Source organism: Leopardus geoffroyi, chromosome A2 (assembly GCF_018350155.1).
Source record: "Leopardus geoffroyi isolate Oge1 chromosome A2, O.geoffroyi_Oge1_pat1.0, whole genome shotgun sequence".
NCBI classification, from domain to species: Eukaryota; Metazoa; Chordata; class Mammalia; order Carnivora; family Felidae; genus Leopardus; species Leopardus geoffroyi.
Genome location: NC_059331.1, coordinates 148,369,082 through 148,945,797, shown reverse-complemented (window position 1 = coordinate 148,945,797; position 576,716 = coordinate 148,369,082). Strand labels below are relative to the sequence as shown.

The following is a 576,716-nucleotide window of genomic DNA, read 5'->3' as shown; positions in this document are numbered from 1 at the left end:
TTGTGCTCTGTCTCTCTCTCTCTCTCAAAAATAAATGAACATTAAAAACAACAACTAGGGAATGACAAACAGAGGCCACAAGAATTAGAGAATAACCAGAATCTGAAAGAGACAGACCAAGATAAATACACTGAACCCAGTGGAAATTGAATTAATTCAGAAAAAAAATCTTATTTATACACTCAGATTCAAGGATACATTTATACCCATTGAAGCAAGATAAGTCACAATAAAAAAGGAGCAGAAAGCAAATGAGACAGTTGTTAGAGATTATAAAATCTTGATTATCAAAATAAATTCAAAACAAGTTTGGGGTATAAAGTCAAGGGGATCTTTCAAAATGCAGACCAGAAATATTAAGAGAAGAGAAATATTGGAGCAAAGACAAGAAACATGAGAACTCATCCTGAGGTCAAACATAAAAGGAAAAAGAATTACAGAAAGAGAGAATAGAGAAGATAGAAGTTAGCAAAGAGATAGTAAAAGGAAATTTCTCAGGGCTGAAGAGGACTTTAATTTTAAAGGGCTCAGAATATCCAGCAAAATAAATGCAATGCAAGGAACAATAGCATAACAACCCAACACTTAGATTCTTCTTTTGCAAAATCCTAAACCACCAAGGATAATTGGTAGATCCTAAAATCTCCCCAAGAGGTCAATAGGTCACCTCAATGGAATGCAACTGACTCTTCATCTGTAACTCTCAGTGCTAGAAGACAATGATGCCTTCAAAGAAGGCAGAAGACATAACCTATTTTTTTTTTTTTTTTACCCATTCCCAAATTATCAAGTATCAGGGCAAAATAGGACATTTAGTTTTCATATGCCCTTTCTTAGGAAATTATTTGAGGATATATCCCAGCAGCATGGGGAAGTAAACAAAGGAAGAGAAAGACATGGGATCTGGGAGACAGGAGAACAGCCCAATCAAGGAGAATAATTACAGTTAAGAGAATCCCAAAGTAACAACTAGGCAGCAAGTCTTCAGGACAACCAATCTCGAGGATAACCATCCAGACGGGAGCAGAAGAATGGAGTGCTCGGCCAGGAAGAGTGTCTGACCAAAAAGGCAGCTCCTTGGATAGATGGTATCCTTGGGAGAATGCAAAATGCTGAAGATCTGAAAAATGCCCATTGTTCGTGGAAAAAAAGAAGGTATTTGGGAACTCCTAGAAAAACAAGAATCTGTACCAGAGAGTCATTATCCAGGTGGCAAGAAAAATGTATCATGATTTTAAGGAGTTGATGGAATATCAGAAAAAAAATTCATTAAATTTTATGCTGAGCATTCTTCCTTCAGTGGCCTGGGGATTGTAATCTCAGATTTTTAGAAGAGGAATTGATTCAGGAGCCTTACTGAATTTGGGCAGTGAGCAATATGTCTATAGTGATACTAATGTAAACACTATTTAAAAAAAGAAAAAATTTGGAGTAACACTGTAGAAGCTTAGAATGTGGGTTTGTGCTTGTGGAATGTAAATGTTAGCCTTTTCAATTCAATATAAAAATATATCTGAGAGGGGTGCCTAGGTGACTCAGTTGGTTGAGCCTCTGACCGCTGATTTTGGCTCAGGTCATGATCTCACAGTCATGAGATCAAGCCCTGCATCATTTTCAGCACAGAGTGCAGAGCCTACTTGGGATTCTCTCTCTCTATCCCCCACTCTCTGCCCCATCCTACTCATTCTCTCTCTCTCAAAATAAATAAATTAATTTAAAATTTATGTATCTGAGAGTAGGTTAAAGATTGAAGGGAGAAGAAAGTGTAGGGGCACAAATGTTACCATCTTTACGTGAAAGAGAATCAAAATACTGACTCGAATTGATGGCATAATGAATGGAAACACAGTATACATGTGCCAAATATATTTGTAAAAAATAATAAGAAACCACAAACTTTGAGCTAGGTCTTAAAGGAAGGCAGTTTAAAAGGGTTTAAATCCTTACATTTTTACAGAGGGAAATCAAAGGGTATTGTTTAAAGTTGACAAACCAAGAGGTGGAGTTCTACGTGCCATTTAGATACATACCATTTAGTTGAAGGCATACAATTTAGATTAAGATTGAGCGGAATTATACATACCATTTAGATTAAGATATATACGATTTAGATTGACTCCATTAGTGGAATTATACAAACAATTAAGATTAAGACCATTTAGATTAAGTGTACTGGTAGGACATTACCTTGATTGTCTGGGTTTGCTGTGGGGCCACATGGGTAGCTGAGCTCGAGGCTAGCCTATGGCTGCTGTTGGCTCTTTCCATTTGCCCAGATGTACTGTGTAAGTAATATCACTTTCTTTATTTCTTTTTTTTTTTCATATTTTTAATATTTACTTTTGAGAGAGAGTCAGAGTGTGAGCGGGGGGAGAGGCAGAGAGAAAGGTAGACACAGAATCTGAGGCAGGCTCCAGGCTCCGAGCTGTCAGCACAGAGTCCCACGCAGGGCTCAAACCCACAAACTGAGAGATCATGACCTGAGCGGAAGTTGGACGCTTAACTTGACTGAGCCACCCAGATGCCCAGTAATATTGCTTTCTGTTTGTGCACTCATCAGAGCAAAGTTAGGGAGCCTTGTTTTATAGAAGCTGGCATGCCTTGCTCTTTCCCATCTCAACTGATGGTCTGTCTTGGCTGCTGGCCCACTGTTTGCATTACAGATGCAGCTCTCCACAGGTCATATGTGGTCAGTTGTGGCCTACAGGATTCTGGCAGTCCGAGGCAGACCTGCACTGCCCTTGGGAGCCACGCAGGGCCTGCTGAGTGCCACAGAAATGTCCTCCCACCTAGTCCTGGAGCTGCTGTGCAGTGTTCCGGCAACATCTGTGTGCTCAAGACCGGCCCAGGGCTCTGTGGGTTTCCCTGAGAGATCCTAGTGTGTCCTGCAATGGTGGTTTTCATAGTAAAGAGCCAGCATACTTTAAGGATGGAAGAAGAGGAAGAGCTAGCCAAAGTGCTTTCTGCCCCTGTGAGAGTGTATTGAAGAGCCAGTGGGTAGACTGGGCTAATGACAAGCCTGTGAACCCTCCAGTTGCCTGTGGTGGGGCCAGTCCTTTGCAGCTACAGATGCTGTGTTTGGCAGCACTTAATAAAATGCAGAACTGGACTTCACTTGAGGACACAGTAGACTTTCTTGGAAAAGGACAGAAAAGAGAGGCCTCTAGCTGGTGTAGTGACTCACCCAGGCTAGCGGTGTGCTCGCAATGTTCAGAGGGGCTCAGTGTGCTTCCAGAAGAAAGGGGAAAATAGCTGCTGGTGAGATAACAGAACCCGCTGCACAGTGTCACTTTCCTGAGAACAGAATTCAGAACTGATGGCTAAAAGGGAAGCCGCACCAGCCTCCCAACTAATGCAAGATTCTCTTCTACACTAACCCAGCTTCCACCTGCTTGCAGTTCAAGCTGGGAAACTCACTCCTCCCTCAGTCGACCCGTCGTGCGCTAATCATTTAAAAAATAAATTTGCTTCCCTGTTATCAAAAAGAAAAAAAAAAGTGAGCCCTCTCAACTTGACTTCACGGACTGAGGACAGCTCACCTTCAAAGATGGACGCGGCCACTCGAAGATGCACCAAAGTCCCTCCCAACCCCAAGTGGCTGAAGCAAAAACAAAAAGGAAAACACACCTTAAAAGCATCTCACAACAGTGCAGAAGAGCTTCAGAAGAACATAACGGATGGCTTGAATGAAAACACTAATCTTTGGGAGAGTCTAGAAACCGAGGGATGGAAGCAAAGGATATGAAGGAGCAGAAAGAAGGGTTGGAAACCCAAACGCATGGATGAAACAAGTCATGGGTGAAAAACTGAGCCGGCTGCAGTCTCGGGCTGACACCATGATGAGCATCAGAGGTTCGTCTGCTGTCTCTGTGGAGAACATCTCTACATGGATGGTGGCCACTTGCAATTAGAGGAAAGAGGGCAGAGGACAGTGGAGGCCACCCAGTGCCGCAGTCCAGATTGATTTGAAGGGAATCAGGGGCCTATTCGTTTAGATGTGGAGAAAACCAAAATAGATCCGAAAAATGATGTGAAGAAAATGGAACGAAGAGCTTACAAATAAAATAAAATAAAATAAAATAAAATAAAATAAAATAAAATAAAAAGCCTCCAAACTGAGCAAGTATCTCTGCAGCCTGAGGTTCCGGCTTGAACATGAGGTTGAAAGTGAGATTCGGAAGCCCCAGCCGAATCTTGAAGTCCATCAAGAACATGTAATGCAAATTCAGGGGCAACGTGTTGAAAATGAACCAGCCCGCTCAGAAATAGAGATGAATGACTGGTCCCACAGACATGGACACATGAACCACACACATCAGAAGAGCAACCTCTATGGGAAGGTGGCTGAAGACCCAGACAGAGAATTGGAAAGAACCATTTCCTTTTATCAAAAAACCAGATTCTCTTCTATGAGAAAGTGCTCCAGGAAGTTGGACGATAGCTCTGTCCATAGACAGAAAGCTGTGGGCTGGGAAGACACAATGCTCACAGCCAGTAGTGAATAACATCGAGTTTCAGTTCCAGCCTTTCCCAAATGGCCCTTTGCTCCTGTTTCTCCCCATGCAGCCCACAGGGTCCCCGGTGTCACAAGTTCCCCCCTGGGTCATCAGGTCCCAGAGGAGAAAGGAGATTCAAGTCATGGGGGCTAGGGGATCTGGGTCCTGAGGCAGATTTGCTTCAACTGACCACAGCAAGACATTTGCCCGTGTTTCCTCTTTATAGAAGTAATTTTGATTGATCTCTTTTTAGTTTAACTGGTGTTATTTAATTGATGCCACAATTGCTCTTATTAAAGTTTGAGAGCATTTAAAAAAAAAAAAGATAATGGTCATCAGAAGAGCTAGAAATGCATCCGTTTTAGAAATTGTCTCTGGGAGGGGAGATGAGGATGAATGGAAGGTCAGGTCATCAAATGTGAATGGCCCTGGAGCTCATTCCCGCCCCAGGAGCGTAGAGTCTAGCCAGCCCCAGAGCTGACCACCTCTTTGTGGATGATGGGAACCCAGGGGACTGTGCACTCTGCTACTGCTCAGACTTGTGAATGTTCCCTCAGTAACCCTTGTGTTATGGTCACAGCACCTAGCATTAGCTGTTCATGTCTTCACACCCCCTTTTCACATAAGAGCACTCCTGCAAGATTTGATTTGTTATTGTCTGCATGTTATTTTGAGAAAAGTGAAAACTATAAAACCCTTTATTGAGAGCTCCATGAAGCTCTGTGTTTCATGGAGCTTAACTAACATGAAATCTGTGAATTTGACAGAAACAGCTGCCTGCCCCCTGCACTCGCACCCTTTGCCCTGCTGTGGAGAGAGTTCTTTGCTCAGGACACAGAGTGAGGGCTTCTAACATGACCAAACTTTCCATTTAGGCACATCTTTGATGAGCCTTAAGGAGGTCCTGAAAATGGCCATAGATGTGAGGTAATCTGAGGTTCAAGGTGACAGTTTGTAAGGGTTGAAAGAGGGACATGCAAATTGGTACCTTTTGTATCTGAATGGCTTGCTGTCCCTGTAAGCTTGAACACCCTTTTCAAAACAAAACCAAAACCAAAATAAACAAATACAATCCCAACCATTTTTGTTCTGGAATGGTTGAGTTGGTTGGGGTCAGTGTGGCCAACATGATAAATTTGCCCCCTGTGTTCTGTGTCTGGACGTTAGTCAGTTTCCTAGAGGGCAAGGACTTGACGTTATTTATTCTTGAACCCTTTGTACTGAGGATAGTGCCAAACACATAGTAAGTGCTCAAAAAATTGTTAAATGAAAAGTAGTTTTTACTATATACTAAAACAAAAGTTGCCAACAAATCATTCACTAATAAATTTATCTCTCAGTTATAAGATTTGGTCCCGAATCCATAAAACATGTGGCCCATCCCCTCCCCTCCCCCAAAAGCTGAGTGAATGAATGGATAGAAGAATGGACGCCCTTGTTCTGAAGTGGAAGTTTGCTGTGACAGTGCACAGTTATAGCTCGAAGTCCTCTCTGCTGTGCGTAAAACTACAGAGGAGTTGAGACACCATATACATAGGATTATACATTGGTTTTTTTTTTTTTTTTTCTGTATTTTAATGGTCTAACGTAGTGCCTGGGACACCACATAAATAGTAGTTTTCTTCCTTCTCATTTTTTTCTTTTTGTTTTTTCAATAAGCCACTGATCAAATGTCTTACTCCATATTGCCCTTTATTTCTCCCCCACGCCTCCCCACCTCCCCATCTTAATTTTATTAGGCAGGGAGCTGGCATGAACCAAAGCAAAGAACACTCTCTCTCAGCCCCAGGCATAGGGCAAAAGTGTTTCAGGGTCACTCATGGCCAGCTCCAAAGTATCTGCCACTGATAGGACCTGGTCCTGAGTTGTCAGAGAGAGGAGGGGGGAGAGTCAAGCAGCCCATGCATCAGGGTGAGACTGCAGGCTCAGAAAGGGCTTTGGGTGGGAGAGAGAGCCCAGCTCTTGTCCTCCTGACTTGCGTGCAGCTGTCACCATGAAGTGATGCAGTTCTCTGCTCAGGGTCTCCTGCTCTGATCCTACCCACCAAGTTGTAGAGAGGCATGGGCAATATTTTATTTTAGTTGAAGATGAAGAGTTTTTGGGTTTTTTTTTTTTTTTTTGCCCTCGTGGGCTGGAGGAAAAGATCTACCCTCTGGGTCCTCTGTTTTCTTTCCCATCTATAAAATGGAACTCCTAGTATGTGCTTGCAGAGAAAGGCAAGAGGTGTTCTGGCAAACACCAGCCTAATGAAACTGATCTCATTATCCACTATGCAAAGAAACTAAAAGCCACAGGCAAGGCTGGCTTCCCTCCTGACAGAGATCTGAGCCCCTCGGGAAGGAGCTGCTTCCTGCTCAAAGGAGAGCCCTTCAGAGGGATGTTTTATGGGCATTGCCGAAAACATAGGGGATACAGTAAAACACAAAGACACAAGAGCATTGAGCGGGAGTTGTCATCCATTCTGCTTGACAGACATAAATTACTGACCAGACACAGGCATTTCCCCTCTTGGTCATCACCCGACGAAGGGGAGAGCTTTTATTTTCCAAATGATATATTGATCCGATAAAATTATTATTACATCATCTCTATTGCCCATCACCACGCACAATGGGAGAGCATTATAGGGAAAATGAATGCTCCCACTGGAATAGGATATAGAAATGTGTGTGTGTGTGTGTGTGTGTGTGTGTGTGTGTGTGTGTGTGTGTGTAAGAGAGAGAGAGAGAGAGGGAATGAAAGTGTGAGTGTCCATGTGTGTAAAGATTTCTGACAGAGGAAGATAGGGAGTTTCATTAATATTAGTTGATGGCATTCCAGCACTCACATGCCAAACCAAGCATGTCTCCCCAGGCCTTCCTCAGGGGTCATGGTGGAAATTAGATGCTGTTAGGGAAAGGCCTTCAGGGCTTAAGAAGGGGACTAAAGGGCTTTTGTCAGACTCAATATGTCTTCCTTAAAGTAGGGAGGAAGGGAGGGAGGATCTACAAAGTAGAACTTCAGACATCTGGGTACGCCATGCAGGGGAAAGGGGTGGCTGAGGAATGGGGTGACTTAGTGCAGGCTGTCAGACTCTTAAAGCACCCTTTATGGCAATCTTGGGGGGAGAGCCTCCTTCGCTTAAGAACTAAGGTAGCTCCAAAGATCATGGGAATGTATTTCCTCCTAGGAAAGTTGTTGGTTGGTGGGTTAATGACCTTAAGTCAAGTTGTCTGAGAGGAGCTTGGTCCTCTGTATTGACAGAGGGCTAGGAAGGGACAGAGTGGTGGTGTTGTGAGTGCGACCCCAAACCAGGACTAGCTTTAACCACCTGACCCCTGAAGGCTGAGCCCTCCATTACTTCTCTGGTCTTAGAAAGCTGAGGATATGATTTCTTCTTTAATTTCTGTGGGTCTCAGGCAACAGCTACATCTGGGGAATGTTTCTCTCTTGAGTAAATGGACTGGTTGCCAAAGTGTCACAACAATCTATAGGAAATACAGCCACATAGCCAAGCCTCAGCTTCGGGGGGACAGCTTTTGGTCCTGGGTAATCCCTAAGGCTAAGTATGTGCACAAATATGTGCATGGCCATGTACACACACACACACACACACACACACACACACACACAGACTCTTCCAAAAGATGTGGGTATTTGATAAAGTGGCTATCCTGGAAAAATATCTGAACTGGGTTGGGCTTTCTTTTCCTTATGGTTTAGTTCTATTTTAATTTTGAGTTATATAAGAGGGGGTTCAGAGTGTTTTTATTGTTGGGGGCCTGGACCAATTTGGATGCTTTGTACCTGGAGTTCTCTGAGTGGGGGGTGGGGATAGGGGTGGGGCATCCTCTTAGGGGACCCTTGGGCCTGGTAGACTCGAGTGCAGCTTGATGAGCCATAGCCCTTATGGAGATTTTGGGGGTCTCTTCTCTCCTAAATTCTCATTAGCTGTATATTCTTTTTTTTTTTTTAACATATGAAGTTTATTGTCAAATTGGTTTCCAACATTAGCTGTATATTCAAGTTCATCCTTTTGGAATACAACTTGGTGGAGAAAGACATAGCAATACCAGTTGAGATGGGTAAACCAAGGGCACTCGACTCCTCCTCTAGGTCAGTTCAACTTTGTGAGACTTACACCACCATCAGGTCCACATGGCTTTCCCACTTCAGGACACTTCCTGCCCCTTAGAGGGGAGCCAACAAACCAGGAACCGCTGACCTTCAAGGATGTGTTTCTCTAGGAAGAATGGGGGCCAACAGGCCCTGTTAGGAGGACTCTGTATAAAGACAGGATGGTGGGGGCACCTGGGAGCCTCAGTTGGTTAAGCGTTTGACTCTTGATTTCCACTCAGGTCATGATCTTGCAGTTTGTGAGTTCAAGCCCCGTGTTGGGCTCTGCACTGATAGCATGGAGTCTACTTGGGGTTTTTTCTCTCCTTCTTTCTCTGTTCTTCCCCTCTCCCTCAAAATAAACAAATAAACTAAAAAAAAAAAAAAAAAAAAAAAAAAAGGGATGGTGGAGAGTTTGTCCCAGGGAGTATCAACTTTCCAAACTGGAGAGAATGTTGCTAGACTTCTGTCCATAGGTTATTAGCAAATATATCCTCCTCCATAGCAGAGTTGTCTTATCAACCTTGTTCCAGAAAACCTATGTTAATGCCCTCCTTCAGGCCACAGACATGGGAACTCAACTTTCGAGGTCTTATACCCTCTCAACACGTCTTACCCACTCAGTGAGGTTGGTCTCTTTACCCCCTCCAACTCCAGCTCCGTTCCTTTAGAGACAGTCTCTTTAGGGTTCCTATATATGGTGGACTCAGTTCCAGAGTTGGAGCGTGTTCTACAGCAGCTCCACTGCTTATGGCTAGTCCTCCTTCAGCCTCAGCTTTCCTTCCGATAAAGTGGATACAATAATGGTACCCACGTCTTTAGCCTACACTTATGCACCTGGCCAATGTCCACGGCTATACTACATACACTATAACAAATGTCAGTCGGTTGAAGAATCCCACGCTGCAGGATGAGTCTAATGAGTTTTGATCATGATTCTGGAAAAGAGTGCAGGTTCTGGAGTCCACCACAAATGCCTAATGAAAGAAAACCACCTGAATTTTGAGGGTGTTGTGCTGTACCAACAGTCTCAGTAACATTGCTAACATTGTATACCCTGGCTGTCTATTTTGTGTTGACCTTAATCCATCTTATTTTCACAAACCCAAGCATGTTTCAAAAATGGTCTTTGTAGCTATCTTGAGAAAGAGCGATGTGGTTATCTGTTAGCCGAACAGTGCAGTGGCCTTTACTGACATTGCTTTGTCTTTTTAGAGTCATCTTAAAAGCTTTCCAGAGATGGTAGGGAAGGATGGGACCCCCCAAAAAAGAAGGGAAACCAAGAGGGAACTGAAGACCATCAAAGCAAGAGCTCTAGAGACCCATTATCTATGAACATTATCTTGGAAGTCAAGACTTGGAGATCAGATGATAAGTTGTTCCCCTCCACAATGGATGATTACTTTATAGTTGATTTGTGTGATTGTAGGGGTTTATTTGAAAGAAAAAAATGGAAAAAAAGAGCTGTAGCTCTAAACATTGGATGTCACTGGATGAATTCTGTCCTTTGATGTTATTTGTAGCACATCAGTTTCACAGAAAGCAGATCAGACACTTCCAGATTAGACTACCCAAGCCTTCGTGTGACCCCGCCCTCACATGTGAGGGTACCATCAGGGCTGATCTTGTCAAGTCTAGAAAACTCTAGCACCCTCCTGCCAGGATGCCAGAGCCCTTGTGTTCTTTTTCACTTCCCCTATTAACAACTGTGGTCAGGCTGGTTCTAAAGAGTCTGTTAAGCCCATTCACATTTAGGAGTCTGTGATTATCAGTAATTTAAGATTACCCTCTTCCAACTATGGGTGCTCCTGAAAGTTCAGGCAGTGCCTTCACCTGAAGGAATGCGTCTGTAGTGGCAGAATTCCAGGCCTCAGGTGCATGCTGTGATTGTGAAAAGGCCCTGAGGAATGGGTGATTTGGGGCGAGGCTCTTCTCACAGTCTCTCCAAATTACACCCCACAAGTGCCCTTTACTCTACCAGTGGTTTAAGGATATAGCAGCAATTATGGTCTGTAGAAAGCCTGGTACCTAAAGGAAAAAGGAGGTTTGGAAAATATGGTGGAATCCTGTTTGTTGCTGTATATGTAATGTATATGTAATGTTGCTGTAATGTATATGAGGACCCCTGACATTCTTCAAGGAGATGGCCTCTCACCTTAGTGAACTACCAAGTTTGAGAGTGATACTGAGTTCTGTGACTCCTACCCCTGCAAGGCAGTACAGTATAACTGAAAAATCTCCTGCCTCTTTTAGGTCCATGATGATTCTATAAAAATGGAACTTGACTAATTTATAAAGCTACTTTCTGGCCTAGACCATCACATGATGAGACCCCTTTCCTCCCCCATTCTAGCAACCACCTTCCTCTTCAGACACACTTTCCCACAAAGCAGCATAGGCTTTATCACCTCCTACGTGTTCCTGCCTATGGATGACAAATGGAGGAGAACAAAGCCACAGCCAAGTGCTCTGTCCATGCACCAGGCTCAGAGTGCATGATTCAAGTTTGTGCCTTGGCAAAATGACTAATGGCTACACATCACATGTCATAAATTATGGGATCATTCATGAATAGTTAAAACCATGAAGGCTAAGTCCTTGAATGCCAAGGGCCTCCTGGGTTGATATCATGGAAATGACTTTAACACGTGAGCCTGAGGCTGAGAAACATGATGCCCTGTCCCAGGGCAGCCCAAGGGAAAGACATTCTGCCCTTTGTATTGTCCACAGTCACCTTGGTCTACTGACCTTTGTATTAGTTTCTTAGGGCTGTCCTAACAAAGTACTACAAACTGGGTGGCTTAGAACAACTGAAATATATTGTCTCATGGTTCTGGAGGCCAGTATGAAATCAAAGTATCAGCATCTGGGATGTGTTCTCTCTGAAGGGGCCAGGGAAACACCTCTGGTCCAGGCCTCTCCTAGTCTGGTACCCTTGGAGGCTGCCTGTTTTATAGATGATGTTTGCTCCCTCTGTGTGTCTCTCTCCTCACATGGCATTCTTTTCTATAAGGACACCAGTCATATCGGATTAGGGCCCAGCTCACTACAGTATGACCTCACCTTAACTAATTACATCTGTAGCGACCCTATTTCCAGATAAGGTCAGGTTCTGAGGTGCTGGCAATGAAGACATGAACGTATGAATTTGGGGAGGACATTTTGGTCCAATCCATAACAATCTCATAAACTTCTTTTAAACCTCTGCTAATGTTTGTGAGGAGGCCACTTTCAATTTTTTTTTTTTTTTTAATGTTTATTTTTGTGAGAGAGAGAGAGAGAGAGGGTGAGCATGAGCGGGGCAGGGGCAGAGGAAGAGGGACACACAGAATCCAAAACAGGTTCCAGGCTCTGAGCTGTGAGCACAGAGCCCTACATGGGGCTTGAACTCATGAACCGTGAGATCATGATCTGAGCCGAAGTCAGATGCTTAACTGACTGAGCCACCCAGATGCCCCTGGGAGGCCACTTTCAGAGGGTGACAAACACCTGGGCATTTTAACATTCAAAAGAGTGATGAACACCACTCTACCTTGTTCTTACCCATCTCTTCACACATGTACACACACATTCTCACACCCACATTCACACATATCACACCTGGCTGCTTTTAAAGAAGACTTAGCATCTCACACCCATCAGGGTGGCAGAAAGCTGTGTTGGAGAGCATGTGGGAGCCCCAAGCTGGGCACTGAGGGGTTAAATGTGGAGGCTGGAATCTCCCTTCAAAGACCAGTATTCACAGCCTGAGGCCTTTGGGGAGATTGGAGACAAGTCCTTTTGCCCTCTTTACCTCTGCTGGGGCTTGTTGTGAGGCTGTGTCCCTTGAGAGGAGGAACCTGATCACCCCAAAGAATGACCAAGTGCCACAGACCACGGGGAAACAGGAAACCTCTGCAGTGCAGACAGCCCCTCCCACCTCTGCATTCTGGCGGGAGGAGTGAGCAAGCTTCTAGGTAAGTCTATCCCTGGTCTTTTTTTTTTTGTCTCTGAGGCCGAGAGGACATGAGCGCTTCTCAGGGCATCCCGTCTAGAGCTGTTCTCCAGAGCTGCAGGGCTGGGCCCTCCTCCAAGGTGCTGAAGCTTAGCCATTCTCTGGGTCCCGAGAATGTAGATGAGAGATTGCTGGGCGTAGTCAATCTACCCGTGCGCTTGGTGGTTCGTGTTCCTCCTTGGCCTCAACACTCCATCTGCCCAGACTCCTTGGTCTGTCCCTCTGAACCCTTTTCCTTTCATTTCTGTTTTCCTACTATTCACAGACCTGCTACCAACAAGCTAGGAACCAAAACGGCCCCCAAGCCTGAGACCAGCACCTTCTTCAAAGGGAGTCAGGGTCACTGAAGTCTCTTTTCTTTAGAGGAGCCCTTGTCAGGGAGGACTATAAGCCAAGCTGGAGCCCGTCATGAACCCAGGGCCAGTTAACAGGTACTCCCCAAAGGCTTTGGCTGAGGATGCCATTTCCCCATGCAAAGCCAGTATGACTGTTGAAAGGCCATCGGCGCTCACTGAGCTACCTGTCTAGTCGGGAGGCTGGCAACAGGGATGGGTCTGCACGCTTGCCCAAGCCCGCCTGTCTAGAAGGCAGGGAGCCACGGACAGGAGCCAATCTAATGTGCTGGGTGGGGGGTGGGGTGTCAGACCCAGTGTCAAGAGCTGCCTTGGTGATACAGTCACAGACTTCAGAGCAGGAAGGAGGGCTCCTTTGATGGCGCACCCCTATGTGCAACGATGGCATCAGGTGTGGTCACAGATGCAGTCTCACTTACTCCTCACAACAGTCCTGTGCAGCAGGTCTGGTCAGTCGTCATGTTTACAGAGGAGGTAAACAAGGCACAAGAATCACTCAGGGGAGCCTTAAAATGTTCACTGCACAAGACAATGTTAAATTTTATTTTTATTTTATTTTATTTTATTTTATTTTATTTTATTTTATTTTATTTTATTAATGTGTATTTATTCTTGAGACAGAGACAGAGCATGAACAGGGGAGGGGCAGAGAAAGAGGGAGACACAGAATCTGAAACAGGCTCCAGGCTCTGAGCTGTCAGCATAGAGCCCGATGCGGGGCTCGAACCCACGAACTGTGAGATCATGACCTGAGCCGAAGTTGGACGCTTAACCAACTGAGCCACCCACGCACCCCAACAATGTTAAACTTTAAACAACAACAACAACAACAACAACAACAACAACAACAACAACACTATTTTGGGAATCACCATAACAGAGAATTTCTCCTGAAACAAACTCTAATCAGGCTTCTCTGAGCTCTCTTTTCAACTAGACCCTGACTTTTAAGCTTCCGCGTCTGTCCCTGCATTGTCCAAATTTAAGAAAGAATCCAGCTAAGTCAGTTTAGCCAGAACCACCGCCCCAATGTCTGATCACCCTAAAATCTGAACGGATTTCTCATCCCCCACCATCTCCCCCATGTTTTCTTTTTTTTTTTTTTTAATTTTTTTTTTTTAACGTTTATTTATTTTTGAGACAGAGAGAGACAGAGCATGAACGGGAGAGGGGCAGAGAGAGAGGGAGACACAGAATCGGAAGTAGGCTCCAGGCTCTGAGGGGTCAGCCCAGAGCCCGACGCGGGGCTCGAACTCACGGACCGCGAGATCGTGACCCGAGTTGAAGTCGGCCGCTCAACCGACTGAGCCACCCAGGCGCCCCTCCCCCACGTTTTCAACAACATCCTATGTTCACTTTGGCCAGAAGCACTCCTTAGCCCCTGATGTTTCCTCTCAGTAATTTTCCATCCACTGACCCCACTCTGTTCCTGGCTATGAATTCCCACTTTTCCGTATTGTATTTGGAGTTGAACCCAACCTTTCTCCTCCACTGCAACACCCCCCCTCCCCAACTTTCAGTGGTCCCTATGCATATCATATTGTGATAGTTGACCTTACTATTTGTTAAGTAGCGTCATAAACAATTCTTTCTTGAACAACCCCAAGGGAATTACATACCAGTACCTTTAAGGATAGGAGAGGGGGAGGCACCTATAGTCCAGGAAGCCAATTCCAGCATTTATGATCTCCTTGGCCAGTAGGACCTTCCGTAAATCTTCAGCCAGCAGGCCCATCACTGCCATTAGGACCACAGAGAGAAGGGAGGCATTTTCTGACCAATTCAAAGCAGCAGTAGCTTTTGTGGACAAATGGAAGGGTAGGTATAAAGCCACAAGGAGACTCCTGGGTGTTTTTTGTGAGGGTGACCTAGGGCCACAAAGAGAGGAAGGAGGAAACAGAGCAATTAGATGACATACTGCTCACCTCTCTTCTTCTACACATCCTTGAATACCCAGTTGGAAAAAGAGATCTAATATTATTTAGACAAGCAAAGAAAAGCAATCTGGGCTTTTGTGACTATTTTTCTCCTTTCCTGAGAGCTTGTGGAGTGGCTGCTGGGGGAAAAAAATCACCCAAAGCTCTAAAAAAAAAAAAAACCAAAAAACAAAAACAAAGCACCAAAAAAACCAATGACCCAATGATTGCTCTGGTACCTGCTCCAAGTCTGTCAGGCCAGGGTCTCTTGTAATAAGTCACCTCCGCGGCAACACCAATAGCCAAGGGTGTGTACCAAAGCTCTGGCGAAATGTGGTAGTGGTGACCCCTGTTTCCTGGTCCTCTTGGATCTGGGTACCAAGGTGCAGGAGTCAAAGAGCAGAATGGAAAGGCATAAGCCAAAGAAGCGTGAGGCAAGCAGAGGGCAAGGAGGAGCACATACATTAAAACCTCCATATGCTTAGAATCCAAAATGTTTACAAGGCTGGCTAACAGCAGGAATTGGCAAACTATAGCCCCATGGGCTAAGCATGGTTTCTATATTTTTAAATAGTTGAGAAAAAAAGAGTATTTTGTGACAAGTGAAAATGATATGAAATTCTGATTTTAGTGTTCATAAATAAAGTTTTATTGGAACGCAGCTGGTTGGTCTACATACTGGCTATGGATGCTTTTGCACCGTAATAGCAGAGTTGAGTGGTGGAAACAGACTGTATGACCCACAAACCCTAAAATATTTATTATCTGGCCCTTCACAGAAAGGTTTTGTTGGCTCCCGGCTAAGCAGGGTTTAAATCCCAGCTATAACACTTACAGATTGTTTGACCTCGGGCTGGTTCTCTAGCCTTTGTAAGCCACAGGTTTCTCATCTATAAAATGGAAATACTAGTAACACCTGCACCTTGGGATTCCTAGGAGGATTTCCCAAGACAGCAGATGTAAAGAAAGTACTTAGCAAAAGACCTGGTGCAGAATGAATGCTTAGTAAGGGTTTGCTATTGTTATTCTGTTTGTTAACCTTCTCAATGAAAAGGGTTTGGACCCTGTGATGGAGATTGCTGGTTTGCCAACCCTATGGATCCTCCCAATATGCTTCTTCAGGAGCTACAGAGGCTAAATGTTTGCTTTTTCAGGCTCCTTTCCATCCAGGAATGGCCACATGATACAATTTGGCCAAAAAGACATAAATGGAAATTTGTTCTGAGTATTCTGGGAAAGCTTTTGCTTTCCTAATAAAAGGGAAGGCATGGTTGAACACTGTCACGTCTCCACCTTCCTGCTTTGACTATAGATGTGATATCTGGAGCTGCGGCAGCCATTTTGGGCCCATGAAAGCAATAGTTAATAGAATTACAGAGACCACTTGTCCTGGATCATTAAGCTGCTGAGTCAACTTTCTGTTGTTTGAGAAACATAGACCCTGATTTGTTTAAACCATTGTGGGTCAGGTTTTCCATGACATGTAATTGAAGATATCTCTAGTTGTTCTATCCTTTTGAAAGTTGAGTGGAATGCAGAAGAACCATTTGTCAGAAGGGAGAGCTTCTGAGTAAGGAAATCTGAATTAACCAGTAGATACAGGGATATAAGCATGTACCTTTTGAGAAATCCGGTTTAGAGACAAAAGACCCACAAAAGAGAGACAGGATTTCAGATCTCTGATCAAGTTCAGCCTTGGTAAAGAGAAATGTCATTGCCAAGGGATAGCAAGGATGTTAAGGAAGATTGTTGCTTTTTTTCAGTAGAGCTGATACGGAAGAACAGGGCCTGTGAGCATTCTTGAAACTGTTAAGAGGGCAAGGAAACTAATTAAAATATATGCAATACATTTAATTAAAATTTATAAACCTCTAGAAAACACAAATATATTATATTCCTCCTTAGAGTAAGTTATCAGTCTGAAGAAAGTCTACACATTGTATCTAAGGAACTCAAAATCAGGACAGCCCCTGGAGGCACATCGGTTAGAAGTATAGACTAGTGCAGGGAGGGGCAATCTTTCTCTGAGCTGGCCTTCACCCCCTTAGATCTCTTTCTTTCTTTTTTTGGGGGTGGTATATATGCATATGTTCTTTTAATTTAAATTTTAACTAGTTAGTAGACAGTGCAATACTGGTTTCAGAAGTAGGATTCAGTGATTCATCATTTACATATAACACCCATTGCTCATCACAAGTGGCCTCCTTAAATACCCATCACCCATCCACCAAAAACAATAAGATACCTAGGAATAAACCCAACTAAAGAGGTAAAAGATTTGTGCTCTGACAACTATAGAAGACTTAAGAAAGAAATTGAAGAAGACACAAAGAAATGGAAAGACATTCCATGCTCAAATGTATATACTACCCACAGCAATCTACACATTTAATGCAATCCCTATCAAAATACCACCAGAATTCTTCACAGAGCTAGATCAAATAATCCCAAACTTTGTGTGGAACCGGGAAAGACCCATAATTGCCAAAGCAATCCTGAAAAAGAAAAACGAAACTGTGGAGGCATCATGATTCTGGACTTCAAGCTGTGTCACGAAGCTGTAATCACCAAGACAGCATGGTACTGGCTCAAAAACAGACACATAGATCAATGGAACAGAATAGAAAACCCAGAAATGGACCCACATCTATATGGTCAGCTCATCTCTGACAAAGCAGGAAAGAACATCCAATGGGAAAAAGACAGTCTCTTTGACAAATGGTGCTGGGAAAATTGGACGTCGGCATGCAGAAGAATGAAACTGGACCGCTCTCTAACACCACACACAGAAATAAATTCAAAACGGATGAAACACCCTCTTAGATTTCTAAGAGTGTAAATTGTTTGTGGGAGGGGAGTGTAAGAGAAATGCCTTGATGGAAAGGGAAATAACGAATTCCAGCAATCTTTGCAAGTTGTTGGTTCTCCCTGGGCCAGTCTAGGAAGGCTTTGCCAAGGAGAGGTAATGTGTGTTTGTTATAGAACATTCAAATGATACAGAGAAGTATAAAAAAAGGAAAATCACTCTGAAATCCCCACCTCCATCCCAGGCTGCCACAGTTTCCACGCCTCCCTCTGGGCACATATAGACTTGTAATTACAAGTGTTACGTAAATGAAGTCCCATTATGCTGAACATGCTTTCTTTGAGTTTTCTTCTCTCCCTCCCCACCCCCCTCTCTTTTGCATTCTGTTTTTTATGTGTTGGATTTTTCTTGTTGTCGACTGCAGACATGCATCATCCTTTGTGTTGTCCACATCATATTTATTTGAATGGCTCCCTTGGGGATGGAATTATTTGAATAGTGGGAAGGAGTGATCTGGAAGTTGCATGGCTGGAGTTGAAGCATCAGGATGGTGTAGATTAAGTTCTCAATGGGGTTTCCAGTGAAGATGGAGGTTGAGTTGGAGACAAAGAGGCAGGTAAGAAAAAGGTAGAAGTAGTTGATCTGGAAAGAACTGTATAATCTCCCCATCCCCTGTCCCCTCCTTCCCTAGCATAGGGGGAACCCATCTCATTTCTCTCCTCTATGAGCTATTAAGGTACCCACTGGCTGGCTGCGTGCCCACCTGCACCTTGGGACAGTCTGGTTCCTGTTCTGTTGGTCCGGTGCCCTGATGGTTATCTGGTTCTATCTGGTCAGAAGTGGGCCACATGCTTCAGTCCCCTGAAAGCCCCAGGAGGCTGCACTGCCAACCAGGAAATGAAGTGGGTAAATGATCCTGGCTGGAGAACCAGCTAAGTGGTTTGCTCCAGGAATACCTCCCCAAGTAAATAGGTCCTTTCAGAAAACCAAATGGTAGCTTAGAAGCTTATTTTATGGACACAGAACCAGAGCCAAAGGTATTACAAAATAATTTCTAGATTCTGTGCTGATTTGACACTTGGATATTCCACCTGACTGGTCTTTGAATTTGTTTTAATTGTTCTTTCTTACTTGTCCTTCAGTCACCTTTTACTCCTTACTGTAATGGTCATCAAAATGGCAGAATGTATTACTCTGCAAGAGTATGGGGTCCGGAGTCTGCCTGGCTACACATCCTGGCTCCATTACCTACCAGCTGTGTGACCTTGGAACAGTTATTTGACTTCTCTGAGCATCCACTTCTTTATCTGTAAAATGAGGCTATCAGTGTTAGTGTACCACACAGGTGCTTTGAGCATGCCTTTATTTTCATGGCCCCCATTCATACTCAAAGGGAGTGTGCATCAGCCTGGTTTCCTACCATCATCATCATCAGCACCACTTTTCAGACTCAGGCAATGTGCAATCATGGCTCGGCCTTCCTCTGTGTAACTGTGCTTCTGGTACTTCTGGTTTAAGGAGCTCAACGCAGTGCTTTGGTTTAAATGCTGCCCTACAGGCATCATAGGGGACAGAAGAGAACACAATGTAGTGATTCAGGTCACTTCAGGACTTCATCCCTAGCTCTGCTTAAATATGTTAATGAGAACCAGAAATAAAATTTCAAAACTGGAAGGAGGAGATAGCAAGCAATAGTTAGGGCCAATGAGAGAAGGAACCGCAAGCAGATGTGGGTGGGAAAGGAGAGAGACGTCTCCGGAGCACCAGGGGTGGGGGGACGGGGAAGGCGCCGTCCTCCGTCTCTCCAGGTGCCCCACAGAGGCCATACCAAGCATCAGTCCAGCTGAAAAAGTGAATTCCCAGCCTCGCTGGGTGGGTGATTGAGCTGCTTCCTCCTTTCAAAACTGAATGCTGCAGGAAAATGCCCCAGCACCACAGCTCAGGTCCCAGGACCCCGGGACTGGCTGAGGCCTTGGGTTCTGTAGCTCTTTCTCTTCCCCTCGCATGTTCTGGTGGCCTGACCCAGAGAGCCAAAGGGACTCCGGGTGTGCATGCAGAAAGAACAGGCAGAGAATCAAAGCTGGCAGACCCTCTGCCACTCAGCAGCCAGATTTTGACCAAGCGTGGCTTCCTGCCACCCCCGGATGCTTGTTGTGCTCCTAGCTGCCTTCCTTCACTGACTTCCTCTCTCTCTCCTCTTTCCTAAACTGTTTCCTACCCTTGGAGGGAAAAAGGAAAAGCTTCACTTGGAAAAAGGAAAAAAAAAAAAAAAAAAAAAAAAGCCCCAGTGAATAGGAGTTTTAAGGGACAGATTCAGCTCCTGTAAACTTTGAGAAGGAAGGACTCTACCAAATTCGGAGGCTGAGAGAAGATCCCCCTGCCCCTCCACTCTGTGGCTTCAGCTCATGCTTTGCCTGGTGGCTTGGGGGAGGGGGAGCACGGAGATGCCCTTCTTTTCCCTCTTGCTCCCCACTTCTCCATGCCACCCACAGCCAGACCTCAGGTGTGGCCTGTGCTGGGCCTGAGAACTGGGCAATCTGAACCTCCTCCGGCAGAGCTCACAAAACAGTCTGGCAAAAAGGAACACGAGAGATGCTTCTGCCGAGACTCCTCTCCCATGATCTCGTGAGAAACACACTCAGCCGATTTCTGTGCCAAGAACACCATTCAGACATCATGGATGCTGCAAAGATCTGGCATATTTTAGGGACAGGGTCCCAAGTACGGTGATGGGGGATGAATGGGGCCGAGCCACTGTTTTCCCAGGTGACAGGAACAGCCTGGCCATTCACCACCAGTAGCTTGTCTACAAAATGAACTTGTCTAGCTTGTTACAAAATGAACTTAATCCACCTCAGAATAGAAAACAAGCATTAAACACAACACTTTATATCCCTCCACACTCTTGTCCATGATTTGTCAATAATTGTATACTTTCTTATACAGTTGTAATCAGTGTGTACACAGTATTTTATGATGCTTTTCCATTTAACACGATTCAGAATGCGCGTTTTCCATGCATCGATGGCCATTTAGGTAGCTGTATGACATCCCATTAAACGGATACCCTTTCGTTTATTTAGCCAAGCTATGTTGCTGGACATTTGGGTTGTTTCCAGTTTGCCACCATTGTAAGTAGAACCCGCAGCAATGTTTTACGTTGGAACAATGATGATAGAGAGCTGCAACGTTGCTGACTTTATTTTCACTGGCAACCAAATTTAGAGAGAGCCTCAATATTGCTCCTCTCAAATGTGGGAGTAATTAAACAGCTGCCTTGAAGGATGGCTGGATGATTTATAGGCAGCTAGATGTGTTCAGTGGGTTTGTCAGTATCCTGCGGCATTAAGGATACGCTTGTTAATTATCTGTGGTTAATATGATAATTTAGGAAAAACAACACCTATTAAGAGTTCTTCATTAGGCAAAAGGCTTCTCATTTTTGAACAAACAAAGCCTCCAAAATTAATGATCTTCACCTCTGATCTGTCACCGGGCAGGGACAGCAAAGAGTCCCGTTTCTTTTTAACATTCCCACAGTGCCCTCGGTAAATGAGGCTCCCTCTTGGAAAACCCTTCTAGGCCCTGCCGTCTTTATGGTTACCTCTTCTTAGAAGCACCAAATTAACCGTCTTGGGACTAATTAGTTTTTTCCAGGTGTCTCCATAAACTTTTGCTCTTATCAGCTCAATTGAGAAACTTTTGCCTGCTAATTCCCTGGGACTTAAATGGAGCAAGAAGGAATACTCTTATTTTGTAGATGAGGACGCTGAGGTCCGGGGATGGTGAGTGGCTTGCCCGGAGTCCCAGAGCCAGGTAGAAGATGGGCAAGGGGAGCCGGGGCTCCCGCCTCCCCACCGAAGTCCTACCCCAGCCTCTACCCTTTCCCTGTGGTGTGCTCTCCCTCAGCCGGTTCCATCAGATCAGGGCTAAGGAGCTTCTTATTTGTAGGGAAGCATCAAACTTGCTTCAGTCCCTGAGGGTGGGGGCAGTGAGCAGAGAAAAAGGGCATCGCATAATGTGATGCCGGAGATAATATCTGGAAGACCCGAGGAGAAATAACCCATCGGCGCATAACCTCATCTTTATACTTCAATAAGTATTGAATGTAACTCATGGGCGGTATTCAATCACCGCTCCCTGGTGTTACCCAGTCACCCTCCGCTGCCCCATCTTCATATTTCATTTTGGCCCGGACAGTGCAAACTCCATTGTAGCCATCAAGAATAATTTTTATATATGGGGCCTCTGCTGAGCCAGCATCTTGCTGCATACACATTCCCCGTTATCCTATTTGGTGGTGGTGGCAGGGGGGTCAGAAGCCATGGGGTAAATGGGGAGAAAACTTTTCTGAGCAAGAGGCCCCTGTGCAAATCAGCATGGTCCAGCATAGAGGCTCCCTGGCTCTTTCCTTCAGGGTAACACCAGCCCCGGTTTTAGGCAAACACCAAGACAGCTCCCATTGTGTTCCTCTGGAAGAGTCAGGAGGGAAGGGGCATACCACTAATCTCTAGGTATGGGATTTTCATTCATTAGCACGTTCACTCTTCAGGATAAACTCAAGAGGCCTATGTTCTAATACTTGTCTAACAGATGGAGTAAGTGATCCTGGAAGAAGTTCAATCCTTGGTTGAGGTCACACCGGGATTAAGTTGCAGACTGGCGGATTTATACTTAGATGCCACTTTCCCGTGGGAGTCTTCCCTCACCCCACACCCTTGCTGACCCTGACATTGTTTGGGATCTCAAGCAGGGGGCGGCGGACAGGACAGGGCAGGTGTCACAGCACAAGCCACCATGCAGTTAGGCAACTCAGGGTGTATGGAGAGGCGTCGGTACCCCACCAGCACTCGGGGGCTGAGCCCACGGGCTGTCAGGGACAGTGCTAGTTGGGGCCTTTGAGGACAAACGGGATACTCTTTATAAAATTGCCTCCATCTGTGTGTGAGTGCCCACTTCGCCGCCTGGGGAGGTCCCTGGGGAAGTCAGAAGAGAGACGGACTGGTTCTGGGTTCAAGTCCCCATTGCTATTTAGCTAAACACGTGGCCCCAGGCAACTACTTAACTTCTTCCAGAGCCTGCTTCCTCTTTGCAGGACTGAGAAGATGAACATGTTTGGGCTACCGTCTTTGGGTGGCTGGCAAGATCAAGTCAGATGAGCCAGAAAGTGACTTGGAAACAGAAGCATCATCATTATTACAATCAAATAATGCGAGTGCTGAGTGAGACAAATGATTAAATATTGTCTTGCACTCCCTTTTTCTTCCTGACAAGTTTGCCTTCTGCGATTGCAGTAAATAATACTCTTGCCAGGGTTTTCCAAAGTGCAGCCCAGAGATGACCACAGGGAGAGTTGGCCGGAAATGCAGATGGCTGGAGCTACCCCCACACCTGCTGACCCGAAACCTGGGGAGCCAGGAGCCTGGGGAACCTGTGTTTCCAGCTTGCTCCCTGGATGGGATGGTTCTTACACCCAGGTTTTTGCAGTTCTTTTGACTACTTGCAGAGCTTTGTTCCTCTTCTTTGGAACTTGGGGAAGAAAGAGGGAAAGGAACATGTGGGCGTTTGTGTTCATTTGTCTGGTTGTGCAGGTGGCTAGCCAATGTCGAAGGCTTAATTCTGGCCTGGCTCCCTGTTCTACGGAGGTAACAATCCCTTGACCTCTGACTTTTCAGTTTGACAAATCAAAAATGTCAGCCCCAGCTTGGTTCCCCTTTTTAAGTCTGCTAAGCCTCTTCCTGGGGGTTGGAACGCTGACTTGGGAAAGGCTGATGGGGCCCAGAGGCTTGCTGTGTGATGTTGCCCAGTCCCCTGAGCTCTCTGTTCCTTGGGGCCTCGCCTGCCCCCAGTCAGGAGAGGGACGTGATCCATCAAGTGAGGCTCGGCTGGTTTTGTCTGTAGGGCCTCCTCTCCTGGGCTGCAATGTTAGTTTTCATCACATTTGTACCTTTCTCCTAAAGGTAAAGCTGTATAGCTTGAGGGAGCCCTGTCGTGGGTCAGAAGGCCCTCTCCCAGAATGTGGGGATGGATGAGACTTGCCACTTTCTGAATAGTATCTGCCCCAAAGTGGACAGTTTGCTGCATCTGGCTTCCTTGCAGTAGGATTCTGCATGACAGAGGGCCTGTTCTCAGATGCGGGCAGTGAGGGTGCAGGGGCAGAGGGCAGGAGGGGCGAGGGTGGAGGTTTGCATTACTAAAGAATCAGCAGGACCTCATTCCAAGGCCAGAGTGATGTGTATATGTGTATACTTCTGTGTGGGCATAGACCACAGGGAAGTGGCTGGTTGTGCACTGGGTTTTTGATCTAGTGCTTGAACCCAGGACTCAAGGAGGCAAGTACTATGTCAGAGGAAGGAAACAGTGTGGCTGAGAGAGGCCTAGCAGAGGATGAAGGCTGACCCTGCCCCATCCTGGCTGGTGGAGAAAAGAATGGCTCATCCACCCAGCTAAGTTTAAGCCCTTAGTCTCCAGGCGCCCCCCCCCCCCCCACTCCTTCCAGAAAGTCCTCATCCCCTGCAGACCGTACTCTGTGTGCTGGCTGCACACAGGCAGCCGTCCCCACTGCCACCCACCCCTCTGCCACGCATCCTCCCCTCCATCTGCAGGCGTTGGGCATGTTTCAAGGCTGCCCTGCAAACTGTGGTCAAAGGAGGGTTGATTTCAGACCTTGCTTCTTTCATCTTCCTCCATGGTTCTATGCCTGTTTCGTCACTCACAATTCTCTTTTCACCCTTGACTGATCAGGCCCTCTCTCTTAATTCTAAAATCTATTTTTTCCTCTCTCCATCCCCCCAGTCTGCCACTGAACTGCATCAGCATTACTGTCTATTTCTAGATTTCTTTTGCAATTGAGCCTTTTCTTCCTGTCACAGCCTTTCAGGCCTGGTGCCTGGGCCTGTGAATGGTGGCGATTGTCGGTGCCATTCCTTCTCTTGCTTAGACACACCCAGATGGAAGTCCACCTCTAAGAGGCAATGTGGCCTGAGACCCTTGATTTCTTGAGTCTTGGGTTCATCATATGTAAAATTAGATGACCTGATCATCTCTAAGCTCCCCTGTTGCTTTAATATTGGTCAGTTCAGTGGTTCAGGGGACCAGGCTGATGATCAGGCTGATGGTGAATATTCACTCTATCTTGACACATAGGAAGATGTATGTTGTGGTGGCTCCCTCAGGCATTTAACCACCATCCAGTCAATGTGGGCTTAGGAGGTATAAAATATTGGTCTAAACCTGAGAGAAGGCCAAGACAGCAATGACCAAAGACCCAACTGCTGAGGGCGTTAAGTGATTCTTTGATTTATGATCCAAGTGTGTGCTCCCCTACCCTTTGGGGCACTCTTGAATCTCAGAAGTAGACCAACTTGCCCAAGCTGATGTAGCTTGTTCACTGCAGAGTGGGGACTGGAACTCAGGCCTCAGGTCTGCGAGAATGCTAGTGAGGCACAGCTGGGCCCTGTGCTGTTGGCAGGCTGGACCCATTCGGGGGTTCTTGCTGGCCAATTTGATGGTTTTGAGCAAATTAGAAGAAGCTGTCCCCTTTGAATTGCCCCACCCGTTGTTCACGGCTTGACAAGTCTACATGATGGCCTTGTACAGGATGTCTGCCCAGACCCAGGGCCATCTGCCATTTTATCACTGCCTGAGACAGTCGAGTTCTCTTAATTCCCAGACACCCAGTAGGCCTGAGCTTGCTGTTACCCATGGGATTGTCAGATGGCTCTATGTATTGTAGAAAGTCTCCCTTCCATGAAGACTTCCAGTTGCTCTTTTTCTGGAGCTCAGCCTTTTATATTCCTTTTTGGAAATTGGTGGGGGTATAAAAACATACATTTGTCAAACGTGCCATGCAGAACCCATACCAGCCGTTATGCTAGTTGACACATGACTTAGGGTTGCAGGCTTGTTTCTTCCTTGAGTCTTAACTCTCCTGTTAGTGAAGTGCCTCGAGGGACCATATTTCCCACTTAAAAAAAAACAACTTCTCAAAATGGTTAGCCCAGAGCTCAACTTCCCAAATGTATTTAACAAATGCTGTTGAATTTGGTTGAGTTCAAGATGATCATCGTCAGAGGAAAGGAGGAAGGATGGCCCAGACTTGGCTCTAACTCAAACATCCAAGACCCCACCATTGCCAGGAGAAGATATCTTCCTTCTCCTGCGGGTAATCCTGTGTCTCCCCCTCCTCCTCCCCCCACCCTGGCTCCAACAGTGGTTCTGAATGTCTTCTGGGGAAACAGTTCTTGGTCTTACTGTCAGTGAAAGCAGATAATGTGCTAAAAATTAACGTCTCCAATGTCTGGCCGACTGCTTTCAGGTTTGAAGACATTTTCCTGACAGAAAAGAAGGGAGGTGAACAAAGAGGTGGTTTTTCCCTGAAAGTGCTCAGACAGCAATTGGAAACCACTGGGACTTTCTTTCCTTCTTTGTCCTTTATCTCTACAAACCACTGCAGAATGCTTTTGGTGGGGAGAAGGGGATGAGCGGATGGCCTCCAGGGCTAGTGGAGAAAGGTGGGGTGGGTCGAGGTGTCTCTGTGTGAGTTATGACCAGACCCTTCCTCCTCACCCCTGCTCCGAGGATGTGGGGCACCCTGGTCCCAGGCGGCTCATGGGCTGGCTATAGCGGTACTCCACTTTAGCTGCAGCTTGGAATCCCTGGGAGACGGTGGTGGGCTGGAGCCAGTCCTTACGCTATTGGTTGCCTGATCTAGGCCCCAGCGAGAGTATTTACACCATGGAAATTGGCAGACGCTACAAATGAGAACTTCTCCATTTGGAGAGCTGGTTTACCAGCACACCACTGGGTAGAGAAATGGAAATAATTGCATGTCCAGACTGCACACCCAGAACAATTCAACTACAGTCTTTGTATACAGAGCTGAGACATGGAGCTTTCTAAAGCCTCCCAGGTGATTCCAATGTGCAGCCAAAGTTGGAACCACTATCCCAATCTAACATTCCTCTTTTACACAGGACTTGGGATCAAAGAGGTAGCAACTCCTTGCTCTATCCCAACAGCTTACAGGACTCAGTAGCAATTCCTGGACTTTAGAAAAAGCAACTGTTCCTGTGGCGAGAAAAAGGAACTCCAGGTGGCAGAGACTCACCTCTGTGTCATTTGCCCTCTCTTTTGCTGTTCTTTCTTTCACATTGCTGTTTTTCTGCCCCTTCCTGCCAGGGACTGAGATATGCTCCCGAGAAACTGACACTTAAGGTTGTCCTCAGAGTTAGGTCTCTGAGGAGACAAGGCCCCTAAAACAGGTAGGAGATGGTAGAGACAGTCTATGATTGTGTCTCCCCCCCCCTCCCCCCATGTGAGAGGTGCAGAATTTCCCATAGGACAGAGTGGCCCAGGACTGAGCAGAGCTGTCACTAGAGAAAGACCGGATCTTCACTGCAGAGGATCTCAATATCATTTCCATTCTGCAAAGTCAGAAAAAACATTGGCCTGGGATTTCTCAAGGTTAGGCCTGGGGCCTGCCCTTGAAGACTTGCTGTTTCCTCTGTTGCTGGGCAGCCCCCTTACCACTGGAGAAGACATGGGGGTCCCGCCCCCAAGAGGGAATGAGTAATAAAAATAGTTTGGGAGTGCTTTCACATGCATGATCTCATTTGAGTTGATGACCTGGGGCTCTTGAATGGAGAGGGAAGTGGGAGACTTGGGAATTCAAATTGCAGCCCCATTGTCTTGGGAAACCCTTTCCGGCAAATAGGAGCCAGCAAATCCCCACCTTGCCGTCCCTCCTTCTCAGGCCAGGAGCATTTAGAACTAATTGAATCACTAGATTAGCTAATGCAGCCTCCATTAAGGCAGGAAGATCCCAGAGGAGAGGCCATTGAAGAGAAGCAGAAAGATCCACACCCAGCCTGACCATTCTCCCAGCCCCCAACACCACCGCCTTAGTCTCAGTAGTCTGAGGAGAGCCCCGTGGACTCCATGGCTGACCCCTTTAGACTTCCTGCGGCTCTAGGATTTATGCCCTCTGCTGATGCCAGTTCTTTATCCTAAGGAGCAAGAAGTTTGTAATAGATGATGATGTGTTATTTCATCCCTGGGTTTTCCTTTAGGGTAAACTCTTCTGGTTTGGGGAAATTGAATCCCAAGGTAAATAGCTGGCCTCCCAAAGTCATGAGGTGGATTGCGGGATGCTCAGGGCCAAACACTCAGGTCTACTAAGTTTCTTTCCATCCAGTGCAGCAACCTGTTCTGGTACAAGGTGGATGGTGGTGGGATTTGCTCAGTGATTCATTGCATTTACCGGATGTCTACCAGTCCCTGTGCTAACAGCTGGTGGGGAGAAAAGAGTAAGAGAGGCCTTCCTTCAAGGTCCCCGAAGTTGAGGGTTTACTGCGCGCTGACTGCAAAAGGGATACTCGATTCAAACTTGTGGAATTAACGAACAAAGACAAATAGTTCTTTTCTCAATGCTCCAAGTGAACGGCAGTCTCCCCAAAACGGGATGGCGATGGATGTTGTTTAATGCTGTGTGTGAACACTAAGATCTTGCCTATTCCCTCTAGAGCCCTTCAGCCTCTTCTTATTCAAGCCTGCAGCCTTTCTGCCCTCAAGGCCTCATGTCACACAGCTGGTGCACACGCCCCGGCCCCATACAATAAGTAGGTCCCCATCTCTTCTCCCAGCCCCTCCCCCGCGCCAGTGCATCTGTGTGTCCAAGCGCTCGGTCTGGCTTTTCAGTCTTCTCTTTCTCCGTTTTCACCTTTCCTGTCTCCTCTGCCCTGGCTCCCCTGTGCTGCTGGGTTTCCAGGAAGAGACAAGCTTGCGGGCAGGAATGGAGTTTTTCCGGGTTTCAGCTCACGATGAATTCCTCTAAAGAGGCCTGATCTTTCTTTTTAAAAGAATAATGCTTTTGTCTCTTTCCACAATAACATTTTGTTATGGAAAAAAATTGTAAAACACGGAAAGTGCACACAAAATGGAAATATTATCTGCTGTTGTCCAAGAATGCTGTTAACATTTGGTGAATTTCTCTCCAAACTTCTCAACACACACACACACACACACACACACACACACACATGCACACACACACAACACGTGTTTGTTAATATATATCTATATACATACATCTATGTATGTGTTTGTGTATATGTTGTATACATTAACAAAAGCAAAAAAAAAAGGAGGTCGAACACTGAGAGGTTTTGCTTTCAAAGAAAAGGGTTCAAGAGACAACCACTGCCCAGCGGGTGTTCTCTGTGGTCAAGGTGCCTCTTCCTGAGCCAGATGATATTCCAGCTCCCAGGCATGGGACAGGTCTGTCCTGGCCAACTCAGTGAAGGCCTGCAGCACCAAGGACCATCGTCATGATGGGCAGCCTGGATGGGTGACCCGTCTAGCCCAAGTTAGGCAGACGTAGCCTCAGTTTCCTCATCTGTAAAATGGGGGCATTCATAGCACCCACCTCAAAAGGTTTGTGTTTATATCTGAAAACAGTGCCTGAGACAAACAGCTGGGTGCTGGTAGTTTCTTTGGGATCCCAGAAAGAAGGAGGAGGCAGCAGAGAGAAGGCAGGCCATGGGGTTGGTTCTATGCTGCTGGGGCCTCCTGAGCAGCTTAGTGAAGACTCCCAGAATTGGGAGATTGGGGCCTTTCCTGCCAGCTCCTGTCCCACTGTTTGAGACTTGCCCCCGGGGTGCATAAGCTGCCCTGGGCTCTAGGCTGCTTCCCCTTACTTGCAGATCAAACCCTGTGTGTTCCTGATAGGATACTGTCAGTAGTGGGGTGGGAGAGTCGGAGCTGAATCTGATTGTTCCACGGCAGCTGAGGCTGAAGTCAGGGGGCCAAGCGTGTGACACGGGCATCCCTTCAGGGCCTAGCATGAGGGGAGGAGAGAAGAGACACAGGCTCTAAGATACTCACACAAAGCCTCAGGAGACAGGTTTGAAGGCAGTGATTTTCTGAGGTCTCTGACTAGAAGAGAGAAAAGAGCCAGGTGGGAAGGAAAAGGAGAAAGTCTTCACAGGCCGTTCAGCCTCCAGAACTAAAATCAGATTGCACTGGAAAGAAGAGCTCTCCTTCCCTGCTGCCTCCAGAAGCAGCTGGCCCGCCCCCACCCCACACCTCTCTCCCCAGCCTCTCCAAGGAGAAGGCTCACATCAAACATGGCGTGTGGGCCATGGGTGGAGAAGAGGCCCCAGCTCTGGCCTGTGCTCGACTCCTGGCTTTCAGGCAGCAGGTCTTTCCACATAAGAGAGACCCAGCATTCTTGGCATTCCATGGCTTATTGTTGGGGGCAGAGGCATGATTAGTCTCAGACCTATTCAGGGCCTCCGTTTGTTCAGTTCTAAAATGGGCACAAATTCAGAACAAGACCATGACTTGCTAGCCCCGGTATGGTTGAGCCTGCTCACAGCCTCAGAGCATCTGCGTTTGGTGACATCTTGAACTTGGCACAGTGGGAGTATTCATACCAGGTAAACGGGCAAATGCTACAAATCAGGGCTGTTTTATTTGGAGCACCAGAGGTTCCGGAGTCCCCAGCATGTCACTGTGCTCCGGGTACTTTGTCCATCCCTCGAGGAACTGGTGGCACTTGACCTCCGCATTCTCTCTTCGGCAGCCCCTGAGGAAGGAAATGGGTAAAGGACCCCCCCCCTCCTCACCTTTGTGTTAAGGGGCAGAGGTGAAGCTTGGTGAGTCACTGAGGAATCAGGAAATGGAGTCAAGCTGGGGCCCACTCTTGTGCTTTTATGGTAATTTTCACTGTATCTTGAGCCCTGCACTCTCTCAGCCACCAGGACCTCTGCACCCATTTCAGGCATCCGCACGGGAGCCTCAGTTTTGCGTCTGTGAGACAGGGTAATGACATCCTCACTTGTCAGTCTGACAGTTTGTTGGGGCTCAACATAAAAGCGAGACAACGTAGGAAAGCATGTTGTGGATGGTGACATCCATTCATGGGCGTGGGGCGATGAGTATTTTGACTGCGGAGCGCTGCCCATCACGGACACAGAAGACACCACGGGGAAATCTCTCTGGATGGAGCCCCTCAGACACTCCGGCGGTTCTGTCTGTTCTCTCTGCACTTTAAATGTATGATTCCCAAACACTTAGCTGCCTTTTACAGACACAGGCTGAAATGCCCCCTTGGTCCTTCCCCATCCCTGCAGCCCCCCACCCTCCCTGCCAGGAGCCTGCCTGCCACCAAACTGCCATGCCAGCAATTTTCTCAGCCGCTTAAAAGGCCATCAAGACGGCATCAAACTGCCTGTACATGCTAAACCCAAATGCTTATGGAGCAGAGCCCAGAGTGGGATGCTAAATTGGATTCTATCAAATCAACATCAGCTGCGTGCGAGCCGCTGCTAATGAAAGGCTTCTAATGATGGCGTTCATCGCTGTAAGGAGATGACTAAGCTGGGCATGGGTGGCTGCTGGCCCGGGCCTGGGTGGGAGAGGCCATGGTGTGGGACTGCCCCTGGGTGGATGCTGGCTGGAGGAAGGAGGCAAGGAGCCATGTCCTCCATTCCTAGAATGGGGATGGATGTAGGAAAGGCATTCATAGTCTCCTGCCTATTGTACACACAAAAACCTCAGAAACACTGATATCGTGAAGGTTGGTCCAGCCTAGAAATGGAAATAAATTGTACATTCTGATCTGGGAACTACTTTCCCATTGCTCCCTGCCCCCACACTTTTTTGAGCTCCTCAAGCCTGGTGGGGATTACTTAAAGAAGAGAGGAGGGGAGAAGAGCTAGTCTAGGAAGTTGGGACCTATGGTTTTCTATTCATGCCTCTACCTTCACTGCAGGTCACACGAGCTGCTTCTTCCATATTCCTCTTGGCATGAGTACGAGATCCCTAGTGCTGCTCTAACAGATCACCGCACACTTAGCGGCTTCCAATGACACAAATGTGTTGCCTTATGTTTTTTAAGTGACAAGTCTGACATGGGGCTTGCCAGGCTGAGATCACGGTGTAGGCAGGGCTGCATTCATAACTGGAGACTCTAGAGGAAGATCTGCTCCTTTGCCTTTTCCTACTTGTAGAGGCAGCCTGCCTGCTTTGCTCGGCTCTCGGCCCTTCTTCCATCTTCCAAGCCAACATTCTCGCTTTCTCTGACTGTAGCCAGGAATGGTTCTCTACCTTTAAGTCTTCAATGGTTAGATCAGGTCCACCTGGGTGATCTAGGATAATCTCCTCATCTCAAGGACCTTTAACCTGAATCACATCTACAAAGTCTCTTTCTCCATGTAAGGTGATATATTCACAGGCTCTGGTGGCCAGCACATGGTCATCATTGGGAGAAAGGCATCATTTTTGCCTACCCTAGCAGGTGTAAATTGAAGCCTTGTTCCCCAAATTCCTTTCATTTGGCTGAAATGCCTGTTGACCAGGATGGAGCCAGATGCAATCTGCATTCACAGCCTTAGGCGCCGTGGCCATGAGCAGACAACGCTGTAGAACCCCCGTCTGTGAGCATCACTGCCAAGGTCTGTACCAGATGGGATGGGGGAGAGAGAGGCCTGTGCAATGGGGGCTGCCTTGAGTCTCTGTCCTCAAAATAGTAAGCCAGCGATAGTGCTGCACATTTGTATAGTACTCAGTGGTTTTCAAAATGCTCTCAAAGATATGTCGAAACTGGGTGGTGTGCAGCTGGTTGGACTGGTGGAAATTAGACCCATGTTGCAGAATGAAACACTGGGATGCAAGGTAAGTCAGTGATTCCCCCAACGTCATTGATGACTTCATGACCAGGATCCAGGACTTTCCATTTGTAGTTCAGGGCTCTGTTCAGCTGGAGGGAGCACCAAGAGATGGTGATGATGACTCAGCTTGGACAAGAGCTTAGTAGGACAGCCAAAGGGCTGCGTGAAAGAGCAGGGAATAGGGAACAGCATTAGCCACAAGCTTCCATTACACTTCTCTGCATTCTGTGCTTCTGGGCACTACCCCAAGATGGGTTTCAATTGCTCCCTTATAGAGAAGGTTCACGTACCCCAGTCACATTGTCTTGCTGGGTCCTGCATACTGAAATGACCCACATGTGTTTTCAGCCCACTGGGTAGTTGAGTTTCTAAGGGCTTGTGTTGTGACTGGCCTGGGAGCTGAATCTGGGATCTCAGGCTCATCTTCACTCTCCCCTAAGCAGCTGACTCTTGACCAGCGCTCAAAGGACAGCGTCCTGCGCATGGCAGAGGGGACCTTTGTGAACAGGCACAACCTTGCCACTGAGAACCTTCCTGGTTGGGTCACACTGACCCAGAATTCTTCTGGTAATCATGGAAGTGTGCAGGATCACCGGGAAGAAAAGCGTTACTCCTGGCATCTCCTCCAGTGAGGAACCAGCCCCAGCTCTGGTATTACATCTGCAGGATTTTTTTCACAGGTGCACTTGTATTTTAGTTTGTAAGTGTGTACGAGCGCACGTGACTTGCTCACATTTTGGGCACCCTGCCTACATATATCCCGTCCTCTAGCTATCTTGTACCCCAGACTTACCCTCTGCCCGAGAGTGCAGCTGCTCATAGCTAAATGGTCCCAAGGAGCTGTCGGGAGAAGCGGAGAGGAAATTGGCTCTGGAGTCTGGCTGCAGTGGTCTTGAACAAGTTACTTTGCTTGTTTGAGTCCTCATTATTTCAACTGTAAAATGGGGCAATAATAGTTGCAACTATTTACTGAGTGCTTATTATATATCATGAACTGGTTTAACTGAAGTTGTATGTAGCTTTTAGACATGGCTCATTTAACTCTTACAGTGTCATTGTGATGGTCAATTTTATGTGTCAACTTGGCTAGGCTATGGTGCCCAGTTGTTTGTGAAGGCCAGTCCTACTATTGTCAGTGAAGGTATTTTTAGATGAGATTAACATGTAAATCAGTAGACTGTGAGAAAAGCAGATTATCCTCCATAATATGGGTGGACCTCATCCATTCAGTTGAAGGTTTAACCTTAGAGAAAAGACTGAGATCCACAAAGAGGAGGGTATTCTGCCCCTAGAAAGCCCTGGGACTCAAGTCTGTGACATCAGTTCCTGACAGAATTTCCAGCCTGCCAGCCTGCCCAGCAGATTTCAGATTTGCCAATCCCGTAGTCACATGAGCAGTTCTTTAAAGTATCTCTGTCTACATATCTCTATCTATCTGTATCTGTATCTGAGAACTTTGACTAATACGGACATAATGAAGCAGGAAATATTGTCATGTCAATGACATAGATGAGTAAATAGGTCAGACTCTTTGCTACCTGTAACATGCTCCTTGACATTTCCCAGCCTCCTGTACATTGAGACTGGTCATGTGACTAGTTATGGCCAATAGTATGTGGGCAGAAGGAAGAATGTCAGAACTGTAACTGCTTTGGAATTCCCCACCCTGTCTTTGCACTTTGGTTGGCCAAATGGAGAAGATCCATTAGAGCCCTCTGAAGAAGAACCACAAGATGTCAGGAGCCTGGTCAGGAGCCTCCAAACCATCCTGTGGAAGACTACCCATGAGACCGGATGGGGCATGAGCAAAAAAATAAACTTTTTTGGTATTAAACCACTGAGATTTTGGAGGAATTCATTGTAACAGATGGCCCCATGCTGACTAATCCACTGTCCAAGATCGCCTGGCCAGCAGGGGCAAAGTCAGGACTCAAAGCCAGGCAGCCTGGCTCGCTTAGCCACTACCCTACCCTGCACAGAAGGTACCTTGTGGCATTGTTGTGAGGGTAAAACGAGGTGGTGTGCTATAGGCTCAGAACTGGGTAGGCCCTGCATACGATGGTTCTAAATATAGCAGGAGTTTTATTTGAGTTAGGGATTTGACGGTGCCTCTTGTAGTTTCATTGTGAACAAAACGGAGTAATGTGGTAAATGGTGGTTTTCTTACTGGTTGAACAATTGTCCACAAGACGTGTCGACTAATGAACCGATGTCAACCGGAAAGTCCTCAGTGCTGAGTCATGGTAGGCTCATCTGCTTCCCTAAAGAACCATACAATGTGTCTGTCTTCTTTGACATTTTATCCTCAGATACATGAAGACATAGGAGGCATGTTTAACAAATTGATAGATGGAGCACAGCTAGATGGGAGAGCTAATATGTTAGATGACAGAGTGAAGATTCAGGAAAAGATCTGGGCAGGCCAGAACAATGGACTGAATCTAACAAGCCAAAAAGCGTAGGAGGGATAAATCAAGTCTTGCCTTTAGTTCAAAAAGGAACTGAAAGGGGCACCTGGGTGACTCAGTCAGTTAAGCATCCGACTTCTGCTCAGGTCATGATCTCATGGTCCATGAGTTTGAGCCCCATGTCGGGCTCTGTGCTGATGGCTTAGAGTCTGGAGCCTGCTTTGGATTCTGTGTCTTCCTCTTTCTCGGCCCCTCCCCCGCTCATGCGCACGCTCTCTCTCTCTCTCTCTCTCTCTCATAAGTAAATAAACATTAACAAAAATAAAAAATGAACAGATGGGAGACAGGATGAAGGAGGCTTGACAAAGAAGTGGCTCATGTGGTCCTGGGGTTCGCATTGTCTGTTAGCCTGACATGAGTCAAACGAATGATACAGACTCTTTAAAATGGAGAACACATTAGGCTGCATTACTAGATGCATCCTGCCCAGACTTCAGTCACTCATGCAACCAGCATATATAGAGTGCTTACTGTATGCTGGGCGTTGTGCTGGGTGCTGGAGATTGAGGGGTGAACCAGACAGATGGATGCTGCCCTCCTGCAGCGGACATTTAGGGATGTAGTTATCCTGAGCTCTCTGCTAATTGCCTTTGACACCTTCCTTCACTTCCTGTATGCAACCACATGGGATAGGGCTTAGAAACCATGCCATGTGAGGAATGGTCCCGAGGAACTAGGCATGATGAGATTGAGGGAAGCTTAAATAGTATTAAGGGTTGTCCTTGCGAATGAATGCTACGTGTTTCAGAGGGAGAGAGGACCAATGGCCGAGAAAAGATGTGTGATGTTTGTTGAGCTCTGGGCAAGGCACTGCATGCTCCTTTCATTTCATCCTCCCAGCAGCTCTGTAAGGTAAATAGTATCTCCTCATTTCATAGATGAGGAAACAAAGGCTCAGAGGGGTTCATGTGACCTGGATGTGCTCATAATGCTGGCAAGTGGTTAAGATAGGATCTGAACCCCTCTGTCTGAATTCAAAACCCTGCGCTCTTTCCCGTTCAGCACCCAGATGCAGATTTCACCTTAATTTAAGGTGGATAATTTTGGCAATTATTTTGAAGCCCTGGGAATAGCCCACACCCACTGGGTTTTCCATCATGCCTCTGTTTCAGCATGAAGCCGGGCCTGGGACTGGGCTGGGTGTGTTCAGCGCAGGTGGTACTGTGTGGCAACAGGGCAGAAGGGAGCACAAGTGGCCACTGGCCCCAGCCCTGCAGCCTTCCCTACGGCAAGCTGATGGCCATGGAACTAGACCTGGCTGAGCAGAGCTGGTGAGAGGCCCAGGGATCTCACAAGTATCTGGGCCCCTTTGTAGGTTCTGGGCTATCCAGCACGTTTCCCTTTTCTCACAGCATCCCCCAGGCCCTGGCCCTTTGGATGTGAGGGTGCAGTTCATTCCTCTGTATGTCCTTGGCTTGACTTTCTGCGCAGCGGGCAGCAGGGAGAGAAGGGGGTTAACCATGGGGCTGGGATGCTGGGGAACGGAGAGTGATGTCAGCCAAGCTGCCCAGCAGAGACAAAAGCCTCTAATTGCTCTTTTCCTTCTTGTGAGAAGGCTGACTCCATAGTTACTGTAATAAAGGCTTGTGGACGGGGAGGAGGCCAACTAATAAGGGAGCCATTGTCCAGTGATGAGGAGAAGTGGGAGATGAGGAACAGCCCAGGGGCCGGGAGAAAGTCCACCAGGTCACCTGATCTGGGCTGGTAAGGAACAGTCAGCAGGGCACCTGTGGTCAAATTGCATGTGAAATGCCTTCAGTGTGGGAGCGGCTGGTCCCCCCACCCTGCCAGTGAGGTGACACTTTCACAGAGGATGCTCTGAGGAACGAAACTGGGCATTGATGGTTTTGTTAATAAGCCGGGATGACTTCCTTCAGGAGACAGATTTTGAGAAGCAATTTGGTTTGCAGGGAATTGCTCTGGATGCTCGGTCACTGTCTTCTCTTTGAATGTGTCATAATTGCTTTTAATTCAGCAGTTCTTCCTGAAACTGCCTTAGAATCAGAGACTCCCAAGAGCAGGAAGATTTGTCCCTCTATCCACAAGAGTTGGGTGTTTTTGTTTTGGCATAATTCACAGAAATGGTTGTCTTTGCCAGGCTACCGTTCCCGAGGCAAGGGGACTCCACCACCCCCTCACTCCCCAGTGGGCCCAAGATCTTGTGGACACAATTACACACCTGTGCACAAGCAACCCTCTCAACCAGCTCACCTGCACACACTCCACATGGAACCCCCACTGAGCCATCTGGCTTCCCCACCCTCACCTTTACCTCCACATCCATTGTTACACCCTCTCTTCTGCCCCTTTAAACCTCACCTCTCGCCCTCTTCAAGAAGGCTTCTTCACCACTCTCTCTGCCCTGAGCCCCCTTCTTCTGGCCCCCAGGCCCCCGATTTTAGCGCCTACTCAAACACTGCCTTGACATCAGAGCTACCAGTTTTGGTTTGGAGCCTGGTCCTGTTTCCCCTGGATTACAGTCAAGCCAGTGACTCTGCTTCTGTGATTGTCTTACATCTACCACAGTGTTATGGACTTGGACTCCAGAAAGGACTTGCTGCCTTGAAGGAAATTGGGTTCTGGTTGGAATCCTCACCAGAAAACTACACTTTTCACTTGGAGTCCTTGAGTGTGTGACAAAACAGGTCGAAATGACTTAAGTCCTTATTAAGGCCCGTGGCACTCCAGGACTCAGAGCCATCATAGCAGAGGCAAATGGGGTGTCGGTTCAGGAGGGGAAGCCACCTGAAGACAGAGGAGAGGAGTGTCAGGACATGGGTTCCGGCTGTGTCTCCCAGGGTGAGGTCTGTGAGACAGGGTTCTGTGGCCAGGTGGCTTTGGGCAACAGTGTAAGCCCAGGTCAACAGGTTTGTCCACAGTGGGGCTTCTCAGATCCTTTAAAATATGAGTGTGTCTATGGATCTGCAAGCGGCCCATGTAGCACATGCTGCTTTCCACCCTTATGTCACCCTGCAGTCTCCTTTGGGGGAATCGTCTCCTGGGAGCTGGCTCACTGTTGGGGAGCCCCTTATGTGGCTCCACTTAGGGGAAGGAAGGGTCCACACTCTCACATTAGGTCCAGGCCCTGGAAGACTGAGTGTCTTGGGTACACCCTGTCCCTCCACTGGCCTCCCTGGGTCTCCTCTGGTCATCCTGTCCTGGCTCACACTGGGGTGGACTGTGGGCTCTGCTCCCTTTTGGGTCTGCCTTGTATTCCTGCTCCCCCAGCCTGAAGCCCCTTCCACCTGAAATCTCTTTATCATGTCTCTGGGCTTCTCCAGGCCCTTTTGCCCCCACTCTGGCCTGGGTGCTTTAATTTACTCAAACCTCCACATCTCCACATGCGCCTCTCTATTGCTGGTTCCATCCATGTCAGTCTTGCATTATATAAATCTACAAAATGTCTTGGGCTTGAAACAAAGAGGGAGACACCCATTACTCCCTCTGAGTGAGTGCACACATTACTATAGGCCTTATGTATTTTTTTCTAACTCTTTGCAACTACAGAGAGCGTTGCAACCATTATCCCAATGGCTCTTTCTTCATTTGGAAGAAGAGAGACCCACAGAAGGCCCAATGGGCTGAGGTAGGGAGGCCTTGGCTGTGATGTTACCAAAGATACCGCCCGTGCTGTCGTTTCAGAAGATGCCAGCGAAGGTCAGATGATCTGGGTGCTGATCCTAGCTTTGCTGCCAACTACCTGTGTTCTTCCAGTGAGTCCCTTTCTCTCTCTGGCTGTGGCCTCCTCATCTGTGAAGTGAAGGCATTAGACCATGTGGCTCTGAGGTCCCTCTCAGTGCACATGTGCTGTGATATGCCTCCTTATCCCTCCATGACACCAAAAGGGAAAAGAGTTAAAGGCAAGCCAACACACTTGTCAATTTGCATAGCTTTCAAACATATTTTAAAAGTCATGAGGAGCAGATCTATTATACAATGAGTTCATTGTTTGAAATTGTTTTGCCATAATAGGAAACCTTAGGATGCCCAACGCAGAGACTGTTTAAATTCCTTACATTTATATAACAGCTTTATTTCTAATGTGCTGGGGGTACCTTTTCATGTTTGGTCTTCACAGTCTATTTCCAGAAGGTGAGTTGAGGAAAGGTAGAATTCCAGTTTACAAAAAGGGAAATGGAGGCACAGAGAGGCTAACTTCTTTCCCCTAAGTGACCAGTCTGCAAGGTGACAGAGAACGGGAACTTAGACATTATGTTTGCTGAGAATTTCTCTACTAGGATACCCCCCGCCCCCGCCAAGCCATTAGGCCTCACATGGTCAAATGGAACCCATCCTGTTCTCTCCCCAGTCTTTTCTTCCTGTTGGCCACTCTCCCGACTCCAGTGTCATCCAGGCCAGAAGTCTGATAACCATCCTTGTTTCTGTACTGCATCATGACCTGCATCCAGACAAACACCAGCTTACTCCTCTGGGAATTTTCCAAATCTTTCTCCTCTCTCCCTTAAAGGCTGCTGCCCTGGGTCAGACCTCTACCATGTCTCATCCAGACTGGACTTTCCCCATAGCTTCCTAACTGGTGTCTTTGCCCCTGGTCTTCCTCAAATTAATTCTGCAAAAGTTTAAACCTGGCTACATCCCACCTTCCTCCCCCCACCCCCATACAGAGTTTGAAACCCTTTAGTGGCACTGATTATTTATTAGGTAAAATCTATGTTTCCTAGCATACTGTCTGAGAGCTGCTGACTTCATCTTGGACATTTATCTGCACCATACCTTATGTTTTAATAATACTGGGTCAATGGTAATTCTCCAATTGAGCCACACAATTTTTTACCTCAATGATTTTGCTCATGCTGTTTTCTCTGCCTAGAGCAATGAATGCAGTCCTGTTCTTTTCTTGGCTATTTCCTGCCCCTTGTCTTTCAAGACTTAGTTGACATGACACAATGACACCGTTACACACCCCATGGCTGGATTAGGTGCCACTCTTCTTTGTTCACATAATATCCCCTACCTTTTTCCAACATGATGTTTGCGTACCTATCTCCATTAGAAGATTTAAAATTTTTTGAGAGCAGGGACCACGTCTTTTTCACTTTTATAGCTTCAGTCCTGCTACTACAAAGCAGAAAAGAGTGTGTGTGGTGGGGGTTTTAGAGAAAACACGATGTTTGCTTTTATTCTCAGAAATTGATGGGAAGCAAAATGTTGAAAGAGGTAGGGTAACCTCATGAAGATGGAATGCTTCTTTGTGCTGATCCCAGGGGTCTTTCCCTAAATGCTTTACTGAGATGCAGATGCTCTGTCAAGGTCAACTAGGTCTGCTCAAGAGTTTCTCTGGTTCTGAGTTCAAGGTTGTGGACTCCACTCCCCAAAGGAGATGTTTACTTGGCTTAGTAAAAATGTCTTTCCCAAAGCCACAAATATTTCCACGACACTGGACAGCCATCTTGGAAATCTGTGTCCTTGACCATGAGAAAAAGCTGGTGAAAGATGATGGAGACATCAAACCCATCCTTTCTACAGTGGAGGACACATATAAAATTCAGTGTCACTGTCTGTTTCCCAGTAATGGTGATGGAGGAAGGGAGACAGAGAGTAAGTACCATTTCAGGGAAGTGTGTGTGTGTGTGTGTGTGTGTGTGTGTGTGTGTGTGTGTGTGACACACTTGTTTTCCCTGCTGCTCAGGGAGAATGAATCAGTGTTGGGACAGAGTCCAACAGCAGACAAGGTCTACCAGGAGCAGCAATTGGCTTTCCCTCCCACGAGGATACTTCATCTCTGTATATCCATGGGCCTAACAAAGCAATCACTGCCTCCCACTGTTTCAATCTTTTACTCAATCACTTAATTATTTCTCAGGTCTGGGTGGCATGGCCACCACCCCAGTATTAACCCAGGGTATAATTACCCATCCTATTCCTCACCACTGCACCTCCTGTTTAGAGCTCTTAACTGGGCCCATTTTCACCCGTCGTCTTGCTGTGGGCATAAAAAGGCCTGGGGCCTTGGAGCAGCCAGCCATAAACTGCAATATCTGCTCATTTATTCCTCTTCATTCAATTGGCTCCAAATTGCTCTGAATGAATTCTTGGGCTGTAGAAGAAGCTGTGCAGGCTTATTTTCATTAGTGTGGACACTGAGCAGGGAGCGAGGGAGAGAAGAGGAAAAAAGGAGAGAAGACTCTTGCTAGAGTTTTCTCCACCCCTGCTCCCATCTCCCCCCACCCCCCACAACGCCAGCTCCTCCACACACAAATCCTCCCTTCTGTGTAGGAAACAGGCCGCTCTGCAGTGCCTGACCTTCTGCTGAGGCCCTGGATCTTATTGGCATAGACCCCTCACTCCCATTACATTTGTGACTTAAGTCTGTGATGGGAAGGATATCCTATACCTGTGCTCCTTTCCAGCAAAGTCATGCGTGAAGGAGGAGATGCTTTATCTGTGTTTTTATCTCAGAGAAGAGATAGAGGACTTGGTCAGGGGAGACATGGCCCAGTGTGGTCATCTGAGCAGGACTACAGGGTCAACTGCATGATGAGCCTAAAACAGTAATCATTTACTTCCCTCCTACCATCGACACTGTCCCCATAGGACCAACTCATCTCAGTACCCTTCGGCTGAAAGAAAGTCTCTGAGGCCAAGGCAACTGGTATCTCTGTCCTGTGTTCTTTTCTTGACTTCCTGACTTAACTCTTTTTACAGTCTGGAAGTTCTCAGCGATGTCTGATCAGGATCTTCCTTATATAAGAGAACCCTGTTTCTCTTTTGTTCATCCTTGCCTGGTTGTCTCTGTCTGTAATTCTTTAAACTTGAAGGCAGTTGTGAAAGTCTTATTTCACTTTCCTTGGTCTTTTATCTAGGCCAAATTGTCCTAATCCCAAGAGTCATAGCATCATGTAACTGAAGAGCCAGACAGATTTCCTTTACTCAGCTCACCTCCGCTTGACTTTACTGCCCTTTATTTATGCATTTGAGGGACTTCCTTTAGATGCTGTCCAATTTCTGTGTAAGACTTTTAAAATGTGGATGGTCAACCTTCTATTTATAATAGCCCACGCAGTTCTGGGGGCTGGGCTGAACACTTAAAGAATGGTTCTTGTTCTCTAAAGCTTTACTTCTAGAGTTGGAGGATGGGCAAACATTCTTTATGGTTTATTTATTTTTTTCTTTTCTTAAGGGCAGGGCAGAGGGATATAGCCTTGGTGGCTCTACAGATTTTCAGAAGCCAGTTCTCCCATCTTAGCTTCATGAAAGAGGGCTTTCCAGAGGAGGTGGGGCTGTGGAAAAGAATACTGGGTTTGTATTCAGGATGCTTGGGTTCTAGGTCCAGTTCTCTTAGGTCTAGTTGGGACAAGTCACTCTACCCTCTAGATCACATGTTTCTGTCCAAGGACTTGGCTCATCTTGCAGATAATAAAAACTAACCAGCTCCAAGCCAGCCTTCCCTAACCAAAAGATCCAACAACCAATATTTTCTACTGCCTTTTCTCTCCTAATGTTATATAGATGGTGCATGTAGATATAGGAGCTGGAGTGATTTGAAAAAGGGCCAAGACCCTATTTTCTGTGTCTGTAAAAACACTTTCCCATCACCTTCTTTGACATGGTTGGTTGGATGCTTTAATATCTTGGACCTTGATGAGCAGAGTGTCCACTGTGGTAGGCTCATCTCTCTGCCTCCTGTCTCTCCTGGGCTCAGCCCAAAGCCTTCAACTCACAGAGAAAATGCAGCTTTTTTTTCCCCTAGTGATGGAGGCTGAAGCAGGCTTGGAGCCCTGCAGCTTGCCAGATAGCACCAGACAGTGCTGCAAATCTGAAACCTACTCTAGGGGCAAAGGCAGAAGAGACAACAGGTTGACTCATGGCTGTTTCCCAGAGCTATAGATTTCCTAGCAGCTGAGCCAAATCTGTGGTAAGTCAGGAGAAAGGGCTGGCCAGAGAGCTGAGGGTGGTTTTCCTGTTCTTCACTCCAGTGGAATGTTCTGGGCATAATGGTTCAGTATTCTTAGGGCAAACTTCTTTGTCTGTGTCACCAATTTGATTTGCCTTCCTTTTCCTTTTCCCTTGGAACTTGCTGCCATCTGCCAGCTCCCCACCTCATGGTTGATATTACTAGTGCCAACTTACTTATTGCTTTATGTACCTGATTGCTTCTCTATTAGATGGTCATTATTATTATCCCATCTAACCGAAGAGGATACTGAAGATCAGGAAATGTTAAGTCATTTGACCCAGGTTTCAAAGAGAGCAAATAGCAGAGATAGGACTCAAACTCTAGTTGGTCTGATGCCAACACCACAGCTTTGCCACCACAGTGTAGCAAAGATGGGAACCTACATTGCAAGAGACCAAGGATAAATATCCATCCGTCTGTAGGTTCCTGGTATCTAGACTTTGGGCACTCATTGCTTAGCTCAGCCCATACTCAGCCTCTCAAAGATGGCTTTCCTTTTAAAGATGTATCCCCATCCTTTCTAGCAAGGCCAAGTGGTCTCTGGGAAAGAATTGGAACCACAGATTCTAGAGACCTTGTGTCTAGTTCTGGTTTCAGTGAAACTCACACAATTTGTGACCTTTGACAAGTCAGTTGATCCTTGTCTTTCTACAAAATGGGAATAACATCTCTCCTCTGGCTATAGACTGCATCCCCTTTCTGCATGGCGTAGCATAAAGGATCATGGACCTGGAATCAGGCAGGGGGGTTCCAGTTTCAGCTCTGCGACATAACCACCTTGTGACCCTGGGTATCATTTTTAACATTGATAAGATTCAATGTATTCATCTGTAACATGGGTTTAATAATATTTGCCATGACAATAGGGTTTTGTTTGAATCAAATGAGATAATAGTGCTTTGGAAGAGGAAAAGTCCCACACAAAGGCAAAGTAGGGCTAATGGCCTAGGCATGCATAGGAAATTTCATGTGAAAGGCTTTGGGTTCTTTATCATAAAGGATGTATATAAGGTTGTTATCAGAAGCTCCGTGTTTAGCAAGGAAGTGAACATTTTAGGCCTTCCATGGTGCTCAGGGCTCTGTGCTATCATTATCATCCCCTTCAATGTCTACTGGCATCTGGGAATCAGTGAATCATTAGGACTACCCAAACCCTTATCTAGTTCTTCACCAAGCCATCGTGATAGAGGACTTTTGGGGCAGGACAGAAGAGAGGAGAATAAAGTGAAGAGGATAGGAGCCCTCCAAGCTACTCGTTCTTGGAGATCACATCCCCACCCCTGGTGATCTTCTGAATTCACCAGAAGCAGGCCAAAAACTACAGTGGGAGGACATACTTTATAAAAGGCTTGTTTCCGGGCTGGGTCCTGAATACTGGCTCCTGGGTCCTAACTGAGTTATGGGAATCATGGAGACTTTGCACTAGGATTGACCAACTCTGAGCTAATTCACTGAAGAAAATTTACATGTTGTGGATATTTTATATGGACAAAGAACCAGGCTGAGGACCTGTGCATGGACAGAGTTGCTTTTTAGGCCATTACTAGCGTTATGAAGGCCGTGTTGGTACTTGCCTGTGCCTTTGCATTCAGGTGTGTCTAGGCCTGACATAGGTCACATGGATAGATATCTAGGCTATCCCTTAAAATCTTCTGGGAGAGGAGAGTCCAAAATTTCCATAGGCAAGACATACAAGTATTATCTAAATCCTGGATTCTTTCTCATATTTAAGAGATATTCTTGGGTGTGCCTGGGTGGCTCAGTTGGTTAAGCATCTGACTCTTGATTTAAACTCAGGTCATGATCTCACAGTTCCTGAGATCGAACCCTGTGTTAGGCTCTGTGCTGATAGCATAGAGCCTGCTTGGGATTCTCTTTCTCCCTTTCTCTGTGTTCCTCTCCCACTCACATGCATGTGCATGCTCTCTCTCTTGCTCTCTCTCTCTCTCTCTCTCTCTCTCTCAATAAATAAATAAACATTTTTTAAAAAGATATTCTTGGATTCTCAAGAAGGGGAAAATAGTTTGTTGAACTCTCCTTGAAGATACACTATTCTTGGATTGAAACTTGTTCTCAAGCCTATTAATGTGGAATTTGAGAAACACAACAGATAACATAGGGGAAGGGAAGGAACAATAAAGATAAAATCAGAGAGGGAGACAAACCATAAGAGACTCTTAAATACAGAGAACAAACTGAGGGTTGCTGGAGGGGAGGTGGGGGAGATGGGGTAAATGGGTAATGGGCATTAAGGAGGGCACTTTTGGGGATGAGCACTGGTTGTAATATGTAAGAGATGAATCACTGGGTTTTACTCCTGAAGCCAAAACTACACTGTATGTTAACTGATTTGAATAAAAAAACAGAAACAAAGCAAAAATGGTGGAGAGCCTGTAGAGATTTTACCCTACTTGCAACCTAGTAAATTAACCTGTTATTGTTTCAAGTTGGCAGAAGACATGAGATTCCTAGACGAAAGATGAAAGATGTTATTACAGCAAAAGCAGTAGCTGCTTTGTCAACATATTTTTGTTGGCCCTGAGCCCCATTTCCCACAGGGTGGGAATGAAGGTGTCCAGATGACACCTGTACACACAGGAAGTTCCATGGTAGGGGAGGAACCATGAGTTTAGAGAACCCAAATCTTTTATAACAGATAGTAAACATGCCTGCCCTTTGCTCTGGAGTGAGACCCTATCTCTCTATCTTCTAGGGCTGTTTGCTATGTAAATATTCTTGAAAAGGTGGTCTGGAACAAAGGGCACTCTTCACTCTGCTTTTAAGACATGCAAAAATATGAGAGTCCAATGGAGAATTGTCTTCCCAAATTTATCAGTTTTATTTTGTTTAGGTGAGCAAATTCCAGTTTCTTTAACCTTTTGGCTTGGGTTCTGTCTCCCAACCCCTTCATTTGTCACATTCATTCCTACTCAGGCTCTTACTATCTTTGAATTCTGTGGTTTTCTACCCTCCCGGACAGCCCCGTCTAGACAGACCTGTTACTCTGCTGTAGGGGACTCCCTGGGGACTTCCATGAAGGAAATGTACCTCCTTGTTTAGGGGGGCCCAAGGAAACTGCACCTGGAAGACACATTGCCATCATCTCTTTAGTTCTTCAGTTCCAGAAAGATGAAGACAAATTGCAGGCAATTGAGAGACAAGTAACTTAGGTGATTAGGGGTGATGTCAGGGCGAAAGATGAAAAGAAGTGCATATGCAAGCGTCTGCTCAGAGTGTGCTGAAGAAATTAGAGGAAAGTGTGGGAGAAACATCCAGTGCCCTGCTCTGCAAGGCTAAGCATGTCTTTCTAGATACAGACCTCTAAGTCGGTTCCTCCCTAGCCTGACCTCTCTATGCACCAGTCTCCTCTTTTTATAAGGCTAGAATGAAAATGGTATATTCTTGTTGGGGATTAAGGGACACAGTTCATGTTAATCACCTAGAGAAGTGCCTGTCACATGGAAGGAGTTTGAGCAATATATACCATTAAAAAAAAAGTTATTTATTTATTTTGAGAGATAGAGCATGTGTGAGTGAGTGGGGGAGGGGAAGAGAGAGAGAGAGAGAGAGAGAGAGAGAGAGAATCCCCAGCAGGCTCCATGCTTTCATTGTGGGGCTTCATCTGCAAACTGTGAGATCATGACCTGAGCCGAAATCAAGAGTTGGACGCTTAACTGACTGAGCCACCCAGGCGGCCCTGTGTGCCATTTTAATAACAGAAAACTTGAGCGGGAATCTTAGAGAACCTCATACTGAGCATCACAGTCTACAGAGGAGGAAGCTGAAGCTCAGAGGGAAAGGTGACTGATCCATGGGTACAAATCTAGTCACTGGAAGAATAGGGCTAACTATAAGCCAGGTCTCCTGACATCCAAATTGGTGCTATGGGGAGATCAGCTAGTTTTTTGTTGATTAGTTTCTCAAGCAAAGGTGTGATTTTCTAGACAAAAATTCACCAGAATATTTAAGGTTACTTGTTATATTAGGGTTACTTGCTATTTTAATGTGTTTTAATTGTTAATGTCCACACACTGAGAAAAAGTAATCCCAAGTCTATTTGGTTTCAAGTTTTCCTCTGGAGTTCCTTAAAAGAAGGTAAATGCTTTTATGACAGGTTTTCTGAGACACCACATGGCGTCTTCTTTCAAAAGCCTCCTGGTGAATTTGTCTTTTTTTCTCACTTTGAATGTTGACATCTATAGCTAAGTGTATATGGGCTTTTATTGTGTGGGCCAACTAGGGGCAGCCACAAATTCCTTATTTTACAAAGTTCTCTTTTAGGGATGGGTGAGAAAATTTATCCCAACTTCCCCAAAATAAATTAAGCTTCCTCTGACAACATAGGTTAAGAGTGCCAATGCTGTTGGTTTCTAAGGAATCACATAGTTTTTTTCTTTTTTTCAAGCAAGTTACATTGATGAAGGAATGATTATTATCTATCTTACAGTTATCAGTATTAACTGCCAACCAGAGCTCCTGACCTATATAAGACCATGGCTGTCCCACTGTGTTAAACTAATTCTAGGTCATAAGTTGAAACATGTTTTGTTTTTTGTTTTTTTGTTTTTTTTTTAGTGTGTCTGGCGAGGCTTATCTTCAAAAAAAATTTCTGTTGCATTCTTGCAAACACTGAAAATAGTCTAAAGATGTCTAATACTATTTTCAAGCAACACGAAGGCCCACCACCACTAACTATGGGATAAAGAAGCAGAAGAGCTCTTAGGAATAATAGAGTCCAACTTCTAGCTTTATAGAAGGAACTGAGGCCCAAAGGTTTGATCACTTGTCCAAAGACCCTGGCAGAGACCTGTGGTGGTGGCTCCCAGCCCCATTGATGTCCCTCTTTTCTGGGAATGGCTGAAGTCTAGAGGGAAGCCCCAGGGCCATGTCTGAGCTGTTGTTCTATTCTGGTGGATCCCTCCTGTTAGACCTCAGAGACAGGTGGCTCTCAATCCTGGCCTAACACTGGGCTTATCTGTCTCTTTTTAAGAGTATGGCTTTCAAAACAGGGTCTAAAAGGTTTTTGAGGTCAAGTCCATGAAGGGAAGCATGGGTGGAAGGAATTCCGTATTCTCCTGATGCTGCATGACTGTAGCCACTCTTGTGCCTTCTCTTTATGTGTCTTGTTCAGCTTTTTCTTCTGTTTCATGAGATACCCCAATGCCCTTCCAGTGACTTCTTCCTAAAAAAAAAAAAAAGATTATTTAAAATTGATTTCTGTTGCTGGCAACCAAAAGAACCTTAATTACAAGAGACACAGGATTAGTAGATAGCAACATTGGTGTTAGAACCCAGATCTCAGGGCTTTTATTCTAATGCTCTTTCTTGTATAGCATGTTGCCACTCAATATTCTATAAATCCTTGGTATAACTCCTGCTTTGTCCAATAATACTTATTGGACAGTGGAAGTTCTAGGAAAAAAAGAGACTTTTCTGGGAATCCTTACTGAAAGCTCGTTTGGGAAAAAAAATTATGAGTTAGAGAAAATCAAAATCACACATATACCTAAATACTCTATTGCATTAAACTAGAATAATGGATTCAGTTTACTTTAAAATGAGATATAATTATAACACAATCTCTAGATTTACCAAAGCATTAATATACAAAATAGAGAGACATTCTCTGAATTTTGAAATATCTTTCACTGGCATGTTTAATAATACCACTTTGTTTTCTGAGTTCCTGGAGGGATGCAAATCAATGCTCTATAGACAAATGAAGATGTTTCTCTTCAAGGTTGCAAGGAAAAAAAAATAAAATTTCTATTTTACTACTGTCCCTGTTTTATCAATAGAGAAACCAAAGCACTGAGCACAGTTAATTGCTCGAGATCTGCTGAGGGGAGGCAGAGGCGGGGTCAAGGGATGCAGCAGAATGGAAAGTCATGTGTTTTCTGGTCTCAAAGCTTGGGCTTAGCTTGTGAAATGTATTTTGAACGAGAGGAGAAAGGAGGTTTAGTTTGTGTATTATTTATCTTTATTCTCCCAGGGCCTAGCACATGAACAGGTGCCTAATAAGTATCAAAGGGAAGGAAAGAAGAATGGAGGGAGTGAAGGAGGGGAAGATAGGGGGAGGGAGGAGGGAAGAAAGTCTGCATGCTGCCTCATTGGGGGCCATGAAAGGAGTGCTCTGTTGCAAACTGTCCTATGAAGTCCTTGGGATACATGCGCAGGTGTATTGATGAGCACAAGTTGACAACCCTGTTACCACTGTGGCTGAAATGGGGTCTAATCTGCAGGGAGTGGAGAAGAGATACAGGGCGGGACACACAAAGAGGGAAAAGAGAAATCAAACTAAACCCAAAGAAAAGTAGAGATTGATCTTTACTCTGGAGAAATAGTGGTGCAGCATGGGGAGCAAGTGTTGTGGCGCTGCTGGGCTCCTTCCATCCGACTTGCCTTTCAGCCTCCCTCCTTGTCCAGGGCGCCGAGTACTCTCCTGTTCTAGATCAAAACCAGCCTCCTGGCGGAGACACTTCCAAAACCGAATAAAACACCAATGCCTTTTTAAAGGGTTACCAAACCCTTTGTGTCTTAACAGTTTTAAACCTTGGCCTACAGGACTGACTTTGTAGTGATGGAACTAAGATCGTCAGCCAGAGGATTGGCGAGGTTTTGTTTGGCGCCTTGAAATGAATCTCACAGAATGACTCTCACTGGCTTCTTCCTGCTTTTCCCCCAGACATCCGTCCCCTTCCTACTTCTTGACTCAGCCCTCCTCCAGACACCTGGGCGTGCCTTGTCATCCATCTGTCCAGTTTCCTGCTGCTTACCACCTGACTGCTGAGCCAGGCTTGAAGGAGTTTTAGAAGCAAGTGCGCGCGCGCACACACACACACACACACACACACACACACACATGGGATTGTTTGCTCCATTCAAAGGGGGTGTGTACTGTTCATGCAGCGTATAAGGGGCTCCTCTCAGAGTCAGCTGGGCCTGCTCTTGGGATAAGTGGATGGTGCTTAGGGCCCAGTGGGGCATGGCCTCCTTTCTTGAGACATAACTAGTATTTATCAGTGTCAGAGACTCACGGCACAATAGAAAACTTTAGGGAAAAAGAATTAAGAAGAGCAGCCTGGGGATGGACTGAGGTGGATAGAAGAAGAAGAAAGAGAGGAAAGTGAACAGGATCAGGATGGGGCCATCTGGCCAAAGTGGTTAGATGTCAACAGACACTTGCAGGTGTCCACGAGGGGCGAGGCCACCTAGAAAGGTTCCTATTTTGGTGTTCCGGGAGCAGGCAATTGGGACCCAATGGGAAAACTTTGAATTCCACCGAATATGATGATGGTTGGGGGCAAGCAGTGTAGTTTAAGAGTATGAATAAACCGTGTGTGTGTGTGTGTGTGTGTGTGTGTGTTTTCCAAACTGATGGGAGGCTAGCCATTGAGACTTTGTTAAAGAGCCCACTATATCAAGAAGCTATTATGTTTTTAATAAATCCGTATCAACTTCTGTTCCAGCCATGCCAAATGCTCCTGTAGGACTCTGAAATCAGACACTTTAAAGGCATGTCAGACCAATACTTTCATCTCTTAGTACCTTAGTTTCTCTTCCAGATGAGTATTTTATGGTGGCACCCTCAAGTTTGCTTAGCCATATCATCTATGTAGCACAAACAATTCAAACTCCTGCCTCAATAAAATTGTACATCACATTGGATGATGGACTTCCTGGGTCAAAATAGTGAAGGTTAAACCTGTAAATGCCAAGGTTCTGTCTACAGTATGGAAGAGCTTTGGTGGTGGTAGTGTGGGGGGTGGTGGTTCCCACTAGACTCGGATCCATTTAAAGCTCTGAGCTAATCTGTTCTGAGATGAAGCGAAGGAGGTTCTTCACAGAGTCGTGAATCTATCTGAAAATTCTCCTTTCTTTAGGCTCTGGGGTGCACGATCCAGGCTGGCGAGCCAGCTGCTGTGTAGTTCCCTGTCCTTCTGGGACAGGGTAGTTTGGCTGCAGCATGAGTCTCCCTGGCTCTGAGAGGGATCCTGGCATGGGGACCTGAGCAGGGGGGAAGCAGCAGACAGGGGGAGCCCAGCAGGCGAGCCAAGCCTGGAAAAGGCAGTAGCATCTGCCAAGTTGATAAAGAGCACTGTCACTGATCTTGAAATCTAGTGTGGAAGGAGGGAGGGAGCAGAGGGGGAGGGGAGGGCTGGGGTCCCAACAGGGGAGTCAGAGTACTTCCTTTCTGCTGTGATTCCAGGTCTGCCTAGCAGACGGAATCATTTGGAGAAAGGAATTGGGGAGGGGGGAAGAAAATCAATTGTTTTTCATTTGTATTGATTGCCTTCAATGAATCTCTGTGGTAATGTAGCGGGAGGGGAACGGAGGAGGAAGGGTCAGCCTCCAAGGGTGAGTGTGTGGCCATCCAGTGTGGCAGCGGGAGGGCCATGAGGCCACAGAGGTCCCTAGGACTGCAACCTGCCCACAGTGTCGCCCAGAGGATGCAGAGGGGACTTCACTGAAGTCTATATATCAGGGGTTAGGAGAAAAACCAGAAGATGCTTGTCTCAATGTTTGGGGTTGGAGTCCTTTCCAGGTGGATTAGATTTTTACCCCCTATTGTAGAAAATGATACACATTAAAACAAAAACAAAAATGGCTACAGGAATGAGAAATATGGTAGAAAAATGCCTAATTGCACCGGAGTATTGTAACCATTTCAGTCCTATCTCTATACATGGTTTATACAGTTGTGGTAGAACTACATGTACTTTAATGTATTTTGCTTTTTTTTTTCTTTGCTTCTCTGTAAAGTGCATTTTCCACATTATTAAAAGCTCTTTTTTTTTTTTAAATTAAGTCTATTAATTTATTTTGAGAGGGACAGTGCTCAGGGCGGAGATGCAGAGAGAGGGAAAGAGAGAATCCCAAGAAGGGTTGGTGCTGTCAGTGCAGAGTAGGATGACATAGGGCTTGATCCCACAAATCGTGAGATCATGACCTGAGCCGAATTCAAGAGTCCGGTGCTTAACCTACTGAGCCACCCAGGTGCCCCAAAAAGCTCCTTCTTTTTAAAATGTTTATTTTTGAGAGAGAGGATGCACATGTGTGCACAGGCATGGGTGTACATGTGGGGGGGGGGCAGAGACAGAGGGGGATGGAAGATCCCAAGTGGGCTCTACGCTGATAGTGACAAGGGGCTCAAACTCATGAACTGTGAGATCATGACTTGAGCCGAAGCTGGACGCTTAACCAACTGAACCACCCAGGTGCCCCTTAAAAGCTCTTTAAAGGATGCTTTGAGAAAGACTTTTTTGAGCATAAAATAACAAATGGCCATTATAGAAATTTGGAAACATTTTTAAAAATATGAAAAAGAAAGTAATGACACTCATAATTTCACTGCCCAGAAATGATTCCTCTTGATATTTTAGTATATTTCATTTTAAGCGTTTTTTCCATGCATATAAAGTGTATTTTCCTCCACGATCTTTTGATCATGAAGTATGTGCAGTTTTTTATGTTCTACTTTTTCATTGGTGTGATTACAATTTTTTGAATCATGATTTTTAATGTTTGCATAATATTCCATGGTATATGTGTGCACCAGTCTTTGTTCAACAGATCTGCTACTATTTCCAACGTTTTGAACATGGTGATTGCTATCTTTACATCTGTCCTTAATCTGTCTCTTGGTACCTAGAGAAGAAGATTATTTCTTCTTAGGTGGGCCTGGATTTTTCCCTCAGCTTCAGTTAGGAGCTCCCATTCTCAACCCAGTGAGGCTCTGCCTGTACAAAGCTCCTGATCTGGGTTCAGAACCTGGTGGAAACCTCCTATGGCAGTGGTGGGTCTCCTTCCAACAATCCTCATCTTTTTAAATCAAAAAAAAATTTTTTTTAATGTTATTTATTCTTGACACAGAGAGAGAGAGAAACAGAGAGCATGAGGGTGGGAGGGGCAGAGAGAGAGGGAGGCACAGAATCCGAAGCAGGCTCCAGGCTCTGAGCTGTCAGCACAGAGCCCGACACGGGGCTCGAACTCACGAACCATGAGATCCTGACCTGAACCGAAGTTAATCGGCTGACACTTAATCGACTGAGCCACCCAGCCCCTCCCCCCCCAATTTTTTTAATTTAAGTGTTATTCTAGAGCTTTGCTGTCTAATGTATTAATACATAGCCACTAGCTATATGTGGCTCTTCAAATTTAAATTCATTAAAATCAAATAAAACTATAAATTCTGTTTCTTGGTCACACCAGCTACATTTCAAGTGCTCAAGAGACACATGGGATGCATGGCTACCATATTGAATAGTAAAGATATAGAACGCTGTCATGGAAAGTTCTATAGGACAGCACCAGGGAAACCATTATCCTGAGACTCCGGCAGCAATGGCAAAGCAGGGGCTGCAAGGCTGATGCATCCAGGGAGACCAGGTATTTAGGGGTGAGTGGCTTAAACACACCAGGTAATTGGGAAGGAAAGGGCTTGGAACACAAGATACACACCAACACTCGTGGGGAAAAAAAAAAAAAGCTACAGCTCCAAGCCATTTACACTCACATTTCAACTGCAGTGCCAGCATCCAAATTCAAACTGCTGCCTTCCCAGCCCATGGTGTCAGTCAGCTTTATAGAAAGGCCTCCAGGCTTTCGTTACTTTGGAGACAGGCTTGTGGCCACAGAAAATCTTGTTTCAAGCTATGAGTTGTTTGGGAGGCAGATGCTGGACCCCACAGGAGATAGTGTTTAAAGATCCTTCCCAAGCCAGGTCCTTATTTCTTGTCCACTGTAAGACATTAGCTCTGTGGGGAAGACAATGGAGGCATCTCCACACTCTAGGCTGCAGACTGGCCACCAGACTGTAAGTTCCAGAAGGGCAAGAGCAAGGACCAAGCTTGTCTTGTTCAGTGTAGGCGCTCTCTAACGTTTGTTGAAGGAGTGAACAAGCAGCGATTTGACAGCTCCAATTCATCTGCTCTTGATCGGTCTCAACATGTTCCCAAAGGACAAATGAATGTATTTTAGGGGAGATTATGAGATTTGGGACTGTTGTTTTTCCTCATATTCTTTCCTAATATTAAATTTTTTATTATATAGTATTGAATACATACAGAAATATATGTGGTATCCATGTAATAAAGTAATACGTATAGCATGGTAATAAAACACATAATGGTGAATTTACCACCCAAATTATGAAGCAGAGTTTTACTGACACGCTGGATGCTACCTGCATTCTCTCCCCATCCCCGCCCCCGGATTGCTCAGCCCCGGGGCCCCACAAAGGTAACACTGTTTTCAATTTTATGTTTACCATTCCCTGGACATTTCTTTTCTTTCTTTTTTAAAATTTATTTATTTGGGGGGCAAAAAGGGGCAGAGAGAGAGGGTGAGAGGGAATCCCAAGCAGTGGGGCATGGGGCTCAGTCCCACAAACTGTGAGATCATGACCTGAGCTGAAACCCGGAGTCAGACACTTAACCAGCTGAGCCTCCCGGTTGCCCCTGGACTTTTCAAACATAGTCACACCTCCTCGTTTGTGTGAATCATTGGACAATATGTTTCATTTTGCTTGCTTTTGAATTTAAAAGACATATTGATTATAGTCCTTGGAGACTTGCTTTTTATGTTACATTTTGTTTTTAAGATTAAACTTGTGGCTATGGGTAGATGTATGACCTTCATTTTTCACTGCTACTTAATATTCCATGTATTCACTCTCTTGCTAATGGACATTTAGGCTATTTCAGGCTTTTGATTTTAACATCATACTTCCAAACATGTTGTCCTTTCCTGACACGTGTATGAAAGAATTTCTCTAGGTTGTATACAATCCCCTGCTGATGGGAAGTGCACTTTTAACTTTTAAGATGTTTTCATATTGTGTCCCCAAAATGAATGCTTTGACTTTTCCTCCCCCAAACAGAATTCCCCTTGTTTCACATCCTTACCATCACTTGCTGTTCTCAGGTTTTTTATTTTTTGCCAGTCTGGTTTTATATGGTATTTATCATGCGCCTAATTTGTATTCTCCTGATGACTAATGAGGTTGATCATCTTTTCATACGTGCTTGTTTTTTTGTGTTTCCTCTTTGGTGACATTTTTATTCCTTTCTTTCTCTGTTGGGTTATTGTCTTTTCCTAAATTGACTTGTAAGTATTATATCTGTGTTCTGAATACGAATCCTTCGCTGATTAAATATATTTCAGATGTTTTCTCCCACTTGCCATTTACTTATTTAATGGTATCTTTTGATAACTAAAACTTCTTTCGTATTTATGAACTGAAGTCCTTGATTTTAGAGTAGTCAGTATTTATCAATCCCTTCTTTTTGTTTAAGAAACTTTTTTATCTTGACTTTATAAAAAGACTCACCTATATTATCTTCTTTTTTTTAAGTTTATTTATTTGTTTTTGAGAGAGAGAGGAAAGAAGGAGGAGGAGGAGGAGGAGCAGAGAGAGGGGGGGAGAGAGAGGATCCCAAGTAAGATCTGTACTGTCAGCACAGAGCCCGATGTGGGGCTTGAACTCATGAACTATGAGATCGTGACCTGAGCCGAAATCAAGAGTCAGGTACTTAACTGACTGAGCCACCCGGAGGCCCCTCTACCTATATTATCTTCTAAATGTTTTAATGTTTGCCCTTTGTATGTAAATTTTCAGCCCACCCAGAATTGATTTTTATGTGAGATGAGAGTAGGAATTTATGTATTTACCTTCTTTGCTTCCTTCCCTTGGATATCCACTTGTCTCGGTACATTTTATTGTACGTCCCTCCTCTCCCCAGTGACCTGAAATGCCAGTTCTATATCAAGGGCATGGATCTGTATGAGAAATCTTGAAAGCTGGTGAAGTGAGTCCCTCGACTTCACTAGTCTTCCCAGGGAGTGCCTTTCTCTCATTCTCAATGATCTGAGGAAAGGTGGTGCCTGTGCCCTAGGTCATAAACACCAGGGACTTGGAATGCAGACAATTTGTGTGTGAAACTTGCTTGTGAAGGCTGCACCGAGTAGACGAAACCAAAAACGTGTGTCTGTGAGGTCCTCTTTTCAAGGTAGGACATTTTGAAAGTCTTTTAGCTTTGGGCTGTACTTACAAGATCCTTCTAAGTCTTGAATTCCTAAGACAGATGAGCCATCTGAGTGTTAGAGTTTACTCAAGGACAGGAAAAATATCATCGTTTGGCTTGTAAACCAGATGCACTGGATGTGAATGTCTCAGGAGGGGAGCAGCATGGTCTTAGGATGGCTCGTAGACCGTGATGCTGTGCTGTCATGCGTTGGGAGGAGAAAATGAAGCAGAAATACCCTGTCTGAGATACTCTGAGCAAAGCCTTTTCCTCCATGCCTTTGTTTCTTGGCAAACAGATTCTAAGATGTATCTCCGGACTGTCCCTCATGTAGAAAAATCCAAGGTCAGAGACACATCAAGGGAGGGAAGAATCTATTCACTTATCCATGCAATAACTATTTCTTGAGATTGATAACTATTGAGAACCTACTGTGTTCCAGGCACTATTCCAGGCACTGGAGATAGGGGCCTGAACAAGACAGCCAAGGTGGGGGGAGGCAGGCAGTAAATGAAAAACAAAGAAGATAGATGTGGATAACATGTATTTAGAAATGAAAATTGCATGACGCTCAGGGAATTTTTCTTTGAGAAAATATGAATGGCAGGAAGGGGCAGCCATGGGAAGGTCAGGGGGCCCATGCTCTAGTCCTGGACCAGCTGGTGATGCGGTGCTGTTTGGGGGACGTGGAGAGAGACTGGAGAGTGAATAGAAGGAGGACGTGGTATAAGATGAAGGCAAAAGACAGAGAGTGGCCAGATCCTATGAGGACTTGCTTGCCATGGTCAGGAGTTTGGATTTTATTTTAACTGAATGGGAAGCCACTGGAGGGTTTTACAAAGAGAGTGTATGTTTAAGGCTATGGCTTAGAATCACTTAGAAAGTGATTACCTTCCTCAAAAGATGAGGAAACAGATTTGGGGGACCTCAGGAGACTAAACTGAGACCACTCAGCTAAAAAGCAGCAGAAGCTGTGGAGTGGGGGTCCTAGGCCACACCATCTTGAAACATGGCGCTGCCTCCAGCATCATTCCCTGCCTGTAGGTCTGTCTCCCTGTGAGGCTGGATGCTCATAGTAGGAAGCCCTGAGGGGTTGCCGACCTGTCTGCCAGGAGGGTCTCAAGGCCACAGGAACAGAGCAATTCAAGCTTCAGTGGGTGTGGGTTTTGAATGCCTGTGTATATTACACCATTCCTGTCTTTGAGGGTCTGCTTGGATCAGTTGGAATATTTATCAGGAAATCATTCAGTTTTCTGTAGAATTTGGAGTGTGGTTCTCCCAGGTCTGCCTGTCTCTGATTCTCCTATTAGAGCATGCGGGTCGTCCTCCCACGGCCTCTGATTTTCCCTGAAAATCCAGCCATCGATGTTTTCCCTTTTCTCTTTGCTGAGATAATACCATAGCCAATAACTTTGTGCCTTAACAGAAGCCTATCGGTGCAGCAGCTGGGCTGAACCGCCAGCACCTCTGCTCCCTTGTCCTGGGGAGGCTAGCATGGGCTCCCATGCTCACAGGCGGGCCTTCACTCACCAGGGGCCTCACCATCAGATACCCTGCTGCTGACTATGAGGACCTCCTCAGGAAGCCGTCTGCCCAACTTTCCCTCTTCAGAGCTGTCCATTCTGTTCTTCCGGATGCCCCATCTGTATGAACCATGGAACCATGTGCTCTTGGCCACCTCACTCAGCTTGGCCTTCCCTGTTTTGCTGTCATGCTCTGGGCTCTCTGTGGATTCAGGGTTCTGTCACTGGGCCTATTAACCTCGTCCAGGACAGGAAGCCAGGAGACTTGGGTTCTCATTCCAACTTGCTGTGTGACCCTGCGTAAGCCTGTCGGGATGCACATCCATAAAATCCAAGGATTGTCCCAGTGATTCTCAAACTCTTCTTTGGGAGGGAGGAGCGTCTCCCTGTCTGTAGAAGCAATTTGAATAATATTAAAAAACTATTTTTATAGCTGTAATAGAAAAACACAATGCCAAAATGCATTATATGCCAAATATAACATGTTAATTCGACCAACCAACATGTTAATTCATTTTTGCACATGAATTAACATGTAAGTCTCACAGATTTGTTTAAAATGCAGGCCTGGGCATGGCCACACTCAGGAAACAGGACCAGTGGGTACACTACTGCAGCACATATCCTCCATCCATCCATGAGGAGCTCACCAGGCAAGGCTCAGACACGTGTGTTCTAGAAATGCCCCTTATCATACGTAACCTTGTCAGTTATGTGTGGCCGAGTGAACACGTAACACAATGCTTTGTGGTAATGGAGGCTGGGACCGTGTTTTCCTTACGAAACGTTTTGTTTTAGAATGATTTTAGATTTGCAGAGAAGTTGCCAAGGTAGCACAGAGAGTTCCCGTGTACCTCTCACCCAGCTTCTTGTCATGTTACCCTCCTACATACCCATAGTGCATTGCCAGAACGGGGAAATGAACATTGCTACAAGACTGTTAACCAAATTAGCCTTTATGCAGATTGTACTGGTTCTTCCTCTATAGTCCTTTTTTGTTCTCGGAGCTGGTCCAGGATTCCACATTACATTTGGTTGTCGTGTCTCCTTAGTCTCCAATCTGTGGTAAATTTTCAGTCTTATTTTTCATGCTCTTGACACTTTAGAAGAGTATTATAAGTCTTTTTTTTTTCTTTTAAAGAATCTTCCTCAGTTTGGGTCTGTCTGATGTTTTCTCATGATTAGACCGAGGATTTGGGAAGCAAAACCATTTTAATGCACAGGAGTCTTATCCACTAGTAGCCAGATTATTACTTCCTCTTCTTGAGCAGGATTGAGGAAGGACAGACATAGAGGCTGAGAGCGTGAGTGATTCTGCTTTAATTCCCCAAAAGATAGGAAAAGGATTGTGTGGAGGAGGCCCCTCATTAGGAATCTGTGGGAGTATTGTGCAATGTCACTGTGGAGAGTGTGAAGGCAGAGGCAAGCCTGAGAAACAGCTCTTGGTAATGTCCCTGGGACCTTGGCCGTGGCCCCATGGGAAACTGCCAAATTCTATATTTTATGTCACTGAAAACGTGGTGATAGTTGGATACGGGGAAGGATCTCTGTATAACTCATCTCAATAATTAGGAATTATTTGATATTGTTGGAAATGGAAAGCAAGTCTGATCAGAAGGACGGTCATGATATGTGTGTGTGAAAGTACGTGAGAGCATGTGTATGTGTGTGTGTCGGCAGGTTTATGTGTGAGACAGTGAGAGTGTGAGAGAGTGTGTGTACCTGTGAGTGTGTGTACATGAGTGTAAATGTGTATGTATGATTGTAGGGCTGGCAGTAGGTTGGAAATTGGGGTTGGGAATTGGGTTCTTATCCTATTTTCATTTTATTCGGTAACTACGTCTCACTGTCCTCTATCCGTAAGATGAGGGTAGAAATACCTGCCCCCACCAACCATTCAGAGTTACTACAAGGAGGAAGTAAGCACGAACCATGGGGAAATAAGTAGTTGGGGCGGGGGGGGGGATGTAGCATACTGCGCACCTGTAGGGATGGTATTATCATCAGGGGAGTAAAGGAGTAGGACCTGCCATTATTAGTCAGAGAGGTGAGAACAGGAAGTGAAAGGAGAGTGAGTCTCTAGAAACACAGGCTTGGTTAGACAGTCAAGTCTTAGGTTTTGTACCTGAGTCAGTGTGGTGAATTCCGAGGTCAGGAAAGCATTCTGTGTAGACCTGAGGGGCCACGGACTTTTGCATTCTTGCTCCTTGTATTCCCAATTGCTGGCCAGATTTCCATTTCTAACTGGCACTTGCTGCTGAGGTACAGTATATTATAGACTAATTAAGGCTGTTAATGATAATGGCAATCCAGTAAGTAATCTGTGGTATTACTCTGATCTATCTCTGTCACCCTCCTTTCATCAGGCCATTAAGGTGACAAGCTTCATAGAACACAGTAATCGCCCCTCTGTCAGTCCCGTCTGTACTTTTCTCCATGGAAGAGCCATGGACTGACTCTCTGGGGCTGGAGCATATGAAGATATCACTAATGGGCCAGACTGACCAGGCTCCTTCTCCATCCAGTGTGTTCCATTCATGAGACTTGGGCACAAGGGAAATCTCTTTTTTATGTTCCCCTCTCCTCCCCTAGTAGTCTTGCAGAGACTGGGACAATGAAATGAGTGCAAAGGAAGCAGATAGCTAAGATCTAGTGCCTGCTCATGGTGTGGACCCTTCATGGCATCCTTGGCAACAGGCAGGTGACACTCAGCTCTGCAAGCTAAGAAACACATAACCGAGAGGGCATCCCAGTCCTCACTGGCCCACAGGCATCAGGGGTGGCCCTAACTCAACAGATGCATCTACTGGCTTTTCTGCATCTCAGGCTCTTAGCTGCTCTGCCCATCTGTTCTTAGTTGCGCCTCAGGTGAGCACACTCGGTTGGAGGCTGGTTTGGGAAGTGTGAGAGAGGGAAGCAGGCTTTGGGATTTTACCAGAGGAGGTGACTCAGAACAAACCCTCCCCATTGTTCAAAGGCTGAAACTGGGAGCCACAGAAAGGAAGCCTTATCATTAAAAGCCCTCGTATAAAGCACTTCCTTTCATTTTTGGACATTGATTCACTGACAGCTAATTTTGGATGGGGACATGTGTATCATATATTCTTTCAAACCACAAATCACTGCTATCTTTTTCTTCATCATCTTCCTCTTTAAATCTACCATGAAGGAATCACAGTGACTGGGGACCATCTATTTCCCTGGCACTGAGGCTGTAAGGGGGCCAGGATAACAAATGACCTCTTGGAGCCAAGTAACGTTCTCCGCTGAATTGAGACGCGCTTTTCCAGTGACCCAACCCTTTGATGGTTCAGAGGCAGGAAGCTGCCTGGGTGGTTGAGGGTGGAAGCTGAGGAGGAGCTGCTAGTCTGGAGCATTTTCAGGTGACCAGGAAGGTGGTGCTTCCTCAGAACGCAGGCCACCTCACACTCCCATCTCAGCCCGGATCACAGCCAAGTCTGTGGTCTGCTGGTGGGCCAGGAAGGCTCGACAAGATGAAAAGAGTATATCTTGGTGGCAATAATAACATTCTTAAATGATAATAATTTCTGAATTTTGACCATTGCACTAAGAATCTTATAGTAATCTCACGATACTAATGGATTGTGTATCCTTAGTTTGTAGACCCTTCCTCTCGGTGCCCGTGAGAGTATTTAAAAAAAATTTTTTTTAATGTTTATTTTTGAGAGAGAGAGTGTGAGTTGGAGATGGGCAGAGAGAGAGGGAGACACAGAATCCAAAGCAGGCTCCAGGCTCTGAGCTGTCAGCACAGAGCCTGATGCGGGGCTGGAACTTGTGAACTGTGAGATCATGACCTGAGCTGAAGTTGGATGCTTAACCGACTGAAGCCCCCCCGGGCGCCCCACCCATGAGAGCATTTTTAACCACAAAAGAATAATTCCAATAAGGGCACGTTTTTTCCCTGACCCTGAGACCAGGCAGCCGTGAGGAGAAGAGAAACTTCTCAGCTTGTTTACAGTGCATTTGGGTCGGGGTAGACTCTTAGCCAAGGCCATTTTGTGGGGTGAGAGAGGAGCCAGCAAATCCGGCAACTGGAGTCGAAACACCCTTGGCTGTGTCTAGCATGGTGTTAGGCACTGTGGGGATGCTAAATCTGCACATTAGAGTTCCTGCCTTTGGGGAGTTTTTACTCTTTTCTCAGAGAACATTGCCATGTGAAAGGACCGCAAAACAATACCAGACTGATAGAATCCTGGAGAAACCTGAAGGAACCTGAAGGACTTTCGTCATTGTTTGCTCATGCAAAAGCCTTTCCAAAACAGAGTCCCTAATGAACTGCCCTGATACTTAGAACATCTTTCTTCTTCCTCATCTTCTTCCTCTTCTAGTCTCCTCCTCTTCATCCCTAATAGCTGCTACATTTATGAGATTCAAGACTTAAAGGATCCCAAAGGGTAGACCACTATAATTCTACATCCCATCTCTATCTTTGGACACCTAATGCCCTTCTCTGGAGGTAACCAACATTTCTAGCTTCTTGTGTATCTTCCCCAGAATAGTCTAGCCCCTATAAGCAAGTGTAAATTACTTTTTCTTTTTTAAAACACAAATTATACTCACTGTTTTGCATCTAGCACTTAATATGTCTTGGAGATCATGGCATATCGATGGATAAAGAGTTACATCTTTTTTTTTTTTTTTTTTTGTAACTCTAGCAATTTTTGTTTGGGTGGACCATAATTTATTTCACCCCTCATTGATGAAGCATTGAGATTATTTCTAATTATTGCCATGATAAAAATTGAAGCAACAAATGACTGGTGTATACTCGGTTATGTGTCCATGAGACCCAGTGGGCATCTGCCTACATCTCCATCCTGTGGTCCCGCGTGCCGCCCCTTCCCTGGGCTCTCAGCTCCGAGTCTGTCAGCCAGCTTCGCAGTCCCTCTCTCCAGCCCTGAGGCTTCTGTATATGCTGCTCCTCCTTCTTGGAATACACCCTTCTCTCCTGCGGACACCGGCTCACCTGCCAGGGCTCAACTTAGGAAGTATTTTCTCAGGGAAGCTCTGTTTATCATCAGAACACTCTGTAATCAATCACTTGATACTGAACAAGGTAGCTCTAAAGTCCTTACATAGTTTGGGAATTTTAATAAATTTACTCCTGTATGTGATATAAACAATCTCTGCACGATGAACCAAGGAGGGAATTTAATCATAATTTACTATATTTAATTACAAAAATGTTGGCTTTCAACATATCTAACATCATTTTAGATACATTTGGATGTAACCATTCCATATAGCGTAGGCTTTATTACCTAGAAAATTAAAGAAGGAAATTAGAACAAATGACTCATTAAAAATTTTATTGAAATCTGAAGTAAATTCCTTCTTGGTTGCATTTTGCAGCTTATTTATATAGTATATAGAAGTTACTTTATTAAAAACTCAAGCTGCACAAGAACTTTATGGATATCCTAATTAAATTTGTTTTACCATATTTCCTCTAACATATACACACTTTTGTCCATATTTAACATTTCTGAAGTTGGGATATGTCTTACTATGAATACTGTCTTGCAGTGACGTGGGTCAGGCAACAGTCCTGATGCTGTTATTGTCTGAGGAAGCACAGGCTAGGTCATGGTTGTTTATAACATCATCACTTCAATTGAGCTAGGAGCATTATTGACATTACATGGTTTGAGTTTAATTTACATTTAAAATATCTTCAAAAAGATCACACTCTGATTTGGCTCCGAAACAAACCGTGTATGTATAAAGGCAAGGAAACAGAACTGCAGGTTGTCAATTTGATATTAGCAAAGCAAATTTTTATCAATGGGAAGGTCGTATTCATTTAATATATGTTTGCGATGTAACAATCAAATGCTTTACAAGACCGTTATGGGCTTAATTGTGTCCCTCCAATATTCGTATGTTGAAGCTTTACTCCAATAAGACTGCTGTCCTTATGAGAAAAGGAAGAGATACCAGCAGTGTGTACATAGAGGAAAGGCCGTGTGAGGACACAGCAAGAAGATGGTTATCTGCAAGCCAAGGAGAGAGGGCTCAGTAGAAACCCACTTTGCTATACCTTGATCTTGGACCTGTAGTCTCCAGAATTGTGAGGAAAATAAATTTCTGTTGCTTAAGCCCTTCCGTCCATGGTATTTTGTTAAGGCAGCCCTAGCAAACTAATACAAGGCCCTAAGAAAGACTCTCATTAGTAGATGAAACTATGTTACATTGTTACGTTAGTGTTGAAGAATTGTCTATCGGGGCAAGCACGAAAGCTCAACATCCATCTTGCATAATGGGTGTCAATGGCTTGGAAAAGTCTTGGAGACATTAGTGGAGCCTACTTTTAAGAAATGCTGCCTCATCCATCATCCATCCATGGTGCCGTTTTCTACTCTGAGATGAAAAGTGATTCAGGGGAGTTACTCGGAATAATAAGTTTTAGGAATTCTGTAACCACTTTCTTTTGCTTGTATTTCCCTTTTTGGCTGCCTTAAGCACCAAAAAAATTTGTCTAAATGATTCTAAGAGAGTCTTACGTTAAGTATAAATGTTTCAAGTGATAATAAAGTATTATGCTTAATTGGCAGGGTTTCTTTTTCTTTTCTTTCTTTTTTTAGTAGTACATTAAATAATGGCGTGTCACAAAGTCAGTGATATCCTGGATTTGATGTGATATGTTGTATGTCTCTATGGGCCGCCATAACAAAATACCACAGACTGGGTGGCTTCAACAACAGAGATTTGTTTTTTCACAGCTCTGGAGGCTAGAAGTTCATGATCTAGGTTTTAGAAAATTCATTTTCTGGTGAGGCCCCTTTTCCAGGCTTGCAGATGGCTACCTTCTTGCTGTGTCCTCATGTGCCCTTTCCTCTATGCATGAGCAGAGAGAGAAAGCTCTATCTCTCTTCCTCTTCTTTAAGGCTTCAACATATGAATTTGCGGGGAGGTGGGCACAATTTGTCTACTACATATGGTGATATATATTTATTTTTGTGTAAGTCTTCCCTATCAATTGAAAGATCTCTGAGGCCCAAAGCTTCTTTGACTCGTTAGTTCTATAGTGACCACGTCTTCTTTGATCATCATTGTTCTCCAACACCTAGCATGTCGTCTGGCCCTCAGCAAACGCTCCACAGAAGTTTGTTATCTCACTGACAACTTTTTACGATTCTCTCTAAGAACTGAGCATGTTTCCGCTTTGGGAAAGAATGCCAGAGATCTGCCATAGATGCTTCAGACACTGCATCGAGACCCCTGTCGGTCGTAATCACTGATCATGAAAGAAAGACAGTGAAGTGCTGGCTCATCAGAGCTTGGCAATCCTTAGAAATTCAGCCAAATCCTTTTAAATCACAGATGAGGAAACTGAGCAAAATCCTTACCCAAAGCTAATTAGAGGTAGAGTGGGGGCTGGAGCCATGGCTCCTCCGTAGTACCCTTTCCACTCCACGACTCCGGTCATCAGTCTGGAAATTCACAAATGTCATACAAAACTGGGTGCCCTGGCCCTCAGGCTTTTGCAATGCGATGCACGGAAATTTGTCATTTGAAAAATTGCATGCAGTTTTTGTTTCTGTTTTTTTTCTAGCTGGAGATGAAAACTTTAATAGTGTTTTTGAGAAGATTAGTCCTTTGTTCTGCAAGACCTCCTGAATGATTCCTTCCCTAGTGTGGTGTAGCACCTATCCGTGCTGGGAAACTAGCAGGGGTGGGGGAGCATTGACTCAGTGTCAATGTAAAGCCTGAAAAGATAGACATTCATTTAAGGAACATTTTACTGTTGGTGATTGGGGTAGGGGATTTGGGGAACAGTAGGGATTAAGGAAGAGGCTGAAGGGTGAGCCTTTTATTTTGTTTTCCCTAAGTCTTGCTTTTTCTTCTGCAAGTAAATGAGGTTATTGTACACGTGTGGTCATGATGATGAGGAGGTGGGGGAGGCTGGGAGTTGTTTTCAAGAAAATGGGACTGGAGAGGCAAAGACCCAAGAGCATGAGGCTTGATCTTCACTTGGGGGTGGAAATGGAAACTGAGGCACAGGCTACCCTGCCACAGGAAGCAAGCACAAAAGGCCTAAGAATAGGAGGAAGCATCACTGCCCTTTCAGAAGCGGAGTCCTGCTCTGGGCGCCCAGCATTGGAGGTTGGATCTCAGCACAGAGGTGCGTTGCTGGTTTCACCATTCCTGGGATAATGTGCAGGGTCCCTAGGACTGGGTTGTGTGCTGCATTCAGTTCTGGCCTCATCATCCCCAGAGTGAACTTTGATAAGGACCATGTGCAGCAAAGTTGCTGCCTGGGGACGCCAACCCCGTAGAACACAGAGGAGGGGCGCCTACCAGAACTGGAAAGTGCAGGACACATAGACTCCATTCCGGAGACCTTAGGAATACTTGGCGACTTGGTAAAGATGAGATGTCTTGCTAGTCAAGCAGGCAGATGTAGAGCTATTGCTATTTGCGGGCTGAATGTCAATGAGCATTAGTCTCCGGGGCTGAGACATTCCAGGAACACACACACCAGAGCATCCCTTGTTCCCTTTTAGCTCACAATGCTTCCCTAACATCATTCCTTTATTTATTTCCCTTTCACATTCTCAGGGCAAAAGAGAGAGGAGCCGTGATTGCTCAGTAACCATGGGTACTAATGCCCAGTGTAATCTTTTGTATGAGCTTTATCCAGATAGTCTTATTTAGTCCTAGGCCTAGGCTTGCCATGACAAATGTGATCTGCTCATGACACCTTGGGGCAGGCAGGGAGGTGGACTGGGCTGTGCCTGGCCTGATGCAAGGGCCTGAAAGGGGGGGGGGGGGGAGACTCAGATGCAGTCTAGGTCCAGGTTAGGCCCTGGCCACTCAGGAAGTGTTGCTGTGGATGACAGTTGAGTCCAGCTGACTGTGGGGCTCCTGGCAGACTTCAGGACTGAAGGAGGCCAAGGGAACCCCTGCTCCGTATCCTTTTTTGGATTTAGGAGTAGAGATCAAAGTGGAAAACATTATGGGTGGGGCGCAAAGAGACTGAGCCACCTGTCAGCTTCCCATCCCCATCAGGATTGGTTTAGGATCTGAGCAGAGGCTGGGGCAGGGTCAGCAGGTGGGAAGCCCCAGTACTCAGTTTATAGCAGAGGGGAAAGCAGGGGCAGAGGATATGCAGGAAGGTCTGGAACTCATGGTTTTGGGAAGTCCTTTCACTATTTCTATTTATTTGCTTGTTTATGTATTTGCTGCCAGAGTAACTACAATAGAGTGGGGGTGAGGAAACGGAGGTACAAGACAAACCAATGGCCATCCTGCCAACGGTTTCTTACAGACTGGGAAGACAAGCCGGGCCTCTGTCAGCCTTCCAGAATCTTCTTGGGCAGAAGCAGGGGCAGAGGACGAGGGGAAGCTGAAAGTAAATCTGGGGGCATCTGTACTAACTTTTTACTCCCGGTTAAAGGGCCCTTCCAGTGTCTCAGAACTTGGTGCAGCCTTCCCCTTGTGCAGAGGGTGGAAAATTGCTTCTTGTGCGCCCAAGGCAGCCGAGGAGAGCCTGGTTTGCGTGCAGGGGCCCTGTTCGTGTCCCTTTGTCAATTCCTCCGTGACAGCTGCAGACTCAGAGACCACACTTCAATTATGTACCCAGCAGGTGAGGGGTGCTTGGACAGGGGCCATCACGTTGAGATCAAGGAGGTAATTCATCCGTTTTACACTCAAGGGGCCAGAGGAAGGATTGTGCATACAGATTGTAGCCTTGGCCTGAGAGCAGGGGAGAGGAGAGGGAAACAGGGGAGGGAGAGAGAGGAATGGAGAGAGAGGAGGAAGGGAGGAAGGGAGGGGGAGGGAGATGAGGGCAAGGGGAGCTACGAGCTGAGAGACTGAAGAATGATCAGAAGGCTCTCTGGGAATGAACTTGTAGAACCATCTATCTCTGCATTCTCTCTCACCCATCCCTGTCATTCTGGGCATTTCTGCAAAGGACTGTTTCTGTGTCACACAATACCAAGAAGACTTGAGGCAGAGGCTGCCTGGGAGGGAGTTGGTGTGTGCCTGCGGGCTGCTGGATGGGGCAGAATTTTTCTCACCTCACCACCTCCTGTACCCTTTGGGTTCAGCCAGCCGTGCTTCTGGCAACCTTATTCAAATACGAAAGGTGAGGGCAGGCCTGAATGATTGGGTGCTGGAGGTCAGTTGCTTTTGGGAACGGAATGCATCCAAAGCAGCTGCTTAGCCGAGAAGACTCTGCTCTGTTCAAAGAAGGCCGCCTTCCTGGGGTGCAGGACAGGGAGGATAGGGTGGCCTTCACATAGAGCCTGACCCACTCAGGCTTTAAGTGAGCCAAGGGCGCAGCAGCCAGAGCAGGATTTTTGGCAGGGGAGCTGCTGCCCCTGAGCCTGGAATGGCCTTGCTTGAAGCCCAGGTGCACCAGGGGCTTGGGCACTTGCACAGTGACCATGGGTTGGAGGTGAGGGTGTGGGACAAAAGCCACTGGCTGCAAATTTCTATCTCCCTGAGTGACCCCTTGGGAGGATCTCTAAAGTGCACACATTCCTGGAAAACCCATTCCCCAGAAGCCCCATGCCTAGAGCATTGGACTGTAAGGGGATCTTTTCCACCCCATGGACCTGGGATTCCTGGTTGCCCAGCTCCTCAGCTCCCCTCCTGGACTTTGAGAGACCCCTTTTCTCCTCTGCAGTGGCCCTGCTTCTCCTGGTCCCCCAACTCCTTGGCCCCTGCACTCACAGAACCCTCTTGGCTCACAGTTTTAGGAGAATGTTTCTGAAGAGCTGTCCCAGCTTTATGGCTGTGAAGCCCCAGTTTGCTTGGGGTTCTCGTGCAAAGTTGAGCCAACCTGGGTCTTAGATCTGAGGCTTTGCACGGTAGAGGTTTGCAGCTCCCATTCTCTGTCCTTATTGCAAGAGAGGGTGGCTGCCCTTCCTCACACCCCAGTGCACATCAGGGCTCTTTAAAGGGGATGCCTACTCCCCAAGCTCAGTACTCTGAGTTCTGGTGAAGGACTGCTTCTAACAGAACCTTGGAGACCTCTCCTTTATCCCCCAGCCTCCTGGCGGAGTTGCATCCCATCCTCGATGCCTGCAGATAAATACATGCCGTTCTTCTCTTTAAAAGTTGCCAGAAACAGTCATTCAAAGATACTCATTTTCCTATCTCAAGTTCAATAACTTGGCACTCAGAACATTCTTGTGCTGTCAGATGGAAATGCTGGAGGCTTCTAATGCTGCTGCTGTTCGGAATTCTCCTGAGCTGGTGGAGTATTTGGGGCCAGCCTGGCAGAGACCTGGGACAAGGTGCAGCACAGTGGGTACAAAGAGCCAGTCCAGGGGGCTGAGGAATTGTCTAGGTAGTCCTTCTCTGTTGTCCGTGGAAGCTTTCTTAGCGATGACAGCTCACACTGTTTTCTTCTTTTTCCATTGCTGGGAACACATTGTGCCATGTGTTCTAGCTCTTAGTTATCTTGAATCCAGCACTCTGTCTTGTCTTCATACCTGAGGGCATATCATCTCTCCAGCTAACTTACCAGCTCCTGGGACAGGGACCATCTGGCTCTCTGCACACAAATGTACGGTTCAAAGAGCCTATTTGAAGTTCCTCCTCCTCATCATGCACTGTGTTGGCATTGAAAATGCAAAGACCAGTGTGATATGACCTTAGCCCCTAAGGGACAAGCAATGGAAAACATAATTTCAGTGTAGTGCAGTGACCACCATGATCAATGCACGAACGCATATCCATGCGACCCAGCCTGGGTGTGAGGGCAGTGGCCAGGGGAGGATCCCAGCATGGCTCCCTGAGAAGCAGAGACCTCCATGAGCCCTTAAATGGTAAAGAGGATTACATGGAAAAGCGGGAGGACCATGTAGAAAGAACAGCCTGTGCAAAGTCCCAGAGTTACTTGTCCTGTGATGTAGAGAGAAGTCTACATTTCTGGAGGATTGAGTATAAGGTAGGTTGTGCTGTGGGATGGCATGGATGAGTGGGTTCTGTGTGTGTGTGTGTGTGTGTGTGTGTGTGTGTGTGTGTCTGTGCCTCTCTGTGTCTGTCTGTTGCCATGGTCAACTAAAGAGATGACAAGGCTTGAGCCAGGGCAGAAGCTGGGGAAACATGAAAAATATCTAGGAGGTAAAATTCTCAGGACCCGAAGTTCCCCTTTACCAGTTCAGTTGCTGAACGAATACTTGATGGCAGTCTCAAATGGAGGAAGAAATAATAAGTACAAGACTGAGAATACCAAGCTCCACTGTTTCTGAATCATCTTGAGCAAATCGTGCTTGTTCCCCTCTGTCCTAGGCAATTAACTGCCTGTTTCATTTTTATACTTTTCATGTCCACAGGCCCCTCAGAACACCAGCCTCACTGATTTGGTTTCTTGCCATCTCCTCACCCGCCTGCCCCACATACTGGCTGCTTTTGGCCCAGGAGTACTTTGGGTTGAAGGGAGCATGGCAGGTCTGGTTAGGATGGAGGGACCCTCGAATAGGACCAGACACAGGCCTTCCTTCCTTGTAATGTCCCCAGGATTGAAGCTGAGAGTCTGTGTCCGTCCGCAATCTACCACACCAAGAGGACTAGAGACCCTGCTCTGAGTCCCAAGAAAATGCACCAGGTGAGCTGATCCCTGGCTCCAAATGCTGTAATAGGGACACTGAGGTCCCCATCAGTTTTGACTTGTCTTCAGCAAAATGGAGAAAACAGGGCAGATGTACTGTTTTGCACAAATCTAAATTTATTTAGTTTACATGTCTGCTTTTATCCTGAGATTATCTACTTCCCATTTTGTGGTGCTAACAAGTCATTTTAAAAATGATCTGATAGTGATCATAGGAGTTATTTTTAATGTGCTTATTTGGCAAAACATAAAGTTGGCAACCCTGTGTCAATCTACCCTTCCCCATATTATCTTGAAATTTTCTTGGCACGTGAAAAGTCAGAGCCTGGGAGCTCTTGACATAGATGTACATTTCTACTTTAGGAGGTAGTGTAATGGGTAAGAGCCTTATGGGGTTTAGGACACACCACCCCGAAATGTGGTGCCTTGGCATCCTGAATACTCATTTCAAACTAAAGAAATTTGAGGAATGGCAGGAAGGACTCTGACCTTCCCCTGAAGCAGGTCATGGACCTTCATGTGAGAAATGCCCTCCTTATATCTGGAGGAAAAGGAGATCTTTATCTCCAAAGACCAAGGGACACTGAGAAGAATTTGAAGGGACAGGCCTTGTTAACTTCTCTCCAGTTTACTACCCATAGCTCTTAGCCCTTTTGTCCTATCACGTTTTCCTACGACTTCCCACTCTTCATTGAACCTAGTGTAAAAGCCCTCAGCTATGATGCTTCTTTGGGTCTCCACTTCCTTATGAAGGCTGCTGTGTCACGTAAAATTTATATAAAGTAAACTCGTATGCTTTTCTCTTGTTAATCTGTCTTGTTACAGAGACAGCTGTGGTCCTAAGACGGGTAGAGGCACAAAAGATATACTTTTTCCCGCCCACCAGCCTAACTGTGGAACCAGACAGTCTAGGTTCACACGTGGCTCCAGCATTTACTAGCTGCGTGACTTCTGAGGTTCAGCTTCCTGATCTGTGAAATGGGAAAAATGGAGCACCAACCTTCCAGGGTTGTAAGGATGGAATGAGCTAATATGTGTTCTCTATTATTATTATTACTTCTAAAGATTTCCATTAAATGTGACTTCCTTCACTACCAAGGGCTTTCATTCCAGAAATTCTACCCAAGAAACTTGGGATGTTTTCCCCCAGCAGATTAGTCTTATTCCTTTGCCAGTTAGGGCTTTGATGAGAGGCAGGAGTAGAAAGGAGAAGGTGAGAAGATGCTCTGGAGCTTTTTGCATTTAAAATTACAAGGCCAAAATAGAAGGCTCAGAGAAGAGAACCGAAAGGACTGCAAATAGCTGCCTTATCTTCCTAGAAGCTGGTTAACTTTTTTTGTTTTCTTTTTTTTGTACCACTAGACCTGCCTTTGGCCTTTGGCTACATTGGAAAGTTGAAAAGGTCTGTACTTACCCCAGTAGGAATTTCTCTCTCCTTGTGGTCCTCTTACTCCTAAGAGATAGGCAACTGCTTTTCTACCTATTCACTCTGGGATATTAAAGACTTTCTGTGGCACCCCTCCAGGGCCCTTTGCACAGTGAGAGGACAGTGATTCGAGGGAAGAATTTCTGACTTCAATGGGAGATTCGCTTAGATGAGGGGATTGTCCCTGCAGTGCTCAAAGTTGAAGCCTCTGTGTTTCTCGATGTAAGGCCAGCCTTGCTTCCGAGATGGCGCTTCTGGGATTGGCTTGGACATGTAACACAGATTTGATCTTGCCAGGAGCTCTAATGAGGGGTGAGTGAGAAGCAGGTCCGAGCATGGCCAGGGGGAGGTTCAAAGGTTAAATGCAGAGTAAAGAAACCTCAGTAACAATGCTTATCCAGGGACACAGATACCCTTGGATCTCAGGGAAAATATCAAACGTAAGAACATTTGGAAAAGCTCCCAGCCTGTGGTACCACCCAGAACATACTCAGTATGTTCATTCCTCCCTCTAGAACTTGGCTTAGCTAAATGGTCTACTTGATCTGCCATATGCCCCCCTCCCCACTCCCCATCCAAACAAGACCCACCCTTCAAGATCATCCAGTTCAGTTCATTCATCAAGCACATGTTAAGTATCTTCTAAGAGCCAAATACTGTGCTCAGTATTGGGGGCACAATAAGAATAAGGGCCGGGCCTCTTAAATTGAGGTATATGTCTTATGGAAACTCAAAGCAGTGAGATAAGCATGAAGTCTTTCCCAAAGCATCAGTTTTACTTGAAGATTGGGGAAGGAAAGTAAAGGAAAGCAATTTAAGTGCCAATAATTAAAAATAATACTCATATTAAAATAAACAGATCTATTATGGAAGAGAGATAAAATTTGAATATATTTAAAAAATAAAACATGAGATTTCAAAGAAATTGCATGCAAGTGGTTGACTTCTTTGGACTGTAGCCCAGAAGTTTGGTAGTACACATGTTAATTCCCTTCTTCTGCTATGAGAAAATCCTGACTGCATGTCATGAGGAGAAATTGAAGGGGTTTAGTTAGGGAAGAGTCATAATAAAGGTTGCAGTTCAGATATATCACTCTCAAGGAATACCTGGTAAGCTTCCAGACCAAACACTTGCATTTCCTTCTACTCCCTCTCTAAAACCCACTACAATAACTATGAAGAGTTAGGGGAAAAAAAAGGACAAAGTACAGGAGAGGGAGTGACAAAAGGCAGAAGTCTACAAAGTTGTGGAAGCTGAAAAGCAGTGGCAAATGACTTACCAGCACGGAGAAAGCAAAGTGCTATGGGAAGAAACCAAGAAGAAGCAAACTGGTTTGCAGAAAGAACCAGGAATCTGACATAATGGTTTCCTTTGAGGTCCTCTGGTATCGACTGGGACTGTGTGCTATTGAATTGTGTCCCCACCCCTCACCCCCAGATTCACAGGTTGAAGCCCAACCCCCAGTATGAATGTATTTGGACACAGGGCCTTTAGCAGGTAATTAAAGTTAAGTGAGGTCAGAAGGGTGAGGCCCTACTCTGATAAGACTAGAATCCTTATAAGAAGAGACACTGAAGAGAGCTCAGACTCTCCCCACCACTCCTAACCTCACAGCTCTCATGCACACAGAAGGAAGGACATGTGAGGACACAGTAAGAAGGTGGCCGTCCACAAGCCAGGAAGAAAGGTCTCACCAGAAACCTTGATCTTGGATTTCCAGCCTTCAGAATTATAAGAAGATATTTTTATTGTGAGAAAATATTTTTGTTGTTTTTTTAAATGTTTATTTTTGAGAGAGAGAGAGAGAGAGAGCTGGGGAGGGTCAGAGAAAGAAGGAGACACAGAATCTGAAGTAGGCTCCAGGCTTCAAGCTTTCAGCACAGAGCCCAACAGGGGGCTCGAACTCATGAACCATGAGATTGTGACCTGAGCTAAAGTCGGATGCTTAACCAACTGAGCCACCCAGGTGCCCCACATTTTTAGTGTTTAAGCCACCAAGTCTATGGTACTTTTTATGGCAACTTGAACTAAGATACCCTGTGGTACATCATGAATTTTCAAAATGCTATAGACAAAGAGCTTAAAAGCTGAGAGACACAGAGGGAGAGAAAGGAGGGATGAGGGAGGATGGTATATAAAACAGCAGGAGTCAACATGGTGTGGGTCATCTCATCAACATTAGAAGTTAGAGGACTACAGAGCCATGACTTCAGAATTTTGAGGGAAATTGTTTTTGAACCTAGAATTCCATACCCTGCCAAACTACGTCTATGTATGAGGTATAAAGTATGAGGATACATGATAGTTCATTTTATGTGTCAACTTGAGTGGGCTAAGGGATGCCCAGATAGCTGGCAAGGCATTGTTTCTGGGTGTGTCTGTGAAGGTGTTTCAGATGAGGTTAACATTTGAATCCATAGACTGAGTATAGAAGATGTCCCTCACTAATGCTGGTGGGCATTATTCAATCTATTGAGGGCCTGAACAGAACAAAAAGTGCAAGAAGGCTGAATTTTCTCTCTTGAGCTGAGACATCCATATTATGCACCAGGACATCTGCAATCTTAGTTCTTGGGCCTTCTGGTCTGGATTGGAATTATGTTACCAGCTTCACTGGACTTCCTGCTTGCTGATGGCAGATCATGGGATTTCTCAATCTTCCTTGTATGAGCCAATCTCGCATAATTAACAACCAAATAGAGTCCTATTGACTCTATTTTCATGGGGGACACTCACATAAGATAGAATAAATTTTCAGAAATACAAGACTTAAAAAAATCATCTCCTATATACACTTTATTGGGAAGCTACTAGAAAATGTATTCCACAAGGATGAGGATAATTGAGCAGGATTAGAGAGCTTCAGTCCATGTTGGAAAAAGGAGGAGGAGTTTCATTAGAGAAGTCTCCAAGAAGAAAAATATTGAGTGGATTGATTACCAGATGTGTTTAAACATATTGAAAAGAGATATTCTGGTGGAAAGTTTGGAGAGGAAATAGTGTGGGGTACATAAAAAACAAGCAAATAAGAAAACATGGCAATTATTTATTCCAGGGAAAACAAAAACCTGTACAGGGAAAGAAATGTAATCAGTACACTACATGGATCATCTGTGAAAGATACTATAAAGTCAAAACAACAAAACAATGAAAATTGTGATATTACAATCTTGGGAAAATGAGGAGGGGGAAGTGTGTGTGTGTGTGTGTGTGTGTGTGTGTGTGCGTGTGTGTGTAAAAGACCTAACCCTCATCTTCCATGGTAGGATGTCAATACATATCTAACAATCAAAAGCATCAACAAATAGAAACATAAGTAGGTTATTCAGAAATATAAAAGTAAATGCCAGAAGATGATCTGTGATGGGTGGGGAAGGGAATGCCATTCTTCATTGTAAGTCTTAAGTAACATTTGATTTCATAAACTTTGTAGGACTTTGATAAAAGTACAAGTTAAATTTTAAAAAATCATAAATGTCACTTTTGTAGATATTCAGAGATGGAATTGGTGAAGCAATAAATGAAAGCAGAGAAGGAAGTAGAAGCCACTGCAATTATCTGGGTATCACAGGTTGGGTTCCAGCATGCAGGCTGTTTATCAAAGAGGGTCCTTGGTATTGACACCTGTGGAAGGGAAGGGACAGAAGTGGGAGTGGGCAGAGAAATATGCCATGCTGCAACAACAGCCTCTGTGGTTCCATGGGGAGCTCTGGGGCTAGAACAGCCCTTCAGAGTTATTCTGGGTTAGGCTGAGATAGATGAGCCTTAGGTAAGACAGCTCTCTGCAGCTGAAGCAACTCCTGAGGGAGTTAATGGCCGAAGCCTGGGCACCCGCAGTATTCCGAGGCAACAAGGCCTTCCTGGAAGGGGAATCTGGACTTTGCATGACAGTGTCCACTACTTACCTTCCTACCGAAGGTAAGACATGATGAAGTCTCGAACTAGGTTGTAGCAGTGGGAATATGAAGGAGGGAACAGATTTTGGAGGCAATTAGATAATATCTCTCTGACATGCTGATTGATTGCCTACAGTGAGTGAAAGGAAGAAGTGCATTAGGACCATCTGGTATGTCTCCAGGTTTCTTGCTCGTAAGCCTGGGTGGATAGGGATGGTGACTGGGTTCACAGAAAGAGAGTCACTGATATTGGAAAAGGGGTGATGAATTCAGTTTGGGGTAAGCTGAATAGAGTCCTGTGGGGAAGGAGGCCTACAAGAAGCTTCTACCTCAGATCTCTTAATTACAGATGACTTTTATTTTCTGACCTCCACAGTCAAACCCAGAATTATATTTCCTACTATAAGGTAAACTCCATGAGAGCGGGGATTTTTGTCTATATCCCAATACCTAGAGCAAACCCTGGTGGTACTGAGTATATAACACATGTATATATTTTCTATTGATGCAATGTACTGTTCCTATTATTTTGGTATCTGGCCTCTTCATTGAGAGTGCAAGTTTTTTGCTGCCTGATATGACAAATCATTTTACATTCCACAGCACCTAGCATAGTGCTGAGCATAAAGCACACACATACCTATTGCAACTGATTTATGAGTAGCCAGGGGAATCTCAGGTCTCTAACTGACAAGACTTCACACACCCCACTCTGCCTCCAACCTGTTTCTACCTTCCGTGATGTTCTTTCTGGTGCTTGGATGCAGTAGATGCTTTTCAAGATCCATGAAAATAGAATGAAAAGATGGTGCCCAGAGAAAGGGGAAAAACACTGAAATATTGCAGAATTAGCCAGTTTTATTGGAGATCAGCTCAGATTATGTGCATTAGCAGGGATATGGTTTGATTTAAGGCCACAAAAACCAGAAAAGCAGAATTAGGTATCCCCTGACCACCACACTCTGCTCCTTCAAGCGTTGTGCTGGGATAGGGGGTGTTTCTTATTATGTGGTTGTATAATCCTCAATCTAGGGAGGCTTAATTCAGCACCCCCCCCCACACCTGTCCTGGGCTTAAATCATTGGTCTTTACTCCATCAGGGGTGTTTAGGTTCTTGCAAATTACCTAGCACTCATTTTTGAGATGGAAAAAGCAAGTAGAGGAGGAATTTGAAGAAGGAAAGAAAAGGAAAGACCTTAAAGACCAAATATACTGCTTTATTGTTAGGGTTCAGTTTTCTGCATTTGAAAATGCACTCATAGCATTGGCTATTCACAGAAAGGAGTTATTTTACCTATATTATACAAGGAGAATAAATTGGACAACATAGAAGTAGAGTCCCCTGACTTGGGTTCTTTGTTCTCTTTTACAATGGCTTCTCTATACACATGCTCATTTCTTATGGTTGCTCATGGACTGACTTAGAGGTAGGTGAATTTCTAAGGGTTTATGGTGAAGGTGACTCTAAGAGAAGGTGGTATGTTATGGTGAATCTAAATAGGGTAGCCCTTGACAATTTGCTAAAGGGGACTGGTGTTTAACTTTTAGGTCACTAAACACTGAACAAGCCACCTGTGAGTTGTGGACCAAATTCATGACCTATACCAGGACCGAGGAATTTTAGTTTCCAAGACTGAATAATTCCTGGATGTAACTTCCCATGTGAAATAGGACTTGGAGTTTGTGTTGGTTTCCAGATCATGAAACTAACTTTTCATCCCATACTTTTCATGCCCCTGGAGTTCCCTGGCATGAATATTTAGGATGACTGTTTGATATAGAGTATAATCTGTCCTCATAGAACAACGATTGTCCTCCTCAGTGTAAAGAGATAGAATCTGCAGCCACGAGAGCTAATCAGAAGGGTTGTGCTTATGGTCAGAGACTGTAGTCTTTATATGCTTTGCATATTGCTGTGATCCTACTAAATATTATACTACCATCCCCACCAATGGTTACGGCCATTAAGGTAGGAGAATCTAAGAATGTCAGTGGTGAGGACAGTAGAAGCATCATGGGCACTTGGAGCCAAAGATATGGTTCCAGTCCTGCAACTTCCCTTGACTAGTTGTGTGACATTAAACATGTTACCTAACCTCTCTGAAATTGTTTCCATCAAAAGGATGATAATCACTGTCTTGACTATATCACAGTGGGTTCTGAAAGTGCTTTGTAAACTGTAAAATGCTATGTGGCTAATATGCTGTAACTGCTGCTGATTGCAATGTGAAGACCAAACTTCCTTTCTTCTCTCATTTCTTGGATAGTAAATGCCTAGTATGTGCTCCATGCTAAGCCAGGTACTGGGAATACGCCAGGCAAAATGCAACCAAGTCTCTGCCCTCATGTCTTTATGGACCATTAAGATTCCTACCTCCAAGAAATGCTATCACCTTTGGAGGGCTGCTGCATGCTTTGGGGGTTGCTTCCCATTGGACCTTTGGATGGTCCACCTGGAGGGGCCTGTAGAGAAGTGCTTTTCAAACTGTGCTCTGGGAGCCCAAGGGTCCCAGGGAGAAATTCACATGGCTGAGGGGCAGAGCAAGGAGGAAGGACTCTAGGTCTCCCTCCCTGCCTTCATCCAGTTTTGCTTCTCTTTTCCTGCTTTATTTGATTGTTTGAACACTGCTGCTTTGGTGGAAGGAGATGGACAGTCCAGTTTCTTGACCTTTTCTAACTTTTACATTTGACTCACGAGTGAGCCTCTCTCTGAGTCTCTTTCCTTCCCTCCCAGTACTGCCTTTATTAAATGTAACCAGGATATGAATACTTTAATCTCAGTTCTTATGTAGAATGGGGGAGGGGCTGGATGGGTGACAAGTTGCCTGGAGGGATGGGTCAATTTCCTTTCATAGCCTTAGGACAACAACCTGCTCAAATAGCTTTGATAGCCACCCTGTTGAGATGGCTTTGCTTCACAGGAAATGCCTAGTGGGACTCTATGTAAGGCAATTTCTCTTTTCTCAGTAGACTGTCAACCTCAACAGGGAACCTGGTAAGCCATGTGGTAGCCTCACCCCTGTCCCCAATCGCATGGATATCATTCTGATAGCAAATGGCATTCTGGGTAGTCTTTGACCACAGATGAAATTATTCTAGACTAGTGTCTAGTGTCTAGACTCTAGTAATTGACCCTGGTGGCTGACAGAGAGTTTCCAAGTGAACAGAGTTCCCCAGGCCAAGTGCTGACCAACACCCAGAGTCTCTCCAGTAAGTGGTACTTCAGGCCACTGCGGGAACCAGAAAATGGGTGAAATCCCTTTGCTAGCCACATTGGGAAACATTCAGGATTTGCTGTCTTCAGCTAGCTCCTAATTATTTCGAGATTTTCCAAGATGGAGTGTTCCACCCTGGGAGATATCCCTAAATATCTGCGAGGGAACTGTTCCCTGATTTTTTTAACACCCGGCGGTCATTTTAATGAGTTAATCCTCACTGCATTGTATTAGCATACTTGATGGCTGTTGTAATAAACCCCAAAATGCTCAGTCATACTAGAAGTTTGTTTCTTGTTCACACTAAATCTGAACCAAGTCTTTGGATTGGTGGATATCTCTTTTCCAAGTAGTTATTAAGGACCCAGGCATCTTTCCTCTTGCAGTTCTGGCATCTTCAACGTGTGGCTTCTAGGCTCACCATGCTTATCTGCATCAAGCCCGTGTAGAGGAAAAGAGCATGGAAGGTAGCACGTGGAAAAGTTTTATAGGCCAGCTGGGAAGTGGGACACATCCCCACACTTAGGTTTTCATGTCTAGAACACGGTAACAAGACTGTATCTAACTGCAGAGAGGTCTGGAAATGTAGTCTAACTGTATGTCTTGAAGAAGAGAGTTGGTGGATAGCTAGCCATGTCCGCCACTGCCATCTGCTTAGGTTGTGTCTCCCTCATTAGCAGGGGGCAAGACGTAAAGCAAAGTGAAGACAACTGTAGCAGCCACGAAGCTGACCTCCTACATTCAAAACACGGTGGGGCAAAATAAGGCAACGGTGGGAAACTGTTTTCACTCATCCGGTAGGCCATCATCTTAAAGTTTGATGACGGTGGCAGGCATTTAGGGAGGTGGGTTCTCTCATATAGTGCTTATGGGAAAGTAATCTGATGCAGTCATTTTGGAGAGTTATTTGTCAGTGTTTATGCCCCGTGACCCAGCAATACCATTTCTCACTATCTTTCCGGAGTAACCCTCTCATATGTAAACAGTAAAGCATAAATAAGATGCCAATTGCAGGCAGTGTACATAAACTGAAAGATTACAGACCATCTAAATGTCCAGGAGTAAGGAACTAGATAAGTAAGCTATGGTACACTTGTATTGTGGAATATACCATGAATGATGAAAAAAACAAGGTAGATTTATGTGGACAAACCTGGTAAAGACTTTTTAAGACCTATTCCAAAAGAAAAAAGCAAGTCATAGAGCAAAAGATCCCATAGTATACCATTTATAGAAATAAAAACAAGAACAAGATAAAACTATAAATGTCACTGTGTACATATACATTTATATGTTAAAGTATAAAGAAAAATCTGGAAGGATGCAAACCAGGGAAAAGTTTCCTTGCAGGAGAGGACTGGGTGTGAGGCGATAATCAAGGGGACTTTAGTTTTTATTGTTTGGATTTTAATCTTCATAAAGCATTATTAATGTGCTACTTCTGTAATTAAAAATAAATTAATTAAAATAAAGAAATAAAGTCAGTAAAATAAAATAAGAAAAATAAAAAACCCAAGTATATTGGATTTTGCAAATACAAATAGCAATGTTATTTGTTATGTTTTATTGTTATCTCGGTGTTTTAAGATCATAAACAAAGAAACAAAAACTAAACAAAACAACAAGGACCCCCTGGAGGACCCAAATTCTACTCAGAAGCAGGCTACTTATTCAGGGTCACTTCCAAAATCACAGGAGTTCTTGGGATTAGGACGTCATGCATGCTGAGTGTGTCACTCAATCTTTCAGGACCCCCGTGAGCTAATGTGCCTTTGAGCATGTTTATCCAGAAAAAGAGAATCTCGAGAAAAACCACAAGGGGTGTTGCTGTTGTCCAATAATTTTCTTTTTTTTTTTTTTAATGTTTAAAATTAAGTTTATTTATTTATTTTGAGAGGGAGAGAGCACAAGCAGGGGAGGGGCAGAGGGGGAAAGACAGAATCCCAAGCAGGCTCCGCACCATCAGTGCAGAGCCCAGTGCGGGGCTTGAACTCATGAACTGTGAGATCATGACTTGGGCTGAGATCAAGAGTCGGACGCTTAACCAACTACGCCACCCAGGCACCCCTGTTGTCCAGTAATTTTCAAATCATGTGCCCGTTGCAGCAACAGGTTCCATAGCTAAAATGCCAGAGTTGCTCACACATACCCCTAGAATGTCAGACGCTGGTGGTGCCTGGGTGGCTCAGTTGGTTAAGCATCAGACTTTGACTCAGGTCATGATCTCACAGTTTGTGGGTTTGAGCCTGGCGTCGGGCTCTGTGCTGATAGCTCAGAGCCTGGAGCCTGCTTCGGATTCTGTGTCTCCCTTTCTCTCTCCATCCCTTATCTGCTTACTCTCTGTCTCTCAAAAATGAATAAATGTTAAAAAAATTAAAAAAAAAAAAAAAAGAATGTCAGACACTGGATAAGAACTGAAACAGAGCAGTGAGTAAGACAGACAGTCATTGCCACTTCCTGTGTGGAACTTACAGTCTAGAGCTACTCTCCTCACTTACAGAAACTATGTAGTTAATGCATAGAATTTGCTCCATTTTCAGTTTTTTCCCATATGCTTTTCCTTTAATTTTTGATATTGCTTGTATATCAGCAAGCACAGACAATGGCCATAAAGATAAACCAGTGGCAAATGGGGATGAACAGAAAAATTCTGTGAATGTTTCATTTGTCAACTAATCTTTTAGGACATGTGTGCCCGGTTGTAATATCATATGACAGTATACATGGTATATTATACTGCATATACTGTCTACCAAAATTGTTGTTTTATGAAATGGAATTAAAAATAAAAACATAAATATCTCATGGAGCTCTACAGAGGACATCATGATTTCGAGGCTGGGAAAGTACCTGAAAACATTTGAAAACCACTGCCATATTCTTCAGGCTTTTGTAGGGCCGTTTATTTTTGCCAGGATTCAAAGCAGAATCCTTGTTAAGAAGGTGTTCTGGGATGTATGCTTCCCTGACATTTTCCCGGCGTTCTGAGTCATCCTCACGCTGAGCCACAGCTTGCCTAGTCACAAGGCAGAGTCTGGGTCACAGAAACATCGCCTAACAAATTTCATTTTCCAAATAATTTGTGTCCTCTTCCCTGCATTTCTTATCCTGCCATGATGTCTGCAGTGATGCTTCTAAAATCTACTTTTCTTTCCTCGCCGCTTCTCTCACGCATGCGGTTACTCCAGCACTGTCCCTCCAACTTCAGCCTTCTGCTCCTTTTCTCTCCTCCTCCTCTTTTCCTCACCACTGTGCATCACAGAAAGCCCAAAGCAGCAAAGAGTGAGCCTAGCCTAGAGAGGACTGAAAGAGAGAGACCGGGAAGACCGCGGGGCAGGCAAAGGTAGGCAAAGCCAGAGGGCAGTAGGGAGGGACAGACAGAGGAGGGTTAATAATCACTGTCCTTTCGCATAATTGGCAGTTCGTCCACTTAGTCAATAAATATTTACTAAGCACCTACTAAGTGCCAGAGCGTGGGGGTACCAGTGTAAACAGAAGGAAGTCAACCTGTGTGTTTGTAAGCTTCAACTGGTGGAACACAGAGAAGAGAAAGTAGGCATTTATGGTGCCCTGGACGAGCGCTGTGACCAGCAGTGCAGGACCAATATGGGAGCCCATGGGCCAGGGTGGGGATAGGAGGAGAGGCTTCCAGAAGATGGCTGCATCACACACTAGGGAACCAGAGCTGCTGGTTGTCTGCTCATACCTTTCCTCCTTGTCTGCCTTTAATAATAGCATGTTCAAAATATAGCCGGCACCGTGGCTGCCCAGGTAGAGACTGTATTTTTCCAGCCTTCCTGGCAGCTAAGTTTAGCCATGTGTATGTCTGGTCATACAATTGGAGCACAAGTAATGTGTGTATCTTCTGGTAATGCCCCTGAGATGAAGGGTGTGCTCTCCTTCTCCTATTCCTATTGTGTGGAAAGTGGGCCTGGCGGTGGTACCTGGAGCAGCCAGCTTAGACCATGGAGTAGAAGCCCAATGGGAACAGTAGCAGAGGAGAAAGGCAGAATGAACGGGAAACAGTACTGTGCGGCAGAGTTGCCTGGCCAGCCCAAGACCTGCAGAAAAAGAAAAATTCTGTCCAGTATAAGTTACTGTTACTTCGTCTCAGTTAGGGTTGCTGGACCGATCTATTAAGCCATATGTCTGGTTTAAAAAAGGATTCCGAGTTCCTAATCTCCTCTCCTTAACCACTTGAGATCCCACGCTGTAATTCAGTAGTGGTCCTTGCATCAGCCAATGCGGGAGGCATGGGGGAAATGGGCTGTAAATGTTTTAGATTCGATGGGGAGGTAGCTTCAGTGAAATAGGTACTCTTCCAATTCAATTCCCCTGAAAATTTCTTAAAAGACTGAGATCCACTGCCTTAGGAGCCAAAAGAGTAGCCTAAAGGAGGAGGATTTATGTATTTGGTCTGAAATCGAACTCTTTTCTATTAGGAAGATACAGGGCATGCAGAAACCAGGGCTACAGCGTCATTTTTTACTCTCTGGCTTGGAGGTCTTCAGCCTAGAGTTCAGGGATGGCTTTTGGATGAGGGTGGAAAGTGCCCGTCAACTCCTGCCCAAGGCTGCCCAGGTGGTGCCTACCTGGTCCCCCTACCTGGTCCCCCTTGTTCCCTGCTTTTCCCACCCGCCCTGCCCCACGGCACTCTGGCTACTGTCAATGCCAAGGAGTGCCCTTTTGGCAGTGTGAGTTGGGAGAGACCAGCCCTCGGAGACAAACCCATGACCATGATGGCATCTGGTTCTTCACAAAAGGTGTCAGTCAAGATAAATCAGTTTGTGCCGTAGTAAGAAACAATTGACCGACCTCAAATCCAACATGGCTCGGCAGTGTCTCCTCATCGTAGCCACTTGAGGGACCCTGGATGACCATCTTATGACACCACATTTGAACATGAGGCTTCAGGCTTGGTTGTGGAAGAGAGGGGAGGGCATGGAGAATCATGGTTCTTCGTGCTCCCAAGTGGAAGTGACCATTTATTGGATACGCAGGTCACATCGCCACTCTTACCTTCAAGGACTGGGCCATGCAATCCTCTTGTGCATCTGGAAGGGAAAGGGGCCTGGAACGTTGCTGAGCAGCAGCAATGCTGGCCACAGAGATCACACTGTGAGAACACTGATGGGTGAGCTCAGTGAGTCTTCAAAGCGGTGTGTGCCCAGGGGAAGCACAAGAGGAGCCACGGGGTGTGGGAAGGATATGGTGGAACTTCCAGCTATATTTACTCTTATCTTCCGCTTTGTAAATTTCTATTTTTTGAGTATGTCTATTATATCTATTATAATGAGTATGTCTATTTATAAGGTGCATAATGTATATGTAGTTTTACATGATTATAATTTATAAGTAAATAAATATGCATATGCTGGGGGTGGATGCTCAAAAAAATTTTATAAATGGGACGAGCAATCAAAAATGTTTGAGGACTTGGGGCGCCTGGGTGGCTCAGTCGGTTGAGCATCCGACTTCAGCTCAGGTCACGATCTCGCGGTCCGTGAGTTCGAGCCCCGCGTTGGGCTCTGGGCCGATGGCTCGGAGCCTGGAGCCTGCTTCCGATTCTGTGTCTCCCTCTCTCTCTGCCCCTCCCCCGTTCATGCTCTGTCTCAAAAATAAATAAACGTAAAAAAAAATTAAAAAAAAAATGTTTGAGGACCACTGAACCAGATAATAGGACCCAGAGATCCTTAGGTTGTGGGTGTTGAAGGCTCTTTGAAAATAGGGCCTAGAGCCCTTAAGCCTGAGGTGACTCAGTTTCCTTGGCTGTGACATTTCTACCGTGATTCCCTTTTCAGAAGCTTCCAGGATTGATCCGCCAAAGATCCGTGGAGAGCAGAGGCCCAGACAGGGTAGGGTCAGGTCGAGTGCTTTTTTTCCTCTCTTTCCAGTAGCCAGCAAATGCAAGAGCAGTCATGGTGCTTTGCAGGACTGCCAAGAGGCCATGTGCATTCATGACTGGGGTGCACGGTGTGCAGTGTGGGTACCCTGGGGGTGCAGTGGCAGTCCGTGGCAGTCGAGAATGCTGCCTCAGTCTGGAGAACCAAGGGAACCTCTGTGTTATCTGCCATTGCTTTCCCTGGAATGGCTGAAAACCTGTGAAAGGTTCACTCCGGGGGAAGAGTGTTCCAAAATCCACCTGGGGTAAAGAGAAAAAGAGTGAGAAAGAGAGAGAGAATAAATGCATGTGCATATCTGCACACATCGCTAGAAGCTGATATGGACGGAGCGTGTCAGTTTTTCTTCCTGTGGCTAAAATAGGGTCTCCTATCTGTGGGACATGAAAAGAAGGGAAGAAAAACCACAGAGGGGGAGACTGGCCCAGGGAGTAAGGGCACAGGTACCAGTGGGAGAGGTGTGGAGAGAAAGTGTCAGAAGACAGACCTGAAAGTCAACACCAGAAATGACTGTTGTATCCCAAACTATTAGCAGACGAGGAGACGAAAGCCTGTGATCCGGAGTCCTTGTGGGACTGTCCAGACCAGAGAACTCTGAGGATGGGCAGGAGCAGCCCCAGCCACCGTGTTTCACACTCAGCCACGGGCACCGGTGGCCCCATGTCTCCACAGTCCCAGCTAGGGCAGAGAGGCCAGGAACTCATGTCTATACATAATGCAGCATCATTTTCCCTTAGAGACCTGCCCCGCTTCCCCCTCCCTCCCATCTGTGTGAAGGACACCATCAGTTTCCCAGTCATCCAGGCTCAAACCCTCAGCCATCTCCCTAATACCCGCTTCCCATTCAAACAGTTGTCAGATCATGGCAAGCTCACCTCTCACGTGGATCCCTTTCACTCCCTCCCTATGCTTCTCCGCAGGTTAGGAGGAAAAACAAACAAACAAAAACCCAACAACAACACCACACTGCATGTTATAAAGCTCTGTACTAATAATATTTCTTAGGACTTCTAAATCTTTAGTTGCATGGAACAGAAACCAGCATTCTAGAAGAAAAGAAAGGGAGGGAGGGGGAGAGAGAGAGAGAGAGAGAGAGAGAGTTTAGTTTAAAAGTAAAGGATGTCCCAAGGGCAGTATTTCAGGGGAGGCTCAGAAGAGTCTGGAAAGCTGGAACTTGGAAGCCAGAGGGCCATGGGCACCTTCTCGTAGCCACCAGAACTTGGTCTCTCTCTGCACACCTGCTTCCTTTCTCTGCAGCTCCTCAGTGGGTGGGTGGAAGTCTCTCTCTAGTACCTTAGCACTGCATCTCCCTAGTATTGGTGTCTCCTCCATCGAGGAGACTTGAATAAACTGAACTAGTCTCACGTCCCTTGGAATTTACTTCTTTAGCCGATTTGGTGTGGCCAGGCATACAGGTCATTATGTGCGGTCGTGGCTTCTGGAGACACATACCTGTGTCCTCCAGCCTTGCCTCGGGGCTGTCATTGTGGGGCTCACAGTCATAACCTGTGCTTTTGACCACGCTCCGGCAGTCTTCTGCCTTTGAGCTTTGTTTCGGTAACTTACGGTATGAGAACGGTACTACGCGTGCCTCTTTGAACTTCACCCTCTGTCTACCACGTTCTGTTATTTTCCCAGGGTAAGCCTGCCAAGTCCACAGTGCCTAAGTGCACTGGGCCTGTGGCCACATGTGACGACTGAGCACTTGAAGCGTGACCAGTGCAAATTGAGATGAGCAGAGTCAAATACACACCTGATTCTTAACACCCAGGAAAAAAGAATGTAAATGGCTCCTTAATAATTGTTTATATTGATCATATGTCGGAATGGTAGTATTTGGATATATCAAATTAGATAATATATATATTAAAGTTAATTTCACCTGCTTCTTTTCACTTTTTTAAATGTGGTTATCAGAAAATTTAACACTACCTGTGTGACCCACATTTCATTTCTGCTGGACAGTGCTGGACTGAAATACCTCTCAGGAAAAACCTGGAAGTTCTTACTCACTGCCTTTATTCAAGCTGTTTCTCCCTCCAGGAAGGTTTTTCCATCTCCCCCCCCCCCCCACCCAACTCCTACCCATCCTGCAAAACCCCCCTTCAATGCTGTCCTGTGAAGCTCCATGCCCACAGACAGAAGTCTGTCCACCTTCAGAACTGTTGAAATCTTTTTTTCTTTTGCTTTTTTACTTTTTTTTTTTTGTATTTTAAAATATACTTTTGGCACATTGTATCTTTACTATAATTATTAGTATGTGTGTGTGTTCTGTATTATATTGTAGGTCCTGTGGCCTACAATGCTTTATTTATTTGTCTCCTCCAGGTTTAGATACTTAATAAGTGCTGATAATGGGCTGGAAATACTAAGTATGTGAAAGAAAATCCTTCCTTGGTTGTTGCGTGCTCCAGTGAGGCTTTTGTTCTGATCTGTGTTCCAGTTCTCTCCATTATTCCTTTACCCACTCCCTCACACCCCCTGCACATACACACTCTCTCACCTCCATTACCATATTCATTCATTCATTCATTCATTCATTCATTCATTCATTCATCAAATATTTAATGGCACTTTATCGTGCCAGGTACTGGTGAATACAGGTGAATGAAGAGATATGGTCCCTGCCTCCATTTAGGTTACAGTGTAATGGGGAGAGTGATAACAAAAGTGAATAGATTAGTATATGCTTAAGGAACCGTGAGATGGAGAATTCAGAAGAGGAACCCGTCAGTGGGAGGGCAGGGTGACTTAGATTCTTGGTCAAGTTGAGGCAATGCCATTTAAGCAAAGCCTCAGCAGAGAGCGGAGGAGTCAGCTGTGTGCTGAGTGGGAGGAGGGCCCAGGCAGATGGAATCTGGTGTGGAAAGATTCCTGCGGGGGGAAGAGGAGAGATACCTGAGGCCAGAGGATATTATCTCTGGCCTCAAGAGATATTATCTCTGGCCTCCAAGCTCTGGATGGGCGAGAGGAATCTCTAGGAGGGCAATTTCCTCTCTGTGTTGTGACTTTACTCTTTGGAACCTCGTGAGCATCAGAGGGTACACATTGGCTCTTCAAATCTCTCCAGATGCTTTTCAATAAAGCATAAATACTAATTCCATTTCTTATCATAATGTCACCCTTAGGTGAACATGTGTAAAATTCATACTCTTTCTGTATGAAAATCATGTGTCTAATCTCATTGTAATGCCCTTTTGATATACATCAGTGGTTCTCAGCCGGGCGTGATTTCTGTCCCCCAGGGGACATTTGGCAATGTATGGAGATATTTTTGGATGTCTCAACTTTAGGGGGCTGATGGTGGTGCTATTGGCATCTAGTCGAGAGAGGCCAGAGAGGCTGCAAAACACCTTATAATACACAGGGCAGCAACTTCCCCCACCCCCCACAAAAGAATTATCTGGTTCAAAATATCAATAGTGCCAAGGCTGAGATATCTTGATATATAGTCAGGGTAGACATTCTTTTGATGGATGGAAAGCTGAATCTCTGTGACAGAGACTGCTAGTTGTCCCCTCATATCCAGTGTTTCCTCAGTCCTTAGTGGATGATTCCCAGGGTTTCTGAAGACCACAATGCACCCAGCCAAAGGGCACTATTTCCCAGTGTCCCATGCAGTTGGGTTTGGCCATGTGACTAAATCCTGGCCACTAAGGTGTCAGCAGAAATGCCTTTGGGGAAAGTTGCTATGAAATGGAGCTGCCATTTCTGTGGCCTGCAATGGTGTCATGGGGACATTTTGCTCTTCTCTTCCTCCTTGCTACCTAGCGTATAGTGTGATGGCAGGAGCTCAAACAGCCATTTAGAATACCAATGATCTAGGGACGCCTGGGTGGCTCAGTCGGTTGAGCGTCTGACTTTGGATCAGGTCATGATCTCGCGGTCCATGAGTTCGAGCCCTGCATCGGGCTCTGGTGTTGACAGCTCGGAGCCTGGAGCCTGCTTCGGATTCTGTGTCCCCCTTTCTCTCTGCCCCACCCCTGCTTGTGCTCTGTCTCTCTCTGTCTTTCAAAAATGAATAAACATAAAATTTTTAGGATACCAATGATCTTGAAGATAGAAGTCACGAAGTGACCTTGAGGTGACCTTGAAGATGATAGCGCACAAAGACAGGAGCCTTGGTCTTGGCTTCATGGAGCCCCTGACTGCCTTCCTGCAGACATCTTTTACATGAACAAGTGAACCTGTGTGTTAAAGTCTCTGCTAGTTTGGGTTACCCGTAATATACCTCTGAATTTACTTCCAGCTGAGAGACCGTCACTGAGGAGCCTGAGGTCCACAGCTCTTTCGACCGGGTCTTGGGGACCTCTTTCTCACCCCAGGCACCTGCACTTCTCTATTGGTACTGGTCTCCTCGCATGCTACATTGTCAGCCAGCCTCAGATGCAAGTTCACAATTTTTCAAGTTCTGGACCAGGCTCTGCATAAGGGGGGATGAGCGTGTGGCTCGTGTTTCAGGATTGTGCCCTGAGATAATGAATTCCCCACCTTCGGGTGTATGTTACCGTGTGGATTTAGTACAGTAGCCTCCCTGCCCGGGGGTCGTTCAAGGAGCCCTTCAGAAGTTGCGAGCAAGTGGGTGCTTAGGCCTGTGCGTGTGCTGTCACTTTAGAAGCCTGAATTCAGTTCTGTGCCGGAGCTTGGATTTGGAAGCACGAAGACATGTTTGCCAAAGGCTGGAGTTTTGATGTGGAGTGGAGGAATAGCTGTTACTTTGTGGGGGAGAAAAACACCTTTCGTTTCTTTAGGGAAAGATAAGTACTGCAACTTTGTGGTTTCTCACTTCTGATCTTCTGGAGAGCAGATGTTCCTTGAGGAATGGCTGGTCCAGAGGCGACATATTTAAGTTCGCAAACACCACACATTTAGATGTTAGACATTTCAGTGTTGCTAAAGAAAACCACCAGATTAAACAGCCAACTTTCCCTCTTGGTTTTTGTCAAAGAGATTTTTTTAAAATTAACTTGGCTGCCGGCAGTGGGATTGGCTCATTTGCCAGTCTCGGGGATAGGGAACAGGGTAGATGTGTGATTGGGGTCGGGGAGAGGAGTCACGGGAGGAGGTGGGCTGTGGGGTGCCTTGCCTGGAGGGAGAGGGACACTCCTGTGGGCCATGCATACTCAGTCTCCCCCGCCTCCCAAGAGGCAAGCCTCTGCTCCTCCAGGAGGCCATGTCATCATACTGAAGGGCAAAAACACCCCTTTGCCATAAGGGCAGTTGCCTCCTGAGAGATGCGCCCTCCAGGGCAGGGCAGGGGTGGGGGGGGCGGAACTGGCAGGAGAAGACAGCCTTAGGTAAATGAGCGGAAAGTATTTATTTGGATCAGAATGAAAGCTGCCCGGGGTTTAAATGGTGCGCTGTGGGCTGGGTAAATTGCTTCTCTTAGCCTCGTGACCCTCTTATCACTTGTGCAAGCTTTAGTTCTTAAAACGTGGGAGGGGCTGGATGTTGGGGGAGGTTGTTGCAGAGAGCCAGGAAGTGGAACTTCACGCAGCTGTATCCTAGCTGTGGTATGGATACGATGAAATACAGCTTTTTATTTTTAGCAGGGGTGGGGAAGCAGGGAGAGTCTTCGGTGTGGGGTTTAAAGAGCTTCTTCTGGAGGATGAAGATGTCAAGGTTAGGGACATTCCCTCCAAACGCCCACCGAAAGCACCACAGGAATCACCAGCAGCGGGGGCGGGCCTGCCACGCGGATAGAAAAGTGCCATCTCCTCTTCTTGGGAGCTCCAAACATCAGTGCCCTGGTGGAGAAACTGAGGCCCTGAGAGTTGCAGTGATTTGTCTGTCATCTCCCAGCAATTCCCTGGGCGGAGCGAGGCCGGCCCGGGTCCTCTGGCACCTAGTTTAAGGGTTTTGTCTGTGTGATTGCTTTGGCTTCATAATATCACTTTCTACTCTGGTACTTGGACATGTTCCATAAGTGCCCTGCTATGTGAAGCTCTTTCTTAAAATAGGAAAAGGATAAACTCATCGGAAGGGCTGGAAGGACCTTGTGAAGAGAGCCGGGCATGATTACAATTCACCCTGGTTCCACTAGTTCAAGCAGACAGATGGTGGATAGAACTGAAGCCAGACAATTTGCACTTACCGAATTAGCACCCGTCTGTTAGTCTGCAGAAATGGGGGAAAAATGGGCATCTTTCTTCTCGCCATATAAGGTAAATAACAACCAGTGCTCATGGAGCGTTGCCCCTACAGGATTGCAGAGGCAGTGTTATCCAAGCTGCCCCCCTATTGGCCACTCACGGGAGGCAGCTCAGAGTGATAGAAAGAACCCAGACTGTGGACCCCGGGAGTCACAGGTTCAAATCCAGGCTGTGGTACTTACTTAGCACGGCTAGCGTGGCCTTGGGCAACTTAACCCCAGAGAGGCTGTTTGCTGACCTATCAAATAGGAATAATAGCTATTAATCTGATGAAGTAAATAAATAAAAGTAATAAGTAAATGAAGTAAATAAATAAAAGTAAATGGACAGTACCCAGTAGGTCTGCTACAGTGAGAACTCATCAGTGGTGGCTGTCAGCCATACTCCGACCCTGTCTAGCCTTCACCTGCATGGGACAGTGGCCACAAGAATGGTGGTAGAAGGGACCAAGGAGTGTGGCTGGCCTAGAGCAAATTCCCACTTGCTCCAGGACATGCGTCACAAACCATGTGTTTGTATTCAGCCTCGAGTAAAGGAAGGATGGGGGTTTTATGCTGCAGGGCTTACAGTCGCATAATGGAATCTCACTTACGTACTTTGAGGGGAGCCACTGGCTTTGGAACAGGCAGTTTGTCACTCACCGTTTCTTTTGCCAACCATTGCTGAGTCCATTCAAGCCATGTTAGTCCTGACCCGGCGCTCGGGAGACTGGCCCTGCCCTCGAGGAAGTCAGAGTCTGGGAGGGAAGATAGTTAGTCAAACAAACAATTATGACAAACTTTAAAAACGCTCTAATCATTGTGGTGAATCCTACCTGGCATGAGAAGGAAGGTGTTGGGAGATCCCTCATGTGGACTCTGAGCCGGACCTTTCGGGAGGACGGGGATTTCTGCAGATTGCCAGTGGGGCCGAAGGACAACGTGTGAGCAGGGCCTCCGGGTGTGGCGGTGCCAGGCTTCCCCGGGAGCAATGAGCACCACAGGGGTGACAAGTGTCAGGCCCACCTGAGTGTCAGGTGTGGGCTGCTGATCACGGCCGGGTCCCACCCTGACCCGGAGGGGCTTTCGTCAGGGGAGTGAGTGGCTCCTTCAGGTTTGCATTTTGGGAGGATCCGTTTGGCTGCACTGGGCATAAAGGATCATGAGAGGCAAGAGTGGGGGCAGGAAGACTGGTTTTGGCTATTCTAGGAGGGCCTGAACCAAGGCAGTGGCCGAGGGACAGATTTGCGTCACTGTGAGAAGGGAGACGGGGCAGGCCTGGTGATGAACTGGACGTGAGGGATGGACGACAGAAGGCTGTGGATGATTACCTTATTGCTCTCTGGGGCAATTAGAATCTTAGGCCAACTTTCTCTCACGGCACTTTATGTTCTAATACTTACGGTTAGTTTCTCCTTTGCTGTTAGGCTGAGTGTTCCTTGAGTGTGGGGACTTAGGTTTTATTCATTCCACCTGTACCCTTCATGGTACTACAGAATAGGAACCAATTAATGCTATTAGCATTAACATTTTGATAAAAGAATGAATGAATATTCTTTCTGCCTTGTACTGCACGTCTCTGGGGACCAGAGCTGGGGAGAGTGTCTGTCCGACTTGTTACAGCTCCCAGCATGAGGTGTCATAGATGCCTGTCAAACCCCATGGGATGATGGTGGTGGTAGTGGTGGTGATAATAATGATGGATAGTGATGATGGTGATAAAGCCATACCGCTCACCTTCCCCTTTCCAGAACACAGTGCTTCTGAGCTTCCTCGGGGAGTGCAGGAGGCCACTTTCATTAACGGGAGCAAAGTCTCCTGATTGGAACTTCTTGGCCAGAAGAAGGCGTGGGCTCAGAGAACATTTCCATTCCAGTGATCGTTGCTCTCACAGCGTGTGAGGGGGCCCGTGAAGGCTCTTCTGTCAAAGGAAGATAAAACTGCAGTCCCCTTAGCCTGGTTACTACACTTCAGAACTATCCGTCTCTCCTTCTAGAAAATTTCCCCTTGATTCCTCATCTGCTCAGTGCAGATTTCCAGCTGCTATTCTGCTGTGCTTGCTGTTATTCCTGGGAAGGTGAGGGGAGCCCCCAGGGGAAGCAGGAGGAGGTCAAGAACTGCTGGAGGGGGGCAGAGAGGCAGTTTCACCCTAGACGATTTGAACCATCAGAGCAACGTCTCCAGAATTTTGAACTGTGATATATCTTACATGCTCAGAGGGCATGTATCCTGTGGGCATATGCGGGCAGCCTCTGGGAATTGGAAAGCTTGGGGCATAGGAGTTTTTGGCAAACTGAGAATTACCAAAATTCTTGTTTGGGTTAGCCTTGTTAAACTTCTTTTTCAAAGGCCTCGGTCCATTTCCCTTCCTTAAGCTGTCTGAACACTAACTACCATTTATTCTTGATTTCCTGATTCAGAAAGCATTTAGGATCATGATTCAGAATCCCATTCTGAAATGCCAATTTTTATTACACGTATGCACAGGTGTGGAAGGCTAGGGGAACTGGGTGAATCTCTTTCCGGGACTCATTCTTGATTTTATTTGGCTAATTTCCACATATCAGCTTGTTTCTTGTGATTTGCTTCTTCTAAAAATTGAAGACAGATAATTCCAAATATACGAGGATTCAAGTTACTTACTGCTTAATGAAAGTTTTACTACCTATCAGATGCTCCCTCCTCCCTATCTTTTCTCAGGCTAAAAGTGAAAATTGTCCGTGTGAAAAAGGAGTTCGTAGCATAAACTATGCCTAGCTGGGTTGCTAACTCCCTATGTGAATTTGGATATACAGTCAGTTCTGCTATTAACGCTTGTTTTGGAAATGCAAATTTTTTTCCAGTGCAATTCAATTGATGCCTTAGGGAACAATTTAACCATAACACGAATTTCACATTTCTTTATGTGCCATTTACCATGTGAGAAGCACTAGGTGAGTGCAGAAAGCTGCACACTGCTGAACCAGGAAACCTAACAATGTATAGAACACACGCGCCTATGCCTTAGACATCTCCCGGCTCCCGCAGTTCACCAAGTGTGCTGGGAGCCATTCCCATCCACACCTGTGTTTCCAACTCTCTGTTGACTCCATGTCCCAAAAACACAGCTGTAACCTTTCCAGTGCCCATTTCCACAAGCAAACACCAAGAGTTTGTCAGGGTAAAGTGCCATTTTTATTGTAGTATTTATTAACTATTTTACGTGTATAAAATTGTGCTACTATTTTTATCAGATTCTTCTTTTTAAAAAAAAAATGTGTCATTGATGGAGTTTTTGAGTGTTGTGCTTCTAACCCCATTTTCCCCCATAAGCTCTGTGGGTTTTATCATGTGATTTTGCACATGATGGTGATTTTTAGGAACATATATGTTGTGTTACAGCAAAACTGGCCATAACTTGGGGGGCGGGGGTCCCTGAGCTTCACTGTAACCTGCTAGGAAAGGAAGATGGTATTTATGTTGAAGAGAAGGGACTTTACCAGTTATACAAGTAATATTTGATCTCTTTACTACTTTGATTACTCACCAAAGATACATAACTTATAAAGAACATTTTTAGAAGACTGAGTATATCTTCAGTTAAAAGAAATGGAAAACCGAACAAAAGTTTAAAATAGATATGTAAGGTGGTATCACTTCAACTTTACTTATGGGGCACCCAAAGCATAGAACACATGTCCTCTCTGTTACGCATAAGATTTCTTTGTGAAATATAGGGAGTATTCAGGGACATACAAGGGACAGCTTTGGCACCTACTAAGTCCTTCCTATGGAGAATAAATGCATTATACTCACCATCTCACATAATCTTAATATCACATCGTTCCCATATTCTTCAAGTGCTTGTTGAACCCCTGCCATGTGTCGGGTGCTGATCTGGACATGGGGTTATATCAGTGAGGAGAATACGTTGCTTATTCCAGGAGCTGAACTTCCAGTGGAGTGAGGTAGGCAGTAAGCCAACAAACCAACGTACTCTTGGCTCTAATGTGATAAGTGGAGGCTTACCATGTGTGGCTATGGAGAAAGATAGGACAGAGAAAGGAGTGTTTGGGGCAGAGGGAACAGAAAGGACAACAGAGGGGGCACCGAGCAGGGAACAGACAGCACTGTCATCCTCATTTCTATGGATGAAGAAACTGAGGTAAAGAAGGGTCAAGTTGCTCAGAGCTTTCAGTGGGCCAATTGGGAGGAAGGGGGAGGGAAGGAAGAAAAGGTGGAATTTGTACCTTGGTCTGTAGGGAGAGATAGAAAGTAGAGTGAGGACTGTGCTAAATCTAATTTTACTTCAAAGTCTGTTTTCTTTCTATGCCTTTGAGCAGTTTCTACTTTTTGAGCTTGATCTTCCAAAAATATGGCTTCCCTCTCATTACCTCAGTCTTGCTCAAGGACCTGGGAGGTTTCTCTGATGATGACTACATTAGTTTTCTAGAGCTGTGTCTAGCAAATGCTCAATGTGCTTTCCTTTACTCTCACACTACCCTTTTCGTCTGACACTGGATGTGTGGATCTTCCACACATGTGTGTGCTTCTCTCTTGGCCTCCAGTGGTGGTCACCAATCCTTGGTTTTCCTTGGCTTGTAACTGTATCACTCCAATCTGCCTCCCTTTCTTTACATGGTGTTCTTTCTGTGTGTCTCTCTGTGCCAAATTTCCCTTTTCTTGTAAGGATACCAGTCATGTTGGAATAGGACCCACCCTCATCTTAACTTGATTCCATCTGAAAACACCTTATTTCCAAATAAGGTCACATTCACAAGTGAGTGCTAGGGTGTTAGGACTTCAACATATCTTTTGGGGTAGACACAATTCAACCTATTGGCCAAACTAAGTCCCGACTCTCTGCCTGGCTTCCTCTGTCTCCAGAACGTGCTCGGATCTACCAATGTCACCTGCCTACTTCCCAAAAAGCCCTCCACACGTGGTCACACCTCTGGGCCTTTGGCCTTTCCACCATCTGTCATGTCCCCTACCTATTCTCCAGGGCCAAGGGCCAAGGGCCAGGGCCACGGTCCTGTTCACAAATCCTCTCTGATGATACTGTCACTCCATACTGATACTTAGTCATCTAAGCATCATCTGTGTAGCACACACACACACACACAATCAAAGCCTAGCTTGAAGGGTCCTCTTTTAGTGCAGTTAAGAGGTAAAGCACATGGACCTTGGCATGTCACAGCACAGATTTGGGTTTAGCTCTGCCACTTCCTGCGTGACCTTCAATAAATGTTATCCTCTCTGTGCCTCAGCTTTTTCATCAGTAAGATGTGGATAATAGTGGTGCCAATCTCATAGATTGTTATGGGAATTAAATGAGATGATTCCTGTGGAGTGCTCAGTGTGGGGACCACACATTAGCTATTTTTATTGTGAGTACCTGGGGAGTTTGCCTTTTAAAAGCACCCCTTTCTCGGTTGGTGCTGAGGCTGGGCTGCTCTACACCACCAGCTAATGAAGGAAAGGCCATCAAGGGCTGGGATAGGAGGAAAGTCCAGGACCATGTAGGCCTGGTCCCAAGAAGTGGCTGCAGCCACTCTGGAAAACAGTGAGGAGGTTCCTCAGAAAATTAAAAATAGACCTACCCTATGACCCAGCAATAGCACTGCTAGGAATTTACCCAAGGGATACAGGAGTACTGATGCATAGGGGCACTTGTACCCCAATGTTTATAGCAGCACTGTCAACAATAGCCAAATTATGGAAAGAGCCTAAATGTCCATCAACTGATGAATGGATAAAGAAATTGTGGTTTATATACACAATGGAGTACTACGTGGCAATGAGAAAGAATGAAATATGGCCCTTTGTAGCAACATGGATGGAACTGGAGAGTGTGATGCTAAGTGAAATAAGCCATACATAGAAAGACAGATACCATATGTGTTCACTCTTAGGTGGATCCTGAGAAACTTAATAGAAACCCATGGGGGAGGGGAAGGGAATAAAAAAAAAAGAGGTTAGAGTGGGAGAGAGCCAAAGCATAAGAGACTCTTAAAAACTGAGAACAAACTGAGGGCTGATGGGGGGTGGGAGGGAGGGGACCTTGAGGAGGGCACCTTTTGGGATGAGCACTGGGTGTTGTATGGAAACCAATTTGACAATAAATTTCATATATTGAAAAAAAAAAAAAAAAAGAAGTGGCTGCAGCCAGGCACAGAGTCTGGTGTAAGCAAGTCATGTCCAGGGGACATGGATGAGAGATGTGGACATCTGCACATGGAAATAGAGGTCTATCATGGTCCCTGCCCTTTGTCCTTGCCATTTGTTCAAATGAACAAATTACTGAATAATGATAAGTTTGGATCAGAATTGTAGGAGGAGACATGTATATGGTGGGGCTCCCAGTAAATAAATATTTCACATAAGGGACTGGGAGAGTGGGGGCAGAATCTGACATCACTCAGCCAGTTCTGTCATTTTATATAACGGTGTAAAGTTTTTAGTGTGTAAAGATATAAACGGTTTACTGTCTATTGAATAAGCAACTGTTTGCTAGATTATTAAGACTCTTCTCTATCATACGTGAGAACCAGCCTGAGCTAACTTTGACAAAAAGAAACCAACCGCCAAAAAACCCAAACACCTTATTTCGAAGCACAGGGGTGTGAGTTTCATGTAACCCAAGGGCAGAGATGATCTAGGGGATTGGAATGTCATCTGCATTGTCTCTTTCTTCCTCTTCTGTCTTTCCATTTGAACACTGGTCTCTCCAGCTGCTCTGCCTGGCAGAACACAGAGTCCCCATCAGCTCCTGGACTCATGGGAATGCAGGGTCCTCTATCCAGAGGGAGGCCCATCTCTCTCAGCACACATCCAATGCCAGGTATTCGGGGAAGGGACTCATATTGGCCTGCCTTGGGTTAGGGACGCACCCTGGACCACAGAGAGGTAGGGGAGTCTGTATGCTGGGACTGACCACTGGGATCATGCAGACTGGAGACAAAAGGGGGACTTCTCATAAGAGGGTGGTACACAGTGATGGGCACAGCTGGGCAGATGACTCAATCAGAGCCTAATAGAACCAGATAGTCCGCTATGTACTTTATATGTATAATCTTTTAAATCCTCATTACCACCTTGCAAAGTATGCGTTAACCTTCCCAGTACTGGTGTAGAAACTGAGGCTCAGAGTGATCATGTAATTTGCTCAGGGTCATCATTAATATGTAGTGGATTCAGAGTTTTAATTTAGATCTGTGTGAAACCAAGCCTCACAGTTAAGTGATTTGCCCAAGGCCAGAATTAATTGATATCCAGAGATGGACTAATCTGTGTGATACACTCTAGAAAACACAAAACCACACCCAAGGAAAATGTATCAACAGACACCAGCCTCACAGCTGGTGGTCTAGTATATTTGATGCCAGTTAGAGATCCCATCTCCCAAGTCCTAATGTAGGCCCTGCCCTCCTACATGCTGGATGAGTTGGGCCCTGGGACACGGGGTCTCTCTCCCTAGCAGAGACTATACTTTCAGCAGTGCTTCCCTAGCCAAGATGTTTACCTGCAAAGCTGAATCCTGTCCTGAAGGTGGTCACAGAATTGGCACATACTGGGGCTGGGCTCCCCAGCTTCTTCCTGCAGCCAAAGCTGGTACCAGAATCCTCTTAGGGAAGGTCAGTGAAGCTTCTACTTGGAAACCCAGACACAATCACCGTCTGGATTATCTGCAACACAAGGCTGCAGAGTAGCTGGGCAGAAGTGTTTTATGGGGGAATAATTCCCAACAAGGGATTCTGGTGACCTTATAAACCAAGAGACTGAAGCAGCTTGGCTTCTGTCTTCCCAGGATGGGATTAATTCCACCTAACTCTCTATAATCCATTTGGTGTTTTTATTTTTCAAGAAAAAGAATACAGATCCCAGGGGTCTGTGCTGTTTCTTTGAGACATTTAAACTACCAATCACATCAGTGTGGGAGCTACCTGAAGGAAGATTGAAACCAGCAAATTCACTACGTGAAGAATAAAAACATGGCGTAGAAAGGAATGAAAAAAATAATTCATTCATTCATTTCAAGGCTAAGAGCTCTTTTCTGGGCCCTTGTGGGGTTTCTTTTATTTCTTATTGATTCATTATAAGTGGTTGATGGGATACACACTGGGAGTTTTTGGTTATGGTGGGAGAGATTCTCTTGCTCCATGTTTTTTCTGGTTCATAGAATTGTACCAACACTTCTTGATAAGTTCCGGAAGAAGCTTCTTTCTACTTCTCACTGGCTCCTCCAAGGGTGGAGGGGGATTCCACTGACAGGGGAGATGGTGAGAGTCTGACATTCTTTGTCCATATGTCCCCATGAGGCAGGATCTGCATCAGAGAATGATTTTTTTTTTTTTTTTTTTTTTTTGTCTCTGGTCTCTTTTGTACTTTCTTCCCTGGCTACGATGGGAGACAGGTCCTTGTTCTGTAGATCCAAACCTCCCCTATGTGTGATCATGAGGATTGGGACTTGGGAAGAAAGAGTTGGAAGTTTGTCTTGGTCTTGCATCTAAACCGTGTCCTCTGCTCTTACCAGTAAAAATAACTCAATATTTTTATTCCTGTTTAACTTTATATCTCAGCTGATTTTGTCATCAGAGAGGGGACGGCTATCATCAACGGTACATTTTCATTGAGTGCCACAACCACTAGCCATATTAGTGACCCTGATATTAAGTACTTTTTGTTATAAGGAGTACTAAATTGTGTTTGGAACAATCATCCAGGGAAAGGTTGGCTTTCTGGAAAATGGCTGGAGCAAAGATCAAGGAGGCTGGAGTTAGATGAACTTGGGTTTGAATCCACCTTCCTCCACTTATTAGCAGTTGACCTTGGAAAGTTATTTTAAGTCTCTGACTCTTATATCCCATAGCTTCAAAAGGGGCATGATAAAACCCATTTCAAGGTGTCATTGTGATGATTAATGATAATAGCCAGCAAGCAGTTATTGAGATCTTACGATGTGACCCGCACTGTTCTAAATACCTTGATCATATCAACCTTATGAGGTAAGAACTACTTTACCTCTTTTTTACATGAATCTCAGAGAAATTAGTAATTCACCCTAGATCATATAGTTAGTAACTGTGCCTAACCTTTGCATTATACTGCCTTTTAACCGAACAAGAGATTCAGTAATAAATGTATGTGAATATGCCTGCTACAGCTCATGGCACATATAAAGCTCATAGTAAATATCATTTTTTTTCTTTTCTTCTCTACTGGTGAGATGACGGGGTCAGAGTCCACTCACTTTTAAGAGCACAAGGCTATTCATACTCCTTTGAACTCCCCTCTTCCGTACCAATCCCCAAAGGCAGAGTTTAGCTGGGACTTTGGATTCTTTGCATTATATATCCTGGCTCTGGTATCCAGGAGACATAAGCCCTTTTTTTGGACCTAGAAGTGCCTATTTCTTTCCTGTAGGATTCTGGGGTCAATCCAGAGCTGATGTTGATGGTGCCCATTGATAATGATGCCACATAAGAAAAAACACTCTTAGAAGCCTTCAGTAATAGCAAAGAGACTGTAAGGAGATAGAGAAGCTGATAGCAAGACAGAGGAAACATGGCCATTTGATTTTATAGATTATAGAGCATGTAGGTGTTATCTATGAAGCTTGCTCTAAAGTGTGGAAAGCCATGCTGAGTGTGGACCCTAAACCACAACTCGTGTGGGAACAGGTAGAGCAGTACTTTGAGAGTCAAGGTCATCAGCTGTGTAGTGGACAAAGTTTTCATCATTTAATTAAAAAAGTTTTTTAATGTTTATTTATCCTTGAGAAGTGGGAAGGGGCAGAGAGAGAGAGAGGGAGATAGAGGATACGAAACAGGCTGGGCACTGACAGCAGCGAGCCCAGTGCGGGGCTCGAACCCATGAACCGTGAGATCATGACCTGAGCGAGCCAAAGGCAGACACTCAACTGACTGAGCCACCCAGATACCCCTTTCATAGTTTAATGTAATTGTGTTTGATCTTCTTGAAAAGAACTGGGAACCTGATTACCTAGTTAGCCAGAGTCAAGCCTGAGAAAAATCATACCAGAGTCTAAAAATTTGAGGTTTACCTGGAATATTCCCAGACAATTACTGCACATTACTGGGGCTGCACATTACTGGGAGTTCACATGGGAAAACTTAAGATTTTCCTGTGTTAAGAACCTTTGGGAGCAGACTTTTTCTAAAGAGGTAAATTTGGTCAGCAAATTGGGATCTGAGTGAGAATGAGAGATGAGTCTTAGTCTCGGCTACCTCACTGATTTTCCCATGTGTGAAATGAGGACTTTATCATCACCTTCTTTCTTAGGTCTTTGTTGTGTGAGGAAGGACATAGAAAAGGATCAACATGTGACCAGTGAATCAGTTACTAATTTGATTATATTATCATCAGTTAATATGTTCAGCTACATATGATAGAAGTTCCATCCACCCCAAGAAAAGACCCCAAATAAATTATTGACAAGATGAGAATTTGTTTTCTTGTTCAAAAGCATTCATCTGGGGCTGCCATAGAGGCTTCCTGGTGCAAGAAACCCAGACTTTTTATCTTATTCCTTTGTCATGTGGGTTCCATTTCCAAGGTCATTTCCTGATCTATTATAACTAACTGAAACTCCAACCATTGTGTCCACATTCCAGAAAGCAAGATGAAAAAAGGGGAAGAAGAAAGGCACATCTCCTCCCTTGAAGTACACTTTCTCAAGTTGACCCCACCATTTTCACTTGTATCCCATTGGCTAGAACTTAATCACTTGGTCTTTATTCCAAATGGTTTTGTGCCTAGCTAAGATTAGTAGTTCTATCACAGGAGAAGAAGAAAAGAATAGGGGATCACTAGTATTACCAATGGTTTCTACAACACTATCAGAAATGTCTTTTTTTTTTTTAATCACAAGTGTCAATTAGATGAGTTCTGGAAGTTCCTTTAGGACGGAGTATGTATATTTCTTTATATTAACTATTCCCTCAGTAAATATTCTCTCAGTCTTTACTGAGGCCTCTTATTTATTAGGTAGTATAGTAAGTTCTTTAAGGACTCTGAAGTTGGATAAGACATATTATCTGATCTCAAGGTGTTTATAGTTGATTCATTTATTCAATAGACGTTTGAGAAAAAGCTTCTGTGTACTAAGCATGTACTCAGCTCTGGAGATAGAAAGTAAAAAAAGAAGTATGGATCTAACCCAAAGAAAGAAGAATGGATGAAATAATAAGTATAATAAAAAACTTTTTAAAAATTGAGTACAAAAAAACATAATAGAAAAGATTAACAAAACCACAAGCTGATTCTTTGATATCGTTAGTAAAACAGCTATACCTCTGAAAACACTGATCAAAACAAAAGAGAGAAGACAAAATAAATAAAATGGAATGAAAAAAAGAAGTAACTATAAACAAAGCAGAGATGAGAATAATAATCATATTATGAATAGTACTAGATGTAATAATAGATGTAATGGATACATTTTTAGGAAATATAAAATTCCAAAATTAGTGTAAGAAAAAAATTTGAGAATAGAATTAGAGCAGTAAGTATTAAAGAAATTGGAATGGTAACCAAAGACCCCTTACCGCCGCCCCCCAAAATCCAAGCTCAGTTAGTTTTAAGGTTTCACTCTACTGCATTTATAAGGAACAGCATATTTCTACTTATATATATATACAATTCTAGAAACATATATATAATTCTAGAAATATATACAATTATATATATGCTAGAAAACATCATGAACATGTGACATTATCTATTTATGTAAATAAAAATTCCATGTGCATAAAGATATATATATACACACACTTTATAAGAATACATATAAACAAAAGAGCCTCATTAACTTCATTATAATGGTAGCCAATGATCAAGGTAACAAGATTGGGACAGGGGAACAAAGGGAATAAATGAATACAAGAATGAGTGAATGAATGGAGAGAGATCATGCAGGGATAAATGTGTCATGAACTAGGAGTGTGGCTGACTCAATTCTCTGACCTGCGGTCTAGTAGTATAGAAAAGAAGGGATCGAATTGCTGTCATTAGGGCTTACAATTTGGTAAAAGTAGATAGACCTATGTCATTTAAAAAGTGGAATAAAATGATTTAGGTATTTTGGAATAATTCTGGTCATGGTAGGGTGGGGACACAAATCATGGTATAGTGACCTCTCTGGATGAGCTTGTAGAGACCACACACCAGTAGAAGAGACCAATGTGGAATAAGGAATGTGATTCAAAGGGGGATAGAGAAAAAAAATAAAAGTGAGTACTAAAAATAAGTCCAATGGGAATGCAAAGGCAAGGAATGAAAACCCAGTCTAGGGCGTAGAAAATGGCCTCTTAATACCTCAGCTGAGCCCGCAGAACTGGGCAAATGACCCAGACAGCCAGCCCGCCAGGGCCGTGTCTAGGTGCAGAATTGGATGCTGATTTGGGTTCCAGACTATCCGCGGAGCCCATGTTAAAACTCTGCACAATCATGCACCGCACAGAGTGTGGCCTGTGAGCCAATCAAATGATTAGTAATAAAGCATAAACTTTTATCCTGTTTCTTCAACTAGGAGGTGAATTCCTTTAAACCACTTCCCAGTGCTGGTTGTTTGTTGTTGTTTTTTTTCCCATGACCATGGCATTTAGATTTTGCCTTCGAATTGCAGATATAATGAGATGATTTATCATGGAAAATTATTGCATGATCATCAAAAAGTAATGAAAACTGTCACAGCCTCTCTTCTTAATGGTATTTCTCACTGACCTCCTTCCCCCTACCCTGAAAATGAGCTCTAGGAGTCTCACATGGAGCCAACCCAGGGCTCTGACACTGTTTAATTCACTCAGGCAGTCAACCATAAACACAGTTTTCCGAAGTAAAGACAACTTCTGTAACTTTCTAATTAAAGCATAAAAGCCCGTAATTAAAGAGACATAAATCACCTTTACATCTTCGGAATCTTTTGCGGCGTTGCACGCATGTTTCCAGCTGTGTTCACTCGGACCTCAGAGGCAATCTGGTCCAGAGAGGGAGGGGACGGCGCTGCTTTCCGGTGGTCCTGGAGCAGTGGCTCGCCAGGACCAAACATTTAGTGGCAGTGCCCTGGTGGAGATGCTGGCACGGAGCCTGCACTTGATGGTGGGGACATGAGAGGACCTCAAACAGGAGTATTCAGTACTGTTTCTCCCTTAACTAAGTCCACTTTCAGTGTTTGGTGGGTCAGGATGGCAGCTGCCTCCAGAGAATAGAGGGACAAGTCAACACCATGAGGAGAAACAATCACATGGTTTGAGACTATAAAACATTCTATGAAACCATCAGCCTGGTTCCTCAAAAAGTCAGTGTCATGGCAGAAAGGAGTTGGAGGACTAGAGTGGATTAAAGGAGTTCAAACAGACGCCAAAACCAAATGCAGCATGTGAACTGTGATTGCATCCTGATTAGAAATAAACACCCAAACTATGAAAAACCTTCCTTCCTTGGGATGATGGATAAAACTGAGTGTAGACTTGACGTTAGATGATATTATGGAATTATTAATTAATTTTAGGTTGTGTGATCACGGTACTGCAGTTAAGTAAGCTAATGTTTTATTCTCAGGTATGCTGAAGGATCTAGAAGTGAAATTTCATGATGTCTACAAATGTGTTGGAATGGCAATTATTGGGCATAGGCGGAGGGCATCCATTGGTTCGTGTTAGTAGTTTTAAAACTGTTTATGCATGTATGAAACAATTTGTACAAAACTTGGGGAAAGAAAGAATGGAAGTTTCTTTTACTTGGTCTCTTAGAGACCTCCCCCCACACGTGGGTCATACATCTGACATGGGAGCAGAATCAGGTTGGACAAGTATAACTGGACAGGTCTTCCTCTCTGCTGTCTGGATGTTGCGAATGCGTTTCTTTACAGCTTTTAAAATAACATAGCCAAAACAAAAACGAAAGCAAACACATGAGCTTTGGGAAGGAAGTAGCTCTAGGAGGTAGGTAACAGAATCTTTCGACTGGCTGGATCCACTGGGGAACTCAAGGTGATGATGAAGGTCTGGAATGGGACTGAGTCTGCAGGACCCAAGCCCAGCAAAGATACAAGTATCTGAGTGGAAATGCCACTGGGCTAGACCAAGAAATCTGCAGACTTTCTAGCCACTGGTAAAGTGGTCTCATCCTCCTGGGGCTCAGTGGCTGATGAAGCATGGCAGATGTGTGTGGTATGGAGATGTGTATGGGGCCAGTTAAGGGACTGGCCTATCCTCATAGCTAGACAAGTAAATGTCCTTGGAATGTCCTTTTCAAAAGTCTCAAACATTCCTCTGTGAAAACTGAAAAGGGCTTTAATTTAGAGAGAGGTGGACCTTGGAGATCTCCTGGCCTCATGGTTTTCAATTTGTGCTGCCAAGAACTTCTAGGACTCCGGGGACTTTCCAATTTAAGTCAAGACTCAGTCTGAAAGTCACAAACCTGGTCCAGAGCACTTCAGAAGCAGAAGCGATGTGTCAGCTTCCTCTGAAGGTGCTAGAGGAAGGTCTGCTCCAGGCCTCTTTCTTAGCTTTGGTAGTTCCTTGACTTGTGGCAGCATGGCTCCGACTGTGGAGCATTTTCCCTGTGTGTGTGTGTCTATGCCCAAATTTCTCCTGTAAGGTCACCAGTCATTCTGGAAGAGGGAACCACCCTATTCCAGTGTAACTTCGCCTTAACGAATGACATCTGCAATGGCCCTCTTTCCAATTAAGTTTACATTCAGAGGTATTGGTGGTCAGAACTTTAACATGAATTTTAGAGGGGCACAACTCGACCCATTGCAGTGAGCTAGAGGCTCAATAGTCTTGCCTGGTGTGGGCACCCACATCTAGGTCTGGGACTCCTGATTCATTCCTCGAGAGCTCTTTTCATTATTGTAAGCCATCTCCTACGGGGTACCCAGACTAAACAAGGCATCCCCAGCATGCTTTGCTTAGCCCTATTGTGTGAGTCATTTGCCACTTTTGGGGTGCCCATCATTCAACCTCTTTGTATTAGCACCTGATCTTCCTCGTGGGAAGTTTCCTACAGTGTGACACTTTCTGGACAGAGAGTGCTTGTTTCTCACTCCCAGAACTGAAAGGGCAGAGCCTCTTCCTATCTGCAGTGAGCCCGGATGGATGCACGCCTTGGGTTCAATCTGTCAGTCCCATTCTCCTGGGCCTCATCCCTGGCATGAGCGATACCATGAGGTGGGGGCAACACCCAGACTACCCTGTTCCAGTAGAGTGGCCTTACTGGGCTTCCTCCTGGTCATCTCCAGAACACCCTGGCATCCCATTCCTGTGAGTCCCTGATGCTTTTCTAGGAAGTCCCATTTTCGTTTAAGAGAGGCAGAATCCATGTCTGTTATGTACAGACATAAGCTGACCAATACACGTGTCGTCACCGGTTACCTGGAGAGGTGTGACTAAATTCATTTTATTTAAAAAAAATTTTTTTTTAACGTTTATTTATTTTTGAGACAGAGAGAGACAGAGCATGAATGGGGGAGGGTCAGAGAGAGAGGGAGACACAGAATCTGAAACAGGCTCCAGGCTCTGAGCCATCAGCACAGAGCCCGACGCGGGGCTTGAACTCACGAACCACGGGATCATGACCTGAGCCGAAGTCGGACACAACCGACTGAGCCACCCAGGCGCCCCAATTCATTTTAATTTAAAATGAATCGAAGCACATCCTGAGACCCAGAAGATGACAAAGTATCATTATGTGGATTTGGTTTGGGATCCAGGTCTGAGCTAGGACCTCCGGCATGTGCTCCGTGGGCCTCACTAACCCAACCTGGGTGGAGCCGGGGTGAGCAGGGCAAGGAGGCGACCGCCAGCCAGCCGCCACATGCTAATCCATATTCCATGACAGCCCGCGTTGCGTGTCAAGTGTGTGGAAAACAGCTTCGCCAGTAGCAGATCACAGGGCCTGACGATTTTATCTTGTTAAAATCGAGCCTACACAAAATAGATAAGCGCTCTATCATCTTCCGGAATTAATCCACATACAGTTTATCTTCTGAGAGGTTTGCCATGGTGGCCGCGGTGCCACTGTAAACATAGGTTGGGTGGGTCACTTATTTATTTAATTTGCTTTCAGATGTGTGTGTGCGGGACCTCCCTACACCAAATCGTTTGGGATAATAGCGGCATAAAAGCGAGTGAAATAATATACATGGTAAACCAAGATCTAAAGTTTTTGTGTTTTTTTTTTCTTTTTTCCTGAAGGAAAAAAAAAAAGGACATGTATGGCATATATTTATATTTTTTTATTAAATGCCTTAGCCTTGCTTTGGTATTTATCTTCCTGTGGCAGCCCCTGATCCGGTCACAATGTGTAATTCCATTAGCATTATCTCTCAATTCACTGGAGGGGGCTTCAGCCCGGACAAGAGCGGCAGAAAAGGCCGCACTGTTCAGGAGGCTTCTTTCTTGTTTCTTCAGCAAGTTTATGCCTTTATCGGCAGCTCGTTTAAAGGGAACTAAAGGGGAGCCGGTCAAATCATTAAGTGAGAATTTAACACGGGTTTTTAAAGGCAAACGCAGAAGCTTTTTGAGGGGTGAAAAATGGTGAAAGTAAATAAATGAACGATGCCCGCACTGCTAGCGTAGCTGTTGGCAAAGGATACTATTGAAAGGCCTTGTATTTGTAAAGAAGGTTTTATCTTTGTACGTTTAATGAGAAAAGTGATTTTGATCAGATGTCAGGGCTCCTGGGTGTATTCCAGCTGAGCCACTGAGTGACTCTGTGACTGTGTCCCCACTTGCGCCCCACTCCCATCTTTGTCTCTTGCCCACCACAGAGGGAAAGCTGGGAAGAAGAAAGAGATGATCTTCTTCCCAAAGCTCCTCGAGCACCTGTAGAGAAGGATGAAGGCAGATGGGAAGGAGATACGGGTACTTCTTGTTTGTCCGTGTGAACGGCAGGTGGGGTTCACAGGGAGAAATGAATTGCACAGAAAATCCCCACACCCCATTGGTGTTTTAACCCTCCCCTCTCAGGGGGACCTTTCACTTCGTGTGCCAGCCATGTCCCCTCCCTGGCTTTGCTTCCCTTCTCCCCCGTGTTCACCGTTCACAGAAGTGCCCACCAGCTCTATTCAAAAGATAGACAGCAGGTGGAAAGAGAAGAAGATGCCAGGGGTTGGGGAAGCTGCATAATAGCGACTCCTGGGAGCTGCTTGTACAGCATGGTGCTTGTAATCCTGTTTTCTGGGAGAGGGATTTGAGGTGCCAAAAAAGCACATGGTGTGCGGCATTTTGACAGTGGAGTTGGGAGCCCCTGGGACAGATGCCTGTCCTTGCCATTAAAAATTGCAAACCTAAAACATCTGAAAGGCAGCCCAGGAGTGAGCCTTTTTCGAGGGTTCAAAGTACATCCAATCTTGTGCTAAGGGCTTCATATACATTATGTTCTTTAAAAAGTGTTTCCAAGCTGTTTTTTTTTTCCTTAAAAATTGGAACCCTTATCTGTAAATGTTTTGAGCAATCCCAATATCTGTACATTTATTTATTTATTTATAAGTTATATATATATATATATATATACACACACACATATATATACGCACATATATATACACACATATATGCAATTGTTGTGATGTATTATGCATATTATGATACATGAACAACTGTGTGTATTTTTGAAGAATGAGAAAAAAGAAATAGAAATAAAAGTTACAATGCTTTCTCCTTGAATCTCCACAGAGTCTTGGGGATACGCTGGGTACTCGCACCCACTCTGACAATTTCTGCTCCTCACAGCCTGCCTGACACGTAGGTGTTGTCACTTCTGTTTTATAGATGAAGAAACCGCGGCTGAGACTGTTTTAGTAATTTGCTCAGGGCTGGGATTGTAACTCATGTCTTCTGATTCCAGATGCAAGATCTTTCCATGACACCGCATCCCTCCCTTCTCTCCTCCTGTCTTCTTGTGGGCCCTAATGAATAGCCCTGCATTCCTATCACCCACTATTCCCTCCTTTTTCTGTTCCAAGGCTCTCCATGTTGATTGAATCTGCAGGGGATGACTCTGAATCTTGACCAGTCCAAATCAGTGCCAGTGATCCCATTCCCCTTTGCCAGACACTCATTTTCCCAGCTTCCCTTGCAGCTTGGAGTGGCCATGTGACCCAGTTCTGGCCAATCAGACATGCGCAAGTGTTCTGAGAGATTTCACCTGCTGTTAAAAGGGAGAGCCACTATAGAAGAGCGCCCTCCACCCCCCAGCACTTCTTTTCTTCTCTTGGGTCTTAAATATGATTACGTGAAGGGATGCTTGGAGCTGATTTGGGCCATGGGGAAATGAGTCTCAGGACAAAAAGCCAGCTTGCTAAGGATGAGACACAGACAAGACAGAAAGAGACTGGCTCCCTGATAACCTCACTGAGTCCCTGCACTATACCAGGAACCACTTACCTCCAGGCTGCTCATGTGAGATATTAAATGTCTTCACTGCTTAAACAGCTAGATGGACATTTTGTTACTTGCAGACAAAGCCTTGATAACCGATGTAGTCTCTGTTCCACAGTTTTGGTTAGCATTTTCCATCCTCAATTCGCCATTTTGTCAGTTCCTTCTGCTCCTCGGTCTACATGTTAACCTTTATGGAACCAGGCTTGATTCATATGGTCCAAGAAGTCACATGACCTAAAGATCTTCAAAGACTAAGCACTATTTTCCTGACTCTTCACTGTTTTGTTTTTCCAATTGTATTACTATGTGTGTGTTTGTGTGTTTATAATGGCTTATTCTAGTTCTTTGCCTGGGACAGTTCTGCCCACATTGGCCCTTTCATGGGTCCCAGAGCTTGCCTTCTTTGGAAGTATTATTCTTTTGCTATGACCCACTCCAGGGCCCTTGTACTGGCTGCTTCCACTCCCCACATCTTCACTTACTTGGTTTCTTCTTGTCCTTCCATCCTCAGCTCAGATATTAACACCTCAGAGAAGTCTTTCCTAACCTGTGTGCCTTCACCCCTTACAATACTATGTTCCTTAATCTTCTTCATAAAACTAACCACTACCTTAGATTATCTTGTTCATTCATTCAACTGGTTCATTCTTGCCTCCGTCCTCAGTGCATACTGCCCAAGAGCAGAGACCTCATCTGTGTGGAGTTCCGCTTTATCCCTAGATCCTAGAAGTTGGCACATAGTAGGAGATCAGAATATATTCGTATAACAAATGAATAAAAGAAAGTATGAATGGGAAGCTCCTTTTTATCTATTAGGTTGGATGCTGCTTAATTCATGAATCGCTGAAGAAAGCCAGTAAGATCTTTAAAATTAAAAAAAAGAAAAAAGGAAAGAATGAATGGGTATGAGGTACCTGCTCATCCCAATTCTTAGTTTTGTTCCCCAGGGGAATATTTCAGTATTTATGAAACAGGGGTATTTGAAGCGATCAGCCACTCTATGCAAGTGCTATATAAATACTGTACCGTCATGAACTTTCTACAGCTTAAAATCCTAACTTAGAAGACCATATATTAGTGTTGTTATTATTTCCCATTTCCCTTATTTTAAAAATGTTGAACCAGCAGAGACACTTCCAATAAAAGAAGGAATAGTTGTAATTATAATGTGGTGCTATGATCAGAATTAAGAATAATTGCTTTCTGAATTGAGTGACACTCTCTCCCTTACAATTCCACACTACCTGGTGAACACTTTTATCTTAGCATTAATAACATATTAGTGCACTTATTTGTTGATGGTGTTGTTCTCCATTCACCCGAAAACCCCTAAGGGTAGGGACTGTGCCTGAAACAGCTTTGATCCGCAGCGCAGTGACATATGGTAGGCATAAATGCTTTTTGAATGGATAATTTTAAACATGATATGAGTTACACAAAGTATCCCCTTGGCACATTTCACTCTCCAATTACAGTGAAATTAAAAAAAAAAAAAAAACCTTTATAGTTCCACAAAAATCTGTAATATCTGTTTTGATCTTTGGAAGATATCCTTATCATTGTTACCATTGTCATTTCACCCTTTTTCTCTTAAGATGTATTCTCTCTTTCTGTAGTATTTATGCCTGAATAAGCGTGAAGAGTCAGGAAGGGACGTTATGACCACACCCAAAAGGTGTTGATGAAATCACTGGAGGGAAAAAGATAGGATGCTTTCATTTTCTTTGCAGAAGAAAATGATGTGAGTATCAATGATACTGATCATAATATGGGAGGAAGCATATTAGGAAAGGCAAAGAGACATTTAGGCTGGAAGTTTGGAAGTCCTGCAGAAGGAGCAAACACATTCCTTCACAGAGAGGTGCATTTGATGATGGAATAATTTCCCCCGAGAGAGAGAAGAATGCCGTTGTTCAGGTCATTTAAGACAAACAAGAGGATAAAAGAACAGTCATTATTTATAGTTTGTCCAGTGTCCACAGTATAGGTGGATGTAGGACAAAAGCCTGTTTGGCCCCCAGGTGTGCAGTCTATGGGACAAGATGCCATGAATTGACATGGAGCCTGTTACCTGCAGTATCTCTGAGACACAGGGACCCCTGGCCTGGTTTTTAGGCCTGTAATGGCTGTAGGAAGTTCTTGAGGCTAAGAGGTAGGGATAGAACAAAGGACAGAACCCCCCTCAGAGAAGTAGAGGCTGCCTAGTTGAGGAAGGACGAAAGCAATCTGAGCACACAAAAGGAATGACTGAGGAGACTCAGGGGAGTAAGGATTCGGGGGAAAAAGAGAAAGGGAAAGAATGAAAATTCAGAAAGGTCAATCATATGAGCCTCCACTGGACAGATGATATGGTTCCATATAGGCCCGCACTGGGCAAAGGACAGTATATCTGGTGAATGGGGTACGCAGTACAGAGCAGGGAAGAGACAGTGTTTAATGTAGCTCTGCGTCTGCTCATTCCCTTCATCCCACTCACTGACTTGACCATATTTCTGACTTCATCCTTGACTTCTCTCCCTGGTGTTGGTCTTGAGTGGGACATAAGTTGGCTTCCCTAGATATTTCCCCCAAAGCATTGAAGTTCAATTCAGTAAACATTGACTGAGTCCATGCAAAGCACATGGTGTGGAGGATACAACAACAAACACGTGACAATTAAACTATCAGACCCTTGAAGACATCAGAGATCATTTCATCCAAACTCCTGTCTTCACCTAAGGATCACCTAGTTCTCCAAGTGACAGAGAACTTACTACCATCCAAGGAAATCTATTCTGTCTTTAGAGAGCTCTATTAGAAAGGTATTCTTTATATTGGACCAAAATATCTCTACATAAGATAAATTTTACTAATTGATCCCACTTTGCTATCTTGAAGTTATATAGAGCTAACGCAGCAACTCTTCCCCTTGACAACCCTTCAAATATTTGGAGGTGTCCTATTTCTTTGAGTTTTACTTTCCTGAAGCTGAACATCACCAGTTTCTTTGAATGTTCCAAATATAATAGGGTTTTAAGTCCCTTTGAGGCTTGGCCACTCCGTCTTAAATGTGGTTCAATTTTTCTTAAAGCACAGGGCCTGGAACTGTGTACAAAAGTCTGGGTATGGTTGGCTATCGCAAAGCAGAGCAGGGCTATCACTGCGTTCTTTGGGACTCTGTTCTTTATTAATAAATACAGCGTGTAATTTCATTGACTTCGGCAGCATCTCACACTGGTAACTTATTGCCAACTTTAGCTCATACTTAAAAAAAATGTGGTCACATTTCCTTGATCCGGTATTTACAAAGTTATTTCTATACCCATATATAGGACCTTGTTTGTATTCATATTACATTTCATTTTGTTGAAATTTCCCCATAATTTTAGCACAAAAAATTACTTTTGAATACAGACCGTATATTCTATGTTGCTAAGCTTTGATCATATACTTGTAGCCTGAATAAAACAGGTTCTTCTTGATTCTGCGTTCAGATCCATGGCACCTTGATAATATATCCAAAATAAATGCAAAATCGACCCTTTCAAAGCATAGAAAAATTACAAAGTTCTATACTGATGGTCTTTTGAGCAGGCATCAAAAGAAGGAATTACGTCATACCCTCTGAAAGCCTTTCTAGAAACCCCTCTTTTTGTGACTGATGCTCACGTACCTCAGTCTTCACCATCATCATAGCCTTCCTTATACCTGGCAGCTCTCGTCCTGACCCCCCACTTCCCTCCCAGGCTGCTGCTTTACTTTTCTGTCATTACCACATCCTTTTTCTTTCTGGAGTATTCCACACATTTTCTTTTTTTCTTTCTCCCTCCCTCCTTCCCTCTTTACTTCCTTCCTTCCCTCTTTCCTTCCTTCCTTCTTTCCTTCCTTCCTTCCTTCCTTCCTTCCTTCCTTCCTTCCTTCCTCCCTTCCTCCCTCTCTGTTTCTTTCTTTCTTTCTTTCTTTCTTTCTTTCTTTCTTCCTTCCTTCCTTCCTTCCTTCCTTCCTTCTTTCTTTCCTTCTTTCTTTCAATTTTATTTTTAAGTAATCTCCACACTCAACGTAGGGCTTGAACTCACAACCCTGAGATCAAGAGTCGCATGCTCCACTGACTGAGCCAGGCAGGCACCCCTTGTTCCATGTATTTTCTTTTTTTTTTTTTTTTTAATTTTTTTTTTCAACGATTTTTGGAACAGAGAGAGACAGAGCATGAACGGGGGAGGGGCAGAGAGAGAGGGAGACACAGAATCGGAAACAGGCTCCAGGCTCTGAGCCATCAGCCCAGAGCCTGACGCGGGGCTCGAACTCACGGACCGCGAGATCGTGACCTGGCTGAAGTCGGACGCTTAACCGACTGCGCCACCCAGGCGCCCCTCCATGTATTTTCAAATGTTAATCAGCTAAACTTTCCCACCTCTTCCATTCCTCAGCGTAGTGCCCCAAGTCAACACCAAAATGCCTTACTAAAGCACCAAAAATGCCCAATATAAAGCAAAAGTATCGTTCTCCTTTAGAAAGGAGGAAGATTGTAAATGTATATTTATATTTAATATTCTTCTTTTATTGCATTCATAGACAAATTTGATGGCCATGTCTCCTATGTCTTTACCCGAGTTGTTAGTAAATCTGTTAAACAGGTTAGTTTGAGAACAGAGCTCTGAGACAGATCCCAAAAAAAATCTTCCTGCAGATTGTCTTGATGCATTAATGAGCATCTTTGGGGGTTAACCATTCAGTCAGCTAATCCATTCAGCCTGCATTGCCCCGTGTTATAAGGATTCTATTAAAGAGTCTACTGAGCTCCTTGGTACGATTCAGATATTTTCTTGTGTTTCCTCGATCTAAAAACCTCACTATCTGCTGATTTAGGGAACAAGAATAGCCTGACAGAGTTTGTTCTTCAAGATCGCAGACTGATTCCTAGTGATCATTGTGTCACATTCTAAATAATCACGTCTACCTTTTACTGAATGAGTGGTCAACATCTGGGCCAAGCTCATTTGTTTATATTTTTCAGAACTTACAATATTTTCACCTTTCACAAAACTGGAATGTTATTTGCCTGTTAACCCTTCTTTGTCTCCCCCTGCATAGTTCCTGGGAAGATTAATAACTCACTAGGGAACGTTTACCTGTTAATATCTAAATCATGGCATCGTGGTAACTTTAGCCTGGACCATCTCTGGGTGTTAGCTTCCAGGAGTTTACTGATCCCACTGTAGAAGAATATGGCCTTTGACTTGACCTAAAGCTGCTTGTTTATCCAGAAAGGATGTTCTGGATCATTCCTGGAATCTCTCTGAGCAATTAGGGCCAAATAGAAGTCCCTAGGCCAAGAAGGGCACTGGGTGGTCTTTAGAAAATGAGAGCGGAGGACTCAACCTGTGGGATGTGTACCCCATCATGCCTGGCAGACAGGATGCCGTGTGACCTTCAAGGCGGCCCACAAAAGAGGAGCAAGATGGCACCGATAGTCGGAAACTGGAACAAAGGCAAGCTTGACTGTGATACAGATGGGGTGGAGGAGTGGCTGGCTGGATTCAAGAAGAGAGAGCGTAGAGGACTAGAGGCGTGATGAAGATGCTTTTAGCAGCAGTGTTTTTTGTTCCTTTTAAAGTAGCTTTTCTAAAAAATGGGGAATGAAATACTTGCACATGGTAAAATGTCAAAAAGAACAAAGGATGTACAGTAAAACAATGAAATATATATCGCTCTAGCTCCCGCTCTGAGGTTTCTGCTGGTAACTTACAAAATGTTCTATGTACATTTAAGCCTATATAGGTATATGCATACTATTCTGTAGGTTAACAAATATGCAAATATGTATACAAATACTCTGCGCTTGTTTTTTCAGAGCATAGATAACATAGATTTACTTCATTTGTTTAAGGTTAACACTGGTTCTACTGCATGACTGTACCCTGATTTTAACAGCAGTGCTTTGAGGGAACGAAAATAGAATTGTTGCCAAACACAGAGTGTTAATCTTAAATTTGAAGCCGAGGCAGTAAATGACAGGTGTGAACAAGTTTACAATTTGGATACCTATGTAATCTGAGATATATCACTTCAATGACCCTTGCCTCAGTTTACCTAGCAGGGAAGGGAAATCACTTTCCTTCTTGATTCTGGTGTTAGAAAATATGAGTCAAATCCCCTTAAATATAGATAGGACTTGGGAAAAACAGCTACTGGAAAGGGTATATATTAATTTTTTCTTACTATCGAGAGGTGGGGTATTGGCAGAAGGCAGCCCTTACTCTGATTACAGCTACACTAAATTGAGCTGACATTGGTGGTGCGTTTTCTGGGTGTCTGTGAATAGTCAGCTGAGTAATGAAGCAGGACTGATCTGGGCTGACCCACCTTATTCTTGGCGTATTGCTGGTCCTGGGGTGCACTGGGAAATGTTTAACAACTGGCTGTCCACGAAAACAAAGGCCCCGGTGTGTGGTTTGATTCCCATGGTGTAAATGTTTCCAGCTGATTGCTGGCTATCAGTGCACCATCACTGAATGCACACTTGGGGAGAGAGGCACACAGTTGGCTCTCCCCCCAGCTCTTCAGCAGCTGTACACCGCGGTGGCCTTGGGGCTCACAAGAACCTCACAAGGACCTCACAAGGGACACTCAGCATTTGTAAAGACTGCAGTCAGCGGAGGTGCACTGGGAGGAAGCCCTTTAAAAACAGGGGAAAGAGAATGGGGCCAGAGGGAGAATGGAGTCAGGTTTCAGAGTCCTGGAGGGAGATGTTAAAGAGGAAGGAGGTCATGACAGGCCCTTGCACCGTCTCTGGAAACTCCCAGAGGCCGTCCACGGCTCTCTTTCTACTCTGAGTTAGTATGGTCATCTCTGTCCTTCTTATTCTTCTCTATTGCTACTTTCTTCCTTCCCCCTTTCTTCCTCGTGCATGCCTTGGCCTCACTGCCAACCCATAGGCTCTGCTTAGTTTTCCAGAAGCTGCTCAGGGTTGAGGAGATCCTCTGAAGCCCGAGAGAAGATGATGTGACCCAGTCCTCATGGGGCCCTGTGTGGACGGAAAACTGCAGTGTCAGCTTCCAGCCACTTCTTATTTCCAGTCTCTTCTTGCTGTGACAAGAAGAGTCCCTGGACTTCCCTCCTCCCCTGCAGTACAGTAAAGGTCAGGGTCAGGACTAGGGAACTCTCTTAGCACCATAGGGTCTGGTGCTCACACTGAAGTCCCACACAGTCTGACCTCCGAGAGGATCCTGGGAAGGCAGGTGCCAGGCAGCCAGTTCAAGAGAGCCGGATCCAGTACCACTTCACTGCTGTGTGTCCCCGACACTGACTCTCTGGAACTGACTCCCCCCTGGGACTTCAGGTGAGTGCTTGACTTGAGCGTTCCGTGGGCTGATGGTTTCCAGTGACCTGGCTGGGTTTTCTCATTTTTACTTAACACGTTGGGATATTCTAAGATGCTTGATGCAAAGAGCTCTGAAGGGAGTCCCTGGCAGGGCACATTTTGGTGCCCAGCCCTGCCCAGTATGGTCACTATCATGCACCAAGCATGGCCTCCTCTGCCCTTCTTCTAAAGCCAAGTGGGCTCAAATAATAAGAGTAAGAGGCTAATGAGGCCAAGGTCAGGGGAAGGATTCCCTCTCTGTAAGTCACTGTATTAGTTATCTATTGCTTCAAAACAGAGCACCTCCAATAACATCTAGTCACTGCTCCACAATGTCCAGGACCTCAGTCGGAAGACTGAAAGCTGGGATCATCTGAATCCTCTAGACAGGCTAGAGAATCCTCTTCCAAGGGCTCACTCATGGGATGTCAAGTTTTGCCAGGAGTTGTCTGGGAACCTCAGTTCCTTTCTACAAGGCTGCTCAAGGGTCCTCACCACAGGGCAGCTCCCTTGCCCCAATGTGAGTGATGCAAAAGCCCAGGCTGGAAGCTGCCATGTCTCTTGTGACCTAGCTTGGAAATCACATGTGGTCACTCCTGCAGTAAAGTCTTCTTAGTCACTTTACTCCAATTCAGCTCCAATTCAGTGTGGGAGGGGACTGCGTGAGGGCATGAGTACCAGATGGCAAGGATCTTTAGGGCCATTTTGGAGGCTGGCTGTCACAGTTATTTAGGAGGTTATACTTAGGCCACCTGGCAATCATCTTGGAAATGTATGTTACCAGACAAGACTGTTCAACCTATCAGCACAAACCCACCTTCATTGCAAAGGAAAGTGACTTCGGGCCTTTCTGTTCTTTGTATCCTAGTCAGAGGGGCCAAGTGACTCACTTAAGCTACTTGGCAAGTGCTGGGAAGAGGCAAGATGGAGCCTTCATGTGGGAGCCATGAATTGCATTCGGTCCGTGAATTCAGGCACACTGTAGGACCTCGTGCCTTCTGGGACTGAAGTGTTTACCTTTTCTTGTTGAGCAAGATAAAGAACTGGCCAGAGCTGGGACTCTGCTATTTTCTGGCAAACGAGGTTAGGTCACATCCCCTCCCCCGCCACCTCACCCTCCATCCTGCTTCTGCATCCTCTAATTTCTGGTTCCTGCAGTTGAAAATACAAATTTGTGTGTTAGCCGAGAGAGAAGGAAGAATTGTGGAGAGGGTGTGGTGGATGAAGGGGTCTGGGGAGGTAGGGGAGGAAGACTTGGACCACGGGAGCTGCTTCAGGGCCCGGATCACCAATACCTGCACAATGTGTGAGTGGGGGTGGGGGAGGCACCCTCCCTACCCTGGTACCAGCTCCCCTGCCCCCGCCCCTGCCGTGTAGCCTGGGAAACCACAACAGAGCAGCATGGCCAGTTGTGTCCAGCAGTATAGGTGGGCAGGGGCGATGGGAGTGATGTCCTTCCATCAAATGGCTTACGTAGGCGGTAGACTTTTGTGATGGACCCTATGGAGAAAAACATGATCAGACTGGTTCCTAAGCACAACCACCATGGTTGTGCGTGGGGGAGGGGGTCCTGTGACATAATGAGGGGAGACAGGGAGGGAGTTGTCAGCAGAGGCCAGGTCTGTGTGAGCAGGGGCAGGCTGGGAGCTGCGATTCAGGTGTTAACATCTCTGTATCTTTGCTAGCACCCACAGGCTAGAGAAGCCTGGGACGGTGTGGGTCTACTGACCGTACCTAGCTACCAAGTTCAAGCCACAATTCGGGACTGTGGTGACCCAGGGAGACTCCTCCCTCAGTTCCAAGGGCAGCCATTTCTCTGTCCTTTTTTACTGTTCTATGGCCTGGAGTGTCAAAAATAGAACCGTTGGGTTAGAAGCTTAACCCCTTAGGCATCAGAGGAAAGAATAAGTTTGTTTCAATGGACTGAGAATCTTGAGAACAGCTGTCCTACATCGAAGTGTCAGCTTTCAAGGACGCAGAATTGAAGGTCGCTGGAATGTACAGTGGACATCTGGTGACACATCCAGGAAGCAGGGGGCAGTGGGGAGTTGGGGGCCCTTCCTACTGTCTGCATCGCATCCAGGGAGGTGTCACCTGGGAAGGCTCTCCCTTCCCTCCCAGTCTCTGCGCAGTTCGGATAATGTTGATATTTCTACTCTCCTGCAGGTGGCGCCACAATTTAGGTTTTTAAGCTGCTGCCTTCCTGTGGTTTTCATCTAGTGCACTGGGTGCTGTATAAAACCCAGCCATGGGGCCAGCTCTTGGGGGAAAAAATTTCTCTATAGCACCACCAGGCTCTGGTGATTTATTTAACAAGCAAATCTGGCTTTTATCAACTTAAATAGCGGTTCTGTTCCTAGGCTAATAAAATGGTGGTAGCTAAGTGAAGGAAAACTTAAGGATTTCTTCTCCTCTCTCCTATTAAATCTGGCCCTTTTACTCAGCTGTGAGTGATGGGCCAATACTTTTCTCCTCAAGCCCCTCAATAAACCACAACCAAATTGCCACAAAAAATCGCCTCCTTGGAAGATAGGACGTTATGAAGCAATATGACATTTCACTTCTCCCTCTTGTGGCCATGGGGCCAGGCAATGACGACTGGGTTTCCTCACCGGCCTGGGATAGAAGGGGTGACTTACAGATCCGATGTCAGTTGGAGAAAGTTTGGGTTCCTCTTTGCCCCTCACCAGCTGGCAGGGGCTGCAGGAGGTATGAGAGGGAGAAGGGTTTGTAACTCATGCAGAAACCCATTTTGAGCTGTTCTAGAGCTTGCCCTTCCCAGTGTGTCTATTCATAGAGAAGGGTCAAGACAACAGAGGACTTTCCTGCCCCCCCTGTACTGTGCCATTAAAAAAAGGGGGGATATGTTCTTCTGCAAAGCAGTGCTAATTCCTTGGATGTGTATTGCACGTATTCGAGAGTTTCCAAGTGCATGAGTAGGTAGCATTTCCTTTGAGTGTCACTATCTTTAAGGGGTAAGTGGGGCAGATGAGAACGTGAGATCTCCAAATCATAGCATTCGTGGGTGGCGGTGCCTAGGTCTAGGACCAAGAATTCTTGCTTACAGTGTAGAGTCCTACCCATCCTACCCCATCTCACTCTCCAGCTTTGAAAGAAGAAATCCAAGAGGCCATAATAATAATAATAATATCAAGCCCCACACTGCTGCTAATTTGACCCTTCCTGTTCTCCCTTACAATGGTATTATATAACCACCCATGCAACATAGCTTCCTCCGTGTTACTAACTGGAGGGGAAGGAGGGAGAACATGGTTGGCCATATGGCCCTGTTAATGATGAGAGGCTCAGCTGGGGCCACTCACCGTCCCGTGGTTGGGCCAACTTTTTGCCTCCCTTCTTTTCTGTCATTTGGTTCTGTTATTACTCTTCAGGCACCACATGACATCCGTTTTTCTGAATGAAAATAAGTGACACCACACACTAGGCAGAAGATAAAGAATAATAAATATGTTTTATTTGCCACCTGTAAAAAAGGTGTTTGACTTACCATCCATCCATCCATCAGAAATTGACCCTGGGGCTCACCAGCAATATTCACACACACACACACACACACACACACACACACAGTGCACAAAGAGGCTACAGGAGGGAAAATCAGTTATATTAAAAATACATGTTAGGGGTGCCTGGGTGGCTCAGTCGGTTGAGTGTCTGACTTCGGATCAGGTTATGATCTCACGGTTCGTGGGTTCGAGCCCCGCGTCAGGCTCCGTGCTTATAGCTCAGAGCCTGGAGCCTGCTTCAGATTCTGTGTCTCCCTCTCTCTCTGCTCCTCCCCTGCTCGCACTCTGTCTCTGTCTCTTTCTCAAAATAAATAAACATAATTAAAAAATACATGTTAGAATGGCTGAGAATGGAGGCAAAGATGTTTTCTTGCTTCCTCTCGCTTTCAGCATTTTTATGACATACCCTGAAAGCCGAGTGGAAACACATTTGAAAGGCTCGCCTCCTCCCTCACAACCCCACTCTGCCTTTATTGAGCCATATTCCTTAAGTAGCCCATTATGGTTTTCCATGGGGTTATCTATCTGTGCTGTCACCTCTGGGAAAGGCTTGTGATGATCCTGTGCAGAAATTTTAGAGCAGAAACCTTAGAGTGGGACCAGGGCCGGTGCGAGGCCAGCCTTACAGGACCCTGAGCCTGAGCACCTCCTTAAATTTTGCATCCTGGGTGCCTCACCCTAGTCTCAGTCCTTCCTAGAGAGACATTTGGCCCTGGGCTTCCTCAGCCTGGATGGAGGTCCAAGGAACAGTGGCATTGAGTTATTTTGTTATGTGTTTCTCCGGACTTCCTAAACTAACCTGATATTGCGGGCTTTATCTAGAGTCTGGGATCCAGGGTTTCTGAGAGGACAGGAGCCAGATCAATGTATTAAGGCACACTAATGAGATAACTCCTTGCTGCTTTCTGGGCCATGCAGTGCTCAGCAGAGAACAAGAGGCCACAAGGGCTCCACGCTGTCTCCTGGAACAACCTCTAACCAAACAAGCAAATGTCTGGTGTCCTCCTCGCCCCGGCTCTGGCTTGGCTCATCTTTTCATTGAGGCCCCCACCTTTGAGAGCAAAGCTTCAACAAGGTGCTGTCTGGACGGACCAGCCTGACCTGACTATGTTGCCTGCCTTGGGGCTGGTAGAGCTGGTCAGCTCCCAGCGCCTTTCAAAGACTCGCCAGTTTACAACTTGGATTTCTGTGAAAGTATAACCCCTACAGGAAGGTGTCAGGATTTATGCTGTCGTCCATCACGTCCACCTAATGGGAAGATTCTCAAGAGATGTTTTGATGGGAGGGACAGTAAGGGACAGGAAGTTGGGCGCCTATAGGAAAAGGAAAGTTGAGTCCTGAGAGAGGAGGCCAACAACTCTGGCTCCTTTGGATGGTCCTCAGCGACTGCTGCCCACGTGAGGAGGCACTTAGTGACACAACTGATGGTTCCCTGGGACTATGTTGGGGGTGGGGGGTAGGGCCTTGTGCAGAGCTGGTACCTGAGTGTGGGAATCTTTTAGGCTTCTCCTGGTGGGAGGGGGGCACACCCCCAGGAGGATCTAGGCAGAGGTTTCAGAGGTGGTGCTACCCACTTCCTTTCCGCATATTTCCTCTCTGCCAGATGGCTGTTGAAACCACAGCAACGTGATTTCTTTCTTCGGACTTCCGAAACTGCCCTGATGTTGGCATTGTCTGTTCTGTGGTCGAGGTTTCTGAGAACAGGAGCCAGGTCAGCCCCTCAATATAAACATGAATAGACGCGTCAGGTTACTGAGTAAGCTCCAGGGCACTCAGCCATTCATGCTCTCTCGCCCGGGCCTCCGTCCTTGGGTGCCGCGGAGGGGTGCTGGGGTTCTGATTAGGGGTAGGTGCGTGCGCCTGTGTCAGCTCTGCGCACCTGAGGGTCCCTCCGACCGGCAGCGCCCGCATCCCGAGGAGGCTGAGCGTGCCTCCTTCCGAGTGGGCGCCCCGCGCCCGTGTCACCGCGTACCCGTCCCTCTCTGCCCCACATCGCCACAGGCAGGGTCGTTGGGCGCGGGCCGAGGGGACGAGGGATGTGTCCGCCAACGTCCGTGCGGGGGGGAGCGCCGGCGGGGCGGGCGGCCGCGGGCGCGGAGTGGGGGAGGCGCCCCCTGCCCCCTCTGCCGGCCGCCCTCCGTCGGTCTAGATGTCAGCCGCGAGCTCCGAGCCAGCCCGAGCGAGCCAGAGAGGGAGCGGCGGCGGGCGGCGGGCGGCAGGGGAGGGGAGGAGGCGAGGCGAGGGAGGGAGGCAGGGAAGCAGGGAGGGCGGGAGGGAGGAGAGGAGGACCCAGAGAGCGCCAGGCAGCTGGAGTTTTTGCAGCGCTTGGCCGGGCTTCAATGCACAGCAGCAGCGAGCCGCGGCGGCAGCAGGCAGCCCGGGAGCTCCGGCGGCGGCCGAGCCAGCGGCGGCCCCGCTCCCTGCCCCCTGCAAACTTTGCGAGCAGCCCGCCCGGGGGGCCGGGGGCGCGCCCGGGAGGCCCGGCTCCGCCCGCGGCCGCGCTCTCCGCCGCCGCAGCGCCAGGCGCCGCCGCCGCCACCGCCGCAGCCCCGCGCCTCCCCGGGGAGCAGCCGGCGGCTCCCGCGGCCCCCCAGCCCCGGGCCCTCTGCACCGCCCGGCCGGTCCCCCGGCGGGGGCGGGGGCAGGGGCGGGGGCGGCAGCTGCGCGGCCGGTCGCGGACTGCCGGGGGGCGGCCGCCGCTGCCCAGGGAGGCGCGCAGAGGCGCCGAGAGCGCTCCCCGGCGGGTCCCCCGCGCACTCGCCGCGCCCGGGCAGCGGCCCGACCGGGCGAGCATGGGCGGCGCGGAGTGACGCCGCCGTGCCCGCTTGGCATCAAGGACATTCAGCCCGCGGGGGTGGGGACGAAGGGGGGCAGCCCCGCGTCGCCACCGCAGCCCCAGAGAGCCGCCGCCGCAGCCGCCGCCGCCGCCGCTCCGGCTCCGGGCTAGGTGGAGGAAAGGGGTGCTTGGATTCGATCCACATTCTCCGACCTTTTTGTTGGACATTCCGCCCACCTCGGACGCCGCCGGAGGAGCTGTCAAGCCCCGCAGGCTGTGATTTCGCCCTCCGTTTCCCTTGCCTCCTCCCGGGTTCTCGGTGCCTCGGCGGAGTATTTGCGTTCGGGGCTGGGGCTGGAGGAGGCAGCCACACGCGCGCACACGCACACGTTCAGAGGAGGACGAGAGGCAGCGGCACAGGCACCATCTGCAGTGTCAATGCGGCGCTCCCGCTGAAGGAGGCAAGAGCGGCGCTTCCAGGTAAGGAGCCGGCGGGAGGGCGAGGGCAGCGCGGGCGGAGGTACCCGGCTCGGTCCGGGAGTCCTCGGCTGCCCTGGAGCCAGCCCGCTGCACGCACGCACACACACACACACACTCGCGCGCGCGCGCATACACACACACACACACACACACACACACACACACACACACACACTGACACACGCCGCGCACACGCACCTGCCCACGTCCCACCTGGACACCCGCGTAGGTGCGGCGCGGCCAGAGGAGCAGGTATTTCCCCCTGTTCTTTCTCCTCTGACGATCCGGACTCACACTTCTCTTACCTAGGACTTTCAGGGTGGGATTCTGCGTATGCCTGCCTCTCCCTCCCACCGGGGTAGGCTGAGGGAGCGATTTTTCAGTTCCCGGCCCCTGGTATTTCTAGCTGGTTTTCAAAACGGGAGAAGTAATGGGAGGTTTGGGGAGACCCGCCCAGCGTCATCTCCGCTCCATGGCCTTTGGACACCCTGGGATTTTGAAGGGAGACAGACCCACAGATAGATATTCTGACAGATATTTGGAGAGCGTGGTGGCCCAGCGTGCAGGGAGGAGGCCACATAGGCAGATGGGGCTGCAGTTCTGTAGGGCGGTGCATATGGAACAGGCACTGCGTTTCCCCAGTAAGAGGCAGCACAAACGCCTTTCTGAAGCATTGCACTGCTTCCCCGGGAATGCGCCGGGATTCCAGGCAGGAAGGGGCTTCCGCATGGCATTGGGTGTGTGGCTGGTCTAGGGAGAGCATATGGGGGTCAGAGCCTCCATAAGAGGTACGACCTATTCACATCTCCAATCTCTCGGCAACAGCAAGCCGCCAGGGCTTAGGGACACAGGTCTTGGGTATCCCTTTCACCTCTCTACTCTTCCCTCTACGCTGTGTGGGAAAGCATGGGGCTGTTTTGCTGTGCCTCTGGCTAACACCTGTCACATGCCTTTGGAGGTGTGTGTCTGAGAAATAGAACTGAAAGGGGGCGGAGGAGGGTGTTGTAGGGAAGGGAGGAAAGTCCCCTCTCTCACGACCACCTCAGCAGTGCCCCCCTGTAAGGAGGCCAGGCATTCTTGGCCAGTGTTCCCCAAAGCCAGGTTGCTTTTGACTGTGCGGAACGACTCTCCAGAAGCCTGTGGTTCAAGGTTGTATTTCCCTAAAGCCTTTCCTTTCCTTTTCTGCCCAGCTGGAGTTTCACAGGCTGCTCATTTTCAAACTTTTTCTGGAGGAGGTAGGAGGTGGTTGGGGCTCCAAAAGGGCTTTTTTGCAGTTTCCATTGGGGGGTCAAAGAGCAGTTCATTCGGGCTCGGTTGTTGTAGGGAGAAGAATGTGAGGTCCAAGTAAAACATGATTTTGGAGTTGCACGTAAATATAGCAGGGCCCCGAGTTTCTCTAGCTGTCCCTTTTGGGGTAGCTTGTGGGGCAGCCTGGCAAGAAATGGGGTGAACTTGTACCCTTTATATAAGATCATGTGTTCAGAGTGTCCTACAAACTCACCAGTGGGAAAAATATGTTGGGAGTCTTCCAGAGTGCTAGGGGAAAGGAGTCAACATTCTTTGGAACAAGGGGCCTCAGTGTTGGGCACAGGATTCGGTTGATTCTGTAAATCCTGAAGATGGGTGCTGAAATAAAGGGCCCTCTGCGCACCCCCATCTCTGCTATGTTCAAACTTTTTTCGGCTCCTGCAAAGGTCTCTCAGCTAGGCTGGGGAGGAGAGGAGCAGACGCCCCTGGGGGGGGGGGGGGAGATTGTATTCCTGCCGTGTGCTGTGTGTAACCGCCCTTTGACTGATTGGAAAGGGTAGCTGGACTAAAGCAAAGCTCTCACAATGGGGAGAACCCAGTAGGGGGAAGAAACATTATTTTCTTTTTGAGAATGGTGTGTGTGTGCACACCCAGATACACGCGTGCTTTCTCAAATGGTCAGTTCAACGCGATCCGCTCGTCCAGAGTGTGATGGCGGGACCCACCTCTGTCCTCCAGGCTGTGGAAGAACTGGAACGTTTCCACACACATACCCTATGAGTGCGTGGACAGGGAGGTCCCACGTATGCGTCGAGGAACACATGGTTTTCAGAAGAAATAGCCCCAGCAAGAGTGGATGGCTCCCGGATAAACATTCTCTCACTGGACCTTGATGGGGCTGAAGCATGGTGTACCGAGCTTCCGGAAATGTCTGTGTGTCTTCCACACAGACTTCTGCTCCCTTCCTCGCTTCCCTCTCTATCTTTCCTTCCTCCTGTATTTGCAGCCTTAGGATCCGTCACGTTCATGCAAAGCCAGCAGTCATGCTAGTTATAAGCTAAACATTTTTAAACATGGGTTCAAAAAATCCCCACACTTTTTGCACTTAGAATTAGGTACCGATTTGGTTTCTAGGGCAAAGCAGGCATTAATTAACATCTGTGTAAAGCTGAGTGTACATCATCTAATTTTTTCCTGGCTCTCTCGCTGAGCCCTGGAGCATGGCACGTTGCCTCTCTCAATCTCTCTCTCTCTCTCTCTCTCTCTCTCTCTCTCCCACCCCTCTGTGGACTTCCTTCTAAGTTCTCTAGGGTCTTTGCACTCGCAAGGGAGTCATACTAGAAAAACCCCAATCACGAGTGCTTCTTTTCAGCGGACCCTGGCTGCTGCTAGGCTGTGCCCTAGGGGCTCCTCCGTGAGCGTGGGTTGCCTGCGAGTGCTGTTCCTTCTTGCCCAATCTGGGACTCCCTTGTGGGCTCGCCTCTGTCCTCCCAAGACTTCATCCTGGATGCCCACTGATGCCTGCAAACATTTCCAGAGGCATCTGAGGCCACCAACTTGTTTCCTTTCTCCTCTGCTCCTCTCCATGGCTTCTGCTGCTGCTGTGCCCTGCAGACAGGGAGATCTGCACGGCACAGTCTGCCTGCACTTGGCCTCCGCATCCTTTTAATCACAATGAGGGCTGCTGGGAATTGAGGGGGGGTGCCTTCTAGGGAGGCAGTGGTCCTGAGGTGGGGAGAGAGCTGAGGGGGCGGGGAGATTAACCGCTCTTAGCTCCTAGTTATCACTAGGCTTTGATGCAAAGAAACTGCAGCCAATCTCTCTCCTCCTAGCCAGCTAGGGGGCATTTCTTAGCCGCTTCTCCCCATCCTCACTAGGAGAAGGCACTACACAGACAATGCCACCTCAGAGACCTGTTGGAGTGGCTCCGTGATGGGCGGGGATGGGCGGCAGCCCTACGGAAAACCGGCTCGAGATCCACGCTGGGATTAGTCTGTGTGACAGATGTACCATTCTTTTTTAGGCTCTCCCCTCCTCTTCTCATTTGTGTCGATGTGAAGCTCGGTGGACCCTGGGGTAGTAGAACAGCGCTCATTTCCTTCCCCTGACACCCCATTCCTCCTTCTGCATCACTCCCTTCCCCGCCCCCCCCAACTTGCTAATTCACCTCTTAGCTTTGTGCGCACATCCGACAGCCCATTCGCCCTCAAATTTGTGGCACTCCAAGAAATCAATATGACATGAATTTAACGACAGCTGGATGATTAAGTGTTATTTATATTTAAGAGCGGCATTTTAAAAAGACGTCGCGCTAATAAATCAAACGGCTGTTTGGGAGATGCACATGATTAGGGTAATTGCCCTACAGGCCCCATTGTGCAATGCCTGGCCCGTGCAGAGCCCTGCGGACAGTATCTCTTTGGAAGCTACCGGCCCTGCTGCTGCCTACCCTGACCTCCCACATGATCCCCTCCATCCAGACTTACTCTCTCTCGTGCCTCTCTCCTCACTGCGGGCCCGCAGGCTTCTTTGGCAGGAAGGTGGAGTCAGTGGGAACACCGAAGGGGGCTCTGCTGCTAAGTGGTAGGAGATGGGTCTTTTTTTTTTTTTCAACGTTTATTTATTTTTGGGACAGAGAGAGACAAAGCATGAACGGGGGAGGGGCAGAGAGAGAGGGAGACACAGAATCGGAAACAGGCTCCAGGCTCTGAGCCATCAGCCCAGAGCCCGACGCGGGGCTCGAACTCACGGACCGCGAGATCGTGACCTGGCTGAAGTCGGACGCTTAACCGACTGCGCCACCCAGGCGCCCCATGGAGATGGGTCTTAAAAGCGAAGGCAGGCAGGAGGTCCTCATTGGCAGAGCAGAGGCCTTGTTCTGCAAGGAGGAGGCTGCTTCTCTGCTTCCTATGAAGCAGCTTGGGAGAAAGGCTGCCTGAGTCCCCGCGAGAGTCTGGGCCGGCTCCCAGACCCTTGTCCTGACGATCACGCGGCATCAGCCTCCCCAGGGAAGAGGCTGTGTGGACATGAGTGTTTGCCCTTGTGAAAGCTAGCAGAATGGAAAGGAATAATAATCAATGGTGATGGTGGTGGCTAATATCTATTCAGCGCGGACTTGGATGGGGCATCATTTTAGTGGTTTACGCAGGTTGGCCCTTATCCTTCATGTAACTACCCAGAGAGCCAGTTACTGTTATTATTCCCATTTCCTGCATGAGGAAGCTGAAAGGCCTGAGGCCAAAGACTTTGTCCAGGATCATACAGTTGGTGGGTGGTGGGGCCACATCTCAAGCCTGAGCAAACTGACCTCCTTCCTTATCACTGCGCTGTCTGCCTCCTTAGGTCTGTAAGGAGCATGTTGTCACCTGGGGAGGTTTGTGGGACAGTGTGCAGAGGGAGCAGAGGGCATGTAGCTCCTCCCTCGGACATGTCTGTGACCCCAGGTGAATCTGTTTGTTCTTGGAGGCTCGAGTTCCCCGTGCATCAAGTGGGGCTGCTTTGTCCTTGACTGTTGGTGGGCTGTGAAATTGCATGGGTCGTTGTAACAGAGTGCTCAGTTCCTGAGGGTGACTCTTGCCTCTTTTGGTAGCTCCCATCTCTCCCTGGGAGAAAGTAAGGAGGAGTGAATGAGTGCAGATCTCATCTCTTCTTTTGATTCTGTGAGGCCCTGAGTCTTGTGCTGGTCGGAATCTAGCTCTCTCCAGCAACGGCTTCAAATTTGCTGGCATTGTGGAAATACCACTCTCTCATTTAACCCTTCAAACCATCCAGCAAGGGAGGGGGGCACTGTTTATTCCCATCTTGATGCTGTAGGGACTGAGGCCCAATGCCCAAGGCTCTAGGACACTACATAGCGGATGGTCTTTTCACTCTTGGGGAAGGATGCTTACAATAGGGACTTGTTGGTTCATTCATTCATTAGCCCTCGGGTTCATTAGCCCCAAAGATTCCCCAGGGAATCTTTGAAAGCCAGGAAAGGAGTCTTTGCCTGTGGGTGTCATGCAACGCTGGACGCCTGGCACATGTAATTGTGGGAGCAGAAGTTCACTGGAGGTTGGTGCCAACGGCTGCGTGTGTGGAAGGTCATCCTGTGCAGTCAGTGTGAGTGGAGCACTTGATTAGGAATGACATCCGGATCCTGAGCGGTGGACGCTTGGAAGTCCTGAAGGAACCTGTAGACCTGGCCGGGGGCTGCTGTCCCATCCCAGAGCCAGGCCTCAGCTGCCTGACTTGGTCTCTCTGGCCTCAGCATTTTAGGGAATAGCCACAGGTGATACTCTTGTGGTTAGTGGTTTGTTCTTTTTTTCCCTCCAAAGACAAACTTTTATTCTGCACTTCCTTTGGCTTCTCTATGCTGTAAGGTGAGCAGAAGTTTCTGCCAAACTCGAGGTGGCTCCCAAGGGTGCATTTCGTCACCTCCCCTCTGGCGCAACAGTGGGAGTGGCCGAAACTGGTGGATGCGGGGTCCTGCTCAGACGTGCAGCAACAGGTGCATGCGAGGTGTTCGGCACCCTCTCTTTGCCGGCCAAGCTTGGCTAGCCCCTCCCGCTCCACAGTGCCTTCTCCATGAACCAGGATTCGCAGCAGCAAATTGGATTTTGGAATGTTTTGTCACTCCAGCACAAAACAGATCACTAGCTAAGAGGATATCACCTCTGCAGTCGATGCACTGAACGTAGACTAGCGGAATCAATTCCGAGGTCTTACGGGGAAGAGTATTTTCATCAGGAAGCATGAGGAGAGGAGCAGTAGAGGAAGAGAGCCCTGGGACTGTAGGAAAGGAAAACCATAGCATTTCAAGGGCTTTCCTGGTCTTCGCTCAAGATCAGCTTTACATCTGACATACTCATTGAACTTGCCTTTTACGAGCACAGCTGGATTTCCCTCATGGTGAGTGGGGTCTAGAGCTAGAGGCTCAACAAACCATTCCTTGGCTTTGGCCCAGAGGGCGAGGAGAAGGAGAGTAAGCAAAGCAGACTTGGCTGATTGTTTCCTTCTCATGGCAGGAGTAGACAGTGAGAGGAGGGCATGTCAGGTCAGCAGCCATCGGGACGTATAATTGAACCAGCCTACGTAGAACGTCAGCTAACCTTGCAGACATAGTTAGGGTTTATTTCCTCCCTCTCCATCTCAGGCTTGCTTCCTGAAGGCAAATTTAAAATACAGCAGAATTTCCCCAAGTTCATTCTGTGGGAGTGAATGGGTGTTACATACATAAAATGTTCTCATGGCCACAGTTGGAGAAACCCTTAGTGTAAAGAAAAGCTAGGGTTCCTTGTTGCAGAACTTCTCAGAGCCTTCAAACACAACTAACTTGGATTGTGAAACCCCAATAAGGAGATGTACTGTGTGGTGGCCCTGGGAATCCACTGAGAAAGGCTGGCCCAAGACAAGCACTTCATTTTTCTATTCTTGACCGAATAAAGGATGGATTCTATGAGGACAGTTTCAGCAGAGCATTCATTCTATATACACAAAGTACAGGGTTCTAGTGATTAAGTAGATATGAGGGTTTCAAGCAGAATTTTGCCAGATGGGCAGGCAGTCTGACTCCAGGCTCGGTGTTTGCCCCTTGTCCTTCCTAGGCAACAGGGAGGTTCTCAGGCAGGAGTGAGGTCCAGGCAGGTGTATATTTTCTCAGGTTCCTAGACAATTCTGGTGTGTTCCCCCTGGTTAAAAAGCAGTGGTGTTGTGGGGAAAGCTGTGTTTTGGGGAAAAATATGTGTAGACTATCCCAGATCTGTCACTTACAGCCAAGGGGGCTTGGGAAAAATCCCCTTATGTTTCAGTATCACCACTGATAAAATGAAAGGGTTGGTCTAGCTCAGTGATTTTAAACATTTTAATTTTTTTTAATGTTTATTTATTTATTTTTTTATTTAAAAAAAATTTTTTTTTCAACGTTTATTTATTTTTGGGACAGAGAGAGACAGAGCATGAACGGGGGAGGGGCAGAGAGAGAGGGAGACACAGAATCGGAAACAGGCTCCAGGCTCTGAGCCATCAGCCCAGAGCCTGACGCGGGGCTCGAACTCACGGACTGTGAGATCGTGACCTGGCTGAAGTCGGACGCTTAACTGACTGCACCACCCAGGCGCCCCGAATGTTTATTTATTTTTAAGAGAGAGAGAGAGAGAGCATGCTCAAGTGCACAAGCGGGGGATGGGCAGAGAGAGAGGGGGACACATAATCTGAAGCAGGCTCCATGCTGTAAGCTGTCAGCACACAGCCCAATGTGGGCCTCGAACTCATGAACCTCGAGACCATGATCTGAGCCGAAGTGGGATGCTTAACCGACTGAGCCACCCGGGCACCCCAAAACACATTTTAATATGGATGGGGTGGAGCTCTTTATTCAAATGAAGTTCTATATGGGATTCTGACCCACAGCACAGGTGGGAGAAGGACTGTTCTGGTCAGAGCTGTGGAGGAGCCCAAAGCCTTGTACTTTCCGTCTGTCTGCCCCTCACCCGCAGTTTTGGCCTGGGCTCTCTAGCAAGCAGAGCCTGAGGCAAAAGCTGACGTGGGAACACTTTCTTGAGAGGTGGAAGCCCAGAGCAGCAAGAGTGAAGGAAAAAGGGGGAGAAGTAGGGAAGGAACAGAAACACCAAATGTACAAAGAATCCAAAGAATGTGTTGCCCAGCCAGCCAGAGCTTCCTGAGGAAGCACAGCTGGTGGTTCATTACCTAGACAAGCCTGATGGGAGCATAGCCTCAGAAGAGTCTGGAGGGCAGGCACAGCCAGCATCTGTGCTGGGACCTTGTTGTGAGCTGTGGTTCCTTGGGCACCATTCGCCCCAGGAGGCAGGAACTCCCCCTCACTTTGAGGTTGTGAAATTAGCTCAAACCAGAGCCTGTGTGGTCAGGCCCCTCGGCTGGGGCTTCAGTGGCTCCCCCCACAGTGGACCTGCTGCGCTTGGCCTTTGCCCTGAAGGAAGAAAGTCTTCGAGAACTTTAAGAATAATGCGAGGCATGCCAGGGGCCCGTGGCAAGTGGCTGAAGGCCAGAATTGGGGGTGAGAGTGGGACTCAGGAAAGATCTGAGCAGGTACAGAAATTGGGGGTCTGGGATAATGGGTTCTGCATAAGACGCATGGTTCTTCAGAATAGAATCAGATAGTGAGCCAGAGCAAGCTGCTCCAGGAAGGTATCATTCAGCCCCCAAAATTCTTGACTCCATGGCCACAATGGCCAACCACACTGTGGGTTACCTAGTTAAGCCACATTAAGAATGGGTTCCAGTTAGGGAGTCTAGGTGGCTCAGTGGGTTAAGCGTCCAACTCTTGGTTTCCACTCACGTCATGATCGCACGGCTTCGTGGGTTCAAGTTCCACATCAGGCTCTGTGCTGGGAACGAAGAGCCTGCTTGGGATTCTCTCCCTCCCTCTCTTGCTGCCCCTCCCCCACTCATGCTGTCTCTCTCTCTCTCTCTCTCTCTCAAAATAAATACATAAATTGAAAAACATTAAAATAAAGAGAATGGGTTCCAGTTAGGCTTCAAGAGGCTTTTCCTAATTTTTAGGCTTTTTAAGCCAAAGGAGTGCCTGCCTTCCACATGATGGTGTATGGATATCTCAGACACTTCTGTCTGCAACGGCTGAGGGGCATGGCTGCTTGGAAGCTGGGGTCAGAGGCAAATGCCCTCTGCCTTTCTCCTGGTTTTAAGAAATATTGTAAGCACTGAAATATAAAACAAAAGAGGGCATTTTTGCATAAAATACTTCCCATAAGTCATGCCTCCAGCCAGCGTCCTTTCCATTTTACATCTCTTGGGCATTGAAGCCCCTCCCCGGTCAGGCGGAGCAAAGGAGTGATGCTTGCCCTATGCTTGTGACCCCTTTCCCCGCTCTCTTCACCATTAGATACTGACCCCCACCTTTCTTCCCAAAATGCACTTGCCTTTAACTGCTGATTGATGTGAGCAACTCGCTGACTTGGAGACATGTGTCTGCATTAGCATGTCTGCCTGAGATTTCCGGCTCCTGCGGGTCAGGACCAGCCGCTGGTTGAAGTGTGTCTTGTGTGATCAGAACTTAATTCATACTTTGTAATAAAGGTGAGGAAGCTGATGCTGGTGGTAGCGATGATGACCATAGCATTTTATTTTCTTATGTCGGTAGATGAGAGAGACCATTTCTTACTTCTCTTGTGTACTTGTGCCCAGATTAGGGCCTATCATACTGGAAGCAGTCAATAAATATTTGCTGAGTAAATAGAATTAATAAATGGAGCAGGAGAAAGTGGAGATGAATGGCCTGTAAAGGACAGAAGTAGGGGCATGCGAATCAGCTGCTATGGCAAGCGCTTGCTCTCCGGCAGGAGCAGGGTTGGAGCCACATCAAGGAAGGTGGCTCTTTGAGAGGATAAGATGAACAAAGATGAGTGCAGGCTGAACCCAGCCGTCACCTTAGAGTGTCCTGGGTGATAGCGGTTTGGGGGCAGGTGGTCTGTTGACACTGACCCACATGGAGTTGAGCTCCTGCTTTCCATATAAAACTAAGTGTGGGTTTGGGTGCTGGGAGATCGGGTGGAATAAGCAGATTGCATTTCCCAAAGCATTCCAAAGACAAGTCCCTTCATGGAAGAAGCATCCGTGGCCAAGTAAGCCTTGCAAACACCTTATGCTCTGTCTTCCTCTTGGAGATTCAAGACTTACGTTAAAGGCATAGGACGGGCACCTGGGTGGCTCAGTTGGTTAAGTATCCGACTCTTGATTTCGGCTCAGGTCGCGATCTCACAGTTGTGAGATGGAACCCGACACCGGGCTGTGCACTGTCAATCTGGAACTTGCTTGGGATTCTCTCTCTCCCTCTCTCTATGCCCGCCCCAGCTCGTGCACACCCTGTCTGTCTCTCTTACTCTGTCTCTCTCTCTCAAATAAATAAATAAACATTAAAAAAGGCATAGGAATCCCACTGTAGAGACACTTGTTTAATTATTCTTAGCCAGCCATTTTTCAGCTTGCTTGGTGGTGTGTGTTTAAACCAATCAACAGCTCCTGGAACAAGTGTTGGACAGAAGACATTTTGGTGAAATCGTTTCAAGTGAAAGCTTTCAGGTTTGAGTTTGGTCCGGAGGAGAAGAAACCGGAGAATGAATGTACTGAACTGTTACACAGGGGAACATGTGGGCTCCAACTGCCTTCTTCTGGTCCTTGTCACTTGCCTTTGAGACTCTCAGAAATGGCTGTGAATTGTTATGAGATATTGACAACCATGGTGTCTTCCCATGTACCTTCTCTAAAAGGACCATTTTAAGGAGTGTGATTGTGGCTCCAACAGGTTTGTGGAAATGTCTCCAACACGTAGCACCATTTGGTTGCATGTAATAGATCAGGATGAATGTTTGTAAAGTATGTGAGTAATGACATTCACCTTCTCGATATTGTTTTTTTCAGCTACATTTATCCAATAAGAGGTTTCAATAGAACTGGCAAACATACACATTCTCATTAACAAAGAGGGCTTGAGTTATTAAGACATACCTTCCTAGATTTTGGGTAGTTGAAACAAAGGATTTTCTCTTGGGAAGGAAACTTTGCTACCCCAGAGAGGCTAAAGTTTTATAATTAGACAAGAAATCCATGGTTTCCATCATTGGGTACTGACCCGGAGAGTGGAGTTAGACATTTCCCATGGGCAGCATTTCAGTGCCCAGTACTCATCTTACATAGGTAATGATGTGTGTGTGTGTGTGTGTGTGTGTGTGTGTGTGTGTGTGAGAGAGAGAGAGAGAGAGAGAGAGAGATAGAGAGAGTTGGGGTGGGGGTGGGCTAACACCCCAGTGGTATTTGGATTTGGTTCACATGGGGACACAGGCTAGTGACTCACATGCCCAATTATAAGCCCTCGGCCATGCTTTGCCCAAGCACCATGCTCCTTTCCAAAGTGAATAACAGTTGCTAACACACACTTACTAGCAAAATTCCCCTGATGCCCATTCATGAAGCATTGCACTGGTGATTCTATCAGCATTAAACTGTTTGGTGACGGAGTTTAGAATTATAGGAATCGGAGAAATGAATTAGCAGTAAATCAAGTCCCAGCTGAGTTCGAACCCAACTGCAGTGAGTTTTAAATTAAAAATATCTTGCTATGATGAAGCAGTTGTAAGTCAAGAACCGGAGCTCTGTCACTCTTGACTTTGGAGAACTGTAGCAGTCACCCTTTGAAAGAAAAACCCTGGCAATGGCTTGTATTGATTCCCAGCCATGCTGGGAAATTGCCACTTCATTTCTTCTTCATAAACTGTTGGCTTTCATTTTTTTTTTTTTTTTTAAAGGAATCCTATTTGCAGGGACCTGGCAGAGCTCTGAGAACAGGGCAGGTGGGAGAGGGCTCCGGCCCAGGGGGCTCATTCATTGCATTCTCTTTGGTCCTTCTCAGGAGGAGCCATGCAGAAGGGGAAGCTAGGTCTGCGGGTGTTGTGCGATTTGTTTTCCTGCTCGGACCATATTTGATTCTTCTTTCTGGGGGATCTGTACAGAAAAACAACAAAGAGAACACTTCAAGGAGGCTGCAAGACTGTCATGTTGCAGTGACAATTGCAGTGTAATAGGAAATCATTTATGTAAGTTACGGTGCCCTCTGAATGGAGCTTGTCGGAAATGTGGCTACAGCTTCTCAAGGCCTATTTTTTTTTCTCCTGCAAAATAATCCCAAGATTTTCATTTTCAGAGCAATTGAAGAAGTATTATGTGCCGACCAGGGAATAGGGAGACCCAGCTTCTAATCCTAGGCCTGCTGAATGTCTTTCAGCAAGTTCCCTCTCTGGGATAGGCCTCAATTTCTCTTCCTTTAAAGCTGGAATAAGCCCTTGCTGTTCCTGACCTGAAGCCCAGGAGGTGAGGATGAACGTGGCCATGCATATTAAAGGACCAGGTGAGCAGCAGAAGATTGTATTTACATGCAAGGTCAGAGAAAATCAAGAAGGAGAGAATGAAGTCTAAGCTCAGGCCTCTCGCCGTTACACTTGTACGAGTTCCTGTGTGCTTGCGGATCTGGTGAAGAGCTGTAATGATGAAAGCAACCTGCAGAGTTCGAAAGGAGAGTGTATGTGGGAGAGCAGGAGACCAGGGGAGGGGATGGTGAGTACAGGAAGACGGAGGCCTAGGTAAGAGGAGAGACCTGATCCTGGCACTGGTGGGAAAGGGGTCATGATTTCCCTGGAGTCCTACCTTTCACTTTGCTCCATACAGATATATTTACATATTATAGTTAGAGAAGTAGAGGTGAGGTTAAAGAATATTTAACCAACAAATTGATTGGTCAGTTAAGTCAATTCAGTCAATATGTATTGAGTGCTTACTATGTGCTAGGCACCATGTAAGAGCTTGGTTGTACCGAGATGAGATGGTTCCTGCCATTAGGGAGCTCACAGCTTGGCGTGGTCACAGCACCCACATCTATAGATAATTTAAACCCAACGTGGTAAGAAGTGAGATCTGTGTGCACAAAGCCATCCTGAGAATACGTAAGAAGGGGCATCCGTCCACAAAGAAAGGCAGGACGTGGAGAAGGTCTTCTGGAGAAAGATGAGGGTGTTTTGAGGGGTGTGTGGGATTGGAACCTATGAGGAAGAGGTACCCGGTGGGGGAAGCAGCACAGACCAGACAGGGAGGCGAGCTCACTAGCACCAGCTGCCTGCCGTAGTGCAAGTCAGGCTGGGAAATAGCACAAGATGGAAACGCAGGTGGATGCCGGGTCAGGACCAGTGTGCTGCAGGCGGTGGCCAGGCCTTGGGGATTTCCAAGTAAGAGATCAAGATTTGCCTTGTAGAAAGATCACTGTGTTGGCAGTGTGAGAAAGGGTTGGAAGTGGGGGGCTATGATAGTAATTCAGAAGGCATGAGAGAGGGTTAATCAAAGGTAGTGGCAGAGGAGGAAAGGACAGATCTGAGAGGCACATAAGAGTTTGAGTTGACAAACTCAAGAGTTTGAGTGGGCTTATGGCAGTGAAGGAGGTAGGGAGCAAGCAGAGGGGGTGTTGGGAGGCCTCATAGGTGGAAGGTGACACATTCACTGAGCTAGAAATTTCTAGGCTGAGACTTGGTTGAGGGGAAGTAGTGAGGAAGGGGGATGTGTTTGTTCTGGACATGATGAATTGGGGTGCATATGGGATTTCAGGTTGAAGGGAGCAGGAGGCCAGCAGACATATGGCCCTGTGTCCCTGGCAGTTTCATCTAAGTGCTCACCATGCTGAGCCCTTCTCATCTCAGATGTACACTTAGTTCACACGTGTGCACTTAGTTCCCATGTGGGCACTTAATTCCCAGGTGTGCACTTAGTTTCCATGTGTGCACTTAGTTCTCACGTGTGCACTTAGTTCCCAGGTGTGCACTTAGATCCCACGTATGCATGTAGTTCCATGGTGCGCACATAGTTCCCAGGTGTGCACATAGTTCCTAGGTGTGAACTTAGTTCCCAGGTGCGCACATAGTTCCTAGGTGTGAACTTAGTTCCCATGTGTGCACTCGGTTCCCAGGTACACACTTAGTTCCTACATGTGCATGTAGTTCCATGGTGTGCACATAGTTCCCAGGTGTGCACATAGTGTCCAGGTGTGCACATGGTTCCCAGGTGTACACTTAGTTCGCACGTGTGCACTTAGTTCCCATGTGGGCACTTAATTCCCAGGTGTGCACTTAGTTTCCATGTATGCACTTAGTTCCCACATGTGCATTTAGTTCCCAGGTGTGCACTTAGTTCCCACATGCGCACTTAGTTCCCAGGTGTGCACATAGTTCCCGGGTGTGCATGTAGTTCCATGGTGCACACGTACTTCCCAGGTGTGCACATAGTTCTTAGGTGTGCACTTAGTTCCCAGGTGCGCACATAGTTCCCAGGTGTGCACTTAGGTCCCATGTGTGCACTTAGTTCCCACGTGTGCACTTAGTTCCTAGGGGCACACTTAGTTCCCAGGTGTGCACTTAGGTCCCACATGTGCACTCAGTTCCCAGGTGCACACTTAGTTCCTATGTGTGCATGTAGTTCCATGGTGCGCACATAGTTCCCAGGTGTGCACATAGTTCCCAGGTGCGCACTTAGTTCCCAGGTGCACACGTAGTTCCCAGGTGTACACTTAGTTCCCAGGTATGCACTTAGTTCCCACGTGTGCACTTAGTTCCCACGTGTGCACATAGTTCCCAGGTGTGCACATAGTTCCCGGGTGTGCATGTAGTTCCATGGTGCACACGTACTTCCCAGGTGTGCACATAGTTCCCAGGTGTGCACTTAGTTCCCACGTGTGCACTTAATTCCCAGGTGTGCACTTAGTTCCCAGGTGTGCACATAGTTCCCAGGTGTGCACTTAGGTCCCACATGTGCACTTAGTTCCTAGGTTTGCATATAGTTCCCAGGTGTGTACTTAGTTCCCAGGTGCACACTTAGTTCCCACGTGTGCACATAGTTCCAAGATGTGCACTTAGGTCCCACGTGTGCACTTAGTTCCTAGGGGCACACTTAGTTCCTAGGTGTATACTTAATTCACTTTGGGATCTGGTAGAAGTTTGGTAAGGAAGCAAGAAGACCCACATATATAGAGAGTTTGGCATTCTTCAGGTGGTTTACTTTTCAAATTAAACATACTATCTTGAACCTTTTGCTTGAGAGTGTTCTGAAAACACCCAGATATCCACTTTGCCATGGGAGATCCCCACTATTTTCCAATGGGAAAACAGTGGTACCTGGAGGTTGAGTCCTACACAGAAGATGACTGAGCCAGCTCAGGATAAAGGCAGAGTTTCCATAATAGAGAAACATCAGGCCTTTGTCCTGGACATGAGCTGGTTCCCTTTTTTGGCATGTGCACCCCATTTTCAATGTGCACACACTCAAAGCAGCATGGTCTGCTGAAATGCGCTCTACCAGGAGCAGAGAGGTAGTGATGAAAATTTTGACCCTGCCCTTTCAAAGTCATGTTTTGTTTTCTAGGTGTAGGAGCCAGTCTGCACATGTCTGGCCTGCAGGTGGGATCTGGCCACTACATAGGTTTTGCTTGGCTTAAAGAATGTTCAAGAAACATTTGTCTTATTTGAATGCTGTTAGGTGTGGCCATCCCTCTCTGGGGAGCCATGGTTTCTACTCCGCGTAGTCACACCTTTGCTTCACACATTTGTGGAGAAGGTAGTTGGATTAAAATACCAGCGGCCTAGTACCTGGTAGATGCTCCAGCAGTGTCCCTTGCCCCTCCTTCCAATACGTGGGGGAGAAATGAGTTAACATATTAGCGTGGAGTGCTTTGCATTCTGCAGGGAAGCTTTGTAATTTAGTAACCCTTATTAATCCCAGCAGATGTAGAAGTGGCTGGTGGCAAATCTTGTAGTCTCCCCATGCTAGTGTGTTCATACTATGGAAACTTTAGAAAACGGGCCATTGAGTGTGAGCAGTGAGTGGAGAGAGAAGTATGGAACTCCTTCAAGTCTATGCAGACCTTTCAATCCCTGGTTCCTCTGCGCTGCTGTGGAAAGTCTCCAGGCTTATGGGGAAGCGGGGGTAGAAGTCCTTAGACAGGGTGAGGTGTCCAACTAGCATGGGCACAGTTTCAATAGGTCCTCCAGAATGAGGAACTCTGAGCGTCCAGCCCCAAAGAGTGTCTTAAACTGCAAATTTGCAGGGCATTTTCAAGTGAAGCAATGCGTCTACTCTCTTCTCTGGATTGCTCCTGGGTATCACGGAGCTAATAAAAATGGCTTGTGGACTCTCTTATGGAGTGGAAGCAGGGACCCCGGGTGGGTATTTTGGAGTTCTAGCCTTTCAAGAGCCCCAAAGAGGTGGTAGGGTTTCTGTACTTCCCTCCGTCATGTCTGTGCACCCAGCCCTCGTGCATTTGGTCAGCTGCACTCAGTATATAATATTTTGACGTGGCTACACTTTCTGTCTCGGGGAACTCAGCAGTTTTTCCCAGTTTATCTGGTGGCAACTTGTTTCCCAGGAGGGGACAGAGAGCAGGGCCTGGGGTCCTAAGAAGGGAAGTGATCTAACCACAGTGATCTGTGGTTAGGACCAAAATAGTGTTGTTGACACTACTCTGTGGCGTGCCCCGTGCATGACTCTGCTGGGGGTGATGTCCAGGACTGGGGAGCTGAGTCCTCTCAAAGGCTGCCTCAGAGTCTGGCACAAAGGTAGGGAACCCATGCTGTTTTCTGATGCACTGCCCTCTTGTATTTCATTGTAGAGACTTCCCACTGACCCACAGGTTATCAGATGTCCTCCAAGGGGCTTCTGGTTCTGTGCTCAGATGAGAAGATCTAAGACAGGTACAGATACTCAAGGTGCTGACCATGTGCATGGTGTCTAATTGGCTGTTGATGGCCTGGGGCTGGGTGGTCGGGGTGGTAGGAGAGAGTAAACTTTGCTAAACCCAGGACTGACTTCATGAAGAAGTAGCTGTGACTCATTCTCACCTCTGTTCCTTCTTCCAGGAGTTGAGGCTAGCAAGATTCACTGCTTCTCGACAAATACTTAAAGATTAAATATTCTGTAAAAACCCGTCTTTGTATTTATGGTTGTTGTTGTTATTGAGTAAAATGGTATGTTCTTTGCCTGTAGGATTTGAGATGTGGCAGAAGCCCTCTGGCTTTACTTTGGTGATGGCCATGCTTGGCTTGTTGATGAGAGCTCGCATCAAAAGCTTGAGGGATACCGCATGCCAAATAGAGAAACGTAACTTCTAAAAGTGTCAAGCAACATCTCCTCAGCTCATATTGTTTTGAAAGAATGGCATTTTCATCCCCAGCTTTGTATTTGCAAGTTAAAAAAAAAAATCTTTAGGCCTGGAAGAGTTTTTACCAGCTGACACATTTTGCAAGCAGCCTTGTTCACCTTCCAGATGTTAGCTAGATCTGAGTATTTTTGTATCAAGACAGTGGCATACCTAGAGACTCTGCAAATTCAGGCTGCCAAGAATTTATTTGTAATATGCGATTTATTGACTTCTATTTGAAGCATTTATATCTCATGTTCCCACTTAATTGCAAGCACCTTGAAAGCAGGCACCTGTCTTAGACACATATGCAGTTCCCTTTGGACCCAATATTAGGGTGGTTTGATTTTCTTCTCATGATCCCCACATTAAACTTGGTTTTCTAGGGGCATCTGGGTGGCTCAGTTGGTTGAGTGTCCGACTTCGGCTCAGGTCATGGTCTCGCGGTCTGTGAGTTTGAGCCCTGCGTCAGGCTCTGTGCTGAGAGCTCAGGGCCTGGAGCCTGCTTCAGATTCTGTGTTTCCCTCTCTCTCCAACCCTCCCCCATTCATGCTCTGTCTCTCTCTGTCTCAAAAACAAGTAAACATTAAAAAAATTTAAAAAAAACTTGGTTTTCTAAGCTTAAAACAGAAGTGTTCTAGAATGGCCAGACAGTAGAGGGTATCACACATACTGAAACCACTAAAAATCCACAGGAAGCAGGAAGTAGCTTCATGGGAAAGTCTGCACGCAGTGATGGCTGCATGCAGGCAGATAGTCTTTTATTTAATTGTCATTGCCTATGATTGCAAATGAGCATCTACTGAGTTGGAGTCTTGACCACAGACTTACCATATCGCCTGGGAGGCACATAGGAGCAGCTCTTACTTCCTTTCCAAAATGAAAACTTGGCTGACTTCTTGTTGTCTTTGGCCAGAAGGTTCTGAGGTTTTGTAAAGGTGAAAAAATAAAAGTGATAACATCAAAGTGCAATTCAAGGAAAGAAAGATTTTTATTGAGAAGCACAAATGGTTGTCCCTTGGTAGTTGATTGACTGCTTTTAAGTCTCCTGTCCCCCTGGGCCCCCACTCCTTTCATCTTCTATGAAGAAAATCTTACCATTTCAGGCTTTTTATCAATTCTCCTTCCACCTCTTGTCTCTGAGCCACACATCTGGGCTTTCCTGGCAAGTTGGGCATCTTTAGAAGGCATGGGAACCACCTCGTTTGGGGAGCAATGATGGAGGGCTTTCTCTCTTCATTACTTTCCACATCGATTGAAAGCTCATTGCTGCTCATGGCACATCTAGACCTGCCTCCACATCTGACTTTGGGGTGGTGTGTGGAGAAGGTCAGAGTCTGGAGGAGGTAGGGCAATGAAGCTCAGGGTCGGTTCCTGTGTGTGTCAAGGTTATTGGGCACAGGCTCCCTTAAGCACTCGGGCCAGCCCTGTCCCACGGCTGGTTCATCACTGTTGGGTTTCTACACTCCCAGGCTCACTTCATGTGTATTTTACATGAACTTATGCCATCTGGAATTTTATTCATTATTACCTTTTTGAAACTTATATTTTGAACATGTTTACCACATTAAATTTCATTTTGGGGTCCAATTTGGACCCTCTTATAGCCTGCTCAGATAGTTTTGAACTATCATCAATGGATAAAGACTTACAATAATACAGCATGACTTCTCTCATACTATCTCATTTGACCTTCACAAATCTTGGAATTTGTCATCTGCTAATTTGATAAGTGTGACTCTAATCTTTACTCAAATTACTGATAAAAATGTGAAACAACATAGCACCAAGGACAGAACCCTTTATTTTTATTTTTTTATTATTTTTTTTTGTTTGTTTTTTAACGTTTATTTATTTTTGAGACAGAGACAGAGCATGAATGGGGGAGGATCAGAGAGAGAAGGAGACACAGAATCTGAAACAGGCTCCAAGCTCTGAGCTGTCAGCACAGAGCCCAACGTGGGGCTCGAACTCACGGACCGCGAGATCATGACCTGAGCCACAGCCGGACGCTCAACCTACTGAGCCACCCAGGCGCCCCAGGACAGAACCCTTTAGCATGGCATTTCCTGGAGAGCTTCCCTCATTGGTTACACACACACACACACACACACACACACACACACACACACACACACAATTTGATTAATCTACTTTGGGCCCAAGAAGCAGTGGGGCATCCAGGACCCAGCATAGACACTGGAGGCACACAGACCTGGCATCGTAACCTGGCCTACACCAACTTGGCCATTCCCAGTGATCAGATTATTTGGGGCTCAGTTTCTAATGATTACAGGTAGTGAGAGCTATAGGCCTCTCCTCCACAGGCTTCCAAACAAATCAGGTGTCAGACTCAGTTCTACCATATATCAACCTTTGCTCATAAGCAGACACAGGAGCAGTCACACTACCTGTTCTTGAAGTTCAGTGAAGACCCCACCTTCTGTTTTGGCTAATGTGTCAGGGCTAGTGAGTGCCCTCACACCTGAGGGTAGAGCCCCTGGGCCAGCCCTCTCTGGCCCCAGGGTATAGTACAAATATCATCTTCTGCGTGTTCCAGGGAGTAAGAAAGTTTGGGAAGCTCTGACATGATGACTGTCTTAGTCAGTTTAGGTTGCTGTAACAGAATACATTAGACAGGGCAGCTTAAACAACAAACATTATTTCTCCCAGTTATGGAGACTGGGAGTCCAAGATCAGGGTGCAGCATGGTTAGGTTCTTGGTAAAGACCCACTTCCTGGGGCGCCTGGGTGGCTTAGTCGGTTAAGCCTCTGATTCTCGATTTGGGCTCAGGTCATGGTCTCACGGTTGGTGAGTTAGAACCCCATGTCAGACTCCATGTTGCACGGAGCCTGCACGGATTCTGTCTCTCTCCCCCCACCCCTCTCGAAATGTAGAAATAAACTTAAAAAAAATAGACCCTCTTCCTTGTTTACAAACAACTGACTGTCTTCTCGTATCTGAGAGAGAGAGAGGAAGAGAGGGATACCTAGTCTCTGTCTCTTTATAAGGACACCAATCCCTTTTCAAGAAGGCTCCACCTGCATGACCTGATTCCTTTCCAAGGGCCCCATCTCCTAATACCATTATACTGGGCGTGAATTCGGTTGGACATAAACCTTCAGTCCATTTCAATTACTCTGAAATCACTTGTGTTTATTTGCAAGAAGGTTTATTTTAAGAAGCTGCAACAATAATTTGGTTTTAGGTTTCAGTTCACCTTCTAGTGGTATTGGAGTTCAGAATCTTTGGAAAGATGAAACATAGACCCAATGGGAGCCCTAGACCAAGAGCAGAGCCAAAAATGCTCTGGGCTTGCCAGATTTTTGTGCCCACAGGGCAGAGATTCCTGGACAGCATTTCTAGCCAACAATTCTATCTTTGACACCACTTAATTTCCCACTGAAAAATTATTTCTAACATCTCTTATGCTCTTTAATAAACCTAGGAGTGCTGATGAAGATAGTAGAGGTGAAACACTGGGGTGAACTATAATGTGAGTCTATCAAAAGCCGGCTCACCAACCCTGGAGTATACCTTTTTGATGACAGCACTTCAGATGTTGATTAACCATCCTTGGGTGCAAATTAAAACTAACTTACACCCATTCTACCACAAGTATTTTAGGTAAATTACAGACATCATCAAACCCTGGCTTCTTAGCTGTATGACCTTGGGCATGACCTACCTTCTCTGATGTTCCATTTCCTTATCATTAAAAAGGTAAGAGAATACATGACGGGGTTACTATCACAATTAAGTGACATAATGCACACTGCTTGGCACATACTAAATGCTCAATAAATGGAGGCATAATATCATTTAAAATTATGGTCTACTCTTCAGATACCTAAAACTTGGTAGTTACGCTTCTTACCACTGTGCATTAGATTAAAGCTCTTCAATTTTCTTGGTTTATAAATAGTCACATCTGTTTCTAACACTGGGCTTCTGTGGGACTATTGCTTTGAGGTTCTAGAAACAAATGGCAAGACAAGAAGGGAAGGGGCTGGCTTTTTCTCTAAGGATGACTTTTTTAAAAAGATTTAAAAATATATATGGCGGGTGCCTGGATGGCTCAGTTGGTTAAGCATCTGACTCTTGATTTCAGCTCAGGTCACGATCTCACGGTTCGTGAGATTGTGCCCCACATTGGGCTCTGCACTCTGATAAGACAAGCTGAGCCTGCTTGGGATTCTCATTCTCCTTCTCTCTGCCCCTCCCCTGCTCACACTCTCTCTCACTCTCAAAATAAATAAACTTTGGGAAAAAAAGAATTGCTTAACTTCTGCCACAAAACCACATACACACACCCACACACACGCATACACACACCCACACCCACACACCATTAAAATATATACACATATGTATAGGGATTCCTTCATTTCTGGAAGATCCAGCACTTGCCTGGAGTTTAGACTTAACAGCTGTATTTATATATCTAATCTGTGCATAATACAGCCATCCTTTTTACCACTGCACACATGTAAACATACATTGTTTTTATAGGACCTCCACCTATAGCTTAGATAATGTATTTTTCTTGTCAGGCAATGGTGATAGTTGGGTTTTTTTTTTTTTTTTTTTTTTCTGGTTTACTACCCAGGACCCTGGATTTGTTTTAAGAGGGGAGCAAGTAGAAAGTTCTTGGCTTTAACTCAAGGCAATGACTAACCATTAGCTGGTAGTTATTGCCTGATACCTACTTGATTATTATGTCAAGCTTTGCCGGATGAAGCATTTGCTAATGTTTGCCTGTGACAAAGTCATAAAGCTGACATGGTGTCCACTGGACAACAGAAGAAGGGGTCATGTATGCGTGGCATTGACTACCTGGATATGCTCACCTGCTTCCAGTGGGATATTTATGAAGACAGCCCATCTCGCCTGTCTTCAGTCCCAGGCCTCTGTTTCCTGGCAAGATAGACTTAAACGAGATGGTAAGGGCCTCTGGGATTTTCTCGTAGTTTACACTGTGTGTGTCCCACAATCCAATCAGAGTCCTTTGCCCTGAGGCACTGTGGTTATCAGAACCGGCCCAATTCTTCGAGGCCCTGAACTCAGTAAAATCTCTGCATGCATGATGACCAACTGTTAAGCTTGAGGCATTGCATTATTCCCAACAGCACTCTGGCTGAGAAAGGAAGGAACCAGTGGTTGGCTGTGGAGAAGGGTGATTAGCTACCATGGAGGGAACTGGATGCTTGGGGAGTCTGGGAACTTCTGGTGCGTCGGTGTATTTTGGTGATGATGGGGCCTCGGTGAACAGACTTCAGACCAGCTCTGAATGAGATGGTCCTTCTGCTGCAGGCACAACCACGGAAAGACTTGCTGCTTCTCCCTTGTCTCCTGAAGGAAGGGAGGCTTCTCGCTGGCACACTGTCACCCAAGATCCTTGTCACGGCCATCCTCTGTTCTTCAGCCCATCTGCAGTGACCATAGGCTCTGGAGTTAGAATAGCCTTCACTTCAGATATTCCATGCCATTGACAGACCATGTGTCCTGATATTTTTGGTTAGAAAATAGTTGTTTTATATATATAATAACATATAAATATATAATATAATAATATAGTAATACATAATTTTATATATAATATAAATGTGTATTTATATATGTATACATAGATATACATATATACATCTATCTATCTACCCAATTTCCAAAGGGCATCCTTGGACAAAATTGGAAAGTAGTTGGGTTTTTCCTAAACACTCCATTCAGAATGAAGGTACTTCCTTTCTGTCTTTCCTTTTCCTTCCTGAGGTAGGGTCTCCAGTTCTATCCACTGTGGTTTGTGTGCCCGTGACCCAGGGGCGAGTGAGAACTGGCATTCAGCCCATGCTCTGTTGGCCAAGCCCTGCTGCATCTTTTGCTGGGGACAGGGTTGCCTTTTCTTCCACCAAGATACCTTCTGCCCACCAAGCTTGGCAGGCAAGAGATAACGGCTTCCCCTAATTTTCACCAAGTAGCCTTCTAGACCAGTAGGGACCCTGCTGTTTGTCCCCTCTTGCTGCTTCTGCTTACTACTGTCCTCAGCGTCCCCTTGGCCACAGGGAAGGGGAGGTGATGGAGCAGTTGCACTAAGAAGGGGGTTGTTGGAGGAGAGAGTGTAATGCTTGACCCAGAGAAACAGGATCCAGTGGTAGCATTTCAGGCATTCGGTGGAGGTGGTGAGATGTTGATTGGCACAGGGAGACTTTTCTAGAACCTCTCAAAGCAGACAGAGAGGCCCCTGAATACCAGCTCTGTGTGTCTGTGGTTTGGATTAGGACTGGGGACAGGTATCTCTGGCCCTGCCTTCTGCATTCAATTTTGTGGATCTGTCAGGAAGCCCTCCCCAAGCCAATGGCTGTCACCCTTTGGCTTTTCTGATGGGTCTGGGGAGGTCTGGGGGAACATGGAGATCCTTCCAGCAGTGTTATGGGTCTCCCGGGGCAAAACATCATCAGTATTAATGTGGAAAATAGCTCAAAGGTGGTGGGAGCCGCTGTTCCCCCTGTCCCCACACTTCCTTTCATCTGCCTTCTCTCTGTCATTCCAGGAAACGCTGACCTCAGGGTGAACAGATCACAGGCCACACCTGGGGCTGGCAGAAACAGACCTCAGGATGCAAACTCTGCTTCTAGATCATCCGGGTGTGGATGTAGGTGCCAGAGATAGGTATTCAGAGTAGCAGGGTTTCTGTCTGTGAAGTCTACCCAGAGACACTTGCTTGTCCAGGAATTACAATTAAAGAGAACCTCGTTTCCATGGCGTGGGGGCCCTAACGTGCCCCAGAGCACAGGCAGAGCACTCCATCCAGGGCTAACAAGCCAGTCCCCTCACTCCTGGCAAGACCACCCTCAGGCAGCTTATGGTAGGCTGTGCCAGACCCAGGGCAAGATTTCTGGCTTCTGCTGGTGTCTTAGCTGGCATTGGGGAAGGCACTCAGGCTGTTACTCCGGATGTTAATCTCCAGGGAAATGAAGCCCCAGGTTCCCCTAGTTCTGTGTTTCTGGGCCCAGGACTGTGTGTCTCCAGGTGGGGGTATCTTGGTATATGGGTGCTGACCTGAGCTCCAGCAGCTGGGGTGGTAGGGGGTGGGGGAGGGGCGGGGTGGGGGTTGCACGTAATCAGATCACCACTTCAGCTGGAAACCTCATACCTGCAAAAGAATTTCTTCTTCTCACCTTCCAGAGCCTTTCTGCTCTGAAATGTGCCACAGGAAAGGGGGAGCTGATGGAGGAGTGGGCTCGCCCCCTTCCCATCCCCACGGTGGTCTCTAGAGCATCCAGGCCCTTGGCTCCCCAGCGCCCCATCTCCTGGGGCAAAGGTGCTTGTAACTACTCTTGATGGACTGGGATTTCTGAAGGGGAGTGAACCTCAAACAGACAACTCCCCTTGTGGCTTCTCTCTTAGAGCAAGTATTTGCTGAGAACTACAACAACCCCCCTGGCTTGTTCTTTTCCAGGATTTTAAATAAAGGTCTAGTAGTTAGATCTCCAGCACCAAGGTCCTGGGTAAGTTTGCCAGCTGTGACCTGGACACACAGTCTCTGAATGTTTTTTTCCAGCCCCGATTAATATTGTCTCTGCTTGTCACATCAACCCTCACAGGGAGCTTTCCTGTCCAAGACTGGGAGGCGGGACCAGCACTCAGCTTTACCTGCTCTGTCAACGCATCTTGGTTGCATGTGGGGCATTGATTTTACATGTCCCTCGTCAGCAGACCCGCTAATAAGATTCTTTTCCCTCTCTCTCCTCCCCCACACCCCCTTCAACCTGGCTCGACTCCTGGTCAGACCTTGATTACATGTCTCATTGATTCCATTCAGCTATTTATTAATACGCTAATTAGTATGTTCATTTAAAGGAGAGTGACACCGCTTTTTAAAAATAAATGTACAGAGGTGCAGGTTAATGGAAATTTCTGTTTATTTAACATTGATGTCTGGTGTGAGAGGATTAGTTTTGGATGTTAAAAGGACATAAGGGTTTTTCCAGGGTTTAAATCACTTTCGCTGACAGTCACTAACACTCTTTGAAAGGTGACGCCTAGAATCGTATTGCACTTTCCTTCAGTGATCACAGGCACTCAGCGTTTTGGGAAGGGAAACTGTGGGGGAGGAGGGGTCGACCGAGGGGGTGTGGGGCTGGCTGTACACAGTCTTTCACAGACGGCTTGGATCCATGCGAGGATGGCTGACTGTCATGGTCGAAACGAGTCAGGCACACTCACTATTCTGCCTGTAGGACTGTCTGGAGTTTTGTAATTAAAAGTCTATGATTGGATGAATGTTACTTTTCTATTATAGTCTCATTCTGTTTGTTCTTGAGTTGCTTGGGAGTGGTGTTTTAATCAGAGTAGGCGAATTCTATCATGGACAACCCCCAAATGTCAGTGGGTTCACACATTGCAGAGTAATATCAGTTAGTATGTGGGGGGAGTTTGTTCCATGCAGTCATCTAGGAAACTCAGTTTCCTACTGACACTTCCGCATCTGGTCAGGAGAGGAAGAAAGAGAAAGTTATGTAGCTGGTGTGGGGATCAAGATGCACCCGGGCCCACTGCCTTCCAGCCCAGCAGTACTGGGACTGGTCACTGAGTCTCTCTTTATGTACAGGAGCCAAGGGCACCTGCAGACCAGCTCAGAGGCAAAACGGCCCTGAGAAAGCCCACAGGGCACTGCCAATCCAGGAGAGAGAGCATGTAATGCTACCTACCTTAGATCAAGGAAGACTTTCCTTAACAGGTAATTTCTAAACTTTGTGGACAACAAAAAAGATCTGTAAGTTGAAAAGGAAAAAAAAAAATAAAGCAAGTAGAAGAGAAATTCGTAAGATCCCAAAGGGAATAGATTTGTGTTTCAGAAGTCTCTGGGGGAACATTTTCCCTTTAGTTGGCTAGGTGCTGGGCTCCTTGCATAGGGACTGAATGGTATCTTTGTTACAGAGAGGAAGACAGTGTAATGTGTCTGGGATGCTGGGAGCTGCTGGTTAATCATGTTATTATGGGATGCATTGGTTTGGAAAGAGGAGTTTTGAGAAGATTCAGCATTATCTATCTCTCATTGCCCCCAATGTTAACAAGAGTGAGTCTTAGCCAAGGGCACCGTTATGGTACCTTCTGCTTTTCTCCATTGACCTTGCCCTTCTACCTTTTCCCCAAAGCCCATGGCAGCTTAGTGTATAGTTCTGGCATCCTTCATCTCACTTCTGGGTCAGACCACACACACACACTCTGGCATCCCAGTGATATCCTCTCTTAGTAAGAGGAGGTGCCTACGAGACTACCGTATGGGTTAAGTCCACTTAGAAGGTGGCACTGATTGTGAGTTAACTGGGCCCACGTGAAGAAGGCAACAAAAAAGCACATAGCAGTTTGGCAACGTCTAATAAAATGGTAATTCCTGTTCCCAAGGATATAGTTCATGGAAATAGCAGTACTAATATGCGAGGATATATGTGCAAGGATGTTTATATGGAATCAGTTTTTGCACCAAAAAGAGGAGGGGGCAGGCTAAAGAGAATGCCCATTGACAGGGGAATGGCTGAATAAATTAGGGTACATCCATGCCATAGATTATTATATAGCCATCCTCAAATAAAGTCATAGCTAAACCAGGTGATTTGGAGGGTTTCCATGAGGTATTGTTGAGGGAGAAAAGCATGTGTAATATGACTTTATGTGTGTGTTTGATTCTATGAGTGTGGAGAAACTCGTGGAAAATACTCAGATGTCAACAGTCTCCTGGAGAAGGGAGGTGAATGGGGGACGGATGGGAGAAAGGCAAAATAAAATATGAGTTTAGATTTCTTTTATGCTGTAGGATGTGGGTACCTATAGAAGGGGGTTGGCAAGTGAAGTAACCTAATTTCATTTACTTTTTAGAAAGATCCCAGTCTTGGGGGTGTGGTGGGTGGTGTGGCAGAGGATGACCCTGACTGAGTCAGGGAGTCCGTAAGGAGGCTAACACTGCAGTCTGTGAGGAGGTGAAGGCATTGGAGTGAGGGAAGGAGAGGAAGGGTCCAGAAGTGGGTCAGATGGTGATGAACAGGTCTTGATGGTAATTAGATGAGGGGCTTGAAGACCCTGTGGGTGATGCTACACCAACAAAAGGAGGGAGCACAGAAGGAGCAGGTGTAGAAGCGGAGAGGCTGGGTTTTGATGAGCTGCGTTTGAAGTGCCTGTGGGATGTTGACCAGACACGTGCAGGATGTGGTGTGTGAGTGGCTGGAGAGGGGAGAGGGGACTGAGGGCTAAACTGGAGATGGGATGAGGGGCTTTAGGCAGAGATGTGGTCATTGTAGCCTGATGGGAGTGTGTGATTTATCCGAGCCCTGGGCCAAGGTGGGTTTTGGGGGTTGTGGTGGGCAGAGGAACTGGACTGTCTCCCCCCTCTTCCCAGTAGGTCTCTCCGACAGAAACCTTGGGGGCAAAAGGAGGTGATTGTGTACAGCAGGCCTCAGTGCCTTGTGAATACAAAACAAAATCGTATTTTGGTTAAAATCTAAATTATGATGATTTTTTTAAACCAGCAAGCTGTACTCAGAACTGCTTTAAGTGTTCAGTAATTGCCTCCTGCAGCTCAAGAAGTGCTGACTGACTCCCTGATGTTGTGCTCCCCATGAATCTAAGCTCCCACATCCCTCTCAGCAAGAGGGCAGGCTGTAACTCTGAATTAACTTTACCAATGGGTCCAGGTTAAGGAAGGGAACAGGAGAGTGACATAGAGGGTTACTTAGCCTGATTCACAATGCAAGGGCAAGCCCCTGACTTAAGAGGTGACTCATTCCTCATTTCTGGGCATCTGGAAAGGGGGGGGGGTGCTCATTCTCATGCTCTGGGCTGGGGGTACTGTAAACTCCAGTTGAACCCCCACGTTCCAGCCCTGACTTTCATCTCAGGGAATGTCTGCTCCTTCAGGGGATGCCTCCCTATTGGATACAGGGGTGGAGTATGGCCTTAAGGCACCAAGAGAGAAACAAGAGAAGAGCAAGATTGTCTAGCACTAGTGTGATTCCCCAAGTCTGGGTCATTGCCCCAAGCTACACCTGGACCTGGGTTCAGCCTCTCCTCCTGGTAACGGGAGGACCCACTCACCTGTTCTGTCTTCTCCTGCTCCTCCTTTTTGTACCTCATGCTCAAACTGTAACTCACATGTCCCTCCTCAAAAATGAGTGAAGCATTTGAAAATCATTTTAGGAAAAAAATAAATCCCAGCCCCCTCCCCCCACTGCTCAATAAACAATCAAACAAACCTCAAACCAGGGAATATTAAATATGTGGTGGTAACTTAACCCAAATAGCAGTTTGCATAACTGCTGAGGACATCTCTCTGCAGTCAACGTACTTTACCATTTTCTAGAACACCAAAGTGGGTAGTGGTTGAGGCAAATGGCTCCCCCAGAATCAAGAAATCTACCCGCTGGGGTATTTGGTGTCCACTCACTTTTAAAATTTTTCCAGCATCTGTGGTTCCAGGTTTCAAAAATCTTAGGAGAGACCAAGTATAATGAAGTCACTGGGGCTGGGGCCCAGGCATCACGTTTTATAAAGCTCCTCAGGTAATTCTCATGTCCAACCAAGTTCAGAGCCATTTCTAGTGGTTGAACTACACAGCTGTCTGTCTCTGCCTGAGACATCTAGGAGGGAGGGAGTCATTAATACATGGTTTGTGCATGGGGTGATTAGGTTGCATGGGATTCTCCTTTCCTTGGATGTGATGGAGATAGGAGTGAAATTTTATTCATATCAGTTAGGAAAAACGCATTATTGATTCGGGCCCCATTTCTAGCTTTGGAAAGAGCTAGGTTGGGTATTTATTGGAAAGCACGATAGAATGTTTGGTCTTCATCTTCGGCGAGAACATGCCCAACTCTGAGTCAGAAGAGGTTTTTCTGGGATAAGAGGTGGGAACAGAACCCAGACTGCCTGGTGTCCATCCAGCTGCAGGCTCTCTCACTGTTCTCAGTATCTCCAGATCGGCGCCCCTTTTCCTGGACACTCCCTGCCAAGTAAAACCCTCAAAGGCATACAAAATGATGGGACATTAAATAAATAAATAAATAAATAAATAAATAAATAAATAAATAAAACCTTACATGTGCTTGATATTGCCCTGGGCTCATCGGCTTATCATAAAAATCCTTTCTCAGTCATCTCGAAGTTAGAATTAAACCCTACTCTGAATTAATTTTGCATTAGGATTTAATTTGATTAAAGACAGGGCTGGGTGAGTCTAGAGCTCCACTTCCTACTATGACAACTAAGGGCTGTTCAATGTGCAGGGCTCTCCAAGCCCCTCACAAACCCCACCGGATTTGGGACGTGGCATTCCTAGAAACTCCTTTGAGTCTTTCCAAAGCGAGGCTTTGTCTCTCTTCACTCTGTCCCCATCCGCGGCCCTGGAGTGAAGCCACCAATTCAAAGGGCTCTGTTTGGCTGTGTGTTTTCTTCGGTTTCACGTTTTGTTCGACAGCATTAGATGTGCTCACGCTCAGACTCCCCGGGGCCCGTGTGTGCGTCAATGATGTCTTTCCATCCTAATTTGGTCATGGTGATCTTGGGATCTGTAGTTGTGGCTACAAAGAGAGGTGCTCTCTGGTTTCTTGCCATCCCAGGGCTCATTTGCAAGCTGCTGCCTCAGCCTGAAATAGAGATCAGTCCAAAGAATAGAAATCCAGGCTACCAACAAACTCTCTTGTTATCTGCACCCCTGATCTGATTCTCTTGGCAGGTGTCTGTGGGGTCCTGATGGCTTTTACTCCTTCCCTATCTTCTCTGTGGATCTGGAATGCCTGCCCTTTGGCTCTTGTGCACGGTAGACAAATGAGTCAGAATCTCTGGAACAGCTCTGTCCTTACCAGCTGATTCCAGGAGGAGCCCTATGTAGCTCCCAGGCTCTTCTCTTGACTTCTATCCCCCGCTGCATCCTCAACCATTCATGGAAACCCTGGCAAAGGCACAGAAGGAACTACATCGGCATGGAGGAGATGTTTGTTAAGTGACCTTCAAAGACCCAGAAACTTAAACAGAGATGTAGACATCGGAAGGTTTAAGGAAGCAACATGCTGCAGGCTTAAAGGTAAAGGCTCTGGGATCAGATCTAGAGGCAATTCACATCCTAGGATGTCCTACTTAGGCAAGTTACTGAAGTCTCCCTGAGGCTACTTCTTTATCTATAGAATGGGATGATGATACTTTCCTTACAGGGTTAAGTGAGATGACATATGTCGAGTGCTCAGCACAAATTCCTGGCCCACGACAAACATTGTTAAAGAACGGGCCCTACTACGTCTTCCTTTTGGGAAGAATTTCAGCTTCAAATTATCTCTGCGAGCAGGAATCAGGGAAAATATCAGTGTGGAGCTAGCCTCTTATAATTCAGTTTAATATGTCAGGAGAGGAAGTATTTGAAAAATAAATGTATTTTTCAGGCCACTTGTAACAGATTGGCATACTTTTGGCCTTCCTTTCCTTGAATAGTGAAACCAGATGGGCTAGTTTGGCATTTGACTTACGTATTTTCATTTTGTGGATCTCATGGGTTGAACTCATGGTTCCCAAGCCCTGCTTATCCTAGGATCAACGAAGGAGTTTCTGAGAAAGTACAGATTCTCTGGCCTGATCCCAGGCTGCTTGAATCGGAATCTCCAAGAGTGTTGGGAGTGGAGGTGGAGATGGAGAACCTTCTGGAAAAGGTTTCGAGGGGGATCTGGTGATCAGTCAGTTTAGGAAGTCCAAGGAAAGATCACTGTTACTGGTGTCGGTTCACAGGTGGGGGATGAGCTGCAGCCATTCGCACTGATGGTGTTTCTTCCCCGCTCAGATCTCCAGTGTATCATTAAAAAATCTCAGTACTCGAGGGATTATCAACACCTGACCCCTTCTGTTCCTGAATCTAAATGACTGCGTCTGGCCCTGAATTAACGGTGGCCCTTTTTGGCCACAGTGACACTACATTGTGGAGATCTTCTCACAAATAGCTTTCGTTGAAATTCTCCTTTCATTTAGGCTTTTCCACTTGATACACCCATTGGATTCCTTCTCTTTTACTTCCTCCACCCTGCAGTGCAACATGCTGAACCCACTAGGATGGGCAAAGGAGATTTTAAGGTCAAAACCACCTTGTGCAAATCCATGTCAGTGCAGCACCCTCTCTCTCTTCCCTTCCCCTTTCTTGTCTTCAAACCTTCTTGTGAGGACTCTCCCCTGCTGTGACCCTGGGGAGGTGTGATGGAAGAGAAGGGAAGCATGAGACTGTGTGCTTGTGGGTGTCCTTCCTTGACCCTTTCTTGCTGCTTGGGTGGAAAGTAGTAACACTCAGGACATGATGCTCAGTGGCTCCTGCTAAAGTTTGAGCAATGGCTCTCTGCTGATCCTATCAGCATGCTTCTATGCGTGTTCTATGCATGTTCCTATGCAGAACATGCTTCTGGAGGGTTTCACTGATGTCTGTTAGATCCACTGCAGGGAGAACAGACTTTAGGAGATACAGAGTTATTTCTTCCTCTTTTTTTTTCTTCTCAAGGACAAGTTTTAGATGTTGTGAATGATCATGTTTTAGAATCATCTCAGTTTTGTTTCTTCTATAGATTATGGGCAAGGGAGGCTCAAGTCTATGAGTTTCTAAGGATCTTCAAGGACTTTGACATATGAATTAGGACATCGGTGAGGCATATCCCCTTCTCAGCAGCAAATACCCCGAGCCAGCAGTGGGTGCGCTTGTGATAGGGGTTGTGGAGTCCGCCCCTGGCCTGACAGTGGGATAGTGAGACTGGATCACCTTGAATGATGATCTTAAGAATGGGATCTTCCTCCCCTTCCCTTGGAGGAGCCAGAGGGCTACCTTAGAGCAGACGACGAGGCCACTGGCTCCTTTTGCATCAGAGGGTTGGCCAATGTTATCCGAGGAGAGGAAGGAGAGAGTCTTTCTAGGCATGGTTGAGAAGCATCCTCCCAAAATTTAGTGATTCTCAAATTGGCCCTAAACCAGTGGTTCTCAAGTATGACTATTAACTGGAAACCCACAGGCCAAATCACAATTGTGTTTCATTTAGGCCCATGGAATGTTTTGCTGTTTGACAGATGAAAATAGAGTGGATTCTGACTTCAGGGCTCAGAGATTGGAGGAGCAAGAGAATAAGCCCCACCAAGGGGATGTCTAATACTTGTCCCCTCCTGGATACTAGATTTCATGTGGTCCTGGAAACATCCATTTCCACATATCCACGTTCAAAACTTTTCTGTAAGTGCCACCATTGTTTTTCATTCCAAAAATTAGCTTTGGGAGTAGGCATGGTCCTGTTCCTGAAGCTGTCACTAGAGGACAAGGCCCCAGGTCTGGGGGTGTGGGGTGACTAGAACATCACAGAGGGAAACTAGACCTATGTCTGGCTCAGACAGGTGCACCCTTCTGGAGCACCTTGTCCGTTGGGGCAGTTGTTAAAGCAACTGTTGGACTAGCTAGTTAGCAAAGATGACTGACCATTCAGTACTATTCAGTTTCCAGGGTCAGTGGGTTACTGGTGGTCCCCTCCCCTGCTCTGACCTCCGTTCTAAATATGTAACATTGTTTCATCAGTCAACAGGAATAGTCTGCGAGGCCCAGACCCACAGGTGTTGGGGAGCTTTGTGGCAGATGATGTCAGCCTATCAGCCAGACCTTTCTCTACCTGTTACACTTCTTAACACCTTCACCCCAATGGATCTTATCCTCATCCTCCTTCTTTGCTTACATAAAACACGGCAAAGTCATATAATATAGCCCTCCCTTTCTGAGGAGTCTGGAAAGGTACCCTCCTTGGGACTGTGTAATGAAAGAGTGAGAAAAACATCAGGTCAATCCATTGCCCTGCTCCCAGGTGGCAAAACGTTTAAGAATTATTTGAAGAGAAGTGATGCCTGGCTTGCTTTCCTCATCCCAGGATCTCAGTTCAACAGCTGCAGTATTGATGCTGGATGATGCCTTCTTTATGCCGGGGACAGTGCCAGGAGCTGGGGTTTGGTGGTGAACTGGCAAACACTGCCATACCCTCCGGGGGCTTGTGGACTATCCCTGGGCCATTGTTGTTTTGGTGGCCTCACTCTGCATCAGTACCCATACCTACTGTCTAGCTTTCATTGGGTTAAACTAAAGCCGCCCACAGGAGCCTAAGAAGGGATGGCAGGAGGTGGAGTTCTTTTGGGAGAACTACTAGGAACTTTTTGACCCCAGAGGATACTGGGAGAGTGGCTGGCCCACTCTTGAATTCAGGTCTGAGGTGGGAGAGAGAGGAGTCCTAGGATAGGACAGGAAGAAGAAAGTGCATTTGTTTCCTTCAGATCTTATGGATTCCGTACAGACAATTAATAAAAAAGGCAGGAGCAGACAGGTTATGCATGTGTGGTGAGCCTTGCTCGATGTGGCTTGCTGCTCTCCATCTGTAGCACACGTTCAGCTCAGATCAATGCCAAGGGCGGTAACTTATTTATGAAATTATATAGCCCTTCCTCAAGTAACATTTTACTTTTATCTTATTTCATCTCCCAGATCCCCACAGTGAGAGCAGAAGTTATTTCCTCACAGGTAGCTACCTTTTGACACTCATTCATATAAATGGAGGGGAGGGGATGGGGAAAAATATCTGTAGTACGTGGCAGACATCTGGGCTGAGAAAGACGTGATTATAGTTTAAAGGTTTACATTTCCATTGGATTCAGTCTTTACCTAGAAACCTGGGAAGTTAACCCTAGTGGGCACCTTCTCATCACTCAATGGAACCGATAATGACAGACCTAGGAGTCCCCCAGGATCATCTGTCACATAGTGATGGGATGTGCACCTCTCACCCTCTGCACACTTGAGTCTGTTTCTGTGAGCTGTGTATTTTCATGAAACCTCCTGGCTGTGTTCTGATGCCCCAGGATCTCTAGTTATTAACAAGGGGACCTGGGAGCTTTCCTCTTGCCCCAAGCAAGAATTGTGCTGTCAGCCAATGTCACTTATGGGATCTCTGATATCACAAAATGGGGTGACCTCCTTACCCCCCAAGAGGCTGTTCCACCTGCTTGTCCACGTGCCACTGAGAGTGGATGTGTTCCAGGGGCAGGCTCTTTAGTCTCACATGCCGTTCTCTCTCCTCTGGGACGTTTCTGGGCTGCAGAGTGACCACTGTCACTAACTTCCAACTGAATTCTTGTCTTGGAGCTATTTCATGACTAAAAGGAGGATGGGTATGGTGTGGTGTAGACTCCTTCTTCTCTTTCCCCAAACCCAAACTTTAATTCCCATCTTTGAGTTTTTCCTGTTCAAAACCTCAGTGTCATCTTTGGCTCTTCCCTCTCCTTCCCTCCACCCCCCACTGTCACTCTCCATAACTGACTAATCGAATCATTCTACTTTTCTCCTAATTCTGTTCATCGGGTTTTGTCCCCTGGGCCAATTCCTGTCGCTGGCCCCTGGTTTGTGTCCTCACTCACATGATGCCCCTGTGTTTCCCATCTGCCTCTCTTTTGGGTCTCGCCGCTATTCCCCCAGTTCCTGTGTGTTTACCTTTTCTCTAAAAGCTTGATAAAGCCTGATAGCTCTCCTTCCTGATTTTGATCTCGTGCCCCTCCAATGTATTAAGCATGTGCAGCCCAATTCATTTTCCTCAAGGCTAGCTCTCAGGTAACCCCTCCCTTGCTCAAGAATCTTCAATGGCTCCCAATAGATGATTGAACACCGTTCCTTTTTTAGCCTAGGTTATGAAGTTAGAAATATTTTAGAATCAGCCTATATTTGGCTTTCTCTTTTACTTCCTCCCTAATATAAATCCAATGTTCGAGTCATGTCATGTATTATTTGCGGGACATTTGTTTCGGAGAATGGCAGACTAGCTAATCCAGACGGACCCACCTATTGAGAAACATTCAGCGAGTGGGAAAGATATTTTCAGAAGTGTGCTTGAAAACATGTAAAAGCTAGCAAGGTGGTGAGGATTTACAGGGCCAGATTTTGGAAGAAGATGGAAATCAAGAAATAAGTTACCAGAGGAGTGAGACTTTTTTGCTGGTTTCTAAAGAGGCAGATGAAGGTCTAAGAATTGCATTTCACAGCTTTCTGGTGGGTAGGGGACAAAAAAGCTGCAATTCAGAGCCTATCAAGGTTATAGCATTTGGGGCTGAAACTATAAGTAAATCAGTTCTTGCAAGTTTTGAAGTCCAACTTTGAGCAGCTGAGAGAAATCTCTGTCCCTGAAGTATAATTAATGTTATGCCATATTGTAAGTCAGTCACCTGGCGGAAGCATTAGAACACTTTCTGGAAGAATGTAGTAACATTATCTTAGTCATCAGATTATTCCCACAAACAAATCTTTGAATACAATGTCAAAGCACACGAGCAAACAACTAAACATGAATAAGAACCAAAAATAGACCTGCAAGTTTTTTGGATACTGCAGGGATCAGGCACTGGCTTTAAAATAACGATGCTCACCATTTTCAAGTAGAAATAAGACAAGATTACAAAACCCGGCAGCAAACTAGAAACTATAAACATGACATAGCAGATTTGAAATGTGGACCAAAAAGAAATTCTAGAACTTAAAATATAGCAACTGAAATTAAGAACTCACTGGAGGTATTTTGCAAGAATTTATACACAGCTGAAGAGATAATTAATGAAGTGGGGGACAGGGCAAAACAATCCGTGTGAAATGAAGGATAAAAAATACAAAAAAGGGGGGGGGTAAGAGACATAGAGGATATCATGAGAAGGTCTTTACCTATTTAATTGGATTTCTACAAAGAAGGAGAGAGAATGGGGAATAAATATTATTTGAGGAAGTAATGGCCGTGAATTTTCCAAAACTGAAGAAAAATATCAATACACAGATTCAAGGAGGCCTACAAACTCTAAGCAGGATAGATGAAAAGAAACCTACATCCAGACATGTTGTAATACAAATGCAGAAAGTCAAGCAAGTCCCCAATTTCTTTGCATCTGTACCTTCGTGTATACACATTCCCGACTTCTTCAGCTTCACCTGAATAGATGTTACCTATCATCTATCAGGCTTTATCCAATAATCTTCCTGTTTTTACCTTCAACCAGATTTATGATTAAAATTATCAATAATAATTTAATGTCAACAATATTAATCTTACTTTTTGGACTCCTGCTACCATTATGGAACACGTATTTAGTTCTGGCCATTGTTCTTGGCATTCATCATACATGATTTCATTTCATCCTCATAAAACTCAGCAGGAGTTTTTACACAAGAAAAAAAAAACTGAGGCCACCCGCCTCTCCTATGAACTTAAATGGGAGCATTTTACCTATTTTGTGCCATTTATACCATTTTTTCTTGAACCACTGTATTTTGTATACAAAGCCCATCTCATCTAGAAGATGAACTTCATTTTCCTTTTGTGTCTCCTGCTATGCCTAGGACCTTAGCTTTGCACGTGCATAGGAGGTGTCCCTTCATTTGTTGAGTAAGTCTTGCATGTGACATGTCCCTGAGATGCCTTAAATGCCTGTGGATCTGTTAAAAGTCTGAGCAGACGCACCAACGGAAGTTGTGAGCCTGTCCCCACACCTTATCATTTCTGCCTGCCTCAGCGGCTCCCATTCACACGTTAAATTGAAAGCAGCGACCGATGCTCTATTTAAAGTGTCCTCGAAAATGGTACTCAAGTGTGGAACACAGCTATTTCACTGACGTGGGCAAGGTATTTATGGAGAGGTTGTTTTTCCTTTGGATAGGGGGGTTTGGAACCAGGAGCCATTATATGACACCTGTGTGGATGTCAAAAGGAAAACAATGAGAAAAAAAAAACCAAAAATCTCCTCTACCAGTTACCTCCATCTCTATCAAGACATAATCTCCCCGGTTATTTTCTACATCAAGCCATGTCTCTTCCATCAGCATCCAAAGATCACAGAGTATGACCTCGGGGCAGCAAAGTCGAAGCAGGAATTGTCCAGAGCAGAGAAAATAATCACAGTGGTCGCCATTAGCATTCCAGCAACAGCTCTCTCTGGATTTGTTCTCTACCTCAGCTTGACAGCTTAATGGTTTGCGGAGAAGGAATATTTTAGCACGACCAGTCTCTACCTGTTGTGGGGAGGGGGTACCTGGTGAAAGTACTAGGTGAAATCTCTAGAGGAAGGGGGCTGCTATGGGAAAAGAGGTGTTAAGTTAGGGGAAATGGCCAATTTCATCATAGCTGCATGCCATCCCTGCCTCCAGCAAACCCATGATTTGAGTGTGCTTCCATGTCCGTGGCTAATCTTTCCCTCCCCAGCTCTCTGTCTGGGCACCTTTTCACTTGGGCATCCTTCCAAATAAATCTTTATTGATTTTACTGATTAAATCCACTGCTTGCATTTTTGACAGCCAGGATTTTTTACTTTCTGAACAGCACCTCCCTCACCTGCCCTTAGCAACCAATAATGAATAGCACAAAGTTTTTAAGGCAAGTTCACACTTCTCCTTCTACTGTCTGGACCCAATGTCCATTTCCTGTAAGAGCTTTTGGAGAATATGGGGGAATCCCTAATACCAAAGTGCTGGAAAATGTTTGCCTGGGTCATGGAGGTGCAGACCTAGTGTAGGTTTGTTAGGGAGTGGTTGAAGCTACAGGCTTTAGGCAATTGCATTTGAAGGTGAGGACAGAATGTCTAGACTAATAACTAGCCCTCAAAATATCTAAAGTAGGAGTTCTGGGGACTCCGGCAACAAATATGTCCCATGAAACTTCCGGTACTGCAATGCAATTGCTGTGATTTGATTGATGGACTCTCCAGGCAGCCTCTGACATGGTATCCTACTGGATATCTCTGTGCCTCTGGGGCAGTGTTTTTCTTTTTTTTTTTTTCTTTTTTTTTTAATTTTTTTAACGTTTATTTATTTTTGAGACAGAGAGAGACAGAGCATGAACAGGAGAGGGGCAGAGAGAGAGGGAGACACAGAATCGGAAACAGGCTCCAGGCTCTGAGCCATCAGCCCAGAGCCTGACGCGGGGCTCGAACACCCGGACTGAGAGATCGTGACCTGGCTGAAGTCGGACGCTTAACCGACTGCGCCACCCAGGCGCCCCTGGGGCAGTGTTTTTCAATGACATGTTGGGCAGGACAGTTCTTCTGTATGAGGACCATCTTGCACATTGCAAGATGAGCATCCATGACCCTCTGGGTGTTGAACACCAGGAGCACTCAATCAAAAAAAAAAAAAAAAAGGGGGCTCTAGACAGTTCTAGATCCCCATGGGAAGAAACTGCCCAGATGAGAGCTTCTGCAGGTCTGAGAAGAAGTTTATGGTTGATACCTGTGCTTCTTCCTGAGGAGGGGCACTGTTGAGATATCTTTGACAGCTGAGTGGCCTTGGACAAGTCACTTCACAAGCTCTCTCAGCCTTCAAGTTTCTTACGCGTTGAATGGTGATAGTAGTAGAACCCATCCCTAAGGTTTGGTAGGAGGATTGATATTAGTGAAACTTTATGAGTGTATACAATGTCCTAGGCAATTTGCTAAGCACATTATATGTGTGGTCTCATCCTTATTTTTGCAGCCAACCACCCAATGAAGTAGGATCCATTATCATTCCCATTTTACAGATGATGAAACTGTTTTTAGCCCCATCTCATGGATGCAAAGACTCGAGGTTATGCAGGTAGTTGAACTATAACTTTGGTCAGTTGTTCTCAAACTTCAGCATGTTTCAGAAACTCCTGGAGGGCTTGTTAGAAACCACACATTGCTGAGATCCACTTCCAGAGTTTCTGTTTCAGTAATTATGGGACAGGCCTGAGGATTTGCATTTCTATAAGTTCCTGGGAGCTCTGGTGCTACAATTCTGGGGACCTCATGTTGAGAGCCACTGACCTAAGTCTTCCAATTTATAACTCCTAATAATCTGCAGTGTGTTATAAGTTGTAAGTAGGCAGGTGGAAAGTATGTCCCCTTCCTCCATGCACACACAGTGCACATCAAGGGATTTTTGTATGTCCTGTGTGGCCTTGGACAGTGCTCAGTGTCTGGGGCAGGGGACAGAGTATTACTTGGATTCTACCTTCGCTGTCAATCTGTGGAGGTTTCATGTGTCCCTTAGCCCTGGATGAAGAGGCAGGTCCTAAGTAGGCACTAATGATGTCCTTGAGCCTTGTAGAATGGAGAGAGAAGGGCAGAATGGGTGACAGGGTGGCAGCCGCCACAGGGAGACAGACAGGGGCAAGGAGCTTGGGAAGTGCTGTAAGATGTGAATTATAATAGGTTCAGAGACCTGTACACAGAAAATGTGAATTTTTTTTATTGTGCCTGTGTTTTCTGTGACTATCAGATTTTTATTCTCATCTGACAATGTCAACTTGTGCAAAGAGGAAATAAGGAAAGAGATTTTTCTTTCCTCCATACTTGGGCCAGGGTGTTGGGTGGGGGGAGCAATGGCTCTGTGTGGTTGGTCATGGTAGTAACAAAGTGTGAGAATCCCAAAGAAAGGTAGACATGGGGTGGGGCAGCCACCAACAGCATCCAGGCTTGCTTGGTCCAGCTGCCCTCCCCATCTGGAGAGCCTTCCAATAACAGTATTGTAACCACCACCCTGTTTATTGATTGATTACTTTGTGCCAGGGCTTATGCTGAGCACTTTAAAATAGTTGTGGGGATGAATCCTATTTCCAACGCCATTTTCTAGATAAAGAAAGTAATTTTGGAGATTCAGAAATTTGCTCAGGTTCATGCTGTGAGCAAGTGACAGAGTAAGACCTGGAGCCCAGGGCTGCCTGGAGTAAAGCCCATCACCTTAGCCACTTTGCACCAATGCTCAGTTCCAATGTTGGCTCTTGGGTTGTCAGAATTTGGAAAGACTCTTCCCTCACTGCACAGAGGCCATAGTTCCACTCTTCCTGCCCAGAAGGAGGTACCCCCTAAGACTTATGGAGCTGCTCATGTCCCAGGCGTCAGACCAGCCTCTGCCTACGACCCTGCCCATGAACATGAGTTGGTCAGACAACCTCACAGAGTCTGAGTGTCGCCTCTTTGTGAGCACCAAGGCCCCTCTCCTCTCCTGCGGCATTGCCGTGTGGATGGCCAAGTCCAGGCTCCTGGGAGTAGGTGGTAGTGGTGTCCTCCACCACAGGGGCTGTCACAAGGAGCCTTGGCTCTAGCTGCCACCCCTGGTGTTTGTGAGCCTGTCCACGTGCCTCCTCTTCTGCGTAGGTGGCTGCACTGGGAGTGCTGAGGAAGGGGAAAGTAGGGGATGGGGCTGTCTTGATGTCTTTTCTAGGAGGAATTGAAATGCAAGCAGGTCCAGGGTCAGAGCAGGATCAGTGATGCTCAGCATGCTGTAGGGGAGTTGCTGTGTGCTGGGGATTTTCCCCTCTGCTGGTTTGAGAAATGATCCAGGGCTTAGGTGTCCAGGCCCAGCATGTGGGTCATGGTGGCCCCCACTGCCCATGCACTTCCCTGTGAAATTGACAGCTGAAGCTCCTGGCTTGAAGGGCTTGATCCAGATAATGACCCCATTTTTAAACTTTTTAAATTTATTATTTATTATTACTTTTTTAAAATTTCATTTCTATTCTTACCAGAGGTTTCCTGCCATTGTGGATTTGACACCTCACTCTCAGAGGGAGTTTGGCTTCTGTTTCACTCTTCCTTTCTGTGCCCCCTCCTCCCCATCCCTCTTTCCTGTGCAGCACTAGCTGTAGATGGTACTGGGTGAAGGGCCCTGCCCTCTGTGGAGGCACATGACCCTCGGTCCCGGGATACCCTGAAGTCCTGTCTCAGGATGTCTGTCCCAAGCTGGGAAATCCCAGCAAAAGCCCTTTAAACAGGTTTTAACTTTTTTTGGAATAGTACTTTGGATGCTGAAAATGATCTCATCCAGGCAGTGAGTAGACCTAGAAGATTAAGACCCCTTCCCAAAAGGCTGGCTGGCTTACTTTTGGCTACAAAAGAACCACAAAAGTCTCATCACTAGATCAATAATGACCATAAAAGCACTCAGGTGTTGAGTTGTGAGTAGGTGATTCATGCTGCTAAGTGCTTCTGTAGGCATCACCTGGTCCAACTTCCTGCCCCACATGGGACTCTATGCATAGCATCGCTGCCAGACAGATGCTTGACCTTGGACTGGGCAGCCTCTCCCACAGCTGGGCTGGCCCCATGGACTCAGGCAGGATGGGAATCTCTGCCCTATGATCTCCACTCACAGGCCCTATTTCTGCCCTTTGGAGTGCTCTAGAAAGGTCACTCTCTCCTCCAGGTGGCAGCCCCCAAGTTTAGTTTAGACATCTCGTCCCTTCAAGATGACCTGGCCCTCCATAGTTGTTTCTTTTCATCTTTTTAATCAGCTTGATGCCTCTGCAGGTAAGGCCAAGGTGGTAGCCTTTCTTTGCAGAAAGCAGAGTCTGAGACACAGAGTGGAGACTCAGTAGTTCATTCTCAAAAGATATGTTTTTCTTCTGAAATACCCCTCTCATGAATATCTCTTTTCCCCCTAACTTCTTGGAAGTAGGACTTTCGACTAGGCCAAGCCAGCCGTCTGTATAAGGCTGCTTCTCCACATTTTGGGTAATGGTCTAGGAGTCCTGGCTGGAAGAGGCAGCTCCTTGCGCTGGCTCTGAGATTACAGCCCCCAGCCTCTCTCAGCAGCTGCCTCCTGCTGGGGTCCTCTGGGCTGATTTGCCCAAGGACTGGATGCCTAATTAGTCTCCAGGCATCTGCAGCCTCAGTGGAGCAGGCTATATTGGGCAGGCCTACTCGGAGCCATAGGCTGCCTGTGCCAGGTGGGGGCCCCACAGGGGCTGTGGGAGGCCTTGTCCGGGAGCCTTCTCCATCTTTCTTCAGCTCTATTCACGTCCTGGGCCATTTGCTGAGCCCTGGACATGGCAGTGGGGTGTGTGCCGCAACAAAGGTGGAGGCAGGGAGGGTAGTTTAGTCTCTCCCTTCTGAGATCTGCAGCTTCTCCCCAGGCCTGGAGCAAGAGTCAGGATTGGGATAAAATGATAAGGATTAGTCTCTCATAGGGAACAAAAGGAGGAGACACTGAGCTTACCGGAGAGAGCAATATAACATGAGAAGGACTGCGGCAATGATGGCTAACACTGATAGAACAGCTATTTGTGCCCAGCACTGTTGGAAGCATTTACACCTATTAACTCACTTAATCCTCACAAAAGCCCCATGGGATATGTGCTATTTAACTCCATTTTATACACAGGGAGCCTGGGGTTCAGAGAGTAACTTGTCCAAGGTCATAATACAGATGCATGCTTTTCTCCAAGTTCGGCACTCCCAATCTCAATGAGGAGCAGAAGAGAGGTGGGGAGCAAAGGTTCTGAGCCTGGGATAGAGTCTGGGCTCTGGCCCTGAAAATTGCCTACACTCTGTAAACTCCAGTTTCCTCCTCTGTCAAAGGGTAGTAGTAAGAGCTCCCTTGTGGTGTTGTGGTGAGGGGTGGTGGTGTAGTAAGATGATGGGGTCAAGTGTATAACTCAGTGCTGGGCATGTGGCAAGGTCTCAGTAATCTGAGAAGGGGAGGAGCCTCGATTCTCAATCGCAGAGAAAATATCCTGATGGTGGGGCCTGTGGAGAGGGTCTTGGTCAAGGAATAAAGTAGAGTCTGGGAATGAAGAGACCTGGGCGCTCATTATCTGTGGTATATTTTCCTCTTGACTCCCTTGGGTGAATTGGTGGGACAGTGGGTCGTGGCCTACAGGGTGGCTGCCATGGAGGCAAATGAGATGAATAAAGTGCTTGGATAGGAAGAAACCCCTTCCCCTTCCCTCTGGGGCCCCAAGTCTGCAGCTGACGTGAGGTACGGGGTAGGAGGAATGGTGAGTCCCATTAGATGGGCTCAGCCACAAGCGCCTTTACTAGAAGCTGGATCTTGAGATTCCTGAGAGTGTAATGCCACTTCTTATTCTCCTAGCCAGAGCACCGTCCCTCCCCTGCACAGTGAGCCCAGCGCAGCCCTTGAAAAAGAGAGGCAATGGGTATAGTCTGCCATGTTGTCGGTATGCATTGCCATCCATTGGGCAATATCTCAAAGTAAATCAGTGCTTAAGAGAAGGTTCATTATTAATGATGGTGACAATAATAAATCAAGATATGAAAACAGTCTTCCTAATAATTTTGTTTTGGAGAAGAAAGTGATGAGTTGGTGTGGTTGGTTAGTTGGTCCTGTAGCTTCTAATGTAGATGATGAAGAGTTTGTGCTGGCAGGATCACCTCTTCATTTTCATATTGACCACTGGTTCCTGCATTATCTGTATTATTTTCTATCCATACTCTCCTTATAGGTATCCTTTTTCAGTTTATTTATTTATTTATTTATTTATTTATTTATTTATTTTTAAGACAGCATGAGCAGGGGAGGGGCAGAGAGAGAGGAAGGGAGAGAAAGACCCAAGCAGGCTCCACGCTGCCAACTGTGGAGCCCAATGTGGAGCTCGAACCCATGAACCAAGAGACCATGACCTGAGCTGAAACCAAGAGTCAGTTGCCCAATCAACTGAGCCACCTAGGAGCCCCTATCCTTACAGGTATCTTTTAAGGTCACTTACTAATTTTTAAACACACTGGATTATTAAAGTGAAATAATGCAATAAATAATAAATCCCCTTGGTTGGCACAGATATGCAATAATACCTTGCAAATGCTGATGGGAAGCTAAGGTATGAGGGGATCACGTCAGCCTTTCAGCATCATGAGAACCCTTTGCTGCCCTCAGGACACCGCTGTGCCCTGTCGGACATAGGCCTGTCAGCAGAGCAACCTGTGGGCAGGCCAGTTCTATATATAGGATATTAGTAGAGCTGTTTTCTTTTATATATATATATATATATATATATATATATATATATATATATATATATATATGTAACTAGAAAAATACTAGAAAAACATATATATATATATATATATATATATATGTTTTTCTAGTATTTTCTTCCCATATCTCCTGAGATTGGAGACCACAAAGTAAAAGACCTTCTGTGCCAGCCAACCCAGTATCTGTCCACTTGCTCTAAGTCCTAGCTGTTCTTACTCTGGAGACTCCATCCTCCTCCCTTTGCTCTCTTCATGTCCCCTTCCCCCACTGCTGTATCTCCACACACTTGCACACTTGTGTGTGTCTCCATGAGCATGTCCCTAGTAGCCAGGCTTTTGTCTGTGCACTAGGTGTAAATGTGTGGACACTAGGGTAGGGAAGTCTGAGACAGGAGGATCCCCAGGCCATGCTTCTTTCTCCTGGAAGATGAGATGCTCCTCCTTCACTGAGACTCCTACAGCAAGGAGTGAGTCCAATGATAGAGTTAGGAAGACAGGTGGCCCTATAGCAAGTTAGTTGGAGACCCTGGATTAGGATCAGGGAAGAACTGGAATTGCTGGGGGATCTTACTAGGTATCCCTGTTATAGCCAAGAAGCAGAGAGAAGAAGTATTATATCCTTTCTTCATCTATGCTGGCCCATTTTCCATTTCTGTATGAGCTCCTTCTTCCCACTCCTCTTTACCCCTACACGCACGCATCAAGCTGTGGCTTCCTCTTTACTGGCTTTCTCTTGGGGAGCTTGGGTGGCTCAGTTGGTTGGTGGCTGACTTCGGCTTAGGTCATGATCTCACGGTTCATGAGTTCAAGCCCTGTGTCAGGATCTGTGCTGACACCTCGGAGCCTGGAACCTGCTTCAGATTCTGTGTCTCCCTCTCTGTCTGCCCCTCCCCTGCTTGTGCTCTGTCTCTCTGTCTCTCAAGAATAAATAAGCATTAAAAAAATTTATTGGCCTTTTCTTCTAAATAGTGTTAGCCCTGGGAGTCGTCACAGAATGGCCATTTTTGTTTCCCAGCCTCCCTTCAACCTTCTCCTCTCCTATCAAAGGAATGTCTCCAGTCTCAATGCATTGCCTGGTGAGTTGCCAAAACAACAAACAAACAAACACTCTTCTCTTTGGAACAACTCCACAGGGGTCTAGTTCTGTAGGCCATGGGCTCAAACCAGACTTCTGGGCCCCCAAGATGAGGACGTGTCCAAGGAGATGGGTTGGTATTGGGTGATGGCACTGAGGCACGCGGGAGCAGAGGAAAGGCGAGATGATGAGGGCAGGTGAGGAAGGGAGCGCAGAGCCTGCTGGGCCTGCACCCTGTGTGTGGGAGAAGCCCGAGGACTCCACTGAGTCAGAACTCCCCAACGTGGGTAGGCAGCTGCAGCCTCACAGACTAGCAGAGCAAAAGGAGAACAGAGGCCCACAAGCATCAAATGAGAGAAAAATGGTTTTCTTGTGGAGCCAAGGTTTTTTGTTTTAAGTATGCACAAGGGACTCCTGATGTGGAAGGGAATCTTTGAATTATTGGAAAATGCTTTGGGGATGGAAAACTGGGCTGAGGCTGGTCTCTGTGGATTTGGGGGAACTCTTTGAACAGGGGGTATCTGGAGACCCTTCTCCAAAGCTCAGCGGCTGGTTCACAGGACAACTTAAATCTTTTCATGTTGGAGGCCTTGCACCCATCCAATTCCTGAACTAATATCCTACTCAAGGATTTGGCTAACTTTGATGGGGACTTAGAGCAGTGTGAGGGATGCTGTAGGGTCTGTTTAGGGTCATATGAGACTGATCGTTTCTTCTTCCAAGTCCTATTGGGCACTTACGCTGTGCAGAGTACTGTGCACTGAACTATAAATAAGGAGCATATTTTCAAGTCAGGAGGGTTTATTTAGCAGCAAAGTGAATACAGATGTAAACATTATGGCAAATGCAAAGTAGAAAGTGATCCGCTCTGACATTTGCACACATTGTTTTGGAAAGTTAGGGAAGGAGAGAGATTCCTTTGGCTTGGAGGTTAGGAGGGGTTTGTGATGGTGGTTAAAATGGATTTCCTCATTTATTCCTCACCACCACCTAGAAGGCAGGTCCTATTGTCATTCCCATTTTATAGTTGAGCAAACTGGAGCCTAAAGGGAATAGGTCATTCGTCCAAGGTCAAATTTTCAAGTGTAGAGATAGGGAAGCAAGAAGGAGAAAGGAATCTCAAGCAAATGGAACAACTAGGTGAAGCCATGAAAGCAGGAAAGCACAGGACATGTATGGGCAGTGAAGAGTAGTTCTATTTGAGTGGAAATGATGAAAGCTAGGTGGAGGAGGTCTTTGAGTATAAGGCTAAGTCTGTCCTCCATTCTGTAGGCAATAGTGGGAGAGTGGCATGATCAGATCAGACAAGTGGTTTGGAAAGAGGAGAATCAGAGATGTATAAAGCATTAAGTGGTGACTGTAACAGAACATGTAGGAAGTAATGCACTGTGCCCAGAGGACGTTATAAAGAACTCTTGTCTTGGACAATGCAGGGGAGAAAATTTCTCTTCATTTTGGTAAGAGGCAGCTGATTTCATAGGAATGATGAAAAGTAGTTCATATTCCAATTCCTTCCAACTCCATCTACCCATTTATACATATTCTCCTAACCACTAAACTAGAGCCTACTCATTACTGCTCCACCCTTTTTCTTTCTGCTTACTGGATTTCTTTACAGAAATGCAGTCACTCTAACACCAGTTCATTGGAATGAATTAAACATTCTTTTTAAAAAATGTTTATTTATTTTTTGAGAGAGAGACAGAGTGTGGGCAGGTGAGGGGCAGAGAGAGAGAGAGGGAGACACAGAATCTGAAATAGGCTCCAGGTACTGAACTGTCAGCACAGAGCCCAATGTGGGGCTCGAACTCACTCACCGCAAGATCATGACCTGAGCCCAGGCTGATGGGCTCTGCAAGATCATAGTTTAATCAACTGAGCCACCCAGGCACTCCTAAACATCTTTTTTTTTTTTAAGTTTGTTTGTTTGTTTATTGAGAGAGCAATCACGAGTGGGGGAGGAGGGACAGAGAGAGAGAGGAGAGAAAGAATCCCAAGCAGGTTCCACATTGTCAGCATGGAGCCCGATGTGGGGCTCGATCCCATGAACCATGAGATCATGACCTGAGTAGAAACCAAGAGTCGAACACTTAACCAACTGAGTCACCCAGGTGCCTCTGAATTAAACATCTTTATGTCTTCAGACATTTATTGGCTTTGAGCCACCCAGGTACCCCTGAATTAAACATCTCTTATGGCTTTGGACATTTGTTGGCCTTGAAGGAGGTGGTATGTGAGTGCAAAGTTGGAATATGGAAGCATCTAGATCACTGGGGTACAGGTATGGTACTGTAGTGAAGAGCACTGAACTCAGGTTCTACATAGAGATGACAACTCCTTTGGTGGTGCTAGGATGTGTGATCTTGGATTTTGAGTTCTATACCTGCAAGATGGGGATAAGAATACCTATACTAGTGATGGACATTTGGGCTCTTTCCATACTTTGGCTATTGTTGATAGTGCTGCTATAAATATGGGGGTGCATGTGTCCCTTCGAAACAGCACAACTGTATCCCATGGATAAATGCCTAGTAGTGCAATTTCTGGGTCATAGGGTAGTTCTATTCTTAGTTTTTTGAGGAACGTCCATACTATTTTCCAGAGTGGCTGCACCAGCTTGCATTCCCACCAACAATGCAAAAGAGATCCTCTTTCTCCTTGCCAACATCTGTTGTCACCTGAGTTGTTCATGTTAGCCATTCTGACAGGTGTAAGGTGATATCTCATTGTGGTTTTGATTTGTATTTCCCTGATGATGAGTGATGTTGAGCATTTTTTCATGTGTCGGTTGGGCATCTGGATGTCTTCTTTGGAGAAGTGTCTATTCATGTCTTTTGCCCATTTCTTCACTGGATTATGGATGAATGGATAAAAAAGATGTATATATATACAATGGAGTATTACTCGGCAATCAAAAAGAATGAAATCTTGCCATTTGCATCTACGTGGATGGAACTGGAGGGTATGCTGCTAAGTGAAATTAGTCATAGAAAGACAAAAATCATATGACTTCACTCATATGAGGACTTTAAGAGACAAAACAGATGAACATAAGGGAAGGGAAACAAAAATAATATAAAAACAGGGAGGCGAACAAAACAGAAGAGACTCACAAATATGGAGAACAAACTGAGGATTGCTGGAGGGGGTGTGGGAGGGGGGATGGGCTAAATGGGTAAGGGGCACTAAGGAATCTACTCCTGAAATCATTGTTGCACTATTTGCTAACTAATTTGGATGTAAATTTAAAAAAATAAAAAATAAGACAAGTTAAAAAAAGTACCTATGCTAGTGAGAAGAATGAGATGGTGGTAAGATAAATGAATGTGTATGTCAGTAGTGCTCCCAAGTGTGGTCAGGCCAGCATCATCAGTGTCACCTGAGAACTTGTTAGAAATGAAAGTGACCAAGTCATGCTCTAGAACCACTGAGCCAGAAACTCAGGGTGGGCTTTCCAGGTGCTTCAGTGCTGCATGGTCAAATTTGGGACCCAGCATTCAGGCTCATATGTGAACTCTACCTTGGTCTGTAACAGGAGTTCTCAAACCTGATTTTTCTCACAAGCACCTGGAGGCTTTGTTTAAACACAGGTCCCTTAGGTCTGGTGTGGGGCTTGAGAATTTGCATTCTAGAAGTTTCCTAGGTGAAAACCCCTGCTCTGTTACATGCTGACTTCTGTGGCTTTGAACATAAATCTGGCTGTAACTCAGTTTCCTCACCTGTAAAATAAGGATCATAATAGTTTCTACCTAATAGGCTGTTATGAAAAATAAATGAGGTAATTCATACAGAGTGCTTAGCCATTGTACCTCCCTAAACATTCTCCTCGTTATTAATGAATTTGTACATGCTTTACAGACAGAGAGGATCGTTGTGAAAGCTGGATCAGAGGACTACAGTGGGCCTACTTAAAAATTTCTTTGTTGTAGTAAAATATATAAAACATAAAATTTGCCATTTTAAGTGTACAATTCAGTGGTATTAATTACATTCACAGTGTTGTGCAACCATCACCATCATTCATCTCCAGAACTTCGTCATCTTCCCAAACTGAAACTCTACCCATTAAGCAATAACTGGCCCCTTCTCCCTCCTACCAGCCCCTGGTAACTGCCTAATCTACCTTCTGTTTCTCTGAATTTGCATATTCTAGATATTTCACAGGAGTGGAATCATAGGACATTTGTCCTTTGATGTCTGGCTTCATTCACTTAGCCTAATATTTTGAGGTTCATCCATATTGTAGCATGTATCAAAACTTTCTTTTTTTAAATCAATGAGTCATATTCCATTGTATTGATACACCACATTTTGTTCATCCATTCATCTGTTAATGGATACTTGGGTTGTTTTCACCCATTGGCTCTTGACCACTGGCTAAATGAACATTGGTATACACATATGTGTTTAAGTCCCTGTTTTCAATTCTTTTGGGTATATACCTAGGAGTGTAATTTCCAGATTGTATGGGAATTCTATTTTTAGCTTTTTGAGGAACCACTGAACTGTTTTCCACAGCAACTGCACCATTTTACATTTTCACCAGCAATATTCAGGGGTTCCAATTTCTCCACATCGTTGAAATCATTTGTTATTTTTCATTTAACTATAGCCATCATGGTAAACATGAAGTGGTATCTCATTGTAGTTGTGATTTGCATTTCCATAATGACATCTTGTCGTGTGCTTATTGGTCATTTGTCATTGGTCATCTTCTTCAGAGAAATGTCATTGACCATTGGTCATTGGTCATCTCCTTTGGAGAAATGTCTCATCAAGTCATTTGCCCAATTTTATATTGGGTTCTTTGTTTTTTTGTTGTTGGATTGCAGGACTTCTTTCTGTATTCTAGATACTAGACCCATACTAGATGTGTGATTTGCAAATATTTTATTCCATTCTATAGGTTGTGTTTTTTAGTCTGTTTTTTAAAATACAGGTTCATTGAGATATAATTGATACACCATATATTACATCTTTAAAGTGTATAATTTAATGAGGTTTGACATATGGAAACAGCTGTGAGACCATCGCCACAATCAAGATAACGAACAAACCTATCACCCCCCAAATTTCCTCATAACCCTTTGTAATTCCTCCTTCCTGCCCTTCCTCTATATGCCTGTTAATAATAATGCTCTAAATACCCTGCAGTTGACACTGAAGTATGATGGGAAGATACCTAATCTGGGACTCAGGAGACCAGACTCCTGGTGCTCTTGCTCTGTTGTTAGTGGATGCAGATTTTCAAACAGCCTGTCCACTTCCCTGGGCTTGCTGTCTAACCTGCACATGACAGGATCCTGCTATCAGTGGTTCTCATCCACCCTGGCTGCATATTAAAATAATCACTTGGGAGACAAATAACCATTGCTTTTTTTTAAAAAAAGCAATGTTTTAATAATTATTTTATAGTTAATTTTTAAAAATTACTGATTTTTGAAAAATACTGATGTCTATCCCCCATCTTTTGAGTGAGAGTTTTTGGGGGTGGGATCTTGGTGTCTATGCTTTTTTTTCCCCCCCAGTTTATTTATTTCTTTTGAGAGAGTGTGTGTGTGTGTGTGTGCAAGCAGGGTGGGGCAGAGAAAGAGAGAGAGAGAGAGAGAGAGAGAGAGAGAGGAGAGAGAATCCCAAGTAGGCTCCATGCTGTAAGCGGGAGCCCAGCGTGGGGCTCAGATCCCTCGACTGTGAGATCATGACCTGAGCACAAATCAAGAGTCATACATTTAACTGACTGAGCCACCCACCTCCCCCTCTGTACTTTTTAAAAACCTCCCCCAGTGATTCTGATGTACAATAAGTTGAGATGATTTTCTTCTTATTCAAAATTCCATGGTTTGTATAGCACTTTGTATTTTTCATATTGATTTCCTTTCATGCTCCCCAAAACACCATAAGATAGGTAAGCAAGATATGGCATTTTTAGAGACAAGGACACATATCTAGACAGTGGGTAATGGACTCGAGTAGATAGATGTAAGGTAAAGACTGCAAGATAGCACGTGTTTTCTGTTATTCCCCTCTATTGCTGTTAAATGAGATTATACCAGCATGCAAGTGTTTGACTTTGCCATTGTATCCAGAGATGACCAGATTCTCGAGACTAAATCTCTCTAATTCCTTAGGACATTGATATTTAAGGTAAAATGTCACCTTATTCTTTGCAATCGAGTCTGTTTTTATTTGGTTGATGAAAGAATGGTGATTGCTCTCCTAGACGCCCTTCATGGCCTTCACAGTAGCAAGGTATCTAGAGAACACACCTGTAACCTGAAGGTGTACTGGGTGAGTCAGTGAGATGTGTTCAGATGCTTTCAGCTGTTGGTACTTTCTTCTCTGCTCAGCCATGGTGGGCATATCGACAATGTCTCCCCTCTTTGTCAGGAGAAGTCTGCAACAGTTGACGTCACTATGAGTGGTGGGCAAGTAAGGACAAGGGGTGCTCTCCTTAACATGAAGTCCCCAGCAGGCTTCTGGTCCAGTGGCCAGGTTTGAGTCTTGTGAATGGTCAAAAATGTATTACTGGCAGAAGGGAAGGAGACCATGACGACTGGTTTAATCCAGTCTCGATTGATCACTGGGGCTGGTAATCACTGCCTGATTCTAATCATGACTGACTCCCTTCTGAGGTAGGGCCCCAGGTGGAGGATGAAGCCCTGAATAAATTGGGGAATATACCAGTAGGAAAGAATCAGTGGGGTCAGTTGCCTCACTGGGGGAGCATATAATGGGGACCAGGAGGCTGGTGTTTTTGAGAACCATGTCATCTCTTCTTGGAGTGCACTTCCTGTGGAGCCACATAGTCATGTCTCGAGGCTATAACAGCTCTCTCTCTCTCTCTCTCTCTCTCTCTCTCTCTCTCTCTCTCTCTCTGGTTGGTATGAGATTAAAAGCCAACAGTTCTTTGCTGTTTTGCTTTGTACTCCAGGCTGACCATCCCGAGTTGGTTAACACCTTCTTTACTCAGACTCTTTAGATTACAGCCTTCTTGAGTTACATGTTTGTCAGAGGAAGAAACTGTGTCACCTGAGTGGGCTTCAATTCCCTGTTCTTTCAGCAGTGATCTAGGGACAACTTGCCCCTGTAAGGTGGCTTCTGCAGATATCTAGCGCTTTGTGCAGATGTCTTGTTACTAAATTAACTCTCAGAAGGTCACCTTATCTCCTTGTTCCAGGGACTTCTTTCTATAGCCTCTGTGTTCAGACTCCATCAGCTACCTCTCAGCTCTGTTTGAAGATGTTGATTAGGTCAGGTGGGCGCCTGGATGGAGGTTGAATCTGGCACCTGGGCAGTGTGCTGGCAGGTGGCATGGGGAGTCGGTTTGGGCATATACAAACATGACTGTGATGTGGTCGGGTGTCAATTCAGGTGGGAATGCGGGTCATTGGTTGGTTGCTGCATCGATCTTTCCAGGCTGAGCATTCTGCCTCATTGATTTTCACTGCCGACTGACTCTTGTTCATCTGTTCACTTGGAGATTACTTCATTTCTTTTCAGTTCATTTTTCTGTGCCCATTTGACATTCGGCCACATTGTATTGCCCTTACTTGCTGTAGGTGCTGATCACCCCTTTCCTAGGACAATCTCTGTGACCTTGGCAAAGGCCTCAGTTTCCTTATCTAGATAACTCCTGCCTAAAGAATCTAGAAGCTGGGGAGGAAACTGGGTATCTGAGAGAGTAACCCCTGAGAGGTGGTGGTAAGACTCGATTGTTAGGGAACTATGGCCTTGCTCAGACTTGGCATGGAGGGAGAACCCCCACTTGAGGAGGGTCACAGAGATCCCATGGCCCCAACTCTTAATTCTGCTGCCATTGCCTATAGCTCCAGCCATGCTGGCTCCCAAGAATGGGCTGTGTCTTCCTTGTAACCTCAGCCCAAGTATGGATTTATAACTGTCCATTAATATCTAATAGCACAGCTGACATAAGGCTGGACATTTTAACAGGACTTTACTAAGGGTCTGGGGGTAATAAAAGGGAAATGAATAGAGTTACTATAACAAGTCAATAGAGTTACTATAACAATAACAAGTTATGGTTTATTTTGCTTCATCAGTGGATGAAACCCCAGTTTAACACCTATTGTGCCGCCATGGAGCACTGTCCATTTTTGACCCTTAGCTAGAGCCAATAGATCCCATAATGTTTAGGCATAAAGACTGAGGCCCAAAGGATGGGCGTTCCCTCTCCTACCTGCAAAAAATGTGCCATCAGACCTAGTGACCATCTTACCTGGATGACTTACATCATGAATGTTCACTCTTCATGAGCCTAGCCTTACATGACAGATCAGGACAGAAGAGTCATTGTCCCTAAATAAAACAGCAGCCCCACACGGGCACCAGGAACACCTGCATTATAGGCAGTAAAGAAGTGAGGCATCCAGACAAGGTGCTTAGAATTGAACCAGCCCTTTGTGTGCGGGGGTGACAGGGCCTTTGGGTCTGGGAATAAGTTAGGAATGGATGAAGCAGAAAACCATACTTTGTTTGGATAGACTCATTTTATGCTTCTTCCTTTCTCTGTGTTTATTTTGTTTTCCCGTCGATTTCATGTAATCACAGAGAAAATTATGGCCAGCCTCTCTCAGCTGTACTAAGAGGAACCAGGGGGAGAGGGTTGTAACAGGTGTGCAGTGTTCTGCCAGGAGGTTAAAGGGAGGAGTGCAATGTACCCATGGGGCTCTGGTGATGGTGAACACCGTATGTTTGACAGTGGACCTTCAACAGAAAAGGGAAATCAGGGGACAGGGTCTCAATCACTTGTTCTAGCTGCTTCTCCTAACCTAGAGATTTTCTTAGCAGACCTACATCTTGAAAGCATTTTTTCCTTTTTCACTAAGTGAAGCAAATTAACTTAAATTTCTCAATCTACTTGACAGAAGTTTTATAAAGACTAAGTGAGAAAATAGATGTAAAAGTGTTTTCAGGCAGAGAAGCCAGCATACCAGCATTTCTCAAAGTATGTACCATGGAACAGTGTTCCTAGGGATAGTAATAGGGGTTAATCAATAAAGGATTCCTTAGTCAAACACATTTGAGAAATCCTGGTTAACAATCCTACAACAGGTATCTTTATCAAAGGACTTCTTGGGATATTTATGTATGTATGTATGTATGTATGTATGTATGTATGTATGTATGTATTTATAATTTTTATTTGTTTTTGAGACAGCAAGCATGGGGGAGGGCCAGAGAGAGATATTTGAAATCCAGAAAATTATTTTTTGAAGGGGAATCCTTTTTTTTTTTTTAGTTAAAAACTGTCTTACCGCACATGCTAGAGTGTGGGTGAAACTTGAAGACATTTTACTAAGTGAACTAAGCCAGACACACAAAGACAAGTACTGTATGACTCTACTTAGATGAGGTCCCTAAAGTAGTCCAATTCATAGAGACAGAAAGCAGAAGGGTGGTTGTCAGGGGCTGCAGGGAGGGAGGTTTGGGAAGTTTGCAATTGATGGGGACAGGGTTTCAGCTGGGGAAGATGAAAAGTTCTGGAGATGGATGGTGGGGATGGTTGCACAATAATGTGAATGTAATTAATGCCAATGAAGTATACACTTAAAATGGTTAAAATAGTAAATTTTATGTAGCATACATATTACCGAATTTTTTTTAAAAGTTGATATTACAAAAAATCTTGTCCTCAGTCTGAGTTCTTTTTTTATTTTTTGTTTTTTAATTTATTTTTTTAAATTTACATCCAAGTTAGTTAACATATAGTGTAATAGTAATTTCAGGAATAGAATTTAGTGATTCATCACTTACGTATAACACCCAGTGCTCATCCCAACAGATGTCCTCCTTAATGCCCCTTACCCATTTAGCCTATACCCCCACACAAAACCCCTCCAGCAATCCTTAGTTTATTCTCTGTATGTAAGAGTCTCTTATGGTTTGTCTCCCTCCCTGTTTTTATATTATTTTTTCTTCCCTTCCTTTATGTTCATCTGTTTTGTGTCTTAAATTCCACATATGAGTGAAGTCAGATGATACTTGTCTTTCTCTTATTTCGCTTACATTAATACGCTCTAGTATTGATGCAACATCCATGTTGTTGCAAATGGCAAAATTTCATTCTTTTTGATCACCGAGTAATACATTGTTTATATATACCACATCTTCTTTATCCATTCATCAGTCGATGGACATTTGGGCTCTTTCCATGCTTTGACTATTGTTGATAGCGCTGCTATAAACATCCGGGTGCATGTGCCGCTTTAAAACAGCACACCTGTGTCCTTTGGATAAATACCTAGTAGCACAATTGCTGGGTCATAGGGTAGTTCTATTTATTTTTTGAGGAATCTCCATACTGTTTTCCAGAGTGGCTTCACCAGTTTGCATTCCCACCCGCAATGCAAAAAGATTCCTCTTTCTCTGCATCCTCACCAACATCTGTTGTTGCTTGAGTTGTTAATTTTAGCCATTCTCACAGGTATGAGGTGGTATCTCATTGTAGTTTTAATTTGTATTTCCCCAATGATGAGTGATGTTGAGCATTCTTTCATGTGTCTATTAGCCATCTGGATGTCTTTTCTTAGAAAAGTGTCTGTTCATATCTTTTGCCCATTTCTTCACTGGATTTTTTTTTTGGGGGGGGGTGTTGAGTTTGCTAAATTCTTGATAGATTTTGGATACTAACCCTTTATCTGATATGTCATTTGCAAATATATCCTCCCATTCCACTGGTTGCCTTTTAGTTTTATTGATTGTTTCCTTTGCTATGCAGAAGCTTTTTATCTTGTTGAGATCCCAATAGTTCATTTTTGCTTTTGTTTCCCTTGCCTCTGGAGACAAGTCAAGTAAGAAGTTGCTGCAGCCGAGGTCAAAGAGGTTGTTGCCTGTTTTCTTCTCTGTTGCCTGTTTTCTTCTTTCTGTCTTATGTTTAGGTCTTTCATCCATGTTGAATTTATTTTTATTTATTATTTTTGTTTTATTTTGTAAGAAAGTGGTCCAGATTCATTCTTCTGCATATCCCTGTCCAGTTTTGCCAACACCATTTGCTAAAGAGACTGTAGAATCTATAGATCTGTAATCTGTAGAATCTTCAGAATTTTCCATTGGATATTCTTTCCTGCTTTGTCAAAGATTAGTTGTCCATACATTTGTGGGCCCATTTCTGGGTTCTCTGTTCTGTTCCATTGATCTATATGTATGTTTTTGTGCCAGTACCATACTATCTTGATTACAGCTTTGTAATACAGCTTGAAGTCTGGAATTGTGATGCCTCTGGCTTTGGTTTTCTTTTTCAGGATTGCTTTGACTATTTAGGGTCTTTTCTGGTTCCATACAAATTTTAGGATTGTTTTTTCTAGCTCTGTGAAGAATGCCAGTCTGAGTTCTTTTGATTCAGACTCTGGCCTTTAGACCTTCGCTCGTTTGCGTAACTGAGTGCCCAGGATGCTCTTTATAACTTGAGTGAAGAGAGAGCTCTTTGCTAAGAAATATGTGACTGATGCCAATTATCCCTTGCGAGTTTTACTCTTTTCATATTATTAATTTTCATTGGAAATTTATGAAGTTTACAAATTAGCTTGTACTTCATAAACATTTGTAAGTTTCCTTCAGTAAAAGAGAAAGTTTGATGTGACAGTTCTATCACAAAAAGTAACTGTAAAATGCCAGCCCCTTAAGTGAAATATGTTTTATTTTTTATTGGCATCAACTTCTTCCAGTTGAGGTCATTGATACACCATCTGCATCACCAGGGAACTGTCAGAGCAGAGGGTCCTGATGACTAAGGGCCTTTCTGTAGGTCTAGGTTCAGGTCTTAGCCTCATTTTATATTTCATTATGAAGAATCAGTTTCTCATCTAGGAAATAAGGATACCATTACCATCTTTTTGGGAGTGTTTAAATAAGGTGCCTTGTGCAGACCACACAACTGGGTTCTGTGTCAACCACTCCTCTCCATGATTCCCTTTCACATCAACCTGGGCAGGACTGGCTCTGCAGATGATCTTGCCCTTTATGTCCCAAACAGAACTCTTGATTTCTTTGCTCCCCTGCAAAGTTTTCCCATAACAGTAACATGGCACTACTACCCACCCAGTTCAGTTGCTCAAGCCCAAATCAAGGAGGTGTTATACATTTCCCTTCCTCCCTCCCCTCTCATTTCCATACTCACCAGCAATGCTGTTGGAGCAGGTTCTCTGTTTTCAACACTGGCACCTGAGCCTGGCCACTATCACCCCTCAGTGAACTACAGGTCTTCTGTTCCACCCACAAACCATTCTCCATCTAGCAGCCAGACTGAGTTTGTCAGTGATAAACCTGACCTTGCTTAAAACCTTTTCATGTGAAATTCACATTTCTTCCCATAGCTTTTATTTTTTTAATGTTTATTTATTTTGAGAGAGAGATTGAGTGCAAGCAGGGGAGGGACAGCGAGAGAGGAAGAGAGAGAATCCCAAGCAGGCTTCGCACTGTCAGCACAGAGCTCAACATGGGGCTGAAACTCACAAACCAGGAGATCATGACCTGAGCTGAAACCAAGAGTCAGTCACTTAACCGACTGAGTTACCCAGGTGCCCCTCCCAGAGTTTTAGATGTCCTCTGCCATTTACCCCCTGCCTTCCTCTCTGACCCCATTACTCACACTTCTCTGCTCATCAGTGCCTTCCAGACCCTCAGTCTTCTGCCTTTTTCTTGCTAAGCCTGCCCCTCCTCAGAATTTTTCCCTTCACTTTCCTTTGGCCTAGAATGCCCTTTCCCCTAATCTTGGCATAGCTGACTCCTCTTTGTTATTTATTTAGCTCCTTTGTAAGCATTACCTCAGGGAGACCTCCACTGGTCACTCCAGTTGGGGACTCTGCCCCCTACCCCACAGCTACTCTGTATCAAATGGCCATGCCTTCTATTTTTTAAAGTCTTAACACTATCTGAAAATAATTATGTTTTCTTATTCATTGTTTGTATTCTCCCTATTAAGTGTAAGCTCTGACATCAAAGACTTTTGTCTTACTCATTGTGTACTCTTAGTACCTGGGTTCCTGGTAGGAGCCAAGTAAGTGTTGTTGAACAAATGCACAAATGGACTTGGGTCATCTTCCCTGCTTGGCCATTTCATATCATCCTTTGGCCACCCAGGCCTTGTCCACTTGTGTCATTTCCGTGGGATGAAGGAAAGGGGTCTCGTCTCTCCTTCACATGCAAGATATCAAGGCCTATCAAGATGATGGCACTCCAAAACAGTTCAGTTTTTATATTCCAATAGGCTAGAAGGACTTCCTTCCCTCCCATTTAACAACCACACATCGGTCAGAGGCCTCCTAGACTCACCTGCCCTCCTACTTTTGATATAGAAACGTCAGTGATGACCTCTGATGGGTGACTTTGTGGTTTACAGAGAAGTATTGGATCTGTCAGAAGACTTGAGTTGTAGACATAGGAAGAGCATGGCTTTGGGCAAATTAATGATATTCTCTGAGTCTCTGTGTCCCCATCTGGACATTAACAATCATTGGATAGGGATGGATATATATTTTTGGAGTCCTGAGTGTTTATTTCATATGAAGGAGCTTATGGAAGGCAAGGTTTACACACAAATGAGAGGTAGTGGGGGTGGAATCTCAGGCCATGTAAGAGGAGGAGGTGGGTGGAGCTGGCAGGCATTTTCCTCTCTGTGGAGCACTTCATGTTTCCGTTCACTGGGCAATGTGCAGAACAGACTCATAAAAGCTATGAGTCTACTTAAAGGCCTCCTGGGTTTTGCAGTGGATTCAACCCTGTATCACACCTTGGATCCATCTCCTGGCCTCTTGTGCCACCAGTGATACAGCTTCTGAGCAGGTCCTGAAAGTGGGTGTCAGCAGTATCCAACATGAATCTTCCTCTGCCTGGCCTTGCCGTGGGCCCTCCACCAATATGCCCCACCTGTATTCTTTCACCTGGAGGAGAAGGGCACAACTAATTCACAGGGGTGCTCTGGGAGGGAACCAGTCCTGTCAGGAGTGAGGGCAAGAGAGCCTGGCATTGATGTTGGGGCAGAGGTTGACTTGTTGAGGACCGTGTTCTGTTGCTACTTTATGGTGATGGACACCTTGGAGAATGACATCTGAGGGTCTTCACCATTCTGTGACTTGCTTGTGAAAGGGTGGTGGGATGGGGGTAAAGATTTCCTACTCCTTGCCTCATATGTTTCTGGTATAAATACAGAAGTAGGGTGAGGTCTCAGCAGAGTGGGACAGGCAGGGGAGAAGGAGTTGGGAGATGGGAATGTGTTCATTACTTTAGAATTGTTGCCAGAAAGCACACATGTCTCCTTAGTCATTTGATTCATAGGTGTGTTCCCAGCAGGTAGGAGGAACAGTATGACTTGGTGGCACAAATCCCCACTGTTGGGGACCCAATACCGTAAAGCACACAGGAATAAGCAGTAGGTGAGCCAAGAACAAGCATCTTAATAGGAATAGCATACTATACTAACATTACTTGATCAATACTAAATACTTCAAAAATTCAGTGTTGTCATGGTGATGGGAATTATTTCCAAACTTGAAGATATAAGACCTATTCTGCTACCTCCTTGCTTACTTCCAGGTAGCGGTGTCTGGCCCCAGAACTTTGTTGCAATCATTCTGAACACTTTTTTTTTTTTTTTAAGGAGCGAATATAGCTCTGTTCAGCTTCCGGCTGCAGGGGAGATTTCTGCCAAGATTTGCGGCACGCAGCTGAAATATGTTTTGTATTTTATGAGCTTTGGCTCATCGTGGAATTAAATAGCACTAATTACATGAATATAGACCAGCAAGGGAGACAACTGTTCACTTCCTGATTTTTCCTGGAATTGAAAAAGAAAGGGAGGAGGTAGAAGGACAATGATGGGACTGGGAAGAGAACCCTCCTACTAGACATTAGATGACAACAGAAGTACTGTCATTTGGCCCAAATGTGCCCCAAATAGGCTGCTCCTTCACAGTGCCACTCTTTGGTGGAAATACTGGCTTCCTTATATGAAGATTGTGTGGGCAGGAAGGGTGGTGGCCCTGATGCGGGCAGCAGTCACAGGGCCTGGGGTCGGTGGGGGGACATTTGGGGAACCAGGTGCTAACTGGGGGAGATGCTGAGGCCCAAGGATCTGAGAGCAATGGGCTCCCAGCTGGGATCCCCCAGCACCCTGTATTTAGCATCCTTTGCAAACCTCTTAACCTTTTTCGGCTAGAAAAGTCGAGTTAGAGAGTTCACACTTGTCTAAGGAAGGGAATTTTCATTCCTTGTTAACATTTATTTTCTTACTAGTGAAAGGGAAGGAAATGGGCAAAATCACTCTATCACAGATGTAAGTTAAACCCTTGGGTTGGGGTTGGGGGGGGGTGCTTCAGAGTCTAGAGGACTCCTGCTGACTTTTCACTCAACTGTTGTGGGTGGGGATCCCCAGAGGCCAGAAGAAGTGAAGGCCCCTCCCTGAAGGGCTAGTTTGCTCACTTGGACCTGGCTCTGTGAGATGGGCCAGAACCTGAGCTGACAAAGTATGCCCCGCTCCAGCCTTCCTTATTACAAGAGAGAAAATGGCTCAAGGCGGGTGATTTAGGGCCACTTGACAGATGAGTGCTCCGCATTCTCGAAGGGCAGGCAGTGCAATCCGACCGTGGCAGGCTCTCCCAAGGCGCTCCACAATTTAGATTTAGGCCGCTAGAAAGTCAGTTTAAGCAAAGACGCAAACAGCCTCAAGAGAGAAACTTCAATGCCAGCCTTTTGTTTTCCAGTCAACACCCTCCCACCCCCTACCCTGTGTGTTGTAATTGTCACCATTATGTGGTTCTGTGGCACGTGCCATCTGTGGAACCTTCCCAACACAAGTGATGGCCTGTATCCCAGGAGGCCTAAATGCCTTACTCTCACTTCGAAATGTAGCCCAAGAAGGAACTTAGTGATCTCTCTTGCCTTATCACCCTATTTCCCGAAACACTATTTTACAGATGGAGAAACTAAGGCATTAAGAAAGAAGGGCAGCCACTGAGCAGGACTGTGACCAGTTGGGATTACCATTCCTGACTTCTGTAGCATCCTTGCCATGGTGACTCAGAGAAAGGAGGCTTTTGTGGGTGACTTTGGGTGACACATTAACCACGACCCACTGTGGGCTAAGAAGATCCTCCTTCTTCCCTTGACCATGAGAGGAGAGGAGGGTATGGAGAGGAGGAGCTCATTGGGGTGAAGCCATGTGATATGGTTTTGCTTGCTGCTGCCACACTGGGAGTCCAGGCAGAGGAGATGTCAGGGCTGAGGGAAACGTGGCTGGAAGAGCTGTAGTGAGCCTTGTCTCCAGATGAAAATCAGTCAGCTAAGCAAGCCTTCAATCTGCTTCCCCCCAGGCCACATGTATGTGAATGGCTGCATGGAGTATTGACTGTCCCCAGCCTGTGATGGACCCCCAGCCCCATCTCTGTGATCTGAGTGTCCACCCAGATCTTGGAGCAGCAAAAGTGACTGCAAATGCCCTTTTGCTATAGCTTTCGGGTGTCATGAGCACCTTTGCATGATGTCCCTCCATTTCTATACATCCAGAGGGAATAGGCACCCTCAGAATACTGGGAGCCAGCCCCCTGGGTAGGGCATTCCTCATGGGCTGGGCCCAGGGTTGGGGTGGGAGAGAGTGACCACATTGATGCCAAGTCCAGCTGGGGCATCTGACCCTGAATTCCTGGCCAGCCTGTTTCTTTAAATGAGACACTGGAAAGTTTATGATTCTGTCCTCCCAGCCCAGACTGCTATTGAGAATGTTGTGTTTTTAAAGCCTCACAGCCAGACTTGGAGTAAAGAGAGTCATTGCTTAGCGACTCCCCCACCCGGAGCACAGTGCCTGGAATATAAAAGGCTGCTGCGATGTAATAATAAGAGTTCCATCTTGAGCTGCCTGGGCTCGCTGAAGCTCCCACTCAGCTCTGCTGGGAACGGCAGACTTGGCCAGAGAAAGGTGGTTTTGTCCCTGGGGGGCTCCCTCAAGGCCAAGGGCAAGGAGGCCTGGGGGAGGGGAAACCATAGATGGGGACCTCAGGGGTCCAGAGACGACCTAATCTCTGAATGGGGGCGGCTCACAGACTCACCCTCCTGCAGAGGCTTCTTCCAGGCTGGTTCCAAAGGCTCTGTCCATGGTAATCACATTTCGCCAGCCCCCTTCAATAAACTGGGAAGTAAGGATTAAGAGAGCCCTGAGCAGCTTGAGCTTGGTGCTGAATTTCCTGGGGACCAGGGCTGGTTGCCTGGAGGCACAGGGACTCTAGGTCTGTGCCTGGCTCCCCATTCCTCTCTCTTCCCCGCCCCTGATGGGGCCTCCAGCCCTTCCCCCAACCACCAATGTCACATTTCTCCTTGTTCAAAAGAACAGAAGCAGAGCAGAGGGAAAACAGACTGGAGGGATTGACTCCTGGGCTCCTGACCTGCCCTAGCTGTTGTTGCATTCTGGTTTTTGCTGGGTTATGGCCACGCTGAACTTTCAGAGTCCTGCATGCACATATGACTGTCTGATGACAGTGCTGTGACCTTCTCTTGGAACGACAGTTGCTTTGACTTGATTTTTCCCCCTAGCGGTAGTAATGGATTGCACTGCAGCATTCACACCCTCAGGCACTTTTCCATTTATGAATGTGGCACTCATTTCTGAGATGGCGATGGGGAGGGGGGCAATGAACACATGCTGCACGCACATCACAGGCTTTGGGGGCAGCCATTGCATGACTAGACTACAGATGTCACATGTAAATGATTCTTGAGAAAAATAAAATAACAATTCATGGCTCCCACTTAGAGAAACTAAGAGTTTAATGTGAGAAAAGCAGACACACACAAAAATACTTACTGAGGATGTTCTTCTGAGCACATAGATTATAAACTAGAGTAGGAATCTAATAAAGGCATTTGTCCATTTTGCTAATTTGGATCAATGGATGTCTAGTGTTTCTTGAATTAAATAGAAAGGAGACCTGTGCTGTGTCCCCAGCCCTCTCTCTGCCCTCAGCTGCACACACATAATGCCTCCCTAGTTCCCAAACTTTGGGAGGGCCACTGAGGAACATGAAGATTTTTCTTCCTTGTAGACATTGGCATGGTCATCTTGTACCCATCTAGGCACAGATACTTGAAATCTGGCTTTAGGAACAAGGAGGGGGCTGCTGGCATTTAAAGCCCCTCTCCCCCCCCCCCCCCCCGCCAGGGGCAGCCTTATGTGCTACAAGAATCAGAGCCCCTACAGCACCCAGGCTGGGGTTTGAATCATGGCTCTGATATGCTGGCTCTTTCTGCCTGTGTTAGTCAGGGTTGTGCCTACAGCTGTCACACAGAAATCCACCATTTCAGAGCCTTGTTCCAGTAAAGGTTTCTTTCCTGCCTTGGTGGATGGGTCCTTCTACCTCTAGGCTCCATAATCCTGTAGAGCCTCAGAATCCTCTTTTTCCAACTGGTGAAAGGCTCTGTAGGGAAGACATATCTATTTCTTAACTGCTTTGGTGCAGAGGTGGAACCGTGACAATTCTTCACTATTCACAGGGTCACACCTGGATACTGTGTGAAAATGTAGAGGCTGAGAGAGGTGGCTGGTGGCCCCCTCTTACCAACAACTTCACACAGTCAGCCGCATGGATGGAGAAGCACACATTTTTGGTGGATCATTAGCTTTCTGTCCTCCAGCCTTGTCTCGACAAGAGATGAATTACATAAAGTGGGGCACTGTAGAGGAGGCTAAGGGAAATGAGTTTCCTGGTTCCTAGCAGGGGCTGGTCAATGGAGCTCTGCAGAACTTACTAGTGACTGGAGATGACCTCAAAGGGGGACAGCTAGAGGGTCCTGTAGGAGACCCTCAGCCACCTGAGGACAGGGGTACTGTCTTCTGCTTTGGAGCGTCTGTACCCCTTGCAGCCAGCTCAGAATGCCTCTCATGGTACATGCTCAATCAACATTCGTTGGCTGAATGAAAGAATGGGTGCTGATTCTAGCAACTATGTCTCCTGCCTCATCTAATTTTTCCTTGATGCAAGTTTGTCTTAAGGCCCAGCTCCTTCTCCTCAACAGGGTCTGTGCTAATTTTCTCAGCTGAGTAAGTGGTGGTTCTCAAAGTCTAGTTCGTGGACACAGGGCAACTTGTTATGATATTCCAGCTGGTGGACTGACAGTTCTCATTGTAAATCATATACGAAAGATGTAGTTTTCCTGATGCATTTGAAGTCATGCTTTAAGCAGACAAAACTGAGTATTATAAGTGGTTCTAAGCCCTAGATTAGAGCAAGGGAAACCCAACATTTTGCATTTGGTCACTGTTTGAGCTAAGTGGCCCAGCACCAAGATTCATTTTGAACTTCAGCTGTAGGTGATCCCAGCTGCCACTTCATACATACTGCTGTGGAGTAGTCATTCATTCATTCATTCATTCACTCAGCATTCATTTATTTATCCATTCATTCATGTGTTCTCAAACATGGATTACATACCTACCATGTATTAGGTTCTAGTCTTGGACCTGGAGAGGATAGTGGTGAAAAATACATAATTTCTGACTTCTAGGAGCTCATATTTTTGGAGAGAGGACAGCATATATGGGCAAATACAACATAATTTGTAAAGTGTGAGACTCTGGTGGGAACTGATTCCTGTTTTAACATATCACAGGGGCATCCTATGCATTGCCAGGGTCAGAGCTGGCTTCTTTGAAGATGAGATCCTAGGCAAGGGGGGTTGAAGGGTGGGGATTCGGGGAGTATAAACCACCTATGAAGAAGACACAGAGGCATGGCCAGGTGGAGAACACCCCAAGAGGCCTGCCGGCACAGCCCTCTAAGCAAACACCCAGCAGAGAGGGGAGCATTGTGTTTGAATACAAAAGTCAGCACACACATACATGCACACAAACCTTCCCACACCCAAATCTTACCTGAGATAAAGCCCCACTATTTGCAAAATTCTAGATTATCTCTGTGGCCAGTGGGACATGGAGATATCTTTGGCATGCTTTCCTTTTCCTGTGAAAGAATAGTCTATTAGAGAGGATGTGGTAAGAGACACTGTCGTCTTTTGGCTGGAAGGTTGGATTTTTCTGTATATGGGTTAGGATTCTTTCATTAACAAATTCCAGAACCCACACTGGCTTGTGCAAAAGGGAAATTTTGGCTCGTGCAACTGGAAAGTGTAAGCATAGAGCTGGCTTCAGCATGCTTGATGTAGACATCTGTGTGATGTCACCAGGCCCCGAGATCCAGTAGTTTCCAGTGGCTCAGCTCTGCTCTTCTCCGTGCTTTGGCTTCATTCTCTTCAGGCTCCCCTTCCCATCTTTCACCCCCATGGTTATAAGATGGTGCCCGCAGTTCTCAGGCTCACACCTCTCCAAGGTCACATCCATGGAGACCTAGAACTTTTCCCTCAGGCCGTGATCTCTCAGAGATTCTGATCGGACCAGGTAGCCATGCCTGAACCAATCACTGAGACTCCCTGCCCTGCCCTGCCCTGCCCTGCCCTGCCCTGCCCCCTGCCAGCAGCTCTGTGCTGATTGGCTTGGGCCCAAGTCATGTGTTCCCCCTTGAACCAGGGGTGGTGACCACTCCCCCAGAAGCTTTTGGGCTGAAAGAGGGTGAAGAGGTGGGTCCCTAGGGGGTAAGTGAATAGGAGCAAAATAACAGATATCCACTATCTCTAACAGTGTCTTTCAAAACTCTTTTTGATCATGACTGCATTAGTCAGGGTTCTTCAAAGAAACAGAATCTGTGTGTGTGTGTGTGTGTGTGTGTGTGTGTGTGTGTGTGTGTGTGGAGAGAGAGAGAGAGAGAGAGAGAGAGAGAGAGAGAGAGAGAGATTTTAAGGAATCCTACAATTATAGAGTCTCCAAGTCTAAAATCTACAGGGGTAGGCCTGCAAACTGGAGACACAGAGGAGAGCCACATAAGCCCACAGACTAGAGACTCAGCAGAAAGCCAAACGCTATCTGCTGGCAGAATTCCCTCTTGCTCAGAGAGGCCAGTCTTCAACTAAATAGATGCCCACTTTATAGGGGGGAGTGTGTATCACCCCAAGTCCCCTGATTTAAATACTAATTTCATCAACAGGGACGCCTGGGTGGCTCAGTTGGTTAGGCGTCTGGCTTCAGCTCAGGTCATGATCTCACAGTTCGTGAGTTTCGAGCCTGGAGTTGGGCTCTGTGATGACAGCTGGAGCCTGGAGTCTGCTTTGGATTCTGTGTCTCCCTCTCTCTGCCCCTCCCCCGTTTGCTCTCTGTCTGTCTCTCAAAAATAAACATTAAAAAATTTTTAAATATTAATTTCATCTGAAAACATCCTCACAGAGACATCCAGAATAATGTTTTCCTGTGTACCTGGGTACCGTAGCCCAGCCAAGTTGACCTATAAAATTAACCATCTCAGTGACTAACAGGAAGAAATACATTCACATCACATTCAATGCATACATATATATGGCTGAAACAAGAGTCTCACTAAATAGTGGCTACCCTTCCTAAAAGTGGCATAGTCTTATTTTTCTCTTCTACTTTATTTCATAAAAAAGCTCGTGTGACTCACTCAATTGGTTTCTGGGTTCACGGTATGTTGTAGAGATGGTCTTTTGAAACATCATCCTAGAATATGTCTTCAGAATGTTCTGTTATCCCATTGCAAAGGTCCTGTGGACAACTGAAGAGCTGTCCAAACCCCAGCGTGACTTTGTGTTGCCTCAGCCCAGACCTGACTTGTATCTGTTCATGCCTCAGTTTCCTTATTTATAAAGGAGGCAGACTTACAAATACCTCTTCTACCTAACAGTGAACAATAAATCCAGAACAAGGTAATGTATATGAAAACATTTTGTAAACTCTAAAGTAATTTCGTGAAGTAATTGCTATTTTAAACTAGTCTGTAATAACTTTCCTCTCTTCTACTCAGGAATCTGAGAGGAGGGTGCTATTTCATGAAAATTAGTTTGAGCTCTTCAACACTTGCCACATAAAACAAAGACAGCCCCAATTTCTTTAATCAAAATGATGATCAGCTTCTAAAAATGAGTCCCATCTCCCCTGAGATCATTCAGAATTAAAATCTGATTTCAAAGAAGGGAAATGTGCAGTGTGTTTGGGTTTGATCCAGAGCCTTTTTGGTCCCCAGCTTTCCACTCATTACCCATTCTGCTGGTTCAGTGAGGTCTTTGGGGTGATCTTGGGGTGACCCAGTCACATCACTTGCCTTTAAGAATCAGAGTTGGGATGAATGCTCCCTCCAATACTTTGAAAAGCGGCTAATTGATGACCGAGAGAGAAATGATGTGGGTAGGACGTGCCACTGGGGGCAGGGGTTCCTAGGTTGGGTCACCACTTATCAGGACAGATGTCCTGGAATGGAGCCACCCTGGAGACAGAGCAGCCTCAGGCAGTCCTAGGGAGCAGGGGACTGGCAGCTCTGCCTACTTGTGGGCCTGGAGCTTGGGGGGGTGCCCTGTGTTTGGGTCACCCCTGCAGTGGTGGTGCCCAGCAGGGTCTCCAGTGAGGCAAGCCAGAGCCCGCACCCTTGCTTGTTCCTTCTCTCTTCCACTTCCCTGTTACTTGTTTTCTAATCAGTCCTTTCGTGGTGTGTAAAAAGGGAGGCTGGTTATTCCCATCATATGTTATTGTTTTCTGTGGGTTCCCCTCTCTCCAGGCACAGTAATTTCACTATCCCTAGATGAGGGTGATAAGTGTTTGAGATGCATAACTGTGTCTCATTTCAGTGTCTAATAGAAGATGGAGAGAGAGCCCTGGCACCTTTCTGCTCAGTAAATTCATAATTACAGGCTTCCTTGCCTCGCTTCTCGCAAACTAGAGAACTGTTGATTGGCGTGTGGGCCCATGAGTGTGTACAGTAAGGCAGGGGGTGTGGCAGGCACACTTCCCTGGTTCCTGGCAGGTTCCAATATGGGAACTGCTGAAAGTTCCCTCCAGAGAGTTGGTGGCTGAGTCCTGACTGGCACCTGCCTGTCTGGAGTGAGGATTACCAGCCTTGCTGGAATTTCATTGTTGCCAGTAATGTTCTGAGAGCTGTGTTAGCCAGGCATATGGCACCCAAGACAAAGGCCAGGGAGCAGGTGCTGAGGTGGGTTCAGACAAAGCTGGAAGACAGGCTGCAGGTGGTAGAAAGGGGACTGGGCTGGGAGTCTGGAGACCTGAGCTCAGTGCCATCCCCACCTTCAACTCACTACGTGAACTTCTACAAATCACCTCACCTCTCTGGATCGCAGCTTCCTTGTCTTTAAAATCGGGGATCGGAAATCATTAAACTGGATTATCTCTTTCAGATGAAAAGCTTCTAGATTCTTCTCTGATGTTTAGATTTGCACAGGCAGTTCAAGATGAACCATCCTGAGTCCTCATCACTCTAACTGAGATGGTGCCATCACGTACTATCTCGTTATCATAATCCTAACCCTTTTCATCTCATTTCTTCTTGTCGACAAGAAGAACAACTATCATTTAATAAGTAAAATACCGTGTGCCAGGCCAAAGGCCCTGTGCCAGGCACTTTCTGTCATTATCACTTTTTAGAGGTGAATAGTGGTGCCTGCCTGATGGATGTTATCTGCCAGGTTATGCCCTGTGGGTCCCAGGGGCTAGGTTTCCTCCTACAGAGCAGGTGGGGAGATGTTCCTGGGTGATGTCCTGGGGCTTTTCTGTCTGGGGACTTACATGGATTAGAAAGGGCTTCCAAGCGCTCTATATTCTGGACTCTGGAATTGTGTGTCTCTAGGAACAGTATGGGTTTTGTAGGGGTGCAAACCTGGGTTTCAGCCCCAACTCTGCCATTTATTAGCCCCATGCCCTTGCAGACCCTAAGTTTCCTCATCTGAAAAGCAGATGGAACAACCCCAAGCAGAGCAGACAGCTGTACTGATTGGGTGAGGTAGGCAGTGTGCAAGCATGTGCATGGGGCCTGGGTACGGCCTATGACCCACACATACTGACATTCCTCCTGGCTTCCAGCCCCTCTCTCTGCCGGTCAGAAAGTAAGTCTTGAGTTTCTGCTGGACGTCGGGCATGAGCCCGGCACTCTGGACTCACCAGTGAACTCGGTGGGCCTCCTTGCCCCCACGGAGCCCACAGCCCTCAACCCCAAAGTCAAGTCCTTCTGCAGAGGCTAAATTGAAGCATGGGACCCTTCTCTGGGAGCATGTGCTCTCTTCCTTTAAGTGTCTCTCCTCAATACCATGAAGTTTTGTCTCCCCCTCGCAGGGATGTCCTGACAAGGCTTGGGGCTCCTCTTTTCGCCCTGTCTCCTACCAGACCCTGTTCTCCAGACAAACATTCCCTGGTGAATATGCCATTTGACATGTTCAGACTTTTGCTACACTGACCCCTCCCCTTCTCTTCTGGCCCCACGTGTCCTCCCTTAGTTCATGGCCAGGCCCAGATGCCATCCCACAGCCTTGTCCTTGCTCTCTTACCCTAAGGTAGAAGTCAGCGTTCCTCATGGGAGCTGCCGTCACATAACCTTTCACTATCTGAATCAGTTAGATTCTGGTGGCATCTACTGGGACCTGACCCCAGCCTCGGCTGTCCTTGGATCCTGCAGCATTTGGCAAATTCTGTGTGTGCCCTGAGCAGACATTTCCCACATGGGGGTGTGAATGAAGGTACTGGACTCACAAGACTGTTCTGGGCTGTGGGTGTGCAAACCATTCTCCTCTCTGATGTTCACTCGAGAAGACGTGTGGCTTTGGTTGGGATCTTAGCTGACGACGTCATGTCTTTGCTTTCTTCTTTCTTCTCTTGGTCTTTGTGTAACCTCGCACTCTCCCTGTGGGGTGTTCTCTTGCTTCCTGGTCTATCTCTTCCCACTGCTCCATTACTGAGGATTTGGGTGAGAGAAATTCCACAAAGCTGAGATGCCCCCAAGTAAGATGCAGGCCATTCCTGCCCTGCTTTCTCTCAAACTGGAAGAAATATGAAGCCGTCCTCTTGAATAGAAATGAATAAGACCATTAGGACCAAGAGCTATTTTGTTCCATGGGGAGTTATTTATTTATTTATTGGACCACTTCTTAAACCATTTGTTCTCTCCTTTTAATGAAAACCTCTCAGAGGAGGCCCCAATATGGGAGGCAGCCAAGATCTGCCTCATTAAAATGACATCAGGGCTCTGAGCCGGGCAGTGTACCCGGAGGACTTGGTGGCTGTCATGGTGCAAAGGGATCCAGGATGTGGTTTTGAAGTTTTGACCTCATGCACTATCTGGCAGTGGGGAGGTGCGAAGGAGAAGTGTCCGCTGCATAAGTGTAGACCTAGAAGACTGGGGCTGTGACCAATGGACCCCAATAAAGGGTTGTTTGGACTATTCTGCTGCAGATAAACAGTAGCTGGTGCACATCCCCATCTGTTCCAGGTTGGGGTAAACTGAGATGGATTAGCAGTTAAGAATGAGAATTCACTGGGGGTGCCTGGGTGGCTCAGTCGGTTAAGCCTCTGATTTCAGCCCAGCTCACAATCTCACGATTTTGTGAGTTTGAGCTCCGTGTCAGGCTCTGTGCTGACAGTGCAGAGTCTGCTTGGGATTCTCTCTCTCTCCCTCTCTCTCTGCCCCTCCCCTGCTCATGCTGTCTCTGTCTCTCTCAAAATAAATAAACTTAAAAAAATTAAAAATGAGAACCCACTGTAGACTTGCACACCCAGGTTTGAATCCACTTCTGCTTATAGCTATGCAAGTTGTATAACTTCCCTAAGCTGCAACACGAGGATAAAAGCACTACTTACTTCAAGGGGACTATGAATCAGGGTCCCAGCAGGAGATAGTGCGTCCAAATTCAGTTGTTTGTGCAAAGGTCAATATGGGAGCTCTTCACAAAGGTATGGCTCCCTAAGAGCAGAGCAGTATTTGGGGGTAGGAAGAGTGAGGCCCGTTACCTCCTCTAGGACCAAGTGGGGTCAGGCGGGAGGTGGTTCACAGCACCTGGAGACAGAGAGGCAGTGTGGAGAGGCACGCCTGGAGCCACTGAGACCTGTGGGTGAGCGTGGAGGCCCATCCCCATCCCCTGTCCCCTCCCCCTCCTGCCAGCCTTCTGCTGATGCTCCCATCTGGCTGTACCTAACCAGGCCTGAAGGCAGGCAGCCCACAGATATAGCGTCCATACAGGCTAGCCTCTGAGGCACAGAGAAGGGTGGGGAATGGATCTGGAGGGGAAGGTAGAAGATACCCAACTCTGAAGGGTTTGTAAGATGAAATGAGATAGTCTCTGGAAGGTGCTGGACAGTGACTGCTATGAAGCCAGGCGCTAGATAGCCAATGGCCGTGCTTCATCATCCTCATCATCGCTATTATCATTACTATTAGCATTGTTGTTATTGTTGAAGTTGCCCTCCCGGCCCTGCTGTCACCCAGACCTGGGTGACCCACACATGCATGGGGGCCGAGTCCCATAGCCTCCAGCTTTTCCAGTGCAGTTCTTGGTCTCAGCATGTGCAGAGGGCTTTGAGGGGCCAGCCACACAAGCCCTGTACCATTATTACCCAGTATCACATCCTTCCTTTCCCCCACAGGGAGCCTCCACTCCTGAGTCCTGGCCCTCCGAGGAGGCCCCTGTGCCAAGTGCTACCGTGCCGCGAGGACCCGTTTCTGAAATGAAAGCCATGCCGTGGAATTGGACTTGCCTGCTCTCCCATCTCCTGATGGTGGGGATGGGCTCCTCCACTCTGCTCCCCCGGCAGCCACCCCCAGTGTCCCAGAAGCGGTCTTTTGTTACGTTCCGCGGGGAGCCAGCTGAGGGTTTCAATCACTTGGTGGTGGACGAGAGGACAGGGCACATTTATTTGGGGGCCGTCAACCGGATCTACAAGCTCTCCAGTGACCTGAAGGTCTTGGTGACCCACCAGACAGGGCCGGACGAGGACAACCCCAAGTGTTACCCACCCCGCATCGTCCAGACGTGCAATGAGCCCCTGACCACCACCAACAATGTCAACAAGATGCTCCTGATAGACTACAAGGAGAATAGGCTGATTGCCTGTGGGAGCCTGTATCAAGGCATCTGCAAGCTTCTCAGGCTGGAGGACCTCTTCAAGCTGGGGGAGCCTTTTCACAAAAAGGAACACTACCTGTCTGGAGTCAACGAGAGCGGCTCTGTCTTTGGAGTGATCGTCTCCTACAGCAACCTAGATGACAAGCTCTTCATCGCCACAGCAGTGGATGGGAAGCCAGAGTACTTCCCTACCATCTCCAGCCGGAAGCTGACCAAGAACTCAGAGGCGGACGGCATGTTCGCTTACGTCTTCCACGATGAGTTTGTGGCCTCGATGATTAAGATCCCTTCAGACACCTTCACTGTCATCCCTGACTTTGATATCTACTATGTCTATGGCTTCAGCAGTGGCAATTTTGTCTACTTTTTGACGCTTCAGCCTGAGATGGTGTCTCCACCAGGCTCCACCACAAAGGAGCAGGTCTATACATCCAAGCTTGTGAGGCTTTGCAAGGAGGACACCGCCTTCAACTCCTACGTGGAGGTGCCCATTGGCTGTGAGCGCAGCGGGGTGGAGTACCGCTTGCTGCAGGCCGCCTACCTGTCCAAAGCCGGGGCTGTGCTCGCCCGGACCCTCGGAGTCCGTCCGGAGGACGACCTCCTGTTCACTGTCTTCTCCAAGGGCCAGAAACGGAAAATGAAATCTCTGGATGAGTCGGCCCTGTGCATCTTCATCTTGAAGCAGATCAACGATCGCATTAAGGAGCGACTGCAGTCCTGCTACCGGGGCGAGGGCACGCTGGACCTGGCCTGGCTTAAGGTGAAGGACATTCCCTGCAGCAGTGCGGTGAGTCAGGGGAGAGCCTGTGGGCTGGGATGGCGTGGCGTGGCAGGGGGACACTAGCCTGTGGTTTCCATGGGATGTGAATCACCCATCCCATTTTGCCAATGGGACAAACACATCTCTGGGTCTCACTGGACTCAGATCAGCACCAGCTCAAACATGCTATGGCTATGGCGCTGAGCTTATGACAGCTGGAGCTAGAGCTGCAAGGTAGATTTCCTATTTGATGCTTTTCTCTATTCTGTATTAGCTCATGGCTCTAGGAGGGCATGCTCGAAATAGGTGGGGATTGTGTCATACAGATGTCACATACACCGGGCATTGTTAAGACAAGATTATTGTGTCCTGTGGTATAAGACACATATCCATCTTTCTTACTGACCATGCCAAAAATCACTTTCCTGGGAACTTAGAATAAAACCATTACTGGGAGTAATGGAGCCAGTCATTCTATACTTGGGATAGATCTAGGGCTTCAGGAGCATCATGTTTTTGTCCCTTGAGGATCCTTAGGAAATGGCTAAATGAGAGCAGTGGTATGGTGGGAGTCCAGGGAACACAGAGGTGAAAACAGAGCTTGCTGAGAAAACTGCATTTATGGGGCACCTGGATGGCTCAGTCGATTAAGTCTCTGACTCTTGGTTTTGGCTCAGGCCATGATCTCATGGTTTGTGAGATCGAGCCCCATGTCAGACTCCATGCTGACAGTGCAGAGCCTGTTTGGGATTCTCTCTCTCTCTCTCTCTGCCCTTCCCCTGCTCACTCTCTCTCTCAAAATAAATAAACTTAAAAAAACTGCATGTATTAAGCGTCTTCTGTGTGCACTGTTCCGTGGAAGAGATATGGCAAGCAGCCTCGGAACCCTACTGAGTGACAGAAGTGCTGAAGGAAACCAGAGAAAGGGGAGAATGAAGGGCTAGTTTAGAAGACCTTTCCAGGGACACATGCAACAGGTGACCCATCCTCCTGCCTCTCGCAACCTAACTCACTCGTGACCCAGCTTGCTATGGCTTGACATCTGTTCATCTTTAAAATGGTCCATTTTTTTCTCATTGTTCCAGTGACTTAGAAGTCTGATTTATGAGCATCTTCTATGCCCTGTGTCCCTCTCCTTCTCCCTCCTTTTTTTTTTCATTCACTTAAAAACCTAGTTTGAGGAAAGTCTATCCTAGAGAGAAGAAAGGAGAATTCACACACAAGTGGAACATGTGTTTGCACGGATGTGATTCTTGACTGCTAGCCCAACTTTGGTGGGATTCCACATTAGTGAAATGTATTTTGATTGATTTAAAAAGTCTAAGTTTCCCTTCATGAAATATGGCTACTTGCCAAACCCATCTCAGAGGGTGCTGGCACCCAGGCAGTTTGTGGGGGAGGGGCTGTTCTTGTGGGCTCTGGGACTTTGAGGTAGGGGTTGGGGAGATGGAGAAGAAGGAAGGGACTTGGCAAGGTTTGCCTTTGGTGCCCTAACATTTAGGCTCATGCTGTTTTCCACTGGTGGGTTTTCTAGGTAGTTGGGCTGAAACTAAAAGATGCCATTTATTTCAGATATCCTGAGAAGCCTAGTGTCACAAAGGAAATGAGAGAGGCCAGAGAAGGAAGCAACAAGTTGACATTCTTAGCCAGGCCAGAGAGTGGAGGGGACTCCACTGTACCTGCTGAGACTTAGTGGGTGGCATATCTTTGGGAGCCTTTGGTTTAAGGCAATGGCAGATTCACTCAATAGAGTCAATGAAACAAGACAGGTTTATGACCTGGGGGCCATGGACTTCTCCCAAATGCAGGCTATAAAGGCCAGGTGCTGTACTGTATGTACATATATTACAGCCTCAAGCACAGCTCCCTGGGGAGACGCAGTAGGGAAGCCGGCATGGAGAAGGAAGGCCCTTAGAGACCCTCTGATCTGTACCTTCATTCCGAGGCCCAACAAGGTGAATGAATTGCCCAAAGTCACATAGTTTGGGAAGGAATGGCAGACACAGCACTCGAGGAAAATTTCCTTTGCCTCTTGAGGAAAATCACACTTTCACACATGCATGCACACACATGCACACCTACACATGCATGTGTGCACACGTACAATAAATACCCCCACGAGCATGCACACAAGTATGCACACCCTACGTTTGAAAGTGCAAGTCTATGCGGTGGGCTTACCAAACAGCTAGTTCTTTTGAGATCAGATGGGTTGGCTATTTTTTCCATAGATGCTTTTCTGTAGAAAACTGGCTCAGATTCTGTCTTTTCGGGTGATGCTTTTGGGAGTAGACTCAGCTGCAGGGATCAGCCTGGCTGCCCATGGGCAGGTGTTTGCCCCGCCCTTGCTCCCTGCCACAACACAAAAAGCAAAGTTCATCATGGAAGTCTGCAGAGCTGCGGGTCCTGAGACCGCATGGTGGCCTTGGAGAGAACAGAGGGACGACAGCTTTGCAAGACAGGCTAATGCCAGGGCTGGGAGTCATGGAGCCAGATAACAAGCTTTTGATTTTTCTTTGGGCTTTAATTAGCCCTTTCAAGTTCGAGGCAAGTTCAGGGCTGAGAGCAGAAAGGAGGAGGCCAGAAACTCCACACCAGGCTGGGCTGTCTCCCCAGCCAGTATAAAAGGGCACACCAGCTTGTAATGTCAAGTATCAGTTTCCTTTGATTCGGCCGACGCTCGGATTACTTTGCTCCAGTCCTCAGGTGCTTGGCTACAATTCATTTGGCCCCAGCTCAGACCACACATGCGCCCCGTGCCATCAGCCAGGCCAGGCTCCTGGGCCTCCCCAGGGAGGAGTCCTCGTGGGCACACCACTTGCAAACCCAGCTTGTCCTCCACCCATTCATGTGGCTGTTGGGTTCCTTTCCTCTCTCCCTTTCCTGCCTTGAGGCAATGATGGACTAGATGAATCTAGAGTTCTCTTTTGCCTGTGAGTCCAAGATTCCCTTGAGGCCTGCGAGGTGGGATGGAATCTCGATGGCCTCTGTCCTGCAGCCTGCCCTTTGTAAGACCACGGTGGAGGGAAGCGTAGGCCCAAGAGATTGACTTTTAAGACTTGTGGTTTGTAGGCTAAGGGATTCCCTTAGCTTCATCGTAATTACAATCCATAGAGCTTGAAAAGGTATGATTAGTGGTTCATTTTTTCAATTGAGACATAATTGACATACAACATCATGTTGGTTTCAGATGTACAACATGACAATTGAGTATTTGTATGTATTGCAAAGTGATTGCCACATGACGTCCAGTTATCTACACACAGTTACATGGTTTTTTTTTTTCTTGTGGTGCCACCTTTTAAGATCTATTCTCTCAGCCACTTTCAAATATACAATGCAGCATATCAACTATAGTCAATCATGCAGTACATTACATCCCCAGGACTTATTTATTTTATAGCTGGAAGTTTGTACCTCTTGACCAGTGACTCATTTTTATTGTGTTCCTGTTTTCCTAATTCCCTAAGGTAGACCACTCATCCCATGGTATTCTTCAGGGTTTTCCGGCCCTTCCCATTTCTTGGGATCCACATTCCTTCCCCTGAACTCAGGCCTCCCGAACTCAGAGCAGGAAGCAATATAAGCCCTGGGGCCTCTGGCCCCTTTATTATGTCCCAGCTGGTCTTTTGCCTGTGTGCAGGGAAGGCCAGGTAGAGTGGGAAGAAGACATCTGTGTGACTCAGCCTGCCATTCCATGGGGCATTCGTGGTGGGCCACAGCCTGGTGAGCAGAGGGGGAAGGGCTGTATGTGAGGAGGGTTCTCAGTCTGCAGGTCCCCAGAGAGCTCCCCATTGTTTTGATTTTATTCCAGGTGAATCAGGGAAGGGTGGCGGAGTCCACATCAGAGATAAGGGCTGGCAGGCTCGGAGTGGCCTCCTCACGGGGATGTAAATGCATGTCGCAAACACGAATCTCTGAGTGGGTGTTGGGCGTAGAGGCTGGCGAAGCAGCCCAGGTGTTTTCGGGTGCTTGTGGGAGATGGAAGCAGCTTCCCCCTTTGCCTTCTAGGCCATTCTTTTCCTGTGTCCTGGCTTTCCCAGCCTGAATGGAAAGAGATATCCAAGACCAAATGATCTGTTGTCTGAAAATTGCTTTACAGGTCTCAGGAGGGCACAGGCAGAAGGAGGGTCCTAGAGACATCAGCTGGGGGTCCCATTCTATCTTGGGACTCAGCAGACTGAAGACCGACCTGAGTCCCTTTGCTTCTGAGCGTTCAGGAGGGTTAATGCTAATGATGTAATCTCTGTTTCTGCTACTTAGCACGGGATGGTCTCTGTCTTTCCCTTTTGAAGACTGTCATGTCACCCAGGCTCCCCAAACCCTCTGTCTACAGAGCACAAGATGACTGGCATGAGAAGCCCATTGTCTCTGGCTTCTGTCATGTGCCATGGCCCTAAGCAGGCCAAGGTGACAGTTCCCAGCCTTTTCCTGGGAGCCCTGACACTCCTGACCCAGAGTGGGGCAATGAGGCTGGGGAGTGTGCTGTTGTGGGCCAAAGCTCTTGTGTTCACATGGGCCGAGTGGCCTGGCCTCCCAGATCCCCCAAGCAAGCTATCTATGCCTCCTCAACCTTTCTTCAGCCTTCTAGGGTAACTTCATGGAGCACTAGCCCTTCCACCTTCGAATTAATTAATGAATCGATGAAACATTTGTCAGGCCCTTGGCTACGTGCTCCCTCCTGGTGGGTGCCAATCATGAAACGACATCGGTCTCCAGGGGCCCAGGATCCCAGGAGGGAGCTGCGCCCCAGCAGGTGATTATGGCCTGTGTGATGGGAACAATGGCTGTGGTCATGGGACAGGTCATTACTCATGCCACTAAGTCTTCCCTGAGTTTGGATCCAATTGAGAAGTGGACATAGGAGTCAGGCAGTGTCAGCTTTAGTACTGATAAGGCCATACGGGGCAAAAATCAGCTTTTTAATCTTCCCCTTAAAACTTGAACTTCAAGTGACCTTCCAATACAAAAATGTAGGTGCTCAGGACAGAAACTATTATCCAGAATCATTGCCTCCCACCAGTCACGTCTCAGTAGTGGGAACAGAGAGTGGTGGCCTCTGGGCTGCCTCAGGAGTTCATCTTGTGCCTGACAGTTTACAGAGGGGTTCATCACCTCCTTTTCTTCTCCCAACAGTGCAGTAGGATAATAGAAAAGGCAGGCATCGCCTCCAGTTGAGGAGCTGGAGGAACAGAAAAGTCAAGTAGATCCCTCAAGGTCTTATGATTGGTGGACTAGAACCTACATCCTAATTCTCAGCCCAGTGCTCTCCCCACTTGTGCTCAGTGGTGTGCCAGTGGCATCCAGTGTGGGGCAATATGGTGCAGGCACTGTCCGGGCATTGCAGGGCATTTATGATCCTGGGATCTCAGGCTCTAGAACACTGAGTGCCAACGGGACCCTCATTCACTGCAAGAACTAGAAAAGCCTCTCACATTTCCAGAAGTCCCTGCTTGAGAACCATTGCTAAACCACACCTCTTTATGACTCGGGGTTTACCTGCCAGTCCTGCTCCATCCCGCAACATTCACAGGGGCACAGGGACTGAGCTTTTGATTTTTAACCCCAAGCTTCGCTTCATGTCTGACAGTGAGGAATAGTGAAGGAGAACCCCGTTCACAGGTGCCCTTGCTTTGACTTGTGTATGCATTGGTTTAGCAGGCACGGCAGCCCTGGGAGGAGACAGGGTCACCCCCCGGCCCTGGACATGGGCTGGCCTCCCATCCCAGCCTGGATGGTTACTCAGGTTCGTCTGGCGCCTGGGATCCTGAAAGTCCATGCGAGTGAGCATCCGGCATGGTCAGGAGGCCGTCCCAGGCTCCGGGTGCTGGTTTCTGCTAGTCTGCTTAGGGTGTTTTCTTTTCCCAGTCAGCAGGAAGTGCCGCTCTGGCTGGATGGGGTGTATCCTGTTGTTCATGGTGCTAGGCAGCTTTCTCTTGCTGCTCAGACATAGTCCCTGCTCAGACCAGGAACTCCTCCTCTTGCCTGCCCCATGCCTCCTTCCTCACCTCCACTCTATCTCTCTCTCTCTCTCTCTCTCTCTCTCTCTCTCTCTCTCACACACACACACACACACACACACACACACACACACACACTGGGCCCATCAGACATGCTCACCGCACACCACACTCTCACCCAGTGAGAGCTCACATCACACTAATTTCTCATTGGTCCAGGTACCCACCCCTCATGGCCCTTTGACCCAGTACTCCAGACTTCAAATTTGGGATTTGGGAATCTGCCATATTGCAACTGCCACATTGCAAACGTTATAGAATCAAGTTTTCCCTCCCTCCCCTTGACATGGCTTCTGTTCCAGGTATGCAGGTGAGAAGGCCACCCACCTTCCTCTTTTTGGCCAACGGGGTTTGCAGTCAAAGTCATATCCCAGCTAAGTACACACGGTCCTTTGGGATACAGGATGGTGGCTGAGCCTTGGGTGGTGTGCTGGGCCAGGTGAAGGGACCTGTCCTCCCAGAATGCTCTGGAACCTCTCGAATCGGCAGGGAGAGTGACAGGACCCAGGAGTCCCACACACAGAATTTTAACAAAGACAGCTGCCGGGAGACCTGAGGAGGCCTTCATCCCTGTCTCTGCTGCTCTCTCTGCTGTGTCCTGCTATCTCACTTGTGCTCATCCTCCGGGGCCCTCTTCCCCCTCCTTCTGTGACACATTCTCCCTCCACCCACACACTACGCAGAGCAGCTAATGCGGCAAGATCTCTCTCACGTGCACACACATGCACACACATGTGCCCCATACGGTGTGTTAGTAGCCCAGCCGAAATGGGCATCCGGGTCTCTTGTTCAGTGAGCACGCAGACCAGCCAGGCTCCACGGTCCGCGTCTGCATTCTGGGCCTTTCCTTCAACTCCTGTCATCCTCACAGGGTGGTGTCTTGGCTGGGATTCTGAGAATTTGGACCTCTGGGTCTCAGCCAGTCCTCGCTCGTGAGATACCACTGGGCTGGTGATGAAGCTTCCTTTTTGCTTTGAACTATGTATCTCATCTTCACAAAGGAGGTGAGGAAAATAATATCCCTTTCATAAAGTGTGTTGAGACTCCTAAGGAAAGGGAAATACGTAGACATTAATAAATAATGAGAGTCGTAGAACACTTTGTGTTTGTAAGATGCTTAAAACCTCCACGGCCCCACCTGTATATTCTCCTTTGGTTATAATAACCACCCGATGGGACAGGAAGTAACTTAGTGACATTACTAGGATTTCATACTTGTATTTTTTCTTCACCAGGATCTGTTTCTGAGAGATTTGGGCTCTGCCTAACCCAGATGTCATGTTCCATATCCCAGGCCTGGTGTGTACCCTGTTCGTCTTCCCCTGCATCTGGCACATGTTATGAATGCTCAGTTAAGGCATTTGAAAGAGAGGCTACATTCCAAGCCAGACTCTCCCTGCTGTTCCCTTCAGGTGTCCCTCAGCTTTTGCAAGGCAGAGGGGAATGACCACACCTCCGTGCGGGGCGCTTGCTTCTTTTCGTTAACAAACTTAGTGGAGAGAAGGGGAAAAGACAACTAAGAGAGTTTTTCACTCAGCCTCTCCATTTACATTCTTTTTTCCCCTGTGGATTGGGCCCCCCATGCTGTCCACGTAGATGGAACGGGATCAGCGGGAAAAGAAAGCCCACATCTTTTCCCGGTCTCGGTGTCATTACTGTGTCTCTGTCAGTGTTCCAAAGTATAATGGGATTTGTTTGGCTGATTTATCCCGCATGCAGGCAACATTATCCAGACTCACTCACGAGCCCGAGGAGCAAGAGGGGAAGATGCACGGCAACAAGAGTGGGGCTAATAGAATTTATTCCCACTAACAAGGGAATGACCTACCCCATAATTCAGCCTGGCCAGCGGGGCCGCTGCTTCCCGGCGCCCGCCAGAAAACACACAAACTTAATCACTGTGGCGCGCCCCGCTCCAATTACAGCCCTCGTGGCGCGGGGGCTGTCTGCTGCGTTCTGGAAGGGGGTGGGAAGGTGGGATTGATAAGCTTCTTTGCCCTTGACAGGTAGCCACTGGGGACCTCTGAAGTTAAGGTACAAATGGAGAGAAGCGGCACCCAACAAGGCTGTGCTTGGTACCATTCCCAACGCTAGGAAGCCTTCCCTGGTATTTCCCACAGGTCCAGTTTGGACTACTGGGCTAGCCCCAGCATGGTGGCCATCTGCAGAGCTGGGCCAGTGGGGTCCTGATTCTCTTGCTTGGCTGGACTATAGCTCTGGCCATGGTATCATGAGCCTGTCTGCTTATCAGGGGATGGAACCCAGGGCTCTCAGCAGCTGAGCTAATGAGGAGAAGGTCATGGGTTCAACCCCCGGGATCCGATCCCTTGTTGGAGCTACTCTTTGCTGGCTGTGCTCAGCAATTCCTAGGAGGGGTATGTTGCTACAGCTCACTGTTGGTTACAGCGAGGCCTACAGAGAGTGTGCTTGGCTTAATGCCTCTCTCCTGGGAAAACAGCTCAAGATACTGGCATTAGTTTCCTATCAGAAGGATAGCTTATTATGATGATGAGGGAAAGACCACTCAGATACCTGGTGCGATAGGGCACAGACGATCTCAAGCACATGCAGAAATATTAAAATGAGTACGAAAATGAGCATTGCTTTTAGCAAATTATTCCCATTGATCCATAGATAGTTAAGTGCTTTCATGATTGTTTGCATTGGAAGCCACAAATACACACATAACTCCTAAAACACAATGACCTCTGTCCTCTATTTTAGTACCCACCCTTTTTAGATGCTTAGAAATCTGGCACTTGACTCTTGGGATCCTTGGTGTGATTTGTTGGGTTGTCCTTCCAAGCCCGAGATACTTCTCATGAAGCCCCTTCAGTAACAGTCTTGTCTAACCAGGTTGTTGTGACTGTGGTTTGCTGGCTTCCCCTCTCTCGGTCTCCGTATACATTCATTGTCCCTACAATCTCATTGGAAAAGACAATACGGGAATCATTCTGAGATAGCACTTAGTAATGAGGTGGATGGGGCCTCATTCCCTCTTTCCGCTTCCGATGTCTGTGCTCACAGCCAGGGTGAGAGGGCCGGCCTTCACTTGCTGCAAGGCTTTCTCTGGCTCTCAAGAGAGTTCAACCCATGGGGTCAGCATGGGCCACAGGCAGACTTTCAGGGGAGGAGAGGTTAGAACGAAAAGAGAAAGGAAATTTTATGCAGAACTGTAAAGGAATCAGTGGGTCAGAGTCCAACTTGGGGGATTTTTCCTTGTCACAGAAATGAGCACTCGGGCACATGGGACTATTTTATGGAGTAAGAAGCTTTCTGATAAGTAAATCTAAAACCTACCAGAGCTACCTCAAGATGTTTCCACCTCCCCGAGGATTCTCTTTGCTTACCTTCTCCCCCTGCCGTCAAAGTCAGAGTCATCTCAAGGGATAGATGCACTGTGGGCATCAGACGCTATTGCATTTATTAACCCCTTAGGGGTCAGTGGTCATATTTGAGCTATGGCCCCCAATAAGTGGGTGATTATTACCTTCCTATACTGCAGGGCTTTACAACTGGAGTCTGTATTTAGACATGAGCTACTTCAGCTTATCTGATCAATATCTCCCTTTAAAAAGAAATCCCACCTGCGTAATTCACTGATTCCCTATTTCCAGTGGAAGTCTGCTATGGTCAGCTTTCAGGATGTGTGTGTGTGTGTGTGTGTGTGTGTGTGTGTGTGTGTGTGTGTGTGTGTAATTAACAGGAAGAATTTAGGGCTGCTGAGCATGAGGAATCTAAAGACCTTTTCTTTTCCACATTAGCAAGGACCTCATGGGCCTTTGATCCTCTTTTTTTCCTAACTTCTATTTCTTTTCAAAACTTCAGCCCTCACTTTCTTTGGGACCAATAGACCCAGGAAAGGAGGAAGCCCTTTTCTGATGACTGGCCAAGGGCCTCCTTCATAGGGGAGAGTTAGTTGCTTCCACAGGTCCCAGAAAGGCAGAGCACATATCCTGCATGACAGGAGAAGTGGAGGCAGGGGCTCTTCCCTGAGTAGTCTTTGGCCCTGGAATAAGTTCCTTTGGGGTCACCCTATAGCAACCCTGCAGGAAACCCCTACGTAAGATCAGTTTTTGTCCCTCTGGACTGAGGATTTGGAGTTCTGGTACCATTTTCCCATCAACTTACTAGGTCACCAGTGGTGGGGACATTGTCATTGGACGCTATAGGCCTCAATTTCCCCTTCTGCAAAATGAGGCTGTTGGATTCTAAAATCTTGAGTTATTTTCCTTTTCTGAAATAGCTGATATGTGGAAGAGTGGCCATGCCCTGTGCTGGATGGAGCTCTCTGAACTGAGCCCAGATGTCAGCCCTCCTGCACAACCCTGCTGCTGCCCCAGGTCATTGGTCACCATGCCCGCTGTACTTCCAGCGCTGGGTACAAAACTGAGGCAGGGCATGTGTTGCCTTGTCTCGTTGTAGCCCAGGTCTGTCTGTCTCCACTGGGAAAGGGGCAGGGACAGATGAAATGTTTCCATCTTTATATAGTTGGGTCCTCACCTAGGCTTTTATTTAATTGTTCCTTCTTACACGTTCTTAAGCATATTAATAAGTGAAGATCAGTAAGTAGTGTTGTCCTCACTCACTGCCTCAGTTTCCCCTAACAGAAACAGGAGCTCCAATAGCCTACGATACCAAAAGTTTGACGGAAAATGGCCCAACACAAGGCTCTTCAGAGGGTAAGCCTGGGCAAGTCTCTGGCACCTTCTCTCCCTGTGTGATGGTCTGGCTTTCCAGCTCTGTGGCGGGGAGCCCGGGGTGCTCAGAACTCCTCTGCATGAGGTTGAGTGCTACTTTTGCATTCAGGAAGGGCAGGAGAGCTGGTGTGCTCCCACATGGAAGGACTCCTCTCTTTGCTGGACCAGGAGCTGCCCACGGAGCAAGGGAGGACCAGGTCTGACTTTGTATTTCCACGCCGACCCAGAGCAGCTGGGTCCCTGTTTGGGAGACTTGGCTGTATCTGTCCCTCCCTGCTGGCTCACCTGGTCAGCCTCTTTTGGATCAATTTGGGATATTTGTAAACAGTCGATGCCCGGGGTAAGGGGGGCAGCCTGTGGCTATGGAACAGGCTGTGTCCTAGAGCTGAGCTAATTGGCCCACAGGGGGATGGACCTGGTGACCTTTACCTCATTAGCACCACATTTGGATCACTGAGCTCTGGCCTAGTTCTGACCTTTCCATAATAAGGACTCAATGTGGGGTTTCTGCAAAGGCGGGGCAACCGAGGGCGGGGCCACGACTGTTCCACTTGACTGGGGAGCTGCCAGCAGGAACCAGACTAAGGGCCACGCTAGCAAGGGTGAGAAGTGGTTTCAGGACCAGATCGTGTCCCACCTCATCACCCATGGCCTTCAAAGTGGTTTGGCACACGTATCGGGTGACAGTGGTTCTTTATGAATGTGTCACCAGGGCGTGGGGCTTGGGGGCAATGCCAATGAACTCCTGAGGAGATGCCCCCACTGTGTCCCAGCCCTGACGTCTTCCTCAGCCCTCCTCAGAGTCTCCTCAGAGTCTCCCCACTGGGGTTCGCCAGCGACCGCTTTGGAGCTCCGGCCCCCGGAGCCTGGGGAGGCTGTTGCAGGAAGGATGCCGGCAGAATAACACCCCCTTTCCATGGAGATGATAGAGCTTTTCAGAGTGCCAGTCTCTCTACAGAGTGGGAGCAATTTCCCTGTAATTGGTAAAGTAACCGTAACTGCTCTGTCATTTGTATGTAGCGACACATAATTGCACGGTAACCTTTGCGGCTGTGCGCGAGGGAAGCGCAGGAAGCTATTAGATTGTAATTTGGAGTGTCAGCTCTGGCTCTCCACACCACCTCCGCCACCACCGCTGGGGAGGCTGCCGTGGGGCCTCTGCATCCGGGGCCAGTAGGGCCTGCTAGAGTGGCTATGCTTTCTCTCCCCGGGCCTGGTCTGTGGCGCCCCCGGCAAGGAAGGGGACCTCCATGGTGATGATGCAGGTCCCTGAGTCTCACTTCCAGGGGTCCCGATCCAATAGATCTGGAGGCCATGCAAGAATTTGTGTTTCTTTCTTTCCTTTTTTTTTTTTAAAGACACAGAAAGAGTACGTGCACATGTGCAAACAAGGGAGGGGCGGAGGGAGGGAGAGAGGGAGAGAACCCCAAGCAGATTCCACACCTGGCTGGGAGCTGAGCTGGGGCTACATCTCACCAGCCATGAGATCATGACCTGAGATGAAATCAAGAGTCAGACGCTCAACCAACTGAGCCGCCCCAGTGCCCCAAGAATTTGCATTTCTGGTGAATAACGCTAAATGTTATGGATCTTACACTATTCCTCTGTTCCTTCCTACAGCCTCATAGGCCTCATAGATCTTTAGGAAGCACGACTTTTGAAATTTCATCTTGATAACATTAGTCTCCTTAGTTGTGATAACACCTCTCTGAGGTAGATACCATGAATTTCCCTAAAAACATGAGCCTCCCAAAGCTTGTCTGAATTGTCTAAGGATGACAAACGATATGAGCTAACATTCCCATAGCACTTAGGAAGCGTCAGACAGTGTTCTACGTGCATTAAATCATGTAATCCTTACCACAGCACTAGGAAGTATATACTCATATTATTATCCCCATTATACCAATGATAAGCTGAGACACAGGGTAAGTGACTTGCCCAAGGTCACACAGCGCTAAGTGGTGGAGCTGGGATTCAAATCTAGACATTCTGATTCTAGTTCCTCAGTGTTAACCGCTGTGAAACTCAGGCTTTTATTTGCTCATCCGTCCATCCGTCCATCCATCCATCCATCCATCCATCCATCCATCCATTTAACATCCATCTTAACCTTCTATGAAGCTAAGGCCACAAAGACACATAAAACATGGTCCTGTGTTTGAGCTCATGGGCCCTGGAGTCCTGTGGATCACAGGTCTTAATTTATAAGCCATGTACCCGTGAGGACATTTGTGGAAAGCGAATTTGAGACTTCCTGTTTGGGGCAGAAGGGTGTGGGCCCTGGCCTGTTCACAGGGTTGCCCAAAGAGACACCACATATATTTTCATGGAACAGATCCTTGTTTTTGCCTTGATAAGAATGAAGCTGCTCTCTAATAAATAAACATTATACCAATGGCCAAAGCTCATTTGTGGGCATTTGTGGAGCAGCTGAGGGAGAGGTGTGGCTGGGCTCCTGATTACAGTGGGGTCCAGTCCACTCCTGGCTCCTCTGGCTGCCACTCTAATCTTGCTGTTAATGGGGCCCAGGGGAGGCTCGGCCAGGGCAAGAGCAGACACTCTCCTCCCCCACTGCCCAGGGTGTTCTGGAATCCACACCAGTCCTCACCTGTCGAAGGCTTTCACCAATTAGCCTTTTCTTCCAAGGCCCACACGGCCCTGGCATCTGCTCCTTACACCTCAGCCTCCCGGGTCTGTGGGCCCTGTGGGGTCCTCCCTCCTCCTCCCCCTGGTGCTCTAATTACCCTGTGGCTGCTCAGACCCAGCATGGTGGTGTCCTTAGAGAGCCTGCTCTGGTCAGGAGCCATGCTAGGGGCACTCCCTGCAGCCATTCTGTCCCTGTTCTGGGCCAGATTTCCATTAAAAAAAAAACTACTATGAAATATCACCTTGAATTGACAAAGTGCTTTCCAGTTTACCCAGTGTCTTCACTCCCGTTTTCTCACCTGGCCCTCATGACAGTCCTGTCTTGCTGTATTACAGTCAAGGGGAAGTGAGGCTCAGAGAACAGAAATGCTAAGTTGTATAGTTAGGAAGCAAGCTGCCGTGTGAACCCGAGTCATGTGTTGTTTTTTTTTTTTTTTCTGTTATTTTAGTGTTAAAAACCCCCTTTCCATTGCCCCTGCTTTGAGGAAACAAAGAGCAAGGACCCCTTGTGCCATAGCATCCATGCAGACCTGGGCTGCACCTGGTCAAAGGCCTTGCTCACATCTCTATCACCTGGGGCCCTAGGTAGAGGGAGAAACCGATGCAAGGTGGGGGCGTGGGAGAAAGCCATCATTGTCCCTGGAATCCCAATGTCACATTGGGAACTCCAGCTGCAGCCTTGGCCTTCTTGGAGCCTGATGACGACACCCTGAGGTAGGCAGAGTCAGGCACAGGTGAGCTGACCAGCTGCCTCCCTCTCAGGGAGCTGTCACGAGCCGAAGACAGGCAGAGCCCTGGCCACCAGGCTTCCAGGCTGGGCTGTCCTTGCTTCTTCCCAATGAAAACATTTCTCCCTGGACCCCTTGCTGCTCAAGGTGCCAGAGTGGCAGAGACTTGCTGCCTCTGAGCAAGCAATGATTTAATGCTGCAATTGGCCAACTCTTTTTGTAGGTGGTTGTTTATTTATTTGCTTGTGTTTTGCTCAGCCAAGGGGAAGAATGGTATTCAGTTACTGACCACTCAGAAATGTAATTCTGGGGGCTGAGGAGCCTAAGTCTCCCAGGTCAGTGAGGCACGCGTTTGTGCCAAGGGTGGTGGGAGACTGTCAGACATGGCCTGCCTTGCTCCCTGCCTTAGTTTCTCCTTGTGTGGCGTGGCCAACCATTTAGCCTTATCTACTTGGTAAATGGTTCTTAATGGGCAAGATATGTTTGCTAATGGCAGAAGTCTCTGTGGCACAGCTTAGAGCCAAGAAACTTGGGGACAAGGGCTCCTTATAAAGCAGAGGCAGGAACATGCAAGGCCATGAGGATTCCCAGCATGCCTTAAGCCTCCCCTGACATGCCTTTCTGGCAGGTCACCCTACCATTATGTCCGGCAGGGAGAAGACACCATCCTCCCTTTATCTGGATTTTTCTTTCTTTGTTTCTTTCTATCCCTTTTACCCTCCACCACCTGTCTCCTCCCCCATTTTCTCATTTTAGGAAAGAACCATAAAGATGAGACTAGACCTTGAAAGCTTGCTCCTAACTTTGACTTCTTATATTGTTTTTTAGCGGGGAGGAGCTGAGGGTCGTGTTTGGCCTGGGCTATTTGACCAGACCAAGAAAGAAAGGCCAGGGGGGATCAAAAGCGTGGAGCAGACATCTGCTCTGCACGTGGCTTGCCCAGGCCTCCCCCTGCTCTCTCCAGCCCTACCCTGACTGCCCCCATGATAAGAAGTAGGGGAGAGGTCAGGGAGAGGTTTTAGATGCTCAGCGTGTTGTCTTTCCTGAGATGGACAATCTTGCTCCCTCCATTCTAGGAGGGAGCCAAGGGGTCCCCCAAGTCTCCGGAAAGCTCAGAGTTGGCCACTTTCACATAGCTTTGCTGGCAAGAGCCTGCCTGCTGGTTCTCCAGATGCCTTTTCCTTTGGCTGGATTGAAGCCTTTAAAAAAGTGACACCTTGTATTTTATTTCACTCCTTTTTCTGCAAAGTCCAAAGACGTTTACAGGCATGAGCTCTATAGGCTTTATGGAAACCCATCAAAAAGCAGGGGTTGTTTCCTTCATCTTTATAGAGTGGAAAATAAAAGCACAGGAAGACAGAATAGCTCTTCTAAGGCCACACAGTTCTTCTTAGAAGGAGAGAAAAATCGGCGTAGGTTCCTAGAGCCTCGGAGAGGTCTGTGCCAGACCAGAGCTGTTCGGTGGTGGTGCTGGGGGCCCCTTGCCAGCCACGGCAAGGTCTTCTCCACTTCCCAGTAGGACAGAACCCAACTGTGACCCTGTGCTCATGTGGGGATCTGGGAGCCTGGAATAAAACAGGGCGAGATTCAGCCAAAATGGGCCAAAGGTTTTTCCTGTTGGTTCTCTGGCTCCTGAAACTGTCTGGGATTCAGGAGCAAGAATTGGATCCATGAGTCTCACAGAGTATCTAGGGGATATTCTCTTTAAGGAATGCTAACAGGTGTCCCAGTCATTTTTAGGGAATATAATGTTTGGGAAAGGCTAAAGGAATGTTAAACATATTTCTTCTTAAAAAGACTTTTCAGACCTTTCCTATAATTGTTATGAGTCTCCTACATAGTGTTAGAATGTACTATGTTTCAGTACAAAATAATTTGCCCAAGGAGCCCTGTTTTCGTAGAGCATCTTGGGGGGCTTGGCTTCCACAGAAGACACTTTGGCAAATGCTGGTGTAGGTATGACAAGGCCAGGGTTGTCCACCTTCACTGTGGTTTTGAAAAAGGCAGGGCACTTCAGATGGGGCATCATGAGGTACCACTGTGGTTTGTTGAGTTGTTTGTGAGTCTTCCACCTCTCCTATTTCTCTTTCCCCAACTGATTGTCTACACATGCTTCTGTCATGATATTGTCATTCACATGTTAATGTTTCTAGTTCTCTATTCTACACTCTTGAGTCTTCCTCTGTGGTCTGTTCAATAGGAAGGGTAGATGTGGAGGCCATGTTCCCTCTTATTCCTAAGCAGAGCTGCCTGGAGCCCATGCTCATGGGTGCTGGCCCAGTGCCTTCCGATGTGACAGTGATGATGGGCCATCTAAGTTACCAAGATGGCGCCCGGAGGGGTTGGAGGGGGGGCAGAGAGACCATGGAGGCCAAGAGAGGAAAGAGACTCTAGGGATCTGTATTTTTTTGCCATGGTCCTACCACCTACTTAGGTTGACTGTTAACAGGTCACCTAGTTTCCCTGGAGCTGAGTTTTTCTTGTATAAAAGGATTCTTCTAGCCCTGTAGTTCCCTGACTCAGTATTTCTGCTTATTGCCCTGATGTTTCCTCCTAATTTTTCATTTCTTTCTTTTTTTTTTTAATTTTCAGCTCTTAACCATTGATGATAATTTCTGTGGCCTGGATATGAATGCCCCCCTGGGCGTGTCTGAGATGGTGCGTGGCATTCCCGTCTTCACGGAGGACAGGGACCGCATGACTTCTGTCATTGCCTACGTCTACAAGAATCACTCTCTGGCCTTCGTGGGCACCAAAAGTGGCAAGCTGAAGAAGGTAGGAATGAGATGCCGTCGTTTTGGTTATTGTGAAGGCAATCTATCCCCTCCGGGATAGACATTATCTCATGCTTTCTTACTACTTTGGGCCTGGTGGGCAAGTGATACAAGTTTGAGCTAAGGAGATATGTTGCTCTTGAAGTCATGAATGACAACCTGCCCCTTCTCTGCCTCTGGGTGGAGAGTTATCGTGGGCATCACAGTGGGTGAATGTGCAGACTTACTCCTTCCCTAGGGCTGGTATGCATGTGGAGGAGTTACCCTGGCCTCACTAGGCCATCCTAAATGGTGTGCTCTGTCCACCTTGGGTTCATGCACTAATGCAAAGGCTTTCTAAGGGCTGGGTGACTGGGGAAGGTGGGCAGGGGCGAGGAAGGTACCTTTTCCTCTCGCCTCAGCCCTTTTGACTGGTGCATCCATCTGGAATCCATGCAGGGAAATAGATGGGGGGAAATTCAGGACCTGCTAGAGTTGGCGACAGGGCTAAGAGCCAGATCATGGGGTGAAGAAACCGTGGATATTATTGGAGCATAGAAATTGTTTGAGGTGGAGTAGAATGGTGTGATCTGAGACATGAGCCTTTCCTCCTCGTCCTCCGGAAGCTTGCTCACCTCAGGTGCTGGCTGATGTTGGCCCATCAGCAGTTTGGGGGCACCTTTCTATCCAGGACTCTTCTCTCACCTGTTCTCCTTCTCAGGCTTCTCATCTCAACGAGTTAGAGCTGGTGCCCTCAAGAGCCCCCTTGATTGAATCAAAAGCCTTCCTAAGACTAAGCAGTGTGTCCTGTTTTATGTTGACTGGTAATTGCACTTCAGTCTTGTCCCAGGGAAATATTGGTGAACCCACGTGGAGCTCCTGCTTGTTTTATTTAATAGGCTTCCCTTGGAATTCTCTGGATATTGTGTGATTTACATCGAGAGAGTGGCACTGCCAGACCTGAGACAGCCTTGAGCTCTGCTTTCTCTTTGCCGGGTTCCTGGGTATTAGCTGGACACGGTCAAGGGGAAGTGCTTTTGGCAAATCTAGAAGACTTTGCCGACTCTCCCATCCTACTGTGTAATGGCCTGGCAATAATTTCTTTCTTTAAATTCTACAACTCTTGGAACAGGCAGCGGGGCTGGTGTGTGAGAGTACGGAGGGGGAGAGCCAGGGGGAGGTGTGTGTGCGTTGGGAGATGTGTGGGGAGTAGTTGCATGGGTAGTATCTGGAAGAGGAAGCCTGTGTTGGTGAAATGCCATAATGCTCCACAAGGATGATGCAGGCGGTGTGCTACCGTCTGGTACTGCCCAAAGAGGTAACCAGGAAATTGTAGTGTATGGCCTTATGCGTCTAAACAATGACTAATTCAACCATCATCTACATAGCTTTAAGCACTATATTTCATAGTTCCCTGCCTCTCTGTGAAGAATGTATTAAACACAGTTGAACGTTTTGTTGCTACCTTGGCCTCCTTGTTGTGATTACTGCTCACACATCGAAATGAAGCTGGTGGACGCCCAAGAAGATGCCGCGTGCAAGGCGTAGATGCGTTGTCCTGGCACGACTCCCGTGTCTTGTTGTCGCTGCCTCCTGCCTCTTCCTTTAGTGCACATCGTCGCTCGTCACCTCCAGCTGCTGTCAGGAACCCTGGGCGACTCCGGTCTTTCTTCTTCCCTTCATCTGTGGCTTCCAGCTTTCCGTGAGCTGAGTGTCCAGTATCCAAACTTGCTGAAATTGTGTCCGCTAAGCCTCAGTATAAACCGAGGAGGGAAGCACCCGAGCTTTGGAGCAGGGGCCTCGAGGGTGTTTCTGTTGGATGCTCAGATGGTTTCATTCTTTATTATGATTCAGTGAGTTTGGTTTGCTAGAAAAGTGAGTTGTAAATACCAAAGGCATTCCCATATGCAGTTCATACAATGAAATGTCTGTTGACCTGCTCCGCCTGGCCCGATGGGTGAATAAGCACTATTGAGAGTAAAAAATAAGCAAGACAATTTGGGCTGCCTTAACTCTTCTCTCTAGTGAGCCCTGTCTCTGTGCAATGGAGAAGTAACTTACCTCAGTATGCTAAAAGATTCCTGTCCATTGACCTTCCTACTCGGTGCAGCAAGATCCTTTACTTTCTGGCAAGACTGAATAGATCCTGGAGGAGGCTTTTTTTTTTTTTTTTTTTTGGTCATTGAGCTGGTCGGAATATGGTGTCCATGAAATAAACATTGATTGAGAGTTCAGTGCACATAACAGAACAGTTATTCTCTCTCGGGGGAGAAAAAGGGACATGCTCCCTGGCCATGGCTGCATTGTAAACCCAAGACAGTCAACTTGCAAATATGTGCTGTTGGTCAGTGGGTGGATGGAGGTCAGTGGGGGCTGGCTCTCCGGTGCCCGTGGAAGCCTGGCCCCTGATGGGGAGGTCAGAGTGCAGCAGATCCCCATGACGGTGGCTGAGGATGCCTCTAGGAGTCTGGGCACACAGAGCGCACAGGGACAATCCTTGTGGGGTAGGCTGTAGGCAGATCCTTGCCTTCAGGTGTTCCGGGAGGTCGGCCCAGCCAGCAACGACAGGCACCTGACCAGGAGGCTCGAGGCTTTATAAACCTCCGCCGGCATTTCCCATTTTTTACTTTGGGGAGTTTATATAAGAACAGTTCTGTTTCAGCCACCTGGGATGTTCCATTTAATTTCCCGAGCAGTGGTGGGATTGGTGAAGCATAAACATTTGGGAGGTAAAGAGCAGAGAGGGTCATGTGGGGGGAATGAGCCAGCGGTCCTCCTGGGGAAAGCTGGGCCATCGGGGCAGCCAAACTTTCTGCTCCATGAGCTCAGAGTGGCAGACTTTTTAATAGTTTTGCTGGAGCTCAGCTACTGCCGCTGCAGACTCAGCACAGCCGGCCCAGGGGACAGTCGGAGTTGGGAAAGGAAGGCTGGGCCGCCGAGTCTGTTGTTTGAAATAACAAAAAGCAAAACTGGCCAGTTTATTTATTTTTTCTGAACAATAGAATTTCCCACCACCCCTGCTCACTGAGCACTAACCACTCCCCTTTCCTTGCCATGACTCTGTATTGCTTTTCCCAGAGGTTATCAGACCACATTTACCTTTTGGGCAGAGGCCCAGCCATGAAATGCTTTGGGGCTACAGGAGGATTTTGCGGGAAGTTTTGTGAGCTACTGCAACCAGGGGGTGAGAATAATGGAGATCACACTGTAGCCGTAATTACAGAGTTGTCTTCTCCGAGCCCTGTAATAATCTCCTGTGTGTATCAAGGGCTTCGCAGGGTTCTTTGCAATATGACAAGGGACTCGAGTGGGGAGGGTGGGTGGGAGGGCTTGGGGGTTTGCTGTGGGTTTCAGGGTCTGGGAGCTAGACTGTAGCTATCCATAGGCTGCCCTCAAAATTACTGACTTTTCCTTTTGTTTGAAAGGTGTGGGTCCCCATCATTTTCAACCTTGCCTCTGATGACCATAATTTCACTCTTTTAGCGCACACATCACATGAGGCAGAGGGAAAGGAGGTGAGGAAAGTGCCAATTTGGATGTCTTTTATGTTTTCCGGTATGTGAGTGTGTGTGTGTGCGCGCGTGTGTGTGTGTATGCTATGGCTAGTATTGGCAGCTTTTTCATGGTGAGCATTACAGGCAAGTGCTGGTAAGCAATGTGACATATAAATGCTGACATATAAATAGACACCAGGAGGTACCTAGGAACTTAGAAATAACCCACAGACTGTTAAAATTTCACCTGCAGGTAAAAAATCTTAAGGCAAACACCATCCCGATCTGCTTTAGGGTGTCTGTATAAACCTGACAATCTTTGTCCCAAATGGGGTAATGAGGTCAGTGTGACAAAAATCTCTTTGCTTAAATACTTGGGCTGGAACCCTCTTTCCTTGCCTCTTGCATTCCTACCACTAAGTGATCCTATTTTATGGCTGCTGTTCAGCAGTGAATTACTGCCTGACATTAGTGGGAGAGACTAGTGTTCATTGTGAGCCAAAACATCGTAAACTTCCACTTGACGTGTGATTGCTCCTTTCATTTGGTGAATGCATCATTCCTGAGTGTTTCGCTAGGTTAAACTATTCACACCTAAGGGGCGGAGTACTTTGTGGATACTGGTTAAGCAGAAGTCTGGCTGGCCCAGCCACTGGCTTGTAGTATGATATGTACCCAGGTGTGTGACATACCAAGCCTTACCAGCCTCTCGTGATAGGAATTGAGTGTGTGTCTGCATGGAACGTCAATAGGAGTCGATGTCACAAAATAATCATTCTCATTGGGAATTATTATGCACATTAATTTAATCTGCCGAATTTTTTTTTTTCTTGACCCTGTTTTGAAATCAGTTTGCTTGTGTTCCATATCCCCTGGTCATGGATCAAGAAGGGCAAATAAACAGAAGTAGAGTGGGGTAGAGGGAGACCCACCTGGGTCTGTGTCATTCTGACCATAAGTTCTCAGCAATGGATGCTGTGTGTGTGTGTGTGTGTGTGTGTGTGTGTGCGCGCGCACACACGCGATGCTCACATCAAAGAGCAATATCAGATTAGAGACGTATAGCCCCTGCTTTGCAACTTCCTGAATGTGTCTGAGAATTCTTAACATTCACCTGGAAATCTGAATCAACTTTAAAAGTAAATTCATGCCATAGAAAGGACTCCCAAGTGGGTGAAGACATCACGAAATCAGATGGAGAGGTAGTGTTGGAACTCAAACTTGCCTGGGGACCCTGAGATTAGAGCACAGGTGCAGGTATCTGGTAAAGGACTTGGTCAGTGAGCTCTGCAGAGCTGCTGGCTAGTTTGCGTGTGCTTAGGCACTCAAGCAGAAGGGAAAAGAAATATGGAAGAATCAATGCTGGACAATTTCCATTATGGAAAAAGACCATCAAAGCATTTTTGTCTGATTGTTTTGTCATGTTGTTTTTGCACTTCCCACTGCTGGCTTTGCAAGTATTAAGCCTGTATAGATCTTAAGCCATGGGTTAAGTGCAGAGGAGCTGAGGTTGAAGGAGCTGCAGACAAAAGAGCACCACAGATATTCCAGGAACTATCATGCTCCTTCCACTGATGTCAGTCACGTCTAAGAGATGGCTGTTCTGTCATTAGTTCTTTAAGCCTGGGGACCAACCTCACCTCATGTCATCTGCCCCCCTCTAATCCACCTCTCACCTTTTGCAGTCTCCCCTGCTGGGTCTTAAGTCTTTTTGTGCATGCTGTAGCCAGTAGGTGTGGACAGCAGCTGAGCTGGTCGATGTCCTCTTGGGCGTGTCTTACATTCTTGAGCAATATTAAGTTTTCGCCCAACCATCCATTCTACATAAGTGTATCCCACTGGCACTCATTTCTTACTCCTTCCTACTTACACTAGTCTGCCCTTGGGCCCACCCACTGTCTCTGCATGGCCTGGGTGGGGCGGGGGGTTGGGTCTCAAGTGATCGCTCAGAGCAGACCTGAGCAGGCATGGGGGAGGTGTCCTCGTGACGGAGTTTCGGTCTCACCCACTCTCAGAGCAGCTTGACATCTTAAGCTGGGGAAAAGCCTCCCTCTTCTCCTGGCATCCTCTTGAAACACACTTTGAGATCCCCAGAAAATACTACCTCAGGAACATTTGTCATTTTATTTTCCAAATGATCATTAGTAGTGCACATGATTTAAGGAGAGAGTCTCAAATGAGCTTTGCCAATTCAAGACTTATTGATACACGTGTGCCACTTTTTTGAATCATATGTGTGTGTATATATATACATTTGTGTAGAATGATCCTGATCATAAATTAAAATGCAAACACGTTAAAATTGAAGAGAGTGCTACAGAAACACCCCAAATCATAGAGCACACTCAGTCAGCTGATGCTCAAATGCCAGACACGCTGGAGGAATTTATCCAGTGACACATGCAATTGAAGTAAAATATTGTGCTTTACAAGAACATATCATTAAAATGAAAACTAGCAGCATATCAGGAGTCTGGCCATGTAACCAAGACAACAAAAATGGAAGAGTATGAAGGACACGATGTACCAGAGCGAGAGGGGGGAGCAGGGGCGAGAAGAGGAAGGGGCCCCCAGCTGGAAAGGGCCCCTTACTGCTGGGCTCGCATCGGACAGATTCTGCACCAGAGGAGAATAGAACCTTTCTGTCAATACCGATGAGGGCTCTCAGTGAGGGGCAGGACCAGGGAAAATCACTGCACTTCCCCAGCCACTTCGATGGGTGGACCGACTCAGGACCCGCCAGTCGGAGCTCTGACTGGGAGGTCTGCTTAGAGTCCCTACTTGTTCACAAGTGACTTCTGTGAATGTGGCCACGTGCCTGGCCTCTTGGGAGTGTCACGGTGTTTTTCCCAGCAGCTTCGGCTTCTCATAGAGGCATGCGTGGGACTTTTAAAATAGTTCCCTCAAGCCTGCTGTATTCACTCCACACCTTCTACCCTGCCCCAGGTGACCAAGGGGTATTAGTTAATTGCGGTGTTAACAGATTACCCAAAACAGAGAGGCTTAAACAAAACACGTGTTGTCTCAGTTTCTGTGGTCAGGACCCTGCAGTCATGGCGTAGCCGGATGGTTCTGGTTCGGGGTTACTGACAGACGACAGTCAAGGTGTCGGCTGGGGCTGGAGGGGGAGGGCTGGGGGGGAGGACCCACTTCTCAGGTCATTCACGTGGCTGTGGGCAGGTCTCAGGTCCTCACTGGACACAGCACACACCACGTGGGCCTCTCCATGAAGGCTACTAACCCAACATGGCAGCTGAGAGAGAGACAGGAGAGGGTGAGCAACATGAAAGCCCAGGTCTCTTTGAAACCTAATTTCAGAAGCAGCATCCTGTCGCCTTTGCTGTATTCCGTTCCTTAGAGCTACCAGTCATGTGGTCCAGCCCACCCTCAAAAGGAAGGGCTTCCAGCTTCCACAAGGACGTGGATATCAGGAGGCAGGGGCCACGGGGACCCTTTTCGAGGCCGCTTACCACACGAGGGCTCTGTGTCAGAGCCTTGGGGGGCACCTGAGCCAATACTTTTAAACTGTGAGTGATGTGAGAAGGGACACAGCCTGGCTCAGGGACAGCTGTGGCCCGGGCCCTGAGTCCTGCTTCTGGCTCCCTAGGGTTTGATTGTACAGATGTGTTCAAGAGTCCGGAGGATGAACAGGAAGAGGCCATGTGGCCTGCCGTGCCCAGGGCCAGAGGGTGAGGGACTGTCCTCAGCAGGAGGCCTGGGAGCTCAGAGAGGCAGTCCCAGGCACTCTACTAATCTTAGGGCAACAGCGATGGTTTAGGATGGTGGGTGAGTGATGTGTCAGGTCTGAGAGCTCTGCATGGCCTTAGAGAATCTGTGCCTCCTGGCTTTGCTAGGAATCACCTACTTCCTTTTTCTTTTTTAAAGTTTTACGTATGTATGTATGTATGTATGTATGTATGTATGTATGTATGTATTTAGAGAATGCACAAGCAGGGGAGGGGTAGAGAGAAGAAGAGACAGAATCCCAAGCAGGCCCCTCACCATCAGCGCAGAGCCAGACTCACGAACTGAGAGATCGTGACCTGAGCTGAGGTCAAGAGTTGGATGCTTAACCAACTGTGCCGTGCCCCCCCCCCAGACAACCCGGGAACCACCCTTCTTTAGGAAAGGGGTCACGTTTGAGGGATGGAGCTGGCAGGAAAGGGGATGGGAAGGGAACCTGAGTGCTTTGCACGGGGGCAGAAGTCCCAGGCACTGTTCTAGGTGATCCACATGCACAATCCTCAGCATTTCCTTTGGGGTACATTCTATGACCTCCATTTTACACAGGATGCAAGAGATTGAAGAATGCCCCAGAGGTCACATGTTTTGATCTAAGATCTGCCCTTTGATCCATTTATATAGTAATATCATGGACTCTACTGGGGTTGTGCTGTCCTGGGTAAACCTCACCTCCACAACCATGAGTGAAAGTGGTCACCTGGCCTCCTGCACCCGGCCAGCGTGCCTGGTGGCCAGAAACTTCTTTCATTCCCTCTGCCACTACCCTGGCTCAGGGCCCTGTGCTCAAGCCTGAGTGGCTGTAACTGATTTCCCATCTCTAGGTCCCTCCCCTCTGTTAATTCTCCTATAAATGGTGCCAGATTCATCTATCCAAAACAACTCCAATCCCGTGTGTTTCCTAGTTAAAAAAAAAAAAAAGAAAAAGAAAAAGAAGAATCACCTCATCCAAGCTTCTGTGGCCCCGGGGCTGTTGCCCTGCATGTAAATGGCCTGACCACCCTGTCCTGCAGTTCAGCCCTTCAGCCTTGGCCCCTCATGTTTTGAGTCCTCGAATGCCCCGGCTAAATTTAAATACCAAGGAAGAGGCTCCCACCTGAGAAACAATGGGGCTCCCACCTACATGGAAGCTCTCTCTCCTCCATGACTTCCCTCTGGAGGAGCAGTTATGCCGGGCCCCGTCCTGCAGCAGAGTGGGCGGTGGCCTTGGGGGAGGGCCGGAGCTTTCTGGGAAGCAGACAGGCTGTGCTTTTCCACTTGCGCTGACCTGCCACCCAGGACACACTCGGGTGTTCCTTTGTCTTTCTTTAGCTTCCCACCAGAATGCTCTCTCCCAACAGCCTGGAGGACAGGGTGTAGTGGTTCTAGAGGATTTTTCCCATTACGTACAGGTCATCCAGGGTCCCTGTCTTTACTCATTTGGAGGATGGCTGCTTCTACATAGATCCCAGAACTGCTTTGCAAGCCCTGTGGAGCTTAGGACCTAATTATACCGTCTCCTTACCACTCCTGGTCATTTGACCACCTCCCCCAACCAGTCCATCCCAGGCTTCTTTTTCTCCCTAAATGCCCATCCCTCCAACCCAAAATTCTTGGCCGTGCCCTCAGCCCTCTCTCCACTGCCCCCTCTCAGCTCTTGCCCATTTCTCCCTGTCGTTATGTAGTATTGTACTTCTGCCAAACAAACATCCACTCACAAACATTTTCTTGTCCAATTCACCCAGGACAACTAGTGAGGCCTGGGACAGCTCAGCCTCCACAGTTCCTTTCTAGATTTGGTGACCTGGAGGACAGTGACTTGAGGGGCACCCTTTACCCCCAAGCCACCCCTTGATGCTCATCACCAGGTGGCATTATCTCCATTGTTCATTGGAGAGCCCAAGGTTCAGGACGGTGAGGAGTGGGAGCCAATCTTCATCATATCCCGTGTTGCCGGCATAGCTGGATGGGGACCCAGGTCTACTCTGTTGACCTGCTTTGCTCCCACTCGGAAAACAGGGCCAAGGAGTGGGTCTGAGAGCAGTGAGTGTTGGCTCAGGGGTCTCCCCCACCCCATAGGCTCTCCCTTCCTTGAGGCCACTCTCAGGCTACTGAAACACTGGCATCCCCAGTGCCTCCCCTGGTCCCGGTTTTTCTGCTTTCCAGAAGACTCTTTCAGAAGCCCCCTCCCCTCCCCTCCACCCAAGGCTCCTGAAGCCTTGGAGGCAAGGAGGGTGGAAGGGAAAGAGAACAGGAAGGAGAAGACTCTCCCTCCTGTTCTTGCCAGGAGGATGGATCGTCTTTCTGCTCAACTACTCCCATCTCCCCACCAAGATGTGAGCATGCTGGGGTGGGGGCAGCTGAATCAGAGTGTGCCCCCGTGGTTGGACTTGAGAGGCCAGATGATGCTGAAGCCACTGTACGACTTGCTCTCATCACAGCATCTGAAATTTCACCCAAGTGCTACTGCTTTTCAAGTCTTCCCAGTGGGAGGCCCCGATGCCAGTGGGTTTTCAGGTAGAATTATACCCAAGATCCTATGTTTTTGATAGTACGTCTCATGTACTTTATGTTTTCGATAACAGTGAAGATGGTTAGAGAGCTTTGGTTTATTCTTTAAGATCTGTAAGTTTATAAATTCTTTAACTCAGTCTCTCTGCCGGCTCACCAACATTTCCTCCAGTGATCATTCAGCTCTTTCCATTTTCTTCAGCCTACTTCAAAAGATCATAAACATGATTTTCTACCAGAAACAGGACTCCTCTATGGGGACTCCTCACAATGCGTGAGTAGGTTTTTTGAAAACTTGTGTGTAATTATATTTTAAATGCTTCAGATTAGCATACATAGATGATCTTTGTTAATCTTTATGTTCACAGTTGTTTTGGGGCCTTCCCTCAGACATACTGGATGTGGAAGAAGAAAAGATATTTTATACCTCACTTCCAGGGTGAATTTCTTTTAGATCCTATGAGGTTTTTCAGGCAGAATCAGCTTAGGCCTTGGGTAAACCAGAACTTGCACATCGTTGACCTTAAGTGCCACCATGGCAATATTATGCCCAGAATTCGTGATCCCCAAAGACCACCAGGGAGCCGAGTCCAATGCAAAAGCAAAAGAGCCTTTATTCGAGCTAGCTCGAGCTCAGTCCCCTACCTGCACCGAGGCAGCGGTGAGATACCAGGGAGAGAGAGAGAGTTTCAAAAGCACAAAGGTTTTATAGGGGTCTAGGGGCAGCCGATTGGCTGGGGAAGGGGCGTGGCCTCAGCCAATTGGCTGGGGAAGGGTCAGAGTCCTGTTACGCAGGTCGCTGGGCTGTTTTGATCAGGAAGTTTGAATGGGTGAGCAGGAGGTTACTCAAGGGGAGGAGGCGTGGTCTAGGTGAAGGACACAGAACAAGATGGAGTCGGCCGGCGTAGGCCCGCCCTTTCAGCAGCTGGGGACACTAGATCCCACCATGATCTGGGCAGCATCAGGCCGCATGGATTCCAGCAGTGCTATTTCATTGCATCCAATGGAAAGATCGTGGGCTTTGGAGGAAGAGATATGAGCTCATTGAAGGAAACCAATGAATACTTTTCCAAACGAAAGATCCTTTTCCAAAATGGATACATAATATATCCATTTTATCAATTTGAGCTGTTATTCAGTGCTGTTTTGATGATGTAGAAATTGCAGACAATCAGAGATTTCAAAATCTGTAGTCGAGAACGTCTTCTGAAGGCAGTTTGCTTATTTTCTTCACGTAAAAAAACAGTTTATTAATATCACTGGATCTTTGTCCTGGTGTGTCTAAACCTTCCCACTTAGACTTCAGGTGCCCCATGCAGTGCTGTCTGAAGGTAACAAATGTATCTGAAGACCGACTGTTGAGGCTTACAGCACATGGATGTGTGAGGAAGTGTATCAGCTAGCTTAGGCTCAGTTATGCTGTGGTAACAAATGGCCCCCGAATTTAAGTAGCTTACCCCAGTAAAGGTTATTTCCAGCTCACGTTCACGTGCACCCTGGTTGGGTGGCAGCTGTACTTCACGTGATTTATTTGGGACAGAGACTGAAGAGCATCCCTTCTGTCTGGAACATGCCAATCTTCCATCAGAAGGAAAACAGAGATGGTAGAGCTACCTGATGGCTATTCAAGCTGTCTCTTGGAAATAGTACTCATTATTGCCACTCATATTTTATTTTATAAAACCAAAATGAGTGGTGTGGGAAATATAACCATGCCACAGGAAGAGACCTGGTGTGTACATGTGTAGGGAGGAGGCCGGGAGGGACAGAGAACATTTTGTCAATAACACAGTTTACCATAAAGACTATTCATGTGAATGTAAACATTGAGTCAAAGGAAATATCAGCTTGGTCATCTGTAATGCGCAGGATGTTTCTTGACTTACAGAGTTATGGTCTCTTCTGGCTTAATATTGGAGAAAATGTGTGAGAAATATAGGATATGGCTGATTTCATATCATCACCCCCAGACATGGTGTTGGAGATTTTTTAAGAACTAAATTGTCCATAAGCTGTTTTGTGTGTGTGTGTGTGTGTGTGTGTGTGTGTGTGTGTGTGATTTGCTTTTTCTCCAAAAACCAAAACTAGAGTTGTTCAGTTCCTTCTATTAGGCTCTGCATGCTTATATTTCCCTGGATTCAGTTTTCCATAAGACTGAGGGCACTTTTCTACTTAAATACAAAGATCAGATTGTGCTCAGCAGTTATCTCTGGGAGGTCATTAAATTGTCCAAATTTATTAGATCATTTCTCTTACCTACTATTAAATGGAGCCTCCCAAATTAATTTTCCCTGAGTAACTTAACCCCCAAAGATCCCCCCACTTTCTCCTCTAAACTCTGCTTTTCTAATTGTGAATTCTGAAATTCATTCTGGATACAGGCAGGACCGCTGGCCCCTAAATTTCATTCCTCTGTGCAATGAATCCCATCTGGGCATTCTGGCTCCAAAGCTAGCTCCCTACTCACAGCTACCTCATGGACCTCCTTATCAGGGCTCCCTACCATCCACTGCCCTCTGGAAAAGGCAGAAGTGCAGAGCTGGAATCCTGAGGGGAGGAAGCCATCCTGAAGACTGGTTTGAAAAACATTGATTTTTAGTTCTCAAACTTATTTTGTAGCCTGCCAATTTTTTGGCTGACATGTCTTAAACTTGCATCATATTGATGATGCATGAGAGTCATTGAGCATCCATAACTGAGGAAAATGATATGTATTTTCATGGCTGAGCTGGTGGCAGTGATTGTGAGGGCCTTGGCAATCACAGAAAGCTGATGGAGGAGTTGCCTTTTTGCAAATATACTGGGAGGGGGGTCCTCATATCCCTTCTAAGCTGTCCACCTTCTATTTCCAGGTAGGTAAGACATATACCCACATATGCATGTTTCTGCACGCCCTCCCATATATATACACACATTCATGTCATAAACATGTGCATGCACCTAATCCCCATGTGTACCTGTGCGCACCGTGCATGCTCACTTAGGAGCCAGACCCTTCTCTTTGCACTGAAGCCCGGGGCTGGTCCTCCCGTGTGCCGCCCTCTCTGACTGGGCCCCACCTCCCTCGTGTTCTCTCTGGGAAATTAGCAGCACAGCATCTAATCAGTTTACCTCTGACTCTCCCACTTTGGCTTCAAGATGATGACAGAGTGGAGCTATTTAGCTGTCAAATGTGCTGACTATTGCCCAGATGGACAGCATCTCAAACATCAGAGTGGGTTCTTTCTCCTCTGTGTGTGTGTGTGTGTGTGTGTGTGTGTGTGTGTGGTGGGGGTGGGGTGGGGTGGGGTAATGAGTCTCCCAGTTGCTTTTTTAAGTGCTTCTTGCATCTGCCTTTCATTTTAATGCCTCCTGCCTGCTGACCTCGCTTCCCAGCAGCCAGCCTAAGTGTGATTCCCATAATTAGCTTAGTGATAATTTAATCTCTCTGCTTTAAATTTGATTGTTTTTGAGAAGCTTGGGTCTGGGGACAGAGGAAAGGGGACCTTTGTGCCTCCCTGGACCTTTGCTTTTGTCTGGACTTTCTCTGTCAGGGGGCAGGAGCCGAGAGGAGTCACTGGGTTGGGGTGGGGGTGGGGATAGTGAGAGAGAGGCCCATGGCATTGTGGGTAGATACTGAACAGGAAGCCAAAAGCTCTCCTTTCACTCCTCCTCTTGTAAAGGGGTTCCCTTTATTTGTCCCCAAACCCCTTCGGAGTATGAAGGCATGTGGGTGTGGATATACAAAGCCCTTTAAGATGCTTAGGTGAGGAGCAGCTCAAAAATGGGAAAACAGTATACTTCTTCCATGGTCATGGCAGCCATTTTCTTAAGCCAGAGAATGGCAAGGAACAAAAGGAGCCACTGAATGCCACCCTGTTGCTTCCCACACTCATTCCTCAGCATCACCACAGTCTTCATGCCCAAGAGTGTGTATCTGTGGGTTGCCCGTGCCTCTCCATGGTTAGGAACCAGACCTGCATGTTACATGAAGAGTTGGAACTGACATCCAGGAAGGCTCAACTTTGTTGCTGGCCCCACATTTTGGGCAAATTGTTTATCCATATTAAATTTCACCTTCTGAGCATTGAGCATATTGATATATGCACTCTCCATCTCTCTTATGAAGAGCTGAGGATAATAGGACTTCAGATCTGGAGAGCACTCTTTGATTCACCAGAAGGAAAAAAATAATAAAAATTAAGAAGATGGTGAGGATCATATGACTTTCTGTGCTTAGTAAACTTCTAAGAATAGTCTTCAAAATCCATGGATGTAAACAGCCCCGTGAACCCAGGCAAGGAGTGTGAAAAGGTCTCCAGAGATGGGAGTCTCTAGGGGAAACCTCAGATGCTCCAAATAGATGCACTAACCAGTCCTTGTGGGGTTTCACTGTGTGTATGTGTGTGTACCTACACACTCAAGATCTCTTTGGCAGAAGTTCAGACGCCCAATGAGGAAGGTGAAAGGTAAAACTCAGCTGAGTCACCCTGAGCTACTCACTGAGCTGCTGTGACATGTGAGATGCTGTAATGGGTGAATAACCTGGGCGAAGAGGGGGCACAGGCAGGGTACCACTCAGCTCTGAAAAGCTTGGGTTCCCTCCTACCATCTTCTGCAGCCTGGAAACAAGGTCTTTGATTTATGAGCTGACTTTTAATTAAAAGAACAGCAGAAAAGAAATCTCATTTTGCCGCGACAGGATAAATGGTTCACAATCTGAACTAATTTTGTTTCTTCTCCAGATGTCCCAGCACTGCAAGTGTGTGTGTGTGTGTGTGTGTGTGTGTGTGTGTGTGTGTGTGTGTGATGGGACGCTGGCCCAGTGCTCTGGGTCTGACCCCTCTAATGCTTCTTTGCTCTCAGCACTGACCTTGCCTCCACATTTTGGGTCCTGCTGTGCAGCCCTAACGCCCACCTCCAGGTATACATCCTTTCCCTGAGTCACGATGTCTCTTCGCAGCTTTCCCCAGCATCTCTCCTTGAAGAGACGCTGTCAGTTCTGTTTTAAGTTGCTTGTAGAACTTTCTTTCCTTCCTTCTTTCAACCATGTTGATGCTTATGTGCTCTTTGTCAGAAGAGATGTTATTTTGGTGGTCACCCCAAATTCTCAGGATGTTTTTATTTCACTGACAGCCCCTCATGATGCACTTCCCAGGGTGGAATTTACCAGACTTGCAGCCCCTGTTCTCCGGGAGGCAATCTGCACTAATATGACTGAAACTGACATGGGAGTAACCCCCACCCCCACCCCATGTGTTTGGATGCAAACTTGGCCTTTCTTATGTGACAACATTTATTTACCATCGCTATCCATCACCTTTAGCAATATGATATGGGCTGCTCTTTTCTGCAGTCCCTATGTTCTAGAAATATCGATATTTGCTATTTAGAAGTATATTTCCTTCTATCTGAGAAGGTATCATGTCTATTCTTAGTATCTTTATCCTTCCCTCTACCAGCGAGGTTTGTCAGGCCCTGTCCACTGGCTGAGGAAGCAGAAACCAAGGGTCCTTATCCCAACCAAAGGACCCTCCTGGTACTACCCTGCTGTGACTTTTGGGCACTATTAGAGAAGCCACCGTGGATGCTTTGTTCAAGAGAATAAGAGATAATCTGCCCACGGAACATACCGAAAAACCTCAGGGGACCTGGGCAGCAAAAACCACCAGCTAAGATAAGCCAGAAAAACAACTGCAGAGCCATGGAGAGGGGTCTTGAGCCAATGGCAAGAATTTGGGTTTGCACTTGGTGACAGACTCTCATCCTTCTCTGCTGCTGACTCACTGTGAGGGACAAGGGACAATCCCCCCCCCACCCCGCCTTTGCAGGGTCTCAGTCTTATTTGCAGTAAACAACAGAGGGAATGAGCTCTAGTCCTCCCCCACCTTCTGTCTGCTGTTGCATTTATAAATACTCAGTCACATAATGTCCTGGTGTCAGCACGGGGGAGGTTCACAGGGACATAAGCCACCACTTCACAGTTAGAATGTTTGCCTGCCACTCACATCAGACGAAGCATGGGTATCTGTGAACTCCCTTAAAGCACCAGCTCATGCAGCCTGATGCCCGCTACCAAGCCCGGCCATCACCTGCACCTGCTTCTCTTTCGTGCGTGGAGGGAAGGACCCCTATGCCCTCCACCTGTGTTATGGGACCAGTAGTGACGTCCACTTTCCAACCTGTCGAAGTGATGCTTCCCAGAGCCCTGTGAGGCCCTGGGGGCTGTTCTGCCTGATGAGGTCACTGGTGTTAAACTTGTCTTTGCTGACAGCCTGGAACCGGGTTCCAGGGTTCCTGGCAGGCTTGGGAGGTAGTCAGCTCAGGGGGGGGTAGTCCCACAGATGCCCCAGCTCCTGCCACCATGGCTGTCTGTTGAGAGGGACTTCCTTCTCCTCTGACAGTTCTCTCCTCCCCTTTTGGCTTGCCAGCTTCTCTGTTCTGAAGATGCGGTTCTGGGGCACCTCCGTGGCTCAATTGGCTAAGCATCCAACTCTTGATTTCTGCTCAGGTCAGGATCTCATGGTTTGTGGGTTTGAGCCCCACGTCAGGCTCTGTGCTGATGGCATGGAGCCTGCTTGGGATTCTCTCTCTCTCTCTGCCCTCCCCTGCTCATGCTCTCTCTGTCTTTCAAAATAAATAAAGAAAACTCAAAATCAAAACAAATGAATAAAGTATTTCTGTGCCCGCCACCCTGCCCTGATCCTGGTGGCTTAAAGTGCTAGGTATAAAGCAAGGTTGGAGAACGCACATGGCATGGGTGAGAAGTGACATGTCACTTCCCTGTTCCTGCATGTGGACGGTTGTCTTGCATCACAAGCACTGGGGTTTTGTGTTGTGCAACTCTGCCTCCAGGTAGGGGCTGAAGGTGGGTACTGGAGCCTGAAAGAGCTCCTCTCCTCCTCACGCTCCTGTATGTCTGTGGTCTGGCATTCTGACAAATGAGTTTGGGGCTCGAAGGGTCCCAGAAATTTAGAACAAGACTTGGGAATCCATCATCAGGAACCAGGGCCATTTGAAATGGAAGGAGAGGGCTCTCCTGGCAAGGGAGCTGGGCCAGGGAGCCCCCCACAGAAGCAACAGGTGAGGTAGATGAGCTTCCCTGCTGGGAGGACTCCACCGGGAGCACCATCAGGGAAGTCAGCTGTGGAGGGGTGAGGGGAGCGAGCACCAGGCACCTCTCCAGAGACCAGTAGTGGGTGTATTAGTCTCCTATTGCTGACGTAACAGATTATCACAAACTGACCGACTTAAAACAGCACCGATGATTCTCTTACAGTTCAGTAGGTCAGAAGTCTGAGATGGGTCTCACCGGGCTAAAATCAAGGTATCCAGCAGCTGTATTCCTTTCTGGACGTTCTCAGGGAGAATCTGTTTCCTTGCCTTTCCAGCTTCCAGAGGTTCATTCCTGGTTCAGGGCCCTCTCCCTCCATTTGTTGAAGGTCAAAATCACTACTTCATCAGTCAAGGCTGGGGAAGGGAAGAGAGGAAGGTGAGAGAAAAGTGAGCAGCTACTATGTGCTGGGCCCTCTGCTACCCAGCCCTTACATGTGAAAGTCTAGGGCTCTCACGGCAGCCCCACGTGGTAAATGTGTTTGCTACAGTTTTTCCCCACAAGGACACTGAGATCCAGACCCCAGAACCCACATCCTTGTATTATATTATGTTCCCTCTCCTTTTATGGACATAAAAGATTTTGTATGTGTGTGCCCGTGTGCATTTTAGAGTTAGATTTCGTTTCTTCACCCAAAATCCAGCTTTGTGTAGGGGTGAGGCTGGGCATGTGGAGAGTTTGAGGCTCCAGAGACGAAACCCTTGGTACTAGCATCTTGGGCAGCTTCTGAGCATTCCAGGGCCCGTGCTCTGACCTCAGAGAGCGTGGGCCTTTTCTCTTGCTGCTTGTTGAAATCCCACATCCCTGGACTCTCACCACAAGCTTCTATACTAACAGGACTGATCTCAATTGGGCTTGTGAAAAGGAACAGCTGATGTGTTATATAATTCCCTTTCAAATGTGTGTGTAACAGTAGGTGCATAAATATAGTGTGTGTATGTGTGTGTGTGTGTGGGGGGGGGGTTGTTCCTGGAAAAGCTGAGGAGGACCTGTTTGCCATTTTTGATGACTTCTTCTAAAGCATTCCTTTGCCTGTCTTCTCATTCCGTTCTCCGTCTCCGACTTTTGAGGGAAGAGGGAGAGAAGTCACAGGGCACAACAGCCATAGAAAGGGACATTGGGAACATTGTATGGGGTTCTGACCGCCTCTTCCACTTTGTCACCATAAGGCAAAGTCCTCTCCATCTGACCTCGGCTCTTTGGATTGTTGAGATGAGCAATTTTGCCTTCAGGCTTCACTGGGATAGAATGTGCAAACAAATAATACGATTAGGAAAAGTTATTTGTGTAGAATATGTATGGTGTGTGTATAAACATCAGTTTACAAATAATAAATGGGGACAGTTTCCAAACAGAATCTTCTAAAGATGAATTATATTTTAAATTTTCAACAATCCCGTGTGTGTGTGTGTGTGTGTGTGTGTGTGTGTGTGTGTGAGTTAAAACATTGACAGTGTGAATGTTCCTATGTCCATTGTAATTACTTTAAACTTAACTTAGGCCCATTTGATTCCAGACTAGAGTTTTGTGTGACAGTTTTCCAGAGAATTGAAAACTGGGAGGAGCTCTTCCAGCTGATTGTCACCAGGATTGATCAGGGAGCACACCCAGGTCTATACCCAGGGAACCAGCCAATGAGCCAGCTGGAGTCTGGGTGTGTAAGTGTGTGTGTGAATATGTGAAAGCTGTGTGTAATTACTTCTGATGGTACCTTCTGCATTAGGGGGACAGGTGTTTCATTAAGTTTGAGAGATTTGGAACATGTCAACCATGCCGTGGTGGGATCTTGGCATTCCAAAGTGAGCAAGCAAGGATCCCACTGCCAAGAAGCTGGTTTTCTCAGCAGTGCGGTTATCCAAGGATAGCATATTTCACCACTTGGACACCACTGTCCTGAATGGCGAGGTTATTTAAAGTATTAGAAAAACTGAAACAGTGTGCTGCCACACCGTCTGTGGGCATGCTCTTTTGGGCATGGTTCGCTGGGTCCCTGGTTCACTGCTTTTTCATTTTGTGATCTTGGGCAGTTACCTTGCCCTCCCTGTGTGTTAATTTCCCCACTGTCTACTGCAGACCAGAAAATGTGCCAAGGAGCAGCCTTGGCGAGAGCAGCCTGGGAGTGGCTTTCAGAGCCTAGGATCGGTGGCCAAGTTGGCTGAAGTAAGACTGTAACAAGGCCAAGGTCTCTCACGTGCCTTCCCCCCTCCCCAGCAGGGGGACAGCAAGTGACTCTGGCCACTGGCCTCAGGCAGAACCCTGAGCTCTTGCCTCATGGGTCACCTTGGCCTCAAGAGTGTGTGACTGATTCAGCTCTGGAAAAATAATGCAAACTCCATGCACTCCCCATTATAGGTCAGTGAGCCTCACACCTCTTTTGGCCCCAAGACAAGCCACTCTGCAAAGCTGTGGGGATGACTCCAGGCGGGGGGCGGCGGGGGGGTGGGGGTGGTGAGAACTCCTTCTCTTGTTTGGTTGCTTGATGAATTTCAAGGAGAAGAGCGGGCAGGCAGGAAAATCAGGGCCTGTGGGACCTCAACCCCCTTCCCCACCAATAACTTCTCAGCCTGTCTTCCAGCTTCTCCATGTGTGAAACGAGTCGTGGGCAGGTTTACCTGACAGAGCTGCTTAGAGAATTGCTAATGATTCTGATGGCCAGCTAAGAGGCGGTGACAAGGCATATTTCTCTAAGAAGCTGAGACGCATATTAGCCAGGTGACTTCCCCCAACAGAAGTCTCCCGCTAGCTGCCCAGAAAGCCAAGAATCTGTGAACAGGCACCTACATCTATGGTCATACTTATTTGGACTTCTTGATAAATGGTTTGGCAACTCAACTTTACTAAAAGAGCACACAGGTAAACTTAGAAATGTTTTAACACTAAAGAGGAGGGAAATGGAGGGATCAGGGAAAGGGAAAGATGGGGATTCCGAGGTGGAGCGAATGCCCCCAGGGGAGAGGCTACACCTAGAGAAGATGGCAGTTGGGGAGCTGTTCACGTCCTGCTGCTACTTTGACCCACACCCACGCGGTTGGAGGAGCTGAATCTGGTGGGGTGCACTGCCAGGGGGGCTTAACCATGACCTCTCTGGCCAACATTTATCTCATGCTTGCTGAGTGCAGGCACTGCTTGGGTGATAGGCCTCTATTAATTCAGTCCTCCGAACTGCCCTGCAAAGTAGATATGCTTGTGATTGCCAAGAACAGTTGAGGAAACTGAGGCCCAGAGGAGTTAAATAGCTGGTTCAAGACTATGTGATTAAAGGCAGTACAGGGTCTGGGTCTAAGCCCATGCTTGTTGATCTCAGGCTGAGTGTGGTCCCCTGCAATGCCCAAGGGAGGCCTGCAACCTCCCAGAGATGTCAGACCCCAGCCTCTCTTTCGTATCTGTCCCTTGGACTAAAGCAGGTCCCCCAACTTGCATTCTCCTTGCCTTAAGATCTTTGGTGGCCAGGCAGTGATGGATGGCTCTTCCCTGCCTGTCTGGCTGATGGCTTCTTTCTCCCAGCGGGAGACCTGGGTTGCTTACCTCCTGAGTTTCCTGGGTTGAGACCAGGCCCCCTGGTCCATATGGATACCTAGATTGGCCTGGTGTTGCTCATGAGTTTCTACTCCCTTAGAAGGGGATACTGTCTGCCTCTAAACTGGTATCTCTGCTTCCCTAGCCTTCTCCTCTTTTTCCAAAAATGTGCATTTCAAAAGAAGCAGATGGGCTTATGGGTGCTCTTCTGGCCTCTCGCTCCTCCCTCTCCACAGGGAGAGGTTTTCTTCTCTTGGTCTTTTTGTTTTCCTTCCTTCCCCTCAAACCTTCTGCCCAACAGCCCTGCCAAATATGTGGTCACACTTTGCTCATTTGGGCCCATGTAGCCTGGGCTGACATGCCTGGTCCCCATGGCCTTGAGAGGAAGAAGGGCTTTTCTGTGCAATAGGACAACCCCTTGCAGGGACAGCAGCCACAAGTCCAGAGAAATTCTGGGTGGTGTTACTGTTGAACTGCATTTTCCCCGTAATGAAAACATTACCATTATTTGGGTGGGGAAGAGACCTTTAGATGGCTTCACTCCAGTCCAGGGACCAAGGTCCTCTTTCCCTAGACTTCAGTCGTGGTTCTTCAGAGCCTCTAGGGCAAAGATTTTGAAGCTTTTTAGACAGAGAAGTCATTCTCAAATAAAATCCTTACATGGGAGCCAAACATAAAACTGATACAAAGCAAGTCAGATTGAGGTTGATGGATGGGGCGGGTGGGGGGGTGGGGGGGAGTGTGGGGTGGGGAAGTGGTTTCAGAGCTTCCCTTTCTATCTTCCTAATGTCTCCCCAAGACCCTAGGGTACCCCATGGAGCTCAGGGAGCCCTATGGAGCACAACTGCTACACATTTGCCTTGTGGGTGGTCTAGACTTAGTCATGACATCATCCCAGTGTATGGACTGTGTGTCCTGTGTTGCTGGGGTGAGGTCTGGGGAATGCGGGGTAGTGTGTATGTAAAGGAATGGAAAGAGGGAGGGGACCTTCCACTGCTTCTCCTTTGCACTCTTACCATAGATGGCCCCTGGGCCTCCTGGGACTGCTTCAGGCCTGGCATGATGGTCCTTAAGTTTTTTCTTTCTTTCTCTTTCTTTCTTTTCTTTCTTTCTTTCTTTCTTTCTTTCTTTCTTTCTTTCTTTCTTTCTTTCTCTCTCTCTCTTTCTTTTTCTTTCTTTCTTTCTTTCTTTCTTTCTTTCTTTCTTTCTTTTTTTTTCTTTCTTTCTTTCTTTCTTTCTGTCTTTCTTTCTTCTTTTTTAGGGAGAGAGAAACAGAGAGAGCATGTGAGCAGGGGAAAGGGGCAGAGGGAGAGAAAGAGAATCTTAAGCAGGCTCCATGCTCAGTGCAGGACCTGACGTGGGGCTTGATCCCACAAACCTGGGATCATGACCTGAGCTGAAATCAAGAGTCGGACGCTCAACCAACTGAACCAGCCAGGTGCCCCTGGCGTGATTGTCCTTAGAGGGAAGCCAGCCCTCAGGGAATGTGCTGAGTATGATTGTGCATCTTCTCTCTTAGCCAAAAAGCTCAGAGCTATGAAGAAAACAGCTTCTGGCCAGGCCACCTGTGTCTTTAGGACGAGATGTTTCCATCGGAGAAATATCCGTGAAGGTAGCTTCCAGCCCGTGTGCCTGGGTTACGAACGGTGTCTCCTGGGCTCGTGCAGGAGAACACCTGTGGGACCGGCGTGTTCCTTTAACCGGCTGAACGGGGTGGGGGCCGACTCGGGGCGATTTTCATTTTGGTAATCCGTGATGGCTGTGGTGGCAAAGGTCACCTGCATCACCACCGCCACCAGATACTCAGAGATCTCCTCTAACATTTGAATCACACGTTGCCAATTTGCAAAGCCCTTTCACAGGCTGCCACATTTACATGGCACACCCGCCTGCCAGGTAGGGGCCTTGATCCTCAATGATTCTCCGTTTTATAGATAAGGAATCAGCTTGGAGGGGTTATCTGACTCGAGCAAGGTCACAAAACTAGTTCGTGGCAGGGTGGGCACGTTCCCACCTGACAGTCAAGTCTCTGATTCTGAGTCCAATGCCATCTTTGCTTTCCCACAGGTGCTTTCAGCTGTCAGATGTAGCAACTCTGGCTGGGAGAGGAGCAAGGTGCAGGAAGGCCCTTAATTCTAGCGGGTTCTCTGCAGCCCCTTCTAAATCTCCCATGATGCTGCCTGCCCACCCCTCCCTCCTTCCCAGGCTAGGTAGATTGGGGCTCTTCCAGAGCACATTCCCATTGTTATTTTTTGCGCTTCAGCTCCACGTGTACAGCTATTTTTATCCTGTACTAGAAACTATTAAGAGGGGGAGAAACGCTCATTGGTATTATTACAGCAAACTGGGTCCTAGTAACATTGCAATTCAGAGGTAAGCTCTCCGCTCCCCTCCCCCGCCTTTTAGGCGAAGGTAGGGATTTTATTCATTTGGCTGCCAGCCAGCACAGGTTTCCTTGGCTGGTGCGGGGCCCGTGGGGAGAAGTATTCAGGACTCTGACATATATTGGACAGGCCGCTGGGCCTGCACTCCACGGTTAGTTTATGAGGGAAGGATGTGGGGGCGGGTGAGCTGTGATGAAATTGGTTCTGTTTGATCCACCGAAGCTAGACTGGAAGGGATAGTGTGTCTGCTCAGGAAGCTCTCCTGGGGTGCAGCTTGCAGGGTCTTTGTGAGAGAATCTGGGGCATTTGTATTCATGGCCCAGCTGAAAGCAAGAGATAGCAGCGCTCACAGTTGTGTCCTCCTAAGCCAGAGTGAAGAATGAACAGATTAGAAAATAATAGCAATGAAGTCAGACAAGTTTCGCTTAACTTCCAGGAGGAGGAAAAGAAATGGGATTCAACGAACAGGCTGTCTGCTGGCTATCTGGGTTCGGATCCTGGCAGTTTCCCTTCCCCACCGTGTGACGTCAAGCAAATCTCCCATCCTCTCTGACCTCAGTTTGCTCATCTGTAAAATGGGGCTGGTATATTTGCCTCTTGGGGCTGTCGTGAGGATTCAAGCATGTTGCACACAGCGTATAGTAAGGATTCTGAAAAGTGAAGCTTTTCTGGTGAGATTTTGCTCATGTGTCTGGAAACTCCTGAGGGAGGCAGCAGGAGATGGAAAATCCAGATTCCAGCCTAGTGGGGTCTGCTGACCGCTTGGACCCAACCCACGGCCCATGATATCTTCCAAAGCCTCTCAGTGCCCTCTTCTCTCCCTTTTCTCAGTTTGATTTTGTGGGACCCTAAAACTTTTATTTTTTTTGTAATGCTTATCGCTTTTTAAAAATTATTGTAGCGATATATATTGTGTGTGGAAAACATAGAAAAAGAATAAATAAGAAAATGACAATCACCTGAAGTCCTATCACTTTCAGAAAATTATGATTGATACTTGAGTGTATTCCATTTCTCTGTCTTTTTTTCTATAGACATGTACTTTAAATATATACAAAGTGAGATAATATAACATATAACATATATATATATATATTTTATATCATGTCTTCTTTTTATTGTGAACATATTCCCATGTGATTAAATATCCTTCAGGCTCGATTTCTAAAGACAGCCTAGTGTTTCATAATGTAATCTTTGCTCTTCTGTTCTTTATCTTTAAGGTTTCTGGTTTTCTTTCTCAATGCTTTTTCCTTCCTGTTTCTTTTTTACCTGTTAATTTTTACTTTATGGATTGGATTTGCTCTGCTTTCCCTCCTTCTGGTGATTTGGGGAGTATTCATCCTATTTAAACTTAATAATGATTACCCTTAGGTTTTTGAAAGAATATTTAAACCCATAAGCATCAAAGTTAAGAATTAAACAGTATGGTTTTATGTCCTTCCCTTCCCCATTTTCCCATTTTTGCTACTATGCTTTAGGTTTTAAGACCCATGCTAATAATTTTTACATTCTGGTCACTTCAATTTCCCTTCGTTCCTTTCAAAGATTGTTTGATATTTCTACCCTTCTACCACTGAAATTATTCTAAGTAGTTAGACACCTCAACCAGCTTATCATTGTTCATGTATCTCTTACCCTTCACATTACCCACTGCGGGTTCTTGATTTTGCTTTGTCTCTTGGTGGATCAGCATTCGCCTTTAAAACTTTTTTTTTTTTTTTTGGCCAAGAAGGAAATATTTGTAACGTAATTTATTTAGCCCTTGAGTTTCCGAGAGTGTCATTCTGTTGACTTTACATGTAAATGACAACCTGGGTGAGTATTTTTCTTTCCTCAAAGTTGTTGAAATTTCTCCATTGTCTCTGAGCAATGAATGTAGGAGAAAAGCCTGAGACCCATTGGATTTTGATTACTTTTTTTTAAGAGAGTCTGAGAGAGAGAGGGAGAGAGAGAGCTGGGGAGAGGGGCAGAGGGAGGGAGAGAGAATCTTAAGCAGGTTCCACGACTGAGCGGGGCTCGATCCCATGACCCGGGGTTCATGACCTGAGCCGAAATCAAGAGTTCGCCCTCAACTGACTGAGCCACCCAGGCGCCCCTGGATTTTGATTCTTTTACAGGTTTTCTTTTCTTTTCACCTGTTTGAAGGTTCTAGTATTTTCTCTAGATATTAAAAAAGTTTATCAGGATATGTGTCCATGTTGATTTAATTTCTTTTGCATTGCATTTAAATATGCTCTTTTAATCTGCAGCCTCAAGTTTTCAACTCTGAAAGGATGGTGATGATGATGATGGTGACTATGATCATGATGGTCTCTGCTCTGGGCTGTTCTCTTCTTGAAGGATTCCTTCTATGCATGGATCAGTCCCCTGGTTTTGTTGTCCAGGCCTCTCTCTTTTCCTCACTGTCATGCAAGTCTTGGGAAAGCTTTCCAAGTGTATCTTTCCATCTTGAACTTAATTTTTTGCAGGACGCTTTTGCTGCTGACTGCTTTCCGTGAGGTTTTAACTTCAACCTTTCACGTAAAGTTCCATGACTCCACATCCTTCCTTTTAGATGAGCTGTGGCGGGCAAGCTAGGGCTGAAGTCTGTGTCTGGTCCCAGCCATTCTTTACATATTGTCTGCTGCTTTGGGGAGCCCAGCTGAGGAGTTGCAGAAGAGACCATGTGGCCATCAAAGCAGTTAATATTTACTATCTGGTCTTTCTTTCTTTTTTGTTTAATTTATTTTTGTTTTATTAATGTTTATTTATTTTTGAAAGAGAGAGACAGAATGGGGGAGGGGCAGAGAGAGAGGGAGACACAGAGTCTGAAGCAGGCTCCAGGCTCTGAGCTGTCAACACAGAGCCCGATGCGGGGCTTGAACTCATGAACTGCTAGATCATGACCTGAGCCGAAGTCAGACGTTTAACCCACTGAGCCACCCATGTGCCCCACTACCTGGTCTTTTAAAGGAAAAGTTCATTGACTCTTGCTGTAGATACTATTTAGTTTGATTTTTTTTTCCCCAGCAAAAGTCCTCTTGAATCTTACTGAAAAACGAGTAAGAAAAATTTCCAAATATTCCCTTTCTCTTTTTCATTATGTTAAATCTATCTCATAGGATGATATTTCTTGTGATTCTTTCATCTTTTTATTTTCTGGACCTGTAATATCCCTTTTGCATATTTTTTTCTGTTTGTTCAGCCCTCTGTGGAGAGGTTGTATGGGGAGGTGAGATGGGTGTACCAGAAATCAGTGTGGGCTCCATTCTGAAACATTTAGATTTCCAATACCTTTCTCTCTCTGCCTCTTTTTGTATGTGCGTTTGTGTTTCACTGAAAAGTCAAAGTCACCCTCATAGTGAGTGATATGTGAGATTAGCAGAAGGTGAGATTCATTCTTCCCACTTTATGCAGTAAAAGAAGGAAAGAGAGACACAGAAAGGCTGTGATGAAAGGATCAGAGTTTTGAGTTTAAACCCCGCCTTCTTGCTTTGAAGTCCCCAGTCCCACTTCCCAGCTGATAGCCCCACCTCCAGCTGTCCTGACCTGTCCTGACCTGGTTTCCGTGTGGCAAAACCTTCCCCAGAGTTCTTTGGCAGCTGAGGCTCGGGGAAGGCTGCAACTCTGTCGTTCCAGGGATGAACTGGATGGACCCCCAGGAGGGAGGGGGAGCCACACGGCCAATGTTTTCCATGCAGCTATTTTTGAAAACATTTGGAGAATTTATGATTTGAATTCTTGTTGTGTTGTACCTGAATACACCCGTGACCATAAGCGTTCTTGCCATTGGCTTCCATCTGGTAATTCCCACACCTGGACTTTCAGAAGCAGAAGGTGAGAATGTCTACCTGCACGAAGCCCGGTATATTTGCTGTGCTTCTGAGGAAACATAAAATATTGTTTGGATGTGGTTCCCCTTCACTACATATGTTCTCACAGGCTAGCAGGGTGCGTGTGTGTTAAGTGTGCTTGTCCAAGGGGAGAAGGGAAGAGAAGGGGCAGGGCCTGGGCGTGTTTCTTTGCACAAAGGTGAATTTGCAAATCAGGCATTTTCACAGTTTGGTCAACCCCAATTGTCTGCACTTCTGGAAAGGAGATGTGAGGCAGATCATTGAAACCAGCAGATAACTTAACGAATTATTTCTACTTTGTTTTGGGATACTTGGTATTACGTGCAGAGGAGACTGTCAATTCACACTGGCCTGCCAGCCCTCGCCCCTCACAGATTTCCCCTCTGGTCTGGTGTTAAAGCAAGCCCAGATTCTCTGACATGCTGACCGTAGGTCTGAATGTCGTTGGGGCAGGGGTGTGGGAATATGAATTGAAAATGCCCAAGGGGGTGAAGCCTGGGTGGCTCAGTTGGTTAAGCGTCTAACTTCAGCTCAGGTCATGATCTCACCGTTCGTGAGTTCCAGCCCCGCTGACAGCTCAGAGCCTGGAGCCTGCTTCGGATTCTGTCTCCCTCTCTCCCTGCCCCTCCCCTGCTCACACTCTGTCTCTCTCTCTCTCTCTCTCTCAAAAATAAATAAAAAAATACCCGAGGAGGATAAGCTCCGCATAAAACCTCAGGACTGGACCCCCACCCATCTTCTTCTCAGGGCGTCGCTAACACCGTTTTGTGCTTCCCCTGAAAGAATCTCACAAAATCAATTTCCTCCAGCCCACTTACTGCTTTTCAGCCTGTCCCAGGTTCTTCTCCGTACGGCCAAGGATATATGATCATCCCATTTCACATTTACTGCCATTCAATTTGCTCCCAGCTTCTCTTGAAGGATAGATTATGACCACAGAGGTTGAATTTCAAATAATAAAGGAAGGTGGGAAAATCTCTTCCCAAACAAAAAATCTTATTGGTGTTGAAAACAACGCCAACGTTATTTAAGTTCTCACCCTGTGCTTCTTCATGCAGTTTTTAAATTATGGGCTCTGTCCCAGAAAACTGTTTGCTCAGGAGAACTTGTCCTCCGAGTCGCTGTCTTTGTTCAGACAGGCAGCCCAGAGGGTCCGAAAGCTTCATGGCCGCGTGGCAGGAGGTAGGCGGCAGCCGTGACGAGCTCTCTGATTTGGTCACGCCGTGTAAATTACATGCCTCACCTGGACTCACGTAGATGTGTGTATTGACACTTACTAAGTTGCATATTTCAGGGTTGTAATTGCACCCCGTGTCCCCACATTAGAGACGTGAAGGGAAAATGAGAGCTTCACATGTCCCTAGAGATGTGATTATGGTAACAGGCGGACCCTGTCTGCTGTGCTTGTCCCGTTCGACATTTAGCCCGGCTCTCTGTCGCGGGCAGCGTCATGAGTGGATGCGATTGGCGGTGGCATTGCTTCCCACCTTGGGTTGCTTGGGTAACTTTGAGCTGAACTTTCATATTCACATGGGATAGCGTGTTCACCGTTAAGTGTGCACCTTAGTGACTTTTCACCTGCAACCTGTACCCAAGTCAAGAAATGGAACGTTGCCCGTTTCCAGAATACCCCCCGGTGCCCGCTTCGAGTTTCTACTGCCGCCTTCCCAAGGACGGCTACCCTCCTGACTTCTCACGGCGTAGATGAGGTTCTCCAGTTTTTCCATAAGTGGGATCATGCGGCACACACCCTCTTGTGTCTCATTTCTTTTGCTCTGCTTTATGTTTAGGAGACGGATCCCTCTCACCGAAGTAGGTATCGTTTGTTCATGCTTATGGTTGCATAGCATTCCGTTGTGTGACTCTACTAAAATTTGTTCTCCTGTTTTATTGTTGATGAGCATTTGAATGGTTTCCAATCTGTGCCTTTTATGAACGGCGCTATTCTTAATACTCTTGTGTATGTCTTCTGGAGACCACAGATTCATATTGCTACTGCGAACATACCTAGGAGTGAAATTGCGAGGCCGTTGCGTGCTTTCAGCTTTAGGAGATACTGCCAAATATAGACTATAGATGTTTTTAAAGTGCTTTTTAGTTGTGGGAGGCTGGCTGATATCCTCAGCAGAAAATAACAGGAAGAGGGGGAGCTTTTCTTTTTTCAGACAGGCCAGCGTTGTGGATTTCAGAGGGAGATAGACCTGGCATACTAGTTCAGCAAGTGTTTGTTGAGTGTCCACTGTTTTAAGTGGCGGCTATAACAGATTACCACATAGTTGGTGGCTTAAGACAGCACGAACTTATTCTCCTGCAGCTCTGGAGGTCCACAGGCTCTGGAGGGACATCCATTTCCTTTCCTTTTCCACCTTCTAGAGCTGCACTGGCTCACGCCTCCTCCCTCCATCTTTAAGGCCAGTAATGTAGCATCTTTCAAACCCTCTCTGCCCTGTCTCTGCCTTGCTCTCTCCTCTGTGTAGTAAAGTCTCCCTCCACCACCCTCATACAAGGACACTTGTGATTGCATCTAGGACCCACCCACATTATCCAGGATAATTATCCCATCTCAGCATCCTTAACTTAATCACATCTGTAAAGTCTCTCTTGCTATGTAAGGTAACGCACAGGCTCCAGGGATTAGGGCCCGGATCTCTTTTGGAGCCATTACGCAGCCTACTGTATGGGGAGATATCATCCTCTCTAGATTTATACCATGTCATCTACAGAACCTGTCTTCATGGAACATCAGCTTCCTACGTCACAAAATTGCCCAGCTGTTCTGCTATTCCTGATGATTTTTATTGCATCGTGGGGAAAGGTTGATGGAAGGGACCAGAGTAGTGTATTTAAAGGATAGAAGACAAGATTTGTTTCATCAAATTGTAATTTATTTCCAGTGATAATAAAGACTCTTAAGCAGGTAAGAAGAAAACATACCAAAATACAAGACACCATAAGTGCAATGTGGGATCTCAGATTGGATCCTGGAACAGAAAATGGACATGAGTGGAAAAATTGGTGAAGTCCAAATGTAAGTTTATAGTCTAATTAATTTTGTTTTCGGAATTGTGCCATGGTTAGGCAGGATATTGCCATTAGGGGAAACTTGGTAAAGAATATGTAGGAGCTCTCTGTATTATCTTTGCAATTCTTCGATAAATCTAAAATTACTCCAAAATAGAAAGTTTTAAAAAATTCAAGGCATCCACTCAGGTATAGTAGAAAAGCTCAAATTCTCCTTGTTCATGTGGTTTAGGAGACAGGGTCCAATGTTGGCAGAATGAATTTCAAAGATCCAAATGGTAAGGATGCGGCTTACCAAATACATAACCATTGAAGTATAAATGGAGATGGGTGGGTGTGAGGCCAATAAGATGATGCATGTTATCTTGGCGGGAACATATGGGTCCTCAGTACCACCCGAGCCCCCCTCCCCACCTCCACCCCACTCCCCCTGCAGGGAAGCTGGAGCTGGGGGCTAAGGGTGCTGCTTGGGTGTGAATGGAGAGAGGCTGGCCTTCAGTCTCTGATTGATTCATCAACTCCTCCTGCCCTCCCCCTCCTCCCTTCCTGGCCCATTGAAGTGCTCAGTGTGTTAAGGGCTCCCCGGTGGCCAGCCAGCTCACAGCTGAGTTGTTATCTTCCCGCACACACTTATCTGGGCACGGTTAGAGCTTCCTAATAAAATTTGTCACTGAATTTAATCCCATCACTGTCCAGACCCGGTGATTAGTCCCTCTGGTTGTTTTGGCTTTTGCTGTGTACCTGCAGCCTCTACGAGGAAATTGGTAGAGATAGGAGCTCACAGAAAGCTCCTGGCCCTATAGAAAGAGAACACAGAAGAAGCAAGCCAGGACCACGAATCATGCTACAATAATTAGATACAAATGGCTTCGTCTCCCTCCTGCCCTCTAGTCAGCCCCATTTCAGGCCCATGAGGCACAGAAGCAGGAGAGGGGGGCTGTCTTCTCTGGTCTGTGCTGTGAGCTGCAGAGGCTGGTCTGATCCCCACACTCTGGGCAACTCCACGTGCCCCCCGTGTTCCTCCTTGGTCTCCTGAGATGGGGAGGGGGTGATGGACGGGTCTGGGCAGGGGAGAGGAGGCTTTTAGTCAGCTCACCTGGAGCTGTGCACCCACACCCCGAAACTGGGTGTGGAATTTCTGGGCCTCATTTCCCCTCCCCTCTGCCAGGCCCTGTGGAATGTCCTGGCAGGCTTCTGTGGTTGTATAACTCTCCGTGCAGCTGCATACTTGATGCACAATTTTGAAGCCCAGAAAGAGAGTGAGTGTGGAGAATGCAAACGGGAATTCTCTAAGGGGTGCGTTTACTCAGCAGATATACTATGGGTGCTCCCCACCAGACACGTAGACTGTATCTGGTGTGTGTGTGCATTAGTGCACTGAGAATCGCTGTGTCTCCAGGTGTGAATGCAAATATCCCCCCACTGTGTGTGTGTGTGTGGGGGGGGGGGGTATGTACAAGGGCACACTTTTCCCTGTGCTAATTCTGCTGTGCCACACAGCTGCTACCTGCCTCCCTCTCGTTCCCTCTGCGCCATCCTGAGAGTCAGATGCCCCTCCCACTTCCTGAAGGTAAACCTGTTCTCTGTAAATCTGCGTGTTGTCTCAGCTCTGTAGTTCTCCTTTCTCAGCCATTGGGGCTTCATGCTCTGTCTTTGGGCACCTGCCAGAAAGGAGGCAAACACCGGAACGGCAGGAGCAGCGGGTACCTGCCATGCGTGTGCAGACAGAGCCCATGTGAGACTGGAGGCAGCCGGCCCCAAGGCAGACAGCCAGGACTGCCTCTCAGAACTGCCTGTCTCTGAGGTCCTGCTCTCAGTGCAGCTAGGAGGTGGCATCTTTGTCATCTCCAGCCCCTGCCCAGGGCCAAGAGGCACAGAATCTCTGCTGCCGGCTAGAATGAGACCCTGTGGGGGCACCACAGGAGCTGTGGGAGGGTGGACAGCTCACACTGCGGACAGGAAGAGGTCAGTCATAAGAAAGCATCACAGACCAGGTGGCTCAAACAACAGAAATGTATCTATTGTCTCATAGTTCTGGAGGCTGTAGGAGATCAAGGTGTAGGCAGGGTCGGTTCCTTCCGAGGCCTCTCTCGTTGACTCGCAGGTGGCTTTCTTCTCCCTGTGTCTTCACGTGGCCTTCCCTCTGCCTGTTTCTGGGTCCAAATTACCTCTTCTTATAAAGACTTCAGCCATATTGGATTAGGGCCACCTCAATGACCTCATTTTAACTTAATTACCTCTTTAAAGATCCTATTTCCAAATACAGTCACATTCTGAGCTGGGGTTAGGATTTCAACACATGAATTTTAGGGACACAGTTCAATGCATAACAAGGATGTCTCTGGCTCCTCTCTGTAGGGGCCATTTCCTAGCTGGCTTCGGGTTAGAGCCAGTGAGCCCCCTCCCCAACCCACAGAACCCTAGCTCTTTCTGCTTCATGAGTGATAAGCCAGTTTTTGGTGTGGTGGCTTCCAAATTAACTGCAAAGAAAATGGAGTGGTTTGGGGGGCTATTCTTTGAATAATTTTGGATTATTCAAAATGTAGTAGCACATACAGGAACTTTGTGACCCAAGACAGTAGTTGTGTGGCCTTGACCAAATTATTTCAACCTCCCTGAACCGGTCTTTTTTTTTTAATTTATTTTAAATGTTTTATTTATTTGTGGGAGAGAAAGAGACAGAGTGTGAGCAAGGGTGGGGCAGAGAGAGAAGGAGACACAGAATCCAAAGCATGATCCAGGCTCTGAGCTGTCAGCGCAGAGCCTGATGCGGGGCTCGAACCCACGAACTGTGAGGTCATGACCTGAGCTGCAGTCGGGCACTCAACCGACTGAGCCACGCAGGCGCCCCTGAACCAGGCGCCCCTGAATTTTATTTTTTTTTAAATTTACATCCAAATTAGTTAGCATATAGTGAAGCAATGATTTCAGGAGTAGATCCTGTCATTTAAATCTGTGCAATGAGGCTATTGTTGAGGCTTGAGATAATGTGTATGAAATGCTCAAAACTTCTTTGCTTCCTTTACTGTAAGTTATGTTACTGGTGCTCCCACCATTTCTGCATATAGGAAAGTGTGACAGACGCTGAACCCAATGGGCTACTGGCAAATACCTGCTGTCCACACAAAGGAGCTGGAACAACGGATGCTGAGTACGTGGTGCAGACCTAATTCTGCTGTTTCCGAGTGAACCACACTCAAATGTCATTTCTGCTGATGGTGGGTCAAAGACAAAACCTCTGTGCAGAAATGGTTATTTTTCATTGAAAGCAATGCCTGGTCTCAAGGGGGAACTTTGAACACAAAATTTGAAAAAACTCATGCGGGCAAAGGCTGGAAACAAAAAAGGATGGAGTCCCTTTTCCCTACAGGGGCGGCTCTCAGACTTGAACGTGAACCAGACCCAGCTGGGAGGGCTTGTTAAAACACAGATTGCCGGGCACCACCCCCCGGGTTTCTGCTTCAGCAGACTCAGGGTGGGGCCTGAGAAGTTGCATTTCTAGAAAGTTCTCAGGAGATGCTGCTGCTGCTGCTGCTGGTCCAGGTACCACACTTGGAGAAGCCCTCCTGCACAGGATTAGTCCTGGTTTAGGGTCTGCAGTCTGTTCCTCCAGTCTGTTCTGTCTCTGCTGTTGTCCTGGCTGCCTGATCTGATTTCTCAGCCTTCACTGGGGGGGTGGGGGCAGGTTTGTTGTAACTTCTCCATCCTTTCCCTGATTTACACAGGATTTTCACCTGTTAAGAGACAACTGTTCCTTTGGCCCCTATTCTCTCCTTTTCTCTTTTTTTACCCCTTTTTCCTATTTGGGCCTCCATATATGAAGAGTAGGCCACGGTGTAAAGCTTCCTCACTGATGCCAGCACTGACCCCAATTAGGAGGAGGCAGATGCAAAAACAGCATCTTTCCCATCACTACCCTCATCTTCTGTGCTCCATGTGCCTGTACCCCAACACATCAATTCCCTGGCCCCAATTCCCTAATCACTTTGCCAGAGTAAATAATTGCTGGTGTGTGATGACCCAAGGTCATCGCCAATGGAGGAATGTAATTAGGGCCTTCATTTCCGACCATTTTGGGAGCTGTCTTCCAGCTGACACTTGTTCCTCTGATCTCTTGTGCTAATGTTCATGTCTTCCCTCATCCCCGGCTTTGGAGACCGGAGAGCTTGGGCTGGAATGGAACCGCTCGTGCGCAGAGTCTTTCCCCACAGAAGGGAGAGGGCAGAACATCGTGTTCCAGGGACTGGGAGCATGGGCCTCCCACCTTTCACGCGCACCTCATAGCGTGTGAGTGCTCTCTCATGACTATTTCCGGGAGGGACGTGGGACTAGAAACTTGCCCCGTGCCACATCTTTTTGGACTGTCCAGCACCTCATGGGGCCACCACTGCTTTTTTCAGTGTTAGACCGTCTTCCTTTTTCCTTGCCTTTGGAGCCCTGCTTGATTTGTGCTTGGGAGAGATGGGCACGCTCTAAGCGTTCTGGGCTGGGAAGGCCCGCCGAGTACCTCGAAATGTGTTACAGTGGGTGGGGTCCTTCAGTGGGAGGCAGAAGCCTTGCCTTTTATTCCTGCCTATTCCATCTCTTGCTGCTGGTGCCACGATGCCTTGCTGGGAGAGATGATGAAAGATAACTGCATTCCAGGTTCTTCTGGAGATGCTTCTCCTGGTCAAAGCAAGGGAGGAAAACATCTTCTTGCCTTTACTCTAACTCCCAGAGCTAAGGCAAGACTTGAGACAAACTCCATGAGAAGAAAGGGCCAAGACTCTCTTGTGTGTCCTTCCAGCATGCCTTTTGGATGGGCAGGGGGCTGTCCAGAAAGGAAGAGGGCAGTGAGTGATGCCATGTTTTGGTATCTGGTTCTTTCAGCCTCAGTTTGGAAGAATGTCAATTTGAAGACTAAGAGAAACAGATTTAAGAAAAGGAGGCCCATTGGCTGTCATCTCTAGGAAGATCATTGCTACAATAAATTTGCAGGGCCCCACATCCCCGTGCCCATGTGCAGGTCCCAGCCTGGTGAGCTCGGTCAGTTCTGCTAAGGCAGCTAAAGGGTGTGAGCCTATTGTTGCTGTCTCTTAAAAGGGCCTGGCCTGGCCTCCCCTTCCTGGAGCCCCCTGGGTCCAGGAACCACGCTGTCCCCTACCTTCTTCTCTTAGAAAACTTTCCACAGACAAGGATGTGTCCTTGATTGCTTGCCCCACTGTTCCCTCCCCACTGGGCACCTCAAGCACAGAAAACAACAAAATATAAGCCTTTTTTCAGGGGTGCCTGGGTGGCTCAGTCAGTTAAGTGTCTGACTCTTGATTTCAGCTTAGGTCATGATCTTGTGGTTCGTGGGATTGAGCCTCACATCAGGCTCTGTGCTGATAGCGCAGAAACTACTTGGGATTCTCTCTCTTCCCTCTCCTGATCTCTGTTTCTCTCAAAATAAATGAATAAACTGTAAAAAAAAAAAAGTAAATAAAAAGGTTTTTTGTTTTTTTTTTTTTTTTCCTTGCTGGAGATCAGTGCAAGAGAGCCCTCTTTGAAACTTTGGTTTGGGAATAGGCTTCTGTGTTGCTTAATATTTGTTCTCTCCATGCGTATTCCCACGTATTCTAAATTTCCCCGACTGTCTGAGGGCTGGAACTGTCGGTCCTTTTAGACTTTCTGCCACAAACACCTCCTAAGCTGCTCAGCACATCAGTTATTGTTGGGGGATGTGATGCGGACTGGGAAAACAATGGCCGCTGCCTCCAGCTCCATTCCCGTGGTAACCCCCAGGGACCTCAAGGAAGGACAGCGAAAAGGGAGCCCAGAGTAACAGCTCAGCCTGAAGGACCTGAAAGTGGAATCGAGCTGTCCCCTGACTGCTCCCTGGGGAAAGACTTCCAGATCTGCATCGATAGGCCTCAGCCGTGAAGGGTGAGCCCTCATCCACCTGCTCCCACTTGCCTTTCTTACCCATGGTCTCCTGAAGGTTTAGACATTCGCCATTGAAAAAGACAAGGGGCGGGTGGGTGTTGGTGAGTCGGGACCTACCCTGAGTTAGCAATGAGGACCTTTAGGTGTGTACCACCCATACCTGAAGCATGTGGACACAGAAGGGAATGTAACCTGAGAATTTTCTTCAGGCTTGAGTCATCTCATTTCTGAGGCCTCTAAGCCTTGGGTGGTAGAGTGCCCAAAGATGGGGTCCCTGCCTGGCTTCCTGAGCCCATGAAGTGAGAGACCCAGGATCAGACTTACTCACCTGGGCCTCTCTGGTTTTCCAGCTTTCCCAGAGAAGCCCCAGGCCAGAGTGGAACAGAGTCCTTACTCACAGACATGCAGAGATCATCCTGGAATCTCAGAGAGAGAGCTGAGAGGCTGAGAGGTTATGAGTCCAAGGGGACAGCACGTCTGCCTCCTTGGCTGTTGGCTCTGGGGCAGGCTGAGCCGGTCCCTTCAGCTCCATCAGTGCTGCACTGAGGGGAGAACTGGCCTCTCTGGTCCCCCAATTATCCCTGGTCCCTGCAGCCACCTTGTGAGGACAACTCCTCAGCAACCAGGTGATGGAAGAGTCGGGGAGGGGGAGTGAAGTGAACATGATCACTTGCTGCTGATAGAACAGTAATGAAATTACCGGGCAGTTAGAGCTGCCCCATTAACAGTGGAGTCAGTGTGTCAGAGACACTTAGGATATCAGCGCTCCAGATGTCATCCCGGGACAGACGTAGAGCTGCTCACGTGTCCTACCTGCCTTTGTGGGAAGACCCACCTGCTCTGCAGGAGGAGCACTCCCTTCCCTTTCGAAACCTTGCTGTGTACCCCTAGCTGAGGAGACATAGAAGGCCAGGGTTTTGCTCGGGTGCTTTCTGAGGCCTATGAAAGCTGATGATGTAGAAGCATTATGTAGAAGCTTCTTTGAGTGCCAGAGAGAACCACAGCCTCCTGGACCTGCATTCTAGTCTCATCTCTCGTAGTCACTTACTGTGTGAGCCTGATCTACTTACACGGCCTCTATGGATGCCAATTTGTTCATCTGTAATGTGGAGGGATCCTATGGAACAGTCCTCTTCCTTCCAGGAGGAGGGAAGGGATTCGAGATGCAAAATAGGAGCGAGTGTCCAGGAAGGAAATGGACAATGATGTGACTGAGAAGCATTTCATCTGGTGTCCTTAATCTGGAGTCATTTGGCCTGCACCCCCCCCCCCCCACGCTGGGGTTTTGGAGAATGATGAACTCTGTGAAATTGTTCATAAAAACAATGGATGAAGGAGCATTTTCCAGAACTTTTGAGAAGATTCTCAGAGAGGTCTTGGCCCTTACCAGGTGAACACCCACTGGCATCTTTTTGTGGGAGCAGCCTGGACCTCAGCCACTAGATTGGAAGACAGGCTTCCCCTTAGAAGTGGCACCCCACTCAGCAAACTTGGCCTTTCATCCAGCAGATGGAGAGAGGCTTGCTTCTGATTCTAAATGAAGCTGTCAGGGAAGATGGAGAAGCATGACAAGTGGAGGCAGTCACATGTGACAGGGGAGACAGAGAAGGAGAGATTTCTGAAGGAGCTGTGTTTGCCTCCTCACCCCTTTATAGGAGCAGAGCTGGGACCATGAAGAACAGGATGTAATTTCCCTGGGCGCTGGTTTTCCCTGAAGTGGATCAATTGTGGATTGAAGTAGATCCGAAACACTGATCAGGCAGAAGTTTCGGAGAGATGGCTCCTCCTAGCTTCTAAACCCCATTGAATGTGAACCTGGCAACAATTCTTGGCCTGGATGGACTTTGGGTTGCCCTTATTTGCGGGTGCTCCAGGTGCAAGATTGAACATTGTCAGGGATCAAGTTGCCAGGTTAACTAAGACTCGCAGTATCAAACCACATGGCTCCAAATAAGGGGCCAGAAGCCTGGGAAACTGTGGAGAAGGAAAACAGTCAACTGGACAAAGTGGGAATGAGGTAGAGAGCCATAAGCACAAGCCCAGGTGAAGTTCTAAGGTCAAGCTTATGCCTGAGTGTCTATCCATCTGGCAGCTGATTTTCAGCTCATTGGCAAAAAGGGATTTGTAAAGCTTGACCTCTGGTAATAAGCCAGTGGTCTGCCACCAATTCAATTCCATTTAAAGCAATTCAATGAGCAAACCAAATATTTGTGAATTACCTTTTGTGTCTTCAGTACCTTACCAGGTACTATCAAAGATGTCTAAGAAATAAAAGGCATTATCTCTGCTTTGATGAGCTCATCAGTTAGCTGGGGAGAATAAATGTGTATAGAAGGAATAGCTAGAGAGAACCATGGCTGGGCTATGTGTAAATGTCCATCAAGAATTCAGTGTCTGGTTAAGAGTTCTTTGCTATTTTTATACCTCCAGTTCACGGCTTCTAAGAAATGATAGAATCCAGAGTCCCTTGTGTCTCTTCACCTTTTTCCATTCCAGGCCTGAAAACATGACCAGTGATTGTTTTCCTCAGGGGATAAATAACATATAGGTGCTGAGGGAATGAGGTTGTGCCTGATTAGGAGATGAGGAGGTGTGGCTGTTCGATTAGAGGTTGCTCTTTCCAAGAGATCAAAGAATGTGGTTTCCTTGACTTCCCTCCATCTCTTCCACCTTGCCCATCCTTCCTATGCCTTCTGCCTCTGTCTAAGCTGACCATAGGACTGGCCACCCTCTTCAGTAAACCCCTCGTTCTCCAGAGGGGGAAAAAAAGCCCTGACTTATAGCATATGCCAATCTCTGTGGTGTAAATAGTCCCATTGTGGTGAGCTCACGCTGATTTAACAACCAGATCACAAAATTCCTAAAAATGTAATAATTAGCTGTCCTGAGGTGGCAACAAGCTGGTTGCAGCCCACCACTATTGGCTCCAGATCACCCTGTTGATCTGAACATCACTGACCACTTCATGGAGCACCGGGTCCAGATCTTACTGGAAGAGTAGTGGCTTCCATAAAATATGAGCTTAAGCACTCACCGGGCAGTATCCAGTGGGAATATGAAGTTCAGGGAAGAAAATGTAGCTCCATTTAGTACCTCATAATCCAACATAATTATCAGAGACAGAAACTGAACATTGAGAGAGAGGGATGGGGGGGGGGTGGTCTGTGTGCTTGTTTGGGTTCTTAAACTTAGGAGAAAAGCCTATCTTTTTGAAATATGCTGTGTGACCTGGACAGAAAAAACTGGTTTAGATGACCTCTGAGGATTATTAGAAAACTTTTTTATTAGAAAACTTTCCATTTTTAGAAAACTTATAATTACGTGAAGTCTTCTGATGAATTAAGGGGTTAGGGCCCCTCTGTTTGCAAGATGGTAGCCTGGTCACCTTCCAGTCTCTTTCACTGAGCCCATCTTCATCATACCTTCCAGTCTATTTTGCTCCAGGGTAATCCCCTTCCTCATCCACAAGAAGTCAAATTACCCCTAGTCCCACTTCACAGGGCTACCTATTTCCTCCAGTTTCCCCTTCCCTCCCCTCCAAGTTGACGGCCCTGAAGGATTGAGGAGAGCCTACCCATCAACTGGATAACAGGGACTGAGTCTAGGGGATTATGAGCACCTGCAAACAGGGAAAGAGGGGAAGAGTCCAGTTCAGCTTCTCCAGGTGATGAGCTACCCCATCCTGGGCCCCAGTGGGAGCCTGGCCAGCCAGCTGAAGGTCTCTGAGGGGAAATCAACCAGAAATGTCAGTCAGGCAGTGGAGCGGGACCAGAAAAATCAATGCTGAATTCCAGATGCCAGGAGGGCAGGGGAGGGAGGATGGAAGGATGAAATGAGAGCATTTGTTTGCAATTCTAATATAACAAATCAACAGATCACCAGGCAAAGATGCCTAATGAAAATGCACATGAAGGACGCGGGTGGGTGGAGAGAGGAAGGGAGGGAAGGAAAGCCCAGGCACAGGCCTACTGAGGAATTCAGAGGCGTCTGTGTCCACTGTGACCCTGCTCCCAAGAGCAAGGGCACCCAGACCAGCTAGCCTGAGGCGGGAGCCCCAAATCTGCCCCTGACCATCATGTGGCCTTGCCCCAGTTACCTTACCTTCCTGCTTCTTCATTTCCTTCTCTGCAAAGGGGGGCCGTTAGGAACACCCACCAGATAGGGTTTTCATGAGGATAAAATGAGGTAACTGGGATAGCCAATGCCTGTTGTATGGGAACAGCTATTATTTATTTTCTTGTTTAAAACCCTCATCAGGGTGCCTGGTGCATAAAGTTAATGCCCTTCCCCTCCTCGGAGCAAATTGAAGGCTAAAGAAGATGGAGAGGTTGGAGCCCAGATATCACCATCCAGGCCACGTCAAGGCCTTCACCAGGTTTCCTCTCTGGGCCCCTCAAATAAAACCAACAGATCCAGTCTTCTCTAATTCTGCTTTCAAATCACCTTCTATACAACACGGGATAGGTATTTAATAGCACAGGGTCTGGATTTCCTCGTGTGTGACGTCATGGTAACGGTGCCTAGCTTAGCAGGCTATTGCAGGGGTGAAACACAAGGTATTCTGGGAAGGTTTTTTGTTCTTAGCTCACCTTTACTGGTGTGTATGAAGTGTAGTCTCTGGTGTGAGTGGGCTATGTGCATTATCTCATTTAACCGTTAACAACCGCAAGGAGTTTGTACTGTTGTTCATTTATGACTCGGGGAGAGTTAGTCTGACTAGTTATGCCCAAGGCCATACCTGCCCGTCTTAGCCTCAGCCTGGCGGTCGCCCTGCCCTGAGGCCTTCTCTTCCTCCATCTGAGCTGGTGTGCTTTTCTCAGCATGGCACAGAGCTGAGTTGGACCTATTAGGGGGATAGCTCGGTTTTCAGAGCTGGGAGAACAATCCCCTTCATCGAGAAGTACCTGTGAGTTTTTCCCCTGTAATTGTGGCCTTGATTTTGACCAGCTTATCATGTGAGCATGAGAGACTGTGTCAACCACATCAGAAGGCAGAATCTCTGAGGGAGGACATAAGGAGAGCCCAGCAGGGTTCCCAGTGACAAGGAGAACTTCCTGACATTCTTCGGTACCACCCAGAGCACTCCATCCCGCTGGAGGGGGTGAACAGAATCTCTGAGGAGATCCACAGAATTTTGTTTTCATGCTTCTCTCTTTCTTTCCTTATAGACAGAAAAGTGAGGTACTTAAATGGTCTGACCATGAAATTGGGCAAGGTTTTCCAAACCGTATACTTGCCCTCTTTTCACAACCGGGCACATTTCAGAGCATTTTGGGTGTGAAAGATACCATTATCTACCCAGGAGTGAGTATCACAGTTTTGCAGGGGTGACGTGTGCTATAGAATAAAAGTTTGTGTCCCCCCTCAAAATTCATAAGTTGAAAACCAATCCCTGATGTGATGGTATGTGGACAAGGAGATTTGGGGGAGGTGATTAGGTCATGAGAGTAGAGTGCCCTTATAAAACAGGCCCCACTGAGCTCTCTGGCCCCTTCTGCCTTATGAGGACGCAGCACGGAGAGGGCTGTCTATGACCCAGGAGGTGGGCTCTCACCAGTGAATCTGCCGACACCTTGACCTTGGACTTCTCAGCATCCAGAACAGTGAGAGGGAAAGTTCTATTGTTTATGAGCCATTCATTCTATGGTATTTTGTTATAGTAGCCCAAATGGACTAAGAATGCAATAATTGCTGATTCATCCCCTGGAGATAGGTCATTTGTATACTCTCACCCATGGCAATAGGCAACTAGACGTGTCTGTGTATCTGTGACGTGTGTTCCTTGGACATGCCCCACAGGGGCTCTGTTGAGGGCACATGAGTGGATACTGAGGCAGGCATGCCCACTCAACTATTGTGAAGAAAGGGCTCCAAAAGCTTAAGAGAGAAAAATCAGATGGTTTGGGATGTGAGTTACTCCAGAAAAAAAAAAAAACAAAAAAAACAAAAAAAAACTCTTGTCATCTGCTTCAGAAATAACAGAAGGAGCAGGGGGCAGATTTGGAATAATTCAGATTAGATGTGGCGAGGTGATTTGGTTGGCCAGATCGGGAATTTAATGAGAACCAAGCTTAAGGAGAAGCCCTTCAATGGGCCTGATGGCGCCAGTGTTCGCTGTGTGGGAGCAGGGATGGTGACTGTCAGGTTCTTCTGCACTTCTAGAAAAATGAACTCGCATGAACACTCTACAGGTGGTGGGTAGCACAGCTCTCAAATGTGGGGAAGGCGGAGAACGTGTGTGGTTTAATGGACTTGGTGCCTACCCACTGGTAGTCATACCCTCACTCAAACCTGACCATCCCTCCCACCCCACACCAGCACGAACCTTCACAAGATGCACACCAGGCTGCCTGGGGTTCCTAGAACATGTATCCCTTGCCACCTGCCGCTCAGGGTGCTCAAAATGCAGCATATGGTCCTCGTTGTCCACAAGGGAGTTAATTCCTGAAAATATATCTGAGTAAAAGGGCATTGCTAAGGAGGGTGAGGTAAGTGTTTGGTTCAATTTCCAAATTGAAGAAGTAAAGTATGTGTGGGAGAGAATTTCAAAATAAAAGTTTCAGGTTCTAGACAAAAAAAATAATAACGAGGGCTAAAATTGAGCAAGAGAATGCTCTTAAGTTCACCGAAATGTTTTGGATCTGGCTCAGTTTGTAAGCCGCGCTTTTGGGGAGAAGGGACCGCGTAAGGGGGGTCCCCTGGAATTCACAGAGGGAATGTGTGGCCAGTCGATGCCGGCTTGAGTACACAGAACGATGATAATTGAATGGGTTCATGGTCCTCTCTGCTCATTGATAGGATCAGCCTATTATTGTGTTTCCTGGAATGGAAGCACACATTTTTAAAAAGAAGGGATGCCAGACTCATTTTAATTTGAGAGAAGTGCCAATTTAGAAAATGAAGGGGAACCCTGGAGATGCTACATGTTGGTCTTCGGAAATTTTCTCTGCTGAATCCTCCAGTGACAATATTTTCCCTTCAATGTAATGAAGAAAAGATACAGACGTGAGGTTAATTAAGAGGGATGTATCTAAAGGAAGGCTGAGTAGGGAGCAATCCAGGGGGACGTGGCCATGACCACCAGCAGCGGCATCGTCACCACCCTTGATTCCTATCGACTGAGCACGTGCAGGGAAACAGATCATGGGCCCACTGGCAGCTAGAAATCGACACTAGAAACAGCGGGCTGAGAGGGCCTGGAAGTCACAGTCATGAAGCCATCAGTCTGTCTGACCATTCAGAGGGAAAAAAATAATATACAGAGTGTCAGTAGAATTGGGCCCTGGGAAGAAAATTGCCCAGCTGATTTGAACTTCAGGTAGCAAGACTCCTCTTTCTGAAGGCTTGGGACTTGACAATGTGCTCACAAGCAGCCCAGGAGATGGGAATGCTCCCCCAAAGAGAATAAGGTGTAAAACAGATGATGCCACTGATTGGATTTGCCTTTGCTGCAGAAAAACAACCACGAGGGGAGGGCTGGCTCTGAGCACCAGGGAAGGAATATCTTCCAGTGAGGTAAAGCTTCCTGCTCCTCCACAGAACTTGGGGGTGCTGAGCCCTGAGAGACACCAAAGGTGTGAAAAGCAGCAGAGAGGTCTGCTGTCCTGGTAGTTCTCCTCGGTGACGAAGCCTGGGGTGGGGGCAGGCGGGAAGCCTGTTGCACAGCTGGAACATCACAGGCTCAGCCGGTTAGAACTAACACTGTTAACAGCCTCTAGGACCCTACTAACACCACCCTGCCAACATCAGTCAGCCTCGGGCGTAATGTAGGGGTTTGACCTCTCGGGGCCATACCAGTCCCAACAATCTAGAAGCTCAAGCCCACCAGATCAGGGTGAGATAAGTCAGAGAGACTCTCAAGAAGAAGCCACCCAGAAGAATCCGGAGCATTGCTTCTGGTTCCCTGTTGAATGCCCGTCTTTCATACTAATTTCTAAGCTCCGGATGCCTGGGATTGTTTTTGTTCCACACATGGCTGGTGCTTAGCCCAGTGCCTGGAACACAGTGGGTACTTGGTAAGTGCTTATTAAATGCATAAGATGAGTTTGTAGAGGGAGACTTCTCTGAGCAACAACATTTGGGAGGGCAAAGGTCAGAATCTAAAATAAAAATGCAAAAGAACAGGAATGATCCCATGGAGAAGCAGCAGATTGGAATCCAGAAAGAAAACGTAGGTGGTGGGGAAGTTGCCCATTCGCGAAAAGTAAAAATCTTGAGGCATTCCCAAGAAGCAAGGGGGTGGAAAGGACATCTGTTAAAACTTCTGAAAATGGACTGGGTGCTGGGTGGGGGAGTGCTTCATTCGATCTTTCCAGGTTTTTAAGCCCTTTGTTTTCTGTTTCTCTGTTTACTTACACGCAGTCGTACGCACAACTGGCAGGCTCACCTCTCCTGCCGTCTTCTGGGACCTCTGTGGTCCTGGGCCCTGAGATCCAGGCTGTTGACTCTGAACGTATTCCTTTCATCTCCAACTCTTTGCTTCTGACTGATAACTTCCTCTGCATTCCTCAGACCTAGATTTGTCCTCACTTTTGTCCCTGGGTCTCCCAGGACAGCCCTGAAGGTCAAGTGTAACCATTTGGGGTCTGGGAGCCTCCTTTCACCTCTAACTCTGACAGAGTGGTGACTTGAGGGCAGGAATGTCACCCTTGATGCTACTTTGTAAAGCAGTTGGCACTCCTCACCCTGAGGGGCCCTCCAAGCGCAGCCTGGTAAGACCACTGGCCTCATTAAGCCGGGTCTACCTTTGGGAACACCATTCTCTGACATTCAGCCTTTATTGGCCTTGGGCAAGTCATTTGTTGAGAGACCTTTGTTCCCCTGACTGGTGGCCAAGCAATAGGATTATTATTTGACTGAATAGGTATTTTAAATGTGGTACAGTCAGGATATGCATATACATATATATTTATAATCAGGATAATATAGGCAGGATATATATCTGTATATCTACATAGACATGCTACCGCTCTACAAGCTTGGGATCTCTGGGCCGTGTCCAGTGCTTCTAAGCCTGGGTTCCTCACTTGGGGCTGTCCATGGGAGGTAAGAGATTTCTGTTATTATTCTCAGTTCAGTGAGCACATATGGAGGACACACACTAGACCAGGCACTTTGCTGGGCCCTGCAAACCCAGAAAGGTTTAACTGTGGCCTGAGAAACTCCCAGCCCCACTTACAGATCAGTCTTCTAAACCAGGGAAGCATCTTGTCTAGGACCTCGTAGCAAGCTCAGCGACAAAGCCATGTTTAGATAACCCTTTCAGAATTCGTATGTTGTGCGAGGCAGGTGAGATGCAGTCTCATGGGGCAAAAGCCAGCTTGGGGGATTGTCTGTGACTGATTTGCAAGACATAGGTTCTAGCTCTGTCTCTGATGGAAACTCACCACGTGAATGTGGATGGGCCGTAATGTTGTTTACCCTGGAAGGAACCGTGGGCCCCCTATTGCTGTGATCGGATTGAAGAAGGTGAGGTTTTGGTACTCTAAGCCTTAGGTTGCTCCATATATAAAATAGAAATAATAATGCTTACCTCCTTTACCTTACATGGATTTTAAGAAATAAAACGTGAAGACAGCTGTCAGAATGTTTTGGAAGAATCAGCATACAGCCATCGTGATTCTGCCTCTGGAGGCAAGTGTTGCCCTGCTCACCAGCCTTCTTCGCTCCTCATTCCCTTCTCTATTGAGTGCCCAGTGAAACCCTATAGAGCCCAGCAGGGCTGCCTAAAAAGAGAGTCAGATACAATTTTAAAAACATTCTACTTACGGGCAAAAATCCCATAGCAGCAGTGAGGCCCTGACCCCTGTATAGTTGACTCTTCCCACAAACAAGCGCCTGATAATCACCCTTCATGGTGAAATATTTGATTTATTCTATGGAGGTTCATTGAAGGGCCTTTAAAAAAGGAAGCTGTGTAAAAACATTTGCTAGCAGCTTTAGGGAAAGGGAGGAAGGAGCAGAAAGAATTACGACCACACATCCTTGGAATTGTTATCATATTAAGCCTGTTTCCATGAGTGGATGGATTTTCTGATGCAGTCGGGTATCTTGCCTCTGGACAGTGAAATTGCTATCCTCTGCCACAGAATAAATTACCTGTCAGGCTCTTTTAAGCGGTTTCAGGATGGTTAGTTTGAAGACAGCAGCACACGCTGGGGAAGGCAGGCGGGTCCAGGGTGGGGAGAGTGTACTTTCAAAAGTTACCGTTTGTGTGTCATAGTGTTATTTGCTGTGTCGTGTTGATCTGGTGTGATTTGACAGCTGCGTGTGAGAGGCAGCAGCCTCAAAGAATTGTGAACTGCCCTCCAGGTGTTTATCTGTGCAACACATGTCTGTGCAAGGCAGTGGGGAAGGGAAACCGAGCCTCCCTTTTTAAACACAGGAGTCCTGGCATTTTCCTGCCCGATGAAACTCAGAACTTTCATGGTTGCCTCATTGTGGGGAGATGGGAGGATGTAACTGATTCCTAAGAAGTGGCAGCAATGCACAACCCACACGGACCCATGCACATGCACGCACACACACATGCACACACACACAGAGTAAGGTTTTCCAATTAGCTACCCAGAAGCATATTATCCTAATCCCACAAAGCTTCAGAAAGCACCACACTACTCATTCAGCTTTAGGACATTTTCTGAGGCCAGGAACCAGATGCTTCTCACCCTGGTAATCTCCCACTTGGCAGGGCCTGGACGACCACAGGTAAAAAGGCATCAGTATTAAAACATTTGCTAGTGGCTTTAGGGAAAGGGAAGAGAGAGCAGAATTACTGCCACAAATTTTGGTTGATCACCTACTGAGTTCAGGGCTTGCCCCTTTCACCAGCGGTTTGCCAGTGTTTGGGTTCCAGAAGCTGAGCAGAAAAGGACACCCTGTCTCCCACAAACACCTCTACCCAACGTGTCACCTAAGGTGAATAAGGAGTGTAGTCATGCATTGGATATATGCATAAGCATAGGCTGATGCATATGTATGTGTGTGTGTATGGATATGTATGTGTACAGATGTGCGTGTGTATGTGTGTGTGTGTGTGCGTGTGTGTTATGTAGCTAGCCAAGTAAATTACTTATTCATGTGTTCTAAAGCATGGATGGTCACACATTCTGAGAGACCTATCTGTAGACAGCCTATATGATCTTCAGAGGCTTCCAGAGATGACTTCTTTCTAAAGGTCTAGCCTTCAAGATCGCCGAGCCCGAGCAAGGTGGTCCTGCATCTGTGGGCCATGTGTCTGAAGCTCCGGCACCTGCCAGCTGAGCTTCAAGTCACAGGGCAGCTGGATCTGGCAGAGCCTATTTTCTGCTTCTCAATTCCCTCCAGGCCAAAGATAAAACGAAAACTGCAGTTTTGAATGATACCTGGGCTGCTGAATGAACCAGAGACGGTTAACATTCTTGCCGATAGTAAAGCATGTTATACGTGGTAATAATTGCAGGTTATAGCTTGCTGCCTGGGATGAAGGGTTTAAAATGGACATTCCAGTTCATCTCAACGCCGGTTGAAGAATTAATATGTCCACGTGTTTCAGAGCGTCATGGCACGTTAAACCTTAGACACCATCCTGTAAAAGCCTTTCAACGACTTGCTGTCCAGCGGTGGCCAGTTGATTTGGAACACAGTTTTTGTTTTGATATGCTGGCAATCAGTCATCAGGAAGATTGGGAAAAAAAAAAAAAAACATTAAACCAAGAATAGAATTGTCGATATTAAGCACATCTAAACCTATACAGAATTGCATTTCTTTAAAGCATCTATTAGATTGTTAGCCAATGCTGGGCATTGGGCTAAGGCAGACTGATGGCTGGCAAGTGAAAACTATGGGTTACTGCCATGGCTTGACATCAGAGTTTTTGCTTTACCATGACGCTATATGACACTTCGAAATATATGTTGGACTAATGTTGAGGTTGTCTGACTACAGGTATCATTCTATGCTAATACTCATTGTGTGGTCATGAAGTGGGCATTTGCATGTTTGCCTGGGAAACACGAACCATAGCTGAGCTGCAAGTGATAACATCTATCTGACACTCCCCCACTTTTACTGCCTCATTTTAGACCTCTGATGGGGGCTCGAAAATAATACAATGAAGATGTATTGTGCACCTAGTACATGCGAGGCACTGTAGCCAGTGCTTTATCTATGCGTTATATCATAAAAGAAACCCTCTGAAAGAGTTACTTAATACGACCTACATCTCCTCGGTGAGGAAATCAAAGCTCCAAGGGGTCACAATTTAACCAGAATCTGTGGTCTTAACCACTTTTAACCTCAAGTTATTAGGGCATGCTTTTGGCACTGTTTGTATGTTGTGCTGAGACCTTCCCATAGAGTGCACCAAAGCCGTGGCCTCCCCCATGGAAGGTCCCAGGTCAAAGGTGACCCCTTTTCAGGAGACGAGCATCATGCCCCTACAACCGCAACCACACATGCAGTGTGGCTCCTGCCACCAACCTTTGCCTCACCCCCAGCCTCCCTCTCGCTGAACCCGTGGCTTTGTCTTGGCTCTTGCCTGCTCCCGCTCATGCTCCTTCCCCCCCATCTTCACCTCCCTTTCTCCAGGGGACGGTGGTCTCCACCTGCCGTGACTGAGTGACCGCCAGCGTCAGGCTGCTCTCCCCCCTCGTCTGGACACCACACAGGGCGGTGGGAGAGATTCTGTTGGTGTGTGTGCATCATCCTGGCTGCAGCCTCTGGGTTTTTCTGTACTTTCAGGTTGTGTGTACTTGGTGGCATGGGTCAGCCCAGGGAGGGAGAGATGGGGGAGGTCTCTGTCTGCTTTGCACTGAGTGAGGTGAGAACAGGAGGAGTGGGAAGAGACCAACCAGGGCATGGCGGGCTAAGGATCTCTTGGAGTAAGTATAGATCCGACAGGGTTTTTCGTTTTTGTTTATTTCCACTCAGGTGTAAGCTCTCTTCCCCTTCTAAACTGTTGCATACAGTCACATGCAGCACCCGCCCCCCCCGCCAACTTTCACACATACACCCACACTCCACCAATGATTGCGGTTTCCTTTGTGAGAATGTGTGCGTGTGCACGCACATACCTGCACACACTGTGATCGCATTCCCCCCTGCTAGATTCTGCCCCTCAGAAATCAACGTCATTAAGCCCTCTAATGATGTGAGCTGGGGACCATGAAGGGGAGAGGCAGCTACTTTCCGGCTGTAGGCAAAGATCTGTACTTTTTCAGGGTTTGACTTTTTATGCTCCATATCCTGACCATTGCGCTTCTGGAGAGTCTCTTTGAAGAGCAAAACAGACATGCCATAGGGACGCCTGGCTGGCTCAGTGGGTAGAGCATGTGACTCTTGATCTCAGGGTTGTGAGTTCAAACCAGAGCTTATGAAAAAAAAAAAAAAAAAAAAAAAAAACTAACCCCCCCTACCGCAAAACAGTCATGCGCTACTAGTTGGTGGGTCACGAGACGTGGGTTCTCTTTTCCACAGGGACAGCTAGTAGCTGTTTCGTCTGAGGACTCAGGGAAGTGGGAGGAAGGAACTTGGAAGGAATGCTCTTCTGCATCCATGATGTTGGGTCCAAAGTCTAGATGGGCATCATCTCTGAACACGTAACGCTTGCGTAAGATGGAGCGCTAAGGGGCACTGCGGCCAGGAAGCCCAGTAACATCCAAGCCATGTGGCTCCACATGGCTTGCAGTGATGGCGTCTGAGTGGCCAACAGTCCAAGTGTCCTCAAGCCCTGAAACTCCCCACTTTTATCTGTGGAGCATGGCAGCTGTGACCTTTTCAGTGACCTATTTATTTATTTTGATTAATTTCTGTCCTTTGCTGATTTTAGGCCTCCCCATGTCTCCTGGGTGGTCAGCCATCAACTGAAATTCAGGACCCCGATTTCTCCGTGTAGCAATTTAGGTGGGGGGTTGAATTGAAATGTTTCTCTGAGACTCTCCAAGGGCTGGAAACTGGGGGAAAGATCACCTTGTTGGATTGGGCCCTTCTACCCCGCTGGCGACTTTTCCTGTGCCTCCAACAGTGGCCGTGACACTTGCAGCTAGGGTACAGGTGGAGAGCTGGAATTCCTGAAGCCGACTGGCTCGGTCCCCACACTCATAATCTATGGGGCAAGCCTTCCCCTGTGCCCCACTGCCCCGGCTCCAGGATGGCTAAGGCCAAGTGATTATCCCAGACAGCTGCGCGGTGTTCACTGCCATGGCCCTTACCTCATCAGCCCCCCGTTTGTGACTCTAGCTGCTTAAAATATAAACCAGATCCCTCGTCCCCCTGGACGGACTCCCTTCAGAGCAGGACGGAGTGCGGCGTGTCATATGTCATCTGATTTGCAGCGTGTTTGGGTGATTGCCAGATGGGCATAGGAGGAGGGAGAGGGTGGCTCTGAGCAAGCAGAGGGGAGCTCAGTTTTCTGGGGACAGAGTCTCCAGGCCAATACCAGACCCAGTGGGTGACTTTGACAAGTTGTTTGCTCCTGAGGCCCCACCTGTGGGTTGCTGGAAAACCTGTAAGTCACCAATCATTTTCTGGGCACTTGAGGAGTCTGGAGTCTGGGTAGGGAGTCGCTGAGCCATAAACCCTCCACTTCAGCAGAACTCTGGAGAACGTCAGTGCGGGTCTTCGCTCCATCTTGGCTCATTGAGAGATGGTCAGAAGCTGCCAGGGCCTGCTCCCGGCTGGTCACTGACCCTGGCCTTTTGCCTTACAGGGCTTAGCCTTTGGCCTGCAGCCTAGAGCTTTTTACAGGAGACGAGAGAGAAGAGAACGTTCCATGGTGTCAGAAAGGAGGAAGAGAGATGTGGACAGTCTCAGGTGACATGCCCACAGACAGCCACACTGGCATGATGGCCAGGAGCTGTGACATGTCACCCACATGGCCAGGGGCTCCCCTGCAAAGATAAGCATGCCCTGACATGCCCGCGTGTGCACGCACACACACACACACGCACCCCATTCCCACACTTCTGTTTTCTTCCACTTCCCACAAACTTCACCCCCATCTTCCTCTCCCCAGCAGACCTCACCCTTCCTGCCCAGGCATATGGGGGCATTCACGGACTGGGGCCGAAGGCTCCATCGGCAGCGCTGATTAGAACAGGCTGCAGTTTGAGCAACTGTAATAAGGAGCGGTTGTCATGGAAACCGGCTCTTGATGTTGTCCAGATTTCAGAATCTCTCCCCTCTCCCCACCTTGGTTATTTTCCTTCCTTCCTTGTTTTTCCCCCGAGGCTACAGCTACACGTTTGGCAGGAGTTTATGGGTCCACAACCGAGGATAAGGACTGTGGATCTCGGCCAGGCTCCGCCATGCGGCCGCCCTTCTAAATGAGGATATGGCCCTGTGTGGCCAGGAAGCCGGAGGCAGGGTGCACGCGCTTTGTGCTAGAATCCTAGAGATACGGGCCGGAGTGTCGGATGCCAGAAGTGTAGACGGGTCCTGAGAAGTGCCCTTCACACATGGGTGGGTCGGGAAGCTGAACCTCAGCTCTGCATACTCCCCAGTAGTGGCCCCGGAGCAGAGCAGCTGGGAGGAGGAAGTGGATTTGAACTGTCCATCCTGGGTGAAAAATGAGAGTGGGACCTTGGTCATAGCTGTCTTCAGGGCCGGAAAGGCAGGTGTGCCCAATGTTCCACCTGCACGGGGGACTCATCCTCTAACTACCCTACACCTGCACTAGTCGGGGTCGTGCTCATGCAGCTGAAGGCGGTCAGAGCCCAGCATAGCCTGCCAGTCCGATTCACGGGGCTGTGTGCCTCAGCATCCCTGAATGCAGCAAAGTGGGCATCATGTTCCTTGATCTGCCTGCATCCATCTCCAGGATATTGGGAGGCTAAGAGGAGACGATAGGTGGCAAGCTGTTTGGAAAGGAGCGAGTCTTATACGAAGGGAAGAAACTGTTGTTGCTGGGAATCTACCGCAAGACAGAGTTGGAAACGGCAGGACGTAAGGAGAACCCCAAACTTACCCTTGTTGTAGAGAACCTGAATTTCTAAGTTGGAGGGTTTTGTTTTCGGTTTTTTGTTTGTTTGTTTGTTTTTTTACTTTCTGGGAGAGAGACCGCAAAGCGCCTACCGCATGTTCGCCCACCTGTCCTCCCTCGTTGCCTCCCGCTGTGACAAGCGGGTACAGGTGTGGCAGAAGATGCCAGCCAGACTGGTCGATGTGGGCTGGGCCCCAGGGACAAACCATGTGACCACCCTCAGTGGCCAGAATATCGTGGGACTGGGGGTTGAGTGCAAACTGTGACCAAAAAGGAGCACCAAAACTCAATGCTGGGAGCACCAAATCGGACGCCAGTGTGGGAACTGGGGATCGGGGATGGGAGGCAAAAGGAAAATGTCAGGAGCTAAGGAGACATAGGACCAGAAGGGGGGGGTGGAGGCCACAGGTGGCCGGTGTCCCTGGAGTCAGGTCAGGCTGTGTGGTGGTGGGCGGGCCAGCCCGGGTTAAAGGTCCAGGTTGGAGCCATCACATAGTAATTGCACTAGAAGGTTCTGAACAAGCCTTTGCCCGTTGAGTGACACTGGTCATCATCCCTAGGGCCTAGATCTTCAACTTGTCCTTCTGCGTGTCCTTAGACTGGATTCTATCATTGTCAGACACTTTTATTTCTCATTTTCCTTCCCTGCCTACTCAATGGAGTATAGCAAGGGTATGCAGGGAACTTCCCAATATGGTGGTTCTTTCTAGAAAGTGGGGAGTGGTAGATGAGATGTCGGGAAGGCAAGGGACAGCCCGACTCCTTTCACCGCCTTCTCAGGTTTGGGGTACCACAGGTGGGCACCCCTGTCTGGGGGCCTCTCCTTCCAAGCAGTAAAATGCCTTGCTGTTTGTTAGGAAAATGGTGAAAGATAAGGTGGTGGCCGGCTGATTCTCTGTTCCGAGAACAGAGAGGAGGCTTCAGAGGCAAGCCAGCCGCTCTCTTATTACAGTGCTGTTTGTGCTGTGTCCAAAGGGAAATGAATGCTAGGCATAAAACGCAGAAAAACATCCCACTTAGAACGGTTCTGCCCATGGTCACGTGTTTCCTGTTTCAGGTGTATTCTACTTGTTGTCCTTTACCTCCGGCCACCCGTGTTTAGCACTAACTAGCAAGGTGGGCACCAAAGCCTTTGCTGGTGTTTAGGATGGAACGTGTTGAGGATGGGCCTCGTCTCCTTCGGGGACCCCAAAGGCGTGTCTCTGGCATCACTTTGGTTGTTACAATAAAAGGGTGACGTCAAGCCAGTTGCTGCAGGAACAGATAACATCACAGAGTTGTCAAAGTGATCCATGATTTCACACTCAAAAAAGACTCATTTTTTTTTTTCTCAAACTTTTTACTCTGGTGAGGGGGCATCCATAGAAATTTGGGAATTTAAATAAAGCCCCCAAGTTTGCGAAGCCAGCCCAAAGCTTTAATCTTGTCATTATTGTCCCTGTTGCCCATTTAATACCAGCATCAACCAGGATCCGAGAGAATTACGTATGTCAGAGTGACTGGCAGAATGATATGGTGTGACAGCAGCACCTAGAAGAGACAGGCTAGCTCTCGTGCGTTAGAATTCTTTGCAGAGATACCGTGGGGAAAACACAGGAAACAAGACTCAGAAGGGTTCGAGTTTCAGCAATGCGATTTCTAGGTGTGTGACCTTGGACAATCGCTTCGTCTTTTGGGTTTCATCTGTAGGAGAAGTGAAATGAGCCTACTTCTCAAGGAGAAGGAATTGAGAGAGTATTTGTAAAAAAACAAAACAAAACCACGTTTCACATGCTAATTACTATTAACCATACTCGTCTCATGAAGCAATTCTTCACGGCTCCCTTTCTTACCCCTTCCCTCAGTTTTTCCATCTGTTAAATAGAGGCAGTGGCTCGGCACTTCCCCACCCAACCCCCAACATGCACACTTCCTCCCTGCGTCTCCCCCTTGTTCGTGAAGAAAGAAATAATAGATGTGAAAAGCTTCGAGTTCCTTGAAACCAAGAAGTGGGATAAATACCCTATATTGATTATGATGATTATATCTGGGACTAGAAAAATATGATTGCCTGGTTGCCAATAGCAACCAGATGGCAATGCAGGAGTAAGGGGCTGCGCTGGGAACAGAAGCACATTCCTTTTCTTCTTCTTTTTAAAGTCCCCATTCCTGCTCCCCTGGTCTGGCTTTGCTGCTCTTGGGAGACGTGGTCAATTGTAAAATGGGGTTTTGGAGGGAGTCGTGGAGTAGGCAGGCTAAGGGTTTCTTTGGGAATGCCACGAGGGGCTGCGGGGCTGGTGGGTCCTCCTTCAGAGATGTTTCCTCTTCAGATACGGAGGTGAGAGAGCCAGCTGGTTGGCAGTGAGGTGGGCAGGCGGCCCCCGGACCAGGGAAGAGAAGAGAGGCACAGGACTCACAAAGGAGAGTGGGGGCCACCTCAGAGTAGGTGAGTAGAGCCCCCCCACAGAGGCCCTCTGGGGAGTGTGGGGATGCTCTGGGCTTGGTTCGAGCCACTTCCCCTCCCAGGTCTGAGGAAGGTGTTGATTAAGAGGAGAGGCCCTAACCTCATCTCAGATGGTGAGCCAAACCTGTCACGTCCCTGAATTCCAGATTCCTGTGCCTTTACGCCAGAAGTCCCAGGTCCTGGGCTACAGTATGTGCTGAACACAAATTATCTCACGTACCCTCATTTAACTGCGGTCCTTGTTTACGGTCACATGGCCAAGGAGTGGCGACATCAAGATTGGAGCTCATGGCTGCCTGCATCCAAAGCCCGTGCTGATCATTTTCCTAGCTGGTCAGAGGATTGACAAGTATCTGATCACTAGCCTTGAGCATGATCCCCGAAGAGAGCCTCTGAGTATTAGAGAGCCCCTGTGCTTGCCACTGGTTGTAAGCTTTGGCTTGAATCCCTCTGCCTTGCCCCTGTGTTCTAAGAAAGAAGGCATCTGACCTCTGGGTCAGGACTTCCTCCCTCCCTCCCACAGTGTTGGGGGCTGTGAGTATTCTGTAGAGCACATTGACTCTCTTGACAAAGGCCCCATGTGGAGCCATACATTTCTTGCTGCTGGCTGCCACCGGCTGACTCTGGGAAGTGACGGGGAGAGTGTATGTCAGCTTCCAAGGATGTGGCGAGGGCCCCACCATCCAGGGTTTGGAGGGTGAGAAAGGGGGCAAGTGGGAACTGTAGAATTCCCACCCTCTCCGAAAAGAAGCTATTTTGGCTCAAATGTGACCTCTGACCAGGGGACACAATTTGACCACTGGTTATACAGAAATACCTAGTATTTATCACGGCACTCAAAGAGCAGTTTAACTGATTATGAATTTACCTAGTATAGTAAAGCTATTCTGGTCTAAAAGTAACAATAATAGCTAATGTTTATTGAGCACGCATAAGCACTTCGCATGTATAACCTCAGCTGAATTTCACCACGGAGTTTGTTGTGAAATTTACTCCATTTTACAGATGGGGAAGTTTGGTCCCAGGGAGGATCGACCGTTTCCAGGAAGTTCTTTAGCTGGACAGGGCCTCCAGGCTCAACAGTCATAGCCACTAACCTTTACAGGTCACCCCAGGCCACTCTTGGGCTCCTCCCCCACCCAGAGGAGTAGCTCAGTCTGCCTACTCCTGTCCTGCTTGAGGGTTTCTTTAAATGGACTCCTTTCTTACTCCAGTCCTGATGCCAGATTAATCTCCCTAACCTCATCAGCACCCAACCACCTCTGTTCAGAAAACCCAACCCCTCCCTCCACCCACATAAGTTTAAACTCCTTTGTCTGACATTCTGGGCCCTTGGTGATCCAGACAGAAGTCAACTCTGAGCTCTTAGCACCCATTGTTATTCCTCTAGCTGCATGCATGGATCAGCAAAGCTAAACGACCGATGTTCTCGGTGTTCTCTTATCCTTCTGGCTGGAATGTCTCCTCTCTCTCTCTCTCTGCCCCAACTACACATGCCCAAACCCCACCCATTTTGTCAGGCTTGGCTCATCTGGGTCCACTGTCATGGGGCCTTCCTTGGTGTCCCTAACTGGGCACAAATTCTCGTTCCTCTCAACTTCCATAGGATTTGACCTATCTTCCGTATGCCCCTAATCATTTCCCTCTTGCACATACGTTCACTTACTCATTTATCCACCATTTACTGAGCCTCTCCTTGTGTCCCATGCAGTGCTGGGTGCTGGGGGTGAGAGAGGAATAATAGGGCCCAGTCCTCAAGGTAAGAAGGGAATGGAGACTTGGTATCGGTACATATCTGATAGCCTGTGCCCACCTGGCATCTGGCACAGTGCCATAGGAGGCAATCCACACAATACGTTTGCTTTAAATGAATGTAATTGTAGCCCCTGATGCTAAAAGGAGAGGATGTGGGGGAACACGGTGGTAAGCTGGGTTGTGCTGAGGGGAAAGCCTAGGGGTTGGTCCTTTATTGCCTTATATGCCAGGAGACCCACTGTCTCGGCGAGAGAGGGCAAATTGAAACCCAATCCCTCTTCCATTCATTTCTGAAGAGGGATTACTTCCTCAGCTAGGGAGGTCTCTCCTCTACTTGTCCAGCTCACTCATATTTGGCATTGATGTCAAATCACTCTCACAGGGAGATTTCCTGAGGTTTTCGCATGATTGGTGGGGCCTGGCCCACTGTGCCAGTGTGGCCCAGCAAAGACTGACCATCAGGACTCTAATGCCAGGCTGAGTCCATGAGTCATGTCAAAGCGGTGTGTGTGAATCAATCAGAGAACCACAGTCTTCTAGCGGCGTGTAGAGTAGGTGTTGGCGAACTCTGGTCCACAGCCCAGTTTTGGGCCACGTGTTTTTGTACAGCCTGCAAGCAAACAATGGTTCTGACATTTTTAAATGGTTGGAGGAAAATGTTTTCAAAAGAATAATATTTTGGGGCACCTGGTTGGCTCAGTCCATTAAACATCCTACTCTTGATTTCGGCTCAAGTCATGATCTCACGGTTCGTGGGATTGAGCCCTGCATCAGGCTCTGTGCTGACAGTGCAGAGCCTTCTTGGGATTTTCTCTTTCTACCCCTCCCTGCACCCCTCCCCACTCATGCACTCTTTCTCTCTCAAAATAAATACACATTAAAAAAGAATAACATTCCGTGGCATATGAAAATGATACGAAATTCAAACTCCACTGTCCATAAATAAAGTTTTGCTGGAACAGAGCCATGCCCATTTGCTTACCTTTGTCTGTGGTTGCTGCATGCTACAACAGCAGCACTGAGTAGTTGCAACAGAGAGCACATAGCCCACGGGCCTCAATATTTGCTCTCTGGCCCTTTACAGGACAAGTTTGTGAGCCTTGTTGCAGACGACAAAGTTCTTCCTATACTCATCCTTTCTGATCAAGAATAAAGGACTTCCCAGCCCTCTCCCAGTACATAGGGCCGATCAGCTGCTGGGATCAAAGGCTGGTGTTAAGGAGCCTACAAGTGGACAAAGCTGGAGTGGGGGGTTGGAATCCCGAGTTCTATGTGGTTTGGGGCGAGACCTCTCCCATAAGTTTGGGATGCGTGGTCTCTAAGGCCTTACTTCCCTGCAGGTGAGCACAGTTCTCTGGTCTACCTGGTCTGTTCTATAGAATAATCTGTGCAGCATGAGGATGGCCCTGGGCCCCTTGCAGATTTGTCCTCTGAGGCTTTGGCCTGGGCAGCAGTCTGGACCCAGCCCACTGGACTCAGGAGCACCCCTCACTGCGGGATCCCAGCCCTTGCACCCCGCTGCTCACCAGGAACACCATCTTTTTCTTCGCGTTGATTCCTGTTTGGACTCAACTCAGCCATTTTTTTTTGAAGCGCCAGAGATCTAGACGGACTGTAATTATGTAATTCTTTCTCGTTATCTTTTCTAATTGTTCTCAGAGCTGTTTCCTAAACTGATTGGAAACAATTGCAGACAGGGAATGGAGCGGGAGGTAGGTGAGGACCTGGAGGCTGGCCAGAGCCAGCCTGTCTGCTGGAGGCCGCGTCTGAGCAGGGTAGGTCCAGGGTGGGGACCGAGAAGAAGCCACCGCTCACAGTTCCTCGTGTCTGGGTGCTGGGGTAGCAAGGAGAAGGACTCATTGAGGTGTTGGGAGCTTTGGTTTAATCATTCACAAATAAATCTCCCTCCTCCTCCAGGCCCCACAGGCCTGGCTGTTTTCCCTTTCTCTGCTGCCTCTGTGACGTGGGTAGGGCTCCCTGGGGATTCTGCCAGTGGCCAATGGGGAGCAGGGCCCTTTCCTCCTGGCATTGAATTGTTTGTGCGTTCCTGACAGAAAAAAAATGAAATGCAACCTTGAGCCCTGTATCACCCCCAGGAAGCCAGGGAGGGGCCAGTGGAGGGAGAATGTGGGGACGTCTGCTGATTTGGGCCCGAGTGGGTAAAATGCGGCTGCTGGTATGTGGTCCTTGGGAGAGCAGGAGAGGTGCCACCTTCCTTGGGCCGAGACCAGGCAGGACAACGCACACAGAGCATGTGAGGGGCACTCGCGGCCATCGCTGTCGCCTCAGGCCTTCTTTGTGGTGTACCTCAGTTTCTCTCTGTGATGACGACGCTCTCCCCTCCCCCATTGCTCTTCTCCCCTGCTCTGCAGAAACGATGTGAGTCGGCTTCGAATAAAAGTGCTGAGGTTCTTAGAGAAGACAAGGTGGGACAGGGCAGGGCCGCCTGCCTCCCCTCCCCCCTTGCACTTGGTGAGATTCCCCCCCAGGCCCACCATCCACATCATCTCTTTTACCATTCACAGAGCCCCACTCACACGGGGGAGAGTATTGTTCCCATTCTCCTTTTGAGAAAACGTTTGAGAAAGAATTAAATTCAACTCCACCGCTGGTGTGTGACAGGCGCTAGAGAAGGTATTGGGCACAGAGAGCCCTTCTCCAGGGACTTGACTTTGTAAGCTCTCGTGGATGTTCGTTCACAGCAGGCTGGGAGCTGGCATGTGAAGCCAGCATGTGGAGCCCAGAGCTCTTCCCACCAGACCCAGACCTGCCCGTCGAGGCCGACCCTGGTCAGGTGGGAAGCCGCACTGCTTGCTTGCAAGATTCGGCCCAGGGTCGCTTGCAGTGGGGGTGGGAGGCAGCGGCTATCCTTCTGGGTATTTCTCTCTCTCTCTCTCTCTCTCTCTCTCTCTCTCTCTCTCTCCTCCTTTCCAGCCCCTGTTCAGAGTGGGGAGTAAAGGGGGAGGATGAGGGGTGCCCATGGAGTGCTGGGGACCCAAAGGTCTCTTGCCGTCCCTCAGTCCTCCACCCAGAGCACCCAGGCTCCACGGGCCCTGAGTCCTCTCAGCCCCAGACTTTGTTCCTGCCTCAGGTTGTCTGGGGCATGTCCATTGGGTATCCTGTTTCTTTCTGGGCTTAAGGTCTGGGCTGAGGGGTGGGAAGAGGCTCTTGAGGTGGTTTGTGTTCTGGAAGCTCTTTCCTCTGACCTGATGGAACATACAGGGTGGCAGCTTTCACCAATGGTTGCCCTGCTCTCGGGCTACTTCAGTCACTAGGATGGGATCTCTTACCACTTTTGTTTTTTTTCTTTTTGAGACAGAGAGAGAGAGAGATAGAAGGGAGCGTACAAGTCGGGGAGGGGCTGAGAGGAGAGACAGAATCTAGGGCAGGCTCTGTGCCATCAGTGCAGAGCCCGAGGCGGGGCTTGAACTCACGAAACCACTAGATCATGACCTGAGCCGAGATCAAGAGTCAGGTGCTTAACTGACTGAGCCACCCAGGCATCCCTCTCTTGTCATTGCCTTCATGGGGACATCTAGAGGTCACTGACCATCTCGGGGCAGAGTCCACTCCCATGTCCAATTTCTTGTTCATTCCAAGGGGATGAACGTGAGTGGCTTCATGTCTGGCCTGTGTGGCCATGGAGTATGTCACCCTGGGGCCACTGCCCTGGGCCAGCATTTCTCAAACTTTCTTTATTATTATTATCATCACCTCTCATTAGGAGGAAAATAAACTAAATGTAAATTCTTCCCAACAAGAAGTGTTAACAATTCGTCGGGTAGGGTTGAGCTTTGGAGGGCCACATACGGACGGTAATATGTAAGATTTTTGTTTGCCCTCTAATTTTCACCCTCTTGGGGATACCATTGCCCACGTTGATGCTGTAGGCTTTCCAGAACGTGTTTCCAAACTGTGCATGGTTTCTGTTGTCTCTGGTAACATATAGAAACAAGGGTCTGGTTGAAGAGCACGGTTTCAGACATACAAATTTGGTACTAAATCCTCTACTGGAGTGGATGGCTTCCCATTTCTGGGCCTCACTTTTTCCACTTGTAGAACTCAGGCACCTGCTTCTTGGCCCCTCAACCAACTAGGGGGCCAAGCTAGGGTCAGGCGAGCAGGACCCAGGCCACACATGTGTGCCTCGCGTAGGGACACAGGTCAGGGCAGGACAATAGCGTCCTGCTCTTCCCTCAGCCTCTACCCCGCCACCCAGCCAGACACGTGGTCCTCCAGACGGTCGGGGGGAGCCCCGTGCTTACCCTCTTGGTAGCTCTTCTCCTGTGTCACGGTGGGACATTGAAGGGCTGGTGACCGGCTGGTGGCTGGGGTCTTCAGGATGACTGGGGGACGCTGCAATCTTCCCCTCCTTGGCCTCCTTTTAAGTATCCCCGTCCGCACACAGATGTCCCTCCGGAGGACATCCCTCTGCGCTGCCTTCATCCTAAACGAGGCCCCTCAGAGCCTCGTGCCTGCACTTTATGACATTTCTGTTTCAGGACCCGGGAAATTTGAGGCTGCCAAGCAGGGTGAGCCTGGGCAGGAAGCCGACGGGCCGCCCTGTCAGCCTCAGCGTGAAACGGGCTGAGCAACTACAGCCCAGAGCCCCAGCCCAGTCGCACACACGATGCACAGTTTAATAGGAGGCACAAATGAGACGCAGGCTTCTGGAATTTGGCTTCGGTTCCTCGCTCTTAGTTTCCTCAACTGTTTCTTTCTTCTCTACTTTCCCTCCTGTTCTTCTCTCTTTTGGTTCTTTTTTCTGCCTCCTTGCATCATTGCCTGGCTACATGTCTGCCTGCTGCCTGCTTCCCATTCAATCCCTGACCCACCAGGTACAACCTGAGGTGGGATGGAGGGAGGAAAGGTGGGGGAGGAGTGAGCCGAGGCCCACTGATTCCAGTAAATAGAAATTAACCCTTTCCTGGCCTGAGGAGGTCAGCCAGTCATTTCCTTCCCCTTCCCACCAAGGTCATAAAATCCGTTTCTAACTTCTACCAATTCCCCTGTTAGTACCAGAAACACACAATTAGCTTTAAAAAGTGTCTCCAAGCTGTGGCCAGTTAGAAATTTATGACTTTTTTTTTTTAAAGCTTTCCTTTAAAGTGGCTAATTAGGTGTATTTCTCCAATGGTAATTTTTAAAATGCTAATTGGTCTACACTCTGGAAGGAGGAGAAAAAAACTTCCCCCTTTTATTGTCCTGGCGCTAGGGAGACATAAAAGAGACTGACAAAGCCTGAACAGTGAGAGCAGCCTCCAAGGACAGGGGCCAGGTGCCGGCCCTTTTATGGGTTTGGCAGCCAGGAGGAGGCCAGGGAGCGTGGCTTGCTGGGTTCCAGACAGTTTCCTTGGGGAGGGGATACAGTGCATCTGAAGAGGGCGGTGAGGGTAGGGCAGGGCCAGGCACCGCCCTTGGGGGCAGTGGCGCTCTGACACCAAACCCCTAGGGTGGGCCGGAGAGAATCCTTCACTGTGGCCTCCAAGGAGGATGGGTGGATGGGAGGGGAGGGTGCACGGAGGGCTCGCCCCAGCCAGGACCCTGCTGTAGCACAGAGCTCGACAGTTGCCAAAGCACACGCTGGCAGAACGCGCCATTTGGGGGAGGCTGTTTATTCTAAGGACAATTCCAAATTGAGCCTATGGGGACAGAGTCCATGGTTCTCACACTGGAGGTGGGATGTTGCAAGGAACCCCAGGACAGGAACTCTGCCAGCAGAAGCTCTGGCCTGGGTGGGTGCCACCCGCCTCCTGACTTGCCAGGCAGGGTGGGGGCTACCCAGGACTTGTGGTCCCCACGGATGGATGGAAAAGGCCTCAGCCTGACTGGGCGTCCTCTAGAGGTGCTGCCTCCCACCCCCTCTCGGCTGGGCAGTCCGCAGCTCCCCAGCTGAGCTCCCTTTTCTGCTCCCTCCATCACAGCCTGCCTCAGGACTTGGGAGTTGGCAGTGGGTTTCTTCGAACTGCCTTTTCTCCAAAAGGAGCTCAGAGACCGGACAAAACACAGCCAAGGAGCGCCAAGGCAGCCCAGCAGAAGCAGCGTGTGAATCCATAACTCTTGCATTTCCGAGGCGTGAAGTTGGAAGACGGGGGTCAAGTTTACCTCCTTCTTGCAGCTGGGAAGTCCGGAGACCCTGCTGAAGAGGAAGCTTGGGTTCCTTCCCTTCCATTTGTTGCTTGTTCTCCTTGGGACAGCTAAAGTGGAGCAAGCCTCCAAGGGCAGGCTCAGGAGATGGTGCGGGGGCAGTGCAGACCTGGGGTGGGTGTGGGGGGTGCCCTGGGTGCTTCCCAGCCCAGCATGGAGGGGCGGGATGGGGGTGAGCGGTACGTTCTCTTGGAGAGCAGTCACGTTTTCCTCTTGGCCCAGACGCTGGTGGCTCTAGTCCTGCAATCTCCGTGCGTTGCTATGAGAATAATACAATTACGAAGACATAGGACAGGGATAAACAGAAAACATTCTGCAGCAGGGAGAGCGAGGGGGAGGGCCAGTGACAATCAGATATTTTGTTATCGGATCATTTCAGGGAGGAGTAGAATTCTTTAAAACCCTGTGCTATTGCGGAAAGGAGGAGTGATGAGCAATTAAACAAATTACTCCATTTATTTTTCAACATTAGCTTTTATCAGGCATCTCTCACAGTTCACCTCCTCTGTTTGGCTCCATTACCATCTCTAGGAAAGCCAAATGGAAGTGGGACTAGAGTGCAGCCCCAATTCTCTGCAGCCAGTGCCCTGCTCTGCTCATGGACTCAGTGTATCCATCAGTAAATTGGGAGGGGGAAGCCTCCGCATTGTCTCCGTAGCAGCGGGATGGAGCTGTTAGGGTGGGTGGAGCAGGGCCCAAATCTGGGCTCTGCGCTTCCTAGCGGGTGAGCCGGGGAGGATCACTTTACCTTGCAAGCTTCGGTCACTTGGGAAAAATCAAATGAAATGTACAAATGGTGCAAAATGGAAATATAGGCTTGATGCAATTGTTACAAAAATGAGAGGAGACGGTGGATGCGAAGAATCTAACACAGCGCTGGGAGGGTGGAGCCCTCCCTAGTGTAGCTTTTTACCTTATTACCGACTCTTCTTAGATAATTCCACTGTGTTCACGTGGGAAGCTGAGGAGGATAAACAAAGCTGAGGAGTTAGGTAAAGAATTCTGAGCCACCCCGAGGGGCTGGAGGGGCAGGGATGATAAATGTTCTTAATTTGAACCCACCACATGATCTGTTTTATTCTCCCCGCCTCTCCAAGGCTGATGAGGCCAAGAGGCTTGGCTCCTTTGGCTAAGGGAGGGTCTGCTTGAGGGTTCCACCTTTAGTGGTTCCCCGAGCTGCGGGGCCACTTGGTTCATCCATCTTCTGGGACGTCCAGAATAATTTAACCTTTTGGACCCTGTGTCCAATGGGGTGATAATACCCACTTTACAGTGTTATTATGGGGATTAAGAGGGCTAATGTACGGCCAAAAGCTCCTGGAACAGGGCTGGGGTTTGGAAAGCATTCAGTGAATGCTACTTCCCTTCCCTCCGCAAACCCAATAACCAATTAATCAGCAACTGGACATTGGACTGTGCACATCACTAATTAGCTTGAGCCATAAAGGAGATGGAAAGGAACAAGAACCAGGCCATTAGATAGGACCAATGTGAATCCATCTCTGAATGGGTTTCTGATGGACAATTAGGACGGCTCCTTACTAATAAGGCTGCCTGGAAGCATGGACACTTCATAGATTCTGGAGGGAGACAAACCTGTTTTTGATCAGCTTTATGATATATCAGCTGTGTGCCTTTGGGCTGAACACATATTCTCTCTGTGCTTCTTTCTATTTGTCCACATATGAGGAGGATTAAGTATCATTGTGGATGGAGAATACCACAGATCCCCAATAAATACGAATTTCTCCCCGTCCTCCCTCCTCTCTCAGTTGGGATCAGTTTGGTCTGCGTAAGGTCCCCGTCGCTCTGCAGTAAAGTCAAAGTCTTTGGATCACATATGTGCCCCGCCACACGCGGCATTGAGTGCAGGGGTTACTAGTTTATCGTTGTTCCCTAGCCCCTCAGATGAGGCTTGGCATACGGTGGGGACTCAAAGCATTCAGTGACCAACTGAGTGAATTGGTTCCCAAGGTATCAGCATTTGTCTGTAACCACAGGTATATGTTGAACAATGACTTCCCTGTGAAAGGCTCAGAGCCCTTTGAAGACATTGCCTCGTTGTGGGGAAGATTTTAGAGGCATTATTTGATCTACTTCACAGAAGAGGAGGTCGAGGAACAGAGAAAGACAACGGCTTGCCCAGGTCACAGGGAAGCAGTGGTGTGTATATAACACCTGAGTCCCAGGCCCGACTGTGGGACTTTTTGTAGTAAATCAGTTGGTGTCTCAAAAAAAAGAGGTTCTGGGATTCTCCTGGGGGGATTTCCAGGAATCATTCTAGGAATCAGACTATGACCCTGACACTAATTGCGCTAATAATAATATTTATTATTATTGTTATTGTTATCATTTTGAGCACTATATTCTAAGCTTTGTATTAGACATGTTGTGCCTTTCAGTTCATTTTTACCACGAGTGTTATACTATAAGGCCGATATTTCCATTTTATAGATGAAGCTCTGGTTAAAACCTTTAGCTAATGAGGTGAAAAAGCAGCTACGATTTAAATTCAGGGGTGCCGTAAATAAAGCCTGCCCCCTCTCCCTGACACCCCGCTAACCGAGAGCCAGAGGGCGAGCAGGACTGGGGTGGGGGGTGTTCTGAGGACTCAGAGTGGACGAGGAAGTGGATATTGCTAGGGAGAAAGATGAAGAGTTTGCCTTGAACTTTTCATGTGTTAAAACTTGAGAAAGGCCCAGTTATGCCCTCACTTCCTAGGAAATTGGGGGACTCATCTTTTGAAAGTCAGCATTCACTTATTCGTCCGTAAGAAGGAAGGTAATTCTGGCACACGCTGCAACATGGATGCACCTGGAGGTACATCATGCTAAGTGAAATAAGCCAGACACAAAACGACAAATACCGTCTAATTCCACTCCTGCGATACCTAGAGTCGTCAATCCATAGAAACCGAAATTAGAATGGCGGTTTCCAGGGGCTGAGAGGAAGGAGGAGGGGGAGGTGTTATTTAATGGGTACAGAGTTTCCGTTCTTCAAGGTGAAGAGAGTTCTGGAGATTGGTTGCACAACAATGTGAATGTGTGCTTAACGCTACCACTTAAAAATGGTGACGGTATAGGTTTGATGTTATGTATGTTTTACTACAATTGTTTAAAAAGTGAGGGTTTTCATTCCTATTCATATACTCAGAAGTGAGGGGCCTTTTGTTGTGCGGGAGCATCTGGGGGGCCACCCAGGACCACATGGTTTGAGGTTAGGTGATGGAGCTGTGATCCACTAAAGCCCAAGGGTAGTCATGAAGGAGCACTTGGGGATGAGCTCCTGGAGTAGACCGTGTACAAAAAGCCAAGAAAACGCTTGGAAAGAGCAGAGTCTCTCTCCCTTTTCACTGGACTAGCAGCTTCTGGAAACTACTGGCTCACAGTCTCATGGAGAAGATAAGCGACACAGATAAGTAACACAGAAAATGCATTTCCTCTGAAGAAACCATTCAGGGAAAACAGGGGCCAGTAATGAAATATGTTATAACTCAGACTAACGCAGAGGCTGTAGGTCAACATGCGCCTGTCCTTGACTTGTGGGTAGCTATGGCGAGCTTGTTGGGACCTGTTGCTAGAACACTTGAAGAAAAGAATTGGCAGCATGCCATAAATATCGGCGACACTGTCTGGGCTGCAGGTTGGCAGACAATGACCTGTAGGCTAAATCTGGGTCACCCCCTGATTTTGTATAGCCTGTGAGCTGAGAATAGTTTTAACATTATTTAATGGTTTAAAAAAATCAAAAGGAGAGTATTTCATGACACATGAAAATTAAATAAAATGTGCCTTTTAGTGTATGTAAGTAAAGTTTTATTGGAACATGGTCACACTGGTTTATGTATTGTCTGTGGCTGCTTTCATGCAGCAATGGCAGGGTTGAATGGTTGTGACAGATAATATGGCCTGCGAAGCTGAAAATATTTCTCATCCGCCCCTTACAGGAAAGTTCATTGACCCCAGTATAGTCTAGTATTTTTTTCAAACTGTGGGTCACAACCCATAAGTCAGTCGTGAATCAACTTAGTGGAACATGATCAGTATTAAAAATAAGTTAAAAAAAAAATAGAACAATGGACAGAAAATACAAGCGTACAATCACTTGTTGTAAGGTTAATTTCTCCTTACACATTTTGTTTTCTTTCCTTAAGCTTTTATTTCAGTTAAATGTGAATGTATATACTCACTCATGATGAGCCCTGTCTTTCTTATTTATGGGTCTTGGTGAAAATGTCGGAGAGCTATCAGTCTAGGTGAACCTACGAAATTTACTATTGTTCACTTGGATATCTGGGATAAGATTTGGATGCACGCCTCTCAGTGACCTCCGCTCAGGGGTGCAGTATTCTGTTCCTATAGCCAAGCTCAAGCTAGGTTGATGGGCTCAGGATTCTGTACTATATCCCCCCACCCCTGCCCCAGAGCACAGTTGTCAACAGTGGCCACGATGTGACCCCATGTAAAGCTGTTCCCTTGTTTCCATCCAGTTTTCTCCCCCTTGAAGAGGAAGGTTTCCTTTACCCCAGAGGGCAAAGAATGAGGAGTGCTCACTCTTGGACAGAAAAAAAAAAAAAAAAAAAAAAAAAAAAAACAAGCAAGGCCAGGGCCAAGGGTACGTAGCTCCCTTAGTGACTCCTTCGATTGACAGCTGATACGCAGTGATGAAGGACAGCTCTTGTGCAAGGTGACAAGAGGTAAGATCTGAGAAGGCTTTGTGTTTACAAACATATTGCCAAAAGTGTCACGGATATAATTGAAAAACATCAATAGTGATCAATGGGAACAAATCACTGGCCCAGCCATTAGAAAGGAACAGAGATTCAGGCATGGAAGAAGTGAAGGGGAAGAATCTATTACTACCCTCCCCCTCCCTCCTTCCTCTTCCCCTCCTTCATTCCCCTCCCCCTCCTGACCTCACCCTGTCCCTTTTCCTTTCCTTTTGCTCCTCTGCCCCCTCATCACTGCCCATTTTTCTTTATGCAGTGGAAGGAAAACCATTGATTTGTGTGAGAGAATTTGCCTTGGTCTTAGAGGCAGAATGAGAATAGGGCTACCTGCTTTCCCCTTCCTCTCTCCCAGCTGTGCCCAGTGTGTCTGTTGAATTTCAAATAGTGAGTCTATGAACAAATGCATAGCCAAACTTCATATTCTCAAAGCCATTAACTCTAGGCATCCTCCATGAAGGCCTTAAACGACCAAGTAACAACGGTTGCTGTAATACAATATGCTTTGTCTGAAGCATACTATTCCAGGTCTTAAAAGCTAAGCTGGGTTGGGTCCATCCTGATCCTGAAACTTTTGGAAGGCCAAGGAGGCATCTTCATCAGGAGGCTTTCAACCCTCACATCATGATGGAAAACAGACTGTGGTCTCCTTTAAGTTAGGAGCAACCAATAGGGGAGGATTCCAAGAATTTGTGGTGAATATTATTGTAGTCTGAGAGACCAGTGTAGACATCTGGGAAGGTGAATCTTGTAGGTAGGATGAATGAACCCGGATGGACAGTAAGGAGAAACTTTCTTAAAGTTCAAGTCATTTTAGGACCTTGAGAAAGGGTATGATCTTTCTTTAATAAAATATAATAAAACTGGTAGCAGTAGCAAGAGGGTGGCTAGGTGCCACCTACAGGGCTACAGGGGAGTTGGAGAGCCCAGGCGTCTGAGGGCAGGGTTGGCTGGGTGCTTTGACTATGGGTGATCACTAAGAGTCCTTCAATGCCCGGAATCTCCCATGCTAAATTTGCTCAAGAAGTATCAAACACGAAGAACAATGGGTTCAGAGAATTTTATCCAAATAAGACAAATGACCAAGGAAGACAGACTTTCAGAGGATGAATACCAGGCAATTACAGAGAAAGCAGTGTCCCCATAGAACTGAAGGAGATAGATTGGGGACCACAAGAAAGAAAACAGAGACCCAAGGACCAAGAAGCAAGTAAATTATCCTTCCTTGGGATGAAACAATAGCAGACTGGGTACGAGCCAGAGTAACAGGTTTAGTGCCAATGGGCTCCCTCCTTCCCTCCTCTCTCACTCTCTGTGTCTCTCTCTGTGTCTCTCTCTCTTTATGTCTCTCACTGTCTCCATCCCTCTGTCTCTGTTTCTCTCTGTCTCTCTATTTATTCTTCCATTATATTGGTTGTTTATTATATATGCCTGGCATTTTCCTGAACATCGGGAGAAAGATTTAAAAGATACAGAATTAAAATCTCTACCCTCGAGGAATTTGTGAGCTAAAGCATTACCTCATTCCTTATCTACCGCACAAAGTCTATATTCTGTCATTTCTCATTCTGTCTCCAAACAGTTTTATCATTTAAATGGCTAAATATGATGGAGCAAGGATCTAGAGACAGGTGAAGGAGGAGCCCCAAACCCAAGTGCAGGCCCTCTGTGCAGGGGAGGGGAACCAGCTGTTTTAGGTAGCAGAGAAAATAATGCCCAATAATGCCTTCAGACGAGGGGTACCTTCTGCCATCTCATCTCCGGCTGTCAGAGGCTCCCTGACAGCCCCGGTCAGTAAGTGAGATGTCAGGAGGATGGATTGGCCACACACAAGAAGATAGGTAATGATCTTTGAGGCCAGAAGGGAAGAAGGGGTCCTTGTAGAGTGGTCATAAACTTAGCCTAAGAGAGAGTCTGTGGCTTTCTAGTGCAGGCAAAACAGCCATCTGGCAACTTTCTCTTGCAGAGACACAAACCCTTTCTTTGTCCTGATTATCATCTTTAATGTTGGGCTCTGAACTGCACTTGAATTTGTTCCATATTCTGAGACATTTTCCCCTTTGGGTGGTTTGTGGAGAGGCACCTGTGCATGCATGAATAGCAGTGTGTGGGAGGTGGGGATGTGGCACTAGTCTATAAAGTGGTTAAAGGACTCTTTGACAGATGTCATCCGTCCAACCAACCAGTCATGGGTTTGCTTGAGAAGTATTTACTGACTGCCCACAATATGCCCTAAGCCATACCCTGGGGACAGTAGAGAACAGAATCCTACTTGGCTGCTTTCCAAGCTCCAGGTTTGCCGCCGATCTTTCCAATGGATGCTCTTTTACAAAGGCCCAACTTCTCATTCTTGGACAGCCTTGTGCCATCACAAGAAGGGAAGACACAGCATTAGGGGTAATGACGTTATTGCTCTCAAGCAAAACCTACCTGTTAGGAAGCAGAATAGTATGAGATTAATGATGGAAATAGCCTCTGGGCACACATCTCAAGAGCAATCAAGAATAAGGACAAATGGGAAGGGCCCAGGGGGACAGGCTGGGTGGGAAGGGAAGAGCCCTGGACTTAACTGACTGTGTGACCCAGGACAAGTGGCTTCCCTAGTGGTCACTGACCTCAATTGTAATGAGAAGGGGTTGGGCATTCAAATCCTCAAGTCTCTTTCTTCTGTGACATTGGGTGAAGTCTCACTTGTTAAAGACGCCAACCGATTGATCTTTGTCTTGCTGCCCTCACTTCCTTCTTGTTGCCCCATTTCTTTTCCTTTCTACATGTGATCCGCTCACCTGTCATTGCAGTCCTTTTCCTGAAGGGCATTCCCTCTTGCCAATGTCTTGCACGGTCCTCTCACCCAGTGCTATCCAGTAAAACTCTCAGGGATGATGGCAATATTCACATCTGCTCTGGCAGACGCTATGGCAGCCGCGAGCCCCATGTGACTATGAAGCCCTTGAAATGGTGGCTAGTGTGACTGAGGCGCTGAATCTTAAATTTTATTTAATTTTCACTTGACACCTGTGTCTAGTGACTACCTTACTGCATATCACTAACCTCTGTTCCCAGCACTCGTGCGCCATTATTGTGTTTGTCTATTTGTTTCTTCTTATGTCCCCGATTAAGACCTTGCTGTCTGTAGTCTCACTTCCTTGGCTTGAATCTTCGTGGCTACTCACTAGTGCGGGACCTTGAGCAATTTACTTCACCGTTCCAAGCCTCAGTTTCCTTGCCTGTAAACCGAGGGCACTTAATAGTCCTACTTGCTGGGATGGTTGTGAGCATTAACCTGATAATGAAGGTAGAGCATTTAGCACAGTGGCTGGCATTCTGTAAATGTTAGCTGAGAAGAAGGGGGAAGAGGAGGAGGAGGAAGAGAGGGGGATATATGCCCTTCCTTTCTCTTCCGTTAGAGTGAAGTCTTGAGGACTCAGACTATCTAACTTTGAGTTATAACCACTTAGCATATGGAGACAATCCAGTGTCTCCGTGGGCTGACATGGGTGTCCTTTTTATCGGATTCCTATTCTCCCTGCCCAGCTGCCAACTCTCCCCATACCTCTGTGCTCTGTACCGGGCCAGTAACAGCGCCTGCCCACCCTCACACACGTATGTGTGCACACTCCTTCCCAAGCAGTTGGACGTGAGATTTCATTCCTTCAGACACATCTGTGTCTCCTGTCTCTGGCTCTTCCTCTTCTGGGCGATGGGGAGCAGGGTGATGACCCCATTAATTCTAGGCAGGCCCTTGTTACTCTGCAGGTCCCACTCCCTTCAGACCTTGCCTCTGGCCCACCCTATCTCCCAAGTGACACCTCTCAATCCTGCCCCAGGAATCAGGTGTCTAAATAGCAAATGAAAGATTAATGCCAGTGGCCAAGATTGGGGCGTGAATAATTTAAAGGGGAGAATAACAGCCAGCTCTGCTTACCACCGGGGCCGCCTGGGCAGAGGTCAGGGAGGGGTTAAGGGCCAACTTCGGGCCAAGGATATGGGTTGTGGATACTAATGAATTGACTGGGAAAGGATTTGCTGTCATTGGCGTTTGGAAGAATTTGTAGTTACAACCAGAAAATGGGTTCTTTGGCATTCTTGCTGATACAAACGTTACGGTTTTCATGAGGAGTGTGGGAAGTTTTCCAAGTGGGTGCCATGTTTCCACAGACATTGCAGCACCAGGAACCACCCATCGGATGAATATCCTGAGCCCCCCACGACGAGGACTCCTCGCACGAGGGTCTCTGTTCTTATCACCACCTTGAACCTGTTGGGCTATGGGATTCCACATGGCTGGGATATTTGGTGGAATGCTTTGTGGGGATATGGGCTTTGAGGTGAGGAGGGAAAAGCGGCCTAGTGTTTGTGAAACGAGCAGAGTTTTTACAGACAGTGTGGCTCTTGTCCAAGCAGAAAACCTCTGGGTGGATATTTTCCTCTCTTCTCTCTAGCACCTCGGTCACCTCTCTGCTACCCCAGCCTCCTGTTAGGTTTACCGCAGTCTCTCCTTTGATGGTTTGGGGTTTGATAAATATTTTCCCCTCCGGAAGTCTTTAGCAGTGCAGCAAGAAGGTTACATGATGGATTCTCCCCATCACTTAATTGAAGCCATAAAAAATGGAAAGAGAGTTTCCAATAAACCAGACCATTACTCACTGGTGGATAGAGAGGGGATCCCAGAACCAGGCCCTGGGAGGCACAGCTGGGAAGCCCTCCAGCTGACTGTCTATTATGATTATTAATCACAACGGCAACAGGGTTCATCTGCACAGAGCTTCTTAATGAACTTGGACTCATGTCCTTACAAGGTTGTAGCCATTAGAGCAGCCAGGGCCTTTCTATTTTAAATCCCTGAAGGCTTGGTTGACTGGGATGGATGTCCAAGGGGGAGCATTTGTCTGGGTGCTCCCCAAATTATGAGATATGTGTGGTTGTGTGTAGGCCTGAACAATGAAGGGGAAAAAGCCACATCCGCTGTGCCTGGGAGACTCAAGTGTTATTAGAAGTATGAAAATATGGCTTGTGGCTGGGCGCATGCTGTTGATGCGTGCCAAATTAATGGTTACATGCTGTGTATGGCGTAGTGAGAGTTTTGGCTGGTGGGTGGTTGATAGAGGCGTGGGAGTGAGGCGTGCTCATGGTAATGGGTGTATACACTTTAAAATAGCATCATCTCTATGGGGATCCCATAACATTTGCTTTTCCAGGTAGGTGCTTTATAAGTAGGAAGACCCTGGAATTTGTTGTCCAGACTAGTTGAGCCTTGAAGGTAAAAGGGGACACTCCTACCATTTTGCCGGGACCACTCACATAAACCAGGTCTATTGCAGGCAACGACAGATGTGTGCTAACTCCACATACAAGCTACCCCTGAGTTGCTTAGGTGTGTTTTCCATTGAGTTTGACCTCTGGTTGGGTTTATGTTGAGAGAGAGTCTGTCAAGAGTTTGAACTTAGAGGCTCGGGCAGAGGGTTGCCTCTGAGGTGGCATGATAATCACTGGCACCTTCCCTGATGGCAGCCACAGGTTGGGAAAAGCAGCCCCTGGGCTCTTCCCCGGGCCCATTGCTCTAGCTTCAGAGATGCCCTGGTTGTGTGCTCAGGTCTCCATACCTGAGGGACTCTGACTCCCACTCCAGGAACCCTGTGCGCTCAAGATGGAAAGGGTGGCCAGCAAACCTGTGGGCTGCATACAACCTCACTGTGCTGAGAACGACTGAACTGACCCGACCCAGGGAATCTTAGTTTAGACCACAGGTTTGCTGTGTATGCCTCCTGGGTCACAGTGCAGGGAGCCTGGAGCCAGACTCTGTTCCATTGTGGTTGGGTCTGACTTTGACTTGACCTGGGCCTCAGTTTACCCCTATGTGAAACTCAGGGAAGAGCAGTATCTCCTAACAAGAGTATTAATGTTTGAGACAGCATTTGGGATGAGCTGTGTAAGACAAACACACCTTCTTTTCCTGCTTCCTTCCCTCCTTCTTTTCCAGCCCCTCAACTCTGCGGCTCTATTGTGTATCAGGTGACTTTGCCTCGAAAGACCCCAGACCTCTGTTCCCCAGAGTTCTTCCATATCAGCAATAATTTGCCACCCTGCTGGCAAATCCCTGAGGTTTGGGAGGAAAAGAAAGGGGAGCCTTACCGGAATCTTGGCTGGTCCCTCCCCAATGCCCTGGTTTTCTTTTCAGCTTGCTCTGTGACCCACAGCAGGCAGTGGCTCCCCAGAATAACACCCAGAATAATTCTTCCCAGGCTGCTTTCTGCAGAGGCTCTCTTTCCCACCTTCTCCCTGAAAACCAAGAACTCCCCATGCCACAAGCAACTAGATGTAAACAGACATTAATCCATCTGCAAAACCTCAACATGTCACCTGATCCTTATCAGGGCCTCATAATCGCCTCCAAGGAAGATCTTCTTCTATTAAAAAGCAGTTGCCCTCTCTGCTGGTAACACTAATAGATTTTGTGTGATATTTATATCAGACTTTGCTTTCAGCACGTGAGAGGCTGTCCCCTTCCTTCCGCCTGGGTCTCGGCCATTAGCCTTTGCAGATGTCTCTCACGATTTCAGTTTCCTGCAGGGCCTCTGCTGGCAAGACGCTGAGCTCCATGAGGGCCTCTGTCTTGTTGAATGTTGTATCACCAGCACAGAAAGAGCGGCTAGTGTACAAGAGGCATGTGATTTCCTCCATCTGTCCAGTTCATTCATTCATTCATTCATTCAACAAGTGGAGCCAAGGTCTAGAGGGGGAGACAAGACCAAAAAAAGTAATAAAAATAATAATAATGACAAGCAGTTACAAGGACTTTGAAAGAACAAGTAGGGGTTTGAAACAGAGAGTAATCAGGTTTGGGTTCTACCTCAAGTGAAAGGCAGGAATATCCTCTCTGAGACCTAAAGAATGACAGGGTGTGGTCATGAGAGACAGCGGAAAGAGAGGGGTCTTTCTAAGGAGAGAGCTCCACCCGGGGTCTGGGAAGTGGGGAGAGAGCTGAGCTCCCTTGACAGCCTAGGAAAAATTGTGGATAGAACTTTTTGAAAGGGAGCATTTGTTGGGTTTGGAAAGGTAGGGAGAAGTGAGGACATTTCAGAAATGTCTGGGTGATCAAGGCACTGGGGTATGCGATTCGTGGGTGGAACTTGAGATCTATCCTACTCAAAGCAGAAAGATCTAGAGGATCCAGAGATGAGGCCCCTGGAAAGTCTGTGTATGGAAGCGAAGAGTGAAGGTGATGAAGAACGTAATCTGAATAAGGGATGTTGGGCAGTGGGTCGGATGCCAGAACTTCTGGGTCTCCTTCTCTGCTCACACTTTGATTGACACGCTGTTTGCTTACGTCTTCTGTTCCTCCACGTTTATCAAGATGATGTAGCTCCAAATAGGGCATCTGGACTCATAGAGCTCTTGCTCAGACTGGGGCAGAAGTTGAAATCAGGGCCCATCTAAAACCTCGCAGTAAGTCGACAAGACCCAGATTTCAATAATAGCTGTGATTGTAACCATGTCAGCAATGGCCCCTTCTTACCTTCTGGGCTCTTTGGTGTCAGTAAACGGAAACCAATTTAACTTGAGACAGATTTTGTGGCGAGAGCCAAGCCCATAAAATGCCCTGCAAAGGCTATGGCCTTGTCAATTAAGCATCAGAACAAGTTGTTGATGAGAAATTTCAGGGCTGAGGCCCAAGCAGGGTGGCGATGTGGCAGCACACAGTCAGATGGGTGGGAGTTGCTTCACGGAACCCAGGGAAGTGTAGCCTTTGTGGAGAGTCACCCAGCTCCAGGAGAACTTGGGCCCCCATCTACAGAGAGGGACATGGGGGAATTGTCCGGACAAGAGGAGCAACTCATTAATTAGAAGTTAAACGTCCTCCTTTCTCTGCCAGATCTGAATACATTCAAGTGAAACCATATGAGCACAGCCCCCTTTCTTTCATCCTCTCTCCGTTTCTAAACATTTCCTTGCCTTAAACCCCCCTGTGTTCCTTTTTAATTCACGACAGCTAAATCATAGCACGCACAAACATAATTGGGGTGACAGACGAGGCACCAGAACTTTTTCTACAAGACACTGCTGAGGACTGGGCTGTTATCTCCTGGGGCTCATGTCTGAGGTTTTGGCTATCGGTGGAGTCCCTGTCCACCGGGACAGGGAAGGATGCTAGCCCACAGGGACAGGCTAGACAGATGGATGGATGGACGGCCCGAAAGAGAAAGACCAGGAGTCCAGGAAGTCCCATCCTCTGGCCCTCCTAATGGCGGTTAGTGAGAGTAGAAAATGGGGGTGGACCTGGGGGTGGGGTGAGTGCTTGGTGGAAGGCAACCCAGTCCCCCTCTCCGTACCTATGTGCCCATCACTGTTGCCATCCCCCAGGCAGTAGAGACAGCTTGGTGATCCAACCCAACACTTGTCCTTATTACTTTTAAAACAACTCTCCCTGCAAGGATTTACTGTCCTAGCTTCTGTCAACCCAGTGGGCTCAGTTCAGGAAGAGGGGGCAGGAGAGGTGAAATTCAACACATTTTACCACCAAAGGCATGAAGCCTACTGCTGGGTCAAGATCTTGAAGGCTACCTGCTGGGCCAGGCATTAGCCCTTTAGGTGATGGAGCTTAGGGAGGTCCTTGGGGAATCCCCTCCAGAAGAGGGGCTGGGGCAACTGGGAGGTGTTGGAAAGCAGTGGCTTCTTACTAACCAGTGTGGACATATTTCACTATGTAAACTTCCTGGCGTATAACTGGCTGAATATTAAGTCTAGGAGCAAGATGTTTTTCCTCCAACTTGTGGGAAAGGTGGTGCAGGTCCAAAGGAGAGAAACAATTACACGTAAATATACATGTAAATATTCCATCTCAGAAGAGAGCTGAGAGATTCATTCATCCTCTCCTCCTGGGTGGGAAGCTAGTTCAGTATGTGGATTCTCCTCATTTCCCCTCCCTGTGAACTCTGCAGGTGCTGTGGGCTCATCAAGACAGGGACAGACTTAAGGGAATGGCAGGTAATGCTACCGAGGAACTGGAACTCGGAAGCATGACATACAGCTTGTGAGGAGGTGCCCTCATGCCCAAAACAGACAAAAAAAATCCATGGAGTTTGGTCAAAGGGAGATGTCTGGGGGCCAGAGCTGTCAGAGGGAGTGTAGGGTGTGAGAACTGTCCTACTCCCAGCGTGGCTCATCCTGCCGCCTGGTCCTAGCCTTAGAGATCAGCGTCGGTGGGGCTGTCAGACGGGGAGACCCAGTGCTGAGGACCCGCCTCCCCCAGCAGCGATTCCCAGCTTCACCGCACAGCTGCCGGCAACCCCCTTCATCTGGGTGTTTGGCTCCAGATGTCTAAGCCCAAGGACACCATGTCAGCACGTTTCTCTGCCGGCTGTGAGAGAGCAGCTGTATCTTCTCGCAGACCCTTCCAAGTCCATCGCTGATCACGATGATTACAGTATTTCATTCGTAAGATGGTTACGCCTCTTGGGCCCCTTTCTGAGATCCCATTCTCAAACACAGGAAGAGGGTATTTCAAGGCACCGAGGGTTAAAGCAGAGTGGGTTTTAGAGGTCATGTGGCCCCACACACTCATTGTGGAGGTGAAGAAGAGGAGTGCAGGGGCGAGTGAGGCCGACAGAATGGTCACATAATGTCCCTGAGGTCACCTGTAGAGGTGGTGGCAGAGATGTGACTGGCCCTTCCTGTCTATAACACACCTTTTGGTTGAAGTTTTAAAAAAAGTTAAAAGAAAAATTATTCTTTTTTTACCTGGAAAATACAGAAACATATAGAAGAGAACACATACCCAGAGTGCTACCACCCACACCATTGTTAATATTTCCTTTCAATTTTTTACATTAATTATTTCCCATAGTTAAGATTATCATATATTTTTTTTTCACTGACTAGGCCAGAAAGAAAATCATATGTGTGTGTGTGTGTGTGTGTGTGTGTATACATATATATATATATATATATATATATATATATATATATATATGATTTTATATGTATATAATCATGTGTGTGTGTACATATATGCATACACAGACATATATGATTTTCTTTCTGGCCTATTTAGTGAAACATTATAACTCAAGTAATTTCTCCACTTGTTATAAACTCTTCATAAACATAATTTTCAGCATGCGCTTAATATTCTATTACGTGAATGTATCATAATTTACTTACCTACTCCCATATTGTTTTATGTTTAAGTAACTTCTATTTCTGAAATTATAAATAATGCTAATATGAAAATGATTATGTGGAAAGGTTTGCTTTTCTTTTTTAAAAAAATCCCTGTATTTCAGACTCTATTTCCTTTGGCTGGAGTCCCAGAAGTGGTGTTTCTAGGTCAGAGAGTATAAACACGTTAAGGATTGGCAATCTATTACTAAATTGTTCTCCAAAAGTATTGTTCCAATTTATGTTTCCACTAGAAAGCTATGAAATTTTATTAAATCTTTGTTAATGCAGCAGACAGTCCTCATTTCTGATGTGAAAAATCTCAGTGTTCTAAGTTCAAGTGCGGCTGTGTGAACAGAGATTTTGATGTGAATCGAACACTGATTTGTTGAAAATTCAACAAAACCCTGGATCTACTCTAGAAAGCAAAGAATTGGCCCCATTTAGCCCAGTTGGCCAGGACCAGGCCCTAAAAGTGATGCCTACACCCCAGACCAGGATAGATGCGCTGACATAGCCCAAGGAATACAGATAAAGCAGAGTAGATTGAACTCCGAGGGACCTGCTAGAATGAGGACCTGAGCAATCCTTGTGCTCATGTGTGTGTGCGTGTGTGTGTGTGTGTGTGTGTGTGTGCACGGTTATGTGTTATGTGCATGCATAGACATGTGCACATGTCCATCTTTCTCAGCCCTGCTGTTCAGAGGTTGTCCGGGTCCTGGGGTGGGTCTCCCAGCAAGGGTCAGGCCATTTCAGCCAGGCTAGGGGAAAAGGCTGGCTGAGCTAATGAGCCCCTGCTCATGCCAGGGCGGTCTGGCAGGCAGGGACCTCAGAACAAATGAGGATGTTAATATCTGTCTCTCCACACCCACAGATGAAGGGCTGTCAGTGTAGATGTTTCTAGAGCCCCCGTTGCCCCTGCAACTCTGGAAGGAACGTGAAGATGCTAGACGTGGAGATCCCACTTGGGCTTGTTTTTTTTGTTTGTTTTTTGTTTTTTGTTTTTTGGGTTTTTTTTTGTCTTTAGAGAAGGGGACAATGAGAAGGTTGGGTTTTCCCCTCAAAATGATCACCCACTCCATTTTAGTTCCCCTGGGATACCCTCAGCCTCTCCTGCTCATACACTGTGGGTGACCCTTCTCGTTCTTGTTCATGGGGAAGTTGCGGGGGAGGTAGGGACCTGGGAGACAGAGCAGCTGAATCCTGGCCCTGACTCTGGTAATCTGTGTGGCTCCGGGCAAGGAACCAGCCTCCCTGCATCAGGCTCTTCTCCGTGCAAAGTAGGAATCGGGGTTAGCTGAACACTAGGCCTTGGCCTGAAGTTTTATATATTAGTAATATGATTTTAAAAAATCAAGTATGCCTAAATGAGTGACATTTTGGCCAGAAGGGAGCAGCTGCTCTGAATCCGAGAGGCCAGAGGAGTGGCCCCTCCTGTAAGTCATGTGTTCAGGAAGCTCCCGGGGGTCATCAAAGAGTGGGAGGGAGAGCTGAGGGTGAAAAATAGATTAGAAAGGATCTGGGTCCCTGTAAGTCCTAAAACTCTCAGAAGTGAGGGGGAAAAGTGTACCAGGTGAGTGACTGCCTGTGCTCTTGGACAGCATCAGTGACTCACCTAAGGCTGCTTCATTCGTGTCCCACGAAGAAGGTACGTGAAACACTGTGTGGCAGGCGTGTGCCACCCCTTTCAAGGGAGGCCGCTTATGCGTGTGCTGAGAATCAGTCCGGAGTGACAGAGGGAGTGTGGTCTGTGCTGTGGCCCAGGCAGTGGGGAAGACTCTCTCCCCCTGCCCTTTAGTCCTAGGCACATGTGGTCTCTGCATTTGTCAGGCTATCTGTCCCCCTGCAAAATGGAGTCATTGCGTTGTAGCCTTGGGAAGTCCTTGTCACGTCCCCGCCTCTCAAACAGTGCTTCCCAAACGTAGGGTGCTGCTGAGGCCAGTTAGTGGACTGTGACCAACATGTTAAATAATGGACAAGAGTAAGAAAATAGAGTGCATTGCAGGTAGCAAGGGTAAGTCTTGTCTACCTGAACATTTTTTGTTTTATCCTGGGTTGCAATGAGAGTAACTCCTGGGTAGGTCTCGATCAAAGCAGTTAAAACTACTCCACAGGAGATAGGATCTGAGGGAGAAGGACGCCGGGGGCCCTGCATCTATCTTCACAGTGTATATTTCGTGCCACCACGGTAGGTGTGGTGACAGCCAGAAGTACCGCCTGGCTGGGGGCCTGGGGGGTGGCCAGCCAGCCCCCTGCCTCCTGGCTTTGTGGCCCGGGCTCCTGACTCAGTCGTCTTGCTGTGCCATTGCCCACCCCACCCCCACCCCGCCGGGGGATGACAGATACCTGTTACCAATCCTTTCCAGGCCAGCAGGCAGCTGGGACCCTCCATTTCCCTTTGTCCCTGCTCCTCTGGCCGTTTTCAAGCCCAAGGAGGTTGAATCAAGGAGGAATAAAGTCAGAGAGAAGCGGCTGCTCAGCACCTCCTGGTGAGTCCACGCGGCAGGGATAGAGCCCCAGGAGCTGGAGCTTAATAACTAGAAGGGGCTGTACGAACAGCCTCGTCCTGCCCCATCATTTTGCAAGGAATCTGATACTCCGTGACGTGATGGGCAAGCAGCTAGTAGTGGTCAGTTTAAAACCCAGGTTCTCAAGCAGCAAATCTCATGCGCTATTCCTGTGTGCTGCCCCCGTCCTGCTGAAAGCATCATATTTTAGCAAATAGCTTCTGAGAGCTTTGGGGTGAAAACATATATCCCTGAGAAGGGAATGTCAATAACACCCGCGCCTGCCCCCCACATGCACCCACCCCCAGCTGCCCCTTCTGTCTTCTCTGGAAACAATCCATCCCCGGATGTTCTCTCAGAGCAGAATGGTAGCAGCAGGTCTCAGCTCAAAAAGCAGGACCAGCACTGGGGTAGCCAGAGGGGATGTTGGGGGGGTGACAGGGAGGCCCCTAGTATCCCTCCCTCTGCACTGCTCACACCCTGCAGCCCCATCATCTTTCCATACCTCTGGTCTCAGCCATGAGAGAGTGAGAGAGAGAGAGGAGAAGGACACTGAGGAGGAAGAAGGGGAAGAGGAAGGACAGGAAGGAGAAGAGACGAGGAGGAGGAGGAGGAAGAGAAGGAGGAGGGACAGCAAGAACAACAACCATGGTAATCAGAGTAGCGATCAGAGCCTACACGGGGCACTGATCCAGGCTTGGTGTTGTTCCAAGCCCTTTACATGAATTATCTCAATTAATCTTTATGCCCCTGGGAGGTAGCACCATTGCTATCACCCCCTTTAGCAGTAGACAGCACCAGGCACAGGAAAGTTAAATAATTCATTGTCACACAGCTCGTTAGCATCCCAACCAAGCAGTCTGGCTTGGGGCCCCACTGTTAACCACTGCCCTGTATGCGTGGCCGCCCTGTTGCCCAGTTCATGGCCAGGTGCAGCCAACAGGGTCTGAGCAGCCTCACTGGCCCTGCAGTGTCCCAGTTCTGTCACGGGTGATGCCTGCTTGGCCCCTCCCAGGCTCAGGGCCTGTAAGCGCTGGATTGCGACAAAGGGTGAATGGAGGCAGGTCCTGCTGCTGTCTTGCTCCGGCCCCTCCTCCACCCCATGAGAGCCAGGGGCAGGCACCTTGTCCCCCATGAGGTTCGATGGTGAAGTTACTGGGGTGAGTCTCCCATAGCTCAGTGGAGAGGAGTCTTTCGAAAAATTTCGGGGGGTGTTTCCCGGAGTTGTGCAGGGCAGAGCCCTGCGGAGATGTAGTATCATGTACGGCATCAGGTCAGCCCGCTGGAGGGTTATATAAGGTGCGGGTTTCTCGTGGAGCTATTTAGGGTCAGGCCTCCAGGTGAATTCCTCAAGGGGATCTGACTTGTACTGCATTACGGAGGTGTTTAGGGACCCGTGGAAACAAAAGAAGTGAAACAAATCCTTCTCTGCCCACCGCCCACAGAGTCTCGGGCGATCCTCGCTGCTCAGAATTGACAGAGTCAAGTACAGAGCCCTCCCCCAGCCCCACTGTGTGAGCCCCGAGCCTCCCCAAGGCTTCCTGAGTCCAGCCCACAGGGAGGAGAGCGTAGCTGCTGCGAACTTACCCGGCTGCCCTGGGAACCATGAAGGCCTCTGCCGGGAAGGGGCAGTGGCCACTGAAAGTCTGCAGGGTGGGTCCAGGTGGCCACCCTCCCCCTCACTCGCTAGCGTCCTGCCCCCCAACGTGGGTGCCTAAACACTCCCTTCCTTCTCTCTCCCATCCCCTGCCTTCCCTCCCCACAAAGCGACCTACCTTTTAAACTTTCTATTCCTCGGTCATCACTTTCAGTGGGGATGGCAGTGGAGAAGGAGGTTGAAGAGAAAGAAGAAAAAAAGCTGGGAGAGAACAGAAGTCCCCATTTAAACCCAGGCCGGTGTGGGAATCCAGCTGACGCAGCAAGAAAGCAAGATTAGTAAAAAGTGAGAGAGAGATGATTTATGTTTTATGCCTGAGGATACACAGAAGACTTCCTGGTGTCACCCAGGCTGCCCTGCAGTCTGTAGCAGCAATTAGACTGTCCCAAAGCCCCTGGCCCCTACCTGCCTTCTTGGTCTTAGGCTGATGCTTTCGTTTACTCCCATGTGCACGGGGGCTTCCAGAAGCCTCCCTTCCCTGCCTAATTTGTCTTTCTCAACTCTCCGCTTTGGGTGAAAACAGGACATGGCTTCCCCGATGGGGTGTCGGGCTAGTGGAAGACGGTGCATGGCCACACCTCAGGGTGCCTGGGTCTGGAGCCTCCACTCCCTTCCTCGGGGCCCTAGCCACGTGTTCAGGCCTCCAAGCCCAGGGCAGGGACCAGGAAAGACCAACCAGTCTTCCCTCATCTCCCGGCTGAGCACTGTTTCCTGCGGTGTGGGTGTGGAAAGGGAAGTGGGGAGGCTCTTTCTCTCCGGCTTTGAGCCACACAGAGAGCAAGGGCCACGTAGCTGACCAAGGAGGGGCTCAGGGTCAATACTGAGGGGAGAAGACTTCCAGTTTTTGCACATGGACATAGTGGCATCGGGTCAGCTGAGTGGTTTGTGTTTTGTCAATGAGCTCTTCCACACTAGCTCCTTGGATGGTGGGACAGTGGGTAGGGGTGCTCAGCACGGGAGATGAAACACCCGGGTCAAGGACACACAGCACGTTGACCAAGCTGGCTGCAGGAGTTCACAGCCAGACCCATCGCAGGGAAGGCGACGGTGCCTTCCTTGAGCATCTGATTGACCCAACAGACTGAGCAGTTTGAGGGCAGCCTACCCTTTGCTCTGCATGCCATGGGAGGGCCGTGGTGGGTGCTACAAGGGAAGCAAGCAAGCTTTGAGAGGGGCACTGGTGTTTCTGGCAGAGGGCATTCTCTGGAATTAGAAAGGCTAGCCAGCTGCCCTGTACCTGCTGGCAGCTGGCATCAGGACACACTCACCTTTGCACATACATTGGACCAATTAATAACAGGCACAAGAAAAAGCAAGGAGAGGCTCTGTAAGCCTTTTAGAACATGGGCTTGGGCATCCAAACGTTTTTTCCCCACCTTCACAATGGAGCCCCTCCACCTTGCTACAGTGGCCTCTTCTGCCAGATGAGTGCCCCACATTGCTTTCTGTAGATTTATGTGTACCCCTCTACTGTGGGGGTGTCTGTCGTCTATCACTTGTCACTGTTGTCGGCAATGCTGTCTGATGCATCACCTGTTTAATTTTTCCTTTTTAATTTTCTGTGAGCTTGGAAACAGATAATCAAGCTTATTAGAGTAGTGTGTAAAGCAAGAAGAATGAGGTGTTGAGCGAGTACTCAAGAGGCCTGCTGAGCCAAGTGCATTAGCTATGGTGTGTAGGTGCTGAGATTTCTATTTTGACCCTTTCCAGATCATTTCTGGCATTTTCTAGTGTTTGGCTGGATTCTAGATGGGGATACCTACGGCCAGATGAGTGCAGGTTGGCCAGAGGTTAGGAGCCACGAGGAGGACAACTTACTTTCGTATTCATCCATGCTATATTCTGAAGCTTCTCCAAGTTCTCCACGTTTTGGTCACCCGAGAGATGCTAAATGTCTTCTGGAAAATTGTCTTTTTGCTGACAATTGCTCTGGGCAATTTGCAAGGATTTAAAGCTGTTTCAGGCAGTTGAAGGCAGGGATGGAACCAGTTTATTATTAACCGTTTTGTCCACCCTCACTCCTCAGCCATGTCCAAGTTCAATCCTCCTCCTTCTCCCTGGTATGACCACACCGTCTCCAAGCCTTTCATCCTTGACCTGCACTGCCCTTTGCCTGCTCCTGCATCGGAGATCCCCCCACTCTGTTGAGTCCTGGCTTGATCCCACTTCTGCATGATGCCTTCCTCCTCCTCCGTTCTTTGATTGCCTGTAACAGTTCAGGTAGCAGTTCATTTATTTATTCAACAGGTACTAATGAAGCCTTTGGTGCCGAAGCATATGCAGATTGCTGCCGGATTTCACATGTTTGTAACTTCTCGGCCAGCATCTAGGCTCCTGGAGCCGCACTTCTCAACCTTGCCCGCACATAGGATCACCCAGGTGGCTGTTAGAACTTTGATGGAGAAGGTGCACCCTCCACTCATTAAGCCAGACACCAGCATCCTTTTTTATTTTATTTTTGTTACTTTCTATGTTGAAATTATTAGGGATGTGCATGCAGTTGCAAGAGGTTGCACAGAGAGGTCCCTTGTACCCTCCACTCAAGTTTCCCCCCCATGGTCACCTTTTTACATAGCTATAGTGCAATAGCACAAGTGGAAAGTGGGCACTGGCACAATCCACCAAGTTTACCCATTCACATTGTACCAGTTTTATGGGCACTTGCGTGTGCGCGCACATACGTATTTAGTTCTGCACAATTTTATCACACGCATAGATTCATGGAATTACCTTGTGATCACATTGTCTTTCAAAACTCTCGGGTGATCTCAGTGTCTGACGGAGGTTGAGAACCGTCGCTCTGTGAGCCACACCCCGTTGGTAGCCAGCATGCCCCCCCCCCACCCCCAGTCGATGTTCTCTGTTTCCTTTCTGGTTCGGGAGTTCCTTCTCCACACCTGGCGCACCTGACCCTCTGTGACCTGGCTGGCTCCGCTCACCCTCTTGGCTGCTACCGTTCTCTCTCTCCCTCAGCACCCGACCCTGACTTGGGACCCATGTGTCAGGTTGCGGGAGTCCTGCTCTGTCCTGCTTGCACAGATAGCTATTTCCAGGGCTTGAGAATGAAATTGAAAATAGACCAAACAATGTGACAGTTTTCTGCTGCTATTTTTTCTTCCATGAACAGAATGTTCAGCATTATTTTTTTTCTCTTTGTGCAGTACTGCAAGTGAGAAATAATCTGATTGGAATGCTGGCTTATGCTGTTTATAAGCTGCACTCACCAGCAAGCTGTGCAGAGGGGACTTTCTCAGGGACTCGGTGGGGGGGAAGGTGTTGGCGAGTCATGGTTTATGGCCACAGCGGGTGCTGATTAGGCTAGGAAGTAAATGCCCACATGCAGTTGGATGCTCCTTCTTGGAGCCTCTCTTTTCCTGGAAGCTTTATGATGCTTTTTCCTGGGAGTGATCAAGGGGTGGCCTGGTCCATGAACAGTGGGGAAGGGGCTGGGAAGGAAGAGCGAGGATGTCTGAGGTTGGGGCACATTTGGCCTCAGACGTTGTCACTGAATAACCTAGGGATAAGATGGGTATCCCTAATCCCCTAAATTTGCTTTCCCAGAGAACCTGGAATTTGAGGCCTGTGGCGGACTGTCTGTAGAAAGCATAGTAGAGTTCGGGGGTTGAGGGCAGTAACTGGAAAATGCTCTCTGGCATCCTGTTGGAGACTCCTTTCCAATCACAAGAGAAGGTACAGGAGAGTTTCATGACTGTCAGTGTCACATGGGACCCTAGAGAAAGTGGAGTCTATTATTTCCTAGGAGACTTGAATCTGAGGACATTCATTCCTTCCCTTATTTAAGAAACATAGGGATCACCCCCTCTATGCCACGTGTCGAGCTTGGTTCTGGGGACACTAGGCATTTATCTCTGTAGATATGGGTTAATTTAATTTAATTTTTTCTCCTGGGATGGGAGGGTGACCAGGGATGGGCAAGAGAGGAAGTTGATTATTTTGATTTATACCAATTCACAAATGCCTAGAAGATGTAGGGACAGAACAATCAGATTCTAGAAGTCACCTTCCTTATTCTTCAGGCACTATGGAAGTGTTCTAGATCTTGACCGGGGTGAATGGGTGTGTTTGTTAAAAGCTCATCAAAGTGTACACATCAGATCGATACATTTCACTGTGTGTAAATTTTTCCTTAAAAGAAAAAAATCACTTTCCCGACAGAAATGGAAAAGAAGCACAGTTAAGCGAAGAAAACTTTAATCAAGAATAAAACCGTGACTTTGAAATTTCATATCCTAGCTGCATTTTCGTAAACTACACGTTGTGGCCCCGAAGCACAGGCATGCGCCCGTCAGGAGACTTGCTCTATCCCTGGCCTCGGTGTGCCTGCTTCTGCTTCTGGAACATTCCTCCCACACTCCAGTTAGGGCCAAGGTGGTCCTGCTTCCCCCATGAACGCTGTCTCAATCTCTCCAGTCAGTGTAAGTGACAGTTCCCTTTCCTGTTTCTCCTGCATTGACTGTCTTAATATAATTTGACCCTTTGTTAATCAGTATCTTTCATTTTTATTTACTGAGTAAGTTAGTATGTTGAAAGGGCTTGAGACAGTTCCTGGCACAAAATAAAGGTCAGTAAATGGTCATTGTCATTGTTCTAGTTATATTTTACGCTTCGGGACAGTCCCCCGAGGGCCTGTGTCCCGGACTGATGTTCAAACGCGGTGGGGGCTGAATCGTGCTTACTGAATTCTGCACAGATGTGTGTAAACTCCAGGTAACTCGAAATCCATGAATTTGGTGAGTCTGACCACACCAGAGGTGACTGAGGAAAATTCTAGAAGAGTCTTCTGCACTGAGATGCAGCACCAACCAGGGGGCATGGGGTAGGAGGGCATGTCAGGATTCTAAAACCTCTTTGGGCCCCATGCTTGAGAGAGAAAAGCCTGGTCTCCAACAGAGCCAAGGGGCAGAAGGTTGTGACCTCAGAGTACCTGGTCTTTGTGGATGGTCTTTTGAGTCTCCCATGGCACCCTGGGGTGGGGTAATGAGATGCCACATGATGACAGCAGCCCTGCTTTTCAAAGTGACACTCAGCAAAAGGGCAGCGTGACAATGACACCTGCTCACGGGCCCCGCCCACCTCAAGACTGTGAGGGCTGGGCCACCCCGCTCATTAGGTCGGCATCTGTCCCCACCAGCCTGCCTACAGCTGATGCTCATTAATCCCAGAGCCCTGAGCCTGATGGGCCGAAAGAGGCTGAGCTTTTAGAGCCATTTATGGCAATAGGCTTAGCGAGAGCTGCTAGATTGATTTATAATTGGGCTGAAGGGCCCGCCCTGTGCCCCTGGAGCCCAGGCTCCCAAACTAGGCGAGCCCAGGAGGGTGGTTTTGGCTCACTGGCTTCATGAAGAGTCCCATTGCAGGGATGAGTTTCCTGCCAGATCAGCATGGTGGCCGTGCCACGGAGACAATTCCAGCGCACCCTGGGGCCTCCTGGCTTGGCCCTCCTGGGTTGGGAGACTTAACAGAACCTGCCCTGGTGAGGACACGGTCCCCTTGGGAGGGCAGGACGCTCGTCAGGGTCTTCACTGGCCAACCCTGGGATTGGCCTTCTGAACTCAGAGCAGTTTCGGGGGAGAATAACAATAATGAAAACAGCAGCTGATATGTATTGACTCCTTACTATCTCCCTGACATTGAGCAAAGGCTTCAAATGCAGTATCTCCTTCAGTGAAGCTCAAGAACTATTATCAAGCCCATTTTGCAGATGAGGAAACTGAGGTACAGAAGGTAAATAACCTGCTTAAAGATACACCTTCCTAGAGGCAGAGCTCAGCTTTGTACTGGGTGGCTGGGCTCAGGGTTTTCGTGCCTTTGCTTTCTGCTGTCCCAGGCATAGGACTTGGAGTTACCAGCCTAAGCAATGAGTCCAATGTGTGTCAGAGATGCTAGGATTCTCCGCAGTGAGATAGGAAGCCCTGGCTGGTGGAAGAGAGCCTGGAAGTCAGGAGACTGAGACCCCCGTTTTATTCCAGCCACCTAGCAGCCATGGGATGCTAGATGCATTACCTCCCTGCTTTGTGCCCTCAGCCCAACAGGCATGCTGGTTTTTTTTTTTTTTTTAATGTTTATTTATTTTTGAGAGAGAGACAGAGAGAGAGAGAGAGAGAGAGACAGAGAGAGAGAGCATGTGATCAAGGGAGGGGCAGAGAGAGAGGGAGACACAGAATCCGAAGCAGGCTCCAGGCTCTGAGCTGTCTACACGGAGCCCGGCGCAGGGTTCGAACTCATGAGCTGTGAGATCATGACCTGAACCGAAGTCAGACGCTTAACCAACTGAGCCACCCAGGAGCCCCAGATGCTGTTTTTAAAATAAGGATACCAGCCTGCAAGAAATGTGCAAACACTTAGCAAAAAGTTAACAGTGACAGCGGTAACGGCCCCTGGCCCAGCAGGAAGGCCCCACCGCTGGAGCACCCACCTGGAGGTGTGACACATTTTAGGTGGTAGAGATGATGGGTGGTGCCTCATTCGCCACCAGGGTGAATTCCCAGCCGTCTTCCTTCCTTTCTGGGTGCTGTGGATGTGGCTGGACCTCCAGGAAGCTCATATGCGCTCACCTTGTCTCGGGGTCTTGTCTCGCCCCTGGCATGGGCTCTCACGAGTGTGTGGTGAGGAGTGAGCTCATCTCATTCCTTTCCCCAGATCTTCCCGTCGGCTTCTCTCCACTTCTCCGCGCCTCTCTTTTTCTGCTGGTTCGCGATCATCAAAGACAGCTCTCAGTCTCCAAACTGTGAACCCAACTGTCTCCATTGCTGCAGGTTTCAGAGCAGCCGTGTGACAGTGGCGCTTTTTATGGCAGCAGAAGCTGCTGATGCATAATTCAACAAACAATCCAGAAATGCATCAGAATCCAAATTACTCACATCAGAGGGATCTTGATGTTAAACACGGTCTCTTAAAAACCCACTCCATTCATGCCGGCCCCTGTGCTCTTATCTTCCAGCATTTGTAAAAGTTTGGGGAAGGCTGGGCTGCGGTGGGAAGCTGTAGCCTAAAACGGATGGCTGGGCGTCCCTGTGGAGAATGGGGGTGCTGCGAGGTCCCCAGCCCTTAGCCCCAGGCCAGCTGTCAGAGTGGCAGGTGCCTGGGGCTAGGTTTGGGGGCTGGATTCCCCCAAGTCCCAGGCAGGTGTGGGCCCGGGCTAGCCCTGGAGTCTCCAGTCCTTCTGGCAGGTTACCCCCACACAGAGGCAGGGTCCTCCCTAAAGGAGGCAGCATCCCGATTCACTGTGGAGAGGCTGTGCTGCATAGTGGTTAAGAACACAGGCTTTGGAAGAAGACTCTGGGGTTCGAAGTCTGGCTCTGGCATTAATCATCTATTTAACCTTGGACCTGTTTCTTAACCTCTCTGTGCCTTTGTAAAATATGGAAAATAATAGTGCTTCTCTTACAGTGCTGTTGTGATAACCAGAGTTAATGTATGTGAGTGCTACATAAATGTGAGCTATTGCTGTTATTCTAGAAACTTCCATGAATGTCTAGGGAACCCTTGGGTCTCCCCATCCCTTCCATGGGATCCCCAAATTTCAAAGCACTCTGGTTCTGCCCCAGCAGCACATCAGCTGACACATGACCAGATTTGAACTCTGTAGGCTAGAAGGGCCTGCCTGCCTGCAATACTGTGAAAACAACTCCTTGTCCCCAGCCCACAGTTGCATTCCTCAAATTTATCCTGGTTGGCACTCTTCATAAGGAGGACTCCCTCTGGGGTCTTCTCTCTCATGTTTTTGTTTATTTTTATTTGTTTAGTGTTTTTATTTAGTTTTGAGAGAGAGAGAGAGACAGAGAGACAGAGCAAGCAGGGAAGGGGAGAGAGAGGGAGGGAGACATAGAATCTGAAGCAGGCTCCAGGCTCTGAGCTGTCAACACAAAGCCTGATGCGGGGCTCGAACTCACGAGCCATGAGATCGTGACCTGAGCCGAAGTCAGACGCTCAACCGACTGAGCCACCCAGGCGCCCCTCTCTCTCAAGGCTTTAAAATTTTATCTCCTCCCTCATGGGCTTCAGGGTCTAGAGAAGCTTTCAATCTGTCTTGCCCCACCCCCACACTCTCCTCTGTCCCCGGACGGCCACCAAGCAGCCCCTTATCCTTAGCCATGCCAACTAGCCTCCCTGTCGATTTGTAGCAGACACACCCGTACATTTTCTGAGAGGCTGGAGGGGCTGCTGTGGCTCGCCTGTGCTCGAGTCCAGACCCGAATGCCTAACTGGGTGTTTCTATCTACTACTTCCAGGAGTGGAAAGTGCGGTTATTTGATCGTGGCTATTTATAAGTGGCTCTGGTCTTTACCCATTTGCTGTGGGGCTGCAGACAGGCACAGCATCGCCTCACTGAGTATGCAGCTGGCCCCACCTGCCCCTGCAAGGCAAGACCAGGTTTACACAAGGTGAGGACCCAGCTCCCTAAAGGCTGAGAATCCCCACAGCTGATGGCAGACTCACTGAGCTGGCAAATCTGAGCCACGGATGACAGCAGAGGACTCTGGCTAAGCAGAGGAAGATTTGTAAGCGAGGAGGAAGGGCAGGAGTCCAGAGGAGAACGGAAATTGTAACAGGTGGACCAGGAGCTTCCTTGCGACTGGGATCCCAGCATAGAGGCAGCGGGAGCATGTGGAGAAAAGTGTTTCGTGGATCCTTGGGATTTCTTCCTGCGCTCAGTGTGACCCAATGTGACCCTGCGCTCAGTGTGACACTTACACCAACTCAGGTTTTTTTTTTTTAAATATTTTTGAGGGGCGCCTGGGTGGCGCAGTCGGTTAAGTGTCCGACTTCAGCCAGGTCATGATCTCGCGGTCCGTGAGTTTGAGCCCCGCGTCGGGCTCTGGGCTGATGGCTCAGAGCCTGGAGCCTGTTTCCGATTCTGTGTCTCCCTCTCTCTCTCTGTCCCTCCCCCGTTCATGCTCTGTCTCTCTCTGTCCCAAAAATAAATAAACGTTGGGGAAAAAAAAATTTTTTTTTTTAAATATTTTTAAACGTTTATTCATGTTTGAGAGACAGACAGAGAGAGACAGAGCACGAGCGGGGAAGGGGCAGAGAGAGGGAGACACAGAATCTGAAACAGACTCCAAGCTCTGAGCGGTCAGCACAGAGCCCGACGCGGGGCTCGACCTCACGGACCGCGAGATCGTGACCTGAGCTGAAGTCGGACGCTCAACCGACTGAGCCACCCAGGTGCCTTACGCCAACTCAGTTTTAACCCCATGCTGTATGCGATGTGACCTGTAAACTTGTGCTAACTTTAGCACAGAGAGGTGAGGGAATTTACCTAATGTCACACAGCAGGTTGATGGTGGAATAAAAGTAAGAACCAGGTGCTTTTCTTTCAAAGCAGTGTATGCTGTCCCGACGGCTAGAATCTCAGACTCAGACAATAGGAACACTTAGGTTCGGAGAGGTGAAGTCACTTGCCCGATGCCACATAGCTCATTCATGGCAGAGTTGGGACTGGAACCCAGTTTTCCTACTTCTTCATCTAGTGTTTGTTCCACTTCCCACCCCTGATCGCTTTTGCTGGTTTGTTCACCTGCTCCCCTCATTAGCTAGGGAGGAGGGGTCCTCCTAGGGACTGGCATCTGCTGGTGCCATCTGCACTGAGATTGGCCTGGGTATCTCCAGGGGGTAGGAGAGAAGCAGCCCTACCGGCTGGGCATCACTTCAGAGGGAAGCCAGCCCATCCCCGGGCTGGGCTGAATGGAAGGGAGGCTTTGCATCAGCACAAACTGGTCCCACCCCCTCCGCCCCCCTCCCATGTGTCCTGGGTCTCAGCCAGGGCTTGGAAAAAAAAAATAAATTCTGGATGGCTGCTAGCCAGGCAGACACCCAGGTTGTCAGGGGATTGGGGAAGGTCAGACAGGGATGCCAGTTAGCATGAAGAAAAAAAACAGAGGATGGGTGTAAATTTGTGGCCTGTGTCTCAAGAGCTCTGTGCCTGGAATCTGTAATGGGCCTCAGCACAAGTTGGCTGGGGATTCTAGATGATGACACAACCCTCCCTCTGAGTCAAGCCCTGGCTTTACTGCCACACGGAAGATGACATGGGTCAGTGTCCTGGTAGCGCCCTGCCCTCCCAGCTTCTTCCGTGCGGAACTGAACTGACTCTGATCTCCCTGGGCGCCCTCTGTTCCCAAGTGTCATCAAGCACCTCGTCTGTGGATCAGACAGGCCGCTCTGCTTCCCCTACCATGTCTGTTCCCTTTTCTGTCTCTCCTTCGAGTCTAAGGGTTGCTAGGACTTCAGGGCTGTGTCTTTCCCCCCTCTGAATCCCCAGCACATAGCAGGTGCTCAATAAATATTTCTCAGACGAATGAATGGCTGAATGGACGAATTAACAACGAAGGAATGCTTAGCTAACAAAACGAGGACCTGGGAGATAAAATGACTGGGGCTTCCAGCAATAGTCAGCCCTGTCCCAAGCTGATACGTGGTATAGTTTGGTCTCCACATGTTGGTCTGATATCTAGGCCAGGGGCTCTGATTTCTGGCCCCTTGAGGCTGAAGCCCATCCAATAAAGTACTAAGTGCCAGGTCCTGTCTTAGGTGCTAGGCTGATAATAAGATGAAAGAGTTGGTTTCCCTGGCCTCGAGGGGCTCACAGTCTGGTGGGGGAGTACAACACACTGGGTGTTGGGGGGAGTACCACCCATTATATGGGTATAATCCAGGGTTCACCACCTGCTGTGGGAGCCTGGAAGGGGAGTAAAGAGCCTCCTTAAGAGGGTGGGGCTGGGTTAGGCTCTGGCTGCAGTGGTGTGGAAAGTGTGCTGGCAGAGAAGAGCATGAGCTGGGTCTGGAGGGATAAATGGAACTTTCCAAATGAAAAGTGGGAGGAAGGAGGGGAACACACTTGCAGGAGCATACTGACAGCCTATATGAGGGATTACGATAGCTTTGTTTGGCTGGAGAGGAGTTGGGGGGTGCTCCCGGGCAAGAAAAGCGCCTTCCACGGACCTGACCATGGGACGTGGGTGCTCAGAGAGTGGCAGAGAGACAGCACATCCCAGGGATGTAGGGTTTTGCAATTGGTCATGTCTTACCTGCGGACTGGCCCCAAGCTCAGCCGGATGCTAGTCTACACGCACACCTTGGTTTGAGGCCCCCGGATTGCCACAACCTCCAATGGCAGGGCTCCTCGGACAGTCTAGAGGAGGCTGAATGCTGACAGTTAACATAAGTAACTGCCGAGCAAGGCAAAACACGACGCTTGGCTTCCCACCTCGCTGTGAAGGGCGCTGAGTTCGACGGTAGCTTCCAGGACCTCTGGGGCACCCGGCCACCCGGCCAGACCATCGGCTCCCCCAGATGAGGCTCTTTCCAGCTTGGAGTATCAAGACTCTGGTCAGCGAGAGACCTGGGAAAGTCGGGGAGTGGTTGCCATGGAAAGATTCAGAGGACGGGTGGGGAATGACAGCTTCCTCTGCACACTGGAGAGTGAACAAGTTATAGGTAATAATAACCAGGTTCATGATTAGATACTGGATGAGGGCTAGTTTGCACTCTTGGTGGCATTCCTTCCTTCTTTCATACTTTCCCTTGTTCGTGGAACAAATATTTATTGAGTGTCCTTTGAGCACAGGGCACATGGACCCTACCCTCAAGGAACTCGTGGTCTAGAAGGAGGACAGAAATATAAGTGATTCCCACATGCTGTGGTGCATGTCTGTCTCTGTCTGTTGTTTGTGCCCCAGACCCTCTGCATCCTCCATACATTGTAAAGGCCACCTCAGTGGACTCCCTTGCCTCTGACTTCCAGTTGATTCGAACAATAAGGAGTTTGGCAGGAGATTGGGGTGGAAAACAGAGAGTCTGGGAGTTTTATTCCCTCCCATTCTGTCCTGGGTAGCTTCGGGCTGGTTGCATCCTTTACCTATGAGTATTTCTCTCAAGCTGGTCGTGTGATCCTTTCTCCTTTCAATTTCTGGTAACCGTTCCCATCCGTTTCTCCCTCAAGTCCAAGGGCAGGAAGGGTCCCCCCACTTTCCCAATCCTGAGATACTGCACTGTCCCATGAGGTTTCCCTTTAGTTGATATTGGGAGTCGGGAAAATAATTGGAACCTATCAGCACGTCATTGCCACTAGCAGAAGATAGACTCGCAAAGGGTCCATGGTTCTCTTCCACATTCCTTGCAAGTCTCATTTGCACCAATACGGAAATGAGAATGGGGAAGCTCAAGTAAGAGAAGAGGAGCAGATTCCCCAGCCGGGATTTTCCCCATCCTCGCCCTGCTGAGGGACATCCCGCCTTGCATTTCCCACGTGTGATCTATCTACCTGATGCCACGCTGGTGCACGGCCACGCACACCTGCTCCTACCAGCATCTGGTGCTCTTCATGCTCCTGGATTAGGACATAATCACCCTTCTGGGTTGATGCTGGGTTTTGGAGAGGAGCAGAAACGACTAGGACATGCTGTCATTGCTTTGCTTTGTTCAGAAGGAGAAGGGTGGGGCAAAAGGGAAACACGCTAAGATCGGTGGTTCTTGGGAGAAATTACTTGAGCTCACTCTCCACGAGCCTTCCTGCTCCACGGTCTTCTCTTTCACTGACTTTTAAGTCTCCAGAAAAGCATTTTCCTTTTTACTGTAGGTATCCTTTCCCGAGATTAAAAGCACAAAAGGAGAAAAGGAAAGCCGTTGCTCCTCTCATACCCAACCAATGAGAGGAAGTAAAAACTAAGTTGAACTGTCGAGGAATCTCAAAAGTATGCTGAAATGCTGAGGGGCACGGGCATTGCTTAGGAAACACCGAGTGGGGTGTTGCTGGGGAAAAAGGGGGTGAGGACGCACGGGGCAGAGAATTTGGGGCCATGCTATGGCATGTGTTGGAGCTCACAGTGTCAAAAGGAAAAGTTAGTGAGAGATGTATTTGTACCTGGGTCTTTTCTTTTGAGAATGCTGTCATTTCCAGCCAGAGTTCTGAGAAGGCCATCACCTCTGCTCGGAGATGCTTGTCGCTGCTTATGTGATTCCAGTTCCTTTCATAAGTTATAGAACTTGACAAAAAGAAGCCCCACTTTGAAGCATAGAATAATGAAGGCCAGTGCTCCCTAGAATCTCCCTGAACTAGAAGGGATGAGAGAAGGGGATTGATCTGATGAGCCCCAAGCTTGAATGGGTCCTGAATCCCACAACCCAAGGTCGACATAATTCCTGGCTTGACCCACCGTTGAAGCCAGTGGGGTCCCAACATGGGCCCTGGGGCCTTTAGAGAAGTAGTTGAGTGAAACTTCTTTTATTCTCCAAAGGGCTAGATGGCAGGACCCTTTCATTGGTTAGATAAAAATACGTGGATGGTCAGGACCAGAGGAAGTAGGAGGAGACCATTTTTTCTGAGCCGAAATTGAGAATCGGGGGTAAATTCTTATGACAAAATATTGGGTGAGGAAACTGTCACTGGGATGGACTATCTGGGGCCTGGGGTCAGTACAGGTATGTGACCCCCAAATCCTGTATCTTTCTGTGTTATCTTAGGCAGCAACACAAACCAGCTGGGTAACTTTGAGCAAGACATGTGGCCACTTGGGACCTCAGTTCTATGAATTGATATTCTATGAATTGATGATCTTGGGTGAACGAGGAGAGGAGTCCTGTGAGGGTCAGACTGAGGTGATGGTAACAGTCCAGGGGGGCCATGAAGGCACAGGGTGCAACTGGGAAAGGACGCCCAGGAGCGGCTGCACCCACTCTGCCCCCAGAGATAGGGGCCTCTCATGAGTCAGTGCCCCTCCCTCATGATTTCCTGGGGCTGGACTAATGGGGCTGTGGCTTCTCTCCTCCCCTGTGTGCAGGTTCAATGTGTAATTAAGGACCGGGGCTGCTCCTCAGTGGGAATTGATTGAAGTAGGTCTGCAGCCCCAGACACAGGCATAGACATGCTGGCGGAGGGGTGCAGAAAGCGGGCCCCAGGGGCTGCCAGCCTCTTTGGCACACTGCCGGAGACAGAGGAGGGCGCAGAGAGCCCTTAATGGCCAAGCACATTAGGAACATGGTTCCGGCTGAGGGCGCAGAGCCCCGGAGAATGATAATCAAACTCCTTGCAGCCAGTCAAGCAGCTAAGCAGACAAGATCTAAATAAACACGCTTCTGTCTCCAGTCGGGCGCCCCCCTCCCTTCTCGGTTGTGGAATCAGGTTGTCTCCTCCAACATCCTGACCTTGGACTCCCCACTGGACCCTGGTGAAGTGCCAGATTTTCCAGTGTCAGATTCACCAACATCCCTCAGCCTTGTGCTCAGTCTTCTGGGCTCATTTTAGATCTGGCAAGCAGATGCAGTCATTCTCCGCTGGTTTCTGACCCCCAGCTCTGTCCAGCCACAGATGGGCTACGTAGAACCCTCAGCTTTTCTCCTCCACCCGTGCCCAGTTACCTAAGCCCCATGAAATATTTTGGCCTGCAGACTCCACTGAGTTTTCCACCCACTCTCCAACTTAGTCAAGATGCTTCAACATTAAGAATCTCAAGTGTCTTATTCAAAGAGACTTGTAAAGGTAGTAAGGCTTGGATGTGAGGAAAACATTTGTAATCTATCAACGCATGAGTCTGGTCTGCCCCAGTGCTTCTCAAATTCTAATGTGCACTTACACCAGCTGAGGATTTTACGCAAGTGCGGATTCCGATTCAGTAGTCCTGGGGTGGGGAACTAGGATCCTGCACTTCTGAAGAGCTCCTAGGTGATGCAGATGATATTGGCCCTTAAGCCACACTTTGAGGAGCAAAGGTCTTGGCCAGTGTCATTCAGAATATGGTCTGTGAACTGTTTATTAATGGTCTGCCGCGTGGTGGGTACAGACACTGAGAGCGAGCACTTGGGAATTTATATAGCAATTCGACATGGCTGCAACATCCTACGGTGTGGTCAGTGAATTTGCATTTTGCATTTTTAAATTTCATTTTTCTAGTGATTTCTTTTTCGTGGTTTTTGACAAAAGCATCCATCCACAGTGGGTTGGAAATGTGAGAGAATAGCTCTTCAGCACAGATAACAGGAGAAGCAACGGACTGGGTGACTTCTGGCGTGCTTTGCCGTCTCTGAGGCTCTCCTGTTCTCGGCAGCTCATGAACAAAAGTGTCTGTCGGGGGGCGACAGCCCCTGGTAGCACGTGATCCCTGCAGAGGACCCCCGGCCAGGTCTTTGGCATGTTCTCACCTCGCCTGTTTTCCACGGGCAGTGTTTTCTTTCCCAGGCAGAATTCTGGGTATTTCGGACAAAGGTTGAACGTGTCAGGGGAGTTCAGCCTCTGATGATGCCAGGAAGTGCCAACTAGCGAGAGAGACGGGCAGCCCGAGAGCCTCTTAACACGCAGGCTCGTGGGCATCCACACTGGCACCGAGCAGCCCACTACCCTTGTCCCTAAGCAGGATCTCACTCCACCTTGGCAACCAGCTGCCCCACTTCTGAGAAAGAAAAAGCCAAGCTGTGAAACGGGCCAGTGACAAGGCTTCCAGCCTCACATGCCCACAAGGGAGGGCTGGGTGTTAATGAACCTAAGTGCAGTCACAACAGGAATATGGGGCCAGCTGGAGCCCGCCCATGTTTGACCTGCGGTCATTTGGCAGGCCTGGGACTGCTGGGGGAGTGGTCAGAGACGAAAACACAGTCCGGTCTGCTTCCTGCAGCGGCAGCCTCTGTTGTACTTGGCCCACTGTGGGCTGTCACGAATGCTGGCCAGGACGGCGGGGATGACCCTGCGGGGGCAGGGCAGGCAAGACTCATTTCAAATCTCACCTTCTTTCTCCCATCCCCCGGCCTTGGTGCCTGGTCCAATGTTGGGCAGCTCCCGGGTCCCCTCCATCAGTGCCTTTTCACGGATTGATTTCATATGCTCCCCTATTCTGAGCTAGAGGTAATCCCCTCGGTGATAGAAGCTCTATAGAACATCTCGCCATCTTTACTAAATGCTAATTAGGTTTGAAAATCACAGAGAAAAGGGGTTGATATTGAATAACCATGTGTTGAATGATCTTCTTACATCCTTTGGAGATCAGCCACTCCAGTGTTCAAAAAGGATATGATTTCAGCTAAGCCGGATTTAATTGAGTGGTTAGATTTTTATTTGTGCCTGCGATTTATTAGATGACCCAAAGCTGCTTTACCTTTCAGTTTGTATAATTTGTTAATGATGTTCTAGGTTGACCACAGGAGGACTTGTGATTGAGAATGTATGTGTGTGCACACACGTGAGACTTTGTAGAAAAGGCAGTGCTTGCTAAGGTGGGGATTTTGAGTTGTTCTCTTAGGGATGGGGATGAGCTGACCTAGCCTCGTTTTTCCCCGTTGTTGTCTAAGTCAGATACCACCATACATCTTCCTGAGACAGGTGCCTGGGGCTGGGGCTGGCGTCCATGGTCAAGGAAGAAAAGCAAAGCTATTTGGTTGGACCCATGACCCATGACCATGGCCTCGTTACGACTCTGGCCACTGAGCCTCTTAACGTATTTTGTGAAACTGAACTTTTGTACACATATTTACTACAAATGAGAAGGGGAAGGGGAAGAAGGGACTTTATGGCAACATCTGTGTACCACAGTCCAAGTCTGTTAAGACACTAAAAGGATTCATCTTATTTGGCCTCTTCCCTACAGCGGTCCCCTGGCCCCCTACTACACATGGATCCCGGATTCCTCAGAGTAACAATGGCTCTGGAGATCCTGCTCTCTAGCTATAACCCAACTGAGAAAAACTTCAGAGCTTGCCTAGCATATTGTCTGCTTTGAATGTTGCAAAATGGAAACAGAGAGCCAGCACCTACACAGTATGACAACATTGGTTGTATCCTGCCACCTCATGTCTCTAGGGAAAAAAAGTCTTCTGAGAACACCTCCCTGCCGAGCTCAAGGCTAGAGAGTTTGTCTCTCTTCCCTGCCCCAGACACCATGGGTGCTCCCGGACACTGGAGCTCAGGAATGGGCCATGGGCTCACACTTGTATGTTCCAGCCAAATGATGCTCCCATCAGAATACAGTTGTCTATTAGACCTGGTTTCTATCTTTCATAGTGTGATAGGATAATCTCATGCTCAGTTCCCCACTTCTGCAGCCAGAGTCACCCGGACACGTGTGTGTGTGTGTGTGTGTGTGTGTGTGTGTGTGTGTGCGCGCGCGCACAGGGCAGAGCACATGGAGCCCACCTTATTGTAGCATTAAATCATTACCTCAGTGCTCAGAACCACAGCATCCCTGCAGTAGGAAAGAAAGAGGAAACCGGAAACACATACTAAGGCTGATCATATGTGCTAAAGCTCTGTTAGCATCTGGAGCAGGAGAGTACCAGCAGAAATGCTAGGTTGTCCAGTCTCTTTTCTCTAACACTGGGGCCGCAGCTGGGCATGACCGCATCTCTGGCATGACCAGTAACCAGTATACTTCTGTAATGCTTGGTCAGGAAAATTGGGGAGCAAGGATGTGGCCCGGAAGGTGAGAATACTTGGTGTCATAAGCTCCCATAATTTCTACTAGTTCACTAGGAAAAAAGTGGGGTGAAGAATGCATGAAGGCAAAATGCAAAAGTTAGAGACGGATGCGGTAACCTGATTACTTGGAAACAGTTGAAAATGTTGCAGTTATTCTTCTGTTAAGCACCACCTTTCTTCCCTCCAGCAAATCCCTGTGGGATGCACCGCGGCCTGGTGGTCCAGAGCCCCCTGGCCTGCAGGTGGGGATGGGGTGGCAGGGTCCTTGAGAAGCCCCTTCTGGGTGGTTGCTCCAGAGCTGGGGCTGGAAGTGAGTCCCCAGACTAGAGAGTTCATGGAGGGGGGGATCCCCCTCTGTGTCACACTGTCCGTATCTGGGGGGCAGAGGCTGTGACAGGCCATCTGAGCCTGCAGGAGGACAGGTGGACAGAGACTCTGAAGGAGTCAAAAGCATTATAAACAGTTCTTCAGAAACAAGTCCCAGGAGTTAGATATGAAGCTGACTGTTTGCATTTGAAGTGTGGCTCTTGGGAATTCTAACTAGTACAACACTGTTGGAAAACAATTTGTAAATATTTAACAAGAATATTAAAAACATTCAGGTCCTTTGAACTAGCAATAATTTTTTATAGGAATCAATTTTACGTTTAAAAAATGGTCCTAATCACCAAGATACATGTTTCAGCATTATTTGGCTAAGTTGGAATTGTTCTGAAGACCTGTTTATAGGGGAATGGCTAGGTAGATTTGAAATATTATGCAACCCCTAAAAATTTAGTTTATAAAGGCCAGTATTATAATCAGTTCTTGTGCAGTAAAAATAAGTAAAAACGCACAATACAATTAAAACCTTTTATAATGCATAAAGTAAAAACTAGAAGGAAATCTACCCAAATGCTAACAATAGTCACGCTTGGAAAATGGGATACGATGTGACTCATTTTTTTGATGTATCTACATTTCCCCCAAATTTTCTTTAATGAGTATTTATTGCTTTTATAAGGGAAAAAATAAAACACATTAAATCCTGGAGAGTTTTTAGGTAACACAGAGGTCTGAGAAAAGATACCAACATTCAACCCAAACATCTGCAGTCAGCCAACCAGTTGACTCCATGGTGAGGAGATCTTTTTCTGAGTAGGTCAATGGTGGCTGGGCCATCGCATGACATGTGCCCTGAGTGGGCCTCAGACAGAGGGTGTGTGAGTGGAGAAATCAGCCTAAAGCTTCCCTACTGTTGGGATAAATCCACCAGCCAACTAGAGTTTCTTAAGGGCTTCCTGTAAAGGATGCACCCTGTTTTGAATGAAGGATGGTATAGAAAAAGCAGAAAGGAAAATCGTTGCCCATAAGAACTTGCCTTCTTATCTAGGGAAAAAAACACGACTCAGACACACACAGAAACAGTTTGTGAACACGATGTTCTATAAGTATGTTGTGTGTATATGTATTTGTGTGTGTGTATGTATATATAAATACACGCACACGTACATAGGCACACACACACACATGCACACCGCAAACACTCTCTCAAATATATTGGTTGCTCGGACAATACATGATAATTGTGCAATGGAAAATAAGCACTTATTGTACTGTGTTAGCAGCATTGTCTTTGAATACAAAGGACAGCATATCATTGCAGATAATTTCGATAGCAATAACAATGATTGCAGACCATGCCAATACTCTCTGTTATTAATGAGCTGATGCCTTAGCAATCTCCATTTGTAAAATGCCACACATAGCAATTTAAAATCTTGATCACTTTGACCAAATTGGTGAGGCATGCTTAGGACGAAAGGCTTGTGGAGGCTCTGGAGGCCCTGCCACAGAGATCTCACAATTGGTTCTCCCCTGCGTCTCTCCAGGTGAGTTTGAACGGCCCTCTTGGTTTTCCAGAGGAAGACCCGGAAACTGGAGCAGGCTGGTGCCGGGCGGGAGCCAGCAACAGCATGATTCTTGCTTCGGGGCTGCACTCTTCAGCTGGCCAAATATTACCCAGGCAGGCACAGCAAACAACCTCGAGAGAATCTCACTGGAGCCTGGGACGGCATTGTCCCGACCCCTGAGATTGGCTTTGGTCTCAACTCTCTCTCTGTCTGCTTCTTCTTCTCGTGGCTTCGGGGAACGATGGAACCTCTCCCATTTGCTTAGTCAGAGACAGCAAATGCAGACAACTTAGAAAGCTCCTGACAGATCTAGCCTTACATCCTGCAGAGAAAAAAGACCCCTGGCCTCCTCTTCCCCCTTCTCCCGCATATTTTCTCATCCCTGTGACTTTTTTCTTTTTTTTTTCCCCCCTCAATACAAGCAAACAGATAGAAGTGTGGATAATTGATTGAGAGAAGCTGCAATGACTAACAGTTCTAGTTGGAATCTCTAGCCCGGGAAGCCTGGGGAGGTGCAGAGGGGAGGTTATCTAAATGACAGCCAGGCCCCCCTGCATCCTACCCTGGAGGGTCTACAGGCTGCAAGGGGCTCCACAGAGCCATGTGGCCACCAGGCTGTGTCTGGGCCCTCCACTAGAGGTCTGTGCCCTGGGCGAAAGGTGAAGGATTCTGGAAAGTTCTCCTCTGTTCTTCTCCGACTTGGATCACATCAGACATGGTCTGCATGTTTACCCCAAATGTGTGTGTGTGTGTGTGTGCGTGTGTATTTGCGTGTGGAGTAGAATATGGGCTGGCAGTGTAAATTCTTTGCCTTATTAATATTGATGCCAGATGTTACCAGACTGGGTTCTACATAACAGTCATGTCGCTTGAAACTTAAATAGTTGCTTTTGAATAAGCATTATCAGATCAAATTTGGGAAATGCTATCTAGCCTCCTCTTTGAGATTCGCTCTTCACTTAAGTTTATTAAAATACTCAAAAGGTCTCGCGGTAAATTCTTGGTTTCCACTTGTCTTCCCCAAACCTATTTGACCATGGGATCACATTTTGGGTCATTTTTTTTTTTTAAACCTCCTGTAGGACACTGTCGCCCCGTATAGGAAAATATTGGTGTGTGTAGCTCTACACACCAAAATACCTAGAAGAAGACACAGTGAGATTAGAGATGTGCGTTTGAATCCTTTTCTACCTCCCAGCAGCTGAGGGACTTTGTAGGAGTCTCTGAGCCTCAGTTTCCTCATCTATAACATAGGAATAAAAACCAACAGTCAACCCCCAGATTGCATGTGCGATTGCATATAATAGCAACTATCACAGTGCTTGGAACGTAGGAGACTCTGTAATCTTGTAAAGAAACTGAATATAACTATAACCCGTGGTAAATAAAAGTGTGCCATAGCTGAGCAGAACTGATTCAGATCCTTTGCAGAAACGTGAGCATCCTGCCCAGGAGACTTCCCCACTGTCTTTGGTAACCTGATCTCCTGCCTCGTGCCTAACGCTGTCTGTAGGAAATTCTTCCTGGTATCTCTATTGCCTAGTACCCTGTAGTTCAAACTAACCCCATTCTCCTCTAAGGCCGTGACTCCTGGACGTCAGCATCAGCATCACCTGGGAACTTGTTAGACATTCACATTCTGGTCCCAGCCTTACAGAGGCAGGCACTCTGGAGTTGGGGACCAGCCATCAGAATTTCAGCAAGTTCTCCAGGTGATGCGGATGCTCGCCAAGGTATGAAAACCACTGCCGTGAAGCACTGTCTACACTGACTTTGCCAAAACCCGTCAAAGCTCACTCCCACGTGGCCCGTCCCCTGAAACTTAAACCTGACCTATGTCCTTTGTAGCCTCCACACAGAGAACGGCTGCCTATTTCTCGGGTTCTTGGAATGTTGGCAGATTTCTTGAAATCAGGGTTATGAAATTCGAGGCTGGCCATTCTCTGTGCTTAGACAACGGACTAAGGGATGCAGGGCCCCATCACCTCATCTGCTCCCTCCAAGCCTCACTCTGCATCCTGGGCAGGTTCTTGGCTCCACTTATCTGCTCCCAGACACCAGGGCAGTGAAACCAACAGCGGAGAAAGAGCAGGCTCTCCAGGGAGAGGGTGGGCTGGGCAGGTCTCCTGGTTGTTACCATGGAGGTTGTTACCGTGCCGCCCTTTCCATGTGACCGCAACGCTGCAAATTCCACAGGCTTCTCTCTTGGGGAAGTTGAGCAATAGGTAACAACTGTCCAGAGGGTTATTTCTTAGGTATTTTGGTTCATTAAAAAGTTGTCTGCAGTTCCCAGAAGCCTCCAGGGGGAAGGACTGCTTCTACTCCTGGAATCCCATATGGGGCCAGTTTCAGCAACGTGCAGTCAATTCTCAAGCCATAAGTGAGTCAGCACCTTTATATTATGTGGTGAGTCGTACCTCAGGGTGCATGTGTTGTGGAGGGGGGAGTTGGCTCCAAGATCCTGTGTGCAGGTAGTAAAGGTCGGGCAAGAACTGAAAGACTTGTCCCGACCTCAAAGGCCTTGAAATCTAAAGATCGATTTTAGCTTGCATTGCTTGTAAAATTTGTAGAATTAGCATGAAGAACCATACCCCAGATTTCAGGAATCCTGGGATCTAATATTGACTTTGTCACCGATGGTTTGTGATATGAACAACAATGTTTCCTCACTTATTCTTTTATTCTTTCCTCCAGCATTGGATTAATGGTGATTATGTTTCTTGGCACTATGCTGGTCACCTGGGGAAACATCAAAGGGTGAAGCACAGCCCTGTTCTCCAGTAGCCCACAGTCTAAGTAGGGTCCGTGGATGTACTCTCGAAGTCCAGTAGGAAGTGGAAGAACAGAGCCATGGATGCTCTGGAGAGAGGAGTGCTTCTCAGACAAAACTTTGAGATGTTGTCTCTATTTCTTCCTCTCCCGCAGTGGTTTTATAAAAGACAGGTTGTATCCATTGGGTCCTAGCTCTCTCTTCCACATCACAGACTCCCAGAGTGAGAAGGGAGAGAAAAAGTTGCCTAGTTGAACCACTCCTTAGATGCTCACACACACCCCCTCCTGCAATATACACCCACCCTTGCCTACATGCAAGAACCCAGCCAAGTTTCTGGATTACAAGCCAACCTATGCTTGAACATCTCCAGTCTTGGGGAACTTTTACCTCACATTTTATGGACATCTGTTACAAATAAGAGAACTAATGGCCACTTCAGAAGTTTTAATATATGTGCTGCTGAAGCGAGCACCATTTCAGAAGTTTTAAACAAGAGGAAAGACACCCATTTCAGAATGGGGTTGGCTGCCATTTTGGTTTAAAGTCGACTAACTCTCTACTAGAGATTTCAGTGGTTCAAAGAAAATTAGACATGGGAGGGGATTTTGAATATTCTGAACGATTCTCATTCTCTCTTTCCCTAAACCCAATTTTACAAATGAAGATCTGAGATCTAGAGAGGTAAAATGACTGACCCAAGTTAGTAATTTACCAAGAAACTTCTTGGAATATCTGGTAATTTTTCAGGGAATGCAGAGCTTGTAAGGGTACTGCTCTGGCCTCCTGAAGTCAGGGAAGGTCAGGGTCTGCAGAAATATGCCGCTGAAGGGGAACAGGGATGGCTCACAGCACACGCTGCGTGCCTCCTCCTCAAACCACCCTGATCTCCAGCGGTTGCTCCATTTGACATTGACCAAACACTTGAGGAATAATCACCCAGAACATACCATGTGCCAGCCATGGACCATAGGTGGTGAGAACTCTGGATTAAATACTCTTCCTCTTCACGCTAAAGCAGGTTTTCTTTCTTTTTTTTTAAATGTTTATTTATTTATTTTGAGGGCGGGAGGGGCAGAGAGAGAGAGAGAGAGAGAGAATCCCAAGCAGGCTCTGCATTGCCAGCACAGAGCCTGACATGGGGCTCCATCTCATGAACCGCGAGATATAACCTGAGCCAAAATCAAGAACTGACGCTTCACCGACCGAGTGACCCAGGTGCCCCCTAAAGTGGCTGGAGTTTTTATGGCTGGAGAACACTAGACCTTCAGCACACGAGAGAAAAATCACTTGTGCGGTGTAAGACACTGAGCCATAACGATTAGCGCCCACTTACAGGTCGCGTCGTGACTCGAGAATAACTTAGGCGTTTCTGACAGAAACAAGATAATTGGAGAACTCTGGTGACAGCATAGATGATTTTACCAGAAGCAGGTGATGGTGGGGGCAAGAGATGGAGTCACCAGGGTGTCCCTCCTGCCTCCTCCCCTCATCGTCAGGAGAATACGGTGCCTCAAGTGGGGCGGTTGCTCCAAAGGCCGTGGGCCCTCTCGTGGCCTTCCTCCCTCCTCTTCGTGCCCGGCAGTACAGCCCTGAAGCCCCAAAGCCACAGGTGAGGTGCGGTGAGCCACAGGCGTGGGTGCCACAGGTGAGGAGCAAGCCACATCTTCCACCTCAGGTCCCTTCTCCACGTGGAGATGATCATCCCAGCTCTCTGTGTTCTTTTCCGTTTATTCTGAGCCGGAAGAAGCCCATGTCTGTAAAGCTCTGTGCTTATCGGAGAAAGACATTCTGTAAGTGCCATCCTACGAGAGTCTATAAACAGGAGGCAGAGAGAGCATTCGGCTTGGAAAGATGATCTTTAGGATTGAAATCGCTTGAAACGATTTTGGTACGAAGAGGAGAGAACTTATTTATTTTCGGACCTGGCTTTTTTCCAACTGGGTCCCAGTAAACAAGGCTACTGGGCTGCTGTTTTATAACATAAGCATTTCATATTCACCGGCTCTTCCTCAATAGCTCTTCCTATAGCCACGAAAGAGAGAGAGAGAGAGAGAGAGAGAGAGAGAGAGAGAGAGAGATCCTCCCATTGTCTCCTAGAGAACATCTAGGGAATACCATGTAGGGTTTTTTTTCCCTGTGTTTTGTTTTTTACAAAATTCATGAGGCCAGGAGAGGAGTTTTTGCTGGCATTCATGTTTGATGAGGAGAGAGCAAGGCAGGCAAGAGAAGTTTCTCCGTAAGCAAACATAGCCCACGGCGGATTCGGTGCTTCCCGCTGAAAGCAGGAAGGTGATTAACCCTGCTTCCCCCCCAAAAGCCGAAGGTTGACCTAGAGGGGGAGAGGCACAAGGAAGCCTGGGTGTGGGTGAGGCCCTGTCGGGTGACAGTCACTTATGTCCTTTCTAGGACATTCACACAGAGACCGTATCTTCTGATCCCAAGCCTAGACCGAAGTCGAGGGCAGGGCCTGCATGATGAAATTAGCGGCGATGGGCTGCCTCCATTGTGGGATGGAGATATTAGGAGGCTGGGAGGCTTCTCCTGTCTGAACAGTGATTGATCAGGGCTCCTGAGAAATGGTTATCACTGAGCAAATCACTTCCTGCAAGCAGGATTTCACAGCAGCAATTTTGTTTCCTTACGGTTGCTTCCCACCGAAGGCGCCTTGCCTGACATCGCTGTCTCTAGTTACAGAGCTTGAAGGGCCTTCAGAAAAGAAAAGAAGAACCATTTAAAAATGAAGGTATTTGGGAGAACCAAGATGAGTCCGCCTGATTGGGAGGCAGTGGACTAGAGGACCCCAGCCTCGCGCCCCTGCTTGGAGCAGATGCGGGGTCTGGAATGCCTTCCTCCCTCCCCTGTGTCCACACCGGCTTGTGCTCTGCCTCACTGAGCACGGCGTCGTTCTCCCTCTGGCATGTAAACTCGAGGACTTTTCAGCAAACTTTATATAGCCCCCGGGTCAATACCGACGTGCCCAGTGATGAGTACTAAAGCCCCGCAGATTTCTTCATTCTCTGCCGCCATATCTACATTTCATTCTCATGCATGCAAACACTGGGAGGCAGGTAGCCCTTCCTGTGTTACCAGTGAGGACACTGAGGCACTGGATGATTCAGGCGTTAGTCTGAGGTCACATCCATGGAACTGGGATGCGAACCCTACTGTCCACCCTTTTCTATCACATGAGCTGGCAAGAAATAATTGCTGTCAGCCCCTCTTGGTTCCTGTGAATCTTCTTCCTTTCTAAGTTCTATGCAAGGCCCCCCCTACTGTCCACTTTTACTCCAGTGATTTTTAGATTGTGTTTTGTCTCCCCAATAGGCCACGCTGTTTCCCACCCCTCTGATCGAGCCTATCTTGCTTTTCCTGTCTACAGCATCTTTTTTGCCCTTTGATTGTTCTAGGAGCTCCTTCTCAGATTAGATGTGACCTCCTCTGGGAAGTCTTCTCTTATCCATTCTCTCTCCTCCTCACCCTCAAGCAGAACCAGTCACCCCAATTCTGGGACTATTGATACATCCCTTAACGTTTCCATATTTGTGTAGATCACACTGAATGATGGTTATTTAACCATCTATCTGTTTTTCTTATGGAGCTTTTTGTGAGATCCTGTGGGGCAGGGATTGACATATGTCTTTAGGTCCCCAGTGCCACACACTGAAGAATGCACATAGAATTTGTTTTTGATGAAGGGAGTTGAGGGCTGGGGAACCATGCCTACATGGCATGTCCCTGAGCCTACAAAGACTTTTCCACTTCTTGGGGGACAGCCAGACTTCTAGACCCCTCAGAAAGTTGTCTCTGTGAGTTTAGTGACACTGTCCTGAATCCTTCCGGAGGCTGGGCTGGGACGAAGCTGGGAATGGTTTGAGTCTCTGGAGAATGCTCAAAGGCAAAGACTAAGATGACATGGAAGATGAGTAAGCACCAGTCAACACATTCCAGAAGACTCTCCAGCCTTGCTCTGACCGAGGTACCTATGCTACCACAATCCCTCCTGGGCCTCCACCAGGACTCAAGACCCCGGCCAAACTCTCTGCTGTGTAGTGAGGAACACAGACAGGTGGGCCATCAACATTAGAGCCCTGGCCTAAGTGAGTTTGTGACATCCAGCATGGAAATGGAGGAGGGCAGGAAGGCAGCCCTGCCTCTGTTGGTCTTTACCACACACACTCAGCACACCGTTTATCGGGGCATCTCGCTGGCACCTTGAAAAGGATGGAGAGCTCATCCCAGGGGAGAAATTAACTTGCCATGGCCAGAACTAACTCTTGGCACTCTACTTACCCCTTCACATATCTTTTTTGTTCCCCTGGAGAAGGTTGTGGATTTAAGAGTAAGCATGCCTGTTTGAAATGACAAAAAAAATGCGAGATGAAAATGATATGCTCTCTGTCGGTGCAAGCGCTGCCCACAGATTTGCCTAGAAGTGAAGACTGTGTTGCTAGTCACGGCCTTTCTGCTTGTCTTGGGTTTAGGACTCAAGTGCTCACAACTTGTGTGCCTTTTGCAATAGCGGAAGAAGAGCCCAGAACCAACCTAGTGCCTGTCGAAAACCCTGGGCATGTTCATCTCTACAGGTTTCCGATGGATGCGCTCTGATACCCGCCAGTGACTTCTACTTACGAACTGTCCTTGTTCACTTTCCCCTCAGCCTCCATTGGCTCGGGCCTAGCGTTTCCCAACAGCTTTGCCTTTGACATCCCACTTGTCTGGGGAAGGAGTCTGTCATGCGGTATTAGGTGTGGAGGATCAGCCTCTCCGAACTGAGAGTGAGACCCCCAGATAGAACTGCCTGCGACAGGAGAGATGAGCTGGTTACAATCCGCAGCTCCTAGTGAACGTAGCCATCCAATGCTGATGGGAACATTAAGGACTCAGACATGGATTAAAGCCACAGAGCCTTTCAAATGCGCATGCCCTCCAATAAACCACACGTTGAAACTGGTCAACTTACTCTTTGGTCCTCTCTTAATAAAGCCCAGGACAAACTTCCTGTTTCTCAAAGCAGGAATGCATGGGACCCAGGCTGCCATCTTTGTCTGGCCCAGGTCAGGGTGAAATGGTTCGAGGTTCTTCTCTGATGTGCCACGTCTGGTGTGTTGCTGGACCGGCTGCTTTGCAATCGATCCCAGCTGCTGGGCAGGAGGGGTGGGGGTGGGGGCCCAGCCACCTGAGCCTCAGGTTGGAATCATCTCTTATATCCCCATTAAACTCTGAGCCCCTACCACATGGGAGAGTTTAAGGGGAAAATGAGATTTTATTAAAGCCAGGGGACCTCCCTGACTGAGCAGAAAGCCTAATAAGAGCCGTAAGGGTTTCTTATCTCGGATGAAAGTTTCCCATTTTCCTAGATTCCTCCCTTTTGTTGCTGCTGTATCGCCCCTCCTCCACCTCCTCACTTCCATGGGTGCCTCATTATTTAAAGCCACCGCTAAAAAGTCAAAAAGCAGTTAGTAGCCAAACCATCCAACAGCTTTTTCTCCCCCTAATGAAGGCCAGAGGTTTTGTGTGTATGTGTTTTATAGTGTGAACACAATGACTTCAAAAGGCTCCTGAGTTTCAGAGCAATAATGTGATATGGATTTCAGGGGGGAAATAAGACAAGCCAGAAAGGTGGATGTGCGTCTGTATCTCCTGCTCTAGGAGGTGTCCGTGACCCAAACAAGCCACACTGCCAGCTGGTCTCAGCGGCTCACATCAGTGCATCTAGAACTCAGCAGCCTACCCGCAGTCATAGCATCCCAGCATGTAAGGAATGGTCACTTTCCCCCCTCCCTGCCTCTTAACTTGTCCCACAGACCCTGGGGAGGACATTGCAAGACTGGGCTTGGCCAATGACTGGGTCACCGGTCAGCCAGGACTGGGGATTAGCTCAGCCATGAAGTTCAGCGAAGACAGGGCTTGTCTGCCTGCCTTATAGGCTTCCTCATTACGTCTTCTCTCATGCCCTGGCCACTTTCAAAACTCGGGATTGTTGCCCGTGCAAAATGGGGATCATGATATTTATCAGCCACATAGCACTGTGAAGATTAAAAAGGATCATGGATTCTAAGCTCTCATTAAAGTGCCTACTAATAGTAAGTACTCACTAAGTGTTTAGTATTTTATCATTGGCATCGCATTAAAGTGTTTTGTGATTTTGCTGGCAGACACTTGAGAAATCCCAGTTGCCTTAGTGCTTCCCTCCTTTCCATGCCAAGCCCTCTACTGAACCCACAGACATAGACGATTTTCTTTAAGCCTCCCAACCTTCCCTGTTCATAGGTGAGAAAGTTGAGGCCTTGAGAATCAGCTCAAATCACACCATTGATGAAGGCAGAGCCAAAATTTCATTCGTCAGGTATTTATCCAGTGCCTACTATGTGTCAGGCACTATTCTTTGTAACTTTGATTCTAAGCCGTTGTCTTTCCTATGCATCATGCTGGTTTCCAGTGTGCGAAATGCGGGAAATGGTGAACGACATCTCCTGACCCGGGATGTGCTTAAAGATAGAGAAGACAGTGGCTTAGCATAGAGCTTCTGCCCCTGCCTGAGGAAGGGATGGAATAGCTGAGCAGATGTCATTCAGAGGAGCGATCTGCCGTGGGCCTGTGTCACCTCTGTTAGAAGACCAGCACCCCCCTCCCCCAGAAAAGGAACCACTTAGGTATCCAAGACGTCCTCAATGAGGAAGACACTGCTTGAGGAAATATGCACAAACCACATCGTGTGTGTGCAGACTATGGTGATACAGAATGCTATGCAATTTATTCAGGTGAAATTTAAAAATCAAAATGGCAGAACCACTTAGGGTTATCATCTCTGGCTTAGCTTAGCCATTCCTTTCTGCTGCTTTTTTTATGATTGAAGTATAATTGACATACGATATCCTATTAGTTAAGGTGTACATCATGGTGATTGGATATTTTTATACATTTGGAAATGATCCCCCACAGTAAGCCGAGTTACTATCTATCACCATACAAAGTTATCACAATACTATTGATTATATCACCTATGCTGTGCATTACCTCCCCATGCCTTATTTATTTTTAACTGAAAGTTTGTACGTCTTAATCCCCTTCACCTATTTCTGCATCTTTTGGATTGGAAAATTTAAGCTCTTTGCTGTCAGGAACTCAAATATTTGCTCAATATCTGGCCCCACATGGTATGCCACGTGAATATAAGTCTTTTTTCCCAAAGCATACTTGTTTGTCTGGTCACTGGAACACTGTGAGTTGATGAATATGAGATAAGAGCAAGGCTGGGGCACAAATAAGACGGGTCTCAATCTAGAGGCAGTGATCAACAATAATTAAACAGAGTAGTGACACAGATAATGAACAGACTGCATGGTTTTGCAGTTTCTTTTTTTTTTTTTTCTTTTCTTTCTTTTAGAGAGAGAGAGAGAGAGCATGAGAGGGGGGAGGGGGCAAATAGAGAGGGAGAGAGAATCTCAAGCAGGCTTCACACTCAGTGCAGAGTCTGACCCAGGGCTTGATCCCACGACCCTGGGATCATGACCTGAGCCAAAACCAAGAGTTGGACCCTCAACCGACTGAGCCATCCAGGCACCCCAGACTGGTTTTGATCTGGGAATGCTCAGTAGCAGGCTTTCATACCAGGTTGAATTTCTTACCTTCACAATTAAGTTTCTCCAGGGTTATTTCTCAGCCTGTTTTTGTGGACTAAAGCACTCTTCAGAGGCTGGGTGTGTCCTTGACTTTGTGTATGTATTGAGGGTGGGGACAGACTGGGGAGGCCCCAACCTTGGGCTGTGATAAAGGAGCACTGTCCCTGTGCCTGGACCTCTGGCACAGTCTCGCAGCCCCCACCCATGCCACCCTGCTCTGGGGCTCCCTCCCGAGGCTCATTGCCACTATGGTTTTCCTCATTCGTTCCCTCAGTGCCTTGGCTTTATGAAGCCCTCCAGGTGGGTGAATTCCCCACCCCAGCACTTCCTTCTCAGAACTACGTCCAGAAATAGGCTTTTGTCTGAGAGGTACTGAGCTCTTTGGAGAGAAATTTTCATAAGAAGTGATTCAAGATCCTAGAGGCGATGAAACAGGCAACTGAAAATGGTGGGAACACTCTTTCTTTGAGGGTCCTAGGCAATCCCTGAGGGGCTCCTGGGGTAGTTCTTGGTAAACTTCTTTCTTGTCCACCCAAATGGCTCTGGTCTTCATTTTCCATATCCTTTCCTTCTGTTGTCTTCCCTGCCTCCCTTCTTCCCTCATCTTTGTGCCTATTGTGTATATAACATGGAGCCAACTTAAAACTCAGTTCATCATTTCCTTTTTTGCTCCTGTCCCCGTCCCCACCCCCAACTCCTTCTCTGTTCTCACCTGCCTCCTCTCCCCCAAGTCCAGAGGCACATTCATTAGCAGTCAACTCCACCCTTCCCCAACTGCCCCCCAACCCCCGCCATGTTCTTCTCCTCCAGGATTTCCTTTCCACTCTCCTGTCCTCTCTCCAACTCTGCCTCTGCCCACCAGTGAGGCTGTCCACACACAGCCCACACTGCCCACACATTCAGGTGCTCCCACAAACCCAGCACCAGTTCCCACTACCTGTCAGGACGTAGCGCCTCCTCACTGGGGACCCTTGAGGCCAAAATTGGCTTTCAGCTGCTGAGACATATTATGCCCTTTGGGGAATATAGTTGTATCTACAGACAGGGGCTGGCCTAGCTTAGTCATAGCACCCAGCGGCTGGAGCAGGCTGGGGAGAAAGGACTCGAACAATGAGTCAACAGAACCCAAGAAAGAAATCTGCTTCCGGCTCCATTGAGTGAATTTGCTACTCACTGACATTTAGTTAGGTTCTCTTATGTTAGTGGTAGGAGAGGAATAGAAATAGGTAATACACGCCGAGCCCAGGAGAGTTGGCATTGTTAAGTATAGGCAGAGCGAGGCAATTTTACCAGCTAAGTAGAGACGTTTTTTTTTTTAAAAACCTAAATGGACGATTTTATAGAAGTTATTTTCAAGAGTTAAGAATTCTAAATAGGGCCAGGGGAGGGGTGGGGTCATCACCAAAGGCCGAGAGCTGATGTCCTCCAGCATTGGTTACATCCAAGCTAAGAAACCACGGCCACTCTGTCATGGAGGCCTGTGTGCTCTCGGGGAACCCCACTCCCGCTGGCTGCCTTTTACATCCTGGGGTCTTGCGCCAGCATCTACACCGTCCGGGACAACATCACAAGGTGTAGACTCTCCGAATCCCAGCAGAATGGCATTTGGGCAGAATGGGTCTGGATTTTTCTCTGCTCAGATTCCCAAACAGGGTTAAGACGGGGAAGGAAGGACACCCAGGTTGACTCTGTCACTTCAACACTAAGCGCTTGGGTTCTCTTGCTGGGGGACCAGTGCTTCAAACTTGCTGTTCCAGGCCACACTGCCTCTACCTCTTTGTATTTACTTCCTGGGGGGCCGTAATGGATAGATTAGGCATCAAAATCACTCCTCTGCAGAGAGTCTACAAAATTCTCTCTCTTTGATGAGCTCATTGTTCAAAGCAATGGTTTCAGGGCAGACATGAAGTGCCTGCTTGTCAGCGGAAACTCTGGTGGAGTTTTTCTCTGTCAACAGGGTAGGTGCGTGCTCTTTTTGGTGAATGTTGCATCCACCTGGGGCTCTTCCATCCTTTGCACACAGCCCCCTGGCTTCTCCCATCAGCAGAGCCACGAGGATCGCTGGCCTATGCCCCCTGCAAGGCTCCTCTGGACAGTGGCTGAGGAGTAGGGGTCGGGGACGTGTGCTCCTGTTCTCACCAGGCTCCGGGAGTTCTCTGCTCACCCTGCTCCTGGAAGCTGCTCCTGTCATTTTCGCTGAGAAAGAGATAATGCACACAGTACCAGCAAGTGGTCTGGTGCCTTGTCTTAGCAGGATGCTAGCGCCTGGGTGGCTCTGGGGGCCTGGGAATCAAAGGAGGGGCTTAGGCCACTCAGCTTAGTGCTGTCTTTGCTGCTGATTTTGCCCGAGGGGAAGACAGAAGTTGAAAGGAGCTGCCTTGGTTGAATGGCAGAGAGCTGGGATACTCTCATCTCCTGTTAAGGGGCCAGGAGAAGCTCTGTGCCTCTCTGAGCAGCTGGGCTCAATCAGGCCCACAGACCCAAGAAGGTAACCCAGATGAGAGGCAGAAATGGAGAGGAAGAGTCAGGGCAGGGGGTGGAAATGAGCACTGCCAGGAGAGGCCCTCAGGTCGCACTGAGAGCTGCAGACATTTATAGAGTGGCGTGTGAGGTGAATGCAGATGCCAGTTACAGTGGGATGTGGGTCCCAAGGTCAGTGCTTGAAATCCAATGTCACCACGTGACTCCGGGCTGGCGACTGCAGGTTTCACTCTGGCAACCTTGCTGTTTGGGGGACTGGGCCGCAGTCCTTCAGGGCTACACCTGGCTCCTCAGCAGATGTGTGTGTGTGTGAACCCCCCTCAGCCCAGGCCTTGTCTGCAACCGTTGGCTGAGATGGGCACAGTGCCCAGAGCGGAACGAGGTGTCCTTGAGCGAGGCAGGACAAGCCTCACCTGTGCACAGGTGCTCTGAGACCACATGGCTGGGTGGGGGCCATGCTGTCATCCCCTTGCCGCTGAGGTTCCAGGCCTGGACCCTTCCGTGTGCCAGCTGGAGCAGGGGCAGGGGTGGTAGGAGGGAGCAGGCCCCTGGCTCCTCCTCTGGTCCCCAGGTCAGTGAGGCATTACGCCAGCTGGACCCGGGTTCACACAGCTGCTCCTCTAGATTCAGGACAGGCCCACGGAGCCACTGGCAGGAAGGAGAGTGACAGGAAGCGAGGCCTGTGTGGACGCAGCCCCTTCTCTCCCTCCTCCCCTCCCCTCAACTCTCTCCTCCTGGCATCATATCTCTTTGCTGCTTTCCTTTTCTCTCACACCCTAATGATTGATCAGATACTTTTTGTACATTAACTTAAAAAAATAACTAACTGGAATAGAGTAGGCACAAATGCTCTCATTCTAACTCCTCCTTATTCTGTGTCATCACAGAAGACTCCTTGCCGTGAGCTCTGCCCCTTCCATGATCTCTTTCTTCCGTTGGGTCTGGAACATTTGGAGAAGGGTGTCACAGGGGAGGAGGGCTCTGGCCAGCAGACCTGGGTGGGTTCCAGTTCCACTACTCCCTGCCAGGGGACCGAGGGCCAGCCCTTTAGCCTCTGGTTCTTGGCTTTCTTCTGGAACACAAGCCTGCACTGCGGGTCTACTGTGAGCGCTCAAATCAGTTGCAGGACGTGGCTCCCAGTGGCCATTCCATCCCTGCTTATCCCCTTTGTTCACTTCTTCCTCCCCTCTCTGTGCCAGTCCCCAGGGATGCTCATTCTCCAGGGACATGCTGCCTCCATATGTGGTCATGGGTCCCAGCCAGATGGGTCCTCCCTCTAGACCGAGCCATCTGCGATATTCCCTGCACATTGGGGGGGGGGGGTGAGGGGGGAGGGGTGGGTCATTGCCGGTGTCCTCCTTCCCCCACAATTTCTTTCCTGTTTCTCCAGCTTCTCTGTGCTTCCCTTCATCCCTCTCCCCTTATTCCCGGCAGGCCCCATCTCTCGCCAGTCCACCCCCCATCTTCTCTTCCTGGGACCGCCACCCTCCCCGCCAACTTGTGCTTGAATCCTTCTTGAGGGCAGTATGGTTCACACCGAAGCCGGCAGCTTGCATTACCTCTTTGATCATCGTCTGTGGCAGAACCACCAGCCCGGCCTCCTGTGCAATGTCTGGTCCCAGGCAAGGGAGTCTGTGCAGTGTCCAGGGCCTGGCCCCCTGCCACTGACCACACCCGTACGTTTCCACCCCTAAACATAGCCAACCGAGTTCCCGACTTGCTCTCTATCCACGGGTAGAGTGCTATCTTTAGCAAGGGTTTCATTTCTAGGTAAGTTTAGCTGTCTCTTCCTGGGCTTATTTAAAGCTCTCATTTCCGTATCCAGTCAACAAGTCTCAACTGTTTTCCAGTGAATTTTTCCAAGGTGAATGTAAGTGGCCCTTTGTTGGAGTCTCTTTTCTGGAATACCAGCTGTCCATCTCCTTCCCAGATGGTGGCTCCTGATTTCCTGGAAAGCTGGAGGCTGGCTGGAGAAAGAGATCCTTCTTATTTAATTCTCTCTCTTTTAGAAGGTAGGAAAACCCGAGGCCTAGGAGGCATAGGGCCTATTTCCCTAAAACACCGGCCTTCTTCATCCAGAAAGTGAGAAAAGAAGTGAGGACTCCTTCTCCAGGTACTGAACCACATCTTGTAGGGCTCTGAGCAAGGGGTGAAACACACCATTTCCTCCGGGGTCATCCTTGGATTACAGATTTCTTCCAATTTCTCTCAGTGTGAAGCTCCCTGTAACCAGACAGTCATCTTTGAGACAGGTTCACAGCTTCTAACTAATGGAGCTGTTCCTCTTCAGGAGTCGCCAAGCTCCCTGAGAGGTAGGGAGGCACCCAGGGGACTGGGAAGCTGAAGGAAGCTACCTCCTGTGATTAGTGATATGAAAGGAAAGGTGGCAGGACACCCAGCTTTCTTCCTTGCAGAGTGTTCTGCTAACTCATATTTTAAGTTCTCAGAGGACTAGAGTTTCGACAATGTCCTTAGTGATACAGGTTTCTATTTAAGAGGACTTGGCAGAAGAAATATTTCCTTGCTGCCGCCTGTCTCCTCCCTCTGAATCTCCTTCTCCTCTACAGCCTGGGTATCAGCAATCCTGGCTTTGGGCTCCATTTTTACCCTCTGCCTCATGGAAATGCTCTTTTTTCCTTTCCTGTTACTTGTATCCCATCAGCTATAGTCCCAGAATTGTGGATCCATGAAACTATGGAGCATTCTAGAAATTAATTTATGCAGACCTTCATTTTAGAGATGAGGAAACGGAGTCCCCAAAGGGGGGGTGTGAGGAAGGATAGCCACATAGGTGGGCGTCCGTCAAAAGGGACTCTGGATATGTTCCCCAAGGGGGAGGCTCCACCGGAAAAGATCTAACCTTTGTCACTTACATTGCGCTCCTGTGTGCCAGGCCCCTCACATCGCTCAATGAGGTAAGGCTGGCGTTCTTATTTATCTCCAGTTTACAAATGAGGAAGGTGAGGATTAAGCAATGTAGTAATTGTAGTAACTCCCTAAATTTACAAGCTAGTAAATGTCAGTCCTGAGAGTCAACCTGAGTTGGTCAAATCCCAGAGCCTGCCTGCTTAACCACAGCGTTTAACTATGAAGACAGTGAGGAAGAGAAGCCATCTTTCTCCACATCCCCAGAGCAAGAGCACAGAATGGGAATTTTTGGTAGTAAGAAAAATTCCTGCTGGTCTGTGATGATTTTGCTAAGGTCTGTTCTAGGCAGGAGTGTGGGCTAAACCCTTAGTGGGTCCTGGTAAGTCCAGTGACTTCTAGACAACTTTATGGAGGTGGAAAGAGACCCTCAAGCTAATCGTCACTCCCAGATGCCAATGACACCCTGGGATGGGACGTGTCCAGGAAGCTCAGCCTCTTAATGGCTATGAGCTGGCATTAAATCGCTGGCCCATCACAGGAGGACAAGAACTCCAAAGCTTTGTACTCTGGCAGGCTGGCTCTGATCTCGCCAGCTGCAAGGCCTTTGTGGAACAAAGAAAGGCAGTAGCATTTCTTTCTTTTTAGCCCATTATTTGAGAGCTGAGTCTCTCTATCAGAATATCCTGTTATTTGCTCCACATGACAAGATCTGAACATAAATATGTCGCAACCAAAATGCTAATGGCTTCCTCCCACCATGGCTGCCCATCCTTCTCCAACCTTCCCTCCCCCTTACCCTTCCCATGCCTGGGTCTGTGTTCCAAGAGGCAGTATGTGAGCATTCCCCCCTGCCAAGGGAAACATTACTGCCAATGAGTGGAATGTTCTTTCCCACTAGTGCGCTGGTCCTGGCCCAGGGACCACATGCCCTCCACATACCAGCGGGTGGCAGGGCGGATGGGATCAAGCTGTTGCTTCTCCGACCTGGTACTCTGCTGGAGCAAGACAGCCTGCCAGCCAAAGCCTGGGCAGCAGCAGCAAGGGAGGGGAATTTGCCACATGCTCTTGGCCAGGCCTGGGCCATACCTGGCCAGCTTCAGCTGCAGTTTCATCAGCCTTTGGTATATGCAGATAATAGAGTAGTATTCAGCCCTTAAAAGGAAGGAATTTTGGGTACCTGCTACAACATGGATGTATTAGGGACACATGTTAGGGAGATTATATTCAGTGAAATAAGCCAGACACAAAAGGACAAATACTGTGTGATTCCACTTTTATAAGATACCCAGAGTAGTCAGATTCATATGGATGGAAAGTAAAATGGTGGCAGGAGGGTGAGGAGAATGGGAGGTTAGTTCTTAATGTGTACGGAGTTTCAGGTTGGAAGGATGAAAATGTTCTGGAGATGGATGGTGAGGATTGCAGAGCAGTGTGAATGCACTTAATGCCACTGAACTGTACGCTTACAAATTTGTTAAAGTGGTCAATTTTATGCTATATAATTTGCCATAATAAAAAAGAAATAACATACTTGAACACGTTTCACAAATTGCAAAGTCAATATACAAATGCCAATTTTCATGCCATTCATATTATTCCCAATGACAGGGCACCTGTGGCTCAGAAAGTTGTCTTTCCTAAGGTCATGGATCATGAGCCTTGGACTCCATATCTGGTGCTGTCTTCAACGTACCAGGGATGGCACATCCATGGCACGTGTACCAGTGCTTTCTTCCGCCCCTATGGCAGACACCAGTTAATAGATCACCACGCTTTTTCGGATGAAATTCACACTGGACCTCGGAATCATTCTTAACATAGCCCTCCAGGCAGTTACTACCAATCGGTCAGAGTTATCCAGGCAAGTGGCAGCTTACTTCTCATCCCTGTACTTCTGGCATTTGTATTCGTTTCTTAGTCCAGGTGCCCCATTCCCCTAGGAAGTTTTGAAGATGCAACCGACTGGTGTAGAAGGGCAGGAGCCTTCTGCAGAGAGCAGGGGGGCTAGTTACACAGGTTCCCAGCCCAGAAATGAGTCAAGTGCTTGCAGCGTTGTCTTGTATGAATACTGCCTCCAGCCACCTCGTCAAGATCAGTGTAGCAGCCCTACCACATAGGGGGCACCCCTTCCTACAGGTGGCTCAGCAGAGAGTCCATTCAAGATGGAGATATGAATTGAAGGCCTCTCAATCACCTGTCCCTCCCACCATGGTCTGACTTGACCATGCGACCAAGACCTCTGTCTCATGCTTTATGTGGGGACCAGGGGAGGGGACAGGATCTGTGACTGAGAGAGGATCTTTGGTGACCTACTGGCCTTTTGAACTCCCTTTTGTTATAAGCTCCTGGTTTCTATTTGTGGGAAGCCTGGACTCAATAGCTGTTCAGACCCTACTTCATTTCCAGTTGAGTTATTGACACAAGTGAAGAAAAGAAAGGAAACAAGATTGGTGTCAATTTCCCTTCTTCTTTTTCTTTCTCTAATGTTCTTCTTTACTTTGAAAGATCAAAAGAGGGCCAAATAGGATTCTTTTTTCATTTTTTTACACCCTCCCCATCATAATAGAATACAGGAGGGAAAACTCCAGCAAACCAAATTGTTCTCAGACATCTTTTTATTTTTCCTTTCAATAGCTTTGATTTAGGTCCCATGGCTTTAATCAAAGTGTTCAGGGGGCACAGAACTGATTCTGTAAAACGAAGTCCTTGCTGCATTCACTCTTCCTACCCTAACCCTTTCTGCTCCTGTCCCGCTCGCCACATTTGTTATTATTGGTTTTTATTAATGTGGTTGGAAAAAAATATTCTCCCAACAAAGGAGAGAGGACTGGAGAGAAATTTTATTTTCAGAGCTAATAACTGGAAGCTGGCTCAGCCACTCTGCAGCTGACAGACTGTTATCCAAACCCAAGTCCCTTCTCTCCTCCTCTCTCTACTAAATTCATCCGTCACTCTGGGCAAAATAAATAAAAGGCCCCAAAACAAACCAATCCATCCATCATTTTCTGTGAACTCACAAGGCATCTAAGGTGGGCACACGAATGGGTTCCTGTGCTCGAGGCAGTGAGTGCCCACACCAGGCACTGAGGGCCCACGGGGGCCTTTGAAGACGCTGGCTTCCGTCATTGGATGGCACAGTGAATGGCCTCCGTGGTTGCCATCTCTGCCTTCTGCCTGCTTGAGACACTTCCCTCTCTGCCAGCTCCTCCCAGTTTTCCCTGGAAGGTACCCTTTGAGTTTACCTCTAGAGTACAGCAGCAACACGCCCCCCTGGGGCTCATTATGGCTGACTCTTTGGGCAAGGGGATGGGATTGGCGACCATCCATATAAAGGCCAGTTCCCGGGACAGGCCATCAGGCAGCTCACAGTAATACATTTACTCACCTCTTTGCCCTCTTTAGCATTCTTCCTGCAAACACTTAATGAGCAACTGGGCACGGTTAAGAACAGGGCCAGCCACCGGGGGTACAGGTGAATATGGCAGGTGTGGCTCCTGTCCTCAAGCCATATGCACTCAGTAGACTGACTTAGAGGAGTAGGGGCTAGACAAGGGTGAGTGTGCAGGCTCTGCATGCTAAAGTCAGCAAAACACTAGGGGCGACACCCACCATCTCCCTCTTCTGGCATACCTCCCTGCCACGTTCGAAGCCGCAGTGTGGACTGAGGCACTGGCCACTCTGCAACACTTCTATAGCAGGTTTGGCTTTCCTCTTCCAAAGCTGCTCATTTTTATATTTTTATTTTTCGGTTGAGAGAGGCATCATTTAATTCTGAGGGCCATTGCTAAGCCTGTCAAGAGTATTCAATGTTCCTACGAAAGAAAGAAATCAGGATTCCCTCCCTGCTCCCCACCACCACTTTTTAGTCCCATCGTCCTGGGAAGTAACTGAGTATCACTGGTCTCCATTTTTAGGATGAATCCTACCTCTGATTTGATATGCATAGTCTTTTACCTTGGAGTTGCAGGGAAGGGGTGATGCCTGGTACCTGGCAGACAGAGCATATTCTCCCAAGCCTTCTTGGAGTTCATTAGGAAGGCCTGAGGGATAGCAGGAAGGCTCGTATCTATTTATAGATGAGGGGCAGGTGCACCTGGAGGTCCTGACCTTGATTTCTCCCATGCCCTCTGAAACCGTGTGGTCCTGAGCAGCCGGCCCGGCAGAAAGGCAAGCTAAGGAGGAAAAGACACCCATGGTCTGGGGACGTATGTAGCAATGGTCCTGAGAGTTGTAATTTGGCAGGATGAGGGAAGGGATGTTGTGTCTTTAACATCAGGTCCCTAAAGGGAGTATATTTGTTAAACATTATAATTACCCTTCAGCTGCTGAACTCCATGGCAAATGAGAACTCCATAGCAATTGAGAACGATATAGCAATTGAAGCCACACCGAGGCCCATTACTGTTCTCAAATGATGCTTTCATTTAGATAAGGCAGATAATTATACATCTTGATTAGGTCACTGCTCCCAAGGGGATACAGCGGTTTGTTATTTTTTTTCCAGGAGTGCCCCCCTCCCTGTAAATAATGCCATAGAGCTGCAGCCAATCTTCCAACTCTCTTTCCTCTTTTCTCTCCAGATCTAGATAATGAGATCAAGAGACACAGACACAGATGTATATACATACATATGTATACGCAGGCATGGCTCCTTTTTTCTCTCTGGTCTTAGTCCTTAGGGACACTGAGATGCATGAGTCTGTGGCCAGGATGGAAGAAGTCAGAAATAATCATAATAATAGTCATAATATCATCTTAGGTGTATATATTATCCTTTATTGTACGAAATGTATTTGCATGCATTATTTCTTTTGATCACTGCTGCAATCAAAGCAGACAGAATGGGTATTAGAAGCCTTGATTTTTTTCTTCAGACCTAGGAGGGAGCTGGACTCAACAACAACAACAACAACAATAACAACCTTCTGAGTGCCCTCCAGTCCCAAGTTTGAGTCTATTTGTGTTACTGTTTTATAAATGAGAGGACAGAGATTGGAGAGGCCCAGTGGCTTTCTCAGGGCCACTGGCGGGTTAAGATGTTGAGCTGGGTCTAGAGCCCAGACCTTCTGATTCTGATGTTTCTTCCTTTCTCTGATTCTAAACCCTTCAGTAGATTCTTACTGCATTCACAGTAAAACCAAGAGCCCCTTGTGTGACCAGCAAGATCCTGGCTACTCCAGGCCATGCCTTGTTCGACCCCTCCTCCCCTTCACTCTTCAAGCCTCAGCTCACCTGCTCTGTCCCAGAGCGATGCCACCCAGGTGTGCCGACAAGAGCATGCCCACCCGAACTCATTCGAAGTCGTGGTTCCTTTCAGCTTGACATCACAGAATTTACACAATTGTAATTATTTGTAAAAGTAAAAAAGAGGGGCCCCTGAGTGGCTCGGTCAGTTAAGTGGTTCGGCATCCAACTTCAGCTCAGCTTGTGATCTCACGGTTTGTGAGTTCGAGCGCCATGTTAGGATCTCCACTGTCAGCACGGAGCCTACTTCAGATCCTCTGTCCCCTCTCTGAACCCCCAACTCACTCTCACTCTCTCTCTCTCTCTCTCAAATAAACATAAAAATTTTTTAATTAAAAAAGTAAATATTAAAAAAAGAAGGAAAGTATGTTTTCATCCCTTTATCTCTAGCACCTACCAGAGCTCCAGTCATATAGTAAGCATCGAGTCCATAGTTGTTGAATGAATGCATGTGTTAAGAAATTAGCTGTGAATAAATAATGGTCTGGATGCTCTGAAATCAGCACACCTGAAGATCCTGTAAGGCTAATTGCTTCCAGAGAATTTAATAAAACACAATCATTCCCTTGCTTAGTTTTGTTCTCCACCAACTCTCCCCCAAATTATTTGGCCAATTGCTACTATATTTAGAGACCCCGCTGCTGCCTCCTTGTATGGGAAAGACGTATTCTTCCCAGAGCGTGCAGGCTGGGGCTTCAGGGCCACTTGTTAATATAAAGGGCATCCCTGTGAGATAATTGAGCTCGAATCCTCCCTGGTTTTCAAATGAGAAACCTGAGTGGCACATACTCTCTACAGATGACAAACATCTGGGTTAAATTGGAAATGGGGGAAAAAAGGGATTCCTAGATTTCAAAATATCTGGATAATTAAATAAACCTCTCAATCCCCTTCCAGATGGCTGATGCCGCATAGATGCAGAAAGACTTTGTTTTGGAATCTAAAACACAAGTTCGTGGTGGCAATGGGATTTGAATCTTGGTCATAAATCGTCATCACCCCTGAGGTAGCTGTCCTTCCCTCTCTGTGGAGTACCCTGTGTCCAGCAACCTCCTGCTCTCTGGTGTGGGTTTCTCCATAATTCCTTTCCCTGACTCTGGCCTAAGAAAAGCCTGTACTTAACTCCGCCCGGCGCTCAGCCGAGCACTGTTATTTATTTATTAGAGTTGCCTGCAGAGTTCCAAGACCACCAGGCCTACGCGCAAATCTATAAAAACACACAATGCAATTTCCAAACACTGCAGTAAACTCCCCCTGAAGAGTCTGCTGTCATCGAGGATCCCAGACTGAGAAGGTTTGTGTAAAGGCAAAGAGAAGGCCGGCTCTCTACGAATTGAATGCTCAGGGAGATGTGAAGCCCTTAATTCTTTCTTGGGAAACGTTCTGGAACCCCCCACGTGCCTGAGATGAGATGAAACGTCAGAAGCTCTGGCTGATCCCCCCACATGCCTGAGATGAAATGTTGAAGGATTCCTGGCAACCTGGGTGGAGGGACAACACAGCGGAGGGCACGTAGTTTGGAGTCTCGGTATCTTAAGACTCCAAACTGGACGTGGACTCGGGACCAGGCTACTGCACAACTCCAAGGGGGCGTCATTTCCAAAGAAGGCATGAATTGTGTCCTCAAGAGTTATTTGACACAGTGCCTCTGGGGTTACTCCCATTGGACTGGGACCCTGGGTAAGAGCCACTTTGCTTGAGTCATATACGCCTGACCACCAGGGGAAGGTGAAAACAGCCCTTTGGAAGGGGATTACAAAGGTGAGAAGGGGGGTGAAGAAGAGAGGGAGGACAGGGGACAGGCAGGACACAGAACCCTGCACTCAGTACACCGTGACAGGTCACAGGCACACCGACAGCATTCTTGGCTGGGCAGGTCTGGCTCACAAGCAGCCTCCTCTGTTGACCCGTGTGTCTTCTGCAGGGATCATCATTCCCTGGAGCTGCATTAAACACAGGCTAGGGAGTTCTGTTTTCAGATGGAGGTGTCTCTGGACAAAAGTAAATTTTGAGGCTTCTAGGTGACCAAAATCCCTTCCCTACCATCCCTGTCCATGTAGACAGCGCATCTCCTGTAAGCAAGGATGATGCCTATTGGGTGGGCGCCCTTGGAAACAGGTGGATTCACAAACTCTCCTCGATAATCCTCCCCCCATGTTCCTGTCTTCTTTCTTCTCTAATGTGAATCCCTCGTGGAGCACTTTTGACTCTCTAACATGTGTTAGATTAAAAAAAAAAAAAAAAAAAGAAAAGAAAAGAAAAGGCTGGCCACCAACATTCCTTTGAGAGCCCCACATAGAGATAAGCAGTTCTAATTCAGTCCTGCCCCTGATGTTTTGTTTGGTTTAGAGCTTTGAAAAGTTCTCTATGACCTTTAAAAATCCTCATTGCTTGCCTCTGGACTTCTTAGGACTTGCTGAGGATATAGAACCAATATTTCCTGGGCCAGAATAATTATCCAGTCTTTGCTCCTGGGTGATCACTTCCATAATGCTCTCGCCCGGGCCTTACTTCCGTTATGGTCTCGGGCAGCAGTGGACTTAGATCTGTCTTTGCAAAGCAGCCAAAACAGCTATGGGTGATAAAAGAACGGGGCTACTCCCTTGCAAGGGTTTTCCCTTATGTGGTTTTCTTGGTTCAGAGTAGGAATGAGAATATGAGACTATTTAAAATATGAACCTTCTACTTTTGTTTTTTAAAAACAGCATTGACCGAATGCAGGAAGTTCATCTTTAATATCACTGTTTATAAGCTGCTCAGCAATGTTTACCGTGGTTATAATTGGTATCATTAAGCTTAGGTGACATTATTAATGCTGCTGATTAAATTGCTATAAACCCCACTTCACGATTTATACAAACAGCCGAGTCTGAGCTCCCAGCGTTCACACTTGAGTACTGGGAGAGGGAAACAAGCCCATTGGGGGGCACAGTTGGGAAGGAAAATGGAACACCTATCCATCAGGTAGAACTTCTAAGAAGCTCCACCTCAAAATATCTTCACCCACTATTAGTAAAGTGTGTTCCCTTTGTAAAGTGATTCTTTGCAGCATTGGACTTCTTGATTCTGTTTGTGCATGTGAATAAGGGACATCAAATATCTCCCTTCTTGCTCTCCTATCTCTGGATGTCTCCCTGCTCCTCCCTTCAAACCCTGCATCCATCATCTGCTGCCATGCTGGGGTCTTTGTCTGTACCCCAGTCTACCTCTCTACGACTCTACCACTTAACAAGATGAGTACCCCCTCCTTTTAAAATTTGATTTTGTTTTTTTATTGTGGTAAAAAAAAACACATAACATGAAATCTACCCTATTAACAAATTTATAAGCGTGCAGTACAATGTTAGCAACTAGAAGCACAACGTTGCACAGCAGATCCCTAGAGCATTTTCATCTTGCATGACCGGAACCTCAATACAGCAGCCACCCTCCCTCCAACTTTCCTCCTGCTCCTGGCCCCTGGTGAGCACCCTTCTACTTCCTGCTTCTGCTTTACATATCTCATATAAGAAGAATCATACAGTCTCCGTCCTATGGCTGGTTTATTTTGCTTAGCATAATGTCCTCAGGGTTCACCCATGTTAAAGCATATGACAGGATTTCCTTCTTTTTAATATTCCATATTATGTAAATCCCACCTTTTCTTTTTTTGCCGATATTGAAGTATTTTTATTGAGTTATAATTGACATACAACATCATATTGTTTTCAGGTTTACAAAATAATGGTTCGTGGGGGGCCTGGGTGGCTGAGTAGGTTAAGCGGCTTGACTCCATTTCGGCTCAGGCCATGATCTCATCGTTCATGAGTTCAAGCCCTGTGTCGGGTTCCACATTGACAGTGCAGAGCCTGCTTGAGATTCTCTCTCTCTCCTTCTCTCTCTGCCCCTCCCCTGCTCATTCCCTCTCTCAAAATAAATAAATAAACTTAAAAAAAAATGATAATGGCTCAAATTTGTATATATTGTGAAATAATCACCATGATAGGTCTGGTTATCTTTCATCACCAAACATAGTTACAGCATTTTTTCCCCTTGTGATGAGATCTTTGAAGATTTACTCTATTAGCAAGTTTCCAATATACAATGAATATTATTTAGTTGCCATGTTGTACCTTACCATCCCCATGACTTTTTTATTTTCAACTGGAAGTTTGTACCGTTTGTCTCTCTTCACCCATTCTACACCTGACTCTCTTCTCTGTATCTACGAGCGTGTTTTTCTTTAGATTTCACGCGAGTGAGATTGTACAATATTTGTCTTTCTCTGACTTCTTTCACTTAGCATAATGCCCTCACCATGCATCCGTGTATATAATATACACACACACACACAAGTCTTTTGCCTCCTTGGCTAAGTTTATTCCTAAGTATTTTATTCTTTTTGATGTTATTATAAGTGGGATTGTTTTCTTATTTGTTTTCCAGATAGATTGCTGCTCGTGTATAGAAATGCAACTGAATTTTTTATGTTGATTTGTTGTTGATTCTGCAACTTTGCTAAATTCATTTATTAGTTCTAACCCTTTTGGGGGAGTCTTCAGGGTTTTTCTACATAAGAAATCATGTCATCCGCAAATAGAGATAGTTTTACTTCTTCCTTTGTAATTTGAATGCCTTTATTTCTTTTTCTTGCTGAGTTGATCTAGCTGGGACTTCTAGTACTGTGTTGAATAGAAGTGGTGAGAGTAGGTATCCTTGCTTCGTTCTTGATCTTAGAAGAAAAGCTTTCCGTTTTTTTCCATATGACATGAGTGGTGGCTTTGTCATATATCAGCCTTTGTTATGTTGAGATAGTTTCATTCTATTCCTTGTGTGTTGAGTGTTTTTATCATGACAGGGCATTGAATTGTGCCAAATGGTCTTTCTGCATCTTTTGAGATGATTATGGGATTCTTAACCTTCATTCCGCTAATGTGATATATCGCAGTGATACCACACTTGTATCCCAAGGACTAAATCCCACTGGGTCATGGTGTGTGATCTTTTTAATGTGCCGTTGAATTCAGTTTGCTAGTATTTTCTTGAGGATTTGTGCATCTTTACTCATCCAAAGATATTGGTCTCTAGTTTTCTTATAATGTCTTTGTCTGGCGTTGGCATCAGAGTAATGCTGGCTTCAAAAAAAGAGTTTGGAAGTGTTCCCTCCTCTTCGATAGTTTGGAAGAATTTGAGAAGGGTTGACATTAAGTCTTCTTTAAATGTTTGGTAGAATTCTCTGGTGAAGCCATCTGTTCCTGGGCTTTTCTTTATTGGGAGGTTTTTGATGACTGATTCAGTCTCCACACTAGTTCTAGGTCTTTTCAGATTTTCTGTCTTCATGATTGAGTCATAGTAGGTTCTATGTTTCTAGCAATTTATCTTTATCTTCTAGGTGATCCAATTTGTTGATGTACCATCATTCCTGGTAGTCTTTTATGATCCTATGTATTTCTGCGACATCAGTTGTAATGTCTCCTCTTTCATTTTTTATTTTATTTAGTTGAGGTTATTTTCTTAGTCAGGCTAAGGGTTTGCCAATTTTGTTGATCTTTTCAAAAAAGTATTTCTTAGTTTCATCGATTTTTGTTCTATTCTTTATTTTTGTTTATTTCTGTTCTAATTTTTATTATTTCCTACCTTCTGCTAACTTTGGGCTTGGTTCTAGTTTTTTGGGGTGTAAATTTAGGTGTTTATTTGAAAGCTTACCCCCTCCTTCAGACACTTTTTTCTCTTGGCCTCAGGGGGTCTCTCTCTCTCTCTCTCCCCTTCCTCTCTCTCACTTTCCCCTCCTCCTCTCCCTTTTTCTCTCCTTTCCTCTCTCTCTCCCTCCCTCTCCTCCTCCTTCCCTTTCGCTCTATCTGGTTGTGCCTTCTTAGACCTGTCTGCTAGAGTGCCAGGCTCCTTATCCTTGGATCTCTTCTTTTCTCTAACTCACTACCTAGCAGGCCTCATTTACTTCCCTGTCTACAAACACCATGTAGACATTGGTGGCTCCCCAAATCACGTCTCCGGCCTCAAATCTTTTCCTTGAATTCCACGCTGACACCCATATGCTTGTTCAGCATCTCTGCTTGGGAGTCCAATAAACATTTCAGACTTAACATGCCTAACGTCACACCCTTGATTTCTCTGTAAAACCTGACCCTCCTTCCAGTCTCCTCCAGCTAAGTTAAGAGCAACCCCGTCGCCTACACCTGTGGCAATAACCTACTCACTGGTTTCCTTGCTTCTTCCCCTTCCCCACCCCAAAGTCTATTCTCAGTACAGCACCTGGTGGAGACCCACCAGTGGGGTCATGTTGCTCCAGTGTTCAGCATCTTCCGGTGGCTTCCCAACCCGCTTTGTGGAAAACCCAGGGTTCTTCCAGTGGCTCTGGAGGTCCTTCCCCCGGCGACTTCCTGCTCTCTCCAAGCTCATCTGCCACCATGTTCCCCCCTGGCCCGTAATCTCCAGCTTGGCCTCCTGGCTATTTCTTCAGTACATTTCAGACTCCCACAGAGTCTCTGCATCTTTGGTTGCCTGTTCTAGGGACTCTCTCTCCCCCATGTCTGCCTAACCAGCTCCCTTCCTCTCTGGAAGTCCCAAAGCCATTTCATCAGAGAAGCCTTCTCTAGCCCCACTTTATTAAGCAACCACACTGTATCTCCAGCGCTCTCTATCCCTCTTTCCTGGGTTTCTTCTCCTCCACAGCACTTAGGAACACCTGACACAGGAGTTATTTATCTGCCTGTTTGTGATTGTTTGTCTCCCCAACCTCAACCAGGACATAAACTACATGAAAACAAAGATGTTCTCTTATTTGTTGCTGTATCTCTTGTACCTAGAACGGTGCCAGGCACCTAGTTAGTGCCAGGTAGATGCTAATTGAATGAAGGAAGGAAGGAAGAAAAGAGTCTGCCAAGCACTTGATGGTCTCATTTATCTGAATGTTATATGGAAATGGAGACGATTGGGTGCATTTCTTGCTCATAGCCAGTAATGAAATCTGACGTCAGCTGTCTTGGGGATTTATCAGTTAGGATGTTTCAGTTGCAACTAACAGAGACTGACTCGGGTTATCTTAATCAAAAGGAGAATTTATGGGGAAGGATATCAGGGCCTCCCAGAATGGATGAGTAGCTTGAGGAACAGGTTCGGACGAAGTACAAGAATCAGGGCACTCGGGCATCTGGAAGTGTGACGGGCATCTTTTAGCAGGAACAGTCTGCAGGATGTGCTGTCCCCACTGTGACTCACCACAGCCATCCTGAACAATTTCTAACCATTCTTCCATGTGTGTCATTGCTGGAGATCCGAAGTCTTAGAAGCAAGACTTCATTGACGAACCCAGGGCTCTTATGGCCAGAGGCAGGAAGAGGGAGCATCCAGCCCTTTCTGCCTCCAAAGTGAGGGCACTGGGTCCTGCCTGCCACCAAGACCTCCCTTTAATGGTGGGGGGGTGGTACTCCAAAGGAGGGGATGCTTGGGTCCTGGACTACCCCCGCAGTAAGTCCAGTAGAGGAAGGCATGCATTTGCCTGATCTTTTGCAATCATTTTGTTTCAAAGCCACTCAGAGAAGCACCCTAGAAAGGCGCCAGTGCTGACAAGGAACTCAGGCGCCTTCTCCACGCTTTCCTGGGGCTGTCAGCAAGTTGCCTCCCGGGAGGCCTTTGTGGAGCTTCAGACCACTTCTCTGGTTCTCTGCATTTGCCGCATCTGTACGTGCTGGTTGCTAAGCAGAGGGAGGAGCTAGATCGTCTTCCCTTTTGAAGGCAAAGAATCCCTCTCCAAGAGCTTTCCTTGCCCAGACTAATTAGAGCCATCTGCAGAGAAGGGGTGCATTAGGGACACACACATATGTATACAAACAAACACACCCACGGAGCCATGCACTAAGCAGCCTGCCCCTGCGTCCGTAACCTACACATGTTAGTGCTAAACAATGCTGACAATGTATTCTGATAAAAGTTATTTTTATTAAAGACTCTAGCCTACCAGCTTCCGCCATCTGAATATCCTATTCCTCGATGGGAAAAGCAAAGCTGTAATGGTAGAGCAGCAAAAATGTGAACATAAAGCACTTCAACTCCAGATAACTGAGCCCTAGAAAGATCTTAGACCCCAGCGGGTTTCAAATAAAACTTGTCCTGCCTTAATTATGAAGTCCATGAGTCCTCGATGATACAATACATGTTTGTGGATTTGCGCTCATTCCTGATTTAAACCCCTTGCTATGCATGTATTCAGCACATGCACATGGGCGCGCGCACACACACACACACACACACACACACACACACACACACACACACATTCTGCCAGTGCCCCCAGCTTGCAGGCGTGCACAGTTCTGGCTGTAATGATTCAGATGCCATTAATCCAATCCCAGCAGGACAGTTGCTCCTTTGATGTTCCCTTGGGGGAACATTCCAGGAGGTCCCCCTCTTACTGATGTGGATCTCTCTGGGGGTCAGTGAGCAATGAGGACATGTGTTGGGGGTAGGGAAGAGAAAACCCCCGGGGCTCAGGCTCCATGAGGGAGACAGATCTGACATGAAAAGAGCACAGACACCAAGGAGGTGCAAAGCGCCCAAGAAGCACAGCAGTCTTGGTGAATGCCTGAGTAAGAGGGCCTTCCCTGCAGAGGACAGAGCGGCAGGTACCCACCCGCAAGGCCAACCAAGATACTCTCTGTCCTTCTGCCTCAGTTTCTCCCCTTGATTAATGGGGGGGGGGAGGGCGGTGCAGAACACATGCTTTCTCTGCCTCTGAGATAGAGCCAAGTCATTCATATACTTATTGGCTCAAGTAAGACAGGTGGAGGAAGCTACAAACTGCAGAGCTGAGATCATGCTTGTCTATTTGTCTTTGTTCTTTAATAAGGTTTCTCCTCAGTTTCAGGACATTCAATATCCCAAATACACTGCACTTGCCAAACAGATATTTTAAGGTGCGACAATACGTATTGGGGGGGGAAAGCTTCCTAGCGAATATAAAAAAAAAAAGATTCCATTTGTAAATATCAGATCGACAAGTGACTTTCCCGACATCTATCCGTTACATGGAACTAAGTGCACACACCTGTAATTAAGTAATAATGATAAGATTATAGCAATTGGCATCACACTGATGCTAAGTTTATACTATACAATTAGCCCTTAAACGTGAGTTAATAAGGGCATAAACACATATTTAAGAGTGGATCTAAGAACAACTTAGAAAGTAATCACAAAAAGTATTCTGGGATGGAGCCATAAAACCTAGGCCAATAAATCTCTGCCAACCAACCAGACATTCTGTTATTTGATAAAACTAATAATGCAAAACTTATTGCTATAGCAGAAACGTCATAAAAATGTAGTAAAAATAAACAAGCACATGGCTCTGGCAGAAGAGCTAAAAACAAGTGTGGAAATTGAAGACATCAAAGGAAAGCCAAGAAGCATCTTGGCAAGTGGGAGCAGGCGATGTTCACATATATTAGTGGAAAATCTTAAGGAATTTGGGATTTTTTTTCATGTTTGAGCAATATTTTGGGAAGTGGTATTTCATACATACTTGTCTGTGTACCAAGATATTTCTCTTCCCAACATTATTTTGTAATGTACTTGACTGGTGAGGTCTGTTACTGTTATGATGCCTTTTGGTAGAAATATTTGAAATTTTTCAAGCAAAGGAGAGGCACTAATGTTCTTAAGACATACACTCACAGTTACCTGCATTGTCTCAATTCTCAAATCAACCCTGGAAGTGGAAGGAAGGGGTGTTGCCATTTGACAAAGGAGTTACAAGGAAGTTGATCACATGGCCCAATGGTAGGCAGGGGTCTGTCTGACTCCAGAAGCCATAGGCTTGGCCACGGGACTAGCTGCTTCATACTCCTAGTCCTCAGCAGAGATTGCAAAGGATAAAAGAAGGAGGTTCCTGTAGAGCACCGTTCTGGGTGTTCAGAGCCCAGTGTCTGCTCAGTGAACATTCGTGAATGCTCATCTCCCCATTCCGTGTGTGAACTCCTTTCCACCTTTCTTCCACCTCAGACTCAACCACCTGCCCCTGGGGTGTAGCCAAGGACTGACCGGAGGGAGTTATTTCCCAAAGTCTAGCAGTTGTGTTTGGGGCAGGCGATGGGAGGGGATTTGAAGGCCAAGGCCAACAAATCCCCCTCTTCTTCAGCTCCCTGTGAAAAAAAACCATCTTCCACTGTGGCTCAGCCTTTACATCCACAGCTGCCTGGAACCAGAATAGGTGAAGCTGCCTCTCTCTCTCACTCTCTCTCTGGGACTCTACTCCTGCATCAGACAGATGTCTGCTGCCCAGCCTTGGGGGTGCCCACAGCTCTGAGAACGGGAGAGTCAGTGATGGGTGCTCATATTTGTGGGAGGGGCCTGCTGGGCCTCTGGGCAGTTTATCAAAGGAGGAAGAGAGAGGGGAGGAAGAGGAGGAGGACAGCTGTGTTTTGGATCTGAATGGGTCACAGGCCCCGTTTGGCTCTCGGAGGGCCGCCAGCAGGGGAAGCGGGAAAGCCGTGAGGAGAACGCCAAGTCTCCCCTGCAGGGGCCTATGCAGCTGAGAGCAGCCTCCTCACCCTCAAATCCAATTAAAGGCCAGTACTATGTCAGTGGAAATGTATGCCAATCCTAATACAGTCTAATAAGCCTTAAAATAGCACTCTGTAAGTGGAAAGCCCTGTGGTTTAATTTGATTCACAGCCTAATAACAGGCTTAATAAGAGGGAATTGGCCCCCTTTTATTTTCCAACTGGTCTCGGCATGCTCTTTTCTTCCCTTCTTTTTTTGCCTCCTCTTTCTCTGGAGCTCTGATGAGTGACAGAACGACGAAGGAGTGAAAGGCAGATGGACACTCCTTTCTTTTCAGAACTTCTGGCTGAAAAGCCCATGGCTCCTGCCGCTTGAGGGAAGGTGGTTCTGGCAAGTGGCCGGGACTCTACGTCCTTGGTCCTATGCTTGCCTCACTTCATGCCTGGACAGCCCTGGCTGTTTGCGTAGCTGCCTTCCATCGACAATGGGGCAGATGGACGTGGGGCTCCTCCAGACACATCCTACACACCTGCCTTCTTCCTGGGCCCAGGGTCCTCCCTCCCAGGACAGTGGAGCCAATGGCCATTCTCACATCCACTGCCGGCGGTGATGGGATGGCCAACTATGGGCAAGTCTTAAGAACACGTTCCAGAAATTGACCCAAGGACCTGTTTTATGGAACCTTGGTCCAATTCTCAAGAGAATAAAGGATTCCCAAACATTTATTAAGCAGAGTTCAAGGATTTAGTATAGTGTTTCTTTTTTAAACAGGTTTAATGAGCTATAATTCACATTTTACACAATTCACCCATGTAAAGAATACATTTCAATGGCTTTTAGAATAATTACGGAGATGTGCAACCATCACGGCAGTCGATTTTGCAACATTTTCATTACTCCATAAAGAAACGCCTAACCTTAGCCATCACCCTCCCCGGTCCCCATGCCTCCCATCCCTAGAAAATCACCAGTGTGCCTTCCATCTCTATAGATTCTCCTGTTCCAGGTATTTCATAAAAAACAGAATCATACACTACGTGGTCCCTTGTGATTGGCTTCTTTCATTCAACATAGTGTTTTCAAGGTTCAGACATGTGGTAGTATGTGTCCACACTTCATTCTTTTTTATGGCTGAGTAGTATTCCTTTATATGATTATGGCACATTTTATTTATCCAGCCCTCATGCGATGGTCTTTTGGGATATTTTCACTTTTTGGCTATTATGAATAATGCTGCTTTCAACATTTGTGTATAAGTTTTTACATCAACATATGTTTTCATTTCTCTTGGGTATATAGCTAGCCCTGAAATCTGGGGATGATACCCTCAATCTATATTGACATTCCCACTGGCAACATGTGAGAATTGCAGTTTTCCCAGCTCCTCACCAACACTTGTTATTGTCTGTCTTTCTTCATAGCCATCCTGGCAAACGTGGAGTGATATCTCAGTGTGGTCTTGATTCACATTTGTCTGGATGGATTTCATACAGTCTTGGTCTGAACGGGTCTGTGAGCTGATCAGCAGTGAGTGACCACTGCAGATCTGAGCTATGGTGATTATGAACCGGATAACCTTGAACAGGTGACTTACTCTTTCTGAACCTCAGCTTCCACCTCTATGATTTGAGGCTGAGATACCTCCTCAGGCTGCGAAGAAGGAGAGGATCTAGGGGGAGCAGCCAGCTTGCAGGGGGTCGGCGCACAACACAGGCTCCTTCCCTTCCCCCACTGCCAATACTTCAACCTCCACTTTGATGCTGGTGCAGTGGGAATGATAGTTATATGTGCTCCACCGATCTTACAACAAGGCTGGGAGAAAGACTGTAACTTTAAAAAGAAAAGGAGGATGATGATGGATTGGGATGAGTTGGGACAAAGAAAAAAGGCATTTGCCACTACAAAGAAATTGGAATTTTTTGGTTTTGTGGGTTTTTTTTTTTTTTTAACAAGGAGATGCAAAGGGTTAGGGGTGACATAATAACCATCGTCAGTATAAGAGGGGTTATTAAGTGGAGGAGGGTGACCAGCTGTTCCCCATCTCCACGAAGGACATCAGAAGGCAAAATGCATTTAAGCTGTGGGAAGCAGCCTGTAGCCTAGTTATTGGGAAGAGCTCCTTCGCGGTCAGGGTTGTGAAGCGTTGGAATGGGAATTTATCAAATTTCCTGTCCCTGAAGGTCCTTCCCAAGTATGATGAACTGCATCCGGGAGCATGAATGAGATGCCCTGAGGGGATTCCTTCCATCACAAAAGTGCTACAGTTCCTGTCAGTGCCCGCCCTTGGCGCGTGCCCCGTGTAAGACCCCCCTCTGCCCACGAGGGAGTGTCGTGGTGACCTCTCTCCCCCTCCCCCATTTGGGCTGGACCTGGTCGCTCTCCCTGCTCTCCCGAAATGGTGCGGGGGAGTTGTACAATCTCTATTTTAGTAGTGAGTGATGTGCTTTCTATACATAGCCCTGGCTCAGAACTTCTTTGGCAGCTCCCGGGTTGAAAGGTGCCGTGAAGAGAGAGGGAGAAAAAGAACTAAATAACCCTTTTATTTTGGAAAAAAAAAAAAAAAAGTCTTTCAAGAAAAGCTCAAATGTTTGGTCCTTTAATAGAAGGCTCACCGCGGCCATTGTTGTCCTTGGCAGATCTCTCGGGGCTGGAAACCTGGCTAGCTACCCCTGTTTTACAGATGAGCAGACCGGAGTGTGTATTGGGGAAAGCATCACAGGGGGAGTGTCTCAGCCATGGAATGCCGTTCCTGTGAGGATTCCTGTCCTGATCCGTCTGTGGTGGGCGCTGTGGGAGGTTCCCCACCAGTCATTCATTGCACTTTCCTCCCATAGCACGGTGACCAAAAATGTAAGGAGGGTGGCCTCTACCCCCAAGACTGCAGGTGGGTCCCCTAGGCCTGAGCTAACCAGGGGAATCCTATCTGCCTTGTCTGGCAGGGTTTGATGCAAATAATCCTAAACGAGAAGTGCCCAGAATTTCCCTGGCCCCACCTGCTAACCTAACCTGCTTTACCCCACCCTTACCCTTATTTGGGGGGTTGTGCTTTCTTGCCCCTTGCCTTGGTTGCAGTGTGCCTAGCTATTGATCCCTACAGCCCTGGGAGCCACCAGGAAGGGCCTGGGCAGCCAGAACCCCTGGGGCCATCCGCCTGCCTCTGCTAGCAACCCTCCAGGTTACCTCGGCACACACTGGAAATATGCAGGACTTTGCTGTGTGTGTCACGATGGGGAAATATTTGGGAAACACCGAAGCAGAAGAGAACAGGTTTGGAAAGAGAAGGATAGATGGGCAGTCTCCCATCTACTTGCTCACATGCTGGGATGTGTCTGCTGTGTCCTCAGACTGGAAAAACTGCGAGGCAAATGAAATTTGTCCCTCCTTCCCTTTTAGGGTTCTCCCATGTCTGTCCCAGAAGAGCTGTGTCTGGGAAGGTACCCAAATCATGGTGTCCAACCGTCCCCTGTCCGTGCTTCCTTGCAGGGGAAATCTGGCTAAAATGAACATGCCAGGAGCACTGAAGTGCCTCTGAAGAGCAAAGGCTGCCTGGACAGGCTGTGAAAGGGGGAGAAGGAGAAAGTGAAGCCAACTGAAGAAACAAGGAGAGCCCTGGGCCAAGGGTTAGAAGCCTGGGATGAGGTCCAGGCTCTGCCTCTATCTGTGTGATCCTCATTGACTGCCTTCCCCTCATCCCCCAGACCTCAGGTGTGGTTTTCAGACTCTTCTAGGAGCACACAAGTGCCTGTCCTCCTGGGCAGCCGGCTCAGCACTGGACTCTCAGCCTGCCTCTCCTTCTGCGACCGCCCCATCTCCTCCTGCTTGGCCATCTTGGACAGCTCTTTCTGTGGGCACCAAAATCTCTTCACTGAGCTGGCATTGATTTTGTCATTTCCCAGTCCGTTTCTCAATTTGTTTCTTCCCCTTCCCTCACCCCACTCAGACACTCATCGACAAACACACACATGCACATACAAACAGGCTCATCTTAGGAGAATCCAAACTCCCCAACAGCTACTCCCTCCGTCTGTCCGTGTCTTGTTTAGTTTCCAGGTGATGAAACTGGCCTTGGGCCTGGGTGGTTGTCATGGAGATGCATCCCACCTTCCCACCCCACACTGGCCCTTGAGCTCTTCCCAGCAACCTTTCTGGGCTAGAAAAGAAAGATCTGACCTTGCCCTCTGTTTCTCCTTTGTGGGGAGGGGCTTCAGCTGTGAGGGCCCGGATGCTGCCTGTCCCGGGTCATGCCACCGGGGAGGGGCAAAGGGCAGGTGAAAAATCTGAAAGCTTTCTATTGGCCTTGTTTGTATTAGCTAATTGTCCCAAGTGACAACCAGAAAAAAAGAAAACGTGGTAATGTCCATGATATTTATATTTTATCATCTTTGCCAAGGTCATCAGAGGAATGTAGTTTATTTCTCTCTGACCCTTCACTTAATGTCATCTTCTTGCTGCTGAGCAAATCTCACCACCTACTGATAGCACCATCAAAAATACCTCACCTTTTCATTCAAGGCTCTGAATAATAGACAGCTCATCAATAGTATCTACCTGAGCCTTTGCAAAGGCACGTCCTTCAGGAGCTTAGACTGGTCTGAGTTTCTAGGAAAGTGTGTGTGTGTGTGTGTGTGTGTGTGTGTGTGATTTATCCAGAATTAATCTCTAAGTATCTCAGAGGACTTTGGCCAGTGCTCTCCATAATCCTGACCATTTTCAGTAGGAGAGCAGCATCTGCTCCCGCTGTGGTGGGCAGACAGAGGGAAGCTGAAGCACAACGTATAAATGAAGAATGGCATGTCCTTTCATGGAGTCCAACAGGTTGAAATCTAGTGGCCGCAAGGGGAAAACAAAGGTTTCCTGATTGTTCTGTGGTCTTTCCATCATGTTAGGAAGATAGGCCTACCACAAAAATTGTAGCCACAGGACTTACTTTTACAGAGAGAGGGGTGGAATTAGCCCTGGAGGGGGAATCTGGTAACCTGGGTCTTAGTCCTGCCTCCTCCATTATTGAGTTGGTCAAGTCACATAATATTTCTAAACTGGGGGGATTTTTAAAAGTTTTTTTCCTTAAAAGTTGAGTTAAAATACCCACCTTCCTCCCTCTTGGTGATCCAAAGTTGTGAAGATACTTTGAACCTTTCAAGGCGTGCTAGAAATGCTAAGTTTAATTAAAGCTATGAGATATCTCATTTGGTGCTTACAACCCGCCTGTGAGGTTTGCATTATTTTGCAAGGCTCAGAGAGATCAAACATCTTACCCGAAGTCACCCAGGTAGCGAGCGGCAGTGTCTGGATCAGGATCCGCTGACTTCAACTTGAAAACTTTTCATCTGCCCACAGCTGTCTGTCTGTCTAAACCAGCGCAGAGACTCGGATCCAGAGAGAGGGTCATTTCAAGGTCATCCCAACAAACAGCCTGCTGTACCAGCTCTGGAATGATATGCAGCTCCAGTGACCAGGAATTATAGGAGCCTTATGGCTCGTGCAGCAGATGGGGAAAGAGGAGAAAGGGATAGAGTGGGGAGTGGAGGAAAAGTGGAGGAAAGAGGAAGCCATGTGAATTCCCATGCTGGCCTGGAAGAGGGGAGGGTAATGTGCCACGCTGACGTCTTTGAGCCAAGAGAACATGTGTGTCTTTATCTCTGTCCGTACAATTTATGATCCAGCTGGGCCCTTCCGCGAGGCACTGCCAGGAGAGTTACTCTTGGGGCCAAACACTGGAGCCCCTGGGGCCCTGCCAGGAGCGTACTGTAGTCATGGTTATTGGAAGGAAGCTCCCGAATGGGGTGGGCTAGTAGCGCCCAGATTTAGAGGGCACCACTCTGTGGAGTTCCCAGAGCAATTGACTGGCTTGAAGTCATGTTAGAACCACGGATTGTATCATTTCCTTCCCTGTGAGTTGTGACAGATGCTCTTGTTGACCCATCCATTCATTCATTCAACAGAGATTCATGGCAAGCTACATGGTTATTATCATTGTAGTTGAGATATGACATGTCTTTCTGTAGGAGAGCTCAATATACAGGGTACATCTGAGTTTTTCTGCCCTCAAGAGGTAGGCAAGAGACAAATGTTAATGTGACAAGCACCCCTGGATGTACAAATTATTATAGTTCACCATTATCCAAATGGCTCTTTGGAGTTGTTCATTTACTGAGATTAATGATGATCTTTTGGAGTGTCGGGTTAGTGGAATAGGTAACCAATGCTGTATATTTATATGTGTTCTGAGAACTCGAATATTAGAGTAACCAGGCCTAATGTGCTGTGAATCTGGACTTTAATGCCTGTGTCTTGTAGATTATTAAACACTCTGCCCATCAGTGAATTTCCTACTTTCATACCTACAGCCTTCCCGAAAGCAATTATTTTGAAGATCTAAGATCTAGCCAAATATATGTGTGCATTCATCCATTTGTTCACTTTACCAACATTTGTCAGTGGTCAGTACCTATTCTGTTGAGGAAATATTTATTAGGTACAAATTTCCAATGAGAAAGCTGAGATAAGATGCTTCCGAGGACACACTGGATCCACGATGATCCTCATTTCTCTTATTAGAGGAGATTTTCTCCTTGCTATGGCATGCATTGCTGTGGCTTTAGTTACAGGATCCCTGCGTGCCTTGGAGATATTATTAGCCCCTTGTTCCACTGAAAAGTGAGTTCCTCTCAGCTCTCTCCATCCTTGACACTTAATTAAATTGTAATACAGACAGTGACATGACAGTACTTTGAGGGCAGAGGTAGAAATATAAGATGTTTTGATGAACAGCTGTTGGGAATCTGCATCAAACCAGTCACATAGATAATGAAACAACATAAAGGAGAGCAAAGGAAGGAGGAAGCTGAAGAATAACACAGAGAGAAGGGGTGAGGGTGTGGACACCAGCCCTGATTTGCAGGGGTGAGCACACTATTCTGAGTGCAGAAAGTAGGCAAGGCTCATGGTCCTTGCTCTACAGGAGTTGAGGCTCTAAGTGATCCTTTGTTGCACTAGTCTCCCCTCCCCACAGAGAGGCTCGGTATTCTGAGTGTTTTGTCTTGTGGGATGGGAAGATTCATACTTCAACAGTAGTATTATCAACAGTCCTTTATCATATCATGGCACACACAGGAAATGATCATCTCTGGGGGGCACACTGTGTCTTAGACACTGTTGGGATGCGCTCATTCAGGTGACTTGTCTCATGTGTACAAGAGCAGGTGATTTCGAGGAGGCCATCTATTCCCCTTCCTCCAGGCAGGAACTGCACCTATGTCATCCTGGTAAGGCACAGTAGTCAAGTTGACAGTGGGTGTTACGGGAGCTATGGGCGGGAGCGAGGGAGGGTGACAGCTGTGGATCCAGACTAAGTACTTCTTATCAGAGAGGTGGTACCTGCCTGTGCACTTAACCTATTCACTGCTCGCAGGCAAGCCTCAGTTTCCCACTTGCTCTCTTACCAGTGTTTCTCTAAGCCAAGGACTCTGGAAGGATGACCCTTCCCTCTCAAAGGGTGAAAGTTTCAGAAGGACTTTAGGCTCCCTGAAAGAGCAGTGCAATAATGATTATGAAATGGTCCATTTAAAAGGGACTTTCCAGACAGAAAGAAGGGTGGTTGTCAGGGGGGGTGGGGCCAGAGAGGACTGGGAGGCTCATATTTCATGGACACGGAATTTCAGTTCTACAAGACAGATGGCTCTGTGGATGGACAGTGGTGATGGGTATAGAACAATGCCGACATATTTAACACTGTTGAACTATGCACTTAAAAAATGGTTAAGATGGTATGTGTTACATTATGTAGGTTTTACAATGAATTTTTTTAAAAGGACTTTCCATCAAAAGCATATACCCTATCTACTCTTTGTCATTTCGAAGTAGCTTCCTTTCTTTTTATAGTATTTCTAACCTTAAAAAAAATCTTACTCTGTAAATTGATCCCTAACACTATAACATGGAGTGCTGTTTCTCTTACCCTTTTTCCCAAGAGACATCTGCCAGACCCGGTCACCCTCAGTCCTTACAAACCTCCTAGGGAGGCTCAGCCAGGGTACCTTCTCTTGAAACCAACATGCAAAAGTCAGAGATCAGGGGCAGTGCCTGGGTGGTTCAGTCGGTTGAGCATCCGACTCTTGATTTCAACTTAGGTCATGATCTCATGGTTTGTGGGATTGCACCCTGGATCGGGCTCTGAGTCCGGCTCTGCTTGGGATTCTCTCTCTTCCTCTCTCTGCCCCTCCCCCACTAGTATGTGCACACTCCTGTACTCTCTCTCTTAAAAATAAAGCATTAAAAAAAAGAGATCACCCCTACTCTGGCCTGTGAGGGGACCAATGGGAAATGCTGGCCTCTCATCTGTACCCGCAAACACACCTAAGTCAGTGAAGCAGGAGACAGGACTCTTGCTTTGGGTTGTGCTTTTCAAGTTTTCTATAGCATGATACCTTAAAGCCCAGCTTAACTTATAATAACAACAGCAACAATCACAGAAGCTTCTTATCTTATAGCTAAGATTAATCTGTCTGTAACTCATTATATTCACAGAACCCTTATTTGCCTAAGTATATTACCATGGCTCCTGAATTCTATTGTTATGATCAGCATTGTTATTCATACGTTTATCCAGTGTTACTATTTTTATTGAGTTGCCTTTTCCCCTCCTTTTCAGTAACGCCTTCAAAGTCCGTGTTTTACTTCCAATCATAAATTCCCCAACAGCAGGAATGATTTTCCCGATGTTACGGGGCAGAGGAAGAGGGAGCCACAGAGCAAGAGTAAACAGTCTCCTCGAGCTCTGTCGATGCCACAGGGAAATCCCATGATGGATTGATCGTTCCTGTCCCATGCATTTACTGAGTATTCACTTTATGCCACTTGCGATGCTGGTGCTGAGGCCGCTCAGATCCAAAAAGATCAAAAATGGGGCGGCGGAGTCACCCAGACCTGGGTTTGTTTTTTCAACGTTTATTTATTTTTTGGGGGGACAGAGAGAGACAGAGCATGAACGGGGGAGGGGCAGAGAGAGAGGGAGACACAGAATCCGAAACAGGCTCCAGGCTCTGAGCCATCAGCCCAGAGCCTGACGCGGGGCTCGAACTCACGGACCGCGAGATCGTGACCTGGCTGAAGTCGGACGCTTAACCGACTGCGCCACCCAGGCGCCCCCAGACCTGGGTTTGAATCCCATTTAGATGAGGTACTCTACTTAGTCAATAGCTTGTGTGAATGTGGCACAGCTGCCTTCTGTTATCTGTTTCCCTCACTGCGTAACAATAGCACCCGCTTGCAGGCAGAATGCATGTAGCCGTATACACTTCTATTACCTGGCATGTAGTGAATACTCAGTAAACATGAACTATCATTCTGTCTTCCTTGAGGCACTCATGACCTACAAAAAGAACCTAACCCTGAAATACTCACAACTGTGCTGTGAAGGAATGGGGTAAGGGCCACAGGAGGATGAACCAAAGGGTCAGACGGGCCCAGAGGAGAGGGGGAGGCTGGGGCCCAGGGCGGCCTTGTATGCAGAAGGAGAAACATCGACCCAGGCCCAGAACTGAGAAGGTGTGAGGGTGCCGATGAAGGAGAATCAGGTCTGGCTCAAGTGCAGTCCACACAGTGTGGGGCCTGGGCATGAAGCTAGACGTGTTGATGAGACCATTGGGAAGGGCTTCAATGCCAAGGGATTTAGATTTTCCTGTATTTTAATACCTCTAAGACACACATTTTCCCACACATCTTAACATCTCCAAACTGAACGTATCTTATAATCAATGTGTTGTCCTAGTTAATTGCCATTATTTTTTTCTTTTTCTTTTCTTTTCTTTTTTTTTTTTTAGTAGTACACAAAATTATAGTGTACTTTGCAATCGGTACCTCAGATTAGATGAAATATGGTGTGTTAAAGGCCGCAGGACCCAAGGTCTGATTGGAGCAAGTTTCATGTGCTATCGTTTCCTTTCCATTCCGGTAACTTGTTCAGTGCCCCGTTGCGCTCACCTATAATTCAGTGCTGGTACAGGACGCAGTCCTCCCAGCTCTCAGCAGTGGTCGCCTCGGTGGAGCAGCCCTGGCCGGGATGGAGTCTCCACCCGATGTGAACTCTGAGCCACACGTGGAAAATAACAAGTGCGGGCAAAGAGACAAAACGACCAAGAAAAGGCGCGGTATGTTCCGAAGACAATTTACAAACAACACTCAGAAACCTGCTCTCTTGTCCTCCACACGCACTCACCCACGTGCCCCTTGAAATGTCCTACAACCTCCTCCCAGACTGCTTCTCGCCGCCTGCACACCACTGCCAGTGGGGTCCGCAGGATGAGTTAAGAGCCCAGGCAGAAAACTGGGCTCCAGGGGTGATGCTAGAGAAGAGATCTTTTGCTGTTTCAATTTCTTGGTTCTTTCGTACGCTTCCCCATCTCTTTTGTTCCCCCATTCTTTATGCCTCTCTTTTCTGCTTCTCCGCACTGAGTAGAGCTGTTCTTGGGGCACAGTAAATCCATGGCTCACCTGTTGTGGGGACAGGGGCAGGGGCAGGGGCAGCAGGCAGACACTGGAGAAGAACTGGGAGGTCCTACCAACTGATGCTGAACTAGCGGAGGCTTATCTACATCCGGTCCACACAGAAGCGCCACCCCCTCTTTGGTGGGGGGGAGGGGCTGATTGCCTAGCAACAGTTCCCTCTGCTCTTTGCTCTTTACCCTCCTTCTTCTAGACATCAGGCATCATTCCTTCTCCTTGCTTCCCATCAGACCAGCCTATGAAACTCATTTTTATCCAGCTTTAACTTGAGTAAATAATTGAGAAGTGTTTGATGTGATATTCCTTAGACACTCAGCCTTTAAGTTCAACGAGGCCACTGAGGGCTGTGCATGGAATCCCCCGAGTCCTGAAACTTAGCTGTGCCACAGACTCACTGTGGGACTGGTCAAAAGCAAAGGTTGTGGACAAGACCTAGAGAGTGCAGAAAGCCACTTGGGATCTGTCAGGTCCAGAATCCCACTGTCACCCTTTCCCTGTTATAGCCAGGCAGGGAAGCTGAGTGAGTGTCTAGTCCAGATCTGTATTATTTGTTGTATATGATGTGTATGTTCATTACAGGATCTTTAGTGAAAAACAAGTCTTCATTATTAGGTTCAGTGTCTCTGCGAGGTTCTTTCAGTTAAGAATCATTGGAAGATCTGGGACACCTCGATGGCTCCATCGGTTAGGCGTCTGACTCTTGATTTCAGCTCAGGTCATGATTTCATGGTGCGTGAATTAAAGTCCTGCGTCAGGCTCTGCGCTGATAGTCCCTCTCTCTCTCTCAAAAATAAACTCAAAACAATCATTGGAAGTTCTTTTCAGAGCTTTCAAAGGAACGATCAGTGAGAACCTAGTCTTCCACAGTCTCATCACAATAAATCCTGAATGCAACGTGGTATATAATTCAGCATTTAGACCGAGTGTGGGGGCCTTTTGAGTATTCTCTCCTAACCTAAAAAGATGGAAAACTCAGGTCTAATCAGTTCCAATTTCTGGATCCCAGGAGACAGAGAGAGAAAAGTTATATTTTTAAAGTTTATTTATTTATCCATGAGCAATACATCCCTAATTGCTACTTTTCATGAAGTGGACTGCTTTTTCCTTGTTTATCAGTGGCTTGCATGGGGTAGACACACAATAAATGTGTGTGAATGGAAGGAATCTCTTGTCCCATGACTTTATTAAAACACTTCTGATGGGATAAAATATGGAAAATTGATCTGTGGGGTACATGATCAAAACCTGAGATTAAGTTGGGGGATTATGTCGTTAGATAAGTTTCATATATGTTTTACCGGAGTTGTGTGGGTGGGAACAAGTCACATTATCTGGTCAGAGTTTTCACTTTCAACCTGAGGGGTGGGTAGCAGATCTCTGACTTGTTGACCAGCTCTAACGTTCATGATTCCAGGTGTCGATCACTTCCTTTCACTGGTTTCTTTCCCAGTTTGTCTTCTGGTCCGTAAAATGACACGGATGCCACTTTCCGTATAGTTACTAGCTGAATAATTTCCTGAACCAGAGTGGAGTCCATGCGAGGTCCTTCTCCTCCCTGGGATTCTTGACATTCCGGGAGAACCTGTGTCTCATCACAGAAGGATCTGTGGGCTTCCGTTTCTTCTCATCAGCCATCACATCCCCTGACTGGTGCCTGGCATAGAAAACAGAGATGGGGGTGGGGGTGACTATGTCATCTTGCTATCAGTGATGTGAGCCATCCTTCCTCCTCCATTTGGCACAGGGGCAGCCTGGTACCCAAATGTCTCTTTAGGATGCTGCTAGGGCCCAGAAATTTATCTTCTTGGGGAAGAAAAGGACTATTTTCTGGTCCAGAGGACAGGAGCTAAGTGCCAGATGAAGGAAGTGGGCGGTTGGGGTCATCAGTTTCCAGTTATTTTTTGAGAGCGGATCCTGTGTCTTGTGTTCAGTACTGAGTCCCCAGAGCCAGACCACCCCCATGCCCCAATATTTACAATGTGGTCACTAAGTAATTATTTGTTGAACGCTGAGTGTTATAAAAACATTCCACGGCTAGACTCCAAAGATATCTAGCTGTCTATAGAACATCCTCCTGTGATTCGGAGGGTGAGGATGTTAATCACTGTGTAAATATCTGGGTAATTACTGTACTAGCCGCATTTTTAAGACAATTTGTCCCCAACCTGGGGTGGAGCAACCCATTCTTCCCAGTTACATTTCATCCAGACTTAATAGTTGGCTGGCTCTGACAACTTCAGGGGTATTCTTTTTTGTGGGCTCTGTTCTCCATAAAAGCAAGGCTAGCATTTGCTGGTGGATTTCAAAACATTCAGGGGTCACAGAGTTTGGGGGTGGGGGGCTCTGATGCGCTAGAGTGACCCTGAGGGATTTGAGTTTGTAAGATTCCCGTGCTGGTGGCAAAAGCCAGCTCTCCTTCCTCCAAGCCCAGTGCTCCTTCTTCACAAGGCATCCAGGGCCAACCATCCCACAGTCCTTGCAGAAACTCGAAGTGGTAGGAACTCGACCTCACCACAGTCTGCAGCTGGAAATCTGCGAAGAGGAGACAAAGTCTTAGTGACTTTCAGAGAGGAGCTCACCATCTGAGAGGTGAATGAATAAATACATTTCTACAGTGTAAGCATAACGAGTGTGACGAGCAGCTGTTTTCTCTGACCGCAAGAGGAAATGGACGTAAATCGCTCCAGGAAGGACTTAGGGCAGACAGTCAGGGGAACTTCCTGGCTCTGCGATCTCTGCAAAGACAGACCTGTCAGCTACTGACTCACTCACTGCCGAGGGTGGTTTTCTGTTCTTGCACACCCGTGTTCTTCCAAAGTGCAAAGGAAGCCCCTTTCGTGAACAGGGCTGCCTGGAAGTATGTTAACAAGCAGAGCCTCATTCCCCCTCGGGCTCGTGGGTCTCAGGTTGTGAACTGGGGCGGGCTGCGTCATTCTGCGTCCAGCTAAGCCAGCTGAAGCCACTGGAGCTACCTTGGCGGAGTCTTCTTAGCAAGAAGTCAGGAAGACAGTGTTCCAGCTTTTCAGCCTTATTCCTCACAAATGGTCTGAACTCACTACTACTGGGGTGCAGTTGACCACACATTTCCATGGTGATATTTATGCGAAAAGGGAATTAAGCACATTCTCTCCATATGACCGCCCAGTTACACACGTGTGTTGTGCAAGTGTGAATATGTGCATTGCAGGGATATGTGCATGGGTCCAGCTGTGTGTTTTTGCACATGCACCTGAGCATTTGTGTATATAATTGTATGGGCTTCTATAGCCAGGGCACATGTGTGGACACGGGAAATGTGTATGTGTATATGTGTGTGCAAACGTGCACATGTGACCCTGTCTGTTTTTATTTTCACGTCACCCGTAGCTTCTTATATGTACAGGTATCTGCAGCACATTTGCAGATGTCCATGCTATTTTTTGCTCGTTTATTCTCCCTGCCTTTATGGGGGAGAAATTGTTAAATGTTGGCAATGCAATAAAGAGAAACTGATTTCAATGGAATGTTCCCTTGCCCTGCAGACACATTGCCACTGCTTTTATGCTGCACATTACACCGTGGTGAAATTTAGTTAATTTTATGGTTTGTTATTACAACAGCAGAGTGGATTGAGAGAGGCAGCTTCTGTTGACTCCATGTCCCAAATTTCCTGGGTGTGATGGGAGTGAGAGCAGGAAACAAAGTCAACCCAGAAGCAAAGTGGCTGCCCTAATTGGCTTTCAACTTCCCTAACAAGAGGAATTAATTGGTCAGCAGAGGCTTGGCTGCTGCCCTCATGGAGTGTATATTTTGGTCAGGGAATCAAGACGCACGTTCACGGAAACTGTGAGAAAACAACCAGGGGCTCGACTATTTTGCTGAAAAGCAACACATTTTGGTGAAAAGAGCTTTGCGGTCTGAATATCCCACACTCAGTGTCCAGCTTTGCCAGCTATTGGCTCCCTCTTCTCTAACCCCAACCTCTTCCTCTGGAAAGTGGGGATAGTGATGAACTCCCTCTGAGGTTCCTGGGAGGCAAGCGCCTAGAACGTAATGGGCGTTCAGGTGGAACACTTCCTTACTTCCTTCCTCACTTCCTGCCTGGGAAAACCCCTCTGCTCCAGAATATCTCTGGAGTCAAGAGAAAGCCAGAGCAGCGAGGTTTTGAAATCAGACCAAGTACCAAGTGGGAAAGGAATAAGGATACACAAGTGATTGTGCCCATAATGTCTGAACCCGCAAATTAGGACACACGGTCTGAAAACTTTGCAAGGTCCATTCTGGAAGATCCGCAACAAAAATCGGTATTGCCTGCATCAGATGCTGATCATTCTGAGTGTGAATGTGACTGAAACCCATTAGCTCATTGAGATATATGCCATCAGTCACTCTGAATGAGGCAAAGCTATTAACATTCTTATTTATACTACTAATGAAGCTAATTAAATCTTACATCCGAAACAGAGTTGGTGTGGACTAGAATACTTGGAGAGCAGAAGCTGTTTCCACGAGAACATGGCTTTTCTTGTTATTCTTCTCAGCTGGGTCCTTGGATCCCACCACCAATGGTAGGACAAGCAGATGACAAAGAATATGTCAGCCCTACTATCATTCCCCCGAGGTCTGGCAGCTTCTTCCCCAGGCTGGGAGACTGTTCATCTCTCTACTAGTCACTCCTTGGTTCCAAGCGTCAGGATCCCAGCAACTTCTGTCGGTCCTCCCAAGCATCATGTGCTGGCTGGGTTAGACCCCACTTCCGTCCCAGCATGGGGAGAAAATTTCGATGGGAGGCGAGTAAACAAAGACTTACAGATTCAGGTGCTTGGGTTAGCTTTTCTTCCTCCACTGATTCAGCCTCTCATCTTTGGGAAGTTTCTTCTTTGGGAAGTTTCCTTGCCTGTCCTGTCTTAGAACTCTGGGCACATGGAAATACCATAAATTTATAGTCTCTGCCGGTTTGGATGAGAGAACAAACAACGATACCTTTGTTTCCTGAGCTGAAATGCATCATTTCATGGATAATGTCAGAGCTCATCATTTTAATATAGAGTGGCCTTGAGCTTTAATGCTCAAAAAAAAAAAAAAAAAGTTTCTATTTTGGCCCAGGAAGCCCCAGAATGAAAGTATTCGAAAACCACCAAACAAGGCTGACTCATTTAAAGACCGTTAATTCACGTGCTGTGGGGCAGTGGGGAGAGGAGGGCAGGGCTTAGGGATGAACACTGAACATCCTCTGGAGGAGAACGCAGGCTTCTGAGTCATAGCACCACCGAATAATTTGATTTGGGTGATTTTAGCTATCACTAAACCAACCCCCTTATGGTAGAAAAGAGAACACTATTCATTTATTGTTCTCCCTCCAGATTCAAAATATTCTTATTGTACATCGTCCCCAGTCCTAACTTTTTTTAAATGTTTATTTATTTTCAGAGAGAGCATGAGCAGGGGAGGGGCAGAAAGAGAGTCCCAAGCAGGGTCGATGTTGTCAGTGCAGAGCCCAGCACAGGGTTTGATCCCATGGACTGTGAGATCATGACCTGAGCCTAGATCAAGAGTCAGACATTTACCTGGCTGTGCCACCCAGGTGCTCCTCCCCAGTCCTAACTTTTCAATAAAGCTTGTGGAAGGTGCTAAAGAGAACTGGTCGTTTTTGAAGAACAGGCTTAGGGAATAAGGTATCGTGAGTCACTGAACTACAGATTTGGGGTAAGCGGTGACGACTTTTCAACAGATTAAAAAGCAACACATTGGCCTTCACGATAGCACTAGCTGAATACAATGTATTTTTAAAAATTATTTGGAAGCCGTCAAGATGTTCACAGTGCTTAGAGCAAATGTTAACCTGTCAATGTAAACGTGCAGACATGTGGCTCATAGAAAGATCTGGTAAATAGAACAACAAACATAATGTACGGTATTGAATTTTTTTCCGAGGTGTTTTGTAATCTGGCTTATTTTATAATCAGAAAATTAGACTCTAGTGAGAATCCCCTGTTATATTCCCATGCAATCCTGATGGCCCAGGCACTGGGGAGTGGGGTCTCTGAGGGCAGGTTTGAAGAAATGTCAGAAAGAGCATTTCTCCGGCAGTCCACAATACACGTGGATTCGAGAAGGGCTTGAGGACACTCCCTTTCCCTCTTGCTTAACCCACAAAGTCCAGTTCTGATTCTGGCCCTAAGATAACGAGTGGTTTCTAAGTCTTGACTTCCTCACTGCTTGCATTCAGGCCACAAAATCTGAAGTGCCATTTTCTAAAGTACCATAAAACTCCAGAGGACAATTCTTAGCAAAAGACCTACCTCTTTTTTTTTTTAATTTTTTTTTTTTGACGTTTATTTATTTTTGAGACAGAGAGAGACAGAGCATGAACGGGGGAGGGGCAGAGAGAGAGGGAGACACAGAATCGGAAACAGGCTCCAGGCTCTGAGCCATCAGCCCAGAGCCTGACGCGGGGCTCGAACTCACGGACTGCGAGATCGTGACCTGAGCTGAAGTCGGACGCTCAACCGACTGAGCCACCCAGGCGCCCCAGATCTACCTCTTTTTAAGCGTAATCACTGTGGGGCCCCTGAGTGGCTCAGTCTGTTAAGCGTCCGACTTCAGCCCAGGGCGTGATCTCCCCATCCGTGAGTTCGAGCCCCCTGTCGGGCTCTGTGCTGACAGCTCAGAGCCTGGAGTCTGCCTCGGATTCTGTGTCTCCCTCTCTCTCTGCCCCTCCTGTATTCTTGCTCTCTCTCTCTCTCTCTCAAATATCAAAAATAAATAATATTTTTCAAAAAATAAATGTAATCACTGAGACATCTCTGGGAAAATAATAATAATAAAGACAGAAAGAAAGAAGAAAAAGAAAAAAGACTGCTTTCCACTCTCTGCCACTTAAGTATTTTACACCCAGCCACAAGAATGCCATTAAAGGTATGCTACCTAGTGTAAAAAAAAAAGTTACAGATGTTATAAAATCATCACAATTATCAAATGCAATTTAATTAGTGTACCAACAGTAGCTAAATATGTGTACAAAACACTGCTATGCTCAAAGCACCTTATAAACAGGGAAGAATTAGGTCTTACAGGACCCTGGGGAGGGACTGGAGTTCTTTCCCTGTAGAAGAGAGGAAGAAACAGAGAGGCTGGCCGTGGGAGTGAGTCCTGCGCCATGCCAACATCTGGCCCTCCTGCAGAGTGCTGCTGTCAGTGCTTATGAGACAAGGCAGGCCGGGTGGCATTGCCTTGGACAGTTTCTCACTGGCAAGTCCCCACAGGACTCCTGGGAAGTGGGTAACTGTGCTGATTCTCTTCACTGAAGGGGAGACGCGCTTCCTTCTGAGTGCTTTGTTCTTCTCTGGGGACCCCAAGCCTGGACTCTCACCCCTCCAAGCCCAGACACCTCCTTGAGGACACCCCACAGTGGCCATGTCCCTCCAGCAGCTGAGGGCCAGGCACAATTAGGCAGCCCGGTGAGCTCCAGCCCACCTGCTCCCCCCGTGGGGCTGTTAGCAGCAGGAACCAGCGAAGAGTTGAGGGGGAAGCTGGTGCCTTACCTTCCACAGCCTCCCCGGGGGCTCACCCTTGCCTAGGTCACAGCTTCTTGGTGCTCGCTGCTACCTTCCCACCTCTCCGTTTTCCCTCCTCTTCCTCCTTGCTGGGATCCAGGGGAGCACCAGCTCTGGGCTGGGAGCAGGTGCAAGATAGGCAGGAGCTGGGGGAGCCCATTATCACTCTGCACGCACGTTGTCTAATTAGCATCAGGCGGGAATCCTGGCAACAAGATGGTGCCGGAGACTCCCACCCCACAAACCCCCCCCACCAGCCACATCCGGGGAAGACTGCTACAGGGGGACAAGTAGACGAGGAAGATATCTGCCCGTCCGGATTTCAGACCACAAAACTGGAAACTGGTAATGCCCTTTGAGGTCATCAAACGCGATGACTTTTAAATTGTGGCATGAGACCCATTAATGTGTCATGAAAGCAATTTAGTGGGTCGTGACCATCATTTTTTAAAAAGAGAAAATATCATAATGCATGTCACATATAAATGAGGTTTTCCTTCCGTTGTCTGAGCATGTGTGTCCTGAGTGGAGATGTATTCGTGATGGCAAGTCTCAGAGAAAAAGCTGGAGAAAGGCATGGTAGCCCAGTCCCACCTCCTTCTGCACCGACTTCTCTCCAAGCTCCCTGAGCCATTGAGAACCATCCCATCTGCAAAGATCTCTGTTCAAGTACCTCGGCTCCATTGGCAAGCCTGTCCTGGTTTCATGAACACTCCTCACCTCCACCAAGTTTCCCCTGCTGTCCTGTCTGAATACCGGTCGACACCACCTCTCTTCCTCGGTTATAGAAATCTGACCACCCTTCACATAATAATCCTTGATTAAATTCTCCCTGTGAGGAGTTTAGAAATCCCAGCTCCTCAGGTTAAGAATTGGGCACACTTTCAATAGATGATGTCTCCCCTTGCCACTGTTGTTTGGTTTGTTTGGTTTTTTTTTTTTACCCAATCTCAGCCACCCTTGAGTGAGGCTCTTGCTACAGTTAAATAAGAACTGGGGTGAAGATGTTCTTGCTCCCAAACACAGACGTAAAGACCGGGGGCCACAGAGGACAGTAGCAAGGAGAGAAGCCTCCTGATTTCAGAGCGGACCGGGTCCCAGGAATGGAATGGGAAAAGGCTACGTCCAGGAACGGAATGGGAAAAGCCTACATCCCAGGCACGGTACATCAGCCAAAATCTCAACTTAAATGGCAAGAACGTGCATTCCCTGGCCTGAGGGTCTCAGTTGTTATGGCAAAGAATGGTGATGCCTTTTTACACCTGAGGTGGACACAATGCTTCCATCCGCTCCCTTCATGGGTAGAGAGAGAGAAGAGTCAGGGATTCCAGAGGCTTTCAGAATGCTCCCTTAATGAACAAGTAACTTGTCAGTAAAATGTGAGTGCTTGAAGGAAATTCAGAAAAATCTGTGTATATTTCATAAAGGATACACATACAGCCTGTTGACGTTCAGTGCTTTGCCCAGGGTCACCCAGAATGCTGTGGCTGAGCAGAGTCTGGAGTCCAGCTCTCAATGCCCAAGCGCCCCTTCTACTCTCCCCGGATCCTCAACTGTCACTACTGGGTCTTGTGGCACTCACCGCCCCATCTCCTGCAGGACAAGGAGAACAGGACCAATAGTTGTCTCTCCACAGGACCCAACTGCACATCGTTTGAAGCACATGGCTGACTTCAGGCTTGGTCATCACTTTGCCCAACAGTGGTGCTTTGGCCAGCGGGATGGAGAGCTGGTGGCTTGGGACCCCTGAAGGGGAGACGTGGGAAGAGAAAGCCTGAGAGCAATGGCCGTGCATTATTATGATGAGAGAAATACTGTAAACTTGAGGTTATTACCTTTATCGTTGTTATTATTAGATTTAATGGCTGAGTGAGCAGTTCGCTTGGCCCCAATAGAAAATTGCTCCTGACAACTCTCCATAACCACGTGATCTGGGGAAAGGCAATGGCAAGAAGGGTTCTCACCTTTGCTGGGGAGTGACATGTGCAGGGCTCAGACACGGATGGCCCGGGTCCCCGAGCAACAGAGCAGAGCATCTAGCTCCTTCTCTGGCCTGTGACTCTAAGCAGGAAGGGGTGGGGTCAGGGAGCAGGGAGGCTGCAGGCCCCAGTGACCCTTGGCAGAGGCGAGCACTCTGTCCTTGACAAAGGTGAGGTGTGTGTGCAGGGGTCGGTAAGGTTCAGTGGCCAGGGCCGGGAGAAACTCCCATATATATCTTCTTTCCACTCTCAGCTGAGCCCATTAGGAATGTATCTCTGCCTCCCGATTGCTCTTCTGTGCTATTAATTTGCGGTTGTATTAATTCCTGCTGTTATTATACAGCTAGGTGATGCAGAACAAAGCTTCTCATTAATGTGGCCAAGGAGCTGTTGCTGCTGCCAGGGTTGATGCCCCCTCCCCCACTCTGTCCCATCGCAATCTCCACTCTGTCTTGACACGAGCGGAGGCTTGAACCTTGGGAAGTGACTGGTGGATCCTGAGACCCAGGCTGCAATTCAGACGCCAAAGGTGACTGGGGAATCTCAGTGAAAGGAGCAGCTTTGCTCTGTCACTGCCCTTGGCTGACCTACCCCTTTATTCAAAAAAATTGGATTATACTCTTAAGCACCGCCTGTAACCCCTTATGACAGGCGTCTTGGACCGCTTTGGTGATGAACAGAGAAGCGTGGCACACCAGGTCATATCCACAAGGTGACTGCCTGGGCCGGCGGTGCTGTGACGCTGGACACATCCCTCTGTTTGAGCCCAGTTGACCCATGACCCAGATCGAATCCAAGCCCAGCTCAGGCGCTCGGCCCCCAACCCACCATACCATTCATCAAGGGGTCTCTATGGGGACCACTCACCTCTGCACAGCCAAACACAGGCACAATTTGGAACCGGGGAGGTTCCCTCGTGGGACTCCCTGGCATGTCAACTTCTTTACATTTGTACATTTTAAAGCGTGCCTTGAAGAAATACTCAGGACTGCTACTGGGCAGAAGGCAGGTTTTATTTCTAAGAACTGAGGACATTTTCCACCCTTTCTCGTTCCTGTCCCCTCTGCATCATTCACTGGTAAGTGGGTTATATTTCACTCTGAGTGGTGATTCCTGGAAAGCGTGAAAGCTTCGTTCTGATGGTTACTCTGCCACTGTGAGGCAATCGATTAAATCCCTGTGGCTGTCTCTGACGCCCCAATGGGAGGTGGCCAGCACCGCTATGACCTCCCCTCCTGCATTCACTTTCTCTCCATCACCCCCTCAAGCGTCCTCTGCTCAGCCGCACTGAATGCCTCGCTACCACCCAAACACCCCAAACAAGGCGCGTCCTTCCCGCCTCCAGTCTTTGCACATGCTGTTCCTTAAACTGGATTTTTCTCCTTCTTTACTATGGGCAGAATATTCACTCATTCCCTAAGAATCAACCCAGGGCGGGGCGCCTGGGTGGCTCAGTTGGTTAAGCGTCTGACTTTTGATTTCTGCTCAGGTCATGATCTCATGGTCATGGGATTGAGCCCCACATGGGGGCTGGAGCCTGCTTGGATTCTCTCTTTCTCCCTCTGTCTCTCTCTCTCTTTCTCTCTCTCTGCCCCTTCCCCATTCTCTCTCCCCTTTTCTCTCTCTCTCAAAATAAATAAAAATAATATATTTTTTAAAAAGAATCAACTGAGGCAAATCTGCTCTATGACACCCCCCTTACCTCCCAACACCCACAGCACCTCCTCGATTGCAGCTATAATCCTGAACACACAATACACAGCTCCCCTTAAAAGAGTCTGGTGTCATGGATGCTGTGTGTCCCCAGTGCCTGGCACAGCACCTGGCCTCTTGTAAGCTCAAAGAGTATCTGTTGAATGAATGAGGAAATCTTCCCTATTTTGCAAATAGAAAATTTTTATCACAGGACTCAGAGCGACTGGGTCTAGGTCACCAAATATAGATATAGGGGCGGTGGGACTAGAACTTGGGGACCCTCCCTCCGTTCCAGGCAGGTGCGCCTCCATTCATCTGTCAGTATCCTCGAATTTCCAGAGTGCGTCCAGAGGCCAAGAGCCAACCCATTTTTTTTTTTCAACGTTTATTTATTTTTGGGACAGAGAGAGACAGAGCATGAACGGGGGAGGGGCAGAGAGAGAGGGAGACACAGAATCGGAAACAGGCTCCAGGCTCTGAGCCATCAGCCCAGAGCCCGACGCGGGGCTCGAACTCATGGACCGCGAGATCGTGACCTGGCTGAAGTCGGACGCTTAACCGACTGCGCCACCCAGGCGCCCCAAGCCAACCCATTTTTCTCTCCGTGTCCTGTGATCCCTTGAGAATGGCTTGGTGTACAGGGATTCGAATTGTCATTATTTCGGTAATTAAAAACAACCCGTGAAGCTGGAGGCCCATGATGCAAACAAGGAAAAGCAGCTGGAATTGGCTCCAGAGTCTGTGGCGATGCTGCCACAATTAAGGGTTGTGCTTAACTGATTTTCTCTGGTTTCCATCAAGGCAGGGTGTGACAGACACGGGATCCTGGGGACGTGGGGCCATAGCAGGAGGACAGGCAGGCGGAGGGATGAGCACCCTTGAGCAGAATCTTGTGGGGACGCAAACTGGAGGAGCTCACCAACCATCTCCTTGTGACAAAGGGAAACACAAACAAAAAGACAGAAAAATACACTGAGAGTCAGGGGCGCCTGGGGGGCTCAGTCGGTTAATCATCTGACTCTTGATTTCAGTTCAGGTCATGATCTCATAGTTCGTGAGTTCGAGCCCACATGGAGCTCCACGCTGACAGTGCAGAGCCCGCTTGGGATTCTCTCTCTCTCTACCCCTCCCCTGCTGCACTCCCTCTCCCTCTCTGTCTCTGTCTCTCTCTCAACATAAATCAATAAACTTAGAAAAATACACTGAGAGTCAGAGAGTCAGGCATGGGGTGAAAGAATAATGATGGTTGTTCCCAAAGAGCAAGGGAGACTCCAGAGTGGGTCTGGGGTAAGTGCTGGAAGGGTAAGGTTGGAGCTGGATTCCAGGGACAGACTCAATTTTTAGGGCATTTCGACTTTGCCTAGAGGTTTCCTGAATGGGTTGACAGTAGTGTATGCTTTGAGCGGAAGTTCTCAGACTTGGGTGTGCATCAGAATCGCCTGGGGGGCTTGTTAGAACACACATGGCTGGATCCACCCCTAGCGTTTCTGATTCTGGTCTGGAGTGGGTCTGCAAACTTGCCTTTTGAACAAAGCAAGGGACGCCGATGCTGCTGGCCCCAGGACCAGCCCCTGAGAACTACAGCGAGCCACCCCTGGAAACGGGACCGTGTGAATCTCTTGGCCGGCTGTGGCATTCTGCACGGTTGGGTTCTGGGTAAAGACAGCCTGTCCTCATCTGCCACGGTTTCCCCCCCTTAGAGGTGCCATGAGCATGACCTGAAACAACGCACGTAGTGGTGCTGATGACTCTTGTCTGCGTCAGCTAGCAGGGTCAGCTCGAGATGGTCAGCGAGGTGTCCCTAGCGAAGCCCGGTTCTGATTCATGCTCTCCTCCCCACCCCCTCCACCTGAGAATGATTCTCATAAGAATGGGCAGTTGAGGGGCACCTGGGTGGCTCAGTCGGTTGAGCGTCCGACTTCGGCTCGGGTCATGATCTCACGGCTCGTGGGTTCGAGCCCCGCATCGGGCTCTGTGCTGACGGCTCAGAGCCTGGAGCCTGCTTTGGATTCCGTGTCTCCCTCTCTCTCTGCCCCTAACCCATTCGCATTCTGTCTCTGTCTCTCTCAAAAATAAATAAACATCAAAAAATTAAATTAAATAAAAAGAACAGGCAGTTGGTGGCCCAGAAGAGAGTGTGAGCACCTCTCCACAGGCCGTTCCTGGGTGGAAACTGCACCCAGTGGAGGGGCACCCCCTCCATGAAAAGCCACCCCCCCCATTCAGGGCTGTGCCCTCCACCCCCAGGCATCAGGAACCCTCCTTCCCAGTGGGATGCAGAAGCGAAAGGGTTGATTTTCCTAAAAGCAGGCTCACGGCCGCCCCTCCCAACAACAGGTGCTGCCGGCAGCTGATCGGAGGGTAGAAGTGCTGTATTTATGCCACACGCCAGGCAGTTGGTTCAGTGCTGAGGCCGATGCCCAGTAACATAGCCTGTAGTGCTGACTCCAGCATCCACTTCCTGTTTTTTAATTTCTTAAATGTTTTTATTTCGTTTTGAGAGAGGGAGGCAAGCAGAGGAGGGGCAGAGAGAGAGGGAGACACAGAATCCGAAGCGGGCTCCAGGCTCCGAGCTGTCAGCACAGAGCCTGATGCGGGGCTCGAACCCATGAACCGTGAGATCATGACCTGAGCCGAAGTCGGACGTTTAACCGACTGAGCCACCCAGGTGCCCCTCCAGCATACACTTCTTAACGCCTGCTCTCTCTGCTTCGCGAGCTGTCTCTCCCGACCCCCAGCCCTCCTCTACCCAGCCCAGCCTCAGGGAGCCACTCACTTATGTCCTGCTTGCCCAGAGAATGCCAGGAGTACAAAGTGAGGGGCCTTTTTATGGGGCCCAGACGGTCCACACTGGGTGAGCCGTGAGACTCAGGTTGGCGGTGCGTGTGAAGTGACGTGGGTGACAGGGCAGGGACCAGTGCTTGTGAGGCATGCGTGGCAGATATCTGGGAACATGGAGGCCGTCTCCTACAAGTGGACTCATAAGGTCTTCCCGAGAGCCCCTTCCCCTGAGGGCTGTGGAGGGGAGCTCTTCCTTTCTGGTGTGTTCTTCCTGCTGCTGTGGCGCTGGGGACTCCTGGGTGGTGCGCAGTGTTCTGGATTCTGCCAGCCTCCCCCAGTCCCTGGGAATTCTGCGGGGCCAATCCAGGCCGATCCAGGCAGAGGGCACACCCTCTCTTGTTCTTCATCCCCGTTTGGCTCCCATCACATCCTAAGGAATTTTTACCCTTCACGTGCTCTGAGGCCAGGGCTCTGTTGAACTTCATGGCTTCTGGTAATAATCTCTCCCAGAGTCGAGGCCCCCTGCCCTCTGGTCCTTTCACACCACCCACTGGACCAGGGGTAGGAGGTGTGGGGCAGGGTTAGGCGGCTGCCCCCCGTGTTGCCCGTGCTCAAGCATCTTGCACAAAATGCTCCTTTTGTCCAGCCCTCCCCCAAACCTAGAAGCCTCAGTGACGTCGTGATGGAGACTCGGTGGGGAGGAAGGGGTGGGGGGAGGGTGTCATGGGCCAAGAGGATCAGAAATGCAGCTGAGGAGGTGGCTCAAAATAGCTCGTGGAGAACAGGCTTCTGCTTGACAGGCTGACAAGGATGTGCCTGGAGCCAAACACTCCTCTTTGAATGCTCTGTCTCCTTCTAATTATGGATCTGTCAGGAGGAAGGGAAGCCAGCGACCGCCCGACCCCAGTGACCCTTCACTTAACTTGGAGACGGAGAAGAGAAGCTCAACCCCCATTAGCAAGGCCAGACACCTCACTGGGAAGACATCTGCCCACCCCCATCCCTTCCGTGGGGACCAGAAGTTCTTTTTGCCCAATCCACTGGCTTCCTTCCAGATGGATAAGAGAGGTCACCTGTGTCCCCAAGCAGGGACAGGTCTCTCTGATCTTAGAGCCTAATAGGAAGAGTGAGGACCACCTCATCCAACAGGTGGATGAGGAGTCTGGTCCACAGAGGACTTGCTCGAAAGTTGTCTGCCATCAGGGATTGACTTCGCATCCCTTCTTTATAAGGTGTTGACTTTTATACGAAAATCCTTTTTAATTTAGTACAATTTGATGAGTAAGTCATACACAGTTAAGACTGTATCTTCTTCACACAGAGCATTCACTCCTGTGTCCTGAGGATTTAGAGAATAGCAAGCCTTCAGTGCATGTTCTTGAACGAGTGACCGACGCTGATGTTACCAGGATGACCAGCAGAATGCATTCAGAGAGAGCCCTACTTTCTAGGCCAGCAGGCGGTAGATCTTTTTCTGGAATAATTTACCACTTCAGAAGGTTTAGAGGTAGAGGTGGGGATGGGGGTGGTCAATAGAATTTGATAATTAGCAATTATAATCTTCCTTGGATCTCTCTCTCTCTCTCTATATATATATATATGTGTGTGTGTGTGTGTGTGTGTGTGTGTGTGTGTGTGTGTATTTATACAACTGACTTATCTCTTGACACTTCCAACCCTAGACTGCAGCCTTGTCTTGGAGTGACAAACTATGGGATGCTCTAGGCATAAGCAGACCCGGGGGGCCACCCTTGGGTGGTGGATGGTGTGGGGTCAGGGTTTGGGCCTGCAAGGCTGTTCCCCTCCCTCCCTCCTTCCTTCTTTCACTCTGTCCTCACTCCCTTCCAGCCACAAAACTTATCAAGTCCCCACTTTGTGCCAAGCACTGGGCACAGATGCTGGAGGAACAGTAGGGAATAAGACCGACCTGGTCCCTGCCTTCAGTAAGTTTATATTCTAGCAGGGGAAGTGAGCAGCTTTAGTTTCAGGTTGCATTGTAAAGAAAAATTAAACTGGGCAAGAGAATGGTGACCTGTTAGAGGCATGGGAGCCATTAGAATCGGAAGTATGAAGGAAGGCCTCTCCGAGGAGAGATGACGTGTGAGTAAAGGAGTTGCAAGAAGTCAGGGAGCAGCTGCCTGTGCATCCCAAGAGGATAGAATGGTCCTGAGGCCAAGGCCGAGTTGGGGGGGCATAGCAGGAAGGTGAGAGAGATGAAAATGAAGAGAAGGGGTAGGTGGAACGTAGGCCATGGGAATGCCTGGGACTCATTAGTCGAGGGCTTCCAGGCATCTGACTCCAGGATTTACTGTCTGGGTTCTGCACAGAAACAGAACCAATAAGAGATACAGATAGATGATAGATAGATGGGTGGATAGATCGATAGATAGAAATTTATGATAAGGAATTAACTCACATAATTACGGAGGCCGAAAAGTCCCAAGGTCTGCGGGCAGCAACCTGGAAACCCAAAGGAGCCAACGGTGTAGATTTCCATCCATATCTGAGTCTGAAGGTGGAAGAGTGATGTCCCAGCTTGAACACAGGCAGAGAGAATTCTCTTATTTGGCCTTTTTGTTCTACTCAGACCTTCACCAGATCAGGGGTGGCCCACCCACGCTGGAGAAGGCAATCTGCTTTACTCAGTCTACCCATTCAGTGTGAATCTCACCCAGAAATACCCTCACAACGTTTAACCAAATATCTGGGCACCCCGTGGCCCAGTGAAGTTGACACATAAAACTAACCATCACATAAGGTGACTCGATTCAAGGTCTGTGGAAGAAAAGAGAGACTGGGTGGGGTCAGGGAGGGCTGCTGTGTCCGAGAAGCCAGCTTCTGTGGCACCCACTGCTTTTCTGGCCCTGAGGGCTCTGCACACCCGTGCCCACCCCTCCCCTTTTACAAGACCGTCCCTAACTTCCGCAATGCCCCGCTAGGCTCCCTTGTACTCATCTCCTAGGTCTGCCGTAACAAAGTGCCACAAGGTGGATGGCTCAAAAGAGCAAACATGTATTGTCTCGCAGCTTTGGGGGCTAGAGGTCAAAAACCAAGGTGTCCACAGGGTCCTGCTCCCTCTGAGACTGGGTAGCGCCCTCCTTGCCTCTTCTGAGCTCCTCATGGCAGCCGTCCATCGTTGGTGCCCCATGGCTTGCCTCTGCATCACTCTGATCTATATCACATGGCGTCTTCCTCTTTTATAAGGACCTAATAATACTGGAGTAAAGCCTGCATGAGTAACGTCATCTTCTCATGATCACATCTGCACAGCCCATACTTCCAAATAAAGCCACCTTCATCGGTACTAAGGGTTAGGATTTCAACATAGCTTTGGGGCAGGGACACAATTCAACCCATGACACTTGTTTTCCTGAGCTTCCCACAGGAGCCAGAGACACATCCAGAGCAGTCTTGAGGGTTAAAATTTCGAAAGTTCCCCTGCCATCGTTCAGTTACCCACAAACCCACTGACTATCGCTGGCTAGGTACTCCAAAGGTTCTTTTGAAGCTCTGAGGCATCCTTGCTCATACCTCAAATCCAGGAGAAGTTTTAGGCACCCTGGAAACTACTCTAAGAAATTGGGTGGTTAAACTGGAAACACAGAGTGAGTGTCTCTTTCTTCTCCCGCGCTGAGCTAAGAGTTACCCCGAAGAACGACCCATCTGAGGAACCACAGAAGTGAAAGTGGCTGGGGGCGGGTGTCTCAGCTTCTGTGAGAGTATTGTGGGCAGTTTGCCAGTCAGAGGACCCCGTCCAAATTCCAGCTGGGGAAGAGAAGGCTGCTGTCCTGTTTTGTTCTCTATGAAGGACTTCTGATTCTTGATTTTAATCTTCCCCAAGGGCACGAGAAAGGCTCATGAGTTTGAATCTGATTCCTGTCACCCATCACCCAACACTCATTCACCTTTCCAGGAATCTGGAATGCTTATGTGGTTCTCATCCATTTTCCAGTGCCCCTGCCACCCTGCAGCATCCAGAAAAAAATCCTGCCGGAATGAATGCTGGGTTTAGGCGTCTCTTCCATTAGCCCTAGGGAAAGGCAGTTTAATCTGCAAAATTACTTTAAAGTTATCAGGAGGCCTCTCCAATTCTGAACATTTTTAATAGCCAACACTCATTCCTTTCCCAATGCAAAGAAGAGATTTATTCTGGCCAGCTTATCCCAAGTACATCTTGGGTATCTCAGCTTTACATTTTAACGAGAAACAAGCACTTTATAATAACCGCTCAGATTAAACTCCAACGTACTTTCAAACCATTAACCTGGAAGGAATTGTAACGATAAATTAAACATATTAATGAAGCTGTACTACAAGCTCGGAATTTGTTAGGTAAATTGTAGCATTATTAACAACCAACTTGACTTATCACAATCTATCATTGGAGGGAAATGAACTAAAACAGTGATTACATGACACAAAACCCCGCCAGAATAAATGGAAACAGAAATGATTGTTAACAGCAAATGAAAATCTGCCGGGACATTTTCATGTGAGTGTCAAACCCGGCAGATCTTTAAAATTTCTCTTTTTCTCCTTTCCCCTCCTCTCCCATCGCCTCTGTCCCTTTCACTCTCCTCTTGGGAGGATCTGAGAGCCTGGTTTGGGGTTTACCGGTTGACATACTTGTCTTCAGTTCTGTGTGCACTTGGCAGAGAAAGCCTGGTTTCTGCACACAGCGTAAATCTCTCCGGGCACTTGTTACCTGTTGTTTGCCTGTCTCTGTCCCTGCGTGGCTCTTGGCTGGCTACAGCCCCACTGCATCTCAGTCTTCAGGCAGATGTTGTGATCACTTGTGTCTGAATCAGTTTGCACCCTCGTAGGGGCGCAGAATCTTCTGCTTGGAGGAACCTCAGAGATACAGAGGGCCTCACTTCCATGTGAGGGAGCGAAGGCACAGAAGGTGACCTGTCTTTCTTAACAGCCACCCAGATAATGAAGTGGCAAGAAATGGAAGTTACAAGTCTCCCAAAAGTGACATGCCCGTACGTGAGACCTCAAGTTTCTCAATCCTGGGCTCAGAGCTTTTGGCAGAACTTGGTCCCAGTTCTGAGGGTGGTCTATGCTCTAGGGGGCTCAGCCTGGCCACTACTACCCATGGCCCAGGGGAGTCCCTGGTGCACTGAGCCCCTGCACAGCAGAGCACCTGCCTTGGCCGAGGATCTGGCAGACCTTCTTTGGAGGGTCTGCCTAGAACTGTCCTGGGAGATTGCAAGAGGACCAGGTCAGGCCTCTGGGTTGGGGGGTTTGGTGTTGACAGTTTTACTTTTACTGCCTCATCATAGTCCTTGGGGATCCCAATGCCTAACTCCTCAGATCGCTGTGAGGACCGGATGGGACACTTCACAAAGCCACAATGTAAGCAAACGGCACGGTGTCATGGTCACGATTGTTGGCATGTCAACACACCCTGTCGTCACATTGTCTGAGGAACTAAGCACAAAGCAGTTATTCCCACCATCGGCCCCTCCCCCACCACCACCATAGGTAAACTAAGGCCGTTCCCCAATGAGGAGGGAAAATGTTGAGATGTAGGGCAGGGGGGAGAGGGGAAGAGCGGGTCATCTGGGGAAGGAAAGCAGGTGTAAGGGGAGGAGACTCTTGTGCTGTCTCGCTGCAGCGAGTCTCAGCCAACTTAGCCAGGCTGGCAGGAGCCTGCAAAGCCAGTGGGTAAAGAAGACAGGTCCTGGACTCTTGAGCCAGGAGGGTGGAGGCACCCAGAGAGAGTTGTGGAAACCACAGTGCTGGAATCCTGGAACCTCCTGATGATACGCCTTGACCCTTCAGCCTCACGTTCCCACCAGGGCATCTGTCTGTTGGGTTTCATGAATCCGTCACGAGCTCTCAGCAATGTACACATACAGATGATTTACAGCCAGGTTGGGGGGAGGAGGGAGGGAAGACAGGCTGGACAAGGTGAACTCACGGGATCACAGCTCAGTGGCCACCTGAGTTATGAGTCTCTCCTTCCATAGATCTCTTCCCTCCATGAATTTCCATTATGTCACCCAGCGTACTCCATTGATGCCAGAGGAGAATTCACTGATATAAATGTGCCCCCCCTTCCCAACCTTTGTGTCTCCGATCTTAAGGCCCCTCCGGACTACACTGTCTAGTGGATCAATTGTCCTGTTTAAAGTCTGAACAGATCTGTAAGTCACAGGAAGTTGAACCCCAGGATAGTAATATCTATACCTGGGTTTGTGACATTTCTTCTTCCTGAGGGTCTCTGGCCATTTGGAAGAGTGACCCAATGATCTAAATCCCTAAAGAAAATAAGTCACCATAGTTTTGACAATGCATATGGTGCGCGATGGGCTTAAGAAGGGAGGAGTATTTTAAACCGAATGAACAATAGTGGCAGAGCGGTCAACTCCTAAGTGGCCAGCCACTGTTCGGGGTTGGAGGCTGAGGAGGTTGAGATCAGATCAGAGCTGTGTCTGGTTTGATGCTCAGCCACGCCACCTTTTTTGTTGTGTCACAGAATTTGGCAACAGCCTCTTGCATTCTGACACTCCATCTTGGAGAATCTAATTGAATAAGGCAGCCCTCTTAGGGAATTGGAACTCAAGCCTTTGTCTTTTTGATTTCCAGACTCCATGCAAATTGTGTCTTAGACCAGAGTGCCTGCATGCAAAGATTTCCAGATTTCTCTGCCATATTCCTTTTGCAAACCCTTTTCCTCACCATATTCATTTTGATTGCATTTTTTCTCACTATGACTCTACTATAATTGTGCCCAATTTAGCAATTGGGAGAAAGAGGCGTGGAAACTGGAGGGTAATTTGCCCAGACATCAAAACAGTTGGCTAGATAGACAAATATGCCAGCTTCTGCTTGTTGCCTCCTTCTCCTGGGTGTGGAGCTGTAGCGTTCTCTACACTTCCTCCTTCCCGTATTTGGCTTCCCTTCCTTCCCCGTGCTCAGCTGGGGAGTCCCTCCAGGGGCTTGCAACTGGGCTAGGAGGTAGATCACCTGCACACAGGCCTTTCCAATACCCACGCCTTCGCTCTCTCCCAAGTGCTTTCTGCTCCTCCCCACCCCCAACCCACAAAAATATCTTTAAAATTTTGTCTTGAACGTTCACCAGACTCCAACACATGTCCCCCAGGGCTCCCTCCTGCCAGTCTATCTGCCTTCCTGCAGGTCTGTCTGCCAGTGCATGCCGGCTAGCAAACACACATGGTGCACCAAAACTTCAGCGTTGCTTTGAACAAGCCCTACCAGGGGATCAGAAATGTGGAGAGCAGATGTCAGAGGTGACCCACCGTCTGCCGTTTATGGGAGTTGCTCATTCTCCGGGTCGGGCAATGTGTACGGAGACTGTCGCAGCCAGTGTAGTGAGCATCCAAGAGGTTGTCACTGGTACCTCTCTGGGAATTGGACCGTGATTTTGAAAAACTAAAATAAAAAAGCTTGCCTAGAACACAGACATGCTAGGGTAAACTAGATTTTACGTTCATGCAGATCCTGGGTCTGACATCCTTGCCTTCAGCAGCCTGGCAGATAGAAAAATAACAGTGTGTTTTGCGTGTGATCAAAGTTAAGTAAACCAACCCCTGCCAAGCTCTTCTCTTTGTCAAAAGAAAGAGAGGGACGGAGGTGAGGGCATCATAAGTGTGTGTGAGAGGGCGGCAGGAGAGCCAGGTGAGGAGAGAAAAATGCTCGCTAGTGAGTGTGCAATGAGTTGATGTGCTGGCATCTGACACCCTCTCCAGGCTAGAGATGGGGCAGGGTGGCTGGGGGCTGGCATTGCCAGGGACGGGAGGGCAGAAGAACAAGGGCATTTTGGGCAACAAGTGGTATCAGCCAGTGGCTCCTCTCCCTGGGGACACCCTTGTGCCCCCTCTACTGAAGCAATCATTCCCAGCCTTCAGTGAATTTCACGATTGCCTCGAGGGCTTCTTCTATCCAGATTGCTGGCCGCACCCTCAGAGTTTCTCAGCCAGTAGGTCTGCCGTGAGGCTGGAGAAATGTACATTTCTAACAAGTTCCCAGATGCCGCTGGTCAGAGGCCCACGCTCTCGGAACCACGGTGCCAGGGAAGTCAAGAAGCCGACTGGCTTTAGACGCTTCTAATCCAGGAAGTCACAGGGGGCTATGTATTAACTGGGCTTTCATACTGTGTCCACCAGAAGAAATGTTTTTATTCATATGAAGTATGTAGAGAGGCACTAACCCCCTAAAGCTGCTCTCTTTTTTCAATCATAAGGTAAAACATGACAGCCGTGCCTTTAGCGTATGGTGTGATAGGCTGAATTGTATGTTTCCCTCACCCAAAGAAATGTTGAAGTCCCAACCTCTGGTGCAGGTGACTGTGACCTTATTTGGAAACAGAGTCTGTGCAGAGGTAACGAAGTTATTTAGATGTAATCCAAGTCATGCTGGGTTAGGGTGGGTTCTCAATCCGACATCTGGTGGCTTTATAAGAGAACAGAGTGAGAGATTTGGACTTAGAAATAGACACAGGGAAGAATGCCCTGTGAAGACAGAGGCAGAGGTTGGCTTTATTCTGCCACAGCCAAGGAAAGCCAAGGATTGCCAGCAACCACCGGAAGCTCGGACAAAGCAATGAGAAATTCTTCCCTAGAGCCTTCAGAGAGAACATGACCCTGCCAGCACCTTGGTCTCAGGCTTCTAACCTCCAGAACTATGAGAGAATAAATGTGTTGTTTTAGGCCACTCAGCTTGTGGTATTTTGTTATGGCGGCCCTGGCAACCTTATGCATGGGAGCTTCAGAGTTTGACTGTGTTATCTTAGGAGCAGCCAGCACGACCGCTTTGGGTGGGTTTTGTGTCTGCTGACTTTCAGGGAGATACCGTATACCAAGTACATCCACGTTCGGCTTTGGGCGGCTTGACTGTGGAGCCTTGCCTGGAGGACACCCAGGAGTGGAAGCTTTTCCCAGGCAATCGGATGGGATAGCAGGGAAATGGGAGAAGGAAGGGGTGCGCCCTCCCCGACCCTGCACAATCCCTGTAGAACCCCATAACCACTGAGGTGGGGGAGGGTGCTAGGCGTTTCAGGGGTCCACACAGAATGAAAGAAAGGCTAGGGTGACAGCAAGTTGGAGAAAACCTCCTGGAAGAGCCGGAAGTCAATGATCTTAGAGCACCAGGAGATTAGCATAAGGAAAAAGACGTGGTCTCTGAGGAATGCAAAGCTTGAACAACGCCATGGCAGAGGAGTACGGCGGTGACGTGTTTGAAGAGCAGGAACCAGGTGGCGAGAAGGAGAAGTTGCACAAGGCCTGAGAGCAGATGGTCGTATGAAGGCCTCCTCACCATACCTGGGATGTCATAGTTCCCTGTTTCTCAATTTGGGGCTCCCTGGCCACTGCATGGGAATCACCAGTGGTGCTTATTGGGAATGCAAGTTCCTGGGCTCCACCTCGGCCATGCTGAGAGTGAGAATCCCAGTGAAAGGGCCTGGGAAGCTGTGTTCTCACCAACTCCGAAGGTAGATGGTCTACCCAGGAAGTCTGAAAACCACTGCTGCAGATGCTTCATCAACGCTAATAGGCTTACCCCTTGCTAGATAAAATTAGGGGAAATTCAGAAGAACAGAAGAGAGAGGGAAAGGAGAAGAGGGGGTTTCTGGAGAGTTTTAGGATAGCCCTTCCCCAGTCGTCTTGCTCAGGACCTCTGTGTGGGCCACGCCGGCTTCCCAGTGCACACACCTTCCCTCGCACTGTTGGACCACAGCCGACTGGTGCGTTTCAGGGCTAGTAGACAGGAATCACCGGCCCGTCGCAGCTCTGCCACCTACTGGTGGTAGGGGGAGATGCAGAACTCAACGCGGAGTTCCAGCTGATGAAAGAGCAGTTTCAGAAAACACACACACACACACACACACACACACGCACACACACACACACACACACACACACACACACACACACACACACTCACGCACGCACGCACGCGTGCGCACACGGACACCACCCACCAGGGCCCACTGGCCCTGCGAAGCCGCAGCAGCAGCTGTTGGTTCACCTGTTGCCACAAGTACAGATGCATTAGATTTCTCAGTTCAGGGACTGATGAGATCGGAGGCGGGGGAGGGGAGGAGGAAAAAGGAAAGCAAAGCGCAGAATGGTCACCAGAGGCTCTGAAAAGATCTCTTCCTCCTTCCTTACTGTTTTCCATGAAGAACACAGGAGGTAAGGATGATAGTGAGAGTTGTGAAAAGTGCCCTCTGTGGGGGAGGGGTGGGGGGGAGGCAAATGTAAGCCGCCGAGGTCCTCCTGGCTCCCGGCCCTAGGGGCGGGGAGCAGGGAGAGGGGGTGTGAGCAGCCCGCCCCCCCTCAGCTGGGCTCTCCTGCACCCAGGGCACATGAGCACAGACTGATCTTATGTCCTTCCCCTGAAGCATACTGCTGGCCAGTATTGTGGTCTCGTCTGCCTCAGTTTCCCCGTCGTAGCCTCTGCCTCGTGACTACCTGCACTGCAGGCCCACTTGTTTGGGGTGAACTTCTGTCCTTGCCTTGTCTCATGTGGTGATCTTACGTCAAAACTGCTGGGGGTTGAGTTTCATTGACGAGGTTACCTTCAGTCTTTGGGAAAACAGTCAACAGATCACAGTCATTCTCAGGAGTCACAGATACTTAACACTTGTGGAGAATGCTCCCTGGCCTGCAAACTCTGCTGGCCAGTCCCCTTTGCTCTGACGGTTTCTTGTTCTCCCTCCCTGCCCTTGGCTCTCTTCCTTCCCCTCTCTGAAGCTGCTTGGCTGGCTGTAACCTGAGCCAGCTGAGGGAGGGAGCAGGCTGGGAGGGTCTCTGAAGTGGGTGTCCAGGCAATGAGCTCTGGCCTTTGCTGGTGGTGCCCTACTTTGCTCTTGCTGTGCATGACTTGGTCATTGTGAAACCACTGTGGCTTGGCAAGGGCAAGCAAGTGGACACTGAATGCCACAAAGCATACACAATCAGGGCAAGCTTTGTCTCAGGCCAGTAAATCAAATCCAGCCCGACCCAACACATTCCAATGGACACAACACAACACGATGCAATCCAATCTAACCAATGCAACCCAATCCAACCCAACCCATCCCGACCCAATATAACACAACACACCAAAATAAAATAAGCCCAACCAACAGGCAGTCTTATAGCACCTTATTTACTCACCTCACTCTTCATCGATAGAACTGGGGAGGTAGGAGACTGGGGAGTGGATTTTCCTGGTCATATTCCATCCCTTATTTATAGGAGGGTTAACAACAAGGGAATGTCGAGGCGGCATGGTGAGAGCAGCAGGTTCAGGAGTGAAGAGAGCGGTGCCATGAATTTGGGTATTCACTTAACATCTAGGATTTTGTTCTGCATCTGTTGGCGTGCTGGGGCCTAAAGACATGTTACTAACCTGGCTCACCACATTGTGAGGATACACTGAAACAATGGACCCAAAAACTCTTTTTCAAAGTTTAAAGGTTTAAGCTATTGTTAGCTGCGTAACTGCTTTATAGACAAGTTAAATCTATGTTTTCAACTCTTAGCCTAGAGGCCTTTAAGAGCTGGGGTTTCTACCCCACAGTGACTCAGTCGAGGAAGGCTAAAATAAAAAGCTGTCAGTTACTCCACCATTTTTTCCCATGACTCCAAATTGGTTGATTCCATTTATTCTTTTTAATTAAAAAAAATTTTTTAACGTTTATTTATTTTTGAGACAGAGAGAGACAGAGCATGAACGGGGGAGGGGCAGAGAGAGAGGGAGACACAGAATCGGAAACAGGCTCCAGGCTCTGAGCTGTCAGCACAGAGCCCGATGCAGGGCTTGAACTCACGGACCGTGAGATCATGACCTGAGCCGAAGTCGGACGCTTAACCGACCGAGCCACCCAGGCGCCCCTGTTGATTCCATTTATTAAAGAATATCAAGGATTTCCAAAACTCCAGTTAGAAAGCTTGCCTTGAAGAAATGTGTTATTCCCTTAACGCTCACACAGAGGACCCAAACACAAGAAGTTGGCTACGACAGAACTGACAGAATCCACCTCCGACACAAGGTAGGGAGCCTCTTGGTGGTGTAGTATTTTGTGTTTTTGGTGCTTAAGACAGTAAATATATTCTCACCTTTGTTGAAGGGATAAAAATGCTCACCTTCAAGGGTCTTCTTGTAGGTTCTCCAAATTGGGAAAGTAGAGTATGGGTGATTATCCCCTCTTATAAAAGTCAGATTCCGCCAGTTCCCGCCTCTGAAACATACACTTCTGCCTTGGCTTGCGGCGTCAAGCCCAGTGCTTGGAAGAGCATTCAGGGGTCTCTTGTACCTGCATCCAAACTACCACCCCAGGCTTCCTGCTCACCTGTCCCTCTGAAGTCATCTGTCCTGGCCATAGCTGGCCAGTCCCCACTGCACACACATGACACCGTCTTCCATCCCCACCTGCTCATGCCAGCCAGTCCCAGGACACGTTCCTCTTTATAGCTCCTTCTGTGTGAATCGTATACCTCCTTTAAAAGTCAGCTCAAAGCACCACAATTCTGCGCAATGCTAACCATTCTTTCCTTCTCGTGGCCACACACAGCCTGTTATCTCTGTACTTCACTCAGGAGGAGCTAGGTGTGGGCGATAGGACATGTTGGCAGAGATCTGGTAGAAAATTCTGAACTTACCACCTGTTGGCTGTATCTGACCTCAGGTATGTCATTCAACCCCTCAAGTCTTGGTTTATTTACACCTGCGATGTGAATAAAAATAACTCTCTCCCTTATTTCATCAGAATTGTAGCTCATTTATTAAATCAACAAGTGTTTATTGCAGACCTACTAAGTGTGGTGTGGATTAAATTAGATAATAGATATGAAACTGCTTTCTAAATTGTGTTTTGTATCTGAGTTGTTTTAGACAAGAAACCTTTGAGGGTAGAAAGTAGCCAAATTCCCTTTGAATCCTTTGATTCAAAGATTGTATCTTCTGTGGCAACAGTTTACTGTGTAAACAGTAGGTGCTCAGTTAGTGTCCAACCATGGCACAAACTAGAGAAAACAGGACTCCCAGAGATTGCACACAGTGGCCGATGGAAGAGCCCACAGGGTCCTCTGTCTCCCTGGCCTCAGTCACAGAAATATCTCCCCTGCTCCCAGACCCTCCGACCAGCTCATCTCAGTCGCCAAATGAAAAAGGCAGGGAAAGAAAGCCATAGAGGAAGAGCATAGGTTTCCATTGGATAAACAAAATGCTTGGGAGAGTGAAGAATAGATTATTGTTAATTATCTGACGCCCTTATTTATGTAGTGTCTGTGATAATAATAATAATAAAAACTCTCTGGAGTACTTGCAGCCCATTGGAGGCTGAGGAAATAATTACCTGCTTCGAAATCTGGGAGGAAATTAAGTGACGTGAGACAGTTTTGTTGCTGGCTTCTTTTTGTCTACCTTTCACTAGTGCAACACGACAAGCTGACATGAGCAGAGTCCTCTGGGCTGAAGAGGAACAAAGAAGTGTTTCCATCCTGCTTTTCCCTGGTCTACCTTGAGGGACAGGAAATAAAGCTCGCTGCCTAATGAATGCAGCTACAGGTCAAGCCAGTGGACTTCATGCTACGACCAGGGATGTAGGGACATTCTGATCTAGCGCCCAGGGCCTTGTGGGGGGGGGGGGGGGTCAGTGGGGCTTGTCTTGGAACCTGGAGAGTAATGGCTTGTACAATCTCCTTCTCCCTTCCCGAGATTTCTTGACGCTCAGTTCCCCCATCTTTCCCCTCCCCTGAAGCCATTGCCTCCATTTCCCCTCCTTGATAACTGGGGCGAAAGTTGGAAGGCCCCAAGAAACAGAAGGGAACAGTGACCCCTGGTGGTTGGTGCTGGCATGAGGCCCACCAAAGGTAACCAAGGGAAAAGGTCTGTGAGGAGGAAGGGCCCAAACGCAGGTTCCATGCTTAGAGTCAGCCCTCAGAGTATACTTCACTTTGTTTTAGGTCTTAGGTCAGTAAGGCACATAAGCGCTGAGTTGTTGGTGGTTTTTTGTTTGTTTGTTTGTTTGTTTGTTTGTTTGTTTGTTTTCATAATGATACATAAATTAGGGTTTTGAAAATGACATAGGATTTGGAGAGGAGTTCCAGAACCAGCCCCTAAGCAAAATTTTGGTGGAAAAGGAGACTTCTCTTTAGTTCTTCAAAAATGCCGCCACTTCTCCAACCTGAACCATCCTGGTTTCTGTTGTTCCCTCCATTAATCTTTCGCCAGGCACCCCCATTCTCTTCTGTCGTGGAAGAACTGTAGCTAACGAAAGCCCACATCTAGCCTATATAATCGTGTGACCTGGACCAGAGAGTGAACCTAAACCCGCCATTTTGTTGATGGTACCTAGAGAGACAGGCAACCTCTTCTAGATCAGGGCCTTTCTCTTTACCCCACTCCACCCCACCCCAAAGGTCAGCTTCCTCTCCCTCGTCGGAATATTTGTATCTTAAAAGATGCTTAACCCAAACAAAAGTGCCTCAAATGCTGGAATTCGAAGATGGCAATGACTGTGTGGAGAAGATATCTTTTGTGCGTTCCTCAAAGTGACTCCCTATTCATTTGTAAGTTTATGGAAGTTAAGGCATGGAGCCTACTTAAGCTGCTGGGCTGGGAAACGGGAGAATGTTCTCATTTCTCAACTGAGTGAGCCCTCTGTGGTTATTCAGAGGCAACCTGAAGGGAAGTGGGAAAATGTGACTTTGTGTTCTTCTCTTTCACCACTGACTTGCCAAGCTGTGTTCTTAATCCATGAACTGTGCCAGACCTGATCTCAGAGAGAAGGTGAGAGGTACAGTGGTCTAAACTCTGGCTCTGGAAAATGTCATTGTGTCGCGATTTCATAGTCCACCTCTAGCATGGCAGTGGCCAGTGGCAAGTCCTTAGCAACCACTTTCTACCTAAGCACCAGTCCTGAATCTCCAAAGGCAATCAGACACCATCAACTGGCCGTGCCATCATTATCTCACATTCAGCAGATCTCAGACTCACTTTTCATCTTGCCACCCACACCAGTTCTCCAACCCAACTTGCCCTTGGTCCCGTCAGTCCCTTGGTCATCCAGACATGACAATTCAGAGTTGTCACTGATCTTCAAGCTCCATCACCTTCTATCTTCCTTCTTTTCCTCAATTCCCACTGCCTGGAGGCTAGGCCACAGTCTTTTACTGTCACTCCATTTCTGGTCTCTCCCATTCACACCACCTAATATAAAACCTATGTTCCAGGAACGTGCAATTTCCTACAGCAAAAAAAGACTTGTAAAGGAGAGTTATTTCTGTATGATCCCAGACTGCCACCATTCATCACATTTGATCCCTTAAGATATCCTCAGAATACATTAAATAATACTTCAACTAATTTCATCCATAAGACTTTGAGTAACCATTATTAACTTAATAGTGACTCTGGACTTGAAGAAAAATGATAGGGATACAAGGGCATGTTCCTGGAGTGGAATGTGATAGGCAGAGGGGGTGCATGGAGTTCAAGGACCATCCCCACCCATATTCAGGAGGCCAGCTCCACCTTCAGACCATCAAGAAAGAATGAGTGTTACTCATCGTATTATGAATCTCAATGTCAATATGGACAGGAGCCCAAGCCTCTCTCCCTTACCCGTGATGCAACCATGAAACATGAGTGACAAGAGAAGGGTCTTGGAGTACCCTATGGACCTCCTGTGATAATAACTGAAAAATTTAGATGAGCAATGATGATGACGGTGTGCTAAATGCTTTTCATCTACTGACTCGTTAATTCTTCCTGTCAGCCAAATGTGGTAGGTACAGTTATTCCTCGTATTTTACGAATGAGGACACTAGGGGTTGGAGAAGTTGACTCATTTCCCAGGAGTCTCATAGCTAGGTCATGGCAGAGCTGGGTTTGGAGCCCACGTTAATGGCCTGGGGAACCCATGTGCTTACTCACTACATAATTTCTTGGCCAAGCCTGGAAAGCAACGTCCTGACAGAGTAAGTGTTGGCCAAATAAAGAAAGGAACATAATATTATGAATACGTTACTGTAACATTAGTATATTATACTAACATATTGATTCTTAATGTTAATATTCCAACCAGTGGCTTTCCTGCTCTAGTGCTTACCTCCCACTAGGTCTAGGTTTCCACATCTGAGCATGAGGAGAGACGGTTCCCACAAGAGCAAGGATGGTTGCTGTGGGTTTTGCGCAGCGCCTCAGAGTTGTGAGATCAATAGTTTAATTGCTGTGAAACATGGGCCTTGGTGATGCTGTATAAATAATTGTAATAACTGTGGCCAGTGACGGAGAGGATGGTTTTCCAATATCTTATTTTAAAATGCATTTCTCTGCAATTAACTCCACAAGCTTCTGGCAGAATGAGTATCCCGTATAGGCACTGTTTTTCTTTTTTCTTCAAGACCCTTCAGCTCTGATACCTCATGCTTTTTCCAGACTCTCCCTCACTGGGATCAAAGTTCACCCATCTGACTCGAGGAGAGTGTCTTTAGGCCCCTCAGCGGAGGGTGGGGGCGGCTTAAAGCAGAGTCTCTGTGGTTTTCCTAGGATGAAGGGTGGTCAAAAGACCCTTTGTGATAATCACAGCCAAACTCCCCCTGGCCCTGGGGCCCCTCAGCTTTCTGCATCTGTGAATTCCAGCGCTGTCTGGTGATGTCATCCCCGGACAGGGACGCCCTTCTCCACTCCAGAATTCTAAGCCCCAGGAAGGCTGTTCCCCACAGTGTCTTTGGGAGCGGATTTTCTGACTGCAAACCATTCACATGCCTCACCCAGGCCTCATGAATTCCTGGGTTCTCATTTGAAATAGTTCCAAGTGTTTCTTTCTCAGAGTAGCTGCTAGAAAGAAAGAAAGAAAGAAAGAAAGAAAGAAAGAAAGAAAGAAAAAAGAAAAGAAAAGAAAAGAAAAGAAAAGAAAAGAAAAGAAAAGAAAAGAAAAGAAAAGAAAAGAAAAGAAAGTGTGGGCAGTGGCTGCAGGGGAGATGTGTGGGAATAGAGACAGGGCGAAATAAGTAACACTTGGTGATCAGTGAGACAGTACTGAGCAAAGTCCATTCCTCAGAAAAGATCCAGATAGTTTTTGCTGGACAATAATGAACCCTGTCACTATGGTGCACGACAATACCTACTTTTTTGTCAGTTAAGCAAACTTAAACTCCAGTATAGGGCTCTACTCCCTGGCTTTGTGACCTTGGGTTAGATGAGTAAGACACAGCCCTGCTCTCAAGAAGCACACAGGCAAGTAGAAAGACGGGTACACACACAAGACCCCGTGTTGTGATGTGTCACAAGTGCCCTGATCAAGGCACGCGGGTAAGTGCTTCTAAGGTACCTGCAGGAGATATCAAGTCTATCCTGGGAGACGGTGGGGGAAATTTTTGGAGAGAGTGAAGCTGAGCTGGGTCTTGAGTAAACACCACATGTATCCCACACTTACTTCTGACCCTTATTTTGTCCATACAAAAAAAAATTCCTAGATAACCCAGGACCTGGGCTTACTTCAAAATTTTGGTATAGATCCCAAGTGAGCAAAATTTGACTCTCTGCCTAGTTCAGGACTTTGTAAGTTTACTGACATTTGAAAGGAACCCTTAGCCATTCAGCCAGAAGCCAGATGGTGTCACTGTGACCAAAGTCCTTCCCGAGGTGGGGGGTGGGGGGGGTGCCATGTGGTCTGCAGGGTGAGCGGCTGATGCCCCATCCTTGACTGAGGAATTGTGTTCACCTTCTGGGAAACCAGCACCTTGGTACTTTGCACTAGTAAACATAGGCTGTTCCCAGCCTCACAAAAATACACACAGGTGTCCTTGGATGGTGCCCCTCGAAAGGGCTGATGCCCCAACAGCTTGATGAGGCTGCAGGGAAAGAACCCAGAGCAGAGCTCATCAGAGAGAGCAGATGTCGAGGTGATAAGCACTTGTCTGACGCTCCCTGGGTTATTTATTTGTCAAGGAAATTGCCAAACTGTGCCTAGGGGCTAAGCAGCAGTCCCGTGGCTTCATGCAGACAGCTCTGAACAGTCTGACAAGTGGGAACCAGAGAGGGCTGGCTGCTGCCACCGCCCTTAGCATTAGAAACGGCACTGATGGTCCTTGTAAGGGCAGGACATCAAAGAGATGTACGCTTGGGAGAGTCTCTGAGGAGCTGGGGCGCTAGATCTTTCTTCCATTGTGAATAGAACTCATGCATCCTTTTGTTAATTTGCCAAACTTCTATTAAGCAACTCTGGTGTTCACAAAGCTCTTGGGGTCCTTTCTAGAGGTCTGTGCTCTGCTGCATTAGCATCATCTTCATCTGCCTCCTAACGGACCATGCACAACTCCATGCTGCCTAGACTACTTTCTATGTACTGGACACTTGAGTCAGCAATCCGCCTGATGAAGTCCTGGCGACAGCCTTGAGCTTGGAATTCTGAGCCCAATATTTCAGATGAGGACACTAACTCAATCCTCAAGTTCTGCCTGACGTCACAAATGTTAATAAGAGGCAGAATCAGGAGGCCGGCCCGGCTGGCTATGCAGCCGCGTGCGTAAGCCCGATGCCGCAGACCTGCCCTCAAGGTGCCGACCCTCGTGGCTAAAGCCGACACCCTGGAAGCGTGGGAGCAAATCGGGAGAGACTTCCACGTGGGCCGAGGCACGAGGCAGCTTCAGTGGCTGCACGGGCACCTTGGGTGACGTGACATGAGACAATCAGAGCGGGGCGGGTATTAATGAGAGAGCTTTTGGCCGAGTATCTCGCGCCAGGTTCTGAGGGGCAGCTGGGGTGGTTGAAAGGCAGCAGGGAGGAAACCGGAGGAAGAAAGCAGGTGAGGGAAATGGTGTGAACAGGAGTGTGAGTGGACTGATCCCGTTCCTGGAGGGAACCTGCCTGGCAGGAGGGTCAAGGCTGTACTGAGGAGTGAGGGGATGCTGCACCTACACCTGCTTTGCCTGGGCAGTGCCACGTGGTTGCTGGGTGAGGAGGAGGATGGACGGGGTGGTCCCTGGAGTGAGCAAGGGGTATGGGGGAGGCCTGGGGCGAAGACCTGGGCTCTGCTCTAGGGTGCCCATGGCAGAATATAGAGGATGGTCTGAAGACGGAAACGGCTGGCTAAGGATGAGCAACATAACTAGGAGACCCGAAGGGTGGGGGGCTGCCTCCGAGCTGGGAGAAAACTGGACAAAGCCTACAGCCTTCATTCAGCCACCACTTGATTCTTGAGTCTCTACTCTGTGCCAGGCCCTGTGCTGGAAGCTTCTGTCCTCCGAGCCAGGAGCCAGCTGGTTAGGACCCCTGAAGATCCTGGAGACCCTGCCACAGCTCATGCAAGAGTCCATCCATCTCCAGGCTCCGCTCTACTTCCGTTCTCCCTGGGTGCTCCAGCTGGACAGGGGTTTCTTCTCGTTCCGGCACAGCTGCGTGAAGCACCTGCTGGGTCCCACTCCCGAGGAGCTAGGTTTCCAGCAGGAGAGAATTGCTGACTGCACACCAGCCTCTTGCTGTCATGATGCACCTCTGTGCATTAACCCCTTTGTGACTGCAACCGTCGGGGCAGTGCAGAAGAGAGGGGATGGCCCCTTATTTGGCAGGGGACACATGGAGCTCAGGGACTGTGTGGGAGGACAGGGTGAAGAGTGATTTGTCTCTCATAAAAGAGGCAGGAGGGGAGTGTGGATGAAGAATCGGGAGCACTGATTCTGGGTCCAGGACTCTGTCCCTGACACTATATGCGGCATGGCTTCATCTCTGGGAAACTGGATGCTTCTCAGCATCCTGCCAGCTCTGACTCTGCCTCCTGCCTGCAATGGGTCCTCAGAGATGCCTCTCCTGTCTGTGAGGCCAGGCTGTGGTACTCCACTTCCCCTCCTGTGGCTTGCCCAAGCCATAGGCACGAAGCTGCTTTCTTCTTTCTCCATAAAGTCGCTGGCTTTCTGAATCACACCAAAGTGGAGACAGGCTCAGGGTTTCCCGGACAATCCCCCAGCTTCAGGACAGCCGTGTGAAGGTGTGTGCCTCCATGTTGGCGGCATGCCCGTCTGAACATTCCGTCTATGTGCACAGACCCTTCTCCACCCAGTTTCCTATCTTCTGTCCAGCAATGCCTCCTTTCTCATCTGCCTCAGGTGGCCCAGAGTGGAGCCATAGGTCCTCTTCTCTTTCTAGAGCCTAGGTAACCTTGTCGGATGCTGGAGTCCAATCTGTGGGCCACATCTGATCTCTCTACAGCGCACACGATTGCTACTCCCACTGGGGATGAGTGGGAGTCACGGGATCAGTTCATTTGAATTGCCTCCATAGTAATCATGGCTAACTTTTGTGGAAACTTAACTGTTACCCCTTTCTCTGTGCTAAGTGTTCTACACGCTTGCGACATGATCAGACTCCCACAATACGAATAACAATATCTGTTTGACATCTGAGGGAAGTGATACTCAAAGTTTGGCAGATTTATCTACGGCCACAGAGTTCCTGAGTGGCGGAGGTGGGGTTCCCGTTGTCTGCTCCTGGGCTTACCCCCATGCTCTCCTGCCTGCAGCCCCATCTCAGGAGCCAGAGGACTCGGGTCTTTTGTAACGTGGATGAGACCACGGTGCATCTGCCAAGCACCGGAACCTGCCGATGTGTGTAAAGCACATGGCGCGGCTCGTGGCAGACGGTGAATCAACTCTCTATTCATCCTGTTTTTCCAGGAGTGGGTGCGGTCTGTCCGGGCTCCTTTGTGGCCAGAGGCATGCGGGAAGTGGCCAACCAGGCTTTGGGGTACAGGCTACTCAAACGAGTGGTGACTCGGGGGTTACACTCTGCATGACCCACCCAGGCTTCAAACCTGTAACTTGCCCCATGCTCTTTGGAAGGGTGAGTCTCTGGAGGGGTGCAGCAAGAGAGGCTGGTTTTAAATATTTTACATTTGAGATGTGCTGGTTTGAGCCTTTTTCTGGCACTTCCTTGATATCCGCCATGCTGACCTTCCTCTTTATTCCCTCTCTCCTAGAGTTGTTCTTTGTGTCAGCACCCAAACAGGTCGGGGGAGGGACGGAGGCCACTGTTCCCAATTTTCTCTGTTTGGGGCAATGCAAGGCGACACGTCCTAATGGCAACCTAGAAATCATCATTCAGTTTCATGAGTGTGTGTTGACAGACCCAAAGGGACCCATTTTCCCGACAGTGTTCGGTAACACGGCACGGGATTCACGCACGCACGGGGCCTAATTAATTACTGTTTACACTCCTGCAGTTCCCTTTACATCCTTTTCCTCCTGGCTGGAATCAGGAAATCAAACCAAAGCGCCCTCATTGTACTCTTCTGGGGCAGCTGAAGCTGTGTGAACACGGAAGCAGGGTCTAAGCCCACATTCCGAGCCCTGGGAATGGAGGCAGGAGGGTGGCTACGGCAAGAGTCCACTCTGTGGCGAGCCAGGGCACTGCCGGCCCGCTGGGGTCTGGGCTGCACAGCTCCGGCTTCTCTCCCGTGGCTGAATCTCCCAGTGAGAACACCCCCGCCTGTCTGGGTTCCTTGCTCCTTGCTGGAGCTCTGCATGGTGAGGACAACTTGAGGTGTTGATGAGTAGTCGGAGCATTTCCATCCATTCATTTATTCAACCAGAATCTATCGAGCGCCTACTACGTGATGGGGCTCAAGGGTTTGGGATGCGTCCACCAATCACAAAAGATAAAGACCTTTCCTTTTTGGAGTTAACATTCTAGCAAGGGAGACCAACGATAACGCAATAGATGAGGAAGTCCCAGAGTAGGCGAGAAGCTCGCAAGTGCCGTGGAAAAAAGAAAAGTGAATCCGGGAAAGGGGGTGGAAGCTCCAGAGAGGGAGGGGGAGGTTTTAGAGTGAGAGCCCTGGGGGCCCTGGGATGTTAGGAGTCAAGTTCTGTCTGCAGGTGGCCCGGGTTTGGGGCCAGAGGAATATTGACAGTGAGTGCCTGGGTCCCGAGGGAGCTGCCCTTGGCAGAGGGTAGACTTACGGCCCTTGAGTGTGGCTGGAATCTGGAGGTCACGGTGTTCACTGCCCTACAAGCCAGGGAACTCTTCCATGGGCACAGGGAGACGTGGTAGGGGCCCCTTTCCCTGGACAGCTTTACCCCTGCAACCAGCAAGTCACCGTGATGCTTAGACCTGATGTGGGTGTCTGTCTTCCTGCAGGCCCCACACACCCTTCCCAGGCCCTCCCCATCCATGCAGGGGCTGAATCACCTGCCTTCCATCCCTTTGTCCTACACTTATAAAGGGGAAGTTCTTGAGGCTGTGTGGGAGTTGAGACAGGAGACAGAGAGATCATGTGTGTGTTGGAGTGTGGGTGTATGCCCAACGGTTGCAACTGTAGCAATTGAGGCCCAGAGTTAGTTTCTCAAGTCATTCATTCATTCATTCATTCATTCATTCATTCAACAAAGGAATGCTTACTGTGCCTGATGCTGGCACTCAAGGGCTCCTCAGCCTGTGTGGCAAAATGCCGAGTGACAGTGACCAGGTGACATCACTCAGAGCCTTGGGGGGCCAACTGAATTAACTGTATGAATAAGATCCAAAAGGCTCATTATTTTCCTCCTGAGAGACACCGTGGCCGTTCAGTGTCCCAGGAAAGTGGATCCTGGTCACTTATTCCCCACCAAGTGTTCTTCCTGCTGTTTCTGCCTCAGTGGGAGACAGGTCGAGGCCAGCACAGGGAGCCAGGACACCTACAAGAGCCAAAGCTGTGTGCTTTAGGCTCTTGAGGGGAGCAGAGCCTGAATCCCTCACCTCCTCCTTGGCCATGCTGCCTGCCCCCTCTGGTTTACAGCCCGCCTGCCCCGACACAGGCTCCATTTTGCAAACTGACTCCTCTATGGGTACTTGTACAGGAGTCCCTTGAGATCCTGGGTACTTTGGAGACTTGCCTGAAAGGGACACAGGCCTAACTCCGGCTCTGGCATTGCCTGAATGTGGGGCGTACCTCTCTATAAACCCTGCCCCACTAAGTCTGTGAAGGAGGCCTGGCCATGCGGCCACCCACATCACTGGGTTTCCCACTTACCTTCGTGTTTAGGTCCGAGCGTCTAGGTGGAAATTCAGTGTCCTGGGGACGTCTGTCCTAGCCTTTCCTCAGCCCCAACCCCACCTCTCTAGTTCCAGTTCCAATTGCAGGCCTGCCAGAGGAGACCCCACCCTCTCCTTCTTGGAGCTGGGCCCAGTCTGGAAATCTGGCAGTGTAGACCTTGACCAGGAAGTTTAGGGCAAGTGAGAATGGAAAGAGGGGATCCAAGGGGTGGCCTGCATCTTTAAAGACGAATAGCACTGTTTGCTCATTAGGGAGATTATTCCAAGCAAGAAGGCAGCCAGAACGGTCTAGTGCAAGCATCTGCCTGCTACTGGGAGACGGTATTTATTGTTCAATCCTTCAATGGATGTAAATAAACAGCCCGGCCCAGATAATGTTCCAATAAACAAACAAGCAGCTGCCAGGAGCTCCCCGGATGGCTGACCTTTGCAGAGGCCACCCTGCTGATGTTTTAATAGCGCTCTGCCTGGCAATGCAGACACTCACCGTGCCAGGGAGGAAGAGAGGTGGCAGCGGACTGGCAGAAGGGCTGGAGGGAAAGGGGGCCTCGCCTAGGAATATCCCCGGGCTGCAGATAGAGCGGGAAGGGCAGGCTGGGGACGCCTGTGAACCTAGAGTAGGTGTGCCCGTGCATGCTTTACGGCTGTGTGGGCCTGTCCCTGGTCAGCCACATGGAAGGGACAGTGCAGGGTGTCCTAGACGCTGTGATGGAGGTTCCCGTGTGGTCCAGGCAGGACCGGTGTTCAATCATTTGGTCCTAGTGTGGCCCCACCCATCGTTGCTTCTCTCATCTTTATTGAAGAATATTTGACAAATGAAAATTGTATACATCTAAAGTGTATGACTCGACGTTGTGATATATATACATACATTGTGAAATAGTGGGTACAATTGAGCTAATTACTATATCCATCACCTCACACAGTTGCCCTTTCTTTCTTTGTGTGTATGGTGTGTGAGGAAAACACCTGGCAAATTTCAAGTATACCCTATGGTCACATTGCTGCATATTAGATCTTTAGAATTTATTCATCCTGTATAACTGAAACTTTGTATTCCCTGACCAACATCTCCCCATTCACCTGCTCCCCAGCCTCCGGCAACCGCCCCTCTACTCTCTGCTTCTGAGTTTGACTATTTTAGATTCCACATATAAGTGAGATCACGAAATATTTCTCTTTCTGTATCTGGCTTATCTCACTTAGCATGATGCCCTCCAGGTTTCTCTATGTTGTTACAAATGGCAGGATATGCATGTATGTATGTGTATATTATATATATAATACAAACACACTATATGTGATATATAGATCACATTTTCTTTACTCAGTTGTCAACAGACATTGCGATTACTTGAATGTTTGGCTATTGTGAATAACTCACAGTTGTTAAATATTGAAAGTCTTCCCTGTGATTGGTAGCTAGCTGTGCCCCCAGGACCCTGAGCGCCCACACCATCTCAGCCGCCCTTTGCCCCCAACAGTATTGCCTGGTGCAGCTGGGAGCTTCTGAGATCCTGCCCCTGCAAGCATGTCTTCTGACTGCTTGGTTTTCCCTCAGCAGTTCTTAAACATTTTGACCGTCACCTAGGGTACAGGGGGTTCCTGACATGCAAGAGGTGTGCCCAGAGCGCCTGTTGCCTGAATGTGGAAAGATGCATGGCTGCATCAAACGAGCTTGCTGAGCGCTAGACTGGACCAGAACCGAGCACCCACGGCTGCGTGTTGTAACTTGCTTGGGCTGATGGGGCCCACACAGTTCGTTGGAGCTTACAAGTCGTGAGCTCCAGAAAAGCGAAGACAGCTAGGCACATGCATCTTGCTATAAATTGAAGGTCCCGGGAGACACAAGGGCATTGTAGCAGGGGAAGGAAGTGAGCAAGATCTCAACTGAAGGCACCTCCAGAAGGATGGTCAGCAGCCAAATTATTAACAACACTGCTTGGAGAGTGTAGATCAGAACACAGGGGTGACAGTAATCTAGAGGTGTGCCATCCAATATGATAGTCATTGGTCACACGTAGCTATAAAGTACCTGAAATATGGCTGGTCCATTCTAAGGTTTGCTTGTAAGTATAAAATATATACACATCAGGTTTTCGAAGATTTAGTACAAGGAAACAAATGTCAATTTTTCACTTACAATTTTTTATACTGTATACACGTGAAAATAATAATATTTGGGGCACATTGGGTCAGATAAAGTAGATTATTAAAACTAATTATAATTCATTAATTAATTTTACCTGTTTCTTTTTTTAGGTTTATGTATTTTTGAGAGAGAGAGCAGGGAGAGGCAGAGAGAGAGGCAGAAAGAGAATCCCAAGCAGGCTCTGTGCTTGTCAGCACAGAGTCCAATGCAGGGATCAAACCCACGGACTGTGAGATCATGACCTGAACCAAAATCAAGAGTCTGATGCTCAACTGACTGAGCCACCCAGATGCCCCTACCCGTTTCTTTTTTAATGTACCCACTAGTAGAAAATTTAAAATTGTGCATGTGACCCACACTTATGACAGGCATTATATTTCTTTGGGGCAGCACTGGTCGGAAGAACGTTCTGTTGGGTCTTTGGGGAGACTTGAAGGGACACCACGCCCTACCACAGAGAACACACTTACACACTCAGCCTCCTCAGGACAGTGCTGCGTGAAGACAACCACATTTTCCCCCTCCGACCCCCTTTTTCGTATTTTTACTCCTACTTCCCTTGGCCAACATGGATATATCTTTATAAAATCTGTTAGTACCACTAGTTGTGCTACTCCAGGTCAATCTTCCTATGGACCTACGAGACTTTGTCTCCTAGGGTGGCTTTTAAATAAATCTGGTATTAACCACTATGTGTTTTATTAGTCAAACTTTCGAGAGTTGGGGGTGCCCTGTTGGTAGCCCACATGCTCCCTTGAGCCTCTCTTGGGGCTGGGCTGATAATTCCTGGTTACACTCTAGTCAGTGGCTAGGTCTCCTGGGAAGAAGGAACAGAGGCCTATGAACACCCTCTGTTGTAGCATTTGCCACTTGGCCTTATTTGTGTGATAGCTGAGCACTTCAGGAGGCCTCCTGGAGGGCAGGACGAAGATACCCCTTTCTTCTCCAAACGCTAGCTCGGAGCCTAGAGCACAGTGGCATTCCATAAAGGCACTTTGGATGATGACGAATGAATGTGGAATGTCACTCTGTCAAGGGACATATAGGGTTAGGATGTGATTCTCTCTTCGGTGTCAGCCTCAAAGAATAACATCTTCTAAACACCCAAATTTACATTAGCAGCGTCTTTACATTTTGTACCTTAAAAAAAAAATCTACTTTTTCACTGCTTAGGTGATCCACAAGTATCATCTGCATTGTGTAAAATAATAAATCTTATTTGTCCTGATGTGTACAATAATAAATCCTGTTTGTTCTTAGCTGTCACCTCACAAACTTCAGGTGGCCCTTGAATTGCTGACTGAACCACGGCCACTGGCCAACGCATCTCCTTTGATCTCAGCTATGTCTTTGTGGCCTGAGGCATCTTTCCAAGGCTGTTCTCGCAGGCATCTGGATTATGTTTCTACCTTATCAGGAGTGAAATGGACATGATATTCTGTATTCAAGTGAACTTGGCCAGGAGAATGGCTTCTGTTTGTCTGTTTTCCCCTGAAATCCTATTTGAATGCTGCTTGAATATTGCTGGCCATTGGACTGTCACAGAGGATCTAGAACAGTGAATGATGACACTAAGCTCTCCTTTCTTGGTCCTGCCTCTCACTTTGAGTATTCCTTGGTCTCATTCTGATCAGTCCACGGTCCCATTGGCAGAACGTAGCTTGTTTTTCCCATAGGGAGTTAATCATTTATGTAGTAACTACTTATTTTTTTCCCATCTTTTATAATTACCAAACACAAGTTGTATGTATTTAAGATATACAACTTGATATACGGATGTATTGTGAAATACTTGGCACAATCAAGTTAATTAACATATCTATCGCTTCACATAGTTACTGTTTCCTTGTGTGTGTGTGTGTGTGTGTGTGTGTGTGTGTGTGTGATCAGAACACTTAAGATCTACCTTCTTAGCAAATTTCAAATATACAATTCAGTGTTATTAACTATAGTCAATTGCTGTATTAGATTTTCAGAACTTATTCATCTTATAACTGAAACATTGTGCCACTTGACCAAGATCCCCCCATCTTCCCCAATCCCCAGTCCCCTGGCAACGGCCATTCCATTCCAGTCTTTGCTTCTATGAGTTTGACTATTTTAAATTCCACATGGAAATGAGATCATGCAGTATTTGTCTTTTTGTGTCTGACATATTTCACATAGCATAATGTTCTCCAGGTTCATCCATCTTACTGCAAATGGCAGGATTTTCTTTCTTTTTTAAGGCTTTACATATATGTACATATACATATATATATATAATATGATTATATATACACATATATATGTTTTGTGCAAATATATATGTATATGCGTATGTATATGTGTATGTGTGTATATATGTGTGTGTAGATATAGATGCATATGATCTTTCCTTATCCTTTCATCCATCTATGGATATTTAGATTGTTCTCACATCTTGGCTATTGTAAATAATGCTACATTGAGCATAGGAGTGCAGTTATCTCTTTAAGATACTGATTTTGTTTCCTTTGGATAATACCCAGGAGTAAGACTGCTTGATCATAAAGTAGTTCTATTTTTAATTTTTGAGGACCCTCATACTGTTTTCCATAGTGACTGCACCAATTTACATTTTTTAAATATTTATTTATTTTTGGGAGAGAGAGAGAAAGAGGGAATGCATCAGGGAGGGGCAGAGATAGGGAGAGAGAATCCCAAGCTGGCTCCACACTGTTAGCACAGAGCTGGATTTCATGAACCATGAGATCATGACCTGAACTGAAATCAAGAATCGGATGCTCAACCACTGACTAAACCATCCAGGGCCCCCCCAATCTACATTTTCATCAACAGCGAGCAAGAGTATTTTTTCTCCATGCTCTCGCTGACACTCATCAGGAACTACTTGTTAGTACCAGCCATGTCCTGGGTGCTGTGCCGGGTGGGGCTACAATGCTGAGTCTCTGTGCCCATGAGACACGCAATCCCAGGCCTTTTGCACATGTGCACCTCCCCTCCCCAGACTTTGCTGAGGATGCCCCATCTTTCTGTAGTCGCTCTCCATCATTGGCCTTCTTGCTATCCCAAAGGGCTTAGAATCATCTCCCTAGTTTCCTGCTCCCTCCTTGAGACCACTTACACAAAATATTAAATAAAACAAGTCATAACACCAGTGCTTGAAAAGTCCCCCAGTGCCTACTTCTCCATGCAGAAACGGGTCTTTTTCTGTCTCTAAGTCAGTTCTCTCTCCTTGGTCAAACTGCCCAAAGTCCCACAGAGACTCATTATTTTTAAATACCTTTTCATGTGGAACCTTGTCAAAGGCTTTTGGAAAAATCTAAATCGCTAAGAGGCAAGCAGTGAGCTAGGAATCAGGAGACCTGAGTTCTAGACCCAACTGTCACTGGTTTTATCACTGAACTTTGGGCAATGCATAAGACAGCTCCAACCTCAGTTTCTTCATCAGTAAAATGAGGATTATTATGCTAGTGGTCAACATCATAAAAATCTTACAACCATCCAGTGAGACAATGTTATTTAAGAATGCTGTGCAAGGCATAAAACACAAATGTAAAGGATCATTATTTGAAAATTCATGACAGCATCTTCTTCACTCATGTGCATGATTCGCTCCCGAAAGAACTGTAGTGGATACAGAGATGGTTCCTCCAGCACTCTAAGGGTGCTGTTTGTTTAATACCAACTGCTTTCATTTCTTGAAGGGATGCAGGTTTATATAGCTGAAAGAACCTTGTTCAACATGCACTGGTGTGGTATGTAAACACAAGGAGGCACGGACAGAATCAGTCAGACCTTGGTATGGGTCAAGGCCATGCTGTTCGCTAGATGTGTGACCATGAACAACTTGCTAAACCTCTCTGTACCTCACCTGTAATTGGGACACTATCAATGCACAGAGTCCTGTGGTTTAAATGAGAAGCTAATATATGTAGAAAGGCTGGCATGAGCCCTGGCACACACTAGCCACCCAGTTATTAGCAGTTCTTGTTGCTATTGTTTGTGGGAGACCAAGGGAGCCCACAACTGGGTCATCCTACCTCAATTTTATGATTGTCCATCACTCAGCAAATCCTACCACAAACTCCTTTTATCCAAGATCTGTGTGAGATTCTTTCAGCAGGGAGATGAACGAATGCTTTCCTTTCTGTTTTCTGAGATAAGTAGTGGACTGGGGAGGTGTATGAGGAGAGGGAACCCTGCCTTTCCAATTACTGATTTCCCACCCAGGTGGAGTGTGGAAGGGAGTGTCATAACCCCATCCTCCCTCCCTGGGGAAGGCTCATGAAAACTTGCCCTAGGCGCTCCCTGGTCCACCCCCTCTGTCCCTGCCCCAGCTCACCTGGCTTCCTCTGATGTCTACCTATATGCAGCCTGTCACCTTGCTCTAAAGAGCAGGGAGTGGGGGACCAATGATAAAGAAGATTGATCAGACACTGAATCCAATTTCCCTTGGGGATTAGACCATGGGCACTGGATGGGACTCATATCTAGCAGCATTCCCTAGGGGAGCCTCCTCCTGCCGGCAGCCTGAGGGGGCTGGAGACAAGCCAGGGTGCTCAGTATCACTCTTGTCATTCTTGTGCTGCTGCACCAGAGTTGACTCACAGCTGGGGATGAAGCCTGGCTGGGCTGGGGGCCAAGGCCATCGCCACGCGGTCAGACTTGGGTGGTAATCCCAATTGGTTTTGCATGAACTCTCATTTCATTCAGATTAAGGAAAGACCTGGCCAGGATGGACATCTGGTGGTGTGGGGGTGGGTACAGAAGCAGGAGGGCTATTGGAATCTGAGGCATTTTGATTTTCAGAGCTAAAAGTATTTTCTTTAACTCCTTTATCAGTTTTTGGTTTTGTTTTTGTTCTCATGAACTTAATGGGAAATCTGCAAAGAGGAGGTTTAACATCATTGATTTATTTCTCCATTTTTTAAATAAATATTTGTCAAGCTCAAGTATTTCAGCCTCAAAATTAGGAACGACTAGTGAAAACCACTGGAATTGTGTAGACCAGAGACAGACGCTGACCTCAGCGCCCTGCCTTTATGTGGGTGGCACCCCCCAGGGAGTACACATGAGAGCCATCAAGGAACAAGGTCTCATGTAATCGATGATAGGAAAAGCATGGACTTCAGAGTGGAACTGGATTCTCATTCTGTCTCCAGATTTTAGATCTCAGGCTAATTGTTTCATGTACCTCTGCCTCATTTTCCTCGTCTCTTATATCAGTATATCACGTAGGACTTTCGATGTTGCAGAAAGCCCTTTTGTTCCCTTAACGATAAGGAAATAACTTGAGTAACTAGAAAGTCCTGACATAGGGCAGGCTTTGGGGTCATTTTGTGCCTCGGGGATGTCACCAAAGACCAATTTTTTTCCATCTCTGTACCTTCCCTGGTTTCAACTCCTCTCTTTATTACAAGACGGCTGCCCACAGTTCTGGGAGCTAGCTGTTTCTTTGACCCTTTTGAGGATGAGGAGAAATTCTCTGTTCTCTGATCACAAAACACTGTCTTGCCCTGCTTTGCTCTGAGTGCACATGTTGATTGGCTTGGGCCTGTTTTCTTTCAATCACTGTGGCAACAGAATGAGATTAAACTGATTTGCTTGTGCCCATCAGGGAGCACCCCCAGGAAGCAGGGGGTGGGTCCAATCTTGACCCAAAGGTGAGAGAGGGTGGAATGGATGCTAGAGGGGCCATGCAAGTCAGGACAAATGACCACTAAGCCCACAGGATTGAGAGGATTACACCAATAAGGAATTATGTGCAAAACCATTTCTCAGTGCCTGATGTGTAGGAAGGGCTTAAAAATAGTGCTTAAGAGGAAAGCAAACAAACAGAGCCTGGAACGAACCTAAAATCAAACACATAAATCACAAAATAACCTAGTGTCAAAATTCGGTGAATTCAAAAGAAACGAGAAGCAGCAGACTTTCAGATGAATTGATGTCATCAGTTGACATTACTGTGGTTTTTCCCTTCTGTAATTTGGTTCCTCTGAATAACTTCTCTTCTCCTTGATCTCATGAAAGGTTAAAAATTAAAAGTAAGAGGACATTATGGGAATATATGGAATATAATTGTTCTTTAGTTTTGTTATTGAAATCTCTAAAATTACATTGCGGGTACCTTATAGAGTCATATACAAATGGTATCTAATCAAGTTTGGTGACCCTGTAACTACTGCCTCTCCCTGTCTCCCTCCACTGTTCCCCTCCCCTTCCCATGTTCCCTTGGTCCCAACTTAGGTGAGTAAGTAGCATTATTGGGGCTGGGCAGTGATTGTATTGAATCCATGAGCCCAGACTTTTGACGATTCTGATGCTGGAGACCTGGGCCAGCACCCAGGGTCGGATGAGCATCACGTGGGGTTGGGAAGTCCCTGTCTTTCTAGATTTGTCCTCCACTATGGGGGATGTGGGCAAAAGTCTCTCCTGGTTGTCTCCACATTGTCTAAGCAGTTCTAGGAAGTCCTGTGGATGGCCCAGGGGTAATCTACTATGCTAAGTGTTCTCGGAAGTTTGGAGATGACTCATGCCCAATACGCATTTTCCTGGAATACTCATGTCCCCTTCTTTGGGGACATAAATAGAACCTCTAGGGCCTACATCTACTCTAAAGCTTGAAGCATAAGCCAATGGTTTAATCGCCAGAAGTAGCCCACTCAATGTGAAACTGCTGGGATTGGCTCCTTGCCTGGTTCCCCTCAACAGTATGGCAATGATAGCTGGGTAGCAGTTTCAAAGAATCAGCCCACATCCTTACACCCAGTTTATTTCCTGAGCACAAATGTAGCAAATAATATTGCCTTTCTATTACATGATGGCACTGATCTGTGGCAGTTTCAGTTACCCATTATTCACCCAATCCCCAGCTCCCACTCCCTAATACCAACCCCATCCTCTTCTCCAAAGATGTACAAGCCAGGCCTCAAAGACTTAAGTCTGAGGCAGACGTAGCCAGAGAGGATAACACCGGAGAGGTAGCCAGAGAGGATAACGTGCTTTGTGGAGCCCAGTTTGGTCTCCCTGCCTTCCCTTCTCTTTGCCATTTCCAGCAGGAAGCCCATGGGGGGCTTCTATCACTCAGGCTCCTCAGAGCCTGGCCTCTGGGCACTGTGGAGGCAGAGCTCACTGCCTCTCCCTTAGCTGTTGGGAGGGTCTCTGGATTGTAGCTTGACTTCTAGGATCTGAACTCACATCATCTCTCCTTTTCCTCTTCTCCACAGATCCGGGTAGATGGGCCCAGGGGCAGTGCCCTCCAGTATGAGACTGTGCAGGTGGTAGACCCCGGCCCAGTCCTCCGGGATATGGCCTTCTCCAAGGACCACGAGCAACTCTACATCATGTCAGAAAGGCAGGTAAGGCTCTTGGGCTCTGTTAGACATTAGTCTTGCAGCTAAATGCTAGCCTGTGGCTCGGTAGAAACCTACAGGAGGCCAGCTGCAGAGGGGATTTGATTTATTTGGCTCAGTGTGTATCCTTTTGGTTAGCTGCCTGGGGACTGAGGCTGAGTGCAGTGAAACAGGGGATGAAACATTAAAAAATCAAAATATCTGGGAGTCTAGAACAAATCCACTAACTTCAAAGCGATGGTGAGTATAGATTCAGGGCCAGCATTTACTCTCTTTTGAAGAAACATGGTACAGGTACCCAAGTTTTTTGTCTAGATTTCCTTACACAAAGTACAATCTACTACCAAAGTCAGCTTCCTGGACCCTGGAGGTCTATGGTGGGCAAGGATTTGCTGTGCAAAAATCTTGGTTGAGGGAGCATCATAGAACAATCAAATGGATGGAGATTCAAAAAACAGGGTCAGTGTGTATGAGGTGAGATGATATAGCTGGTGTTCTGAGCCTTCCTGTGTATACCTATAACTCTAACATGAAGTTCCAGCAAGTTCATTCCATGAGGCCAAGCCAGGAAGAACAGAGGGTGCAGACATTACTGTTAACTGACATTGAGTAGCAAGTAGCAAAGCTGGGATTGTTTCTGGAGTTCAGCTGAGTACTATGTAAGTTCTTCAAGGGTCCTTGAGCTTATACAAGGACTGATACGTCTGCAGCAGGCAAAAGTATAAATATCACCTTGAAAATTCCATATATTTAAGAGTATATCCTGGAGTGCACAGCCCAGAGTGTTCCACCCTGCAAGACACACCCACCTCAAGAGTGGATTAGCACTGCCATACCTCATCTCTCTCATCTCTATGTAGGATGGGTCATTCCCAGGAGCTGTCCCTCCAGTCCATGAATATGGATGTGACAAAGGCAGCAGCCATGAGGGGCAGATCCCATCTCTTTATTCATCTTCATTAGCAAGGCCTGTACTCCCCAGAGGACCTTGCCGACAGAGTCTGGATTGTTCTGCCTGTCCCCTCTCTGCACAGTGCAGGAGATGAATACTACATTATGCCACCCACAGGGCTTGTGCATTATGCCTTGGCAGCCCACAGCAGCTCCACCCTCCCCAAGAGCTTGATGACATCTTCTCTTGGTGTGGGACTCCCCACTCAACCACACTGGGACCCATTGTGGTGCCCTCATCGAGACTGCCGTGGCTTGGGAATTGTCTGGTGTGGGGCTCACAGAAGAACATTTTACCCCAGGAGCCAGGACGGGGTATGAGGCTGCTCCTTTGCTTTCATTCCTTGCTCTTTTCCGATGGGGCCCACACTCCCTACTCCCTGCCTACCTTTGAGGCCCTAGACGCTGATGGGAAGCAGCTTTCCTTGAGTCCCTCAGAAAAGACTCAATACCTCTACAAGGCATTAAGTATTTCAGGATTTCTTGCCTTAATGTAAAAACCAGGATTCCTGAACCTAGAACTTTGAGAACTTCCAAAGATGGAAAATATATGCTGTGCGGAGCCTCCTCTGATAACTGAGTTGGGATTCTGAGCTCCTTCTCCTCTCCCATTCTGCTTCCCTGAGAGCACAATCAGTGGTTAGTACCTATCCAAGCATGGAGAATAAGGTGCACTGAGAGCTCTGGATTATAGAAAAGAAAAGAAACAAGAACGGATGGGGCCAGGGTATTCATCCATTCTGGGACTGCTCCTCACAGAGATGGAGGGCAGCCTGCCATCAAAATAAAATCCCAGATGGCTCGACACTGGTATCCAGTGGGTTTGCACATTCTTTGTGGACAGTGGTAGCATAGCACAGTTAAGCGCGTAGGCTTTGGTGTCAGAAATTCTGAGCATGAACCTTAGCTCCACCATTTACTAAGTATGATCTCAGGTAAGTTCCTTAACCTCTGTAAGACTCAGCGTTGTCAACCATTGTATGGAAGTAATAATAACATCCGATAGTGTTCCAAGAATCAAACGATGTAACGTGTATAACAAGCATGAACCAAGGCTGGCGTGGAGTAAGGGCTTGATAAATGGAGGCTCTTATTTTTATGACATTGCAACAGAAGCGTCTGGACATTGTGGCTGTGTTTGAAGTCAGGCATGGGGTGGCATCAAGATCCTGGGTGATCTATCAGGTATAGAGCATAGGAGTTCAGGTCAAGGCCAAGGTGGGTAGGGAACAGGGATTCAGTCCCAGTGGAAAGCCCATCAAGGACCCAGAGCCTGCTTTGAGGGCATACCAAGTAGAGTTTGGGGCAAGAGCAGCCTGGTAAATACACTGGGGACCCTCCAGCCTCTGTCTGCTGGCGGGTTGGTCTCAGCCACATTGTGTCAGGACACCTGAGTCTACAGGTTAGTCTGTATACGCTCAGCAATGATGTCTTCTCTGCCTGGAGGGCACTTCCCTTTCTCATCTGGGTAATTCTGACTCGTTTCTCAAAACCTAGCTCTGCTGTCATGCTCCACAATCGGTGATGGCTGACTTGTGGTTACACACCTCTTTGGTAGCTCTTCTCATACTGGGCTTTCTCTCCTTGTCTTTCTCTCTTACCAGACTTTCAGCAGCTTGAGGGCAGCCCTGTGTCTTGTTTGTGTGTCTAAACCTCACTGAATAGGCCCTTGATAATTATTTGATGAGTTAATTAACTAATTAATTATTGATTGAATCCCCACTGTCATCATTGACCCGGAACTGGAAAAGAGAAGGACTGGAGTGCCTGGGTAGCTCAGTGGATGAAGTGTCTGACTTCGGCTCAGGTCATGATTTCATGGTTCATGGGTTCATGCCCCGCGTTGGGCTCTGTGCTGACAGCTCAGAGCCTGGAGCCTGCTTTGGATTCTTCTTTGGATTCTGTGTCTCCCTCTCTCTCTCTGCCCCTCCCCTGCTCATGCTCTGTCTCGCTCTCCTTCAAAAATAATAAACATTAAAAAAATTTTTAGTGGGGCGCCTGGGTGGCTCAGTCGGTTGAGCGTCCGACTTCAGCTCAGGTCATGATCTCACGGTCCATGAGTTCCAGCCCCGCGTCGGGCTCTGTGCTGATGGCTCAGAGCCTGGAGCCTGTTTCAGATTCTGTGTCTCCCTCTCTCTCTGACCCTCCCCTGTTCATGCTCGGTCTCTCTCTGTCTCAAAAATAAATAAACGTTGAAAAAAAAAATTTTAAAATAAATAAATAAATAAACGTTAAAAAAAAATTTTTTTTAATTTTTAGAGAAAAGAGAAGGACTGATACAAATTATTTATTATTTATTTATTGCTTAATTCCCAAGTTCAAACTTACGTATATAATTAAAAGACCACACTTCAGCCAAAGAAAGTATCTCCCAAATTTCCACCATCTGTTTATCACTGCCATAACTCCTGCCCTGTCCTGAACTAATTTTTACTTTATGTTTTTATTTAGACATACTGTTTAAACCTAAAAGCCTAGGGCACCTGGGTGGCACATCCCATTCTTGACTTTGGTTCTCATTATGATCTCACAGTTCATGGGTTCGAACCCCACATCAGTCTCTGTGCTGACAGTGCAGAATCTGCTTGGGATTTTCTCTCTCTCCCTGTCTCTCTGCTCCTCCCCTACTCATGTGCATGCTCTCTCTCTCAAAATAAATAAATAAAAAGCTTTTAAAAAAAGATTATAAAAACCTAAGTAGCCTACTTTAGCCATCTCTTAAATAGTAGTATTGTAGATCTGATGTGCTAGACATATATAATATACTTAATTGCAATATTGTGACTTATAATAAGAAACATATATTTGGTCTTCATCCCTATTTCTGGCACTGAGTTCCAGGACCCTTGGAGATCCTGAGTGAATAGAGCAATGGGAGAATCTTTTGTTGTAATATTTGGTCTCTTGTCCTCAGTTTCTGAAATCTTTGGGATCCATAAAAGTGGAAGGGGTGTCTTGTTATTCACAATGAGCCCCTTTCAACCACAACTGAATTTATGTTAATTGAGTGACTTTTGGAAATCTCCTAAAGATGGAGGGGGTGGCTGGTTGTCAAGGGAGCCAGTCATCATGTGATTAGAGGGTTGGAAAAGGTAAGGATGGTATAAGAGTAAAAGTAGAGAATGGAGTGTGTGTGTGTGTGTGTGTGTGTGTGTGTGTGTGTGTGCATACAAATAGTATATAAGTCCTGGCTCTGAGACCATAGACAAGTTACTAACTCTCTCACCACCTCATTTATTCATTCAATATTAAATATTGAGCACCTACTATGAGTCGGCACTTTCTAGATACTAGAGATTCAGTGGGGAACAAGATAGACAAAATCCCTGCCCTGATAGTGCTTATATTTTAGGTAGAGAGACAGACAATGAATGAGTAAATGAATAAATGATGTATGTTAGGTAATGGCGAATACAATGAAAAATTTAACAGACTCGGTGGGAAGGCAGTGGTTTCCAGGAACATGATGGGGAATGCTCCTTTAAGGAAGGTTGTCAGGGAGGTGCCAAGAAGGGAACTTCCGAGCAGAGAGAAGGATAAAGTGAAGGGCAGGGGCGCCTGGGTGGCGCAGTCGGTTGGGCGTCCGACTTCAGCCAGGTCACGATCTCGCGGTCTGTGAGTTCGAGCCCCGCGTCAGGCTCTGGGCTGATGGCTCAGAGCCTGGAGCCTGTTTCCGATTCTGTGTCTCCCTCTCTCTCTGCCCCTCCCCCGTTCATGCTCTGTCTCTCTCTGTCCCAAAAATAAATAAACGTTGAAAAAAAAAAAAAGTGAAGGGCAGGAGGCGACTGGGGATCAGTCGTCATCCAGGCAGAAGGAACAGCTGGCACAAAGGTTGTGAGATGGGAACACGACTTGGTGTTTCTGGGGATGCAGACGGGCTTCTCTGGAATGGGGTAGCTGATGCACTGGGAGAGCGGCTGCACCTTAATTTGTGACCTGTGAAATGGGGAATGTAATAAAGGGCATTGATCTCCTAGGGTGCCGATGAAGACTAAATGAGATAACGCCTGTAGGAAGAGCTTGGCTCAGCATCTAGAAGTGAGCACATATCCAACCTATTATGATTATTTGCAAGTTGAATAATTCTAAGTGAGGATATTGCTTCTGCTGTTGGGAATATGTGACTTCCTCTTTATTTCTCACCTCGAATGGCTTTCACTTTCCATATAAATTTCTCCTTGGAGTGTGGCAGTGAGTGTCCGCTGGGTGTGTTCACAGGGTGTGCGTGTGCGTGTGTGTGTGCACACACATGCACGTCTGCTCCCATGTCTGTCCCCATCTGCATGTCTCCCATCAATCTCCTTCTTGCTTTGTACATGTCTGTGTGTGTATATGGTGTGTATTTACACGACTCTAGTACCCCCGAGGGAATGTCTATGCACACTGAAACTGTTGTGATAAAAACCTGCCAAAGCTATGGCAGGGATGTGAGAAAAAATGTCAGCGAGGCAGATCGATGAAGAGATGTGGTGGCAGAGCTGGGCTGTCCTCAGGTACCCTGGAACAGCCCCCCGCCAGGAAAGAAGCAGCTGTCCCCCACGCAAGGCAAGTCTCTTCTTTGAAAGGCTCCAGAACAAGTGGCAGATTCAGCATCCCAGCCATTTCACACACCAGCTCTTCCCTGCCTGAAAGCCAGAGGCCTCAAATGTGTGTTTCTGCATGGGAGATACACTTTGGTTGTGTCTGGGCCAAAGCCATCTTTCATGGCGTCCTTTGTTTTACCGACTCCTGTTGATAGTGGGTCTGCTTCCAGGTGCCTGGGGACACTCACATGACTTGGTGACTCTCACAGTGCTGGCTGTGATCCAGGATAGGATGCCTGTGGGGGCCAAGGAGGTGGGTCATGCAGGTGGGTCCACCTGCTACTTGGAGTTACTAGGAAGGCGGGACCAGGTGGGGTAGCTCTACTTGGTTGCTTCCGGCATAATCCAGGGGTCAAGTAGTGAGCGCCATCTTGTTTTATAACGTATTACCTAGGCCTGAGTTATCCATTCACTCAGCAAATATTCACTAAGCATCTGCTGTGAGCCGGGTGCTAGCCTTGGCATTGGGGCTACAACAGTAAAGAAACAGGTAAACCACCTTGACTGCAGGGGCTTACAGTTTTAGCAAGAGGACAGAGCAAAGAAGCAATCAACATACCAGATAAATCACACAGTAGGTTAGGGGGAAAAGGATATGGAGAGGGGTAAATGGGATCTGGAGACTTAGTCAAAGCAAAAGAGTTGCCATTTAAATTTTTTTTTTTAATGTTTATCGATTTTTGAGAGAATGAGAGACAGAGAGTGCAAGAGCAGGGAAGGAGCAGAGAGAGGGGGAGACACAGAATCTGAAGCAGGCTCCAGGCTCTGAGCTGTCAGCACAGAGCCTGATGTGGGGTTTGAGCCCATGAACCACGAGCTCATGACCTGAGCCAAAGTTGGATGCTTAACTGACTGAGCCATCCAGGTGCCCCAAGAGTTGCCATTTTAAACAGAGTGGTCAGAGAAGTCTTCCCAGAGAGGCATAGGTGTAAAAGGGGGTGAACGGGGACCTGTTGACCAATCCCCTTCCCTGTTCTTCGTGTTTCTTTACAAGCTCTTCACTCAGGGTTGTGAAACAGAGCTGGTCAAGTATGCCTGTTGGGAGGAAATTGGTGAGAGGGTCCCTTTGTGGTTGGGATGGTTACCACGTTGAGTCTTTCACGGGCAAGTTTGATTCAAAGGGAAGGTGGTACTGTGCTCCCAGACAGGCTCAAGCCACTTGGGGCCAGAACCTCTAACTGGATGGTGCCTCTGCTGGTACCCCTTGTGTGATGAGGGGCCACTACTGCTTCTCTGTGCCTCAGTGTCCCTCCCGTCTCCAGCCTGCCTCCCAGGGGTGTTCAGAGGACAGCCAATGAGAATTCTGACAATCTTGGATGTCTGCAGACACCCATCTCATATAAGGTGAAGCTGCGAAGATAGTTTCTGCCCCCACTAGGCCCCCTTAAGAGAGATTCTGACTCTCGGAACCAGGTTCAGGGCCTGTCTCTCGTGAGGTGCATTTGCAGTGGGTGACACGGCTGTCTGGCGTCATTCCTCCGGCCCTTGCAGGGGACTGAGCTGATGCTGCAGCTCGTGTCTGGATGGCTGACACTGTAACAAGCCCATTTGGACGTTTGCTCCTGGCATCCAGACCAGGCTGTTCTGATGGCTCCTGGGAGAGACAACTTGAAGCACCGACCTGAGAGTGAGTGACAGGAAACGGAGCCACCTCAGACACTCGGAAAAAGAGGAAGCCTGTTGCAGTGTTTTACCCAATTTCACTCAGAAGGAAGCCTTCCCGCTCGTCTGGAGCTGATCCCGAAGGTCCCAGTGTGTCATTACTGAGATGCTCCCACCTCTCACCTCCTTCTCAATGAAGGCAGAACATCTCCATTTTACTGTCGTGGAACCGGGGGGACGACTTCCTGCCCCAGCTTCCCACACCCACTAGGTGCCGAGAGCCTGGCTTCTCCCTCGCATCACGAAACCCCAGAACTGGAAAAGCCCTCAAGGCTTATTGGGTCCTCCCCCTCCTACTGCCTTGTCCCAGTGCGGCTGAGGAGCCCACTGACACCCAGAGAAGTTAATGGCTTGTCCAGTGTCACACAGCAGGTTGGCCAAGGAGCCAAGTTAGAATCCAACTCCATTTCTCTCGCAGTGTCTTCTCCAGCCCCTCCTTGAGGGACATGGGGCTCTCTGTGGGGGCCAGGGACACGCTTCCCCTTCTGCCCTTGCCAGCCGAAAGTTATATACCCGACTCCTCAGGTGTCAAAACAAGCCTAAGAGGGCAAAAGAGCTTACTGAGGGTGGAGGGCCGAATGGGGCAGCGGGGGCGATGGCAGGAAGTCAGAGGTGCCTTGGCTTATTCGTCCTTGCTTCCAGCCTGATACAGGTTGGGACAAGAGCTTCCTTGCAACATTTATTCTAGAGCATCTTGGGGCACATGGGACCCCAGACACAGTCAGCCCATCCCATAGAGGGGGTAGGCAGGGGAGTCCCCTCCTCTTCCAACAGACATGCTTCTAAGTGGTCACTCGTGTAGGCACAAAGTCTTGAACTCCTGAATATGATTGAGTTTAGTAACCTCCCCAAGAGGAAACATGACAGTGGCCTGACGTTTCCCAGACGGGGTGAGTGGAAGGCAGTGCAGGATGGAGACCACAGGGTGGTCACAAATAGGCCATGAACTCCGGCTTTCGTCCTGGTCCTTTGCTCTCACCAGGTCTGCCACTGGAGCAAATCACTCATGCACTTTGTGCTTTAATTCCTTCATGTGTAGAATGCAAATGATAATAACTACCTTTCAGGGATTTTAAGATTAAAGGTAATAATGTGAAGTGGCTAGCATGCAGTAGGCTTTCAGCAAGTTGTGGGAGTTATCTCCACCGTTATCATCATTATTATTAGCAATACTCTTAGAGAACGTATTGTCGCCAGGGAAAGGGACGCCTGGACAAACCACTTTGGTCATTAAAGGCCAGTTCAGCTCTGGGCACCAGCTCCCCAGAACGCCCTGGCACAGCCGCCCCTGCCCATTTTGAAATCCCCCGGACGAAACTAAAGCTGACCATTCCCTTTACACCTGCTGGTGCTGCCCTCCAGGAGACTGAAGGGCCAGGAGACCATGGTCCCCCACCCCAGTCAACAGAGCTGTGCAGCCTCTCTGGGGAGCTGGGTGGGTTTTCCTCTGTACTCTACTTCTGCTCGGGGGAAGGAACTTTAGTGTGTTTGAGTCCAGTCCACTGGACTTGAGGTTATCACGCACTGGGCACCTGAAATCGCTTCCGGCTCCTCATCTGTCCGGACTTGCAGGGCAGATGGAGAATGGCCTGTTCCCCTTCTCTCTGCCCAGAACAGCAGAAGAGCTAGTATGTAAGGGTAGGGCAGCAGGGAGAGGGTGGAGTGGGGGGAAAGACTAGGCAATCCAAGGAGCAGGTGATTAGGGAAAAGCTTTGGCAGCTCCTAATTCTGAGCTCCATTAAGCATCTGTCTCCGGCAATTGCCCTGACAGTCCTATCTCCTCTCCACTCGGTGCCTGCGTCCCAAGACTTTTGGGGCACTCCAAGTGCCATTTTAAAGACAACTGCCTGTAATATTCCACTTAGCAGCGTATGTGAGGAGACTCTGACAGTGTGGGCAAACAGGGCCAGGGGCTCCATCTCTGCCACTCCAGTGCCTTCCTCCCACCATGTGTGTTTATCGAGTGCCCACTATGTGCCTACCCAGCGTGGGCATAGATGCTGTGCAGAATAGAAAAGAGCAGAAGGAAGTCGTTGTTCTGGGAGCCTCTGTTAGGGCTGAGGTGGGAGCAAACTCCAGTTTGCAGGACATTGAAACAAAAGTGGTTCTACTGCGAGGATTGCCCTGGAAACCCAGCTTTCTTGTATAGTCAGGGCTTGGGTGGGGTAGAAAACGGGATGTCAGCCTGAAGGGCACATTCTCCTGGTGCATTTGGGTAGGTATCATGAGGACTCTGGTCTAGAGGCCAGAGATCTTGGGTTGTTTCCCAAGACAGTTCTCAATTCTTCAGGCACCAGTCAGCTGCCATCTCCTCTTACATAGGGTGGGTGTGGACGGAAGCTGACTCCTACCATCCTAGCCCTCTGCTCTGTCCTCTAGGGATGGCATCTGAATGGAAGTGGTTCAGGTCGGTGAGATGATGGACTTGTGCTTGAGTCCCACAGAAAGAGAGGCTGGGAATATCGGATACTTAAGTAAACTGTGTACTCACTTTGAATATTGATGGGACATTTTCAAAAGTAAATAGATGCATGTTAATTTGTGCCATTGTTCAAGATGACTAGTTGGCATTAGTGATGCCATGTGACTTTACCAAATGCAGTATAGGTATGAAAGGAGAAATTACAAATGGCAGAATTCTATCCAATCTGAGTCTCTTAAGTATATTTCAAATATTTTGCGTAGACAATGGAGACATGAATTTGAAACTGACTCAAAGGTGATGCCATTGTTCTAAGGAAATGCATCATAGTTAAGGGGGAGACTATCTGGATATTTATTTAAAGTTATGCACAATAGCAAAGGGGTGGAGAAGCAAGTGTGAAAATCGGTGTGTCCTCTATAGAAAGGATTTCGAGGGGCGCCTGGGTGGCTCAGTCGGTTAAGCTTCCACTCAGGTCATGATCTCACGGTCTGTGAGTTTGAGCCCCGCGTTGGGCTCTGTGCTTCGGATTCTGTGTCTCCCTCTCTCTCTGCCCCTCCCCCACTCACACTCTGTCTCTGTCTCTCAAAAATGAATAAATATTAAGAAAGAAAGAAAGAAAGAAAGAAAGAAAGAAAGAAAGAAAGAAAAAGAAAAATGATTTCGAGCTCGTGCTAATATTTCTCTAGTTTATCTGCTGAATGACTTGAACGTGGTTCAGAGCAGCAGCTGGAACCACCCTTGTTTTGGGTCCTAGCTCTGCCACTTGCTACCTAGAGGACCGTGGGCAAGTTATTTAATCTCTGGATGCTTCCGGTTTCTTCAATGTTTATTTATTTTTGGGACAGAGAGAGACAGAGCATGAACGGGGTAGGGGCAGAGAGAGGGGGAGACACAGAATCGGAAACAGGCTCCAGGCTCTGAGCCATCAGCCCAGAGCCTGACGCGGGGCTCGAACTCCCGGACCGCGAGATCGTGACCTGGCTGAAGTCGGACGCCCAACCGACTGCGCCACCCAGGCGCCCCTGGATACTTCCGGTTTCTTAACAGTAACACTTGCTAGTGCCCACTGCCTGGGTGGTTGAGAGTAAATGAGAAAGCATATATAAAATTTTTAGTGCAGTGCCTGGCACATAACAAGGGCTCAATAAATCTTAGCTTTCATCTTTACTATTTTCAGTATGCTGGTCTAGTAGGATGGTGTCTCCATTTTATTTTTTAAAATCCCACCCATAATATTTTTACTTCCAATCCTTCATAAACTCACATCTGTCTCCTCCGAGGCATATCAGGACCCTGGTTTTTGGTGCCCAGAGCAGTCCGCCTCCCTTGACCATGCTTCCCACTCCGCTGAATCCCCAGGTTCCAAGGGTCTCTCATATGTAGCTGTGGTTATTGACTGTGCCCAGTTCACTTCTTGAGACACTGCCTCCGGCAGGGGTCACTGCTCACACCAGCGTGTACCTGCTGGGTAAGAGGAAAGGCCCCTCAAGGGAAAGTCCTACTGCCCTGAAGCCACGTTAGTCTGCAAGGCTTGCAGAGACATGCTACTCTCATTAAGATGAGGGCATCTCAGGACACAAGCAATACACACATGAAGCGTGACATGTAAACGACGCCACCTGTCCCTCTGCCTTGTTACCGCTTTAAGCATCAATTAGTCCAGGATTTCCCAAATTTTCTTCTCAGAACCAAAGTTTTGCAGGATTTTTTTTTTTTTTTTTGGTCAAATACATTTGGAGAAATCTGAGTTAAGCAGATATCTTAGAACATTTGGTGTGCTAATGAGTATTATGACTCTCCAAGCTGGGGGGGAGGTTGGCGAATTTAGGAGCTGGTGTCGCCCAATCTCATGTGATCACAGAACTCACTTTACCAGGAGCACCCAGAGCTGTTAGCGGAGTTCTGGATCCTTCACTGGAAAGACTTCATTTTGATCTTTCCCAGGGTTTTCTCTCCCTGCTCACTGGTGATCTCGCTGGCTCTAGGCCTGGCTCTGGTCTCCCTTCTTTTGTGCTCCTCTCTCTCCAGGCACAAGCTGAATTCTGTCTCAATTCTCCTGAGTTTAGGAAAGGAAGTTTCTTTGGATCCGAGTCTCAAGTTTACATCTGGATGTCGGGCTGTTCTTTTTCCCTTTCAGCTCACTGACCTCTGGCTTCCTGGTGCTCACTTGAATTCCCAAGACTGTCCCTCCTCTGTCCTAGGTGCCTGGAGCCCTCTTCAGCTCTGAGCTTAGCCTCAACTTTAATCTACATAACTCATTGTCCTCCTCTGAAAGCCACCAATTTTGTTAAAATTATTAAACTCCTGCCTCTTACCTACTGTTGCCATTCAAAGTTATACATTTGAGGTTAATGGAATTAATGTATTATATCATTTCACATCTGCTCAGATGGTTCTTAATTTAGGGGCCACTGTTCATGCTCAGGTATTTATTACTCTGTCTTCAACAATTAAATAAATGTTAATGACCCAATATACCCTCAACTCACATGACTTAGAGAAGGCGATTCATTTATTTGTTTATTATTGTTTTGCTCCAGAATACCAAAGACCAAACTCTAAAACATTGAGTGCCCTTTTTGCTTCTCTAGCGTAGGGGTGTTTAAGCACACTTTGATGCTGAGTTCCCACTGAAGGCAATGAATGAGCCAATGGAGTATAGGAAAAAACTATTAGAACTTCTTTTTTTTTTCTATTTAAAACAAGAAATTAGGCTTTACTCATGTTTACTATACAGTCGATACTGGATATTGTTTCCCTGCCTTGGTCTGTATGTCAGGCATTCACATGTCAGGAAGTCGTGGAGGTACATGGGAGTCCCACATCTCCCAGTGGTAATACTAGTGTTCTTACTGGACGGTTCAGATTCAGTATATTACAATAAGTTTGTAATTTATGTCCAACTGATATTATCAATATTGTAAAAACAATCCTCGAAATAGAATCTTTACAATAACTTTGCAATGAGACGGAAATGACCATGAAGATGTTTTTATACCACCCAGAGGTTTGCTGGTTATGAAAACATAATTAAACATTTTTCCTTTAAAAGAACCAATATGTCCCACAGTTGCTGATCTTTCAGTTCTGACAAGCAGCTGTCAGGAGTATGTCACTTTGCCGGTAACTTCAAATAAATTACACACATCATCTGCCCCCTCAAGATAATGGTAATACGTTAACAAAGAGAAAGTAATCACTTTCAGGAAGAATTTACAGCATGGGGAGACCATTTTGAAAGAAAAAAAAAAGAATGTTTGGAAATATTTTCATCTTTATGTGATTTTGTTGGTAATGAGTAGGTGTGACACTTTAAAAACTTTTATCTAAAAACTTTTAAAACTTGGAAACAGAATCTTCTACTCGCCTAAAACTCTTCAAGGAAGAGTTTTAGAGAGTTTTGACCTGTTTTTAAAAAATACATAAAAATTCAGCACCTTTCGATTAGTTGAAAGAATAGCTGATTGACATCAGAGAAGATGGAAATCTACCAGGTGAATTTCAACAACAGTCTTCGCATAATTGGTGCATGAAACCCAAGAAAAGTATCTTGATTTAGTCAGCATAGCCAACAATGCTCTTTTCGCATTTCTGTGTCTATGAGGTGTCTTTTTTCCATTATGACAGCTACGAAAGCAAAGTTTCAAAATAAATTGAACTCTAGACCTCAGAATCCCACATCACTAAGTGCTCAAAAAGATTTTCACAAATAATAAAGCCAATCCCAACACACCAGTCCCATCATTTTTAATAATAATTTTCATGATGAGAGTAGAATGTTTCATATCATTCATTAATAAAACAAAATAAAAATTAAGATGCTATTTTGTCTTTATCTCCTATCTTTATTTCTTAACCTTGTGTATAGTTGATAATGCATTAACATCAGTAAGTAGAACATGTATATTCTTTATAAATAAATATTTGTATTATTGGTGCGTGTTCAAAAAAACTTTACTATTGGGTATGCAATCAATACTCTTTAGTATGTAAATTTGCAGATGCGTCATAAATTAATCTCATTAATGATCAGAGATCATTAATCTCTGATCTTCACTTTCATGTTACCTTTAAAACTACCTCCTCTGTACCCAAGAGTTTGTTGTTCAGACCCAGCTCAGAAATCCTTAGGGCCCCTGTACATTGGCACATCGGTGTGGGTGGTGCCAGTATGGGCAGCTTCTTTATCTTTGGGTAATTTACCCGGTGTCTTCTAGATTTTTCTAAAGCCCAGATCCCTGAACAGCAGACAGAACATTCTCTCTGGAAGGGATGGTAAGGAATTTGAGATGGTACTGAGAGATAAGACAATCTCTAGACAAGCAGATAGCAAGATCATGGCCATGGCCATACAAGCTGGCAGGGAATATTTTTGTAGTAAATATGGCCAAAACGACTGTGGGTCTTGAGAACAGTTTGAATAGGCATAAATCTGTCAGTCTAGAGTTAGCCTTTGCTGATTATATCTCCCATTTTCCATTAATTTTTCCTTTGTCCCATTCTCTTCTTTCTCCCATTTTCTGGTATTACTCTCACCTTCCTCCTTATTTTTGTCTCAGTCTCTTGTCTTACTCTTCTCTGTACCTACCTTCCATTTTCCCAGTCTCTCAGGTGGGAGGGAGATCTGGAATGGGGTCAGGCCTGTGTTTTTTAAACTGCCGGTCATGACACATTAGTGGGTCGAGAAATCAATTTAGTGGGTCACAAAATCAATTTAAAGGGTCATGACCAGAATTTTTTTTTAAATGGAACAGAATAAAATCGAACAGAACAGTGTCCATCAAGCATAGTAAGGATAAGTACTATTTGTGAAACTATATATGTGCATTTATGTGTGCCCAGGGTTGCAATGTAAGATATCTCTTGCAGTGAGTCATGGTCAAAGTGAAAGCCACTGGTCTAGGGAATAACATTTTGCATGTACTGGCAATAAGTTTACTTAAGCTTTGGGCATCCAACTCACATTTCAAGCAGTACTGATGACATCATCTGACCCAATGCTGGTTTTTATTCAAGTGATTTCTCAATTTCAACAATTTGGCCTCAACTAAACTGTTGACAGTTTAGTGTGGCAGCTGTGGAGTAGTGGATAAGGCATTGGATGCAGAGTAAGATCAGCTGGAATCAAGTTCTTGGCTCGCAAGATCTTGAATTCTAAGTCTTAGTTTTCCCTCTTGTGGACCATCAATGCATTCCAACCTGTTATTTCATTAAGTACCCATGAAAATAAATGTACTTCCACAGCTCACTGGGATGATGGAGGTCCCCTCATAACTAGAGGGGACCAGGCTCTTGGGGTGCAGTCCTCTCCAGGTATTTCCCAGCTACTCCAAAGGCTACGAAGACCAAGATGGTAGCACACCTACGGCTAATCCATGGCGACACAGCACATGTACCAGTAGGGAAGCACTGTCCAGATGACCATAATGTACGATGTTGGCCTAGAAATTGTCCCCGCAGCTCTGTGTGTACTCCTCGTGCTGGGAACATACAAAGATGACAAGACACCTGTGCCCTCGTGGAGCTTACTATTTAGTGGTTGCGTTGACCACTTGCAGTTTGCAAAGACACACTGGGTGGTACAGAGCCGGCTCACTCATGATTAGCTTTTCTTTGCAGTGGCCTCTCCTTGTCTAAAGCCCTGGCACTCGAAGTTTCTTTTCTCTCTGTGGGGACTGAACACAGCCCCTAAACTGCCTTACAATCCTGATACTTCTTAGTTATAGATGTAAACCTGAGTCAGGTCAAGATGAGAGGGGCAGACTCCAATGGCTCTCCAAATGCCAAACTCTGCTGCATTCACCATGTGCACCGAAGGGAATAAAACTAATTACTACCTTCCTAAAGAGCTGAGCATGGGTGGATACGCCCTTGAAAATGGCCAGCAGAAATGCTTCTTGCAAACTGTTCTCCCCATGCAGCTGCCTGCAAGTCTCTTTGCTACAGCCTTTGCTGCCCAAGGACCCCTTCCTCGGGCCATTAGCGAAGAGGCTGGTCGTTATTAACTAGCTGGCATTGACTGATGACACTAAGCTTTTTTTTTGGCCTTGTGTGGGCTGGTGGCAGGCGCTTAGTTGACCCCTGGAATTTGGAGTTTATTCTGCCATGAAAACAAAGAAATAAATTAGAGGAATGAACAGAAGCCCGTATGGTTGGACAGTAGTTAGAGACAGCTCAACAGCCTCAGCTGGTCCCCTCCCCAAGTGTCACCAGAAGACTCCTTCCGCCATGGCTCTCCCTCCCAGATTCCTGGTCTAGTGCTCCTGTCGAGGCTAATGAAATGAGGGAGAGATTCCTGTTGTCGTTGTTGTTGTTGTTGTTGTTGTGTGTGTGTGTGTGTGTGTGTGTGTGTGTGTGTGTTTTCCCCTGGAGTCTGGTGTCGTGGAAAGAGATGGTGTCTGCACAACAACTTGCATACTGAAGAAGATTTAGAACTCCCAGTTTCATGTAAAGGACTCATTCTTTAAAATATGCTTCTATAATAGATTGTATGTTGCGAGTACCACAGAAATCTTTCTGCACAGAAAATAACTCTTGACGTGCCCAGCTGACTCCTGTTAGAGCGTGCAACTCTTGATCTCAGGGTTGTGAGTTTGAGCGCCATGTTGGGTAGAGAGATTATTTAAAAATAAAATCTTTTGTTAAAAAAGAAAATAACTCAACATGTTCTGCAGTTTTTTACTTTGTTGGTCATAGTTGATGTATTTTTTAAAGTGAGATGCACTTGTTATTATATGGTCTCCTTTCAATTTAATTCAACAAACACTTATTGTTGACCTACTCAAGGGGTTGGCCAACTATAATACAAATCTGATGGACCCACAGTTTTTGTCAATAAAGTTTTATTGGAACCCAGTCATTTACATTCATTTACACCCATTCATTTACATATGGTCTATGGCTGATTTTGACCATAACAGTGAAGCTGAGTAGTAGAGACAGGCCATATGGCCTTTGCAAAGTCTAAAAAAGAAACTATCCAGCCTTGTATAGAAAATAACGTGGTTTCTCTTGATGTATGTATTAAGCCTCAAGGTCAGGAAACAAAGGGATGGGTACAAAAGAAGTTTCGGGAAGGATCCTTGTCCTTAGGGAGGTTACACGTTCATGAGGGGAGAAGGATCTTTTTTTTATCATTATTTTTAATGTTTATTTGTTTCTGAGAGAGAGAGAGACAGACAGAATGTAAGTGGGGGAGGGGCAGAGAGAGAGGGAGACACAGAATCCGAAGCAGGCAACAGGCTCTGAGCTGTCAGCACAGAGCCCAACGCAGGGCTCGAACCTGCAAACTGCAAGATCATGACCTGAGCCGAAGTTGGACGCTTAACTGACTGAGTCACCCAGGCCCACCGACGGGAGAAGGATCTTTAAAGCTTAAACAGCCATCAGCTGCCAGTTTTCTGCTCAGTCACACATGTGTGTACCAACCCTTGGGTCTCTGCTTCTGTCCTATCTGTCCAGGATGCCCTATGACTCATGTCACCAGGGTTATCGTGTGCATCCTTCAAGAATCCTCACTCACAACCACTGGAGTGTGAGCTCCTCCTTAGGTTTGTCTTGGCGACCTCAGGAGGGCGGCATGGTGATTTGGACCATGCAGACGCTCGATAAGCATTTGGTGTAATTAAATGAATCCTCCCACTATTTGGGGGAAGATGAAAGACACATGAAATGACTTTCTCTTCACCAATTTTTTTTACATCACAAATAGAGGTCAGACCCATGAGATCAGTCTCCCTACATATTCCCTCAGGTGAAGACCTTGGCTTTGGCTTTAAGCCAAGTGCCAAGGGTCCCCCAAATAATTAAACCATTTTGGTAATTGTCTTCTAAGCCAGTCACTGTTTTTGGAGGATATTTGTACATTTTTATCTCATAGATAAAAAGGGGGCCAAATAACTCATCCGTCTCCTGCTTTCCCACTAAAATCTCCTAAATCCCACTACACAAAAGGACATTTTTTAAAAATCAAAATGAGAACAATAATTTTATGTGACAGGATTATTTATATGGCTGTTCTCCCCATGATGAATCCATCTAGGGGCGCAGCACCTACCCAAGATGCCAATTCATAAATCAGGAAATGCTATTACCCACTGGCCATAAAAACAGAGCCCACCCCAATGCAGAGTACTCATTTCAGAAGTGGCTGCCCCATTTCAGGACAGAAATGAGTTCAGAAAATCCACCTGGCTGTCCAGAGAGTGAAGAAATGTCTTTTACTTGATAAATAATCAGTCTTTCTTTCCTCTCAATCCCTTTTCCCCTAGAAATATGTAGAACTAATGGCACAGATATATGCCATTCCACAGAAAAAAATAATAACAGGGCTAACTAGATTGAAATGAGGCAAAGGGCAAGAGTGAGAATGGCAGAAAGCCTGCAGATTTCCTGAGAAACCTTTCTTATTAGCTTAAATGCAGCTCAAGAATAAACAGCTTAGAGAAAATTTAGTGGGAGTCCTCCTTTCTGGGCAGTCCTCCTGCAGGCACCCATTAAGGACAGGCAGAGAGCCAAGGAAAAGTGTCGGGAAGGGGAGAGTCGTTGCCAAAAAAAGCCGAGAGTAAAACAGGGTAAGCTGAAGTCTTTGGAATTGTCTGTGGTTCCTCCAATGTGGTTGTGTACTTCGTTTTCATCTCAGCAGATATAGGTTGGAATGCAGAGAGGACATAAAGAGAGTTAAAGGAAAGAGAAGAAGGGAAGGGGGACAATGAGAAGTAAGGTGGCAGGAAAAAGTCTTCTGTGGGGGGGGGGCGGGTATGGTCACAGTCACTTGGCAATAGTGAAGATCCAGCTGTAGACAAAACAGATGACACCCATGCATTTATGTAGCTTTGTGCTAGGGGGATCAGGATGGACAAGAAACAAGCCAGCAAATAAATAATCAAGATAATTTCTTCTGGCGCTAAGTGCTGTAAGAGATGGACGGAGTCACACGGCAGAAGGGGCAGGTTTGGTCTATAAGGCTTGGGAGGCTCTTTCTGAATAATGACAATAACAAGCTGGCTACTGATTATCTATGAGGTAGACATTCTAGACAGAGGAAACAGCAAGCGGCAAGACCCTGAGGTAGGAAGCAATTGGCATATTCAAATAACATAAGGATAGTCGCCATGAGAGGACAGGAGCAAATGTGGACCCACACTGGGGCACCTGGGTGGCTTAGTTGGTGAAGTGTCTGACTTGGGCTCAGGTCATGATCTCACGGTTCCTGAGTTCAAGGCCACATCCAGCTCCACACTGACTGTGCAGAGCCTGCTTGGGATTTTCTCTCTCTCCCTCTCCCTCTCTGCCCGCCCCCCCCACTTGCTCGCTCTCTCCCTCTCGCTCTCAAACATACATACATACATACATACATACATACATACAAAATAAGCTTTAAAAAAGTTTTAGAAAAATGTGGGCCCACACTGATGTGCAGGAGATAATTTGGGGAGTCTCCAATAGTGCTAGAGTAGCGCTAGGTCAAGATATTGGTGATTCATGTTTTGTCTAATTTATCCAGTATAATAACAGTCAGGGAGCCATGGGGAAAAAAAAAAAGGTGAGGGCCCTTGTGCTTTTATTTTATTTTATTTTATTTTATTTTATTGCCTGTACTGGGCTTTATTTTGAACATCTCAGTCTACAAGTACCCCCTAGTACAGGAGAGAGATGCTTCTTGAGAAAACAGCAACAATGAGAGCTAAGTTACATACTGCTTACTGTTACCTTGGCAGAGCTTGAGGGTTTTTTGTGTTTCTACACATACTTTACGCCAATGTCAATGTCTTGGTTTTGATTTATAGTTTTGTAAGGTGTAGCCATTGGGGGAAACTGGCCAAAGAGTACATGGGAGCCTCTCTGTACTATCCTTTCAATTTCCCATGAATTTATAATTATTTCAAAATAACATGATTTTTAAAAATAAAAAAATTTTTTGATGTAGAAAGAGGAAAAGCCTTTTAAATTGCACTACAATAATAATTGTTCCAGAGAATTATCTGCCATTGGATATAAAAATCAGTGGGCAAAGGTTTGAGGAAAAATGGGATATTTTCAGTCTCAAAGTATTTCCTCCAAGATATTTATTAACTACAAAGGGAAAAATAGTAACTTTACAGTGGAGAAACCACCTTAGCCAAATGATTGAGGTTAACATCATCCATAACAAGACATATCATTATCATGAGCCCCTTGATAAGATGCACTGAGAAGGAGACAATGTTACTTCTATGATATTCTTGCCAAAAATGCACAACCTCATTCTAATTATGTGAGAATCTCAGACAAACCCCAGATGAAAGACATTCTACAAAGTGACTGGTATTCATGAAAAGTGTCAAAATCAAGAAGACAAGGGAAGATTGTTACAAATTAGAGGTGACAAAGGAGATATAATAACTAGGTGGAATGCGGGATCGTGGAACAGACAGGAAATTAAGTAGAACTGGGGACATTAGAATAAAGCCTAGACTTTAGCAAACTGCATTGTACCAATGTTAATTTCTCAGTTTCCATAATTGTAACATAGTTACCTATGCTTTTAACATGATGGAACCCTGGGGGAAGGCGCTATGGGACTCTCTACTATTTGTGCAACTTTTTCGTAAGTCTAAAGTTAGTTCAAAATAAACCCTTCTTAAAGTTGCAAACAAAAACCTACACAATGATGCAATCACTCTTACAGTCCTGACATAATTTCCATCACCCCAAAAAGTTCTTTCATGTTCCTTTGCACTGGATATTCCCCCACTTCTCCAGCTCCTGGAAATCACTGACCTTCCTTCTGTCACAATAGTCCTTCCTTTTCTAGAATTTCAGATGAATGGAATCATATAATATGTAGTCTTTGTATCTGGCTTCTTTTACTCAGCACAATGCTTTTAAATTACAGCCATGTTTATTTAGCTCCTTTTTATTTACTGAGTAGTATTCTATGACATAATTGTACCTCACTTTGCTCATTCACCATTGAACGATATTTGAGATGCTTCTGGTGATTATAAATAAAGTTCCTATAAACTCCTATTAAATCTTTTGCCCTTAAAAAAACAGATTGTTTGTTTCCTTATTGTTGAGTTTTAAGAATGATTTGTAGATTCTGAAACCCCTTTGTCAGATATATGATTTGTAAATATTTTCTCCTGGTCCATGGCAAGTTTGGGGCCCATCTTACAGAATAGGAAATGGAGACGCAGACAGGTTAAGCACCCTCCCAAAGATCACACAGTTTATGAGGGTGAAGACAAGATTAAACCTCAAGAGTCTATGCTCCTAGCCACTCCCCAGTGCTGCCTCTACAGACAGTCACTGTTCCAGGTAGACACATGGATAATCAGCATTATCAGGGGTACTTCTGGTGGACCTTTCCACCTGAGGAAGCTTCAGGTAACCCTGGAATAGCTACTGGGAATCTTATAAGTGGGACCAGCTAGAGGCCCTGACATTTTTACGTGGGGAACTCTGCTACAGAACATTTATTTATAAATGGAGGACATGCTTTGGCAGCCTTCTGGATTCCATAAAAATGGTCGATCATTGATTAAATTATTTTTAACTACATATAACAATCACTTCTTCAGAAAATAAAATACCAACTCTGATTTCTAATGATAGCCATGTCCTGGGTTTATTTTAGCCTCCTCTACCTAACTTCTTCGGAGTTTGGTTTGACAGGCCCAGTTAGATAGTTCTTCCAGTGTTCAGAAAGGCAGAGCCCATCACACATATCTGCAGAGGATGCAGAAGACTAAGGATTTTTCTGTAACTGGAGTTTCCTCAGGTGGGACTTTTGGACTCCAATTTCTGCTTAAAATCCCTTTCTTCTTCTTAGATCTAGAACCTGTCTCTTCTTGTTTTGAACCCTTGTGGCTAGGTGCTATCTAGAACTATAAAATTCTCCCAATTTTATATTTAGAAAAACTATACTAGGGTGTCATAGTAAGGCATGGCCATAAAGAGGAAACACACCCACGGGGTCCTGGGCTCCTGGTCAGGGCCACAGTCATCAGCTTCCCTGGAGGCAGGTGCCTCTAAATCTGCATTACCATGCAGCATGAGAGTACCCTTAGTGGGTACCTGTGCTTAGTGGAAAACGAATTATAGATTCTGTTACTCATCAATATAACTTTCTGCACATCTCAGAATCAAGACCTCAGGTGGAAGGAAACGTTGAAAATTAAACATTTGAGTTGAGTCATCAAAGCTGCATATAATTCTCAAGACTGGAATATGGTGTTAAGATTCTGGAGCAAAGAGACAGGAGGTGTGTGTGTGTGTGTGTGTGTGTGTGTGTGTGTGTGCGCGCGCGCGTGTGCACGTATATGTTCAAAAACAACAAGGCACGAATTAAAGAATTTCAGGTATGACCTTAGTGTATTGTATTTTCCACTAACTTTGAGTTTCAATGCTGCTCCTTTCAATAATTCCAGAAACACACACACCACTTAGAGCAGATGATGTCTGCTTCATGAAGATGTAGACTATATGGGATGATCTTACACCCTTATACTGGTTGTACAACTTGTCTACTTTATTATCACTCCATGTAGGCAAATTCATTCATTTGATCATTTACTTGCCAAGAATTTGATGAGTACCTACCCAGTATTGGTACTGTCCTAGGCAAGACAGTTATAGAATTAAATAAATCATATCCCTTCCTTCAAGTAGTTCAAGTGATCTTGAAAGCCAGCATGTAAATACATGAATGCAATCCAATGAGATAAGTGTGACAACAGAAGTGACTAGATTGTAGAGAGGTAGCACAGAGAAGGAAGTAATAGAAGAAACACCTGAAGGAGGCCACATATGAGTCGGGTTTCAAAGATGAATAGGAGTTTACTGAGAGAACCAGAGAGGAAAAGGACATTCTAGGCAGAAGGGGCAGCATTGCAAAGTCGAAGCAAACTTGAACATTATGCTGTCTTAAAGGAAGCTATAAGCAAATTAATGTCATTGGAACATAAATTGAGATGGGGTATTGGTGAAGGCTGAGGAGTTGGACAGGGGTGAGATCATACAGCTTGCTAAGTGCCAGACCAAAAAAAGAAAGAAAGAAAAAGCTTGGATTTTAATCCATAAACAATGGATTCATTGACATGATTTAAGCAGGGGCAAGACAATGACAGACTTGAATGTCAAACAGATCATTCTGGTAACAATATGGTGAACAAATTAAAAAATGGGAAATCCATTTTTTTGGGACTAGGGATAGCCAAGTGAGAAGTTTTTGCTATCACTGTGTCAGGTACTTATTTAATTTAATCTTCACAGCAGTGCTACAAAGTAGGTATTTTTATTTCCTTTTTACAGATGGGAAATTGAGAGGTGTGTAATTTACCTGAGGTCACCCAGCTGGTAAGGGGTAAAACCATGATTATGATAGTTCCATCAGAATTTAAAGTTTCACAAAGGTGTAGATTTAAGGGATATTTAGGAGGTTAAATAGCCTTTGCAATACAGTATGTAGGGGAATGTAGAGGAGATAAAGAGGTTCAAGATGATTCTGGAGTTCTCAGTCAGTAGAAGTTAGTTGCATGATGATGTCATGGACTCAGACAAGAAATAAGAAATGCAAAGGGAAGCCTTTCCAAACTCTTATATGTTCCCCCTCCTTGTAAAAAGTGCCATCCACCAGTGCTCTGAATCCTACCCTCTTCAAACATACAAAGGATTTTCCATCCACAGTTTTTCATCTTCTATTTCTTCCTGGTATTTGTTGTTGTACCTCCATCTTCACTCAAACTCAAGTTTTGTTTTTCTCTTTTTAACGACAGCCCCATTTCCTTCCTTCACCACCAATACTTTGAGTTTGTGGTTTACAGTTTCTACTTTCACTTTTTCACCTCTAAATCTTTCCTCAACCCTCTGGAATATGATTTCTCCAATGAAACTACTCTATTAAAAAGGTAGCCTGTGACTCCCCATGGTCTCTGTTCAGTTCTCACCCTTTTTAACCTCTGCTTGATGGTTGCATCCATCATTTCATGGCAATGATGTTGACCTTTAACTTGGCTTCTTTAGGCATTGTAGAACTCTGATCATCAGAAATTAAAATATATTCTTTCGCCATTTAACAAAGGAAGTTCAGAAATATAATTTTATGCCAAATAGAAACTTCAGTCTCTGAAAGCATTTCTATCATAGCTTTCCTAAATAAACCAACATCCAAGATGTCATTGTGGGGACATTGTGAGATAGACTTCTCTTTCTTTTTCCCCTAAGTGAACAAACTTACCCTTCTTCCCTTTTTATTTCTTTGATATCTTTGGTAGAAGTGTAAAATTTTATTGTGATGGTCTTGGTTTTAGACACCAAAATGAGTAACCAAGTGTATCAATTAAGATGGGATAGAAGTGTTAATTCATATCATGGCAGACTTCAAATGATGAAAGTAGTTCCATGTTTCAGCACCAGAATTTGAGGACAGCTCCCCCCACACTAAATGATCCTGCCTGAATATCAGGTTTCTTAACAGTACCAATTTCCTGAATTTTTATATAGGTTTGGACATATTCAGAGTCAAATATTGCAGTTAAAACCCTCTCTACTTTCATCCCTCTATCCTAAAAATTGGAGCAACTTCTTTGGTGAGCAGGAGCAGACCATCAAAATGCCATTCTCTCTCTAAGTGTTTGGTTGACAAGTCCATCTAAATTTTAAGTGACAACCTCCACTCTCTGCATTTATGAGGATGCACTGCCTTTTACCCTAATGAAACTGCCAAGTAATTTTGGAACCATGAGGGAAAGTCTGGCTCTAGCCCCCAGGGGATATATTGAATAACTTGGTTCTTGCTGACCTCAATCGGTCTATAATTTCTAGACGTTAGTAGCTATCATCTGAATCTGTCCTTCTCTCCCAGTTCTATTTGGAAACCATCCCCATGGTACATTTAACTTAAGGAGTCACAGGCACAGCAATTACTGATGAAAGAAATTCACGTGTGGCAGCTCCCTCCATACATGGTATGGAAATTAACAAGCATTTATTTTATGGCAAGATGATAACAAAACTGTAGATAGAGATAAGTCCTCATTTCTCTGTATGTATGTATCTCTTTACATGTAGTATTTTTTCTCCAAATAAGCATTTAGGAAGATGAGTCCAGCTCTTAGAAAACCTAAGGGTGAACAGAATGGATTTCTGAGCCATGCTGGTATTCTCAATTATTCCTGTCAACCCCTCAAGCACGTTTCTTTGTCATTCCCATTAAAGGTGTGGGCCTCAGCACTGACTTTCCATAATGTGCTAAGGGCAGCCTCTGCTACCCTCTGCAGGTCCCCCTATTTGCCTTATTCCTTTCTCTTTCTAGTGATAGAAATATCAGACGTCCCAGTATTGTGTCCCTGTGTGTCCAAACCTGGCAGCATCTCAGGAGAGAAGACAACAAGATAAAGCCAATCTCTCAGGAAAAAAAATAAAAATAAAATAAAACCATTAAAGAGACATGTTGTTTTTGGAAAGGCAGCAGTTGGCAGAAAAAATGCCCCTGGGAGGGGGCAAAAAAATTGTCAGAGTTACATCACTGGGTCACCTTTTTGCTGTTTCTACATCAGGACTGTATCTGTACCTTTGGATCTCACTGGCTTTTCCAGACACGTTATAACCTGTCATCAGAACACTATCCAGTTCTGAAGCAGAGCTGATGTGGTGTTCCACTCTGCTCTGGGCCTCAGCAGCAGAGTCTCTGCACTCCTTCCCCATCTCTAATGTTTGTTCACCAGTGAGCACATCTGGAAACATTCCAAAAATTAGGAACATAAGCTAATGGAATAATAACACCCTGTTTTTGTGTAGCACCTTGCTTGGAGGTATGCCAAATCCTCTACCAACTGTATGTCGTCCAGATCCACCACCCCCCCACCCCCACTGCCAGCTCTTAGTGCAGAGCTACTGCCCCTTGCTGTAAGCACAGAAAGCTTAGAATCAATAGGGGCAAGTCAGGAAAGGGGACATGACACTCCTCTATCCCACATCACATACTTACCAGCCAGGCCAGCAGTTAATGTACCAGAAACCTGCCTCAGTTGACCAAGAAAGCAACAGACAACATCCAAGTGAAGAATGCTGACATCTGTGTTTCCACCACGTCTGGCAACCTGCTTCCTTCTGGAGGTACCCACTGTCTGACCTGTCCATTGGGAGTGGCTTATGCCTTGGGCACCTGCACTTTGCATATGAGGCAAAAGCATGAACTTTTAGCTACTTCTCTTAGCAGACTATGAGGTGTTCCCCTCAGCCACCAAATAAATAAGTCCTGTGCCCCTTCCACTAGTCACACTTGCTTTGCTTACAGTAATTTTTCATAAGTATTTAATGACCATATCAGTAATCCATACATAGTTTCAAACTCATGATGAATCTGATGAGGATAAAAGAACAGATAACAGAGAGTGAGCTAGGAGCCAGTATTGTATTTGGGATTGAAGGAAGTGAAGCAAAGGGGTAAATGGTCATGATGGTCTCCTGATTGGTGCTCTGGGTATCTCTCTCTCTCACACTTGTGAGGAGCTTGCGACAAGCATGGAGTAGCTCTACCTGCAAAAAGAGACTATCCTGTATATTTCCCTGTGTAATATATTCTTTTGCCAAAAGACCAGGGCAACCATCAACAGGTTAGGAAGTTCTGTGCCAGCCATATTATATCTCAAGACCCCACAAACCATGGAATGGCACTAGAGGCTGGCAAGTTCATAAATTATCCTCCCACTGGATTGCATTTTTAATCAGGGTGTGCACCATGATCACTAATGGCCCTTGCTTACAGGATGAAGCCCCAGTATTTATCTTGTTTTAATTATATTAGAAAGCAGTGATATTCAATTAACCAACTAATCAAGTAAGCCAATCAATACTGGTCCTGGCAGGATCCTCCATAGCCCAGCTCCTTGTTCTGGGTGGTAGTCCATGCTTTAGAGTCAGATGGAGTTAACTCTTGATGGCCAGGGTCATGCTGCCAAGAAGTAGGCAGGAGCAAGGAAACCAGGATTCAGCTTTCAGACATGGGCAGAACCCCTACAGATTCTTTCCTTTGCCTGATTATAATGGAGATTTGCAGCAGCCTCCTTTAGGTTAAGGTGTTATTTGTTCTACAATATATGTATTGTTTTCCAAGTACATGTAGGAGACATTTTTCCCATCATGTGGATTGGAGATATGAAGTCCCCATATCCTATAACAATCCAATGGCAGAGCTCTAAATATTGAGTGGATCTGATCATGGGATGACAGCATGAAGTAACCTGTGATGTTCCCAAGTCCCAAAGACTGTCCAATGGTTACTAACTATGTGAAGTAGTCTTAACAGCAGGTGCACCAACCTGGAAAGCCTCCACCAGGACCATTTTAGGTATGTGTGTCTATATTTGTGAACAGCTGGGAGACACAGTGAGTCAAGAGCAGAGCTGGTCCCAGGGTGAAGGCTCAGTGAGCAGGCACACCCTTTGCTCCATTCACATGTCCAGGGACACATGGCTTTGTGACTGTGTGGTTGTCCAAGGCTAGGGAGTGGTTGCTGCCCAGAGAGGAAAGTGCATGCCTTTGGCTATACTCATGCTCCTTTAACTTTCACCCAGCTCCTCCTACAGACACACACGGACCTAAATGTTCACTTACCAAGCCCGCTTCTCAAGGTCAACCAATGACTGAAATTCGAGGAGCAGTGCCCAGTCATCCCATTATTTTTTCCGACTTGTGGGGCAAGAACCAGGGTAGGATTTTCCCTGGATGCTCCCTACTTGGGTGGTTTTGTTATTCTTGGACCCCAAGCTCCATGATGGTTTCAGGAATCCCCACCCTTTGCAAAGCTGAGGATCTCAACTGGAACCTCTGAAAATGGTCTACACCTAGTTGAGGATGGTGTTGGAAAAGGAGAAATGTCCAGAGAAGACGAGACAGTGGGTTCCAGGATACTCATCTCATTAGCTCACAACTGCCCACACACAAGTTTCATCACTTTGCGGACCAGTCAGATCATCCTAAAAAGGGAAATAAGTCTGTTGGATGACTGCAGACTACACCCTAGTAATGCCTTTTCAAATGCATCAAAGTTCCTAAGGCAGCCTTGGAAGGAAAGTAGGAATCATTTGTACAATCAGAAAGCCAATGCTTTTATGCAGAAGAACACCACATTGCCAGTTGGAGGAATCATCCAAGTACTCAAGTTCTTGCACCTCTGTGGACTGTTGACTCCCTGCTGCTTCAGGTGGGCTAAGAATTAAAACCTGATTCCCTGTATGTGGCTGTCTGCGCCTAAATGAGTGTAAGGGAAGGTGAGACATTTCACACAGAGATACATTAAAAGGGAAAGAATCTTAAGACTGCTGTTCATTTCCAAACATTTGATGAGTTTCCATTCATTAAGAGTTTTGTAGGCTTGTTAATTTAATAAGAGCAAGCGGGGCCCTAATGTCAGACAACAATCAGTAATTTGAAGGGGGTGAAAAAGAATAAGAAGTAAAACAGTCATTACCTAGCACAATGTTTAATCAAAAGACACCAGGAACTTTCAACTTCACAGTCATGTTTTCAAAGGTTGGAGATTTTCAAATGTACAGTCTTTGACTCTGGCAGGCAGGCTGGAAAAATGGACATAGTTGTGATAATTGGCTCTGATGAAATTTAAACGTTCAACCCCAACCCTCTCCCCACACGTGTACAAATGCCCACACTAAACCTTCTCTCTTTCCCTTGAGCTATTCAGTTCGAGTTTCAGCCCAGTACTTCAGGAAGCAGGGCTTTATCATTGCATGTGAGGCCTGCTGAGCCCTGCACTCATATTAAGTGACGATGTTCTTGACTTTGAACCATTCAAGACCTCCTCTTCTTCTAATGAATTTTTCCGTATTTTCACCTCATCATTTCCATGCTATAGTTAGGACCTCTGTGCTTTTCCATTTACCCTGCTCTTCACTTTTCACAGGTGTGAGTATGTGATATGTGGGTTTTCTGCTCTGGCTGCCTGCCTTTTGATGGTTGCCTGGGATATTAGAGCCTGTGTGAGTGGCCTGGCAGGGTCACAGTGCACAACACTTGCAGCTGTGCCCTATCCTCTTCTTTGAGGAACGTCCAGTTCACATTTCAATCTGCTAGGGCCTGGGCCTGAGTACCCTTGCCTCATCTATACAAGACCTCTAGGTTGGGAGTCAGAGATCTGTATCTGCCTAGGGAGGACAGCATGGGTCTCATCTGCCCTATTCTTCTTTGCCCAAGACTGAAAATGACCCTAATCCTAGCTTATTGCTCTTTTCCTGCCATCTGATCCTTTCTACATAGCACCCTGCATATTGCCACCCAATCCTTTTTTTTTTTTTTTAATATTTATTTATTTTTGTGAGAGAGACAGCGTGTGAGCATGGGAGGAGCAGAGAGGAAGACACAGAATCTGAAGCAGGTTCCAGGCTCCAAGCTGTCAGCACAGAGCCCGATGTGGGGCTCAAACTCACAAAACCATGAGATTATGACCTCAGCCGAAGCTGGATGCTTAACCGATTCAGCTACCCAGGCACCCCTGCTACCCAATTCTTTTTCTTTTTTTTAAGAGAGTTCAGCTCTCATAATTTTTCTTAATGTTTATTTATTTTTGAAAGAGAGAGACAGAGCACAAGCAGGGGAGAGGCAGAGAGAGAGGAAGACACAGAATCCGAGGCAGGCTCTGGACACTGAGCCATCAGCACAGAGCCCGATATGAGGCTTGAACCCATGAACCGGGAGATCATGACCTGAGCTGCAGTTGGACACTTAACTGACTGAGCCACCCAGGTGCCCCCCCCGCCAACTACACAATTCTTAATTGTTTAATTCATCATGCCATTTGACCATCCAAGAATGAATAATGTTTCAAAGGCCTCTCTTTGACTTTTAAGGTTTCTTCTTGCCTGACCTGACTGATTATAGCACAGTACATAGCCTGGGATAGAAACCCCACAAGTGCTTGGTAATTGATAAGCAGAATATTATTTTAAGTATATGGAATCAACTCATCTACTTGACCCAGATGCTTTAGAATGGTTTTGAACCCTGGAGAGTCAGGCCAGACTGAATCAGGCAGGACTTAGCTGAGACCAAGGCACAATTCAGAATTACCACCAAGGACTTCCCAGATTTATGAACCTAATACATAACCTAAGTTCCCCCAGGGCTCTTTCCACTATACCAAACTATCTCCTGCTGCCCCTGCTGGTTGCCTTTTGTATCCATTGTTTTAAGCATGATGAAAAGCTTGCTATTATATCTACTTCTGGGATCTAGTTGCTGTAGTGGCATCAAAAAGGGACAGACTAGAGGCACCTGGGTGGCTCAGTTGGTTAAGCATCCAACTCTTGATTTCAGCTCAGGTCATGATCTCATGGCTTGTAAGATCAAGCCCCACATCAGGTGGAGCCTGCTTGGGATTCTCTCTCTCCCTCTCTCTCTGCCTCTCTCAATCTCTCTCTCTCTCTCTCTCTCTCTCTCTCTCCCTCAAAATAAATAAATCAACTTAAGCAACTGGACAGACTAGGTATTTTTTTCTGCAGCCAATTGGTGCCCAAGGAGCAGATGGCAGTAGCTCAGGGGCATCAGGAACCTGGTGGTGTGGGTGACATTAGAAACCATCCTCCTTATGTACAGAGAAGCAGTAGAAGGACTCCAAAAGCGAGCATTGCGTATGTTATGTGTCCCTGATAACCAGCCCTGAGACAGGGCATATGTTGCCCTTTGGCAGAAGAAATGAATGAGCTCCAAGTCAAGGAGGAGGTCAGGATCAAGTTATTTTGCTGCTGCCCCCAAAGCCTCATACCAGACAGTCACCCCACAATAATCTCTGGGCTCTGTGGCTGCATCTGCCTAAAGATAGAAGCAATTTTAGTACCCAAAGCAGAGAAAGCAGAGGGAGCAAACTCCAGGGGACAGAGTTCTGATGGGATATAGATTCCTTAATAACAATTACCACGAGCACCAGAGCTTTCAATTTAATTAAACCAATTCTTCAGCGTGGGGATCCATGCCTGGGCTTAGTTGCTTTTTCTTCCTCTTTCTTTTTTGTTCTTTCTTTTTTATAATGTGCTTGCCTCCTCGGTGTTGTATCTCAGTGTACCAGGATATCTGAAATGATGAGTGGATGAAAAAAGAAAAATGATTTCTCTTCTGGAGCCTTAATGGAAGGTAGCAAAAGAACTGAATCGAGAAGTTAATAGTTACTATCATTTATGCTCCCTGGAAAGCCTGATCCAGGAGAACTCTAAATTATCTTTGCTAATGGGACAGGGGAAGCAAATGAAATGATGTCATGGGTCTGTTTAGCACCTGCCATCTCCAGCGTCCTTCCCACAGGATATCTCACTGAACATGCCCAGCAGCTCTCAGAGTCCCTATTATCTTACATAACAGATGATAAAGGTCAAATGGCTTCTCGAAAGTCACGCAACCAATGGCATGGTGGCACAGTTGGTCCCAAGCCCATGTCTTTTGATTTTAATTTTTTAAATGTTTATTTATTTTTGAAAGAGAGACAAAGTTCAAGCAGGGGAGGGGCAGAGAGAGGGGGAGACACAGAACCTGAAGCAGGCTCCAGGCTCTGAGCTGTCAGCACAGAGCCCAACGTGGGGCTCGAACCCACAAACCGTGAAATCAGTACCTGAGCCGAAGTCGGACATTTAACCGACTGAGCCACCCAGGCGCCCCAAAGGTCTTTTGATGTTAAATCCAATGCTTCTGCAATGACTCCATAAACATTTCTCATTTGGTGTGTCACTTTTAATTGTCCCTCCCACAAAATCAATGCAAGCAAATGGCCAATTTGATAGGTCGTGTTATCTCCTTCCTGTCTTCAAGGAAGGGATGCTGATGAGTCATAAAATGTTCCAAAGCAGACCTACTGCATGAAGTGCTGTCATAACAACCAAGGCAGGGATTACTCTCCCCGTTTTACAGTGGAGAAACAGGCTCAGAGATATTAAGGAACTTGCACACATCTATAGAGCTGGCCAGCCTGCTCACTGACGATGTGCTGCCTGGCTGCTGGCTTGGCCAGTTCAAAATGCTGTCCATGCCCACTTGCTGGTAACCCTGTGCCAGGATGGCAGTGAATTTACATGACTGGAACACATTCTAAAAGCCGCTTGTGGCCCCTGCCCCACCGGTGGTGGGTCAGCCATATCAGCTTCCCTTCCACACAAGCTTCCCTGTTTTCCATCTCTGCTAACTAGATTTTGGGGACAGAGGGCAGGGGAGAAGTTCAGCCTCTCTCTCCCATCTGGACGTACCATCTTCGTCAATGCTCTTGTGCAGGCTGTGCGAACAGAAGTCTCAGGGTTTAGTTCTATGCTTTACCAGAAGCACACTGAGGGCTTTCCATGAGCTGCTCCCCAGGAAGGAAGTGAGACTTTGGTCTCACTGCTGCAAGGAATTGGTTCCAAGAGCAAATCGCTGCTTGTTAGCTGCCTACCCCACTCCGTCCAAGCCCCGGGCTGTAGTGCCACACGGATGTGTATGAACTTGAACCCTTGACTTTAGCCAGGGGTTCACGGATGACAAGTGACCTCTAGGGCCCAGCAGCACCCTGATGCTTTAAGCCCCCTTACACCCAGTACCTTTTATCTTCCTCTCTAGGTATGTCATTGAGCTCATGCCAGGATGGGGTCTCTCCCTTGCCCCCAGATGCCCACCTGAAACTGATGCTTCCAGTCTCCTGGAGCACATAAGGAATAACTCTAACAGCAATAGTAATTGATCAGTTAATTAATTTAAAAGACTCATGGCCCCGGGAATCTTATTTATGTATAACACCGTGCTGTCTCTCCCTGTTTGTCTGTGTCAGTGGCTCTTTTAGGCCCCCAGACAAGGAGCCGTTTCAAAGGACGGTTCTACTCCCCATTATGCAGCCTCCCCTCATCCCTGGGAAGAGGGGGGAAGGCCCATCAGGGTCTCCTGTCAAGGGGTCAGCTAGAAATCAAGTTACAACCAGCACGACGTGTTTCAGAGCATCTTGGTTCCCATGCATCAGCTCAAGGAATCATTAATAATCCACAGCCTAATGATGGAGATGAATATTGGAGCAGGGGGGGCAGCCTCGGTGCAGTGAGGCAGAGGGAGAGAGTGACTTATTAGCCCTGCTCCAGGTGTAACCTTCTCCCCACAACCAAGCCAGGGCCAGGATGATTTATTAGTACAGTAAACGGATTTTTATAATTAAAATTGATTTTCAGTTTCAGCCTGGTCTGAAAGGACCTGGTCAAGTTCAAGAGGGGAGAGGGGGGCAATCTAGGGAAAGAAAGGGAAATGTGCTCTCAATTTCCCATATGTCTTAGATTATTAGAGCAGGAAGAACCTCTCATTTTACAGGTGAGGAAACAGCAGCCCTGGGAGGTTGATATCTTTGGCCAGCCTCACATGGTGAGATAAGGCACAGCTGGGATTCAACCTGGGTCCCCTGAGTCTCCTGGATCCCTGATACACTCATTTCCCTAGGACTATGTGTGTACATGTTCATAGAACCACAGTATACTGTGATGTAGGTTGTTCACTGCACAAGGACAGCTAACCAAGGGGATTCTCGGGGCTGAAATCCAGCCATGTCTTGTGTGCTAGGGCAAGGCTGATGCTACCCAGAGGATGTGTTGAGGGGCCATTTGAGACTGTTTCCTTTAGTGGTCAGCTCTTGGCCAGCCAGCCACTGCCTCGGTCATCTGGGGCTGTGCCCACTTGATCCTCACCTCACAGCCCAGTGCCTGGAGGCTACATTGGGCTATTTATTTTAAAACCCGAGGGCTCTGCCGTAGATGGTGGAGACACCCTGGGCTACTGTGTGTCCAGTCCAGGGCAGGTCACCACACAGGATACTGGGAGCGGCAGAAGCTAACCTCGAGGTGGTGTTAGTGTGTCCGCTTACTCAGGAACACGCAAACTGGGCACATCTAGAAGACATGACTGCTGTTGCTGGCATTACCACGTGTGCATGCTGCTCTTGACCACGCCCTCGGGGAAGGCCCAGTTGAGAGAAAGAAGGTGAATCCCATGTCCACATCAAAGTCCATGCAGCAGACTTCTGTTCCAGCCCATCCCAGGGCAGTACAGGCCCAGGACTCTGCATCCTTGCCCATCGCTGGCTCTCCACGCCAGGTCCCTCATCCTGTGCTGCTTCCCAGTGACTCTGGTAGCTGATCATTTTACTGTCTCCATAGTTCTGCCTTTTCAAGAATGCCGTGTGGTTTTAACAATTATGTAGCCTTTTCAGATTGGCTCCTTTCACTTAGTAAAAATACATTTAAGCTTCCTCCCTGTCTTTTCATGGCTTGATAACTCATTTCCTTTTAGCGTTAAATAACATCTTGTTGTCTGGTTCTATCACATTTTATTTATCCATTCACCTCCTGAAGGACATCTTGCTTGCTTCCAAGCGTTGACGATTATGAATAGGGCTGCTATACTCATCCGTGTGCAAGAATAGTTTGTTTCTCATCCACCTAGCTGGGTACCGCCCACCATAGGGAAAAGACCCAAGACTCAGATGCACAAAGACTTCAGGGAGTCCAGACTGGCGGAAAGACGCCTCATCGCACAGGTGTCCAACCCACACCTTGCGCTCAGAAAGGGCTCAGTGTCTGTCTGCTAGTGATGGAGGAGGGGCCTCTTTAGAAGGCTAAGTGACTAAGAAATGTAAAGAATGCCCTCAGTCCTTTGTTTCTGTAATTATGAGTAGATTACCATGGTACACGAGCAGTAAACTAGGGCACCAGTACAGATAAGCACAGTTTACTTCTGCATCAAACTATTTCCTAAGTCACAATGGATTACATTTAATGGTGTGCGAAATCCTTATCATTTGTCCTTCGCATTGGGTGTAACTGGCAAACATGTTGCATAAATGGCTGTGGTGGGGGTACTCGTAGCCAATAAAAGCCTGGATTCAGAGGCCTGAAGGTCTCATCCAATGCGGGGATTCTTTGCTCCTTGTGTTAGGTTTGAGCAGCCAAGTCAGGCTTTCACAGCAACCTGTCTCTCCTCCCCATGTATTCCTGGAGCTGTGGTCTTGTGTGGGTGTGGCTACTCTTTCCAAGCATCACAGAAAGTCTAAGCTTTAGACACATGCTGTCACGTATGTGAGGGGAGACTGGTCACAGGGGACAAGGAAGAGGAGATGGGAGAATGAGGGGAAAAGCCTATTTGGAAGGTGGAGGCAGTGGTAGAGAAGGGACCCTCTCCTGGAGTCATGGGGACCAGGAGACTCTCACTCCCATCCCGTTTCCCAGGAAGGAGCCTTCAGCCGCTACCAGGAGGGACAGCTCATTCAGGCTGAAGTGTGAATCTGTGACCCTGCCAGGCCATTTCTGATAAAAAGTAAAAGGGAGAAGACAAGGGAAGATCCAACTGCAGGGAGGGAGGCACTGCCCAGGCAGGAAGAGGGACCTCCCACCCGCCATGTATCTGTACCTGCTTCGTTCTGCCTCCAGCCCTCCCTTTTCAGACACGGGATGCCCTTTGATTTGCACCGTCCCTAAACTCCCTTTGCTCCTTGAAGGACCAGAGGACAGAGAAGCCCTGGTGTTGGGGAGACCCTCTCGAGGTTTTGCTGAGTCTAAGTGAATAGGATGCCGGGCCAGGCCTCTTGCAGAGACTCCATGGGGCCTCTGTCAGGAAGCTTTCTCATCATCTTTTCTGCCTTAAATGCCCACCTCTCCAACTGCACCCTCCATCCCCAAGACGTGGACTTACTGAGGCTTGTCCTGGCAAGGAAGCCTTTGGGTGTCTCTGGTTTTGCTGGGTCCTCCCTATATTTAGGAAGCTGAGTTGACAGGAGGAACTGAACAGCACAGAAGGGCAGAGTGGACCCTCCCAGACTTCCCCTTCCTCAGAGAGGCTGCAGGGTCAGCACAGGTGGCAAGATCACCCAGGCCAACGAAAACCCGTCCACGGTATCCCTCAGGTCCAAGGCCACAGCCGAGCAACTGAGAGCAATTCTGGGTCAGAATAAGCCACGCACGGGAGCGCCTGGGTGGCTCAGCCGGACTCTTGGTTTTGGCTCAGGTCATGATCTCGCAGTTTTGTGAGTTCAAGCCCCACCTCAGGCTCCACGCTGGTGGTGCAAAGCCTGCTTGGAGTTCTCTGTCTCTCTCTGTCTCTCTCTCTGTCTCTGTCTCTCTCTCTCCCTCTCTCTCCCTGCCCCTCTCCCACACACACAGTCTCTGTCTCTCTCAAAGTAAAATAAATAAAAACTTTAAAAAATTATTAAAAAAAAAAAAAAAAAACAAGTCACCCACCCACTTCTGGCATGCGAGCGCTGTGAAATTCAAGTTAGCCCAGGCTTCTGGCCAACCTATGGGCCCAGGCTGCTCCTTGTCTTGAGACCAGACCCCTGAGCCCCAAGACAGGATGTAGATTCACTACTGAGCCCTAGGTAGCAGCGCCCCAGGACATAGGCAGGTTCTGAAGTCTGCAGCCCCCAGAGCCAGTGAAACAATTCCATAATTGGTAAAGTCTCTGGAGGTTAGGTGTACCATCCCCTTCCTGCTCCTCCCAGGGTGACACTGTGCCATGCCGAGGGATAGTCTTGGGTCCTGCCCTGCGTGAGATGATAAAGCCATATTTGGAGATGAGAATCATGGGTGTTGAGATAGACCTTGCCACGGAAACATGCTGGCCAAGGAGCAATTCTAAGGGATGTTTAAATGGGACCTCTCCAACCCAATTCTGCCTTCATCAATTTCCATGATGTTTGGATCCGGCTCAGGCAGCTACTGCTCTTTGCTGGGGACTTTTAGGCTCTTGGCCCCACGCAAGAGAGGGGATTCCAGTGGAGAAAGGAGGCTACACCAGCCGTGGAGCAGTCATAGGTCATAGGTTCTGAGTCCTGGGTCAGAGTCCTGGCTCTGCCCCTCACTGGCTGTGTGCCCGTGAGTAAGTCACTTAACCTCCTCCAGCCGATGACCTCATCTGTAAAATGGAGGCTGTCCTTCCCGGCCTGGCTTCCTCACAGGGTTGTGCGGTGGGGGGGGGGGGGGGGAGGGGGGGGGGGAGGGGGGGGAGGGGGGGAGGGGGGGAGGTCACATGTAATCATGCCTGTGAAATTGCTTTGTAAATTGCAAAGCCAAGTACGGCAGCCAGTATCATTGTTACGCCTGCTCTGCCTGTCTCTGTCCTCAGAGCCTCTGACCTTCTGCACCTCTCAGACTCCAAGGCAGAAATACATCAGCCTTAGACCCCAACTCCTCTGCCACTGTGCCTAAGGCCAGCCTATCATCAGGGTCATCAGTGGGGGCTGAGGGGAGAAGCACTGTGCTTTAAGAAAATATAGATGCCTGGCTCCTGGAAATTCTGATTTTGCTGGTCTGAGGTTGGCCTGGACATCAGCGTTTTCTAAAAACATTACAGTTAGGTTTTAGTTCAAAGCTCCACTAGGTTTAGGGGCGCCTGGGTGGCTCAGTCTGCTAAGCGTCCAACTTCAGCTCAGGTCACGATCTTGCAGTTCATGAGTTCGAGCCCCGCATCAGGCTGTGTGCTGACAGCTCAGAGCCTGGAGCCTGCTTCAGATTCTGTGTCTCCTTCTCTCTCCGCCCCTCCCCACTCACACTCTGTGTCTCTCTCTCACTCTCAAAACTAAATAAACATTTAAAAATTTTTTTTAAAAAGCTCCGCTAGGTTTGGAACCCCTTAGGCTAGACCCCACTTCCCTGCCTTTCCCCTCCTCCCTGGCACCTCCCATGTACCCTGATTCTCCCCTTGGCTTGCAGAGGCTCCCTGAGGGTGGTCCACACTCAGCAAGTGGTGGCATGGGGAGCCTGAGAGGGGAGTCCTACACCCCACACCACCCCCTCACGTGCCCCAGACTCTGGTCCAGCTCAAGCTCTGTTTACGGCAGCATCCCAGGCAGGCTTAATGGAGTAGAAAAGCTTCTTCAAATGAATGCCACTTATGGCATGCTACCTGCCCTAAATTGTCACAATTTGTTTCCTTGCTGCTGCCTCAGTCCTGCATCCCGCAGGTTTGTTTGCAAACTCAGCAAACGCCCCGTGTTTAATCGTGTCTGGAGGCTGCCTCCTCACGTCCCTGTCACAGCAGGGTCTGCTGGACTCTGTGCCAACGCCACCACGCTGAGCCTCGCTGCCCGACCCTGGCCTGCCAGACATGCCGTGCCAACCAACGTACCCACGTGCCGGCACACAGCGTGGCCTCTTGTGTTTGGCCGGGAGCCAGCATGATTTCCTGTCCCGGACCCACAGCCAACTTTTGATTATGCCTGTTCACAGAGGTCAGGGGAGAAGCGGAATAAATTAAGGCCGCAGATAACCCTGACCTCATTTCATCTAATAGCTGGAGCGGCTCCCTAGCTTCACCTAACTTTCCCCAGTGCTGTGGGCAATAAAACAAATTCACTGGGGTTTCCTCCTCTTCCTGCCCTCCGCTTGCTGTTCAAAAGCCCAGGAAAGGCTATCAGAAAAGCTAGAGAAGGGGAAGGGGAAGCAGGGAAGTGGTTGGAAAGTTCTGAGCTGGCTGTGGGGCCAAGCCCCCCTTCCTAGGGCCAGGAATGTGGGTCTGGGGACCAGAGGGGTTCACTGGGTGGGGTTGGCCGGTCAGGAATAAGATCATGAGGTCCCACTGAGAGTCCCCTCAAGCCCTAACTCCTTGTCCAGCACCACTTATAAGGTAAACAAATGGCGGAAGCATTCAGCTGTCCCAGGGACATACCTGGAAACCTTCAAGGTTGAACTTTTCATTTAGGGGAATGCTATCTGCCCCCAAGGAGAAGCAAACAAAAAACGTGGACCAGCCATGGTTGTCATCCCTGTAGTGACAGCTGCCACGTGTTTGGTGAGGATGTCCAGGAGCTGTGTGCAGTATTTTACAGGTATTATAGTATTTAGTTTGCATAACCTTTTGGAGGCTGCGGAATGTTAAATGCCTGCACAAGCTAATAAGTGGCAGAGCTGGAGTCCGAATGGCAACCCCTGAGATCACCAAGCCCAGGTCCCAACAGCCGCACCGCCTGGCTCCCCAGTGAACTTCCCTCCCCTCTGTGGGTTCTACGCACCCAGATCCTTCTCCCAGGCCCTCCGTTTGCTGAGCATACCTGTCATATGTAATGTAATTTTGATATTGGGGGCTGTCTGTTGCTGTAACAGAGACTTGAGTGGACGGAGAAGGAGTGGCTGAGGCTCTTAGCCTCCCCCACCCCAGGCCATCCCACACACGTCCACGGAGAATGGGTACACGCTAGCCAACGGCGGACGCCTCCTCCCCCCGACCCCCACCCCAGGGCCAGCAATCCTTTCTCCCTGAGTCCCCATCTAAAGATAGCCCTGACCAGCCGCTTTTCATCTGTTTCAAGCCTTAGCCCGATGTCGATCAGATTCCCCAGCTGATGTGCAGTGGATGAGTTATCTCTACCACACCCCTCACCCCTCAATGATGAACCTCCTAATGGAAACCAAGTGACCCACAGCTACAGTGCTATGGGGTCAGCTCCTGGCAGATGGATGCGGGAGGCCCCACCTTACCTCCTCAGCTTTGCTGCCTGGACACACGAAGGCTAGTGTGGCGTGGCTGGGCTGCCCGGTATAGCGTGGTCCCACTTAGAGAAAGGCAAGAATGGGCATTGTCCTCTCACATCCGCAGAGCTAGTGCAGAATGCCCTCGGGGCATCATCTCTTAATGAGGAAAACACATTTGCCCATGCGGACCCATGTCCAAGGACACTCAGACATTAGAGGACTATCTTCCTCTTTCCCCAGCAGTAGGCAGGGCCCCTGACCCCACAGGGGGTCTCTCATAGGTCCGGGAGAGTTCTTTGGCTGCCTTGAGGCAGGAGGTGAGGGCAGAGGAAGAGGATCTAGGTTCCTTTGGGGCACCTGTGGCCTCTGTCGCCTCCTTCTTAAGCCAGCAGCACCTGACTGCCTGAGATGCTGGGGCCTAGAAGGCCCCTGAGGTATATCAGTTTCCTTTCATTTGGGCACCATGATTTTTCCCAGGGTCAGACTCCTTTTTGAAGGAAGATGTTGGCCCACTATCCAAAGGAGCCTCCTGACCAGACAGGAAGGTCTGCAAGGAAAGTTGTGTTTATTTGCAAACATGCTCCCATGGCCCTGAACACTCCTGCCCACCGCCGTGTGCAAATGCCGCACCTGTTACCAGGCACACATGTGTAGGCACACACCCTCAGGCTGCCGTGCGCCCATTCACACCAGTGTACCATTCACACACAACCACTCTTTAGTTTGAGCAGTCAGATCATTGCTGGGGACGCTGGCCAGCAGTGCCCTTGACAGAAGGCAGTTGGAGGTAAGGGTTGGGTGCTGGGTGGAGAAGGGAGTGCCTGCCCAGTCTGCCCTGCCGCTTCCCACAAAGAGCCATGCCAGAGAGCCAGAGGGTCTCGGCATATGTCTCAGAACTCACTTGGCTCAGCTGCAGGGGCCTGGATAGAGGTGTCGCCGTGCCAGCCCCTCCCCCTCCCTCTTCTTGGCTGCTGAAACAGAGGCCTCCATTGAGCAGGCTGGGCTTAGGAAACTCACACCAGAAGGTCCCCAGTCCCAGCTCAGATGGGACCGTGGCCTCTGTAGCCTCCGTCAGCAGCGCCTGGTGAAAGATGGCTGGAATGGGAGCGCTTTGATCCCCAGGAAAAAGGCTCCTTCCCACCTGTTGGGCTTGGGGGTAGGGAGGGAGGTTCCCAGTCCCCAGTGGTATGGGTCCCAGAGGCTCTGCCTCTTCCTTCAGCCTGACCTTGAAGCTAGGTCAAGAGCAGACATCTTGGGCAGGAGTCTGTATCAGAATAGGGTCTCAACAGAATAGTGTTGGTAGCCATGTGGCTTTGGACAGACCCTACAACAACTGAGCTTCACCTGAAAAATGAGGGGACTGGCAGCTGGATTGTTCCCAGGGTCCCTTCCAGCTTATTAACTCTGTGAATGCCAGAGCATTCCTCCCATCCTGGGTACCTTCTCTCCAGCATGGTGACGGGGCGGCTCTCAGGGTAACATGTGGGTGCAGCCACCAGTCTCCTCTGTCAAATGCACTGAACTGACCTGCCTGGGAAAACTCATGCCTTGCAATACCACAGCTCTAGAAGTCCTGCCTCCCGGGGCACCTGGGTAGCTCAGTCGGTTAAACATCCAACTCTTGATTCCGGCACAGGTCACGATCTCACAGTTTTGTGATTTCAAGCCCTGCATCAGGCTCTGTGCTGACAGTGAAGATCCTGCTTGGGATTCTCGCTCTTACTCTCTCTCTGCCCCTCCCCCCACTCACTCTCTCTCTCTCTCTCTCTCTCTCTCTCTCTATATATATATATATATATATATACACATTGCTATGTATCCTCCCAATTAATCCTTGCAGCAGCCCTTCAGGGTGCTTCGTTGTCCTCAGATGAGGAAAGGGATGCTCGGAGAAGATGAGCTGTTCAAGTCACACAGGAAGGGGCAGATCCAGGATTCACACCCCTATCTATCTTTCCTCCAAATCTCTGCTTCTCATGAAGCACTGAGATAAAGCTATTCCAAACTCCCTTTTTTTCTCTCCAACCACATTGGAAGGAGCCAGGAAGTCTCCCTGGAGGAGGAAGGCTGCACTAAGATCTACTACAGGTCTCCCTAGGGCTGCTACTCCATGATGGGCCTCTTTGCCCTCCAGAGGGGCCCTCAGCCCCTCGACTTAGCCAACCTTTCCTGGCTTCCAGCAAGAAGCCTGCTATACTGGGAAACTTTCAACCTGAGAACCGGGGTTCAGTGGAGGTACCGGAGGGTTTTCAATCCCCAGGGCCAGCAGCAGGGGAGTCGGTGTGTTGGAGCCTGATGGCAGGCTGCTGACCCTGCTTCATTTCAATTTCTGCCTTTGCCACTGCCCTGCTGTGTGACCTTGGCCAAGCTGCTCAGCCTCTCTGGGTTGTGGCTCTTCCATCTGTGCACCTGAGACGGGGATGGCTCTCTCGCTTGGTGAGGGGTCTGGTTAATAACAAACACTGGCCACTGTGGTGTGGCCCACACGGGGAGGCGGAGGACAGGGTGATTTCTGGAGGCTCTGCAGAAATCACGCTGAGAGCTCCTCGCCCAGCTACTGCCGTTTGCTAATGAGGAACAGCATATGTTGATGATTCCGGCGTCAACACTCGCTCCTTGGCTGTCCGAGTTCCCAGAGCAAACTGGCTTCCTATTAGGCATTTATACTTATTAATAGCAGCAAATTGCAGCCCTCCACAACATCTGCTACTTTTCATTTGCAAGAGCTTCCCAGACCATTTGTATTAGTAGTATTTTGCGACCGGTTCTCCTAGGCAGAGTAGGCCTGGGTCCCCCTATCTAGAAATCAGTCAGGGGAGGTGTAACGAGGGAAAGAATTTGTTCAGGGTTATCCAGACACCCGGAATGGATTAGAGCTCGGGCCTTCAGCTCCCAAGCCTCGTGTTCTGAGGCTGTTGCCCTTGTTCTTGACGTTGCCCTCGACGACCTTGACCCCAGAACTCCTGCCTACAGGCAGGTGGGGACAATGCTGACAGCCAGGGCTGCTGCCCTTGACCCTGTGCATGAGTCTGCTATCGGGGGAGACCCCTGCTGGATTAACCCCATGGCGAGAGCAATAAGCAGGAGAACCTGCAAAGTTCAAGGCAACCCATTCCTGAGGGGCTTTTATTGCTGCTGAGCAGATAAAACCATCTCCTGGCACTAGGGCAGCCAGGAGGCCAGCATGGGGGGTTCTTTGAGCATCTGTGCTCCGGGCTGGCTGTCCACACATGAAGAACCACATTCTCTTTCCAGAGCCTTTTCTGGTACTTTGCCCAGGGGCTGGGCCTCCCTGAGATCTATAGATCTATGGTCCTAGAATTAGGAGAGCTTGGTCAGCATGGAATATACTGGGAAGATTCATTTATGATGTTAGACCCAGCTTTTAAAAGAGAGTAGAGTGGCACCTGGATGGCTCAGTCAGTGAGGCGTCTGACTTTGGCTCAGGTCATGATCTCACAGTTCATGGGTCCAAGCCCTGTGTCGGGCTCTGTACTGACAGCTCAGAGCCTGGAGCCTGCTTCAGATTCTGTGCCTCCCTCTCTCTCTGCCCCTCCCCTGCTTGCACTCTGTCTCTTTCTCAACAATAAATAATTAAAAAAATAAAAAGAGAAGAAAGTAGAAAGTACCACACTGCAACCTTTCCCTCCTCCATTTCCCCTCTCCCCTCTACCTGTCACAGGACCTTTGTACCCTAATGTGACTTTATGGCCAGCATCTGTGTATCAGTTAGCTATTTCCATAAAAGAGCTGTGTAACAAACCACCTCCAAAGTCAGTAGCAGATAATAATAAGCATTAACTCCCATAACCTGCACATCCATTGCATGTCAACTGATCTGGGCTAAGCTCAGCTGGGTGGTTCTGGCTTAAGCTTCTGCACCAGCTGGGCTTGTCTTCTATCTGTGGGTTGGTCTCAGGTCTGCTCCACACGGGTTCATTTGGCTGAAGGAGAAGCAGCTACATGGGAATCTCTTTTCATGGCCATGACAGAAACGCAAGAGGGCAAGGCCAACCACAGAGACACATCTCAAGCCTTTGCCTTGTGCTTGTTGTCATCCCATTGACCAAATCAGGTCCTGAGACCAAGCCCAAGTACAAGGGCCTGGAAGTACACTCTATCTCTCCATTCACCGTGAGGCCAGGTAGGTAGGGCCCCGGGGACGTAGGAGGCTACTTCAGGGGAGTGAAGAGTTGGGACTCATGACACAATCTGCCATAGCCTGTGACCAGCCTCCTGGCCTCAGCCTCTCTGACCAGCCTGCCAAGGTCAGACATAACTGCCATCTCTGAGCAAAGAGGATGTGAGTGACTGTGTTCCAGGCACCTGGCATGACCTGAAATAAACACAGCTTCCTGAGCCAGCGTTCAGCCACCACAGGTTCAAGCCTTGGCAGTGAGGGGGTCAGAGGTCATCACGGGAGACAAGAGCTCTTATGCGGCCCTGGCATGGCCCCAAGTCAGTAGAAGTGAGGTGTGGAAAGGCAGCCAGAGGCCACTAAAGGAAAGAAAGGGCCCTGGAGAGGTTTGGAGAGGCGCCCCAAGACCACGATGCTGAGATCCATATGGATTACCGGGTTACTAATGTTCTGGAAAAGGACTGGCTTTTCCCAGCTCTACTTCCTTTGCTCAGAGACAGGAGGACAGGACGGGGATGGATGGGACAGCACCAGGGACGACAGGCACCAGGCACAGTCCCTGCACAGCTTGATAGCTCTGCAGCAGCCCTTCAGAGTTTCTTAATGGGTCCTCTTGCATCTTTTTTCCCCTTTTTTGACAATTTTGAAGGAAACTGGGTACTTAAGGAGCCTCTCGGACATTTAAATTAACCCCCACCATCAGACTCAGCATAGGCACGGCAGCATTGGCATCCAATTATAAGAGGAGAGACAGAGGAATAACTCACATTTTGACGAGAGTGTCAAATATTTAAAGAAATGAGAGCTATGCACAGAGATGGTAGGCTGTGTCTATGGAACGTGTCTGAATGCAATCCACAGAGCAGCAGGCTCCCTTTGGGATGCTCACAGCAACAGGCGGAGTGGGACTCGACTGCCAGAAGAAAGCATCTTCCCGCTATCAGGGAAACCAAGCAGAGTCTAGACAGTCAGGGGCCAGGACTCAAGAAAACTCCCCCAGCTGCCTTGAGCACACCCAGGGCCTGGCCGCTCCAGGCGGTGGGCTCTCTTGATCAGAGTACAGAAGCTTGTCAAGGTCAAGGCCATGAGCTGAAGTCCTGTGTGGGCTCCTTCACTCTGTCTCAGTCAGTCCTTATCTTTCTATCCCAGGCCACTGTTTTAATACATGCACGGCTTTGTTCGTGGGGCCGGACAGGTGAGAGAATAGAGATGATGATTCTATTTACAGTATTTAAAACCCAGATGAAGCTACGCTCTATGATTTAGGGAAGTTTACCTTGGGGCAAAAGGGCAAAGAAAACCAATGTGAGTGTCGGAAAGGTAATGGGGGGGGGGGGAGGAATAGAGGTAGATGGAGATAGATACCGGCACACAGGTTTCCCGCTCATAATGGCGACTAAAAAGTGCCAAAGTAGAGGCAAAGCAGTAACCGGAGTATCTTACAAAATCAGAGACCATTTGACCTCACAAGACCAATTTGAATTCCGAGACCCTGCCCCGTGCCTCTTGGATGAGGTGGGAGGTGAGAAAGGGTTCTGGGTAGAAAAAAGCTATGACATTCTTTTTCCAAATCAGGAAATGGAGGCCCAGAGCTTGCGAATGACAGATCAAAGTTACATCACAGTCCATGATAAGAGATACTCATCCAAAACCCTTTTGTCCATGTGAGATTAAATTGAAAAGGGTAATATGCCAATCTTTGCACGCAAGGATCTCAGAATATTTTATACACATGAATTTATTAGTCTAACCGGAAATAGTTGTCTTCTTGCGTCTGGCGTATTTCACTTAACACGATGTTTTCAAGGTTCATCCGTGTTGTGGCATGTGTCAGAATTGCCTTTTTTTGAAAAGCTGAATATTATAATAGTCCCTCCTTATCCACAGGGGATATGTTCCAAGACCCCTTGGTGGATGACTGAATCCATGGATCATACAAAACCCTAGATATCCTGTTTTTTTCCTACATATACATAGCTATGATAAACTTTAATTTATAAGTTAGGCACAGTGAGAGATTAACAACCATAATGAATAGTAAAATAGGACAATTATAATAATATAGCATAATAAAAGTTATGCGAATGTGGTCTCTCTGTCCCCCAAATTTCTTATTGTACTTTACGTCTTGTGATGATGTGACATGATAAAATGCCTACGTGATGAGATGCAATGAGGTGAATGACGTAGGCACTGTGACATAGCTGTTGACCTTCTGATCATACATCAGAAAAGGAGATCATCTGCCTACAGACTGCGGTTGACTGTGGGTCACTGAAACCGCGGATGGGGGGGTGGGGGCAGGGGGCCGACTGTATTCCTTTGTCGATCTGTACCACACTCATTTATCCATTCGTCTGTTGGCTTGCTTTGGCTATGGGTTGCTCTGGGTTGCTTTCCCCCTTTTGGCTATTGTGAATAATGTTGTTATGAACATGGGTCGATAAATATCTGTTTGAGTCACTGCCTCCAGTTTTCTGGGGTGTGTACCCAAAAGGGCAATGACTAGATCGTATGGCAATTTTATGTTTAGATTTTTGAGGAACCACTACTATGCTGCCCCATAGGACTTTGCACAAACCCAGTGGCATATGCAGAGACGACCCTGTGCCGGCCCTGTCCGAACCCCTCTGCCTGAGGAGCCCAGGCACTGTCTCCTGAGGAGCCCAGCCCACTCTCCCCCAGCACTGCATAGGCACACACAGAGGTTCTGCAAGGTGGTGGGGCTCCTGTCTTTAGAAGCAGTGAGGGAGCTCATGCAGACACATCAATCAACACCTCTCCTGGAGTCCAGTGACCAGGGGACAAACCTCAATCTTTTGTGGTGTCTGAGACCATCCATCACTAGGATGGCTTGGGTCACATCGCCATCTGATTTGTTCTCCAAGCGGAAGCCCCCCTCCATGACTTTCTTTTCTCACCTCTTCCTGTGGTCTGAATTCCCTCACTCAGTTAATTAGCATGCCTGGCACTGTAGCTTAAGACTTTAATCAGCGTGGGGTGGTTTTAATTAATCGTGTGGCTCTGCATCTGGAGTGGTTTGTGTTCCAGGGTCAGAAGAGGAGCCGACGATGGGGGAAGGGAGAGGCGGCTTTGTTTGGTGTAAGGTGTGGGCGGAGAATCTGGGGATTTGGGGGGAAAGAATCGCAATGCCACGGTGCTCGGAAGCCACCTGGGCACCCGTACAGCGTCCTAGCAAGGTGCGGAAGGTAACCTGAGCCATGAGGGTATAGAATCGCACCAAGATAAATGATGGATAATCCGTCTAGTTTTCAGAAGTGACCTCAAGTGTCAGAAAGTTTTCTGATGCTTTCCAGAATTACCCATGGGGTGGGGAGTGAGGCCAAGCAGTCGTATAGATGGGGAGATGTAGAGTCAGTCTGGAAGGGGTTGGCCGTTCTGGGGACTGCTGCCGAAAAATGGGCCTTTGAAGGTTTCCCAGGACCGACCTTCCTTGGGAAAGGCGAGGTGAGTGACACCTACCTCTCAGGTAATGGTAACCTTTTTGCCTGGTCTATAGCATCCACACTTTAGAAAGAATGGGGGGGGGGGGGGGGGAAACGAGATAAAGCTCAGGAGAGTAATCAAAAATGACTGAGTGTATACATAGAAAGATCCTAAAAGAAAAGGTCGAGAGAAGCTGGGTCTCATAATAACTGCCTAGGAAGGACTTATGCCCCTGTCCCACAGGGATCTATCTAGATGAAAAGCAGAGAAAAAGACAAGTCTGTTACAGTATCTGGTAAAAGCACTGAATAAGTCCAGGAAGCAGGGCTGCCCCGGAGTTTCATCCCAGATGAAGCGATGGCTGCTGGTTAGGGGCAGACAGCACAGTTCAAGGAGGAAACGGTAATATCAAGGTGCTAAAGAAGAAAAATTCCTCCCAGCCTACTATACTCCTGGTGGGGTCCGTGGGTCCAGGGAAACCTGCCGGAGCAGTTTCCTGTGGTGTGGTAGAGAGGTAATGTGTCAGTGCAACGAAGAACGAGACATTAAGGACAAAGATGACAATAATAACCGTCACTTACAATGTCCTTGTGTGTTTACAAAGCAACTTCACACCTATCAGGTGATCTGTGCTCTGGGAAGTCCCGTGAATTCGGGAGGTGCAGGGAGATTTTTATCTCCGTGTTTAAAGACGAGGGAAAATGAGACCCAGAGGGAGAGGAGGACCTCATTGCTGGTAAATGGTGGAGTCAGGATTTGAATCTCACTCTGTGGGCTCCTACACTCTTTCCAACCAAACTAAAATCACTCTCATTTAGAATGGGGAGAGGAAGGAGTTTATAATTCTAGGTATTGGCGTTATTAAACACCAGTTGCAAGATATTTTTAGAAATCTGAATGCAAAGCCTTTTGAGAACATCAGGTTCGCCAGGCAGCTGGCATACCCCCAGAGCCCCATGGCCCATCCATCTAAGACAGATTATAGAACATGTCAATGGGAGAAACTGGGGAGGATATTAATTAAGTTTAGGCCAAGAAAATGCTTTTGATTGAACAAGCCATGATTTTCTCCTTAAGCCCATGCAAAATATGGAGTGCTAGACAAGCATCTGGAACACATGAAAACATTATTATGTACTTGTGTTACCAACTTTCACCATCTATGGCCCCTTTTATTACTTTTTCCCCTCTAGGCATCATGTTTTCAAAGATTTTTGCCTGCTAAACAAGCTGCATTTATTAAGTAATAATATATTTCCTATTCTTAATGTGGGACATACATCACTGAGTATGCACACAAAAAAGAAAACAGCAACAATCCAATTTCCATTACGCTTTGGGAAATATTGAAAATAGCGTGAGGACCTTATTACCACTCATGGATTCCGGGAAGTCCAGGTACTCTGGGCTGGGAACCCCTATTTATATGCTTACATGAACAGCATGTCTGTGCCCACTTAAGGGATGAGGAGAGACATTAAAGAGGCAATAGGAATAGGGTAAGTTCCTGGCTAGGTGTAGAGCCTGCAGGGTAATTTGTACGAAATTGATTGTCAGAATTAATTGCAAGAATGGGAAGGTTGCATGTAGGCAGAGCTCAGGCGTGGCCCCTGCAGCTTACATGAGCAGTAATAACGGGAAAGATAAAATCCCACGAGTGCCAAAAGATGTCTGAGAGGGCCACAAAGGCCAAGGGCAAAGCTAGAAGGATGGGAGGAGGAGGCCAACAGGTAACTAAGAAGAAGTAAAAATGCAGCACACGGTCAGTAAGATGGCTCAGTGGGCACCTGAGGAAACAAAACAGGAAGGTATATAAAGGGAGTAAGTAAATGAAGGTGGAAAGGGAAGAGCGATCATATGGGGTTTGGGTTTAATTATTAATTAATTCCAAAAGACAGTCTTGAGACTAATTGAGCAGACCCTGGTGCCAATTGGCCTGTGCGTGAGCTACAAGTAGCCCCTGCCAAGTGTACATCATTTTAGGGAGTCAGATGCCCGTGCAGCAGCAGGGGATGCAGCCTGTGCATTTGCCTACGAAACACAGAGGCTCGGTCAGGTCGGTGTGGTTTGTGCTTCTTGGTGCCTGTTGTCTGATGGCGAAAAATTAAAAAGGGGCGGCCACATCAAATTCTCTTAGCACAAGCTGAAAAATTAGGTAAGAAGTCTTCTGCTGAGATAAAAAGGTGCCCCAAATAGAAAAGGATGATTAAAAAAAACCTTTTTGTGAGGAAGAAACTGGCAAACTAGAGAATAAAGACCAAGGCTATTGAAAGAAAATTAAAATTCATTTGATCCTGGGTATCGTGATTAAGTACCTCCTATGTACCAGGCCCTGAGAAGTCATGTAAAAAGACATCCAGGCGAAGCTACATTGGAGAACAAAGAAATGCAAAAGATCTTTCCGAGCGTGCAGGCAATGGAAGCAATTGGGCTAGGCAGAAACGTCGCGTGGAGCATTTTACATTAATAAGTGGCTGGGAAAAGCAAGTGGAAGGTTCTGGGGTTGGAGAGGAAGCCTCCAGTCATGAAAAGGGCGTGAGCAGGAGGAGAGGTAGCAAAGGCTGTTCTATGAAGGCACCAGAATGAAACACCTTTAGAGCCAGTTGGCAACAGCATGAGAAAGAGAGAGGACAGGTTAACAGCTACAAGGTGAGGTCAAAGGCATGGAGAACAAGAACGAGAAGAGTCTTGGATTTGGCTTGTGTGCTCTCTGGGACCACACAGATGATTAAACAAAAGGAGGGGAACCAAGAAGAAGGCACAACACTGTATGGAAAGAAAGAAAGAAAGAAAGAAAGAAAGAAAGAAAGAAAGAAAGAAAGAGAGAGAGAGAGAGAGAGAGAGAGAAAGAAAGAAAGAAAGAAAGAAAGAAAGAAAGAAAGAAAGAAAAGAGGAAGGGAGGAAGGAAGGAAGGAAGGGGAAAAAGAAAAAGAAAGAAAGAAAAAGAAAGAAAGAAAGAGAAAAAGAAAGAGAGAAAGAGAGAAAGAAAAAGGGAGAGAGGGAAAGAAAGAAAGAAAGAAAGAAAGAAAGAAAGAAAGAAAGAAAGAAAGAAAGAAAGAAAGAAAAAGGAAGGAAAACAAGAATGAAGAAAGAATAAACATTTGGGTTTATTATATTAATAATAATATTAATATTATAAGTCAGTAGGTCATGGATTGGATGTTTGTAGAGATATTTTGGGGTTTTGACAGTGGGAAAGTTTAAATACGTCTATATAAATATCTTTCATAACAATTTATATGAACTCTAAGGAGGTTGTTTTCAAAGACTCCCAAGAGAATCACAGGTGGCTGTCTCCCCTGGATGCTTATGTGGCCACCTGCTCAAATACTATTTGGAGGTGCCTGGGTGGCTCAGTCAGTTAAGCATCTGACGTTAGCTCAGGTCATGATCTGGCAGTTTGTGAGTTCAAGCCCCACATCAGGCTCTACACTGACAGTGAGGACCCTGCTTGGGATTCTCTCTCTCTCCCTCTCTTTCTCTCTCTCTCTCTCTCTGCCCCTCTTCCACTTGTGTGTCCTCTTTCTCTCTCTCTCTCTCTCAGAATAAATAAATAAACTTTTTTTTTTTAAGATCCCTTCCGGTTCTGGAGCTCTGGACCTCTTCACATTCCTGCAATGATTTAGGTGATATATCTCATAGAATAGTGTCTCTTCCTGGTGAACGCTGGGTGTTCTGCAAAATCCTAATCACCCTTTTCTTGTCCTCCTGTCCTAGCTCACTAGAGTCCCTGTGGAGTCCTGTGGTCAGTATCGGAGCTGCAGTGAGTGCCTTGGCTCTGGTGATCCCCACTGCGGCTGGTGTGTGCTCCACAACACGTGAGTACCTGAGTACCACTGGGCAGCTTCCTCCTGCCTCCTACTTCCCCACCCACCCCCCACCTTTGCCCTCCCATAATTCTCTTCCTCCTCGCCTTCCCTGTCACCAATCTCCTTCCCTTTGATCTCTCTTCTCTCCCTGCCTTTTCTTACTCTGCCTTTTTTGTATCCTTTGCAAATCCTATCCCCTTCTTTTGTTCTGACTTCACTTTAAATTGCCAAATTCCCATAAGATATATATGCAAATATCAGCTTGGGAATGATGATGAGTTAGGATATGGAATCACAAGGGTAGTAACATTCTAGAGGGCTGGAGGGAGGTTCCTGGATATTTCTGACTATGGCTGTGGACTGATGTTCCAGGACTGAACACCAGGAAAAAGGCATTGATTGGACTTTTTTCTCAAGGCTCACGTAAGCCACAAAATCATGTGCGAGATACATACTCTCCATTTAGTGATTCAACGTCCACATAACACTCTTCAATATCCACCCCCCAAAAAAACTTCTGGTATTTGAGGGGTATATTTTGAGTGTGTAGCACCCAAAGACCCTCCCTCTGCTGTCCATGCACTCATCTGGCTGTCAGGGGACCCTGGGCCTGGGGTCACTAGGCCAGTGAAGCCCCATCCCAAGTGCTGGGTGTTCTCCCTATGTTCCCCTTAGTGCTGGTTCCACAGTATTCTCTAGAAGCTGGGAGAAGGCAGTAGTATGTACAATGGAGGTAAATGGTGGTCTGATAAGTGATCTGAGGACTGGGATACAGGGTATAGACAACCAACCCAGACACATGGAGGGAACTAAAGGCACTTCTTTGGAGATCCAAAGACCCTTAGCATTGCTGACCGGAGAAGCCAAAAATAGTTGGGCCCCACTCGGAGGGAATTTGATCCCAGTTAAACTACTGTTGCTGGAACCCCAGACTTCTAGTCAACACTTGAAACAGACATGTTCGTGTTGGACACAAGTGTTATACGTTAAGGAGAAAGGCTTTAGTCTTCCTGCGAAGACTCTGAACTATGTGTGACCAACGACCATTTCTGGTCATTTTCAACTGTGAGAAGGTGGGGGGCGGGCAGGATCTTGTTTGCAGGAATGCTGGCTCAGAATTTAGGAATGCTCCTGAAAGTGAGAAATGTCCTCTTAGGTGTACATCCTCTCCAAGGGAGTGGTCACCCTCCCATCCCTGGGGAACAGGCTCATGCATAATGAGTCCTTGTGCTCTTTGAGGGAAGGTCTGAAATCCCTCATGTGTATTATGGTGGGAAAAACGGAGACCCATTGACCCACATAACTGAGAGATGACTGGAAACTGGGGGTGGGAACGTACTCCAATGTGTGTATGGTAACAGAGAGTAGCAGAGTCCAAGAGGGGCCGGCATAACAGAACGGGGGAGATTGCATTCAGAATTCAGATCAGCTCTGATCAGCACAGCGGAGTTGCCGAAATGGTACTTTGCAAGGCAGAAGGGAAGTCATTTCCTTTTTCCCCCACAATGAGTCCTCTCAGAAAGGGACCGTGTTCCAGACCCATTGCTTCCTTTGGGGCCTAGGCCAGCTGGCTTTCTTCTCAGCAAAGGGTGGCTCAGCTGCTCCTGGCGTGGGGTGCTCACACCTGGCTTCCTTCAAGGACAAATCAGCAAAGCCGGCCCCTCTTGGACACTCTATGCCTGGGGGAGCCAAAGACAGGTCTCCATGTCAGCTTTGATCCTGCCTAGAGAGACTGACCCACCCCACATAGCGCTAAGCCCTATGAGGAAGAGGGACCTGGAGGCTCTGAGAAGGAAGCCGAGAGACTGTGAGTACCCCTGTATCCCATCCCCAGAGCTGAGCCAAACAGGAAGAAGAAGAGGAGGGACCAGAAATTACTTCCTGCATGGCCTCAGTTTCTCCTTCAGAAACATAGTACCTGCCTCCTGTCAAGTGGCAGAAAACAGGGGTGGACTGGGGCCAAGGAGAAATCTGGACAGTTCATGAAGGAGCCCATCAGTCTGCACCGGGAAGCCAGCAGCTCTATGCTCAGTGAATGTGGCCTAAAGAAAACAGCCATGGGCATGAACTCTGGGAATCTGCCACCAAGGCCAAATTCCACATCGCCCAGCTGTGCAGCAATCTGGGGCAGCCCAGCTCATCTGTGAATTCGAGACGGCAGTGCCGGTCTCACCCACCTCACCAGGTCACCGGAGAATGAGATGAGATCCCGTTGGCGAAAGCATGCCATGCACTGTGGAATGCTATGCAATGTAAGGCGGGGGTTGGGGCAGGAATCGTGACGCAGCTGGGAAAGGACTGAGAGCCCCTGGGTGTGGGCGCCCTGCCGCTTATGTTTTCAGTCAGCCCCCATTGATTGTCCAGATGGCTCCACTTAAATTGCATCCTTCCCTTCCCATGGGCATCCCAGCCTCAAACCGCCTTCCTCTGAGTGCTAGATGCTCCCGCTGGATCCCCCTCACCTCTGTTAACCTGGCATCCCGTCTTCCTTTGAAGTTTGCATATCTTATTCGTATGTGTCGTGTGGGAACAGCCCTTACTAGGCACACGTTCTCAGAAAGCAGGGGAAGGGCTTTCTCTGTGCTGCTCAGCACTGAGCGGCGGCTGCTGCTGCTGCTGCTGCTGCTGCTGGAGCTGCTGGCAGCTCTTCCTTTTGCCCAAAATGCCACGGTGAGAACAGGCGTGGGAGAGCCAGGAGGGACCTAGAAGGACGACGGGGATGGAAATCACTGAAGTCTACTTCTCACTCTTTGCAAAAGTGCTATGGGGGGTTGGAAAGTATAGGCAGCTCCCATTACTCATGGTGGTTCTGTTCTGTAAGTCACCACAAACACCAAATCAGAGAATTCCGATCCATAGCTCCTGGGGTGGTTCCCGGGGCTGGGTTCCTATGAGCCTCTGGTCACAGCATGTCTGTCAACCAGTCAGTACGTAACTGTGTTCTGTTTTAAAAACATTTGCGGCGGGGGCGGTGGGGGGGAGCGCCTGGGTGGCTCAGTGGGTTAAGCATCTGACTCTTGGTTTCAGCTCAGGTCACGATCTCACGGTTCATGGGTTCGAGCCCCGCATGGGGCTCTGTGCTGACGGCACGGAACCTGCTTGGGATTCTGTTTCCCTCTCTCTCTGCTCCTCCCCCGTTGTACTCTGTATAAACAATGTTTATTTATTTATTTTTGAGAGAGAGAGAGAGACAGAGACGGAGACAGAGTATGAGTGGGGGAGGAGCAGAGAGAGAGGGAGACACAGAATCCAACACAGAATCATGGGGCTTGAACTCGTGAACCACGAGATCATGACCTAAGCCAAAGTTGGATGCTTAGCCGACTGAGCCACCCAGGTGGCCCAGTGCGTCTCTGTGTAAAGCCACCTTATTTAATAGAAATTGTTTCATTAACACGGAATTCACGGCCAACAGCACCACATCTCTTGCCTGAACACAGCTTATCTAGCACATGTGTTTTCCCCATAAGGCATATCATGGTCTTCTCATGCTCAAGAGCCCTAGACAGCACTTCAGCACAACACTTGGGGGCCATTTTAAAGGGCGAAGTCACCAAGAAAATGCACAAAGATGCGAAACAAAATGTGGCACTAAATAGACCATGAAAAGGACATTTGTTTATAGTATGAGATGAAACAAGAAGGCAGAGTATCACTACCTTGTCCAGCCTCTGATGGAAATGTGTGCATGTGACCACTCCAGTTTTTCTCCACTCTGCTCATGTCCAGGAATGACCACAAAGGTGCCATAAGTATCAGTGGGGGGATTTTAAAGAAATGTCAGCAAGTAGGTGAATTTACAAAAATGGAATCCACAACTAATGAGGCTCAGTCGTAACTCTGTACATCAGAAATTTGGCATCCTTGTTTATGAAGAGGAAACAATACCTTCTCATGGTCGTGGCAAGTGGATGAAATTAGGTAATAAAGGACGTTGTAGGTCAAGGTGATGTTCTCTGAAATCTTGAGCCTCCTGATGCTGGGGTCTATGCCAGTGCATGGTCAATCTCAACTCCTCTGGGAGGATACAGCTCATGAGCACCCCCAGGTCAAGACTGCCTTCCAGCCTGCCCACCATGACACTCCCTCCCAGGGTTAATGACCAAGGAGAAGCTCTGGTCCACATGGCTGGATGAAGAAGAGAAGGTTCCTGGATCTTCTAAGATGCTATAAATCAGAATATAATGTTAAATATAGAGAGAGTGAGATAAGCAGATCGTAAGCATACAGTTTGAACAGGTTTGACAAATGGGAAGGCCCAGGTAATCCACACTCCCATCAAGATACACAAAATGTCCTTCATCCAGAAAGTTCTCTCGTGCTCCTTCCCATTCTTTCCAGTGGACTTTTCTTCCGAGTTACTTCAGTTCAGGTTGAAGCCAGACACTATTTCTTCTGATACACTCTCCATTTCATTTTATTTTTATGTATTTAATTTAATTTTAATTTTATTTCCTTTATTTATATTTTATTTTTATTTTTATTTTTATTTTATTTCCTTCCTTTCATTTTAAATAGATGCCAGCCAGACATTCATGGTTGGGAGAGATGCATGAGGACGCGGCCAGAGAAAGCTGGAGCAGGCAGATCAGAGCAGAAAGTGGCAGAGGACCAGAGGGAGCCCGCAGATGCTTCCCCTGGGGCCCCTCTGTTTGCCAGGCAGGGAGCGTGGTGACAAATGCAGGGGGTTTTATCATGCACGGGGGTGCCATGCCCCCGTAGCCCTTGTCCATACACCTTTCACACTGGCCCTGCTCCCTTGGTGCCAGGCACTGTGCTAGGCTCAGGAGATCCAGGGGGACTACGTTAGACTGGCTCTGCCCTGAAGCTTCATGGGAACTGGGGCCCTGGGGCCAGGGAAGGGGTGGGGGCTGCAGACTGCACCGGAATCGGTGCATTTGGTAGGGCCGCATCATGGGCAAGCCCCCGTGCCAAGTGCTCCAGGGCCCAGCAAGACTGCCCCTAAGGAAACCAGGGCAAAAGAGCATCAGGAAGAGGGTTCCTTTGAGTATCAAGACATGCCATTTTTCTGTCACTTTTGCCAACTTTTTATGGTTGTAAGAAGTAGGAGGGTGGGAACTTGGTAGCAAGCGAGCAGCAGAAGCTGTGTGTGTGTGTGTGTGTGTGTGTGTGTGTGTGTGTGTGTGTGTGAGAGACAGAGAGAGAGAGAGAGAGAGAGATGGAGGGGAAGAAACAAGGAACAGAAGGAGAGAGCATAAGAGAGAGAGTGAATAGTCTAAGGGCAGGGCCCCTACTAACAGGTGGCTCAGGTGGCTGAAAGGGTCCTTTCTACCAGCAAGGGCACAGGTGGGGTGCAGACTGAACAGGCTTAAGAAACGCTTGTGTAATTGAAGCCTCCCTCCTGTTACTCACTCTTGATTGTCTCAAAGCACGGGCCTGCCAACCCAGTAGCACAGAGCATCGCCCCTTTGTCCTCTCATACGGTCCCTGACCCAGCCTGCAGGCTTGCTGGTTTCCAATGGCAACGACAGTTTCAACAAGCTGGGTTTTTGTTTGTCTGTGAATCTTGAGCTTGTATTCCCAGGGCATTTACCTTGGGCCTGACCCTACCTATTCCGACTTGGGGGAAGGTAAAGGAAAGCCTCCAGCCCAGCCCAGCCCAGCTTCACCTGTCTTGGGCCTAGAACATTCCCTCCAACCAGGCTTGGCATGTCCCCAGGCCTCCCTCCCATCTTCCCCCGACCAGGCCCAGGCTGAGAAGCCGATCTCCGTCTCAGCAGGTAACGGGATCCCATGGCAGACCCAGCCACATCGATTGGCCCAGACGTTACCTTTCTGAAGAAGGTTCATCAGCGTCACTCCTGGGAGGCTCATGTAACCCAAGACATCAACAGGGGAAAGATAAGACCAGCTTTGCCCAAGTCTCTCTTGCCCCCTGGTGTCCCCACCTCTTTGCAGATTTCTTCTGTTGGAAGAATGCCCACCCTTCGATGCTTGGCCCAGATTACTGCTCAGTATCCACTCCTTTTCTTCTCTATATCATTTCTGCCTAGATGGAGAAAGGGAAAGGGAAGGAGAGGAAAAGTACTGGCACCCAGAGCAGAAGGGAGGGGTTAGAGCCAAGAACCTGTCAGTGGTCAGAGTCAGGGTGGGCTCACTTTCCTCAACTGTAAAGCAGCAATGAAAGACCCATCTTGCCACCACACCGTGGAAATGAAGGGAGGGGATGAGCCTGACGTGCCCTCACTGTGCCTGGAGGTCACCCTGATTGCACTGACTGCGGAAGCAGAGGCAGTGGGTCAGACCCCACGGCCTCCTCCATGGTCCCCGGCCCTTCCTGTCCTCTCCAAGACCAGAAAGCTCTGGCTGAGCAGCCAGAACAAACCCACCACTGGAAAGTTTCCCTGCCTTGAGCAACTCCAACCAGCTACACCATGTAGGCAGTGATCGGGGACCTCGGTCTTCACTGGTCCCTGAGAAAATGCACAGTTTGTCCCATAGCCATGGCCAAGTGTCCCCTTAATGGAGCATAAATGGATTCTAAACATGTAAGTCCTCCCTTGCTGCCTTTTGGTATATCCCATAGCCTGGTTTCATTTTCTCTTTAAGCTGTATCAAAGGACTACCTGATACCAACCTGCTAAGGCACCGGTGTCTCTGAGAGCCGTTTGCAGGATGCCCACCCACTCGTGAGGAATTGTTAGAATCACTTCTGCCCAGCAACCTTTGCAGTCTATACTCTGCTCTTCCCTCTTTGCCAAAAAGTTTTCAGCCTCTGGTCCAGAGGGAAGAATCCCAGACTAGATATTGGTACAGTCGAGTTTTTCCATTTGTGTCCCAGCAGATACATAGTATGAGTGAAGGAATCTTGCTTTTTCCTCTCCCAACTACTGCCTCCCCACCCCCACCCACATACATGTGTATAACACATGCTTTCATGACCAAAGGATGTTCAGTCAGCACTGCCATCAGCTCATGGGAATTAGGAAAGTCCTGTGGTCCATATGATCTCGGGGTGTCCCTCCCAGTCTAATGACTTGACTTTCTGGGGACAGCCTGAGGGGCTGGGCTGCCTCTGAGGTTGAAGTGCAGATGTGCACAGCCATATACTAACATTCACACATTCTAGCCACGTGTGTGCAGCCATGCCACCCTGGCCTCATGGTGTGGAGAGTGGCCCAGCTCACACAGAGCAGAGTACTGCCCAGCACCTGACTTGGTGACATTAAAGAAAGCTCCAGGCTGTTGGGTAATGTGTGGTGTGCAAGCTGATGAAATCAACCAGAGTAACTGGTCAGTGTGTCTCAAGTAACGTACAGCAGCCCCCTTGTTACTGACTGGATTGAGGGGACAGTGGACCAGGCTGCTACACCTTGCCTTTGCTTTTTCCTCCTCCTCCTCTTCCTCCCCCTCCTCCTTCTCCTCCTTCTCCTCTTTCTCCTCCTCCTCCTCCTCCTCCTTCTCCTCCTCCTCCTCCTCCTTCTTCTTCTCTCTCTCTCTCCTTCTCCTGCCCTCTGTCCCTCTCCCTCCCTCCAATCCTACTCTTCTCTCCACCTCAACTTTCCTAACCTCCCCTCACCCTCAATAGAAATAAATAGGTCCCAACAGTACCGAGGAAGAGAGAGACCATCCCTGCTTCCCCCTCCAGTTGGGCACCTGCTAAATATAATTCTCTTCTCAGAAACATAAATTCTCTTCTTAGAAAAGGGACATCCCCTTTTTTGTGTGTTCAATATATCATTTGTTTGAAGACAGGCTGAAAGGAAGGCAAGATAAGACTCCCAACTGGGACCCGGGGCAGAGCTCAGCCCCTCTGTGCAGCCTATGGTGGTGGGCCAGGACCATGTGGACCACATAAGCCCACAACGGCTCTTGGGCCCCCTCTGGGCTCTGAACCTGCTGGTGCCTTTAAGTCCTGTGCCTTCCTTCTGTTTTGGAGAGTGAGACCCAGGAGGCGTGGTACCCCACATCTGCTGCTTCGGTTGGCTTTGGAGCCTTAGAGAAGGCAAAGGGCGGTGAGTACAGTTGCCAGTTCAGCAGCTGATGGCAAAGGGGACATCTCTAAGAACAGCCTAAATCCTTAGGTCAAGACCATGGTGTTAGTCACCAGATCCTAGAATTGTGACACTGCAGGGATCACCTGATCCACGCCCTTTGTGTAAGAAACCTCTTGCACACTCATCTGCCTGGAAAGGGTCCCTTCATTCTGTAACTCACCTTCCTCTAGGCTGCACAGATGTGTCTTCCCACTTCTGTGGGCTTTCCTAAAGAGGGCAAGGCCAACGGTATTGGCAAACCCAGTTTCTTCCCTCATCAGGGTTCCCAGATGTGGATACAGTGACCTAAGAGCCCCTGCTAGTAAGCATTCCTCTTAACTTTTCTGGAAAGCTCATTTGGGAAACCCTAACCCCATCTCATTTTTTTCAACCTCCTCATGTTCTAAACCCAGCTCCCCTCAAGGGTGCACTTAAGCCCAGGCCATGACCAATGTGAGATGTTTAAGGATGGGGGAGGGGGTCAGCTGTGGAGAGAAGTCAGGAGACATTCTGCGAGGCAAAGCGGGTGAGCCCCTGCTGGAGGGCCAGGGGACAGACCAGCACCTACCCCCCAAACTGGAGACTCACCCAGACCCCACCTCACCCAGACCCCACCAGCCCCAGTTCCAAATTGAAATTTGCTCACCCAGTTGGTGGCACTGGACGTTAATATTTCTATCGCTGTCCTTAGGAATTAATTTCTAAAGAACTTAATCACTACCTCTTCCCTCTCCCTCACCCCCTTCCTTTCTCTGTTCTTCTCTTTTCCAATTTTCCACTTGGCTGGGAATTCTCCAGCAGCGAAAGTTCAGGCTTAGGGGAGGGCGGAGGTGGCTGCTTCATTAGAGAGGATAATCTCATTGGAACCACTGGCTTGAATAATAACCCCTCCAAGGGCCAGGCCTCTGTCCCCATGGCCTTTCAGCACCTCTGAACTGGGGCTGGAGGGCCCAACTGCAGAGAACGTGGAATGCGGAAGGGGCGTAAGACGAAGTTAGTAGAGCCAGACTCCAATTCTGGGGGCCTGAGCTGTCTTCTCGGGGGCCTGCTTCCTGCTGGCCACATGCAGATCTGTGTTGTGAAAGGGTGTGGTGATGGCAGCCCCATGGATGACTGTCTGAAGACTCCAAGTCACCTAGCATGCGCTTTTTGAGTCCTGCCTGGCAAACGGATCAAGCAGGTCCTTCCTCCAGCTCCAGGGTCCTCCCACAGTGGAGTTGAAGGAAATGCCATAGGAAGTACCTGGAGCCCTTTTGAAAGAAACAAGCCACCACCCTGCTACCCCCAAAAGTCATGACTTAATCCTTTGCACACTTCCCAACTCTTGCCTGGGCTAATGAGAAATCACAGGCCTAGAAGAGTAGGAGGCCATTACCCTGACATTCCCCACAAGGACTCCGAAGGAATCCATCCTTCCCCCTCCATTACCCTCTCACATCTAAGGTCAGCTGTCTGTGTTTTGGGGCATTTGCAGCCTCGGCCCTCATGGGCCCTGAGGGGTAGTAGAAATGTCAAAACATCCCTGACACTGACCTTAAACTTGACTTTCCACTAACAGAGCTGAGTACTCAATACCCTTTGACAGCTACTGAGAAAGCAGAACTCCAAGCGAGCCAGACCACTCTTTCCCTCTTTCCTCCCTCCTGGTCTCTGGGGCTCCCCATCCCTCATTAGGAGGAAAACTGCTGGAGTCCTCTCTGCCTTTTTGTCTCTGGTTTGCCCCATGGGCCAGTCTGGAAAATCTGTGCTTCTGTGTCAGCTGTGCTTTAGAGAGCTTGCATGAGGAAGGCGGAGCAGGGATGGGGTCACAGTGCTAGTGGACGTGTACTGATGGCTTATCGCGTACGAGCTATGCCCTGTTCTAACTGTTTTACATGCATAACTTCATTGAATTCTCCATAATAACCCTATTTGTTAGATACTGTTTTGTCCCCATTTTGTAGGAGAGAACATTGAGGCACGAAGAGGTTAAGTTATTTCCCCAAGATTACACAGTTAGATGGGATGTTTGAAATTATAAGCTAACAGGTGGCTTCCCTGGTAAGACCTAAATTGGGGGTCAGGGGGATAACGAGTATGTGGTTTTGGGGCTCTCAAATTTGGGGAGCCATGGCAGGATGCAGCCACACCGACTTTGGAAGCAGCAAACCGTGCAGGTGTGCCTCATCTTGAGACCCCCCCCCCCCCAACCAAGTACCTTTGTACACCTGCAAGAGAAGTAGAGTCCTCTCTTCTCCATCTGAGTCTGTATTTAGTAACTCCAGGTAAGGTGTGGCCTGGGTGCAGGTTCATTTTTCTCCCTTCATAATTTGATCAAAGACATTTTTCAGACCTACTGATTGCTGTTGGAAATGCGAACTTCAAAGTTGGGGAGTCAGTGAATAATTTAAGCCTGTACCAGCTCTCTGGGTCTGCTGTTAATGGGAGTAATAACACTATTAATAGCGATGTCAGTGCAGACACCCTGGAAAAGTCCATAACATTAGCTTAATGGCTGGAGGTAATGAAGTCCTCACAGAGGAGCTAGCCTGGTAAATTAACTTCCAAGACTTTTAGGCAGACGCCCTTGTTGCCATGGTCGGCTAGAGCAGGCAGGGAGTGCCAGGGAGGTGACCACATTCATGTCTGACCCTTCACTCTTGGGTTTCCTAGAAGGATCCTGGAGAATTCACAAGTTGCAATAATATTCAAAGTGCTTCCCAGTGGCAGGCAAGAAGAAAAAAAAAAAAGTGATTAGCTTAGAGACAAAGCTTGAAGGGAAATTTTGAAATTGCCTTAAGCAACATGAATCGAACATCAAGATGGCAGGGAAATGGGTTTAGTCTGCAGCAAGAGGGGGTCTGTCCTTCCCTCCTCAGTCTCGAAGCTTCAGGGAGGTACAGCACGGCAGAGGCTCCAGGGTTCATCTGTGTTCAAATACTGGCTCTCTCTGTTGAGCTGGTGACCTCAGGCAAGTTACCTACCCTTCCTGCAGTTTCCTGGTCTATAAAATGGGTTTTTAAATGGTACCCGCCTTGCGGCATTGTTGGAAGACTTTGACATAAACCGTAAGCCTCTTACCAGGGAGCCCAAGAAACGCTCAGTGACTAGTAGCCATGATTGTATTACTTAGAATTGTTTTTCACTTTCACGTTACATGTCCAATTTACTCTGCACTCATCATTTTTGTCCCTGCGTCTCCCCTTCTTCCTTTAGTCCATGCCTTCAGTGACTTCTTCATTTGCTAAGTTCTCCCCCCAGACTTGCCACTGTTAGGCTGTCCCTCCCACAGAAGCCAAAGCTGTCTTCCTTCCCTGTGGCATTCTTCCTGATGACTCAGGTGCAATCTCCCTGCTGCCCCAGCTTACCTCAGCTTGTCCCTCTAAGGACCCTGCTTTCCCTTACCCCGCAGCAGAATCAGGAATCCACAGCTTCCAGATCACGGCCACCCAGCAAAGGTCCACATTCACATGGCTTCTTGGGTTTGCATTAAAAGCCTGTTCCCCAAAGCTCAGATGCCTCCATGCCGTGAACTCCCACTGTAAGGCAAGGATGCCCTGGCCCTGGCGGAGAATTTAAGCACCTTCCCCCATGTGTGGTGTGCACATTTGGGTGAAGGTACATGATTCTTATGTCCATGTTTCACAAGCTCCATCAGTGAAGACTGTAAGATCCCAGATCACCCTGGATGTAGTCTACCCGTGACGCAGTGTACTTTGAACAACACAGGACGCTAAGCAATAATAGCAAACCTTCTCTAACGGTAACCCTGGGCCAGGGAGCTGGGATTCCCATCCAAGGCGGTCTGGCTCCAAAGCATGCTTTGAACTGCTACACTCTGCTCTTTTGATCCTTCCTTCCCTCCCTCCCACCCACCTACATTTGTCCTCTGGCTGCTGGACATGAGGTATACAGGGGATTCCAGAATAAGTCAGGCATCATTTCTTCTTTTGAGCTCACACCTGGTAGGAGAGGCTGCACTTAACCCAATAATTATAATATAATCAAAGACTTTCTAGACTATAGGAAACCCCCAAATGCTCTGAACTCTGCCTCAGGTGGTAGCAGGGAGAGATTGCAGATGCACAATGGTTGAACCACATCTGGAGGGTAGGTAGAAGCTGGACAGGGGAAGTGTGGGAAGAAGGTGGTCCAGAGAGAAGTGGCCAGCACAAGGCAAGGAAATCGGAAAGAGTGTTTTGTATACGGGGTGAGAATAAGTCTCGGTTTGCCTAAGAGGGGAGGAGAGTTACAGGGCTGAGGATGGATGGGGAGGTGCACTAGCAGAACTTTGCAGCTCTTTATGTTAATGAGGAGTCGGTGAGGGGTCTTTAGGATGACCCCCAAGTTTCTGCATTTGGCAACAAGTGATTAGAATAACCATCTTTTTCGCATTCAGGTACGGTGGGGGAGGCACAGGCTGGAGGAAGGAGGCAAAGAGGGCAGTTCTGGACACATCGAGTTTGAACATGTCCTGGGAGCCACTGGCAGTGCCTGACCTCCGTGCCAGCCCCTCACTGGAGCAAGTGGCCTTCTCATAAGTCCCTCATTGTTCGTCCCTCCCAGGTGCACCCGGAAGGAGCGCTGTGAGAGGTCCAGAGAGCCCCGCAGGTTTGCCTCTGAGATGAAGCAGTGTGTCCGGCTGACTGTCCATCCCAGCAACATCTCTGTGTCCCAGTACAATGTCCTGGTAAGGGCAGTGGGATCCGGGTCCAGGGTCATGGGAGAACCCTCTCCCCACCAAAGCCCCCCAATGTCCTTAAGAACTGGGCCAAGCCTGACACATTCTTTAAAGAATGTGTCCCTGGAGATGGAAGAAGGGGGACACCGTCGCACAGGAATACCGGGGCAAGGCCCTCTGCATAATGGATGGAAAGATAGGGGAAGGTGTGACAGCAAAAATGATTGAATGGGTGACCAAGAGAGGGAGGATGATGAGAACTATATCTTTGTCTGCAAGATGGGAAGGATTCATGTGCAGAGGAAGAAAGGGGCAGGATATCGCCCATGTTCACGCACTGGGCACTTGGCGGTTGGTTTGCCGTTTTTCCAAAACAGGGGATGATGGAAGAGGAGCTTGGCCAGCAGTACCTCAGTCCTGCCCGCCTTTCTTTCTACAAACAAATCCCCTAAGCCCTCCCATTTGCTGGGCCAAATCCATTCATATGTAACGAAGTCTCCTCTGTGTCTGTCTCTTTACCTCTCACCACCTCTGGTCTTGTGATCAATCGCGGCTTTCTTTATGTTAATATCACCTCCAGTTTTCTCTCTTTTCTTTCTCTCTGATCTCTCTTGCTACCCCTCTTTCTCCTTTGATTACATACCCTTCCGTGCCCCACTTCACTCTCTTCCTCTCTCTCCCCTTGCCGGGGCTGTTCGCAGCTGGTCCTAGAGACATACAATGTCCCGGAGCTGTCAGCTGGAGTCAACTGCACCTTTGAGGACCTGTCAGAGATGGATGGGCTGGTGGTAGGCAATCAGATCCAGTGCTACTCCCCAGCAGCCAAGGAGGTGCCCCGAATAATCACAGAGAATGGTGAGTGTTCCCCAGAGGCAAAGCTGGGTGGCATGTCTTTCCTCCTGGCCTGATGAGAACTCAAGACAGGCATTGGGGGGGGGGGGGGGCGCGGAGGAAGCCCACTGGCAGGGGAGAGTCAGAGGAAGGGGGTGCTTTGGTGGGTATGATACAGAACAGGAGGATGAAGTGTCTTTTTGCTGCTCTCAGAAATGACTGTTGAAACCAGGTGAGCATCCTGGAGTCGGCCTCATCCTAGGTAGGAGCAGCTGCAGAGAGCACGGAGAGAGGCAAGGCCACAGCATCAGAATGTGCCAGCTGAGTTTAGAGATTGTCCTGGAGCAGGAGAGGGTGGTGTGGAGGGGCAATGCGGGAGGGGCAGCTGGTCAGGAGCATGGCCGGGGGGGTGCCTATGTCAGGGCTCTTATGGCTCTGTCCCCTGCCTGAACTGCTGGGTCACTGATCTCAAACCACTGCCTCCCATCCCCACCCTGCCCTGCCTTCCCAGAGCTGCACGTTCATGGCCAGCTGCACTGGGAGGAACAGGCGGGACAGAGGCCCAACGCCAGTGAGGGACAGGCCCAGCCTGGGCAGATTGATTCCATGTTGGCCCTCCCATTTGGGCTTGTCACATTTGTTCCGAGCTGATTGATTAATGAGGCTCTCGGGGAAGGCACAGAACAAGGCTGGAAGTGGGGGCCTGGGGTCAGGGCTGTGAATTAAACATGGGCTTCCAGCTCCTCCCTGGCGCCAGCTGAGGGTTCCAGGGACACCCGCCTGAACGGAGCCCTGAGCCCACCAGAGGAGGGGGTGTAAGACCAGGGTGTCTCCTTACCGAGATGGGGAAGGAAGTCGTGTGTGCACATACATGCACATACATGCAGAATCTCTTGCGTGGCTTGTGGCAATGTTACAAAGCGTCTACATGTTTGTCCTGGTAGCTAATCGATGTGTATGTTTATAATTCTGTGAGTCTGGTGTGGACACCAGGCATGCAAGCCTGTCAGGGTATGTGCACATGAGAGCTGGTGAGCAGATGAGGGGTGGGTGCCAGGAACACAGTGTGGAAGGAAGAATAGACCAGAAGCACCCTCTGCAGATGTTCTCAGGGCTGTCCTGGGACTGGGCCCCCCTGAATCAGAGTCCTGTTAGGGGAGCGGCTCCCCTTTCCCAGTGCACATCACTCTCAGTAGGACCCTCACATGGGATCCTGGCCTTTTCCCTGACCTCGTGGTTGGCTCTGCCCCCCAGGGGACCACCATGTCGTCCAGCTGCAGCTCAAGTCGAAGGAGACGGGCATGACCTTTGCCAGCACCAGCTTTGTCTTCTACAACTGCAGCGTCCACAATTCGTAAGTGCCTCCCAGCCTCACTCAACTCCCTGTTCCTGGGGTCCGTGATCATCCAGCGATAGAAGATGCTGGCACTGTTTGCAAGAAGCCCTATAAGGAGGAGGATGAAACAGACCCCTTCCGTGGCACCCACAGGGTTAATAGGAAAAGCAGAGATGGAATGAGAAGAGTAAGAACTTGTAGGGTGGGGATCTCCAAATCCCTGACTTATACATCTCTGGCATCAATCTGCCTCACCTGATTCAGTTCCCACCATCTGTTGAGGAGGAGGGTGTCCCTCACCTGAACAACAGAGCAGCTAGCACCCTGGGTGAGAGGAGGGGTGTCAGGAGGGAGAGAAGCCCCACGTATGTCCAGGCCAGGGCAGGTGGTCCAACAAAACCCTGAATGCTCAGCTCTCCCCAGTGCCCTGAGGGCTGCTGGGTCAGGACTCAGGCTGTGGAGAGTCAGAGCAGGGCAGAAAGGTCCATGCTGGCGGGCTCTGGCCTGGGAAGTCTTACTCCGGCTCTAGCTCTGGCCCTGGCCCTGTTTGACTGAGTCGTCCATTTCCCAAGGGAAGGCACAGAGGACAGAGTCTCGGGCTCTCGAGTCAGACCAGCCAGAAACTTAACCATTCTGTGTCCCAGTGTCCTCTGTCAGTGGGGAAATAATAGTCCTCCTTCCAGAACTGTCACCCACATATTCCACCTCTGACATGGCAAGGGCACTTCCAGGCAGAGCTGTGGTTGGCTGGGACACCCCTGGTTGCTGTCCCTGCACATCAACCCAGCTTGGCCCACAAGACACCTGTGAAGACTAGAAGAGCCATTACAAGCACAGCAGTTAGAGCCACTGTCCAGGTGCTGCTCATGTTTTTGCTGTTATTTTATTATTATTTCCTCTGTAAAATGATGGAGTTGGACCAGACTGAGAAGGTACAAGCCTTCTTTTTTTTTTTTTATCATAGAAACCTTTCTCCAACCAAAATTAGATGTGGAAGCCCAATATTCAAGACAGATGAAAGTAGGAGCTACTCTGGTTGAGGGTCGAGGGCTTCTGGAACCCCTCTGTCTTGGAATCCCATACATCTCCTCGTCTCCAAAGAAGCTCCATGGAACCCCCAGGGTTCCATAGAGCACAGTTTGAAAACCATAAAGCCCTGCTTGTTTTAAAATGCTATCCTGTTTTCCTCTCCCTGTAGGACAAGCTAGTTAACATAACCCAAGACATTTTGGGACTTTAGGCCGGTGGAATGTTAGTCTACCTATCTGGTGGTGGCAGCTGTGAATCCAGAGCTTGGCTCTCTATGGGGCTCCCAATAAGAGGCAGTCAGGCCTCCCAGCCAAAAACAAGTTGCCTCAATGCCAGAATTCTCTTCCCGCTTCTTGTCATGGAGCTGCCCGTGGCTTTACCATTTGGTGGCCTGATCCCTCGCTCCCCTTTTGCCCCTCTAGGAAAGCAGAGTGTAGACAGATGAAATCATGTGTGAAGTTCCCATGCAGTCCACAAAGTAATTTTAAGCATCTACTTTGTGCAGGGCAATGTGTCACTCATTAGACAGGAAGGATCAACAATTAATAAGACTCAAAGACTCAGTCTCTGCTTCCCAGAGTCGTGGCCTTGTGGACTAGTGAATGAACTGGACGGTGAATAAGTAAAATATGGTACAACAAGGCCAGTACTGCCCCCAGAGACATAAACAAAGTGATTAATGGGAAAAGGGCCCAGTGTGACCAACTCTCTGTTGGTCAAAGAAGGAAGAGGAGATGGCCAGGTGAACGAAGGGAAAGCGGTACTCCAGGTAGGAGGACAGCGTGGGGAGAGCATAGCCTGTTCGTGGCAGAAATGCCAAATACATGTGGAGACAGTGGACCTGGCCATCCTGAGGGGCTTAGACTGCATGGCAAGGCATTTGGGTTCCGCCCTCTGGAAGATGGGAACCATGCTGGGTTTTTAGGCAGGAAGGAGTTCTTCTAAGTTGTCTTTGTGTCTTGGGGGTGAAGTGTAGAAGCAGGGTCGCCAACTGTACAGGGACCCACTGCACTGAGAGAGAAGCCTCAGGACCTTCCTCTGCCCAGGTGGGACCATGTGAGTCCCTGACAGTGAGACCCTAGAGTCAATTTGAATTAAAAGTCAGTTTCTTTCTTTTCACTAACTTATATGGGCCCTCTGAATGAAACCCCCTACTTCAGACCTCATTGCCCGCCAATTCAACAGAAGAGGTCAGCATCCTGTGGAGATGGAGAGTGGTTGATTAGGCCCTTAAGAATTAAGGTTTTCAACCACCTGAGTTGGGGGTGGGGGGAGGCCACAAATTCTGGGCATCCTGAGAAGTTGGTGCAAAAAGGGCCAGATATGTATCAGATTTGCCCTTCATGAGGGTTTGAAGGTGATTTGTCTTAGCATTAAAAGATATTTTACTAGACCCAGGAGTCATAGGCCCTCTGCTTTGGGTTCACCCAGGTTCTGTGATTTGTGCCTCTTCCTCCTCTGTGCCCAGGTGCCTGTCCTGTGTTGAGAGCCCATACCGCTGCCACTGGTGTAAATACCGGCACGTCTGTACCCATGACCCCAAGACTTGTTCCTTCCAGGAAGGCCGAGTGAAGCTGCCTGAGGTAGGTCCTGGCAGCTAGAGTGGTGAGTGCTGCTTGCTCTGAGCATGGGGCACAGAGGGCAGGCCTTCCCTTAAGAAGAGAAAACAGGCAAATCCCACGGGACGCCTGCTTCTGCCCCAACCGCAACTCTTAAGGGACCACTTCATGAAAGCAGGAAACAAGCAAAACTCTGTGCTGGGGCCGGTGGGCTCTGAGTCAGTCCTGGAGGCTGAGCTACAGGCAAAGGTACATTCCAGGTCACTCCAACCATGAAGACCCTCCACATGCCAGGTGAGTTCTAGAACAGTTCCAGACAGATGAGTGTGTATGTGATTGAAATGATTGTAAGTCCACAGCAAGACTCTCTATAGACTCCTTGGCTGTCCCTCGGAGCACCGTCCACAGAGCATGTCTGAGATCAAATAGGACAAGTTGGGTCAAAGGGAGAGAGAAACAAGAAAGAAAGAATGATCAACTTACCAACCAGAGTGGTGGTTCTCAAAGTGTGATGCCCAAACTAGTGGCATCAGCATCACCTGTGAATTTGTTGGAAACTCAGAGTCAAGCACTCCACCCCAGACCAACTGGACGAGAAAGTCTGGGGGTCGGCTCAGTACTTGGTGATTCTGCTGCACAGTCCCATTTGGGCATCACTAAAGTTGGCTTCATGGTGAAGAAGCTGTGTTTTTATTCTCTCCTAATCTTTATTCTCATCCTTGAACATTATTCATCACTCTAATAGAAATACTCTATGCCTCTGCCGTTGCCTTTCTTAGGCTGTAAGTTTGTGGGCAAGCACCTTAAAGATAATGGGTGTAAAATTACTTTGGAGAAGTCCTGCTATTGTCCAGCCATTATGGTGCTTGTGTGACTCCAACTTTCAGGCCAGTAGGACTGAACAGAGTGATTGCCTTAGAATGTTGTCATTTAGACTATAAAGATATTTATGTATATACAGTGTTGGTTAGACCCCACTCAATGTAGAGCTGCCAGCCTGGCCCATGCTCTCTTGGCCAACACTGGACTCGGACAGTTTCCAACATCTTCACCCCCTTCTCCAGCCTTGGGTGTACCTTCCAGCCCCCTTCACATACCCACACATGTGCCATGACCATGTGGCAAACCCCACGGCTTTGAGAGCATTGTCCTAGGACAGGAAGCATAAAAGCTGTTTAGGGTACGGGAGGGGAATGGTGAGCACAGAGGCTCATCCCAGTGCCCTTGTCCCAGACTTCTACCCCCAGGGGTTTGGCCAAACCTTTAATGGCAGGAGGGAAGCTGTCTTGTCTCTGAGACTGACAGGTCAGGGTGATGTACGCTCTACTACCAACACCTGTGGCACGGGGCTCTGCTAAAGGGAAAATGACTGGACTCTGCCTGGCATTGAGAAAATCCAAGCTCCAAATCCTATTTTCCCAGGCCCTGATGACTGAGCAGGAGTTCTACAGGTAGAGAGTGGACAGACCAATTCATTTTAGAAGTAAAGGCAAGGAATGGTGAGGTTGTCAGGGGGAGGGGATGATCCCAGTTGAGAGGGAAGACACGAAGAGCAAACAAGAAAGAAACAAGAGAGGAACCAAGAAGAGAAAGAAGAGGCTGTGGCAGTCTCCAAACATAAAGCTCTCTCCCTCGATGATGGGGTCTGTCTCTGGCTAGCAATGGCTACTCTGGATCATAATCGAGAAGAGACCCACACTTAGATTGCCCTTTTATGGGGAGAAGGAGGAAAGAGAATACATGTTGGCTTTCAAAAGGAACGTGAAGCTAATGTGTATGTGTCATTTCTGTTCTTTAAGAGAAAATGGATCTAAAGCTCGTAGGACAGACATGGGTTTGACAGCCGAGGGGCGCACCACTGACATGAAGACCCTGATAAAAGGTTATACCGTTTCCTCAACCCTGAGCCTTTATCTTGGGGCATGCAGTCAGGAGAAGAAGGTCTGCTTCACCCACCAAGACCAGGGGCTGAGGGCACAGGAAGAAACCTCTTTCTTTGTTCGGGAACCTGCAAATGACTTGATGGGAACAGAAACGAGGAGGTTTTCAGCATCTCTCCAGCTTCCCGGACCGGTGTATCTGGCAGAGGTTTCATGTGGGGAGAGGCCCAAGGATAAATTAGATGAAAGCAGAAACAATTGAGCGATCTGGTGGATTTCAAAGATGCCTAATCATTTAATTACCTTGAAGGAGGTTTTCAAATTTCTGCTTTTTCTTTCTTGTTTGCTCCTCTTGTCCCAAGTTTCTGTCTTTAAATACATAAAAGCAGCTTGCATCTGCTGCTCAGAAGGAGGAAAAAAGAACTAGAAGAGAATTAAACAAGAGCCCACCATGTTTCCCAGTGCAGTTCAGAGATCCCTACAGAAGAACGCTGTCTTTAAGCGCCCAGATTGCCAGTCAGGCACAACCCCCATCTACCTCTGGGGCTGCGAAGCCTGCCAGAGAGTCATAGCACCTCATAGGACGTGGTTCCGGAGCCCCTAAGAAAGGAAAAGGCCTGAAGGAGCATGGCCAATGGAGCGTGGTGATGAAGTAACCTACCACAGCCACCCTCAGACACTCTCCATTTCACCCAAGCTGTGTTATGGTGAGCCTGGCAGACCACTGCAGCCAGAGGCCCCCATGCCTCCCTTATTACATCACCGAGCGGCAGCAACTTGTGCTCCTCTTTTGGATGTTTCTTTATCCTAAGAAAAAGAAGCTCTAAGGCCGTGTTTCTGGTCCAAGTTTGGAGGCTGCCTTCTACCCACCTCAACATGAGGGCCATTTTGAGTATAATGTAGTGGAGAAGCTGGAGTTGACCACTTCACGATGGGCGTTGTAGCAGCAGCATCCTGGGAAATGTACCGAAGGGAAAAGAAGTGATAAATATTTGTGGACTATTGACTGATCCAGCTATTTGGGTCAGTGGAAGGAGGTCATTGTGCTCAGAGCTTAAAAGGAAAGCCCCTGGCTTCTAATGGAAATAAGGTGATTTTTTTTTATGTCGTTGTTTTGTTTTCTATGTTTTAGTCCCTGGGAAGAGCTATAGCAAGAATAAGAGGTAACAAAGAAAATTACACATTTGAAAGGTGATGTTATAGAAGCTTCTAGACACAAGTGTCCCCTTTCCCTGCCAGGAGAAGAGCTTATTCATAGCATGGTACCTGAAGCTTCGCTGCGGGTCAACGTTTGTCCTACATTACCCAATTCCTGAGCATTTCCCATATGCAGGGCATTGTGAGAGGTTTCGAGGTGTGTTAGAGACCTGTAGTCTACATTGAGAGATTAGTAAAATGGGACCATTGGTCTACATGATCTTTTAGGTTCTTTAATTGTAAGTGGAAATAAGCTGGAAAGCACCAAGGAGGAGTCCATGCCTAAGAAGTGGTCTTACAGGATGAAGTTAAGTCCAGGCTGTGGTCCCCTTGTTGTACCTACCAGGGGACTCCCCCTCAGCCTCAGGGGACACCCAGGCCCAGACCCATCCCCACAGGATGAGAGTGAGGCCCAGGCCCAGAGATTCTCCTGGAAGTCCCTGGGTTTTCATTTCCTTTCAACCTTTGAGTGTGGGGACACAGACAGGGCCTTTTTGTGAGCCAAGAGGGAAACTGCCAGGTGGCTCTTCGGCTCTCCAGCACCATCTTTTATCCCCAGGAAGGCTTTCATCCATGCGTCTTCTAGTTTCAACACTGGCTTTGTTGACTGTCACCAGGGATGTTGAATTACCTCTTTTTTTTCCCCCTGAACAAAGAGTGCATTCAGGTGAAGTTATTGGTCTGGAACAGAGAACTGGTCGATCATTGTTGTTATTATATTAATGGCAAGTATTCTAGCATAATTACAATTATTGGAAACAGAATGCCCAATAAACGTATGTTGTTTACAGTAACTATATTCCGGTTACAAGGAATGATTTTGTTTCAACTAATGATGGCATTGGGATAACAAGGCTGGGTCTTTAGATCAACTGCCAGATCCTACATACCAAAAAGAAAAGAGACAGGAAGTCAAGGAAAGCAGAAGTAGGGTGAGTCTTCCTGTGCTCAGCCCTTCTCCCAAAGTCGGGACAGACTTCTTGCTTCCCAGTGGAATGGCCTTTCCCAAGGGCAGCCATTAACCTGGCCGTGACCCCATGTCTACTAGGTGGGAAGGGCCTCTGGTCCCTGAGTGGCTCTGGAATCCCCAGGCTCTGCCATAGCCTCCCCTGAACCCCCATCAGGCCCACACACTTAATAACAGTGATCCATAGGAAACAAAGGTGAACTTCCATGGAAAAACAAATCCACTGACAAGAATTTATCCTCCATAGACTATTGTACTGTTATTTCTCATCTAAACTGGAATGCAAAGTCAGCTGCAGCTGAAGCTGTTCCCTAGGAGCCAGACCAGATGGGCTTTGCTAGGAAGGCCCACGGTGCACAGGCTCAGAGAGAAAGTTCCTGTAGGCCCTCCCTCGTCTTGAAGTTCAACCAGCATTTACTCCAGAGAGCAGGTGTAAGATCAGAAGAGGCAAAATGAATTCTGTCTGATTTCTGAAGCAGTGCTCGTAAGGTTCTCCTAACATCCCCTACCGACACCCCGAACATGAAGCTGTGGACAGATGGGTATTGTAAAATCTGCTGAACCCAATTGTCAGTCCTCTCCAAGACCGAAGTGTTGGCAGGGTGAGGACGGTCCTAGCCCCTGGACTGCTGTTTGCCCCTCGTGCTGAAATAAACCCCATGTCCTGAGGCAGGGCAGGCCAAGGGCATTTACCTGCTGTTGGACTCTGGAGAGAAATTGGGCCATCTACCTTATAAGTGATTCTGGCAAGAGGAGCCATTCCTGGGGCCCAACCCAAGGGATCAAAACCATCCTTGCCATGCCCTTCACCTTCCTTTGAGAAAACAAAGCCAAAGACAGCTAAAGAACTTGCTTCCAATCCATGCACCACCCCCACCCCAGGTATTCCATTACTGGGTTGCCGTTTCTCCAGACAATTGCACTTTCCATCAATCTCGTCTGCCCCACCACCCCCCCCCCTTGAGGTTATGGGTATTTCCTTTCTGTATTATTACTTTGCTCTCTCCATAAACCAGCCCATCGTAGATCACGCTAATGGCATTATAAACTTGGGGAACAGCAAGAAAATATATGGTGCGTTACATTTTTGTATTGGGCATCATGGGTCTGAGAAGGTGAGTGTAAATTTGGGGGGTTGGCTGGGGCTAGGGCTGGCTTCTTTGGAATTGATGGGGGCTGAGGCGACAGTTGTGGCGAGTGGTGCCCCCGCAAATCACTTATTCCTTAGCTGCCCCTGCCCTGCACTCCCCCCAGAGCTTCACATTTCCCCAATCTTGCTGTAACAACTAGGAGAATTAGAGCCCTCATCTTGTACACACACGGGGGGCTGTAAATCCACAAGCCTACCACCTGCCTCCCCAGGCAGCACCAGCCCTAAGGGCAGTCTTTCTTTTCTCTCTCAGCTCAGCAGCGTGCTTTATGTCCTTGTTCAATTATTTAAATATGCAATGAAACCTCTGTATAAAGCAGCCACTGACATGCTGGACATGGTAGATAGAAAGGCATCTTTGTGCTTTCATACTTTGGGTTGATGTTCCTGTTCCCTGCCATTAGCATTGCTATCTTTACTTCCGTGTGCATTTCCCTGAAAACCAAAACGTGCGTGGGGCTGGACAGTCGACCTGGAGCCCACCGGAGCCACCTCCTAAAAGCCAAGACACTGAAGATTTTCTTTCACTTCACGCCACGGCCACTCTCAGCCCTCAGTTCTTACAACTGCAGAATGTAGCCACAAGCAAAACAGCCTCCAGGGGAATCTGGTTCTTGAATGTATGCATTTGTCTCCAAATAATCTTGTTAAATGCAGGTGCTCTCCACCTCCAAGAGCTCGCCCTTTCCATTTATAGTTCAGAGAAATCTCTTCCTTGAAAAAAGAAGGAAAAAAAGGAAGAAGAAGAAAAGAAGAAGAAGAAGAAGAAGAAGAAGAAGAAGAAGAAGAAGAAGAAAAATATTATGTTTTTGAGGAATTCTGTATGGGGGCTAGATAATCATCTGGGGACAAAAATCAGTAAGATGATCTGGTGAAAATATTTTGTTCCTTGTCATTGTGGGAACTGAATGAGGTCATCGGTGTCCTTGGTTCTTTTACCATGAATGTGGCCGTGATCGTATGTGTCGGCTGTGAAACAAGATAGCAAACAGGAAAGCGCGTGGAAGGTGATGGAGGTGGCGAAATGTGCACTGGATTGAATCCTTGAATCCCTTGTACCGTGTTGACTAGAATCATAACAGCATCACACACTGCCTGCCAGAGCTACACCGCCTGGATGACCGTACCAGGTTGCAATGCGCCAGTTATTAAAATATTAAAATACTTCCCTACTGATAGGTAAATGGCCACTTCCAGAAGGCTCCCCCTCCAGCCCCTCCAGTGTTCATTCAGCTGTTCGATACTTTGAGTACCACACTTCCACCTGGTTGAGCAGGCATTGTTATCCCAGTCTAGAGATGGGAAAACTGAGCTTCAGCAAGGCTATAAAATGACATGTCATAGTTCATCTATTGGGTTAATAATAGAACTAGGACCATAAAATTCATTGGATCCAAACCAGCTTCTCTATTCCGTGGCCAAGGAGACCCAGAGGGTTTGAGGGGGACTTGTCCAAGGCCACGTAATTGGTTGGCAGAGGTCCCATCACGGAGCATATGGAACATGCAGCTATAGGATGTCACCTTCCAGAAGAGGGAACTGCTGTTAGAGAGCAGCAGTGGATGGACCCGGGGCCTCTGTACCTGTCCCCCTGTGTTTGGGGCACTTAGAGCTGTTGGAGTTGCCAGGCTCTGAAGCTCATAAGGGGTGGGAAGAGCCGGACAGTGGGAGCTGATGGGGTGTTTATGGAAAAACACACAGAGGTAGTAGCAGGGGAGATGCATCCTTTGGAAGTGAGGTAGGAAAAGGGAGTAGATGAGGGACAAGGTGCGACCTGAGCTGGTCAGGCAGTAGATGAGGAAAGAACAAACATTTGTGGAATGTTTGCTGTCTCTGTGTCAGGCACTTTATATGTGGTAGTTCATGGAACACCTCCCCACCAAAAACCCTTTGGAGGAGGAGCTTTTAATCCCCACTTTCAGTTAAGCCAAGCAATGACTAGAGCCCTTGCAAGATTCTGAAACTAGCAGGAAGAAGATAGCCTTGCATTCAGAGATCAGTGGCTCCCCAGCCAGGTTCTTCCGGTTAAGGACTCGCAGAGGTGATTGTCTGAGCCCCAGGCTGCCGTGGAGGTGCTGGGAAGTCAGGTCTGGAGACACGGTCAGAGAAACAGGGAGGTTTCCCTGCACCTTCCCACGAGCAAGAGGTGGTTTGGACCTGAGATCTCAGCGTGAGGCAGGTCAGGATCTGAGGAGCTGGGATGGGAGGAAGGGGCAGTGTGGTGGCAATGGTCCCTTCATGCCTTGCTGCCTAGGGAAAAATTGCCATTTTACATCTCAATTAGGAGGGACACCGGGGTCAATCGGCAGTACCACCAGAGGAAAATGGGCCCAGCCCAGCCCTGGGCCTCTCCAATTATTATTAATGAACTTACTCCCAGACCTGCCAACCTTTTTATATGCAAACTAGGCCTTTATGGGGCCACTGGCAATCAGGACTCATTAAAGAACGTGTGCCAAGCCTCAGAGAGAATCTTCCAGAGGAAGAGAGGCTTATGCTTCTACCCACATCCTATCACACCCACTAGAAGCAGCCCAGCCCCCACAGGAGGGTGTTGCAGCTCCCCTGTCCTGCTATGCTCGGGGAGATCCTTCCGGACCCGCCACCCCATCCTGAGGGGGTCCCGACCCACCAGTAGGAACTTGCCTCTTTCATTAAGGGGAGGAAAGATAGTGGGTTGGCATTCAACTTCAGCTGCCAGCATGTCTGCTGATACTGAGCCATTATTTGTCCTCTCCCTGCCTTGATTTCCCCTTTGCAAAGTAGAAGGGATCCATTAGGTTGGTCCAGAGGACTCTCAGATTCGAGACACTTTCTGAACATCGTTCAAGGGCAGCAACATTTTGCTGTAGGAGATGGAAGTGAGAGATCCAGGACTTCTCTTACTCCAAATGCAACCATATGCAGACATGGATGCAGCAGGAGGGAAGGTCAGGCTTGTGCTTGCTTTAGGGAGAGGAGAGCTGCCCAGGGCCTCAGGTAAAGGGAGGAGCGGAGTCAGGACCCTCTGGCTAGAAACTCCCTGCTTTTCGTGGATCTTCTCTCTTGATCCTCCGCCATCACACACCTCCTGCCCCAGTCCTGAGCTTCATCCTAGACACTATATCATTCCTGTCTTCTACGTGTCCTGTGTTCTCATCTTGCTGGGGCGGGGGACACAGAATGGAGCTTCTAAGACTCTCTCCATGTGGGACCTCCAGGTCCCTGGAGACCGTGCACTTTAGAGCCTTAGGACCACATGCCAGGTTCACTGCTCCGCTCCTTCTCCCCTCCTGCTGGCCTGCCTCCTGCTGCTCCTCTGTGTTTTCACTGATTTTTAATCATGGAAAAATGCACACATAAAACTTACCATCTTAGCCAGTTTTAAGTGCAGATCTGTGGCATTAAGTACATTCACACTGTTGTGCAACCATCCCCACCACCCGTCTCTGGAACATTTTCACCTTCCCCAACCGAACAAAACCCTGTCCCCCTGAAACGCTAACTCCCCATTTCCCCTCCCCCAGAAAGCACCATTCTGTCTCTACGAATTTGATTATTCTAGGTGCTTCATATGAGTGGAATCATGTGATATCTGTCCTATTGTGACTGGTTTATTTCACTTAGTATAACATTTTCAAGATTCACACCTGTCGTGTGTTAAAATTTGCTTCCTTTTGGGGGGGCCTGGGTGGCTCAGTTCGGTGAGCATCTGACTCTTGATTTCAACTCAGGTCATGATCCCAGGGTCATGGGATCGAGTCCCGTGTCGGGCTCCACGCTGATTGTGGAACCTGCTTAAGATTCTCTTTCTCCCTCTGCCCCTCTCCCCTCCTAGCAAGTGCTCTCTCTCTCTCTCTCTCTCTCTCTCCCAAATAATAATAAGAAGAAGAAAATTTTTTCTTCCTTTTAAGATGGAATCCTATTCCATTGTAAGTATATATCACATGTTGTTTATCCATTCATCCACTCATGGACATTTGAACTACTTCCACCTTTTGGCTGTTGTGAATAATGTTACTACAAACATGAGCGAGCATCTGTTCTAGTCTCTGCTCTCAACTCTTTTGGGTATATATCCAGAAGTGGCCTCGCCTGATCTGCTGCTCCTCTCCTACCTGCCTTTTGAAATAAAGGTTTGGGCAGCCTGAAGGAGAGAGGGGGTTAGTTTCATGGGCCTGGGACACTTGCTCCTCTCTGGTCAGGCTCCATGGTAATCAAGAAGGACAGAGGTGAGACCACCCCAAATCATGGAATCAGGACTGGTTAGAGCCGAATGGGTGCTTGGAGCCCATCGGATCGAGAGCTAAGGAAGTTGAGTCTCCAAGTGGGGATGTGATGTATTCAGGGTTCCATAGCTGTCCAGAAGCTCAGGAGGCACTAGAGTGTGGGTCTTCTCCCTCCTAGTTTTCAGTGACAGAAGGGGTTCATGTTTGCCTTCAGACCCAGGAGGGACAGCTGCCAGTTGCCTGATTGCCTGCAACCCATCCAGTCTGCTGTTCTGCCTCAACCTCCTTTCTGCCTCAGTCTGCTGAGGAGGAGTGCTGGGGTCAGGAGCCAGCAGCCTCTGCTGAGGGCAGCATCCTCAGGAAGGATGTGTATACCGTGCTTTTAAGCCATCTGTCTCAGCATGCCCCAAACAGTGCCACAGCAGTAGTCTGGGGGATGGTCTGTCTGGGGAGACCCAGGCCCTGCTTGTGTCCTCACTCCTGCCCATGCCGATCAGGCCTGGCATACTGACTCTCTTCTACTCGGCTCCTCAGAATCCAGCCACACGCCAGCCCCCACCTCTGCAAAGAGGACAGAACACCCACACTCCGTATTTGACCCATTCCCCGCCTCCCAGCCCTTCCTGGACAGAGCTGATTGCCTCAGGGAAAAGGGCCCAGTCATTTCCTCCCTCCCCCCAAGGCCCAACGGACCCCACTCAGCCTGAGGAATGAGTGTGTTCATTGCTAGCATCCCAGGGGTTCTCCCTGTGTATCTTCTCTGAGGGGCATTTCCTTGGGGTCAGGCCAACCTCAGAGGGAAGTCAGAAGCTTCTGGATCTTAAAAGGCCTCTGGGCCTCATTCCAGAACATTCCCAATTGCCAAACTCAGCCACGTATGGAGGACCCTCCTGCCCCCCCCCCCCCCTGCTGTGGTCCAGACTCACATTCCAGAGCTGGGGCCCACAGCTCACTTGTGGAGGGTCTCTCTGTCCCAACTCTTGGCAGCCTAGGACTGAAGCCCGAAGTGCGACCCGGGACACCCAGCGGCTGAGTGTGTCTCCGCTAGGGTCGGAGGGGTGCTGGGAAGAGGCAACCAGGAGTGTCAGAGTCTGGAGGGCATTAAATTGAAAACTGAAGAGGGCAGGAGACAACCTCAGTGAGAAGTGGCCTCCAGGAGGTGACTGTAGAGTCTGGGATTTCTCGGAACATTCCCTCCCACACAGAGGCCGAGGACGGGCCCCAGTGCCTTGAACCTTCTGTGGGTGTGTCCGAGGGAGGGTGGAGCAGGGCAAACATCGGGGCTGTGTCCGGAGAGACCCCTGCACCTTTGGCTTCCCGCTCCCCAGCCTGAGCTGTGCTGTCTGTTCCAGGACTGCCCCCAGCTGCTGCGAGTGGACAAGATCCTGGTACCCGTGGAGGTGATCAAGCCAATCACTCTCAAGGCCAAGAACCTTCCCCAGCCACAGTCTGGGCAGCGTGGGTATGAATGCATCCTCAACATCCAGGGCAGCGAGCAGAGGGTGCCCGCCCTACGCTTCAACAGCTCCAGCGTGCAGTGCCAGAACACCTCTGTGAGTGCCCCTAGCCCTGCCACTCCCGGGCCGCCTGAGCCCCCCTCGTGCACCCCCAAATCAGCTCAGCTCTGCAGGGCTTCCCCAAACGCCCACAAAATGAGCTCCCTGCCTCACTGCTTCCCCCACCCTTGCTTGCCCGGCCCAGCCTCTTAAGCCCACCCCGGCAGAGTGCTAGGCTCTGAGGTCTGTCTGCCCATGGTTATGGCAAAGAGGGACCTCTGTCAAAGGCAGGGGCCGCGGTGGCAGGGGATTATGGACCAGCCATGGGGCTGTTGAGTGCTGTCCGTGGGCAGAGAGAGGTGTTTGCACGGTGTGTTCGGCTCTGGGAACATCCGTGTCCATCCTCCTTCCAGAGACCAGCTCTGGAGTCCCTGGGCCCTGTCCTCCCACCGGGGCTGACCCGGGGGCCTCATCTGAGCCGGCAGAGGCCCGCTGCTCCCTTCGTATCTGCACAGAGGCCATTTCCCAGCAAGACAGACCCAACACCTGCAAAGGGAGCAGTGGAACAGGATGGAGCTAGCCAGGGGGGTGCTGCTTGGATCAGCACAAACCTGCCCGGGGCTTAGAACATCCACATCAAGCCCATGCCCGACCAAAGACAGGTCAGCAGCCCCTGCATCACCTTTCCTGCGTGGCTGCTCCCCTGCCGACCGTGTGGTCTCCCCAGCCACTGCTCTGTTCTCTCTCTCATCCTCTTTCTGGGCCACCTCTATGCACCCAGACCGCTCCGAGACAAACATTAGGCTTATAGACTCATAACATGTTCAAGCTGCAGGAAACCTTAATATTCTTCCTCACTGTGCGAATGAAAACCTGAAGGCCCAGAAGCAGGGGCAGGTCTAGATTCGTGGGGCTGAAACTTACACAATCTGGGGGACCCTCTTTTATGAATAAAATGTAATAAATACAAAATTTGATATATAGGCAGGCCTGAGAAGGGGCTGAAGTTCCATGCGCCTCAGGGTAACCCACCCCGGCCCAGAAAAAGATCAAAATGTCTAAGGTCACATGGCTAGGGAGGGGCGGGGCTGGGCCTGGATTCAGGGTGTCCTATGTCACACTGCCTCCCATTCATCCTTCATGTTGCTGCGGGGTGCTTATATGTGGTGACTGTATTTAGGGATGTGATATGGGACCAGGAGAGTCCTGAACAAAGCAGCTCACGGAAAAACTCTAAGCGTGAGTGGAGGTCAGAGAGGCCCATATGCTTGCCCAAGGTCGCTCAGCATTACAGGGATTGAACTGGCAATTAATGTCCCAACCCCTGAAACCCCAGATGTGTCCCCACAGCTCCCACAGGTACATCTCCCTCCTGTCCTGGTGGCCAGGCTGTTTGGCAGATTTCTGCAGCATTCCAGATTAAACCCACAAGCAAATGGGATATTAAACACCTCCTGTTTCCTCATAAATCCTGAAGCCAACCAGACCAGCCCCAAGGGTTTGGCTCAAGTGATTCTCCCCTAAATAAGCAAGTTCCTGTGGGAAGAAAAGGCCTGAGTTCCACATGTGAGTCAGCAGAAGGCAGATAGGGGTTTAAACGACGTAGAAAAGTCTGTTTCATCAGAGACACTGCCCCAGGGAACCTGGCCCAAGAGGGAGGACAGAGTCTGTGGCCTCTGATGATGGAGAGCCCTTGTTCCCCAGACACAAGACTGGGCCTCATGGGCCCGGGCTTCATCCGGCTCAGTTAAACAGATGAGGGCACCCCATATAGCAGCCTGAGTTCATCCTATAAACTCCTTGGTCAGAACTCAGTGCCTTGGAACCCACTGCCTTTCTACGAATGGCCCTCAGCACTTCTGAGCCAGACCTGACTCAATGAATGAGCCCCCTAGGGGTCACATTGCCCTGACTGTGGGGGCAAAGTTGGAGCCTCCTGAGAACACAGAATGGAGCCCAGCATCCCTGACAGGTGGGGTGGGTCCCTTGTCTGGGGTGCCTCCGCAGGGCGCTTCTCCCGACATCCTGGTCAGTACCATAGGGACAAGGGTGAGGTGCTGCTGGACATCTGCTTGTCTGACGTTGAATCCTGGGGATTGACAAAATCTGCTGGTCACACACAACTCCTTACTTGGGGATTTCACGATCTGGAAGCCTGATGCCCCAGGACACAGCAGTCAAATCTGCTTTCAGCCCTGAGAGGCCCCAGGCCCCCCATAGGGGTCTTGCCCAGCTGGCTGGCTTCCTGAGTGCAGGGGCTCAGGCAAGTTCAGATCCACTTCCAGGAGACTTCTTGTATCAGCAGGACCACAGTAGAAACATGACATTGGGGCTGGAGGCCTGTGGCCCCAGGCTCTGACCACCAACGAAAGGACATGACTCCCAGGCTCCCTGCATATCCCCCTGCTGTCCCTGCAGGACCCTGAACTCTGGCCCTTGGAGCTAGGAATCTGTCTGAGGTCTCCCACCTGCCATGGGCTGGTTTACAGTATCTTACTAAGGTTGCTGCTCCCAAAACAGCTCAGCCTCTCTTATTTCAACACCCTCATGACGAAGGTGATGGGAAAGTTTGTTTCTGTACCATTTTAAAGTCTTAGAATGTGAGGAGACAGGAGGTGTACCCCACAAAGGGTAGATTCTAGGAAAAGTTCCCTGTATCTACCAGAACCTGCTGGAATATCATGCACTTCAGGAGGGCTCAGCCCTGGCTCTTCCCAGGAGCCTCTCTTTTTCAAGGATCTCAGTTTAAATGCTGTTCTTGGCCAGGATACCACTTGCCATCAAGTGACGTCCTTAAAAAACTTTGGGGTCATAATCAGCCGCAAGCCTCTGTTACCATAGTTATAGAGGACAACATATTACCAGAGCAGGAATAGACTTGAGAGAGTGTCTGCTTGTGATCTGTAACAGAGGGGAATCTCTGCAGCCCAGGGAGGGCATGTGACCAGCCCCAGGTCACACAGCAAGTAAATAGCAAATTCAGAAATTCAACCCAGCTTCATAACACACACCCCCACCAATCAAAGGTTGGGCAAAAAATAGCAACTGAGCGCTTTATACCCAGCCTTGGTGCTATCCTTGGGAACAAGGTCTGATGTGCCTCAGACAGGACTGTGGGAGGAGTTTTGTTGTTTCACTTCTTCAATCCTTGAGCTTTCTGGAATGGAGGGGGCCACTGGGGAAATCCAACAAAACCCCCGAGTTTGTGATGACAGAGGAAGAGGGGTGACAGAGATCTCAGAGGAAAGCAGAGAAGGAAAAGAGACACAGGAAAACTCCACATGGGTGGGATACTAGGCTGGGTGGGCAGGCAGTTCGTCTCCAGGCCACATTTTGGGGACAGGCCCTGGGCCATCGCTGGAGCCCTCGGTGCGGGGGAGGGGGGGCAGCAGTGGCTGTAGGAGGAAAACAGGGCAGCTCACAGGCAGCAATTGGAGGGAGGAACAACTGTGGGTATTCTTGGCCTCCTTTAGACCAAGGCTCCAGGGAAATGACAAGTGCTTCTAATAATAGTGCCCAGTCCCCGCCTCTCAGGCACCAGCAATCACAGGAGCAAGGGGGCCGCAGGGGGCAGCCAGCTCCATCCCCCCCAGCCTCCACCAACCCACAGCAGCGGCCCATCTCCTCTCCGTGTCCCAGTTTACTAGGTGCAGAACAAGGATGGGGAGGTAACTTGGCCCCCTCCCTGCTTTACTGGAACACAGCTGGGAAGGGGTCTGCTGAGCCATCGGGGGTCCTGGGGATGGTCTCGGAGGATACACAAGCTTCTTCCCTTGTTCAGATCTGTCCGCCTGAATGGTAGAATTTTCCAGCACAACATCTCAGGGCTCAGAACAGGGAATGGTTAGTGGAAAGAATGTCCAAATTAAATAGGTCTTGTCTTTGCTTGACAAGGTAGAGGCTCACCCTTTCCCGAGGTAATGAACAACATCATCCCCTAGCTGGGCTGTGATGTGCCAGACCTTGATTGAGACACTTAACCTCCTGGCCCCTGAGAGCCTGAAACATTCTCCCCTTAGTTCTGGGTTTTGTGCAGATTAACTGCCCGCTGATTGCGGAGAGCTATATAAATGCTAAATGAAGCAGAGGTGGGGGTTCCTGGGGGATGGGAGCCAGTGGTCCAGGCTCCCCAGCTGTCGGCCCCCTCCTGCTGCAGGATGCAGGTCATGGGGAAAAAACTTCCAGGAATGACAGTGACTTCCCTAGAGAGGGAGGAGGTGGTGGGGAGCACCAGGGGTTAATGGCTTCTATAATATTTCATAGTCAAGATCCCAGGAATGGGCGATAAAAAGATAAAGCAATGCCAAGCATATTTGATCCTTGAAGTCTTTTATTTTCAATTTTCCTTGAAAATTAAATGCGTGCAAACACACACATGCACTCCAAAACACATAAGCATGCTCGTGTGCGTTCATCCCATATGTACCAAGAGTCTGGTGCATAAACACTCAATAAATGCCTGCTATTATTACTTCACATAAACACAAACACAGGGAACACAAGCATATTTTTGGACGGCATCCCCAAATGTATATGCGTAGACTAAACACACAGTCATATTTGAGTGCTCATTCCTTGTGACAGGCACTGTGCTCAGCGCATTGGATGGTTATCTTGAACCCTCAAAAGAGTCCTGTTGGGTCTGCGCTGTTCGTAATTCCCACGTCACAGATGGGGAAACTGAGGCTTACATCATTTGCTCACATTCACACAGGCAGTCACTGCAGAACCCCTCTGTTGCGGTATGTGCCCGTATGTGTGTGCATGCGTGTGTGAACACGCAGGTAACACAGATTTGTGCTGTGAGCTCTTCTCAAGTCAGCTGCGTGTGAATACGTCTGTGCACACAAACACACATGCCTACGTATGCAGAATCTCTGGGGGATTTCCGGGCCTTTCTGAGAGAGGCCTGAAGGTTCTATTGATCTTTGGTTGATGGGGCCCCTGGTCACCACCTGCTGCTTCCACATTGAACTCTGGCCAGACCCAGGCCTGAGAAGCAGGAGCCAGGCTTGGATCCTGACTTAGGCACCACCAGCATCCCTCCTAGAGGTAGAGGCAGAACAGCCTCAAGCCAGCCCTTAGCACCTTCCCTTAGCAGTCTTCCTGCACTGGGGCCTTGGAGGAGGGAGATGGAAACAGGGATGGGAAGGAGAGGAAGTGGAGCTTGGCTAGGGGAGGGAGTGGGAGGGAGATCTGGAAAAGTCTGTCCCTCTCCCCTTCCCCCCCTCCTCTCCCCCACCCTGTCTCTTGCTCCTGCAACATCTCTCCACCATCAGGCCGCTGTCCCCTGCTTCTAGCAGACCACAGGGAGTGTGAGTGGTGAGTCTCTAACTCCCCAAAGTGCTGGCGTCACAGAGTTGCCTGTTTGAAATGCATTCCCATCTTCCAACCCAGCAGGTGTAGGGAGAGGCCCTGGGATCCGTGGTTAGGCCCCCTGAGTGATTCTGAAGACTGTGGCCCACAGACCAGCCTGAGAACCACCAGTCTAGAGAGGAAGAGGCTTTGTGAGAAAGCTCAGGATGCCTTAGAAGGACTCAGTCTGACCCAGAAGCAAAGAACATCATCTCTGGGGAGTTGATCAACTGCACTACAGGGCAAAGGGCTTATGAGTCACCAGCTGAGCTGAGCGATCATGAAAGTCCCTGTGGTTGTTTCTTCAGGGCTGGGGAGCTTTGCTTTATTCTGTGGCTTGAGCCCAGACCCTGGTGTCACGGGTCACAAGGGAGATTCTATGAGAGAGTGGATGGTACAGAGCAAACCCCACCACCACTGTGGGGCAAACACTGAATGTGGCTCCCTGGTCTGGGCACGTGTCTCCAGGGAGTTAGTGAAAAACTTGGGAGTGCTAGGGTAGAGCCTGAAGAAGGCTAGACAACCATCCCACTGATGTTGTGTATGAGGATAGTGTCATGACGTATTCACACTGGAGCACATTCTCGGCAATAACTCAGGAATTTAGGGCGATTTCCCAGGTTAGGATTGTAACATCTCCTCTAGAAGTCTCTATGGATAGGCTCCAGAGGCAGAGGCACCATCTCAAGCCCTGAGACCCTCCACAGGCTGTGCGTTCCCAAGGTTCTGTAGCCTCTTAGTGAGAAGCTAGCAGCTCGCTTGCTCTGGGAGGGGGCACCAGCTACCTCCATAATATCCATCAACACCCCCACGCCCCAGCCCCTCCAAACGTCAACTGAGTTGAAAGAGCCTTTGGCTCTGCAAACATCACTTCCGGCCAGGTCTCTTGGACTGAACCCCTCTAGCAAATTGCCAGCTCCCAGCCCCTCCTCTGCAGAAAACCTGTCTCTGTTCCATTCCTCCATTCACCCCCTGTGGAGGGCAGAGTCTGGTGGAATGATGAGAAAATCACCAGGTACAGATTGGAAATGCTGCCCTGGGCAGGGTCTGATTCCCTGCCACCTACCTCTTTCTCTGGGGATTGAGAAGTGTCTGCTGTCAGAAGGCAGATGTGGGGGGGGGGGGGGGGCTGGCACTCCCTGTTCCCTCCCTGCCCGGCCCCAGCACTCAGTCCCAAGGATGAGACCCAGCCAGGTGGGGCACTGACTCCGAAGAGAGCTGGGCAGGGACCCTGTCCAGGCCTAGAGGTAGCTCCCGCATGGGCAGCCACAGAGCTGGGGCCTGGCCTCTCTGAGCCAGTGCATGCCTTTGGAGTCTTGACCCAAATTCCCAGGTTTGGTCCCTAGGGTGTCCACAGGATTTCCCACCTCACCTCTAAGCCGCATCCAGCTCTCCTGACTCCTAATCTCCATCAGCTCAGCCCCTGAAGAGTACGGCCCCTTCATTTCTAGTGCCTGCAACCACTACCCCTGCCTGGAAATTGATCAGCCCTCTTTAGGTCTTTGATAAAGCACCCACCTCCTCTGACCTTGTTCTAGGAATTAACATTCCCAAGTTGAATCAAGGGCCTGGTGGGGCCTAATGACAAGGTTCCCCTGGACAGTGAGGGAGGAAGATGGGAAGCGACAGCTGGTGTGAGCCAGCGTCCGTGGAAGAGGGTTGGGTAGCTCTGCTCTAATCTGCTCTGTGAATCCATATTCCAAATGGGTATCCCATCCAGGCCTGGCCCCTCCCCTGCCTTAGTATCCTGCCCCCCTCTGCCCTACCCTGTTCCCCGAACCATGCTTCCCCACACATGCCCTCAAACACAGGCACAGTCACAGCAGGCCCTTAGCCCCAAGCACCTCGCGGGCTCCAGGCCAAAGAGCTAGCTCTCCCTAGAAATTTCTGTAACCCAACTTTTTTCTTTCCTACCCCCAACCTGCCTGCAGTATTCCTATGAAGGGATGGAGATCAACAATCTGCCTGTGGAGTTGACAGTTGTGTGGAACGGGCACTTCAACATCGACAACCCAGCTCAGAACAAAGGTGTGGAAGGTGGACCCCGGCGGCAGGGAGATAGGGCAGAGGGAGGGGGAGGCCCTACATTCGAGGGCACACATTATTCCATCCCTGCCCCAGTGGTGACCCTCTCCCTCTGGCTCGGAGCCTGCCCTCTATGCCTGTGCACTGCTCCGTGACCTCTCGGGTACAGGGCCACCATGGGCAGGGGTCCTGGGTGTGGCGGAGTGAGCACGACTGGCCACAAGAGCCCTGATGATTCTAAAGGGAGACCCACTTCTGATTAAGTTTCGCTGCCTGGGGCCCAAGTTCTCTTTTGCTCTTCTCTGTGTCAGAGTGGCTAAAGGGACACGGCTGCTTGGGTCTCATCATCCGAGGCTGGGACTGCACTCCTTGTCCACAGTCCCATCCCCTCCCGCTTCCCCTCTGCCCTTCGCCCGCAGTTCACCTCTATAAGTGCGGAGCCATGCGGGAGAGCTGCGGGCTGTGCCTGAAGGCGGACCCGGACTTCCAGTGCGGCTGGTGCCAGAGCCAGGGCCAGTGCACCCTGAGGCAGCACTGCCCCGTTCACGAGAGCCCGTGGTTGGAGCTGTCAGGCGCAAACAGCAGGTGCACCAACCCCCGCATCACAGAGGTAAGCCATGGTCCTCTGGGCCGCTCCGGGTGGCCGAGCCGTGCCCTGCCATGGCCGGGGCCTCACCAGCCATGCCCTGCCGTCGTGTCAGCCACCCCAGTGATTACCAGGGCAGGCTGGGGGCATCCTCGTTTTCCTGCCCGGCTTCTGCAGAAGCTGTGGGTTTGGTCGAGGGGTGTCTCCCTTATCAAGGAAGGTTGAAAACAGAGAAGGGCTCCACTGTCCTGTTGGAGTCTCCATGTTAACAGTATCAAAAATGACTCTAAGTCCTGGCCACTCTCCCTTTGTCTCTCAGAATCTGGGTGATGAGGCTGTTAAGCTCCATCGGGGACAACCTCACCGATCATTCAGCCATGAGCAGAGGGTGCATGGGGTTCCAGGGCACAGAGCCCAGCCCTCGGGAGGTGGAGAAGGTGGAAACGGTGAGACCTTGGGACTCACTCAAAGCAAGACCTAAGCCGGTAGTTGGCAGAAATGGATTTGGAGCACAGTTCAGGGGACATAGGCCATGGAGCAAAGACCAGGGAGAGGCAGGGAAGAGCTAAATGTGCCGAGAACAGGGCTTGAATCCCAGCTCTGCCAGCCAGTTGCTGGGTATCCCCGGGCTAATTTATCACTACCTTCGTGCCTCAGCTTCCTCACGTGTGCAAGGGGTCTAAGGTTCCATCTCACAGAGGAGTCACAAGGATTGTCTGAGATCCGAACCACGCAAAATGCTGGCTCTGTGCCCAGCCCACAGGGATCTCACCATCCTCCTCTTCGTCTATCATCAACGTTGTTAAAGCTGTTGCCATCCATGTCTACACCGAGGGGTTCGCTGCCCCTGGGGTTTATTTAGGCCACTGGTGTCTTCATCTCCCCACTCACCACTCCTGGCAGAGAGACCCCTCAGGCATCACGTCCCACCGTGTTCCCCTGGTACAATAAATAAGGGGCGTGCATGTCTCAACAGCGCGACCCTCTGGGCCTCTAGCACAGCGTTTGTACATTATAGGTACTCAACGCCCCCTTGCTCTAGTGGCTGCTGATTTTAATAACAAAGCAGAGAGGGGCAGAGAAAAACATAGGAAAAGGAGTTCTGTCTCGCCTCCATACATAGTAAGGATAGACAGGTATGTGGCTCTGTGCAGAGTTTCACAAACACACACATATCCAATAGCCTGACCGTGGCAGTTACCATAATAGGCCAGGTGTTGGTGTGGTCCTTCACAGTTTGCGAAGCAGTTTCCTGTCCCTTGCTTTGTCCGTGCTCACAGCAACCCCCCCCACATGGTTCCTGGGGCTACCACCACACAGTACCGCAGACGGAGGGGCTTCAGAGACAGAAATTTTCTATCTCTCAGTTCTGGAGGCTGGAAGTTGAGACTCAGATGTGGGCAGGACCGGTCCTTCGGAGGACTGTGCGGGAGAACCTGCCCCAGCCTCTCTCCTGGCTTTTCTCCCTGAATTTTTCTCATTGTCTTTCTGCGTGTCTCTGTCCAAATTCCCTCTTCATATGGGGACACCCACCAGTCATGCTGGATTAGAACCCACCCTAATGACCTCATTTCAACTTGATTACCTCTAGAAAGACCTTTTCTCCGAATAAGGCCACGTTTGGAGGTACTGAGCATTTGGACTTCCACAGGTGGATTTGGAGAGGACACATTTCAAGTTATGATGCTTGCCAAAGCCAGGGTTATCAGCCCCCTTTCCCAGATACAAACAGTAATGCCCAGAGATGCTAATGCCCTCACACCAAAGCATAAATCAAACGGTCCCTGAATCCCTGGTCTCTGGATTCCTAGATTAGCACTCTCTCTCACCACAAAGGCAAGACACCCATAGAGATACTCCCTCACCCCTCCACTCACAAGCTGTGCACACCTACAAGGGATGGAGAAAGGCAGGTAGGGAGCTTGACCTTTGCGAGTGCACAGCCTCCTCCAGCATAGTGGCCCCACGGTGGTGGCCCTCTGTATGTGCCCCCCCCCCTTCAGTCCCTTTGTCCTCCGCGTTCCTGGTTTTCCAGACACGGGGAGTCTCCCTCAGACTCTACTTCAGTCTCCTGCATGGGTAGGAATCTCAACAGCAGTTCTCGAGTTGGGGCAAAACACATGCATTTAACCTGGGGAAGGAGAGCACCTGAGCCCTACGTGCCCCAGTCCCCCTCCTTTACAACTCCCCCCACCCGCAGAGCCTTTAACGCAGAACCACCCCCAGGGGCCGCCACACGTGACTGCTAACCGTGTGTCTGCGGCAAACCGTACGACTTGCTTCCTTCTTGGCCTGAGACCAAGAAAATCACAGGGAGAAGATGGCAAATTAAACAAATCTCCCTGTGACGGAGGCTATTTACTGGCTCCATACTGGCGTCAGCCCTCCGGGGAGCCCGGGGAACCAAGGACTGGGCCAGAGATAAAGCTCCTTTTTCAGGACAACACGCCAGGGCTGGAATATCATGAAGCCACTCCTGCCAGGTGCCAGTGGGGCTTTGGGGACTGGCTGGACAGACATTTGGGAACATACCCTCCGCCTTCCAGCCCTCCCTATATCTGCCCGCCTCCCTCTCACAGAAACGGCCCCTGCGTCCGAGGGATCTGTCTTTCCACTACAGTGGGAACATGCATTTGAAAACCCTCGCACTCATGTGCACGCTCACTCGTGCACATGTGCACGCATCGGTAAGAAGCAGGAAATATCTTAACTCGTAGGTGAACAGACTTCCCCAGCAAAGCCGCCCCTCCAGCCTGGTTTCTCTCACCCTCCTCCAGCGTGGAGCCCCCAGTTGTGGCCCTTGGGGGTGGAGAGAGTAGGAAACATTAAGAGGTGGGCCGTCTGGGCTCCTTCGGTTGCGATCCCATTGGTGTTGGCCAATATCCAGTTGCTGGTGTTCAGAGACACCAGGAATGGGAAATGTGCCCTTCTCTGGTCTTTCAAATGCCAGGAGAGGCTGGCACAGAATGTCTTCTGCCACTAGGGTCACTGCTGCGGGATGTCATAATTAGATCGCATGAACTGTATGGGCACCTACCTCAAAGCAGGCCCTTGGTTGTTGGTTCCCAGCGTCTCAATCATGGGTTTTTAACACCAATGGTGACATCTTGGAAGGAAAAGTCAGTCATTTTGGCCAGTATATGAGGGTAAAGTCTAAATTAATCCCATCTCTGGTAGAAACCAAGCCAGACAATGAAGGCAAAGGGCTTGTGACAAATGCTCTTCTAAATCCAGGAAGATGCTTGGGTAGTTGTGGTTTTCAGCCCAATGACAACTTGAGAGATAAATATAGTGCCATCACTGAGAAGTCCATGGGAAGTAAGACACCATCCCTGAGCTCAGAGACACAGGATCTGAAGGATGAGGAATCAGACGCCAGTGACTGTTACCATGACAGTGGAGAGAGAGTGGACAACTGGTTATGGGGAAGTGACATTTGAGAAGGATCTTGAAACCTTGGTGGTTTGCCATAGCGTGGAGGGCGGTGGGCATCAAGAGGGTTGTTCATTTTCCTTCAGAATGAAACAACACAAGCAAATGCCGGGAGGCTTTATTCCGTGATTTTCTATGAATCACCTGAGAACGGTGTATATCATGTTCCACCCCCTCATCTCTTCCATAAAATAGGAAGGTGAATGAGGGAATTTGAACACTGTTCCTAATACCACACCCAAACACGGACTTCTCTACCCGAAGTTCCTGCCATTAAGCGTCCCAGACCTGGGTGCCCTTGTGGACAGGGGCCCAACTCAGGGAGTGGGGCAGAGATGGGGAAGAGCCAGAAGCCTCTCCTTGCCCCACCAGCAAGTGGGTAATGGCTCTCTCTCAGTGCCTGTCAAATTACCATTCTTCCTCCCTCCAGATAATCCCAGTCACGGGTCCTCGGGAAGGGGGCACCAAGGTCACCATCCGAGGGGAGAACCTGGGTCTGGAATTCCGGGACATCGCCTCCCATGTGAAGGTGGCCGGTGTGGAGTGCAGCCCTTTAGTGGATGGCTACATCCCTGCAGAACAGTAAGTGGAAGCCACACGAGACGGCTCTCTCTTGTTGTTGACCCCCCTTCCCTGGCCAACAATTGACAGCCAATGGCAAAAGGTGCTAGAGACCCTTGGGGTGGGGGGGAGTAGAATGCCCCTAATATTCTAGTGTACTCCCCACCCCTGAACTAGCTAGCTACCATATTGGCAAGTGTAGAAAGGGGAGGGGGACATGGGGCTGGGAGGGAAGAGAAAAGTGATCACTACCTCCTTGGGGTGTGACTGTGGGTAGTGGTGAGACAAAGCAAAATGAAACTCTGCAAGAGAAGTGTGAGTTCAGCTCCCGACCCCCTGCAGTCCCTAACTCCCCACTCATGTCCTCCAATTATGAAAGAAGCTAAACCTCTGGTCCTTTCTGTGGAGACTGAAAGTGAAACCCCACACCCACTCTCTGGCCTGTGGGAATTCTGGATTGTTTTTTTCTCCATGCAGTTTGCTGGTGCCTGGAGTGGGTCATTCCATGATTGACCTTTACCTCCCAATCCACCTGTTAGAGGACGTTTGTGAGTCATGTATCATTGCCTTGGAAATAAGTAAGCACAGTTCTCCAGCCCAGCAGACTCTCCCATGAAATGTTTACCAGCACGATAGAATCTATCTTCTATACCATCTTGCTGCCCCTCCCAGAGTGACACCTTACCACCTGTCCTGTGTGCGTGAGTTACTGACTCTTTGCAGGTCTCCCACGGGTATGTCAGTGCGGTTTACCTGTTAGCTTGCTGGTCTTGCGCAGGTTTCGTGACTCTGGAACCATCAGTACCACCATCCTCACTTCCTCCCGATTTCCCTCCAGATCTTCCTAAAGCGCTCTTCGTAGATGCTATGATAGAAGGATCTATTCTTGATAGAACTCACCTCATGGCCCGTCACTGCTTATTTGCCCAAAGATCTTTCTGTGGCTCCTGCAACTTTCTGAGTCCTTCCTAGAACAAAACCAAAAGCAAGCTGCTACTGATATATTGTGATTTGGGGAACTTTAAAATGCCCTACTCTGGACCTGCAAAGCCAGATAGAAAATATATGACTATAAAGTCACATGATTGAAATCTTGTGGTACTAGTTAGATCAGTGGAATAAGATAGAACACCCAGGAAAAGAATCCTGATACATAAAAAGTCAGCGATGTGATAAAGGTGACATTTCAAATCAGCAAGGGAAGCAAAGATCATTCAATAAGTGGTCCTCATTAACTCCCTGAAAAAAATATACACCAGACTCTTATTTCACATTATACGCCAAAATAAATTCCAGATGGATTAATGAATTAAGTGACAAAAATAAATCTGTGGAATGACTAGAAGAAAATGCAGGTGAGAATTTATTTGATTTCAAATAAGGGAAGTATAACTGTGCTAAGCATAACAGCAAAAGAAAAAAATTATAAAGAAAAAGATCAGGGGATTGGAGTATATAAAACTTAAAATTTGTTCATCAAAAATCAAAGAGAAATATGAATGATAAACTGGGACTATTGTTATAACCAATTAGAGTTAATACATGCTTTTTCTTAACATACAAAGAGGTTCCATTAAAAAAAAAAAGTAAATATCAGAAAATGAGCAAAGAGCATGACTGTGCAATTCACAAAGTAGACAAAGAACCAAAAGCCATATAAAAAAGTTAAAATCATTAGTAATCAATGAAATGAAAATTAAAATAATGGGGAACAATTTTTAAAAATCAATGTCCAGTGCAGATGAGAAGCAGGAGAAATAACATATTCATACATTCATATTGAGAATGTAAATTGGGACAAATTTTGTGGACAGAAATTTAGAAGTGTGGATTGAAAGTCTTCAGTCTGGTCATAATATTTCTAGAACTTTACTTAAATAACCAGAATGCACAAATATTTATTTGCAAGAGTACTTATTTTGGCCTTATTTTTAACAGTGGAAATTTGGAAGCAATTTGTGTATTTTAAAATAGGGAATTAATCAATCCCATCAATTATTGTACATGCACAGGCAGGGTAACTATATAGCCATGAAATCTGATATTACAGAAGAATCGTGACCAGGTGTATGCTCAAGGTGTATTAGTGAGAACATCATTTACCAGGCAGACTAGAGTTTCTAATTAATTCTATAAAAGATAAAGAAGACTGAAAACATGTACATCAAAATGCTGACAGCAGATACTTCTGGATGGTTGAAATGGGGTGGGAGGAGGTATACGTATGGCAAGTGTTTTCATACACTTTCCATCTTTTCTTTACACTGGACGTGTGCCAGGTATGCTATCTGGACAGAAAGGCATATCTTTTTACTGGACTCCCACCCAGAAGTTCTTTCTAAGACAGACACAGAACCTGGAAGCCACAAAGTAAAAGAAGGAGCAGTTTTTACCACAGATACTTTTAAATGTTAGTGGAGCAAAAGACATTACAAACAAAGTTGAAAGACAGATGACAGGCTAAGAGAGAATAATTGCAATACTTACTACAGACAAAAGTTAATACTGCTCATTCAGAAGCTCCCACAAAAAGACAATCCGTTCGCAATATAAGGAGACAGCTTCAGACAAATCAAAGGAAAGGCTATCTAAGATTTTTTACAGCCACACACACATGCTTGAAACTATCTACATGACTGGTGATCAGGGAAATAACAATGAAAACAAAAAAGGAGATCTTTTTTCCCTCTTACATTAGAAAAACTGTCAAAGGATTGATAATATCTAGCTTTGGAAAAAGAGTGAAAGAATCTCCCTCTGTTGCTTTTGACGGGAGTGCAAATTGGTAACAACCCTTTTGGACCATTATTTTCTTCTACCTATCAAACATTAAATGCCTAAACAACGACCCCGCAAGCTCCCTCCTCAGAGATTTATTCTAATAAATGTGCAATGCTTCAGGACGTCTGTGTAAAAAGTTGGTTCATTTTGCAGGGTTATGTGGAGTAGGAGAAAAATCAGGACAAGTTAAATGTACATCAGGAGGAGGATAGTTAAATAAATAATGGTGTAGCCATAGTATGAAGTGCAATGAAGCTGTCAGGAAGAATACAGGAGGGCTGTGCCTGACACGAGGCAAATCCACGCTGTGTCTCTGAGTAGAACGAGATGAGTTGGGAACAGTGGAGAGCCATGTTTCACTTTTATTTTAAAAATCCTGTGTGTGTTTATATATGTATGTTTGTATATAATTGGTCATGTGTATGTACATAACACTTATGTTTATGTGTGTGTGATATCACACGTTATACACACACACACACACACACACACACACGTGTGTGTGTATATTTGCAAATATATATATTCGGGCAAGTTGCCTTTTTCTGTGCCTCAGTTTCTTCATTTGTAAAATAGAGATCCTAATTATATATTGATCTTGTGTGTGTGTGTGTGTGTGTGTGTGTGTGTATGCACACACACACTATATGTGTTTGCATAGGTCTAGAGAAAGGTCTATGAGGATATATACATACACACCAAGCTTTTATGAGAGATTAGGAGTGAAAAAGGGACATTTAATTTTACTGTCGCACTTCTGTTTTTGAGGGGTATGAACAAATTTTGTAATTAAAACAATGAGCATTTTTAAAAGGGACAAATGTGTGACTCTCCTCCATCCTTCCCCCTCCCCCCAAGCATGAGTCTCTCCATCCAGCCAAGTGGCCAGCTGGCACCGGGGGCGGGGGGGGGGGCAGAAAATACTCCACTGAGGCAGTCCATGCAGTGGGAATGAAGTGCCCCTGAGTGAGGGTCTGAAAATTTTAATTAAGTCTGCTCCAGGGTCCCTGTCTGACATGCTGTGGGCCCTTGGGAAGGTCACTACCTCTCTGGGCCACGCCAGCGGGATTCCCTGTGCTATTTGGCTGAAACATTTCCCACCCTCTGATTCACAATTCAGTGGACAATTCCTGAACGAGGGAGTGGGTGTCTAGGGTCAGGACACAGGGACCCTCCCCTAGGCTCCTCACTTTCCAAGGGTCTCCAAGGAGACCCCTGTAGGTTGTATTTCCTCATTTCCTGAGAACCAAAGGGGAGCCTTGCAGGGAAGAATTGGGTGTCTTTCCCCTCCTCCTCCCCTGCCCACCCCTGAGATCCTACTGCAGAGAAAAGGCCTGGGTAGGTATGGGGCCCAGGGGTCACATCTGGGAGTCCTGTGACCACAAGGTCTGTCCTCTCCTCTCTGCAGGATCGTGTGTGAGATGGGGGAGGCCAAGCCGAGCCAGCACGCAGGCTTCGTGGAGATCTGTGTGGCCGTGTGTCGGCCCGAGTTCATGGCCCGGTCCTCACAACTCTATTACTTCATGGTGAGTCCCAGCCGTCAGCGACCTGACCAGCACAGGCTACAGACCTTGTGACCATGGTTGTTGCCCGGCTAGACCTCTGTGGGCAGACTCCAGGCCGCTTGTGGGAGTCTGTCTGGCAGTGTGAGAGCACAGCCCTCTAAATCTGAAAGGCTGGGTCCCAATCCAAACCTGCGGTGGCTGGCCCGGCCCCAGGGAAGCTGCTGTGGCTCCCAGGCCCAGGGCCCCCAGCTGGCCCAGTGGCAGCGTGGCCAGGCTGGGGTTTGAGCCCTGGCTCTGCTGCCTACTCGCTGGGCAAACTCGGGTGAGTTCTTTAACCTTCCTGTGCCTCAGTGTCTTCATTTCTAAAACGGGGGTGATAATACTTACATCTACCCCATGGTATTGTTGTGAAAATTACACAAAATGGCTGTGTCCCCTCTCTCATTTCTTGTACGGGTTCTGTGGCAGCCAGTATTTCTACTATGGCCTGCCCTCTCCTTGTACACGGGCACCCTGTCATTTCTATCCCAGAACCCACATTCATTCTGCCTTCCCCCCTCACCAGCACCCCTTCCCATGACCTCCTTAACCCCACCCCAACCCCCACCTCACCAGCACCCCATCTCATGACCTTCTTAACCCACCCCCCACCTCACCAGCACCCCATCTCATGACCTTCTTTACCCAACCCCCACTTCACCAACACCCCGTCCCATGACCTCCTTAACCCCACCCCAATCCCCACCTCACCTGCACCCCTACCCCACCTTCCTTTCCCAGGGCTTGTCTCCAGACCTCACCCTGACCTCCACATCCCCTCCAGCCAGGACCCTCCCTGGCCCTGCAGAGGCGGCCCCTGGTGAGGGGCTCTGTGGGCTTGGGGCTCTCAGGACCTCTCAGCCTTGTCATGTCCAGCAGGTGTGCGGGAGGCATGGGCGTCTCTGTTGCCTCTCACGCTGCCTCATTTTCAAAGTTTTGCCATCCAGTTGATTCTCGGGTTAATGACGGCCGTGACGGGGTAGTTTCCTCATGATTCTAAGCTGCTTTTGGAAGCTGGAAGCCTGAAGTGATGGATGGGCATCAAATGCTCCAGAACAGTCCAGGGGAGCCCACTTTCCACCCTCCACCCCTTCCTCCCTCCTCTTTCATCTGCCTCCCTCCCCCTCCTCCTTCTTTCTCCCTTCAGCTGACAACTCTTTAGCACCACCTGGCAGGATCCTTCTCATGAAATTGTTTGATAAATATTTGCTTAATTGGTTGAATTTCATAATTTAATTCGGTGGCCCCGGCTTGTGGGGGTTACAGTGATGACCCAGACCGGGCACAGCCCATCCCTCGGGGGCCTGAGGTCTAGAAGGAGAGGTATGGCATACGTGCAGATGGGAATGGAGACGTGTGCATCAGACGCCCCTCCAGCCGGCGCCCGCACTCTCTGCTCCCCCTCTACTCCTGAAAACTTCCCCTCCTTCTAAACACAGTTGGCTCTCACTGCACACGCAGGAGCTCACGTAGAAGAATACGCATGTGTAATGGATGGGTTTAATGGATGCGTAGGTTTACCCGGCTCTTTAGGATCTGTACCCCCACCTTCTTCTGAAAGGATTTGAGGAAGTTGCCAAGGGAAACCCAACACACGTGAAGGCAATCAGCGATAAATGTGTGTGTGTGTGTGTGTGTGTGTGTGTGTGTGTGTGTGTATGGAGAGAGGGCATCTATACCGTACGTTATCTGTATGTATATACCCAGAAGTTGTTAATCTAGCAGAGTCGAGATACTGAAAGGGAGACTCAGACAACTGAGGCAGAGATGGAGACAGCGCTCCCCAAGTGTTTAGAGGTGTGGCATGGATGCCAAACTTAGGCACAAAATCCAGCTCGGAAATTACCTGGCCAAAGCAAGCGCTGGTCAGCCAGTCACCTGCCCTGCAGTTTGTTTTATGTATTGTTTATTTTTTAGAGGGAGAGAGAAAGAGAGGGCGCAAGTGAGCGAGGGGCAGAGAGAGAGAAGGAGAGAGAGAGACAGAGAGGGGGAGAGAATCCTCAATCCTCCAAGCCCTGCTTGTGAGCCACTCCACACCTTCTCCGAATACCCAGCCCACAGCACCCATGGAACCTGGTTTACTGGGGATTCCATGGCATCTGCCTGCATGACACTCCGTGTTGCCTCTTGGAGCCCCTGCTCCCTCTGTCAGACCAGTAAGTCTTTGGAGATGAAGCCCTGACTGTTTATTTCTTTGTTAGCCCCCATGGTGCTTAGACAGTTCTAAACCTTCCTACATGTTGGACTCTCCCAAGGAGCTTCAAACAAAATGCTCCAGAGCCCCCCTGAGCTAAATCACACACTACAGGTGGGGCACAAAATTCTCCGGGAGATTCCAACTCAGCCCAGCCTGAGGGCCACTGGCCTAGGAGAAACAATGTTTGTAGAACAGCTGCTGTGTGCCCGTTGATGTCAGGTTCCAGGCTTAATTCTTACAAGGAGCCTATGTTGTAAACATTCAAAAGCCCCTTCGGCTCTCAGGTAAGGTCAGTCTTGCCTGCATGACAGTTTCTGCCCCAGAGCAGGATGTGGTTAGATGCAGGGCATCAAGGTGAGGTTTCATGGAAGAAACTGGATGGAAAGGCAGGATAGGATGTTCCGTGTGGATCTCGAGTAGTGGGAAGCTGTTCCTGGCATAAGATAGGAGTGCACCTAAAGATGGGAAAAGAAGGGAGGGAGAAGGAAGGGGGTTGATGGCAAGGGAAGAGGTTGGGACAGAAAGAGAAGTCAGTAAACAAAAGAGCTGTTGCCACAAGGCAAGAATGCACTGGCCCAGTGGGGCCCTGGGACTTGGCGGTTTGTGAGGGACTGTGCTGATGCCACGTGTCCACTGGGGAAGATGTTCAGGGAGGGGAATGATGCTGGGGAGCTCCGTCTCCTCCCCCGTCCCTCCTGTGCATTTAAGGGCCCAGTCATTGAGGCTACCCCCAGAACTCCTCAGGGTCCAGGGAGGGAATGAGGGGCAGAGGTTCCCATGAGTCTCAACTGAGAGGTGGGAAGAGACAGAGTGACCCTCTCTCCAGCATCTCAGAGCCCTCATAGCCTCCCCACACAGCTAGGCAGCTTGCAGGTGGCCCTACTTGGGCCCCACAGAGAAGCCCGTGACTCCTCTGGGGTCCTGGGACAGCTCGGGAACCCCTTCCCAGGGGTCCTCTGGAGACATGGGGCACGCGGGGGAGCCTCTTCTTCAGGGATGCCTCTCAGGACCTGGGGCATGCTGGGGAGCCCCCTTCCCTGTGCTGAGATTGGGAGTAAGGTTTGAGTCTGATTCAGTTCCCTCCACAAATCAGGCCAGACTCTGATGTGTGCGTTTATTCACCCAAAAGCCAAAACCCGACCGCCAAGGCCAAGGGATCAGCATCCTTGGTCTCGTCACCCGTTCTGTACCTAGAGATCTCCACGGAGGGAATCTTTCCCTTCCCTACCTCCAGCCAGGAGCCAAGTGAAGGGGTGGCAAGTAATACAGAATTTGATTTCCCGTGCAAACCTGCCGTGAAATATTTATGAAGCATGGCTTGAATAATTAATAGTTTCTCACAACTTTAAAACATGTCTCAGTATCATCCACTCCTCACCCCCGCCCCCAGCCCGCCACTGCAGAGCCAACAAGGATTACTCCCTTCCACCCCTTCTAGAACCCCACCCACAGGCTGCCAGAGAGCCTCTTCTTCCCATGTTGCTGCCACCCCCATCTGTCTTAACCTGCCTGTTTTTTTACTTTATCTCCAGGCCCCCCCTGGCCTCGCACAGACAGCGCCCTCTTTCCCTTCCAGACAGTGGGACAAAGGCACCATGTGGGGGAGGTGACTGCAAGTTACAGAACCGGAAAACCGGCAGGCCCCTTTGAGATAACTATGTTTTGATCCAGCTCCCTGATTTTGTGATCAGAGAGGTTACATGGTTTGTCCAGAGTCCCACAGCATGATCTGGGCAGAGCTGTTCTCCACTCTTTCCACAGCCTCACCCCACCTGTGTCCCAGTCTCCATTTGAGCCAGCAGCAGCTCCAGAATGAGGGGTTCCTTAGCATTGTGGGTGCCGGGTGCTCAGGATCTGCAGGGACCCGGTGGGCAGATGGGCCCCACGTGTGGGGCGGACACTGGGCGGTGGGCAAGTGTCCCCGCGGGCCCCCCACCCCCCGCATACCTGCCAGCCTCACTGGGGCTTCTCCCCTCCTCCCGGGGGAGGTCGCCTGCGGGCTGGGAGCCCAGTAGGTTCAACTTTTGGTGCAGAATTCTTTAAGGGGCAGGGGAGAGCGAAATCTTCATTTAAATGCAGATACGGGCTTCTCACCTGGGACTGAGGAAAGTTTTTTTCCATTAAAATGCTAATGAAAGAGCAAAGCACAACTCCAAATCCTCAGCTCACAGGTGCCCCCTCCCCATCCTCACTCCATCCCTGACCCGTCTTCACTCGTCCCCCTGGGTTTCCCTGGGGCCCTCACCACCCATCGCTCAGGCCTCTGAGCATTTGGACAGCTCTCTTAACAGGCCCGTGGAAGGAACAGGTCACCTTCCCAGAAGCACCCGAGACTGGAGAGGTGGTGGAGAACCAGAGCTCTGGAGTCAGATCTCAGATGTGCCACTTTTTAGCTGTGTGACCTCGGGAACTTTACTTAACATCTCTGGTTTTTTTCTGTAAAATAGGTAATAATACCCACCTTGTAGAATTGACTGAGCAAATAAATTATATAGAGATGGATGAAGATATAAAGCGTGCCAGTTAAAACGTCAGCACATAGCAGCTATTACTACTGTTATGAATATAGAGGTGTAAGCTCTCAGGGTCCAGAACGTCGCTTTCCCACACAAGCTCAGTAAAATCTTCATGGGCTCTTTGGGAGGCCACCGTTACTGAGGATTCCAGAAGGCAGCTCCGGGGAGCGGGGTGCTGCCTCTCTTCAGACCCTGCCCCAGTTGTGTCTCAGGCCAGATCCTTTCCTGCACAGACGCTGACTCTCTCGGACCTGAAGCCCAAACGGGGGCCCATGTCGGGGGGCACCCAAGTGACCATCACGGGCACCAACCTGAACGCGGGCAGCAATGTGGTGGTGATGTTCGGGAAGCAGCCTTGCCTCTTCCACAGGTAACTCAGCTCAAGGCAGGCCTCAGGGGCCCATAGCCCAGTGGGTGGGGCCGGTGGGGCAGCCTCAGGGCAGCAGACGACCAGGGCTAACCTCCTAGAAGTGCCTTCTCTTCCCTGAGAAAGTGGCCTTTCTCTTTGAGGGAAGATTTGATGGGCCGAACTGGCTGTGGATGTTTTTGCCTCAGTCTGGAGAACTGCCAGGCACCCCATTCATGCTGCTGCCCACCATTTAGCCTTTGTGCCCCTATACCAACCGCTGTACAGAACCCTCGGGTTCCGCAGGACTCCCTGGGGAATCTAGAGCCCCTGCCTGCAGGCTAGCCTCTCTCCAGCTGCTGCAGAGCCAGCCAGGCCTGCTGAAATCTGCTAGGGGCCCCTACCCCAGCTGGCTGAGGTTCAACCTCCAAGGGCAGCCGACTTTCTCCCCACTGATTCCACCATCCAGGCCCAAAAGGGCACACCTTCTGTAAGCCAGGAGCCTGGGGTATAGGAGGGAGGTGGGAGGTTCGTCTGATGCAGGACTCAGATTTGGTGGGGACGTGACATTCTGCAGGAGAGGTTTTCCTGGGACAGAACTATGCTGAGGGCTGTGACAGTGATCAAGTCAGGCCAGTGATCAAGAAAAAACTGTTCTGACACTTGCTAAAATGGTAAGGAAGAGTTCACTCAGGATTATTGCAATAGGCGCCAAGAGTATCACAAGGGGGAAGGAAAGAAATCAGGTTTGACTCCAAATACGGCAAAGACATGGGGGGATTTATAGCCAAGCAGCATAGTTGAGGGGGTCAGTGATGGCAAATTACTAAGATGAATAGGAATAGGGAGATTCTTGCTAAACGGACTTAACAGGATTCTTGCCCAAGGCAGCCCAGGGTACTCAGGTATCAACTGGAGGGGGGTCGGGAGTTTTGACTTAGCAGGATTCTTGCTAAAAATGGGGCTTGACAGGCCCAGGACAGGGCCCAAGGATAAGGCCTTGTTGAAAAGAGGACTCAGAGGAACCTGTCTACCGTTGGGTCAAGTCTTTGCAGTAGTGCCTGGAGCTTTATATCTGAGGCAGCGCTGACTTATTGCCTCTGAGGAGCCTGACGAACAGGGAGGGGTGGGAGGGCCCTGACCCGGACCCCTGTCCCCATCAACACCCGGAGCCCAGCTCCATGTCTGCCCTCCCTGCAGACGCTCTCCGTCCTACATCGTCTGCAACACCACATCCTCAGATGAGGTGCTAGAAATGAAGGTGATGGTGCAAGTGGACAAGGCCAGCATCCACCAGGACCTGTTCTTCCAGTATGTGGAGGACCCCACCATCGTGCGGATCGAGCCAGAGTGGAGCATAGTCAGGTAGGGGCAGCCCTGACCTCAATTTTCCTTCCTCAACTCTCGAGAGCCAAGGACAGTTCTGAGGCCCAGTTCTGCTTTGAGGACTGATGAATCGGGGTTGACTCAGAGCACCCCCCAAATCAGACCTTCCTCCCAGGGCGCCCTCCTTCCACCGAGAACACCTCTGAATGGGACCCGGCCCCTGAGGCCAAGCTCTGACCGGCAAGAGCCCGTGACCCCTAATCTGAGCATTGGTGGGTACGCCCGGAGGAAATGATCCCGTCATAGTGACTGCTGAGGGGGTGCCAGTCCTCTTCCCCTGAACCTCCCTTCTGGCAAATATGGGCGATAATTCCAATCCTGCTGAGGGATGCAGGAGAAAGAGATCAGATCCAACTTCTTCTTGGCCTGCCCTTGAACAAAAACGTGCCCTGACCACCAGGGTGCAATTCAGATGTCTGTCCTCTGGGCTTCTGTAGCATCCTGCCATTCCTCTGTCCTGCTGTCATGACCCCCAGTTGTCTGCTTGCTTTGACCTTCCCTCTATTGCAAACTCCTTAAGGGCAGGGAGTAGATCTTGTTCCCTGCTCTTTTCCCAGGGGCCCAAAACAAGTATAGAGAGCGCATGTCCTAGGAGGGAGCCAGGTATGTGCTGGTACAACAACACCCTCTAAGGCCACCTCTCACTCAGCCATTCGCAAGCTGACTTGTACCAGCTGCGTAACTTCCCGGCCTCCCCTCTGGAGAGATTCCCAGGGGGCTTTGGAAACTCCAGGATCCCTAGGGACCCTCCCAGTCCCCGCTTGGTGGGGCTGTGGAGTGTGGCATCTCCCTTCAGGGAGGGAGCCCTGTTCCAGTCCCTGGGGGATACATTGTAATGGGAAGGCGATGCTAAGGGCATCCTGACACCAAGGGCCCTGCTGATCTTTGGGAAACTGCTGGATCAGGGGCTGAGGTGGAATGGAACAGGCCTTGGGGTCAGAAGGAGTGGGCTCAGCCCAGCTCTACTTCTAACCAGCCAAAGTAACCAATCACCTTAAATGTTACTTGACTTCTCTGGGCTCATGGTTTCTCCTCCATCAGCTCCCTCCTGGGGCACTGGGAGGGGTAAGCAGAACGCATATGCACAGTGCAGTGCCTGGCCCAGCTCTCTCCCACTGCCCCTCACCCAGTCCTTAGCCCTCCCCACCGCGGGCTTCAGTTCTAGAGGACATCTGGCATCAGGGAAAGGGGGAACTCATAGAGATGTGGTCTCCCTGGCTGAAGCGGGGGTCAAGGACAAGTCCAGTACAGAGAACAATCTTTTAAACTGGGGTTGAGCAAACTCCAACCTGGGGGCCAGATCTGGCCATCTGCCTCCTTTTATAAATAAAGTTTTATTGGAACACAGCCATGCTCATTCATATATGTTTTGTCTGTAGCTGCTTTCTCAACACAACAGCAGAGATGAGTAATTGCAACAGACCATATGGCCTGGGAAGCCTAAAATATTTACTCTCTGGCCCTTTCCAGAAAAGTTTGCCACCCCCCGCCTTACAGCCACGAAAGGCAGCCTTTGCTGAGATCAGATGTGGTTGTCCTCAGCAGTTACCTCCTAAGACCCAAACTTTATAAGCTTTAGCCGTGATTTTAAAGTAGATGAATATGAGGCACAAAGAGGGGGGAAATAGTCTGTAGAAAGCTATTCTGGGATTTGCCCCCTGAGGCCCCGGGAATCTAGGAAGTTGGTGTAGCCCGTTGCCTAGACAAACTCTACAGCTCCCTAAGGAATTCACAGTCTGGGTTAATTCAGCTCTTCCTCATGTCATTGTCACAGAAGTAGAGGTGTTGTCCTTCCTGGCACTCAGTAGTGGACCCTGAGTCACGTTCATAACAAGAGGGAGGTTGGAGGTTTGGGGCCTGCCAGCCGGCCCTAGAGTTTTTGCCGCAGTGAACAAATTCTCCGATGGGGTGGGGCTCTGCAGAGTGAGGCTTCAGACTGCTCCCAAGAGTCTGGGCTACTAAGGATCAGTGATGGGGGGCGGGTCCGTTGGTAAACGCGTGTTGAATTGGTGATGGAGAAGATTGGGAGATGGCCAGATAGCAGAATCCCGTTGTGGAACACCGCCATGGGCAGAAGAGCCTGTCTGGGTTTTACAGGAATCTCCCAGCATGCATGTGCACGTGTGTGTAGGCGCATGCTTGTGTGTGTGTGCACGTGTTGGGGGGGGGAGGGAGAGGGAGTGTGGGGGGGGGGCAGGTGGAGGGTGAGAGGAAGCCAGGGAATAACTGGGAGTGCAGAGATGAGCAGATGCATAGAGAGGTAGAAATGAATGTGGGTGACAGAGATTCTTTATTCGCCAAGCTTGTAACTGTTGCAGATGAAATTGTAGTAATTTCTGGGGAGGAGACAGTGCTCAGACCCTGGAGGGTCTGGTGGGGGGCCTCTTGGAGCAAGGCTCTCATTAGGCCAAGGCTAGTGTGAAAATCTCCCTGAGATCGGTGAGGGCTGGGGCAGACACACCAGGGGCTGCAGAGAAACATCTGGCTCCAGTCAGGAGGCTTCAGAGCCTCCACGGGTGTCCAAGCTCTCGATGAGCCCAGTGCTGGACAGCCGCAGACATCTGGTTATCACTGTCGTCCCCTTGGCTGCTGAGAGCTCATCCTTATCATTATTCAGTCAGTTTGTCATCATTGTCCCTGTGAACATTATCACGCCTCCTGGCTATCATTGTCTTTAATGTCAGAGCTCAGCCTGATTGATCATCATCATCATCTTCAAGTGCCTTTGCTATTCCTATCCCCGTGTTGACACGCCTCCTCCTTTCTTCCCCGGGCAGTGGAAACACACCCATCGCCGTATGGGGGACTCACCTGGACCTCATACAGAATCCCCAGATCCGTGCCAAGCATGGAGGGAAGGAGCACATCAATGTGAGTCCAGGGTGGGCAGGGAACATGGGCAGGAAGCGTGAGCACCACTCAACATGTCCTGATGGGACCCAGACACCCTGGAGCACTGGGACGATGGGATGAGGGAGCAGACATGAGGGCATTTTCATACCTTGGGGTACAGGCACGGAAGAGCAGTCACTTCTGGGGGTTCTGGGGTTTCATATCCTCATTCCTCCACCTTTCAGACCTCCGGTGCTGCCCCTTAGCTTAGAGATCCCCTAGTCACTGCCACACCCGCTGTGGACAAAGCAGATCTAGATGTCACTGCAGAGTCTACTGCTTGAGTGCCCAGGTTGTGTGGTCGTGGCTGCGGGGGGGTGGCGGCCCAGGTCAGCACCATGCTGTTTGATGGCGCTGGGGGAACCCTGGTGGGTGTGTTGGGGCTCTATGGGTTCAGGCACTGCATAAGTCCCCCTTTCTGGCTCCTCCAGCTCTGCGAGGTCCTGAACGCCACTGAGATGACCTGCCAGGCTCCGGCCCTCGCTCTGGGGCCCGACCACCAGTCTGACCTGACCGAGAGGCCTGAGGAGTTTGGCTTCATCCTGGACAACGTCCAGTCCCTGCTAATCCTCAACAAGACCAACTTCACCTACTATCCCAACCCCGTGTTTGAGGCCTTCGGGCCCTCAGGAGTCCTGGAGCTCAAGCCTGGCACTCCCATCATCCTGAAGGTAGAGTGAGGTGGTGGGCGGGAGGTGGGAAGCCGGGAGGCTGCTGCATGGAATGGGGATGCTTTTCAAGTGCCAGAGAAAGGCCAGAAGTCATGGGCTGTGGCCCAATTTCATGACCGCCGTCCCTAGCAGAGGTTGTGTTACAGTCCAGAGCGTGGAAAACACTGCCTCCGAGTTTGTATTGGGAGGCGAACTCTCTGTACAGGCTGTAGAGACCTGATCGGGGCAGCTGGACCCATCCTGGCCATCTCCCTCCCAGGCTTCCTGTGTCCCCCGAGTCCAGGACCTGGGAGGTCAAAGGCACACACTGCTTCCTCCCGTGTAGCCCTTTGCAAACCACAGCATAGGGTTTCTTTGGAGCATGGGTAGCAAATTAATTTTAACTCCTGTGACAATTTCAATCAATTGGTACCGATTGACTGTAGCTCTGTGTTGAGAGGGATTCTGAGGCTGCGCTCGGATGAGCTCAAAAGAGTGCCCCGATCACTGACTCCCCACCGAGGAAAGGGGAATGGCAGTGTATGTGTCACAAAGCTTTTGGACTTGTTGTGGAAGGTGGCCTCTCCACCAGCTCGCCAGCGGGATGGGACCTCTGGGTGGGAGACGTGGCAGCCAGCCAGGAGCTATGATGCTGACTCTGGGGTGGGAACCGAGGCTCTCCTGTCCCTCCAGGGCAAGAACCTGATCCCACCGGTGGCTGGGGGTAATGTGAAGCTGAACTACACCGTGCTGGTTGGGGAGAAGCCGTGCACGGTGACGGTGTCGGATGTGCAGCTGCTCTGCGAGTCCCCCAACCTCATCGGCAGGCACAAAGTGATGGTGAGGCTGACGGGGCCCCGATCTGGATGGGGCGGGCACTTAGGGATGCGAGAGTGTGAGCGGACTAGCTCCATGCTGGGCTGCCAGGGCTTTCCGGGAGGCGATTCTGGCCCCCTCGGAACTTCCTTCGTGGCCACCCATCACCCCTTGTTCCTTCTCTCTGTCATGCTTCCCACCTCCTTCTTGTGCATTGTCATTCTTTCCTGACGCTGGTCCTACAATAAAGGCCATGCAAAACAGCTCTAGGGATGTGCTGCATGGCCTGTTACAGGCTAGAGACCCTTCCAGGAGAGCACCGTTGTTGGCCCCAGGAGGGCCATAATATGCTCTGCCTCAGTCTTCCAATCCTTATGATGGGATGAATCTCAGGGAGCGGTCATTGAAGACGTGTCAGACTTCTTTAGGTCCCAGTCGTGGCTGTTTCCTTATGAAGATGGACGACATTAGTCCCGGCTGAGGGAATTTGCAGCTTCCCGTCTGTGGGGGGGGGGGGGCCTGCTCTGAGCCATCCGGACCCATCCCCAGGCCCCCACACACCCTCTCCTCTGTTCCGACCCGCGACGGTTTTCCTCCCTCGAGCCCTTTCCTTCATCCTGCCCCGGGGCTGCTTCCCCGGAGTGCTCCGTGCCCGCTCCCAGCTTCCTCTCGCGTGCTGTGCCCCCAGGCCCGAGTCGGTGGCATGGAGTACTCCCCGGGGATGGTGTACGTGGCCCCGGACAGCCCGCTCAGCCTGCCCGCCATCGTCAGCATCGCCGTGGCAGGCGGCCTCCTGGTCATCTTCATCGTAGCTGTCCTCATCGCCTACAAACGCAAGTCCCGCGAAAGTGACCTCACGCTGAAGCGGCTGCAGATGCAAATGGACAACCTGGAGTCGCGTGTGGCCCTGGAGTGCAAAGAAGGTACTGGAGGACCGGGGACCATGCCCCCCCTCCGCCCCCCACCCCGAGTCTGTGTGCGTGCGCCTCACACAGGGCAGCGGGCTGGGCACCTGCGGGCCGCACTGGGGGCCGGGTGTCTAACTCTGCTCTCCGAGCCTGTATCCACACAGATCCCTTATCCTAGCAGACCCACCCCTTCCCGGGCGAGGCCGCCCTCCCCTCCCTCCAGGTGCCCCCTTCCCCTCTTTCCCCAGGTCAGGCTGGGATCATCCTAAGCTCCGTGAGAGCAGTTTCCAGCCCAGAATCCTGGCCGCCGGGGTTTTATGCTCTCCTCTTGGGGACACCTTGGGGTGTCTTGACATGACACATTCAGCAACCTGCAGCTCCCTTCCTTGAGGAGGAAGGTACGGCTGTAGGGCTGATTTGAGATGTAGAAGGAAGAGGGTTTCCCAGCCTGTATGTTTAAAAATTACCAACACCGCCATGATGTGAAATCAGCTGCACTAAATCCAAAAAGGAAATTTAGGAGTCAGACTTTTGTCGCCTGCCAGATATCATGATATCATTTGGTGAGTCACCCTGGGAGGGTCTGAGTGGATTCTTTGCCGTGGATTTATTCTCCGAGCCAATCCGGCCTGTACCTGGGGCTCTCCCATCCCCACTAGGGAAGCCGCAGCTCCCTCTGATGGGGAAGTGGGTCCATCCCGTCCCCTCCGTACATCCTTAGCTGTCAACACTGGCATCTGCCTTGTGGGACTGTTAATTACTGCCTTTTATTATATTTACGCTGCTTAATTTTTTTCTCCGCAATGTACTCTTCCCTCTAATTAGGTGTAGTGATTAGAATCTCTTTTATGTGTGGCAGGCACGAGGCTTTGAATGTTGGAGGCGCTTAGTGACTTGAAGGAAAGCTGCAGACAGATTAAAAAACCACCCCCCTCCTTCTCCTCTCCGCCAGCTGAGCACCCCCAACGGGGAGCGGGCAGAGAGGAGAATGTGAAGCCAGGTTCCTCTCAGAAAGTTCTGGAGAAGGAGGAATTAGCAGTCAGGGAGTCCAGCCGAAGAGGGTCAGCGGAGGCGCCAGGAGAGGGCCTTGGCTTCTGGCTCGGGAGAGAGCTCTCCTGCGTGAGTGAGACGAGAGAGGTGTAGAGCAAAGTACGTGGAGATTCGCCACGGAAGTATTCGTCGGGGTGCCCAGAGCTGGCTCTGGAACATGTAAGGGGCAGCTTGGGTTCGGGGAAGGTGACTCCCCAAAGACTTGAGAGTAAGCCGGGACGTCACCCACACGCAAACCCAGGCCCTGCGCTGGCCTGGCCTCTTGACACATAAACACACACACGCGTGCTTACACGGCCACAGCAACTCACTGACATGCCCACACCCAGACGGTCACTCACACACACACTCACTAATGCCCACGCACACATTGCACACATTCCCACAAACACGCGTGCCTCACTCAGGACATACATGAATTCTACTTGGAGGCGTTACGGTTGCTCTGCCTTCGGAGTCGTTTGCCTTGGCAGGGCCCCCCCCCCCATCCCGTGTCAGTGTGACCAGGGGTGCGGATGGAGAGCAGTGCAGGGGAGGTCTGGAGCAGCCTCTCCAGGGGCCCGGGTGGGGTCCTCACGATTCCGTCAAATGAGAAGCAAATGAGAAGCCTCGAGGCCTGGAGACCCAACGTCCATGGGCCCAAGTTGGCACTGAGGGGTGCAGTGGGGCCCCCGTCCACAGTGCCTGGGGCAGCCGTGTTGTGTTTGTGTCGTGTGATCAGTAGAGCCCACAGAATACTGTTTTCCCATTCTTGTGTTTATGGAAATCGTAAGAAGTATCGTTTCATCGGTGCCCACTGGCTGTGTTAATCCACGCTGGTTGTGTGTGAACGTGCGTGTGTCTCACGCATGCATGCACACGAGTATGTGTGCGTGTGCCCTGGAGGAAGATGGAGTAGGGAAACATTTCTGACGGCCATCCCGGGGCAGAGGGTGGCCTGGGAGGAGGGCTGTGCTCAGGACAGAGTGTGGCCGCCGCTTTGGCGCTGTGTGACCACCTGGGCCGGGTGCTAGACTTCCTTGGGGGCAGGAAGGAAGGGCGTCTTGACCATCTGGAGGCCTGAGCTGCCTCCACAGACAGCAGTGCCCACATGCAGACCATAATTCACCGTGGAGTGGCATCACCTTGAGGAAGGAAAGACAAAGATACACCCTGCATATCTATCCAGAAGGAACACAGTAATGTGGCAGAGCCTTCGTCTTGGCCCCATTGGATGGTTTGTGGTGTGAAGGCTCCAGTGAGCTGCATGGCCCAGAACTAGGACTGCAGAAGAAATCGTTTTTCACTTTTATAAGAAAGCCCACTATAAAACGCAGAATTAGGAATAGACCCTCCACCACTGGAACCTCTCCCCTCCGTCCCCCGTCCTTTGACGTCCCCCCTACCCCCCAGCATATTCTGTAAACCAAAACCATTCAGGCCCCAGCAGCAGGACAAATCTATGGACAGCCACCCCCACCCATGCTTTGGAAGGGATTTGGCCCAAGACAAGCCTCCTTGTGACACATTCTGTCTCTCCTTCCTATATCATTCTCCCCAGCTACTTAAAACATCTCATGTTATTCCTGCACACCTGCAGCCTATTGCCCGTGTGGGCCTAGGTGAGGGTTCCTAAAGGCCTGGGTGAGGGTTCTGAGCCTCAGACTCGAGGCCCACCCCAGCCAGCAGTCTCACGGGCTTCCCTTTGTACCAGCTTTTGCCGAGCTGCAGACGGACATCCATGAGCTGACCAGTGACCTGGACGGAGCTGGGATCCCCTTCCTGGATTACAGAACGTACACCATGCGGGTGCTGTTCCCAGGGATTGAAGACCATCCTGTGCTCCGAGACCTCGAGGTGAGAAGTAGGACCCGTAACCAAGCCTTCCCCATCAAGGTGCTAGTGCAGAGAAAGGTGTCGGTGACCTGCAAATGCAGCCACCTCATCGGGAGGTGAGAAAGCTGAGGCCAGGGAGGGGATGTGACTTGCCCAAGGCTTCCCCCTACCCCCCGCTTGTCAACGGCAGCCAGCCCGTCCCTCGGGAGGAAATGGGGCCGAGCCAGGGAGCCATCTGAGCAGAGATGGGAGTAGATTTGGGTTCTAGGGGTCATGGAGCCCTTGAGAATTGAATGGAAGTTGAAGAAAAACTGTACATATACACAAAAACAACACATCTGGCAGCTAATGTAACGAGCTCACGGACTCCTGTTTAGGAAACTCCCATGAGGTAAGGGATTTCACCACATAGTTGGTGCTCAATAAATACATGTGGAAAAAATAAGTGATGTGCTGGGAAGGAGGGGTGGAAGCGTGAATGATAAGAATATAACTGTCTTTTGTACCAGCAGGACCTCATCTTTTGAACATTTTATCACTTCCTGTCTAGCATAGTATCTGGCTTATGCATATATTCATACTGTGCTTTGTTCCGAAAGGGATTTCGGATGACTTATCAAGATAAATACCAGAGAAAAGTGAAAAATATAAATGAGGAAACCAGGGCAAAATAATAATCGTAAGGCATAATCGCTGTTAGCGGGCTGCCGACTAAGCTCCCGGTCCAGTTGTAAGTACTTCATACGTGTGTGCGGATTTACTATCTCACAAGCAGTCGGAAGAAGTCGCGCTTCTTTGAGAGGCAGCAAAACTAAAGGCACAGAGAACTCCGGGGCCACGCAGCTGGGAGGGGGTGGCACCAGGATTTGAGTCCTGCAGTTAGACTTCAGGGTCTGTGCTCCCAATGATGAGTCTTTGCACGTCACTGTCGTGCCTTCGGGCTCTGGATACTTATTAGGATGGATCAAAACTCTCCAGGCAAAGCAACAGTAGAGATTAAGGCTAATTCCAAGACTTATTTCGTGCATAACATAACAACAGACGCCTCGCTCGGGGGTTGCACAGGTTTGCAGGTACCGACCCCTGCGGGAACGTCTACACGATTGTTCAAGGGGGTGGAGACGCTGTGCATCTCTACAGAAAACACAGCAAGTCCCCAGGGACTTTGGGGCCCATATGCATTTCTCCATAATTGTTGAATAAATTGTGTGCCAGTGTGTGTGTGTGTGTGTGTGTGTGTGTGTGTGTGTGCACGTGTGCACACTTCTATAATGAGGGCACAGTCACTTCTGTCTGGAGGAGGGTCCCCTCGACTCCTCAGTGGATAGATACCAAGAGGCACTTCCAAAGGCCGTAGGTGGTAGGCTCTGTGTCCTCACTGATAACGCACCTCTGCTCCGTGTGAGACGTGATAACGCACGTCTGCTCTTGTGTGGACATGTATAAGGTATACAGGTGTGTCGTATAAACAAATGAAAACATCGGCCATATCATGATACGCTCTTCCTTTTCTTGGTCTTACCCTTTTTTCTAAATGAATATTATCTTGTTTACTAATGTGTTTACTTGTTTACAGTTCATATCTCTGTAACCCCCTCCCCCCACACAGGCTGCATTCGAGCAATAACCGTGTTTATTTTATAGACGTTAATACCAGAACACCAGGTGGCACCAATTTGGTGAATGAAAGAAGTCACTCTATAGCCTAAGACATATAAAATCCACAATTGTTTATGAAATTAAAGCACCATACCTATGAGTTGACATTTTAAAAGGATGTAGGTCTTAGATCTAGCAAAATAAAGTATTATAGTTGACATATGGCTCTGGTAAGTTAACAAATAATTGTTTAAAAATATCATTTGGGGGCGCCTGGGTGGCTTAGTTGGTTGAGCATCTGATTCTTTTTTTTTTTTAATCCAAGTTAGTTAACATGTAGTGTAATGATGATTTCAGGAATAGAATTTAGTGATTCATTACTTATATATAACACTCAGTGCTCATCCCAACAAGCGCCCTCCTTAATGCCCATCGCCATTGAGCCCTCCTCCCACCCAACACCCCACCAGCCACCCTCAGTGTGTTCTCTGTATTTCTTATTGTTTGTCTCCCTCTCTGTGTTTATCTTGTTTTTGCTCCCCTTCCCTTATGTTCATCTACTGTGTTTCTTAACTTCTGCATATGAGTGACATCATACGATATCTGTCCTTCTCTGCCTTGGTCTCACTCTTCACGCCTATGCCCCTCTCTCATTCTCATTAACTTTTCTCTTACATTTATACTTTTTCCAGCCTCATTTTTCACCTGCTTCAAACTACTAGGGTGTTAGTCCATGGAAGAGTACGCACTTTCCACATGCATTTGCATCTCCAGGGATTCTCAGACTCTCAAGCCTGGCTTGGCACGAGTTTAACACACAGACTAGGGCAGTACGTTCCCAAGGACTGCCCGAGGTGGTGGCAGGAGAGTTATAGGGCTCCTTCTCCTACAGGAACGCATGGGCAGTTGTGCAGGTTGAACACTGCAGTGCTCCAGATGGCATCATTCATATGCAGCACCTTTGGGGTTGTTCAGTGCACAACCTGCTTCACTGTCTACAGCAGCCCTGTGTACCTAGGACCAGAATACAAATGATTCCCTCTCATTGCCCTTCCTAACTGTACCAAGCCTCTCGCTGAAAGCTGTTGGAGTCCCTAGCTGCCCTGCCGGGCTGTAACCACCTGAGATGTTCTCTGGGTCGATACCCCGCCCCCGGCCCGGGCGGTTCCGACAGCCCCAGTATAAATCACATCACACCCTACCACGGCCTTATTCCTCATCTGGCACGTTCAAGTTTCCCCTCCAACCTGAGTCTTCTCTCTTCTTTGCCTTTATCATGAGGACAGACTCGCAGCTCCCACCCTCCTGCTCACGAAGGAGTTACAGCCACCTGCACCAACTTCCTGAGTGGGAGCCCACACAGGACAGCTCACTGTCACGCACACTCTGCTTCACACAGGGCACGTGGCTCTTCTTTGTTTGAGTGGTGGTAAAATAAGATAACATGAAGTTTGCTATTTCAACCATTTTTTACATGTTCGGGGCCATTAAGTACGTTCCCACTGTGGTCCAGCCATCCCCACCATCCATCTCCAGGATGTTTTCATCTTCCCCACTAAACACTAACTTCCCATTTGCCCTCCCTCAGAAACCCCCATTCGATTTTCTGTCTCTATGAACTTGACTGCTCAGCGTCCCTCGTGTAAGTGGAAACACACAGGATTTGTCCTTTGGGGACTGGTTTATTTCATTTAGCAGAATGTTTTCAAGGGTCATCCATATTGTAGCATGTGGTAGAATTTCTTTTCTTTTTAAGGCTGAACAAGAGTCCGTTGTGTGTATAGACCACATTTTGTTTATCCGGCCATCTGTCAGTAGACACAAGGGTCACTTCCACCTTTTGTCTGTTGTGAATAATGCAGCTAAGAACGTGGGTATACAAGTACCTGCTGCAGCTCCCGCCCCTGGTCTTTTGGGTATGTGCTCAGAACGTACGACTCTTCATTTCTGTGAAACTCACTAATTAATTGACAGAAGTCAACTTTTACCATCCCACATTAGCCTGGGGCCATATGAGATCCAGCATCCTCGGCAAGACCCTGGGATCTTGCCCGGATTATTCTGATTTGCTTCCAGCCCCGCCTTGCCACCGAAATAGTTTCTCCCTGTTGGCTTTCCTAGTATGGAAATATTCCCAGGGAAGCCACTGATAATCTAAAGCGATGTTTCCTGACCTTTCCAGCCACTGGAATCGGTGCCCACTGATGGGGCATGAGCGGTAGATGTGTGTGAAGGAGGAGTTATCCTCCGGCTCTATCTGTCCTGGACTTAGCCCTGGGTGAAGGGATGGCATGTGGTTAGGGGGCTGCCCAGGCCCTGGGGACACACCAATCCTTTAAAGACAGAGAGCAAACAGTAACCACACGCCCCGTTTTCAACCTATCCTTGTCTCCTAAACTCTAACCTGTTGGGTTACAATTAAAATTCACTATCCGGTTTTGTACTCACAAGCTTCAACTAAACTATCGAACCATCTGGTGAATAAAGAAAGTCTTGTTTCAGAGTGACATTTGCTTAGGGAGCTGGTTGGGGGGAGGTGGCAAGTTACAAAGGGGAATTGTGCTGAATACTCTTCACCGAGACACTTCACCTCTATCGCCCCCTTCATCAAGTGGGGAGAAAATTCCTACCTTCTCCACCCCCCAGACACTGGGCTGATGTATTCGATGTCTTAGAAACTCCTGGGCAAGAGGGATGGGTGAAAAGCAGCCAGTGGAAGACGAGAGGCAGGTAATAAAACTGCTGTTAAGTGCACACTGTGTGTGCCAAGCACTTTACATACATTATCTTATTTAATGCTCATAAAACATTATGACATGGGCACTCATATTCTCATTTTACAGACGAGGCAATAGAGCCCAGAGGTGACAGGGCTTTCCTCCATGTGTGAGTCAGTGAGTCTTTCTGATTCCAAAACCCAGGCTGCTGACGGGGTTCACCCCACAGCTGGCTTTGCTAACCCTTCCTCCCCAAGGGCCTCAGTCCTTGGTGCCCCGGAGGCGTGTGCAGCCAAGGCAAGAAGTCCAGAGCACGCCCTCTCCCCAGACCTGCCCTCTGGCCAGGGCTGTGCCCTCTTCCTCCTGGTGCCAGACCCGGACGTGGCTCCCCTGCCCTCGATGGCCAACCTGAGTTGCCAGGAGGCCCTGCGTGGGAGGCTGCAGGGGAGACTCAGGGCTGTCTCTCGGTCACCTCCTAGGCCCAGGGGGAGGACTAGGTGTGGTGAAGGACGGGCAGATGGATGGGGACTCGGGAGCCAAACAAGCTTGGGTTTGGAAATCCAGCAGCATCCCGCACCAGCTGGCTGGCCTTAGGAAGCCCGCGGTACCTTCTCTGAGAGGCGGTTAAGAGGACACCCTCACCCTTGCGAGGTCCTTAAAGGCTTAGATGGAGCCATGATCGCAGTGTGCCAGCACCGTGCATTGCACGTGCTGGGTGCCTCAGAAGTGGCATTATCTATCAGCAGTAGAACGAGTTGTGGGCATGTTGCTCCGGCGGGGCGGGACGGGGGAGCGGTGGGTGGGGATTGAAGGACAGAGGAGGTAAAATGTGCCCACATGTGTTGGAGGCCGTCACAGGGCGAGGAGGGAGGTCGGCGGGACACAGACAGCTGGGTAGACTGAGGCCAGGCGGACGGCAAGGTGAGGCTGTCTCATACCCTTGTCTTTCCCTTGTCAGCCCCTGTGGAGAGGGGAACCGGGGATCCAGGCAGGATGCCAGCTGAGATCGGGCCCACCTTGGGGAATGAGGAGTTTGCCAAGGGCAGCTGGACCGAGAGCCGGGACAAGAGGGGCCCCGGCTCTGGCGAGTTCCCATCTCTCTCCTGAGTACCGCCTTCCCACATGGCCTTCCGGAGGGGCCTCCTGCTGACCATCCAAGGGCAGGCAGGGGCCTGCCCCGTCTCTGCCTCCTCCAGGGCCTTGCCTCGAGCCTGGGACACAGGGGAGCTCAGGAAGTGAGCGGCGTGAACATTCCAGCTCTGTGCCTGCCACTTCCTTGGACCTTGGGCACACAGGGTTTCTCTGCTGCCTGCATCTTCCCCAGTTTAAAACTTCTGGAGTAGAGTGGGATGCAGTTGCTACCATTCGGGAAAGGTGATTGTGTGTCAGGCCCTGCACTGCCAAGGTTTTCACGCACCTTCTTCTTCAGGGCTCACGCCAGCCCCCCGAGATGGCAGGATGCAGTGCTGGCTGCCTGGGTGCCGTCCCAGCTCTGACACTCCTGTGTCTTGGGATCCTGGGAAAGTTCCTCACTGTCACGAGGCCCTGGGATATTAACGGTACCCAGCTCATAGGGGGTCATGTGGAATAAATGGGTCAACATTTCTCAAGCATGTAGAGCCATGCTCAGCAAAGTATGGTCTACAGACGCATTAGCTGGAGTACCTTCGTTTCGCTGTTGGAGGAATGGAGCCTTCTCAGGGTCCCCGACTAGTCTATGGCTGTGACAGTGAACCCAAGCTTGACCCTCCCCGAAACTGCTGGCTTCTCTGCTGCCCACAGGATGCTCCTTCTCCAAGACCCCCGCGGGGGGGGGGGGGCACAACCCTCCACACGGCACCTCGTTTGAATGTCCCTGCTCCTCCCGCGCCCCACTCCACGACACGGGTGCCCTGCTCTGTTCTCCGAGGGCTTCACCTTGAGGGCAGAGGCTGCGCTTTATTTGTTAAGCAACCTTCTTGCTATAATGAAAGAACACCTACAGAGCAAGGCACACGTTGTCGGGACACAGCCCAGTGCATTTTCCCTGAGTGAACACAGCCAGCAGGCCAGCATGCAGATCAGGAAGCTGAACCCTACCGGCCCTCCACAAACGTCCCCGGGTGCCCCCTTGCAGTCACCGCCACCCCCGAGAATAACCATTTTCCTGCCACCGTTGTTTTCTTATGAATCTTTATGTAAATGGTACTACACGGTATGCCCTCTTCTTCCTGACTTTTTTTCATTCCATTGTCTGCAAGATGCATCCGTGCTACCTGAGTGGTAGAAAGCCCTTCACTGCCGTGGCCGTGTGGCTTCCCGCTGGGCGAATACCCGCACTTCCTGGAGCCCCTCGCTGTTGCCCCAGCCGGGCACCCAGCTGATTCCAGTCTGGGGCCCTGACACGCAGAGCTGTGGGGCCCGCCTGGTGCACCTCAGAGATGCGTTCTCCATGCCTCCTCGCCCAGTGGCTGGCTGGTGTGAGCTGGGTAGACCCTGCCCCCCCCCCCCCCCCCGCCGGCCTCTGCCAGTGGACAGAGGACGCGGGCAGGAAGATGAAACCTCCTTCCCCGTCTTCCTCCCGTTTCCCTGGGTGCGGCAGGGTCTCAGAGGAGTCTCTGAGAAAACATCAGATGCTAGGGTCTGTGGGGCTTAATCTTCTTTCTTTAGGTGAATCACCTTGGGGCCCCAGAGAAGTTGCGGGACCTGCCAGAGGTCCCACGGGGTGGCGGAGTCAGAGCCTGTGTGGACCCTGGAAGTCCTGACTCTGAGGCCACTGGTCTGTCAACGGGATCCCCGTGGCCAGAGAAGGGTCAGCATGAGGACAGGTGGAGGCTCAGGTGTGACGACCCCTCCAGGAGGCCCCCGGGGGCTGTCCATAATGCTCATGCGCCCTGGCGCAGGGCCCCCCACCCGCCCTGTGCTGCCGTCAGGGACGAGCTCGCGGACTCAGATCCCAGCGTGGCCATTATCACTCAGGGTGCCTTCTCTCTGTGCCTCACTGATTCACCTCCAAACAAGAGGCAGTGAGCCGCACGTGGGTTAAGGAAATAGCTGGCACGGTGCCCGGGGCCAGATGAGGGCAGGGTCCACAGCGTGCGGCACCCACCCCGTGGGGAGGCCCCTGGGCCCAGCTGGCCTCCGCCTCACGTTGGCGGTCGGCAGTCAGGACTCCCCCGGGGGCTCCTCCGCAGGTCCCGGGCTACCGGCAGGAGCGCGTGGAGAAGGGCCTGAAGCTCTTTGCCCAGCTCATCAACAACAAGGTGTTCCTGCTGTCCTTCATCCGCACCCTGGAGTCCCAGCGAAGCTTTTCCATGCGCGACCGCGGCAACGTGGCCTCGCTCATCATGACGGTGCTGCAGAGCAAGCTGGAGTACGCGACCGACGTGCTGAAGCAGCTGCTGGCCGACCTCATCGACAAGAACCTGGAGAGCAAGAACCACCCCAAGCTGCTGCTCAGGAGGTGAGGGCCGGGCCGGGCGGGCGGCAGGGGGCGGAGGTCAGAGAGGGCCCCTGCCCAGCCCAGCCCGCTTGGCCTGGATCTCGTGCCTTCTGGGGAGACGGGGGACCAGGGCGCACCCCATGCCCTTTTGGAAGAACCCGTCCACCCCGGCCCGTCCACTTGCCCTGCTGCTTCTCTTTCACCCTCTAATTCCGCTCTGCCTTCTTCTCTCTCCGTCCTTACCCTTCCCTGGTTACAGCCCTTTCTACCGGAGTTCTTCTCTCATGGAATCTTCAGAGGTCACTTGCCCAGCCCCCGGCCTTATCTAAATCAGAACATGAGTTAGGAGAGATACCCCAGGGCCTCTCTGGGGACCATCCTCACCATCTTAAGACTGGAAACTTTAGGGGCGCCTGGGTGGCTCAGTCGGCCAAGTGTCCGACTCTTGATTTTGGTTCAGGTCATGAGCTCATGGCTCATGAATTGGAGCCCTGCGTCGGGCTCAGTGAGAGCAGTGCGGAGCCTGCTTGGGATCTTCTCTCCTTCTCTCTCTGTGTCTCCCCTGCTTGCTCTCTCTGTCTGTCTCTCTCAAAATAAATAAGTAGACGTTAAAAAAGATTGGAAACTTTGGCCCTGGCCCCTCTCACTGCTGTGAGCACCACAGCAGCGAAGCCACTGGGAGCTTCTCGGTAACACAGAATCTCAGGACCCAGCCCACAGCCGCCTGGATCAAAATCTGTATTCTAACGAGAACCCTAGGTGATCTGAAGGCACAGCGAAACCCGAGAAGCACCGGTCTGGCCTGTGTTCGAATGAAAGCCCTTCAGTGGCCCCTTGCCTGATGCAATGCACCAGGTGTTTCCTGGCACCGGCTGGGGACTCTGCACGGGTCCAGGTGCACCAAGGCACACTGCTGGACGCCTCATCCTTGACACTGTGGAGACCTGAATGGTCACATGTGACCACAGAAGCCATATCCTGTGGCTTCGGCTTTATGGCAAATAGATGCCATCCATGCCGCCTTTCACATTTTCCTCCTGCTGGAAGGCCATTTCCCCTCTAGGCTGTTAGCGCGGTGTCTTTAGCCTTTCTGTGGACAAAGCTGGAAAACTCCCACATCAGGCCTTTGCGTCCAGCCCTCTGCCTGGACTGCCCCAGGGGCCGTCTGCCTCTGCCTGTCCTCTGCCTCCGTCCTGGGTGTCTGGGTCTGAGGCAGGGCCCCCTGCTTGGTCCAGTGGCTACATTTGGCTTCCAGAAGTGTCTCCTTCAGGCTTTTTCCTGGTGCCGTGGGCATTCGCCTGCACAGCTGCAAAAGGTTGCTACATTTCGGAGCAATCAGACAGCTTTGGAAACAGCAAGGTAGATCATTTTGATTTTTGTTTTACTTCCACCACGCAGCCACCCACCGGCATAATTCTAGGGTTGCCACTGCCTGCCAGAGCTCCCACCGACAATTTCCCCGCGTGGCCTCGCTCTGTATCCGTGCGTCTCCACCTCTTGTTTTCCACTCGCTCCCCCCCAGATGCCCTCTCTCCTTCTGCCCTCCTCCGTCTCCCTTTCTTTTCCTTGCCCTTGGCTGGGCCCCTCATTTCAACAGTCTTGCTCTTCTCTTCTTAGTTTCATTTGTGTGCTGGCAGCTGCCTCAGGATCGTACTTATCCGTATCTTCTGCCAAGTGCAACTTTCAAAGCCTATCCACACATACCCGAACGGGCCCGTGTCTCCATGGAGGAGGCCACAAGCTTAGCGCGAGTTCGAATGGAGTTTGTTTCCTCTAAACGGGTGCAACCAGAAGTGTCTTGGGGCCATAACAAGGCCGCAGCGTCGTTCCCTTCCAAAGTAAAAGAAGGGGGCTTGGGTAGCAGCACAAAGGGTGCGAGGTAGACTCAAGAAGGCACTTCCTGCCGTTGCAAATGAAACACTAGCGAGGTTCCGGGGAAGTTCCAAAGTAATTTGAAATAGGACAATTTTGGCATCTCTTGGGATGAGCTAGGTATTAGCTCTAGGAGTCTTTAGCTTTAGGGGATGGGGTCCATGTAATCCGTCTGGTTTTTGTCCCACGACCCGCTTCTCCCGCTGCCTTCCTTTCTATCCCCTGCCAAATTAGTATCTCCCCGGGTTTCTTATTCTTCTCTTCCCCACCCATAGGAAATTATAAAGTTCTCTACGCTTGCACTGTCTGAGGTTGCAGCTACAAGCTACACGTGACCATCCAAATGTAAATTGATCACAGGTCAAGAAAATGTCAAATTCGGCTCTTCAGATGCGCTAGCTGCATTTCGAGTGCTCAGTGGACACGTGTGGCAGGCAGGGGGCTACCACGCTGGACGGGACAGTGTTTTCCTCCTCGCGGAAAGTGCCGACGGGCAGCTGGTCTAGCGCGTTCCCTCCAAACGTGCACCAGGGAGCCTGGCACCAGAATGTCATCTCCTGGCTTCGCGGGCAACGCTTGTCCTATCATTACGGGGTGTCTAGGAGGCTATGGAATCCAAACGTTCTTTAGCACCTCAAGATGGGGCCCAAAAGCCGCAAGCAGCAGAATCAGTGTGGAGTTGTTCCCTTGCCTTCCCAGTCCTTGGGGGTCTGACCAGCTGCTTCTGTCTTTGTCTCGCTCCATCGGTTCCCTTGGTGACTGGTGACAGGACTGAGTCGGTGGCTGAGAAGATGTTGACCAATTGGTTCACTTTTCTGCTCTACAAGTTCCTCAAGGTATGATTGGATGTGGGGGTATCTCTGGGGGTACCCCCCTACCAGAGCCTGCATGCCCCCAAGCCCACATTCCCCACGGCCTGGCTCGTAGAACCCCACCAAGAAATGCGGTCCCCCTCAGCACCGTCACTGGCCCCGAGGCGGCAGACTCCTGACCATCTCAGGAGACAGAGCATCTGTCAGCCCTTGCATGAGAGATACCATCCCCTGTCCCCCAGGCCGCTTTCTCCAGAGCCGTGAGAGCATCCTGCGTGAGCCCTAAAGCCAAGTTCCCCTTGTGAGCCCAAAACATTTCACCCCTTATTTCCTTGCTTTCCCTCTTCCTCCCGTCCTACCTCTCCCAGCCCCCAGGCCCATAAGGGTTCCAGGCTGGTACCTTGCAAGGCACGCTGCCCGTGTGGCTGGGAGGTAGAAAATCCGTTCCCCTCCAATTATTACCTGTTTTCTAAGGCTTTGGCACCACCAGGGACTGACCTCCGTCTCATGATGGGCAGGGGTGGGGTGGGGTGGGGAGGAGGAACAGAGAAGGGACAGGAGGCAGGGGAGGTGAAGAGGAGGGGGCGGACAGGAGAAGACAGGTGGTTGAGAGAGCTGAGAGAAACGCCCATCTGAAGGGGGTGTTGGCACCAGAGAGAAGGACGGGGAGCAGGAGAGAAACGAGACAGAGGAGTGGAGAGCGGCCCTGTCCAGAGAAACGGGCTCCGGGGGGCTGGTCTGGCGTCCGCCCAGCACGGCTCTTCTCTGTGTCCAGGAGTGCGCCGGGGAGCCCCTCTTCTCGCTGTTCTGTGCCATCAAGCAGCAGATGGAGAAGGGGCCCATCGATGCCATCACAGGAGAGGCCCGCTACTCCCTGAGTGAGGACAAGCTCATCCGCCAACAGATCGACTACAAAACCCTGGTAAGCCGGCCTCATGCCACTGCCCATGCCCCTGGACAGGGGGCTCTGGTCCTGCACAGCCCCTGCCCAGCAGAGGGGATGGCTGAGGTGCTGGCGAGCCATCTGTCCTTACCTGCCGCACGGGCCCAGCCAAGCGTCCCACCTGTGCCCATCACCCCCAGACTCCCTCAGTTACCGCCACACCAGGGCAGCTGGATTTGGGGGCCAGTCGCTCAGGCACAGCTCAGCCACACTTCAGCAAAGACTAGTGTGGTTCCGGGCCAGTGCACTGAACGTGGGGTCCCAAGCCCTTGCCAACAGCTGGCTGTCTGATTCCCCAGAACAAACTTCTCATAAGGAATCCCAGCATGGAGAGCGAAGGTTCCATGCAGAGCAGGTGGAGGCCAAAGGAGAGGAAACCGGAAAGAGTTCCTTATGTTTCAGAAGCCCAGCTCTGCCTACAGTCTAAGTGCAAATACGCCCATGACCCGAGCTATAGACCACAAGGCCGGGATAGACTAGTGGTTAAGGCGCTTGTCCAGGGAATGTAGGGATTCCCTCTGTCAAGGTTAGACCCCCTCTTCTAATAGCAGCTGTCACCCTAGGAGGCAGCCGAGCTCAGCATGTAGGAACATGAGGTCTGGATTAGAGCCCTGACTCTGCTTCTGACCAGCTGGCTGATTTGGGGCAGATCCCTCAATCTCTCTGAGTTTGGGTTTCTTTATCTGGAAAAAAAAAAAAAAAATGGAGGATAACACTAGAACTGATTTACCCAGGGATAACAACCGTGCATACCTCCCAAAGTTGTCCAGAGGATGGGGTGTGGTGAGGAGCACAAGGCAGGGAGTCCTCTCTTTCCCGCCATGCCTGTCCAGCAGGCTGCCACTGTCCCTCCCAGCAGGGCGGGCACTCACACAGCTCTGGGCTCTTCTGTGTGGAGGTGTGATCTCCCACCTGGCCTCCTCTAGGAAAGGGGGGTGGGGTGTGAAAGGAAGGAGGTAGAACGTAAGATCACAGATAAGCGCTGCAGGTGAAGCATGGGTGGCCTCAAGACCGGTGGACAGATAAAAGGATTTAAATGCACTTACGGGGAGATGAGACCCATGCAGGCTGGGCCGGCACAGGGCAGAGTCGGGCAGGAGCAGTGAGCCCAGGGCGAATCCCAGACCCCATGGCCAGTGGGGAGACAGTCCCTTCTGGCTGGGAATGATGCACCTGTCCCCCTCCATCTTCAGAGGGCCGGCGAGGCGGGGAGGCACCCGGTGGGCATCTTGACAGACCTGCAGGGATGGGCTCCACTGGGGAAACTTCAGAGGAGCAGCGTGTGACCGGAGGCTTGGCTTCCTTGAGTCACATTCTGCTTCAGAGGAGAGAGTTAGAGGCTCTGATTAAAATGAGAAGGGGCGGGGCGGGGGGGGGACCTTCCCAAAATAGAGACCCCAGTAGATTTTTAATGAGCTAGAAGTACCATTGAAATGTCTCCTGCCTGATCTCCCCCGACCCCTTCCTTTCCCGTCCCATCCATGGTTCCCCAGTACTGAATCCAGCACCGTGAGCTACAGTGATGCTCTGTCCCCAGATCGCAGCATCCTTCCTTCCAGAGGCCCCGGCTACTGTTCACACGCCAGCCTGGTTTCAGACGATGTCAGGAACTAGGAGTGGGTCAGGGGAGCGCAGCCATCAAGTGGAGAGACCTGGGGAAGAGGCGCCATGTGGAAAGGGGGAGGAAATTGCAATTGTTTTGCCCGGGGAAGAAAGGGCTGCAGGGAGACAGGCTGCTACCGCAGGCCTATGAAAGGAACTCCCAACAGGCAGAAGGGGAACAGCCCCTGGCTGGCAAGAAGGAAAAGGAAGCAAGCGTACAAGACAAGACAGCCGCAGACAGGGCTGCCCGGGGCCGGAGCCACCGAGATGAAGGGGTCAGATAAAAAGAGGGGAAGTCGTGGGATTCAGCAGTGCCGGAAGAGCCCTGGGCAGTTTGGGCCAACTGCTGCTGTCCTTGTCCTGGGCAGGAGGGGTACCACAGAGGAGACAGGTGCTGAGAGGCTCAGGGCTGCATCACGTTCTAGTTAGGTGCCCTCAGAGGTATTGAGTGATTAATTAGCTGGATACTAGAACTTGGGCTCGCGTCTTCTAGGGCCCTGCTGCTGGGAGTGGTTATTGCATCACCCAGGAGACTGCTAGGTGCTGGGTGCTCACCCGGGAGCTTGCTAGGTGCTAGACCACTGGATGCTTCCCTGCCACAGTGCAGAATCGCAGGCCCCACCCCAGACCTCCTGAGTCAGAATCTGCATTCTAACAAAACCCCTGAGTGATCCTATTCACATTAAAACACCGAAAGTACTGAGTTAGCAGGGAAAAAACCTCAGGCAGTTTGCTCAGAAACTAGCCAAGGGGCATAAGGAATCGGTGTTCTGGGTGGAGCTGTGGCTTGGCCGGTGGCCAGGTGACCCTGTCCCTCAGTACTTCCTCCTCTTCTCTAGATGCCCTGATGCATCCCACGGGGTTCTCCTAGGGCCACCATGAACCCCTGGGGCAAGTAGAAACGTCAGAAGGGCATACTCTGGGGTGGGGCAGCCTCTGCCTTGAGGTTCTAGTGGGAGGAAACCCAGAAAAGGCTGCGTTGCTCCTGGAGGAGGAGGCTGAGTCCGGAGCACAGGACGGCAGGGGCAGCCAGGGCAGCACCAGGTGGCAGGCTATGCCCAGCCATGGAGGGGACAGCGAGGGTCCGGGAAAGCTTTAGAGAGAAGGGCTGGGAGAGGGCTCAGAAGGGACCCATGGTCCAGAATTCCTTCCACCATTGTTTTCATTTTAGGACACGTTGAGGGTGAGAATCTGGATTTATAGATTTAGGAGGGGTTTTTTTTCCTTCTTAATGGAAGAAGCATGTTCCTGTTTGAGCTCACAGCAGTCTGGCTGCTAATAAAAGGCAGGCGTCCAGGGGCCAGGGTTCTGATTGCAGCCACATGGAGCAGAAGGGGGTGGGGGAGGAAGCTGTCGTCTGAGTCTGCAGACATGTGACATCTGAGATCCGAGGTGGCAGGGAAACATCAGGGAGGGGGCATAGGGGGCTCAGATGGCAGGGGCAGAGGGAGGGTATGGGAGCCCGGCGTGCCAGGCCGCCTAGTCCACCCGCGCCCCATGGCACCCACCCCACCCCACTGTGGCCATCCCCCCCATCCCCCAGCATCCTGCACAGCCCCATCCACGTAGACAGAGTCCTCTCTGAGAACAGCAAGGAACGAGAAGCCTTGGGAAAGAGCCCAGAACTTTTTTAAAGGAAAAAAAATACAGCTTGGTGCTTTAAGAAGAGCCTGAATTTTTCTGACTAGTTCCAGAAGGAGACTTTGAGGCCCTGGGCCAGGGTGACCACTTTCCCTTAACACAAGTTTGTGGGTTCAGAGCCAGGAAGGGATCTCAAGTGGTTTGAACCTGCACCTTTTTATTTTTAAAGAGCCCATTAAGCTTCTTATAGATTCTCCAACCTCCAGTCAGCCCGAGACCGTCACAAAAATCGAAGCTTACGAAATCTCTTGAGCAAGGAGCCAGATTCGCATGAGTGCGTGTACATTGAGAGGGAGTGACCGGGAGGATGGACCCACACACGTGGAAGGGGAGGGTTCAGAGGGCAACGGGCTGGGTGTGCTGCTGACACAGTGCCGTGTACGTGGGAGAGAGAGCACGTGGGGGTGTGTGTGGTGGTCTGAGGATGCCCCTGGGACTCAGCTCTTCCTGCTGCCCTCCCCCACGCGCCTCTGCTCCCCCTTCCCCAGGTGCTGAGCTGTGTCAACCCAGACAATGCCAACAGCCCCGAGGTCCCAGTAAAGATCCTCAACTGCGACACCATTACTCAGGTCAAGGAGAAGATTCTGGATGCCATCTTCAAGAATGTGCCCTGCTCCCACCGGCCCAAGGCTGCAGACATGGACCTGGGTGAGTAGGCTGCCCACCCAGGACTGTCCTGGGACTGGTCAGAAGCACCTCCTACAGACCAGGGGGGCCAGGAGGCAGGGGGCAGGCACCCCTCCGTGCCTGCTCAGTGAGTAATAGGCACACAGGGGACTGCCACCTGCTGGCAGCCCCACTGCCTCTGGTGTCCCATCGGCAGTGAAGGGGACGCAAGCTGAGTCTGTGTGGTCCAAGCTCCTGCCACCACCGTCATTAGCCCCCCCCCCCGGGCCCTTCCCTTCCCCTCTGTTCTGTGCGTGTTGTTTTTGCTGACTACCTAAGGCAGGAGGGATCTGGGTCAGTGATGGAGGATGGAGAAAAAGAAGAGAGGAAAATGAGAGGTGACAGCCTGCTGGGGAGCCGGATGACATTTTATTTGAATGTTCCATGAATAGATCGCATAGCCTACATAAACAAGGGCATGCCAGTTAGGGCCAGCTGCACTGAGATCCAGTTACGGCTCACCTGGGTGTTGAATGAGATATTGTCCTGGGGAGACCCTAGTGGGGAGCTCCAGGCTCCAAAGGGGCCAGGACTGAAGAGAGGCAGTTTGGCCTCGTGGCTCATTCTCACACCCAGATTGGAGTCCTGACGCTGCGAAGTTGTAGCTGTGTGACCTTGGTCAAGTCACTTAACCTTTCTGTATCTTAGTGTCTTTACCTGTAAAATGGAGATAATAACGGTGCCCGCCTCACTGTAAGAAAGAAATTAGATGGTGCTTGTAAAAGCCTCTTAATGGAGTGCCTGGCCCGTAGAACCCACTCAGTTAGTACTGGCTGTTGTTACTGTGGATCATGAGAATAACACCAGTAAGGAAGTGCTGTGTGTCTGTTGATCCCGGGCATGGAGAGAAAGGCGTTTATGTGTATGTGCTTATGTCTGGAGATTTGTGGCAACGTGGGGGTAGGAGGGCCTCCAGGGGCCCCTATTCCATCCATCTGGCCTCTAAGCTGCCTTCAGTTAAGCCATCCAACACAGATGGGCATCTATGCTATTTTCTAAAATCCAAAGGGAATTTTCATCTCCTCCTGCTGTGCCTGAAGACTCAGGGTCAGGAAGTTCCGCTCACTCACCTCAACCCTTTCTGCTTCGTTTAACCCCACCTCCTCTTGCTTGGCTCTCGGCGGGATGTGTTCTGCCCCATGCCCAGGGCTCTGACACCCAGGGAGAGACATTGGGCGAGCGTGTGGTCCCCTTCCCTTGAGAGGTGTCTCTGTGCGTGCTGCTCTCACAGGAGAGAGTCGGTGGTGGTGACGTGTGTGCAAGCGTGTCCACGCGTGCGTCCCAGGGCACTGGGCACTCCAGTCGGAGTGAACACGTGTGTCTGCATGTGGGTGACTCTGCTGCCGTGAAGATCCCACAGCCTGACGTAGGGAAGGGGCCTGCCACGGGACCAGTGGGAGGGAAACCGACTCCCGTGTTCCCCTCCCCCAAACACCTAAGTGGGTGGCTCCATAATGGGTTTCTTGGGGAGAATTGCGTTCACCCGGGATGCCAGGTAGCACCCACCACTCCTTTTGTTGATTTACGAAAGCCACATCAGAGAGCTTATCTGTGCTTCTCGGTGTCCTTATCTGCACAGTGGGCGGGAGGGTGACCCTGACATCATGGGGCCAAGAGGAGGAGCTGTTGTAAGAACCTTCATGCCAGAAGGTGAGTTCGGAAAGGTGGTGTTAGAACACAGGAAGAGCTCCTGTGAGCAGGTGCATATAGGACTGTTGCTTCTCACGCTTGGGAAGGGGTGACTCCCCGGGAGGGAGAGCAGCAGTTGGCTTCGTAAGCCTCCACCTGAAGCACCGAGACAGAGTTTTTGCTCCGGAACTCCTCTCTTCCTTACCAGAACAGGGCAGATGGGTGGTAAAGAACACTACCTCCTGTGGTGGTTCAAACACTTAGTAGATTTCAGGAAGGGCGGGAGCCAACGTTCTCCAGTGTCCTCTCCACCCCAAGCTCAGGGGGCAGCGGCTGGAAGCAGATTCAGGGGCCACACCTTCTGCACCTGCTTGATTTCCTGGAGGGAGAAATCCAGTTTCACGGTTCAGGATCTCTCTCCCTCCCTGGAATCTGCACTGCCCCCCGCCCCAGCTTGGGAGGGGAAGGGGCCGTTTCTTAGCCTTAGAAAATTGCTCCCCTAAAAGGCCTGGAGATGCAAATGCCGGGCAAAGCAGAGCATTAATGAAAAGATATAAAGCATCCGGCAGCCATCGCGGTGAACCATTTGGAGCGGAAAGTGGCAGCCTCAGAGCACCTGTGGCTCCTCCCACCCCCCCAAGGCAGAAGGACCTTGCAGCAAAGCAGCCAAGACTGCCCCCCGGGGTGCACATTCTCAAGCAACAGGCTGCTTCCCAGCAGGAGCGGGGTCTCCTGTGACTCACCGCCCACCACGGCTGCCCACGTTTCAGGTCCCAAGACAACAAAGAGGGCACCCCTCCCATGGGAGCTGCTGCTGGGAAGGACCCAGGAGCTACCCTGGAGGGATGAGGCCTCCGACAGCAGGGACAGACAAGGGGGAAAGCCAAAGAAGTGGGGACCTCAGGCGGTTAGAGCCTCAGGGCCCCATCTCCCTGGGGGAGGAGCCTCTTGCTGGACTCCTCATAAAGGCCCCCTGTGGTGGGTGCTTTTCTGAGGAAGGTCCTTTTTTCTATGAGATCCAGGGCTTGGAGCCGCCCCCAAAGCTCTGGCCTTCTTTCTCCCAAAGCCACATTGCATAACAAGGAAATGGGGCCTCCTCAGAGATCCAGATGCTTTTTCCACATGATTCACCTCAGCCTCGTGCCCCCAAGGAGAGTTTTTCCGCATCATGTAGGTGATGGTGCTTGAAACGCCTAAAAGCAATTTACAAATGTAAGGTGTGATTACTATCAAAAATTAATTTATGCCAAAGGGACATAACACATAGGCACGGAGAGGACTCAGACCCATGCTCTGGACAGAGGCAAGATAGCCAAGCATTCTCCTTTCATCCTCCACCCCCACCCCTGCCCCCACAACCCCCATAGGAGGGCATTGGGCCAAGACTGCCTTCCCCCTCCCGATGCCAGCCAGCCCCTGGCAAAGCAGGGACACCTGTCTAAGAACAGCTCAGAAGGGGACAAAGACATTTTAAGCCACCCCTGTCACTGTCCTAAGTAAATCCAGCCCCAAACACCTCCTCCTGCCTTTCATCATCACCCCTGGCCTGGCCCCTCATTCCAGACACTTCCATCCACTGCTCCTCAGACTGAAGTTCTCTCACCTCCCCACCCCACCCCCATCCACCCTTTCCCTAGACCTTTCCAGGTGTTAAGCAACCAAGATGGGGAATGTATTAGTCAGGGTTCTCCAGAGAAAGAGAACCAATAGAATGTGCACAGAGAGAGAGGTTTGTTTTAAGGAATGGCTCGCGTGATTATGGAGTCTTAGTCCGTTTGGCCTGCTATAACGTGATACCATGGACTGGATGAAGAGCAGAGATTTCTTTCTCACAGCTCTGGAGTCTGGGAAGTCCAAGATCAAAGTGCTGACAGGTTTGGGTCTGGTGAAGATCGCTTCCTGGTTCATCGGTGATGCCTTCTTAGTGTGTCCTCACATGGCAGAGGAACAGGAGAGCTCTCTGGGGTCCCTTTTACAAGGGCACCGATTCCACTCATGGGTCTCCACCTTCATGGCCTTTTATTTGACATAGAACCCACCTCCAAATTCCATCGCATTGGGGGCTAGGATTTCAACATGGTAATTTTGGTGGGACTCAACCATTCAGTCTATAGCAAGGGGGCTGGCAAGTCCAATGTCTGCAAGGCCGGCTGGCAGGCTGCAGACGCGGCGAAGAACCCACCCTGCAGTTCAAGTCCAAAGGCCTTCTGCTGGCAGCATTCCTTCTTGCTCACAGGAGGTCAGTCCTTTCTTGTCTTCAGGCCTTCAGCCCAGTGGATGAGGCCCACCTACCTTATGGAGGGCAATTCACTTTACTCAAAGCCCACCGATTCAAGTATTAATCTCATCTAAAACAATTCACAGAAACTTCCAGAGTAACGTCTGACCACATAACTGGATGCCTAAGCCCAGCCAGCTTGACACATAAAATTAACCATCACAGGAGCCAAAATGAAGGACAGGAAGGCCTGCTTTCATTTCCGTCTGTTGGAATCTAGGGAAGGAAGGAAGGAAAGATACCACAGGGCAGGGGTCTGGGGCTGTGCTGGGGCAGCTACAACTTCCGGAGCTCTCAAAGCACAGTGGCAACCGTACCCCACTCTATTACACACGAGGCTGTCCTCACCACGTTTATGTCCCTTTCCACCCCTGGGGCACTAAACTCTTCCACAAATGTATCAGAAGAGCCTAACTTGGGGCAAGCTCTGTGCCAGGCATGGGATGTACCAGTGTGAGCAGGATGATTTCCTCATTTCTTCACACAGGACACCCCTCCCTCTGAGCCGTGGGATTTTGTCTCAGTAAAATGGAAATCGTTGTTGCCGTTCTGTTCCACGGCACGGGACAACCCGCCACTCAGAGGCACAATGCCTGGACCCTGGTCACACAGCAGGAAGGTGGAGAGAACACCCATTTCCTCCTGTACCCTCGCCCCAGTGGACCTTGACCTCCAGAGATTCCTCTGGTTTCATGCAAATGCTCTCTCATAGCACCCCCCCCCCAACTCTGGAATGCTCTGCCCCCCCCCCCACCCCGCGTCTTGCCGTTCAAGGTTCAAGTCATGCTGTAAGGATATATATATTTTTTCAAACGAGTAATTCCTGCATGCAATAAAAAGATACACTATCTTCTGAATGAAACATAAAGAGTTCACAGCAGCTGTCTCCCCAGTTTGCATTTTCCGCTGCAGCTGATAGAAAGGACAGATAAAGATAATGGGATTTTTTTTTTTTTTCCTTTCTTCTTTCACCTCCCTCTCTCCCTGGAAGGTGGAAGTGTAACAAATTGGATTGTGAGTGTGTCTGTCCTTTGTGCTTGGAGCCGGGACCAGGGCACCGGGCTGCCAGGCAGGAGCTGCGAGGGAGAGGTCAGAGCCACCAGCTCTGTCTTGGTGCCGTGCGCCGTGCATATGAACCCCGGGCCCCTTCTCCTCCTCCCCAGTGCCCACCACCTGCCTTCTCCACTCTTCTCTGACCTTGCACACCACAGCCCCACTGGACGGCCACCGGAGCCTCTGTGTCCCATACTCAAGAATGTCCATTAAGCCCTGGCTCCTGTGTCCTAAACTGAGTAGCAGAGCACAGCCTCCTTCTGCCTTCAGCTCTCCAGACCTCCCCCAGATAGCAACAACTCGCCAGTGCAGGGCACTTTACAGTTTACAGAGACCTAGTACCTTAAATGCAGACGGCAAGTTCTACCTGAGAATTTCGTCTACTTCTTTTTTTTTTTTTTTTTTTTTTAATGTTTGTTTATTTTGAGACAGAGAGAGAGCACGCGCATGCAAGCAGGGTAGGGGCAGAGAGAAAGGGAGAGAGAGAATCCCAAGCAGGCTCCATGCTATCAGCGCAGAGCCCAAAACGAGACCCGATCTCACGAACCGTGAGATCAGGATCCGAGTTGAAATCAAGAGTGGTGTGCTCAACCGACTGAGCCACCCAGGCGCCCTGGGAATTTCTTCTTTTAACCACCTCTTGTTGTAGTTCGGTTATTTTATATTTTAGAACTTGCTCTCACAATAAATAAAATACTTCCTTTTTTTTTTTTTTTTTTTTTTTTTTTAAACAAAACATAGTTAGACAGTACCCCCTCCCGTTCCTGGGTCAATTTCCCAACCTTGTTTGCAGTGACAGTCTGATCCTGTCATGGCCCCTCCCCATTCTGCTTTGACGCACGTTCCCTACCCTGCTGAGTTGCTGGGAGTTGAGGGTCCCAGGGTCCCCTGCCAGGTGTCTCCTTGGGGTTCACCGGTCAACAGGTGTGCAGCAGAACCCACGTCTCCTCCAGCCCTCTGCTCAGGGTCCTGTCTTTGGGGACAGAGCAGGTGCTGTGCAGGTTGGCTGTGCTCCTGGTGAGAGCCTGCTCCCCGTGCCCCTAAGGTGAGACAAGGTGGCCTGGGGTGGCAGCTCAGGCATCCACCGGGAAGGTCCCCTGTGGATCAGGAGGGCTGGCTCAGCCAGTTCTGATGAGTCTGCCTCTTCCCCTGCCCATCTGGGTCAGCCTTTCTCAAAGCTTCTGTGATAGATCTGAGGAGAGGTGCTGATAGGAAGAATGGAAAGGGGGGCGGGGGTTGCAAGCCTTGAGCCCCCACCCTAAGGTAAAATGAAGTGCATGCATGAATGTGTGTGTGCATACATCTATGAGTGTGTGAGTGTGTGCACGCATGCATATGTGTGCCCGTGCACACACGTGCACACACACACACAAGGGAAACAGCTTGTGCAGGTTTGTGCTCTCCGTAGGGTGTGTCCCTCAACATAGCACCTGCTGGGAGGCAGGGGAACCTCCAGGAGCCAGGCCAGTGATGTGCTTGGGGCCAGTGCCTCCTTCCAGGGATTTCCTGCACCAGAATCCCTCCCTCGTCTATGCCCCAGCTTCCAGCTATTCCCTCAGCCACCTTCTCAAAACTTGGGGGACATGCCGTGGTGCTCCCATCTCCTCTTCCCTGAGAATTTCCAAGCACTGTGTGGTCTATCTCCTGAACACCCCCTACGTCTGTACCCCAGTCCCTACTGCTTAGCTCGGGCTCTCACCATCCACCTTGGCCAAGGGCAGCCATCCTTGGTGGGGCTTCCTACCTCCGTGTCCTTCAAGAGCTCCCCCCTTCTCATCCACCCCGTCTCCCTGCCCTGGAGCTCACCCCCAGATGCCTTAGCCTGGCTTGCCAGATCTTTCTTACCCCACTTCTGCCTCGCACATGGCTCTCCAGCCTCCCAGCCTCTCCTTTCCACTGCCTCCCACACTGACACACATCTACGGGTCCCCAGAAGCATCACATGAGTGGCATCTTCGGACCAGAGCACCCGTCCTCCTGGCCGCCCAGCCCTCAGCCCAACTGCCATCCCTGGACCCCCCCCCCGCCAGACGCTGCTCATTCTCCCCCCTACCCCCCCCCGATCCCAGGGCCCCCGATTCATCCTGCTTCCTCACGGTCTTCCCCTAGAGAGCCCTTCAGGAGCCAGGGCTTCAGTCTGATGAAGCGTCATGTTGTGCTAGCACCGGGCCTGGCACGCTGTGGGCACTGAGCAGACGGTGCTGGAGTGGGTGAGTGTGAATGGGGCTCTGAGGCTTCCTGGATCTGGATTTTCAGCACGGGGGCCGCAGGAGATGCGTCTTCCCAGATGGGCTGGTCCAGAGCGTGCCCTGTCTCAAGATTCTCTGGGGCCATCCCTGAGCTCAGTGTCTCCCATCATTTGGTGTCTGGAGGTATTTTCTGGTCTCTCCCTGTGCCCCAAGGGCAGGCAAAGCTGTGTGGAGGCTACGCACTCACCCGGAGGATGCTGGCCATCGGCCCAGCTGTCCCATCACCCCTCAGCTATTCTAACAGGGCCACCTCATACATACATAGCAAGGTGTGGACACAAAAGAGAGATATTTTTAGCACTGTTTTTATAGGCAAGACAGAAGGAGCCTATCTGGTGAAGAGAGTGCTGGACTTGGGATTGAGAGGCCTGGTTCTATTGATTTGCATTACCGTCATTAACACGGAGCGTGTGTCGAATATACAATAATACACAGGGCGCAAAATGAGATATGTCCTCGTTCAGGGGCCTCCTGAGGATGACCTAGCCAGCCACACGCTGCCAAGGGCACGAGGCCGCTGTCCTTCAGGTCTGAAGGTGGCAGGCCTGCCTTACCCTCCACCGGTGCAGCCTGCCCTTGGGTTCCTCGCTGCTGGGTGAGGACGGTATTTCCGGAAGCCAGCTATGGCCTGCGAAGGGTGGACACTCTGAGATGGGGAGAAGCCAGCTGCTTTGGCCTTTGACCTTGTCCCTTCCTGGTTCTGGCATGACTCCGTAGAGCTCCGGTTCCTGCCTCTGTTGAGACAAGGTCACGAAGCTATGCAAGAGCACTCCAGAAAGCTGAGCCCATGTCTGCTCTCCTGATCTTCTGGAGACATTCCGTGATGAGTCGGGGAAGAAAAGAGAGACCATGGCTGATGTGGATGAGGGATTTCAGGAAAGGAAGGAAAGTGTAACACAGAAGCAGAAATGTGTTCAGGCCAGCAGGTAAAACTAAGGCCTCCGGCCAAGAAGAGTGAGTTTCAGGAATGAGTTCCCAGGTTAGCCCAGGTTAAATTACTCGGCACCGGGCAATCCCCTGCCTTCCTGCTGCACTCCGAGTCCCCGCCTCCGCTGGGGGTCAGCTTGGCCGGCTCCCCATGGCCTGGTTCTTTCTTGTAGCCCAGGGCTGGAGTTGCCAAAACCAGGCTCCCTCCTCCCTGGGTTTCCATCCATTAGGACTGGTTTGGGGGCGGGACAGAGAAGTTCACTGTTTTATCTTCCTTCTATTTCAGCGGGATGGAAAGCAAATCCAAGCTTTCTCGTTTTTTTTTTAAGTTTATTTTTATTTATCTTTGAGAGAGAAATAGAGAGTGCGTGGGGGAGGGGCAGAGAGCGAGGAGATAGAATCTCTGTGCTGACAGCACAGAGCCCGATGCAGGGTTCGAACTCACAGACCGCGAGATCGCAACCCGAGTTGGCCGCTTAACCGATTGAGCCACTCAGGTGGCCCACCTCCCCCGATTTTTCTGCGTAAGAGGTAACGAGAAGAAACAGGTTCAAGAGATCTAAAAAGCAAGGGCTAAGTGCTCCCCTTGATTCCAGCTCACCATACTCATGTTGGTACTTGGGGGAATATTCATAACTTTTCGAGATAACTGCTAAAAGGCTTGGTTTTATGGAAAGAAAGCTGCTGGGGCCTGAGGGACACTGCCTTCTCGGATTCCTAGATCTCCCACGTCTAGAGAACACGCAGGGCATGCACGAGGGCTCCTCACGTCACTGTATCCAGATGACCTAGTCCAGTGTCCTGCCCAGAGAAGGAGCCCAGTTAGTGCCCGTGGAAGAGAACTCAGCTGGTTATCAGAAGGAGCAGTGGCCTGGGGATAAGGACTTCTGCATCTGTCTTCCCAACCTGTTTCTCTAATTTCCTGGTCATAACACTGGAAGAATGAGTGACAATAATTTGAGACAACTTTCCTTCCGGCACTGGCTATGCCTGGCTGTGTTTCTGAAGAGTTCAGATCAACCTTTGACCCAGGTTGCTAAGAGAGTAGTTCACAGTTCCCCTTTAACTGCAACCCACTGCCCACTGTGAGCACCAACACAGAGGCAGAAAATTCTTTTGTACTGCCTAGAAAATAGGCCATCATCACTCACTCGCTCATTCTTCTCCTTCCTTCATTCATTCACTTATTCATTATTCTTTTAATAAATACTCATCAAGTACGTACTGTGTCCCTGGTGCTGGGCGAACACTGCTGGTAGACATTTAGCAACATCAAATTTTTGTACTCCCAAGGACAAGCCATCATTCCTTGACTGCCCTGGGGGAAGCATAGCCATACTCTGCCCTACTTTTTTTCAGTTGGGGACACAGATACAGACTGATTTTCATTTGCTTACATAATTATTGGACATGACTCAGAAACAAGGCTGCTGAGTACGGCTGCACAGGCTGCGCACTGCACAACTTCAAGGGGAGTTGTGCAACCGGGAAGCGTTCCATCGGGCTCCAGAGTCAGTCACCAGCTCTCATGGCTTAGTCCACCAGGCTGTGTGGCTTGTTCAGATCCTACTGAGATGTGCTACAACTCCATCAGCAAATAATGCCAGTGTAGCTGCTAAACCAGAAAGCTGGTCCCCATCTAGTCCTGGCAAGCCCACAGCCACTTCAGTGGAGGAGACCTTCTTCTCCCTTAGGAGAAGCCAGTGGACCTAATATCCCAGCCAGCGGACCTAATATCCAGAGTCCTTCCCTCCTTCTCCCCCAATCCCTGTGTGGGAGAATGTAGAACACTGTCTTCCGTGCCCCCAAGCTGTCTCTGTACTGTTCCCGCCATGCAGCCTCTGACTTAATAGCCCTGGTGCTATTCACCAGGCAAGCAGGAGAGACCCAAGAGGCTCTGTCTTTTGGGACTGGGGTAGAGCATGCCACTGCCATATTCCTTAGCCCCAGGCTGGGCTTCACCAAGAGTCGGACTGTGCCACGTATCAACTGGCTGACCAGCTGTCAGATATTCTACTTCGTGTTCCCCACCACTCAAAAATGCGTGCATCCGCACATACCCACATCAAATGAAAAACAAAAACAAAAAAAAACACAACCAACAACACACTGCCCTCGAGGTGCCTCAGTGGGGCATTTCCCCTTTAGTCTATTACCCTACCTGCCCCGAGGCTCTAATCCTTGCGCTCAACTCCAGCCAGGCCTTCAACGGCACTAAGTGATAGGCAGTGCCCAGGGACCTTCACTCCAGTGAACAGGCACGATTATCCTCATGCTCTCATTCCTCGGGCGGCCTGATGCTACATGAAGCTTTAAACCAGGCAGCAGACAAGCCCACGACCCCGAGCAGGGACTGGGGTATTACGAGCATCTCTGCTGCCCCTCAGGGCAGGCAGCTCTCTTTCTGGGCCTGTCTTTCATCCACAGCACTGGTCATGCCAAGTGCACAAGGCAGGGAGGAATGGGTGCCCTCTGCACCGCAGATGTGGCCAGTCATGGGCCCACAGCTCAGCCTTGACCGGAGGGGACAGCGGGGCTGGGGGCGGGGTCTGAATCAGGTCTCCGTAAGCCATAGGAGAATCCACAGCGGGGTCAGGCGGGGATGTCAGGTGACTCCAGCACCCGACTGTGCTCCGTGAATCCCAGGGCTCTTGCACGTTTCAGGAGTACTGGCGTCTGCGCGGCGTTGAGCGGGGTCGTGATTGCCTGGAAGCCAGATTCGTGGCTTCCTGGCTGGAACACATGTTGCATTTGAATTTAAAAGGCCGTTTTTTCCTCTCTGGTGTATGTGAACATACGTGCGTGTGTGGGTGTGCATGTGCCCCTGCACTCGAGAGCTGGCGTGCGCCTGGGTCTCCGTGCGCACACATTTCAAGACTGGAATGTGCAGTTCTTCGTCTGCATGTGATTTGTACCATGGGTGGTGATGGCAGTTTGGTTGATGGGAAACCGTCCCCTGCTTCCCCGTGCGGGAGCCATCACAGAGCCTGTGTGTCGGTGGTGTTGGGCCCCCGAGGAGAACGTATAGATAGAAGTATATACCTAAAGCATCAAATAATGAGGTGTTGGATAGATCACCAAGACGCAGGTATTTACATTAAGTCTGTGGGGATGGGGCTGGTTCCGGGCACGAGAATGGGTTTTGCTGATCCCTCCACGTGCATTTACCCGGCCTCCCTGCCAAGGGTGCGACCTACCTCCTCCCAGCTTTCGGGTGCAGGACACAGCCCTGCAACAGGACCAGGGTGCACAGAGACTGAACCTGCAGCCTCTCAGCTCTGAGACCTTGCAATCGAGCAAATGAGCCTGTGGCAATGATGATGCCGCCTGGCATTTACTTAGCGTTCTTAAATGCTTTGACCTGCCTCATTCACTCAGCCAGTTTTTATAAGCACTGCTCACGGATGTGGCCGCTTGCAGCGGACAGGTGAGCAGGGCAGGACAGGGGATGTTATCACACTTGTGGCACACAGTGCGTTGGGATGAGAACCGGGGCTGGGACCCAGGGCGCCTCTGCACTGAGAGCTTCTGCACCCCTCCTCAGGGAGTGTCTCGTAACACCTGTTGGTCCACGGATGCACCCTGGAGATCATGCATTGTAGTTGCCCGCACAGGGGTCCTTGGGAGCACCGCTGGGAGCTGTCCTTGGGAGCACAGGGGCCCGAGGGCCTCTCTGAGATGCATCTGCTCTCCCTACAGAGTGGCGACAAGGAAGCGGGGCGAGGATGATCCTACAGGATGAAGACATCACCACCAAGATTGAGAATGACTGGAAGAGACTGAACACGCTGGCCCATTACCAGGTGGGGTGACTGCACAGGAGGGATGGGGCTGGTAACCTGCCGTTCCCTCAGAGTCTCAGTCCTTGAAGGATAGGGTCACCCTGAGGCCGGACACCAAGCCCTGCAGCCACCTCTCCACCGGCACTTCTGATCCCTTAGCGACCCAGGGAAATTGGTGTCCATCAGCCAGGAAACCTTGACCTCTTTGGAGATGGGATGTCAACATGCGTGCTTCTGGCAGGGCGTGCTTCCGGCGGGGTGTGGGCAAGTCCCCAAGAAAAGGCCTTTCTTGGATGATCCCTGGGGCGTAAGGCCGGATGCTCTCCCAGGGAAGCATCGGGATGGAGGGTGCTGGTGAGACGCTCTTGCCAGAGTTGCTCTAAGAGTTAGCCACGGCGTAGGATGCTCTTCAGCGTTCAGGTCTGTCTTGTTTCATCGAAGAAAGCTGACTGCCTCCAAAGCCCCCCCCGTTCTTGGTGAGGCACTGATTGCCCCTGAGATCCAAGTAAATTCCTGTTGTCCTTATTTCCTCAGGTGGCAGACTTTCTGTGCCCAGTCTCTTGTAAGCCTTTTCCTTGTAGGTGCCAGATGGCTCTGTGGTGGCTTTAGTGTCCAAGCAGGTGACAGCCTACAATGCCGTGAACAACTCCACAGTCTCCAGGACCTCGGCAAGTAAATATGGTGAGTTCTGCCAATCGTCCTGGGGAGGAGAGGATGCCCGAGCTTGTTGGGGTGATCGTCACATTAACAGCACCGCTGAACAGCACTGGACCCCCGGACAGGGAGGAGGAGAGGGAGACGGGCAGGCTGACCACGGCTGGGGAGAGCCCGAATGGGGAGGAGTCTCCTCGTTCTGGAACTCTGGTGCAGGAACAGGACCTTCCGCCTTGAAAACAAGAAGAAAATCTAACCTTCACGAGCACCTCACAGTCTACGACACGGTGCTTTCATTTTTGCGGTCTTCATTATCGCACGTCATGTTCGTGACAATCAGCGAATTAAATAATTATTATTTCCCCCTATTATGCAGATTAGCAAATTATAACTCAGATGCTCAGAAGCTACACAACACGTAAAGGTCACACGGTTATGAAGCAGCTGAGGGAAGGTGCAGACCCAGGGCTCCAGCTCCGGGATGCGGGGTGGGGAGAAGATGCTGGGTCCGGGCCGGGGGCCCCCGGTGCAGCCCTGTTCTGCCTCCACCTGTGTGCTTTGGGGCCGGCTGCCTGACCCGCCGTAAGACCTGGTTCTCTTACCAGCAAAACTGGAGAGGAAAAAATGACCAATTCCCCAGGATCACTGTGAAAAATCAGTAGTAAACATACAGTGGTGCCCGCACACAGTAGGACCTTTTCTGCTCCACACTCATTTCGCCACAGCCCACAGCAAGCCAGTGGGAAGATCTGGCCTGGGCCAGACGGGAGGATGCAGGCAAGCAGGTGACAAGGTGATCACTCAGCTGCTCCACGCCATTAAGGGAAACACAGCACACGTCCTGAGACATCACCTCAGAACCCTTACCAGGAAAAGTGTAACGACGGACAGGCTGCTGGTCTTACAAATTGAATAATTAAGGGCTGGAGAGATGCAGGTACAGGAGGGGGAGGAATCTCAGCGGGCCAAGTAGCCGCGGAGGGTTTCCCGGGCGTGGCGGGAAAAGCATCCCACTCGCAGGGAATGGACCGACGCAAGGCAGGCAGCCAGCAGCACCCGCAGATCGCAGGCAGGATCAGACGGTATTGGCCACGGCCGGAATGGGGGGCGTGTGATGGGTCATGGAAGGGCCTCACACACGCGGGGTCATTGCCTTGGCAGAAAACATGATCCGATACACCGGCAGTCCTGACAGCCTCCGCTCACGCACACCCATGATCACCCCCGACCTGGAGAGCGGAGTCAAGATGTGGCATCTGGTGAAGAACCACGAGCACGGGGACCAGAAGGAGGGCGACCGGGGGAGCAAGATGGTGTCTGAAATCTATCTGACGCGTCTGCTGGCCACGAAGGTATGGGGCTTCAGACGGGCTTCGGGGCACGTGTGGGGTGTGGGAAGGAGCGTCATCAGCCCACAGAAATGCCAAGCTGGCGGATGCCTAGCATCTGTGCTCGCCCCACCCGTTATCCACTCAGCCCCAGTGCTCTTTCCCAGCACCGAAACTCGGAATCCTCAACCTCACGCTTCAGGCAAGCCCCACGCGTGCATCGGTGTGCAGCCCGAAGCACTGCTTCCATCCTGCTCTGTGCCCCGTTCCCAAATATGGAGACACTAGCCACTTCTGTTCATGTTCTTCTGTCATGCTTGTGAGAGAATGCCTCCTTCTCAAGGGTGTCACATACAACCCCTAGTGAGGCAAAGTGGGGCTCCATCAGTGACTTTCCAGGCACCATTTCTTCTTTTTTTTAACGTTTTTATTTATTTTTGAGACAGAGAGAGACAGAGCATGAGCGGGGGAGGGGCAGAGAGAGAGGGAGACACAGAATCCAAAGCAGGCTCCAGGCTCCGAGCCGTCAGCCCAGACAGAGCCCGACGCGGGGCTCGAACTCACGGAACGTGAGATGGTGACCTGAGCCGAAGTCGGACGCTCAACCGACCGAGCCACCCAGGCGCCCCTCCAGGCACCATTGCTGATCCCGGTTCTGGGAACATTGTGTGCCTGCGCTCAGCCCTTCAACTTGGGGGGCTGGCCTCCGCTCTGAGCTCTGCAGAGCTGACTGTGTAACTGCTCATCAGCCAGCGTGAATGATGCCCAAACAAAACCAGCAGATTGTGTTTGTCTGCTCCGACCGAGTGAGTTGTTCGTTAGCATTTGTGAAAAGTGCTAAAATAACACCACCAAAGGGTGTTAAACCAACCCATGCTGTTGGCAGAGGAAGGCTCGCTTAGGTCCAGTCATCGGCATTATATCTATTTTCCACGTGCGCGGGAAATTTAAAGCTGTTGGAGGAAGGTGAAGACCGTAGGAGACTTGATGCAGACACTTGCCCGGCCTCCCCGCTCTCCCCCTCCCCAGCAGGCCACGCACCCTGCCCTCCCTGCCCCTCTCCTGGTCGGCCGGGCAGATCTGAGACCCTGTCCTGAGAGCTCCCTGGGTGGAGCTGTGTTCTGAACCAGTCCCCCTCCGCAGGGCACGCTGCAGAAGTTTGTGGACGACCTGTTCGAGACCATCTTCAGCACGGCGCACCGGGGCTCGGCCCTGCCCCTGGCCATCAAGTACATGTTCGACTTCCTGGACGAACAGGCCGACAAACACGGCATCCATGACCCGCACGTCCGCCACACCTGGAAGAGCAACTGGTGAGGGAGGCCGCCGCCCCCGCTTCCTCCACAGGGACCCGGAGCAGGCCCTGCATCTGGGCCTCCCTGCCCTCTCCTACTGCGTCTGCACTGGCTTCCTCTCTCACTTCCCTCTACCCAAAGCATCCTTGTTTCCTATCCATCAGTCGAGCAGGTTGCAGACACTTATTGAACCAAGTAAGTGAGCGAAAACTTAACACGCCAAATGTTGCCACCAGACCCCTGTCACATCCAGAGTATGCCCGACACTGTGCCTGGTGTGTGCACACACGGTCAGGCACGGCCACCACCCTCGGTGGGCTGACAGGCGTGGGTAAGAGACAGGAAGGTGGCTGTTGGGACAGGGAGGCCGAAGATGCACGCATGCAACCAATTCTAGAGCCAGCACCTGACAGGGTGATGTATTCATGCATCCAATTCTGAGCCAGCACCTCAAGCACGGGTTGTGACCTGAGAGTCATCTAGGCGAACAAAAGGTGTTTCCGTTCTATTCGAGAAGCAAGGGTCTTCCCTTCTTCCAGACTCGTCTTCCCAACTCCCTTTGGGGAAGAGACCTTCCCGTACCTGCTTTGTCCTTCTTTGAGGAAGCAGGACTCTCTGAGCCCTGACACCCTAGATGTCTCCACTATGGTTCCTGTGTCCTTGAACATAGGCCCTCCTTTCCCTTCGTGGGTGTATACTCTGTGTTTCCATTTGCGACTGCAAGGTCAGACATCAGTATTCAGCACTTGGTGTGGAACCTCGCACAAAGCCGTGGCTCGATAAATATTGATGAAGATGTAGGACCAAGGTGGTCTCTATCTGAGGGCTCTGTCTCAGGCCAGGCCGGCTTGTATTTGGTCCCATCGGTTCCAGAATTGCCTCCCTGGAGCTTTTCGACAGTCCCTGTCCCAGGTTGTTCTTCCCCAGAACATTTTTCCAAGGCAGCACAAGCCTGCTGCCCAGCACCTGTGGCCGAGAGCGGGGACGGGCCCGGCTCTAGGGCTCGGCCAGGCGCCCCGGCAGCCAGCCTGGAGCCCCAGACCAAACACGGATCACGGCAGGAGTCAGAAGTGGCACTAAAACCCCATTTAACGTCATCTGCTCTGGCTTCTCCTCTCTTTTGCCTGAAGAGTAGTGCGATCTCTGCTGAAACTGGAAATGCGGGCAGGAACAGAGGTTTGGACCATAGCACTAAAGAGTTGGGTTTACGCCCCCATTAATTCTGGGTGAGAGATCTTGCACTGCCGAGTTCCTGCACCCTTTCTGAAATAAGACGGTTAGACTCCGGATTCCTCAGGGGCACAGGGTGAAGGCTCTTCCCTGCTGAAGGCCTGCCAGCCTGGTCTGGGTAAGAGTGCTTTGAATTCTGCCCATCCTCTTAGCGCGGCTCTGCAAAGCCGTTCCGTGGGCCATGTCCCTGACCTACCCAGTCTGCTTCTCTCTGCCAGTCAGTCTTCCTACTCCCCACCTCATCCGAACGTTAGCAGACTCCACAACACAAAGAATGCTCTGCCCAGCCCAGCTCTTGGGCCTGGCTGTGGAGGGCTGGTATTTCCAAAACACTCAAACACCCCTACCTGCCCTCGTAGCCCCTTACCAGCAGACCACCTGAAATGGTATCTAAATCATTCGTCTTCAGCCCATACTTTGGCTGGGGTGAGCACCGCCCCCGCCCCCGCCGCCTTCCAAGGATGCCATAATGCCCTTGGCGTGGGGCCAACCTTCCCTTCACACCAGCTCCTCCCAGTACTCTGGTGTCATCACAAGGAACCCCAGGGCGGTCGTCCGCAGTACCCGGCTCGAGTTCTCTCACCCAAGGACATGGGCCCCCTGACCCTGCTCACTGCCCAGGCAAGAAGCAGTTCATCTGGGAATTATGAGATCTGCATCATGACTTAGAGTTCATCGTCCCTGAGTAAAAAAAAAAGATGATTTCTTGATTCCTGGCCAGAGTTGCAACTCACCTTCTCCCCACCCGCTTCCTCCACATTCCCCTACCTTTTCTCTTTGAAATAAACCTCCTGCTCATTTAGCCTGAGTGGCTGCAATCAACCAGGGATTAGTGCCACCACCAATGTTAATAATATGCTAATATTTCATTAGGCAGGAGCCTCGGTGTGGTGCCCCGGTGCCCCCGTTTGATTTGCCTGTCAGCACAAGTGGCGTAAGCAAGGGAAACGACTGTGTAGCAGATATTAGACTCCCCGAGACCGTCTTCTGGATGAGACGCCCAGAAACAGGAAGGTGTGGACAGACCCCATGGGCGGAGCAGCCTGGAGTCCACGCAGGGCTCTGACCCCAGCTGTCACGGTCTCCCCTGGGCAGCTATGATGACCCTGACTTTCACCGTGTGTTGCAACTTTCTGTGTCACCCCCTTATTTCCTAGTCCCTATTTCGAAGGATGAAACAAGTGCCACTTAACGTTGTCAGATCTCAGTGCTGCCCGAGATCTGACAGTCCTGTGCTGCACATTTTGTAGGAACGTAATACTTGCTGGTCGATCGGCAGTCTTGAATATGAGTCTTACTGTAGTTTAGCATCTGTTGTATGGAGGTACCGGCCACTGGGAGATGCAACAAATAGAAATGTATTGCACTCGCCAGATTGAAGTAAGTAATTCAAAGCGCTGAAGTTTCAAGAGGCGAGTCAAACACATAGGAACGCTGTAACTATTACCAACAGTGAGAACAGCTACCAAAGCAATAAAACTTCAGGGCAGAAGGCAGGAGGTGAGGAGGAGGTGGGGGGCAGAGGGAGGGAAGCAAGCGATCCCTTGCTTGGTGCCATCCCGCTTCCTTACCTGCATCTCAGTAGGCCGGATGGAAGCCACAGGATGCGAGAGCCGGCAGAGTGTGGCCAAAGGGGACAGGGGACAGGTCTCTCCCAACCTCCCTTTCTGGCAACAGAGAGTGTGACTTGTGTTTATCAGACCACACTGCAGTTTTTCTCCTCTCTGGCTTGGGTTAGGTGACTCCTCTCCTGCTTCCTCCAGGTTACTCCAGCTAAGGAATGCATCTGTGTCTTTAAAACACAGACCATCTAGTGTCTTTCCCTCCGTGAAGACTTTCTGAACACTTCCCTCTGCATAGACTCGGTGACGCCTCCCTGTGTCCCACATCAGACCCTGCCTGTCCTTGGGTTCCAGCACTGATAGCTCTCAGAGCACATACTTGGTGGCAGGCCTGACTCCCCCATGAACCCACCAGAAAGCTGGCTTCTTGAGGGCAGAGGATGTATCCCCAGTTGTTAGCATAGTGCCTGGTATGCAGTAGGCGCTCAGTGCAAGAAAGAGGGAGGGGAACACAAGGGGACAGATGAAGGGCTGTGAATGTGGGTTTCTAAGCATGCCGGCTCAGGGAGGAGAAATTAGTTAGCTACACTTCAACTGCTCAGCCCCAGTGCCTTCACCGCGTAGGGTCAAACTGTACTGTCAGGCAGGGAGGAAGGATGTGCTCTTTTCCGGGTCATACCGTGGATGACAGAGAATAAGATACAAAGCCTGTATTCCAGGCTATTCTTTAAGGTTTGCCGATTGGATGTGCATCATATCCGGCATAGGGGGTGGACAGTGGAATAGAGTCAGAAACTCCACTTTAGAGCACCCACACTGGCCACCTCTGAGCCCAAGCCTTGTGCTGCCAGGGAAGGTTGTAGTCCTGCAGTCTTCAGGCTGGGCATCAAGCCCTCCCCAGTGCCCATCAACATTTTAGCTGTGGGTGGAGTAGTCAGCCTTGCTGATCCTCAGTTTCCTGGCAGGTATGTTAGTGGCATAGGCTTTGCTTTTAAAACAATCGGTTCTCAGCCTTTTCTCTTTCCCCAGAGAACTCTCCAGTCCATGCCACACCCCCCTGCCCTCTCTTCCTGACCATCTGCCTCTTCCCTCCACACAGCCTACCCCTGCGGTTTTGGGTCAACATGATCAAGAACCCTCAGTTTGTGTTCGACATCCATAAGAACAGCATCACGGACGCCTGCCTCTCCGTGGTGGCCCAGACCTTCATGGACTCCTGCTCCACATCAGAGCACCGACTGGGCAAGGACTCCCCTTCCAACAAGCTGCTCTATGCCAAGGACATCCCCAGCTACAAGAACTGGGTGGAGAGGTGAGTGCTGGGCCCAGGAGCCAAGGTAGGACCCCTTGCTGAGCAGGCAACTGCCCTTGATTTGGGGTCCCCTCGCCTCCAAAATGGGCTGGTGCTTACAGAGCCCGATCCTGCAATTGGCAATACCCACACCCCCACGTCCCCAGTGGTATTGTCAACTGAAGTAAGACCCCAGGGAACCTGGCTGGACATAGCCTCTGTGCTCGGCTTCCCTGCATGGAGGGCCCCAGATCTTAATGGCCGAAACCCGCCTAACCCCCACCAAAACAAAACAGAACAAACAAACAAACAAACAAATGCTCAAGGAACCAAATAACATCTTGGCACAGGAAGTCTGGAGTCCTCTACCCATCTGTCGCTGTCTATCCAGTAAGCCTCTCTCCACATTCTGTGGGGATGTCGTTCTCATTCTGACACTTCTGACTGCCCCAGACCCTTGACCTTCACAAGATGAACTCTTGATGCCCTGTGCCCTGCAGTGCTTTCTCAGCCATTGTAGCCATGACCTTAACCATGGTCTCACACATTGTCCTGTGACTGGAGGGCCAGTTGTAAGCTGGGGAGCCCGTCTTCATGCAAAGCTAACTCATGGTAAAGAACGTTAATGGTGTGTCTGGGCCAATCGGCTCCAGGTAGCAAACACCTGAGCTTAGGCAACCAGCCAAAGCCTTATTTATTTATTCATCACCGTAGTCCTGTGTCCAAGAGGATAGGATTAGAACCTCATTTTCTGCCCATGGAAGCGAAGAAATATACATTCAGAAAGGCCAAGATGAGAGGTGATCCCCAAACTCAACTAACTCCTACTTTTGTACCATCAGTGATGCTTCTAGTTGGGGCCTCTGCCAACCTCTGTGGTGCCTCTGTGTGAAGTCAAGAAGGTGCCCTTTCCTACCGGAGGATGTAACTCCAAGCCAGCGTGCATGGTTTGTTGAATGATGGGCTGGTTGTCAGCCCAAGCTCCTTTGTGCAGTGAATAGCCTGCACAACTCCACAGGGCAGTCCTGATTTTAGAGTCCCTTTCTCTCGTTACCATGAAGCTCAGATTTGGTGCCTTTATTAAGAGTAAAAGATGCCAGAAATTGTTCTTGACTTAGTAACTGAAGACAAAATGAACAGTATCATTTCACCCATGGGAAAGAGACAGTCTCCATCTTCATACTTGAAAATTGCCTTCCCTTGTAAAGAGGGACTAAGAGAGAGTGGAGTCTTGGCCACCTCAGTAACATAGTTCTGCTAGAAAGCATTGAGTTTTGTTTTTCCTCTTCCCTCTGTTCTTTGATATCCTCCCTACCCCTTCCTGCTGATGCATGTGCTGGGCATCAGTCTTGGCCGTCAGAGAGAGAGAGCTCTCATGTCCTTGTATCTCTTGATGTCTGAGTCACTAGGAGAGGCTCTCAGCTCCCTCCACATAGATGGTGGCCCATTCTTCTGACGACAGAGCTGCCAGGAACAAGCCCTCCTCTGTGGTCACCGGCCCTTCAGCAAAGATAGGAGAAAGGCGACAGTGGGGCTCTGGTTATCTCAGCACGGGTCACGGCGCTAGGACCTCGGGCGGGGAGCGAGGAAGCAGGGGTGTGGAGGGCTGGAGGCGTTTATGAAACACCTGCAGAGAGGACCCTCCCCAGGACACGGCTATCTAGTCAGAGGTGAGAATAACGCGTGCGCGGGGCTAACGGTCTTCCTTCCGCCTGGTGCTAAATGAAATTTGTGCCATGCAGCTGCTACAGGTCATGAGTAACCCCAGTCCATTTGGTTATTTTTAGGAGTGGCTTGATGGTTTCCATTCCTTATCCTGCCAGTTTCTTAGCAACCGGTGGTACTCTAGGGAGAGTCATCTCTCACTAGCTTGAGATCCCACCCAACCCCTTTCTCCTCTCATTCTGGGATGAAGTACAGGGACGGAGGGATCGGGAGACACAGCGTGAGCAGGCCTGGAGATCAAGTCTAGAGTGCTTCTTCACTTGGTGACGGATGGATGAACTCCACTGTCACTCGCGAGGAGCCTGGCCTCCGAGGTTGTCTGCCTGCCGGAAGGTGAAGTCGAGCAGCACAGAACTGGCTCGGGGTGCACAGCAAGCCTGGTCTCCCACCTTGGCCCACCACAGGCACCGGCAGCATGCAGTTCAGAGGAACAACGGTAGAACCCAGCCTCTCATGGCCGGCGCTTACCCACAATGCTATTGGCTGGCAGCTCCCACTGCACACTCCCAGTCTTTGCCGCCTCCGTCCAAGTATGCGGGCTTTTGCTTATGGCCACATCTAGAGAAAGGGCAAAGGACCTCCTGGCCCCCGGTAGCCATCTTAAAGATGCTACACTCCTTAAAGAGCTACACTCTTTAGATGGCCCCCGGTAGCCATCTTAAACCGCTACACTCCTCTTAAAGAGTCACCGCGAACAGTGTGTCGTGACCAGTTATGTTTCCTATTTCATTAGCAATAGCAGTAAAATTTGCATGTCGGGGGGGGGGGGTGATTTCCTCTCCGCTTAAATTGGAGGAGGCTCAAGGTTATTCCTGTGGCCGCGTTAGCCTTTCTCACCTGCCCTCAAGGCTTTGCAGGTAGGGCTGAGCGGAGCGGAATCTCAGCCGACCCGCTCAGAACCGGACTGGGGTGTGCCACACATTTCAGGGCCATCTGTCACATGTGTCACAGTGTGAAAAAGGTTAAGAATTTTGAATATTTAAAAATGCCTCTTAGGAAGTCATCCATTCAAAACATAAAACGGTGACAGTTCACCCTGGGAGCAATACCAGAGGTGAAGTATAGACATTTCATTAACTTATTCATCAGTCCATGGGTCAAACATTTACGGTCTCCATCAGAAGCGTATGGGGCACTCGGGATATATTACACTTGATCCTTCCCTTGTGGCTCTCGTGGTCAAGGAGGACACACAGACAGGCCCTCGGCAAACCCCGTGGAGCTGTGATCCTGCGGCTGGGGGAGTGAAAGCCTGATTCTGCTGGGCCTGGAGAGGTCCGTGAGAGGTTCTCAGAGATGAAGATTTCTGTGCGGGGCCTACAGGCTCTAGATGTTTCTCATATCTACACCTTCATCCTCGAAGTGTTTGGAGGGATGACAAAACTTTGTTCTTCTAAGAGTTCAGGGCATTAGAGACCACCTTCTTGATCACTGGAGCCATCCAAAGGCAGAGATGAGACACCCACCATCACTCACTGGGCCCATCCCCTAGAAACCCACAACAGACTGCTACAGACGGACCAACAGCGAGACACTCAGCACTTCAGGGCCCTGTCCTTTCTAACAGCTCCCCAACGACCCATAAGGGTACTGGCATCCCATCTGATGTGAACAAACTCAGCAAAGAAAGCTGAGTAGGGCCAGTGGTGGGACCCAGACCTCGTCAGCAGGCCGGGCCTTGGCCAGCTGGGAGCGGGGGGTGGTCTTGGGGGACTTTCCAAGCGTCAGTCCCTTTTGAAGGGGCTCACCTGCAGGCAGAAATCCCATGGGAGGAAGTTCAAGTACAGGAGCCCAGGCTGACCTCTCCCTTCCTCACTGCACAACCTGCTGATAAGAATACTTGTTTGAAGCTCATGAATATGGGGCATAATTGCATTCTTCACAATCAATAAGCCTTCTCAGTGGCGGAGCCCGGCGCAAAAGCCAGCCCAGCGGGAGCTGAGAAGGAAGCAATTGCCCGCACAGCCGGGGAATCCAGGGCAAGGTCATTACTGGGCTCAAGGTCATTACTGGGCAAGGCCAGGGAGAGAGGTGGGGCACAGCCCTGGATGGAAGCGAAGAGAGGTCAAGACAGGGTCACATGCTTTGTTGGGTGGATGGTCCCGGCTAGCACCAGGCAAGGCTGGGGTCAAGACCCAGGCAGAGTGTTAGCTGGACCACAAACGCCACACTCATCTGGGAAATCGAGCTGTCCGGGGCCACTCAGCTCAGCTGTTCAGTGCTTGCTGAAGATGAGGACATGTGGTTGGTCCATTCAGGGGCTAGTGTGTGGCCTCAGATGTGCACTGGTCCAATCCAGTGCCCTCTGCAGGTAGGCAACAGAGGAGAGACTGGGCCACTCTGTGCAGAAAGGACCTCACTGTTAGAATAACGCAAAACCATCCGGGTGGCTCACCACCCATTTCTTCAGGTGAGAAGGTTGGAGCCCCTGCCCTGGCCCCACTCCGCTCCCAACCCCTCCCTCCCTCTCTTTCTCATACACAGACACATTTGTAAATATTCTCTTTGGAGAAATGGACTGGGCTTCTGGCACACACCAAGGCAAGCCATGTTAAAGGGACAGAGTGTTGGGCATCTGATGTTTGCGGTGGAGACAGTGGTCCCTAACTTGGACCCACAAGAGGCATCTCAGGGTGCAGGGTGCAGGACAGACCATCCATCTACCTGTGAGAAGTTTCACAGGCAAGTATCAGAAATGGCAGGAGTCTTTGCTTCTGAAGACAGTCATGTCCTGTCAGTGAGGACCTGGGCATCCCGGTCAGTCTCTCTGACCATCTACTGGTGACAGAGTATAACTATTGGGAGGAAGCTCTGGACCCCGGCATGTTAGCAGAGATGCGCCTGGTTGCTGGTCGTGGAGAAGCCAGGGAAGTCCTCTGTTCATGGTTTTCCCCAAAATGACCTGATGACATAGCCCTTGACCCCACAAACACATGTACCTCGGCAAGTGTGAAGAGACAATGGCGCATAGCTCCTTAGGAGGGGCGGGGGTGGGAACCGTCACTGAAACCCCTAGGTCTCCACTATAAAATGGAGCATTGGCATTTATTGCCTTCCAGAAATAGTGTCAGTGAGTCGAGTCTCTCGCTGGAACGTTTATACCTGGAATGTCATTAAATCACCCAGAACCCTGAGGAATCTGAGGATGTTTAGGGGGTGGACCGCAGGTCTGGAAGAGAGTGGGCTCATCTGGGATGGAGTGAAGGAACCAAATCGCACTAGGACAGGGAACGGAGGGCACTGAATGTGAGAAGCGGTGGGGGGGGAGCCACCCACACTAGACGAAGGTTGTGAAGGATGAAGTCCAGGTGAGGCAGGGGGCAGGCCGGCCTCCTCTGAGGCCGCAGGCTCCTCTGAGAAAGGTCATTCCATTACACTCTTGTCCCCAGGCCCAGACCTCCCGCCAAAATGCTATCAGCTCAACAAAGCAGTTGGCGAGCGTGTCTGTGTGTGGCTGGCTTTCTGAGGTCAGAGGAGGCCCCCTCCGACCGGCTCCTTCCCTTGCCAGCACGCTCTGCTTTCATCTCCCTCCCTCTGCCTCCCTCGGAAGGTTTCCAGAATGAACGACGGGTCTGCGGTCACAGCAAGGCCGTGGCTTGGGGCAGGGTGGCCATCACCGCCCTCACTGGCCCAGGAATGCTCTGGCAGCAGACTGAACTGTCATCCCACCGCGAGCCTCTGAGCGTGATGGCTTGAGGAACACAAGAGTGCCACGTGTGCTGGGCTGTCCCCGAACTCCTCGGCCTGGACTGGGGGAGGTGGAGGTGTGGGCATGGCAGAGGATCTATGGAGTCATGGTCTCGGTACACTGAGGGCCAGGGTGAGACTGTACCAGAGCCCCCGAAGATGCCACTACACTTGCCTGGTCAAGCCCAGTTCTGGGACTGCCCAGGGCCTGTCATTGGTACCTGCACCTACACAGCTCGCCAGTGCCCCACATGCCTCAGCCTGGTCCCTGCAACCCCCCCACCCCCAACGGGGGTCCCATCACCCTCCTCTGTTCTAGATGCTCAGGCTTGCTTTCACCGGCTCCGATCCGAAGCCGTAAGCATTCAGCTGCAGGCCGAGCTGGGATGACCGACACTCCTGGGTGCTCCCCCGCTGCCCTGATGGCTCCCTGCTTTTGTAGGTCCCTGGCCCCTTTTATGTGGCCCACAGTGAGCAGGCAGCTGGGGAGGGGGGTATAGCTGTCTCTGGGGGGCACCGGGGCCCTTCTCTTCCTCATTAGGAAGCCGCACCACTCCCCTCTGGCGGAGAGGTTGGGGTTTGCCGCATAAAATGTCAAATTGCAGAAATTAAAAATGTAAATGCTGGCATCTAATTAGCCCGTTGACAGCAGCACACAGCTGCAAGTGACAGTGACTGATTGCCTTCTGCCAGCCTCTCTCCCCAAGCAGCCCCCGGCCCCGCCCTTCTCCCGGGTAACCCCCCAGAGAGGGGAGGGCATCGAGGCAGAGCAACTGCTTCGAAGAGCCTTTGGGCACTGGGCGGGGGCGGGGGGGGGGGCAGCCCTTGTGTCTGTGGGAGGAGGTGTCAGAAGGACACCAGAGACATACTGGACCACACTTTGGTGGCCGGGAGCAAGGCCCATGCAGGAGACGGCTCCTCCGTAGTCCTGTTTCCACCCCAGTTCACCCTCTGCCCAGGTCTGGGCCACATCCCTTCCCTCTGCGCCCCCTGCACCCAGAGCTGTAGAGGGCTCTCTGGGGCCAGCCCCTGAAGCACACGTGGGAGAGAGCCCACCAGGTCCCCAGGGGATCACGCACAGGCGTCCACTGGCCCCAGTGCTGGGAGGATCCATCTGTCCTTGACTCTTGCCTGCACAGCTCCAGCTCCTTTCTTCCGCACTCCCTTCCGTGGTAGGTATTACTCGGACATCGGGAAGATGCCGGCCATCAGCGACCAGGACATGAACGCATACCTGGCTGAGCAGTCCCGGATGCACATGAATGAGTTCAACGCCATGAGCGCACTCTCGGAGATCTTCTCCTACGTGGGCAAGTACAGCGAGGAGGTGAGCCCACCCTGCCCGGCGCCTGCTGGGAAGGACAGGGAAGCTATGGAAAAATCCCCGCCTGTGGCAGTCTCTATGCACAAGAGCACGGGAACCCCAGACCACGCTCTGTGTCTGCTGGGGAAGCTGTCTGTCGCCCTGGATTTGGGGGCTCTGTGCCACAGATGGGGATCGTAGGAATGCCCCATTCTGTAAATTCCGCATCAATCCTGTTCTCAGGTATTTAGATAAAGTGTCTGTTTCTTTCCTTTTCTTTTTACAATTCTTATTTCTTCCCTGCTTGTCCCTCCTTTTATTTTTCCCTTTTCTCTCTCTGATCTAATCCTCTTTAAACAAGCAGTTTCCCACTCTCATGGCAGGCTGAATGGTATGGTATGGTATGGTGGGATAGGACAGGACAGGATGGGACAGGACAGGACAGGACGGGACAGGATCAGAACAGAACAGATACAGAGCAGAGTGGAATGGCATCTATTTTATTTGCTGTGTTCCCCAGGTGGAAAACCTCACCTGGGGTCATTGCCACTGCAGACACGGCCTTCTTCCTGGCCAGTACAGAGGTGTTTCCAGATTTCTTAGTCATGCAGGCTTAGCCCAAGTGGGTTCAGAATCTAGGCTCCCTCTGTCTGAGCACCAGCATAACCACCTTCTCCTTGAGCAGAAGGTAGTAACAGGAGGTAAAGCCAGTGCCCCCCTTCTCTGCCTCCTCTCTATCTCATCACTGAGAGAGGGTCTAGGAACCCCAGGCTAAGGAGGGAGCCCCAGCAGGCCACGAGCAGCATAGTGCTGTGAACGCCAAGTGCAGGGGAAGCCAGCCGTGAGTCCCTTAGGGGAGGGACCGAGACTGCAGGCCATTGCTGGTCTGGGGCAAAGTTTTCACCTGTCCGTGGCCACGTGAGAGAAGTAAGGACGATGCGGAGTGTGTTAGGGTGGGAGTGTAACGGCCTCATCTTGGAAGGACTGCCCTTTAGTCTACAAGGACACTCATCTGCTCATGGTATGAAAATGTCCCATCCTTGTGAAATGCTGGTGCCAGTAACTGGCAGTTCTTGGCCAGCTAAGAAGTGGGCAATTCCGTCTTGGTCTCCCCCATTAAAACTGCATTAAGTGGGCCAAGAAATCCAAGGCTCTAGGAGCCTCCCTTCAAGCCTTCACCCTCCTCCGCCTCCCTGCCCCTCAGCCCCAGCACTGGCACAAGCATGCCTGTTTGTCTCACACACCCCTTGTGGAGCAGACTTTGTGGGAAGGGCACACGTGTGTGTTCTGTGACTCTGTCCTCTGCACTGAGGACAGTGCAGGGTTCAGAGAGGTGACAGGGTTCAGACACTGCACTGAGGCAGTGAGGGTTCAGAGAGGTGACATGTTTTGCCCCAGATCGCCTCGCTAGAAACTGGTTATTCAATCCCGTATCTCCTGAGTCTGAGTCATATTCTAACACATTTTCCATCGTGTTCCACAGTTGCTCACCGTCACTGTCCTCAACCAACCATCTGATCTCAGAAAAGGCTTTGGCAGACTTTGTCATGAGGTGCTGATGACCAGGAAAGCTTGAGATAGGGCTCTTTGAAGGATATTTGTTCGATAATGCACAGTAAAGCCAAACGACTTTCTAAATGTGGGACGTGGGGCTTCGTGATGCTGATAAGGAAGATATTCCTTTTTTTGGATGAAGGGTGGGATTTCTTAATATCTGTGAGGTCCCATTCCCCAGAGACACAGGGCACCGTACTTTACAGGGAGGTGGGGCCATCTGCTTGTTAACCTGCAGGTCACTGGTGCATCTTTGCACAGGTGGCTTCGGCCCACTGCCAGCTGTCTTCCGTGGACAGTGAAGTGCACACATTTATTCAGACACGCTGATGTAGGTGCTGGCACCCTGAGCCCCCTGACACAGGGCTACCCACACACTGCACCCCGCGCCCGCGTTAGCCAGGCTGCCTGCTGACCCAGCAACGTTCCGTGTACATCTGCACGTACACACGGCTTCCCAAGCCTGACCGCACCCGCCCTAAGAACGCGAACGTGAACGCACAGACTCGTAACCCCCCTGTTCTTGGCCCTTCAACAGATCCTCGGACCTCTGGACCATGACGACCAGTGTGGGAAGCAGAAACTGGCCTACAAACTAGAACAAGTCATAACCCTCATGAGCTTAGACAGCTGAGAACCGTCCTTCCAGGGCCCCTGGGGGGAGGGACACACCAAGCCGTGCCTCAGTCTAGATTATCATCTTTACCAAGTGCAAGTTCCGACTGGCGTCAGCAGCATCCCCTGAGCAGCGCTATCTCTCTCTCCGCCTCTTTGCGTCTCTCCCTTTTCCCTGCATCCCTTCTCTCTCAGTTGCTCTGCCAACACGACCGAACCACACCGCCACCCCTCAGTTAGTTCAGGATGGCCAGGCTCAGGCAAGGGGCCCAGCCAGAAGATACCAGAGGGGCTCTCTTTACCGGGTGAGCCCAGGCGTCAGCAGCGGGGCCCGAAAGATGGCCGAGGAGCCGCGGAGAGAGGACGTTCCTGTGCTGCTGCTCCCCCCTCGCACGCTGGGCCGGACCTTGGTCTAGGGAAGAGGCAATGAGCTCAGTATTATCTTCACTGGGAAGACATCACCTGGCTCTCTCCCTTCTCACATTTCCACCTCCAGGGGGTCCGTCCGTGTGTGGCTCTGTTGTAACTGTGAGAAAGGCCACAGCTCCTGCATGGCCAGAGTGGGGGCAGGGATGAGGAGCTGGGAGGTGCTTTTCAAGCTGCCGCTCACTTGTGTTGGTGTCCCGAGGCTTCCTTGTCCCCTTCCGGTCTTCTTGGAGCCCTTCCCAGTGCTCCTAGGGACCTGCCTGTCCCATCTCCTCCCCTGTCTTTGGAAAGCCAGACAGGAGAAACAGCTGTCACCTTCCACGATGGAGAGCCTCCAGACCTTCTGGTCTGGCTCAAAGGGGCAGAAACATAACATGGAGGGGGAGAAAAGGAAAGAGCGTTGCATCCACGCTGGAAGCAGAATTTGTTGTTTTTCATTCACCCCCCCCCCCCCCCACCAAGTGCAAGTGAAGCACGCCCGTGGTCATGGGTCTAATCGATTGCCAGATCTTCGATGCTGTCCAGAGAAAGCACCTGCATCCTCCTTGGTTGGCGCTCAAGGGTCAATGTAAAATGCAGAGTACATCCAGGAGATTCTACCTCCAGCCGCCTTTATGGCTCCGTCCTCACCACCCTTCCTGAGAACTCTAGAGAATGCTGGGGCAGAGAGCCGAGCCCCCGCCCCCCTGCAGAGCCTGGTGCCATTGCTATGCAGATGACTTTGTCATTCCACTGTCCAGACCTCCTTGGCAATGACTCCTTCAACATCCTCTGTCTCCTCAGTCACTGCCCTTCCTCACCTCCTCCCCAGTCATTATGGAAAGAATCACACTCAAGCACAGCCTCATGGAGACAAACCAAAATGCCAGCCAAACTCAGCCCCCAGCTTGCCATGTCCGGGACGGACCGAGAACTCTAGCTGAAGGACGTGGCCAGCAGCGACAGAAGAGATATACAATGGACCTCAGCCCTGGCGTCTGTTTCTCCATCTGTCCCTCCATCTCTGGATGGATCATTTCAGCTTGTCAGGCAAATGTGTGCTGAGACATGGGTGAGCAGGGGCTGTGGTAAGAGACGGTCTAACAGAGGGGTCATGGAAACCTTAATCCTGAAGGGACCTTAGATGCCATCTGACCCAGTTTCCCACCATAAACAAGATTCTCTCCTGGCAGCCTTGGCTAGTTGTACACCACTCTGGGAGACGAGCAGCATCATCTAAGGTGTGGTTATGGGTGAGGGTTCCAGTCTTGCCTTCACTCCCCGAGCATCAGACGTTATTCCCTACAGTCCACTCAAAATGAGCCCCCATTGGAAAGAGGAAGGAACCGCTCCATTTCCAGCAAAGTCTATGGAGCACCCTGTACTTTTAAGAATGCTAGCCCCTTTGGGTCTGAATATGTGTGCATATGTGAGTGTGTGTGTGTGTGTGTGCACGCGTGTGCGTGCATGGGTGTGTCTGCCCCAGAAGTAGGCAGAGAGCTCAGAAGGATTCCTTGTCCTATGTAGGGGACTGTGAAGTGTTTCCCTTCTCCACACTTGCTCATTCATCGCAGCTTCAGGACATTTCCACGCTAGCTTTCCATGCTGAGCACGGGTGGATGGAAGGAGAGCCACCTGTCTGTAGGAAACCAGGGTGGTCACTGGCCGAAAGCGGCCTGGACTTGACTAGAGGCTGGGTGGAGGTGACCCACAGCAGGGCATTATGTGGCGTCAAGGAGGACAAACGGGGACAAAACACAAGTAGCCTAACAACAGGAGGGGGAGGATGGGGATGAGACACACGCCAAGGGGGAAAAATAACCAAAGGTTTGGCAGATAAAGTGCCAGGGGAGGAGCATGGGATTTCTACCCTTGACCATTTTATTTCCTCCCAAGAAGCCACGGGCCCTGGCCAGAAAGCAAGCACGTGGGAGGCAGGCGGAGGCGGCTCCATGGCCACTGAGATGTATTTGCACACATGAGGGGTTGGGGAGGTGAGAGACACAAACATATTTAACAGATTTGCTGAATGCAAGCGAGTGTATGTGTGAGCGCATGTATGAGTGAGTGTGTTTGATTTATTTTTTAAGTTTTGCACAGTTAGAAAAAAATGAACAGGCAGACAAGAAGACTGTTATCATGGTTCTGCTGAAGCTTTTATTTTTTACCGGATTATTATTATTGTTGTTATCGTTCCTTTGTCGGTACAGAACTTCCCCCCTGACCCCCGCCATGTTTTGTCACAAGAGAAACTTCAAAACCCTCAGAGAAACCTCAATGTCAGGAAGAAAGAGGAGAGGACAGTCTCCTGGCTCTCCTCCTTTCTCCCAGAAGAGGGTTTGAGGACAGATTTTACCTTAATTGTTGGCGGGGGGCAGGTGTGGGTTGCTGCTGGTGTTTTGTTTGCCGAAGCCTCTGCAGCCTGCTCGGGCTGGAGAGAGAGGATAGACTCACCCAGAGCTGCAACCTGTCTTGCCCACAAAAATTCTCTTTCCTTTCGCTGTTTGTTTTCCATTTCTTCCGTTTGGATTCATGGTGCATGTGTGATACGTTTCCAAGTACAGACAAGGCAGCATTGTCAAAAAGCTGTCCTTGCCTCCCCCATGTTCTTTCCAGAACTCCCCTTGGGATCCCCGATCTCCTCCTGGCAGGCCAGAGACCCCGAGAGCTGCCCGGGGGGACATGTGGGCCAGCACACCGCAGAGAAGGGAGCCGGGCAGACTGGTCCGGTGGAAGGGAGCCCCCCCCTCGAGGCCTCCCCGCCGTGACAGTGAATTTCCAGGGTCATAACTCTGTTTAAGGTGGAATCTTTATCTCACTCCTTGAGTCCCAGGCAGAGAGGAAGGGAGACAAGGCCCATCTCCTCTCACCTCTCCCTTCAACCACCTCCTGCACCCTCCACCCCTGAGATGGTGCTGGGAGATCCCACAGTCAGAGTAACTGACATGGGTTAGGTGGGGATTTTGAATGTAGGAGGGAGATGGGCTGAAGGCTGCTAGTGGTAGGAAGTGGGAGCTTGGCGGGGTCCCGAACTGAAAAGGATGGATGGATAGAAGCTGAGAAAGACAGCTGCAGGCAGGTCACTCCTCTCGCGGGGCATGAGTCTCCCCACGTGTGGGCTTTGCCATCCTTTGTCCTTCCACGGAAGGAGAGACCCCCACGTCTCTCGGTAACTGCAGGCGGTACCACTAAGTGAAGTTGGCTATGGTGTCAGTTAATTCCTCAGGAAAATATTTTTTTCTTGCCTTCTTTCAATGTGGTCTGAATGTGGGGACCGAGGACAACCTGAGTGTTCACAGGCCAAAGTAGGCTCACACCCCCAGGGCGCCCTAGACCCTCCCTCTCGGGAGCTGGTGGGCCGGCAGGTCAGGCCCTGGATGCTTGAGCAGGGCTACGGTCGAGAGTGAAGTCATTTTCAGTAATCCCAAAGTGAAGCAGACTGTCCAGGACTGTGCCAGGCAGAAGCGGGAGTCGCCGACAGGTAAGGTCGCTGACCTGGTCCGCTCGGGCCCCCGTCTCACCCCGCCCCCTGCCAGCCCTGGGCTAATGTCGAGGTACTGTCCCAGCACCCCACTTCCCCCTGCCCGAGGTCCTTGTGCTCATGTCCCTCTTGCATGTCTGGCTTCTGAGGATGTCCCTCCCCTGCAGAGGGGAGTGTGTCCCCTCATCCCCCTCACCTGCAGTCTCTGCCCCAAGGCCATGCATCCACTCTTACCCGGAGCCTCCGACCTCACAGCCCAGCACCCCTTCCCCTGCACCACCCTGGGGAGGCCCTAGGCCCCTCACACCCTTTTGACAATGCCTCCATGAGTAGTTGGGGGTCTGGCCCTGGGGACCCCCAGCAGAGGAGCCACAAGCAATGATTTCCCAAGCACCCTCCAGTCCAAGAGGCAAGTCCTGCTGATGTTTCCAGAGCCCTTAACAACCTGTTAAGATGGGGCTCGCTTTGACCTAATAGGCAAAACCCTATTTTCCATCTGTCTCCGTTCTTAGGAATAAGGGGACACTGCCTTTGGCTTCATAGGATGTAAAGTCAAATACTTAACCTAGCGAAGGTTAAGCTTAATTATTCATCAAGAACAAACTTTCCCACCTCTCACAGAGCAAGGAGGAAGGGGAAGAGGCAGGGAGGCCCAGAGACACCCCTTCCATGGCCCTTCCAGGAATGGGCCACCCCAACAGGCAGTCCCAGCGAGAGTCTGAAAGGCCTCCGAAAGGCATTCCTGGGAAGGACTAACCCCCAGCACCAGAGTCCCCAAGAGAAGACCCTACCCTGGGCGGATCCTGGCTCCTTTGTGGCCTTTCTCCTTGCTCCTAGTTCACATCAAGGCCCTCCCGTCAGCCCCCCATGCCTCCAGTCAGCTCCCAGGACAGGTGACGGAGGGCCCTTGACCCCTCAGCCCCTCCTTGTTTCTTTATTCTGTACGTGGGCTGTTTATTTGGGGTTTGGGGTTATTTTTCGTCTGTATATGTTAAGCGTTTGAGATTAAGGAGGGAGCCCAGGTGTGGGTGTAAAGTCCAAATTGCTGGAAGGAAGAAACAAGACTCTTCACCTGTGACTTGCAGGGATGAAGAGAGCCACAGGGCTGGGGGTGGGAGGGGCTCCCCGTTGTTAGAAAATGGGTCCAAATAGTTCCCAGATGTGGACACGCCAGTCCTGGGGAAGCTGATACTCCTGGTGCTTCCCCTGCACCTCTGATAGCTGGGGCCTGCAATGCTGCCCCTCCTCCGCCTGCCTCCTGCCACCTCACCCCTACAGGTGTGGCAAACGAGAGCCTTTATGGAGCAGGAAGCTGAGGTACGGCCACAGGTGACATTGGAGAGGCAGCTCCAGAGGCTGGGACACCATGAGCCTCTGAGAGTAGGGGCCCTCCGCTGGAAAACTTATAAAGAACATTCCTCCCATTCAGAAAGGAGTCTCTGTAGTAAAAATTTCAGACTTTCAAAAGCGACCTTTTTTTTTTTTAACTACAAATCTTTGCTCCCCGATAAAAATTGTGGGGTTTGTGTTTAGTAGGGGGGAGTATCCAACTTTATAAAATAGGATTTTTTTTGGTTGTAGAAGTAATCATACTCATTAGAGTCCCAAATTCCTTGAGTAGACTGGTGACAGCCCCCAAAGCAAAGCTAAATGAAACAAAAGCCCTAATAAATGAAAAGAGGTGTCTGTCTGTATTGGCAGAGATAGTGAGGTGGGTGGGGGGCTCTGTGCCCTCAGCTGGGTGCACCCCACCTTCCCTTCTCCTCACCCCCTTTCGCTTTGTCCAGTCTTGGCTCTCTGGGCTGCCCCTGGTGTGGCTGAGTCCCGTGCGGTTCCCATCAGCTTCCCTCAAACCGTAGGGACACCCTGTTAAGGATCGGTCATGGAGGGATGAAGTCCCCTCCCCTGAGAATGCAAATGCCCATGGCAAATAGGCACGGTCTATGAAGCTCATCTTCCACCATTTATTTTTAAATCTGGAATTAGAACATCTTTTGTTAGTATCTTTGATCTTATGACTCAAGCACATTTTGGAAGGGCTCCCTTCCAAGAGTGGAATTCAAAACAGAGGATGTGGCTAAAGAGCAACACAAAGGACGCTTAATAAAGTGAGACCGCGTACCAAACAGGACTGCTGGATGCAAGTCAGGCCCACGACCAAGATGGGATACGTGTCTCGTGTGTTCTCCTTCCTTCTCCCTTCCCTGATGTTCTCCCCAGCTGTTGGCTCGTTCAACCTTCCGTTCTTTAAAAAGAAAAGCTAGTTTACCTCAAAGAATCTTGTTTCCATTTGGAAACCAATGACTTTGTGTTCTAGAGTAGATGACCCTCCCCTCCATCACTCCTTGCCTGGGTCTGGTGTGCTTGAGGCCTGAGGTCCTTGCTTAGTCGTGTGATGGCTACGTTGACCAAGAACAAGAGCCCCAGGCCCTGAGATAGACAGGAAGGATTGGGTGCAGCTGGCCTCCTCCCCACCTTAGCTGGTAAGGACCAGCCTATCTCTGCCAGCAGGGTCCTGCCAAGTCACCATTGTAACCAGCAACTCCAGGGTACCACCAACAAGAACGGCTCCATGAGCCGAGGTGCAGGGGAAGCGGAGTCTGGCCTGGTCACACAACCCAGAGTCAAGTCAAATACTAGAGGGAAGAGGAGAACAGGAAAGAATGAATGGGTGGTTTGAGGAACAGGCAGAGGCCTTTGAGTCTCAGAGAGAGGCTGCTGAAGGAGGTAGGGCGGGTCATTCCTGCTCCAGTCACCCCCTTCCAGCCCCGCCCCACCTCTGTTTCCATAAAGCTCCCACCTTGAACACTGACCCTTTGTTAGAACAAAGCAAAACATATCTTTAGACAACAGTGTTACAATGAGCCTCAAAGATAGGTGGATGAAATCTTTTAGAGGAAGAGGGTCTTCTGGTTTTGATTAAAAAAAAAAAAAAAAGAGTATCCTAGCAAGATTTAAAAAAAAAAGATTTAAAAAGTTTTTAAAAAGGAAACCTATGCTATTTAAATTGGAGCCCAGTTGTAACTTGGTAAAGGCAAGCTTCTGTACCTTTGTTATAATTAATTGTATACCTGTGTATGTAAATATAAGGCATTCCTATTTTGCAGTTCAGAACAAAAAAAAAAAAAAACCTATTTGTAATATAGAATAAAGTTTATTAAAAAATAATAAAAATGCAGTTTGGGATTTGGGTCTTTCTTCATGTGTCTGGCTGGAAGGGGGGAGAGGGGAAAGCTGGCCATAAATAGGCCTCCGTGGTGCACAGATATGGAAGCGTCCCTCTCCAGCTCCACGATGTCTAAACTCAACCACCAGAGGTCAATTCTTTCACTTAAGGCTCTGGCTTCGGTTACAAAGCAGCTGTCTCTGGAGGTGATAGTCCTCCCAGCAAGGGAGAGCAAGCATACTTCCGGCCAGTGCTGTCCGCACACATCACTTCCACACGAAGCCGGATCAGCCTCTGAATCCTTCCCAACACAGCCCTCCAGGCACGCACGACTGACCCGCTAGATAGAGTTGGTGCCGGAGAAAACACGAGTTGCCATCCCTGCTTTAAGTCTTCTTAGCCAACTACACCTTAGCATACGTGATTGTATCAGTCTCTCTGTCCCCGAGCGTTCTGATAGAGGGTAGAAATCTTGACCCCAGTTGTGCCCCTAGTGTAGAAGTAGGACAGGGGGAGAAAGAGAATGGGAGGCGTGGTGGTGGGGGCAGGGAGCAGGGAAGAGGCGGCCGTCTGCCCCCCACCCACGTCCCTCTGTGGTCCAGGCTGGCGTCCAGGTGGCAGCGCGAGGGGAAAAGGGAAGCGCAAGCAGACGGGGCGGTGTGGGCCCCAGTCTGGGCCCGGGGACTCTGTGTCCTCTGCTGTATGTTCAACTGGCCGCCCTCGGGCAGATGCTTTTGCCTCTCTGAGCCTCACCCAGGTCAGCAGACAGAGAAGGTTGAGCTCCACGTCTCCACCATTCTTATCATTCAAGGTGAAAACCAGAGAAGAGAACAGGAAGAGGATGAGGAAGGAAAGGAAACATGCAAGGGGGGAGAGTGAGGAGGAGAGGTGGGAGAAGTAAGACAGACCCTAAGCACTCAACAGCAAATCCTGCCCTCCCCTGTCTCCCTGCTGCCCCTGCGCCCCCGCCCCCGCAGCCCCTCAGCTCCTCCAGCCTTCAAAGCAGAGCCCCCAGCGTGTGAGGGCGGGAAGTTCACCAACATGGGACCTCTGACTTGGTGCCAAGTCCGCAAGTCCTGGCTTGCCTCACAGAACTCTCCCACCTTCCAGAAGAGACCCCCTCCTGAGGTAAGAGGGAGCTGCTAAGGGGCCAGCACAGCTCCACAGTGAGACCAAAACACTATCACCTCTGGGAGACACCTCCTATAGCCGGCGACCAAAGACGGGCACCTTCAACCTGGGGACCATGAGGGAACAGATGACAGCTAGGAGGGAGGGTGGGAATTAGCGACCCCAAGACCAGCCCAGACTGCACGGATTGAGATCGGAGTGGTGGTTTTTGTCTCTTTCAGTAGTTCCAACTGACAAGGAAAGTGTATTTCTCCCTTTTCCTACATCATGAGGCAGGCTGTGGCAGGGACGATGGTTTAGTGTGAAAGTTCCAATCAGATTCCACACACGATCAAGTTCCTGCCACGTCCGCAGACTCCTTTACCTGTATGACCTCATACTTGATCACAAGCAACCACCATGACCTTGAGCAGACCGCTTCTCCGTGATTTGGTTTCCTTATCCATGACCTGAAGACACTTCTAGCTGTTTTATGAAACCCAGGAGATTGGGGGTGGGGGGGAAGGCCGATTTAGATAACAAAAGTGAAAAAAGACCCTGAGCGCCACGAAGGGTCACACGTGCATGCGGTATTATTAGTCATAAAAATGATACTGTACAAACAACAGAGTGGATCCAGCCTGGGGCCTCAATAACAAATTGAGAATAGATGCCGTATTCCTCGGCTCAGGCTGCTGTAACAGAATACCAGACTAGGGGGCTTAAACCACAGGCATTTATTTTCTCACAGTTCCGAAGGCTGGAAGTCCAAGATTAACGTGCCGGGACTGGTTTCTAGTGAGACCTCTCTCTCAGGCTTGCACACAACTACCCTCTGTGTCCTCACATAGCCTTTTGTCACGTGTGCATGGAGAGAGATCTCGGCTGTCTCTTTTCATCAGGTTAGGGCCCCACTCTGTGGCCTCCCTTAACCTTAATTACCTCCCTAGAGGCCCTACCCCAAAATTCAGTCACATTGAGGGTTAGGGCTGAATTGGGGGGAGGGGGGACACAATTCATTCTGTAACAGTGCCTTATTGATTCATTGCCAAAAAGTAAGTATCTAACATCTTATGAAAAGGGACGTGTATGTACTTTGACTGTTAGACTGTAAGACTGTTGAAGGCAGAGACCATATCGGCCGAATGTATGTTACCCAAGCTTAGCAAGCGTCCAGCACAGAGCGAGTGTTCAGTAAATCACGAATGGGTGGCGGGAGGAACGCGGGCAGTGGGACTGGCAGAAAGCAGTCGGCCACAAAGTTGGTCACTTGGTCGTCTCCCCACCCAACTACTATGCCGCTATTATTTTCCACATCAGGCCACATCCTCTCCCATGAATATTTTGTCTCTAAGAAACGAATTCCTTGCCTTGCAGCCAGCGGCTTATCTTTTGCAGGTGTAGAGAGCCAGGCGCTGTGGTCAAGCACTCTCCCGGGGTTGGTAGGGCTGCTGTTGGCCCGAGCAGAATAAGTGGAGGCAGGGGCAGGTCACTTGCACACCAATCACTTTCTCCAAACCTGTCCTGCTTTCCTTACAACAAAACTCATACCCTGAACACTGCCCCCAAGCCTGCAGGGCCACAGGGAGTATGTGAGGCTAAAGGTGAGGCAGGTGTACGAGGCTGGGCCGTGCATAGGTGATAGGATTGTGTCACTGTTCAGCAATAGCCGCCTTCCCTCCCTGAGTGAGTATGACGGCTTCCCACCGCCTTCACGGCAGGCTGGCCAAGTCACTTGCTCTGGGCCATGGCACATGAGCACTCGTGATATGCTACCTGCGGTGTTCCATCAGCCTGGACCGTGAGGACGATGAGAACATAGAGCCGAGATACTCGATGACTGTGCTGGCCATGTAGCATGAGTGGAAAATACACCTTTGCCATTTTAAGTTGTTGAGGTGGGAAGGATATTTGTTACCGCAGCATGACAGACGATCCTGACTGCTACAGGGTACCAGAAATTTAACCTGACCAGTAGGTAGCCCCTTAGTTAATAGCTGATATATGAAATCTCACCATCTACCTATAGAGAATTATTCTTTTGACCTAAGTCTGTTTTTTTTTTTTTTCAAGACATTGTTAGCTATTTATACTCAATGTGACTTACTGTGTGGAAATTCCTAATTTTCCTGAGCTGGATTTTTGGGCAGGCGGGGGAAGAAGGGGAAGACTCAGAAAATGAAAGAGCAAATCTTTTTTTTTTTTTTTTTTTAATTTTTTTCAACGTTTATTTATTTTTGGGACAGAGAGAGACAGAGCATGAATGGGGGAGGGGCAGAGAGAGAGGGAGACACAGAATCGGAAACAGGCTCCAGGCTCTGAGCCATCAGCCCAGAGCCCGACGCGGGGCTCGAACTCACGGACCGCGAGATCGTGACCTGGCTGAAGTCGGACGCTTAACCGACTGCGCCACCTAGGCGCCCTGAAAGAGCAAATCTATAGAGAACAGCAGAAAAGGCAGTGGAGGGGAGGGAGGCTATCGGGAGAGAGAAATGAGGAGGATTAAGACGATCCGGAAGGACAGCCTTTGGCCAGCTCTGTGCCAGAAACCGCCTGGTGCTCACCCAGCCGCCTGCAGTGGTGAAGGGTTTTCAGCCTCAGGTAGAGGTCACAGCACTCACGCCCCACACTGCCCTACGAAGCTGTATTTGCCATCTAGGGATGAATCCAACCAAGGTCGTTTTAAAGCATAACGTACAGTTTTCTATATACAGTAAAACCTTGCACCGCAAGTAACTTGTTCTGCGAGTGTCCCGCAACAGAGCAAGCCTTTCTGATCAATTTTAACTTGATGAACAAGTGAAGTCTTGCCATAGGAGTAGTACATGACGTCAAACGCCACATGATCACAACTGAGCCAATGGTTCTGGAAATTCGCTTTGAAATACAAGTGCTTTGGATCACAAGCATGTTTCCGGAATGAATTATGCTCAGAAACCAAGGTTTTACTGTACTTGGATTTTCAACAATGGTCCACTTCCAGGAAAGCAGGGAACTTGTCCTCACTACGAGGCACAGACCACGTTCTCAACACAAGTCCCGCTCAAGATGGCAAGCCACCCTTAGGAGGCCACAAAGAACAATGTCTCACGATGCCTAGAAAGGCCCATCCACACACAGATGCTGGCCTTCCTCAGCAGCACCTACCGCTGCCTGGTACTAAGGCCTGGTGACCCCTCTAAAATGCAGGCAGGGGAGCAACTCGTGCCCCCCACCAAATCGTGCCCCCAACCCAATGTGCCCTTGCTTCACATTGGAGCACACACCTGGACCACTGCTTCCCCATCTCCCAAGTCCCCAGCCATTTCCTAAGCCTGCCTGACTCCGATGGGCAAAGGCAGGACCTGGGGGGACAGGAAGCAGGGGGATCATGGAGGGGAAGCTGGCCAGTCACCAGGGATGCCTCCACCCCATTCACCTGGAGCACATCCTGTTTCCTGCACTAAAAGGACCAGAACCGCTCCCCCCCACCCCCCGGCCCTGACCTTGAGTGCCAGCCTCCATTGCCCCTAACTCCACACTGATTCTCATTCTTTCTTCTTCTGTAGTTTGCCTCTGCGGGTGACACAGGCTAATATGCCACGAACTCAGAACTGGGTGAGCACACCCGTCCACACTGCTGTGACGTCAATCCCCTTCCTAATCCCCTCTTTTGCAGCCTGCACACCATCTCTACCTAGAGTAATGGTGAGACACTGCCCACCCGTGTCCAGCCGTGTTACCCTGCGTGAATTCCTAACCGGCTCCACGTCCTGATCTCATCTGTAAGGATGAGAAAAAAAATAACACCTTCCTCCCAGAAGATCAAGTGAGGCAAGGATTACAAAGCTCTCAGAGCAAGCCCTGACATCTCGCAAGTTTTTAGTGGATGGTAGTTTTTCTGGGACCGAGCGACAGCCTTCTTGAGGAAAAGCCCACATGTTCTCCCCCTGGCCCCAGCTTCTGGGACAGCATATGGTGGTCACTCTAAAAAGGTTTGTGAAATAAATGAACAGAGAGGGTCGAGTCAGCGCCAGGATGTTGCAAATGCCCAAATCCTGAAATGCAAGCCGAGATAAAAGCTTCGCGATAAAGTATAGACATGAATAATTAAAAATGGTAAGTGCCTGTGGTTCCCACAAAAGCAGAGCTTGAGACGAGGGCTTGTGAGCAGGTGGCTTATTGGGGGAAAGTGGTCCTGAGAAACAGAAGTGGAGGTCGGGGGAGGAGGACAAGCCAGTGCAACGCTGTGTCACCAAGCCCGTCCCCGCCGTGGGCAGCAAGACTCTGTCTCGCTGGGCGCCCTCAGAACAGAACGTGTCCACTGGCTCCCATTCCCCGCTGCTCAGAGGCCGCCAGAGGGGCCGTTTATCCCCGCGGACTCCTAGGTCTGCATCTGGAAGAATGGCTACGCGGGTCCCCCCAATGACCCCAGGGACGGGAGCAGAGGGGCGCTCACGAAGAATGCTGGGTGGATGCAGCGTCTGTCCCTAACGCAGGTGCGGTCTGGCTACCTTGCAAGCCACCTCGTTGCTGTGGCAACAGCTGGGGTTGAAAGGTGGGTCAAGAGCGTACAAGGTGGAGCACGAGGAAGTCTCCAGCACCATACAGAGCCCTTTAAAGCCCTTAATAATTCTACAAAGGCAAGATTAAAGTCATTTCGAAAAGTATTTTCTCCGTAAGGGCCCTCGCTTTTCTTCTACCTCTTTGCTTTTCTATTACTTCCATCACCAGCTACAGGCCTTGCCTTTGTGCCTCCTTTCCTTTATTCACCACAAAACCAAGTTTTATTCCACCTCGAAAGTTGTCACATGTGTGAGATAGGGAAAGAGCCTCCAAGCAACAGGAGACCCGATGGGATGTCGGATGTGAGGGTTGGACTCGCCCGCTGGCTCTGTGACTCATCAAACTCGCAGGTGACTTTTCAGAGGGACTTGTTGCTAATTTAACCTTCCCGGCACCTTCCGCCTTGCTCCTGTGCGTTACACAATTAGCACCTTATCCCCGATGGCTGCAGCTCTAATTGCCTGTAATGTGACACTCAGCACCTTATTTTCACAGATCAATGCTGATATGTACCTGATAATTTTATTCCCTAAAAATTTTACCTTCTTTTCTACTTCCTCATCTCAATGCACAGACCAGGTGTTACATTTCTTTTATTCTGAGTTGAACACTGGATACATAGTAATAAGATAAGTGCCCACTGTTTTCTCTAAAATAATAAAAAAAAAAAAGCTGCAAGATTGAGTACGTCAAGAAGCACATGTAATGAAACCAAACTGATCCTGAAGATGAGGGTTCAAAATGACCAAAGCCTTCTGTATTCTATAAAAAAAAAAATTGACTTGGGGCGCCTGTGTGGCTCAGTTGGTTAAGCGTCCAACTTGGGCTCAGGTCATGATCTCATGGTTCGTGAGTTCGAGCCCCGCGTTGGGCTCTGTGCTGACAGCTCAGAGCCTGTAACCTGCTTCCAATTCTGTGTCTTCCTCTCTCTCTGCCCCTCCCTCCCTCATGCTCTGTCTCTCTCTCTCAAAAATAAATAAACACTAAAAATAATAAAAATAAAATAAAATATAATGACTTTAAGAAAGGTAGTGCTAAGGGGTGCCTGGGTGGCTCAGTTGGATGACAACTTCGGCTCAGGTCATGGTCTCGTAGTTCGTGGGTTCAAGCCCCACCTCAGGCTCTCTGCTGTCAGCACTGAGCCTACCTCAGATCCTCTCTCCCCTCTTTCCGTCCCTCCCCCACTTGGGCGCACGTGCTCTCTCTCTCTCAAAAATAAAATATTTTAGGGGCGCCTGGGTGGCGCAGTCGGTTAAGCGTCCGACTTCAGCCAGGTCACGATCTCGCGGTCCGGGAGTTTGAGCCCCACGTCGGGCTCTGGGCTGATGGCTCAGAGCCTGGAGCCTGTTTCCGATTCTGTGTCTCCCTCTCTCTCCCTGCCCCTCCCCCGTTCGTGCTCTGTCTCTCTCTGTCCCAAAAATAAATAAACGTTGAAAAAAAAAATTAAAAAAAAAAATAAAATATTTTATGGGAATGCAAGCTGGTGCAGCCACTCTGGAAAACAGTATGGAGGTTCCTCAAAAAACTAAAAATAGAACTACCCTGCGACCCAGCAATTGCACTACTAGGCATTTATCTAGGGGGTACAGGTGTGCTGTTTTGAAGGGGCACATGCACCCCCATGTTTATAGCAGCACTATCGACAATAGCCAAAGTATGGAAAGAGCCCAAATGTCCATCGATTGATGAATGGATAAAGAAGATGTGGTATACACACACACACACACACACACACACACACACACACAATGGAGTATTACTCGGCAATCAAAAAGAATGAAATCTTGCCATTTGCAACTACGTGGATGGAACTAGAGGGTGTTAGGCTAAGTGAAATTAGTCAGAGAAAGACAAAAATCATATGACTTCCCTCATACGAGGACTTTGAGAGACAAAACAGATGAACATAAGGGAAGGGAAACAAAAATAATATAAAACCAGGGAGGGGGACAAAACACAAGAGACTCTTAAATATGGAGAACAAACTGGGGGTTATTGGAGGGGTTGGGGGAGGGGGGATGGGCTAAATGGGTAAGGGGCACTAAGGAATCTACTCCTGAAATCATTGTTCCACTATATGCTAACTAATTTGGATGTAAATTGAAAAAAAAATAAAAAATAAAACAAGTTAAAAAAATAAAATACTTTAAAAACAGAAAGAAAGGTACTACTGATAAGATGCTTGGAGTAGAGAAGAGAATACAAGAGTTGGTTGGGGCTGTAACCCTGATTCAATGCCCGATGACAAAGGGTCACCCCTTTCCAGGCCACAAAGACCTACCCAGAGAGATGGTTTCATAAAATGAAATGATTTTGTAAAAAGTGAAATTATTCACTCAATTCTCAGGATCCAGCCCTATGTAGTAGCTGCCATTACTATGCCCATTTTATAGATGAGTACACTGAGGCTCACAGCAGTAGCCACTTCAGTCCCTAAAACAGTGAGTAACAGAGCTGACATGTGAGCCTAGGTTTCTCTGCCTCTAAAGCTTATGCTTTTAGCTATTGTGCTGTGTTATAGCAAGCATTAAAGTCTCTCTCCCATCAATGGGTTGACTGATTTTCACCACAGCACCGGAAATACAGAGGACGTTGTGAGAAAATGAGCAAAGATGGGTATTGGATTGCAATTGTGAAATAAAGCAGGGCGGGAAGAATAGAACTTGAATGGGAATCTAACTGACAGATTTAGGGACTGCCATTCACAGGGATGAGACACCGGCAGGCCTCCTGGCAGGATGCACAATAATTACAGAGGAATTGGGCCTAACTCTCCAACACCATACTCAACCGTGTGTGTGTGTGTGTGTGTGTGTGTGTGTGTATGTGTGTGACTTTCGACAAGTTGATTTACATCTGTCCCTATGCCTTACTCCCTTCATCAGTGAAATGGAAGTCATTTGTGAGCAAGTTGTGAGAATTAAGAGTGATTATGTGCACAATGTCTGACGCGAAGTAACCCCACCTCAGGAAAAGTAGCTGTTGTTTAACATGCATCACTGACTTGCCATTGAAGCCTGCTTCCGGAACTCTCTCAACCTTTTTGTTTTACCCTGATTGTGACAGAGGCTGCAGCTAAAGCCAGGGCAGGGTAGGCATATTGACAGCCACCCCCTCCTCCTCCCGCGGCACATCTTCTCAGCTGGAGGAGGGTCACTGCCGCCTCCCTCAGCAAATGATCTGCTTTCGTCTGTGAGCTCTTCAGCAGCCCTGCTGTGTGTTTGCTCCCTGATGAGAGGCTGGTGGTCGCCATCTTGTAAAAGGGCCAACTGCAGACGTGGCCCAGACAAAGGGAGAAGCGGGGCACCCTCATGCCGCTCCACCTCATCCAGTGAGAGATCCAGAGTCCTTGCTCTGTGGTCCCAAAGCCCCTTGCGGAATGTCACTGCCCACCCCCCAGAACCCCTTCCATCTGGTGTTGGGCCTTGTAGTGCTGCAGCTGGCCTCTTTGGTCTCTGTTCCTTGGAACTCACTTTGACAGCATCTCGAACACTGAGGCCCAGCTGCCAGCACCCAGTGCAGCCAGCCCCTCATATTCCTCGGGGGGCCTAAGGGGCCTGCGTGAGGCCTCCGCCAAGGGAACCTCCCATCGCTGACACCCTGATTGGGGCCCGGAGGAAGAGCTCGGGCCGGGCTGGACGAAAGCACAGGCCCCAGTGAGTTATGAGGCTGTAATTCCACCAAGGGCTTCTGGAGAAATCGTAAACTCACGTCCTACGTCTCCCGTCCCCCTGGCCCCTTTTTTCCCCCAGAGTGATTTATGACCCTATAATTATGAGGCAGGACTGCTTCCTATTTCATATAATCCAAATATTGTCCTAAGGCAATACGGGTCCTTCCTTCTCTTGGCTTTGAACTTCCTACCTCAGTGCTCAAGAGTGGCAACAGCGCCGTCTAGTGGCCGGAGACCTTGGGGGGGGGGGCTTCTGGGTGGAATCCCAAGCCGCACCCTTTCTGCCACTTTGTGTAAGTGCTGCTTTGGGCTGGCATGCTCTGAGATGGCATGTGGAAACCCACATCACACCTGAAACCCCGAATGGGTGTGAAGGGCCTCACCAGGGGGTTCAGAGACATGCAGATGTGGCCCGGAGGGACTTACCAAGCGTTAATTTCCATGGTTCCACAGACTCAGTTGACAAGCATCTAGTGAGCCCTAGTTTATGTGGCGCTTGCTAGCGATCCAGTGATCGCCAAGCCTGGCCTTCTCTCTGTGGCTGGGTCTTGGCCCTTCAGATCCCTTCAAGTACTAAAGACTGTGTGTCAATTTTCTACCCTGGCCCCAGGCCTTCCTGGCCCGGTGCACACGCTCCGGCCAATGGAAGGTACCGTTACCTGACGTCATAGTTTATGCTTGTGACTTTATCGTCTGCCTCTCCCATTAGAATACTAGCTTCATGAAGGCTTCATCTCGGGTTGGCTTCTGCTCTATCTTCAGCATCTGGAACAGCGCCTGGCCGCGAGCAAGCACTCGAAACACGTTTGTCGAGTGAATGAATGAAGGCATGAGCAAGTGAACGAATCCGCGAGGTGGCTGTCTGGTCGGCAGCACCGACCCCGATCAGCGATGGTGAAACTGAGGCTTGCCTCAAGTCTTAACCCCAAGCCTGAGCAGCAGCTGGTACAGGAACCTTCCTGCCATCTTTCCCTTATTGCCAGTTCTGCTCGGGGTGTGGAGCCCCACAGTGGGTGGCATCGTAGAGGGAAGAGGGTGACTCTCCTGGAGCTGGCACAGGTTCAGGGCCAGAGTGGGACACCTGAAGGGTAGCAATCCATCCTGCCAGCTGTGCTGAACGCCTCTTAGCTGCCTCAGTGTCCTTCACAGAAAGCTGCAGTGGGTGATGTGCTGTCACCGGATCCCCAGGCATCTGCCCCTGGGATGGAGACAAGAGCTAACAGCTGCAGCTGTGCCGAACGGTGGCCACGCTCTCCGGCCCAGACCCCTCCTCCCCACCTTCTGACTTCCTTCTGCCTGTGCCTGCTTTTCCCCTTTAAGATCTGCTCGTGTTCTCCACGGTGGTGGCTGGTAACTATGGAAACTTCAATTAGGCTGTTTTGCTCAGTGTCTCTAAAAATTGCCAAGTGCAGGCAGCAGCAGCCCCTGACTTACCAGGGACCCAACCTGAGCTCTTCCATATGTTTTGTTAGGACACGCCCTCTGAGCATTTAAGAAAATACTCCTCCAGCTACCTGTGACGAAAGGCCAGTTTCTCTTTGTAAACATTTCCAACTCATCACCGTCCTATGCTTCTCTAAAATACGACGAGAACAAATCTGAAAAATGAAATTTAAACCAAAAAAAGACATACAACAAACAAGCCCCAATAATATAACATAAATTCAATAGGCCCGAGAGTACTAGAATAGCTATAGAAGCTTCTCAGTGCCTGCTCTCAATTTCCATGCTATATTACCACGGGTGAGTATCAGTTTGTGGCGAGACTCAGTAACGGACCACACTTCAAATAGCCCTGGCCTGGAACCCCAGGGAGACGCAGGATGCCACCCAGGGTCTCCCCTAATCCAAGGGCATCTCTAACCGAGCCTGCTGACCCAGTCCTGCTTTGGCCTGCCCTCAGGCATGCCTCAGGCCGGAGGGTGGAGGGTGGGGCTTCGCAGGGGAACACCACGGAAACCTCTGCACCTGAACTTGAGCAAATGCAAGACGGAAGCAACTGCCGTGCCAGGAAGTGCCCAGAATCCTGGGCTTGATCATCCAGTCACCCTGAATCCCTGGATTCCAGCAGGGGATCTGATGGCACAGGCCAGGGGTCACTCAGAGGGGCTCTGACCGAGTTCGCACTGCCCTGGGATACACCAGATACCCCACCACTTTCCCCACGCCTTCTACAGGTACAATGATTGCTGTTTGCATGACCTGGGCGAGCATCCAACATTTTTCTGCCTGGCCCCTGAGCCCCTTTCCTCTTTTAAAAAATTAAGGTACACTCTTTGTAGGTAATTACACAAATATTGAGTATAGCTCTATGAATTTTTGCACACAGATACCAACCAGATGAAGATATAGAACATATCCAGAACGTGCCCTCATGCTTTTTCCTAGTAGATACTAACTTTCTCCATCCCCTAATTAATTACTATTCTGATCTTTATCATCATAAACTAGTTTTACATTAACTTCATGTAAATGAGGTCAAACAGTGTATACTCTTTTTTTTAACTTCTTTCACTCAGTATAACGTCTGTGAATTCATCCATGCTGTGGCCTGGTATCTGGTTCTTTCTTATTGCAGTATTGTATTCCATCGCTGCTGTGAATGCTCTTGTATGACTTTTGGGGGGGCACACACATTTCATTGCTTTCAGATGAATATCTACATTGCTGGACCACAGAACAGGCCATGTTTAGGTTTTAAGCAGATACCGCCAAATTGTTTTCCAAAGTAATTGAGGAAATTCATACTTCCGTCAGAAGTGTCTGAGAATTCAGGTCCCTCTACCCGTTCACAAGACTTGATTCTGCTGTTCTTTTCATGTCTGCCATCCTGGTGGGTAATAATGGTGTCTCAATGTGGTTCTAACTGCACTCCCCAGACAAATAATAATGTTGATGACCTTTTCATATGATTACTGGCCATCAGGATATCCTCTTTTGTAAAGTAGCTGTTAATTCTTTTGCCCTTAAAAAAAATCAGATTCTTGGGGCACCTGGGTGGTTCAGTCGGTTGAGTGTCTGACTTTGGCTCAGGTCATAATCTCAGGGTTCGTTAGTTCAAACCCCACATCCAGCTCACCGTTATCAGCCCAGAGCCTGCCTTGGATCCTTTTCCCCCCTCTCTCTCTGCCGTTCCCCTGCTTCTGCTCTCTTTCAAAAATAAATCAACATTTAAAAAAATCAGATTCATTTTTTGTAATGTTTATGTATTTTGAAAGAGAGTGTTAGCAGAGGAGGGGCAGAGAGAGAGAGAGAGAGAGAGAGAGAGAACATCAAGCAGGCTCCTCACTGTCAGCAAAGAGCCCAACTCAGGGCTCAGCCCCATGAACCATGAGATCATGACCTGAGCCGAAACCAAGAATCGGATGCTTAACCAACTGAGCCACCGAGACCCCAAAATCAGATTCTTTATTGGAGGTACTCTGAATATCTTCTTTTAGTCCATGGCTTCATGGCTTACCTATTCACTTTCTAAGAGATTTTTTTTGATGGCAAAAAACAAGGTCTTATTTTAATGTCACTCTGCTCTTTTATGGTTAGTATTCCCGTGTGCTGTTTGAGAAAGTTTTGCACATCCCCCAAGGTCGAGAACAGTTGTTTGTTGCCCTTTGTTTTCTCCTAGAAACTTTGCTGTTTTATTTTTCACATTTCGATCTATGATCTACCAACTATTAATTTTTGTGTATGGTGCTAAGGCCGAGGACAAAGCTCATTTTTTCTCTACAGATATCTAATTGTTCCAGTACCACTTATTGAGAAAAGGCGTCTTTTCCCCACTGATTTTCAGTGGAGCCTTTGTTGTAAATCTTGTGACTGAATATGTGTGGGTCTATTTCTGGATTCTCTATTCTGTCCCATTGATCTATTTGTCTCTCCTGCACCAAGAGCACGCTGTCTTAATTGTTACAGCACTATGGTAACTCTCAAAAGCTCTTCTTCCACCTCTCCGTCAGGGTTTTACAATCTCTAGTGTAGCAGTCTCACACGTCTTTTGTTGAGTTTATTACTTGCTATTTGATATTTTTGATGCTACTGTAAATAGCTTTTTGTGTGTGTGTGGTAAGAAACACGTAACAAAATCTACTCCTTAAACATTTTCAAGGGTACAGGACATACCCTTGTATGCTAACTCCATGCAGGGCGTGCAACGGATCTCTAGGACTTTTTCATCTCACACAACTGAACCTGTAAACTCATTGAACAGCACCCCGTTTCCCCCTCTCCCCAGCGCCCCCCACTTTCTACTTTCTGTTTCTATATATTTGACTACCCTGGGTTCCTCACCAGTGGAATCATACAGTATTTGTCCTTTTGTGACTGACTTATTTTGCTTAGTATAATGCCCCCAAGTTCATCCATACTGTGGTGTATAACATTACAATAATATTAACAATATATATAATTGTATAACAATACAATAATATTCAAATGCATGTATATACCTCATTTTCTCTACCCATTCATCCATCAATAGACATTTAGGTACTTCCACATCTTGCCTATTGTGAACAGTGCCGCAATGAACTTGGGTGTGAAAATATCTCTGATATCCTGTTTCCAGTTCTTTTGGATATATATACCGAGAAGTGGGATTGCTGGATCACATGGCAATTCTATTTTTAATTTTTTGAGGAACCTCCATACTGACTTCCATAACAGCTGTACCGTTTTACATTCCTTGTAAGTAGCATTGAAAAAATCTTATTGTCCAATTGTCTGTTGCTATAGCATCAAGAAATGCAACTGATATTTTTGTATACTGACCTTGTATACACTGATCCTTGCTAAATCCAGTTGCTAATCTCAATAGTTTGCAGGTTCTTTCGGATTGTTTATGCATACAATTATTACATCTGTGAATGAAGAGTTTTGCTTGCTCATTTTCAACATTTACGTCTTTTGTTTCTTTGCCTTGCCTTGTGGAGCTAATGAAAACCTCCTGCACAGTATTGAGCAGGTGATAGTGTACGTCATTATCCCTCCCTAAGTTTAAGGAGTCTCCCGCCTCATGAGCCTTGCTGGGAAGCAGAGTCCACCTCCCCCCTAGAAGCCACAATGCCAGATGCTTCCTCTCTCAGCTTCTTTTGCAACCAGGGCATAAGGAACAGAAGGCGCACTCAGATAAGGTTCAGGAGAGAGGCTACCAAAGGGACAGCCTGTAGTAATGTGGGCAGAGCTAAGGAGCCCATAAAGGGTCCAGGCAATCAGAGACCCACACAGTAGGAAACTGGCCTGGAAGGGGCAAGGTGAGGAGGTGGTGGAATGCTGCCTGAGGCTGCCACGAAGGAAGAGCTAAATCCGAGAGAGATGCGCCTACAGCCACAACTGCTGTGCTCAAGTCAGAGGGAGTGACTGGGGGTAGAAATGCCCAGACTTCTCTTTCTGCTCGTCCTTCAGTTTCCTACTGGCGGCTGCCATTGGTCTAACCAAATGGAAACCCGATAGCAAAGGAGTCTATCAGGAGCAGTTGAGCAGTCCCTGGATATTCAACCCTGGGACAAGAAACTGCCAGAAAAGGGTGGAGCATAAATGGGGTGGGAAGAAGGGTGATGACAATAGCTGACACAGGCAGGAACGTATGGCCTAAGCTGACCCAATCAGATGCATCCTTCCCAGGCCATGAATCAGAAGCTGGTGATGCTAAGAAACACAGGGTAGCAAGAGGGATAGCAGCAGAGTCCAGAAGCAGGGATGCAGTGTCACTGGGGCAAGCTGAGACATCTGCCGCGACAATTCTGTGAGCTGCCTAATATCTGTTCAACAACTTCCCCTTCTGTCTAAGCTAGCCAGAATGAACTTAGTGGCAGCTAAGAACCTCGCTGAAGCACGTCCCAGTGATGGCAACTTATCTCCACGCCTAAAACATCTTAAAAGTGTCACATTCTAGCACCTGATTCAGTCAACAAATATTTCCTGAGTACTCCTCATGATCCCAGCCTAGGCTGGACACGGGCTGAGATACCTCCAGTAGAACTCAGTGCAGTAAGCACACATGGGGTGAGAAGCAGAAGCTGCATTTTAGGGACAGGGAAGGCCACAGGCTAAAAATGGAAATCTCGAACAGAAATTTCACTTAACATTTTTTTTTTGAGATAGATTACATAATTTTACTAACGAATACATAAAATGTTTTTATATTGAAACAATCATGCATCTTACGGAGTTGAACACGAAATTCACTGGGCCTCTCAAAACAAAGCACAGGCCTTCAAAGAAATTCGAAGCATACAGTGGTCCGCTCTTTGATATAAAATGTCAGGAAAACCCATACTGGGGTCTCTGATTCCCGTGCCCATGATGTGGAACATCAGATTGCTTTGGGGGCCTGGGGTCACTTTCA

At 48.4% G+C, this 576,716-nt stretch overlaps 1 protein-coding gene and 1 non-coding gene across 4 annotated transcripts; both read left to right on the top strand.

Annotated features, from left to right (window-relative positions):
- The first annotated feature begins 116,013 nt into the window (after positions 1–116,013).
- On the top strand, positions 116,014–561,060 carry PLXNA4 (plexin A4). 3 transcript variants are annotated; one of them, XM_045495675.1, is made up of 32 exons: positions 116,014–116,133; positions 194,237–195,502; positions 212,165–212,347; positions 400,801–400,932; positions 451,300–451,400; positions 463,934–464,057; positions 464,750–464,903; positions 466,134–466,233; positions 468,713–468,827; positions 479,558–479,758; positions 486,988–487,084; positions 487,501–487,691; positions 491,530–491,681; positions 495,850–495,967; positions 500,932–501,068; positions 502,245–502,409; positions 505,208–505,301; positions 505,754–505,993; positions 506,666–506,812; positions 507,477–507,711; positions 510,440–510,582; positions 518,051–518,319; positions 520,940–521,006; positions 521,758–521,904; positions 525,657–525,816; positions 537,670–537,773; positions 538,334–538,433; positions 539,568–539,758; positions 540,878–541,047; positions 544,921–545,133; positions 551,701–551,851; positions 553,920–561,060. In XM_045495675.1, exons 2-32 carry the CDS (start codon positions 194,318–194,320, stop codon positions 554,013–554,015), a joined length of 5,682 nt encoding a protein of 1,893 aa, XP_045351631.1. In that variant the 5' UTR covers positions 116,014–116,133; positions 194,237–194,317; the 3' UTR covers positions 554,016–561,060. The 3 variants fall into 3 exon arrangements, with proteins under 3 accessions (XP_045351631.1, XP_045351630.1, XP_045351632.1); XM_045495674.1 differs by lacking the exon at positions 116,014–116,133 and adding an exon at positions 122,546–122,937; XM_045495676.1 differs by lacking the exons at positions 116,014–116,133; positions 400,801–400,932; positions 451,300–451,400; ... (25 more) ...; positions 551,701–551,851; positions 553,920–561,060 and adding exons at positions 143,586–143,609; positions 249,460–249,915.
- TRNAR-UCG lies at positions 119,803–119,887 on the top strand. Its single transcript has one exon. It is a non-coding gene; the product is annotated as a tRNA-Arg (tRNA).
- Positions 561,061–576,716: the final 15,656 nt, after the last annotated feature.

Excerpts from the sequence above, each read along its gene's own strand:
- PLXNA4 (XM_045495675.1), top strand. The coding sequence starts at position 194,318 with ATGAAAGCCATGCCGTGGAATTGGACTTGCCTGCTCTCCCATCTCCTG. Across the intron at positions 464,904-466,133 it reads CCGAATAATCACAGAGAATG|GGGACCACCATGTCGTCCAG; the intron begins GTGAGTGTTCCC and ends TCTGCCCCCCAG. Across the intron at positions 538,434-539,567 it reads GACCTCGGCAAGTAAATATG|AAAACATGATCCGATACACC; the intron begins GTGAGTTCTGCC and ends TTGCCTTGGCAG.